We start from the raw sequence: 512,200 nt of genomic DNA, 5'->3' as shown, positions 1-512,200 counted from the left end.
TAAACAATATGTTACTGAGTACCAATGGGTCAATGAGAAAAAGGAAAAAAGATGAATGACAGTGAAACCACGACAATCCAAATCTTAAGGGACACACAAAAGCAGGTCTAAGAGCGAAGTTTGCAGCAACATGATCTTAACTCAGGAAAGAAGAAAAATCTACAATAAACAACTTGATCTGACACCTAAAGCAACAAGGGACAGAAAAACAAAACCCAAAGTTAGTAGAAGAAAAGAAATCATAAAGATCAGAACAGAAATAAGTGAAACAGAGCAACGAAAACAATAGAAAAGATCAGTGAAACTAAAAACTGGTTCTTTGAAAAGAAAGAAAATAAATCTTTAATGCAGAGTCATCAAGAAGAAAAAGGAAAAGGCTCAACTGATAAAATTAGAAATGAAAGAAGTTAAAGCTGACATCACAGAAATATAAACAATCATAAGGGCCTACTACAAGCAACTATATATCAATTAAATGGGCAACCTAAAAGAAATGGACAAATTATTAGAAAGGCACAACTTACAAGACTGATTAGGAAAAACAGAAAATATGAACACACCAATCACAAGCACTGAAAAAGTGATTTAAAAAATCCCAACAAACCAAAGTCCAGCAGTAGATGCCTTCAGACGTGAATCCAGACATTTAGAAAAGAATTAACACCCATATTTCTGAAAATCTTCCAAAAATTTCACAGGAAGAAACACTTCTGAACTCATTCTATAAGGCTACCATCACTGATACCAAAATCAGACAAAGATACCACACACACAAAAAGATAATGACAAGCTGATATCATGATAAACATAAGTGCAAAAATCCTCAACAAAATGTTAGCAAATCTAACCCCCCCAAAACATTAAAGCAACCATACCCTGTGATCAAGTCTACAAATCAATCTATGTGGTACACAACATTAACGAATTGAAGAATTAAAACATATGATCATCTCAATAGAAGCAGAAAAAGCTTTCGACAAAATTCAACACTCATTTATTATAAAAACTCTCCAGAAAGTGGGTATAGACGGAGCCTACCTAAACATAATAAAGGCTATATATGACAACCCACAGCTAAATTGAACAGTGAAAAGCTAAAAACATTTTCTTTAAGATCAGCAACCAGACAAAAACATCCATTCTCACCACTTATTCAAAATAGTTTTGGAAGTCCTAGCCACAGAAGTCAGAGAAGAAAAAGAAATAAAGGTAATCCAAATTTGAAAAGAAGAATTAAACTGTCACTGTTTGAAGATGACATTATACCATACAGAGAATATCTTAACAATGCTATCAGAAAACTCCTAGATGTTATCAATGAATTGGGTAATGTTTCAGGATACAAAATTAGTACACAGAAATTTCTTGCATTTTTATACACTAACAAATGGTCAAAAAGAGCAATTAATGAAACAATTCCATTTACCATCACATCAGAAAGAACAAGATATCTAGGAATGAACCTGCTTAAGGAGACAAAAACTTGTACTCTGAAAACTGTAAGATGCTGATGAAAGAAACTGAAGATGACACAGACAGATGGAAAGGTACCTATTCTTGGAGTGGAAGAATCAATATCATCAAAATGACTGTACTTCCAAAAGTAAGTTACAGATTCAATGCAATCTCTATCAAATTACCAACAGCATTTTTCAGAGAACTAGAACAAAATTTGCTTAAATTTATGGAAACACAAAGTACATGAATAGCCAAAGCAATCCTGAGAGAGAAAATCAGCTGGAGGAATCAGGTTCCCTGACTTTGGACTATACTGCAAAGCTACAGTCATCAAAACAGAATGTTCCTGGCACAAAAATAAAAATACAGGCCAATGGAATGGAATAGGAAGCCCAGAAATAAACCCACATACTTATGGCCAATTAATCTTTGATGAAAGAAGCAAGAATACGCAATGGAGCAAAGACAGTATCCTCAATAAAAGGAGCTGGGAAAACTGGACAGCTACATATGAAAGAATGAAATTATTACAGTCTCTAAAGTCATATACAAAAAAATAAACTAAATGGATTAACCACTTAAGTATAAGGCTCGATACTATAAAACTCTTAGAGGTAGAATACTCTTTGACATAAATTGCAATAGTATCTTTTTGGATCCACATCTTAGACAAAAATAAAACAAAAAATAAACAAATGGGAACTAATTAAACCTAAAAGCTTTTCCACGCAAAGGAAACCATAAGCAAAGTGAAAAGAAAATCTACACAATGGGAGAAAATATTTTCCAATGAAGGGACTGATGAAAGATTAATGTCCAAAACCTACAAACAACTCATGGAACTCAATATTAAAAAAATAAAAAAATATGCAGAATATCTAAACAGGCATTTCTCTAAAGAAGACATGTGGATAGTCAAAAATCATGTGAAAAGATGTTGAACATCTCTAATGATCAGAGACATGCAAATCAAACCTACAATGATGTATTATCTGACACCAGTCAGAATGGCCACCATCAGAGGCTACAAATACTAGATGTTGGAGAGGATTTGGAGAAAAAAAGAACACCCCTTCACTGTTTGTGGGGATATAAATTGGGACAAACTATGGATTACAATATGGGGGTTCCTGAAAAACTACAAGGAGAGCTACCACATGATCCAGCAGTCCAACACGTGGGCATATATCCAGAGAAAAAGAATTCAACACTATACATGTTAGTATTCACAGCAGCAGGATTTACAAAAGCCAAGACACGGAAGCAATAAGTGTCAAATAGGTGAAAAAATAGAGAGGATATATATAGCTATATATATATGTATACACACACACATATAAAAACACACACAATGGAATATGACAGCCATATAAAGAATGGAATAATGCCATCTGCAACAACATGGATGGACCTGGAGATTACCAACTAAGTGAAGGCAGACAGACAAAGACAAATATATATTATTAATATTGAAACCTAAAAAGTGATACAAATGAACTGATTTACAAAACAGAAATAGACTTACAGACTTGGAAAACAAACTTATGGTTGCCAAAGGGGAAAAATGGGCAGGGGAGGGATAAATTAGTAGTTTGAGATGAAAATAAACACGACCATATATAAAATAATCAACAATGATCAACTATATAGCACATGAAACTCTACTCAATATTCTGTAATAACCTATTTGGGAAAATAGGGAAAAGGAAGGGACATGTGTATACACATAACTGAATCACTTTGCTGTATGCCTAAAATTAACACAACATTGTTAATTGACCATCAGTTCAATTCAGTCACTCAGGCATGTCCGACTCTTTGTAACCCCATGGACTGCAGAATATCAGGCCTCCCTGTCCATCACCAACTCATGGAGTTTACTCAAACTCACGTCCACCGAGTCAGTGATGCCATCCAACCATCTCATCCTCTGTCATCCCCTTCTCCTACCTTCAATCTTTCCCAGCATCAGGGTCTTTTCCAATGAGTCAGTTCTTCCCATCAGGAAGCCAAAGTATTGGAGTTTCAGCTTCAGCATCAGTCCTTCCAATGAATATTCAGGACTGATTTCCTTTAGAATGGACTGGTTGGATCTCCTTGCAGTCCAAGGGACTTTCAAGAGTCTTCCCCAACACCTCAGTTCAAAAGTATCAATTCTTTGGCACTCAGCTTTCTTTATAGTCCAACTCTCACATCCATACATGATTATTGGAAAAACCATAGCCTTGACGTAACAGACCTTTGTTGGCAAAGTAATGTCTCTGCTTTTTAATACGCTATCTAGGTTGGTCATAACTTTCCTTCTAAGAAGCAAGTGTCTTTTAATTTCATGGTTGCAGTCAGCATCTACACTGATTTTGGAGCCCAAAAAGATAGTCTGACACTGTTTCCACTGCTTCCCCATCTATTTGCCATGAAGTGATGGGACCAGATGCCATGATCTTCGTTTTCTGAATGTTGAGCTTTAAGCCAACTTTTTCACTCTCCTCTTTCACCTTCATCAAGAGGCTTTTTAGTTCCTCTTCACTTTCTGCCATAAGGGTGGTGTCATCTGCATATCTGAGGTTATTGATATTTCTCCCAGCAATCTTGATTCCAGCTTGTGCTTCCTCCAGCCCAGCATTTCTCATGATGTACTCTGCATATAAGTTAAATAAACAGGGTGACAATATACAGCCTTAATGTACTCCTTTCCCTATTTGGAACCAGTCTATTGATCCATGTCCAGTTCTAAATGTTACTTCCTGACCTGCATACAGCTTTTTCAAAAGGCAGGTCAGGTGGTCTGGTATTCTCATCTCTTTAAGAATTTTCCACAGTTTGTTATGATACTACCTTCTTCTAGGTCCTATATTTAAGTCCAGCCATTTTGGGTGTTAGGGCTTCAGAAGATGAATTCAGGTGGGAAACATTATTTAGCATATAAGTCAAAGGAGATAGAAGTCCTAGTTAAAAACAAACACACACTTCTGCTGGCAAACAGTTTGGCTCGCCTGTGTTGTGAACAGACCTGATTTGACCAATCATGCTCTGCTGTAATTTGGCTCAGAGAGCAGGTCTAGAAACATCACTCTGACTGCACTGCATCTGCCAATCTGAAGAGGTGGCTTCATATAAAACCTTCTTGCTACTGTACTACATTTCAAAAAGCAGCAGCCATGACTCTGAATGTTTGCAGAGATAGTGGACAGGAGACAAGATGGCAGAGAAGGATGTGAGCACCCCTCCTCACATGAATACACCAAAATCACAACAAACTGCTTGACAACCCTTGACAAAAAAAGACTGGAACCTACTAAAAAAGATACTTTATATCCAAAGATAAAAAAAGAAGCCACAACAACAAGGTAGGATAGACACCTTCACGATACAATTACATCCAATAACCGCTGTGGTGACTCACAAACTGGAAAATAACTGTATCGCAGAGGCTCTCACACCGGAGTGAGAGTTCCATGTCTCCTGTCAGGCTCCCCAGCTGGGGGTTCTGGCAACAGGACAAGGAGCCCTCAGAGCGTTTGGCTTTAAAGGCCAGTGGGGCCTGACTGCAGAAGAAAACAATAGGAAAGATCAATGAAACCAAAAGCCGGCTCTTTGAAATGGAAAACAAAATTGACAAACCTTTAGCCAGCCACATCACATAAAAAAAGGAAAGGGCTGAAATCAATAAAATCATAAATGAAAAAGGAGAACAAAGAAAAAAAGGATCATAAGAGACTACTGCACACAATTATATGCCAACAAAATGAACAACCTAGAAAAAATGGACAAGTTCTCAGAAAGGTGCAATCGTCCGCGTCTCAACCAGGAAGAAATACAAACTATGAACAGACCAATCACAAGGACTGGAATTGAAAGTGTGATGTAAAACGTCCCAACAAACAGAAGTCCAGGACAAGTCGTCTTCACAGTGGAATTCTAACAAACATTTAGAGAGGAGTAAATACCTAGCCTTCTGAAACTATTCAAAAAAATTGAAGAAAAAGTAATTCTCCCAAACTCGTTCTAAGAGGTTATTACACTGATACCAAAACCAGGTAAAGACACCATGGAAAAAGGTAAAGTTCACTGATGAACACAGATGCAAAAATTCTCAACTAAACAGTAGCAAATTAATCCAACAACACATTAAAAGGATCATACTCCATGACCAGCTGGGATTTATTCCAGGGATATAATGATTTCTCAGTATCTGCAAATAAATCAGTGTGACATATCACATTAACGAACTGAAGAATAAAAACCACATGATCATCTCAATACACAAAAAGGTTTTGACAAAATTCAATACCCATTTATGATAACTCTCCATAAAGTGAGCACAGTGGTAACCTGCTTCAATATAATAAACCTTATGTATGACAAAACCCAAAGCTAACATCCTACTCAATGTGAAAAGCTGAAAGCATTTCCTCTAGATCAGGAACAAGATAAGGGTATCCACTCTCATTTAAACATCTCTGAATATTAGAGAAATGCAAATCAAAACTACAATGCCATATCTCCTCACACTGCTCAAAATGACCACTCTCAAAAAGCCTACAAATAATAAATGCATGAGACGATGTGGGGAAAAGGAACCCTCCTACACTGTTGGAATGTAGATTGATAAAACTTCAGTGGAGATTCTTTAAAAAATTATTATATGATCAAGCTGGAATCAAGACTGCCAGGAGAAATAACAACCTCAGATATGCATATGACACCACTCTAATGGCACAAAAAAGAACTAAGGAGCCTCTTGGTGAAGGTGAAAGAGGAGAGTGAAAAAGGTGGCTTGAAACTCAACTGTTAAAAACCTAAGATCATGGCGTCCAGTCCCATCGCTTCATGACAAATGGAAGCGGAAAAAGTGGAAGCAGTGACAGATTTTATTTTCTTGGGTTCCAAAATCACTGCAGATGGTGACTGCAGCCATGAAACAAAAGACACTTGTTCCTTGGAAGGAAAGCTATGACAAATCTAGACAGTGTCTTAAAAAGCAGAGATACCACTTTGCTGACAAAAGTTCATACAGCCAAAGCTGTGGTTTTTCCAGTAGTCATGCATGGATATGAGAGTTGGATCATAAAGAAGGCTGAGCCCTGAAGAATTGATGCTTCTGAACTGTGGTGTTGGAGAAGACTCTTGAGAGTCCCTTGGACAGCAAGTTGATCCAACCAGTCCATCCTAAAGGAAGTTAGTCCTGAATATTCATTGGAAGGACTGATGCTGAAGCTGAAACGCCAATACTTTGGCCACCTGATGTGAAGAGCCAACTTATTGGAAAAGACCCTAATACTGGAAAAGATTGAAGGCAAAAGGAAAGGGGATGGCAGAGGATAAGATGGTTAGATAGTATCACTGATGAATTTGAGCAAACTCCAGGAGATAACGGACAGGGGAGCCTGGCAAGCTGCAGTCCATGGAGTAGCAAAGAGTTGGCCACAACTTAGCAACAGAATGACAACAACAAATGATCCAGCAATCCCACTCCTGGGCACGGTCTGGGGAAAACCAAAATTCAAAATGACATGAAACGACCTAAGTGTCCATAGACAGAGGAATAAAGATGTGGTGTATATATACACACATGATTTCTAGCAACATGGATGGACCCAGAGATGATCATACTATGAAGTAAATCAGATAAAGACAAATACTTATGATATTGCTTATATGTGGAAGCTAAAAATGATACAAACCAATTTATTTACAAAACAGAAACAGAATGACAGACTTTGAAAACAAACTTATGATTCCCAAAGGGGAAAGTGATGGGAAGGGATAAATCAGGAATTGGGGATTAACATAAGCACAGTACTATATATATAATAATAATCAACAAGGACTTACTGTATAGCACAGATGATTCTACTCAATATGCTGTATGATCTATATGGAAGAACATCTTTAAAAGAATGCGTGTGTGTGTGTGTGTGTGAGAATACACACACACACACACACATATAAATAGGTGAGTATGTACATATCTCAAGGCAAGAATGCTGAAGTGGTTTGCCATTCCCTTCTCCAGTGGACCATGTTTTGTCAGAACTCTCCACCATGACCTGTCCATCTTGGGTGGCCCTACACGGCCTGGCTTACAGTTTCATTGAGTTAGACAAAGCTGTGGTCCATGTGGTCAGTTTGGTTAGTTTCCTGTGATCGTGGTTTTCATTCTGTCTGCCCTCTGATGGATAAGGATAAAGACGCTTGTGGAAACTTCCTGATGGGAGGGACTAGCTAGTGTATAAGATGGCAGAGTAGAAGGACGTGCGTTCATTTCCTGTGAGTCTCTGGTGAAGGATGGGTCAACAGTGGCCTGCTGCAGGGTCTGGGGCACTGACTACAGCAGTCCTGAGAGCCACCGCGTGCTGGCATAAGCCCTTTTTTTTTGGATGCTGTTGACGTGCTGCACTCAATATGCCAGCAAATCTGGAAAATTCAGCAGTGGTCACAGGACTGGAAAAGGTCAGTTTTCATTCTAATCCCAAGGAAGGTAATGCCAAAGAATGTTCAAACTACTGCACAATTGCACTCATTTCACATGCTAGCAAAGTAATACTCAAAATTCTCCAAGCTGGGCTTCAACAGTACATGAACTGAGACTTTCCACATGTTCAAGCTGGATTTAGAAAAGGCAGAGGAACCAGAGATCAAATTGCCAACATCCGCTGGATCATAGAAGAAGCAAGAGAGTTCCAGAAGAACACTTCTGTTTTATTGGCTACGCTAAAACCTTTGAGTGTGTGGATCACAACAAATGGGAAAATCCTGCAAGAGATGGGACTACCAGACCATCTGACCTGCCTCCTGAGAAATCTGTATGCAGGTCAAGAGGCAACAGTTAGAGCCAGACAGAACAACAGACTGGTTCCAAGTTGAGAAAGGAGTATGTCAAGACTGTATATTGTCACCCTGATTATTTAACTTATATACAGAGTACGTCATGCGAAATGCTGGGCTGGATGAAGCACAAGTTGGAATCAAGACTGCCAGAAAAAATATCAATAACCTCAGATATCAGATGACACCACCATTATGGCAGAAAGCAAAAAGGAACTAAAGAGCACCTTGATGAAGGTGAAAGAGGAGAGTGAAAGTTGGCTGAAAACTCAACATTCAAAAAACTAAGGTCATGGCAACTGGTCCCATCACCTCATGGCAAATACATGGGGAAACAATGGAAACCATGACAAACTTTATTTTCTTGGGCTCCAAAATCACTAAAGACAGTGACTACAGCCATGAAATTAAAAGACACTTGCTTGGTCCTTGGAAGAAAAGCTATCACAAACCTAGATGACATATTAAAAAGCAGAGACATTACATTGCCAACAAAGGTCCATAGAATCAAAGCTATGGTTTTTCCAGTAGTCATGTATGGATGTGAGAGTTGATAACCGTTAAGAAGGTTGAACACCGAAGAATGGATACTTTCGAACTGTGGTGTTGGAGAAGACTCTCAAGAATTCCTCATACTGCAAGGAGATCAAACCAGTCCATCCTAAAGGAAATCAGTCCTGAATATTCATTGGAAAGACTGATGCTGAAGCTCCAATACTTTGGCCACTTGAAGGGAAGAGCAGACTCCTTAGAAAAGATCCTGATGCTGGGAAAGATTGAGGCAAAAGGAGAAGGGGATGACAGAGATGGTCATTCATTTGTCTGATATGAAGTTTAACAGTTCATGAAAACAATGGAACATAGAAGTTTAGTGTAATAAAGTCAGAATAGCTATCCTTACCTGTTCTGTTTCTTAAAAGTTTAGAAAGCAAGAATCGGTTCAGTTCAGTTGCTCAGTCGTGTCCGACTCTTTGAGACCTCATGAATCGCAGCACACCAGGCCTCCCTGTCCATCACCAACTCCCGGAGTTCACTCAGACTCACGTCCATCGAGTCAGTGATGCCATCCAGCCATCTCATCCTCTGTCGTCCCCTTCTCCTCCTGCCCCCAATCCCTCCCAGCATCAGAGTCTTTTCCAATGAGTCAACTCTTCGCATGAGGTGGCCAAAGGACTGGAGTTTCAGCTTTAGCATCATTCCTTCCAAAGAAATCTGAGGGCTGATCTCCTTCAGAATGGACTGGTTGGATCTCCTTGCAGTCCAAGGGACTCTCAAGAGTCTTCTCCAACACCACAGTTCAAAAGCATCAATTCTTTGGCGCTCAGCTTTCTTCACAGTCCAACTCTCACATCCATACATGACCACAGGAAAAACCATAGCCTTGACTAGATGGACCTTTGTTGGCAAAATAATGTGTCTGCTTTTCATTATGCTATCTAGGTTGGTCATAACTTTTCTTCCAAAGAGTAAGTGTCTTTTAATTTCATGGCTGCAGTCACCATCTGCAGTGATTTTGCAGCCCCCAAAAATAAAGTCTGACACTGTTTCCACTGTTTCTACATCGATTTCCCATGAAGTGATGGCCCCAGAAAGCAAGAATAAACAAAAACAAATAATCATGGTTGAATCCTAAGTAGTTTCACTATATGCAAAAGAAAAGGTGGCTCAGATGGTCAAGAATCTGCCTGCAATGCAGGGGACCTGTCTTTGATTCCCAGGTTGGGACGATCCCCTGGGGAAAGGAATGGTTACCCACTCCAGTATTCTTGCCTGGAGAATCCCATAGACAGAAGAGCCTGGCAGGCTATAGCCCACAGAGTCGCAAAGGGTTGGACATGACTGAGCAATTAACACTTTCAAGAGAACAATAAGAAATAAAATAATACCCTTAATAAGAAGGAAAAAATGCCAGAAAGGCATGCTTACAAAATAATGTGAAAACTGTAACCTCATATTTCAAAATCAGTTAAAGGAAATTAAAATAGTATAGGAGATATGAAAATAAAAACATAAATCAGAATTAAATATAAATAAGGGGAGGCTTTATTTTAGCTCCAACACAGAAAGACCTTAGAAGCCATCACTCCCACACAAAAACAAAATTGCTGAACAAACAGAAAATCAGCGATTACTGTTTAGATTCAGAGAACTCAGATCACAGGGCTGCCGATACAGAGTGTGAAGACACAGGAACACAGAGAAGCAAGTGGATGGATAAAGAATCACCTTTTTAAGAAGTGATGTTAAAACAATTGGACATCCATATATGAAAAAAAACAATTAAATCTAGATACAGAACTTATAGTTTTCACAAAGAGTAACTAAAAATATATCATAGACCTAAATGTAAAGCAGAATTGTATAAAACTTCTATAAAATAACACAGGAGAAAATCTTTATGACTTTGGATTTGGCCATAAGTTTTTACATATAACATCAACATCAAAAGCACTTTCCTTAAAAAATTAGTAATTTATACTTTGTTAAAACTGAAAAACTTCTGCTCTACTTCAAGACAGTCTTAAGAGAATAAAAACACAAACCATATAAAGGATGAAACTATTTGCAAAATATCCATATGATAAAGGTCTTGCATTCAAAATATACAAATTCTTAAAATTCAATAGTAACATACAAACAAAAAAATCCAATTGAAAAATGGGAATAAGAATTGAACAGACATTTCAACAAAGTTGATGGATGGCAAACATGCATAAAAAAGATGTTTGACAGCATTTACTAGTTTCAAATTAAAATAACAATGAAATACTACTATGCCTTCCCAGGTGACTCAATGGTAAAGAATCTACCTGCCAAGCAGGAGATGTGGGTTTGATCCCTAGGTTGGGAAGATCCCCCGGAGAATGAAATGGCAACCCACTTCAGTATTCTTGTCTGGAGAATCCCTTGGACAGAGGAGCCTGGCAGGCTACCATCCAGAGGGTTGCAGAGAGTTGGACACAACTGGGCAACTAACATACACCAAGGAGGCGGAAGCTCTGCATTCTGAAAATGCTGGTGAAAGAAATCACACAGGACACAAACAGATGGACGATGAACCATTTTCTTGGCCTGAAGAATCAATAGTGTCAAAATGACTATACTGACCAAGGCAATCTATAGAGTCAATGCAGTACTTATCAAATTACCAGTGGCATTTTTCACAGGATCAGAACAAGTAATTTCTTAGTTTGTATGGAAAAACAAAAGAACCCAAATAGCCAAAGCAATTCTGAGAAAGAAAAAACAGGACTGGGGGAATAGACTCCATGAGTTCAGGCTATACTACAAAGCCACAGTCATCAGAACTGTAACACCATCAAAAGTAAACTCAGAAGGGATTAAATTCCTAAAAATAAGGCCAGATATTATAAAAGTCTTATAGGAAAACACAGAACACTTTTTGACATAAATGCTGCAGTGTATTTTTGGATCCTCCTCCTAGAGTAAAGAAAATAAAAATAAACAAATGGGACCTAATTAAACTTAAAAGCTTTTCCACAGCAAAGGAAACCATAAACAAAATGAAAAGACAATCCACAGAATGGGAGAAAATATTTGGAACAAAGCCACTGAGAAGGGATTTATCTCCACAATATACGAACAGCTCATACAACTCAACAAAGACACAAAACATTGCACTTGAAAAATGAGCAGGAGACCTAAATAGACATTTCTCCAAAGAAGACACAGATGGCCAAAAAGCACATGAAAACGCTCAACACTACTAATTATTAGAGAAATGCAAATCAAAACTACTGTGAGGTATACCTCACACTAATCAGAATGGCCATTGTCCAAAAAAAAAAAAAATCTACAAATAATAAGTTCTGGAGAGAGTGTGGAGAAAAGGAAACCCTCCGACACTGTGGGTGGGAGTATAAATTGCTATAACCATCATGGAGAACAGTATGGGGGGTCCTTAAAGCCTAGTATTAGAACTACCATTCGATCCTGAAATCCCACTTATAAACGCATCTGTAGAACTGGACATGGAACAACAGACTGGTTCCAAATAGGAAAAGGAGTACATCAAGGCTGTATATTGTCACCCTGTTTATTTAACTTATATTCAGACTACATCATGAGAAACGCTGGGCTGGAAGAAGCACACGCTGGAATCAAGATTGCCGGGAGAAATATCAATAACCTCAGATATGCAGATGACACCACCCTTATGGCAGAAAGTGAAGAGGAACTAAAAAGCCTCTTGATGAAAGTGAAAGCGGAGAATGAAAAAGTTGGCTTAAAACTCAACATTCAGAAAACGAAGATCATGGCACCTGGTCCCATCACTTCATGGGAAATAGATGGGGAAACAGTGTCAGACTTTATTTTTGGGGGCTCAGAAATCACTGGAGATGGTGACTGCAGCCATGAAATTAAAAGATGCTTACTCCTTGGAAGGAAAGTTATGACCAACCTAGATAGCATATTCAAAAGCAGAGACATTACTTTCCCAACAAAGGTCCATCTAGTCAAGGCTATGGTTTTTCCTGTGGTCATGTATGGATGTGAGAGTTGGACTGTGAAGAAGGCTGAGCGCCAAAGAATTGATGCTTTTGAACTGTGGTGTTGGAGAAGACTCTTGAGAGTTCCTTGGACTGCAAGGAGATCCAACCAGTCTATTCTGAAGGAGATCAGCCCTGGGATTTCTTTGGAAGAAATAATGCTAAAGCTGAAACTCCAGTACTTTGGCCACCTCATGCGAAGAGTTGACTCACTGGAAAAGACTCTGATGCTAGGAGGGATTGGGGGCAGGAGGAGAAGGGGACGACAGAGGATGAGATGGCTGGATGGCATCACTGACTCGATGGATGTGAGTCTGAGTGAACTCCGGGAGGTGGTGATGGACAGGGAAGCCTGGCGTGCTGCGATTCATGGGGTTGCAAAGAGTTGGACACAACGTCAACAAGAGAGTCCGAAATGCAGTACTTGGATGCAATCTCAAAAATGACAGAATGATCTCTGTTCGTTTCCAAGGCAAACCATTCAATATCACAGTAATCCAAGTCTATGCCCCAACCAGTAACGCTCAAGAAGCTGAAGTTGAATGGTTCTATAAAGACCTACAAGACCTTGTAGAACTAACACCCAAAAAAGATGTCCTTTACGTTATAGAGGACTGGGATGCAAAAGTAGGAAGTCAGGAAACACCTGGAGTAACAGGCAAATTTGGCCTTGGAATACAGAATGAAGCAGGGCAAAGACTAATAGAGTTTTGCCAAGAAAATGCACTGGTCATAACAAACACCCTCTTCCAACAACACAAGAGAAGACTCTATACATGGACATCACCAGATGGTCAACACCGAAATCAGATCAATAATATTCTTTGCAGCCAAAGATGGAGAAGCTCTATACAGTCAGCAAAAACAAGACCAGGAGCTGACTGTGGCTCAGACCATGAACTCCTTATTGCCAAATTCAGACTTAAATTGAAGAAAGTAAGGAAAACCACTAGACCATTCAGGTTATGACCTAAATCAAATCCCTTATGATTATACAGTGGAAGTGAGAAATAGATTTAAGGGCCTAGATTTGATAGATAGAGTGCATGATGAACTACGGAATGAGGTTCATGACATTGTACAGGAGACAGGGATCAAGACCATCCCCATGGAAAAGAAATGCAAAAAAGCAAAATGGCTGTCTGGGGAGGCCTTACAAATAGCTGTGAAAAGAAGAGAAGCGAAAAGCAAAGGAGAAAAGGAAAGATATAAACATCTGAATGCAGAGTTCCAAAGAATAGCAAGAAGAGATAAGAAAGCCTTCTTCAGCGATCAATGCAAAGAAATAGAAGAAAACAACAGAATGGGAAAGACCAGGGATCTCTTCAAGAAAATCAGAGATACCAAAGGAACATTTCATGCAAAGATGAGCTGGATAAAGGACAGAAATGGTATGGACCCAAGAGAAGCAGAAAATATTAAGAAGAGATGGCAAGAATACACAGAAGAACTGTACAAAAAAGATTTTCACGATCCAGATAATCACAATGGTGTGATCACTGACCTAGAGCCAGACATCCTGGAATGTGAAGTCAAGTGGGCCTTAGAAAGTATCACTATGAACAAAGCTAGTGGAGGTGATGGAATTCCAGTTGAGCTATTCCAAATCCTGAAAGATGATGCTGTGAATGTGCTGCACTCAATATGCCAGCAAATCTGGAAAACTCAGCAGTGGCCACAGGACTGGAAAAGGTCAGTTTTCATTCCAATCCCAAAGAAAGGCAATGCCAAGGACTGCTCAAACTACCGCACAATTGCACTCATCTCACATGCTAGTAAAGTAATGCTCAAAATTCTCCAAGCCAGGCTTCAGCAATATGTGAACCGTGAACTTCCTGATGTTCAAGCTGGTTTTAGAAAAGGCAGAGGAACCAGAGATCAAATTGCCAACATCCGCTGGATCATGGAAAAAGCAAGAGAGTTCCAGAAAAACATCTATTTCTGCTTTATTGACTATGCCAAAGCCTTTGCCTGTGTGGATCACAATAAACTGTGGAAAATTCTGAAAGAGATGGGAATACCAGACCACCTGATCTGCCTCTTGAGAAATTTGTATGCAGGTCAGGAAGCAACAGTTAGAACTGGACATGGAACAACAGACTGGTTCCAAATAGGAAAAGGAGGACGTCAAGGCTGTATATTGTCACCCTGCTTATTTAACTTATATACAGAGTACATCATGGGAAACGCTGGACTGGAAGAAACACAAGCTGGAATCAAGATTGCCGGGAGAAATATCAATAACCTCAGATATGCAGATGACACCACCCTTATGGCAGAAAGTGAAGAGCAATTCAAAAGCCTCTTGATGAAAGTGAAAGTGGATAGTGAAAAAGTTGGCTTAAAGCTCAACATTCAGAAAACGAAGATCATGGCATCCGGTCCCACCACTTCATGGGAAATAGATGGGGAAACAGTGGAAACAGTGTCAGACTTTGTTTTTCTGGGCTCAAAAATCACTGGAGATGGTGACTGCAGCCATGAAATTAAAAGACGCTTACTCCTTGGAAAGAAAGTTATGACCAACCTAGATAGCATATTCAAAAGCAGAGACATTACTCTGCCAACAAAGGTTCATCTAGTCAAGGCTATGGTTTTTCCTGTGGTCATGTATGGATGTGAGAGTTGGACTGTGAAGAAGGCTGAGTGCTGAAGAATTGATGCTTTTGAACTGTGGTGTTGGAGAAGACTCTTGAGAGTCCCTTGGACTGCAAGGAGATCCAACCAGTCCATTCTGAAGGAGATAAACCCTGGGATTTCTTTGGAAGGAATGATGCTGAAGCTGAAACTCCAGTACTTTGGCCACCTCATGAGAAGAGTTGACTCATTGGAAAAGACCCTGATGCTGGGAGGGATTGGGGGCAGGAGGAGAAGGGGACAACAGAGGATGAGATGGCTGGATGGCATCACTGACTCGATGGATGTGAGTCTGAGTGAACTCCGGGAGTTGGTGATGGACAGGGAGGCCTGGCGTGCTGCGATTCATGGGGTCACAAAGAGTTGGACATGACTGAGCAACTGATCTGATCTGAGCAACTGAACTGAACTGAACATTGTTCAGAACAGAGAGCACCTCTCAAGGGCCACTATCAAGTCTCTTTCAGACACCCAAGAATTGGGAAATCACTGAAGATGGCAAGTCTATTCTCCAAAAAACCATATCCTGTAGAGACACAGCCAGCCCGGATACTGCCATGGACCAAAGAGACGTGAACCCACCCCTTTTCCTGCACCTTGCCCTTTGAAACTCAATAAAAGACTCAAACTCTCACCCTGCTGTGCCAATGCCACACTTTGTGTCTATCCCGTCTGCTCCTGCAAACTGAATAAAACTTCTCTTTCTCCTCTTGCTAATATTTCTATGAAATCTTTCACAACCCATGCCAGCTCACCTAACATTTCAGTGGCCCACAGTGGGAATCTTCACTAACTAATTTCTTTCACCTCAACCTCCAGCTCAGTCCTCCTAGTCGTCGCTCACCAGGACATCTATCAAACTCGAAGTATTATCTTGGGCGGGTCTTTCTTGGGAGAACAGTGCCCGCATGTGGGTAGCAGCAAACCCCACTATCCGGGTCAGAATCTGGCCTTGGGGGACGCCCCCTGTCCATCTCCCTCTTGTCACTGCTTCATCTCTGAGATCTGGGGATGCCTAACTCCGGATTGAATCCTTCTAAATCCCACCATGCTCCTTCTGACCGCCAGGATTCCCAGAAAGGCCCCATCCTCAAAATTGGCTCTTTACTCTTCTTCATAATAAAAGTCCCAATCTGGGATTCGACTGGGGCTGAGTCCTGGCTCAGGGATTCAAGTCCCAATCTGAGTTACACAGTTTTCATTATGGACCACTATCTACCCATCCTCTTGGGATGCCACCTCAAACACTGGAAAGATCTCAGATTAGAGGACCTCAAACCCAAACAAATGGCCTTTTTCTGCCACATGGCTTGGCCTCAGCTTAAGATGGGTGACCAGGAAGCCTAGCCCCAGGTTGGCTCTCTCAACTGTAATACTGTTCTCCAACTCAATCTTGACTGTTGCTGCCTTGGTAAATCACCTAAAATTCTTTATGCCCAGGCCTTCTTTCAACTCACGCAACACCCCGAGCGGTGGTCCTCTCGCCACACGTTGCTCCTTCCCAGCAAGCTGTCCTCCACCGGCCCCTAGTTCCCCTCCTTCCCCCGTCACACCCGGAGGATGTCCCCTTCGGCCTCCTCTTGAGTCAGCCACCCAGTTTCCTGTCTGTGAAGTGGCTGACTGCAAGGGGATCATTTGTGTCCATGTTCCTTTTTCTATGTCTGATCTTTCCCAAGCTGAACTCAAGGAAGGACAATTTCTCAGAAGAACCTACTCTTTTCCTGTCTCACCTTCCAGAGACTCCACATCTTTTCACCAATTTAGATTCAACCTCTGAGGAAAGTAAAACAATCGTGGTCATGAATTTCATTTCCCAGTCAGCCCATCATATCCATTACAAACTCCAAAAGTTCCAGAAGGGCCCTCAGATTCCCCGCTGCAGTCCATGGGGTTGCAAAGAGTCAGACATGACTGAGCGACTGAACTGAACTGAACCTGACCCTGAAGGTCTTTAATAAACTAGATGAACACAGACGAGAGGAAAAGAGACTAACAACAGTCTCAAGAGCAGAAACAGTCTTTCCAAATGATTGCCTCTACAATCAGAGATACCCTTCAGAATAAAACTTAGCTGAGGACTTCCCTGGTGGTCCAGTGGTCAAAAAAAAAAATCTGCCCGCCAATGCAGGGGACATGGGTTCGATCCCTGGTCTGGGAAGATCCCACATGCCTTGGAGTAACTAAGTCCGTGCAACACAGCTATTGAGCCTGTGCTCTACAGCCTGCAAGCTGCAAAGCTGCAACTCCTGAAGCCCCAGGGCCCTAGAGACCACGCTGCACACAGGAAGCCACCGCAATAAGAAGCCTGCACACCACAGCTAGAGAGTGCACCCCGCTCTCCACAGCTAGAGAAAAGCCCTCACAGCAGTGCAGAGCCAGCACAGCCAAAAACAAATCAGTAAAAAGACTCAGCCAAGGTCCCCCAACCCGTAAAAAGGGAGACAGCCATGGGGGCCCAGCACTGGCTGCTCCTGCAGCTGCAAACAAGGAGGGCGCTGGAGTCAAGAATGCCATAGGAAAAGGCTGCAGCTGCAAACAAGGAAGGCGCCGGAGTCAAGAATGCCATAGGAAAAGGCTGCAGCTGCAAACAAGGAAGGCGCCGGAGTCAAGAATGCCATAGGAAAAGGCTGCAGCTGCAAACAAGGAAGGCGCTGGAGTCAAGAATGCCATAGGAAAAGGCACCCCCTGGGCAGTGCCCACTTTGTGAAACAGGGCAGTGGAAGTGGGACTACCCTCTCTTTGATTAAAGGGGACAAAGCCCCCTTCTGGAACCAGGGAACGCTCCTGCAAAGACCTCCTCCACCCCAAGGGCTCCTACAGTCTTCAGATTGACAGGTCCCAACGCTGGACCTGGCTCTACGACATAAGACTGACATGGCCAAGCCACGCATAACTCTATCCATAGCAGATAAGAAAATCAGTCTCACTGATGTTGGAGTCACTCACTATGCTCTTCCTGAATTTTCAGGTCCCTTGATTCCCTCACCATCATCAGAGGAGAAGGCAAACCTCAACGTGCTCTCCAAACCTCTGCCTCACCATGCTCACTGGGAGACCACGTCCTCTCACATTCCTTGCTCACCCTTCTAACTGCCCCACCGCCTCCAAGGCAGGGACCTTATGACCCGACTAGGGACTCCAGTAACTCTCCAGTCAGAGCCTCCTTCCCTGGAATCTGAGAAGACTCTCTCCCTCTGATGCTCGGCCCTTCCCTCTCCCACCAGAAATACTTACACAGTTTCTCTTAATTGCGTGGGACATTAACACCCCCGGAGGACCTCTCCCTGACTCCTGTCACTATCCCCAGGAGGGACCCCTCTCACTTTCCCCACCGCTCTCAACGCCCTATAAAATGGGAAGATCTTAGAAGACGCAAACCCCTCACTAAAAAATGTCTAAACGCTGGACTCCTTGGATCCACCAGCTCCCCTCACATCACCTATTTCTACCCATTACGAAGGCAGGTGGCACCGACTGTCGAGCACAGGCCCTGTGCATAGTTAACGAGGCAGTGGTCCCTCTCCCCTTGCAGCTGCAAATCCCTATACCACCCTCAGCTCTCCTCCTAATACTCAGCTCTTTACTGTTCTAGATCTAAAAGATACTTTCTCCATTATCCCTCTCTCATGAGATTCCCAAGACACACTTGACTTTTACATGGATGGACCCTGATGCTCACTGCTCCCAGCAACTCACCTGGACCTCCCTCCCCCAGTGATTTAGAGATGGCCCCTGCCTCTGTGGTCAAGCCCTACCTCTGATCTAGTCACTCCTTATTCAATATGCTGATGACTTCCTCTGCAGCCAGGACCACAACACCTCCCTTACCAACACCATTGCCCCTCCTCATTTACTTTGCTTCATCAGGATACACAGTTTCTCCTTCCAAAACACAAATTAGTCAGATCATAGTTAAATAACTAGGATTTCTCTTGTCCCCAGTACAAGGATCAATTGCTACTCAACATACCTTGCATGTGTGCCTGCTAAGGCACTTCAGTCATGTCTGATTCTTTGTGACCCATGGACTATATCCCGCCAGACTCTGCTGTCCGTGGGATTCTCCAGGCAAGAATACTGGAGTGGGTTGCCATGTCCTCTTCCAGTGGATCTTATACCTTGAGAAAAACATGATTCAAAAAGACACCTGCACCCCAATGTTCACTGCAGCACTATTTACAACACCAGGACATGGAAGCAACCTAGATGTCCACTGATGAATGGATAAAGAAGTTGTGGTACATACATACAGTGGAATACTACTCAGCCATAAAGATGAACTAATGTGTCAGTTGAACTGAGCTTGGAGTAACCTACAGCCTGTTACACAGAGTGAAGCAAGTCAGAAAGAGAAAAATAAATATATATTAATGCATATGTATGGAATCCAAAAAAATGGTACAGGTGAATGTATGTGCAGGGCAGGAATGGAGATACACATGTACAGAACGGATACACAGAAATCAACACAGAACAGCAGAAATCAACACAACATTATGAAGCAACTATCCTCCAATTAAAAAACAAACCAAAAAACCCAGACAAATAGAAGGAACTTTGGTCTCTCTCCTTCTACCTCATAGAAAAAAGGAATTTAGGATATTTCTGGGCCTCACTGGTTATTTTCACATCTGGATCCCCCACTGTGGGCTTACAACAAACCTCTTCATGAGGTCCTCCAGGGACCCAAAAATGAACCCCTGGAATGGAACTCCTCTCTGCAGTCGGCCTTCACCGTGCTCCAGACAGCCCTCACCTCCACTCCGGCCCAGCCCTCCCAAATGTAGATAAGCCCTATGTATTATATTATACTCTCATGAATGACAAGGGATGGCTCTGGGGCCCTTAGGACAAAAATATGACCCAGATTTCACCTCTCAAATTACCCAACGGGTGTCTCAAGCTTTAGACATTAAATACAGACTACATGCAGCTTGGTACATAGTAGAAAACCTCAAGAGATGATTGATATTTGGTCTCTGTTGCAAAGTGCTCATTTAAAATGCTGAATTATGTGCAAACTACATTTTGCATGGAAATGTATCTCAAATAGTTCCCATTTGTGTTCTCTTCCATTAGAGGTCATTTCTATGTAAAGCCATCAAAATTGCCTTTATAGGTCATGTCCATTTGACGGCCTCTAAACCCTTCAGTTCAGACGGTAAAGCATCTGCCTGAAATGTGGGAGACCTGGGTTCGATCCCTGGGTCAGGAAGATCCCCTGAAGAAGGAGATGGCAACCCACTCCAGTATTCTTGCCTGGAGAATCCCATGGATGGAGGAACCTGGGGGGCTACAGTCCATGGGGTTGCAAAGAGTTGGACACGACTGAGCAACTTCACTCACTCACTCACTCATATGCAGCTTGGCATCCCCAGTCTTCAAGAAAAATAAAAAGGCTCATTTGTCCCTTAAAACAGAGGTCCCCGACCTCCAGGGCACGGACCAGTACCTCCTGTCAGATCAGCAGTAGCTTCAAAGTGCACAATAAAAGCAACGTGCTTGAATCATCCTGAAACCTCCAACACCCCACCCCCAATCCGTGGAAAAACGGTCTTCCGAGAAATCAGCCCCTGGTGCCAAGAAGGTTGGGTCCCACTGCCTTAAGAGACACCGAGAGCAGGCTAGAACTCCTCTGTCTCTCTTCTGACTCAGAGCTGCCTGCAGATTCCTCAGAAGGTCCCTTACACCTCAGTCCCTTTGAACTCATGTAGGACATCTAGCAATTCTTACTCCCTTTCTACCAGGAAACCTCCCCCTCTAGGACCATACGATCTCAGTCTCAGAACTAATGCCCAGCCTTTTATGGTCCCACGTTAACAGGTACCCACCCCAAACTCAGGACTTGCTCCTATCTACAATCCTACAGGGAGCAGGTTCTACTAAGGGACCTGCCTGGACATACCAAACCCCTCCCAGCCCTTGGAAGGGTCCATTACAACTCCGACAGCAATCAAGCTCTCAGCACATCACCCTGGATCCACCTGTCATGATGCTCATCTACTGATCCCTTGCTGTGTCCTCAACACAGTCCTCTCCCTACACCTGTCAACTGTCATCCGACACCAGCCTACGGATCTACTGGAACCCAGAGATCACCAGAGCCGTGAGCACAACTCAAGATGAATATGCCCTGGTAGACTTACATGCATCTTGCTCTCTTATTCCCCCTTCTGTTCTTTATAACTACAAACATAACCCTTCTTTCATCCCTGGAATGAAGTTCCTAGACCCTTGCTGGACCAGCCCCAAAGACAGCTAACACAGAACGCTTGGTTTCTTTCTCACCTTGTACTTAACCACGTTCTTTCATACCAGCCACCCCTCCTTTAGTGCCACCCGTCAACCCCATTTCCACACAATAAAACGAACTACAGCCCTCCTTCAAAAGGCTAGCAGCTCACAATATCACAGTCATTGGCTATGTGCTAATGTTGCCAGGACAGGCCTCTCAGGTTCCTACAACCGCCTCTGGCACACACAACCTTGTCCCTCCTCACGGCCACCTGGTTCGGGCCCCAAACCCCAGGTATTTCTGGCCTCAGGCTGTTTCATGGGTCCTAAAGAACCTCTCTGACCCACTTCTACAAATACCCTTCCCCATCCATGGACCCATCTTCCAGGAGGTTTCCTTAGCCTCCCATCTGTGTTATGGCCAACATTAATTCCTGCTCGGTCCCCTGGCCTCACCACATTTCAGTTCAGTCGCTCAGTCATGTCCGACTCTTTGCAACCCCATGGACTGCAGCATGCCAGGCTTCCCTGCCCATCACCAACTCCTGGAGCTTACTCATACTCATGTCCATTGAGTCAGTGATGCCATCCAACCATTTCATCCTCTGTGGTCCCCTTCTCCTCCCACCTTCAATCTTTCCCAGCATCAGGGTGTTTTCCAATGAGTCAGATCTTTGCATCAGGTGGCCAATGGATTGGAGCTTCAGCTTCAGCATCAGTCCTTCCAATGAATAGTCAGGACTGATTTCCTTTAGGATGGACTGGTTGGATCACCTTGCAGTCCAAGGGACTCTCAAGAATCTTCTCCAATAACACAGTTCAAAAGCATCAATTCTTTGGTGCTAAGCTTTCTTTATAGTCCAACTCTCACATACATACATGACTACTGGGAAAACCATAGCTTTGACTAGATAGACCTTTGTTGACAAAGTAATGTCTCTGCTTTTTAATAAGCTGTCTAGCTTGGTCATAGCTTTACTTCCAAGGAACAAACGTCTTTTAATTTCATGGCTGCAGTCACCATCTGCAGTGATTTTGGAGCCCAAGAAATTAGTCTTTCACTGTTTCCATTGTTTCCCCATATATTTGCTATGAAGTGATTGAGACCAGATGCCATGATCTTCGTTTTCTGAATGTTGAGTTTTAAGCCAACTTTTTCACTCTCCTCTTTCACTTTCATCAAGAGGCTCTTTAATTCTTCGCTTTCTACCATAAGGGTGATGTCATCTGCATATCTGAGGTTATTGATATTTCTCCTAGCAATCTTGATTCCAGCTTGTGCTTCATCTAGCCCAGTGTTTCTCATGATGTACTCTGCATATAAGTTAAATACGCAGGATGACAATACACAGCCTTGACATGCTCTTTTCCCAATTTGGAGCCAGTCTGCTGTTCCGTATTCAGTTCTAACTGTTGCTATTTGACCTGCATGCAAATTTCTCAGGAGGCAGGTCAGGTGGTCTGGTATTCCCATCTCTTTCAGAATTTTCCACAGTTTATTGTGATCCACAGAGTCAAAGGCTTTGGCATAGTCAATAAAGCAGAAGTTGATGTTTTTCTGGAACTCACTTGCTTTTTCAATGATCCAGCGGATGTTGGCGATTTGATCTCTGGTTTCTCTGCCTTTTCTAAAACCAGCTTGAACATCTGGAAGTTCATGGTTCATGTACTGTTGAGGCCTGACTTGAAGAATTTTGAGCATTACTTTGTTAGCATGTGAGATGAGTGCAATTGTGCGGTAGTTTGAGCATTCCTTGGCATTGCCTTTCTTTGGGATTGGAATGAAAACTGACTTTTTCCAGTCCTGTGGCCACTGCCTAGTTTTCCAAATTTGCTGGCATATTGAGTGAAGCACTTTCACAGCATCATTTATGATTTTAAATAGCTCAACTGGAAGTCTATCCCAACTTATGATGACCTCTATCAGCTGGAAGTGTAGCTCCTTCCAACTGCAAGCAAATCTATACTTAAACCCCTTCCGACAGTGGGATAGACCAAGAAATGAACTATTATTCAAATAAATAATTTCCCCAACAACCAAATTTACCTTCCCAAATCAGGCAATCACTCCCGTCCTCTCTCAGCACGCGGTCCTTTCATGGGGCCATCTGTCCTCTTGTCAGCTCCACTGACTGCCGCCCGGCCTCATAGATAGGAAACGCCTGGCACCCATCCTACACAGGTAAAGCCAGGACCTGTCACAGACACCGCTCTTTCTTTCCACAAAATGCGCGAGGGTTTGACATTCAACAACAGCTTCTCACCTGGAAAACGACACCTCCAGCTTCCCAAAAGCTTCTGCCTGCTTAAACCCATTGGTGGAACTTGCTCCAGCTGCTACATATGCCTTTACTAGGAGGGTCCAGATACAAACTTCCTCTTTCATTTTTTAAAGTTTTTAACTGGAAGATAATTGCTTTATAGTATTGTGTTGGTTTCTGCCATATGTCAACATGAATCACCCACAAGTATACATATGTCCCCTCTTTCTTGAACCTTCTGCCCACCTCATCCTACCCCTGTAGGTTGTCACAGAGCACCAGGTTTGAGCTCCCTACATCATACAGCAAATTCCCACTGGCTATCTGTTTCACAGATGGTAATGCATATGTTTCCATGTGACTCTCTCAATTTGTCCTGCCCTCTCCTATCCCCACTGTTCACAACTCTTTCCTCTCTGTCTGCATTTCCACTGCTACCCTGCAAACAGGCTCATCAGCACCATCTTTCTAGATTCCATATGTATGTGTTAATATATGATATTTGCTTTCTGTTTCTGACTTACTTCACTCTGTATTACAGGCTCTAGGTTCATTCACCTCATTAGAACTGTCTCAAATGCATTCCTTTTTAGGGATGAGTAATATTCCATTGTATATACATACCACAACTTCTTTATCCATTCAGCTGCTGATGGACATCTAGGTTGCTTCCATGTCCTAGCTATTGTAAACACTGCTGCAGTGAACATTGGGGTACATGTGCGTTTTTCAATTATGGTTTCCTCTGGATATATGCCCAGTAGTGGGATTGCTGGGTCACAGGTAAACCCGCCTCTTTAACACGACTCTTATGGCCTGCATTCTCCCTACAGCTGGACTACACTTTCTCTGTGGGACCTCAGCGTTATCTCTGTATGCCTCCTAACCAGACTGGAACCTGCACTGTGGTACTCCCTTTACTCCAGATGAACATCTGCACTGGGCCTGTGCTTCTCCCCCATCTTTTCAGATACTGGACTAAACAAGAGCCTCTGTCAGTCCTAGTAACTATGGCCACAGCTCTGGCTTCAGGCACCAGGACTGTGTTTATCATAGATTCTTCCACAACCGCCATGCTCTGCTTCCTCCTTTTTGGCCCCTGTCTTATCTGGTTTCTCCCCTTCTTTCTCAAACGTCTACTGCCCTTAGCAAATCTTGCTCCTCTATCATGGGTCTTACCTTTCAGACCATTCAATTCCAAGACAGCCCACATGCCCCTCCGCCTCCACCAGGTAGGGACAGCCCTGTGCAGCTCAGCAAGAAGAAGTTATGAAAGAAGAGACTTCCACCCCAGTTTTTAAAAATGGGCCAACTGGGCTCCATGTAACACTCAAGAAGTTATATTCAGAGGGAGGAAATGTAAACCCACTGAACATTGTTCACAACAGAGTAGCACCTGTCAAGGACCACTATCAAGTCTCTTTCTGACACCTAAGAACTGAGAAATTACTGACGACTGCAAGTCTATTCTCCAAAAACTCCATCCTGTAGAGACACAGCCAGCCCAGATACCACCATGGACCAAAGAGACGTGAACCCACCCCTTTTCCTGCACCTTGCCCTTTGAAACTCAATAAAAGACTCAAACCCTCACCCTTTGGTGCCAACACCATTCTACATGCCTGCCCCCTTTCCTCCTTTAGAAAGTGAATGAAAACTCTCTTCTCCTCTTCCTAATCTCTCTGAATTCTTTCATAACCTGTGTCGGCTAACCAACCACCATGACTGGGCATGTATCTGGAGAGAACAAATTTGAAAAGATACATGCCATCCAATGCTCACTGCAGCAGTAAACACAACAGCCAAGAAGGGAAAGCAATCTAAGTGCCCATCGACTGAGGAGGGATACAGAAGATGTGGTATGTATGGGAAATGGAATGTTACTCAGCCATGAAGAGAGGGGAAGAATGCCATTTACAACAATATGGATGGACCCAGTGATCGTCATACTAAGTCAGTCAAACAAATCTAAGATATATGAAATCTAAAAAGATGATGCAAATGAATTTATTTATAAAACAGAAACAGACTCACAGACTTTGAAAACAAACTTACAGTTCCAAAAGGAAATGTAGGGAAGGGAGTGATAAGTTAGGAGCTTGGGACTAAAATTTAGCCACTACTATATATAAAATAGATAAACAACAAGGACCTACTGTGGAGCAGGAAGACCTCTACTCCATACTCTGTAACAACCTGTGTGGAAAGAGAGTCTAAAAGAGAGTGGTCATACGTGTATGTATAATTGAATCACTTTGCTATATACCTGAAGCTAATGCAACACTGTACCTAAACTATATTCCAATATAAAATCAAAACTAAACTAAAAAAAAGGAAAAAAATAGTTAAGGACCTTGAGATGAGACTATCCTGTGTTACCTGAGAAACCCTAATCTAACCACACGAATCCTTAATGGAGGAGAACTTTTCCTGGCTGTTGTGGGAGAGTGATGTGATTATTGAAGATGGTGCTGGCTTTGAAGAGGAAGGACAGTATCCTTGACCCAAAGCACTGGGGGGCCTCTAGAAGTTGGAAGGTCAAGGAAATACATTGTTCCTTAGAGCCTTCAGAAAAGAAGGCATTTTTGCTGATACCTTGATTTCAGCCCAGGGAGACCCATGTTGGACATCTGACCTAGAGAATACTAAGATGATAAATTTGTGTTGCTTTATGTTATGTTTGTGGTATTTTATTAAAGCAGTAATAAAAAATACAATGAAAACACTTAATAAAATCACCAGACCTTAAAAATCGTAAGCAAGAAATAAATTCAGATTGCAATTAGACTTTCCAATGGCAATGCCCCCGAGAGCAGAAATGACAGAAGACAATGGGGTAACTTTTAAAGACGCTCTAAGGAACAAAGTGTGAGACAGGATTTTATATCCAGTTACCAACACATTGTTAACAGCATACAGGTTCATGGTGAACACCCTTAAACCTTTCCTGAGGAGCTCTCCAGACAATGAGCTTCAAAGAACAAAAATGACTAGAGACACTGGCATGAAAACCGCTATGTCCTTAAAATTGAGATTGATAGCATAGGAGAAAGACAATGCAAACGTAAAATCTGAATATTAAAAGAGAGCTTGAGATAAGGCATGAAATATTTTCTCTTTAAAAAAAAAAAAAAAAAAAAACAACAAGGAGTGTTACCTACTTCTGTCTACTGAAAGGGAACAATGACCAACCCAGGTGTGACATATGCAAGTAGGACTTACAATCCCAGCTGTGTTCTCAACCATTTCCTATGGAGAAGAACCCTAGCATCTTTAGCAAAAAGGTTGTCCAGGTCCAGGCAAGAAATCTACAAGATGCCCGAAACTTGCTGTGATACAAAACAGCCATGAATCTATCGAGACGATCCAAGTAGTTTCAAAAGATCTCAAGAGCCACATTGAAGAGCTTCCCAGAGGCTAAAAAGATTTAATTTGAACACTAATGAAAATAACAGATGCATTGTACTGACAGACATTTATTTCCATGAATTTATTATAATACTCAAAAAAGAGTTAATTGATCATCATTAGAATATACTAGGAACTAAAATAGCTGTGAAATGAAGAGAAGCGAAAAGCAAAGGAGAAAAGGAAAGATTTAAGCATCTGAATGCAGAGTTCCAAAGAATGGCATGAAGAGATAAGAAAGCCTTCCTCAGCGGTCAATGCAAAGAAATAGAAGAAAACAACAGAATGGGAAAGACTAGAGATCTCTTCAAGAAAATTAGAGATACTAAGGGAACATTTCATGCAAAGATGGGCTTGATAAAGGACAGATGGTATGGACAGAAGCAGAGGATATTAAGAAGAGATGGCAAGAATACACAGAAGAACTGTACAGAAAAGATCTTCACGACCAAGATAATGACGATGGTGTGATCACTCACCTAGAGCCAGACATCCTGGAATATGAAGTCAAGTGGGCCTTAGAAAGCATCACTACGAACAAAGCTAGTGGAGGTGATGGAATTCCAGTTGAGGTATTTCAAATCCTGAAAGATGATGCTGTGAAAGTGCTGCCCTCAATATGCCAGCAAATTTGGAAAACTCAGCAGTGGCCACAGGACTGGAAAAGGTCAGTTTTCATTCCAATCCCAAAGAAAGGCAATGCCAAAGAATGCTCAAACTACTGCACAATTGCACTCATCTCACATGCTAGTAAAATAATGCTCAAAATTCTCCAAGCCAGGCTTCAGCAATACGTGAACCTTGAACTTCCAGATGTTCAAGCTGGTTTTAGAAAAGGCAGAGGAACCAGAGATCAAATTACCAACATCTGCTGGATCATAGAAAAAGCAAGAGAGTTCCAGAAAAACATCTATTTCTGCTTTATTGACTATGCCAAAGCCTTTGCCTGTGTGGATCACAATAAACTGTGGAAAATTCTGAAAGAGATGGGAATACCAGACCACCTGACCTGCATCTTGAGAAACCTATATGCACGTCAGGAAGCAAAAGTTAGAACTGGACATGGAACAACAGACTGGTTCCAAATAAGAAAAGGAGTACGTCAAGGCTGTATATTGTCACCCTGCTTATTTAACTTACATGTAGAGTACATCATGAGAAACACTGGGCTGGAAGAAGCACAAGCTGGAATCAAGATTGCCGGGAGAAATATCAATAACCTCAGATATGCAGATGACACCACCCTTATGGCAGAAAGTGAAGAGGAACTCAAAAGCCTCTTGATGAAAGTGAAGGAGGAGAGTGAAAAAGTTGGCTTAAAGCTCAACATTCAGAAAACTAAGATCATAGCATCCAGTCCCATCACTTCATGGGAAATAGATAGGGAAACAGTGGAAACAGTGTCAGACTTTATTTTTGGGGGCTCCAAAATCACTGCAGATGGTGACTGCAGCCACGAAATTAAAAGACACTTACTCCTTGGAAGGAAAGTTATGACCAACCTAGATAGCATATTCAAAAGCAGAGACATTACTTTGTCAACAAAGGTCTCTCTAGTCAAGGCTATGGTTTTTCCTGTGGTCATGTATGGATGTGAGAGTTGGACTGTGAAGAAAGCTGAGTGCAGAAGAATTGATGCTTTTGAACTGTGGTGTTGGAGAAGACTCTTGAGAGTCCCTTGGACTGCAAGGATATCCAACCAGTCCATTCTGAAGGAGATCAGCCCTGGGATTTCTTTGGAAGAAATGATGCTAAAGCTGAAACTCCAGTACTTTGGCCACCTCATGTGAAGAGTTGACTCACTGGAAAAGACTCTGATGCTGGGAGGGATTGGGGGCAGGAGGAGAAGGGGACGACAGAGGATGAGATGGCTGGATGGCATCACTGACTCGATGGACGTGAGTCTGAGTGAACTCCGGGAGTTGGTGATGGACAGGGAGGCCTGGCGTGCTGCGATTCATGGGGTCGCAAAGAGTTGGACATGACTGAGCGACTGAACTGAACTGAACTGATACAATGGAATACTACTATTCCATTGGAATAGAATACTACTCAGGATGGAATGGAATACTATTCAGGCATAAAAAAGGAGGAAATAATGGTGTTTGTAGTAATGTGGATGGATTTAGAGATTATCATACTTAGTAAAGTAATCCATACAGAGAAAGGTAAATATCATGATATTGCTTATATGTGGAATCTTAAAAAAGATACAAATGAGCTTATTTACATAACAAATATATCCACAGACACAGAAAAAAACCTATAATTACCAAAGGGTAAAGCAGGAGGAGGGGAGTGGGATAAATCAGGGTTTTGGATTAGCTTAGACACACAACTATATACAAAATAGATAACCAACAAGGACCTACTGGACAGCACAGGAACTACACTGAATATTTTTTAATAACCTTTAAAGGAAAAGAATCTGAAAAAAGTATGTAAAAGGAAAAGGAAATTAAGAAATCTTTGTCACATACAGATTTATTTGCATTCTAATTCTTATAATCTATAAAATCAATCCATTTATAGCATTTATGGGATAATGGGAAATTTGCATGCTTACTGGATATTGATAGTATTTTTAAATTGTTCAACTTTTTAGCTAGAATATTGACATTTTCATTACATTATTAACTTCTTTCAGAGACATATACTGAAATGGAGAGATGAAAATCATGTTTGGGATTCACTTCAAAAGCTCACAAGATGGAAAAAGTAGATACATTGTAGGCAATAGAGGATAGTGGTGGGTTGGCCAAAAAGTTTATTCGGGTTTTTACCATAACCTGTTAGGAAAAACCCAAACAGAGTTTTTGGCCAAACCAATAGCTGCATTACAGGCAGTGGGTCCAGTACAGGAGTGGGCAATTGCTGATGCTGTGTAACACGTTTAAGGGATTTTGTTATATTATTCTATCTTCAAATATGTTTGAAATTTTCAACAATAAAAAGGTTTAAAAAAATTCAAATAGTGATTGCATTGCTCCAGCTTTCTGATGACCGTCTCATTCTTCGAGATTATTCTAAGTGCTACTGAAATAGCATCATGAAGCATTTTAAGATCTTTAAGTGGTTTGGAATGTAATGTATATGAAACTGGAGATCTGCATACATGTAAAGTTCACTCTTATCCGTGTTTCCTTCACCCTTCCAGACTGAAGATTAGTCTATGGATGAAGAAGACAGAAACACAGGTTACACAGGACTAGCTTAGCCTTGAGCGCTTAGTCACTCAGTCATGTCCAGCTGTTTGTGACCCCATCAGCTGTAGCCTGCCAGGCTCTTCTGACCATGGGATTTTCCAGGCAAGAATACTGGAGTGGGTTGCCATTTCCTCCTCCAGCTTAGCCTTGGCCAAGGGTCAAAGGGAAGAGTTGTCATAACCCACCAGTCCTCCAGGAATTTCACTTTTATGACAGGATACCCTTGAACCTAAATCTGAAATAGACATGGCTGATTTTCTTTCTACTTTAAGTAAACACAACTTTCATTTGGGAAGCTACATATAGATGCTGCAAATATTATAGGTTTAGAGTTCTTTAGCTGAGTCTGTTGCTTTGTTAGGATTGTGAAAGTGAAAGGGAAGTAGTGTTGGGCTCTTTGAAACACCATAGTACGTAGCCTGCCAGGCTCCTCCATCCATGGGAATTTCTAGGCAAGAATCCTGGAGTGGGTTGCCATTTCCTTCCTCAGGGGATCTTCCTGACCCAGGAATCAAACCCGGGTCTCCCGCATTGCAAGCAGACTCTTTACTGTCTGAGCTACCAGGGGACATGTTAGGATTAGGGATCCTTTATCTTGAATTTTAAAACCTACAATGCTAGCTTTTCCCATTTTCATTAATATTATCTAAGTTTAAAGACATTTGACGGTTTTCTATACTCTCAAGTTCTGTGAATAATATTCCTTGCATGATTTTTGTGAAGAGAGAAAATGCCAGAAGGTAGGTTCTGTTATCCCCCAGCTTGAATTGAAGAGTCTACCATGAATATGAACTGTCTGAACCCCCAGTTCCTCCCCTCCTGGTACAGGAGGAGCATACACCCAGCTGCACAGCGATGGTTTTCACTGAGAACCCCAAACACTGAACGCCTTGTTTTTCTTTTTCAAGAAATCCCCTATCCTAGGAGATATGTGATGCCATTTGTGCCAGATGCTTACAGAAGAATCGCTCAGGAAACTAGCAGTAACAGCAACAAAAAAGAAAACTGCCCATTTGTCACTGAAAGTGCTCTGATTTTGCTAGTTTTTAAAATCAGTTTTATTTTTTTAATGTCAATTTTTGTAAGAATTCAGAAAAAGATATGCAATTATTAACATTTCAGGTAAAATTATTCCTCTTCACAATCTCTACCTTTTCCATGGAGCAGTTTTCTTTAAAAGAAGTGTTATTACCTCCCTACTCACGCGGGCCCTCAGTTCAGTTCAGTTATTCACGACTCTTTGCGACCCCAAGAACCGCGCATGCCAGGCTTCCCTGGCCATCACCAACTCCCGGAGCTTACTCAAACTCATGTTCATTGAGTTGGTGATGCCATCCAATCATCTTCAAATAAATGTCTGTAGGTGGGACTCTGATTATAAAGGCAGAATGAAATTAATGTACCAAGGTGTGAAGTATGAACTTCAGCTGGGTTTCCATAAAGAACTCTGTTGATTACATGTTTGAAGCTACAGAGATCTGTCTCAAATGTCACTATTGAAACCTTTTACAAGCTCTCATGCTAATCAGCAAGGACAGCCTGCAGCTCTTCCATGTACCGTGAAGTCCGTGCTGACAAGCAGCTTATCAGCGCTGTTTTAGCAGTGGCACCAGAAGATGCTCTCCACGTTTGCCTTCTTCAGAACTGAGTACTTAAGAAATTACCAGAATGTTGCCAGGAGCCTTGCCTACAAGCTGCTGCCTTTGAGAATTTTTTTTTTTAAGGATTATAAAAGTTATATTTACTCACGATGCTACATTTATTGCATTCCCTTAGAAAAATGGAGAACTATTTATGTACCCAATTTGCACATATAAAACTTTATACAAATTATGTGTAGCATATAAAGGCCTCCAGTACAGCTAAAATCCTGACACTACAATTTGGGTAATCCTGCTTCGGGGTCTCCAGTTTATCAAGTCTGTCCATAGAAAATAAAACTGGAATAGAATTGAGTACTTAAGAAATTACCAGAATGTTGCCAGGAGCCTTGCCTACAAGCTGCTGCCTTTGAGAATTTTTGCAACCATTTACAAGAGTAATCAGAATGCATTCCATCCCTTATGAATTTCTTGGTTTATGAGAAGGACAGAATTGTTAGGTATCCTCCTAGGGACTGTTAGACATGTCTAATAGTCTAATAATTTTCTGCATATTTCTTAAGATTGTTACTCAGACTCTGAAGCATTACAAAAGATGCAGCTTTCAGGGTGCTGATGTCAAGCTACACTTGATCTTGACAAGAGGGGTTCTCAGTTAAAACTTTATAGCCCTCCTAATCCTCCAGTTCCTTAATCCTTGCTAAATTTAGAAATCCTGACTTGGTGAGACATCACCAACCCACAGATGTGGTCCCACTTATGAATCATCTATCAATTCACATACTCATTTAAGTCATGGGTCAGTATTATTTACTGAAATCCACTTTGTGCTATAAGCACTGGGTTGCCTTCTACTCACGTACAAGAGGATAAAAGAATTCTGAAAGAGCTCATAGTCTATGGAGGAGACAAACACAGAAGCTTCGATCAAGCACCTCCGGCAGCAGGGAGGAGGAGTAGCGTTAGTTGCTCAGTCGTGTCCAACTTGTTGTGACCCCAGGATTGTAGCCTGTCAGGGTCCTCTGCCCGGGGCATTCTCCAGGCAACAAAACTGGAGTGGGTTGCCATTTCCTTCTCCAGAGGATCTTCCCCACCTAGGGATTGAACCCGGGTCTCCTGTGTTGCAGGCAGATTCTTTACCATCTGAGTTACAGGAAAGTCCAAGAACAAAGAAAGCTCCTTGGGCAGTGAGGCAGGCTTCCCAGAGAAGGTAATAGCTACTCTAGGCCTTAAACAATGAGGAGTCTATGAAAAGGAATACTGATACCTTTTACTCTGTGTTCTTTAACCTGCCAACCAGGCGTCTCCCTTGTCCTCAGGAAAAAAGTTAATTAAAATCATGATTTGTAACAATGCTTTGATCTTGGGTGTCAAGAAATTCCATCCCCAAAACACGTACCCCAATGTTCACTGCAGCGCTGTTTACAATAGCCAATACACGGAAGCAACCTAAAGAATAAAGATGTGGCAAGGTGAAAAGGCAGCCTTCAGAATGGGAGAAAATAATAGCAAATGAAGCAACGGACAAACAACTAATCTCAAAAATATACAAGCAACTCCTACAGCTCAACTCCAGAAAAATAAATGACCCAATCAAAAAATGGGCCAAAGAACTAAATAGACATTTCTCCAAAGAAGACATACAGATGGCTAACAAACACATGAAAAGATGCTCAACATCACTCATTATCAGAGAAATGCAAATCAAAACCACTATGAGGTACCATTTCACGCCAGTCAGAATGGCTGCAATCCTAAGTCTACAAGCAATAAATGCTGGAGAGGGTGTGGAGAAAAGGGAACCCTCTTACACTGTTGGTGGGAATGCAAACTAGTCCAGCCACTATGGAGAACAGTGTGGAGATTCCTTAAAAAACTGGAAATAGAACTGCCTTATGATCCAGCAATCCCACTGCTGGGCATACACACTGAGGAAACCAGAAGGGAAAGAGACACGTGTACCCCAATGTTCATCGCAGCACTGTTTATAATAGCCAGAACATGGAAGCAACCTAGATGCCCATCAGCAGATGAATGGATAAGAAAGCCGTGGTACATATACACAATAGAGTATTACTCAGCCATTAAAAAGAAGACATTTGAATCAGTTCTAATGAGATGGATGAAACTGGAACCTATTATACAGAGTGAAGTAAGCCAGAAAGAAAAACACCAATACAGTATACTAACGCATATATATGGAATTTAGAAAGATGGTAACAATAACCATGTGTATGAGACAGCAAAAGAGACACCAATGTATAGATCAGTCTTATGGACTCTGTGGGAGAGGGAGAGGGTGGGGAGATTTGGGAGAATAGCATTGAAACATGTATAATACCATGTATGAAACGAGTCGCCAGTCCAGGTTCGATGCTTGGGGCTGGTGCACTGAGATGACCCAGAGGGAGGGTAGGGGAGGGAGGAGGGAGGAGGGTTCAGGATGGGGAACGCGGGTATACCTGTGGTGGATTCATTTCGATATTTGGCAAAACTAATACAATATTGTAAAGTTTAAAAATAAAATAAACTTAAAAAAAAAAAAGAATAAAGATGTGGCATATATACACAATGGAATATTACTCAGTCGTCAAAAAGCATGAAACAATGCCATGTGCAGCAACATGGATGGACCTGGAAATTGTCACAGTGAGTGAAGTAAGTCAGAGAAGCAGAAACATACGATCTCTCTTATTTGTGGAATCAGAAAAGACATACAAATGAACTTATTTACAAAACAGAAGGGGACTCACAGATAATGAATGCATGGTAGACAGGAGGGAAGGATGGAGGAAGAGATAGTGAGGGAGTTTGGGGTGTTCAGGTACACAATGCTATATTTAAAGTGGATAACCTAAAATGACCTACTGTATAGCACAGGGAACTCTGCTCCATGTTATGTGGCAGCCTGGATGGGAGGGGAGTCTGGGAGAGAATGGGTACATGCGTATGTATGACTGATTCCTCTTGCTGTCCACCTGAGACTATCACAGCATTGTTCACTGGCTGTCCTCCAATACAAAATAAAAAAAAAATTAATCACAAACAATAAAAATAAAGAAATTCCATCTCTAGAAAGTCCCTGTTAAAATGTGAAGGAGGCTGGCTCATTAACTCATTTGCCAGACTTGTAGTAACTCTGTTATATCACACAATTGATACAAGGTTCAGTTGAGAAGATATGTGGGAAATCCCATTCTTTGTCAGTTGTAAAATACAGATCCCAGCAGTCATGTATGGATGTGAGAGTTGGACTATAAAGAAAGCTGAGTGCTGAAGAACTGATGCTTTTGAACTGTGGTGTTGAAGAAGACTCTGAGAGTCCCTTGGACTGCAAGGAGATACAGCCAGTCCATCCTAAAGGACATCAGTCCTGAATAGTCATTGGAAGGACTGATGCTGAAGCTGAAGCTCCAATATTTTGGCCACCTGATGCAAAGAACTGATTGATTGGAAAAGACCCCAATGCTGGGAAAGACTGAAGGCAGGAGAGAAGGGGATGAAAGAGGATGAGATGGTTGTATGGCATCACTGACTCGATGGACATGAATGTGAGTAAACTCCAGGAGTTGGTGGACAGGGAAGCCTGGAGTGCTGCAGTCCAGGGGTGGTAAAAAGTTGGACAGGACTGAGAGGCTGAGCTGAAAGTACACGGCAGTGTTAGATGTCTGTGACACACCACTGTTGTTCTGGTAAAACCCTTCTTACTGTAATAAGGATTATTTTATCAGTTCTCTGGACTTTGGAAATACAACCTGGAATAAGTTGAGAAATACAAATAGATTTGAAATATTTTAATGTTCTGTCATAGTGGATACTTCCAAGAAGACTTATCAGGGAAAACTTTGTCTTAAGTTTTGTGCTTATGACAAGCTTGTGTCTCTCTTTTGTGCTACCAGAGAGAAAATAACAAATAGGCTAGAAATTAGATCTAGTTTAGAAATTACAACCACCTCCACCTGGGTTGGCCCGGGCTGGCTCAGCCATACTCCCGTGTTTCCGCACTGAGGCTTTACCCTTTGTATGTCTCCACCCACATGGCACCTGCCACTCAAAAACTTTACCCCACAGCTGAGTGTAGACCCAGACCTAGGGTGCTGACAAATTGGGGGTTCCCAGACTATTTTTGAAGGATGACGTTTGATATTTCAATTAGAATCAAAATTAAATATAAAGACAAAAACTCCATTGCATTATCTTAGTCTTCATTTAGGAACTAAGAATTGTTTTATTGTTCCCATGTTTAAGGCTCCCGAATGGTCTTCGATGCCCCACCTGGGAGTTTCAAAGCGCCTTCAGTTTCCCGCGATCCTAAACGCCCGGAGTGGCGGGGGACGTAGACCGAGGGCAGGGTGGGCGGCGTGTTCTCTGAGCGTCTCCTGTGCCCTGAGGGCGACACGTGGGGCTGGACCGACAGGAAACGATATTTGCAAACCCGAGGCCGCTCCTGGGCCTGGGCGCCGCATCCAGGAGCTTCCTGCCCTTTAGGCCTCTCCCGTCCTCAAATAAACGTCCCGCATTTAAAACGGGCCCAGCCTTCAGCCCTCCCGTCTTCCCCACACCAGGCGCAGGACCTACCCAGGGGTACCCAGAGTGTTTAAAGACCCCCTTTCCTACCTTTCTCCTGGTCCAAAGTCACTCCTGCCGAGTTTCGGGGAGACGGCGCATCAGCCGAGCCTCGTATCGCCTAAATAAAGGGCCCACGCGCAGGTGAGCGAGCTCCGGCCCTCAGACGCACCTGCGCAGAGCGGGCAGGGGGCGGGGTTTGATGCTGGGATGGAGACGTCCTGAAAAGCACACACTGGCCCATAGTTCAAAGTAGGGGTTCCCCCTTTACGTTTCTAAACTCATTGCAACGTTTCTTAAAACCCCCACTTTCCTCAGGAGTTTCCCCCTGCCCCCTGCTTTTTTGCACCCACAACTGCTCCTCACCTTCTCTGGCACAATTCTCCCAATTCCGGCCGTAACTCATGCCTCTCTACTTGCGTGTGTGCTCAGTCGTGTCTCACATTTTGCAACCCCATGGACTGTAGCCCATCAGGCTCCTCTGTCCTTAGGAGTCTCCAGGCAAGAATACTGAAGTGGGTTGCCATTTCCTCCTTCAGGGGGGCTTCCTAACCTAGGCATTGAACCTATATCTCATATATCCTGCGTTGGCTGGCGGGTTCTTTACCACTAGGGTCACTTCCATTTGGTCTGTTATTTAAGTACAATGTATCTTTATTAATGGGGCTTCCGTTGTGGCTCCTGCAGATAAAGAGTCTGCCTGCAGTGCGGGAGACCTGGGTTCGATCCCTGGGTCAGGAAAATCCCCTGGAGAAGGAAATGGTAACCCATTCCAGTATTCTTGCCTGGAAAATCCCATGGATGGAGGAGCCTAGTGGGCTACAGACCATGGGGTTGCAAAGAGTTGGACTCGACTGAGCATCTTCACTTTCACATCTTTATTATCTATCTGGATGATCTGTCCACGGATGTTAGTGGGAGGTTAAAGTCTGCACTATTACTGTGTTACTGTCAGCTTCTCCTTTTATGTCTCTTCATATCTGCGGATAAGCTGAGGTGCTCCTGTGCTGGGTGCATGTATACTTGCAATTGTTGTATCTTCTTCTTGGATTGACCCCTGGATCATTATGCAGTGTCCACAGCTCTCCAGCTCTCCTGAATGCAAGCCCGCTTGCCTTCAAAGCCAGACATTCTGCAGGCTCATTTCTTGGTGTAGGATTCCCAGCCAATGTGGGACTCAGACCCCTCGCCCCTTTGGAGGAAGCTCTGCAATTCTGATTGTCACCGAGTTTGTGGGAAGCCTACCTGAATATGTGGGTTTTGACTACTCAGCATCTCTGCCCCCTCCTACTTGTCTTGTGGTTCCCTCTTTATATCTTCAGTTGTACGAGATCTCTTCTGCTAGTCTTTAGGTCATGCTCATCAACAGCTGTTGTGTAAATAGCTATAATTTTGGTGCACCCATGGAAGAAGGTGAGCTCAGGGTCTTCCTACTCTATCATGGCTACCTCCTGCTTTGTTCATCTTTGAATCTCCACTTCTTAGCATGACATCTGTCTCACTGTCAGTGCTTAATAGCTTTGTGTTGAATGAAACTGAAAAGAATTTCACTAATTAAGATGGCAGAATTTGAAAAAGACCTGATACCTCTCTGTTAACTCTCAAATGAGTCTGATAAATTAACTATCTCTTTCTTTGGAGATGGGCTATCCACTACATATTCGTACCAGGCATGCGAAACTAAAAATAGAAGGAATTGGTGTTGAGTTTAGTAATGATAAAACCAAAAGTCTCTAATTCTGAAGTTATGATGGAAGTGGGATGGAATGAAGCATGTAGTCAGGAACATTTTTCTAAAACTCAAAGCCCAGGAGGAAGTTAATCCTGTAGTCATTTCTGCATGAATTTTGGGTAAAGGTTCTCAAATTACAGTAACAATAACAGGTCAATTCAGTCAATCAGTAGTGTCCGACTCTGTGACCCCATGGATTGCAGCACGCCAGGCCTCCCTGTCTATCACCAACCCCCTGAGTTTACTCAAGCTCATGTCCATTGAGTCGGTGATGCCATCCAACCATCTCATCCTCTGTCATCCCCTTCTCCTCCCGCCTTCAATCTTTCCCAGCATCAGGGTCTTTTCAAATGAGTCAGCTCTTTACATCAGGTGGCCAAAGTATTGCAGTTTTGGCTTCAACATGAGTCTTTCCAATGAATATTCAGGACTGGTTTCCTATAGGATGGACTGGTTGGATTTCCTTGCAGTCCAAGGGGCTCTCAAGAGTTTTTTCCAAAACCACAGTTCAAAAGCATCAATTCTTCAGTGCTCAGCTTTCTTTATATTCCAACTCTCAAATTACAGTATCAGTTCAGTTCAGTTCAGTCACTCAGTCGTGTCCGACTCTTCGCGACCCCATGAATCTCAGCACACCAGGCCTCCCTGTCCATCACCAGCTCCTGGAGTTCACTCAGACTCACATCCATCGAGTCAGTGATGCCATCCAGCCATCTCATCCTCTGTTGTCCCCTTCTCCTCCTGCCCCCAATTCCTCCCAGCATCAGAGTCTTTTCTAATGAGTCAACTCTTCGCATGAGGTGGCCAAAGTACTGGAGTTTCAGCTTCAGCATCATTCCCTCCAAAGAAATCCCAGGGCTGATCTCCTTCAGAATGGACTGGTTGGATCTCCTTGCAGTCCAAGGGACTCTCAAGAGTCTTCTCAACACCACAGTTCAAAAGCATCAATTCTTTGGCGCTCAGCCTTCTTCACAGTCCAACTCTCACATCCACACATGATCGCAGGAAAAACCATAGCCTTGACTAGACAGACCTTTGTTGGCAAAGTAATGTCTCTGCTTTTGAATATGCTATCTAGGTTGGTCATAACTTTCCTTCCAAGGAGTAAGTGCCTTTTAATTTCATGGCTGCAGTCACCATCTCCAGTGATTTTGGAGCCCAAAAACATAAAGTCTGACACTGTTTCCACTGTTTCCCCATCTATTTCCCATGAAGTGATGGGACCAGATGCCATGATCTTCGTTTTCTGAATGTTGAGCTTTAAGCCAACTTTTTCACTCTCCACTTTCACTTTCATCAAGAGGCTTTTGAGTTCCTCTTCACTTTCTGCCATAAGGGTGGTGTCATCTGCATATCTGGGATTATTGATATTTCTCCTGGCAATCTTAATTCCAGCTTGTGTTTCTTCCAGTCCAGCATTTCTCATGATGTACTCTGCATATAAGTTAAATAAGCAGGGTGACAATATACAGCCTTGACATACTCCTTTTCCCATTTGGAACCAGTCTGTTGTTCCATGTCCAGTTCTAACTGTTTCTTCCTGACCTGCATACAGATTTCTCAAGAGGCGGGTCAGGTGGTCTGGTATTCCCATCTCTTTCAGAATTTCCCACAGTTTATTGTGATCCACACAGTATAGAAGGGTATTATTATATGTTCTTCGGAAAGATACACAAGCTAAAGGCTATTTTAACTATTTAGGTAGCCTCTCTTGCTTCAGTGGATGGGTAAATGTGACATTTTTATTAAGCATATTTTCTTTCTTTACATATTTTTTGTCCACTAATGAAGTGTTAACAGTAAAGATTATAGTGCATTTTCAGATTTGTACTGAATAATATACAAAGCAACTGACATTTGGTTTATTCTAACAATTGTTCCACACATTTCTTTAATGACTTTGAAAGTGTTGGCATAATAGAAAAGAATTTAGAAGTCATCTAAAGCTTAAAGCTTATTTGTGCTTAATTATTTAATAGAATCCTGGCCATAGTTGATCCTTGGCACATTGTAAAGTAGGTTATGTTCTCAGTTTTGGATATCATTAATACTTTAAATGATGTGGTCAGCAACGTCAGAATTTCATCCTACTTAGTTGCATCTTTGTGATTTGTCTTGGGTGCTCTTGACTGCAGGATGAACATTTTTTTGCTAACCTTTCCCCTCCTGCCACATTTTAAATGTCACCAAGCCAATATTTATATAATTGGCTTCTCCCCTTCCACCCTTTTCTGTCCATTATACCTCGCCCCTCCCCACATATGAGCACATTTCCTTTGGAGCTCTGAGGCTCTTCTGTCCTGGACAGCAAAACAGTCTCCTTTCAGAAATCTCTGTTATGTTCTCTGCAATCTTCTCTTCCACCACCATGTCTTCTCCCAGCTAAGATTTCAGATGCTTTGTCTGATGTCAGTTAATTATGTTGTACATGGCACCAAGTGCAAGATATTTGGTGGTTTTTTTTTTTTTTTTCCATTAAATGAGCAAAGTGAATAATTCTGTTTATTTTATTTTATTTTTTTTTTAATTCTGTTTAGAATGAATGTGAGGAAGTGTTATTACATGTACTGGATTTAAAGTCATATTCATATGTTCCAGATACATTTGAATGATTCAGAAAACATGCACCGTGAGCAGCCTCACTGTGGCCTGGGAGGGTGCCAACAGCCTTGGCCTCGTGTGCTGCAGTCCACGAGGTCACCAAGAGTCGGACGCAACTCAGCGACAACAACAACCAAAACCTTGGAGGTCTTGACATCCATGAAACTGTCAGTGAAAGAATGGCGTGGGTTATGGGGAGAGGAGGAAGACACCCTCCAGGGAACATCACATTTACATATTTAACTTCACTGAATGAATACTTAGAAGGTGAGGGTTGTGGAATTTACTGGCGATCCAGGAATCACCAGCTAATCCAGTTTGCCTCCTTATTTTCAGTGGAAGAAGAAACAAGAAAATAAAGAAATCAAGGAATGGATTTTAAGCTCAGAACAGAGGAATTCATTTGAAAAGTCCTTTGTACTTTTCAAAGCAAGAAAAAAGTCAGATGACATGTCCTCTCACAGGTTACAAAAGGCGATTCTGCTGACATAGGAGAAAGTTAACTGGGACCCAGCAGTCTGGGGTAGAAATAGCCACCTCTTCCAAGGATGCTTACGCTGCCACAGCAGCTTCTTGCTAGACGGTTTCACCAGCCACACGACTATACAGGCCGTCAGAGGCAAGTGTGCGAGTCTGTCTCTGAGCATCCCAGGCAGCCAGGCTCTCGCCCCTGTATCCTGAGGCTGGGCCTTTGGGGCACGTGGAGCATGATGCTAGAGCTCTTGGATGGAGCTGCGACGTGTGCTTGGGAAGGGGGTTCTGGCACAGAGCAGAGGACCGTGAAGACAGCAGAAGGTGGCAGCAGGGGGGTCTCACCCCCCAGTGAACCGAACAAGGTGGGACTTGCTGAGCACGGCGGCAGCTGAGTCACTCTGTCCTTGCTGCGGAGGACATGGGGTGGCAGGGTCCCCTGTGAGCTCCAGGTCAGGCTGAGGGGACAGTGCTGCTGCCCAGGGACATCGAGGGGCCACCATGCACGTCCCGTCACCTCCTCCAGCAGCGGCCTCTGGGGGTCGGGGCTGCCCTGCAGGAGGGGCTGCAGCCCCTACACCACTCCTGACCAAGAGGAGACGCCTGGGAGGGCGGCACAGCCTGGGCAACCACGAGGACCCCAGCCCCCTCTACCCTCCAATGCGACATCCTCCAGGGAGACGGGGGTGCTGCCGTTTATCTTGGCCTAAGAGGGGAGAGTCCAGATGACTGATCGGTGTTTCTCCTTAAGATGGGAAAAAGCAGCTTTGCACCAAGAACAAGGTAGGGATTTGGAGTTGCAGAGGTTCTCCACAGGGCTTGGAGTTGAATCTTTTCCTAATAAACACCAGGAGAATATGGCCCAGAAAAGTAAAATACCCTCCAACTGTGAAGGTAATCCTCAGAAATCTAGTGAGAAACAGAAGTTACAACACACAGTTGGTCGGAAAGTTCATACTTATATCCAGGGCTGCACTTCTTCAGTTATCACTTTAAATAGTTAATGATCACAAATATTCTTTTTTTTTTTTTAATAAGAATAGCTGTTTCCAGAGAGAAATGACTGGCTGGCTGATGTCTTATCGACACTTGGCCATCTTCCCACACCTCCTGACTGGTGTCTGACAGCAGAAAAGAGAAATTATTATGGTCTTAGGGAGCAAATAAACTGACTTTAGAAGAATTTTGTATATCTAACTTGTAACAGTGATAGAAAATCCCACAGCATCCCAATAATCTGTTTTTACTTTTCTATGTAATTGATTCAATAATGTAAAGTCCGTTCAGTCTCTTGTCTGCAATAGTTTTCATGCAAGGTGACTGTTTTTGATCAGATTTATTCCTAAACACAGATTTATTCCTATCGGGATCTAGCTTGAATTTTGACCTAAGGATTGATCTACCATCTTGAAACATTTTCCACCTAGTTTTAGCATCTCCAATTTTAATTTCTGGGTCAAAGGACACACAAAAAAATATCCTCTGAGAATAATCCTCTTTAAAACAATAGCTCTCATTAAAACAAACTGAGAATATTTATTATATAGGTTTTAAGATGAATTGGAGAAGGCAATGGCACCCCACTCCAGTACTCTTGCCTGGAAAATCCCATGGACGGAGGAGCCTGATAGGCTGCAGTCCATGGGGTCGCTAAGAGTCGGACACGACTGAGTGACTTCACTTTCACTTTTCACTTTCATGCATTGGAGAGGGAAGTGGCAACCCACTCCAGTGTTCTTGCCTGGAGAATCCCAGGGATGGGGGAGCCTGGTGGGCTGCCGTCTCCGGGGTTGCACAGAGTCGGACACGACTGAAGCGACAGCAGCAGCAGTAGCGGCAGCAAGACGAGCTACGCATGGCAACAGTGTGTTCATTTTTATAGCCCTTCTGGGTCTTCATCTGAGACCCAGATAACCTGAGATGAGACAGTTGTCTCATTGCTGGACTGGGCTTCCCAGGTGGCGCTAGTGGTAAAGAACCTGCCTGCCAATGCAGGACACATACGCGGCGTGGATTCCATCCCTGTGTCGGGAAGACCCCCCCAGAGGAGGGCATGGCAACCCACTCCAGTATTCTTGCCTGGAGAATCCCACAGACAGACAGTCCATGGGGCTGCAAAGAGCTGGACTCAACTGAAGCAACCAAGCACACATACTCGCATCTCTGAAGTAGTAACCCTTGAGGGCAGGTGTGAGATCTACTGAAATGCATTCGGTAGGCCAACACACTGTTCATGTAAGTTATGAAACTCCATTTAATCCATATAAATGTAATTTTATCACATGGATGTGTTTGGCTAGTTTCTTCAAGAGAGAGGGACTGGAATTAATTTGTGTTTCATTTCAAATGATTTAAAGTGGCTTTCACCAATTCAGATGACAATATCATATTTTACTTTCTAATTGAAAACAATATTGTCTTTATTCCTTTTTTTTCCCCCCATGACAAGGCCTCCCATTCTACCAAATGCTAAATAAGTTGACATAATTGGAATCTCCTCTAATCAGTGATTCTGGTCATTAATTGCTTCAGATACTTAATTATTAAATTGATCATCCTTATCCCTCTTCAATTCAGAACATTTAAGTCCTATTACTGCAGATTCAGTAATTGAACCGAATGAGCCCTCAGCAGTGAAGGGGTATCGAACTGAAATCCATGTTCGGTTCAGATCTCCAGGCAAGAGGACTTCTTGACTTCTGTCAGTCAGAGAATTAAATAACAACGCATTCGAAAGTAGCAAAGACCTTTAGAAAAACCTGAGTTTGAGTTCACATGGAGACATCTATATCCTGGATCTCAGAGACTTAAGCATTTTGGGAACCTTATGAAAGAATCCTTAAGAGTTAGATGTAGTCAAACTTTTTCATGTGACGAAGTATTTTCAAATTAAACCTCCTCTTGGTGGTTAGTATTTAGTTATTTACCTTTGTGCAAAATTAAGCACCCCCAAATTATACAAATGAAGAGTAATTTTTTGGTTTTGCTTTTTTGGAAATAGGACTGGCAAAATAAACTTTCCGAATGACCTCTGGGAAGCTCACCTGGCAGGCACCTGTGGATACCTGGCCTGATGGTGAGAGGCTTTCACTATTGATTGGGTCCCTGGATGAGCTGACCTATGACACCTCCAAACCCATGACTCGAGGGGCTGAGTCACAACAGGCTTTGGGAGCACCTATGCTTTCGGGACTTTCACCAACACGTATACCTGTTTCCATTTGGTGTTTGCTTTATTTCAGCCTGAATAAACTTCCATTTTGGGGCCTGGAGCTCCAAACCACGAACCTCTCTGAGAGGTGCCTCTTAGAACTGGAAGAGGTGGATTTGAGAGCAGTTTTCAAGAAGTTGTCACCCAGGACGTCAGGAGCCCCTGTGGTTGGTTCCTGAGGTGGCTGTCCCCAGGCAGGACTACCAGAGAGATTTGATGGATGTTCCTGGGTTCCTGGAACCACGTAAAGCAAAGCCTGGGCACCGTATCACGGAAGCATGGGCTTAAATTGAAAACATGCGTTTTTGTCATCGCTTTTCAATGTGGTGCACGGCAATAAAAGCTGCACTTTTGCTGGGAGTGAGTTGAAATGTGAAAGGTCATATTCACTCCAGAATTAAGGAAAGTTTCATGCTTTGAATCATACCCCTGTCGAGCATAAAACCAGGTAAAACTGGCTAGCTAATTATCTTCAAAAGGATGATTTAAACCAAGACATGAGGGTCAGTCTTTCTGGATGGTGATGATCATGGGTGATTGTGATTCCTTAAGAAAAGAGGTTTAGGGATAATCCTAAAAGACTGGGTTAAAAAAAGTCATCACTGCAAAGCAACCTTTTTTTTTTTTTTTTTTTTCCATTCTTATCATCAGTTGTTTGGGGGACCGAGGCTTTTGATTTATTTTCTGACAATTTTATTGAGAACATACAGGTCGTCTGTCTAGTTCTTGTCAGTCTTACAGACGAAGTGATTTCTCCAGCTGGATGGGGCTGACATCTCAGGGGCGATTCAGAGACATGACAACATGAAAAGGTAATCTTTCTTTGCACAAAATCTGCTTATTTTAGAAATACCTCATGAGATGGGTAGGAAGGGGATTGGGGGACAGTTATCCCTGGGGTTGTTTTGGCAGATAGAGTAGGAGATGGGAGAAAACGGCACCTGTGCTCATCGCCTTGACACTCTGCCTTATCTGAATGATTGTGGGAGATCCCACACCTGCTGTGCTCACTTGAAGCTAGTATTTTCATGAGTACTTATTACAGTACACCTGTGAGTCAGAGGGACGAGAACTGTTTTTCAGGCTAAATTCATGTCACCTGGATGGGGCAGACTAGAAACTTAAAACCTATCAATATGTTTTTGGGTCTCCAAAGGCTCTTAAGGTAAGGATAAAAGTTCCTCTTTCAAAGAGCTGTCTCAAGGTTTCAATGAGCCATGATGCACAGAATGTAGCTTACTGGAGTCCTGGTCCTTACCAAGAGCCCCCTCCCTCGCCAAAGGATCCCTCGTTATCACTGTAATAATGGAAATGTTCATTACCATAACGCCTTTCAGTTCTACCTCTAGGTATTGGGACAATTACTCTTCCATGACTGCAGCTGATACTGGTCGGTAATGATAATTATGGTACCCAGGGCTAGACTCTAGGACCACACCGTCCTCTCTCAGATGCCGGCCTGTTAAGCAGTGGTCACTTAGGAAGTGAACCAGGGCAGGCGCCACGGCCGGTTTAAGTTATGGTTGCTTGTCATTTCCTGCTTCCCTTTGCACTGCGCCTCCGGGAGCAGCGTGAGAGGCCCGTTGCAGGAGCCTTCCTGTCCCTCCTCATAAACACGCCCCAGATGTGGCCCTGGCTACCCGGTCAGGGTTCACCCGGGGCAGGAAGTGGGAGGGCTGTGTCCACTCTGCACCCAGGCCCCCAGGGCTGCTGATGGCTGTGCTGGGGGGACAGGCACCCTCAGCCAGTTCCGGGGCTTGGATCCAGTGCAGCCTCATCGCATCTCCCACTCTGAGGGGACTCAGCATCCGTGTGTCATCCTTTGCTAATATTGGACTAATGACTGTTGCTCTGCAGATGAATACTAAATAGCTCACCTGTTCCCTGGGCAGTAGTTTCAGAAGCAGATGAGTCCTGCCTCCTGCCATGTTCCTTGGTTTGTCTTGTTGGTGTGGACAGGTGTGTCTCAGTCATCGACCACTGTGTAGCAAATCAACCTGAAACTTAATGACTTTAAACAATGACTTATGATTTCTCTTTGATTCTGTGGCTTGTTGGGGTGGTTGCTCTGCTGGTCTCACAGGGTCACCATGTGGCTGCATCCAGCAGCAGGGTGGCTGGGAGCCTGGCAGAACTGAGCCTCTGTTTCCAGGTGGCACGTTCACTCCAGATTTCACAGCATGGAAGTCTCAGTACCACCATCTAAGAGAAGGGAAAAAAAAAAAAAACCCTTGCAAGCCTCTTGAACCTAGAATCATTTCCACGAGACCTCAGATGCTGTTGGTCAAAGAAAACCAAAAGGCCAGCCCTGACCCAAGGGATGGCAAGCAGACCCATCTCTTGAGGGGAGCAGTGGCAATGTTATAATGCAAACAAGCTGGAGAGGAATTGTCTCCACCATCACTGAAATGAAACAAACACAAATTGCAAAAGTACACGTGATGTGAAAGTTGCATCTTTTGCAAATACTTTCTCTCATTCCGTGTTTCTTTTTTGTTTATGGTTTGCTTTGCTGTGCAAAAGCTTTTAGGTTTAATTATGTCCCATTTGCTTATTTTTGTTTTTATTTTGATTAAGCTAGGACATGGATCCCCAAAAATATTGCTATGATTTATGTCAAAGAGAGTTTTCTGTATGTTTTCCTCTAAGAGTTTATAGTGTGCAGCCTTACATTAGGTCTTTAATCCATTTTGAGCTTATCTTTCAGTATAGTGTTACAGGATGTTCTAATTTTATTCTTTTACACGTAGCTGTCCAGTTTTCCCAGCACCACTATGGACTGTCTTTTCTCCACTGTATATCCTCACCTTCTTTGTTGTAGATTAATTGACCATAGCTGCGTGGGTTTATTTCTGGGCTTTCTAGTCTGTTGCATTGATCTGTGGTTCTGTTTTTGTGGCAGCACCATACTGTTTTGATGCCTGTAGCTTTGTAGTATAGTCTGAAGTCAGGGAGTGTGATTGCTCCAGCTGTTCTTCTTTCTCAAGATTGTTTTGACTATTCAGGGGTTTTTCTGTTTCCATAAAAATTTTTAAATTATTTGTTCTAGTTCTGGGATTAATTTACAAAAGAAAAAATTGCTCATATAACTTAATAAAAAAAAAAAAAAAACAAGCAACTCAATTAAAAAAGTGGACAGAAGATCTAAACAGACATTCCTCCAAAGAAGACACACAGATGGTCCACAGGCACATGAAAAGATGCTCCATGCTGCTAATAATTAGAGAGATGCAAACTAAAATGACAATGAAGTATCACTTCACATCAGTCAGAATGACCATCATTACAAAGTTTACAGATAGCAAATCCCGGATAGGGTGTGGAACAAAGGGAGCCCTCATACACTGTTGGTAGGACTGTAAATTCGTGCAGTTGCTGTGGAGAACAGTATAGAGGTTAATTCAAAAGCTAAAAATAGAGTTGCCATATGATCCAGAAATCCCACTCCTGGGCATATATCTGGAGAAAACTCTAATTCAAAAAGATACATGCACACCAATGTTCATTACAGCACTATTTACAATAACCAAGACATGGAAGCAACCTAAATGTCCATTGACAGATGAATGGATAAAGAAAATATGCTGCATATATATAATGAAATACTACTCAGCTATAAAAACAAGGAAACAATACCATTTGCAGCAACATGGATGGACCCAGAAACTATCACAGCAAGTGAGGTCAGGCAGAGGAGGAGCAACATCATATGACATCGACATGGATGGACCTAGGAATTATCACACCAAGTGAGGTCAGGCAGAGGGAGAGCAACATCATATGACGTCAACATGGATGGACCCAGAAATTATCACAGCAAGTGAGGTCAGGCAGAGGAGGAGCAACATCATATGACGTCGCTTATGTGAGGAATCGTAAAAACAATCATACAAATTAACTTATTTACAAAGCAGAAATAGGCCCACCTACATAGAAACCAAATCTGTGGTTACCAAAGGAGATAGACCTGGGGGAAAGATAAACTAGGAGACTGGGATTAACATATACACACTATTATATATAGAATAAACAATAGGACGTATTGTATAGCACTGGGAACTATATTTAATCTTATAATAACCCAAGTGGATAAGAATCTGAAAACTATATATATATATATATATATATATATATATATATATATATAGTGGCTCAGCAGTTAAGAAATCTTCCTGCTAATGCAGGAGATGTGGGTTTGATCCCTGGGTCTTGGAGAAGGAAATGGCAACCCACTCCAGTATTCTTGTCTGGAGAACCCCATGGACAGAAGAGCCTGGTGGGCTATAGTCCATGGGGTCACAAAAGAGTCAGACATGACTTAGTGACTAAACAACAGCAATATATATATGCACACACATGCATATATATATACATATTATGTATGTATGTATACATAATATCTGAATCACTTTGCTGTATACCTGAAACAACACTGTAAATTAACTATACTTCTATTAAAAAAGGTTAATTAAAAAGTTGCATCAACATTGGTGATGCAAATGCTAGACTTTTCTACTTAAGATGGGGTTTTGCTGAGGTATGACAGAAATCAAACCAATATTATACAGCAATTATCCTTCAATTAAAAATAAACAAATTTTTTAAAAACATAAAAAGGCAAAAAAAATGATGGGATATATCTTGTTAAAGAGAGTTCAGTACAGATACTCCACAGGGCTAACATGGCGGCATTCTCACATAAGACCCTGCATGTGCAGCTTGTTCAAAGATGCAGATCTGACCTGCTGGGCTGGTCAGTAAGTGACTTCCTGTGTGTTTGGTGCATCCACATGGAATTCTTTATTCATTCCTGCCTGCATGCCTGCATTCACATATATGTATATATATGAGAGCATATTCCAATGGAAAGCCCTGAGCTAGGCTCTGGAAGAGAGTGAACAGCCAGATTACTTAGACGTCTTTTCCAAACTTGAACTATTACCATCAATGGTCACCATTTTCTTCTTACCTGTCCAACTTCTCCTCTGTGATTTTTTTCAGTTTGTAGTTTTTTAAAGTGAAAGTTGCTCTGTCGCGTCTGACTCCTTGTGATGCTATGGACTGTAGCCCGCCAGCCTCCTCTGTCCATGGGATTCTCCAGGCAGGAATACTAGAGTGAGCAGTCATCCCGTTTTCCAGGGGATCTTCCCTACCCAGGGATTAAACCTAAGTGTCCTGCCTTGTAGGTGGATTCTTTACCATTTGAGCCACCAGGGAAGCCTGTAGCACTTTAAAGTCAGCTACACTTTTTCCTTTAAGCAAGAGCTCTTTCTGTCCTTCCCACATAAGCCTCTGTTGAGAAGTTGTAACTCTGATGGCATGTAAATATAAAGAGAATATCTTCTGGAAAACTCCAAACGCAGATACCCAGAGACACCATCTTCTTGGACAAACACTTAAAACAATATTAAAAACAGAGGGAAAGCCAAAGATTAAGACATTAATAGCTACAGAGCTATGACAGTTTAGTAGCTGGGATGTCCAATGACAACTCACATAAATCTTGGGCACTTTGGGATTTTGCTGGTGGCAGGTACAGACAATACTCATTCATTATTTGTTCACTTATGCAGAAAATATTGTGATTTTATTGTACGCCAGGCCTGTTCTAGGTGAGAGATTTTTCAGTGAAATAAAAAAGAGAGCAAAGTTCTTGTCCCACGTCTTCAGAGACCATGTGACTTGTCCAGGAAGGATAAATGGTACGGAAAAAACAAAGCGGAAGCCAGGAAGATGAGGGGAAGATGGCAAAGAGACGGCGATGGGCTGAAACGGCAGGATGAGAGGGAAGTCAAGACGGGAAGCTGTGCCGCTGGGTCGCGAGGGTTTCGAGAAAGGAGTGACAGTCATTTCAGAGGCAGTGAAGTCTGAGGATGGGCTGTTGTATTTGGCAGTGTGGTCACTGGTGGCCCTGATATGAGCTCATCCGTGGGGTGGGGCAGGGAAAAGCCAGATCAGTTTGATTTCAAAGGAATGGGAAGAGAGGAATGAGAGGAAGAGAATATTAAACCCTTTATGGGTGTGTTGCTGAAAGGTGTACTAAGGAATGGGATGGTAATTAGAGGGAGATGGGGCCACAGCGGGTAATTCTATATGATAGAAATATGGCAACACGTTTGGTGCTGTCGGAGAAGATCTGGCACAGGGGGAAAGTTGATGGAGCTCAAGCGGGAGGGAAGTGATGGCCTTGAACCTCTGGGGAGCATGGCTTGCTACCAAACATATATAAGAAGTCATGTTATCAATTTTTGAGCATATATCCAAATATATAAGCATATATTTAAAATTTGTATTTATATGCTATTTTTTTTTACATTATACAAAAGATTTTATTTATTTATTTAATTGGAGGATAATCGCTTTACAATGTTGCATTGGTTTCTGCCATACATCAACATGAATCGATTATAGGTATGTCTCCTCCCTCTTGAACCTCCCTCCTCCCCCCGCAACCCCGTTCCACCCCTCTAGGTTGAGCTCCTTGCATCATACAGGAAGTTCCTGCTGGCTGTCTGTTTTGCATATGGTAACATATGTGTTTTAATGCTACTCTCTCAATTTGTCCCACCCTCTCCTTCCCCTGTTGTGTCCGTCAGTCTGTTCTCTATGTCTGAGCCTCTATTCCTGCCCTGTAGATAGGTTCTTCAGTACCATGTTTCTAGATTCCGTGTATGTGCATTAATATATACTTGTCTCTTTTTGACTTACTTCAATCTGTAAGGCTTTAGGTCCATCCACCTCACTAGAACTGACTCAAATTCATTCCTTTTTATGGCTGAGTAATAGTCCACTGTGTATATGTATCACAGCTTCTTTATCCCTTCATCTGTCAGTGGGCATCTAGGTTGCTTCCATGTCCTGGCTATCATAGCTAGTGCTGCAATGAACATTGGGGTACATGTGTCTTTTTCAATTATGGTTTCCTCAGGGTATGTGCCCAGTAGTGGGATTATGGTAGTTTTATTCCTAGTTTTTAAAGAAATCTCCATACTGTTCTCCATAGTGTCTGTATCAATTTACATTTCCACCAACAGGGCAAGAGAGTTCCCTTTTCTCCACATCCTCTCTAGCATATTTACATTTCACAACATGTAAAATTCTAATTAAATCTTCAGAGGAAAAAAATACATAAATATAAGGCTATTTTCTCTCCATACCCCACAGACAGTCTTACACGCATGCTCCTTTTTAAAATGTTCTTAAATTCTTTTATTTCATGTATTTATATACCTTACTTGTGGATTTATATTCCATTTTGTTCCACATAGCCATTTTAAAACTACTTAACCTAATTTCATTCTCACTGCCATTTCCCCCATCCATTCTCAAGTTTATTTAAAATGTATCTTTCTATACTATGCACACAAACTTACCACCTACGCTCCTTGAAGTGTGTGTACTGTACTTGAAGGTTCTCACCTTCAGACAAGGTCACGTCTGACAGTGATTTATCAAAAAGCAGTTGAAAGGAAAGAGCTTGGTCTTTTAGGTCAGAGAATCCCAGTGTTCCTTTTATCTTGCTTTTCTGTCTCAGGAAGTGTTTTGACCTTAAGCAGCACCTTATAAAGAGCAAGGACTTTAAATGTAATGCTAGAGGTAAGTTAGTTCAAAGGTTCTTCAAATGCTCCTGGAGGTTACCTTTGTTACATGTAATGTCACATAAGCAAAAAATACTCAGAAAGAGGAACAGCCACATTTCAATTTTTATTTGTGGACGTTGGGTTGCTTTTTAACCACAGGTTATTCCCATGACTTTCTCAAATCCATTGCTGAAGGACAAACCATGGGCATCTTTGCATTGGTACAAACTAAAACCTTTCACCACCTGATAGGAAGAGGAATGTAACTACTTTTTCTGCAGTTTCTGTGTGAAATGATGCAGTTTCCAGTGAACGGGCAAACTAAAAACACGTCCCCAGGTTGCAAAGAGTAAAGATTGTAGACATCAGGCACTGGAGCTTTTCCCAGAAGACACGTCCTTTGGCAGGCATTTTTGCTAAATTATGAGGCTGAAACTATTGGCACAAGAAACATCATTCTGTGATTGGCTAATATAATACAACAAAACAATGATTTCAACTTGAACCACTATGAACATCTGTACAGTGGTCAAGGGAGTTCTTCCTTCAGTTTCAACGTGGTCCTGGTCATGAACTGATGTTTCCAGGTACGTCAGGGGCACTCAGGGCAAGCATCTCGTTCACAGTGCACGGGTCTCCTCCTCCAGAGGCAGGGTGGTCCTAGATCAGCCTCTCTGCTGCAGGGGCGTCCATCACGCTCCACATCTCCACACGAGAGCCGTCCTTTTCCTGACGGCTTGGGCTGTAGGAGCCCTGGGTTGCCCTTTTGTTGGAGGCGAGAACAGAAGCCACCACTGCCAGAAAGAGGATCAGCAACAAGGCTAATGTCACTGAACCGATGGCGGTGAAGACGTCCGACAGCAAGTCATCTGCCAACTGTGAGGATGGAGATAATTGTGACGTGAGTTACAGAGCAAAGGAGAATGGCCAGGACAAGCAACTATTCTGGAATGAAAGTCAAGCAGAGCACAGGTACCACCTTGTGCCCAAGAAAGACTAGATACGGAGGGACATTCAGGGCTTCTTATTCCCAGAGCATGAGAATGGGACCATGTCTCTAGTGGTTAAGGTCTGGAGTCAGGAAGTGAGGCACAACATCTACTGAGTTTACCGTGTGTCTTAGTCTCAGTGACTGAGATCATTCATCTGACATCAAGGCCAAAGGATGAACCCACACATAGCCATGCACGCATGCTCAGTCACTCAGTCTTGTCCGACTCTTTGCTACGTCATGGACGGTAGCCCTCCAGGCTCCTCTGTCCATGGGATTTCCCAGGCAAGGAGACTGGAGTGCGTTGCCATTTCCTCCTCCAGGAGATCTTCCCGACTCAGGGATCAAAGCTGTGTCTGCTGGGTCTCCTGCGTTGCAGGCAGATTCTTTACCCCTGCAGCACCTGGGAAGCCCAACCCACAGTGTGATTGTAAAATCGTTTCCAACCATAGGATCCGGCTGCTCACAGTCTTTTGACTCCCGTGCAAGAAGTTCTGATTCTGCACTGAAAGAATGGTTGTTTTACAGCCTTTCTCAGGAAATGAAGCAAATTAAATCAGTTGGGCCTCATGGGAAAGATCCAAGACAAAGGATGGGCTGCAAGGCTCTGGTTTGCACACTCACCACTTTGATTTGGATTTGATGTGACAACTGAACGGTTGTGAACACACTCGTGCTCCGTGTGGAGCCAGACCTCACGAAACAGGAAACTGGAGGAAGAGCCCCTCTTGGAGGAGCTGGGTCTGGGACTCTCGAGGGCGGGCCTTGGACAGAGGGGTGTCTCTGATGCTGACCGCAACGTGTTTGCCAAGCACTTTTTGTCGTTGGGTAAAAGACACTGATCGGGTTGCACAGAAATATTAAAGACAAGACACAGTTGCTATTTGAATTTTTAACGGGCTTGCAAAGAAATATTTCTGTCAGGGTCAACAAAGCAGAAGTAGACCACCTTCTCGTTTAGCTTTCCCTAGGACCCATCCCCTGTTCCCTAACCGAGTTACTATTATAAACGTAATCTCTGTTACTCTAATATCCTAGGGAATCTGTAACACTTTGGCTTCCCTTTGTGCGTGCGTGTGTGCGTGTGTGTGTGTGTTGTTGTTCTTCACTGTGCTTTGGTTTAAATCATTATACGGTCAATATATTCCTATGATACTGTATCTCTTCATAACACTGTCTTGTATTCACTATGTCTTGTATTCACTTGTTCAAATGTGGTTCATTAGTTTCTTTAATCAACAATATTTATTGACTGTCTGCTATAAACATTGAACTGAGCTAGGAAATACAAATCAAAGGTAAGCCAAAATTTGATATCTGGAGCTGAGATTGTGGACATGGGCAAATGGAGGACACACACACGCACACACACACAGATAATCATATCTTAAACACGTGTTACGGTAACGTCATACATGATCTACACGGGGTGTAGGTAGAGTAACAGTGGAGGGATGCCTGTGATGACCTTTTGAAGGATAAATGAGCATTCAAATATTTCCCTGAGGAGGTGCTCAGCACATGAGGACGTGAACCGCAGTGAAGGCGTGGTGTGCCCCCTCCCTGACTTTACTTCACTGTGAAAGATGAAGGGGAACTCCCTCGATGCCTCGGGGTGCGACCCGGGAGCCGACCTACATACCTAAGATTGCAATTCCGAGCTCCAGATAAAGCGGGGGCTGAAACAGCTGGCCTAACCAAATCAGATAAGATTCTCACTAAACTCTGGAGGGGAGCTGAGGGCGTCGGGGTTTGAAACCACCTCTGGGAGGCCCTTTGCTTTTGAATTCCCATGGTGGAAAGGCCTTATTAGCTCTGCTATTCTTCAGCTGGGCTTAAAATACACAGCCCCGGCATGGATCCTTTGATAATGGAAACTGCTGGGATACAGGAACCGACAAGGCCGCCAAGTGCGGACTGTCCTGGAAAGCAGCGGGAGTGCCAGGCCAGGCCTGTTTCGGTGGGTTGTGCTTCTAACGCTGCGCTTTTGAATAACCTTTCTCAGAAAAGACAGATTCCAAGCTAGCTAAGACTTTCATGTAAAATTACTTTTTACACGGCTTATGCCGCAACCTGTACTGTTATGCTAACGTCCTGTTTATGAAATGTACACCCTCTTTATGAAATGTATGAAATGTACATCTTTATATGAAATGTACATTTTATATGTGATCAAATTAAACGGTGACGAGCTGAACTTCCTATCTGCAGAATAAAATAAATCAGTGTTTCATTTTTTTCCCCTGTAGAAGATTCGTTCTGAATCCCTGACTGGTTGTGGCTGAATGAGACCCAAGGAAGGGTGCACGCTGGCGTTCTGCGAGAAACGGCCAAAACTTCCTTTGAACCGTCTCGCCTGGGGCTAGGCTGAAACACACTGGAAACATCAGAAGCTTTTTCCCTGCAATTCCCAAAGAGGAATTCTAACTGTGATTCTTCTGAGGGGAGGCTGCAAACAGAATGTGCTCGCTAAACAAGCAGAAGTGGGTTTGAATCCAGTTTTGCCACTGTATCCTCCGCGCGTCTCTGCTGTCTGCCCGCCTGTGAAGCAGGGGCGACAGCTGTGTGCCTGAGACTCGCTCCGTGGCATAGAAAACATCCAGGTGTGCAGAGCTTCTCCGAGGGCAGGCCCAGAAGGGAGCTCAGTCCCGTGGTCACCCGTTTCTCACTCCCCAGACTGAACCTTCCCGGCTGATCACCCAGGTCCTGCCTGGGTGCCGGATCACCCATCAGATGCCTCCCACTCTGGTGCCGTGTCAGGACGCAGTGCCCAGCCTAGGAGCCGGGGTGGTGGGGGGCGGGCACTGCCCTGGAGCTGGCCAGGGCCCGAGCCGTCTGGCCAGTGGGGCCCACCGCCCCCTGGCTAGCTGAGTGCTGGACAGTTCATCTGACTCTGGAAACACAGGATGAACTGGCTTGTCTGGAAAGGAAGAGCAACAAGACCCCTTGTGTCCTCAGCCCCAGAATCCGCCTGGCACAGTATTTAGGGCCAACACAGAAAACTGTGAAAACTACAAACACAGCGGGCGGAGCTGGAAAAACGGGACATTTTTAGAGACTTGACCTCCTATTTCCAGGAAAGGTGGTGAGGATGTAGAGCTCTGACCTGAAGCGAGGAAATTCTAGGACCAAGGTTGGGGTTACCCACCTAGGTGCAAGTTCTTCTCAAGTACGTCTGTGGTTGTAAAAAGTAGAAATGATGGGACTTAGAAATTGGCTCCTGAGAAACACTAGGGGAGAGTGAACTCCCCAAATCCTTCTTAGAATTCAGTCTATATGTCAGTTGTGTGGAAATATGTGGAAACAGTTGAAAATGAAGAGTAAAAATATTCAGATGTGCAGTTGCTTATGGGTCATATTCCAGCTTCCTTGTCTGAGTTTCTGAAATGTGTGTGTGTGTGTGTGTGTAGTGTTACACAAGTATATAATGATACATCAGGTGCTATTATGACTGTTATTAATTAATGGGAAAAACACTTTAAGGATGTTATGTTTTTTACAAAGCCAGTTATAATATTTACCTTCCATCTATGTATCTAAAGTGAAACAACGAAATCTAATTCTCACAGTTCAAATTTTTTAAAAAAATGAAGAGAGAGTGCAGTCCTTGTAAATTACTGTTGTAACAAGTAGGTCTTCTATTTGGTGGATTGTAAAACCCTCCCACACAGACCTGGGTCCTTGAACTATCTCTTATCAGTGAATTGCTAGAAACAGCCGTTTCCATAGTAATATTGAATATGTGCCAGAACTCTGTTTTTAAAATGAATATTGCTGCAGTGGCCAATTTTCAACCACAAATACACTGTCCACTTTACAGTTATAAGGGCAGGGGGAACAGGGGACCAAGGGGCCGAAAGAGGGGCCTGGGCAGTGTCCAGCCCCAGGGAGTGGACCACCCAGCAGGGCTCCAGTCACCTCGTAGAAGGCTCAGGACTGGGGAGGGTGGCGGCCACGCGGTGGGGGGACCCCCTCCAGGCAGCCCCCGGCCACTGGCTCCAGGGGACTCTCGGAGGCACCTGAGCTGAAGCCCAAGGGCATCTTCTCCTTGGCACCCCCATCTTCATCCACTGCTTCTCCCAGAAAACACACAGGCTGTCTGAGGAATCAATAGTCTTTCAAACCAATTCTCACCAAGTAATTACAGTCCCTCACACCTCCATGGGGTGGGGTGGGGCGGCCTCTTGACAGCCTGGGACAGACACACAGAGCTACATGAGGGGGTTCAGGGCACCACTGCCCTGGGGGAGCTGCCCTGGGGAACTTCAGACGTGACTTCCACATCAGGCCCTGTTGAAGATGCTGGGATAGCTCCTGTGGAAGTTTGGTGTGGGTTCACGGCTGACAGGGGGCTTCCTGTCAGCGTTGGTGGTAAAGAACATGCCTGCCGAGGCAGGAGACAGAAGAGACGCAAAGTTCAGTCCCTGGGTGGGGAAGATCCCCTTGGAGGAGGGCACGGCAACCCACTCCAGTATCCTTGTCTGGAGAATCCCAGGGACAGAGAAGTCTGGCTGGCTACAGTCCACAGGGTCACAAAGAGTCGGACACGACTGAGCGTCTAAGCACAGCACAGCACATCCTTATGCTGAGCTGAGGGGTGCTACAGTGGGCCTAAAGGGACACGGTAATTCCTGCCTTCAGCAAACGGTCCTTGCACACATCCTCTGAGTGAGCCCAGCGGCACCTAGAGTTTGGTGGGGAGCCGGCAGGCCCCGCCCCGTCCATCCAGGACTGGGTCTGGAATCCTCCTGATGTCCCACAGGCTCATTCCGGTGAGGACGCCAGGTTTTCTGCAGAAGGACTGACGCAGCTAGGAGTCTGGAGACCTTTGCTTTCACATTTCTCTCTCCTTGAGCAGGTGGTCTCAGTGATATAATTGTTTTCCTTGGAACGCAAGGCCTAGTGAATAAAACTTCTCTCTCTCTTCGACTCATACAAGAACCAAATCCCAGTGGCCCCAACTCGGGTTTCATGATGTTGCTGCAAACTTGCTGTGTGCAGATAATCGCAGCCCTTTCTTGGGTCGGGGAAAGGGGTCACCAGATGCTGTAGGCAAGGAAACGTCTAGCTGGTAGGTGGGGATCGTCGCTTCCTGTCGCCTCCGCTGGTCGCCCTCGTTGACTGCTGCCAGCCTCATCTCTCCCTGGCACATCGTGCCCCGTGACACCTACACAGGTCAGGAGTGTCTGTCCTCCAAGTGTGGAAGCTCCATCAAGGGGCAGCCCCACCCTTCTGCCTCCCAGCACCTGGACTGGCCTGGGTGCCCCCAGGGACCCCATGGCGAGTACCACTGGGCATAAGGGTTTGCCCAGCACACAGAGCTCCCCTCCCAGGATTCCTGCAGGGGGACACCCTCAGCCTGCGTCCGGCGGAGGATGAGGCGGCCACTCTCTGACTCTGCTGAAGGGCAGGCGCACCTCGGAGGGGCTGCGGGCAGACCCGAGGGGGCAGATCGGGAACCACGTGGTCAAGGGGCGAAGGGGCCATGAAGACGCTTGCTGACTCTTCCTTTCTGCAGAATCAACCACAAACAACTCATCTGCTTCCAGCTTCTCCTGTCCCTGGAGCCCATCAGGCGGAGCTACTAAGCCCAGGCACCACAACTACTGAGCTGTGCTCTGGAGTCCGTGTTCCATGACGAGAGTGGCCACCGCAATGAGACACCCTCACACCACGAGGAAGAGGAGCCTCTGCTCCTTGCAACTGGAGGAAGCCCACGTGCAACAGCAAAGACCCAGCCCAGCCAAAAATAAATAAATAAATGTTTTTTATAAACCTCATTTTTTTTTTTATTTGCTTCCATTTCCTGGTCAAGGTCATCATCAGCTGCAGCCTCACTAGCACCTTGCTCTCCAGCAAAGTGACCTTCTTGACCAGCCCTTTTGTGAATAGGAACCTCCTCCCCGACCCCTTCTGCAGACCCCTCCTCTATTCAGAGCACGCTTGGGCTTGGCTGCCCTCTGCATTGCCCCTGAGGACCCTTCGTGATCCCCCTCCTGGGGTCTGTGTCTCTGTCAGCAGAGCCCGGGGCTTCAGCAGCGATGAGAAGACCTGTGACCCCACCTGCCCGGCATGACCTGCCCCGGGCACTTGAACGTGCTGCCCTGATCACAAAGGATTAGGCCCCTTCCACCCCCCACCCCCACCCCCGCCCCTCAGAACTGCAAGGATAGGAATCCGTTTCCTCTGGAACTTTCCAACAGGCAAAGTGCAGGCTTTGCACAGACTGGCCGATCAATCGTTCCCGACTCACCCACTTGAAGTGTTCATGGCTCTATTTCACGCATCGATTCCATCCTTTCCAGTGGTGGGAAGACTTCTTTACAGCCAGGAGCTCTGCTGGTGGGGACCTGCGTGCACGCAGCTGTTCATGCACTCACCCAAGCACTCCTGTGTGGTTACTGAACGCTTTCCCCGTCTCAGGCAGTTCACTGGGTCCTGGATCCTGTGTGGTTACTGAACGCTTTCCCCGTCTCAGGCAGTTCACTGGGTCCTGGATCCTGTGTGGTTACTGAACGCTTTCCCCGTCTCAGGTGGTTCACTGGGTCCTGGACACACAGAACCCAAAGGTGCGGGTGCCGTCTTGCTAGAGCTGACTGTGGAGTGACGGTACTGGGCGGGGGCGGCTACACAGACCACCGCAGTTCACGTGAGGGGGGCTCTGGTGGAGGCCAGCACCAAGGAAAGGGAAAAGGGGTAGAAAGGGGACTTCCTGACATCTCCCAGTTTTCTTAAGGGGGGCTGCGAGGAGAGCAAGGTAAGGAAAGGCGCTGAAAGCAGAAGGAAAGAGAGATCCTTCGAGAGAGGGGGAGCAGGTGGCAGCCTCTCCAGCTTGCCTGGGAGGCTGCTGGGGAGCGTGCTTCTTGCTTCTGTAGAGCCCCGCGTGAGAGAAGCAGCAGTCACGTGGCAGGAAGATGTCACCCAGCCTGGGCGTGGAACCCAACCCGAGTCTGCTCCAGGAAGCTTCTCTCCCCTCCCTCAGCGAAGCGGAAGCCAGAATCTCAAGAGCAATTTCTATATATTCTCTGTGGGTTTTTTCCCAGCACGTCTGACCTACACCTCTTATCAGAATGGCATCAGCCTCGCATGCCAGGAGTCCTCTACTGACCAGGGTTTTGCAGGACCCAGAAGGACTTAAATTTCTTTCTACCCTTTCTTTTTTGCTATGGTGTATAGATTTTTAGAAGGTGACTGATAAGTATGCCAGTTGATTTTACACAGCATTTCAAAAGCAAGAGAATATCCAGCAAACAAGTTAAAAGGGCCTGGGGACTTTTGAGATTAATTGATACTAAAATGACAACTAACATCTAAATGCAATGGACTGTATCCTGAATCAAAGTAAATAAATAAATCTAAAGGACAACTGGGGCCAATTAGAGAAATCTGAACATGGGTAGTATATGAGATGGTCAATTTCATGAACGCTTACTAGTATATGGGCTTCTCAGATGGCACAGTGGTAAAGAATCCACCTGCCAATGCAGGAGACTCAAGAGATTCGGGTTCAACCCCTGTGTCAGGAAGATACGCTGGAGGAAGAAATGGCAACCCACTCCAGTGTTTTTGCCTAAAAAGTTCCATGGACTGAGGAGCCTGGCGGGCTACAGCCCATGGGGTCGCAAAGAGTCAGACACGACTGAGCGACAGAGCACTCACATTAGCATGCAGTTCCAGCTGTTGCTGCTGCTGCTAAGTCGCTTCCGTCGTGTCCGACTCTGTGCGACCCCATAGACGGCAGCCCACCAGGCTCCCCTGTCCCTGGGATTCTCCAGGCAAGAACACTGGAGTGGGTTGTCATTTCCTTCTCCAATGCAGTAAAGTGAAAAGTGAAAGTGAAGTCGCTCAGTCGTGTCCGACTCTTAGAGACCCCGTGGATTGCAGCAGAAGGAAGTCGTATTTCTTTGGAGACATTTGCTGAAATATTTAGTGGCAAACATAGGGTCACAAAGAGTTGGACATGACTGAAATGACTTAGCATGCAAGCAAAATGTTATAACTTCTGCACCCTACATTCTAAAGAAGGGGCAAAAACATACGTATCCAGAGGTAAGAAAGGGAACAAAATACTAAAAAAGTTGCTGTAACTGGGTGAAGGGCATGCATGTGTTCACTGCATTATTATTTTTTTTTTCTGATTTTCTTTAACTTTCATTTCCCACCCCCCCAAATCATGGAAAAGTAATGTTTTAAAAAATGATGGTTCAGATCAGATCAGATAAGTCGCTCAGTTGTGTCTGACTCTTTGTGACCCCATGAATCGCAGCACGCCAGGCCTCCCTGTCCATTACCAACTCCCAGAGTTCACTCAAACTCACATCCATCGAGTCAGTGATGCCATCCAGCCTTCTCATCCTCTGTCGTCCCCTTCTCCTCCTGCCCCCAATCCCTCCCAGCATCAGAGTCTTTTCCAATGAGTCAACTCTTCGCATGAGGTGGCCAAAGTTTCAGCTTTAGCATCATTCCTTCCAAAGAAATCCCAGGGCTGATCTCCTTCAGAATGGACTGGTTGGATCTCCTTGCAGTCCAAGGGACTCTCAAGAGTCTTCTCCAACACCACAGTTCAAAAGCATCAATTCTTCGGCGCTCAGCCTTCTTCACAGTCCAACTCTCACATCCATACATAACCACAGGAAAAACCATAGCCTTGACTAGACGAACCTTTGTTGGCAAAGTAATGTCTCTGCTTTTGAATATGCTATCTAGGTTGGTCATAACTTTCCTTCCAAGGAGTAAGCGTCTTTTAATTTCATGGCTGCAGTCACCATCTCCAGTGATTTTTGAGCCCAGAAAAATAAAGTCTGACACTGTTTCCACTGTTTCCCCATCTATTTCCCATGAAGTGATGGGACCGGATGCCATGATCTTTGTTTTCTGAATGTTGAGCTTTAAGCCAACTTATTCACTCTCCACTTTTGCCTTCGTCAAGAGGCTTTTTAGTTCCTCTTCACTTTCTGCCATAAGGGTGGTGTCATCTGCATATCTGAGGTTATTGATATTTCTCCCAGCAATCTTGATTCCAGCTTGTATTTCTTCCAGTCCAGCATTTCTCATAATGTACTCTGCATATAAGTTAAATAAACAGGGTGACAATATACAGCCTTGACGTCCTCCTTTTCCTATTTGGAACCAGTCTGTTGTTCCATGTCCAGTTCTAACTGTTGCTTCCTGACCTGCATACAAATTTCTCAAGAGGCAGGTCAGGTGGTCTGGTATTCCCATCTCTTTCAGAATTTTCCACAGTTTATTGTGATCCACACAAAGGCTTTGGCATAGTCAATAAAGCAGAAATAGATGTTTTTCTGGAATTCTCTTGCTTTTTCCATGATCCAGCGGATGTTGGCAATTTGATCTCTGGTTCCTCTGCCTTTTCTAAAACCAGTTAGAACATCAGGAAGTTCACGGTTCACATATTGCTGAAGCCTGGCTTGGAGAATTTTGAGCATTACTTTACTAGCGTGTGAGATGAGTGCAATTGTGCGGTAGTTTGAGCAGTCCTTGGCATTGCCTTTCTTTGGGATTAGAATGAAAACTGACCTTTTCCAGTCCTGTGGCCATTGCTGAGTTTTCCAAACTTGCTGGCATATTGAGGGCAGCACTTTCACAGCATCATCTTTCAGGATTTGGAATAGCTCAACTGGAATTCCATCACCTCCACTAGCTTTGTTCATAGTGATGCTTTCTAAGGCCCACTTGACTTCACATTCCAGGATGTCTGGCTCTAGGTTAGTGATCACACCAGCGTGATTATCTGGGTTGTGAAGATCTTTTTTGTACAGTTCTTCTGTGTATTCTTGCCATCTCTTCTTAATATCTTCTGCTTCTGTTAGGTCCATACCATTTCTGTCCTTTATAGAGCTCATCTTTGCATGAAATGTTCCTTTGGTATCTCTGATTTTCTTGAAGAGATCTGTAGTTCTTCCCATTCTGTTGTTTTCCTCTATTTCTTTGCATTGATCGCTGAAGAAGGCTTTCTTATCTCTTCTTGCTATTCTTTGGAACTCTGCATTCAGATGTTTATATCGTTCCTTTTCTCCTTTGCTTTTTGCTTCTCTTCTTTTCACAGCTATTTGTAAGGCCTCCCCAGACAGCCATTTTGCTTTTTTGCATTTCTTTTCCATGGGGATGGTCTTGATCCCTGTCTCCTGTACAATGTCATGAACCTCATTCCATAGTTCATCAGGCACTCTATCTATCTGATCTAGGCCCTTAAATCTATTTCTCACTTCCACTGTATAATCATAAGGGATTTGATTTAGGTCATACCTGAATGGTCTATTGGTTTTGCCTACTTTCTTCAATTTAAGTCTGAATTTGGCAATAAGGAGTTCATGGTCTGAGCCACAGTCAGCTCCTGGTTATGGTGAAAGTAATTCCCCTAAACCCCCAGTTTCCAGATCTTGCTTCTTTCACTGTTTGTTCCTCTGCTACTTCAGGTCTTGTGATTTCTCTCTCTGCTATAATTTTACTGCCCAGTAAATCTTGTTCCCGTCAATGGTTTTATCTCCCCTGCCAGACACTGAGACATTCATGGATCACATCACACACCCAGTTTCATCACGGAATTGGCCTTAACCACCCCCTGCCGGAACCTAACACGGTGCCAGGCACATGGTAGGCGTTCATGGTCTTTCTCACCATCTCCTGGCACCATCCTTCTTGACCTGAAAGCTGTTGTTGTTGTTTTAAGTCATGTTTGACTCTTTACGACCCCATGGACCACAGCATACCAGGCTTCCCTGTCCTCCACTATCTTGCAGAGTTTGCTCAGGTACATGTCCATGGAGTTGGTGATGCTATCTAAAAGCTATACCTTGGCCCTTTCCTCACTCAGATTATGTCCTTCTTACCAACTTTCCTCAGTTGGTGAAAAGCTGCTATTGATTCATTCTCACATTAGGCAGGAAAAGAGAGTGCTGAATCCCCTACATGCTTATGGCTTATCACATGTCCTTTCTTTTTCGCCAGAGGTAATCTAGTCTATGTCACCATATTTATTGCCCGAAAATCAAAACCAGTTGCTAGAGTAATGAAGGTCTATTGGTTTGTGTCGGCTTAATCCATGTCAGGGGGGCTTTAGGGGCGTATAAGGATAATTTGACCAGCAAAAGGAAAGCCATAAAAATGATCAAAAAGCTAACAGATATGCTGAGAACACCAAGCTTATTTTGCTGAGGATTTATGGCCAACTTATCAGAAAACTATTTGGTCCAAGTCGACATTCAAATCGCTCCCTCTGTAATTCAGCAAAGATTCCAGCCTCTGGAAAAAAAAAAAAAGAAAAGCAGCCTCTATAATGAGATACCCTGGAAACCCCTAACTTGCAGCACATGGAGTTTAATTTTCAACAGTTGTGAGATGGCAGTAAACCCAGCTTTGGAATAACCGGCTCCACTGATGCCTCAGACCTGCAATAAATTAATGGAGTGCGGAGACGGACTGCCACGCCTCCTCTGACATACCCACATCCGCGTTTATTCATCAAATGGAGCTTAAATGTCCGACCTCCCTCAGATGGCACTGGAGCCAGGGCCTGCGGGGTCCCGGCAGAAGTGGGTGCCAAGTCACTGGGCTCTGCCACACGAGGTCAGCTGTGCCCCGGGCCCAGCCCTGGAGGCTGTATTTTATTGACCAGACTCTAGTTGGCTTCCCCTTGTGTAGGTGATAAAGAGTGGCATCAAGTCACCCGTGTGAAACACATCACTTTAACTCTGACAGCTTGTCATTGAAGGCCTTGTTTATATAATCTATTGTGCCATTTACTCTATTCTTATTTTAAAAAGCAAACATAGAAATAAAAACCCTACCTTCCAGTGTTTCGTGGATGGATGTCCTGTACCTTCTCTTAAATAATCTCAGAAGTAGCTATTTCTATTGTCACTGTCAGTTTACATCAACTGATCAGACTTTCAGTTTCAGAGTTGGCCTCGCAGAAGATGAAAGCTGGATTGTGCGCTTTAATGAGAAGTCTTTCAGGGCATAGCTTCTCCCTTCGAAATCGTTTGAGAATTGCTATGTCTAAACAGGTAAGAAGCCTGCCATGCTGAGGTTGGCCAGATCTGAAGCAAGCATTCTTAAATCTGTGAGCTTGTTGCCACTTAAAACACCAGGGTGTCTTACCACTAACCTCAAGAAACAAGAAAAAAGTCAAATAAATAACCTAACTCTACACCTAAAGCAACTAGAAAAGGAAGAAAGGAAGAACCCCAGGGTTAGTAGAAGGAAAGAAATCTTAAAAATTAGAGCAGAAATAAATGCAAAAGAAACAAAGGAGACCATAGCAAAAATCAACAAAACCAAAAGCTGGTTCTTTGAAAGGATAAATAAAATTGACAAACCATTAGCCAGACTCATCAAGAAACAAAGGGAGAAAAATCAAATCAATAAAATTAGAAATGAAAATGGAGAGATCACAACAGACAACACAGAAATACAAAGGATCATAAGAGACTACTATCAACAATTATATGCCAATAAAATGGACAACGTGAAAGAAATGGACAAATTCTTAGAAAAGTACAACTTTCCAAAACTCGACCAGGAAGAAATAGAAAATTTTAACAGACCCATCACAAGCACGGAAATTGAAACTGTAATCAAAAATCTTCCAGCAAACAAAAGCCCAGATCCAGATGGCTTCACAGCTGAATTCTACCAAAAATTTAGAGAAGAGCTAACACCTATCCTGCTCAAACTCTTCCAGAAAATTGCAGAGGAAGGTAAACTTCCAAACTCATTCTATGAGGCCACCATCACCCTAATACCAAAACCTGACAAAGATCCCACAAAAAAAGAAAACTACAGGCCAATATCACTGATGAACATAGATGCAAAAATCCTTAACAAAATTCTAGCAACCAGAATCCAGCAACACATTAAAAAGATCATACACCACGATCAAGTGGGCTTTATCCCAGGGATGCAAGGATTCTTCAATATCTGCAAATCAATCAATGTAATATACCACATTAACAAATTGAAAAATAAAAACCATATGATTATCTCAATAGATGCAGAGAAAGCCTTTGACAAAATTCAACACCCATTTATGATAAAAACTCTCCAGAAAGCAGGAATAGAAGGAACATACCTCAACATAATAAAAGCTATATATGACAAACCCACAGCAAACATTATCCTCAATGGTGAAAAATTGAAAGCATTTCCTCTAAAGTCAGGAACAAGACAAGGGTGCCCACTTTCACCATTACTATTCAACATAGTTTTGGAAGTCTTGGCCACAGCAATCAGAGCAGAAAAAGAAATAAAAGGAATCCAAATTGGAAAAGAAGAAGTAAAACTCTCACTATTTGCAGATGACATGATCCTCTACACAGAAAACCCTAAAGACTCCACCAGAAAATTACTAGAACTAATCAATGACTATAGTAAAGTTGCAGGATATAAAACCAACACACAGAAATCCCTTGCATTCCTATACATTAATAATGAGAAAACAGAAAGAGAAATTAAGGAAACAATTCCATTCACCATTGCAACAAAAAGAATAAAATACTTAGGAATATATCTACCTAAAGAAACTAAAGACCTATATATAGAAAACTATAAAACACTGGTGAAAGAAATCAAAGAGGACACTAATAGATGGAGAAACATACCATGTTCATGGATTGGAAGAATCAATATAGTGAAAATGAGTATACTACCCAAAGCAATCTATAGATTCAATGCAATCCCTATCAAGCTACCAACAGTATTCTTCACAGAGCTAGAACAAATAATTTCACAATTTGTATGGAAATACAAAAAACCTCAAATAGCCAAAGCGATCTTGAGAAAGAAGAATGGAACTGGAGGAATCAACCTACCTGACTTCAGGCTCTACTACAAAGCCACAGTTATCAAGACAGTATGGTACTGGCACAAAGACAGAAATATAGATCAATGGAACAAAATAGAAAGCCCAGAGATAAATCCACGCACATATGGACACCTTATCTTTGACAAAGGAGGCAAGAATATACAATGGATTAAAGACAATCTCTTTGACAAGTGGTGCTGGGAAAACTGGTCAACCACTTGTAAAAGAATGAAACTAGAACACTTTCTAACACCATACACAAAAATAAACTCAAAATGGATTAAAGATCTAAACATAAGACCAGAAACTATAAAATTCCTAGAGGAGAACATAGGCAAAACACTCTCTGACATACATCACAGCAGGATCCTCTATGACCCACCTCCCAGAATATCAGAAATAAAAGCAAAAATAAACAAATGGGACCTAATTAACATTAAAAGCTTCTGCACATCAAAGGAAACTATCAGCAAGGTGAAAAGACAGCCTTCAGAATGGGAGAAAATAATAGCAAATGAAGCAACTGACAAACAACTAATCTCCAAAATATACAAGCAACTCCTACAGCTCAACTCCAGAAAAATAAATGACCCAATCAAAAAATGGGCCAAAGAACTAAATAGACATTTCTCCAAAGAAGACATACAGATGGCTAACAAACACATGAAAAGATGCTCGACATCACTCATTATCAGAGAAATGCAAATCAAGACCACTATGAGGTACCATTTCACACCAGTCAGAATGGCTGCGATCCAAAAGTCTACAAATAATAAATGTTGGAGAGGGTGTGGAGGAAAGGGAACCCTCTTACACTGTTGGTGGGAATGCAAACTAGTCCAGCCACTATGGAGAACAGTGTGGAGATTCCTTAAAAAACTGGAAATAGAACTGCCTTATGATCCAGCAATCCCACTGCTGGGCATACACACTGAGGAAACCAGAAGGGAAAGAGACACGTGTACCCCAATGTTCATCGCAGCACTGTTTATAATAGCCAGGACATGGAAGCAACCTAGATGTCCATCGGCAGATGAATGGATAAGAAAGCCGTGGTACATATACACAATGGAGTATTACTCAGCCATTAAAAAGAATACATTTGAATCAGTTCTAATGAGGTGGATGAAACTGGAGCCTATTATACAGAGTGAAGTAAGCCAGAAGGAAAAACACCAATACAGTATACTAACGCATATATATGGAATTTAGAAAGATGATAACAATAACCCTGTGTACGAGACAGCAAAAGTGATGCTGATGTATGGAACAGTCTTATGGACTCTGTGGGAGAGGGAGAGGGTGGGAAGATTTGGGAGAATGGCATTGAAACATGTAAAATATCATGTATGAAACGAGATGCCAGTCCAGGTTCAATGCACGATACTGGATGCTTGGGGCTAGTGCACTGGGACGACCCAGAGGGAGAGTATGGGGAGGGAGGAGGGAGGAGGGTTCAGGATGGGGAGCACATGTATACCTGTGATGGATTCATTTTGATATTTGGCAAAACTAATACAATTATGTAAAGGTTAAAAATAAAATTAAATTGAAAAAAAACAACAACAACAAAAAAATAAAATAAATTCGATTATATAAAAAAAAAAAAAAAACACCAGGGTGTCTTACCACCAGCAAAGTTAGAAATCTTCATATTGGGAAGGCTGGTTCAAGTAGTATTTCGTTTCAGAACACAGAGTTCTTTCAGAAGTCAAGCATTCAAATTCCAAATAAGCCTTTTGGTAAAGTTCTATAGGTTTTACTGCTGGCACAATTAAAACACAAACATGAACACAAGAATCTTATGTCTGATGTTGCTAATAGTCTGCCTGCTGCTGCTGCTAAGTTGCTTCAGTCGTGTCCAACTCTGTGCAACCCCATAGACGGCAGCCCATCAGGCTCCCCCGTCCCTGGGATTCTCCAGGCAAGAACACTGGAGTGGGTTGCCATTTCCTTCTCCAATGCATGAAAGTGAAAAGTGAAAGTGAAGTTGCTCAGTCATGTCTGACTCTTAGCAACCCCATGGACTGTAGCCCACCAGGCTCCTCAGTCCATCAGATTCTCCTATCTGGGGATAATGATCTGTTTACATTAGTATTGAGGCATGGACAGTTTTCCTTCTTTGAGAGACAAAAATAAAGTCTAACAGCATTTAACTCTTAGTCTAAAAACCCTGGCTTCCTCGGTGGCTCAGTGGTAAAGAATCGACCTGTCAATGCAAGAGACCCAAGTTTGATCCCTGAGTTGGGAAGATCCCCTGGAGTAGGGCATGGCAACCCACTCTAGTATCATTGCCTAGGGAATACCATGGACAGAGGAATCTGGTGGGCTATAGTCCGTGAGGTCACAGTCAGACATGAGTGAGCAACTAAACAATAACTAAAGCCGTGCTGAACTACAGCACCCTATCTCTACGTACTAATATAGTATAGAATTTAAGAGCCCAGTATAAAATGAGATCAGACTCTAGCTGTGATGGTTACTTTACATTTTTGAAGCTCTAAGTGTCTGGACACCTGATGCAAAGAGCCAACTCATTGGAAATGACCCTGATGCTGGGAAAGATCGAAAGCAGGAGGAAAAGGGGGTGGCAGAGGACAAGGTGGTTAGATAGCATCACCGACTCAATGGACATGAGTTTGAGCAAACTTCAGGAGATGGTGAAGGACAGGGAAGCCTGGCGTGCTGTAGTCCATGGGGTCACAAAGGGGTGGACACGACTGAGCAACTGAACAACAGCAGCAAAGTGTCTGGACACAGTAATTATGGTGTTCAACCAGCCTGCGCCACCTTTTGAAAGAACGATCGAGGAGACCCTTGCCTGAGAAGCTCTCTGCCTTCCCTACAGAGGGCTCAAAGGACAGGTCACACCCTCCCCTCCTGTGGCCACTAATTTCTAGTGATGTTTTAATAAAATGGAGATCAGGTTCTCTGCTGCCTACCCAGTTCAGAGACCTTTTAAAGAAGAAATAAGATAACCCAGCTAATTTATTTAATTCCATTCTGGTTTAATAATTTGCTGTTAATATTCTAAGAGTGTAAAGCTTTTCTCTGTATTGTCTTTGCTGATCACTGTACTGTCTCATATTCTATGTCATATTGAAATTTTAATTATTTACATTCATTTCCACCCGCCCCCACCCGCCCTGAAGTTTAGAGTAATTGCCCAAAGAATATCCCCCTTACTAACTTGAATAATCTGAAACATACGGAAATCTTGTTTGCTAAACCCCCAAAGAGACTGAGAACTGAGAATTCGGACTGTAAACTAAGCCTCTTCAGTCTCCTTGCTTCTTTTTCCCAGACCCTAGACTAACACTCCTCTCCCTTCCTGTAAAGACTATTTCCCTTGAGTCTATAACTTTTCTGTTCCACCACCATTTAGATGACTTGTCCTCAGGGACGTGGCTCTGTTAAGAGCCCCAGGAAGCAAGCCGTGATTAGTCGCCAGGCTTGCGAAATCCTCCCCCGTTCTGTTTACGAGGACGGCTGCCAACCCTCCAAAGGCTGGCTCCGCACCCGTGTTCTTTTCAGGGTCACTGTGCTTGCAGAGCGCAGATTAAACACGCAGCCTCGGGACTCTCGTTGCTGTGAGGAGAAACATTTACATTCCACTGACAGCACAGGGTGTAAAAGGAAGCCATCTGCTCTGATTTAATGACTTCAGGAGTAACTACGACTCCGAGATGAGAAAAAGTCACAGCACGGCTCACCTCAGCCCAGGGCTCTTCTGTGAGGCAGACCTGGGGAGGAATTGCCTCCCTGTTAGGAGGCATTTTCATCCTGAGAGGTTCTCAGAGGTTGGCCCTCTACCCAATGGTTTCATTGTTCTCTTTTATTAATGGTTCTTTGCTACAGTTTTGTAGGGCTCTTTCCCTGGTCTTAGGAACCTGGAATAAATCTATTTCTAACATAAAGGTGACAAGCAGGTTGTTGATTATTTGTGCATTCCACCCAGGCAATTCATCTGTTCGATATCCAGCCCATTTTCTACAATGAGATCAGCTGTAAAATATTGATACTTCAGAACGAAAAGGTGGGGTGTGTGTGCTCAGTCGCTCAGTCACATCTGACTCTTTGCGACCCTATGGACTGTAGCGGGCCAGGCTCCTCTGTCCATGGGATTCTCCAGCAAGAATACTGGAGTGGGTTGCCATTTCCTTCTCCAGCTAAAAGGTGGTGAACAGGGGAAAAAAGGAAAAGTAATTAAAACCTGAGGATTTAATATGTCCCTGGCCTCTGCCATGCCATCTCAGTTTAATCTTCATGATTGTCTAAGGATACAGAGATTGTTGCCCTTAATTAAAAGATCTTTTAAGCAATTTGTCCCAAGTAATGAATTGCTTAAGCAGCAGATCTGGTATCCAAATCATCCGGGTTTGTTCACTTATACACAGATGCATCCTGGGTAGAGCACTAGGTAGATATAACCCTAAGTTTACCCTGAATTTCAACCAAGTTCCCCTTATTTGACATATTTACCCACTGAGAGATGAGTAATAATAGTTATTTTATATTCAGATCTCTTGCTATGGACAGTGTTTACATAATCAGCAGTGCTTCTGTTTACCGGTGTTGCTCTAATTTTTTAGGACTTTGCACAACAAAATGCTGCTGCTTTGCACAACAAAATGCTGCTGCTGCTGCTGCTAAGTTTCTTCAGTCGTGTCTGACTCTGCGCAACCCCAGAGACGGCAGCCCACCAGGCTCCCCAGTCCCTGGGATTCTCCAGGCAAGAACACTGGAGTGGGTTGCCATTTCCTTCTCCAATGCATGAAAGTGAAAAGTGAAAGTGAAGACACTCAGTCGTGTCTGACTCTTAGTGACCCCATGGACTGCAGACTACCAGGCTCCTCCGTCCATGGGATTTTCCAGGCAAGAGTACTGGAGTGGGATACCATTGCCTTCTCCAGCACGACAGAATAAGCTCCGACAAAAGTAGGCTGATGGGTGGAAGCGTTTTTTCTGTGAGTTCTAGGCAGGTGCCTGGCACACAGCAGCTATCTGGGAGCAAAGCTGTCTCTCTAAACAGTGCCTGCATAGATGCTGAAAAATTCAGCAGAACAAAGAAAGGGACCCCTAATTCACAACTTTCAGTCCTATGCTTTTAACAGCCCAGCATGTCTACCAAGAAACAAAGCAACACAGGAAAATCTCCCAGGGTTGTTGCTTGTATGAAACAGCCCTTGTGCTACCCTCTGGTTTTAACACAATGTTATCAGGCGATGATTAAGAAGGTAGCTGTTTCCTCGCTTTGCAGTGTCAGAAAACAAGGTATCAAGCCAACAACTGCCTTTGGAGGTGCAGCACTCAGATTGCAGCCAGGTATCGCTTCCAAGTGTAAATATTAACAGCGAAGGAGAGGAGGCGATCTCCTCTGGCTCTGGGCTGCCTGAGCTCAGCAGATTAACGTGACACTCCGGCCTGATTTGCTGAGATGCAGATAATTGAGCTTCTTGTTAACGAGTTTCCATGTATTTTTTTTTTTAACTCCATCAGCAGGTTCTTGAATCAATGCCTGGATTAGGTTTGACTAACATCAGCACAATTGACTCTGATGGAAAGTTTAAAATTTGTAATTAAAAATTGCACGTCCATTTACTAGTTTCCAAGTAAAAGGAGTTAAGCCTTCTGGAAGCATTTATACCTAGTTTGCCAGAACATATTATTTCTTCTGCCTCTGCTTGAATGAAGGAGTCCGTGATGTTTTTAGGATGCTTGACTGAAAGAGTCTGTGATGTTTTAAGACACTGGGTAATGCTTAGGGGCAAGTGGAAGGAGGCCTCTCACGTTTCACCCACTGCCAAAGGATTTAAGGTCTTCATAGTTTGGGTGAATGACAGAGTGGTTTTCATACTCCTTTTGAGATGCTGGTAAAGAATCTGCCTGCAATGCAGGAGACGTGGGTTCAACCCCTGGGTTGGGAAGATCCCCTGGAGAAGGGCATGGTGACCCACTCCAGTATTCTTGCCTGGAGAATCCTATGGGCAGAGGAGCCTGGAGGGCTACAGTCCACAGTGCCGCAAAGAGTCGGACACGACTGAGTGACTAACATTTTTGAGACACTAAGTTTCAAAACTATTATATAGGAGCTCTTATTTTCTTGTAGATTTTTTAAAAATGGCCTCAGCATTGTTTACATGAAAACATGCTTGCATCCTTTTCTCTATATAAAGTATATAAGCATGATTTACAGTTCCTGCATTCAATAAATGCCAGCTGATGAGGATGGTGATCCCAGAGTCCCTCAAATGCACTTAAGCTGTCTCACTGCAATGGCATGTTACTACCCATAAAAATCTGACACAAAATGTGTCCAGATATGTCTCTTTGCAGTTCCATGGACTGTAGCCCTCCAGGCTCCTCTGTCCATGGGATTCTCCAGGCAAGAATACTGGAGTGGGTTCCCATTTCCTCCTCCAGGGGATCTTCCCAATTCACGGATGGAACCAGAGTCTCCTACATCCCCTGTGCTGGCAGGCAGATTCTACAGCACTGAGCCACCTGGGAAGCTTGTCCTACAGCGCCATGAACAAAATCAAGGATGGCAGCACTGCCCATCCTTGCCCAACATTGCCCAAATGTTATAAAGTCTACCTGCTTTTGTTTGTAAGAACATACTCTGAATTTGTGTGGCAAAAATTCTAATCAGCATATTCTTGGCTATGGAATCCTATGGTTCATCACACTAATGTCTTAATGTGTGGTTTCAAGATCTATACTCTTCTATATTTAGAAAGCTGTATTCAAACAGAATATAGCATCTTCTTCTTTTCTGTCAACTTCAAAGTTCATAACACATCGTATTTGCTCAAATTCTTTCTGGCTGAGTCGACAAATTAGATAGCACTGTAAAACAAATGCAGAAGCGAACTCGACAGATGACGGGTAGTGCCTGCTCTATCCAGGTGACACTCGGCTTACTTCTCAGGAAGAGAGCATGGCCTGGTTGGTCTGTGCATCAAGACTGACCTGGACCTCACTTTGAACTCGGAGAACTCAGCAGGAGCTGGTCATTGTGACTGCAATCCAGGACCACTGGGATGTGGACAGTTCAGTTCAGTCGCTCAGTCACGTCCAACTCTTTGCCACCCATGGACTGCAGCACGCCAGGCTTCCCTGTCCATCACCAACTCCCGGAGCTTGCTCAAAGTTACGTCCATGGAGTTGGTGATGCCATCCAACCATCTCATCCTCTGTCGCTCCCTTCTCCTCCCGCCTTCAATCTCTGCCAGCATCTGGGTCTTTTCCAATGAGTCGGCTCTTTACATCAGGTGGCTAAAGTATTGGAGCTTCAGCTTCAGCATCAGTCCTTCCAACGAAGAGTCAGGGTTGATTTCCTTCAGGGTGGGCTGGTTTGATGAGGACATCAGTGAGCAAATCCTGAAAACGGAACTGGACCAAGGATGGTGCTCTTATCAAATCCGCTTCAGCCCACAGGGCTGTGTGAGTCAACACACAGGACCCAGCCAGCTCTTCCTCCCCCAATATTTTACTTGAACAGGGAGCCACTCAAATGCTTTGCCCTCTGTAAAGGCACATGCCTGTGTGATGCTCACAAAGGGCCTCCCAGGCTCCTTGCATCCAGGAACGCCTTTGTACAAAGGCGCTCATGGCAGGAGCCCGCCCCCTGCCGGCCAAGCACTCACCGTTACTGTCCCAAGGCAGAAGATAAATGGCACACGAGGACACAGAGCCTGGACCTCCTGAGCTCAGCCCGCGAGGTGACGGGGAAGCTGAAAGTCATCACTTAGGGCTCCGCAAATACAGTGTTAAATGGGAGGCTTACATTGGTCACTACGATTCAAGAGCATCTATTTTGGTAATTTAAGTGGTGATTTAATGTGCATCCGTGTGTGCTAAGTTTCTTTAGTCATGTCTCACTCTTTGCAACCCATAGGCTATAGCCCGCCAGGCTCCTCTCTCCATGGGATTCTCCAGGCAAGATGCTTATATTGGTTACTATAATTCAAGGACATTTATTTTGGTAATTTAAGTAGCGATGGAATTATCTCAATTCAAACATATAGGACCATTACCCTCAGGGAGCTGCAAATTAGAATAATTTACATACTGCCCGCTGTGAATATCTTTAGCATTCACATGACCTAATGGTAAAAACAAATAGGTTATTCTGGATTCTATGGGGGCCCCAGAGCAGATACTACAATCTTTGTTTACAAGATTTACATTTTTCATATTCTCTCTGGAAATGTTCAAAAAATTCCAGAGTTACCTGGATATCGTCTGTCTCGTGAAAAACTTGTATTTCTGTAAGTTATATATGTCCATGTGCGTGTGCTAAGTCGATCAGTCGTGTCCGACTCTTTGTGACCCCATGGACTGTAGCCCTCCAGGCTCCTCTGTCCATGGGATTCTCCAGGCAAGAATACTGGAGAGGGTCTATATATAATGATGTCTGTTTCAAACCCCTATTTTATAATTAAGAAATGCTAATATCTCTAAACTGTTCAGGTAGCGTAGTCTGAAAAACAATCTCCAGGTGTTGTGTGTATAAATTAGGACACTGAAACCCAAGACAGTGTTTTGAAGGAAAACCAGTGATGAGTCTGAGTAAATCATTTAACCGTTTGGGCCTTAGTTTTTGCATTTGTCAAGTGTCAGTAACCTTCCTACTGATGTTAGGATTAAATGAGGTACTCCTCATGGCACACCTGTGGTCATCAAGATAGCTCAACATCAGAGAAGGCCCAGATCTTGATGAAAGAGATACGAGAGGGCTCTGGTCAGCAGGCGCCTGAGCCAGTGGGCTGCCCATGTCCCGAACTGGTAACTCTCCTTGGGCAGTTAATGGTCCTCTTTCAGAAACTCCAGGCTTCCCTAGCTCTGAAAACAAATTACACTAACCAAAGAAATGCTCGAACCACCTCTATCTTGGGGCTTCCCTGGTGGCTTACATGGTAAAGAGTCCATCTGCAACACACAAGACCTGGGTTTGATCCCTGGGTCAGGAAGATCCCCTGGAGAAGGGAAAGGCAAACCACTCCAGTATTCTTGCCTGGAGAATCCCATGGACAGAGAAGCCTGGCGGGCCATAGCCCATGGGCTCACAAAGAGTCGGGCATGACGGAGAGATGGGAATACCAGACCACCTTACCTGCCTCTTGAGAAACCTGTATGCAGGTCAGGAAGCAACAGTTAGAACTGGACATGGAACAACAGACTGATTCCAAATAGGAAAAGGAGTACGTCAAGGCTGTATATTGTCATCCTGCTTATTTAACTTATTATGCAGAGTACATCATGAGAAATGCTGGGCTGGAGGAAGCACAAGCTGGAATCAAGATTGCTGGGAGAAATATCAATAACCTCAGATATGCAGATGACACCACCCTTATGGCAGAAAGTGAAGAATAACTAACGAGCCTCTTGATGAAAGTGAAAGAGGAGAGTGAAAACGTTGGCTTAAAGCTCAACATTCAGAAAACAAATATCATGGCATCCAGTCCCATCACTTCATGGCAAATAGATGGGGAAATAGTGGAAACAGTAGCTGACTTTATTTTTCTGGGCTCCAAAATCACTGCAGATGGTGACTGCAGCCATGAAATTAAAAGACGCTTACTCCTTGGAAGGAAAGTTATGACCAACCTAGACAGCATATTAAAAAGCAGAGACATTACTTTGTCAACAAAGGTCCATCTAGTCAAGGCTATGGTTCTTCCAGTAGTCATGTATGGATATGAGAGTTGGACTATAAAGCAAGCTGAGCGCCGAAGAACTGATGCTTTTGAACTGTGATGTTGGAGAAGACTCTTGAAAGTCCCTTGGATGGCAAGGAGATCCAACCAGTCCATCCTAAAGGAGATCAGTCCTGGGTGTTCATTGGTAGGACTGATGTTGAAGCCAAAACTGCAATACTTTGGCCACCTGATGCGAAGAGCTGACTCATTTGAAAAGACCCTGATGCTGGGAAAGATTGAGGCAGGAGGAGAAGGGGACGACAGAGGATGAGATGGTTGGATGGCATCACCGACTCAACAGACATGGGTTTGGGTGGACTGCAGGAGTTGGTGATGGACAGGGAGGCCTGGTGTGCTGTGGTTCTTGGGGTCTCGAAGAGTCGGACACGACTGAGCGACTGAACTGAACTGAAACTGAGCAACTAACACTTTTCATCTTCATCTTGGTCTATTTTATAATGATTTGCATAACTGGGACATTTTAAAAAGTGAGCAAATGCCTTTCTAATTTTACATACTTCAAGATGATGAATGATAGCTTTATTAGTCTATTGCCTCAAAGAATCTTTTTCGTGGTGCTGATCCAGGGAATTTGCTCAGTTTTTAGAGAAGGGAGACTTAATCTGATTAAACTTGAACCTCCTCAGACCAAAACATGCCTTCGGTCCTTTGAGAAAAAAGGGGGAGAGCATCACAGGCCTGAAAAATCCTCAATTAATGAAAAAGAACTTTAGAAAGATTCAAATGAAGCGTGTTTTTTTTTTTTTTGGGGGGGGGGAAGATGCTTAAAGCAAAACTTAGTAACCCAGAACTATGCCTAGAGACATCTTTAATTAGCAGAAATCAGAAATCAGGTTAAAGAATATGTGCCTTTAATAAGTTAGAGAAAAACCAACTCCCAAACCAGGCCTATTCAACAAAATTTCCTGTCCAAACAGCATAATTTAAAGAAAAAAAAAAAGAATATCTAGAACAAGAAGCAAATTGTATTAGTTTGAGTTCCAATAGGAAAGAATAAGTCTGAGAATATCACTAAGGTGTTTCCATCAGTCAAATACAACCATCATTAAAGAAAGGTGCTACTGGTTTTGGTGGGAGGGAACCCCTTTAATCAGAGTGAGGGGCAGCCCGTGGGAAATCACAACCTATTGAAAATAATTTAGAGGACGGCGTGGTGCCGGCCCAAATTGGGTTATTATGAAATGACTCTTTCCTGCTCCGGCTGGGTTTCAGACAGAAGCTGGACGATCTAATCTGTAATCTAGCCCTCGCTTGAATTTATCCAATTTTATACCCCACCACTTCCAGCATCCTTCGGCATCCCGGCCAGGGCTGGTCCCTCTTTGTACCTCACATTGTCCAAATTCGGTTCCCACCATCACATCTTTACTCCTGACCGTTTTTCTCTCTTGAACGCTCTCCCGTTTTCTGTTCTGCAAATAATCTTCCTCGTGTTTTATGGCCTAGTCGAATTCCCATAACCTCCTTGAAAACTCCCCCTCTTGGAATAACTCGCTGTGACCAAACTTCTGTAATTCATCCTGTGCTTTCACTCAGCCCCATAAATCAGGGGCTGTTTTCCATATGTCTTGTGGCTTCTCTTTCTCTTCCAGAACCAGATTGCTGTTTTATTGACATTCTCGGAGTAGGGATTATGCATCTCCCTGATTCCCTGTCCCCCTCCCTCCCTCCCTGTGTCCTGTCCACTCTCAGACACGGGGCAGAAACGCCTGTTTGATGCTGTGGTCACCTCCTTGACTCTCAGCGGGCAGGGACAGCAGCCACTCAGCCGTTTTCGGCCTCAAGGTGGGACTTGTGAAAGGACAGGACTCTGGGCTTCCTGCTGGGAGGCCCAGCCGGTCAGCTCAGCCCACGGGAGCAGTCTTGGAAGACAGAGGTGGCTCAGAGGCAGGGTGACCTAGCGGGGAGGAGAAGCTGGTGGACGGCTTAGCCCCTCAGGCTCAGCTGAACTCGGAAAGCGGGGAACAAGTGGAAATCTCTTCGAGAGGCTTTTCTTACAACCAGTGCTGTGAAAAAATGAGAAGCGTTGGTCGTGCTAATGGTGTTCTTGGGGTAAATACAGGCCATTTCATCCATGTCCGTGGTCTCCTGGGGCAGCCGTCAGGCACCCTTCCCCTTGGGAACAGCTCTAACTTTGCTGGGTCCTCCTGGTCTCCTGGAACCGCCTGAATTTCATCAGCACCTTTTCCTCTTTCACTGCTTGGGGCTCCTCAACAATCTGTCCACTGTTTATCATCTTGTAGGGTCAGTGCCATAAATCTCCTTGTCTCTCTCAGACCTCTAACCCTCCTCCCATGACCCCGAAGGAACTCGATGCTCTTACACTTGGTCTTCAGGGTTCCTTTCTCAGACTCTTGCAAATATCAAGACGCCGTTACACAAACGCCTTACCATCGAGGCCACGTGTAATTATGAACGCATTGCAGCACATCTCACTGAAGAACTCAGTGAAAACCTGGGATTCTGAGCTCTCTGCTAACAGCACACAACTTTACTTGTGACAATTTCTTCTATGAGAACCAATTTATTCAGCCCTTTGGCAATAAACAATCAAACAAAACAAAAAAGACGTCTGGGGAAAATGTGCTTTTTGTGTTGTTAAGAAAATTCCTGCTCATTCTGTAAGACCTGGGTCAATGATCTTCTGAGAGAAACTTTCCCTGCCCTCCCCTCCTCTGTGCAAACCACGTGCCACCCACCATTCCTTTGTCCATCCATTCATCCCTTCAGTAAGGACTGAAGCACCAGCTCTGACAGGCAGGGCAGCCAGGCCCAGACCTTACAGAGTTAAACAGCCTTCCAGGAGCTCACGGGCCGGAGGACTCTGCGGACACATCAAGCTGTCTGCACTGCTGCTCCCACATACGTGGGGCACAAGCCCCAGAGCCTGAACATGGGTCCTGCACCTTCCGAACTGGATCTGCTTGAGAAAGGCACTTAACCTCGGACTTTGTGTTCTCATCAGTAACATGGGAAAATTAATATCATCTAAGTCTTGGGACATCTGTGACAAATAATAAAGATAATGTGTGAGAGGACCTTAGGCATAGTGGCTGGCTCCCAGGAAGGACTCTATAATTAATAACCTTCATCAGTGTTATCATTATATGTTACAACGGAGGTGTATTTGGGAAGATGTGGGAGCTTGAAGGCCCCCTAGTGTTGATGGGGAAGGCAGAAAAGAAAGGAAGGCTTCAGTGGCAACTTTGAGAATATTCATACTGGACCTGGCAAAGAAGGATAAAATGAGAATTCAAAGAGCAAAGAATTACATTTTCTTTAAAATGTTTTTTTTCAAAGTTGCAACTGTGGTCAGCTTGTTCTGGGTTTAGAAGAGGTGAAGGCATGGATTTTAATGATTCAACACACTCATATTTGAAGAGAAGAGAACTTAAACTCCTCTCCAGAATCATTGGTTTTGAGGGGCCCTGTCCATCCTGCTGTAAATGGAATGCTTTCCTAAAAGCAAGTGAGTGAGTGAAGTTGCTCAGTCGTGTTCAACTCTTTGCAACTCCATGGACTGTAGCCTACCAGGCTCCTCAGTCCATGGAATTTTCCAGGCAAGAGTACTGGAGTGGGTTGCCATTGCCTTCTCCAGGTGATCTTCCTGACCCAGGGATCGTACCTAGGTCTCCTGAATTGCAGGCAGACACTTTACCATCTGAGCCACCAGGGAAGCCTCCTAAAAGCAAAGAGGAAGTCAAATTAGATACATCCTGGAGGGCTGCCCTGAGGCTGTCCCCGGGGTCCACGTGACTATGTTACAGGTGAGCGCCCATGTCTCTGTGAAGCTAAGCTTCCTCTGGGAAAATGGTTCAGGAAAGAGCCAATTTATATCAAATTTCACTTCAACATGAATAATAGGGTTTCTGTGCATTTGGTTCTTGGATGGAAATAATGTTCCTCTGTGGGAGAATGTGGGCTTCCCCAGTGGCTCAATGGTAAATAATCTGCTGGCAATTCAGGAGATGTGGGAGACTCAGGTTTGATCCCTGGCTCAGGAACACCCCCTGGAGGAGACCACGGCACACACTCCAGCAATCTTGTCTGGGAAATCCCATGGACAGAGGAGCCTGGACAGACACCAGGCTACAGTCCATGGGGTCACAAAGAGTCAGATTCAACTGAAGTGACTGAGCACAGTGGAAAGCGTGGATCATTGATCCTCAAGATCCTACCATCACCAAAGAGGTTACTAACGACCAAGACTAGACTTTTTCATTCTGTGAATTTGGTAGGAAAACTGGACAGATTTTCAGTACATAATATGTGCCATCATTTATATCTTAATAACTGTGGGACAGGCTTAACACACACACACACACACACACACACACACACACGGTGCTCAAAGTTAGAAAATGCCACTCTGAACTCATCTTAAAAACACTTCATTCGTTATATCAGTAGGTTCTTTAATATTCATTACCTACTATACATGATATATATAATGCTGCCTATTGAAAACCTCAAAGGAATATATGAGCTTTAAAAAAAATGTTTTCTTGAGGTTTTTTTTCAGCTTCCTAGGTGGCACAGTTGGTAAAGAACTTGCCTGTCAATGCAGGAGACTCAAGAGATGGGGTTCAATCCCCGGGTTGGGAAGGTCCCCTGGAGGAGGAAATGGCAACCCACTCCAATATTCTTGCCTGGAGAATCCCATGGAAAGAGGAGCCTGGCGGGCTACAGTCCATGGGGTTGCACAGAGTCGTACATGACTGAGCATGCATGGAACTAGAGTTATTTCACTCATTCATCAAAAATTAATACGTAATTTACCACTTCGAATAACAAGTATATGGATATCTCAAATCTCCTTCATAACACAGTCTTGCTATTCATAGGATTATCAAAAAACATTAGGGGAATTGAGTGAAAATAACATTATTCAGAGTTTTATGTGCAACTAAAGTCAGGCAGACAATAAAATGATCATATTCCAAATGATTAAATATGTTTCATTGCAAATAGCCTATTTGTTTTCAGAGGAGCTATATTTAGTATGTTACTTCTTTCCTCTATACAATTAGTTTCCAACAGATTTCCATACTACACGAAACAATCTGTGACTCAGTGATTACAATGTGAGAAGAAGATAAGACCCATGATATCTTTTGTCCTTTTAGAAGGAAAGAATTCTTTCTATTTCTATCAAGCTTCAGTCAGTCAGTCAGTTCAGTCGCTCAGTCGTGTCTGACTCCTTGGGACCCCATGAACCACAGCATGCCAGGCCCCCCTGTCCATCACCATCTCCTGGAGTTCACTCAAACTCACGTCCATCAAGTCGGTGATGCCATCCAGCCATCTCATCCTCTGTCGTCCCCTTCTCCTCCTGTCCCCGATCCCTCCCAGCATCAGAGTCTTTGCCAATGAGTCAACTCTTCGCATGAGGTGGCCAAAGTACTGGAGTTTCAGCTTCAGCATCATTCCTTCCAAAGAAATCCCAGGGCTGATCTCATTTAGAATGAACTGGTTGGATCTCCTTGCAGTCCAAGGGACTCTCAAGAGTCTTCTCCAACACCACAGTTCAAAAGCATCAATTCTTCGGCGCTCAGCCTTCTTCACAGTCCAACTCTCCCATCCATACATGACCACTGGAAAAACCATAGCCTTGACTAAACAGACCTTTGTTGGTAAAGTAATATCTCTGCTTTTCATTATGCTATCTAGGTTGGTCATAACTTTTCTTCCAAGGAGTAGGCGTCTTTTAATTTCATGGCTGCAGTCACCATCTGCAGTGATTCTGGAGCCCCAAAAGATAAAGTCTGATACTGTTTACACTGTTTCCCCATCTATTTCCCATGAAGTGATGGGACCAGATGCCATGATCTTCGTTTTCTGAATGTTGAGCTTTAAGCCAACTTTTTCACTCTCCATTTTCACTTTCATCAAGAGGCTTTTGAGTTCCTCTTCACTTTCTGCCATAAGGATGGTGTCATCTGCATATCTGAGGTTATTGATATTTCTCCCGGCAATCTTGATTCCAGCTTGTGCTTCTTCCAGTCCAGTGTTTCTCATGATGTACTCTGCATATAAGTTAAATAAGCAGGGTGACAATATACAGCCTTGACGTACTCCTTTTCCTATTTGGAACCAGTCTGTTGCTTAGGAAAATAATATTCATGTAATACATATATGAATCAGGAAAGTTTCAAGTAGAAAAATGTTAAAAACCAGTACCAATTTCAAGTCAGTTTTCTTGATATTTAAATTTGTTCAAATATAAAATCCCCAAAGTGTGCCCAGTTTTCTACATTTACTTTCACAAAAAAGATCAGCAATGGATTCAATGAGCTGCACACTCTTCCCAAACCCAGTGTAAGTCAGTCAAGAATAAGGTCCATATAAGAATCTATACATTCAATTCTTGAAAAAAATTGGGAGAAACTAAATTCATGTTATGTTCAACTAGACAACATCATGATATTCACTTGCATACTAACTCTTTTGTTTCATTAATCACGACTCTATTTTTAATAGATGAACCAATGTTAAAAGTTCTTCTTGAGTAAAAACCAACAGGAATAACAAGAAAATAATCGTTAACATGGTGTGATCAGCTTCATTATTCATCTTGAGTCTTTTGTTAAGTTAACTGGATTGTAACACAGAGACTTGCTTTCTAAAATGATCTGTGAGGACTTTCCAGTGGTTGAAAATCGCCTGGTGATGCAGGGAGTGCAGGTTCAATTCCTGCTCAGGGAACTAAGATCCCACATGCCGAGCAGCTACTAAGCCTGTGCCCCACAACTAGAGTCCATGCACCTCAGCAAGAGATCTCACGCAAAGCCAAGAAGATCCCATGTGCAATAACAACAACTTAGTCCAGAGAATGAAGGCAATCCTGCTATTTGCAACAGTGTGGATGGACTTTGAGGGCGTTGTTGCTGTTGTTGTTGTTCAGTCGCTCAGTCGTGTCCTACTCTCTGAGACCCCATGGACTACAGCACACCAGGCTCCCTTTCCTTCACTGTCTCCCAGAGTTGCTCAAATTCACGTCCATTGAGTCAGTGACGCCATCCAACCATCTCATCCTCTGTCATCCCCTTCTCCTCCCACCTTCAATCTTTCCCAGCATCAGGGTCTTTTCCAGTGAGTCAGTTCTTCGCATCAGGTGGCCAAAGTATTGAAACTTCAGCTTCAGCACCAGTCCTTCCAATGAATATTCAGGACTGATTTCCTTTAGGATGGACTGGTTGGATCTCCTTGCAGTCCAAGGGACTCTCAAGAGTCTTCTCTAATGCCACAGTTCAAAAGGATCGATTCTTCATCATTTAACCTTCTTTATGGTCCAACTCTCATATACATACATAACTACTGGAAAAACAAAAGCTTTGACTATGCAGATCTTTGTCAGTAAAGTGATGTCTCTCCTTTTAAAAATGCTATCTAGGTTTGTCACAGCTTTTCCTTCCAAGGAGCAAGCATAGTGTGTGGCTGCAGTCACCGTCTGCAGTGATTTTGGAGCCCAAGAAAATAAAATCTGTCACTGCTTCTGCTTCTGCCTTAAAGATCAGGTGAAAACGCCCCTCTTCTGTCCTTATGTAGAGCTGGCAGTGAGTTCCATCCTAACACTGACCCAGGAATTCTTCTCCCCTGCCAATCTGCATCTTCAATGAGACCCTCAGCTTGTGGGCATGTGCTTCATCTAATCTACAGTTGAATTCGCTAGTCCAGGGCACAGTACATAGAAAGTCTTTTTCAGCATTTGTTGAATAAATCAAAAAATAAAGTTGAGAAATGAAATAGTCCATATTACTAATGATTTTGGTAGTTGAGAATATTTTTCATAGTTTCTTCACTGATATTCTTCCTAAATCACTAAACTCAAAATTTTATGTATCACCATTCCCAGAAAAGACTCCATTTAAATTTTGTAAAATTAAAGCTGAACAACTTCTGCTGTAATACTCAGATATGGCAAAGGGATCTTTAAACATAATTCAGTGAAGAATTAGGAAGGTGAGAGATATTGGTTGCCCTTACAGTGAAAAATATGTATTTATGAAAGGCTTATCACAATCCCTGGTACTGAGAAGTTTCTCTGAAGTGTTAAATTCGTCTTTCTGTGCTGTCAAAACACTGATTTCTCCAAACCTCCCTATTTTCTCAATTTTCCCTGTTCTCCAAAAAGAAGGGTGATAAAAACCACATCCACACACAGGAGGAAATGGCATGGCCAAAAATAGACACATAGCCTTGTTTAGTTCAAATGCTGAACCTTAAAAATGAGCAAAATGAAACATTTCTAACTCAACCACTAAGGTTATGTTTCAGAGGCAGGGTCTAGAGGAGCCTGTATAGATTTCTGTCACTCAGGTGAGATGACCCCTTCTCAAGAGCCAGGTTAACTGGGGACACTGCACGTCCCCAGTAAGAACAATTAAGGATGTCATCAACTTGAGAATCCCAACTAGAGGAATATCTGGACATAGGGGGAATGTACATGGAACTCTGACCTAGACGGGCACAGGTGTCTACCTGCAGGAACATGTCTGGGGGAAGAGACCACATTCACGGAGATCAGCACAGGTTCTTCTGTGTTTGCCGTGTGTGTGTGTGTGTGTGTGTGTGTGTGTGTGTGTACCTGTGCATGCACCAGACTTGTGACCATCTTAGCGTGCAAGACACAGTCAAGGCAAATGAAGACAGATATCACAAGATGAGGAGTAGAGACACAGAAACAATGGTTTTATTTTTCCGTGCAAATGTGCAAAAGCTGTAGTCACACACAATGCAACTGAAAACACAGAAGAAGACAGAGAAGAGGACAGGGTTTTAGGTCAGATATGACAAGACGTGGGGAAATGGAAAAGCAGCTGACAATTACAGCGACGACAGAGGCACTAGAATTGTATGGAGAAAGAAATGGTGAGTGACTCAGAAATATATCTGGAAGGAAACGTGTTATATTTGGAATGACCTGTAAGTACATAATTACAGATACGCCCAGGAGGGAGCAGATGTGAAAACTGTATGTGTGGTCTTCGGCTATAATCAATTTTATGGTTACTTCAGATAATTTGGGAAAGCAAATATTGATAGGAAGGGTTTCTCCAGGTCTCTTGTCAGGAAATCTAACTTTGCAGCAGATCAGCTGAGATGGTGGGTTAGCACATGCTGTCTGGGGGTGAGGGGGTGGGGAGTACAAAGGAAAGAAAACTTCAACCTGAGTTTCTCCAGTTTAGTGCCTGCCAGCACTCCACAGCACAGAAATTTGCTGCATAAAATCCTCTATAACTATTGAAAAATGAGACTGAGTTTACTTCCTTTGCTTTTATAGTATACTAATTGTAGTTTTGATGTCATGCTATATTTAAATTTAGCTTGTAATTTCCACAGGAAAACAATTTTCTTAACAAAAAAAAAAAAGAAGGAACTAAATGAGTATTGGATACCACCCAATGGATAAAACACCCTCACATTTTCCAACCAGGGCAACTCTTAAAGACACAAATGCATTTACAAAATGATATTTGGTGGACCTTTGTTATTATAGTTGCTTTCCGAATTAATTCATAAGATCAACCTATTTTCCCTTTAAATGAACACTAATCATGGCTCCTTGGGAAGGTATGTCCACACTCATACACTTAGCATAAATGACGGCAAGTCAGCGGAAGCAATAAAAATACTAGTAAATAAAGTTACTTTCTAATTAATATATTATATACGGTACAAAAGCTAAGCAAGAATATATATTAATCTTTGCATACCTTATTAATTTACTTGGTAAATACATCACTTCATGTACTTATTTATTAAAAAATCATAGTGCCAAATATATTTTGATTATAATATAGGTCTATGGGATCGCACAGAGTTGGACACAACTGACGTGACTTAGCAGCAGCAGTATGTTTTCTCTTCAGAAATATAGTGAGAGGATAAATTTACTTGCAAATTTTAGAAAAATAGGCCTCCAGGAAATCAAGTTTTATAAATTCTATTTTTAGTATATACCTATAGAATAGCATTTCTCTTTTTAAAATATGTATTGAAAAGCAATTGTGATTAGTTCATTTGATAGGAAAGTCAATAAGCTCATAAATTTATAAGCAATTAACAAAAAGTTATTTGTATAGAAAGTATTGCAGGAAAAAAAGAAACGGAAAAAAGTTTTATCTGTCATTTTTTCTGAGGAAGAAAGGTTTTATGGAATTATAAATTACACTGGTAAGGAGTAACTTGAGAACTGATACCAATTATAACAGAAAAGTTTCCTTCTACATTTGGAGGGACTTCATGGGATTCTCCACTTTATACATATTTTTAACTTACCGGAGAACTGGCAACACAGCATAGATGGATAAAAATTTTTTTTAAAATCTAATTTTCAAACTGTTGTGTCCTGAATAATATATGGGAATGAAAGGACAAGACTGACTGAGGATGAGGGTGAGGGAGGCTGACTTACTCCGTAAAGGTGCCCATGAGAGCGGGTGTGGGCGAAAGCACTCTCTCACCACAAGGGTCCTTCAGATACAGATGCGCTTAGAATGATGGCATATTTGTACTCAATATTCTCGACAAGGAGACGTTTCTGCTTGTATTGAGAACAATATTGCTTTGCATTTGGAGCCAAAATAAGTAAATATTTGCTACACTTGTAAAGTGCTTTGCAATATGCTTAAAATAGGCCTTGAATTTAGTTTTCAAGATGATTAAATTTCAAGGCATATCCTCAAAGTCGTGGTTTCAGGTTTGGGAGCGCTCAGACGCAGTCAGTAATCGTCCTGGTCTCCCCACTCGACCACGGGCTCATCATTCAGGCGCAGGATGAGGTAGGACAGGAGCTGGAAGAGGTTCTGCCAGAGCAGCAGCGAGACGTAGAAGGAGAGGCCGCTTACGTCCAGCTCGCAGCGCGGCCCGGCAAAGGCCAGCGCGCACACGCACCGGAACCCGTTCAGCAGGTCGTGACACCGGCCGCCGTGCAGGCAGGGGTCGGACGCGCACTCGTCGATGTCCTTGTCACACCTTCAAGACAGAAACAGCAGAGACCGGGCCCCGGCTCAGTACACCGGCCGTGACACGAACAGGGAGGGAGAGCTTCGGTCTCACCCACCCAGACCAGCGCAGTGGGACCGGCCAATCCCCACGCCCTTCCTGCGAGCCCGACAGCTGGGAGGCAGCCCTCCAAATGCCTTTCACGGATTTTGGTTTTAATGAAAATAATGTGCACACACACACACACACACACACACACACTGTTAATTAGAATGAGAAAACTGGTGCAGATCTTTAGAAACTAAAGCAAAACGGAGCCATGCATGAGTCAATTTCAGTTTCCCTCTCAGGAGTTCGTGTGGCTGCCACCTTGTAAAAAGTTCGGTTTATTGGGCTACATGGGAACCAAGAGAGGGAGCTGTGTTTTTTCAACTCAGCGTCTACAGAGCAGACCTCCCTGGGGCTGTGAGGGTTCTAAGGCGTCAGTGTGCCAGGCGCGGGGGAAGCCGGTGAGAAGCAGAAGAAGGTATTCGGTGTATTCTGGGGGCTTTGGGATTATTTTCCTTGGGAATTCCATTTTACACACACAATGTATATATATATATACACACACACACACACACACTATATATATATATATATATATATATATATATATATATATATATATATAAAATGCATGAGTGCTAAACAGTCATGTCCAACTTTTTGCGACCCTGTGGACCATAGCCCACCAGGCTCCTCTCTCCATGGGACTCTCCAGGCAAGAATACTGGAGTAGGTTGCCATGCCCTCCTCCTCCAAGGGACCTTTCCCACCCAGGGATCGAACCTGCGTCTCTTGCATCTCCTGCATTGCAGGCAGGCTCTTTACCACTCATTCATTTGGCTGCACCAGATCCCAGCTGCGGCACGTGGCTTCTTTGCTGTGGCTAGCGGGATCCTTAGTTGCAGCTGTGGGATCTTCAGTTGCCGCCGGTGAACTCCTAGCTGCAGCACATGGGATCTAGTTCCCTGACCAGGGATCCAACCCCAGGCGCCCTGCATTGGGAGTACGGAGTCCTAGTGACTGGACCACCAGGGAAGTCCTGGAGATTCCATTTTTAACAAAAAGCCAAAGTAGATAATCAGAAGATTGCACTTGCTAATAAATTGGTTTCATAGCTAGGTTGTAATCTTTCCAAGTCCAGGTAGAACGATTTTCAAAAGCCAAAATTTTCCAAAAACAAGTGATGCCAATTCTAAGGTAACCGAAACTTTCCTCTTCCCTGGAGCACTGTCACTTTTCACCTGATTTCCATCCACCGAAATTGCTTTTCTGTGCATTCACTGATTAACTCCCCAGTCCCTTACTGAGTAGATATTGAGCACATGCCACATGCTAAAACCTCTACTGGGCCTGGGGATAGAGCGGTAACTGAGGCACCTCTCTGACTTTGGGAAATTCATACAAAATCATAGCTTCAAGAGTCTCTGCAGAGCAGCTCATAGAGGTGAAGTTCACGCCAAGCAGTTTTTCATTCCCCACCTCTGAAGAGGTAAGCATGTGCGCCTGGGTCATCCACCAATCCCCAGGCTCAAGAAATGAAGAGAGGAGGCGGTGGGTGGGGCAGGGCCTCCCCAAGGCATACAGGAAAAAAGATTTCGTCCCAGAAAAACAGCTCCTTATCCCGCTGGATACCAAGCATAGCTGGGACATTCTGTTTCCTTGCTTTGGCTCAGGCTCCCGGGCTCGAGGAGGCCTCTCTGGTTGGAGCAGAGCAGAGCTCGACGGCCGGAGGGAGGCTGCCAAGTCCTCCCTGCCCTGGGTGGGCCGGAGCATTCAGAGCATCCACCACGCACAGCCTGCTGGGGTGACGGCACAGAGCTGGAGGTCAAACCCCACGGCAGAGGAGGCGGTCTGTTAGGTGACAGCTTTCCAACATCTCTGGGCTTCGTGGGAGCCTCACCTCCTGGTCCTTGGGAGGCTGCCCAGTGCTTTCCGCTTTTCCCCTAGTTATTCTTTCTCCGTTGCTTATCTACTTCTCTTTCGAACTGAACAGCACACAGTATACACACAATGATCATTATAAACATTATTGGAGCTTTCGTTAGAAGTGATTAATGGGCAGGGAATTAAAAAAAATAAATCCATTGCCATCTAGTGAAATAACTAAAGACAGAGAAGGACTTTGAAAGCATGGAATCCATGGAACACCTGGGGACTATTTTAGAAATTCATTTTCAGTGGAGAAGTTTATCTCGGTGAAATGATTCCTGGGAGAAGAAGGAGAACGTTGAGCTTGCTTTTCTTACCATATTTGAAATCAACAATTTGGAGGTTAAATGTCAGATACTCTTTTTTAAAAAAAAAACAATGTTGGAGGAAAGGGAGACATTTACTATCAACAGGCACAATGTGCAGGCAGCAGAGAAAAATAATCCAAGGCTTTGGATGAGGTCTGTGCTGTCGTCATTAAACATCAGTTAATCAACAGAATAATAACAGTGAGCACTAAACTGTGCCATCGAGGCAGAAAGGAACCAGCACTTAAATACACAGTTAAAGCATTGTTCAAAGTTCTGGACAAGAAAATCTTTGCAGTATTTTGGAGATGGAATCGGAGGCCAACCGAATGGTCTCTGGGTTCATAATATTATTATGGTGCATGAGTGGAAAAAACCGGTGCCATGAAAAGCAGAATGTGGCTTGAGGTCACACCCCTCCATATACACAGATTCTCTGACTGCCCATGCCGCTTAGAGCCAGCCACTGAGAGCAGACCAAGAAAGCAAGGACCAGCCTTGTCACTGAACGCTGGAGGGAGAAATGCAGGTGTGGCCACCCTGCCTGCTGTTTGCCAACATGGCCAAAGAGCTGTGTCTGTGTGGTGCCCGAAGCACTAGCTGAAAAAGAGAAATTCCAGTTAATCCAAACTGCAGTTGTCACGGGGCAAAAACACACCCATTATTTCACTAACTGCTCTTCTGGGGAAAGTTAATTCGGTCAAAATCGTTTTGTCCAAGGTGTTGGATTGATCTACTTTGTTCAACAGAGGAAGCCTGATCCGAGAACAGTTTATCTAGCCCTGGACGGTGTAAGAGATGGAGGAGGACTCTTTCCCTTTTATTTTAGTTGTTGCAAGTAAAGATTTGGTCATATGTTTATGCCAGAAACACCCTGGAGATGGGCAGAGGCTCTGAAGGTGGCCTGACCTGGCTGCAGGACAATCTGAATCAACAGCTGACCTCTCCCTTAACCTCTCAGCTTCAGTTTACACAAATGCAGAAGGGATATAAAGACAATTAGAGACAGTATTTGTAGGGTGCCTGGCAGAGCGCTAGACAAATGGCCAAGTGTTTGCTCTCTGCTGTTACAGTGCATCTTGTAGAGTCTCGGTTTAGCACCATTCTGAGGACACTGACCCCTCAGGAATCTGACGAAAGCTACCGGGTGTGCACTTTTCAGGGGGCACTAGTGGGTAAAGATCCCGCCCGCCAAGGCAGGAGACGTAAGAAACGCAGGTTGGATCCCCGTGTCAGGGACATATCCTTGAGTAGGAAATCGCTGTCCACTCCAGTATTCTTGCCTGGAGAATCCCATGGACAGGAGGAGCCTGGCAGGCTACAGTCTGTGGGGTTGCACAGAGTCAGACGTGACTGAAGTGGCTTAGCACACACACCTGCACATCTTTGCCCTTGAACTCACCTCAGCAAGTCACATGCATATACAAACATGCCTGCATTTTCAGCAAGTCGTAGATTGAAAGCAGTAATCAATTCCACGTCAACAATCCCAGCATTAGGTGCAGAGGAGACAGAGGGTTTCTCTGGGAACAGTGGAGTCATCTGGATAAGGTATGTATACTTTTTGTGTTCTAGGTAAGTCCACGGGGCAGTCTTTAAGGTATATTTTTTTTGACCTCAACAACACCCACATTTGCATCATGTGTTAGAGTTAGTGGGAGAGAAACATGAATCCAGAAGTATTTCTAAGAAAGAAAAATATCACATTTCCCATTTTTCAGAGACATATTTCCCTAGTTAAAGTCTTGGCTCATAAAGTGTCCTTGACTTTGACCTCAAGGGTAATTTTTCTTTTTTATTTTGACTCTGGCCAGACCTATACTAAAGCACAGATTTTCCTCTGGGAACTGAGACGAGAAAGCGGACAAGAAACACACTTCGCATCGTCTCACTGTTGTCCGGCCCGGAAGGGCCTCCCGTAAAGCTCTGCTGCGACTCACCGTTCCCCCGTAAAACCTGGCCCGCAGGCACATTTCATTTCTCCCTGGAACGCCGTGCAGTTGGCCCCGTTGTAGCAAGTGAGGTTGGCCTTCTCATTCCCACAGACGGTGGAGGGTAATCGGAGGTATCTAGGGAGAAAAAAGCAACAGTCACTGCGGTTCATCTTGTTCATTCCGTTCAAGAACACTTTTTTAGAAAAGTCCGCGTATCTTGTCCTTGCCAAACTAATGAGGTGCTCAGGCGGACTGAGCTACAGATGCTTAACTGTGCTGTTTTGTACACCGATCACTCTTCGGTCCACAGGTCCTGCTGGAGGGCGCTGTAAGGAGCGTGGCTATCCATCTTCCATTTCTACCCAGTGCTCATTCATGAGATAAGATCTGTGCCGGGGGGTTGGCAATAAATTTAGTGTAGAAACTCGCTATGGCTAGATTAGCTGCTGCTTGGCTAATAAATCACATCAGGCCATAGGAAAATTGCATCTCTATAATCGTCAGGAAAGAAAGGCCAGGACTGTAGTACCCAAGCATTCGTGTGATTTCTCCGCTGCCTCTCACAGCCGAACTCCGGTTGCCCCGCCAACACTTGCTGCCGTCATCCAATAATTCATGACTTAGCAGAAGGCAAGCCAAATGCTGTCCAGGAGGTTTGTATACAGCGCTCAGTGGAAAGTACATGTGAATTCAGAGTGTGGCTCTTTTGTTTAATAACACAACTTTATATATTAAGGAATGCCTATAAAAGCCAGTACAAAATTGTTAGATGCTAAGCAGAACTTTACTACCAGATAAAATCCAGGGCTGTGACGGGGCTGGTTAAAAAGACTTTAAAGTGCCTAGGTCCTTAACTACACTGTGCGTGTTGTGCATTCAATCAGATAAATAGTTAATATTCAATAAAGATACAATGAGTTTTATTTTGTTCTGCTCAGCAGACTGCAGCTAATATGGAGAAAGCAGTGTATGTGCTAAGTGTGTCTCTTCCCACAAGAGCTAATCAATTTGACTTTAAAAAGAAAATACCATAAGGATTTTTCAAAAGAGCCAAAAATGTCAACCAGCTTTGGAAGACGTCAATTAGCAATGCAAATAGGAAGCTTTGTATACATCTTAATGTTTAATAAACAATTTTTGAATCTCATTAAAAAGTACTTTTGAATCAAAACTTTACTCTTTGAAAACTTGGCTTTGATGAATTAGGCAGAAAAAAACACTGGAGCACTGGTTCCTAGGCATATATGTGTCTTTTACTTTTCCAAAGTCACCACAGCAGTACTATTAATTTTGATCCTGAATGTCTCTTGCTGTTAAGCATTCAGTTTACCTGTTGACAAATGACTAGGTTAACTTATGAAAAGTCATGTTTTATTGGAATGTCAGTACTCAGCAGTCAACCTTGTGTCTTGCCTTCATAGGCTCTGAACAACAATATTATGGAGACAAAAATACATCTCCTTGTAGCTGTGACTACGTGTGTGTCTACCAGGAGATTTATCCAGTGAAGGCACCACCTCTGAACTACTGTAATGTCTCCAGGCTGCCAGCCCACTCCGGGCATTCTTGTCAACATCCTGGAAACTATTACTTGCTGGAAATAATAGTCTCATGTTCCTACGTGCATGCTTAGTCACTTCAGTTGTGTCTGACTCTTCATGACCCCGTGGACTGTAGCCCTCCAGGCTCCTCTGTCTATGGGATTCTCCAGGCAAGAATACTGGAGTGGGTTGCCATGCCCTTCTCCAGGGGGTCTTCCCAACCCAGGGATCAAACCCACATCTTTCATGTCTCCTGCATTGGCAGGCGAATTCTTTACCACTGAGCCAAAGCCTATATACATATATATTACATGTACATATTTATGTATATAATTGTATTGTCCTTTGACATTTTGATTTTTATCTTACTGGTTCCCTCATTAATTCATGACAAAGTCATCAAAACATGCTCATTCTGAGAGTCATGAATTCCCATTTTGAAAACTAAACTTTAACATAGCCTTTTCAGAATTTTGTAAAGTTGACCTGCCTGAAGTGACCCAGGGCATTCTTTCAGGGGTAGGAGTCATGCTTCCTCCTGCAAAACCAGAATTCAGCTCTTGTATTGGTTGTCACTGTATTTATTTCCTGCGGCCTTAAGGCTCCGACTCCGGGGCCTATAGTTCCCGAGACATACTCTGACTGAGGTGACTGAGAAGACATTTTGTTTGAAGTATGTGGTCCAAATCCTGTAGAAAGTGCTGGCAGATGCGATCTTGTCTGCACAGGACTGAACTGTCATGGCCGTGACCATGAGCCCCTGCTCAGCACAGCGTACTGAGTGTACCTGTGCACGTGAGCACACCTCCAGACACGCTTTATGTGGATGTAATGCTCACCTGGCCGCTCAGAAGATAAAGAATCTGCCTGCAACGAGGAGACGCGGGTTCGATCTCTGGGTCGGGAAGACCCCCTGGAGAAGGGAATGACTAACCCGCTCCAGTATTCTTGCGCGGGAAATCCCATGGACGGAGGAGCCCAGCGGGCGACAGTTCACGGGGTCGCAGAGTTGGACGCGATTAACGCTTAATGCTCACCTGCAGAACCTTCCCGTGAAATTTCCGGGACAGCGGCAAGAGTAGCCGTTGGCGTCACTCACGCAGGTGGCCCCGTTTGCACACTGGTGATGCTGGCAGTGGTCCACCTCCGACTCGCAGTTCACACCGGTGAAGCCAGGCTCACACCTGCAGTGATAGGCTGTCCCGCCGGGGGTGGAGCAGTTGCCGTGGATACAGGGGCTTGAAAGGCATTCATCCACGTGGAGCTCGCAGTGCGGCCCCGACCGCCCCGCGGGACAGGTGCAGCGGTGGGAGCTGTAGGTGTCCTCACAGCGTCCTCCGTGCAGGCAGGGCCCGGAGCGGCAGGCGTCGAGCTGCAGGCAGCCCGTCTCCACCGGAGGCCCAGAGACTTTGAGAAACCGCTCCTCCTGAGGTCTGTTCATCAAGCCACGGACGTTTTCAAAGTAAGAGAGATAGAGGCCGCTGATTGCTATCGTGCTTAGACACCCTCGCAGGGCCCGCGTGCTGTCGCTAGCTCGGTCACCCACATAGACGTCTGTGTCATCCTTCAGGAAGCTGAGGCTCCCAGCAGCGACTGCGCTGGTCACAGGAGGCGTTTGTCCGTCCACCTCCATCTGCCACCTGGAGGCCTGGGCCCCCGGGTCTGTCATGGAGATGGTCACCTGGTACCACACGCCGTCGCTCACGGGCTGCAGACTCGTCAGACTCAGCGTGTAAAAGCTGTTGCCGCTTCGCAGTTGAAATAACAATCGGGAATCCTGAATGTGAATACGAAGGAATTCAGGCTCCTTCTCTGCGTGCAGTATGATCGCGTGGGCATCCCTCGTTCTGAAACCGAAGGTGACGTTGGTGAGCTCTCTGGTGATGTTCCCGTTGCTCCTGAATATTATCTCACGGCTTTGTCCATTAAAAACAGCATTTGCGATACCTAAAGAGAGAAGGCAGTGTCAGTCAGCAACTTGACTAAACCTGTGACATTTGCTTCAGTTCAGTTGCTCAGCTGTGTCCGACTCTTTGTGACCCCATGGACTGCAGCATGCCAGGCTTCCCTGTCTATCACCAATTCCTGAAGCTTGCTCAAACTCTTTTGCTTAATTACCTTTATTAACATGAATGATCAAGACATTATTACCATCATGTATTGATTGATATGGGATAGGCACTCTGTTAGTTGTCTTTATATTAGTTTTAATACAAAGTTCTTAAATACAGGTTTATTATTAATATCATTTCTATTTTATAGAATAAGAAATTGAGATTCATAGAAGTTAAGTAATTTTTTAGTGGTCAAATGGCTAACAGTTAATGAAGACAGTGTCAAACCTGGATGGTCTGACACCAAAACCCGAATCATATATTTCTTTTCCACTGAAAGGGACTTCCCTTGTGGCTCAGATGGTAAAGCATCTGCCTCCAATGCAGGAGACATAAGTAGACACGAATTTGATCCCTGGGTCGGGAAGTTCCCCTGGAGAAGGAAATGACAACCCACTCCAGTATTCTTGCCTGGAAAATCCCATGGACAGAGGAGCCCAGTAGGCTATAGTCCATAGGGTCACAAAGAGTTGGACACACTGAGCGACTTCAGTCGAATATCATTTCTATTTTATAGAATAAGAAATTGAGATTCATAGAAGTTAAGTAATTTTTTTGTGGTCAAATGGCTAATAGTTAATGAAGACAGTGTCAAACCTGGATGGTCTAACACCAAAACCCAAATCATATATTTCTTTTCCATTGAAACGCTAATACATTCCAATATTATTTTACTTTGGTTCCCACCAATAAAGCATTGATTACCCATTTTATACATCAAGAAACTAAGCACAAAGCAGTCTCAAGTCTAGCTACGGTTACACAGTAAATTAACAGTGAAGACTGGCTTCTGAGTTAGCCGACTGTGTGCTCAGTCATGTCCGACTCTTTGCAACCTTATGGGCTGTAGCCCCCTGGGCTCCTCTGTCCCTTGAATTTTCCAGGCAAGGATACTGGAGGGGCTGCCCTTTACTTCTCCAGGGGATCTTCCTGACCCAGAGATCTCACCCACATCTCTTGTGTCTCCTGTACTGGCAGGCAGATTCTTTACCACTAGTACCACCTGGGAAGCTGACCATGAGACACTTAAAAGTAGCAGTCTAAATGACTAATTTACTATCTGCAAACTCCAATTAAGTGTCCAGTTACCAATCTGTGCCTAACTAAGAGTAGTATTCTGTGAAACGGGCAAAATCATACAACCATACCATCTGCCCCACTGCATGGCATGTATACACGATCACATATGACCATAGCACTTTGGAGCAATCTTATTGGGTTTTTCTATTGAAGTGTTTTATCTCTTAAGTCAGTTTATGATCTCCTTTAATACATTCTTGAGAAAACAAAAGAAAGAAGAACTGCTTCAGCTTTCCACCTAACCTATAAACCTGGCAAATTTGGATCCACTCTGCTTTCTATTCTGTTATAATAGACTGTTGTTGAGTTGCTCAGTTAAGTCCAACTCTTTGTGACCCCATGAACTGCAGCACACCAGGCTTCCCTGTCCTTCACCATCTCCCAGAGCTTGCTCAAACTCATGTCCATTGAGTCAGTGATGCCATCCAACCATCTCGTCCTCTGTCATCCCGTTCTCCTCCTGCCCTCAATCTTTCCCAGCATCAGGGGCTTTTCCTAGGAGTCAGCTCTTCCTATCAGGTGGCCCAAGTACTGGAGCTTGTATGGATGCATTGGATGTATATGGATGTTATAATGGATGCATCGCCCTTCTTCTCATCTGCATAATAACAGAAAATACATCTACTGTTCTCTGCCCCTGGCTCCTGACCCGAGGCTCCAAAAATCCTGGTGAATTCCTAAATGATGAGAGCATGGCACTGGGAGCATGTGTGTTGTAATGAGACAACTCTGCCTGGGTTCCTGAATGGAGCCTGGCTGCAGGCTGGTCATCAGGAAGACTGAGCCATGACTAGAAGCTTGAAACTCTCAGCCCCAGCCCATCCTCTAGAGAAGGACGAGGTTGGAAAATGGGGTTAATAATTAGTCATGCCTACATAAAGAAGCCTCCACAAAACCCCGAAAGTATGGCATTCAGAGAGGTTCCAAGCTGTTCAACACAGGTACACTGGGACGGCCACGCACCCCATCTCCTCGGGACAGAAGCTCCTACACCGGGGACCCTCCCAGGCCTCGCCCTGTGTATCTCCTCATCCAGATGTCCATCTGGGGCCTTTGCAGATCTTTCAATAAGCTGGTAAGCCAGTAAGTGTTTCCCCAAGTTCTGTGAGCTGCTCTCGCAAATTAACTGAACCGAGGTGGGGATAGCAGGAATCTCAGATTTACAGCTGATTGCTCAGAAGCACGAGTGACAACCTGGACTTGCGGTTGGCATCGGAAATGGGGTGGGGGTCTTCTAGCAGGACCAAGCCCTCGGCCTTTGAGACCTCACACTATGTCCGGATGGCATCGGAAACGGGGTGGGGGTCTTCTAGCAGGACCAAGCCCTCGGCCCGTGAGACCTCACACTATGTCCGGATGGCATCGGAAACGGGGTGGGGGTCTTCTAGCAGGACCAAGCCCTCGGCCTGTGAGACCTCACACTATGTCCGGATAGACAGAGTCAGAGTTGCACTGAACTGTGATAACTTGAGGACACCCAGCTGGTGCTGCAGAATTGCCTGGTCAGGGGGAACCTGCACACATCAGGCGTCAGAAATGTTGTCAGTGGGGTCCTAGTGTCAAAGTCAAGGGGAATCACACAGGAGGGGGACCGCTGGGCTTTCCCTAGTCGGGTGGGAAGCTGTAGGTTTTCCTGCACACACCCAAGTTCAGCTCTCACAGCCATGCCTCGGGTCCCCTTCATCTCCACCTTCTTCATGGAACCTCCCCCTGTACTGCATCATCATTTTCCCTCCCCTTCCTTCATTTCCCAGCAGTGCACAAATAGGCCGCAATTGCACATGAAAACCTGAGTCCTACCCTGACTTCCACCTACCCTCTTGCATTTTTATTTCTCTAGTTCCTTCTCTGGCAAAGCTTTTTCCGAATAGTTTTATATTCACCTTGTCTCCACTTTCTCATCTCCCATTTTGCTTTTTAACATCTTCCACTGAGACTTTGGTTCCCGTCACGTCACTGAAACCACTCTTGTCAAGGTCACGGAAGCATCAGTGTGACCCGATCCAACAGGCAACTCTCTATGCTCATTGTCTTCCAGCTTTCAGTAGAAATGAACCTCACAGCACTGTCTTTTGCTCACATGTGCAGCACCACACCCAACCTCGAACACTTCATATACAGACTCTTCCAGCTATTCCTCAGTGTTCTGGTTTCTACTGCTCTGCAGAGCAACGTACCAACCATTCCTGAGCCTGAGACCCCACTGCTTACCATCACGTCTAGAAAGATGCCCCAAGTCCCACACACGGCGGACAGAATTTTCTGTGGCCCAGCCCCTGACCGACTCTCCAGTGCCATTTCCGGCCATTCTTCCTCGTTCACGTGCTACAGCCACAAAAGCTTCCTGCTGTTTCTTGAAGACAACGCGCTTGTTCACAAAGCGTGTCTTTTACCCTTGCTGTTACTTAGACAGGATATTGGCCCCTGCTGGTCCCACATCCACCTCTTTCTCAACATAATGTGTGCTCAAATGTCACCTCCTCTAAGAGGGTTTCCCAGCCTATCCAAGTGTTTCCGTCCCAAATCCACTCTCCTTTCAATTATTCTGCTTGATTTTCTCCATAGCATCTTCTAACTATTTGAAACTGTTAAATTTTCTTTAACAATCCAATTAAAAATAAACAAAATAAAAAATATAATAATGTAATAGTAGTGAAAGTGTTAGTTGCTCAGTCACGTCTGATTCTGTGCGACCCTCTGGACTGTAGCCCACCAGGCTCCTCTGTCCATGGAATTCTCCAGGCCAGAATACTGGAGTGGGTTGCCATGCCCTACTCCAGGGGGTCTTCCCAACCCAGGGATCAAACTTGGGTCTCCTGCATTATGGGCAGATTTTTTATATAATATATAAAATATACATTTTATATAATAATATATAAAATATTCATATTTTATATATAATATAATAATAATAATAAAATAAGTAAAAAGTTTCCTACTTGTTCCTGGTCTTTCCTCACTAGAACGTGAACTTTTACGAGATCTTGGACATTCTCTGTCTAGGTTCTCACTAAGCCTTGTGCCTGGAACACTGCCTGGTATACAGTAGGTGCTCAGTAAATTCAAGTGGATTATTTGACGGGATTAACATTGCTCTTGATTTTATTGCTTTTGACTGTGGTGGATCTTTTTTTTTTTTTTTTTTTCCCAGCCAGGTTGCGATTAGGGAGGAAAAGAGCAAGAAGTGTCTCATTACATGCTTTAACATGTAACATGCTAACATACAGGTTAACATGACAAACCTCATTATTCCTCCAGCTCCTGAAGGAAGGGTGGCGTGTCATGCTGCGTAACTCGTCTCACGGACATGCTGACCGTGCAGAAGTCACTCCTTGTTGTCTGAGTTAGAACCGCCGTGCAGGTACTATTTATACTCTGCCCTTCCTTCAGGGAACTTTATCATAATAAACACGTCTCTATCTAAGGTGGGTTGTAATTTTTAAGTCTCTCTTTTTTGATAGGACACACAGATAGAAACAATTAGGTACTAAAGGCAAATTTGGGTAGTTACTCTAGCAGCACTATCTTCTCAGCACATCTCACTCAAAAAACATACCATACAGTCACGAGATCACATACAACAGAGAGAAAGTGATCTAGGGGTAATATCTATTGGATAGGAAAAGTTCACCCCTTCTACTGATTTCCCTCCCCCCCCTCCTTTATTAAGATAGATCATATGTCAAAAATGTTTATGAGACTCTGTGAAAGGTCAGAGGCAAACTTTCTCCTCTCTCCGCAGAGGCAACACCTAGCAATGAAGAGCCCTCCATGCCTTTCCGAGGCGTCCAAATCCTTCACGTGAAGACAGAGGCAACAACACTCACCCGGGGTGTGGTTCTCACACCGCTACTGTTTTTAGAAACCTTTTCTTGTTTCCCTATGAAGGCATTCAGAATGATTTAAACCCTTTTGTAGAACATAACTGGGACAAACAACTTTAGTACTTCCATCAAAAGACTAATAATGAAATGAATAAGTAGTAAACTATTTTAAGCAAGCAATTCAGAGGGTTGAGCAAGGCAAAAGGTGGCATTAAAATTCTGCGTCATATCTGAGGCCTGACCTCATTCTTTATGCAAATTCATCATGCTTTATTCATGTGTGTAGCATGCGTTCATGTGCGTGTGTGCTAAGTCGCTTCAGTCGTGTCCCACTCTGTGCAACCCCATGGACTGTAGCCCACCAGGCTCCTCTGTCTATGGGGTTCTCGAGGCAAGAATATTGGCGTGGGTTGCCATGCCCTCCTCCGGGGATCTTTCCACCCCAGGGACTGAACCTGGGCCTCTTATGTCTCATTGGCACATGGGTTCTTTCCCACTAGCGCCCCCTGGAAAGCCCCACATGTAGCACATTATTTCTTAAATCTGAAACATGAGGGTATGTGTATTCTCCAAGAAAAGCTCCCCAAGTATATACACAATGCAATACATTTCACACGTCACCTGAGAAGTTGATATATCATCTCAAAGTACATAAACATCAAAAGTAAATATATACTTGTCCTCAGTCACTTCGAGGCTCAGTTTTTGTTAACAGGCCTGAGGGCCATCTACCCTCTAGCTCCAGACTATTATTTTAGTTCATTGTTTTACAAGGTATTTTATATATTTTTAAACTTGTATGCAGGCAATGTGCTTTAAGTCTAGACCAGTTAAGTGAAACTATTGAGTTAAATGGAAGAAAACAGACATTCATTAAACAAGTATTTGCTGACAGCCTCCCGTGTGTTTGGCACTGTTCTAGATGCTAGGAGTAAAGTAGGAACCAGAGGGAATGCCTCCTTCTCTTTTGAAGCGTATATTCCACTGAGGAAAAGATGACGAGCAAGTGAACAAATACCTATAAAACAAGACACCCAAGGATGATAAGAGCCACGAAGAAAAATGAAGCCGCAGAAGGGGGCGTTTGGGTAGGAAAGGGGATGAAGAGAAGAGGCAGCCTGTGGAGCTGTGGGCTGGGAGGGTTCAGGGTAGAGGTGGTGGTGGGGGGAGCCTGACTGATGGGGTGAAGGCAAGAACACTGGACAGTAAGACGTGAGGAGCATGTGGAGGCCAGCTCCCAGAGGGGTTCTCCCACCAGGAAAGAGGGGAACATGGGAGGCAGCTGGCAGGGATGGGGAGGCAGGGATCATCCCCCAAGGGAATCAGGGGAAGTAGTTTGTGACGAGGATTTGACAGTATGTTTATATGCTGGTGGGAGAACCGATGATGCTGCTGGCGGGCGAGAGAAAAATTTCAGAAGCAAAATCATTGAACGAGGCAAAGAGACGAGAGTTGAGTCCAAACGTGAAGGGTGGCTACAGACTGAACTGCGCGTTGTCTCAAGTAGAAGAAAAGGCAGACCGTGATCACTGTGTCGCCAGCACGTAGACATGTCAGAATTGTGAGGAGAGCGTTCAGCTTGCTGACACTTGGGAAACTGCTGAGTGGTGCTGCATTTGGGCAGGAGAACTGTTCCGACTGAGGGAAATACTCACTGCAAACAGGAACTGAGTGCTTAACGCATTCGGCTGTCTACACACAAGGTCATACAATGATCACACACACACACACACACACACACACACACACACACACAGATTTATCTGCTCTTCCAGCAGACGTTTTATCCTTGTTTTACAGAGGAAGCCTTAGATTATGGAGGCAGGTGAGCCACTGGAGGCCTCATAGCTAACCGATGGCAACAGGCTCACTCTGGTGCTTTTGCTCTGCATAATCAGCAAGGAGGAAAGAAAAGCCAAATATCAGCCTTATCTTTCTCTAGAAATCAGCCTTACACGATCCAGGATGTAGGTCTGGAGTTGCTATGGCCACCATCTCCCCACCCCCCCGAAACCCAGGGGCGGGATATGTCATGAGGTTACCCTGGTTGACTACACTCGTGTTAGGCTGGTTACACCACCCCTCATGCTGGGGGAAGCAACCACAAGCTTCTCTGCTGAGCTGGGTGTATCTGTGCTCTTCTTCTGGGCCGACTCATCGACCAACTGAAACGCCCAACTGCACTGGATGGTGAGAAGTTAAACTGCACCTACATTCGAAGCCTCGAGGCAGCCGCAGGCACTGGGCGCCGGGAGGACACGGGCCGAGTTCACACCAGCGCAGCTCCTGGCAGGCCTTCCCGGCTGTGTTCACAGGGCAGGAGCAGGAGAAGTCGTCCCACAGCGGGTAGCAGATGCCTCCGTGGTGACAGGGGTTGGGCTGAGTAGACAGTAAATCACAGGCGTAAGGAGCTCTGGCAGCTAAATGCGGAAAGGAGCCAAGCGAGACCCCGAATCTGTTCATGTTAACTTCCTACTTATTTACGTATCGAACATTTTTATATCTGTTGGCTGGTAAGTAGAATAAAACTTACTGCTACCATCAAAAGGAAAAGGGAAATAAATAAAAATATATAATATTGATCTCCTGTAGCACAAGGGAGATTTTCAAAGGTGTAATAATAGTCTCTATAATTTACAAATTACCAAACACTTTCAATGACACTAATGATCTTTTGAGTTAGAGACTTTACCTCTCGTTTCTCCTGGTGAGGAAACTGAGGTCCCGTTCATTGTCCAAGATCCTGTGTGTGCTTTTGTGCCTGCTTCAGTTGTGTCTGACGCTTTGCCACCCCATGAACTGGAGCCCACCATGCTCCTCTGTCTATGGGGTTCTCCAGGCAAGAATGCTGGAGTGGGTTGCCATGCCCTCCTCCAGGGTATCTTCCCATCCCAGGGATTGAACCTGGGTCTCTTATGTCTCCTGCATTGGCAGGTGGGTTCTTTACCAGGGAGCCACCTGGGAAGCCCTTCCAAGATCCTATCAAAAGCCAAACGGTGAAGCTGGTACTTAGATCCTCTGGGTCCCCATAGAGCGACACCTCTGCCCTCCAGGAGCCCCACCTCTGAATCAGAAACATACTGTTATCATCTGAGTCCTCACAAGGTTGCTCACAAAGTAATCAAAACAGAAGCACTGACAAAGGAATCTCTGAGAGCTCCATCTGCACTTATGTCCATCACTCTATTAACATGTCATCTGGGGACTTCCCTGGTCCGTGGTGGTCCAGTGGTCAAGACTTCACCTTCTAAAACATGTGGTGTGGGTTCAATCCCTGGTCAGGGGATCAAGATTCCACATGCCTTGAGGCCAAGAAACCAGAGTATAAAACAGAAGCAATATTGTAACAAATTCAATAAAGACTTTAAAAATGGCTCACGTCAAAAACAATCTTAAGAGACATTAAGGAGAGGGTGGGATGATTTGAGAGAATAGTACTGAAGCATACATATCACCACATGTAAAACAGTGACAGCTGGATGCATGACGCAGGGAACCCAAAGCTGGTGCTCTGGGACAGCCTGGAGGGGCGGGCAGGGTGGGGTGGGAGGGGGTTCAGGAGGGAGGGGACACAGTGAGGACAGGGTCCGTGTGAGTAATCCTACCTCACACAGGTTGTCTCCGGGGCAGCCTTCGGTCACATTGACAAGAACGGCATTGTGGGCTGCGCTGCTCGTTGGATTTGGGAAGAATTCCAGGTTCTCGTTGTTTAGCCTCATATCTTGGATACAGCCTTTGAAGAATCCACCACTAACCTCAGTCTCTCGCCTGTCAGGCAGCCCACCAACGTAGAGGACATCTCCTCTTTGGAGTTTCCACGTAGGAGCAGAAAGAAATCCTAGATTTCGTGACGACTCATACAGTTCAATTTTATTTGGCTTGATTTTCAAAGATACCAAGCGGACATTTCCGTCACTGAGAACAAATGTTACTAGTAATTTGGGAGAACCTGGAGTCAGCATCGCTAGCCTGCCATGCTCTAGCCAGACACGGAGGTACTGGTAAGTGCCGTTTCCTAGAGTTAGGAGCAGGCCGGTCGGACGGCGTGTTCGAACAAACATGGAGAGTGTGAGGTCCTCTTCGTAATCCTTGTTGAGATGAAAAACAGCATATCCAGGAGAGTCATCTTGGCCAAATCTGCCTGCCACATACTCTTTAATATCAAGACAGAGGAGGAAAAACCAAGAAGAAACATCTTAAGATTCACAAGTAAAAAAGCAGCAAAAGATTATACACACACACACACACACACACACACACACACACACACATATATGTTGCAATGCATATATGTTGTTGTTTCTTCACTCAGTCGTGTTCAACTCCTTTGCAACACCATGGACTGTAGCCCGCCAGGTTCCTCTGTCCATGGGATTTCTCAGGCAGGCAAGAATACTGGAGTGGGTTATCTTTTCTTTCTCCAGGGGATCTTCATGACACAGGGATGGAACCCATATTTCCTGCATTGTCTGGTGGATTCTTTGCCACTGAGCCACCAGGGACACCCATAATGAATATACACACACACACACACACACACACACACAAATACAGCCATATTTTTTAAAGTTCATGACAGATTTATTCAATAGAATGACAATTTAACCTGACTTTCTGAACTTGTGGGTTTACTTTATTCTGAAAATTAGATTTCAGTGTATAGTTTATAGTTGAGGTCCACTGATCACAAGGAGGAAGAGAAGATTTCTGCACTGATGAATCTCCACGCCTCCTCCTCACTGCCCTGAAGAGGTGGGACTAAAAGAAGGGAGACCAGACAGTACCCTGCTCCAGCTTGGCTCTGAGAAGTCTGGGGGGAAAGAGCTCTTCCTCCAGGACATGGAAGCAGGCTATCTGAGCAATCATTGTCTTTGCTATATGGGGAGCATCCTCAAGCAAGTGGCATTAAACCTAATTATTCCTTGCAAAGGACGGAAATCAAGAATTAGATTGGCAAATCCTCGCTTGGGAAGATAGCCCTGACAATAATAGGAGATGAGGCAGTTGAACAAAGGAAGAGGAGGACTCTTCCTCCTGTCGTCCTTGGTGGGTAAAGAAAGGTGTGGAGCTCACAGAAGTTGGACTCAATCCAAAAGCTGAGTTTTGAACTCACCCAACATTTCCTGTGGACAGAGAGGTTTCTAATGCACGGACGTGGCGACACTACGGATGTGCCTCACCACAAGAAAACCCTTGAGGAGCATGAAAATGAATGGACGCAGGCCTTCAGAAGCATCGATGATACAGTAGAAACAAAAGCTTTCGTACTCCTAAAGCTTATGTTCCAGCTGGGTAGAGGTGATGCGGTATGTCAGGTGGTGACAGGTTCTTCGGTATAAAATAAGTCAAGCAGACAACGGGATTACAGAGAGCTGGGGGTGAGAGTGGAGCCGGCATTTTAAATGGAGTCATCAGGGAAGAGCTCTGAGAAGGTACTATTTGAGCAAAACCCCAAAGAAAGGAGAGAGATTATTGCAGAAATACAGGAAAGAAATGACACTGGCTTGGATCAGTGGTCATGGTGGAGATGGGGAGAAGTGATCAGTTTCTGGAAATGTTTTGGTAGGACCAACAGGATCTTCTGGGGCAAGTTCGTCTCCAAGGTGTTTGGTCTAAGTAACTAGAAGCATTGAATCTCCATTTGCAGAGATGGGGGAGAAAACAGGAGGAATGGATTTGGGTTGAGCGGGGGAATGGGATTCCATATTAAATTTAAGATGTCCTATTAGATATCCAGGTGGAAGTGTCTAGTCAGCAGTTAGATACAGAGGTTCAGGGAAGACATTTGGTGCGAGCCATAGTAATTTTGGATTTTCCAGTGTACACATGGCTTTTAAAGCCATGAGACTAGATGTGATCACCAAGAACATGAATCTAGAGAGAGAAGAGGTCCAAGAACTGAGCCCTTAAGCATCAGACATGTGGACGTAAAGGAGACGATAAATGAATACTGCTGCTACTGCTGCTAAGTCACTTCAGTCGTGTCCAACTCCGTGCGACCCCATAGACGGCAGCCCACCAGGCTCCCCCGTCCCTGGGATTCTCCAGGCAAGAACACTGGAGTGGGTTGCCATTTCCTTCTCCAATGCATGAAAGTGAAAAGTTAAAGTGAAATCGCTCAGTCATGTCCGACTCTTAGTGACCCCATGGACTGCAGCCTCCCAGGGTCCTCCATCCATGGGATTTTCCAGGCAAGAGTACTGGAGTGGGGTGCCATTGCCTTCTCTGGATAAATTAATAAGATAGAAAGAAAACCCAGAGAGTGATACCCCCAAGCCTAGGGAAGGAAGGGTTTTTAGGAGGAAAGTAAAAGAAAAGTAAAGTGAAAGTGAAAGCCACTCAGTCATGTCTGACTCTTTGCAACCCCATGGACTATACAGTCCAGGAATTCTCCAGGCCAGAATACTAGAGTGGGTAGCCTTTCCAATCTCCAGGGGATCTTTCTAACCCAGGGATTGAACCCAGGTCTCCCACATTGCAGGTGGATTCTTTCTCAGCTGAGCCACCAGGGAAGCCCAAGAATACTGGAGTGGGTAGCCTATCCCTTCTCCAGCCAATCTCCCTATAACAGGAGTTGAACTGGGGGTCTCCTGCATTGCAGGTGGATTCTTTACTAGCTGAGCCACCAGGGAAGCCTTTCAGGAAGAGGGGGTATTCAACTGTGGTAATGGTTGCTGAGCAGTCAAGGCAGGTGAGGACTGAAAATTGACTGCTGAATTTGGCAACCTGGAAATCACTGATGTACTAGACAAGGGCATCACCTTAAAGATATTGCCATCTTCAAGTCTTCACATCCCCATCCTACCAGAAAAATGGCATATTCTACCACATTTAAATGATGTCATATGGTTCCATTAAAGCTTGAACAAAGGTGAGACATATTTTAGTTTAGCTGAACTACAGTGAAACTTGCTCCGGCAACCACTGTGTTTGAAGACCTCCTGCATAAAAGGCTTCATTTTCAAAATTTCATCTCGATTTCTTACAGGATCATTACAGCTGGAATCTGCATTTGGAGACCACCCGCTCCAGCGAGCTACAGGTGGCTTTCAAAGCGCGCCGTTAGATGTAACAGTCCGTTTGAAGAGGCTAACATCTCTGAACACACAGCAGCGCTTTCATGTGAGATAAAATGTTTAATAAGGAAAGCTGGCTCTTGAAGTTCCCGAGGTTTGGGAAAATGCACAGAATCGCTCAGCTCAGGGGTGGTCCCCGCTGGTCATCCTGGGACGCCTACGGCATCACTTTGTGGATCCAGATTAAAAGCACAGAACACAGAGCGGTTGCTTTCTCTCAGAAGCTTGACTCTTCAGCAGTCCTGTTCTCTTCAGAAGTCACAAGCACATAGTCAGAGCACGTGATTCAGTACATGATTTTAGAAGCACCTGACGCCACACGTGACTCGTCTGGGGACACGGGAAGAATGATTCTCGTATGTGTTGTTGACGTGTCCTGGAGAGGGGTGACAAATACGGCTGAAAAGTAACTTCAAGTCTTAATGATTGATGGACTGCAACAAGGAGAAATGTATTGAGAATAAATAAAAGCCACTTGGGTCTAAACGCCCTTCACTGGTTTAGGGTGGAAGAAGCAGAACTCTGCAACACCATCGGTGAGAACAGCTCAAAGTGAGCCTATCACAGAATGCGGCTGCCCAAAGGTCAATGTGGTCTTAGGCTGCAGAATAGAAGAACGTTCTCCAGAATGAGAAGGTCACAGTCCCATGGCACTCTGCATTCTCCGACTCATCTAGGAGCCAGATAAGCACATTTATTCCCAAGCAAGCAAGCAGCCGACGGAGGGGCTGAAAACGAGCCCCTGAGGAAAGCATTGGAAGAACCTGGGTGTGTTCAGCATGATAGGCATGATGGCCTCGACAGTACAAGACTTGTCTCCAAATATTTGAGTTCTCATGGAGAACACATGTAAGCAAGATTGTCATTGGCTTCAAGAGTTACAGTGCAGCCAATGAATGGAAGGGGAGGTCATCCTACATTATTTCAGGACCAAGAAACAACTTTTAGGAGATTTCTGGGAAGATGGAGGATGAAAGGGTTCTCACACCTGGCGGTGTATAAGCAGAATTCTGGGCCACTACACTTGGCACGCACAGCTGTAAGAAATTCAGTCATGGAATGAAGGACATCCTATGCCTAAGAAGCTCTAATTCCAAGAGGGTAAGAGTCTCAAAGTTTAGGTGTATAACTGAAGATAAAACATATGTCAATTGCCTCTGTTAATGAAACATCCTCTAGAAGGAATGAGATCAGTGACACGTTATACTGAACAGTATCTTGGAAGCTCCCCGTTCCTGGACACAGCCAGGATGACAAGATAACACTGATAAGGAGCATTAAAAAATGATGCCAAAGGAATCATGTCTATGCTTCTAAGTGTCTAAGCGTAGACACTTGCAGACAAGTTTTGAGAAAATTTTCTCTGAACTCTTCTTATTGTGAGACACTTGATTATTTTTAAATGATCAGCTTTACAATACAGGAAGCCCCTCTGTCTTCCCTGTGTATTCAGCCAGCTAAATTCTCCCTCCAGTCTGTCTGTTCCTTGCAATGGGTACCATGTTTGGGAAACACTGAGCTGGGATCAAGACCTGGGTGAAGTTCCCCTTGTACTTTTTAGCACATCTCCCCGCTCCTGAACGTCTGTGCACAATGACAGAAAGGTTCCAGGTTGCCCCATATAGCTTGCAAGCATCTTCTGTGATGGGATAAACTCCCCAGCAGACATTCCTCAAAGATGACAGCAAATACAGGGCATTTTGGGGCTTCCCAGGTTGCACTAGTAGTGAAGAATCTGCCTTCCAATGTAGGAGACTTAAGAGATTCGGGTTTGATCCCTGGGTCGGGAAGATCCCCTAGAGGAGGGCATGGCAACCCACTCTGGTGTTCTTGCCTGGAGAATCCCATGGACAGAAGAGCCTTGCGGGCTACAGTCCATGGGGTCACAAAGAGTGAGACACGACTGAGCGGCAGAAAGCACACAAGGATGCTTTGGATTTATGACTAAGAGGTGATATCCGAAATATAACTTTTCTTAAACTTATACCAAGAATTTCAGAAAGAGAAGACTTTACAGAATTTACTCCCTAAGGAGACATCTTCTGAAGCTTTTTCATGAGGATTAACCAGTTTCAAATAGTGAAGGGGTGGGGGCAGCAGGGTAGGGGAGAAGGAACTTGGAGGAAGACAGGGGACAGGTACCCAACTCAGGAACTGGGTTTCAAGACTGTGAGTTTTCCAAGTTGGAAAAAAATAAAGCAAACCAGAACCCACGAGACTGGCATCTCTTGAATCTATTTACCAGGACAGTTAGCATCACTGCAGTCAGTAGTAACCTCGTGGGTCACTGCACTTGGAAGCTGGTCAAAATGACTCAGCATCTGTTTGTTATTTTGTATATGTAGGAAAAATATTGCCTTGGGTCAATTAGATTTTTCTTCAAAAACTGAACATTGCTGCAGTATAATTTCTCCCTTTCTCCTTTAAAAAAAATCTCAAAACAACTTGCCATTCCATTTAAAATATTACTTAGAGCTAGTAGATGCCAGACCTCATTGTCAAGCAGGTCCGTGATTTGTAATGAATATTGTGGTCAGGGGGAGACCCATGAATAGTGTCTAATAATTCTCAGCCCTTCATACATGGAGTAGGGTATAGACCAAGGCTGGTTTCAATTTCACTTCATATAAAGCACAGAAGACTATTTACCAGATGTCGTCCCTTTTCAAATAACTCTCAAATCTTGGGGTGAATTACAGCTCACTTCAAAGCAGTCTGTTGCAATTACCTTTCCGACATTTTCAGTGCAAAAGAATCATAATAAAAAGAAACAGGTATATATTGATCACTATCAACAGCGATCTTTGGAACGATGTCGGAAGTAAGGCCTTTGAAGTGCATTTCAAACTCATCTGCTGGAGAAATTACATCAATTAGTTTATGGCATCTACCCAGTTTCCATGTTGTTACTTTTTAAAAATATTTTCTTTCTTGGACACGTAAGTAGAATACCTGTTTTCTCCAATGCAACTCTTAAAAATACACCTTTGAATAAAATTGGTGGTTTATAAAAGTGCTAAACTGAGGCACGATTTTGGAGCAAGTGTGAACGGCATAGAAAGGGGGGCAAGAAAGTAACTGTTTCTTAGGAAAGAAACTCCTACTACGCACGAGCCACTGAGCTATACGCACGAGCCATTGAGCTAGGACTTGGTATTGACTAGTTTCATGGCCTATTCTTCAAAAAGACTGCTTCCCTTTCAAGTAAAATATACAATAAATTTCTGATACACCACAAATGGTAAGATTGTAGCAGCATTTTGTAAACACCAAGAAGGAAACCCGCTTGGATGGGAGCTGTGGGCTTAGTTTTCGCTTCTCTGCGTGGCTGAAACCCTGGCGTGGGACGCATTCACTGAGACGGAACTAGTGCACACCCCCAGCCTCTTCTGTTTCCCGTCGGCGGGCAGCCAGCAACAGCGTCCTTTGGGGTCATCACCGCCAGCAGCAGCCTGGCCATTAAGCCCCCGGCCCACCCAGCCCCCAGCCCCCTCACCTCCATGACAGCTGTGGCCGCGGTAGGGCCTGTAGCACTCACACCGGTGACCGAGCCACAGGTTGAGGCAGCGTCCTCTGTTGCGACAAGGCTGGCTCTCACACCAGTCCTTTCGGGCGCAGCCTGCCTTGACGTTCAGAGACTGGTCAGATAAGACGTTCTCTGCGGTGATGGCATTCGAGTCCAAGTGCACGTCTTGGAGGCAGCCTACGAGCGAAGGTGCGGATGGTATCCTATAGACGTTAAGCAGAGCATCACCACTGTGGGCTCTTCCTTCTGGCAAACCCCCCAAAAAGGAGTTCTGGAGAGCACACGCTGATGACCCATCACTTTCAAATGGAGAAGGAGCCCTAGCAACGCATGTCCCCATGCAAGAGTCGTCGCGCAGGGCCAGGGTCACAGCCTCTGCAAACGTCGCCTCCACCGCATGCCACCCTCCATCGCTGGTGTCGTGGGGGATGAGCAGGACCACCTTCGGCCGATCGCTGACTTGAACGGTCAAGTGGACAAAGCCAGCCAGCACCTCCAGCATCACAAACGCGTCCCGGTCACCCCGGAAGAGCAGCAGAGCCGCCGGCTGGACGGTCTGGAACCTGAGGGCTATGGTACAGCCTGAGTCCTGGGCCAGAGCTGAGCCACTTGAGACCCACAGGAAGCCACTGCCCAAAAAGGACAGCGTGGTGACGGTTCCACACCGTGACCCGGTGTAGCCAGGGGGGCACAGGCAGTCGAATCCGTGCTGGCCGTCGTGGACGTGGGGGACGCACGTCCCGTTGTTTAGACACGGATGATCAGCACAGCCCAGGAGAATATCAGAGCAGTCCCTGCCTCCAAAGAAGACTCCAGAATGGGGATCAAATGGGCAGTGGCAAGTGTAACCCTCAGGCGAGTTCTCACAAGTGCCCCCATTGCGGCAAGGGCTGGACGAGCACTCATCCACGTCCTCTTCACAGTGGACTCCTGTTCAAGGACAGAGAACAGACCTGAGTTACATACAGTCAGATCGAACACAGACACCTCACATCATCCTCATGTGGAATCTTGCGGAGGGGCAGACGGGCTCACTTTTAGGGCTGTAACAGAGAGAAGTGTGAATCATGATCGAGGGTATGATCATTCTGCCTGTGAGTTGCGTGGAAGTGCCGTCACAGCAAGCCTGGAATTCTTCCTCTAGAAATCGGCTCCTTGCCATGTAGAGTGGCTGACTCAAATTATCACCGACAGACACATATGTGACACTGAATTTTTTTTAGAGAGAGAGACTGCTATTGGGATCAAATCTAGACACAAACTATTTGTTTGGGGACTTAATTCCCAGATATGGTTTATGCCACCATGGGCTGCTAATTTCACTCTGTTCTACTTGGGAACAGCAATCTGCCTTCTCCATTTTTGGCAACTCCCCATAATCCCTAGCAGCTTCCCCGGTGGCTCAGATGGTAAAGAATCTGCCTGCCAATGCAGGAGATGCGAGTTTGATCCCTGGGTCAGGAAGGTGCCCTGGAGGAGTGCATGGCAACCCACTCCAGTATTGTTGCCTGGGAAATCCCATGGACAGAGGAGCCTAGCCAGCTACAATCCACAGGCTCGCAAAGAGCTGGACACGACTCAGCAACTAAAGAACAAGAACATAATCCCTAGACCAACAGACAGTGCAGACGCCTCTCTCTGCAGAGGCTTCTGAGGAGAATAGAGGATCCCTTCTCCTGTTCACCAGGATTCTAACATAAACTGTGAAAACTATCCAACAACAAGCCCTGGCTTCTAGCTTCTTCACTTTCTTTTACTCTTCTTCCTGACTCTCAAGTCAAAAAAAATTTTGATACCTAATTAGAGAACTCATTAAATGAATTCTATTAGAATTCATTTAATCCAAGTAACAAAAAGAAACATAACACTTGGTGAGAGTGATGGTTGCAGCTTTTTACAGAAGTTCAAATGCACAAATGCTGCTAACAGAAACCGACATGTGTGTAGCACTTACACAGTTTTGCCAACACCGTGACCCACATTGTGCGTCTGTACTTACTGAAAGGTCCAGCTAAGGGAGTGAGCAGGTTACATTTACTTTTTGTGTCTAGGTCTTCTGACCTACAAAACAGGGTTAATAATAGTACCTGCAGCATAGTTCAGTTCAGTTCAGTTGCTCAGTCGTGTCCGACTCTTTGCAACCCCATGAATCGCAGCACGCCAGGCCTCCCTGTCCATCACCAACTCCCGGAGTTCGCTCAGACTCACGTCCATCAAGTCAGTGATGCCATCCAGCCATCTTATCCTCTGTCGTCCCCTTCTCCTCCTGCCCCCAATCCCTCCCAGCATCAGAGTCTTTTCCAATGAGTCAACTCTTCGCATGAGGTGGCCAAAGTACTGGAGTTTCAGCTTCAGCATCATTCCTTCCAAAGAAATCCCAGGGCTGATCTCCTTCAGAATAGACTGGTTGGATCTCCCTGCAGGCAAGGGACTCTCAAGAGTCTTCTCCAACACCACAGTTCAAAAGCATCAATTCTTCGGCGCTCAGCTTTCTTCACAGTCCAACTCTCACATCCATACATGACCCCTGGAAAAACCATAGCCTTGACTAGAAGGACCTTTGTTGGCAAAGTAATGTCTCTGCTTTTGAATATGCTATCTAGGTTGGTCATAACTTTCCTTCCAAGGAGTAAGTGTCTTTTAATTTCAGGGCTGCAGTCACCATCTGCAGTGATTTTGGAGCCCAGAAAAATAAAGTCAGCCACTGTTTCCACTGTTTCCCCATCTATTTGCCATGAAGTGATGGAACCAGATGCCATGATCTTCGTTTTCTGAATGTTGAGCTTTAAGCCAACTTTTTCACTCTCCACTTTCACTTTCATCAAGAGGCTTTTGAGTTCCTCTTCACTTTCTGCCATGAGGGTGGTGTCATCTGCATATCTGAGGTTATTGATATTTCTTCCGGCAATCTTGATTCCAGCTTGTGTTTCTTCCAGTCCAGTGTTTCTCATGATGTACTCTGCATATAAGTTAAATAAGCAGGGTGACAATATACAGCCTTGACGTCCTCCTTTTCCTATTTGGAACCAGTCTGTTGTTCCATGTCCAGTTCTAACTGTTGCTTCCTAACCTGCATACAAATTTCATGAACAGTACGAAAAGGCAAAATGATAGAATACTGAAAGAGGAACTCCCCAGGTCAGTAGGTGCCCAATATGCTACTGGAGATCAGTGGAGAAATAACTCCAGAAAGAATGAAGGGATGGAGCCAAAGCAAAAACAATACCCAGCTGTGGATGTGACTGGTGATAGAAGCAAGGTCCGATGCTGTAAAGAGCAATATTGCATAGGAACCTGGAATGTCAGGTCCATGAATCAAGGCAAATTGGAAGCGGTCAAACAAGAGATGGCAAGAGTGAATGTCGACATTCTAGGAATCAGTGAACTGAAATGGACTGGAATGGGTGAATTTAACTCAGATGACCATTATATCTACTACTGTGGGCAGGAATCCCTCAGAAGAAATGGAGTGGCCATCATGGTCAACAAAAGAGTCTGAAATGCAGTACTTGGATGCAATCTCAAAAATGACAGAATGATCTCTGTTCGTTTCCAAGGCAAACCATTCAACATCACGGTAATCCAAGTCTATGCCCCAACCAATAACGCTGAAGAAGCTGAAGTTGAACGGTTCTATGAAGACCTACAAGACCTTTTAGAACTAACACCCAAAAAAGATGTCCTTTTCATTATAGGGGACTGGAATGCAAAAGTAGGAAGTCAAGAAACACCTGGAGTAACAGGCAAATTTGGCCTTGGAATACAGAATGAAGCAGGGCAAAGACTAATAGAGTTTTGCCAAGAAAATGCACTGGTCATAACAAACACCCACTTCCAACAACACAAGAGAAGACTCTATACATGGACATCATCAGATGGTCAACACCGAAATCAGATTGATTATATTCTTTGCAGCCAAAGATGGAGAAGCTCTATACAGTCAGCAGAAGACCAGGAGCTGACTGTGGCTCAGATCATGAACTCCTTATTGTCAAATTCAGACTTAAATTGAAGAAAGTAGGGAAAACCAATAGACCATACAGGTATGACCTAAATCAAATCGCTTATGATTATACAGTGGAAGTGAGAAATAGATTTAAGGGACTAGATCTGATAGATAGAGTGCCTGATGAACTATGGAATGAGGTTCGTGACATTGTACAGGAGAGAGGGATCAAGACCATCCCCATGGAAAAGAAATGCAGAAAAGCAAAATGGCTGTCTGGGGAGGCCTTACAAATAGCTGTGAAAAGAAGAGAAGTGAAAAGCAAAGGAGCAAAGGAAAGATATAAGCATCTGAATGCAGAGTTCCAAAGAACAGCAAGAAGAGATAAGAAAGCCTTCTTCAGTGATCAATGCAAAGAAATAGAGGAAAACAACAGAATGGGAAAGACTAGAGATCTCTTCAAGAAAATTAGAGATACCAAGGGAACATTTCATGCAAAGATGGGCTCAATAAAGGACAGAAATGGTATGGACCTAACAGAAGGAGAAGATATTAAGAGATGGCAAGAATATACAGAAGAAGTATACAAAGAAGATCTTCACGCCCCAGATAATCACAATGGTGTGATCACTGACCTAGAGCCAGACATCCTGGAATGTGAAGTCAAGTGGGCCTTAGAAAGCATCACTACGAACAAAGCTAGTGGAGGTGATGGAATTCCAGTTGAGCTATTCCAAATCCTGAAAGATGATGCTGTGAAAGTGCTGCACTCAATATGCCAGCAAATTTGGAAAACTCAGCAGTGGCCACAGGACTGGAAAAGGTCAGTTTTCATTCCAATCCCAAAGAAAGGCAATGCCAAAGAATGCTCAAACTACTGCACAATTGCACTCATCTCACAAGCTAGTAAAATAAAGCTCAAAATTCTCCAAGCCAGGCTTCAGCAATATGTGAACCGTGAGCTGGTTTTAGAAAAGGCAGAAGAACCAGAGATCAAATTGCCAACATCCACTGGATCATCGAAAAAGCAAGAGAGTTCCAGAAAAACATGTATTTCTGCTTTATTGACTATGCCAAAGCCTTTGACTGTGTGGATCACAATAAACTGTGGAAAATTCTGAAAGAGATGGGAATACCAGACCTGCAGCACAGGGCTTTTTAAAGATTGAGTTAAGACACATCGGATGCTCATAACATTGCTTGATATATAAATAACTACTCCATAAGTGTTGGCTGTAATTAAAACATAGTAACAAAAGGAATTATTCTCTCATGCCAAAATCGAGTAGCACTATCATCATTGAGAGAAATTACTTAGAAAGTGTAGGCATATGGAGTGACTGACAAATTGTACAACTCTCCGTAATGAGAGATTTACTGGGACAGCATGTTAGGCTGGAGTCTCACTCCTCATGAGAGAAGGGAAACTGTTTTATTCGACAGTGCGTGTCTAAACCACAGCACGATGCCTGCCTGGCGCTTAGAAATTAATTTTTTAATGAATTGATTAATGATGACCATTGTAAGCTGACTAAAATGTTCATACTGAACTTATACTGATCTAATCCAAAGCCCAAAGTGCTCTTTTTGTGTCTATTTTCAGGTAAATTTACCCAAAGCACCATATGTTTAGACTCTCGACTGAACCCTACTGTACTTACATCTCACTCTACTTGGATCGCTTTCATACAAGTTTGTTAATCCAAAAATACTTCAAGCTCCATGAAAAGAGGGAGCATAGCACAATCTTAGAGTCTCCAACAGTCCCTGCACAGGGCTGAGCAGGTATGTGTTATAAAAGAAACTGGATGAGTAGACAAAGTAAAATGAAATCAAATGGATTTGTTCTTTATAATAATGAATCATCCTAGATTTCCTCTTCTTGGGCTCTAAAATCCCTGCAGATGGTGACTGCAGCCATGAAATCAAGGCGATTGCTTCTTGGCAGGAAAACTATGACAAGCCTAGACAGCATATTAAAATACAAAGACATCACTTTGCCAACAAAGGTCCATGATAGTCAAGGCCATGGTCTTTCCAGTAGTCATGTATGGATGTCAGAGCTGGACCAGAAAGAAAGCAGAACACTGAAGAACTGATGCTTTTGCATTGCGATGCTGGAGAAGACTCGAGAGTCTTTCAATAGCAAGGAGATCAAAGAGGCCAACCCTAAAGGAAATTAACCCTGAATATTCATTGGAAGGACTGATGCTGAAGCTGAAGCTCTAATACTTTGGCCACCTGATGCAAAGAGCTGGCTCACTGGAAAGGACCCTGATGCGGGGAAAGATTGAGGGCAGGAGAAGGGGGTGGCAGAGGATGAGATGGTTGGATGGCATCATCGATTTGATGGACAAAATCTTGGACAAACTCTTGGAGATAGTGAAGGACAAGGAATCCTGGCATGCTGCAGTCCATGGGGTCACAAAGAGTCAATCATAACTTGGTGACTGAACAATCAAAAAATAATCATCCTTATAGGTAATAGAGAGCTGACATAGGAATTACAGGCTATATTCTAAAGGAGAGTTCTAATGCAAGTTTCATCTAATTGAACTTACAACAAGTTCTTCTAAAACTTTGTTAGAAGATATTTTACTTAGATTTGATTTTCATAGGATTTTAAGCACAGAAAAAATTAATCTGCAAGCATTTAATTAAGAGGAATACTGAACAACTCATGAGTTATAATCAAAGTGAAACACCTTGTCCCCACCCATTGTGCTTTTCAACATGCTTAATGGAGTAGGGGGTAAAAGCTTGGATGAAATCTCCAGCAGACTTCAAGTCTTTTCTGCAGAGCCTTGAGTAATAATAGTCTTAAGGGCATATTTTAAACACCGATGCTAAATAGTCATAAGAACCATCAAGTTTTAGTACATTTCAGGATTGAATCTTCTTTCTCTGCCAGGTGGACTTCAGGCTGCCTTGGAAATGACTTAAGGAGCTCCCCCTTCTTTTTCCCTCCACTCTGCCCCCCTACCCTTCTAGACTTCTGCCTTGAGTGTCAGAAGGGTTCAGAAGGTATTCCCTGCGGGTGCTGGTGGTGGATGCTCCACGCTCCCTGAGACTGGCGGGTGCTTCAGGGGGACTTATTCTGGGGGCTCTTTCCTGGGTCCTTGGTCTCCGTTGCTCCAGTGAAGACCCCAGAGAGCTGCCAGCAGGCCTTGCTCTCAAGTTGCCCCTCCACCAGCCCCTTCCCCATGGATTTCCTGAGGTTTGCTCCACTTCACCAACTCGGTCTGTCCGTTGTCATTCCTGAAACTTCTAAGAGGGACCAGGACCCGTTTCACACTGGCCACTGGCTGCCAGCCCTCCCGTGATTCCCCAAGAACCCCAGGTCCATGGGCTCTGCTTCACAAGTGGAGGGGAAGCAGGTCGCTGCCCAGCCCAGCCCAGCAGCATCCCCCTCGGCCTCCTCTCCTTCTCCTGCGGCCCCAGGCATGCCCTTTCGCCTCTAGGTTCCTCAGGTAGGTGGAGAATCTAGGCTAAGTTGCCGCTCCTGCTCTTCCCACAAATTATGTGAGACTGCAGTCTCCTTGGAGCCACTCTGGCGGGTTGTAGTGAGAATGTAACCCTCAGCCTGGCATGTGAGGGCTGGGCTCCAGCTTGGCATAGCAGCCAGTTTCTCCAGAGAAATCTCTGCACAAACTCGCTCCTTCAGGCTGCCTCCTGGGAGCTTTCATAGAACTTTGAAATGAGCCTAAGTCTGTCATCTGTCTTGATTTTGACATTCTGTACTATAGTCTCTCAAAACTCATGCTGGTTCCTGAAGCAACCGTATTTTGACCCATTGTGATGTGCTGGGCTAAGTCACTCCTACTCTGAGGAGCGACAGGCTGCTAAGTTGTGTCCTGCTCTTTGCAAGGCTATAGACTGTAGCCCAGCAGGCTCCTCCATCCATGGGATTCTTCAGACAAGAACACTGGAGTGGGCTTCCATGCCCTCCTCCAGGGGATCTTCCCAACCCAGGGATCAAACCCAAGTCTCTTATGTCTCCTGCATTGGCAGATGGGTGCTTTACCACTAGTGACACCTGGGAAGTCTTTTTTGACCCCTTAGTTGAAGTTTTAATTTACCATTTTCTTAAATGTATAAGATACCTATTCTGAGCCTCGCAGAGGATTGTGAGAGACACAGAGGACACAGGCCAGGCCTCAATATGCTTAGGGCATGACAGAATAAGAAAACTCGTATTTATGCAAGTACAGAAAATGCATTGCGTATAGCAGGTTCTCAAAGAATGTATGGATAATAAGTGAGGATCAAACTAGGGGGACACTTGAGAAGATTTAGCTACCGCACAATTGCACTCATCTCACATGCTACTAAAGTAATGCTCAAAATTCTCCAAGCCAGGCTTCAGCAATATGTGAACTGTGAACTTCCAGATGTTCAAGCTGATTTTAGAAAAGGCAGAGGAACCAGAGATCAAATTGCCAACATCCGCTGGATCATGGAAAAAGCAAGAGAGTTACAGAAAAACATCTATTTCCGCTGTATTGACTATGCCAAAGCCTTTGACTGTGTGGATCACAATAAACTGTGGAAAATTCTGAAAGAGATGGGAATACCAGACCACCTGAATTGCCTCTTAAGAAATCTATATACAGGTCAGGAAGCAACAGTTAGAACTGGACATGCAACAACAGAGTGGTTCCAAATAGGAAAAGGAGTTCATCAAGGCTGTATATTGTCACCCTGCTTATTTAACTTATATGCAGAGTACATCACGAGAAACGCTGGGCTGGAAGAAGCACAAGCTGGAATCAAGTTTGCTGGAAGAAATACCAATAACCTCAGATATGCAGATGACACCACCCTTATGGCAGACAGTGAAGAGGAACTCAAAAGCCTCTTGATGAAAGTGAAAGGGGAGAGTGAAAAAGTTGGCTTAAAGCTCAACATTCAGAAAATGAAGATCATGGCATCTGGTTCCATCACTTCATGGCAAATAGATGGGGAAACAGTGGAAACAGTGTCAGACTTTATTTTGGGGGGGCTCCAAAATCACTGCAGATGGTGACTGCAGCCCTGAAATTAAAAGACACTTACTCCTTGGAAGGAAAGTTATGACCAACCTAGACAGCATAATGAAAAGCAGAGACATTACTTTACCAACAAAGGTCCGTCTAGTCAAGGCTATGGTTTTTCCAGGGGTCATGTATGGATGTGAGAGTTGGACTGTGAAGAAAGCTGAGCGCCGAAGAATTGATGCTTTTGAACTGTGGTGTTGGAGAAGACTCTCAAGAGTCCCTTGGACTGCAAGGAGATCCAACCAGTCCATTCTGAAGGAGATCAGCCCTGGGATTTCTTTGGAAGGAATGATGCTGAAGCTGAAACTCCAGTACTTTGGCCACCTCATGCAAAGAGTTGACTCATTGGCAAAGACTCTGATGCTGGGAGGGATTGGGGGCAGGAGGAGAAGGGGATGACAGAGGATAAGATGGCTGGATGGCATCACTGACTTGATGGACGTGAGTCTGAGTGAACTCCGGGAGTTGGTGATGGACAGGGAGGCCTGGTGTGCTGCGATTCATGGGGTCACAAAGAGTTGGACACGACTGAGCGACTGAACTGAACTGAGCCAAGACAGACTTTATTTTCTTGGGTTCCAAAGTCACTGTAGATGGTGACTGCAGCCATAAAATTAAAAGATACTTCCTCCTTGGGAAAAAAGCTATGACAAACCTAGACAGGGTATTAAAAAGCAGAGACATCACTTTACTAACAAAGGTCCATATAGTCAAAGCTATGGTTTTCCCAGGAGTCATGTGCAGATGTGAGAGTTGGACCATAAAGAAGACTGAACACCAAAGAATTGATGCTTTTGAATTGTGGTGTTGGAAAAGATTCTTGAGAGTCCCTTGGACTGCAAGGAGATCAAACCTGTCAGTCCTAAAGGAAATCAACCCTGAATATTCATTGGAAGGACTGATGCTGAAATTGAAGCTCCAATACTTTGGCCACCTGATGCAAAGAGCCAACTCATTGGAAAAGACCCAGATGCTGAGGAAGCTTGAGGGCAGGAGGAGAAGGGGGGACGACAGAGGATGAGAAGGTTGGATGGCATCATCGACTCAATGAACATAAATTTAAGCAAACTCCAGGAGACAGTGAAGGTCAGGGAAGCCTGGGGTGCTGTAGTCCACAGGGTTGGAAAGAGTTGAACACTACTGAGTGACTGACCAACAAGCCAGGTTTTAAGGAAAAAGCATTGAATGAGAGATTGTTGTAAATCTTTAGTTGTGTAAACTAAAAATTTTAAATCAAATAAATCAATAAATATTGATTACATATCTTCTGCATACAAAAAACACTGTGGATAACATGGAATAAAAACTGACCCCCATCCTCACTAGTTTAATGGAAAAATAAGACAAATGTGTGAAAAATTAAATGAAAGTATATATTAAGACAACATTAGAGAGAACACTAAACAGGGTATAATGGGTTCTAAGTGAATCGTATGAACAATGGCTGCTCTGGAGAGACAGCGATCTTCAGGATGGGCTGGGTTGGGAAGATTTTGTAGGTAGAATTTAAGACAGGTTTTCAAGTATGGATCAGATTGGCAAAGACACATGCACACTTAGCCAAATCAACAAAAACTGTTCCCTGGAAAACCATTAGACATTTAGAGGTGACAGTGCGCTTGGCAATCTAGTTGGCATGGAGGATTTATGCAGGAAAAGCAAGTTAGAAAGATTAAATGTAGCCAGATTGGAGAAGGTCTGGCATTGAGGGCGTTTTGTTTCAATTAATTAATTAATTTTTGGAAGGCAATGGGGATTAAGCTGGTAGTTGTTGAATGGAAGGCAGAGCTGCTTTCGCCTAAGGACCCATCCCACGGGATCTGTACCAGATGAAATGGGAAGAAACCAGAGACAGGAAGATGCGAGGCAGCTGTGAGGGTCATCCACACCTAAGGTTAGGAGGGCCTGGAATCAGACACTTACTTCTTCATCATTACGGTCTCCTTTCATTTATCTTTGGTCAGCAAATAAGTACAGAGAGTGATATTTCTTTATGGTTGCTTACTGCATTTTATCTTGCAACTCCTAAAATTTATAGATTTAATCTTTCACAAAATAACTACCAATCACTTGATTATTAGTATGTGTTTCCTTTAAATATAAACAAGAAAAACTAGTTTTAGATTTTACTACCATCATGGGGAAAAAAGAGAGTCTAGTCTAGGTCAATAGGTCTGAAGAAAGGTCAATATTTAGGTCAATAGTCTGAAGAAAGTAAGAAGAATTAGATATTAAAAGTAGAAAGGTAATTTATGCTTTCACTTTGCTTAAAATCTATTCTATTGACATCTCCAACATAAAATAAGGTTAGATATATTTATTTCACGAACTTAGAAAATTAAAATGGGAAGAGAGACTGAAGCTTCTTTTCTTGGCTATTTGACTAGCTTGGCAAAGAATGTCTGCTGTCAATCAAGATAAAAGGATTAAGGAATATTTGTGGGATTATCTGTGTCATTCAGTCTTCTTAATGGGTATTTTAGTTGACAATGAGTTGGTTATTTAGGTCCTTCTATTTATAGAACGAGGTGGATTGCTTAAAGCTGTTATGTTGTTTATATGAAGTCTATTCATTTAATTCAAAAAGGTCACTTCCTTTTATTTTTCTAAAATTCTTTTATTTGAAGATCTGATTCTATGATAAGATTGTATTTAAAAAATAATCAAGATAGGGAAAATTCATATTATCTGGAAAACCCCATATTTCCTGCTGCTGCTGCTGCTAAGTCGCCTCAGTCGTATCCGACTCTGTGCGACCCCATAGAGGGCAGCCAACTAGGCTCCCCCATCCCTGGGATTCTCCAGGCAAGAACACTGGAGTGGGTTGCCATTTCCTTCTCCAATGCATGAAAGTGAAAAGTGAAAGTGAAGTCGCTCAGTCGTGCTGGACTCTTAGCGACCCCATGGACTGCAGCCCACCAGGCTCCTCCATCCATGGGATTTTCCAGGCAAGAGTACTGGAGTGGGGTGCCATTGCCTTCTCCATCCCATATTTACATAAGAATAAATTATATTCATGGATAAAAAGGACATAGACTTTATGTTTAATATAAATATCATGAACTGTTAAATGACCCTTTGCTATATTCCCACTTAGAAAATCATAGCTAATGAAATATCTAATAGAAAATTATTTCTACAAAAACTTATATACAAGTAAGTTTCATCTTTCTTTATTTTAAATGACTCAGGTGTTTTCTTTATTTTAATAAATAGAAATCAAGAAAAAATTAAAGTCCAAGGACTCGTTGCCTAAACATTGCCTGTACTCATGACTTTCTGTTACTCAAAACTCATCATTTTCAGTTGATAGTCATCTCTAATATAGCATCAACACCAGTTGCTAAATAACCATCTTGAACACTGTAACAATGGTACCAATCACCTATACAAGTATTAAGAAAAGCATGAGTTACCTATGAGCATTGCCATTAAAATGTGAAAACCTTGGGTCCTGGCTCCAAACATTTTCCTGTAGAAAAGGGGATATCCATCCAAACACCTACTAGGTTGACAGGACCAGTTTCTGATGCTTTTCTACCATTTTCCAAAAGTGTGTCACCTTCTTCCTTCAGGCAGAGGCTTGGGACTTGGTCTGGGTGCCGGATCAGTGGGGCTTAGTGTAAGACCCATTTGCGCTGCTTACCAAGCAGACTTGTTACAGCCTTAGTCTCTCCTTAGTCCTGACGCCTCCCCCTTCTAAGTCCCAAGAGCAAATGTTAACAGGAACACGGCCACCTCTATCCCAGAAGGAGGCGTTTGCGGGGCTTGACAGACAGACTGGAATTTTTGGTAACTTCTATCATGGACCATTAGAGATCGATTTTATTTTTTCTTCACAACAATGAAAATGGTTTCTGTTTTCATTTTTCCCCTATTTTGCTTTCGAACAGCAGTTAGGAAATTTATGGCAGCTTTGAATCTATTGAATGTCCATGTAGGGCAGTGGCAAAGAGAAACTAAGGAGACAGCGGGGGTTTTCATCCACAGATTGTGGCCAGTTATTTGTGTGATGCTCCCAGGCTTCAATTCCACTTCTCTGGGAAAAAAAAAAAAATGACTATGCTCTGTTCGTCTTAAATATAATGGCATTTGATGCTGTGCAATAGGACAATTTGAATAGGTGAGGTGTTTGGGACATACTTGAGGAGCTGGTGCTTGACGGTTTTGTTTTGCTCTTTTTTTAACAGACCTGAGGATCTGCAGAGGTTTCACTCGGGCAAAACAGGCAGAGACCTCACCAAGCGGCACCGAACTGCCTCGAGGCCTGAAATCCTTACCACTGGAGCAATTTCTGTAGGCTGAGGTCTGGTCTCTTAGAAGGCTTGAAAAGATGAAAATATTACCTGAGAAGGGTGGTAGCTGTGTCATGAGGCAGGATCAGTGCCTTCTCATGGGTCAGTATATAAGCCTCAACATCTGCCAGGGGGCTTCTCCGGTGACTCGTCAGTGCAGGAGACAGGGCTTCAATGCCTGCTCTGGGAGGTTCCCACGTGCCACGGAGCGACAAAGTCCGCGTGCCACAACTACTGAGCCTGTGCTCCAGAGCCCGGGAGCCGCCACCCCCGAGGCCTCGCGCCTGGAGTCTGCTCTCCGCAACAGAGAAGCCGCTGCGATGAAAAGCCCACACGCCACTAGAGGGTAGCCCCACCCCTTGCCACAGCCAGAGAAAAGCCTGCAGAGCTGCGAAGACCCGGCAAAGCCAAAAACAAATTTAAAAAGTTATTTTTTAAAAGTCTGCCGTGGATCTGAGTCAGAGAGGCTGTGATGGAAACCAGGTGATAAGGAAAAAGTCATTGCAATAGTATGTTCCTCCACTCACTGATTATTTCTTCACCCTTTTAACTGTGCTGGATGAATGAACATCACTCATTATTCACTCATCCTTTTAACAGGTGCTGGAAATAGGATGTGAGCAAAAGGAGCCTTGGCTCTGCTTCACGGGAGGGAACATGGGTTACCCAGGTTTACAGCCCTGGGGAAGGCTGGGCAGATGGGGGTCTCGGGGACCATAGGACCAAGTCAGCCCGTGGGGGCTAGAGGAGAGGGTGCGGTGCAGGGGAGAAGCAACATGTTCAGAGTTCTGACCAATGGATCAGCTCAGAGAGAAGTTTCTAGCGACCATCAGGGAGCCAGAATAATGAAATAGAATAAACAAAGAGTAGGAGCCTTGAAAACTGATTTTCAAAAGCCAACTTTGATATTTTCTAGGCTATGAGAACTCGGCAGGCTTCCCAGGTGGCGCCGTGGTAAAGACTCACCTGCCAATGCAGGAGACACAGTGATGGGTCTGATCTGTGACTCAGGAAGATCCCCTGGAGAAGAAATAGCAACCTGCTCCAGCATTGTTGCCTGGAGAATCCCGTGGACAGAGGAGCCTGGTGGGCTGCAGGCCACGGGGTCGCAAAAGAGTTGAACTCGACTGAGCATGCACATGCATGCACGCAGGGGAGCTCAGGGGAACTCAGGAAGCAGGGAGCTCAGGGGAACTCAGGCGAGTAGCTATTTTTTAAGCTAACACTAATGTATGAAGTGGACATAATAAAGCCTATTAAGCAGTTATTTCTGTGTGAGCAAAATGAGAACTATAAATGCTTGGGGCATAGTAATATTTCAAAAGAACTTCAATAATTTGTGTGTGTGTGTAATGGATAAGTAAACTTGAATATAAATGACTAGAACTAAAATGTAGAAGGCACGCTGACCAAATCTGCAGGCAACGTGAACTTGTTCAGGATAAGGACTCCTCTGAACCAGAAATGACGGGCCAACCCAACAGTTGTTTCCCCTGCACGTCTCTCCCCCTTCCTTACGGCCAGAGCACACCTCCACCATAATGGATGCCGATGACAGACTCTCACATCCTCCTTGATAGCTGGGCCATGGGCACGTGACCTAGTCCCAGGCAACGGAACCTGAGGAGGCTCTGCTAGGGGGCCTCTGCAAAGGGCTTTCCTTCCTAACATGAAAAGATACGCGGCCGTCCTCTGATATTGTCTTGTAGATATGTCCTGCGGCTGTCACAGTGGAAGATGCTATCTAGGGCAACGGAAATGATAATCCTTCTGAAACTCCAGATTTCTAATGCTTTTAATCCTTTCAGTTCAGTTCAGCCGCTCAGTCATGTCCAACTCTTTGCAGTCCCGTGGACGGCAGCACACCAGGCTTCCCTGTCCATCACCAACTCCTGGAGCTTGCTCAAACTCATGTCCATCGAGTCAGGGATGCCATCCCCGACCATCTTATCCTCTGTGGTCCCTTTCTCTTCCCACCTTCAATCTTTCCCAGCATCAGGGTTTTTTCCAACGAGTCACTTCTTTGCATCAGTGGGCCAAAGTATTGGAGCTTGAGCTTCAACATCAGTCCTTCCAATGAATATTCAAGACTGATTTCCTTTAGAATGGACTGGTTGGATCTCCTTGCAGTCCAAGGGACTCTCAAGAGTCTTCTCCAACACCACAGTTCAAAAGCATCAATTCTTCAGCCCTTAGCTTTCTTCACAGTCCAACTCTCACATCCATACATGACTACTGGAAAAACCATAGACGGACCTTTGTTGACAAAGTAATGTCTCTGCTTTTTAATATGCTGTCTAGGTTGGTCATAGCTGTTCTTCCAAGGAGCAAGTGTCTTTTAATTTCATGGCTGCAGTCACCATCTGCAGTGATTTTGGAGCCCAAGAATATAAAGTCTGTCCCTGTTTCCATTGTCTCCCCATCTATTTGCATGAAGTGATGGGAACAGATGCCATGATCTTAGTTTTCTGAATGTTGAGCTTTAAGCCAACTTTTTCACTCTCCTCTTTCACTTTCATCAAGAGGCTCTTTAGTTCTTCACTTTCTGCCATAAGGGTGGTGTCATCTGTATATCTGAGGTGATTGATATTTCTCCCGGCAAACTTGATTCCAGCTTGTGCTTCATCCAGCCCAGCATTTCAGCTGATGTACTCTGCATGTAAGTTAAATAAGCATGGTGACAATATACAGCCTTGATGAACTCCCTTCCTCATTTGGAACCAGTCTGTTGTTCCATGTCAGTTCTAACTGTTGCTTCTTAACTGGCATACAGATTTCTCAGGAGGCAGGTCAGGTGGTCTGGTATTTCCAACTCTTTCAGAATTTTCCACAGTTTGTTGTGATCCACACAGTCAAAGGTTTTGGCATAGTCAATAAAGCAGAAGTAGATGTTTTTCTGAAACTCTCTTGCTTTTTCGATGATCCAGTGAATGTTGGCAATTTGATCTCTGGTTCCTCTGTCTTTTCTAAATCCAGCTTGAACATCTGGAAGTTCATGGTTCATGTACTGTTGAAGCCTTGAAGAATTTTGAGCGTTACTTTACTAGCATGTGAGATGAGTGTAAGTGTGCAGTAGTTTGAACATTCTTCGGCATTGCCTTTCTTTGGGATTGGAAAGAAAACTGACCTTTTCCAGTCCTGTGGCCATGGCTGAGTTTTCCAAATTTGCTGGCATGTTAAGTGCAGCACTTTCAAAGCATTATCTTTTAGGATATGAAATAGCTCAACTGGAATTCCATCACCTCCACTAGCTTTGTTTGTAGTGATGCTTCCTAAGGCCCACTTGACTTTGCATTCCAGGATGTCTGGCTCTAGGTGAGTGGGTAGCCTTTCCCTTCTCCAGGGAATCTTCCCAACTCAGGGATCAAACCCAGGTCTCCCACATTGCAGATGTGTTCTTTACCAGCTGAGCCACTAGGGAAGCCCTTGAATCCTTTAATAGGAATTGCTATAAGAAGTACACTTCATAAGGAAATCTATAAATCAATTCTTTGAAACCATGTTGTTAGAGAAATTCTTGAAAAAAATAGGGACGTTTAACCCAGAGAAAAGCAGGTACTAGGGAACATCAGAAGGTCTGCAAGGAGCTGGAAGTCCAGCCTGTAAAACTGTCTTTTTTGTTTGGTGCTACCACGGAAAAGTGGCACCAACAGTAAGGTGCCCTAGGATGCTGTATTTATGCTCACTATGCAGAATCTCATGGACATCGATGCTGAGGTTCATAGAATCAGTTGTCTTGAAATACAGGAAGTTTCCTGACCTTGAAGATGTGCACATTTAGAAAGGATCACCATGCAGGGTGAATGCTACACAGAAAATTAAAGAAAAGATGGGTTACAGAGTCCAGTGACCCTATAATCTTCCAGCCCCGAGATTCTATCATCATTTAGAAGTAAAAGATGTGTTGTATGCATCACTGGTAAGTAAATAATATAAGAAGAGATTTCATCAGCAGAGCATGCTGAATACAATAAACTTAACATCTTCATAACCTTGTCACGGTTTTTAGAATATGTTTAAAAGGAAAGAGTAGTAGGTTCCTTAGAAGGTTTCTACCAGAATCAGTGAGATAGTTATTCTGAGTCTATAGGTCCAGCTTCTACTGGGGGCTTATCCAACACTGTTTATCTTGCCAAAACCTCCTACCTCCATTTTTACTTGCTTAAGAGAACAATTAAGATTTTAAAAATATATATCCATAATTTATTCTATGTTGATTATAGTTAAATTACAGTTTTCCAGAGGTCACCAGAAGCAATCTCAACCAGCCAGAACATAATCATGAAGATATATTCTAAAAGTGTCTATGTTTAAAAAACAGAGATTGCAAAGTTAACTATATCCTCAGACCCTTGTTCACCAGTTATTATTATTTTGTGTTAGTTGCTCAGTCATGTCTGACTCTTTGCGGCCACATGAACTATAGCCGACCAGGCTCCTCTGTCTGTGGGATTCTCCAGGCAAGAATACTGGAGTAGATTGCCAAGCCCTTCTCCAGGGGGTCTACCCGACCCAGGGATCAAACCCGTGTCTCTTACGTCTCCTGCATTGGCAGGTGGGTTCTTTACCACTAGCGCCATTATTTTAGACACAATTATTATTTTATACACACACCTTCTGATGTGCCCAGTACCTGCTTTTCTCTGGGTTAAACTTCTTTACTTTTTTCAATACCTGGATTACCTGGTATCCAGAAAGAGAAAAGAGGACTGTACCATATATATTTTCAGCATCAAGAAATAATATTTGAGAGCTGGACAGTGAGCTTGAGTAGATGGATTCTAAGAACTGTGAAGGGTCCCAGCTATGTGGATAGTTTACAATTCCCACAATGACAGAGTGTGCTGCTGCTGTCATTTCAGAAATGATGGAAGTGACTCCTGGCGGGTGCGACCGGGGCCCCCGTCTGCATGACTCCTGAGATGAGCCTATTCCTTCTCTTCTAAATCAACTTGCTTCCAAGGACAATACTGCAATGATATGGCATAAAATAATATGTGAAAGTAAACCAGTCAGGGAATATTAAAAATAGGAGCAAAATCAATATCTATTTTAAGGCTGCACTCCATAGGACAATGGCATTCAATAAACCAATAACATAAGTCATCAATAGAATGCATAAGTGCATGCAACCTTTTCCACCCAGAAATGCAAAAGAGTGTAGTATATTTCTGAAATATTTTAACACAAAATGGTGAAAAGAAAACATATTTTCCCACAAGAATCATACAAATGTTTTACCCCCAACCTTAGTGACATCAAAAAAGCTGGATGTTATCACTGGTGATTATCTTTTTTATTAAGATGTGTATGTGTACAGCATTGAGCACGGGGCTGTTTCTTCACCATCCATTTTCCTTTGATCTATTTCATTATTGCACTAAAGTTTGATTCAAGAGATACATACACACACTCTCTAGACGTGACATTTGTTCAGAACCGTACAGCCACTCAGATAAAAATACTGAGCCCAGAGGAAGATTCGATTCAGTCCATGTGTGAAGAGTATGGGGAGATCTTCAAATGGAAGACGAAATAGCTGCACAAAAGCTTTGCATTTCAGGCCTATGATGCACTTGATTTTTGCACTTCAAAAGTCCCACTTTGAAGCCCGGTGGGATGGGGGGAGTGATTTTTAGTTATTTTATGGATTACCAAGTAGAAAATGGAGCATTGCACATGTTCACTCCTGTTGTCTTTACTTTGAAAAGTAATTTCAGAGAAACTCAATCCAGTTCGACCGGAGCTCTCCTAATTGGCTCCGATCAGTAAATCATCAGAGACGACGCTGCCCTTGCTGAGTCCCTCTCCCCGCTTCTTGTCAAAAGCGCGTGATCAAACACCCGGTTATGGGGAATTACAGAAACCTGACCTGTGCTGGGCTCTACACGCTGCTCTTCCAGTGATGTTTGCCTTCTGTCTGCCATGGCGGGAAGTGCCTTTCCTTTCGCTGGGAGTGACAATCGTCCTCTCACAGGTTCATTAATATTTGGTTCTGCAGGGCCACCAAGTAATGTCCGAGGCTGAGGAAATGACTGAGCTGACGTTCAGGGCCCTCGACAATCTGGCTTCTATTTACCATCCCCTCCACCCCACCCCCAAGCCCAGCATTCCTTTCCACTGCCCACTACAGAAAGGGTCTGTACATGTGACACGGAGAAGGCAATGGCACCCCCTCCAGTACTCTTGCCTGGAAAATCCCATGGACGGAGGAGCCTGGTAGGCTGCAGTCCATGGGGTCACTAAGGGTCGGACATGCCTGAGTGACTTAGCACACACAGAAAGACAAATGCGGCAAATCTCACTTACATGTGGAACCTAGAATAATCAAATTCACGGAAGCAAAGAGCAGAGAGCGGGGGCTGGCAGGGACAGGAGTGAGGCAGAAATTGAAGGTTATCAGGACAGAGCTTCAATTATGCAAAGGGAACAAGTTCTAGAAACCTACTGTGCAGCAGAGTGTCAATAGTCACACTGTATTTTGTATGTAAAATCTGCTAATAGCAGATCTTATGTTCAATGCTTTAACAAAATTTTTAAAAATTTTAAGAGGTTAGATCTCATGTTAAATGTTCTTACTACAATAAAAAACGTAAATAGTAAATACATGAAGACATCTAAAATGGCTAAAGCTGTGTTCAAAAGCAAGTCATTGAGCATAATGATTTATTCCTGATTTAATTTATAACTAAAAGATAAAAATATAATCTTATAAAACAAAAAGCGAGTCATAAAAATAGAGGAAAAATAACTGCTGTTCAAATTTTAAGTTTTGGAAGTAGGAAATAATAGAGGAACAGAAGTGGTGAATACGGGAGGAAAAAGCATAATACACAGCAGAAGTGAAAGATTTAAGACCATTTAAGACCCATAGGTGTTTATCTCCACAGAGGGAAAAAGATAAATGACATACTAGATTTACTCAAGAAAAAAAGTTTAAATTAACAGCAAATACAAATATATTGTAAAACAAATAGAAAAGATGTACAAAAGAATACCATTTATAATACACAGTAATACATTTGAAAACAAGCGGGCATAATTTTCTGGGAAGTAAAAATGATCAAACAACTAAAGGAAGAATAGAAGGAGATAACAGCTAGGAGAAATAGTTCAAGAGCTTTTTACCACAAAAGGCTTAGGCGCTAAACAGTTTTTATAAAGTAATAATAACCCTGATGCTAGACAATATCCTACAAAAAGATGGAAAGGTGTTCAAAGCACGATATTTTCCTATCATAAAATCAACATCTAACTGTTAGATTATCCCCCCCAAAAAAAGCATGCAAACCAACCTTATTCATGCATATTGATACAATAGTACTATTGTGAATAAGATAACCCCCAATTTTTTTTTAATTAAAAAGAATTTTTTTTCAAACACTACTTTTAAGATATGATAAAAGCTAACATCATTATAATTAGCCATATTGATGGACTGCAAGGAGACCGAACCAATCAATCCTAAAGGAAATCATTGGAAGGACTGAATGTTCATTGGAAGGACTGATGCTGAAACTGAAGCTCCAAAACTTTGGCCACCTGATGTGAAGAGCTGACTCATTGTAAAAGACCCTGGTGCTGGGAGGGATTGAAGGCAGGAGAGAAGGGGACGACAGAGGATGAGATGGTTAGATGGAATCACCGACTCAATGGACATGAGTTTGAGCAAGATTGGGGAGTTGGTGATGGACAGGGAGGCCTGGCTTGCTACCGTCCATGGGGTCACAAAGAGTCAGACACGACTGAGCCACTGAACTGAATGCAAGTGTCTGTCCGTGGATAACTGGACAGACACATGTACTAATATATAACACAACAGAATACTATTTAACCTTTAAATGGGAAAGAACTCTGACAGCCTGCTGATGTTTGAACCTTGTCTGAATTATGCTAAGTGAATCAAGCCAGTCACAAGAGAAATACTGAATAATTTGAATTGTGTGAGCTTTCTAAATTAGTCAAATGCATAAAGACAGAAAGTAGAATGCTGGTTTCCAGGACTTGGGGACGGGGGCCCTAGGGGAGTTGCTTAATGGGTGTATAATTTTAATTTTGCAAGATGAAAAGCGTTCCAAAGATTGGGTATACAATAATGTGAATGTACTTAATATTACTGAACTGTACACTTAAAAATGGCTAAGAAGATACGTTTTGTTATGTGTATCTTATCACAATTAAAAACAAAAGTAATAAAAGATAAGAATGAGGGAAACTTTTAAAAAAGTTTACTGAAGGATGCAACTCAAACTTCTGTTCACTCCTGAAATACAGATACAATTCAATACTAGAAAATCTGCCAATAGTTTACATTAATAGGTATAATAACAAAAACCATGATTCTTTTAACAGGTGATAAACATCAGTTCAATAAAATCCAACGCCATTTCTACAAAATAAGATGCTCTCAGAATAGTGAGATGGAGGCATCCAAGATCAACATGGTAAGCATCTCTCTCTTTCACCAGATACGCGTGGAATGGTAAGACTAAGGTAAAATCAGGAGCCCAACGTGAGTTAGCACTCAGTTGTAATTAATTACACATCGAGTACTTGCAAGCTAAGTGAGTTCAGTCATGTCTGACTCTTTGCGATTCCATGGGCTGTAGCCCCCCAGACTCCTCTGTCCGTGGACAAGAGTTCTGCCGTGGGTTGCTGTGCCCTCCTCCAGGGAATCTTCCTGACCCGGGGATCTACCTGTGCCTCTTGTGTCTCCTGCATTGGCAGGCGTGTTCTTCATCACTAGAGCCACCTGGGAAGCCCAACCACACACTCTTCAGTTCAGTCGCTCAGTCGTGTACAGCTCTTTGCGACCCATGGATTGCAGCGCTCCAGGCTTCCCTGTCCACCATCAGCTCCCAGAGGCTGCTCAAACTCACGTCCATCAGGTTAGTTCATGTAAACCCATAATTACATTTAAAATATACCTTTTGAGATTTGTCATCGATTTGGTCATTTTAATAAGAGACGAGAAAAACTGTAGGTATTGAAAAGAAGAGTTATTTGCAAACAAAATAAAACTGCGTCACTCTACTGGGCCCTGAGCATTAGCTCGGTTCATCCTTTTGGGAAAAAAAAGCGAAAGTGTTAGTCATTCAGTCGTGTCCGATTCTTTGTGACTCCATGAAGTACCGGAAATGTTTACGTATGGGAAACTGAGCCTCAGAAAGGTTAAGTTCACACAGTTCTCACTGGAATCTCTGCCCGTAGAAACCTCAGAGTTACTTTGCTTCTTTCATTCCCCTGTTTGACGTGAACTGCAGCATCTCTGATTTACCAGAGCAGAGATTCAGTCTACCTGAATTATGTTTTGAGGAAATACTTGTGAGGAGAGAGAAAGACGAGGGAAAAGTAGAAGAAATGTACCAAACATTTCTGAAAGAGGGGTTAGGATTGTTTTCAGGTTTCCTCATTCTTTTCGGTATTTTCCAAAATTTTCTACAATGATCATATTCTACTTTGCTTTGATTTAGAAAATATAACAGACATATTTCAGAAAGCAAATACGTCTTCGCTAAAGCATCCAAGTCTCTGGGAGCCAAAATTTTTTTAAAATAACTTAAATCAGGGCTGAGTGAATATTTGAGTGAGAAACTGCGTACATCAAGGTGAGGCTAAAAGGTGCTCTTATGTGTTTGCATGGTTTACGGTTTATTCTGGAAGAAAAAAGCAAGACAGGGTTTGTAAGGCCACTAGAGATGCAGGAGTCCCGTAAGGTGCTTAATGTTTCTGTTTTTAAGATGTACCCTAGTTTATTTTATCACTGTTAAATGCTCTTTCATAATACTTCCGGTTTCTCTTGGCGGCTCCTGTGTTCAAAATCTCTGACCCGCTTTGACGACACCAGCTACGAAGGGTGCAGCGCCATCTAGTGGTACCTCCCGCTAACTGCAGAACCACTGATTTCCTTCATTAGTTCACTGACTCACAGGATACAAATGGTGGCTTGAGTGTAAGATACTTTGCTAAACCTTTTGTTTTCATTGATTTGATTCTCACACATGGTAGACTTCTAACGTGCCTCTAAGATCCCCATTCCTGGTATCTATACTCTCATGTAATCTCTTTCCCTTGAGTCTGAGTTGGAACCGGTGACTTGCTTCTAAATACTAGAATATGGCAGAGGTGATGGGATTCACTTCCATGATTATGTTGAAAACACTGTGACTTCCAAGATGACTTGCTCTGTTGATGACTTTGATCAAATTGCCATTGTTAGAAAGCTGACCATCAGTGAGAACTGAGACCATCAGTGAGAACTGAGACCCTCGGTCCAACCTCCCTCAAGGAATGGACTCCAGCTGACAACTCCATGAGTGGGTTGGAAGTAGATTATATCCCAGTTGATTTCTGCTGGATTCTATGTTATCTATTTTATGTCCTTTCTTTTTGCTTTGGGTTTAATTAGCTTCTTTTTCCGGTGTCTTAGAAGCTTAGATTATTATTTGAGATTTTTCAAACTTCCTACTGTAAGCAAGTAATGAGATAAATTAGGAATGGGCAAACTTTTTCTTTGTGATCCATATGCCCTCTTGTGCGTGCATGCTGAGTCGCTTCAGTTGTGGCCTACTCTTTGCGACCCCCTGGACTATAGCCTGCCAGGCTCCTCTGTCCATGGGATTCTCCAGGCAAGAATACCAGAGTGGGTTGCCATCTTCTCCTCCAGGAGCTCTTCCAGACCCGTGTTTCTCATGTCTCCTGCATTGGCAGGCAGATTCCTTACCATTTGCGCCACTTGGGAGGCCCTTCTTACAACCACTCAACTCCGCAGTGGAAGACGATAAATTTACAGAAGATTTCCAAGAAAACTTCATTTATAAAAACAGGCAGTGGTATGAATTTCATTGCTACAGTTTTCTAACTTTGCTATCAATTTCTGAGATTAAGTTTTAATATTATAAAGATGTCACAGAAAGGCTGAAAGTCCACTAAAATTCCTCTCTTTTCTCCTTTGTAGGTAACATCTCTTTTCTTTGCCTGACCACAAGATTTTCTCTTTCTGTTTAGTTTTCAGCAGTTTGAAAATGATGTATCTAGGAGTCTGTGTGTGTGTGTGTGTGTGTGTGTGTGTGTGTGTGTGTGTGATTTCTTCCTAGGTTTCCCTGAGATTCTTTAATTCTTTAATCTTGGGATTTAGTATCTTTATTATTATTTTTAGAGAATTTTTAGCCACTTTCTTTTAAAATATTTTGTTTGTTCCATCTCCTTTCTTGCTTTTGCATCAATCATAGGAATGTTAAACTGATATTGCCCCAAAGCTCCCATATGTACTGTCTTTTTTTTCCTTCAATTTTCACTCTTATTTTCTGTTTATGTTATTTTGAATAATTTCTCTTTACTTACCTTCAAGTTCACTGACTCTTTCCTCAATAGTGTTGAGTTTACTGAGGAGGTTGTAGGCAAAACTCTTCCTTTCTGATGTCGTATTTTTTAAAAAATGCATTCCAGTTATATGCGATGCTTATTGGAATTTCCACCTCATGGCTGAAATTAGCAATCTGTGTATTATCCCTATTTTCCATTAGGCCTTTCAACACGCTGACCAAAGTCATCCGAAAGCCCTGCCTGCTGCTCCCAGCGTCTGTGTCACCCTCAGGTCTTTTGCTCTTCCAGTACGGAAGTCATCTCTCTGTGCTCCTGCCTTCCTGGTGATGAGCTGTTGCTTGTCAGGCGCTGGCTAGACTGGTACTGGGGGCAGGAGCCTTCTCTGTTGTCCTGGGGGAGCCTCAGTCTTGGGTAGAGTCTGAGTCTTAGATCTTGGGATTGGGGCTTTTTAGGGCTCCTGTCCCTCCTTCCCCCGGCAGCTGAATCCCGCCTCGTGTCCGCCGCTGATCCTGTGCAGGACAGTTTCAGTCTCTTCCTGTGGTGGGAGGTCTCCCACGGTGTTGGTATTTGGTACTGGCCACAGGATTCTCTCCTTCCTCTCCTATAAGATAAGAAGGTTTACTTCTGCTCTTTGCTGTGCCCTGGAAGGACCAGATTTGCTGTCTCTTCCCCTGTGGCTCAGGAATTCACTCCCTAAGAGAGAGGCTGAGGGTAGAGCTTTGCTCCTTTTCCTGCAGTGGAGACTGACCTCTTCCTGCAGCCTGAACCCAGAAAGAAGGCAGCTCTCTGGTCTGTGGCCCTGCTTCCAGTGGGGCTTTATTTCAAGATAATCTCTTCTGTTAATTTTTATATTCCTTTGGTGAATAATATGGGTTTCTCTGGTGGCTCAGAGGTAAGGAATCTGCCTGCAATTCAGGAGATGTGGGTTCAATCTCTGGGTCAGGAAGATCCCCTGGAGGAGGGCATGGCAACCTACTCCAGTATTCTTGCTTGGAAAAATCCCATAGATGGCGGAACCTAGTGGGCTACAGTCCACGGGGTCACAAGGGAATCCAACATAATTTAGCAACTAAACAACAACAAGTAATAATATGCAATCTCCCAAACAACTCAAAGTACGCACATGAGGTGGGAAAATATTTCTGGCTTATGAAACATTTGTTTCCTGCCTCCATTTACAGAAATTTTCAGAGTTTCAACTAGTTTCAGATATAACATACATTACTTGGGGTCAGAAGAAACACTTCTAGAAAGTTATTTCACTTCATTATCACTTGGAACAACGTTGAAGCATATCAAGTTTATGAGATGATTTTCATTGCTGGAGTTGGGAGAGTAATTTGTTTTTCAGTCATGTCTCTGCTGCATTTGCTCTGTAGACAACCTCTGGTGGTTCTGTTCAGATTCAACCTTCATGTGGAAACTGTAACTTCAGGCAAGTTACTTACGGTCTGAGGCCCAACCCTCCTTCTCTCGACAAGGCTGATAATAATAACTGCACCCCAGGGTTAGGATGAAAACTGAATGGTGTAAACAATACTCCTCGGCCGCCTCGTGAGTCAGCTGTTTATTTCTCTGGTTGCCTTAGGAACTAACTAAGGCATGAAACAGAGATACGACTTGGAGAAATCCCATCTCACTGGAGCACAGCCTATGCTCTTGTGATGGAAAATGGGATTTCTGTGCATGGTTTAGACAACATACTGAATTAAAATGTTATCACCACTTTTGGAGAAATAGAGATGGACAGCTAATCCTGTCACTGACCAGAAATGGTGCCTTGAAACTGACTTCAATAAAAACTGAATCAACAGGATTCCTTGACACAAGAAGTAAATTGAAGGTTAAAGTCATTAGGATTTTTTAAATAAACTAAGTTATAATTAATAATTATAGAAATTCATGTATAATTCTTTTTATTAATTGGTACAAAATAAGTAATTTCATAATATCTATACATATAAATGCAGTTATATATATAAATTCTAGTATGTATACCTAAAACTTCCTAAATTTTATGGGAATTTTTTAAAAGGCTGACTATATACTATTTATATACATAGTAAGATTTAAAAATTGGTCTTGAGACTATTGTAGTTTTAAATGAAGAAAGAAAAACTATTTCAAAAGCACCTTTTCTTACTATATATTCACTTCACTTTATTCTGTTTTCCTAATGCTTATTTAAATGCATTTTGTAGAGGTAAGCATTTTGGAAAAAATAAAGTAAAAGAACAGACCAAAGTGACTTAATATTCATAAAAATTCCATTCTTACTAATGGAAACAGAGTTTGTAAAGGGCCAGGGTTGTAATAATATGTCATAACGCAAACATCTGAGATTTCATTGGCTGAAACATGATCTGGAGTAAAAGTTTGAACCATTTGGGTAATATTTTTTTGTAAAAGTTTGATTACTTAAATCCTTTAAAGCCTAAGACCTTTTCAGTAAAATAATAGTTTTTTCCACGCCCCCCCCCCCCCGCCCCCTCCACAATGGTTTTACCTCTTAAGTAATGAATTTTTCTCCTTTGAAAAAATGACCACTTTCTAAGCGATCAGGAGTGCTGACAGTACCTGGTGTATTCATCTAGATCTGCCAGGGGAAATCGAAACCAGCTCAGCTATTTAACTGCACGTGTTAGCTCCTGAGTCACCGCGGCCCCCCTCCGCCTGCTCTGCTACTGCTGGATCTTCACCTTCGGGCCTCTCCCCAGCACTTCGTGAGGGCTGGGCTCCTGAAGCTAGTCGTTCAGCAGCAGCAAACCCAGCTCTAAGAAACGGTAGTTTGTATTAGTTCCCACGACTGCATCTAGAAAGGCAGATGAAACATGGAGCAAACAATTCTACTTTTCGCTGTGTGTTCACTCCTGTGTCTCTTTTGCGTGTGCTTTTTAATTTCAATCTACTTTTAAACCTGTGTTGTTAACACCATGGGGAAAAGTTGATCTAGAGTCTTAATTATATTTATGTTGTGAGAGACACACTCAGCGTACTCAGCCAGTATGTGTTTGGAAGCAACTACAGAGTATATAAATTTATGCTCAGTTGGTAAAGAATCCACCTGCAATGCAGGAGACCCCGGTTCGATTCCTGGGTTGGGAAGATCCCCTGGAGAAGGGACCGGCTACCTACTCCAGCATTCTGGCCTGGAGAATTCCACGGACTGTATAGTCCATGGGGTAACAAAGAGTCAGACATGACTGAGCAACTTTCACTTTTCACTTTCAGGGCAGCAGGCAACGCCACCCCCTTTCCCCCCATTATTTCACCAGGCTCCAAGTTTAAAGACAACCTGCATTTGTAACCTGATTCCCTACTTGGTTACGGGGGTGGCAGCTCAGAAAATGAAATTCCCAGCTCTTCAGCTCCACTTGCTCGTTTCCACAGGACTTAATTTCCTCACGAGGGCAGCCTTGCTGGTCCACTGCAGATCTGTCGAAATTTTATCCAGTTGCACATCTTATATTTGATCCGTGGTATTTTTTAAAGTTATATTTTATTACAGTTTCTCTGTAGTCATATTGCTTCATTTAAGCAAGGCTTTAGAGCTCTGTTGTTCTACGTTCCATGTTTTATGAAACAGTAGTTTCACAAAAACAATCCATCCCCTTCTCCTTTTCAGTCTTTGGGTTCTTTCTTGGCATTCCACAGTATGGCTGCAGAGACTGGAAAACGGGCATCCAGTAATAGCACCAGGAGAAATAATTATTATACCTGACTAAGAGGAGCTAACATTCCAAGAGTCACTAGGAAATGTATTTATTTCCATTTGGACTATTTTCCCCCAAAATTTAATATATGCCTTTTCCAATCTAGCCAACTCCCAAGTTGGTCTGATTTTCACATTGTGCTTAAGCAATGATTCTGTTATTTTTAATGCACCCTCTTTATTTTCTGGTAGAAAGGGTGGCAATAAGGAAATTATGGAAGTAAATTATTTGTGTTTCATCATAGCTCCAGTCCCTCTAGTGTAGCGTTAGTCACTCAGTCGTGTCCAACTCTTTGTGACGCCATGGACTGTAGCCTGCCAAGCTCCTCTGTCCATGGAATTCTCCAGGCAAGAAGACTGGAGTGCGTAGCCATTCCTTTCTCCAGGGGATCTTCCCAACCCAGTGATCCCAGGTCTCCTGCATTGAAGGCAGGTTCTTTACCATCTGAGGCACTAGGGAAGCTCAGCACCAGTTCCGAACCATCTGCAATTATGATCCAGTTATCCTGCTGGTTTTCTCGTCCTGTGATGCAGTCTCTGTGGTCTTAGCTAGAATAAAGTAAGAGGAGCTAGTTTTCTCACTTGCAAGTGGGAAAATGATATACATATATATTTTTTTAATATAAAAACCAAAATATATTTTATATTCAAATTATATATATATACACATATATACATACATATATATAATATATAATTGTACATAAGTGATTTTGGTTGTTTTGCCTTGTCATTAGAGAGAAAAATTGGAACTTCAGGTGTGGAACAAGAGTAGAAGGTGGCCTCAGGTGTTGGCCACACCATCCTAGCCCCTTCCAAAGCTGCTCGGATATCTGAGCTCCCTTCTCCCTGGGATGTGGGCCCCACAGAATGCTGATCCTATTGTTGTTCAGGTACTCAGTCGTGTCTGACTCTTTGTGACCCCGTGGACTGTGGCACACCAGGCTTCCCTGACCGTCACTATCTCCCAGAGTTTGCTCAAATTCATGTCCATTGATTTGATGATGCCATCTAACCATCTCATCCTCTGTCACCCCCTTCTTCTCCTGCCCTCAATCTTTCCTGGCATCAGGGCCTTTTCCAATGAGTCGGCTCTTCACATCAGGTGGCCAAAGGATTGGAGCTTCAGCTTCAGCATCAGTCCTTCCAATGAATATTCAGGACTGATTTCCTTTAGGATTGACTGGTTTGATCTCCTTGCAGTTTAAAGGACTCTCAAGAGTCTTCTCTAGCACCACAATTTGAAAGCATCAGTTCTTCAGTGTTCAGCCTTCTTTATGGTCCATCTCTCACATCCGTCTGTACAGGACTACTAGAAAAATCATAGCTTTGACTAGACAGATCTTTGTCAGCAAAGTGATGTCTCTGGTTTTTAACATGCTGTCTAAGTTTGTCATAGCTTTCCCTCCAAGAAGCAAGCATCTTTTAATTGTGTGGCTGAAGTTACCATCTGCAGTGATTTTGAAGCCCAAGAAAATAAAATCTGTCACTGCGTCCACTTTTCCCCCTGCTACTTGCCATAAAGTGATGGGCCCAGAAGTAAGGATCTTAGTTTTTTGAATATGAGTTTTCAGCCAGCTTTTTCACTCTACTCTTTCACCTGTATCAGCCTTCAAAGCCCTCCCTGGCCTCACCCCTAGTTTCTTATAGCTTCTTGAATACATCCCTGGGAATAAAAGGTGCCTTTAGGTGTCTTTGCAGGGAGACCCCCAAGTTTCAGCTGCAAATTCTATAAGCAGACAGATGCCCCATCACACTCAGCCCTGGACCCTCTCAGATACTGACTTTATCCAAGATTGAATGTGACTTGTCCTCCTGGTGTTTATTACTGTGGGAAGGTCTTTCCCTTCCTTCTTGACATTTTTCTTAATTCTTGCTTGTTGCACCCACAATCTGACCCATTAGCAACTCTTAGGAAGCCTGTACATCCTGGCAGTACACTTCTGGGAACTGGTTACATTCAACAGCCATGAATAAGAACGTCAGCAGCTTGGTTGTGCAAAACCCAAGAGTGCAATTAATTATAAAGTTTTGGGACGCAACTATCAGAAGCAAAGATGCCTGCTGGTCTGTGGAGTTATATATGGAGCTCACTTTGCTTGTTAACAGAAAACAATGAGCAACTTCAAGCATCCTTTTCCATTTGAACTCTTTCCAATGCAATCATCTTCCATTACAGTGACAACTTCACAGCAGAAACTTGGTTTGCTTTTCTGTACTCTTCGAAATGATACCATTAAACAACTCTTCTGAAGGGATCAGAAGAAATCACGAGAAATTTATGAGACTCTGTGCGACTGTAGACCCTCTGCCCCTCCATCAGAGTTGGGTGAACCTGGCCTGCAGGATCAATAGTTATCATAGCAGGTGGACAGGCCAACAAGGCAAATGATTTCATAAGGTTTCTTTCCTGAGGAGACCACACTAAAAACAAATCTGTTTTCACTCCAACAACCTCTAAGGGAGTTTCAGAATGTTAGCTGTTTGATGAATACCACTATCGAGAGAGACTGGGAGGCTTCTAATAAGCCATAAAAGGAATTGTGTTTCTGGTCTCTAGGTGAATTCTCTTGCTTGTTCTAATTGCAATTGGCATGTAATCGCTCCTGCTGTCTGCTCAGAAACCAGTCCGGCCTTCAACTCTTGCCTGGGGAAATAGTTTCTTGGGAAAGTACTTTGACAATTCCTAGGAATTAAAAAGATTTTTTTTTGCTCCAGTATATATGAATCTGCAAAGGATAAGAAACTATGCCTGCATAAGCGTATTGTTGAGTCCTGTCAGCATATTCTTAAAGGCCTTGGGCTAGAAAATACTTTTAATAGGAAGTGTCTTTATCTGAAAAGACACCAAAAATCAAGAAGAGACTCTTCAGTTGTTATTTTTGTGAGAAAGGAATGGAATTTAAATATTTTAATTAAGCTGTTTTTTTTTTTCCCCCCAGCTTTATTGAGATTTAAACGATATCTCCTCTCTACCACTCAGTGCTCCTGGGAGCTGACTGTGGCTCAAATCATGAACTCCTTATTGCCAAATTCAGACTTAAATTGAAGAAAGTAGGGAAAACCACTAGACCATTCAGGTATGACCTAAATCAAATCCCTAATGATTATACAGTAGAAGTGAGAAATAGATTTAAGGGACTAGATCTGATAGGCACAGTGCCTGAAGAACTATGGACAGAGGGAGATTCAAGACATTGTACAGGAGACAGGGAGCAAGACCATCCCCAAGAAAAGGAAATGCAAAAAAGCAAAATGGCTGTCTGAGGAGGCCTTACAAATAGCTGTGAAAAGAAGAGAAGTGAAAAGCAAAGGAGAAAAGGACAGATATACCCATTTGAATGCAGAGTTCCAAAGAATAACAAGGAGAAATAAGAAAGCTTTCCTCAGTGATCAGTACAAATAGAGGAAAACAACAGAATGGGAAAAACTAGAGATCTCTTCAAGAAAATTAGAGATACCAAGGGAACATTTCATGCAAAGATGGGCTCGATAAAGGACAGAAATGGTATGGACCTAACAGAAGGAGAAGATTATTCAGAAGAGGTGGCAAGAATACACTGAAGAACTGTACAAAAAAGATCTTCACAACCCAGATAATCACAATGGTGTGATCACTCACCTAGAACCAGACATCCTTAAATGTGAAGTCAAGTGGGCCTTAGGGAGCATCACTACGAACAAAGCTAGTGGAGGTGATGGAATTCCAGTTGAGCTATTCCAAATCCTGAAAGATGATGCTGTGAAAGTGCTGCACTCAATATGCCAGCAAATTTGGAAAACTCAGCAGTGGCCACAGGACTGGAAAAGGTCAGTTTTCATTCCAGTCCCAAAGAAAGGCAATGCCAAAGAATGCTCAAACTACCACACAATTGCACTCATCTCACACGCTAGTAAAGTAATGTCCAAAATTCTCCAAGCCAGGCTTCAGCAATACGTGAACCGTGAACTTCCAGATGTTCAAGCTGGTTTTAGAAAAGGCAGAGGAACCAGAGATCAAATTGCCAACATCCATTGGATCATCGAAAAAGCAAGAGAGTTCCAGAAAAACACCTATTTCTGCTTTATTGACTATGCCAAAGCCTTTGACTGTGTGGATCACAATAAACTGTGGAAAATTCTGAAAGAGATGGAAATACCAGACCACCTGACCTGCCTCTTGAGAAATTTGTATGCAGATCAGGAAGCAACAGTTAGAACTGGACATGGAACAACAGACTGGCTCCAAATAGGAAAAGGAGTATGTCAAGGCTTCATATTGTCACCCTGCTTATTTAACTTCTATGTGGAGTACATCATGAGAAATGCTGGGCTGGGAGAAGCACAAGCTGGAATCAAGATTGCCAGGAGAAATATCAATAACCTCAGATATGCAGATGACACCACCCTTATGGCAGAAAGTGAAGAAGAACTAAAGAGCCTCTTGATGAAAGTGAAAGGCAAGAGTGAAAAAGTTGGCTTAAAGCTCAACATTCAGAAAACAAATATCATGGCATCCAACCCCATCACTTCATGGCAAATAGATGGAGAAACGGTGGAAACAGTGGCAGACTTTATTTTGGGGGGCTCCAAAACCACTGCAGATGGTGACTGCAGCCATGAAATTAAAAGACACTTACTCCTTAGAAGAAAAGTTATGACCAACCTAGACAGCATATTAAAAAGCAATTACTTTGCCAACAAAGATCTGTCTAGTCAAGGCTATGGTTTTTCTAGTAGTCATGTATGGATGTGAGAGTTGGACTATAAAGAAAGCTGAGAGCGGAAGAATTGGTGCTTTTGAACTGTGGTGTTGGAGAAGACTCTTTAGAATCCCTTGGAGTGCAAGGAGATCCAATCAGTCCATCCTTAAGGAAATCAGTCCTGAATATTCATTGGAAGGACTGATGTTGAAGCTGAAACTCCAAGACTTGGGCCACCTGATGCGAAGAGCTGACTCATTAGAAAAGACCCTGAAGCTGGAAAAGGTTGAGGGTAGGAGAGAAGGGGATGACAGAGAATGAGATGGTTGGATGGCATCACTGACTCAGTGGACATGAGTTTGAGCAAGGTCGGGGAGTTGGTGATGGACAGGGAGGCTGGCGTGCTGCAGTCCATGGGGTGGCAAAGAGTCAGACATGACTGAGCAGCTGAACTGAACTGAAATGATATACAAGGTTGTGTAGGTCTAAGGTGTACAGAGTGATGACCTGATTTTTGTATATACTGGGGAATGGTCACCACAAGAAGGTTAGTTAACACTTCTAACACCTCTCATACTCGTGTGTGTGTTTGGGTATGGTGAGAACTTTTAAGATTGACCCTTCCAAAAACTTTAGTCTTTCCTGGTGGCTCAGTGGTAAAAAAAAATCTGCCTGCTGATGCAGGGAACGTGGGTTTGATACCTGTAGAAGGAAATAACAGTAACCACTCCAGGATTCTTGCCTGAGAAATCCCAGGGACAGAGGAGCCTGGTGCACTCCAGACCATCGGGGTCACAGAGCCGGATGTGATTTTCACTTTCATTTTCTTTCATTTCATAACATCATGGTTAATATTAATGAATACATATATATTGCTGTCAACATATTAATACATTCTATTAACACTAATATTATATATATATATTGCTGTCAACATATTAATACATTCTATTAACATTAATATTATATATAGAGTATGCATTATTATAGCATAATGTATTCTAATATACTTTTATTATTACTATTAAAAATAACCTGTTGAAACTGGCACCCTGAAGAGTTGGAGTGATATGAGAAAAAAGACTCAAGAAAGAAGAGAAACCTGAAAACTTATTTCCTATTTCATAATTTTATGTCTCACATTATATACATATACTTTTCTGATAGAATATCAAAGAGAATTACAGAGCGCAGTTTCCAAAAAACCCTCATTTATCTATTTACATTTTTAAAAAGACATTTTTTTGGAAAAAGCAATCCTCCACTGCTTGTTTATTTAAATTACAATTTGGGAATCATTAACACAACTTTAATAATGATAACGCATAACTGATAATGTACAACCTGTACATCTAATTCTACAAATTCACAACAGCAGTTCATCGCAGAGGGTAGAATTTGTGATACGGGGGGTGGGGGAAGAAAAAGGTCTGCAATAGCAACATTTCAGAGGAAAATTCCCATTTTAGAAACCTGAATTAATGAGCTTAGCTGACTAAATCACAGCCCTCCCTCCCTGCAAACTCCTCAGACAGAAAATCCTTCAAAGGTTTCTGCTGATCCTCTGAAGTGCAGACCAAGTCCCGTTTTATTACAAGTCTCTCCTCCTTTGATGAAGGAGATTAGCTTTCCTTTTACTTTTTTCTATCCAAGAATCTTTACCAGAGAGAAAAGACAACTGACTGAGACAGGTGGTGCCCACACCTCTCCAAGGCAGAGACTGCTGCACACGGCAGAGGAGCAATATCAATATGCAAATGAGGCCATTCACATCCCCATTACCTGTAAATGCTAAACAATTAAGCGTGAAATGCTTTGGGGGGATAATTTAGGTAAAACTGCATTTATGCGCTGCAAGTACCACAGCGTAGTCTGTGCTCATTTGACCATTTTATTGTTCCCTTTTGAGGACTTCAAGGAAGCTCCGGAGGCCTGGGGGACTCATGAATGTTAACTGACTTCACGAAAAGGCTACACTTACAGAATGTGGAAAATACATTTAAGATGCAACTCCCCTCTCAAGACAATATGCTCTGAACTTGGAATCAAGGCAAGGGTCCTAAACTGAGATGCCCACTCACACCAGGTGGCCATCTGCAGTGGCAGGGCTGTTTCCAGGGCCAGCTCCTGATGCCAGGACTTTGCATTTCCCCTTGCAGGGCAGAGCACGGCCCACCTGGGAGTGCTTGGCGCCTGCCGGTCTGGGCCCGGGTCCTCTGTGCCCTGTGCCTTCTGTGTGACCCTGGAAGATGAGTTACTGAACCTCTCTAGGCCTTAATTTCCTAATTTGTGAAATTTGAATGATGACAAAGATAGGAGTTTTGAGAAGAGAAAAAAAATGAACTCGAGCTTTGTAGCAGCTGAGATAAAAGAGAAATCACGACATCTGAAGTCCCTTTCTGAAGTCACGATGTCCCACAGAAGGTTCAACTTCGAAATCTAAAATTTCTTAGAAGTGTCTTTGTATAAGGGACAATTTGACAAAGACATGCAACCATTTAGCAAGGAGTAACTTAACTAGCAGTTCTGTTGAAAAAGTAGAATTTCTACGTGCCTGCGATCATTACTTGGTCCTCAGGGCCAACCCTAGGCACCTGGTCCTGGAATGGTATTTGCAAGAAGCAGAAAAGGAAGCGGGTAGCTGATTCAGATGCATCTGTCAGTGGTTATCTGACAATTCAGAGACAAGGCTTAGAAAAGCTCAAGGAAAGAACCATCACTATGATCTCTATTTTACCTTTCCCAAATGTCAGCAATTTTAGTTGCGGTTCATATGGATACTCATGGTGAGATAGGTATCTTATGTGTTGACTGAAAGCAGGTCCACTCTGCACAAACCAAGGAGGTGTGAGGCTGGGGGAGGGGTAAGCAGTGAGAGGGAGAAGAACACAGGGGTGGGGGCCGAGAATTCTCAGAAGGTAACTTGGGGCCCATTCAAGTCCTTGAACGACTCTGAAACAGCTCCAGAATTCTGCACCAAAAAGAGTGGACAAATAACTTTAGCCTGAGAGATTTTTCAGGGAGGTCATCGATTTTCTACTCCAGCTATGAAAGAACGTAAATCTGACTCCTGCAGGACTGCAGCCTGGGAGGTCAAGGAAGCTTAAAAAGCACAAAAGTTTCCTGAAATAAGTTCTGTGTGCACCTTTATTTCCTTCTTCCCTCCCTAGAAGGTAATTTGCACAAAGGCAGAGATTATAGTCGGTTTCGTGTTTCCAGGACGTGCAACAGTAGCTGGCACAGAGTCTGCTCTTAATAACTATTTGTCAAGTGCAGGATCATAACTGTTGTTGTACATCCAGATACATACATGTGTGATAGTTTATTCAGTGACAGTTCTGGCTTGGGCCTAGTTTTTGTTTTGCAGCTTCTGCTGGATATAACTGATAAACAGGTTCCTTTGACACTTAAAGCAGGCTGCTTTATAACACAGATGGTCCTCTGGAAAATGCCTTTCCATCTTAGAATGATTATTGTAGCATCTTCTCTGAGATTTGCTTTCTTATGCCAATGAATAAGTAAATTATTAAATGAATTAATTAATTTGCAATGTCTTTCATGCAAGCTAAGTCACTTCAGTCATGTCTGACTCTTTGCCACCCCATGGACTGTAGCCCACCAGGCTCCTCTGTCCAAGGGATTCTCCAGGCAAGAATACTGGAGTGGGTTGCCATGCCCTCCTCCAGGGGATTTTCCTGACCCAGGGATCAAATTTGTGTCTACTTATGTCTCCTGCATTGGAGGCAGATTTTTTACCACTGACGCTGCCTGGGAAGCCCTTGCGATGTCTATGTATCACTAAAAGCAGTGTGACGCTGTCAGTGATTTCATTCACTTGTCAACCAGAGTCTATCACATGCTTCACCAGTCATCAAGTCTGCATCAGGCGCAGTGCTGGGCATTTGAAAGGAAATAGGGGGTCTCACTGTCACTGTCCTCAAGGGAGACACATGATGATAGAAACTAGGTACACTGGGCTTTCTCTGCACCAGGAAGTGTTCTAGGCCTTCTGCACATATTAACTCATAAGTGAGCAACTAGACAGACACGTAGACTGATTTGTCTTCACGCTGAGGAAGTCTGGCCCCATGGTCCACGCTTCTGATCACCATCACAGTTTCGTTTCACTCGGCTTGGTAAAGAAATGCCTAGCGCAGGGCCAGGCATGTCATATGTATTTGAAAATTACACACTGAGCCAAACTTCTTACAGCCCAAAGGAGGACAGGCCATTTGGAAAGCCTCAAACCCATCCATGGTGAAGAGTTTACTCCCTGAAGCCCATAAATTATTCAGCTGCCTCACATTAAAGAGTACAGAACACTTTTAAGGAGTTCAAGCATCTCACTGCTTGGTATGCACTTGATTTTGCCAATCAGTGTGTAAATTTCCAAAATTTTTCACGAGAGTAAAGAGGTTGTGGACAGTTCTTACGTTAATTTAAGGCAGGAATGATGCTCATTATTGCTACTGTAATGAGTTATGCTGTCATCTGACAAATTGAAGGTTATATGCATCACATCTTGTGTCTTTAATGATTTTCTATAGATCTGTGGTTTGACCAAATCAATTATACACATTATAGCCAGAGAATTCATTACAAAGGACAAAATTAATTATGTTTATTGAGGGAGCCCTTTTAGTCACACATACACAAATGAAATTGATGTCCTAACTCTCCACGGAGAAAACTTTCGTAAGATATCACTGCAAGGCCCCAGAGAAATAATTATTTTGTGCATCTGAAAGAATATATTTATTTTCTTAGCATGCTTGCTATGATCTAAATTTGCTTGTGAAATATGTAGTACACGGGGATTCAGCAGACAGTCTGAGTGAGCCAAGGAGAGTCATAACCTAGTCTCCTGTCAGGGCTTCCCTGGGGGCTCAGTGGTAAAGAATCCACCCGCCAATGCAAGAGATGCAAGTCTGACCCCTGGTTGGGAAGATCCGCTGGAGTAGGAAATAGCAACCCACTCCAGTACTCTTGCCTGGGAAATCCCATGGACAGAGGAGCCTGACAGACTACAGTCCATGGGGTTGCAAAGAGTTGGACCCAGCTCAGTGACTCAACAACAACAACATTTTCCTCTCATGTCTCTATTATAAAATATTCCTTAAAGTCACTGAAAAATTCTCTTATGACACAATGACCACTGCCTGAACAGGCTATGGGGAGAGGAAACTCAGAATGGGGGACCCGAGTAACAGAAGTGGCTGAAGGTGCTGGTGAGGTACTGCTTAAAGGAAGAGTCTTGAAGCTGATAGTAATTAACCATCTGTCGGGATCTAAGAGGAGGAATTTGAACGGGAAAGGCTGTCAGATGAGATAATGGGGTTGAGAAGAGACATATATCCTCTGTGGAAACAGGGAGGCACGGAGGAATCTCTGCTTTTTTCTGCTGCTGTGGGAGGCATGATTGGATGCTGAAATCTCTCACCCACAAGGACAGTTCAGCAAGACGAGATGTGCCAGGCACACAGCGTGCTGCCTCCTGGACCCCTCCATCCCGCTGGGCTGCTTTGCACAGCCTGCTGTGGTGGTGACGTGTTCAGCCGGCATAGATCAAAGTGCCCAAGCGCCAACTGCGAGAATTCAAAGGCAAAGACGGCCTCAGATGATCTGGAAGGTGTCTTGGTGCAAAGCTTCCCAGTGTTTTAATTTCTCGTAGCGTTTTGCCTTTGGGGCTTTGCAGAATTTAACTGTGGTTGAAGTTAAGTGCGCAGCTGGGTGCTTGCTTCTATCATTTTTCCTAATGAATGCACTACGAGAAATTGGATTATCTTACTTGGATTCTCTCACCGATTTGTCTAAGCTGTTTAAATCTTTTCACTGGAACAAATTCTCTGAGCTTCCTCCTGCTTCTGTGGGGGAATAAGAGATACAAGGATGCCCTTTTCTGCCAGATAAATCTAGCTACTTAAGTGAAAGACCACAGCTGGATGGCTGCCCCAAGAAATAGTAGGAAAGTGGGTTAAGAGAAGAAATATAGGGTCTTATTAACATTTCAAGGGCGATTGAGACAGGCAAGAGATAATGAATGGTACTGGAGTTTGGCCAGGTCAATGGTGTTAAAACTCATTCAAAGAAATAGATAAATTTGAGGCCCTGGCCTTTGTTTAACCTCCCATCCAAAAAATGATTCTCCTTTGCCAAAACTTTTGATGATATTCCAGAATATTTGTTTAATAGGTAACTCAAAAGGAATGCTGCCTTCAGTTTAATCACCTTAGGCTCTGCAGAACCCAGGTGTGAAGTAGAAAATTAGACAGCTTCTATCTTTATTTGTCTTTTTCTTCCTACTTACTAAATAACTAACGAAGTAACATGCTAAAACATTTAAATCACAAAATGAAGTAGCCACATATGGAAGAATGTTAAAGAAACAAAGTTCTACATCATGAAAAGATGCAGAAAAATGAAATCTTAATTCTACTGCTGACCACTGGGCATGGAGTTATAGAAAGAAAAAGTTTTACAGTCATCATCTAGGCAGCGTCTTTGTGTTAAAATAAAATTATGTTCAGTTCAGTTCAGTCGCTCAGTCAGATCCGACTCTTTGCGACCCCTTGAATCACAGCACGCCAGGCCTCCCTGTCCATCACCAACTCCCGGAGTTCACTCAAACTCACGTCTATCAAGTCGGTGATGCCATCCAACCATCCCATCCTCTGTCGTCCCCTTCTCCTCCTGCCCCCAATCCCTCCCAGCATCAGAGTCTTTGCCAATGAGTCAGCTCTTCACATGAGGTGGCCAAAGTACTGGAGTTTCAGCCTCAGTATCAGTCCTTCCAATGAACATCCAGGACTTATCTCCTTCAGAATGGACTGGTTGGATCTCCTTGCAGTCCAAGGGACTCTCAAGAGTCTTCTCCAACACCACAGTTCAAAAGCATCAGTTCTTCGGTGCTCAGCTTTCTTCACATAGTTTCAATAAAAATGGACATAAAAATTTCACTATGCAGCAGAACTGGGGCAAAAATGGGATTAGATATAAACTATCAAATGAAACTTATTCTTTTGAAACTTATTCTAACCTCTAGCAAGATGTCAGTGGATAGAATTCTTAATGTAGAATAAAATATTTTATAAATATGGGAAACAAAAATCTCATCCTACTATTCTATGAAATTGAAAAGTCATTTTAAAGGGTATTCGAAATATCATCTTTATTATTAGAAAATGGAATGCCATTGTGCACATTTATAATTGCCTTGTGCTACTGCTATGATGCTGATCATTAGTTCATTTTTACATACATTTTTAGAGTTGGAAAGAATCAAAGAAGTCATCCAGTTCAACCAACCACTCAGTGAAGGACGTCATCCTTCCCACCCAGGAGAGACTCCAATGCCGTGGACCCTTTCTTCTTCCTGAGATGCTTGTGCCATTTGTAAGAGGGTTTTAATTGCTTGAAAGTCATTCCTTTGATTGAACTGAATTTTGCCTTTGTTGCTACCTATGCTGATTCTAGCTGCCTCCTTCAAAAGAAAGTAGCATATATTTAATCATTATCTTGACCTGGATTCTGGATACATGAGTATGCTCCCTGTACAACAAACTTATGAAGCTATAAATGTGTGACATGTGCACTTTTCTGCATGTATGTTATACTTTGATAAAATGTTTACAAGATGCAAAAACAAAAAAAGGAAGAGGAATAATGGTATCTGGATTAGTGTGGTTCTTTAGGATAAGGTAAACTATAATTTTGGGAGGGAGGCTTCTAAAGAAAACCCATGAAGAAGAGAATTTATATATGTGTGTGTGTGTGTGTGTGTGTGTGTGTGTGTGTGTACAGCTATAGCAGCAGAGTATCTGTGACATCTATGAAATGTTTCATTCAGACTTTCCTTGTCAGGGTCAGACCACCACGAGAGGAAGTGAAAATTAGCCTGAAATAACTTCCTTACACAACTTCATCTCAGAGCCATTAAAAATGAGTCTAGTTCCTCTTCTGTCAAGAAAGGTTGACAGAGTTTTGGATTAGGGAATCCAAAATTTTAATGAATTTATTAAGAACTATTAAAATAAGAGAGAAAAAGAGAGAGATGAGCAAAAGCAAGACAGAGAGAGAGAGAGAGATTAAGAATGAAGAAAGATGGCAGTAAACCAGGCTACCCTACACAGTAAAACAGCTGTGAATGCTCTTGAGACAGAAGAACAGAACTGGAGGCATCAGGCTCCCTGATTTCAAACCATCCGACAAAGCTACAGGCATCAAAACGAGTGGTTCTGGCACAGAAACAGACACAGCCATCAGTGGAACAGAATAGAGAGCCTAGAAATAAATGCGCACATTTATGGTAAATTGATCTAAGGAGGCAAGAATGTACCATGAGAAAAGACAACCTCTTCCGTAAATTGTGTTGGGAAAACTGAACAGTTAATGAAACTGCACCACTTTCTCATACCATACACAAGAGTAAAATGGATTAAAAATGTAAACGTAAGACCTGGAACCATAAAACTAGAAGAAAACACTGGGAGTAAATTCCTTGACATCAGCCTTATCAACCTTAAAAAATATTTTTGGCACTATGTCTCCTCAAGCAAAGGTCACAAACGCAAAAATAAACAAATGGAACTACATCTAAATAAAAAACTTTTCACGCAAAGAAACCATCAACTAAATGCAGAGGCTACTACTGATAGGGAAAAGGTATTTACAAATAATATGTGACGAGGCATTGATACCCAAAATGTACAAAGAACTCACACCACTGAACACCAAAATATAAGTAAATAAAAATGGGAAGAAGATCTGAACAGACATTTTTCTAAAGAGATACAGATGGCCTAAAGGCACAAGAAAAGACGCTCAACATCACTAATCGTCAAGGAAATGCAAATCAAACCCAAACTGAGCTATCACCCAAACCTGTCAGAGTGGCTGTCATCAGAAAGACAGCAAGTACCAGTGTTGGTGAGGGCGGAGAAAAGGGGATTCTCCCGAGATGCTGCTGCAACCACCGCGGTGTGGAGGCTGCTCTAAAAATCTATCCAGCAAAACTTTCCCAAAAAGTCCCTCAGAACGCAACTTCAAAAAGATATATGCACCCCTATGTTCATAGCAGCACTATTTATAATAGCCAAGAAATGGAAGCAACCTCAGTATCCATCGACTGACAAATAGATAAAGAAGATTTGTAATATACAAAGAACTATTATTCAGCCACAAAAAATGACATTTTTAGTGGCATTTTAAGACATTTGTGGCAATATGGATAAATCTAAAAGGTATTATGCTAAGTAGAATAAGTTAGAGAAGACAAATACTGCATGATCTCATTTATTAGTGGAATCTAAAAAAACAAAACAAAATGAAAACAGATGTATAGACACAGAGAACAAATGGATAACTGCCAAAATCAAAAGGCAAGGTGTGGGGGTGGCTCAGGGCTGGGCAAAACATGTGAAGGGGATTAAGAGGTGCATATCTCCAGTTATATAATAAATAAGTCACAGGGATATAGACACAGCGTAAAAAAATATGGTCAATAACTACTTTGAGGGGGGACAGATGGTTACCAGAGTTATTGTGGTGGTCATTTCATAATGTATGCAAAAGTCAAATCATTAAGCAGTACGTCTGAAATCAACATAATATTGTACATAAACTATATTTCAAGAAAAAGATGGTATGATTTTTTTTAAAAAGCTATTGTAACTACCTGGAGAAATTCAATTAATAAGTTGATCTTGATCTAAAGTTTGAATCCAATTTAAATAAAAAGTTGACTTTGTGGAGAGCTAGCAATTTTGCTTGGATAGGTTTAAGAAATTTTAAACAATGGCTATCATCTGCATGATTGTATGATACTTGGAAAGGATTGAAGACTTCATGTGTCAGAAAGGGCCTACCCATACACAGCTTTACCCTATCCCCTTCCCCTTCCCCTACAGTTAGGAAGATAAATCAGGAAACTCAAATTGGAAAAAGCAACTGCAATACTGCTTTAGTTCAGGTGTGGAGCAAAGTGATCCAGTTATACCTGTACATGTATCTATTACCTGTAAATCTTTAAATTATTGATAAGAAGTTGGAACTGAGGAACTTAAAGATAGGATGTTAAGATATTCGAGTCTCCTGAAAAGTAAAGATCAATTAAAAATAAAGAGAACACATTTTTCAGATTATGAAATGTCAACTGACCTGGGACATTTAATTTATCAAAATTGGGCTAGACCGACCGTATTTGGGACAATTGTGGGTTTCAGTTAATTATATTTAACTTAGAAGAATGAAACACTCTTCCTAAGATTCACTAATGCTTCTAGCTGCCAAGGGCAAAACTTCCCCTGACGTGGGGTTGATAAACTATACATGCCCCCGAGTCCTGAGATTTGGCTGAAGCCTCAGTCGAGGGATTTCAGCATTTTTATTTTCAGCAAGGGGATAGGCCCTGTACTAGGTGGGCTTCCCAGGTGGCGCTAGCGGCAGAGAACCTGGCTGCCAATGCAGGAGGCACGAGAGGTGCAAGTTCCATCCCTGGGTTGGGAAGAGCCCCTGGAGGAGGAAATGGCAACCTACGCCAGGATTCTTGCCTGGAGAAGCCCATGTGCCGGGGACCAGCCCCAGCTGATCCAGGGTATTCGAAGGAGAGACGGCATAGGCGAGGATCAGGAAACAATTGCTTAATTAAATGTTAATTAAGGATATAAAGAGTAATAGAATGAGGATAGCTCAGTGAGGAAATGCAGTGGAGAAAAGAGGCTGAATAATTCAGCCAGAAGGTAAGAGAAAGAACGACATGGTGAGACCAAGTTTCGGTGAACAAGGCCCACACTTTATTTTCCAAAGTAGTTTTTATACCTTAAGTTATGCATAGAGGATAATGGGGGAAGGGGTAGAGTCATGCAGCAAGCCAGGCTTTCTTCCTGCAAACTTATCATATGCAAAAGCTTAGGTGATTTGCATCATCTTCTGGCCCGGAGGCCTGTTAACATTTTAAGACCTTTTCTTCAGAAAACTTATTTTTCTCTAAAGGTGATTGGTCAGGAGCCACCCTCCAAAAGCATTAGATAAAGTTGCATTCCTACAGAGCAAAGGTGTGGTGGGCTATAACAAGAAAAAGAATTAACTCAAGGGTCCCAGGTTACAAACATTAAAGCTACTACTTACACCAATTATATTAATCAATACACTGCCAGGGACACAGCAGGTAAGGGATATGGAAACTTAGCAGCAAACATTGGCCCAAGAACCCATGGACAGAGAAGCCTGGTGTGCTTCGGTCCGTAGGGTCACAAAGAGCTGGACACAACGGAAGTGGCTGAGCACACGCGCACTCACTGCACCAGGTCCCAGCCCTAGTAACCAACAACATGTTCAGTGTCTTTCACGGTGGACGATTCTAGTTGGGGCTGGGAGTGGAAAAGGGAAAAATAAACAGAAGAGGGTGTGCACACATGCTTACAATCAGATAGCAATAAACAAGATGAAGAAATTAAGGTAAGGAAATAGAGTATGTATACGTATGTGAAGATCCCCTGGAGAAACGAAAGGCTACCCACTCCGGTATTCTGGCCTAGAGAATTCCATGGACTGTATAGTCCACGGAGTCGCAGAGTCGGACACACCTGAGTGACTTTCACTTTTCACTTTCATATGTATGTGTTGGGACAGAGAGAGAGGAGCATCTTATTTAGAGAGGTCCATAAATCTCTCTCTGGGGAAGTGACATTTGAACAAAGACCTAAAAGAGGTAAATGGGGAGCTGTGCAAAGACTTGGAATCTTTCAGGGAAAGGTAAAGGAAATGCAGAGCCTTCAAGGCAGCAATAAGTTTGGCCTAATCAATATCAAGAATCCAGTGTAGCTAAATAAAGAGTGAGAAGTCTACAGAGCAAGTCCAAGGCCAGGTCATGTAAGGGGTTGTAAAAAGTGTCAAGGAGCCATTAAAATGTGTGAGTGGATGATTTTTATGATCAGGTGGACATTAAAAGTTTCAGGGGGATCTGATTTAGGGATTCAAGGAAGAAGCACCCAAAAAAGCTAGAAGACTGTCACAGTGGTCAAAGTGAGACACGTTAAGTGTCTTGGAGAAGCATAGGAACAGTAGAGATGATAAGACTTGGTCATGCTTGGGATATATTTTGAAAGAGAAACCTATGAAACTTGTAGATGAACTGAATGTGAGATTAAAGAAAGAGAAAAATCAAATATGACTTTTCACCTTTTGGCCAAACTAGGTGAATATGTTATTAACATCACTGAGATGGAGAAGGAAGAATATCTTTGTTATTATCATTCTGGTGGCTGCTCATTGCTTGTTGGGTTTGCTTTAGTTAGTTTTTTTTTTTTTTAAATTTTGGAATTCATGAAGAGGGGAAAATAACAGGTTTAATTTGGTATATACTATCTTTAAAAATCATTTTAGTTATCTAAGTGTAAAAGTTAAAGGAAGATTATGAGTCTGGGCAAGAGATAAAATTTTGACAACATATACATCTATATAACATTTAAAGTCAAGAAAGTATGTGAAATTTCCTAGACAGTGAGTGTGAATGGAAAAAAGATATCTAAGGACAGCCTTAGAGATTAGAAAATAGAGGACACACTAGCAATAGAAGGACAGCGAGCAGGAAGAACAGGCGGCAGACGTCAAGAAAAGAAATTGTATCCAGAAGATGAAAGAGAGCAGCTATAAAATGGCACCGAGAAGTCAAGCAAGATGAGGACAAAAAACTAAGCTTTGACTTAGTGAAATGGTTGATTTGGCAAAACTGTTGATGAGGAAGTTTCCTCTGAAGCAGTAGGAACAGTCTGATCGGACAGAGTTAACAGCTAGTGAGAGAGTAGGTTAAGAGTAGACATCTCTTTGGAGAAGGCTGATATAGAGAAGTGGGGTGATACCTGGAGGGTGTCAGGCATTCTGGAGACCATGTCTTTCCCAGATGGAGGATAGTCAAGTTGATGATGACTTAGAATAGAAGGGACATCAATGTGGAGAAGGAAATGGCAACCCACTCCAGTGTTCTTGCCCGGAGAATCCCAGGGACGGGGGAGCCGGTGGGCTGCCATCTATGGGGTTGCACAGAGTTGGACACGACTGAAATGACTTGCAGCAGCAGCAGCAGCAACAGCAGCAGGACATCAGTGATGTAAGATTTGGAAGAAATAATTCCTAAAGGCAAGTCCCTGAGTCATTGAGAAGGAACATACAGGAACACCAATAATTGCTAAAGGCAAGTCCCTGAGTCATTGAGAAGGAACATACAGGAACACCTGTATGGAACATACAGGTAGAGAGCCTTGAGTGGGAGCACTGTAATGGGGGCGGGGGGCGGAATGCCAAACATGGGCAGATGTTGGGAAGTGGTGAGTTGCGAGTAACAGGCAAACAGGTCGGCGGCAGAGATTCAGTCTGCCCTGGGGACTGAGCACCTCTGCACGTTCTTGATGTGTAAACCAAGAATGCAGGACCCAAGCATTCTTCTTCTGGGTCAATACTTAGGGTTGGGTGTTGCAGCAAGCAGCTTTGAAGAATGAGATGACATCTCCCTTTAGGACAAAAATCAGCCTGGCTTACTGCCGATGGTGTGGGTCTCCTGCTTCCCTGTCTCACTCACTGCCCCACACCATCCTTCCTAAAGTTGAGCAGCAGGGGTAGCATTGAAATAAACAGCCCTGCTGGGTGCCAGCTCTCTCTCAGGCGGGAGGAGGAAGGGGTGTCGTCCTGGCAACAGAGCAACAAGCAGCACAGCTCCAGCCAAGGGGCAACGTGTCTGTGCTGCTGAGTCAAGAAGAACTGGAAGCTGACATAGATTCTGTCAACAGAGAGGACCTGGCTATTCGTCACAGGGTTTCAGATAGATCAAATGTTATAGGTTGGTTCGGGTGAGTCACAAACCGTCACGTGAAACTGAAATCGAATGATGCGAAACCACACTGGCTGGTGAGGACCTGCTGTCTCCCTCCACGGCCCTGGGTGCCTCCCTCCCTCTGCCCCATGACCTCAGCGCCTTGAAGGACAAACACCCCCACCCACACAGGACCTCGAGTCACCACCTCACCCAGAGGCGGAGCTGCTCTTGCCTGGTGAGACCCCTTTGACAGGGCAGAGCGCAGAGGGTAGAAACGGAGGGGCCTCCTGGTCCAGGGGCTCAGCAGCCATCAGGAGATCCAGGGGAGGAAGGAACTCTGACACTTGGGCTGCATCTCTGGGGTGAGGACCCAGTGGGGTGAACAGGTTTCAGGCAACCCTCCCCGCTCTGCCTCAAGAGCAAACCTGCCCCTGCCCAGCCCGCCTGCCCTCCAGTTGGGACCTGTGTGGTTTTTTGGTGGCTGTTGGCTTTATTCCTAACTCACCACGGCTTCCCTGATAGCTCAGCTGGTAAAGAATCTGCCTGCAATGCAGGAGATCCTGGTTCAATTCCTGGGTCGGGAAGATCCGCTGGAGAAGGGATAGGCTACCCAGGCCAGTGTTGTTGGGCTTCGCTGGTGGCTCAGCTGGTAAAGAATCCACCTGCAGTGCAGACCTGGGTTCGATCCCTGAGTTGGGAATATCCCCTGGAGAAGGGAAAGGCCTTCTTGCCTGGAGAATCCCATGGACAGAGGAGCCTGGCGGGTTACAGTCCATGGGGTTGCAGAGTCGGACACGACTGAAGTGACTTAGCACACATGAATGCACATGGCAGGTATCCCTTTAGGGGCGAAAAACACTTTATTTCCCATTCAATTACCTTGACTATACTGCTTACTCAGTGGGGCCCTCTGCCCACAGACACCAGGATCCTCTGATGCTTGGGGCTGATGGTGTTTCTGGGAAAGCATCGGTCATCCAGTCCCAGCAACTACAGAAGGCTGACTGAGGTACGGACTGGTCAGCACAGTGACCTCATGGGAGCTGGTCCTCCTTGCCTTGGACAATCAATATCCTAAGGACCAGGCATTTTGTTTTCATTACTACCTCTTGGGCTACACTTAATGATCTGCTACTTGGAAGACCACAGGCTGGCCAGTTATAGATGCTCCTATTTAGGGCCTTGAATCATGGAGAGAAATTTCAACCACCAATGAGACAGCTTGGTCCAATCACATGGATCACCAAGGGAAGGGCCCACGATGTCTAATGAGACTGAATCAAAATGCTCATCAAGCCTGAACCACTCAGGTCACTGTTACCACTGTCTGGATCCATTCTCACACCAGACGAAAGAATAGGTTCAACCCCCGTGGAAGACACGATTGTGAGCTGGAAGGACCACTGCATGGCAGAGTCTGACTCCTGCCAAAATAGGTCCAGTGGTTCTGCAGTGAAGGAGACCACATTTCACAGAGGAGCATCTTCCCTGTCTCCTCCTACAAAACTGACCACTGGCTCTCTGACCCTCCTTGGGGACTGATGTTGGCACCTTGTCACTTAGACATTTTCAGGTTACGCTGTGGCTGTTCCAGTCTGGTCAGCTGACTCTTATTTTCAGCTTTCCAGAACATCTGCAATCTTACAGAAGCTTTTTTTTTTTTTTTTTTTTTGTAGAGGCACCCAACAAGGGACAGCTAGTCAACATCAACAATGGACATTCCACACTTCTTCATTCTCTGATAAGGCTGCTTACACCACTGAGAAGTGGTATAGACTTTTTAAAAGTTTCATCGACATTATTTAAGTTACAGGTATAGAGCATAGCGATTCACAATATTTAAGGGTTATACTCCCTTTTTAGTTGTTATAAAACATTGGCTTCATTCCCTGTGTTGTAAATATATCCTTGTACTTTATTTTATACCTAATCGTTTGACCTATTTATCCCCTATCCCTGTATTTCCCCTCCTGTCTCCCCACTGGTAACCACTCCTTTGTTCTCTGTATCTGTGGGTATGTTTCTTTTTTGTTATATTCATTAGTTTGCTGTATTGTATGGATCCCACGTATAAGTGAATCCATACAGTGTTTGCCTTTCTCTGACTTATTTCACTTAGCATCACACCCTCTAAGGCCATCCATGTTGCTACAAATAGCAAAATTTCCTTCTTCTGTTATAGCTGAGCAGTAGTCCACCGAGTGTGTGTGTGTATGTGTGTGTAGCCATTCGTCTGTGTTGATGGACACTTAGGTTGCTTCCATATCTTGGAAATTGTGAACAATCCTGCTATAAGCATCGGGGTGCACATACCTTTTCAAACTAGACCTTTTGTCTTTTTTTCAGATACATGCCCAGGAGTGTAACTGCAAACCAACCCCAAATGATTTCTGACTTTATCTCCGTCACCTCTTCCTGGTCCACACACCTTATTAAGGCAGTTTGGGCATGAAAATATTAATCCCTTGTAGGCTACCTCTTGGGTAATGATCAAGATCAAAGAGGTGAGGGGTTATATAAACCTAGTTTGAAAATTCATGATTCTGCCTTTACCATTAATGCACCTGAAGCGTCTTTCTTTCCCCTAATGACCAGCTTGTTTTGTACCCACTCTGAGTGGAGCTCCCCCACCCCAAAGGAGATGCTAAGGGACTCAAACTGAATTCTGATTCTTTTCCTGAAATAACATTGTCCTAGATCATAATGACAATGATGCTGGTTGAAAATACTGCCCACAGATTCCTCCTGTAGTAGTAGCCTGCTTGGACCATATTGGAAAGTATAATGGGCCTCTGCAGGTTTTTTTAATGACCTTTTCCTATTTACGTCCAACCCCATTCCCTGCAAGGAAATCAAGCCAGCTAATTCTCAAGGAAGTCAGCCCTAAATATTCTTTGGAAGGACTGGTGCTGATACTTTCACTACCTGATGTGAAGAGCTGACTCACCGGAAAAGACTTTGATGCTGGGAAAGATTGAAGACAGAAGGAGAAGGGGACGGCAGAGGATGAGATGGTTGGATGGCATCCCTGACTTGATGGACAGGAGTTTGAGGAAGCTCAGAGAATTATCCTGTCCATCACCAATTCTGGTGTGCTGCAGTCTATGGGGTCACAAAGAGTTGGACACGACTGAGTGACTGAACCTGACTGAACTGAACTGAACCACTCCCCGAAAGATGTTGTATGTAGATGGTTGGAGACAAGGTAGAGTTACAGCTCCTGGGGATACACTCCAGTCTTGGGGCCATGGAGGGAGAACCACCACCCCAGCATCTGAGGACCAAACACTTCAGACCCCAGGAGGTTCAGGGATGGGCACTTTGAGCTCACTATGCTTGTCCCTTGGACTCAGTACCACTAGCTGGCCAAACAATCAAGGTGTTTGATTGGTTGTTGAGTCTAGCAGGTCAAGGTGAATCTAGCAGCAGATGCAGCTGACCATTTAACTTGCTACTGGGTTCGTCATCCCTGTCTACATGCTGTAAAAACAGAAAAGCTCCTTGGACACAGCCAGCTGGTCCTAAACTATTCTGCATGCCTGACACCACCAAAGGCAGGTCCTGAACCCACCCCCCCTCAACCTTGTATCTGTATAGACAAAGGAATGCATGCATAGGTGCTTGGTCATGGCCGACTCTTCGAAGCCTTGCGGACTGTAGCCCACCAGGCTCCTCTGTCCATGGAATTCTCCAGGCAGGAATACTGGAGTGGGTTGCCACTTCCTCCTCCAGGGAATCTTCTTGACTCAAGGATCGAATCTGCATCTCCTATGTCTCCTGCATTGGTGGGTAAGGTCTTTACCACTGAGTCACCAGGGAAGGACCCCTACAATCTTGTTTTGATCTTAATGGCAAAAATTCACATGCCTCTCCTGATGCCCAAGAAGCTCTGGACTGTCCTATACAGTAGTCGAGGCTGAAACTATTCAGTGATGCTCTCCAATGTACCAGTTAGCTAAACCAGTGTAGCAATGATCTAAAACAAGTTTAACAACAAATTCCAAACCAGAGAAAACTGTGGTCCTTAATATTATGGATTTGTATGTGGGAGAATGTCTGTCCTTTGGGGGCAAGTGTTACTCATCTACTGCCCCTGTAAAAACATCAAAGATCTGCAGGTCAGTCTAAATTCTTTGTGTGGGTCACTGACTGGCTTTGGACTACATCTTGACTGAAATAAGGCCCATTGATGACCTTAGGATTTATTCCCAGTTTGCTGAGTCCTGGACCTTGAGGAGTGGAATTGAAGTCAATACTGCAAATTGACCTCATCCTGTTTCCCAGAGTCCTGATGATAATATCCTTAACCAAATGCTAAATGAGGGAACTAGATCAGATTTGACCCCAGTCAGATCAATCAAGTTGGCTAGTGGAGTGGCATATTCAGCCAAAAGTTTGCACTCACCCTTGAAAGTATCAGACCATGGGATGGATTCCTGGACCTTGTGCATCCTTGCAGGCCCTGGCTGGGAAAGCCAAGAATGAAAGGCTCTGACTTCCCTTCACCCAGGCCATTTCTCAGGATTTGATGGCAGGAAGAAACTCTGAGGATAAAGTCATGGAAAATCTCCCTGTAGGACAAAGAGCAGGCTTCACACTGCTTGCTATAGAAACAGTGAATTGTCAACTCCGTGTTCCTGATTTGCACCTGTGTAATTCTCAGCTGGGCCCACAGTGTGTCAACCCTGCAAGGACTGAGTGCAAGAGAAAACAGTGTGAACACTGTCCATGCCGACTGCTGTGTGTGCCTTTCTCCCCCTTACTCAAAACTCTTATATCTTCTGCCAGCATCCACGAAGCAGTAACATGCTAAATTATGAGCTACCTTACAAGTAGGATAAAATCAAATCTCAGATCCAACAATAGATTTAGTTGAGGGAAGATGAGGTGGTTCTTCTCTGAATGAAATTAGACACCTGATAATCAATGGAGGGTAACAACGAGGGAGGAGTTAATCGAAGTTTGGAGAAAGAGAAAGTATAAAAAGGTCATCTTGGGAAGTAGAACTCTGAAAGGAGTATTGTCTAAGGGCTAGGAGTCTCCTCAAAATTTTTGGTCATAGATTTAAAGCAATATTCGTGAGTTAAGTGTTTGAGTTGTGAGTTTTTCTCCAACCACGCTCAAATTGCTTGTAGGAGTGGAGAAGATGAAGTGTGAAGTTTAATCACCAGTGTACTTTTGCCAGGTAAGTACAATGGAGAGAGACAGGATCAGGGGAGCTGAGGTTACCCGCAAGGAAATAGTTGTAGGGTTAGACCATGAAGTCTTAGCTGAGACAGAAGGTGAGGCAATGAGTAGAAAATTGGCTGGAACAATTGACGAGGTGCGGTGAAAAAGTGTTGGCATGTAAATGAACTGGAAGAGTGGAGGCTGTAGTCAGAAAGCAGAAGAATGGAAAGTGAGGTTTTCCATGAGTTACTGGTGACAACAAGGTCTTGATCATGACCACGGAAGTGGATGGAAGTAGCCAGGCAGCAGTCAGAGTCATTTGGAAATAAGGAGGTCGAACAACTGGGAAATGATGCTTGCAGGGGTATTCTATATGGGTGTCTCCAAGAATGAGGAGAGGAGTGAGTAGTAAACTTTTCAATGGCTGATGGAAAGGTACAGGGGATGAGAGGAAAACCACGATAAGAAGAGGCCGCATGTAGGTGGCATCATCCTGCACTGCAGGCAGATTCCTCACCATCTGAGACATCGGACACCAGCCCGTATATGAAGACACATTCTTTCAAATGAGTGGGGTTTTGAATGAAAAGGAAGGAACAATTGCCTAGAGGTAGAAATAAAGTGGAAAGGATGTTGAGTTGACTTTGGGAACCAGTCAAAGATGGGATTTTGGAGAAGAATAAAAAACCACCACCATTTTCAAGGATTGCAGAAAAATAGCATTCTGAGAATATAGCTAGATTGTAGCTAAAGCATGTAGGTGAAAGAAATGTTTGAAAAGGAGATTATGGCGGGAGGTTGCTGGGTCATAGAGTAGCTCTATTTCAAGTTTTTTAAGGAACGTCTATACTGTTGTCCACAGTGGCAGTACCAGCTTATATCCCCACCAATAGTGTAGAAGGGTCCTCTCCTCTCCACACCCTCTCCAGCATTTACTGGTTGTAGACTTTTGATAATGGCCATTCTGACCATGTGAGGTGATACCTCACTGTAGTTTGGATCTGCATTTCTCTAATAATTGACTCATTGGAAAAGACTCTGATGCTGGGAGGGATTGGGGGCAGGAGTAGAAGGGGACGACAGAGGATGAGATGGCTGGATGGCATCACTGACTCGATGGACGTGAGTCTGATTGAACTCCGGGAGTTGGTGATGGACAGGGAGGCCTGGCGTGCTGCGATTCATGGGGTCGCAAAGAGTAGGACACAACTGAGCAACTGAACTGAACTGAACTGAACTGAATAATGCTGAAGCTGAAACTCCAGTACTTTGGCCACCTCATGTGAAGAGCTGACTCATTGGAAAAGACTCTGATGCTGGGAGGGATTGGAGGCAGGAGGAAAAGGGGACGACAGAGGATGAGACAGCTGGATGGCATCACCAACTCGATAGATATGGGTTTGGGTAGACTCCAGGAGTTGGTGATGGACAGGGAGGCCTGGCATGCTGCGATTCATGGGGTCACAAAGAATCAGACATGACTGAGCGACTGAACTGAACTCAACTGAACTGAATAATTAGTGAAGCTGTGCATCTTCTCATGTGCTTTTTAGCCTTTTAGCATGTGCTTTACTTTTTCAGTATGACTTTTCTGGAAAAAATCTCTATTTAGATCTTCAGCTCATTTTTTTAATCGTTTGTTTGTTTTAATATTGAGCTTTAAGAACTCAATATTATATATACAACATGAGTTTGTGTATTTTGGAGATTAATCCCTTATCTGTTACTTTATTTGCAAATATTTTCTTCCATTCTGAGAGTGTCTTTTGTTTTGTTTATTGTTTCCTTTGTTGTGTAAAATCTTTTAAGTTTAGTTAGGTGCCTTTTGCTTGTTTTTATTTTCATTACTCTAAGAGACAGCTCAAAATTATGTCAAAGAGTGTTCTGCCTATATTTTCCTCTAAAAGTTTCATAGTATCTGGCCTTACATTTAGGTCTTTAGTCCATTTTTAATTTATCTTTGTGTATGGTATTAGGGAGTGTTCTAATTTCACTCTTTTCCACGTAGCTGTCCAGTTCCCAATACCACTTATTGAAGAGATTGTCTTCTCTCCATTGTATACTCCCGCCTCCTTCGTAGTAGATTAGGTGACCATAGTTGCATGGGTTTATCTCTGGACTTTAATCCTGCTCCATCAATCTAAATTTCCGTTTTTGTGCCATTATCATACTGTTTTTATTACTGTCGCTCCGTAGTATAGTCTGAAATCAGAGCCTGATTCCTCCAACTCCATTTTTCTTTCTCAATATCTCTTTGTCTATGTATGGCCTTCTGTGTTTCCATACAAACTGTAAAATTTTTTGTTCTCATTCTGTGAAAAATGCCATTGGCAATTTGATAGGGATTGCACTGAATCTATAGATTGCTTTGGGTAGTAGAGTCATTTTCACAGTATTGGTTCTTCCAGTCCAAGAACATGGTATGTCTTTCCATATGTTTATGTCATCTTTTATTTCTTTCATAAGTACCTTACAATTTTCTGAGTATAGGTCTTTTGCCTCCTTGGACAGGTTTATTCCTAAGCATTTTATTCTTTTTGATGTATACCTGAAACTAATTCAACCTTGTAAATCAACTATATTCTAAAAAAAAAAATTTTTTTTTAATGAACAACAAAAAAGAAGAAACAGATTCATAGACATAGAAATCGGAGAAGGCAATGGCACCCCACTCCAGTACTCTTGCCTGGAAAATCCCATGGACAGAGGAGCCTGGTAGGCTGAAGTCCATGGGGTCTCGAAGAGTTGGACACGACTGAGCGACTTCCCTTTCACTTTCCACTTTCCATTTTCATGCATTGGAGAAGGAAATGGCAACCCACTCCAGTGTTCTTGCCTGGAGAATCCCAGGGACGGGGGAGCCTGGTGGGCTGCCGTCTATGGGGTCACACAGGGTCAGACACAACTGAAGTGACTTAGCAGCAGCAGCAGCAGACATAGAAATCAAGCTTATGATTACCAAAGGGATAGATTTGGTAATCTATCCAAAAAGAGATAAATTAGAAATTTGGGATTATCAGATACAAATCTGCTATCCATAAAATAAATAAGCAGCAAATTTACTATAAAGCACAGGGAACTGTATTCAATGTCTTATAATAACCTGTAATGGAAAATAATCTGAAATACACGTGTGTATATAGGTATATACACACACACACACATGTATATACACATCCCAGAATCACTTCACTGTACACCTGAAACTAGCATGACACTGTAAGTCAATTACACTACAAAAGAAAAATAAAAAGGAGGTAAGGAGAGCGATAGTGGAGTTTATAATAAATGTTGAGACCTTTAGCATATAGAAGGCAGGTCAGAAGAGGGTGGGAAATCAGGTGAAACTAGGCAAAGTACAGAGCGTTTTGGCTTCAGAGACCAGGGCTCGCCTGGCCTGGGTGAAAGCACCCGGGGTGCTGGATGCCTGTGAGCGCCGAGGTAAGCGGACTTGCAAGTCATGGTGCAGAGCTTTAAACAGACTTAGAGCCAACGCTGACTCCAGCCTTTCCAGGAGTATTTGCTCAGTGACTGAGGAGGGAGAGGCAGAAGAGGGCTACTGCGGAAGGAGGGCTGGTTTTCACCAAGAGCAGGTATCATAGAACCTTTTACTGTAAAAACAGACCTAACTCCTTAGTAAATTTGGTTGATCTAAGGTTCTAATGCTGTCCTGAGGCCTGGGACCTGAGCTGCTCAGGGCTGGAGTAAAGCTCCAGACAAACGTGTGTGTGTGTACGTGGTTAGGGAGGGGTGCGTGACGGAGGAAAAGGTGCTTCTGAAGTATCTTCCACGTGCCTGTCGAGAGACAGCCTCTCAATACAGAATGCAGCAGTGGCCTTTGGTGAAAGAGCTGTAGTCTTTGATGAGGTCGGGGGAGGTCACTAATACTGTTCTTTCTTAACACTGTTGTTGTTGCTGTTCAGTTGCTAAGTTACGTCTGACTCTTTGAGACCCCATGGAAGGCAGCACGCCAGGCTTCCCTGCCCTTCACCATCTCCTGGAGTTTGTTCAAACTCATGTCCATTGAGTCGATGATGCCAGCCACCCATGTCATCCTCTGTCACCCCCTTCTCCTCTTAAGATTAGCGTGCTTAAAGAAACGCTGGGGGAACCTGAGCAGCAGGGAATGAATGAATAGCTGTCCTCACCAGCAGCAAACCAACTGCTGCCAGGCCGTGTGCAGGCGTGCAGTGCGGACTCCCATAAGCCCAGCTCCTAGTATCTTCGACCTCGTCTCTGAACATCCACTTCTAGTTCTTGCTCTAACAACACCTGGCTATTATTGGGGAGTGTTACTTCCCTTACAGGTCTTATGGCCCACATCTCTCACACAAAAATAGAATCCAAGTTGCACCAGTGGCATGACAATGTGGATTATGGAGAATTTAATTATGAACTTCAAGGTGAAGGATTTGCCATGGTTTTATTCTTCTGTTTTAGAAAGCTTTCTTTTCCTAATACATGTTGGCCAGAATACTTGGAGAAGTGACATCTATCTGCTGATTATCCATTTGAGAGCTTTCCTTAGCTTGTTTCACGTTATGTCAACAAAATAATGCTAACCTAATAAAGCAGCCATGGGCTTCCCAGGTGGTAAAGAATCCACCGACAAATGCAGGAGGCGCAGGTTCGATCCCTGGGTGGTGAAGGTCATCTGAAGAATAAAATGGCAATCTACTCCAGTATTCTCGCCATGGAAATCCCATGGACAAGGAGCCTGGTGGGCTACAAAGTCCATGGAGTCACAAAAGAATTGGACACAACTGAACGACTAAACAATGATGACAGTAAAGCAATAAAGCCACAGCCCGAGAAGCTGTTATTATCTCTCTCTGTCCTCAGGGTCTCACAGATGCGGCCATCTCTGTATCTGGCCTGAATTCGACCGTCTAAATCATGACCGTTAATTTTCCCTACAAGATACCTTCGTAGAGAGTAGGTAGTAAGCATAATGAAGATGATTTTAAAATCAATGGATATATAAGTGGTGACACAGCTTTCCTAACTGTTAGAGCTGAGACAGCTAAATCAAGAGCAGTACATGCAGAACTGTGCTCATACCTGTACTAAGGAGGGCTTTGTTTATAGATGTTAAAATTCATAGTAAAAGTAAAGGTAAGTGAACTGGATGAATCTATTGAAAATATTAATAAACACTTCATTAAGTAAATAAGGATAAAAGCAAGCTTTTCTCTTCTAGGGTTACAGCTTTACATGTGCATCCAATAGCTGTTCAAGTTATTTAGGACTTACAGTCTCAAACTTGAAATTATTAAGGGGGGAAGTGCACCTCTAAGAACAGCGAGCCTGAAACAACAAAGGAACGAACTCTGGGCGATTTCTCAGTGGGCAGGAGCTGCTGATGGCCCCATATGCTTGCTTCATCGCTTCACGAATATAGGAAGCTTTCCGTGTTACATGTTCAGCCCTACGTGTCTATTTTAGTTGGATTTGGGTAGGATGACAGGATTTAACTTTTAAGGAGAAGTGAACACTGCATTTTTAGCAACACTGTGTTAGAGGCGGATGAACCTGATCACGAGGGGCCCCATGTGCAGCCACTCTGCCAGGTGGCTCTCATCGGGGTGTTCATTGTTGAGAACCCCACTATTTTTGCCTGAGGTTTGAAGCCAGGACTTTGCAGGATTCCCTGCTGCACGGCTCAGTTCTTCCCATGCACAGAGCAGATGGGTGAGGCAGAAGAAGAGCCCCACCTCGGAGGCACCAAGGAAGCATTCCAGAGACCAGCGACGGAGGAAACGCTAATTGGAGGTGGCGAGTGAAAGTTAGAGCTGAAAATTGGACTTGGCTTATGAGCAGTTGGGAAACTTGTTAGAGGTTTTATCACCACGTTTTGATAAACAGAAACAAAATGTTCACATTAAAAACATGAGTCAATTGTTTCCAATTTAGCTTAGAACACGGTGCTTCAAGGGTAAGCACGGGGTCACAACATCCTTTCTTAATGTTTAGAAGTAACGCGATCATTTGTATTAAAATACTACCAAGTCATCTGCATTCTTGGAATTTCCACTAACTTCTATCTGACATAAATAGCAGACATAGGTCTTCTTCCCTGATTTCTCTGGCTGCACCTTTTTATGGCTTCATTGTGGCAATTACTGTATTGTCTTATATTCTTGTGCCTCTTTTTCCTCCTGCTCTTTCACTTTCTTTTGGGAGGAGACCACGTATTTTCATCATTATATCCCTAGAACTGAGTCTAGTGCCCCAAAGTCAAAAGTTAAAACATGACAGAAAGAAGCAGCCAACATTCCTTCTAGCAGCGGTCAAGGATGGTCATACAAAATAAAGATAATTTATAGTTTTGGACTAAACTGAACAGTGTTTTCAACAACAGGCCTGCCCCAATTATAGATTGATTTAGTTTACCATTAAAATTATCTATGTGGGTTTAAGTAAACAGACTTTATATCAAGTCTTTATCCACCATTCTCATTACAAGTTGAGCACTGCCACTAGAGGCACTAAATGGCTATGGTGGTATGTGAGGAAATTTTGCCAAAGAATATGATTAATGGTTTTGAGATAATTAGGGAAGAGGAAAGACTCTGCCTGCAATGCAGGAGATCCAGGTTCAATCCCTGGGTTGGGAAGATTCCCTGGAGAAGGGGATAGCTACCTACTCCAGTATGCTTGCCTGGAGAATCCCAGGGACAGAGGCGCCATTGGGTCGCACAGAGTCAGACACGACTGATGACTAAGCGCCAAGCACGCCCCTTTTGCCTGTGCCTTCTCTATTTCCCATTCCCATGGCTTGGAGCTCTCTTTATTTCTCTCTCTCTGGGAATCTCAGTTAATTTCTACTCTGATATATTTCACTTTTTTCATTATAGAAAGTTAGAAATTGCATTAAATATGCAACCACAACTATTTTCAACGTGGGACGTAACTGTACATGGAGTAAACAGCAAGAGATACATCCTTAATTATAATTGTAAAACCGGAAAAACTTGTAGCTATATTTAACAACTCTGATGGTTTCTTTGAATGGAGGTCTGTCATTAAACGTATTATTCACAATTACACTTTTCATCATGATGGAAATTTATTTTAATCTAACAAGTGATAGAACTGCAAACGTGTATAGCTTGCAAAAAGTAAACTGTGTCATTTATATCATCAGTTCAGTTCAGTTCAGTTCAGTCGCTCAGTCGTGTCCGACTCTTTGCGACCCCATGAATCGCAGCACGCCAGGCCTCCCTGTCCATCACCAACTCCTGGAGTTCACTCAGACTCACGCCCATTGAGTCGGTGATGCCATCCAGCCATCTCATCCTCTGTCGTCCCCTTCTCCTCCTGCCCCCAATCCCTCCCAGCATCAGAGTCTTTTCCAGTGAGTCAACTCTTCACATGTGGTGGCCAAAGTACTGGAGTTTCAGCTTCAGCATCATTCCCTCCAAAGAAATCCCAGGGCTGATCTCTTTCAGAATGGACTGGTTGGATCTCCTTGCAGTCCAAGGGACTCTCAAGAGTCTTCTCCAACACCACAGTTAAAAAGCATCAATTCTTCAGCACTCAGCCTTCTTCACAGTCCAACTCTCACATCCATACATGACCACTGGAAAAACCATAGCCTTGACTAGCCTTTGTTGGCAAAGTAATGTCTCTGCTTTTGAATATGCTATCTAGGTTGGTCATAACTTTCCTTCCAAGGAGTAAGCGTCTTTTAATTTCATGGCTGCAGTCACCATCTGTAGTGATTTTGGAGCCCAGAAAAATAAAGTCTGACACTGTTTCCACTGTTTCCCCATCTATTTCCCATGAAGTGATGGGACCAGATGCCATGATCTTCATTTTCTGAGTGTTGAGCTTTAAGCCAACTTTTTCACTCTCCACTTTCACTTTCATCAAGAGGCTTTTGAGTTCCTCTTCACTTTGTGCCATGAGGGTGGTGTCATCTGCATATCTGAGGTTATTGATATTTCTCCCGGCAATCTTGATTTCAGCTTGTGTTTCTTCCAGTCCAGCGTTTCTCATGATGTATTCTGCATATAAGTTAAATAGGCAGGGTGATACATATACAGCCTTGACGTACTCCTTTTCCTATTTGGAACCAGTCTGTTGTTCCATGTCCAGTTCTAACTGTTGATTCCTGACCTGCATACAGATATATCATCAGCAGAGATCAATGGGAGCCCCAATGGCACCGGATGTACCAAGCAGACCAAAATAACACTGCCATGACTCTGAAATTTAACTGGGCATTGGGCTTGCAGAGCCCACCGAAGTAGACTATGACCTGTTTGTCAAAACGAAAAAGCTGACTGCCTGATAAAGTTTTAAAAATTCAAATAAAACTAATAGTTTCCTAACATAATGTCCAAAATGTCCTAGATACAATTGAGAAATCACCCATCATACCAAGAATCAGGAAAACCACAACTTGAGTGAGAAAAGAAAGTGAACTGATGTCATCAACTCAATCTGAGCTGAATCATATTTTTAAGCTATCTGACAAAGATTTAAAGTACCATCATAAAATGATTTAATAAGCAATTACAAATTCTCTTGAGTAAAAGGAAAAACAGACTATATCAGCAAAGAATTAGATGATAAAATATGGAAATTATAAAACTGGAAAATAAAATAGGAGAAACAATCAGTTCTCTGGATGGGCACAATAGTGGAGAGGAGATGAAAGGGAATAAAATCTGTGAATTTTAAGGACAGATCAATACAATTTACCCATTCTAAACAAAAAAGAGGGAAAAATTAACAGAACTCAGGAATCTGTGGAAAAATAGGAGAAGACACAAAGTTTACATTATCAGAGTTGCAGGAGAAGAAAAAGAGACTAGGGCTGAAAGAGCAATAAAAGAAAAACTTGGCTAAAGACATCCTAAATTTGGCAAAAGACATAAATCCACACATTTGAAAAGTTGAGTGAATTTCAAATTGGAAAAAAAAATAGATGCAGAGATACATTCATAAATAAAATTCTGAAAATGAAAGACAGAGTTGAAGGTGTTATCACTCCATACTTTTTCTCTGCAAGGAGTCAGAGAAAAGATGCGCTACCTACAGGGGACCATGAATTTCAATGAGAGTGGATTTCTTACTTGAAAAATAGAGTGCAGAAGGAAGAGATGTATATTTTTTCAAATGCTTAAAGAAAAGAATTGTCAACCATGACTTCTATATTCAACAAACTGTCTTTCAGGAATAAATGGGCAATAAAGACTTTCTCAAATAAAAACTAAAAGAATTGTCACTAACACACCAACTCTTAAAGAAAAGCTAAAGTTCTTTCAACAGGAAGGAACCAGTAGCATAAGAATCTTGAGGCAAAAGGCAGAAAGAAAGAACAATGGAGAGGGCAGGTAAACAGAACAGAACACCCTCATTTTCATAAACTTTCTAAATTATATGTAATGACTAAAATAAGATTTAGGATACCATCTTATCCTCAAGACAATGATACTTTAAAGCGGGGAAGATAAAGAGACCTAAATGGAAAAAGAGCTTTACTCTGCTTCACCCAAAATTGTAAAATGTTAATACCAATAGGCTACGAATTACATGTGTACATTGTAATAGGCAGAAGAACCATATTGTGCATATGAAAAAATACACAATACATCCAAAATACTAGAACTAAATCAAGATGAAAACCTTAAAAAATGGTCAAGTATCCCATAGAAAGGTAAGAAAAGAGAAACAAAGAAATCAAAGAGAAAAATAATAAAATGGCAGAGCTTACCCCAACCACATCAATAATTACGTACAGATAGTCTAAATATATCAACTATAAAGCAGAGATTGACAAACAGTTTTTAAAAAGCATTATGCAATAATATGCTTTTTTATTATGACATTTAAAAGAAACTCACTTCAAATTAAACAACGAAGAGTTGAAAGTATAAGGATGGAAAAAGGCATATTGTATAAACATTAATATTTTTAAAAGACAGGAGCATGATTGTTCATGTATAAAATATGAAAGAACTGGAAAAAAAATCCTAGAACTAATAAATGATTATAGCACAGTATCTGAGCACAAGGTTAATATATAAAAGTCAAAAGTCAATTGCTTTCCTACATAACAGCAGTGAACACATGGAACTTGAAATTAACAACACAGTACCATTTATAGGGGCACTCCAAAAATGAAATACTTAGGTATATATCTAAAAAAAAATATGTATAATATACATTTAACAAATTATGTATAAGACTGATAAAAGTCAGCCTACAAAGGGGCTTCCCAGATGGCTCAGTGGTAAGGAATCTGCCTGCTAATGCAGGCGAGGAGAGCTTGATCCCTGGGTTGGGAAGATCCCCTGGAGAAGGGAAATGGCAACCCACTCCAGTGTCCTTGCCTGGGAAATGTCATGGACAGGGAAGCCTGGCAGGCTATAGTCTGTGGGGTCGCAAAGAATCAGATAGGACTGAGTGACTAAACACGCATGTGACCCTGAATCACCATCTGAAGGACAACTGATTCTGAGAACCCTCTTTGGAAGTCACATGAGTGGAAAATGAGCAATTTCATGAAGCCATACTTGGGGCAGCCCAGGACTTCTTAACTCATGAATTCATTCTCAGCTGCTCCTCAAAAATCAAGGCCAACACACTTTCCCGAGGCATTTTATTGCCTCTCTTGTTCGGATCTGCAAATACATTGGTCAGCCATGTTCTTTCATCTGATGAGGCAACATTAGCAGAGACCTCTGACTTTGATAGATCTCCTTATAACCTTACACCCAAGAAAAAACATTTATAACTCCCTTACCTTGTTTCAAGAGGAACTTACAGTGGTTAACAAAATCACTTACACTACACCAAGATCATACAATTCAGAAAATACAAGAAAATAAGGTAACTAAGAAAAGAAACAGAACAAGAAGTTGTTCGGTAAGAAACAGAACAGGAAATTTAAATAATCCCAGGGGTGGGGTAAATACAGAAATGTATTATAGAAAAACCTATATGCTTGTAGAACCCACTTTTACCTATAAGATTTCCAGCATCTTATATTGTTGGGAAATGTGATGTATTGCAAGATTTAGTTCATGCTTTTTTTCATTTATCAAGATTTATTTGCATACCTTTTACTAAGAGGAAAAGCATGCAAGCTAGAAGCTGTTCAGGAAGAACTATCCTGCTCCTGACATTGACACTGGCGAGACTTTTATCCTACACATTTTCACAGAAGGGACAGTGAATCGGGACATTCTCTACAGCAACTTTATAGCAAACACTGCCAAGAATCAAAGGTCATTGCACATAGAAACCGAGACATTAAAAGGGAATACTAAGTGTAAATAGACCCATCCCCTTATTTTTCTTATTCCTTATTTACTTTTCTCAGAAACCCCCAACAGCAGCTGAAATATTGCCCTCAGATGTCACTGGATCTATTGAGAGAGAAATAAGGTAGAAATCTAGGTTGCAATTAGTTTTCTCAGTGGTATCTATGCAACTGTAGGTAATTGCTGCTGCTGCTGCTAAGTCGCTTCAGTCGTGTCCGACTCTGTGCAACCCCATAGATGGCAGCCCACCAGGCTCCCCCGTTCCTGGGATTCTCAAGGCAAGAACACTGGAGTGGGTTCCCATGGCCTTCTCCAGGTAATTGCTACTCATCATCAAACATAGGACTGTTTCCAAACTTCTGAAAAGTTTCAGAAACAGGAACAGACAAAAACACAACTGTTCATGCAAATCTCCACTGGGTTTAGAGTAAGGATATTATAGAATAAGACAGAGTCCTTTAAATTTGATAACGGGGAACAACTTTCGCTATAGAATAGTTGATTACTTGAGACTAGATCATTGTTCTCAGTGTAAACATAAATACGCTAACTTCTTAAGCAAACTTGAATAACATAAAATGTAACATCATTATAAAATTTAATGACACAAAAATTCTAAAATTTTCTGTCTCTAAGGTGAAGAACTTGAGTTGGCTTCTAATTCCCCAGGATAAAGTATACAAGCATTTCCCCTTTCGTACGCCTCTTCCACCCGTTTTTAACATTTTCCCCATGATTTGAGGAATTACCATAGGTGAAATGAGGTATTTTCCAGGCCCACAAGGGGGACCCTTTGCACCAGGGCACAGAGGTTACACAGCACCGCTCTCTGGGTGAATGCATGACCTGCTGGCAAACGCTAGAAAGGCGAAGTGTCTCTCCGGCGCCGGGCCTTACCTGTGAGTCCGGGTGGACAGATGCAGACATAACGGGAGGCTTCGGGGCGGCGGGATGCAGACAGCAGCCGGGCCAGGCGCTCACGCCCCGTCTCCGAGGACAGCTCCACGCACCGCCCGCCGGCCTGGCAGGGGCCGCTCCCGCATCCGTCGAGGTCGGTCTCACACTGCGTGCCCGTGTATCCTGCAGGATAAACGGCCAGAGAGGCTGCGGGCTCAGAGCTCCTCAGCCACGGAGCACGCGCCTGACTGGGGGCTGCCCACCGCGTGGCGCCAGGTAACAGGCGCTGGGCCCCGCTTGAGGAGCCGGCAAGGGGATCTGATAAAGGGGGCTTCCGCGAACGTTAAGAGCAACAGTGGAGTCACTTCCATAGTACCACCAGATTCTTAGCAAAGACGGATGAAGAAGGGGCTTCAGTATCATCTTGACTTAACCTGGAAGTTTTAACTAAACTCCAATTCTTCAAACATTCCAACTGTTTGAATGCTAAGCAAGAAAAAAATAGATATATTTTTCCAGAGTATAGATGTAAAGTCAGCAGACTGCAGGTGGGTGCTTGTGATAAAGAACTTGCCTGCCAAAACAGGAGATGTAAAAGAAGTGGGTTCAATCCCTGGGTTGGGAAGATCCCCTGGAGGAGGAGATGGCAACCCACTCCAGGATCCTTGCCTGGAGAATCCCACGGGCAGAGGAGCCTGGCAGGCTCAGCACTTCAGAGTCAGACAGGACTGAAGCAACTTAGCACATACCACACACTCAGCAGAGAGCATGTAGCCAAGCCTAAATTCTTCTCTTAAACCTTGAAGCAGAGGTAAATGATTTCCTTACACACCGTGAGACAGAAGAAAAAACTATTTTGTACTTGAATGGATTTAGCTGGGTCATTTTACTAGGGACAAGAATAAAAACAATAAAACATGAAGTATTTAGTATTTAATAAAATATTTGGATATTAAATATAAAAGAAAGTCCCTGCCAGAACTATTTTCTGTGGTTTTACTGACATATGCACCTGTTAAAACCACATGTGTGTCTATTTATTGTGTGTGTTAACGTAACCGGCACTGTACTGACCGCGCGCATCCTTCAGTATGGCCTGGCGTCTTTACTCCCGTGCACAGCCTATCCATGTTAGAAATATAGAGCTAACTCATCATTTTCAACTATTGCCAAGTAGTCCATAACACAGATGTGTATAATTTGACCATTCCATTCCCTTAGCGGGTTTATATACATTTTTGCTATTACAATATTGCATTGAATAACATCATATATGCGGCTTGTGCAAATGTCTGAGGGCAACACTGAGGTCTATGCTAGGACTGGGATTTCTGGGTTATAGGTTACGGGCATTTCAAATTTTAATAGATCCTGGTAACGACCTCTAGAGAAACTGTAGAGGTTGTTACGTGTCTACTGGCACAGGATAAGAGTGTGTGTGGTCCAGACCCTTGTCAACACTTGCCACACCAAGCAAAAATTTTTACCAGTTGGCTAGATAAAAAATCATACCTTATCATTGTTTGCTTTACATTTTCCCCAGATATTATTGAATTTAATATTTTTGAATTTTTTAATCATTTCATATCTTTTTCTATTAGGTTGTTCTTCTTACCGATTTCGATTATTTACATACTGTGTGTAGTGCTAGCCCAAAAATGTAAAGCTAGTTAAGTGCTAACATAATGCTGAGGAGTGTGTCCAGGATCACACCAGCTGTTTTGTGAGATGATGAAAGAGATGTTCGAAGTTCCTATAGGAACACAACCTGACTTATAATACAAATGACTTCACCTACGGATCTTTGCAATGTCACTTAACTGCTGAGAAATATGTTCTTAAAGTAAAATTGCAATCCAAAGTGGTAAAGGTTATAAATCCAATCATGGTCTTTCTTTACTTTGAAACCATTCAAAGGCTTCACTTTTCACACATAATAAAGTTCAAAATCCTTAACCTGGCCAGCCCTTTATTATCTGGCCCCATTCCCAAACCTGTTCCTGTCCCTAGAATGCTTGCTGTCCCAGGGCCTTTAGAATACCGTTCCCTCCCCTAGAAAACCCTCCTCCACGACTGTGCTTGCATAACTCTTACGTATTCAGACTCGATCTTTTATTACTTTCTCAGAATGTCATTTCCTCATGGACAGATCTAAATAAGAACCTTTTTCTCTCACATACCCAATTCTTTCCTTTCATTGTCTTACAAAGATTGGTCTTATGTGCTTATTTTTAGAGGTATCTTTTAAAATTCATTTATGCATATAGTTTTTACTTGATTGCTCAGACAGTAAAGAATCTACCTGCAATGCAGGAGGCTCGGGTTCCAGCCCTGGGTCAGGAAGATCCCCTGAAGAAGGGAATGACAACCCACTCTGGTATTCTTGCCTGGAAATCCCACGGACAAAGGAGCCTGGTGGGCTGCAGTCCACGGGGTCGCAGAAGGGCTGGACATGACTGAGCGACTGAACAGATGACATAGCTTATTCACTTATTTATGTAGCTGTCTCCCTCAACAGACTGTGAGCTCCATAAAAGCAGAGACTGTGTTTTTTAATTCACATGCTAGGACTGAGCAACACCTGAGTACTAGGCCTTCAGTCAACTCCTGGATGAGATTCAAACAGAACTAATCAACAATTTAGATGATAATCCTCGCTTAGCAAATAAACTAGAAAGTTGATGAACTCTTAATGAGCAAATAATGAGAACATGATATGAATGCTCATTTTGTAATTTTAATAAAAACCTATATGGGGTCCCATGTCAAGTCATAACCGCAACACAAACTCTGCTGCTTGTTCGTATAATACTTTTGTCATGTTTGACTCCTGGGGTCTTCATCAACCTTCTCAAGAAGAAACTGAGAGTTGAAAAGGAAACTGGAAGCTCATGTCAGATGAGGGTCCCACAGTGCTTTGTTATGACCCTCCCCACCCCTAGAACCCTTAATCTCTTAAGCCTGAATGTTTACTTTTTAAGCGTTTTTATTTCATACTTAAGGATCTACACATATTCACTAAATAATGGTTTTTATAAACATCTTGTGCTACAGTTGACTTACTGAAGTTCTATTTTCAATTTTCTTTTCATTCTAAGTTTGAAGACTTATGCACAGCCCAGGTTAGGAAGTAATTTAGTACTTTCATAAATCCTTTTTTGCTTTCTGGCTCATGCATTGTCTTTATTTTTATCCTGAACATTAGGAAGGTTCTGATTTATGGTATTACGGGTCCCGTCCCTACCACTGGGCCCTGTGGGGATTCTGTTTGGTGTTCCTTTTAACCAGATGTATAAATAGATTCTTTCAGTCAAGGCTACATTCAATAGTTCTAACAAGTTTTCCTATAAAACTCTGTACAAAGAAACAATATGATGCTGAGTCAAGGCCCCAGGGTTCTTAAATTACATGTTTTAAGAAAAAAAAAAAAAAAAAGAATCTTCTCTGGGTAATAGGAAAACTTTTAAGATGAGCATTTAAGGTAACTGACACTTGTGATTAATTACCCCTGAAACGAGGACCCTGGGCAATTACAGCGCTGTATTCTTGTCATCGCGCTCAGTGGCAGGCATCTCATGATCCAAAGGAATGGTCTACGATTCTTAGATATAGAGTAGCTTGTGGCGTTAAACCTTCTCTTTACACATAACTGTGAGAACTGGGTACAAAGACATTGTGAGTTTTCTCTCTAGGCAAAATCGACATCCATCCAGTGACCCAAGAGAGAAACTCGGAAGCAGAACTGTCCTAAACTGGCGCTCCCTTCCCAATCCCCACGTCCTTTCCACCTCCTAAAGGGCTCCCGTGGCCGTCCATACGCTCACATCCACCCTCGCCACTGGCATCTTTGTTCCGGTCCGTGACTTAGCTCTTATTTAAATCACTGCAGAAGTGTCACGGGATTCCCTGCGATTAGCCTTATTTCTCTCCATCATTCTTCCCCTGAAGTGCCAGGGAGCTCTTCGTAAATTAACAGGTCAGACTGCCCCACGGTTTGCAGGGTGGACATCATGATTTGGCTTCAGCCTCATCTTGCTCCTCAGCCCACCCCTCTAACCCCAGCCCTGCATAGCCCAGCATTTTCCCTCCAGGCTCCACAGTTGGACGGGCTCTTTTCTCTGTGCTCCTGCTGCCCTTTCGTCTTTCCCTTTTCTTTTTTCCTCTCTTCTATCTTTAAACAAGCAACGAGCTACCACCTGCCGGCCTTAGGGTCTAGAATGGCCCATCTCCTAATTCCAGGGTGTTGGGTTGACATTTATTGACTTGCTGTGGTCTAGGCTGAGCTGGGAGCTCCTTCACTCCACAATGACACTATGTGGAGTACAATGACACAAAGTCCACTCAATGAGCTGGACTTCACTCCACAATGACACCATGAGGCGGATATTATTATCATCTCTGCTTTATCTGTCAATGAGGAAACCGAGGCTCAGAGCAGAGACGTGGCCAGAGTCACACAGCTCGTGGGTACATTTCTGGGATGTGCTTAGTGGTCTTTCAAGTTTTCTAAAATGCTGCCTCCTCAGGCCGTTGCTAAACATTTTCTCCCCTTCTTCCCTTTTATGGAATTTATTAGAGAATCTTGTGAAAGTGTTAGTTGCTCAGTCATGTCTAACTCTTTGCAACCCCATGGACTGTAGCCTGCTAGGCTCCTCTGTCCATGGAATTGTCCAGGCAAGAATCCTGGAGTGAGTTGTCATTCCCTTCTCCAGGGGATCTTCTCGACCCAGGGATCGAACCCGGGTCTCATGCATTGTAGGCAAATTCTTTACTGTCTGAGCCACCCAAAATTGTACTGTACACAGTTTTTTCACACTGTATTCCTGCTAGAATTTAAGCTCCTTGGAAGGAGGTACTGTGTCTTTGTGATCCCCTAATCCTTCATATTGGAGAAGGAAATGGCAACCCACTCCACTGTTCTTGCCTGGAGAATCCCAGGGATGTGGGAGCCTGGTGGGCTGCCGTCTGTGGGGTCACACAGAGTCGGACACGACTGAAGCAACTTAGCAGCAGCAGCGGCAATCCTTCACATATATAGTTGGCAGTGAAATCTTTGGGGCTCATACTGGTCCTTTTTAGGCAGTTCTCCTTTGCTGCCTGACTCCATTACAAACCCTTCAGAACAGCAGGACCCAACTTTTTTGGAACCAGAGACTGCTTTCATGGAAGACAATTTTTCCGTGAACTGGACAGGGGTGAGGAGGTGGTTTCGGGATGATTCGAGCACATTACATTTAGTGTACACTTTATTTCTATTATTATTACATCAGCTCACCTCAAATCATCAGGCATTAGATCCCAGAGGTTGGGGGCCCCTATTTTAGAGCACAGAAACCATCTGTCATATACAATTTTCACCTCCTGGTGTAGAACCTGGAATGTAGTAATAATTGTTGCCTTTTTTTTTTTTTTGAGTACTTAATACATGCCAGGTTCCATTTTCATAATTTTACCCCTCACAACAATACTATAAATAGCTTTTGTATCCTTTATTTGTGGATGAGAAATGTAAGAATTAAGGGGTAATTCGCCCTAGTTTACTCAGTTAACAAATGGTGGACTCGTCCTGCTCCCAAGCTGTCCACTCTACCCCCTGCTTCTGGACTGAGGTCCTGTTCAGACTGTTGACTGAGTGTTGAGGGTTGGCTGATGACAAGAACGTGGAATAACACGTTTTGGAAAAAAATTCAGTGTTGGAGGTGACTTGTTGATTCAAGTGTTACAAATCGTTTCCTAGTGACAAGGACCAATGGCCAAAGGAAAACAAATACGTCCTCTTCATTATCTGGAAGTGGGGAGACACATGAGGTACACAGAGCTCTGAGCCACAGGCGAATCCCCAACTTCCTTTTATACTTTTAAGTTTATCTGGTTTTTACCAAAGCATGTAAAATGTTCCTCAGGCAATGAGATGCTTTTTGATCAGAAGCTGCTATTGACTGGACTGACCCCAGTCTTCATGCCTCCCCCCAACTTACAGGGCCTCCCTTTCCTTAGATAATGACATGAGTGGGGAGGTGGGGTACGTGGTCAGTAAGCTTAGATTTTAAATAATCGCAAGCTTATCGGTTGTTTTCCAATGGCTCAAGAAAGAAGAGAGGAGAAATGCACTTTCATTTCTAGCAATAAAGTCCTAGTAAGAGGTTGAAGTATGTCAAGCAGGTTATTTTTTGCCAAAATTAACATCAATATTTACGAGTGGCTTGTTGATTCAAGTGTCACATACTCTTTCCCATCACCTCTACGCTCAAGTCCAATTATCTTTTAAAGTGCTATTTTAAATTAGGGTTTATGTATGTGTAACTTATATTGTCTTTTACATTATAAAAGGTGAGCAGAATACTTACATTTCTGAAAAATCATTCTGTACTCTCTGTGGGGACAATCAGCCATCACACTGACTGACTCCATGAATTACAACACAAGCACTTAGGATTTTAACGGAGTTTCATGGGTTTTAATATGTTCTAGGTGCCAAAGAAAACATCCTGGAGGACAAGGAAGCATCTTCCAGTGAATTTTACTCCACGAAAACCATGCTGAAATCAACCCTTCCATTGATTATTTTTTTCCTCTGCATTTCTTCTAGAAGATTCTGATGATTGGACACTTTGGTAATCTAGTTCAGATAATGTGTAGTGTAGCAATAGATATGTTTGAGCACTGAAGAACAAGATTAAATCAAACAATGATAACTAGAAGAAAGAGTTGGTTTTAAACCTCCGGCAACAATTTCCTTTTGCCATAAGCTATTTGTTTCTATTCTATGCAAAAGAAAAAAAAAACAAAAAGCCAGTGGAAGGAGTCCTGTCACTCACCGGGCCGGCAGCGGCAGGTGTAGCGGTCAGCACTGTCCTCGCAGATGGCGTTGTTGTGACAGGGCTCTGACCAACACGGGGGCAGCAGGGTCTCACAGCGTGTCCCCGTGAACCCACTACCTGCGCAGGTACAGCTGTACCTGGGGAGCAAAATGAAGTCGGGACATCAGCCCTTGCTCATGGGGGATGACGTATCCTTGTCCTGTCTCTCCACCTGTCCATCAGCGTGGGCTTAATACCTACCAGAAGCATATGCTTGCAGGCTTCGAGAGATGATCCCTCAAGGTTTTTAGTGAAAGCAAGTCTGTTAAGAACAGCTAAGGAGACTTGCTTATCCCACGCAAATGTTTTAAGGAGAGCCAAGGAGCCCCTGGAGAGCTAAGGAGACTTACCCCAAGCAAGTGTTCAGTCAAAATTACTTGGAAACCATGATTGTTTATACTTTTGTTTCCTCGCCCATAAATTGAAGGTAATAGTACCTTTGTCACAGAGTCGTTGGGATAATTAAATGTGTATATGAAGAATGAGCATAGCATGCCAAAGGGCAGAAAATACTGAATAAAATTACTGAATTGTATGAAATAGAGTAGTTAATATTTGTGAGGCGGCAGAGAATGATTTATACCATCAAGGCACTTTTTTATATAAAGAATCCAGTAATAAGGTCCCTAGTGAAATAATAAATTATGGAAAAAAGGAAAGCTTCTCATTATATAAATTGTGACTTATGTTTCCTTATTTCTAGATTACAAGAATATTTTGGTCGTGTTATTTATAATGATTCGTCGATTGAATGGGATTATCTGACAGACCTAAAATACGAATCTGACCGGGAGAGTTGTTCACTCTATGTCACTTTATATGGCCTCTCCTTGAGGATCCAGTATTGAAAAATCATGGGCTTACACACCCAGCTTAGATAAAATAAGTGTCTAGGGGGAGGACACCTATGATTTAATAAAGAGTAACAGTCCTGTTCACCCTGGCTATATGTCTGTTTACCACCAATGCAGACATTAAGATTTCACTAAGGAAAATGAAATACTAGCAAATATAAGTGACTATAATTTTTATACATAATTTTCCTAGCTAGAAATCCTCTATTCACTATTTCATTTCTTTGATTAAAAAAATGCCTACTGCAAATCTCAATATCATGTGTGAGACCTTGAAGACCAGAGCCCTGAGGTCAAGCCTGGCTAGCGCACCTCAGTTCATTTACATCACTCAGTCTCATTTACATCTTCCTTTGTCTGCAGGAACCTTCCAGGGGGCATAGTTTTTGCCTTTCCCACAAATCTCATAGCAAATGCGTTAATTATTTTGGTGGGAAAACAAAGTCAGGTCATATTTGCTGAACTTGAGATGATCTCAAAATTTAGGTATTTTGAGAGAGCTCTGGATACAGTAGAAGAAGTATTCACAGCACGTACTCTGGTGAAAGAGGAAAGCTAGCAGGAAGCAGGTTTAGCCTTGTTCTGTTTGTTTCCAAAGGCATCAAAGGGCTTCCCAGGTGGCACTAGTGGGAAAGAACCCTCCTGCCAACGCAACAGACAAAAGAGACATGGGTTCGGTCCCTGGGTCAGGAAGATCCCCTGGAGGAGGGCACGGCAACTCGCTCCAGTATTCTTGCCTGGAGAATCCCATGGACAGAGAAACCTGACAGGCTATACAGTCCACAGTTTCACAGAGTTGGACATGACTGAAGCTACTTAGCACGCACACAGGCAGGTATCAAAAGCATTGTGTGACTTCTGTCCTGACGCCTCCTGGAAACAGTGAGGCCTGGCTGGAAGAGCCTCCTCTTTCCCGGAGCACTTGTGTGGGAACTGCTGCTCTGTCTGATCTGTCTGCCCATGTGTTTCCCAGTTACCAGTCTCCAGGTGTGAAGATTCTCACCACTGGAGAACGAAGTGGGTGTAACTGAAAATCACAGGCAAAGCCTGGATCACGCTCAGAGTTTACCAAAGAGGTGTTCCACCACCTTGTTCTGCTTAAAATCTGTTGTTTTCCTGGATATATTTGAAGCACATAAGACTTTTATTGCTCCCCCTTTTGAGTCTGACTCATTTTGAAATTCAGATGTGGGATAAATTATATCTTATTATTAAATAAAATTGGATTCTAATCCTCCTTTGCAAAGAATTAACTGTATGAACCTGTGGGGGTCCCCTGACTTCTCCAAACTTTAGACTCCTTGTTGTCGAGGGGGAGTTTTAAGGCCCACCTTGCCTTCCACTGAGCTGCCGGAGGATCTGTGAACACACCACCAAGTGCTAAGCAGTTAAAACTCAAGTGTTTGATAACTCAATGCCTGTGCTTTAACTGCTAGAAAGTTCTTCCAAAAAATATTTTATATGAATTCAACTACTGTCATCCAAATTTATTATATGCCTTATATTAAGGTGCGATTTATTGTTTGGTTTTGTTTTTGCTGAGAAGTCAGTGTTAGACTCTAATTTGGAACATCACTCTGCTGGCTCAAAAGTACTCACCTAATTCCCTAAACAACTAGAAATTCAAGACATAATTAATTTAATATCACTGCCCTTGCCAACACTGTTTAGATAAAATTCCTAAAGGATTTCTTTTTCACCACTTGATTTATATGCTTGTCATTTCATAAGTACAATCTTACATTCACATACAGAATAACTCCAGCTTTGTTTTCGCATCTACCATGGATAGGGAAGGTAGATTCCCCTTTGTTTCTTCGATGTGGAAGACTGGCACTTTTCTATAACAGAAGAAATTCTAAACTGTTACAAGAATGACTTGGAAAATGCTCTCTCTTGAGACAGAGGCCCTCCAAAGGATGCATTTTTTAATAAAGCGTGACTGCTACAACCTTGAATCACTTGAAGCATAAAAAGCACTCTGAAAACGTTAAGCTGGGGTTGTGAGATCTCCAGATTCGCCAGAGGTGGTGCAGTAGCTCCTGGCCAGTGAGTACTTTCTTGGGAGAAAGCGTACCTGTTGGCTCCGTCCATGCACAGCCCGCCATGGAGACACGGCGCACTGGCACACTCGTCCGTGTTGAGCTCACAGTGGTCGCCCAGGAATCCCGGGGCACAGTCACAGAAGTAGGCCCCCGCAGCGTCCCGGCAAGTGGCACCATTGAGGCAGGGCTGGGACCAACACTCATCAACTTCCAGTTCACAGTTTACACCTTTATGCAAAAGTCGGCACGGGAAGAAAAAAAAAGGAAAAGTTTTAGCGAAGTGTTAATATTTTCGCTCTTTGGCAACGCTTTGTTTGCCAAAGCTCTTGTCAAATGTGATGTTGCCCAAAATAATTTTCCTCCTTAATTGTAATTGATATTAACTTTCTGGCAGGCTTGCGGGAAGTTCACAAAGCAGAGCAGCTGTCACTTACAAAAAACCATCGCCTGCAACAGCTTGTGGCTTTTTAGTCCGTGGAAACAAATCATTTTTAGAACAAAGTAATTGTTTACTGTACTTTTGTTGGAAGCCTGAAAGGGACTGGCCAATGTCTTTAAATTATTTTTAAACACTTAGTTTAATTAGGCATCACATTGTTCAGTGGATAAAAGCTCAGACTCCAAAGCCAAATGGCCTGGATTGGAATCTTGTCACAGCCTCTTTTAGTTGTATGACCTTGGGAAAGTTGCTTGACCTTTCCTAATCTCAGTTTCTTAACCTGAAAAATGGGACCAACAGTTGTAATACCCCACAGGATACTTATTACAATTCCAATGCGTTCTAAAGTGCCTAACGTAATACCTAGAGTATACTACACATTTGCTAGAGAAAAAGTACTTTCTCTTTCCACAAATATTTATTTATTGTACAATGTGCAATTATTTCCCTAGTATCCTTTTTGCATAGAAATATTTACATTTTCTATACCACTGTAAAATGTTGCTTTTAAATAGAAAATCCATTTGTGACTTAAACTCAACGTATTTAGTGCTATTATTAAAAGCTACTTCATTTTAAGGTAAAATTACATTTTAAAAAATCTGTATTTTCCCCCTCCCCAAATAGTAGGTGAAGATTATTTTCTAAGCAAGCTAAGTTTAAGATTTACAAAAGTAGTCACACTGAGATTACAAAGTATTCTACTGAATCTGTCTAAATAATATTTGATGGTGCATTCATGGTTAGTCATGTCCAACTCTTTGTGACCCCATAGACTGTAGCTTGCCAGGCTCCTCTGTCCATGAAATTCTCCAGGCAAGAATATTGAAGTGGGTTGCCATTTCCTACCCTGGAGGATCTTCCTGACCCAGGGATTCAACCTGTGTCTCTTACATCTCGGCATTAGCAGGCAGGTTCTTACCGTTAGTGCCACCTGGGAAGCTGAAATAGTATTTGATACACAATAATCAAATGTGCATATAGGTTTTAAAAGATACAGAAGGGAGCTATCTATATTTGCTCATCTTTATTCCTGGGCCTATTCCCTAGGATAACAAATTGTGAATTAAAATTATAGAGGAATTTCTCAAGAACTCAGAGGTTTTTAGTAGTTATTCAATTGTCTGTCCTCTTTTCTGACAGAAAATGAAATAGGCTATTCCAGCACCACCTGCCATTTACAGCTGTGACTAGACTCTACAAATGCCGACCCAAAAAGAGACGCCAGCATGTTAACTTTGAATGGTTTTTGAGAAGAAAAAGAATTTAAATTTTACATCAGTAAAAATGGAAAGTTGCGGAATAGTATCTGTTGTAGGTAAGTGGCTTGCCATTTTTTTCACACTTTAAACTTTTTATTTTATATCAGAATATAGCCAATTAACACTGTTGTGAAAGTTTCAGGTGGACGGAAAAGGGATTCAGCCATACATATACACATATCCATTCTCCCCCAAAGCCCCCTCCCATGCAGGCTACCACATGACATTGAGCGGAGTTCCCTGTGCTACACAGGAGGTCCCTGTTGGCTATCCATTTTAAATATAGCAGTGTGGACATGACCTTCCCAAAGTCCCTGCTGCTGCCGCTGCTGCTAAGTCGCTTCAGTCGTGTCCGACTCTGTGCGACCCCACAGACGGCAGCCAACCAGGCTCCGCCGTCCCTGGGATTCTCCAGGCAAGAACACTGGAGTGGGTTGCCATTTCCTTCTCCATGCGTGAAAGTGAAAAGTGAAAGTGAAGTCGCTCAGTCGTGTCCGACTCTTAGCGACCCCATGGACTGCAGCCTACCAGGCTCCTCCATCCATGGGATTTTCCAGGCGAAAGTACTGGAGTGGGGTGCCATTGCCTTCTCCCCTAAAGTCCCTAAGTATCTCTATTTGAGGCCTGGCTATTTCTCACCCGGCCTGCAAATAGGAATTTCTCTGTCAGTTTTATTTGGCATTAGTAAGGTCGGTGGCTCAGTGGTAAAGAACTCGAGTGCCAATGCAGGAGATGCAGGTTCAACTCCTGGGTGGGGAGATCCCCCAGAGGGGGAAATGACAACCCACTCAATTATTCTTACCTGGAGAATCCAATGCACAGAGAAGCCTGATGGGTTACAGTCCAAGAGCTCGCAAAGAGTTGAACAGGACTGAGCAACTGAACTCAAGGTGAAGGGAAAGACCCCTGAACTGACCAGTAGACACCGGTGTTCTCGTTCTATCTCTGAAGCAGTTTTTCAGCAATGCTTTGGTATCTTTATTTCTGCCATGTAAAATAATACAATAACAGATACATTTTTTATTTTTTAAGAATATATGAGGTGGATGAAACTGGAGCCTATTATACAGAGTGAAGTAAGCCAGAAGGAAAAACACCAATACAGTATACTAACGCATATATATGGAATTTAGAAAGATGGTAACGATAACCCGGTGTGCAGCAAAGGCAACAGCAAAAGAGACACTGATGTGTAGAACAGTCTTTTGGACTCTGTGGGAGAGGGTGAGGGTCGGATGATTTGGGGGAATGGCATTGAAACATGCATAATATCATATAAGAAATGAATCGCCAGTCCAGGTTCAATACAGGATACAGGATGCTTGGGGCTGGTGCACTGGGATGACCCAGAGGGATGGTATGGGGAGGGAGGTGGGAGGGAGGGTTCATGATGGGGAACACGTGTACACCCGTGGCAGATGCATGTTGATGTGTGGCAGAACCAATACAATATTGTAAAGTAACTAGCCTCCAATTAAAATAAATTTAAATTTAAAAAAATCTAAGCTAAAGTAAAAAAAAAAAAAGAATATATGAAAGATATAAATGATCAATTCTTTTAGAAATGTTTCATATAATTATTTTTTAAATATTTGTTATTCAGTTGCTAAGTCATGTCTGACTGTTTGTGACCCCACGGACTGCAGCATGCTGGCTTCCCTGTCCTTCACCATCTCCCAGAGTTCACTCAAACTCATGTCCACCTAGTTAGTGATGCCATCTGACCATCTCATCCTCTGTCGTCCCCTTCTCCTCCTGCCCTCCATTCTTCCCAGCATCAGGGTCTTTTCCAGTAAGTCAGCTTTTCTGAAATCAGGTAGCCAAAGTATTGGAGCTTCAGCTTCAGCATCAGTCCTTCCAATGAATATTCAGTGTTGATGTCTTTTAGGATTGATTGATGTCCTTTAGAAGGCAATGGCACCCCACTCCAGTACTCTCACCTGGAAAATCCCATGGATGGAGGAGCCTGGTAGGCTGCAGTCCACGGGGTCCCTAAGAGTTGGAAACGACTGAGCGACTTCACTTTCACTTTTCACTTTCATGCATTGGAGAAGGAAATGGCAACCCACTCCAGTGTTCTTGCCTGGAGAATCCCAGGGACGGCAGAGCCTGGTGGGCGGCTGTCTATGGGGTCGCACAGAGTCGGACATGACTGAAGTGACTTAGCAGCAGCAGCAGCAGCAGGATTTGATTTCCTTGTTGTTAAAGGGCTCTCAAGAGTCTTCTCCAGCACAATTCAAAAGCATCAATTCTTCAGCACTCAACCTTCTTTATGGTTCGACTCTCACATCCTAATAGCTTTGGATTACATCTTTTGGTATTTTAGTCATCTATATTTACTAAACACCATTAACATATAAAGCCAAATAAGTGATTTAAAACTTGTTAACACTTTCCTAAACTTTATTTCATAATGTGAATAAAATTCATATACCTATCTGTTATACACTCAGGTTACTTCCTATTGCTTAAGAAATAAGATAAATAAATTAGAAACCATTATTGTAGACACTGCAGCTCCATTTATAACAATGTCATTCAAATACTTTAGCTCTCAAGTGATCCTGATGCATGCGTAAGAACGTGTTTCAAAAGCTTAAATTCAATTTCAGTACAAACAACTATTTGCTTTGGATTTATTTGATATGTCTTATCACTGTTAATATTACTTAACAATGTGATTCTTATCACAGCTTTTCAGAGGTACTGTTATGGGGAAAAAAGGAAAAAGTGATTTGGTCTACATCTGAGTGATACCAAAACAGCTGGATGAAAAGTGATGAGCGCAGTCAGTCATCCAGATGTTTTTGTATTTCCAGATGCTTGGCTCCATAGATGAGACATCTGGAAAACTATGATCTTCAGTTTTCATTTGGATGTTTACTGTTCTCACGCATACAGCCATCAAGTATAGATAGCGAATTGACCTTCAAAAACACACCCGAACAGTGTGGTCCAGTCTGCCTGGAGGCATTCACTTCGTAAACAGCGTCACTGAGTATGGGGCCCTGTCATTGTAACCCTATGTAGCGACAGAAACTGATTGCAGCTACTGAGTAGCCCTTCTATGGCTAATTGTCTAAGAAAAGGAAAATTCGTAACGTTAAATTCTTTCACAAAAACACCTCCAGGAGCTGAACCGATCTGTTGGAATTGGTTTATAGTTCTGTGAATTCCATGGACGGGTATAGTCCATGGGGTCACAAAGAGTCAGACACGACTGAGTGCCTTTCACTTTCACTTTTTTTTTTCTGTATGAAAGAAAAGTAGAAAGGTTGGGATAAAAACACAAATAAAAGGAACTCTGCGTCAACAGAAAAATGTACAGGACAGGAAAAAACCCTCTGACTTTATTAGGTTCGGGGACGCACTGTAACTTACACAGCGACATCGCTACGTGTACGCGGACGACTAAGGTGACGTCACGGATTCCTGACAGTCACGGGTAGTTCCGCTCTGAACTGCGTGACTTCCATTAGCTGTCAAAGACAGTTCAGACATTCTCTCACAACCAGATATTTTTAAAGACATAAATTCAAAGAAGGACTGAAATCACATGCATTTAGGGGAGGACAGGGAGACCTGGCGTGCTGCAGCCCATGGGGTCGCAGAGCCGGCCGTGACTGAGCGGCTGCGCCGCGGTAACAGAAAAGGAAAAGGATGAGAGATTTCCATGCTGACGCACTGGCTTTGGTGGAGAAGCAGCGTTCCTGGCAAATAGTCTAAAGATGCTCCCTTCCTCCTTCTGTAATTAATTTAAAGCAAAAAAGCCCTCCATCTCCTCCTGGTTCTGGCGATGCTTTCGGTGGGTTCTCCTTTAGTCTCTTCAAAGGCTTCTGGACTTGATTGTCTCTTTCCTTCTCAAGTCCTCCTCCACCCTCTTCTTGCTTACTTGCTACATCAATTTCCCCGCCCTTTTCCTTATATGGAAAGGTCATATTCCCTGGACGGAGGAGAGTCCACTTCAGAGAGATCTCACTTCATAGCCCTGAGGCCAACAGGAGGGCCAGCGCTGCTCCTGCCTCTGCCCGACCTCGTCGATACCTTGTGAAAAGACGTCCTTGCCTGGTGGGGGGTGGGGGGTGGGGAGGCGGTCTTGTTAGAACCCAAGGAAAGTGACGTCCAAACTTCAAGTGCAGAGAGTGTCAGTCCAAGGGCACTGGGAAGTCTGCTGTCTGCGCAGCGCTGTGGTCACCCCTTCCCAAGACCACCTGCCCTGCAACAGAGAGACATTGGGACACACGTGCCCTCAGATTCCCTTCTCCATGCAGTTCCCGGTTTGAGTTTGCTGACGAGAGGCACTTAGGGATTCGGGAGGTGGGAGAGAAGCCAGGACTCACGGGGGCAGGTGGGCTTCCCAGCAGCTCCCCGGAGAGCCTGGAGACCACTCGTTCCTACGGCTGCAGGATGGAGTGTCTGGGAACTTCCCAGAGATCCTTCAGAGCTGCAGCACCTTCTGGGGAGCTTTCAAGAACCCCCACTTCAGTGCTTTGGTGAAGATCTTTCCCAGGAATTTCTGTGACTCCCCCTGCCCCAGCCATCTGACAAGCAGGGCCAGTCTCCTGGAATTCATGGCATGTGACCTTTGCTGTCACTCAGGGCCTTGCGCCTAGAAGGGCCCTGTATGAGTTTGCCAGGGCTTCCTGGGAGGCTCAGATGGTAAAGAATCTGCCTGCAGTGCAGGAGACCTGGGTTCCACCTCTGGGTTGGGAAGATCCCCTGGAGAAGGGAATAGCAACCCACTCCAATATTCTGGCCTGGTTCGGACGGCATCACCCACTCTAAGGACAGGAGCTTGAGCAAACTCTGGGAGATGGTGAAGGACGGGGAAGCCCGATGTGCTGCAGTCTATGGACTTGCAGAGTCGGAGACGACTGAGCGGCTGAACAACAACAAACTACTGGAAATCAAGTGGCTTAAAAAGCAGGAATCTGTTGTCTCATAGTTTCCAAATCTGAGATGGAGATGTGGTCGGGACTGGCTGGCTCTTTGCAGGGGTGTGAGGAAGACTCTACTCCAGGCCTCCATCCTGTTTCTGGGGCTTGGCTGCCAGTCTCTGACATCCTTTGGTTTATGGAACCATCACCACAATCCCTGTCCTCATCTAGGAATTAAGGGCTTACAAACTGCATTGCCTGTTCTGCATACAAGCCTTTAATTCCTGTATGAAACTCCTCATATCTGAAATACATCAAATGAATTTTTTTCCTAACCAAATCCCTATTGATATGCAGACCTAGGACAGAAAATATTGGAGGAGCACATTCAAACAAGCAGAAGTCTTCAGGGTTTGGTCCAACCTTCAGATTAAAGGAAAGAAACTGAGGGTCAAAGATACAGCAGAAATGCAGGTTGAGGAGAACCCCAGACTTCTCACCCTCATCCTCGGTGACCTGGGGATTGGATGGGACCCCAGACACATGCTGGGACCCAGGAAAGAGGTTATGAGTGTCCTGTTTTTCCTTTTAGAACTCTGAAGACATATGAGGCCACCGTAATTCCCAGGCTGCCACACCACAGAATGCGCAAACAGAGAAAACTACACGAAACCTGAATATATGGAGGTGAATGATTTTATGGAGAATGCTTGTGCAAGCCTGAAAAACTGCCAATGCTTTTTCTGGTAAGCGAAATAATCACTGCTTTCTAACACTGGGTGAGAGAATTATACAAATGTCCCTGTGGCTCTCTCTTTCCTTCTCTCCCCCTTTCCTCTGCCGCTCATCTCAGGCGAGTAGAGGAACGTGGGTTTGCAGGCAGACGGCCCAGGACTGCACGCGCTCTCCACCTCCGAGTGAGGCTGCACACAGCTAACGCTCAGGGTAGGGCAGGGACGATCCAGTCATTTGTTCTTTCCAGTGTTCCTGCCTTGATTTCTCCAAGTAGGTAGAATTTTTAAAGATTTTGAAAAGTAATTGGAAGCAAAGATAAATTTGCCAGGGAATCTGGGATAGCTTCCAACTCAGTTAAATACAGATGTGATGCTGAGAGAACAGGAGCTAGAAACTGGAAAAGCATGAAGTAGCCACTGTATTAAATATGATTTTAAAAATCTACAAGTGACATGTAAATACCTGCTGAACAATACTAGGGGCTTCCCAGGTGGCACCGCCTGCCAATGGAGGAGACATGGGTTTGATCCCTGAGTTGGGAAGATCCCCTGGAGTAGGAAATGGCAACCTACTTCAGTATTCTTGCCTGGAAAAATCCCATGGACAGAAAAGCCTGGTGGGCTGCCGTCCATGGGGTTATAGAGAGTCAGACACACCTGAGCACACGTGCGTGTACCAAGAACAATACTAAATGCATAACTACAGTCAGCTAATATCAGAGGTGGCACAACAGCCCTTAAGTCAGGATAAAAGAAAGCAGGCAATGGGGATTCCCAGGTCTGGAAAGTTGCAAAATACTAATTGCAGGTCAAGGGCAAGAAAGTTAAGGAAAGAGGCTCATCATTAAAACAGCTCCCCGGGAAGCCCAGTCTTCCCCAGTGGCCCTAGAGGTGAGGAACCCACCTGCCAATGCCCACCTGCCAATGCCCACTTGCCAATGCCCACCTGCCAATGCCCACCTGCCAATGCAGGAGATGTAAGAGACACAGATTCGATCTCTGGGTCAGGTAGATCCCCTGGAGGAGGGCATGGAAGCCCACTCCGGTATTCTTGCCTGGAGAATCCCATGGACAGAGGGGCCTGGTGGGCTACAGTCCATGGGGGTCACAAAGAGTCAGACACGACTGAGCGACTGAGCACCGCACAGCACAGCTTGGCATAAATCCCAGGCTGGTTGGGGAGACATCAAGACAAAGAAAGAGTGACGGATGGCACAAATGCAGAGAGGCCTGGAGACGGAGATTCTGCTAGAGCTGAAGTAAGATTTCAATAGAAGCAAGGAAACAGAAGTTTCAGTTCAGTTCAATTCAATCACTCAGTCATGTCCGACTCTTTGAGACCCCATGAACTGCAGCACGCCAGGCCTCCCTGTCCATCACCAACTCCCAGAGTTCACTCAAACTCACGTCCATCAAGTCGGTGATGCCATCCAGCCATCTCATCCTCTGTCATCCCCTTCTCCTCCTGCCCCAATCCCTCCCAGCATCAGGGTCTTTTCCAGTGTGTCAACTCTTCGCATAAGGTGGCCAAAGTACTGGAGTTTCAGCTTTAGCATCATTCCCTCCAAAGAACACCCAGGACTGATCTCCTTCAGAATGGACCGGTTGGATCTCCTTGCAGTCCAAGGGACTCCCAAGAGTCTTCACCAACACCACAGTTCAAAACCATCAATTCTTTGGCGCTCAGCTTTCTTCACAGTCCAACTCTCACATCCATACATGACCACAGGAAAAACCATAGCCTTGACTAGATGGACCTTTGTTGGCAAAGTAATGTCTCTGCTTTTGAATATGCTATCTAAGTTGGTCATAACTTTCCTTCCAAGGAGTAAGCGTTTTTTAATTTCATGGCTGCAGTCACCATCTGCAGTGATTTTGGAGCCATTTCGTTGTGAGAATTTGGGTGGTAAAACCTTTTGAACAAGGGCAGGCTCTGACCTGAAGTTGTGTTGTTGTATGGTTATAGTGGAATAGAGATAGGGGTCACCGAAAAGAAGAAGCTCAAGAAATTCTAAAAGCCTGGTCCATAAAATTCTGCAATAGCTGCTAATTGGATTTAGATAAACCAAAAACTTACTCTGGTACCAAAACATCTTCGTAATATTTCCAAGTTCTTTTCCCATGACAATTATATCACCCCTCTACGTTCTAGTCCTATGAAACCATTTGCTTTTTCTCAAACCCACTAGGTCCCTCTACCCTCACTCAAGTTTAGACACACTGCTCTGTCTCCCTCTTCTGGAAAATTCTTTCCCGCCTATCTACCTGATGAAGTTATCCTTTAAGGCTTCTGTTAAATGTCCCATCCTTAGTGAAGTCTTGCTCATTTTCCTTACTCTTTCCAGCCTCCTGGTTTCCACAGACCGTCCACTGTTATATTTTACTTGTTACTTGCTTATATCCCATAACTGCTTTGAAGACAAAGATCCTTGCCTGTTATTAATGGTAACAGCTGGCATTCACTGAGTTTATTTCACACCAGATACTGTGCTAAGCTTTTCATGCGCATGATCTGATTTTGTTTGTCAAAAAATTATCCGTGAGGTACTACTATGATGCCCATTTTATTAAGGATGAAACTGCAGCCCAGAGAAGTTAAGAATTTAAACAAGATCAAAAAGCTACAAAGTGGCAGAGTCAGGATTAGGAAAGGAACAGCTTACGAGGAAGACAATAGAGTCATGAACTAAATGATGGTCTTCCAGGAGCAGTGGGCTGAGAAAGTCAACTTCCCTCTTGGCCCCAGACTCAAGGAGAGAGGAAGGAACCCTTTAATAAGGGCTGTGTGGAAAGTGCTTCCACCCAAAAAATGCCAAGTTCTAGCAAAGGCCAACAAATTAAAGGTGCATTGGAAAAAAATAAAAAATGTTTTACTTATTTGCATTTGAGAAAAGACTATGGGGGCACGTGACCATTCTCAGGGAAACCAGGAAGCAGTTTTTCCCTTTAACATTTTCTCAGAAACTCTTCGATTTTGATCTGTAACTTGAGCCAGATTGCCCTTCTGAATCCAACCATCTCCAGGATGTCTCACCAACTATCTCACAGGCATCATTTAGCAATTCCAAATATCAACTCTCTCTCCTCCGTCCACCCTCTCTTCCACCCCTGCCGGAGAATAGGGTTATCATCCAGGTCACTCAAGCCAGTTTTCCAGGAATTACCACGATCTTCCTCGCTATTTCCCATGCCCTAATTAGCCGTCAAATCCCGTCATTCCTCCCCTAGAAATGGTGCCATCCGCATCGCTGTAAACTTGCCCAGACCCTGTTCACCATCTCTCATCCTGTCTGACTGCTGGCTTCTCTCTTCCAAATCTCTCTCTACATTTCTTTTCTAGGAGTGATCTTTATAAAAGACAGATATGCTTTTACCATTGTCCATGTTAATTTTTAAAAATAGTTTCTTCCTTGTTTCCAGGAAAAAGCATGTTGTCTTGGAATGCTACAGAAGCTTCTAAAAGATATGGATATCTAAAAGATAAAAGATATGGACACTGTTGGAGCCACCTGCAAGGATGGTCTCGCAGCCCACCATCTCTCACACCTCTCGACTGCACACAGCTGTTCTCCTTCCTTGTAAAACCCGCTGCTCACCCAATATACTCAATAACTAACAGGGCTCTGTGCACAATTTGCTCTTGAGTAAGAATCATGTATGCCATTCCTGGCATACACTCCTGAAGGAGTGATGTACAGTACATCAGTTACAACAGCCATCAGAGCGTATCTGCAGCCAGTATCGGCGCAGAGGCACAGAGCACACGTTTCCATTACAACAACGGGTTTACGATAGAGGCCTGGGTTTCTATGTGTCACTTATAATCTTTTAACCTCCTGAAGCAATGAAAAGTCTGTGTGACTTCCTGCTCTGATTCAAAGTGTCAAGCTACCATAATAACAGTTAACAAGATATTATGAGAGATTAAGGGCTTCCCAGGTGGCGCTAGTGGTAAAGAGCCCACCTGCCAATGCAGGAGACATAAAGAGATACACGTTCAATCCTTGGGTCAGGAAGATCCCCCGGAGGAGGGCATGGTAACCCACTCCAGTATTATTGCCTGGAGAATCCCTTGGACAGAGGAGCCTGGTGGGCTACAGTGCATAGGATGGCAAAGAGTCAGACACAACTGAAGCAACTTAACACACACAAACGTGAGAAATTAGAATTGGGACTTTTATTTTCAATGGGAGCATTTTGAATTTTTATCCAATAAGATTTCTGGCTTGTGCATTTAGACACACCTTTTCTAAGGATACCAAAATGTATTAACACACTTTCTAAAAAAGCATTTGCTTAATGTAGACTTTACAAGCTTAAGACTCGTCTCTGAAAGACAATTGAGTTTCATCAGTTTGGAGACTGCTCTGTGCCACCTCACATTTTTAACTTCTAGAAGCCACCACGGACAATAAGCAGTGCCTTGGTGTTGTGTATTATTTTAGTTGCAGAGGTTTTCATTCTTATCTTATATGAAACCAAAGTCATTATCAGTAATGAATTTAACCCTGATAAAACATGAAAATAGATGTATTATTTTATTATTTTAATCATATTTACTTATTACATATTATTATTATGTATTATTATCTGTTGCTGTTGTCAGTTGTTAAGTCATGTCCGACTCTTTGTGACCCCATGGACTGCAGCATGCCAGGTTCCCTGTCCTTCCGTATCTCCTGGAGTTTGTCTATTGAGTCCATGACACCATCCAACCATCTCATCCAGTCACCCCCTTCTCCTCCTGCCCTCAATCTTTCCTGGCATCAGAGTCTTTTCCACTGAGTTGGCTCTTTGCATCAGGTGGCCAAAGTATTGGAGCTTCAGCTTTAGCATCAGTCCTTCTAATGAATATTCAGGGCTGATTTCCTTTAGGATTGACTGGTTGGATCTCCTTGCAGTCCAAGGGACTCTCAAGAGTCTTCTCCAGCACCACAGTTCAAAAGCATCAATTCTTTGGCACTCAGCTTTCTTAATGATCCAACTTTCACATCCATACAAATAACTACCAGAAAAACAATAAAGTGGTGTCTCTGCTTTTTAATATGCTGCCTAGGCTTGTCACAGCTTTTCTTCCAAGGAGCAAGCATCTTTTAATTTCATGGCTGCAGTTACTGTCCACAGTGGTTTTGGAGTCCAAGAAAATAAAGTCTACCACTGTTTCCACTGTTTCCCCATCTATTTGCCATGAAGTAATGGGACCAGATGCCATGATCTGCCATGATCTTAGCTTTTTGAATGTTGTGTTTCAAGCCAGCTTTTTCACTCTTTCATTTTCATCAAGAGACTCTTTAGTTCCTCACTTTCCACCGTTAGGGTGGTGTCATCTGCATATCTGAGGTTACTGATATTTCTCCTGGCAATCTTGATTCCAGCTTGTGCTTCATCCAGCCCAGCATTTTGCATGATGTACTCTGCATAGAAGTTAAATAAGCAGGTGAGAATATACAAACTTGACGTACTCCTTTCCCAATTTTGAACCAGTCCATTGTTCCATGTTCGGTTCTAACTGTTGCTTCTTGACCTGCATACAGGTTTCTCAGGAGACAGGTAAGCTGGTCTGGTATTCCCACCTCTTCAAGAATTTTCCAGAATTTTTTGTGACCCACACAGTCAAAGGCTTTATGGGTAATCAGTGATGCCAACATTATACATTTCAGCCTTCTGTAATGATAATCTTGTAATTGTAACAATTATCTTTCTTGATAATTGTTATTCCTGAGTATTGAAATAATATTAACAAATCCTTAATTCCTTCATTTTATGATATAGCAGTTTCAGAAATTAAATTCTTGCCTAGACACATCATAGTATTCCAGTTTAAACTCATAGAGTCTTGGGCCTACCGCCTCAGTTAACCAATTCCTGAGTAGGATTCTAATCTATTCAAAATGAAAGCAGTTCAAATATAATGCAAAAGGCATTGGTCAGGGTTGTGTAAACAGCTTTGGTAGCAGCAGCAATACTGAAGATGTTAAAATAGTGAAGCCAGCACACACACAGCCTTAAATATTTTATGGAAATACTGTCCCTAAATCATTTCATTCTCACCAAGACCCTGACATTAGGTGTTAACATGATGCTTATTTGTTAAAGTGAGGAAATGGAAACTCAGGACTCTCATTGTTTACCGTCATCACGCTGCTGGAGAAGGTCCAAGCCCGGCCTGGAATCCTGTGTCCCGTTCCCCACGTTGCACACTGGCACCCGTATGGCCGCACCCTCCTCTCTCAGACCCGTGCACCTGTGCACAGCTGCAAGGCACTGAGAGGAGAGCCAGAGAGGGCAGGCGTTCAGGACGGAGCACGCCGTCCACACTGCCAGCTGGACCACAGGCCAACCAGCAGCAAACAGGATGGGAGAGACACCACCTCTTTCCAAAACGCCGACGCAGCCCTCCCCCTTGTTCTCAGCTCGCTGTGACTCACACAAAAACAATAATAAATGCAGCCAGAGTACAAGAGTCTCAGCTCCACATCCTGGAGCTGGTGCACCCTGCTCTGCTCACGGACCACTTCTTCTCCAGAGTGTTCCCTGACTCTGAGTGGCATCTTTCTTCCTGCTTCCCCAGCACTCTGTTCAGAGAGAGACTGTAATTTTTGTTCACACGCTTTCTCCCTGAATAGGCTGTGAGCATTTTGTCAGGGATAAATTCTGTCTTAGCCATCTTTAGGTCTCCATGGTCTGGCACAGTGTCCAGTGCTTGCAAAACTGTGATGAATATTTTCTGAGCAAATAGCATTTGTTACTCTGTGCTCTCATTCAACAAACATTTGTCAACAGCAAGAAACTGCATTTCTCATGAAAACTATTTCAAATGGTTCTGTTCCTGAGCAAAGCCCTGAGCAGTATTTAACTGCCTTTGCATGACCCCACCAAAAATTCGTCAATTTCACAATTAAGAGCGTATAGGAAAACTACCATTTTCCTTTGATAAAATAAAGATATAGGCTGTGAAATTCAGAATTTCTCTTTAGGCTGTTACACATTATTTGCCTTTGGAATTTGAAAGATAATTCTTATGGGTGTATTATATGGTGAGTAAAATTTGAGGTATCTAGGTAGGTACTCCAGAATCAATACTTAAGTGTTCTTTAAACTGGTGCCTCATATATTTATATAAATATGGACTATCTATGAAAATTATTCCTGGTAATGGATATAAGTTCATTAAGTTTCATGTCTTAATTTTGCAAATAGGATTACACTTTCAACAAAAAACTTTCAATAGTAATGGTAATAAAAATATTTTCCATGAAATAAGATCATATTTTACATAATACTTTTATGTTCCCCAAATTATTTTCATGACCATTCAATCACACATTTGATTCACCATAGCTTCAAAGTGATTTACCTGAACAAAAATACATTAAGAACAGATGGAACATCAAGCCTAGGTGAGAATCTCCACATTGACTGAAATTCAAATTATGCCTTTGATAAATGCCACTGTAATGGCAGTGTCAGAGCTGGCTACCTTTTGAGGACTATTGGAAAAAGCTTAGAGAAGAACATGAAGAATTATCAAAAAAAAAAAGAGAGAGAGAGAAGGTCTTATAGTCTTATAGATTTTAAGTAAGTAGCATCTATATCATGTGATGTGGAGAAGTAGAGTAAGTTTCAGGTGTGCAGAAAGAAGCTGCATGATAACATGGTTTATCCGCCAGCCTCTAAGGGGGCCTTCCCTGTGGCTACAACTATTGTGAAGGGCAGACCCGTGCCGAATAATCTGGATTTCCCACCAGAGGGCAGAAGAGAGCAGGCCAGGGAACGCGTGCTCTCTCTTGTTTGCATCATTCATGACCCTTCAGTGTTCATTTCTGTCCTAAAATTTAAAGGAAACAAGGTGGTGGTGTTAAAATGTGATACTTCTCTTTCACTCTTTCCTCTTAAATAATAGTCCACTTGCTTGGATTATTATATCACCCTTCATTGGCACTCTAATCCTACCCTAACCTCTCCCTTCAGTGTATCCTCAGCACAAGGAGCAGAGTGATTTTGTTAAAATGCAAGTCGAACATTTTCAGTCCTCTGCTCAAAACTCTGCAACAAGTTTGGGATTAACAGATGCTCAAAACTACATATAAAAGAGAAAAACAACCGAGACCTACTATATACAACAGGGAACTATATTCACTATCTTCTAATCACCTATAATAATGGAAAAGAATCTGAAAATGATCATCCAAAAGACGGGTCACTTTGCTATACACCTGAAACTAACATAATAGTGTAAATTATACTTGGACACAAATTAAAAAAAACTCCAAAGTCACTCACTAATGATTGAATGAACTCAAATTTTTATTTTTACCCATATCATTTATCTGGAACTTTTTCTAGTAAAAAAAAATTACTATATACATGCATATACATATGCAGTACATATAAAAATAAATATATAAGTGTGTGTGTGGTAGCTGTGTCCAACTCTTTGCAACCTCATGGACTATAGCCCGCCAGGCTCCTCAGTCCATGGGATTCTGCAGGCAAGAATACTGGAGTGGGTAGCCATTTCCTTCTCCAGGGGATCTCCCCAACTCAGGGATCAAACCTGGGTTTCCCACATTGCAGGCCAATTCTTTACTGTCTGAGTCACTAGGGAAGCCCTATATAAAAAATAAAATATAAATATATACAAATGCATGTATAACTACTTTGGGTTGATCCTTGTCTTACAGGCTTTGCAAAATAAGAATCAAAGATGTCATGTGACAACCCATTTAACTGTTTACATCAGTGTTCTCTCAAAGTGTGGTCCCTAAACCAGCAGCAGCAGCACCACGTAGGGGCTTGTTATAAATGCATGCTCTTAGACCTCACCTCGGATCTATTGAGCTGGAAGCTGTATTTTATTAAACTCTCCAGGTGAGTCTGTTACATGCTAAGATTTGAGAACCACTGAAACAGATTACAAATTCATTAAGCTGGAAATGGCAATTGAATATTTAATGCATTCTCATTTTCATATTAGAGATTTCAAGTTTTTTGTGGGTAAAATAAGTTTGAAAATATTCTGGCTGTGATAATATCAGCAAGTCTTCTTCCTAATGATGTGAACACCTGTTCTTCCCTTACCTGCCTTTAGTCCCTCATCCAGACTGGTCCTAATGTCTTACACCTGGTATTGCAATGCTTTCTAACTAGTCTCCATGTACTAACTAGTCTCCATGTATTAACTAATCTCCACATACTAAGACATTTTCTTGAATAAAAAAAATAAATTTTCATACATTTTTGTTTGTGAAATGAGATGCATCTTACAATCAATAAATACATTTATTACAGTGCTTTTTCTTATTTCCCCAAAGATTATTTTTATATCAAAGATCTATTTCACTTGAGGAACCAAGGTATTTTCCTATACTGCTTCGCTTCATCATGCATCCAACTGGCATTCCCCCTGCCCTCTCATCGCTCTATTTATCTCATACTGTAGGCATTTTTAACATGAAAAAAGTTTATTAGTCAACCGGGCTAATTCTAAGGAAGATGTCAATTTCAGAATGATCCACTGCAAACACTTGAACTAAGAGCATGTCACTAAGGTGAGGCTGTTAAGGTGGCCCCTACTCCAGTCAGACTGGTGTCCCCGTAAGAAGAGGAGACGAGGACACAGAGGTGCACAGAGGAAAGACCACAAGAGGCATTTCACATTTGGGATACATCCTTGACATCTTTTATGCCAAATTTAGACCACTTAAAGGAAACCTTACAATTCAATTAAAATGTAAAAGTAAAAAAAAACAAAAACACATACACTGTAAAACATAATTTTTCAAGCTATGTTTTTGCAATTATAAGGCTGTTGTAGAAAACTAATTTATATGGCTGAAACATTTGCCTTTATGTCTGTTCTTTTCAGTCACCATTCATGATATTGTACTAGGAGCAGGAAACAGGTGGTTTTCCAATGCGACTTTATAAACGGATGCAATCCCAAAAGCAGTCCTATAAAAATTTATTTCTCATTTTTATTCAAACACTAATAGAATTGATTTTGATGGTGAGCACACTGTAGTGTATACAAAAGTGGAAATATAATGCTGTGTGCCTGAAACATGTAGTGTTATAAGTCAGTTACCTCAATAAAAAATTAAAAATTTTAATAATTGAAATTCAATTGCTGTAACTCAAAAGAATGGACATGATAATATGGAATATGAACAAAGGGTTTTTCATGAGGTAGTACTGTTTTATGAGCTACTTTAGTATGCCTGTAATTTTTAGCATATTAGATAATTTAAAGATACTGAACAAAATAATTTTCCATGGGACACGTGTTCTACCATCGTAAAGTATGCATAAAGTAATAGAGAAAGTAAAATCTAGTTTAATATCTATTTACACCAGTTTTGTTACTAGGAAGAGTACCCAGAAACAAGGAAGAATTAATTAGAACAATTCACTAACAGTTTATTATTTCACCATGATTCACTGTGCTGAGTACTCCTCTTTTTAATTCACTAACTTAGTATAATAAATACTCCCAAAGTATTGATGAATTGAAGAATAAACAGAAAACATGACTTCTGTTCTTTCAGAACTAACACTTGAGTGGGAGGAGACAAAAACACAGATAATCTGAAGAAGAGGACAGAATACAGGGAGTTCTTTAATAGAGACGCAAACTACTATGGAAGTAATAAGTAATCATAGTTACTTGGTGGTTCCGATGGTGAAGAATTCACCTGCAGTGTGGAGACCCGGGTGCATCCCCGGGTGGGGAAGACCCCCTGCAGAAGGGCACTGCAGTATTCCTGTGTTTCCCTGGTGGCTCAGATGAAAAAGAATCAGCCTGCAATGCAGGAGACCTGGGTTCAATCCCTGGGTGGGGAAGATCTCCTGGAGAAGGAAATGGCAACCCACTCCAGTATTCTTGCCTGGAGAATCCCACGGACAGAGGAACCTGGTGGGCTACAGTCCACGGGGTCACAAAGAGTTGGACAGGATTGAGTGACTGAGCAGGCAGGAGCCTTATAATGAATGAGCTACTTGTTACTGTTACTAAATCAACATCAGCAGAAACTTTGTGAATAGATATATGGGTTTATTATTTGCTGTTTCCATGAGATTCAGCAAGAAGTGGCTTTTTAAAATAATAAAATCATGACTTATCTCAAAGGCCATTCTCCGTCAGCCTTGCTGTCCTTGGTGTGTTTATCACACTCCGACATCCTGTGTCCATCCGTGGCCAGCCCCCACCAGGCCGCCCCACGGCCCTGGGAGGAAGGGCGTCTGCTCTGATGGGGAGACTGGACTGCCTTGACCCCGAAGCCCAGGTCCCAGACGCCCTTTAAGTCTAGACTGCATCTACAATAACAACAGCGACAAACGCTCAAGCTGGGTGGATTTTGAGTAGTTTAGGAGGCCCCCTATCTGCTGATGAGCTCCTGTCAAGGCCATGTTCAGAAGCAGTTGGATGGGCCATTCAAGGTCTCTTCTGCTTCCATCACATTAAGCAGAGGGCTAGGTTCCCCGCCCCGGACTGGACCCCCACTTACCAGAGAACCCGCGCGGGCAGAGGCAGGTGTACCGTCCGATTTCATTGAGGCACGTGGCCGCGTTCCGGCAGGGCTCCGACACACACTCGTCCACTTCCACGTCGCAGTGCCGGCCTTGATAGCCCGGGACACAGAAGCAGGAGTAGCCGTCGCCTCTGTCCTGGCACACGGCGCCGTGCAGGCAGGGGCTGGACGCGCACTCGTCGAGGTCCAGCTCGCAGAACCTTCCCGCGTAGCCAGCGGGGCAGACGCACACAGGGGGCCCGGGGTCCTGGTGGCAGACGCCCCCGTGCAGGCAGGAGCGGGGCCCGCAGGGGCCAGCGGCGGTGTCGCAGCCAGCCCCGCTGTGCCCGGGAGGACATCTGCACCGAGAGCGCCTCTCCCCCGGGACGCGGGCGCACGTGGCGTGTCCAGGACAGGGGCTGGAGAGGCAGGGGTCCTCCTCCTCCCCACAGTCTTTGTCCCCGTGAACGGCTGTGTCTGAACAACGGCAACTCTTGTCTTTTGAGAAATCCTTGCACGTAGAATTCTTTTGGCAAGAATCGGAGAGGCACTTGGTGTCATTTTTATTGCAAAAGGAACCTACAAGGAAAAACATCAGATGAAGCATGCAAACAAATGGTGGATGATAAAATTAAAGAACATCCTTACTTCCACTCTTCATGCACCTCAAATGAACTCATTAAGAGAATGCAAACTTGACTGCATTCTAGCGATGAATTTGTCAAATAATGTCTAATAACGAGCTCTGTCATAATGATGATTTGTCATTTTTTTTCATATAGCTGCTAGTAAGAAACAAAAATGACTGGCTTCAGATTCTTTGCTTCTCTTGCATTTTCCTTTTCTCAGGTAGAAGTGCTGTTGAGGGATGGGGTGGATTGTTAAATTGCCCCATAATCCCTAAATTTTGAAATTCACATTCTCTCATGGAGGAATTTGGGTGTATCCTGGGAGATGAGATACAAAATTGTCTCTGAATATACTGTCTAACTGAAACTAATATTTGAATGAACACAATACTTTGGCTTATGACTGCTTTATTACAATCATCATGTGCGGTCTAAAAAGAAAAGCATAGAAGAATGAAAATATAAAATTAAACACCAACTATTTGCTGAAGGTTTACTCTGTGTACCAAGCACGTCAGGTGTTTCCATATATTATTCATAATCGTCCCAGCAACAAATATTATGTGCATCATACAGATGACAGGCTAAGTCCCACCGAAAGGAAGCAGATGTAAAGTGTATGGACTTCCAAATTTCTGCAAGCTTCTCTGTTCTAGGGAAACATTTTTGAAATTCTCATTGGAATGATGACCAGCAAGAAAGCAATACTTCTGTGATTTTTTCCCCAAATTCACTGGATATCTACATGTGTATAATTTTCCCCTGAATCTACACATATTATGATCACAGCACTGTTATCTTCTTAATTATGTATATTGAGAAGCTGTTTGATTTGGCAACTCAACCACATCAGATCCAAAACACTACCCTTTGTGTATGGATTTATCTAGTACACCATTCTCTTATTTTTACTTCCAGTCTCACAATATCCCTAATATAACAGTGGGTAATGGTCTAGGCTTATAATTTTAAAAATTATGAAATGAATAGTCTGCTCTTAGGAGACATAAATCAACTACTGTCAGAAGAAAGTAGCATGAAAACTTTGAGAAATATGTAAGAGTGGTAAATCTCTTCCTGCAAAAGGAGAATTGGTTCTCTTTAATGTGGTCTGGTCACCGAGAGTGTGATGGGAAGATGGAAAGCTAGCGATTGACTGGTTCATCACACAAGAGTGAGGGTTTTCACAGTTCTCTTGCTTGGAGCCTTTCTGGCAGCTGAAAGTTCCCCTCCAGTGCCTGTGCACAGAAGGTTAACATATGCTTATGTGTTATCAGGAGGGTTGATCTGAGAGCAGACCTTTTCTAGTCCCTGTGGAAAAACTCAACCAATCATCCTTTTCCCATAGTTGTTTTTTTTCAAGCACTGGCTTTCCAATCACATCGTCAAATGTATGACTGGCTTCTAGCTGTTCATGTCTTAGCCACAATGTCACTTTCTGAGAAAAGCTTTCTCTGAACCCCTTTTGTAAACCTTTATCATGTTTTACTTTCTCATATATATGTGAAGTGTGCTTATTTCTCTGTGCACATGTTTGTTTTCTGTTTTCCTCACTGCAGTTCTAGCTCCACTAAGGAAAGGGGAAGACCTTGTCTCTGGTGTTTTCTGGGTTTGTAACATCACCTGTCATACAGTATCTGCTCAGTGCATACCTACTGGAATAGAGCGGAGAGATGTCACAACAGAACATGGGAGGAAGGGTGCTGTGTGATCACAGGGTCCAGGGCAAGCCTGCCAGGAAAGCCTCACTGGAGAAAAGGTACTGGAGATGTCTTTTAATTTATTAATAATTGGATGACAATTGGTTTGCAATGCTGTGTTGGCTTTTGCTGTACAATAATGTGAATCAACCATGGTGGTGGTGGTGGTTTAGTCACTAAGTCGTGTCCGACTCTTGAGACCCCATGGACTATAGCCTGCCAGATTCCTCTGTCCGTGGGATTCTCCAGGCAAGAATACTGGAGTGGGTTGCCATAAGTATACATATATCTGAGATGTCTTTTTAAATGAATGCAAGTGAAGGAATGGCATTATTTTCAGAAGAAAAAAAGAAAAAGCATGAGAGATATGGGCATTGCTCTGCCAATCGTATGAAAAGCATGAAAGTATGGGAAGGCAGAGGTCTGAAAAGGGGGCAGAGGGCAGAGGATAGGGAGGAAAATGAAGAGATATTCAAAAGTTCTAACATGTATAGTACTTAGAGTTCCTGTGTCCAAACTAAAAAAAAAGGAGAAATAAATATTGCAACTCTGCTCTCTGAACTCACACCGTCCTAGGCATATGATGAAATTACATTTTCAATCTTGCTTTGTTTTGTTGCATTTTGTTAGTGGTAATAATGATGGTTTTCCCCTTCCTTCAGAAATCAAGTATCTTGGAAAAACAGTGGAAAGTAAGAGAGGAAAAAAGTGAAAGTGAACTGTAGCATAGTTCCTAAGAGATACTTTGAAGAGGTACAGTATTATTTACAGGCATACTGTGATAAGTCAAAATGTATATTGTAAACTCTAGGGCAAGCATTAGCAAATTGTAGCCTGTGAGTCAAATCTGACCTGCCATCTGTCTTATAAATAAAGTTTAATTGGAGCACAAAAAAATCAAGTATCTTGGAACTTCCCTGGTAGTCCAGCGGTTAAAACAGCCTTCTAATGCAGAGGGTGTGGGTTCAATCCCTGCTCAGGGAGCTGAGATCCCACATGCTTCACAACCAAAAAACATTAAAAAAAAAAAAAAAGAAAAACAGAAGCAATATTGTAACAAATTCAATAAAGACTTTAAAAATGGTCCACATCAAAAAAAAAGTTTAAAAATGAAGTATTTTCATTTAAGCCATTAATTGAAGCATCTGTATAGAAAAACACATAGCAAAAGGAAATTAGCATTTATATCTTAGGCCCTTACGGTGCAATTTTAAAAGTAAACTTCTAACAGCATTTGTGCAAAGCATTTTACAGATGGAAAACTGAGTTTTATAGGGAATGAGCTATTTTTACAGGGTCATAGAGAAGGGGGATTTGAACCTCTGATTTGTCTGATTCCAAAGTTCATTTCTTTTTCCTGCATTATTTTAGAAGTTAGGATCCTTCTGGGTGGAGTTTCCTGCTTAACCATGGTGATATCCACCTAAGTGTTTACTTCTGCTGCTTCTAAACCCCATGAAAAGCCTAGTGAAAGTGTTAGTTGCTCAGCTGTGTCTGATTCTTCGCAGCCCCGTGGACCCTGCCAGGCTCCTCTGTCCGTGGCAACTTCCAGGCAAGAATACTGGAGTGGGTTGTCATTCCCTTCTCCAGGGGATCTTCTCGACCCAGGGACTGAACCCAGGTTTCCTGCCCTGCGTGCAGATTCTTTACCATCTGGGCCATCAGGAAAGCCTGTATGGCTTAAAACAGTATGGCGACTCAATGGAGAAGGAAATAGCAACCCACTCCAGTGTTCTTGCCTGGAAGTTTCCCTGGACAGAGGAGCATGGCGGGCTACAGTCCATGGGGTCTCAAAGAGGTGGACAGGACTGAGCACATGCATAGCTGCTCGCCCACTCAAATGACTAAATGACAAAGATTGACAATACCAAGTGCTAATGGGCACCTGGAGAAAACAAAACTCTCCTTCACGCCCCCTTTATTATAACTGATCTTTCTTGTCTGTGTATTAATAATTGTATTCATCTTTCAAATAATGAACTTTGATTTCGTAGAGTTTGTCTATACTTTCTTGGTTTCTTGGTTTTCTGTCCTACAGATTTCTACTTTTACCTTTTTTTTTCCCCCCTTAATTTTACTTTCTTTTTAACTTGCTATTTACTTTTTTGGATTTCTTCTAATTTATTAATAAGATAATTTTTTTCTTTAAAAGTACAGCTTTGCTGTGTTTCCCACAATTGCTTTTTATTATATTAAAATGTTTTCTAATTTCCATTGTGAGTTATTCTTTGCCATATTAAAAATCTGAAAGAATTAATTAGACCAAGTTTGTTAACTGTTATTTAGATCTTCTATAGCATTATTCACTGTTTTCTACTTTTTCTCTCTGCTGAGGTTGATGCATTAAAACCTCCCATAGTGATTAGATATTGGGCTTCCCTGGTGCCTCAGCTGGTAAACAATCCGCCTGCAACACAGGAGACCTGAGTTCAATGTCTAGGTTGGGAAGATCCCTTGGAGAAGGGAAAGGCTACCCACTCCAGTATTCTGGCCTGGAGAATTCCATGGACTGTATAGGCCATGGGGTTGCGAAGAGTCGGATACGACTGAGTGACTTTCACTTTCTTTCCATTTTCATAGTGATTATAAATTTTCTCTATTTCTCCTTTTCGTTCTGACAATTTTCACTTTTATATTCTGAAGCAATGTTCTTATGTTCATAGAAATTCAGAATAGCTACATCGTGCTGTTGGTTTGATCCCAATATATTTTCAAAAAATCCTCTTTTGTCTTCAGAAAGGCACCGTAACTTAAAAGACTACTTTGCTATATCAGTTACTTATCACATACATTGCCAGTGGAAATTCAAAATAGTGTAGGAATTTTGAAAAACATTTTTGAAGTGTGTTATAAATTTAAACATACATTTACTGAATGACCCAGCAATCCCACACCTAGGCATTTCCCCCAAGAGAAATGAAATTATAACGCCCATACAAAAAATTGCTTGAAAAAGAAAACAATTTTATTCATAATGACCAACACCAGAAAGAGCTAAATGTTCATCAACTGGTAAATAAATTTTAATATATCATATATTGGACCACTACTCAGCGAATTACTGATCCACAGAACAACATGAAGGAATCTCCAGAGTATTATGCTAAGTGAAAGAAGCCAGACCAAAGACAGCATGCTGCATGATTCCACTTTCATGATGTTCTAGAGAAGAAGTAATCATATCATTGGACACAGTTCAGTGGTCACTGGGGAACGGAACTGGTGAAGGGCCTTAATGCAGAGGATCATAAAGAAATATTCATGGACATATTCTATATCATGAGTGTGCTTCTAGTTACTAATTGTATGCATTTGCCACTTAAAAGTGGTGAGTTTTCTCATACTGTATGTAAATTATACCTCAATAAATCAGACCCACCCCAAATCCTAAAATAATACAGAAAGGAATAAATCACCATAAACTTTCAAGAGCCAGGACAGAGGTTGAGGGAGTAGACAGCCATAAACACACACACACACTGGAAGCTGGACTGCAGGGGGTGAGAAGTACCAGACTTAGGAAGCCAAAGAAAGCTGACACCAAGCCAGAAGTGGGAGAGCCCGGAACCAGCTGATGCCACAGAATTCCCGACAGGTTCAGGAATTACATGTGTCATGCACTTCTGAAATGATCATGCAAGTGGAGCTGAGAAAAGGAAGGTTGTTTGGGAAACTGGTTGAGAGCAGTTAGATGCTCTTGTTCTCTCTCTCACCCTAGGAAACTGCATGTGTTTCCCCCACGAAGGCAGATTCAGACGCACGGGTGATGTGGGTGGGGCTGAATCTGGTTTGTGGAAGAATTAAGTGGGTGTCTATGCAGAATTCTGAGACACCCCCCAGCCTCATTTTCAATTCATTTCTAACAATGCCAGGAGCCAGATGTATACTCCAAGCAGGAAAGGGAATTATTTCTCTTGACAAGCCTGAGTGAAAATACTTTCAGATACTGATGCAGAATGTTACTTATTGAAATGACCCAGTTGGACCACTCTAGAATAAATCCTAATAAGCTGTAAAGCCTAGCACATAAAGAAAGATCTTTCAAACAGCTTTAATAAGAACTACTATATGGAATGTACGTAAGCATATAGGGCATGCATACGTGCTCAGTAGAGAGTTATTTTTTAATTATGCTTTAAATTATACTTCAATTATACTCTAAAAAACAATGATAAATGAGTGTTTTTGAATCTATTAATCAGCTTAAGAAACAATAGTACTTCCTTCTAATGTATGAACAGATTGCATGAGATTTTCAGACATTTGAGGAAAATCTCCAACTAAGATCAAACACAAAGACAAAAACACACATTGTTTTAAAGAAATGTAACTTGGAAGAGGCAGAGACAGTGTAGGCAGATAAGCAAAATTTATGTAAACTTGAGAATTACTATTTTCAAAGAGTCGGAAAGGATATAGCTGCAGTGAAATGAGTAGAAGGGTTATAAAAATAAACTTCCAGAAAACAAGAAATTAAAAATGTGAGTCTCAGACATTTAAAAATTCAGCTGAGTGATTGAAAGTTGGGAAGAATCTCCCCCACCTCACCCCCACAAAAGAGTTTTACCAAGAGACTGGAAACAGGAGGTAGAAGAAAAAGGGACCTAGAGGAACAGTCAAGGAGGAATTTCAAAATGAGACACCAGAGAAAACGGGGAGGACATGAGGGGTCAAGGAGAAGAGGAGGACGGAGCTTAAAGTTATGTCAGGATATGCAGAATTCCAAGCGATCGTGCGAGCAGCTAAAACCGAAGAATAAGGCCTAGCCTATTATTTTAAAACATACAAATGAAAACCACAAGAAATATCTAGAAGAGTTTCAAGTGGTTGCTTCCAGTTGCACGCTGAGAGTGAGAAGCTGGAATTGAAGGGGAGGTGGTAAGAAGTGTATTGTTATCCCCTTATAACCCTTAGTGATTTTTAAAGTGTGGCTGAATAAATGTAATAAAAATATTTTTCAAAGCCAAACAGGAACAGTTATAACACAGACACACACACACTCATTGGCCTGCTTACCTGAGCACTCTAGGTTCTGTTTTCCGTGCTGCTGCAGGACCAGATGGTCCATCAAGCACATCCCTTTACTGGGTCTTCTCTGGGGGTCACGTTGTCATTGGCACCATTTGCTGCCTGGGTGTATGGGTTGCCCTAGGTGAGATGCAAATAGGCCCTCTTAGAAATGCAGCCTGTGTGTGAGTGTGTGTGTGTGTGTGTGTGTGTGCGCGTGCGAGTGTGTGTGCTCAGTCTCTCAGTCATATCTGACTCTCCGCGACCCCATGGACTGTAGCTCACCAGGCTCCTTGGTCCATGGGATTCTCTAGGCAAGAATACTGGAGTGGGTTGCCACTTCCTCCTCCACAGGATCTTCCCGACCCAGGGATCGAACCCAAATCTCCTGCATTGGCAGCTGGGTTCTTTACCAATGAGCTACCTGGGAAGCCCACAGACTGTGACCTAAGCATTGTTTTTTTTTTTTTAAGATTTTTTAATGTGGACCATTTTTAAAGTCTTTATTGAACTTGTTACAATATTGCTTCTGTTTTACAGTTTTTGTTTTTTTGACCACAAGGCATGTGGGATCTTGGCTCCCCGGCCAGTGGTTGAACCCGTACCTCCTGTATTGGAAGGCAAAATTTTAACCACTGGACCTCTTAATACGAAAGGCAAAGTCTTAACCACTAGCCTAGGCGTTATTAATTGACTGTACTAAACTGACTGTACTGACTGTACTAAACAAGCAAAGAGCATAGCCTGTCAAAAAGAAAATAAGTTTTTTCAAATATAGAAAGGAACTGCAATTTACTGCCTTAGTAAAAACAACAAATTAAATAGCCAACTAAGAAAATGAAAGCGGAATATGCAGAGACAAATGATGGGAGTGTCACGATGTAAGGGTTATGATTGTTCTACTTTTGTACACCTGAATTGGAAAAGAATCCATCGTGTATACATTACTCCAGTGTACCACGTACACTGTGTGTACACTCAGTGAACAATGAAATAATTCTCATAATGATAATACCTTTAGAACAAGAGTGAAATGGACACACACAGGAAAACTTTGCAGGAGGAGGATGCTGTTCCCAACCTTCATGTGAGCCTTGGTCACCGTGTGAAAACCTTACTGCACGTGAAGTGTCACGGCTATCCTCAGACCACTTTAGAGGCTGCCCAGCTGTTTTCTTGCAGTAAAGTTTGCCATCTACTGGATATTGTAAGAAGTTCCAGAATAACGGAGTTCGGACTTTTCCTTTTTTCTTAAGTGCGGCTGAACTCCTCCAAGGAAGATGCCGTGAGCAATCCCAACACACAGAACTGCAGCGAGGAGCAGCTCAGTGTGAGGAAGGGAGGAGACCTCAAGCCCAGCCACTCAGCCCCCAGACTTTCTGGGGACACCTGCGGGGAGCCCAAGGGGCTGAAGAGCAATCTGAAATCGCTGTTCAGGGGAAAAGGAACTGTTTCGGAGAGTTTCTGTAATTCTTTTGTATTTGCTATTTTGGTATTGCTAGGGCTAAAATAAATGCATATATTTTAATACAAATATACATTTATATAAGTATATATGCAAACATATGTATATTTGCTAAGAAATAAAAAGTAACTTGACCAGTTTTAAAGACTATAAGCACACAAACATTAGTATTTACTTATGTGTGGGTGTTTTTATTTTCTAATAATTTGATTTATTTGGAAAACAGCCATATGGGTAATTTAGCTTAGTTATAAGAATATATTTATTTGGGTACCACAAGGTGATTTCAGGGAAAAGCATTTTAACATCTCTAAGATTACTCAGCATGTGTGCATGCTAAGTCGCTTTAGTTGTGTCCGACTCGGTGACCCTAGACTGTAGCCCGCCAGGCTCCTCTATCCATGGGATTCTCCAGGCAAGAATACTGAAGTGGGTTGCCATGTCCTCCTCCATGGGATCTTCCCAATTTATTCCTTTGTCCTTGATGGCTTTAATACACCTATCTCTGAAACAGAAATGTAATTCTCAGATTTAAAAATCATCAGTCAAGAATCTAAAAATTTTATCAACTTTTTATTAGCAATGGTTTTGGCAGTATTTAGACCGGCTGACCATAGTAGATGAGCCAGTGTGTGTGTGTGTGTGTGTGTTGGATGACAAGCAAAGCCTGTGAAGTGAGACACGCTCTGTCGGGCCTGGCTCTGGCATGCACAGCCTCTGTTTCCTCAGCTACAGAGAAGGAGAAACAGTAGAATCCACTTCTTAGGGTTTTTGTGATAACTAAAGTCACTAGATTTAATGCTTGGCAGACACACAGTAAATGGTCAGTAAATGTTAGCTCTTATTGTTATATACGATGCTTAGAGATTGTTTGGGAAAAAGTTACTGGATTAATAGAAAATGGAGCAGTAACAATAATAACCAAAAAAGTGTCATTTACTAACACAGTGTCACTGCAGGAGTTTTATTTGAGGAAACTTAACAGAGACCCGGAGAAAACAATGGCAACCCACTCCAGTACTCTTGCCTGGAGAATCCCAGGGACAGCGGAGCCTGGTAGGCTGCCGTCTATGGGGTCGCACAGAGTCGGACACGACAGCAGCAGCAGCAGCAGCATCAACAGAGACCGGAGAAGGAAATGGCAACCCACTCCAATACTCTTGCCTGGAAAGTCCCAGGGACGGAAGAGCCTAGCGGGCTGCAGTCCATGGGGTCGTGAAGAGTCGGATATGACTGAGTGACTTCACTTTCTTTCTTTCTATAGTTCCTTTTGGAGAAGGAAATGGCAACCCACTCCAGTGTTCTTGCCTGGACAATCCCATGCACGGAGGGGCCTGGTGGGCTACAGTCTATGGGGTTGCACAGAGTCGGACACAATTAAGCAACTAACATACACACACAACAGAGACCCAAGTGCACACGTACACAGCGAGACTACCAATGGGCTGATCCAACACGCAAAGACACCTTTCCCATCAAGTACATGCCATACATGCAACACTACGTATAAAGGAGGTAACCAATGAGGCCAAACACTCAGTGCTCTGTGGGGGCCTAAATGGGAAGGAAATCCAAACAAGAGAATATATATATATATAGATATATAGAGAGAGAGAGAGAGAGAGAGATGATTTACCTCACTATACAGCAGAAAATAACACACGTTGTGAAAAACTACACTCCAATAAAAATTAAATAAAGCACCTGGACTCGGTCAGGATCAAACCAAGATAAATGAGGTTTAGACTGAGAGAATAACCTGCTCTCACACAAGAACATCTTCACTATCTCACTGTATATTTCGAGTGCCGTTTAAATTCGGGGCTCAGAGAAAGGCTCGCGAATTGAGAGCTGTGATGAGGGTTTTCTGTTCAGAGGATCTGCTGTGTGTTCCCAGTGCCTATTCTGTGAGTTTTCATAGTCAAAGCCAAGATCGTACCTTAAAGATGTCCCTTCTTGTATAAACTCGGCATGTGTACAAGTCCACCTGCATTTATTTGTAGGGGTAACAACTGACCCTTGTTTCTGTTTTTTATTTAAAGGCTCTCTTATTACAGCTCTTCTTGGTCTTTTCCTAGGATTTCCTAACTGAACTCCCCCCATTAGCACTCTCATTTTTGAGGTGAGTCCTCATTTTCATTTACTCTAAGAATCGAGTCTGTTAGCAGAAGTGAAGGAAGGAAGGTAGGAGGGACTAGTGTTATTACTCATATCTGGGTTAAATTAGCAGTCCAAAATAGGCCTCACCTTTAAGGAGGGCACTCACGTGCACTCCCACAATTACACACCAAGTGTCCTCTGCTCACTGCCCTGCGGCAGGTACTTCACTGCGTTTTCTCCTCAAGCCACTGAGACCTGGCCGGGGCCCGGGGAAAGTGCTGCCTGGGATGGGAGTAAGGGCGTGCCGGCTGCGGACAGGCGCTTCTTTAACACGCTAAGGGACAGGCTTTGCCGCCGCTGCTGCTGTTCAGTCCCCAAGTCATGTCCGACCCTTTGCAACTCCATGGATGGCAGCACGCCAGGCCTCCCTTTAAAGATACAGGCACAGGCTTTAAAGATATATTATTTCTACTTTTAATGTACATTTAACCTAATTTCACCTAAATAAAAATGAAAGATGAATTGAGGAATTGTGAACATAAGTTCAATTTTCCCAGCAACATCTACTGAATAGTTTCTGATACCCTGTCATGTCAAAGATCTTTTCTTAAGAAGAATAAGTAAACATTTGTTAGTGAATTGCTTTCATTTGTACTTTTGTTTTTATTAAAATAACAACAAAGTCTACTGTCTTTATAGAGACATTTTGCTTATATCCTTGGTATTTTTAGAAGTTAATATAGATTTCTATATTAAACCAGATCTCAAAAGCCACTGTTGATTTCTATAATTGGAACAACCATTGACTTGATAAAGAGGACTTAATTCAGCTGATGCTGGGAAAGACTGAAGGCAAGAAGAGAAGGGTATGACAGAGGATGAGATGGTTGGATGGGATGAGTTTGAGCAAGCTCCAGGAGTTGGTGATGGACAGGGAAGCCTGGCGTGCTGCAGTCCATGGGGTGGCAAAGAGTCAGATATGACTGAGCAACTGAACTGAACTCAGCTGTCAAAAGAAAACATTTTTATTCAGATTTTATTGTCTCTTCCTTATTCAGAAATATGGTAAATTGGATGGACCCTGTCATTTTGGTGAACCATCTAACAATTTCAGTCATGTTGCTGTGGTTTAGCTGCTCAGTCCTATCTGACTCTTGCAACCCCATGGACTGTAGCCCACCAGGTTCCTCTGTCCATAGGATTCTCCAGGCAAGAATACTGGAGTGGGTTGCCATTTCCTTCCCCAGGGGATCTTCCCCACCCAGGGATCGAACCCCTGTCTCCTGCATTGTAGGCAGGTTCTCTACTGCTGAGCCACCAGGAGAGCTCATTTTAATAACAGTTTGTATTTCAAATAGCAAATATTTGGGATTTGGGGGTTTCAAATTATCCACAATAACTTGCCTTTAGAATGAAATAGGTTATAAACAATGCTAGAGACAGAGGAGAAATTTCCAGATCAAAGAATTCCACATCAGGGAAGGGGCTGGTTGAATTTTCTTGAGCCTGGCTTTCTGCAGAGACTGAACTTTAATTCCAGGATTGGGACTACGGTGGGGGGTGGGGAAGGGACGTGGCAGGAGATGCATCTTTATTCGGGAAGTAGCCAAAATGGCCCACACGTGGTGGGTAATCAATAGGAATCTTGAATAATGGATGAATGAGCAAGAAAACCTGGATTCCCGTTTAAGCCTGGCTGTGAAGCTCTCACTCTCACCTCTTTCGATAAAATCAAGTGGAGCAAATCATAGGGTAAATTGCTCACTTTGATATACATGATGAGAGGATCACATGGGACAGTTCAAGAAGTAGATGCGCCCTTTAAGACGTTTCTTTTCTCTGCATTCCTGTAGCCTCTAAAAAACTAGGCATTCTCTCTCTCCTACCTAGCTATCTCTATAGACAGGTTTTAAATTCTAAATTGAGGCAAATTGACTGTAATGGCAAAAGCACAATTGTGTGGTAAGACAGACAGAGGTTTAAATTTTGGTTCTGCTGTTTCCCATACCTGTGGTCTTAGGATGCGTGTCATTAGCCTGCCTCCTCATTTCTGAGGGAGACACAGACCCGCAGAGCAAGGGCTTTGGAACCTGGGTGTAAACCCTGACGCTGCCACTTACAGACAGTATGAGTTGTATTAAGACACTTAACACCTCTGTGCCTTAGCTCTCATTTTTATAAAAGTGATGCCCACCCCACAGTTTTATTGGTGATATTTAGTTAATACACATAAAATGCCCAGCAGTACTTGTAAGAGCGAGAGTGTTGTCAGCCCATTCATATTGTTGTTATTATCATGAGAGGTAAAAAGGATAACATACATAAAGTTCTTTATAAAAATTATAATAAAGTAATTATCTACTCAGTATTATTTGTTTTTCCTTTCAGTGCAGAGTTCAAAGCATAGATGCCTTGGTCCCCTTCTACTGACAAGCACAATGCCACCACATGGCGAGTGCCTGGTAAGTGCTTGCATGCTTAATAAATGAGTCAGTGCAAGGAAAATGAGAGTGTATGTCTATCCTGGAAAGAGTTGTTAGTTTCTGAGTTCTGGGAAGTACAAGTGTACTGTCATCACACATCCCTGAGGACCTTTCCTTGCGATCAGGAGGGAGCTAACCCAACTGCAAATTTAGCGCCCTTAGCTCACAGGCAAACTCTGCAGCACGACTCCCTGCTGAGCAGACTGCACTAGAGCTCGCTGGCGTCACCTGCATCTCACCTGCTCTAGAGTGTCCGTGGACTCACCAAGGACTTTTCCCACAAAGATATTTTAAATCCCCTGGGTATGGGTGCCATCTTGCTAGGTGCCTTTTACGTACAATTTCCGATCGTTAACATTGGCACACGTGAGATCGGGGCCTGCTTCTCCAAAGCTTCCTTTTGCTCTCAAAGCTTCCCCGTGAGAACAGAAGCCTCTGGGTCCTCATCTACACAGCCTACACACCTGAGCACAGGTCTGGATGGGGTCAGCGTGAGGGACCAATGGATCACACACGCGAACCCCAGAGGAGGGGCCCTGCCCTTTGTCATCCTTAAACATAACTAAAGAATGAAACTGTGAAGGTCATTTTTACTAAGTGTCAATCACTGACGATTGCAATGAGAATCTAATTATGTCCCTTTGACATTAAAATCATCTAAAGCTAATCAGGCCTGGGCACTCTGACCTTATTATAATCCATGTACACTTTAATAAGGATAGGCTTGTAAATGACCCCTTTTATTTAAAGGGATACTTACATTTTACTAGGTCCTTGCCTCTAGCGAATTGAAATTCCACAGTAAAGCTAAAAATGTTCTAACTGAAGAGAAAAATAAAAGTTATTTTTTCCCCACTCCTTCAGTTCAGTTCAGTAGCTCAGTTGTGTCCGGCTCTTGGTGACCCCATGAACCACAGCACGCCAGGCTTCTCTGTCCATCACCAACTCCCGGAGTTTACCCAAACCCATGTCCATCGAGTTGGTGATGCCATCCAGCCATCTCATCCTCTGTTGTCCCCTTCTCTTCCTGCCCTCAATCTTTCCCAGCATCAGGGTCTTTTCAAATGAGTTAGCTCTTCGCATCAGGTGGCTAAAGTATTGGAGTTCCAGCTTACCACTATTTTCTGTTATTTTCTGTTACCACTATTGTGTCTGTTGATCAACAGACATCAGATCAGATCAGATCAGATCAGTCGCTCAGTTGTGTCAGACTCTTTGCGACCCCATGAATCGCAGCACACCAGGCCTCCCTGTCCATCACCAACTCCTGGAGTTCACTCAGACTCATGTCCATTGAGTCAGTGATACCATCCAGCCATCTCATCCTCTGTCGTCCCCTTCTCCTCTTGCCCCCAATCCCTCCCAGCATCAGAGTCTTTTCCAATGAGTCAACTCTTCGCATGAGGTGGCCAAAGTACTGGAGTTTCAGCTTTAGCATCATTCCTTCCAAAGAAATCCCAGGGCTGATCTCCTTCAGAATGGACTGGTTGGATCTCCTTGCAGTCCAAGGGACTCTCAAGAGTCTTCTCCAACACCACAGTTCAAAAGCATCAATTCTTCGGCACTCAGCCTTCTTCACAGTCCAACTCTCACATCCATACATGACCACAGGAAAAACCATAGCCTTGTTGGCAAAGTAGTATCTCTGCTTTTGAATATGCTATCTAGGTTGGTCATAACTTTCCTTCCAAGGAGTAAGCGTCTCTTAATTTCATGGCTACAGTCACCATCTGTAGTGATTTTGGAGCCCAGAAAAATAAAGTCTGACACTGTTTCCACTGTTTCCCCATCTATTTCCCATGAAGTGATGGGACTGGATGCCATGATCTTTGTTTTCTGAATGTTGAGCTTTTAGCCAACTTTTTCACTCTCCACTTTCACTTTCATCATGAGGCTTTTTAGTTCCTCTTCACTTTCTGCCATAAGGGTGGTGTCAACAGACATAATCTCAATATTAATTATAAAACCATCCTGCAGAATCATTTAGCTACATGGCTACTCTTGTTCTAAAATGATACCTGAAAGTTTTATTATTTTCCACTAGATTTTTATCAGATTTTAAAGTAATTATGTTATACAGAAGTAAGGTTAAAGAAAACTGGTAAAATAAGTGAAAGCAGACTTTCAAATTTTAGCTCATTCTGCTGTACCCAAAATAGTATGGACAATATAAGAATGAAAAAAATTAGGATAAACTAGTGTTTCAGTTTTACTATTGATATTACCAAAATGCCTCCAATACCTGGGTTCCTAGGGATAAATATCTCATTAATTCCTACACAAAAAATATGGGGTTGGAGGTATTATAGCTATTTTATAAGGAGGGAATTGAGATTCAAGGATGTTCAATAAATTCTCCAAAGTTATGTAGCTAATATGTGTTCGATTACGATGCCAAAAAGACTTTAAACATTTATTTGAAAAAATTCAAATAAAAAGTGAATCATAAAAAAAAAGTACCGAAGTAGTGTCGAGACCAGCATTCCCACACTTCGTCACTCATCTAAACCACAGGATCTCATGAACTTGTGGACTTTCTGAGTCAGCATTTCTAGTGAGCTCCCAGGGGTGCCAATGCTGAGGGTCCAGACCACACTTTAAATACCAGGCCTCTCTCCCTGCCTTGTCTAACAGAGGTATGAAGTGGGTGGGCCACATATGTAACGTTAAGTCTTCTAGTGAAAAATATAATTTAAATTATAACTAAGAGGTAAAAATAAGCAGGCACAATTAACTTTAATAATATATTATGCTTAACCACATATAACTAAAACTATCATTCCAATATGTAATTAGGGTTAAAAATTAACGAGATATTTACATCTCTTTTCATCCTAAGTTGTTGAAATCCTACATGCACTCTACACTGAGTGCATCACAGCCCTAGCTAGCAACAGTTTAAGTGCTCAGAGCCACATGTGACTCGGGCTACTATGTTGAATAGTGGAGATCTCAATGGTTTTCCCATGCTGCTGCTGCTGCTGCTAAGTCGCTTCAGTCGTGTCCGACTCTGTGCGACCCCATAGACAGCAGCCCACCAGGCCCCACCATCCCTGGGATTCTCCAGGCAAGAACACTGGAGTGGGTTGCCATTTCCTCCTCCAATGCATGAAAGTGAAAAGTGAAAGTGAAGTTGCCCAGTCGTGCCCGACTCTTAGCGACCCCATAGACTGCAGTCTACCAGGCTCCTCCATCCATGGGATTTTCCAAGCAAGAGTACTGGAGTGGGGTGCCATTGCCTTCTCCGGGTTTTGTCATAATTTTGCACAAAGAACTAATGTCTAGAAAAATTACATTTGGTTATGAGTAAGACATTCATCTTCTAGTATTTAAATTGTCTTCTTTTATGGCATGATTATAGTACTAGGCATCATATAGTACTGTGTGTGTGCTCGGTCATGTTGATTCTTTGCAACCCCATGGACTATATATAGCCCACCAGGCTCCTCTGTCCACAGAATTTTCCAGGCTAGAACACTGGAGTGGGTTGCCTTTTCCTCCTCGAGATATAGTACTAGGCATGAATAAAGATGCTTCAAGGTACTTTCTTAGAGCTTATTTATTACAATGTATATTCAAATTGTGTACATCCTTAGAAACCTATGTTCCCATGAATCATTCCCAGATCTTTGCATCCTTGTTGATCTCCTGGCCTGAGCCGGCACAGAACTGATCACTGTTAAGACATCACACTTATTTATGTTGTTCCTGAATTGTTCTGTTTCACAAATGGTGACCTGTCTCCCCAGTTAGCAAAGGAACTCTTTAAGTTCAGGAAACAACATTCCCCACCTCAGTCTGTCTGTACACAGGCTCTGTGTATTCAGCAGTGACCCCACTTGGAACCCTAGCTCCTGCATGGTGCAGTAAGTACATGCTGCTGGCTTTGCTGATTGATAGGTTTTCCCCAGGGGAAATCTGTCCTGCTCACTTTAAGGCTCACCGCACTTGGACAGAGAGAATGGTTTTCTAGTCTGGTCACTGCAGGTCGTTAGCCAGATTTGGGGAAAACCCAGGTTACTGTGGTTACTTGATAACTTGGAAACAATGGTGAATACATTTCCTTTTCTTTTTATCCAGCTGAAAGCTGTGTGACACCGAGTGCAGCGAGTACAATGCCCTTGTGCCTTTGCTGTGGGCAAGATTCTGGTGGCCTGCTGCCCAGGGCGCCCTGGCACCCACTGTTCTAGCAGGCCCCAGTGCACTCAGACCCGCCCCAGCTCCCCGGCACACCCTGTAACACACATGGACCATGGGTCTCCATCTCCCAGGACCCATCTGGCAAACTCTACCCCCGAAGGCTGTGGCGAGTGTGCACGGGATGAAGGCTGAGCCTTCCTTGCTGAGTACAGAACATCGGGAAAACTAGAGAAAACTAGAGGGAGACGCGTGGTTGCTGACGTTCTTCTGCAAGTTGAAAGAGAATGTCTCGTATTTGAATTGGCAGCGTAACTGAATAGAAAATAATGAAAGTCTAAGGCTAGCTCTACTGTGGAAATGACACAGAAGGGAGCTTCATGAGCAGACACAAGACGCCATACTGTAGGAAGGCATGGCTGTACCTTTGCACTTAAAGTGTTGTGGAGGTGGGTGGGTGGATAGGAAAAGAAGGATGAACTCAAGCAAATAATTAATTCCTAATAAATTAAGTAAATTAATATTTTGCATAGTAATAGAAAACATTTTACTTGATATAAATTAGGTTTTTAAGTAAATCCCATGTATTATTCATCATTGCATATACCACCCATTTCCAACATAGACTCAATAATCGGTAATTCATAACTGAACTGAAACAAGCAAGCTTAATCCCTATGTCCTGAAATGTAACTAATTGTTTTTTCTAAGCCTGGTAGGCTACGGTCCCTGGGGTCACAAAGAGTCAGACGTGACTTAGCAACTAAAACACCACTACCAGGATTACTGTATTTTTTTTTCTCTTGAAAAGTTGTCTGCAGCCCACCACAATCTATTACTATCCCTGCATCATATACCTGGTTATACTCCCACTGATCTTTCACTTAGGAGCTCTTGAATGACACACGTGTATGAAATGGGAGCCTTCGTCGTGTTAGTTGCTCAGCCGTGTCCCAACTCTTGCGACCTCATGGACTGTAGGCCACCAGGCTCCTCTGTCCATGGGATTCTCCAGGCAAGAATACTGGAGTGCGCTGCCATTCCCTTCTCCAGGGGATATTTTCCTGACCCAGGGATCAAACCCAGGTCTCCCACATTGCAGGCAGTTTCTTTACCATCTGAGCCACCAGGGAAGCCCAAATGGGTGCCTTCATTCTTTTCTACATCATTTTTTTTAACTGTGCTAAAACAATAAATTCAGAACAAATCCAGTAAACTTACCTAGTATAACACGCAGTAAACTGTAAGTCAAATGGAAACAATGCCTAATTTGAAGCACACTGAAGGGCATAGCAAAGGATGAGAACTCAGCTTCATCAGTTGGAGCAGAAAGATGACCTCCTGTCAGTGAGCCTGGCAGGTATCATCACGCTGTGCCCCAGGCTTCCCCAAAGCACAGCCTTTTAGTGACCTGTGAGAGAGCGGACAGATGCTACCGCAATACAATGAAAGAAGCCACTTTACAGACTATTCCAATTTCATGATGGAGAGATAGAATAAGGATACAATCAATAATTTTCTGAAATGAAGGAGGCTAAGATCCTATCAGCTAAAGCCAGGTCTCTAGAGAACAATAAAATGCTTAAGCTTTACAAAATAAAAGCAATTTTAGTTTATTTACAAATTAAAAGGCTTCCGTCAAATAAGCCAATTAATATTTATCTTCCAAGGGGATGCTAATCCTATGGTATAAAAGGGTTAAGAGACCCTGAAAGAATCTGTTTACCTCGGGTCTATTTCTAAAGCACCCTATCATGTTGTTATAGAAACTACTCCGGGCTGAAAATCTCCCTCTATGATTATTGCTATAGAAACCACCAGACGGCCAGAAGCCAGTTTTTCACCCATTAGCCATCACTCCCCTACCCTCCTCCAAGACGGTTTTGCTTCTAAATGCTTCTGAGCTGCTAGAAACAGAGGGAAAAAAAGGGTAAACAAGTTTGGTGGGAAAGAAAAGACACAGAGAGAGAAAGGAGGGCACGTTACAAGCACTGAAGAGACCCGGGGTATTTCAGTTTTCCTTTACAGAGAAAAGAAGGATAATTAGACAAGCAAACAAGCCTTTAAACTGGTGACTGAATCGCCTCATGACCATCTGTTCAGATTAAAAGTGAGCAATAAAGAAAGTGCTATTCTCATATTTTTAAAGCCATCGTTGGGCATTTTCAAGAATTTCCCAGTAGAATGTGTGTCTATGTCTGACGTTTTTTCCTATTTAACTCAGATTAACACTAGAATGTGTGTCTATGTCTGATGTTTTCCTATCTAACTCAGATTAAATATAAAAAGCAATTTTCCAGGCCTTCCCTGGCAGCCCAGTGGTTAGGACCTGGGTGCTCCACCGCCATGGCCCAGACCCAGACCCTGGCTGGGGAACGAGATTGTGCCAGCTGCAGAGCACGGCCAGGGGTATAAACATACTTAAAACTTAAACAGATATGTAAATAAACAGGTAAAACAAATAAAGAAAAGGCAATTTTCTTATGATAGTTTCATATAAGATATTGTTAAGTTCTAGTATGGTGTCATAGTGAAAAACTCATGCTTTGATAACCATAATCTAATTCATTTCCTTCTTCCCAAGGTTGTAATCAGTTTTTAAGTTCTCATATGATTTTAAAGTTTTGGCACTGTTTTGTGTAAAAATGGCCTACATAAATTAAACCAGACAACAGAATTTTTTTTTTTACTTCCTTTATCATACCTCAGACTTTATCTTTTCATACTGAATTGCCTTGTCTGTTAATAAATAACAAATTTGCTTGGACTTTATGGCTTTTAGTTTTAAAATTTCAGCAGACACATACATAAACCTGACACGGAAATAACTCAGAATCAGATTTTTTGACACAAGGATGATGGTTTAAATGTTTAAAAACTGTCACCCCCATGAAGAGCTTAGAGATATCAAGGGTTGGAGGAGTTTGCTGGCAAGACAGCAGAGCAGGACATGAGCTCACATCTTCTTACAAAAACATCTAGGTCAAAACTAACTGCTGAACAATCATTGACCAAAAAAATGCTGGACCCTACCAAAAAAGATACCCCACATCCAAAGACAAAGAGGAAGCCATGGGACGGTAGGAGGGGTGCAATCACAACAAAATCAAATCCCACACCTGCCAGGTGCGTGACCCACAGAAAGGAATATCATTGTACCACAGATTCTCCCACAGAAGTGGAAGTCCTGAGCCCTGTGTCAGGTTTCCCAGACTGGGAGTCAGACAATGGGAGGTGTCCCCAGAGAATCCGGCTCTGAAGGCAAGAGAGGTTTGAGTACACGTATGCCACACGACTGGAGGAAACAGACCTTGTGTGTACCAGGGCCCAGAGAAAAGATCAGCAACCTCATAAGAGACTGGCCCAGACCTGCTTGCTAGTCCTGAGGGTCTCCTGTAGAGCTGGAGGCGGCTGAGGCTCACTGTGGGAACAAAGACACTGGCAGCAGCAGTTCTGGCAAGTACTCACTGGTGTGAGCCTTCCTGGAGGCCTCCTACTAGCCCAACCCAGGGGCCTGCAGGCTCCACAGCTGGGCTCCCTAAAGCCAAAGCACCAACAGGATAGGAGAGCTGGACCATAAAGAAAGTTGAGGACCAAAGAATTGATGCTTCCAAAATGTGGCGCTGGAGAAGACTCTTGAGAGTCCCTTGGACTGCAAGGAGATCAAATCAGTCAATTCTAAAGGAAATCAACCCTGAATATTCATTGTAAACACTGATGCCCAGATATGCAGATGACACCACCTTTATGATATAAAGTGAAGAGGAACTAAAGAGCCTCTTGATGAAAGTGAAAGAGGAGAGTGAACAAGTTGGCTTAAAACTCAACATTCAAAAACTGAAGATCAAGGTGTCCGGTCCCATTGCTTCAGGGCAAATAGATGGAGAAACAATGGAAACAGTGACAGACTTTATTTCCTTGGGCTCCAAAATCACTGCAGATGGTGACTGCAGCTAGGAAATTAAAAGATGCTTGCTCCTTGGAAGAAAAGCTATGAGCAAACCTAGAAAGCATATTAAAAAGCAGAGACATTACTTTGCCAACAAAGGTCTATATAATCAAAGCTATGGTTTTTCCTGCAGTCATGTATGGATGTGAGAATTGGACCATGAAGAATGCTGATTACCAAAGAACTGATGCTTTTGAACTGTGGTATTGGAGAAGACTCTTGAGAGTCGCTTGGACTGCAAGCAGATCCCACCAGTCAATCCTAAAGGAAATCAGTCCCGAATATTCATTGTAAGGTCTGACGCTGAAGCTGAAGCTCCAGTACTTTGGCTCTCTGATATGAAGAGCCAACTCACTGGAAATGACCATGATGCTGGGAAAGATTGAGGGCAAAAGGAGAAGGGGGCAACAGAGAATGCAATGGCTAGATAGCATCACCCACTCAACGGATGTGAATTTGCGCAAACTCCAGGAAACGGTGTAGGACAGGGAAGACGGCATGCTGCAGTCCACGGGGATGCAGACATTCAGACATGACTTAGCGGCTGGACAACACCAACAACCTCAGAGCTGCTTCTGCTCCAACCCCGGAACATTTACATCTTTCTTATTCTGGAATTATGATTATTTAGAGGACTACTGTTGCTGCTGTTGTTGACATGATAACATATCATTCCTTCAGAAGAAACCTCCCAGAATTTGTGTCAGTTTATATCAATATTTTGTCAGTAAAGAATGTATTTGGCTTCATTCTATAAAAGCACAAAAGTTGTTCTTATAGACATAATTCGTCTGTTTTACAAGATCTCTTTTCTGAGATTTTTAATAGTTTTGAAATTTGATCTGAATTTATAGATATATTGGATCCTAACTTTTCATTGATGTATATATACACACACACAATATTTCTTATAATTGCATTTTCTTTTCTTTCACTAATTTTAGCTGTGTTATTTTATGAATCTATCACCTTCTTGAAATTGGACCAGACAAAATATTGTGGAAAAGGGTTCATGTACTGGATATATTAGAGACAGTGAAAAATACATGAATAATATTAAATGTTGCCATGTGTAATTTTTGGAGAAACAGTATAAAAGTACTTTCTTTTCTTTTATTTGAATGGATAATGGCCTCTGTTCTGTAGCCATGGTCTGTTTTTCCTGCCCTAATGGTGTTTTATGAGTGAAATAGTATGCTTATTTGGTTTCAATGGTGGTTTTTTGTGTGTCTTACTGAATAACAGGGAGAAGGCAATGGCACCCCACTCCAGTACTCTTGCCTGGAAAATCCCATGGATAGAGGAGCCTGGTAGGCTGCAGTCCATGGGGTCGCTAAGTTGGACTTAACTGAGCGACTTCACTTTCACTTTTCGCTTTCATGCATTGGAGAAGGAAATGACAACCCACTCCAGTGTTCTTGCCTGGGGAATCCCAGGGACGGGGGAGCCTGGTGGGCTGCCGTCTATGGGGTTGCAGAGTCGAACACAACTAAATCGACTTAGCAATTGAATAACAACTAATAGCAATTGTTAGTATGTATTGATAGTTATCCTTCCATTCTAAGGTTTATTTTCATATTTTTAAATATTTCCTATTTTCAGGAATGTTCAATTTTTTTCCATTTTATTTAGTGTGGAGCAGTTTGCCTAAGTTATATTATTTATGAGAAATCTAGGGCATGATAATTTAGCATCATTTACAGAAAAGAAAGAAGAATATTTGAGAAAACCCTTATCTTTTACTCAGACTTGATGACTTTTAATTTAAGAGAATTTCAGTGGTCCAGTGCCTGACTCTGCTCCCTAAACAGGGACCTAGCTTCGCTCCCTGGTCAGGGAACTAGATCCCACAAGCCACAACTAAGGATTCACATGTTGCAAATAAAGATCCCGCATGTCACAATAAGACCCAGCACAGCCAAATAAGTGAAGATTAAAACAAAAAGAAAGACAGAAAGAAAATATCATTGGGAAAGAAGCTCCATTATGGCAGAATTGACAACAAAATCTCTAAGTTTTCCAATCATAACAGCAACTTTATCTAAAATAACACCAAGTGTTTAAAGATTTGGGATTGCCTGGTGGCTCAGATGGGAAAGAGTCTGCCTGCAATGCAGGACACCCAAGTTCAATCCCTGGGTTGGGAAAATCCCCTGGAGAAGGGAATGGCCACCCACTCCAGTATTCTTGCCTGGAGAATCCCACGGATGAAGGAGCCTCATGGGCTACAGTCCATGTGTTCACAAAGAGTCAGACATGACTGACTGAGTGACTTCACCTTTTTTTTTTTCTAAACAACTATTTGTACTTATTTTTATATGATGTCATAATCTGTCACTGAAACTGATGTAAGAGATTAAGATACTTTGGTAATCCAGTTACTGTGTTCAGACACAATGCTGACCTCTTACAACTAACTATATATCCTAAACATACAAAGAACCAAAAAACCACCTCAAGAATGTTTGTTTCATAACCGTTTGAGAAGAAAGAAAGGCACATTTGTTCCTTGTCAGAAATCAGCCAAGGCACTCCACTGGGTATCATGTGATTCTATCATTTTGTAGATATTTACCAAGTTAAACAACTAATAATCAAAGGTTGGATAGTACACAGTGTTAAATCCTTAACTCTGCATTTGAACTCCTGCCTCAGCACAGGGTCCTGGGTGTGATCCCTGAGCCTTCTGCTCGTTTGCAGATGAAAAAATGGAAAGTGTACATTCCTTAATGAAATAACAAGTGAGCAGGCAGAGTGTTCCTCCAATTCATGATTTCCCTGCTAGAAAGACTCAGTATTTAATACCTAAAACTAATAGAATGTGTGTATCTTTCATTAGAGACTGTGATACTTATTTTAAACAATATTTTTAATCCAACAATGTACAGAAACAGCCTCAAATGAAGTGCCGATTGTAACTGGTGGAGAGTCATACATCGATACTTGAAAGCACATGGTGTGTCCGCAAGGAGGCTGTGCCTCTGAGATGCTGTCGGCTGTAACAGGGAACTCTTGGTTAAGAGCCACAGTAATTGTGATGGTTTAAGCATTTTACATTCTAGGAATGAAGTTTAACTTGGATTCTAGAAAACTGGCTGGGACGTTTGGGTTGATGTGAAATGCAACTTTTTCCATTTAAAATATTACATAGTAAACATTTTCACTCTCAATGTTTGATTCTCAGGAATGAATTACTGGTATTAAGCAGGCAACGTTTCTCCCCCACCTTTTTTCTTTGCTAAAGCACATTTGAGTTGCATTTTAGTAACTTATAAGCAAAAGAATCCTAACTACTATTTCATTAGTGTCTTATTTTTGTGGACTCAGACATTTTTGCCTTGCTTAAGAAAACCTTTTTCTTTCCAAGATTATTAAAAAAAAATTGTCTCTTATATGTCATTCAAATCTTTTACAGCTTTCAATATTCTTGGTAATAGAAATCTGAAATTATGTCAAAATAAAAATATTAAAGTGAAGAAACTATTTTTAGCTTAGCTCTTCAGGTTTAGAGTTTTAATTTTCGGAAATTTATTTCTAGGCACGGTGGAAGAAGGCCAGTGCTCTGGATGAGATTGCTGTCCCGCAAGTATTCATTCCTCTCCTCACCTCGAGGAACATATACTGCCCCACTCCCCGGATGTCGGGTTTGGTGGTATGACTTGCTTTGACCAAAGGGGCATCAACAGATATTAATATATTGCAGAAGCACATTATACTTCCTACCACCCCACGTGGCCTTATACATTTGCACTGAGTTTTTGTTAAAACAAGAGTCATTATATAATTAGTGTACTTATGCAAACACGGTTCTCAGGTGAACGCTCTAGTGATTCTAAGGTTCACATAGAGCACTCTAACTATGTATCCATTAGTATATATTTTCCACTTTATTCACTGAGTTTTCTGTATATCTAACTCTAACTGATCTAGGAGCTTTGTGGCAGAACTCTAAAGTTCCTCTCAATATGGTAAAAAACACATTTTAAAAAATTTATAAATCCATTAGATGAGCTGCTCAACAGGCTAATTATATGGCTGGTAGGCTGAGATTTCCCTTCGAGTTATCTTGGGAATTCCTTTTCCCTGGGGCCTGTGGTCTGGCACCAAAGCGGCAGTCCAGGGTCCAACAGCTTCCAGGAGGAGACACCCCCAGCCTCCAACTTAGTAAAGGATAGAGGATTTAGGTACCACCACCTCCTACTAAGGTCTGGTGATGGGGAAGGAAACGGGAAGAGAATATTTTCTCTTTAACTCCCAAATGCTCAGATTTTCTTTTATGTTTTCTATTCTGAAAATTGCCAAACCAGCAGGGCTTTGGTCATTCCTTGAGGCAACAAGGAGAGTCACCAGAGAGGTTCTTTCCTTGAAAAAATTTTAATTTTTTTTTCAGTTTAATTTTTTTTTTTACTTTACAATATTGTATTGGTTTTGCCATACATTGACATGAATCTACCATGGGTGTGCATGTGTTCCCCATCCTGAACCCCCCTCCCACCTCCCTCCCCATCCTCTCCCTCTGAGTCATCCCAGTGCTATACGACCCAGCAATCCCACTGCTGGGCATACACACCGAGGAAACCAGAACTGAAAGAGACACATGTACCCCAATGTTCATCGCAGCACTGCTTACAATCACCAGGACATGGAAGCAACCTAGATGTCCATCAGCAGACAAATGGATAAGAAAGCTGTGGTACATATACACAATGGAATATTACTCAGCCATTAAAAAGAATACATCTGAATCAGTTCTAGTGAGGTGGATGAAACTGGAGCCTATTATAGAGTGAAGTAAGCCAGAAAGAAAAACACCAATACAGTATACTAATGCATATGTATGGAATTTAGAAAGATGGTAACGATAACCCTGTATGCGAGACAGCAAAAGAGACACAGATGTATAGAACAGTCTTTTGGACTCTGTGGGACAGGGTGAGGGTGGGATGATATGGGAGAATGGCATTGAAACATGTAAATTATCATATGTGAAACGAATCACCAGTCCAGGTTCGATGCATGATACAGGGTACTTGGGGCTGGTGCACTGGGATGACTCATTAAAAGAAATTTCAATTATTTTGTTTTCAACTGTGAGATGACTTATTATAATCCCATACTGCGGGGCAAACTCTGTGAGCAGGGAAATGTACCAATCAAATACATATAAACACCATACCATGGGACAGACGCTGCCTGCCCCAAATGAAAAAATTAAAAGATGAAAGCTGTGTACAAAAAACCACTCATTGAACCTACTCTCATTTTATCACCCAGTGAGCAAGTGTGGATTGTTTTCAGTTTCCCTTTTTTAAATACGTTGTTAGACCAGCAGACGTCCAGTTGCTAGAAGTGCTGTATACTATATTCAAGAATCTACAGTAAAGCAAGTGTGCTTGTATTACATTAATTCTATCATGCTCTGTGTTCTAAACTTCCTGAATCCTTACAGTGAAGAAATAAATTTCTCTAAATACTTGGATTCCAGCGCTATTCTTTTGGAGGTAGAAAAGCAAATGGCAGAAGCAGAGGAGAAAATATTGCAAAATCCATTAAACAGAAGACCTTATGCCAGCCTAGACACCAACTAGGAAATTTCGTGTGTGTGTCAGGAAGACACAACAGGATGTTCAAAGATCTTCATGGAAGTCCAAACTACTCTAAGAATGAACTCTGAAGTGTGAGTGACACTGGAACAGAACTATCTGTCCTATTGCTCTTTGTTCATCAGTGAATATACATTTGCACACTGCACACACATATACACACACATATATTTTTACACATTTACATATTCAGACATTTTTGGATTTTTAGGTTTATATTTTTTCCATCTTTATAAAAGCACTTGGTATATTGTGAAATGCAAAACATACACGAGGAATTCTTTTTCTTAATCACTATCATCACAATAGTTAACATGTATTGAGAATTTGATATATCAGGAATTTTTAAATTTAGACCCCATAACACAGTTAAGAGGTAAACCTCATTCTTCTCCCTATTGTACAAAGAAACACATCAAGCGTTATTGCTAGCATAGTAAAAACAACATGAGCAACAATAGATAACTTTGGTTGAGTCTGAATTGTTTGCCAAGTTTTCCAAGCACCTTATATAAATCAGCTCATTAGCTAATTGGATTAGCTTCACAGTAATTTTATGATTTAGAACTGATTATTATTGCCATAATAAAACAGCCTTTAAGTAACTTGCAAAAGCTTATGTAGCTAGTAAGTAGAAAGGCCAGGTAGAGAGAGGGTCAGGAGTGCTCCCCAGGTGATTGGGCTAAGTTGGGATGAGACAGAGCCTGAGGAGGCCATGGGACTCCAGCAAACTGCACCTTAGAGCTCTAGTCGTTGTTGGTATTGCTTATTCAGAAAGTCGTGTCCTCCTCATTTTGCAACCCCATGGACTGTAGCCTGCCAGGCTCCTCTGTCCATGGGATTTTCAGGCAAGAACACTGGAGTGGGTTGTCGTTTCCTTCTCCGGGGGATCTTCCCAACCCAGGGATTGAACCTGCGCCTCTCGCCACATCTCCTGCATTGGCAGGCAGGTTCTTTACCACCAAGCCACACAACCAAAGCTCTGTCACCATGAAATTAACGAGTCACCCACTCCTCCACTAGTGTAAGTTGTCTAGCCATCAACGACAGTTTATGGATATTTCTGTTCACTTTCAAATTTTAAAATAATTAAACAAAAAAAAAAATCAGCATTTATAGAGTACCAGCTGTGGTCTGGGCTTCTCTCTGCTATTTTAGTTCCTGCCGTTAATGTTATTTGTGTGCATTTTCTCTCATCTTTTAGACTCAGGGCGGCAGTGGTAGGAACCATGGCATCTTTTCCTTTGCATCCCCAGGGCCTTGCGTGCTGTTTGGCACACGTTATTTTGTTAACAAATATCCATTAAACTAACTGAGTTGCCCATGTAAAGCCCCTTAATCCTGTCCATCTTGTAAAGCAGCTTTTATTATCCTCATTCACACTTGTGAAAACTGGTGACTGGGGAAGTCATCTGCTGAAGGTTTCTGCCGCTTTAGAAAAAGGTCTGAAACTTGACCCTGGCAATCCTGATGGTGGCTCTAAAGCTCTCACTGCCTCCCAGCTCTACAGGCACTTACTAAGTCCTCTGAATGCTTGTGTAAAATACTGTAGGTAAAGTGCAAGGCAAACAAAACACGCTTAATAAATGTTGTACCGGCCTCTAGGTAGCACATGCATTCAAAAGAAATTATAATGGAAGAAATAAAAGTGAATGGACTTTCATTTTATACCTAAGAGTTATTTTCACAGTTACAACTGGGGGACCTGTCTGGCTACACAGATCAAGCTTCTTCTCCAGCATCCTGCTAAGGGCACGACTGACGGCGTGAAATGAGTGGAACACAGAACGTTCTGCCTGGTTGCGGTGGCTGTTTCTGTCTGCCCTGCTTTAGAAAAAGGCCCTGTGAGCTTTCATTAGGAGTGAAAATGACTGGATGCCAAGGAAGCCCAGAGGGAGCCCGCCCTGTGCTTGACTTTGGATGTTCACGTCGTTACTTTCTGTGCCATTTTCTTTCTGCTACAAATGCATTTTCAGCAATGAAGTGATTTCTCTTTCATCTTTGATCCTCAGCCCCGGAGTCTTCTGTGCCCAAATCCTGCCCCTGGCAGAGTCTCTTCCCACTGTCTCACTGTTCCACACAGCACCCACCCAAACCTAACCCACCACCCACCACCTGTGCCAGGCTCTTCGCCTCCAACCCTCAGGACAGTACTTTCAATTTCTTGGCCAGGCTGGACCATCCACTGTGGGATAAGCTCTCCTCTGCTGCTGCTGCTGCTGCTAAGTCGCTTCAGTCATGTCCGACTCTGTGCAACCCCATGAATGGCAGCCCACCAGGCTCCCCCATCCCTGGGATTCTCAAGGCAAGAACACTGGAGTGGGTTGCCATTTCCTTCTCCAGAAGCTCTCCTCTAGGGTTTAGAAAAACCCAAAATCTCAGATGGGGAATCTCTGCCCAGTCGCCATTCTTGATAGTTCATAACGTGTTCCTTTGTTTTCTCCTAGTTCCTCCTGATTGTTGGTTGGAATATTTTCACAACTTCCGTCCTTTGACCATTTAACTTCCTTCAGCCCCCTGGGAGTTCTGCATCCTGGACTTCACACCAGCATGCATCTCCTTGTTTAGCGCTGTCCAGAGACTCAGGGCAGGAGGCCTCCTCTGAACCTTGACCTTCTGGGTGCCCATCTTGGTTGCTTCCTGAGTCAGCAAAGCTTCTCTACTCATGTTCCCCAAGGCTGCTCATTATCAGACACTCTTCACAGCTATTGAGGTTGACTCCTGGACTCCTTTTTTTGCCTCTAATCCTCTTTGGTTTCACTCCCTAAAATTCAGTAACAAAGATATTCCTAGAATTGAGTCTGAAAATGCTGGAGGATCACTCCGTTGATTAGTTTGGTTTTTTAATTAGATTCCCAAAATCAGTTTCCAAAATGAACAGTTCATCACCTGCATTAGAAAGATTTTTCTTTAAAATACAAACATTGCAATTTGGGTGGGGAGGAACATTCACAAGGATTGCAGGTGTTTGAATGTCCAGTTCAAGAAAGCTGTGAAGTATTCAGGTGCAGTTAAGACTGATAATCAAAGACACTAAGGAGCTGACTGTAAAAGTCAGATAATTCTTCAGGTGCTATAATAGTTTATCCAAGGTAAAAATTATAAAAGGACTCTAGTGAAAACTTGTAGATTATAAAGATCATTCATGTAACTATTATTCCTATCACATTATAATATTTATATACCCATACCTATATAAAATACCTTGTCAACATCCTAACCTCCAAAAATCCTTTTAGAAAACACACTTAGTCACATATTTTTAAATCTACTTCAGATGTTTTAATCCACTGTATTTGTTACACAAAGCTTTTAAACACATATATCCACTCTTCATTTTTAATAGCAACCCCACAGTTATCCTCTGACTTACTGATTCATTAACAAACATGTTTACACACTTGACTCTCGTACTCAAAACCAGTGAGTAGATAATGATTGGGTGGTATTTAAATTACACCACATATAGACGCCACAGAGAGAAGCTGAAATGATTTAAGAAAATAACCATAAAAATTAGAGACTGTGCAGCAGAAACCACACGAGGAAAGTACCCCTGTGAAGACAGTAGACTCAAAGAACATCAGAGCAGAAAGCAAGGAATCTGGTGGGCTGCCGTCTATGGGGTCGCACAGAGTCGGACACGACTGAAGTGACTTAGCATGGCATTGCATAGAGCATATGAGGCTTCCCTGGTGGACCCCTGTGAAGACAGTAGACTCAAAGAACATCAGAGCAGAAAGCAAGTACGGGCACTGTATTAGGGCTCATGACACGACTGAGCAACTTCACTTTCACTTTTCCCTTTCATGCACTGGAGGAGGAAATGGCAACCCACTCCAGTGTTTTTGCCTGGAGAATCCCAGGGACGGAGGAGCCTGGTGGGCTGCCGTCTATGGGGTCGCACAGAGTCGGACACGACTGAAGTGACTTAGCATAGCATTGCATAGAGCATATGAGGCTTCCCTGGTGGACCCCTGTGAAGACAGTAGACTCAAAGAACATCAGAGCAGAAAGCAAGTACGGGCACTGTATTAGGGTTCAGTATAGAGCATATGAGGCTTCCCTGGTGGCTCAGAATGTAAAAGCATCTGCCTACAGTGCAGAAGACCTGGGTTTGATCACTGGGTTGGGATATATAGAACATATAAAGCAAAATATTTTAAGTATAAACAGACTTAATATATGCAATTAGATGCAAACACCACCATTGGAAAGGCTCAAGAGTGGGCTCCAGGTGGGCTTAAAACGACTTCCAGAACACTACAGAACTACCCTGAGACGGCCACTGGCACTGCCGAGTGCAGAACACAGGGCCATAACTCTGAGCCGGGGGTCAGGGCTTCCTGCTGTCACCGCCACCATCGCCACAGGCTTTGCCACAACTGCCCCTTGACAACCAGGTGGTGGGTGATGGAATGCTGCCCTGGCCTCATGGATGGGCAAGCCTGTACACACAGCCCCAAAGAGGAAGAGGGCTCACTTCTGCTTTCCAAGTGCTTTTAATTGGTGGAAGCTAATTCATGCATAGAAATTCCTTCCCCACCTGCAAGGAAACTGAGAAAATGTAGATTTCAGCTTTCCAGCACCCACAAAGCAGAAAGGACAGAGAAGGACAGTGGGGTGAAGGACGAGTGAGTCAGGCCACAGTATCTACACAGAGGTCACCTGTGTGCATTCCTCCAAATTACAGACGATAAATATGAGGATCGTAGAGGTTAAGCCTGAACATGGTGTGGCCAATCACACAATTTCTTTTATTGACTAAATCCAGTGTTCTTTTTTAACTATACCCCACTGCCATTCACAAATCAATGTCTCCCATGTGGTTAAATGTTTAATGTCACTTAAAATTAGCATTGATATATAATTTTTAATTGTGGTCAATTAAAAGAGCAGGCATCAAATTGAATTTGAATTATTTTAAAGTAATTATTAAAGAATTATTAAATTATTAAGAATTATTAAATGATATATTATATTCAATATAATTCAAAAGGGTATATGAAATTCCACTTTCAAGATCTGTACTGAAAAGATTTTGGGACTCTTTTTTTCTGTTAGGAGTAATAACTCTTTTGCCTCAGAGTAAAAATAAACAGAAAAATAAATTGACCAAAAATAAATGACCTAATCATTTGGATTTGGGCTTCGTTTTAACAACAACAAACAAATGATAATGAGAAAATTGGATGCTGGAGACCAAGACACACAAAATGCTTGTATTCAGCGAAACTTTATGGGAAGTGGGACATTTGCAAGTGTGTATGATTTAAGTAAGCCTTGAGAATGGATCTTTAACCATCAGGAAGAACTTGACACCCCTTCCCACTTGACTCCTAGAGCCCAAAGGAGTTGTTTAATTTCACAAGTGTTTGGTTCTTCTAATTTTAATTTGCTGTTGCTTCTAACCCTAACAGATTATAGTTCAGGATGAACTAAAGAGGCTCTTGTGTGCGGTGTTGATATTCCCCTACACCTGTCCCGAGATGTCTTGCATTCTTTCCGCCTGGCCTCCAATCTCACCCTGGATTTCCTATTCTTCCTTCCATCCTTAATCAGTCGGGACCAGCAGATTCGCCTTCACTCTTGCCACACTTGGTCACTTTTTTACCCTCCTTTTGTGTGTTTTAGACCCTTTTTAGGCCTTTATATTGGTTACTTTTGGGTTAATTATGAGCTTTATAACTATAACCTAGACAGCATATTAAAAAGCAGAGAAATTACTTTGTCAACAAAGGTCCATATAGTTAAAGCTATGGTTTTTTCCAATAGCATGTATGGATGTGAGAGTTGGACCATAAAGAAAGCTGAGCACCAAAGAATTGATGCTTTTGAACTGTGGTGTTGAAGACTCCTGAGAGCCCCTTGGACAGCTCTCAAACCAGTCAATCCTAAAGGAAATCAACCATGAATACTCATTGGAAGGACTGATTCTGAAGCTGAAGCTCCAATTCTTTGCCAACCTGATGTGAAGAGCTGACTCATTGGAAAAGACCCTGATGCTGGTAAAGATTGAAGGCAGGAGGAGAAGGGGACAACAGAGGATGAGATGGTTGGATGGCATCACCGACTCAATGGGCATGAGTTTGAGTAAGCTCCGGGAGATGGCAAAGGACAGGGAGGCCTGGTGTGCTGCAGTCCATGGGGTCTCAAAGAGTTGGGCGTGACTGAGTGACCGAACAACAACTAGATCATGGTTTAGTCTATGGAGTTTGGCTCTTTTCATTCAATATTAGATTTTTAAGATTCATGCATGTAGTTTCATTAGCAGTTGCTCATTCATTTTCAATATTCTCTAATCTGTTGCATAAACATATCATAGTTTATTTATTCACTATCTTGTCAAGACAGATTCCCCCCCCCCACCCCGCCAGGTTTTTACCATGAGGAACAACACTGTATGAACGTTTTTGTACAGATTTCCTATCACATATATGCATTGAATATTTTTCCTCCAGCTTGCAGGAGTGGAATTACTAGGACTTAGAGAATATTTGTGGTTAAATTTGTAAAATAATGTCACACTGCTTTCTAGGGTTTCTGTGCAAACTTACACTTCTCTTCATAACATGTAAGGGTTGTCCTTGTGTCATCCCACAGTCCCACCTAGATGTCTTTGTAAAATTTACTAATTCTTACCCATCTAGAAGCAAAATGGTAATTTTTGTGAACTTAACTTGCACTTCCCTGAGTATTAGCGAGATCGACTGTATTTTCTTCTGTTTTTAGCCATCCACGGTACCTCTTCTGTCAAACAACTCTTCACATCTTTTACCCATTTTATTATTGGGTTGACTATCATTTTCTTATTGATTTATAGAAGTGCTTTACATAATAATTTTTGGTTGACTACATAACCTGCAAGTTTCTTCTAGTTTGCTGATTGCTTTTCACATTCTTTGTTGTATTTTTGATAATTATAGTTTTTAATTTAATGTAGTTGAATTTAATCCTTAATTTACTTTACAATTATAGCTTTTAGTCTTTAAAAATTTATTCCTACACTGAGGTAAGAAAATATTCTTTCGCTTTTTTTAGAGCTAAAAATATTGGTTTTCAAATTTAATTATGTATCTGGAGCTGCTTTTTGTGTATGAATGAGACACAAATCAAATCCAAGCCTTCCATGTGAATAAATAATCAGGCAATTCCATTTAAACACAGTTTATTCTATTCCCAGTGCTGGCAAGACTGCTTCTGTCATGTACTGCTTTTCGTCTCCATATGGATCTTTCTGAGCCTCTGCTCTATTTATTCACACCCTGAGCCGATTTTACACTTTCTCAGTTGTAGTATAATAATAAGTTTTGCTGTATTATCTGCTATATTATCTGGCAGCTCTCTTTCCTCAGCTTGAGGATTATAAGTCTTATTTTCCATTCAACTGCTCCATTCTAACTCAACTTCACAAACACGAGACTCCCCTTGTCATTACTCACCCCTGCAGTCCCCATCCAACACTTCTCCTCCCGCCATATCTGCAGCTTGGCCAGAAAGTTGGTGGAAGAACTGGGCACACAATTGACCAAACCAGAATCCTGGTCATCACTGACTCCTCTCTGTTACTCAGCCCACTCGATGATTCATCAGATCTTGTAGACCCGCACTCATATCACACCTGGTATTCTCTTAGTCTGGAAAGGGACAGTTAGGACCTTATGAGCAACATTAAAGAAATTGTTTGAAGGGAGATAAGTACAGTTTGAATATTAAGACTGTTGGACAAGGTCCAAAGAGAGGACAGAACTGAGACCGTGGAAAGTAATCAGTGAGGTTTTAGGTGCCCCAGTGTTCAGAGTAGAGAATCAAACCACAGGATTCAGTGACCCAATCATAGAGAAAATCGATGTAACAAGATTGGAAAATCCAAATACTGAGGATACCAGCTCAGACAGAACCAAATTCTGCTGTTAGGAATGGAGAGGAAAGAAGGAAAGTCAGTCAAGGGGGAGACTTGGTTATTGGGAGAAATTGGTCCGGAAATCCAGTGCTTAAAGGTCAGATAAGTGGGGCCTCAAAATTAAACCACTTTGCTTAGTCCCTGAGGTCTATCTTTTCCTCTTATCTGGAGACTTCAGAATCTGTGGCAAGACAGCTTTGACAGAATAAAATATAAAAGAAATTCAGCGATCTCATTGGATAACAAAAGCATAAATTAAAATTTACTGATGGCTATGTGCCAAGCATTTTTTGGCACCATTCTAAATCATTTCCTCTTATGATGCCATTAAACTTCATAAACATAGTAAACAACTTAATATAAGTATCATTGTTATTCTCAGATGAAGAAACTGAGGCTTAGGAAAGTAATTTTCTCAAACTAAACACCTGGAAAGGGATGGAGACAAGGATTAGCCCCAGCATTCTGGCTCAAAACCTGCTGCAATTACCTTCTATGAAAAGTGCGCCTTGTCATAGACAACAGACTTGCGGACACAGCAGGGGAAGGAGAGGGGTAAGACAAACTGAGAGAGTAGCGCTGACATATGTACACTCTCATGTTTCAAATAGACGGCTGGTGGGAAGCTGCTGTATAACACAGGGAGCTCAAACCGGTACTCTTCGATGACCTAAGGGAAGGCTGGGGCAGTGGGAGGAAGGTTCTAGAGGGAAGGGATATACATATACTTCTGGCTGATTCCTGTTATTGTACAGCAGAAACCAACACAACACTGTAAAGCAATTATCCTCCAAATTAAACATAATTTTTTTTTAAAAAGTGTGTCTTTTTACTCTAGCTATGGATGTTATTCATGCTGCCAGTTAGCATGTGGAGAAACAATCCAAGAAGATTAAGAAATTTGTATGTTATAGTTGACTCATTGGAAAAGACCCTGATGCTGGGAGGGATTGGGGGCAGGAGGAGAAGGGGATGACAGAGGATGAGATGGCTGGATGGCATCACCAACTCTATGGACACGAGTTTGAATGAACTCTGGGAGTTGGTGATGGACAGGGAGGCCTGGCGTGCTGTGATTCATGGGGTTGCAAAGAGTCGGACATGACTGAGCGACAGAACTGAACTGAACTGAACTGAACTGATGTTGTAGTTTAAGCATTTCTAGAACTCAGATTCCCCAGTCAGGTGTTCATACTCTTAAAACCTCATTCTCCCACATATGTATGGAGGACTATATCTTATCTGAGAGAAAATAAAAAATCTCAAGAGTTTAAGTGCCATCTTTCTTAGAGCCAGCAGAAACAAAAGGAAACTCCCGTCCAGCTGTGCGATGCCACACTTCACAGTAAGGCTGGCTTTGTCTTTATGAAACACAGTATTTATTAGCATCATCCTAGGTACATCCAGACTCAAGCAGAAATAAGATTAGACCTCAGACGTATGTTCCACTTAACAGAAAATCTAATTCACAATTTTGATCTACCCAACAGATATTCCCATTAACAAATCTTAATGCTGGGGATGGAAGAAGGGAGGGTGACTAAAACAAAGCTGCTGAAATACAGAGCAGCTATTCCATGTTTTCAGGGCCAAGATATGGGGGCTTGGAACTGAGCCATTGTAAAGAATGATGGACCGCAGGCGTCCTGGGTGGTTCAGACAGTATAGCGTCCACCTGCAATGTTGGAGACCTAGGTTTGAGCTCTGGGTCGGGAAGATCCCCTGGAGAAGGGAATGGCTGGATAATTCCACGTACAGTCCCTGGGGTCACAAAGAGTTAGACACGACTGAGTGACTAATACTTCCACTTTTCACACAATGGACAGCAGTTAACATGATGAAGCACAAACTCAGCGAGACTGCAAAGTCCTGGAGCACCTGGTCTCATGATTTAGCTCAAAAATTCCGTGTCCTCTGACATTTCTGTCCTATAACAAGATACTCCCCTGTGCTCCCTTGACCCCAGCTTCAGTTACTCTTGCCTCTGGCTTTCCCAAGCTGCTCTCAGTCTTCCCTGCTTTGTGTCTGATCCTTGCTCTTGCCTTCCTCATGGGACTTAACACATTTCCTTGGCCTCCTGCTTCAGTCCTGTGGGAGTCAGACGTTCAGAACCCAAGTGACACCATCCAGGGCCACCTTCACTCAAGTCTTGGGCTCACTGGAGGCCAAAACAGTATCCACAGACACTGAGAAAAGGACTGAAATCAACACTCTTACACCCCACCAGTAGGTTAAAAGAGGTTTGTGGTTTTGCAAGAATTCAGAGTATATCACTCATGCCATTTTGGAAAAAATTACTCCTTTGGCTCAGACGGTAAAGAGTCTGCCTGCAATGCAAGAAACCTGGGTTTGATCCCTGGGTTGAGAGGACCCCTAGAGGGGAAATGGCAACCCACTCCAGTACTCTTGCCTGGAAAATCCCACAGATGGAGGAGTCTGGTAAGCTACAGTCCATGGGGTCACAAAGAGTTGGACACGACTTCACTTTCACTTTCTGCCCAAATATTCCAGTAAAACAATCTTAGTACTCACAAATAAGAGAACTTACACACAAATGTCCCAGAAGAAGACAGATAGGAAAGACTGGTATGTAATAAAACATGTGTATAGATACAATATTGTGCATTATATATACATTTATGTAATGTAAAAGTTAATGAATAAAGCAAGTTGTCTGGAAATGTCCTCTTGTTAGCACTACTACTACTACTGAGTCGCTTCAGTCGTGTCCGACTCTGTGCGACCCCATAGACAGCAGCCCACCAGGCTCCCGTCCCTGGGATCCTCCAGGCAAGAACACTGGAGTGGGTTGCCATTTCCTTCTCCAATGCATGAAAGTGAAAAGTGAAAGGGAAGTTGCTCAATCGTATCCGACTCTTAGCGACCCCATGGACTGCAGCCTACCAGGCTCCTCCATCCATGGGATTTTCCAGGCAAAAGTACTGGAGTTGGGGTGCCATTGGCATGCTAACCAAAAACTCTGGGAACAGAAAAGACCAATACAGATATTAAATCTCTAATTCTGCTCTTACTATAGAAAGACTATAGCATGAATATCCAATAATGTCATAAATTTTTGATGACTGAATTGATATAAAAGCCAATTGAATGAAATTTTATCATGCAATTTGAGGCTATTTTGAACGTGAGATATTTATAATAATCAAGTACATTAATTTGAAAAGATATACAGCCAAATAATATTGGAAAGTTAAGGAAATATCAAGATATTAAATCCCCTAATGTAATTACAAGTCTTCCCAGGTGGTGCTGCTGGTAAAGAACCCACCTGCCAATGCAGATGTAAGAGACGCCGGTTTGAACTCCTGGAGAAGGGAATGTCGACCCACTCCAGTATTCCTGCCTGGAGAATCCCATGGACAGAGGAGCCTGGCAGGCTACAGTCCATAGGGTTGCAAAGAGTAAGACATGACTGAAGTAACTTCGTACACACACTCAATGTAATTACAAGTTAGACTAAACTGCTTAGAAAATGTCTTGTAGCCCACAGTGATAAGGAAAGTAAAATTCAATCATTATAATGGAAAGAAAAGACATATATGTCTACCATCTTACATATTTCAATTTTTCCATTACGAATATCCCTTTCAAATGTTTTTAAAGAGTATATTGTTCAAGAAATTATTTTGCATGGATATTTAAATATTACTGATTAAGGTTTATGATAGTGAGTCATTCTGGTTCCTGAATTTATTGCTTTTATTTAGGTCCTACTAAATGCAAACTTACAGAAGTTCCCAGTTTTGAATATCCTGTGAGAATGCCATATATATATATATATAAATAAAGAGATGATTAATGTTCACTTCAGACTTTTAAAAAAAATCAGATAGTGCTTTTTAAATTGTGAGGACAACACTAAAAGAATAGAAACAAAATAATATTTTCAAATCAGAAGGTGGGGATGAGGGAGGAATAAATAAAACTGCATCAACCCAAAATAGTGCACAAATGGAAGGGGATAAAAATGAGACTGAGAAAACATGGTAAACAGAAAGCACAAAATAAGATGACATAAACAAGCCCAAATATAATAATAATTACAGTACATATAAATGAAACCAAATCATCACTTGGATGATAGAAAGTTTCAAATTAAAATGAACACAAAATTTAACTATAGTTTGTGTGCAAGAAATTAATCTAAAGCATGGTGGAGCAGAGTGAAGCAGAAGAAAGAGCCTTCAGCTAAACTCATGTAATACTATGCATGCCTACTGGTCATCATCATGTATCACTGTTTCATGTCTACACTTCAAAAAACAAAGAAACATATACTCTCACCTTAAAGAAAGAAATTGTTCCTCCTATAAAAGCTAAGCTTGTCTAGATTCCTGACACAAAGAAAGTATAAATGAATAGATGTTTGTTGTCATGGCGTTGATTTGTTATGCAACAACAGGGAACCACCTCATTCAAAGATCCTGGAATTGGAAATGCTATGAATGATGAGAATATGAATGAAGAGTGTTCTGGAGGAATAATTTCATTCTATTAGCCTGTTGGCTAAGATCAAGTGTAGTATGTAGTATAAGGAAATGACGATCTACTCCAGTATTCTTGCCTGAAAAATTTCATGGACAGAGGATTCTATCTACAGTCTACTCTGGCTACAGTCCATGGAGTCACAAAGAGTCAGACACGACTGAATGGCTGAGCACAGAGCACACATGTGGTTTTTATTTTTTTGGTGTTTAGACAAGGAACAGTGAGTCATGTTGATGGCCAGTAGACATGCACATTATTACATAAGTTTTGCTGAACAACAATATTTGAAAACCTTTTCAATATTTAGTCAAATTCTCCCTTTTTAAGCACTCAAGGGAGAAGTCACAGTTCTTTGTAATCTAATCTCAAAGTGACATCTCATTGCTTTTGTGTTCTTTTATTCCTTAGGAAATAGGTTCAGTCCACGCTCAAGAAGAAGGGATTTCACAAGAATGAGTACTGTTGGGGGGATCGCTGTGGGCCATCTTAAGGATGCCTACCAGCCAGTTGATGGTCGTTTCTCTCTCATCTAGATCCCTTGATGTTGTAGCACAGGTCACTGATGCTCTGTTTTGGTGTGGTTTTGCTTGTTTTGCTTTGTTTTCTTTTTAAATCCTCTTTCTCTGTGTTTAATTTTGGATAGCTTCTGTGGCCTCATCACTAATTTTTCCTTCAATGTCTAATTTGCCACTAATCCCACCTGTTAGGTAGTTAGAATAGGAAACAGGAGTCCAGAATGGCAGTGGCTAAAAGACAAGGAAGGGAAAAGCCCACAAAAATAGAACAAAGGAAGGTCTGAGGACCTGAAAGAGGACCTCAAATAGAACAAACAGCACTCCTGGCTAGCCCAATTTACATAGGGCAGGCTCAGGGAGAGGAAATATATTAAAAGAGGAGCCAAAGGGCCAGAGGTCTCTCTCTCTCCCCTGTGTGCTGGAGTGCTCTTCTCTTTGCGTCTTTGGGTCAACATGCCCTCATGCCTCGAGGATGGATTTTCTTGCTATTTTCTAAATAAAATAGAGCTGTAACACAGAGCTGTAACACTGATTTGTCTAAGAGCTATAACACAGTCTGTTTGTGACCTGAGAGCTATAACACAGTCTGTCCAAGACCCGAGAGCTGTGACGCGTTGAGGGCTTTAATGTCCATCACTCCAAATCTTTGTTGTGATGAGACAGAACCGAGGAGCATACACTCGCCTGACATATCCATGGTATCTCATATGTTCTTGTTTTAATCTAAGTTTGACTTAAATCTTTTCTTATATTGCCCATATTTCTACTTAACTTCTTGAACATCTGAAATACACTAGTAATAACCATTTTAATGTTCTTATCTGCTAAGATCTGTGTCATCTGTGTCAGTTTATGATCATTTTTGATTGACTGGGATCTTACTTTCCTGTTTCTTTGCATGCCTCTTTTATTTGTCAACTTTACCCTGATAGGTGCTGATTATTTTTGTCGTCTTATAAATATTTTTGGACTTTGTCCTGGGATGCAGTTATCTGGAAATAGTTTAATCCTTTCCGGTTTGCATTTAAGATTTGTTGTGCAGAACAAGAGTAGGCTGAATCCAGAGTTAATTATTTACCACTGCAAGATCCTTCTGTTTACTCCATGCCCCATCAATCATGAGGTTATCTAGTCTGGCAGGTCATAGTAGTCCTTTGCTGAGTGCTGGGTGCTATTATCTTCCATCATTTCAGGTCATATTCTTTCCTGGGTCTTAAGTAGTTTCCTCGCATGCACAAGTGGATTAGAACTCACCTGAATATGCAAGAGGAAGCCTCTCCAGGTCTCTGGTCCTCTGTCTCTGGGCAGCAATCTCTTCTCAGGAACTTTGTACTGAGAATTCTTTCTAGCAGAGTCTCCTCAAACATTCAGCTTTGCCCCTCAGTTCAGTGATTCACTGGGCTCAGCTTGGGTCTCCCCACCCAATGCTGTTTCCTGGAAATTCTCTCAAGGTCATAAGCTCAATAAATCATAGGGCTCATCTTGCTTGTTTCTCACTGCTTAGGGATTACTGTCCTTTGTTACCTGATGGTCCATGTCTTAAAAACCTTTGTTTCATACATTTGGTCAAGTTTTTAATTGCTTCAGACAAAAGGGTAATTCTGTCCTTGTTATTCCATCTTGCACAGAAGTGGGAGTGCCCTTCAGAATATAACTTTTATTTATTTTTAAATTAAAATATGTATTTATTTATATTGATGTAATTTTGGTTTATAACACTATATAAGTTTCATGTGAACATTATATTTTTGGCTTCTATATACACCACAGTATGCATGCACATGTACTAAGTCGCTCCAGTCGTGTTTGACTTTTAGCAACACCATGGACTGTAGTTCGCCAGGCTCCTCTGACCATGGGATTCTCCAGGCAAGAATACTGGAGTGGGTTGTCATGCCTTCCTCTAATTGATCTTCCCAACCCAGGGATCAAACCCGCATCTCGTGTTTCCTGCATTGGCAGGTGAGTTCTTTACCACTAGTGCCACCAGAGTATACTTATCAAGAAAAACTGTTTCCATCCATCACTGCACAGTTGACCTCCTTCAACCATTTTGCCCTCCCTCCATCCCTCTTCCTCTCTGGTAACTACTGCTTTTTTATCTATGTGATTTGTTAACTTATTTATTCCTCATATGTGGGAAATCATATGGTACTTGACTTTCTCTGTAGGACTTATTTCACTTAGAATAATACTGTTGGGGGTCCATCCACGTTGTCACAAGATTGCATATCTTTTTGTGGATTATACAGTGGAAGTGAGAAATATATTTAAGGGACTAGATCTGATAGACAGAGTGCCTGATGAACTATGGACAGAGGTTCGTGACATTGTACAGGAGACAGGGATCAAGACCACCCCCAAGAAAAAGAAATGCAAAAAAGCAAAATGGCTGTCTGAGGAGGCCTTACAAATAGCTGTGAAAAGAAGATAAGCAAAAAACAAAGGAGAAAAGGAAAGATACAAGCATCTGAATGCAGAGTTCCAAAGAACAGCAAGGAGAGATAAGAAAGCCTTCCTCAGTGAGCAATGCAAAGAAATAGAGGAAAACACAACAGAAAGGGAAACATTAGATATCTCTTCAAGAAAATCAGAGATACCAAGGAAACATTTCATGCAAAGATGGGCACTATAAAGGACAGAAATGGTATGGGCCTAACAGAAGCAGAAGATATTAAGAGGTGGCAAGAATACATAGAAGAACTATACATAAAAGATCTTCATGACCCAGATAATCACAATGATGTGATCACTCACCTAAAGCCAGACATCCTGGAATGTGAAGTCAAGTGGGTCTTAAGAAGCATCACTATGAACAAAGCTAGTGGAGGTGACAGAATTCCAGTTGAGCTATTCCAAATCCTAAAATATGATGCTGTGAAAGTGCTGCACTCAATATGCCAGCAAATTTGGAAAACTCAGCAGTGGACACAGGACTGGAAAAGGTCAGTTTTCATTCCAATCCCAAAGAAATGCAATGCCAAAGAATGCTCAAACTACCACACAATTGCACTCATTTCACACGCTAGCAAAGTAATGCTCAAAATTCTCCAAGTCAGGCTTCAGCAATACATGAAACATGAATTTTCAGATGTTGAAGCTAGATTTAGAAAAGGCAGAGGAACCAGAGATCAAATTTCCAACATCTGCTGGATCACTGAAAAAACAAGAGAGTTTCAGAAAACCATTTATTTCTGCTTTATTGACTATGCTAAAGCCTTTGACTGTGTGGATCACAATAAACTGTGGAAAATTCTGAAAGAGGTGGGAATACCAGACCACCTGACCTGCCTCTTGAGAAATCTGTATGCAGGTCAGGAAGCAACAGTTAGAACTGGACATGGAACAACAGACTGGTTCCAAATAGGAAAAGGAGTACATCAAGGCTGTATATTGTCACCCTGCTTATTTAACTTATATGCAGAGTACATCATGAGAAATGCTGGGCTGGATGTAGCATGAGCTGGAATCAAGATTGCAGAGAGAAATATCAATAACGTCAGATATGCAGATGACACCACCCTTATGGCAGAAAGTGAAGAAGAACTAAAAAGCCTCTTGGTGAAAGTGAAAGAGGAGAGTGAAGAAGTTGGCTTAAAGCTCAACATTCAGAAAACTAAAATCATAGCATCTGGTCCCATCACTGCATGGCAAATAGATGGGGAAACAGTGGCAGACTTTGTTTTTTGGGGCTCCAAAATCACTGAAGATGGTAACTCCAGCCATGAAATTAAAAGACGCTTACTCCTTGGAAGGGAAGTTATGACCAACCTAGACAGCATATTAAAAAGCAGAGACAATACTTTGTCAATAAAGGTCCGTCTAGTCAAGGCTATGGTTTTTCCTGTGGTCATGTATGGATGTGAGAGTTGGACTATAAAGAAAGCTGAGTGTGGAAGAATTGATGCTTTTGAACTGTGGTGTTGGAGAAGACTCTTGAGAGTCCCTTGGACTGTAAGGAGATCCAACCAGTCCATCCTAAAGGAGATCAGTCCTGGGTGTTCATTGGAAGGACTGATGTTGAAGCTGAAACTCCTGATGTGAAGAGCTGACTCATTTGAAAAGACCCTGATGCTGGGAAAGATTGAGGGCAGGAGGAGAAGGGGACAACAAAGATGAGATGGTTGGATGGCTTCACCAACTCAATGGACATGAGTTTGGGTAAACTCCAGGAGTTGGTGATGGACAGGGATGCCTGGCATGCTGTGGTTCGCATGGGGTCGCAAAGAGTTGGACACGACTGAGCAACTGAACTGAACTGAATACTCCATTGTGAATATGTATGTGTGTGTATTGTATATCTCACATCTTCTTTATCCATTCATCCATTCATCATTAGGCACTTGGGTTGTCTCCATATCTTGGCTATTGTAAATAAGGCTGTGGTTAACACAGTGGTGTACATACCTTTTTGAATCCATGTTTTATTAGTCTTCAAATAAATACCCCGAACTAGAATAGCTGGCTCATATGGTCATATATCTGAAAAGGGGTTAATATGCAAAATATACAAAGAACTCACCCAAGTCAACATCAGAAAAACCAACCACCCAATTTAAAAATGAGCAGAGGACCTAAGAGACACTTTACCAAAGAAGACATACAGTGGCCAGCAGGCACGGGAAAAGATGCTCATCATCACTAATCGTCAGGGAAATGCAAGTCAAAACCACAATGAAATACCACCTCACACCCATCACAATGGCTGTATCAAAAGGGTAAGAAATAACAAGTACTATGAGCATGTGGAGAAAAGGAAACCCTCCTACACTGTTGGTGAGACTGTAAGTTGGTACAACCACTATGGGAAACAGTATGGAGATTCCTCGAAAAGTTAAGAATATAACCTTTAAATGCAATGTAATCTTTAAATGTAATAAATTTCTGAACTTTGCACTTTACTGAAGTTTAACTGACTTACAATTTTATATTAGTTGTACAACATCATGATTCAACAGTTTCATACATTATGAAATGATCACCATAATAAATCTAGTTACCATCTGTCTCCATACAAAGTTATTACAATGTTATTGACTATATTCTCCTGTTGTATATTATATCCGCATGGCTATATTCTCCTGTTGTATATTACATCCCCATGGCGTATTTATAGCTGGAAGTTTGTATCTCTTAATCTGCCCCTCTTATTTGTTTTTATCCAAGTTTGCATAACTGAAAAGGAAGGCAATTCCTGGTGGATCATTTGTATTTCTTTCTCCTTCATGAGTAGAGTAAAAACAGAATTTCCAGACAAGACAGATAAATTGAGTATAAGTGAACTTTGCCTTGTTACTGCCTCCAGCATCTTTCTTTAGCATCTCTCTTCCTCACAGTGGAAAGTCAGTAACCTCATGCTGCACTGGGGTCATTCAGGGTCCCCACTATAGATGTCACGATAGTTCAAATCTTTCCCAAGCTCTCCACAGGTGATCTGCTTTAGGTCTTGCTGCTTCAAGTCTCTCAGAGAAGACAATGGCAACCCACTCCAGTACTCTTGCCTGGAAAATCCCATGGATGGAGGAGCCTGGTGGGCTACAGTCCATGGGGTCGCTAAGAGTCAGACACGACTGAGTGACTTCACTTTCATGCATTGGAGAAGGAAATGGCAACCCACTCCAGTGTTCTTGCCTGGAGAATCCCAGGGACGGGCGAGCCTGGTTGGGCTGCTGTCTATGGCGTTGCACAGAATCGGACACAACTGAAGCGACTTAGCAGCAGCAGCAGCAGCTTCAAGTCTCTAAGAAACAAAGTAAATATATGTTGATTTTTTCATTATCTTTTCACAAATTAACCTTCTGGAGAGTCTAAATTAACAAAAGCAACAAACAATGAGGAGGAATGTCAGATACCACAGCAAGCTATTTGGAGAAGATATTGGTTTGGTTGCGTGCATGCTAAGTCACTTCAGTCGTGTCCGACTCTTTGTGACCCTATAAACTGTAGCCCAGCAGGCTCCTCTGTCCATGGGGTTCTCCAGGCAAGAATACGGGACAGTAGGTCAAAGTCACTCTATATGTCAAAGGACTGGGACGACCTTTGTTAAATTTTCCCAACTTAGGGTTTACCAAATTCAGCCTCTTTGTTGTCAAGTTCTGCCTTTCTTTCTTAACTCCTATATATTCTTTGATCTAGAAATCTATTTGACCTGTCAAATATCACATATTCAGTGACCTCTGAATATGTGATACAATGTGAATTCTTAGAATTACAAAAGCATATAAATATTATACAATAAGTGAATCTATCAACTCAAGTTTAATTTGAGAATTCTGATATTTATGAACTTTAATTTGTGAACGTCCATTACTCGATAAAGTAGAAAATTAACAGAATTCCAGTTTTTTTTTTACCCATGAACCAGAGACAAAATGAGCCTGTGAAATAGTTAAATATTCATTTTTTCTGATGACCATATGGTTTTGGTTTTAATTACAGACATAAGCAAAAATTTTATAAAATGCAAAAAAAAATGAGAACTGTGTGAGTGACTTATAAAATCACGGGGTTGGGTGATGCATTAGGAAGGCATTCGCAGCACCCAGGGGTCCTCAGGTACCAAGAACCTGTGATCACACTGAAGACTAATTCTAGCAAAACACTGTGACTTTATCGTGCTGGCTAAGACGTCCAGGGGAATCACACAGGCCCAGGGAAACTTGTCAAAAAGAGATTCTTTCCTAATTCACTGAAAGTGAAAGTGCTGGTCGCTTAGTCTCATGTCTGACTCTTTGTGATCCCATGGACTGTAGCCTGACAGGCTCCTCTCTTCTTGGGATTTCCCAGGCAAGAATAGTTGGCTAGGTTGCCATTCCATTCTCCAGGAGAAGATCCAAACCCAGGGATTGAACCTGGATTTGTTGCACTGCAGACAGATTCTTTACTTTCTGAGCTGCCAGGGAAGCCCCAATTCAGAGACTAAACAAAATTAAATTAGTAATTCCTGAAAGTTAAGATTTATTGAGACAGTTTTAATTTTATGTAGATGATTCTTTTCATTATTTAATTAGCAGGTGTATTTCCCGGGCATGTTCATCTGGTGAAAATGGGAGGAGCTTTGTCTCCTGTCTCATGCACTGCTTCTCAAAACTTCTGGCTTGTGATCATCAATCCTTATTTCCACCACTTTGGCCTCAGCAAAGAAGAAAATATAAGTCACAATATACTGTTAATAGCTCAATTCCACTATTATCACCATTATTCACCATTCTACTCCTCGAGCTTAGAAAGTTTGGAGAGACAGAGGCTTTGAAATGCAGTAACACAGATGAGCTCAACTTGAGACTGACATTCTTATTCCTAGTCCTTTGCACATCCCACAGAGAGGAACGTTTCACTGGCTATTTTTTCTCTGGAGGTCGTGGCCTCTGTCAAGTTGACCGATCTCTCTCCCCATCCTCCATTTCTTTCTGAATTCTACCTTGTTTATTCTCTGACTCCCAAACTCATGGTCATTTATCATTAAAAGCAGTTTAGCTGTCATTTCCTTGCACAATCTTCAAAGAAGCCATGCCCTTGGAGGAGGTGGAGCCTCACCTTTCTACCCCCGCCAAGCAGTTATCCCAACTACCTTCCAGGTCACTTCCCAACCAGAGGGACTGCCGTGCTGATCAGAATTGTCCTTCTCAGGTTAACAACCATCTCACACTTCAGAAGCCTGCACCCCTGACCTATTTCAGCAACCAACTCTCAAGACCACAACTTGTCGCCATCCCTCACTCCCACTACATGGAATTGTTCAGTGACATGGTAATCATTGACCTGCAGCACAACATGTTTTCAAAGACAGACTAGGTTTAAATTTTAACTAGAAGTGAAAGGATTGTGACAGAGCATAGTGTGAACCTCTAAGTTCAGCAATGATCATTTCAAAAATCCATCAAGGAAGAAAAGATATTCCAACCGAGCAGTGGGTTTCCTTGTTCTCTTTTAAAAACAACTAGAGTATTATAATGAACACTTGATTCATCCACTTTTGAAAGACATATCCAATGATTCTAAGATTTTTCCATGCTTACTATGAGTCTGTGTAAGACAGGCCTGAAGATCCGACCTTTAGTCTTGCAAAGCAGCAAATGATGAATAGTTAGAAATTTACCTAACTCAGAGGCAAGATAACTGAGAATTCTGTGTACCAGAGTGAGCACTTACACTCATCATGAAGGCTGCTTAATGAGTAACTTGGAGCTAATGGAACAGAGCTGTCCTGGAGAATGGGGGCAGTTTATGTCAACGAGGGGAGATGTGACCAGCCAAGTACATGCATCAGTTCAGTCCAGTTCAGTTCAGTCGCTCAGTCATGATCAACTCTTTGAAACCCCATGAACTGCAGCATGTCAGGCCTCCCTGTCCATCACCAACTCCCGGAGTTTACTCAAACTCATGTCCATTTAGTCAGTGATGCCATCCAACCATCTTATCCTCTGCCATCCCCTTATCCTCCCACCTTCAATCTTTCCCAGCATCAGGGTCTTTTCAAATGAGTCAGTTCTTCGAGTCAGGGGGCCAAAGTATTGGAGCTTCAGCTTCAGCATCTGTCCTTCCAATGAATAATTAGAACTGATCTCTTTTAGGATGGACTGTTTGGATCTCCTTGCTGTCCAAGGGACTCTCAAGAGTCTTCTCCAACACCACAGTTCAAAAGCATCAATTCTTCTGCACTCAGCTTTCTTTATAGTCCAACTCTCACGTCCATACATGACTACTGGAAAAACCATAGTCTTGACTAGATGGACCTGTGTTGGCAAAGTAATGTCTCTGCTTTTTATTATGGTGTGCTGTCTAGGTTGGTCATAGCTTTTCTTCCAAGGAGTAGTAAAGTTAAGTCGCTCAGTCGTGTTCGACCCCATGGACTGTAGCCCATTAGGCTCCTCCATCCATGGAATTTTCCAGGCAAGAGTACTGGAGTGGGTTGCCATTTCCTTCTCCAGGGATCTTCCCGACCCAGGGATGGGACCTAGGTCTCCCACATTGCAGGCAGACACTTTACCATCTGAGCCACCAGGGAAGCCCCAAGGAGTAAGCATCTTTTAATTTCATGGCTGCAGTCAACATCTGCAGTGATTGTGGACCCCCCAAAAATAAAGTCTCTCACTGTTTCCATTGTTTCCCCATCTCTTTGTCATGAAGTGATGGGGCCAGATGCCATGATCTTAGTCTTCTGAATGTTGACTTTTAACCCAACATTTTCACTCTCCTCTTTCACTTTCATCAAAAGGCTTTTTAGTTCTTTTTCACTTTCTGCCATAAGGGTGGTGTCATCTGCATATCTGAGGTTATTGGTATTTCTCTTGGCAATCTTGTTTTCAGCTTATGCTTCATCGAGCCCAGCATTTCTCAAGATGTACTCCGCATATAGGTTAAATAAGCAGGGTGACAACACACAGCTTTGACATACTCCTTTCCTGATTTGGAACCAGTCTGTTGTTCCACACGCAGTTCTAACTATTGCTTCCTGATCTGAATACAGATTTCTCAGGAGGCAGGTCAGGTGGTCTGGTATTCCCATCTCTTGAAGAATTTTTCACAGTTTATTGTAACCCACACAATCAAAGGCTTTGGCCTAGTTAATAAAGCAGAAGTAGATATTTTTCTGGAATGCTCTTGTTTTCTTGATGATCCAGCTGATGTTGACAATTTGATCTCTGGTTCTCTGCCTTTTCTAAATCCAGCTTGAACATCTGGAAGTTCATGGTTCACATACTGTTGAAGCCTGGCTTGCAGAATTTTGAGCATTACTTTGCTAGCATCTGAGATAAGTGCAACTGTGCAGTAGTTTGAGCATTCTTTGGCATTGCCTTTCTTTGGGATTAGAATGAAAACTGTCCTTTTCCAGTTCTGTGTCCACTGCTGAGTTTTCCAAATTTGCTGGCATATTGAGTGCAGCACTTTCATAGCATCATCTTTTAGGATTTGAAATAGCTCAACTGGAATTCCATCACCTCCACTAACTTTGCTTGTAGTGATGCTTCCTAAGGCCTACCTGACTTCACACTCCAGGATGTCTGGCTCTAGTTGAATGATCACACCATCATGGTTATCTGGGTCATGAAGATCTTTTTTATATAGTTCTGTGTATTCTTGCCACCTCTTAATATCTTCTGCTTCTGTGAGGCCCATACCATTTCTGTCTTTTATAGTGCCCATCTTTGCATGACATATTCCCTTAGTAATTCTAACTTTCTTGAAGAGATCTCTAGTCTTTCCCATTCTATTATTTTCCTCTATTTCTTTGCATTTATTACTGAGGAATGCTTTCTTATCTCTCCTTCCTATTCTTTGGAACTTTGCATTTATATGGGTATATCTTTCCTTTTCTCCTTTGCCTTTAGCATCTCTTCTTTTCTCAGCTATTTGTAAGGCCTCCTCAGACAACCTTTTTGTCTTTTTGCATTTCTTTTTCTTGGGGATGGTCTTGATCCCTGCCTCCTGTACGATATCACGAACCTCCGTAGTTCTTCAGGCACTCTGTCTATCAGATCTAATCCCTTGAATTTATTTCTCACTTCCACTGTATAATTGTAAGGGATTTGATTTAGGTCATACCTGAAAGGTCCAGGGGTTTCCCCTACTTTCTTCAATTTACGTCTGAATTTGGCAATAAGGAGTTCATGATCTGAGCCACAGTCAGCTTCCAGTCTTGTTTTTTCTGACTGTATAGACCTTCTCCATTTTTGGCTGCAAAGAATAAATCAACTTGATTTCGATATTGACCATCTGGTGATGTCCACTTGTAGAGTCTTCTCTTATGTTGTTGGAAGACGGTGTTTGTTATGACCAGTGCATTCGCTTGGCAAAACTCTGTTAGCCTTTGCCCTGCTTCATTCTGTACTCCAAGGCCAAATTTGCCTGTTACTCCAGGTATCTCTTGACTTCCTACTTTTGCATTACAGTCCCCTATGATGAAAAGGACATCTTTTTTTGGTGTTTGTTCTAGAAGTTCTTGTAGGTCTTCATAGAATGGTTCAACTTCAGCTTCTCTGGCATTAGTGATTGGGGCATAAACTTGGATTACTGTGATATGAATGGCTTGTCTTGGAAACCAACAGAGATCATTCTGTCATTTTTGAGATTGCACCCAAGCACTGCATTTTAGACTCTTTTGTTGACTATGAGGGCTACTCCATTTCTTCTAAAGGATTCTTAGAACAATGTGTAAACAGTCTATATATATATATCTACACCACTAATGTAGATTTGTCTAGAGAACAATGATCTTTTCCATGGTCAATATCTTGCTCATATTAACTACTTAATAAATATTTGTTGAAATGTTTGTCAATGTCAGCAAATTTTTAATATTCATCCTTAATGGTGGCTCGGTGATAAAGAATCTGCCTGCAATGCAGGAGACATGGGTTCAATCCCTGGGTCAGGAAGATCCCCCAGGGAAGGAAATGGTCATCTATTCCAGTATTCTTGGTTGGAAAATCCCAAGAACAGAAAAGCCTGGTGGGCTACAGTCATGGGGTTGCAAAAGAGTCAGACATGATTTAGCGGCTAAACAACTATAGTTAATAAAATAAATTTGTTTAGAGATTGCCCTCTGGAAGTTGGAAACAAAGGAAAAGTGAAACAAACCACACTATTTGTTTTAAATATTCTCTGCTTTAATATATCCTGAGTCCAATAACATCAGGCTTAGTCATATGACCTGCCTTGATGAATTAAATATGACCCAGAGTGACAGGTCATGTATGTGCTGAAGCTGTGACGTGGTTCTAGCCCCACTCTTTCCCTCTGCTGTAAAAACACCAGTTCTAAAAAGGGACTCCCTTTCTGGCCTGTGCCCAGATGAGGACACATGAAGCAGAGCTTCAGTGAGCCTGCCCCAAGACATGATGAGGAACAAAATAGAAACTTTTGTGGTTGTAAACTGATGTTGAGTTTGACCGTTACAATATAATCTAACGAAAGCTGCCTCATATAGGGTGAGGCTACTAAAAACACTTGGTATATATTTCTGTATTTGGCCAGTATCATACTGTTTTGATTATCGTCTGAAGTCAGGGAATCTGATTCCTCCAGCTCTTTTCCAAAGACCCCAGTTTGTGTTTCTGTACAAATTGTAAAATTTTTTGTTCAAATTCTGTGGAAAATGCTACAAAACAGGATAGAAAGTTCAGGGAGAAACCCACACACCTATGGTCGCCTAACCGACGACAAAGCAAAGACAGTCTCTTCAATAAGTGGTGCTGGGACAACTGGACAGCTGCATGAAAAGAGGGAAATCACTACATTCTCTAACACCAAACACAAAAACAAACTCAAAATGGATTAAAGGCCTAAACATACGACTGGATACTAAAAAATTCTCAGAGGAAAACATAGGCAGAATACTGACAAATCACAAGATCTTTTTTGATCTATCTCCAAGAGCGATTAAAATAAAAACAAAAATAAACAAACGGGACCTAATGAAACTTAAAAGCTTTCCCACAGCAAAGGAAATCATTAACAAAAGGAACAACTCATAGAATGGGAGAAAATATTTGCAAATGAGGTGACTGACATAGCATTAATCCCCCAAATACAGAAACAATTTATGCAGCCCCATATTAAAAAAAAAACAAACCTCCAAACAGCCCAATCAATCAATTGCCAGAATATCTAAACAGACATTTCTGTGAAGAAGACATATAGTTGGCCAAGAAGCACATTAAAAGATGCTCAAAATCACTAATTATTAGAGAAATGTAAATCAAAACTTCACTGGTATAAACGTAAGTTAAAACTTCCGAATTGCAGGCAGATTCTTTACTGACTCCATGAGAGACCTGGGTTTGATCCCCAGTTTGGGAAGATTACCTGGAGGAGGACAAGGCGATCACTCCAGGATTCTTGCCTGGAGAATCCCATGGACAGACAAGCCTGGTGGGCTGCAGTCCATGGGGTCACAAAGAGTGGGGCACGACTGAGTGACTAAAAACAAAACTCAAAAAAAAAACAAAAAAAACAAATCAAAACTACAATGAGGTGTCACTTCACATCAAATGGCCATCATCAAACAAATTTATAAACAATAAATGCTGGAGAGGGTGTGGAGAGAAGAGAACCCTCCTACACTGTAAGTGGGAATGTTAATTGACACAGCCATGATGGAGGACAGTATGGACATTCCTTTAAAAACTAAAAACAGAGCTACCGTATGATACAGGAATCCCATTCCTGGGCATGTCCAGAGAAAACCATGATTCAAAAGGACACATGGACCCCGGTGTTCATTTTAGAACCATTTACAATAGCCAAGACATGGAAGCAACCTAAATATCCATTGACAGATGAATGGATAAAGAAGATGTGGTACATATATACAGTGGAATATTACTCAGCCACAACAAAAAGTGTAATAATGCCATTTATAGCAACATGAATAGACCTAGAGATTGTCATACTGAGTGAAGTAAGTCTGACAGAGAAAGACACATATCAATGATCTTGCTTATAGGTGGAATATTTAAAGAATGCTACAAATGAACCTATTTACATAAAATAGAAATTGAGTCACAAATGTAGAAAAAAAAATCTTATGGATGCCAAGGGGAGAAAGATGGGGAGAGATAAATTTGGGGTTGGGGTTGACATATACATACTACTATATATGAAAGATAACTAATAAGAACATACTACATAGCACAGGGAATTTTATTCAATACTCTGTAATTACCTATGTGGGAACAGAATCTAAAAAAGAGTGGATAATGTATAGGTATAACTGATTCCCATTGCTGTACAGCAGAAACTAACAACATTGTAAATCATCTGTACTCCAATAACAAATAATAATAAAAAAAATAAAAACACTATTGATCCAAGCCTATGATTCCATTACTTAGAATAATCATGGAATCAAAAAATGTAGATCTCACAGGAATCTGGTAATTATATAATCAGCCCCCTCATTCTACAAATGAGAAATCAGAGAGTGTAAATGGTGCATTTACGGATGTACAATTAACCAACGTTGGCCAGGGCCCAAATTTGAACATCCTGACTCTACTTATTTAAAAATTGATGCTGAATATATAAATATTTGTTCTTCAACTACATTAAAAGAAAGGATCACTAAAACTATAGACAGGTAGACATCAGAATAATGAATTCCTTGTATAAAAAAGTTATTGCTGCTAACTCACAACTGGTTTTCCAATAGCGCTGCTTTATCTGCTAAGTGCTATTTCCGTTTTCTCTCTTTGTGTTCAAAGCAACAAATTTGAGGCCAGCTGATTAGACTGACCAGTACTTGTATCCACTTGGTCTCCGTGGGAAGCAGACAGAATCATACAGATCGGACCACAAACCCATCCTCATTAGCACTCTGCTCTCACCAAGTTGCCTAATTTTAAGAATCAAAGAATTTTGGATTCAGAGAAAAGAATCATTCATTTGGCAATTATCAGGATAATTACGTGAAGAACCAAAAAGACCACAGGAAGGTTAATCTAGGTTACATATGAGTGAGTCTCATTTCTGCAGATATTAGTCATGGGGGTGGATAGCAGTTGAAACTATAAACAATTTTAATTTGGAAAACTTTTAAAGGCGAAATGGATACTCACTTATCTAGCACTCATTAAAAAATAACACAACCCTGATTTGTAGTGTTTGCCAATTTCTCTGATGCCAGTTACTGCCACCATTGCTCATTGGAGCCAACAGTTTAATAACTCTCTTGCAAAATCCCTGAGTGTTTGCCTCTTGGCTTTCGTGAGTTGGTAGGAGGTTTGGAATCTGACAGACCTGGGATTAAATCTCAGTTGTCACTTTGTAGTTGCCTTTTAAGTATATCACATAAGCTATCATGATCTCAGGTGTCTTAACGATAGCTACTTTTTAGGACTTGAGGTATGGATAACAAACCCATGATACTTCTTCTACTTGGCTCTCGTCTTGCTTAATCTGCTCCAGCAACACCGCTCGCCTCATGATGCCTCAAAAACTCTGGGCACGCCCCTCCCGTGGGACTAAGAGCTGCTGTTTTATTTGCCAAAATGGTTTCCACCCACATAGCTTCATGGCTCACTTGCTCTGTTGCTTTTCTCCAAAGCACTATTGCCAGCTTAAAGTTACATACTGTACTTGTGTTTTTTCTGTCTCAACCCATTTAAATATAAACACATTAGCAAGGATTGTGGTCTTCTTGCTCACAACTATAAAATGAGCAGTAGCAAACATATAGACATTAAATACCTGTTGAATAAAGGAGTCAATGAAGAAATGATTGAATAGTGAACATTTAAATATTTATCATCCTAACCAACCACGGTCTGGCTAGACAAAACTATGGTTTTTCCAGTATGGATGTGAGAGTTGGAACATAAAGAAAGAGAGAGTTGGAACATAAAGAAAGCTGAGCACCAAAGAACTGATCCAACCAGTCCATCCTAAAGGAAATCAGTCCTGAATATTCATTAGAAGGACTGATGCTGAAGCTGAAACTTCAATACTTTGGCCACCTAAGGGGAAGAACTGACTCATTGGAAAAGACCCTGATGCTGGGAGGGATTGGGGGCAGGAGGATAAGGGGGTGACAGAGGATGAGATGGTTGGATGGCATCACCAACTCAATGGACATGAGTTTGAGCAAGCTCTGGGAGTTGGTGATGGACAGGGAAGCCTGGCATGCTGCAGTCCATGGGGTCGCAAGGAGTGGGACACGACTGAGCAACTGAACTGAACTCAACTCAACTGAATCATCCTGTTCTCTGGTGTCCCAGACGGTAAAGAATCCGCCTGCAATGCAGCAGACCTAGGTTCAATTTCTGGATTGGAAAGATCCCCTGGAGAAGGGAATGGTTACCAACTCCAGTATTCTTGCCTGGAGAATTCCATGGACTGAGGAGCCCAGTGGGGTCACAAAGAGTCAGACACGACTGAATGACTAACACACACCTCTCCAGGCTAGGGATAACTAGTCTTACCTTCATTTCCCTATAGAGCTAATACGCTTTTTGCTTCAGCTAAAACATTTCAGCTCTGGGTAGGCAAGCTCATTTCTACCGCTATGTCTTTTCTTATTTTTGGTCCCATCCTGTTATTATTCTAAGTACACTGGTTTGCGTTCTCCGTGCAGTAGAACTTTTCTGAGAACAAAGAGAAGGCTAGGGAATATATGACAACACGCCTAACACACTGCTGGAAAACTCTGGAGGAATCACTGCTTTTTATTAAATTGGGAAGGAAACTCTACAAGACTCATAAAGGGTGTTAACAGTATCACCAAATAGGACCTGGTTCTAGATGACTGAGTCCATTCCTTCCTCAGATTTCACTGTTACGGCAAAATCATGAAGTCCTAACCCCTGGTGCTTGTGCCCTGTGCACTTTACAAGGTCTTTGGGAATGCACACGTGTTAAGATGTGGTCATTAGGATGGGCCCGAACCCAATGTGCCTGATGTTCTTGTAAGAGGGACAGAAGAGACACAGACAGACACAGGGCGCACACCGTGTAATCACACAGGCAGAGCGTGGAGTGATGCAGCTGCGGAACAAGGAACGCCAGGGCTTGAAGATCACCACCACCAGACGCTGGGAAGAGGCACGGAAGGATTTGACCCAGAGTCTCGGAGGGAGCAGAGGCCCTGCTGACGCCCTGACTTGAGACTTTCAGCCTCTAGAATCAGGAGAGAATGGATTTCTGGTGACCCGCGCCGTTTCTGGCACTTGGCTACAGCTTACGTAGGAAACTAAGACCATAGCCCAAGATTGGAAGCAGCCAAGATGACCTCTAATAGGTGAATAAACAAAATGTGGTACATCAACATAATGGGATATTATCCAGGGATAAAAAGAAATGAGGTATTCAAGTCACAGAACATCATGGAGAAGCCTTCAATGAATACAGCTACTTGAAAGAAACTAGTCTGAAAAGGTTACACATTTTATGCTTCCAATTATATACCATCCTGTAAAAGACAAAACTATAGAGACAGTAAGATCCCCTGGAGAAGGGAATGGCAACCCACTCCTGTATTCTTGCCTAGAGAATCCCATGGACAGAGGAGCCTGGCGGGCTACAGTCCACGGGGTCACAAAGAATAGGACATGACTGAAGCAACTTAGCAGCCACGCACACAGGAACAATGAAATGATCAGAGACTGTCTAGAGGGCGAGAGCAGAAAGGGAGGGTGAGAAAGGGGACTTACAGAGTAGGGAAACTGTTCTGTATTTTGTTGTAATAGAGCATTTTAAAAACCTAGAGAACTGTAGAGAAAGAAGAGTGAACTCTATTGTATACAAAGATCCCAGGAAGGAAAGTTGATCAGGACAGCAAAGAAATGCAGAAAACAATCACACAGAAGGTGCTGGGGGAAAAGGTGCTATCCAAAGGAAACACGCAGGGCTTCCCTGATGGCTCCATTAGAAAGAATTCGCCTCTCAATGCAGGGGCCGAATGTGACTGCAGGTTCGATCCCCGGGTTGGGAAGAGCTCCTGGAGTAGGAAATGCCAACTCACTCCAGTATTCTTTCCTGGAAAATCCGATGGACAGAGGAGCCTGGTGGGCTATAGTCTATGATTACAAAGAGTTGGACACTACTGAGCACGCACACAGGGAAACAAGCGTCAAAATACAAACAGAAACCAACTCATTTTAAAGCAATTATCCTCCAATTAACATGTTTTTTAAAAAAGAATAAAAACAAAAGGAAAGTCACATAAATAGTACATGCAAATTGATAAAGATATTTCAACAGGATTGTGGGTTGAAACTTTGACATTGGTAGTGTGTCCCTCAGTCGTGTCCAACTCTTTGTGACCCCATGGACTATTAACCCAGCAGGCTATTCTGTGCATGGGATTCTCCAGGCAAGAATACTGGAGTGGGTTGCCGTTTCCTTCTCCAGGGGATCTTCCTGACCCAGGGATCAAACCTAGGTCTCCCACATTGGGAGGCAATTGAGCAAACTCAATTATTTCTTGATAACAGCCACCAGGGTTATTACGATTGAATACATCTGATCATATTTTATCTTTATAGATTCTATTTGCTCTGTATACTTCAGGTAGATTGAAAAGAAAGCATTCTTTAAAATGCTTTTTCCTTTCTCTAGGGGATCTTCCCCACCCAGGGATCAAACCCAGGTCTCCAACATTGCAGGCAGATTCTTTACCAACTGAGCTACTTCTTTAAAATAACAATTCAAATTCATCTACTTAATCATTGCTGATGGGTTCTAGAAGATAGGATGGCATCCCAAAGTCTTCGAAGTTATTCAAATAAATTTAATAATAGTTTCGTCAAAGCACATTTCTCTTATACACTGTTAAATATGACCACACTTTGAATACTGGTTAAAACAATTTTAAATTAAACTAGATGTTGAATCTACATTGACAATATTCAATTTAGATCCAAATGCATGAAAGACTCAAGAAAGATAGCTATAAATTACTTTCCTAAAGCACAGTAGCTCTAATATGGTAGTTTCCTTTCATGTGTCAAGGTCACAAAGAGAGTCATTTATAAGGTGCTTTCATTATTTAAAAGAGCCCCATGGACACTGTGAACCATACGAAAATCTCATGCCAATAAAGTTCTCCCTTGGGTTTCCCTAGTGGCTCAGTGGAAAACCATCTGCCTACCAATGATAGAGACACGGATTCGATCCCCAGTCCAGGGACGTCCCACACGCCACAGGGCAACTAAGCCCTTGTGCCACGACTACTGAGCTTGCACTCTAGAGCCCCCGAGTTGCAACTACTGGTCCCAGGAGCACCCGAAAGCCTGTGCTCCACAACAAAAGAAGCCACCGCAATGAGAAATCTTCACACCGCAACTGGGCTTCCCTTGTGGCTCAGCTGGTAAAGAACCCGCCTGCCATGCGGGAGACCTAGGTTCAATCCTTGGGTAGGAAGATGCCCTGGAGAAGGGAAAGGCTATCCACTCCAGTATTCTGGTCTGCAGAATTTCATGGACTGTACCCAAGGGGTAACACACAAAGAGTTGGACACTACTGAGGGACTTTCACATCACTCAACTTCCCACTCACCACAACCAGAGAAAAAGCCTGCACAGCAACCGAGACCAGCGCAGCCAACAAGTAAATAAATAAAACTCTTAAAATTCTCTCTTAATACATCACAAGCAGAAAACTTCCTGATGGCTCACTGTGGGTTGCGGAATACCTGGGTTCGATCCCTGGGTTGGGAAGATCCCCTGGAGAAGGCAAAGGCTGCCTGCTCCAGTATTCTGGCCTGGTCACAAACAGTCAGACACGACTGAGCGACTTTCACTTTCACATTAAAATTCTCTCTTAACACATCAAAGCAGAAAACAATAGTTCTTCTTGAATTATTAAAATTCAATGTAGGTTACGCACAATAACCAGTTTTGTAAAACTACGGAACAGATAGGAAAACAATTGGCAGCGTGTAACCGCAAATTCATCACAGCTCTGAGTAAAGGGGAGTGTCTCTCTGCACAGAAGAGGAAGGGAATGTCCCTTCCTGAACTCCGCTCTGAGACTCCGCATGTCCATGTCCTCACCCAGAAGGAAATGGAATTGTAGGACAGTGCACGGTCAACAGAAACAGCACACCCTGGAAGGAGAGGGAGGCACCACTTTCATGAAAAAATTACAGTATGGAACCAAGGGTGACTCTTCCCTCTTCATTTAAAAGAATGTACTTCATTTTTCATTTCAAAAACTTTTTGTTAAAGTTCAAGAGGAAAAAAATATTGATTCAATAAATTCATATGATCCAAATAACCACAATTTTCTCTATGTTTTTATGATGTTCTGAGCAGTGTGCTAACCTACCTTCCCCCAGCACTGCCCCCAGCTCCCCACACTGCTGCTGCATTATCCTTCAAGAGAGTCAGTACACAAGCTAGGAGCACAGCAGCCAGAGTCAGACCTCTCGGCCCTAGTCCCAGGCCCGGCATTCCCGGCAGTGTGGCCTCAGAAAAGCAAATAACCTCTGTGTGTGCCACGGTTGCTTCAGCTGTAAGACAATTAATAAAAGGTTCTACTTGATAATGTGGTCATGTGTGTCATAAGGAAAAAACGCTCGTAAAGCTCATTGTACTTATATGTTTTCTCCTAAACAATCTCTTCGAGGAGAGAGAGACACTTATGTCTTACAACTCTGATTAAAGTTCTCAGGAAGATGTATTGCATACTGCAGAACTTGTGATCGCCTGTGTTTGAAACAGAGAGCTTGCTGACAATACATTCATGGGGACCCACCCAGACATATGAATTATCAGGGGCTGCACTTGAGAGGTGGCATCTTAAACATTCCAGCTCTCTGTTGTCTACCAAAGGCTGAGACACCTGGTGTAGCCTTCTGACTCTATACAATAGGGATGGTTATAATCATAGCTATCTTATGGGGGAGCTGGGAAGAATTAAATGAAGTATAGCACATATAAAATATTTAGCAAGGTCAGCAAACGTACTATTATTTTATTAATATGGATGGAATATAGGATTTGTCACATAAGCAGTCAGAGTGGAAAAGAAGGCTGAGGTTGTGAAAGTTTTCAAGTCGGGGGAAGAAAATGCCTAAACTAGGTATTAGGAACAAGAAGGCAGTGTCATCTCCTCTTGAAAGCAAATATATTAACACAGAGTTTGAGAGTTTGCCTGCTTAAAAATTAAAGTGAGACTTCAAGTTTTTTTAACTAATAAAAGATGTTGTTTTAGAGAATGTATCAAGTAATTCCAAAGTATTTATTTAGAGTCTATCAATAAAATCACCAATTCAAAGAGACAGAAAACACAGCTACACAGCTGTGACACCCCTGAAAACAGAGATGGCACAATAAAAGGTCTACACTCATCTCCTTAAAAGCTACGTGCAGCAAACACTAGGAACTATACCTAACTGGAATTAAAAGGTCTTTGCCATAAAAGGTACTATAAGGTCACCTCATTTTACGTTTTACCTGTCTTCCCATTTCTTTTGCTCCTTTTCTCCCCCCGTCCCCCACTTCTCAACATAAAGCTTCTGTGTCTCGTTTCCCAGTGCATGGGCCCCACTCGAAGTTTCAAGGAGGATGAATAACTAAACAACTCTTTTCAATAAGCACTGCTGCTGCTGCTGCTGAGTCGCTTCAGTCGTGTCCGACTCTTTTCGACCCCATAGACGGCAGGCCGCCAGGCTCCGCCATCCCTGGGATTCTCCAGGCAAGGACACTGGAGTGGGTTGCCATTTCCTTCTCCAATGCATGAAAGTACACCTCTGGGCAAAAAACAACCCTGAGTGTGTGTGTATGTGTTGCAACTTTCCCGTTCATTTGGTTTTTCTCCACTCCCTTTGGCTGCCTCAGCTATAGCATAGTGGGCTGCCGTCTATGGGGTCGCACAGAGTCGGACACGACTGAAGAGATGCAGCAGCAGCAGCAGCACTTATTGAAAAGAGTTGTTTTTCCACCCAGCCTTTGCTACACACTCAGCTGTAAGGCATATAAGTAACAATCTCACTGTAAACCATACCAGTAACAATCTCAGCTGTAAACCATACAAGTAAAATTCTCAACTGTAAGCCATACAAGTAACAATCTCACTGTAAGCCATACAAGTAACAATCTCACTGCAAGCCATACAAGTAAAATTCTCAACTGTAAGCCAAACAAGTAACAATCTCACTGTAAGCCATACCAGTAATAATCTCAGATGTAAACCATACAGGTAACAATCTTGCTATAAGCCATACAAGTAACAATCTCTCTGTAAGCCATACAAGTAACAATCTCAGCTGTAAAACCAAAGTAACAACCTTGCTGTAAGCCACACCAGTAACAATCTCAGATGTAAACCATACAGGTAACAATCTCGCTATAAGCCATACAAGTAACAATCTCAGCTGTAAGCCATATAAGTAACAATCTCGCTGGTACAGCCACAGCAGGTGACCCAGATTACAGAACACTGTGCTAATGCCAAGCTGTCTTGTTTAACAGCAGCTGCTCTATGCTTTCCCTTATTGATATTCAGATTCAGCAGACACAAATCACACGGCCCCTTTGAGGAGCATGCACTCTGCTTGCTTCCTTTTGAATGTTCAATAGCTACCGTCCTGCATAAACACACAGCTGAGGCTGTTGGTCTCCTCTGATTTTCCAGACTGCCATATATCTGACAAGACTATCCCAGAAAACATTACTCTTATTTTCATTTGGGGAAGTTGGTGGACTATGATAGATAAAACAGAAGCACATACGATAGAAAGGAAACCCATTCCTCTCTGGTAAAATAGATGCTTTGAACCATTATCCTTTGGGGAAAATTGAGGTTCTATCCCCTTCATCATAAGAGAAACTGTTGGAACACAAAGTTCTTTAAAAGTGGAGCTACACAGCATTGGGGATAAAATGCTGTATAGCTTAAGTTCCTTTTAGACTATATCAAAGTGCCAAATTTATTCTATAAAAGTATAAACACAACAAAATAACCTCTCTATGTGCCCATTTCAATCTCGTGCTCACCATTCGAAGGGGTGAAAAAGAACATTATCTATATCTAAATACTTATTGGAAATCATAGAATCTGAAAACTGTTCACACTGGCTGGTCCCACTGATTCAACACAAGATGCTTGCTAACACCAAATCCTTTTTACTTTTTAAAAAAGCCTTGTATTTTGCAGAACGTGCAACACTACACACTATTCCCATGAAACATTTGTAAGTCAGGAAAAGTGCCAAAAGTTCAATAAATGGAAAAGACTTACTTTTTATGGAGATGAGCAGTGAGAGACTGAGGCAGAGGAGGAGACGGTGGTTAACTGTCCGTAGCGCCATGGTGTCCTGGAGGACATGCCCCGACCTGCTACTGGTGGTCTGGTCCCTGTCCAGCTCCAGCTCCCAGCCCTGCCTGACTCAGGGGGTAGCCAGCGTCTCAGAGTCTCACCTGAATGTTATCTCTGCCCCTTCCCCTCCAACAGCTCCCTCACCACAAGGACTCAGATTCCAAGAGCAGTTGTACTTCTTAGCATCTTACTTGCACAGGGGGATGGGGTGATTTTTCAAACCTGGTGCAGATTTTTTTCATGCTGGACTGGAGTCATCCCCCTCAAACCGTGTGTGCTAGTTTCCTTCCATGAACAACTCTGCCTCCCAAGGGCCTGTTGAATGGTGTCCTAAACCATTCTTAGCAGAGGGTTTAGTTTCTGATGACTGTCTTGGCACACAGTCGTTATGATCTGGCAACTGTTAAAGGATCACCTTATATTGCTGTATATTTACCTTCATCTTTAGAACACAATTCACAGACACATCAGCTTTTCATAAACATACTCTCACAACTCAGATTATTATCACTGATAAAATGGGCAGAGTCCTAGAGATTATTTAGGAGCAGTTTTATCTCAGTTAGTAAAGAATCTGCCTGCAATGCAGGAGACCCCGATTCCTGGGTCGGGAAGATCCACTAGAGAAGGGATAGGCTATCCACTCCACTATTCTTGGGCTTCTCTTGTGGCTCAGCTGGTAAAGAATCTGCCTGCAATGCAGGAGACCTGGGTTCGATCCTGGGTTAGGAAGATCCCCTGGAGAAGGGAAGATTACCCACTCCAGTATTCTGACCTGGAGAATTCCATGGGCTGTATAGTCCATGGGGTCACAAACAGTTGGACATGACTGAGCAACTTTCACTCAATCACTTTCTACAATAAACTTAGGGCCCACTTCTAATCCTGTTCATGCTATTTATATCTGCTGGGATTTCTTGAACTTTTGCTTTATCATAATGGTTAAATGCAAATATGTTTACTTACTTTTTATATACACTTATGCTATTTGGACTGCAAGGAGATCCAACCAGTCCATTCTAAAGAAGATCAGCCCTGGGTGTTCTTTGGAAGGAATGATGCTAAAGCTGAAACTCCAGTACTTTGGCCACCTCATGCGAAGAGTTGACTCATTGGAAAAGACTCTGATGCTGGGAGGGATTGGGGGACAGGAGGAGAAGGGGATGACAGAGGATGAGATGGCTGGATGGCATCACCGACTCGATGGACATGAGTTTGAGTGAATTCTGGGAGTTGGTGATGGACAGGGAGGCCTGGCGTGCTGCAATTCATAGGGTCGAAAAGAGTCGGACACGACTGAGCAACTGAACTGAACTGATGCTATTTCTTGTGACTCGTGTCCAGTCACATGCAACTCTGTGGACTGTAGCCCACCAGGCTCCTCTGTCCATGGGATTCTCCAAGCAAGAATACCAGAGTGGGTTGCCATTTCCTTCTCCAGGGAATCGTCCTGACCCAGGACGGAATGTGCCTCTCCTGCATTGGCAGGCGGATTCTCTACCATCGAGACATCTGGGAAGCCCATATACTTACGCTAAATATTGCAATATTTTCCTTTAGGTTAAATCGTTCAAGTTCTTAAGACTGCGTTATCCTTGGACACTTGATGGAGACGTCTGCTAGTTTAAGTCAGATTCCTTACTCTCTAAGGTTAGTACTAGTACATGGTCAGATTCCCTACCCTCTACGGTCAGTACTAGTACATGGTCAGATTCCTTCCTCTCTAAGGTCAGTACTAGTACATGGTCAGATTCCTTCCTCTCTAAGGTCAGTACTAGTACATGGTCAGAGTCCTTCCTCTCTAAGGTCAGTACTAGTACATGGTCAGAGTCCTTCCTCTCTAAGGTCAGTACTAGTACTTGGTCAGAGTCCTTCCTCTCTAAGGTCAGTACTAGTACATGGTCAGAGTCCTTCCTCTCTAAGGTCAGTACTAGTACATGGTCAGAGTCCTTCCTCTCTAAGGTCAGTACTAGTACATGGTCAGATTCCTTCCTCTCTAAGGTCAGTACTAGTACATGGTCAGAGTCCTTCCTCTCTAAGGTCAGTACTAGTACATGGTCAGATTCCTTCCTCTCTAAGGTCAGTACTAGTACATGGTCAGATTCCTTCCTCTCTAAGGTCAGTACTAGTACATGGTCAGATTCCTTCCTCTCTAAGGTCAGTACTAGTACATGGTTTCAGTCCATTGTTAAAACTGTCTACTTGTTACACTTAAAATGCAAGTTACATTAGAAAAATTTTGTGTAAAACTTGAGGGCTCTGTCAAAAGCTTACATATTTGGAAGCCTCTATATTTCCTGCTTGTGTATCTAAACAGGGAATAGTATCTTGATAGCTTAATGGTTTCTACTAATATTATACGTTGACCCACTCCCAGTGGATTTTACTTTTTCTAGTGGGGCTTATCCATTTTAGCTATTTCTTTCTTACAGAGCTCATGATAGTTATTATTTTTTTAAAAATTTCCCCTATAATGCAAATAATTTAGTTTAGGCAATTTAACAAAGTAATTACAGATTAAAGAGGCAATATTAATCCTCTGTTCTAATCCCTGTATTTTATTAGGTAGAGAACAAAAATGCAGAGCAATTATACTGTCTGCCCAGAGTCATCTAGTGAGATATGGCAGTTAGGACTACAGTCTCCCCACTGATTTCTAGAACATTATTCCTTCAATAAGCCCTGTGGGTTCCATTTCCATCTTTATTCTTATGTACTCCTTTATGCTTTTTGCAATGTGGACTCTGGGAAATCTTCCATCTGTCCTCAAATGGCCTCCAGGGAGAGGTGAACAGGCTGAGCACAGAGCATCTGGGGGCAGTAAAGATGCTCTGTGTGATAGTACAGTGATGGATACATGCCATTATACTCCTGTCCAAACCCATAGCCTGTACCTATAGCCTGTACAATACCAGGAGTGAGCGCTAAGCTAATAGACTGTGGGTGATTCTGATTTGTTGATACAGGTTTATTTTGGTAAAAAATGTACCATCTAGTGAGTTATGCTGAAATGGGGAGACTGTATGTGGGGACGCAGGGTATATACAGGAAGTCCCTGTGCCTTGCTCTCCATTCTACGGTAAGCCTAAAACTGTTCTAACAAATACAATCATTTGTAAAAAGGGCTCCACCATGGATATCACGGACCTCAAGGCTAAGTGAGTGACAATGTATAAGACCACCTGATAGACTGGAGAGGGAGTGAAGGGCTCCAGGCATAGAAGCTGACAGTACTAGAAAATATTCCATAAAGTTGTGTTATGAGTGTTACAACTAAAGAGAAAATTAGGGTTTTTCAAAAGACAAAACTATTAAAGATAACTACAGATGGTGACTGCAGCCATGAAATTAAAAGACGCTTACTCCTTGGAAGGAAAGTTATGACCAACCTAGATAGCATATTCAAAAGCAGAGACATTACTTTGCCAACAAAGGTCCGTCTAGTCAAGGCTATGGTTTTTCCTGTGGTCATGTATGGATGTGAGAGTTGGACTGTGAAGAAGGCTGAGTGCCGAAGAATTGATGCTTTTGAACTGTGGTGTTGGAGAAGACTCTTGAGAGTCCCTTGGACTGCAGGGAGATCAAACCAGTCCATTCTGAAGGAGATCAGCCCTGGGATTTCTTTGGAAGGAATGATGCTGAAGCTGAAACTCCAGTACTTTGGCCACCTCATGCGAAGAGTTGACTCATTGGAAAAGACTCTGATGCTGGGAGGGATTGGGGGCAGGAGGAGAAGGGGACAACAGAGGATGAGATGGCTGGATGGCATCACTGACTCGATGGACGTGAGTCTGAGTGAACTCTGGGAGTTGGTGATGGACAGGGAGGCCTGGCATGCTGCAATTTATGGGGTTGCAAAGAGTGGGACATGACTGAGCAACTGATCTGATCTGAAACAATTACATAAAAGATGTCTGACTATGCATCAGATTTGGGGCTAGTTAGGAAATCTTCACAAAATAAGTAATATTTAAGCTGAATTTTCAAGTATGATTACAACAAATAAACAGAGGGAAAGTAGTATTTTAAGGGCATTTCAGGGAAAGGGCATACGTATGGGAATAGAGGGAGAAGGCAATGGCACCCCACTCCAGTACTCTTGCCTGGAAAATCCCATGGATAGAGGAGCCTGGTAGACTGCAGTCCATGGGGTCTCGAAGAGTCAGACGCGACTGAGCGACTTCCCTTTCACTTTTCACTTTCATGCGTTGGAGAAGGAAATGGCAACCCACTCCAGTGTTCTTGCCTGGAGAATCCCAGGGATGGGGGAGCCTGTTGGGCTGCCGTCTATGGAGTCGCACAGAGTCAGACACAACTGAAGTGACTTAGCAGCAGCAGCAGCGTGGGAATAGGGGCATATAGTGTATGGGAAGATCTAGAAACTGAATATATTCTGACTTTACAGAAATATGAGTGTGAACATGGCAACGTCAGTGCATAAAACTCAGTAAAATCAAGGTAGTTTAACTTCTAATATGAAGAAAAGAAACAATAGGTTTAAACATAGAATCAGCATAATGAGATTTGCATTTGGAAAGATAACTCCAGTGGTCATGTAGCAATGACTGGAAGAGGGCAGGTGAGAAGCATGGAAACCAGTGAAAAGGACATTGTCATAGCACACAAGAGAGCTGAGGGGGCCCAAACTGCATCAGACAGTGGAGATAGCAAATAAAAGAAAAAGAATAAAATCAGACGGATAACCAGACAAATCTAAAGAGCCAGTCTAGAGACTATGGCTACAGAAAAGCTATAAATTTTCCAGGTAAAACAGACAGATCTAAAGTGCCAGTGTTAGAGACTATGGCCCCAGAAAAGCTATAAATTTCCCAGCTTGGGCATTGGGATAATAGTAATGCACCCATAGAAATGAAGAATATAAACAAGGCTTCCAAACAAGCAGCAAACACTCTCTTCCAAGTCAAACACACTGAAATATATGCATTTGGACAAACAGTAGCTTTTGTAAAAATATACAGGTGAGCTCTAAAAAGGAAGGGGAATGTCCATTTGGGACAGAAATCTCTTGGCTTCATGTGGGGGCCTGATTCCACCCCCGCCCCCCACCATTGGCTATGGGATGCAAACTGGCAGCAGGACTCCTGCTCTTGAATGTGGATAGAGAGCTCCTGGTGAGAGACAGAACCCAGGCCTGCCCCAGGGGTGAACCTATACCAGGGGGAGGTCTCAGCTGAAACTGAACATGTGGTGCAACGTTTTAAGCCAAAAATCTTATTAAAAATAAAAGGGAAAGAGAGAAGTACTGGTTTGTAAATAGGAAAATGGCACCGTGAGCAGAGCCGAATAGGAATCATTATGTGGGAAAGCTGAAACTCACAGTTCACACTGAGCCATGGAAGGCAGCCTCTACTGAAGATGACCTCACAGTCTGAAACCACAGATCAAACTAGAAGCCTGCTGCCATGAGAGACAGCAGACAAGACAAATGGGAACATTCACACTCAGAAGACTCAAAGAAAAGGGAAGCGAGCTATCAGAAGAGACTTTAAAATAACACTGTAAAATGTCTATTTAAAAGTTTTTAGAGAAAAAGAATGTGTGAGTTTCAAAAAACAAGACATCATAAAAAAATAATTAGACATATTAGAAAGTGAGCCAAATATAAATTCTAAAACTGAAAAATAGTCTTTGAAATAAAAAATTCAACTCACAGCTTAAATGGTAGAATGACACTATGCTCAGCTAAATAGATGGTCCTGAAGAACTCAGCCGTAATAGAGCAGTGTGAGATAAAGAGATGGTCCCAAGGAGTGAACACTGAAGAAATGTGGAAAGTTCTATTCCAGGAGAAAGAAGGAAGAAAATGAAATGGAGAGGATATAATTTCTGAGAACTCATGGTATATATTTTTCAAATATGAGAAAAAAATATGGCTCCTTGAATTTAGAAAAGCCCACTGATTCCCTACAAGATACTGTATTTAAAGTGTATAAAAAATGAGCAAAATGAAACAAAGTGAAGAAAATAAAATCTTAAAGGTCAATATTTGTCTTCAAAGTTAAAAAGTCTACAGTGGAATGACAGTAAGAAGTACTGAAGACTTTTCATCAATAAACTAGATGTCATAATCAAAGGAATATAAGAGAAGATGAAGGTGCGTAGATAGACATAATAAGTATGGTTTTAAAATATGTTCAGTTTGAGGTGCCTATTCAGAACCAAGAAGAGGATATGTGCTAGGATCTGGAAATACAACTCTGGAACTCAGGACAGCGGTTCTTTTTGGTGGAAAGGACAGGTACCATATTAACGTACAAACATCACTGAGTGCCTATTGTACACCAAACACCAGAATCAACATCAGGGTCACTGCCCTTATGAATCTAGGGAACAGATGCAATCTAGTGAGAAAAAATACTTCATCACTCAGTTACTTGAGGTTTAAAGTTGAGTTAATAGCGTGCAAACAGCGCTGGTTATCTTCAGCTGATTGCCTGCTCCGGATTGCAGATTCTTTCCTGGACACTGTGTGCTTGTGTGCTCGGTCGCTCAGTTGTGCCCGACTCTTTGCAACCCCGTGGACTGTAGCTGCCAAGCTCCTCGTCCGTGGGATTCTCCAGGCAAGAATACTGGAGTGAGTTGCCATTTCCTTCCCCAGGGGATCTTCCCCACCCAGGGATCAAACCTGCATCTCCTACATTGACTGGTGGATTCTTTACTTCTGATCTACCTGAGAAGCCCTCCTGGACACTAGCTTGTTTAAAACTCACAGAATCTCCACAAAGTATATGAAGTTATACCAATTTGACAAGTGAGTGATCCAGGTCAAACATGTAATAAGTGATTAAGCTCAGATCCAAACCTAGTTCTATTAACCTACTGTTCTTAATTCTTGTTATAACAGTATGTAATTATGTAAGTAAATTATAAATGTACTTACAAAAACACTCTAAAGAATCTTTCATGAGTACCCATCTCACACTCTTCTCCAGAAATAACCATTGTTATTGTTTGTGAAGATTGTTTTATACCATTCTAAGCCACAGGTTGACAGATTATTGATTGATTGATAGAAAAGTTATTTGGCTTCTTTTCATTTATTTTTTGTTTAAATAATGATATTATAGCATGTATATTATTATGCAACTTCCTCCTCTCATTCAACAATATGTCCTGGATATTTTTGCACATTATTAAATCTGTCTCATTCATACTTTTTTTTTTTTTTTTGGTCTGCAGAGGGTCTCAGTCTTGGGTGCCTGTGCTGACCACACACTCAATCCCACCCCAGGCTCTCCTCTCTGGACACCCCCAGAGCCCTCAGCCTTATCACCAGGAACCACAGGGCTTACAGGATCCAGCTGGTGCCTAGATACAAGGGACTTCTCCAGCATCTGTGTGCACAGATCCACGCAGACCTGGAATCTCCTGCATCTCAACTAGCTCAAGACCAGGAGCAGCGGCTCCACCACCAGCCTAAGGCAGCCAGGGTCCACAAAGGACCAGGACCCGGCCAGGGAGGGGGCGGCAAGGAGAAGGCGGCATTCAGCTCTCTGACTCACACTTTTTAATGCCATAAGGCAGTCCACAGGATAGATGTACCATAGTTTAATTTTTTCATTTTCCAGGCATCAATGTTGTTCCCAATTTTCTCTATGCAAACAATAATTTAATAATAATCATTTTACACACTTTTTGTGCAAATGCACAAGAGTTTCTCTAGGGCAAAGGCTTAAAAGCAGTGATTTTAGATTTCAGAGTATCTTCATTTTTAAATTCAATAGATGCTTCACAAAATGAGGTGACCAACTTCAACTTTTCTCAGCTGTATGTGAAGAAACTTATTTCTTTATATTTCCCCAACACTGACAACATCAAATGATAAAACATATATCTAAATCTCAGTGGGGAGGGGAGTGGCTATATGAAATAAGATTGGATATTTTTTGATAAATTTTGAAAGTGGTTATTAAGTATATGGAGTTTCATCATATCATGTATTCTAATTTTGTATAGATTTTTAAAATTCATAATCAAAACTTGAAATTTTAATTTTCATATCCTTCGTACTTAAAAAAACTGAGCATCTTTTGAACATTTGTGTTTTCTCTTCAGTGATTTGCCAACCCACATCTTGCTTGTTTTCTATTAACTTTCTTAAATTTTTATATATTTTGTTGATTTCTTTATAAAGTTGAATGTTAATTCTTAGTCTGCTGTATATTGAAAGTATTTCCTCTTTTTAGGTTTGTTTATAGTTTTTTCTTTATGAACTTTTACATTTTTATTTAAAAGTTTATCTGCCTTACATACATTTATTAATCTTATTTTTATGTCCTTTTGTTTTTATCTTATAGAAGAAAAGGCTACAAGATTACTGACATAGGATGTTACTGGTATCTTATTCCAATATTTATTTTAAATTTTAAAAATATTTATTAAATGCTTTTTTTATGTATTTATATAAAATCCAATTTTATGAATGTGGAACTTGTAAATCTAACTTTATTTCTAAATGGATCGCCAATAGTCAAAATAATTTCCTTTGTATTTCAAATTTGAAATCATGTATAAAATTCCCATCTGCACATGAACTTGTTTTGTTTCACTATCCTTATGTATATTTCTTTGCCAATGAACTGAGTTCAAGTAAGTTTGGAATCTGGTACTGTAAGCATGCTGCAGTCCACGGTGTCACAAACAGCGGGACACGACCGGGCGACTGAACAACAACACGCACCTTTACAGTGTAGAGAACCTGCCTGCTGACGCAGGAGACACACGTGACTCCGGTTCAGTCCCTGGGTCGGGGAGATCACCTGGAGTAGGGCATGGCAACTCACTCCAGTATTTTTGCCTGGAGAATCCCAGGGACAGAGGAGCCTAGTGGGCTACAGTTCATAGGGTTGCAAAGAGTCGGACACAATTAAAACCACTTAGCACTCACACATGCGTGAACTTGGTAACAAACAAGTGAATCCTAATGAAAAACCTGCTGGCTTCACAAACTGTTAACAAAAGATCAAGATCAACAAGGATTAGTCACATGGCTGGATAAAAATGTTTATGACTTTGTGTCTGAAATATTATTGACTTTAATCGTTGTTTCATTTAAGCTAATTCTGACTTAACAGAAATTTGATAAATTACACCTTTGTAAGCAAACTGAATAACTGATCTTTTCTTTCTACCTGATCCTCCCAGAATTTGGAAACTCTTAATGAGTACTCTTATTTTTATAGCAATCAAACTATTTGCATAAGTTTGCATAAGAATCTGTTCTTCTTGTAACAGGACACACCTGGAAACACTGACTTTGACTGGAATGTCACGTTTGAGACTATGCATAGAATCATATATGACCAGACAGTTTCAAAGAACTAGAGTGGACTTTATGGAGCCATAAATTTCCCTGGAAAAACACCCTGCTACCTTGCCTACAAGGTTCCCAGCAGCCTTACCAGGTAAATAAGGAAGGCCACTCCTGGTAGGTACAGGAATGTCAAAATACTTTGGGGACATTGAGAAGAGAGGAATTCACCCAAATCTATAGGTACTACAGGTGAATTTGATGGCAAGTCCTTGGCATTGCTTTCCTGGCCTTTACAGGCCTCTCAAAGTTTAATCTCAGGTTCCTGATGAGAAGTTCAGGGCATTCAATTTAAAAGAATCTATATGATTATATCATATAGATATATGTATAGATATATACAGGTCAGAGCCTGTCCAGAACTCGCACATGTTTCAGGGTGTTTATGGCCTCACTCTTTTGCTACTTACTGTTGCTGTCTGTTTGTACCGAATAAAAACACCTTCATGTAGGCTGTTGTATGAATTGGGGTCTGCTCTGAGCAGGCCTCAACTCTGGTTTGTCTCACAATGCATGCTTGTGTACCCTGGGTTTTTTATCTTTTCATAAAGAAGTGCCTCCTTTGAATTTAATAAAACTCACTGCAGAATAAAAAAAAAGAATCTATATGATTAATTATACTTATCTAAATAATCAGACCAAGTTTATTGAAACTGGACTTATTTTGCAAACAAATTAACCTTAATTTAGCTATAGTGGGTAGAAATGAGGGTAATTTTAGAGAGAAAAAAATCTCAGTGGATATTAAGTTCTGGTGTTGGTATTTTTCTTTGAGGTAATAAATATGTAGTAATACATTTCAGGTGGTATATAAACATGACACACAAAATGAGAACAACTCTGGGAGGAGGAAGGCTTTGCAAGGGGACAGTTCAAAGTTGGAGGTGAGCAGAAGCTTCCCATAAGGGATACAGGGTCCAAACCAGGGGGCTGAAGACTTTTAAGTATATCCACGTAATTTCCAGGTAACAATTATATTTTATAAGCTATTTTCCAATATATGAAGCATTTTATACTCTCAACTTCATAACAACTCAGATTAGAAAATATTATTGCACCATTTTATGGTTGAGAAAAGAGAGATTAAACAATACAAAGTAAAAAATCCCTGTCACTTATTTTCAAATCTTAAGAAGTCTGTACATCTACAATGAGTATTAATCTTTCTCTCACTATGCAGGAGTGTTGTAGTTTAAAGTGTTGGAATACATTTCAAAGAATAAGTGGGAGAAAAGAAACACTAGCAGGACTTAGTGACTGACTGAGAGTGAAGATTGTGGGAGAGGGAGGCATGAAGAATGATTCAGGTTTCTGGCCTTGCAAACTTGGATGTTTAATGAAGACGGTGGAGTCAAAGAAACGTAAAATTATTTTTTAGTTTAAAGGGCAGGCAATGTTGAAATTTAAAAGAATACCAAAAAATTTTTTAAATTTACATATAAAACTCTTGCTAGGAAAAGCACACAAGGGCACACATATATGTGCGCACACACACATACACACAGTAGGAAACAGATAGGATATAAATAAAGCACACAGCAGAACCTATGCTTTCACAAGCTTACATGGCAGATTGTCTGGTGCAACAGAGGAGCTAAGTAAGGGCTCATGCCCAGAGTTAGGATGTTCCAAGTCGCTCTGTTCGGGACAGAAATTCAGCCAGCAGCCATGAGGCACTGGACTAGACCACAATGGGGAGAATTCTGACATGATCTACTTAGGTAAAAAGCAGAGACATTACATTGCCAACAAAGATCCATCTTGTCAAAGCTATGGTCTTTCCAGTAGTCATGTATGGATGTGAGAGTTGGGCTATAAAGAAAGCTGAACACCAAAGAATTGATGCTTTTGGACTGTGGTGTTGGAGAAGACTCTTGAAAGTCCCATGGACTGCAGGGAGATCCAACCAGTCCATCCTAAAAGAAATCAGTCCAGAATATTCATTGGAAGGACTGATACTGAAGCTGAAACTCCAATACTTTGGCCACCTGATGCAAAGAACTAATTAGAAAAGACCCTGATGCTAGGAAAGATTGAAGGCAGGAGGAGAAGGGGATGACAGAGGATGAGATGGTTGGATGGCATTACCGACTCAATGGACATGAGTTTGAGCAAGCTCTGGGAGCTGGTGATGGACAGGGAAGCCTGGCATGCTGCAGTCCATGGGGTCACAAAGAGTCGGACACAATTGAGTAATTGTACTGAACTACTTAGGGTATTCAGGGCCCCAAACCCATGGACTCTGTTCAAAACAGGGACTCAGGCACAAAGTGGAAAAGGGAGACAAATCAGCAAGACCAGGCAGAAGCTCAAATGTGCTAAAAAGAGAGGAATTAAGCTGAAAGAATAAGCTTCACAGTCATATGAGAAAACGCTCTAAGGCAACAAGACTAACTCTAGTTCCCAACTTGTAATGCTTTGGCAGAAATGTCTGCAGCTCCTTGGGCCTGAGTCTGTACTTTCAAGTTCCCCAGTGAATAGCTGAGATGGCCAGAGCAAAGCAACTGACTGACAGGTGAAAGGATCCTTCAGTTCAGTTCAGTTCAGTTGCTCAGTCGTGTCCAATTCTTTGCGAATCCAGGCCCATTTGACGTGGGCACTTCCTTACAATTACATTGCTCATTTACAACCAGGCTCTGAACCGTGATGGGTAATGAGTCGGTAAATATTTTCCTTGGCTAGATCCTCATCTAAGAGCTTAGAATACATATGTTATAAGTAACAGGTAACCTAGAGGAAATTATTGGCAGAATACTTAATCCCTCAAAGGACAGATGAAAATTTAGGAGAACAGGTTGGAATAACCTGAGTAAAACCATGGTGATGCCTTGTCATGACAATAAGAACAGCTTAAGTTCATCAGGATAATACCTCTCACACAAATGAATTCTAATAATTTCCCCATTCTGTCAAAGTCAAGGAAGACAGAACCAGGTGCTCTACCAAACTGAAGCTGGGCAGTGCACCTGGATTTGCCATGTGGCACTACCAAGCTACCCCAAATGGAAAATTGACAACTTCTCCAGAGGAATTCAGGATGAGGATGCTGCTGTCAAATGAAGGGGAAATGGATGCAGGCCACCAAAAGAAGCAGATGCCCATTATAAACCTAAAGAGAAATAGTAATCAAGAAGCCAGGACAAGGCTGAGTATCCTTCAGTTCATTTCAGTTGCTCAGTCGTGTCCGACTCTTTGCGATCCCATGAATCGCAGCACACCAGGCCTCCCTGTCCATCACCAACTCCTGGAGTTCACTCAGACTCATGTCCATCGAGTCAGTGATGCCATCCGGCCATCTCATGAGTATCCTCAAGAGCTTTTAAATTTAAACTACCACAAAATCCAACGAATAAATCCAGTACCTAGTCACACATGAAAAAAAATTACTCCCCATTGAAGAGAAGGCCCATCACGAAATTGCTGGATATATTAAAATTTGTGTTACTGAGTTCTGCAAAGCTTAATTGAGAGATATTTTCTAGAACTGTGGAGAAAACACAAACATAAACTTGTGAAGTCACACAATAAGATAAGGGCAATTATTTAATTTATTGGCATATATGAACTTACTTTATTAAAATTCTATAATTGCCTTTAGAAATTATTTTATAATGATATATAAAGACATCTTTTTATTGTAATTGATTTATAATATTATTAGTTTCTGGTGTGCAGCCAAGTGATTCAGTGTATTTTGATTATACTGGAATATATGATTCAATATATATTTTTTAAATGATTTCCTGAGTTCAGGTTGCAGTCCTGATTCTAGTTAATCCAAGTTCCTACTCAGAAATTAAAACAGATGAGGCCCTTTTGCTCCCTGTCTTCATTCAATTATCACCACCATAGAAAAGCAGAAATAGCAACAGAGCCTGGGAATTGAGTAGAAGAGACAGTATGAAAAAAAAAAAATTCTATTCACATCATGAATCATTGTGACACTACTAAGAAAAGAACATGAGCGATTCTGACACGCTCACCACTGACATCAATATTAATTTCCAAAATCCTTAGTGGACTAAACCTTTCAGCACCCTACAGCATTTCTTTCTTCTATCCTGCTATAAATAGTGATTCCACAGACTTTTGTGTGCATTGCTCAGAAGAGAGGGAAAAGTCGTACAGAGGGAGTCACTCACTAAGCCTGGTCTTCAAGGGGCCTGGGTACCATCCCAGGTGAATAACTGTAAGGTTCCTGAGCCTGCAGAGTCTCCAGGAAGCTTTTTTTTTTTAAATCAAATATATGTGCTGCAGCTTTCTTCCCAATAATTATTTTTATATCTATAAATACATGTATTTATTGGGTTGGCCAAAAAGTTCATTCAGGTTTTTCTGTAACATCTCATGGAAAAACCCAAATGAACTTTTTGGCCAATCCAATGCTTCTCTGTGGAGAAGAGAAGGGATATGTGAATGGGGAGGCGGAAGAGAACAGACTGGAAGTTCAGATCCAGAACTGGCCCATAGTTTGGATCCATAGCTGCCCAAACCTTTTTCACCGTTTGCATCCCTAGGACATTTGGAATGAGCTCTAAGATTATTTCTGCACCCAAGTGCTTAGGACTGAAAAAAATTCCCCAAATCTCAGATTTATAGTTGCAACCTCACTGGGCTTATCTACAAGTGGTAATAGAAGCTCTCAACACAAAGAGTTGTTAATTCTCTTAAAACTTGATAGTTTTAGAAAATGTAGTTATAGCCTTTAAAATTCAAATCCACTAAGAAAAAATCCAAAACAAATTAAGTTAAAGTTTTACTTTACCAAGTGGTTTTACTTTACCAAGTGAATCTCTGCTTTGCAAAAAGATACACCCCATATACTATTTTCCTTCCAAAACTGTTAGGTTTTTTCCCTTCCTTATAAAACACATTTCATGTGATATATGGCAGATGTGAGCACTCAAATCTAAATTCTTTTGTTGTATCATTCAAAATCATTTGTCAGTCCCAAGCATAAACCAGGTTTTGGAAAAACAAAGAAATTCATCCAGTTACTTACGTTAAGACCCTGTATTAAGACGAGTGTATACAACCACGAATACAATGAATTATAACATAATGAGATAAATATTTTAAAACATATCCAAAGAACTGTGAAAGTAGGAATGCAAAAGTGATTAATTCAGCCTGAAAATTCAGAGACAACTTCCTAGAAAGAGGTGCCATTTTAAGCTCAGAAGGGGTATTGAAAGGTATGTCTGGAAGAGAAGATGCTGCAGATTTTGTGACCTGGAATACGGTGCCAAGGAGTCTGGAGGGCCAATGAAGGATCATAAATAAGGGAGTAATATAATCAGATGAGCAGTTTAAATTTAAGAATGATAATTCCAGCTGTGGCATGATGAATAAAGTGGAATCATCTGGATAAAAGGGACTGTGGGAATTTGAAGCAGGAAAAGGGGCAAGGGGACAAATTATGGTCTGTAGAGCAATTCTCAACAGCTGCCTATGTTTATGTCACCTACAAGCTAAGATGGGATTTTTACATTTTCAAATAGTTGAACATTTTTAACAGAATAATATCTAACATATAAAATGTAAAAAGTATATAAACTTCAAATTTCTGTGTCCATAAATAAAAGTTTTATTGGGGCACATACATGCTGTCTATGGCTGATTGCATTCACAGCACCATGCAGAACTGAGCATTTACAACACAGACTGTATGGTCCACAAAACCGAAACTATTTATGACCTAGCTTTTTACCGAAAAAAGTTTGCTAATGTCTGAACTCAGGTATGAACAAACTGGATGGCTAGGTCCAGTATGAGTTATATTCAGAAAGATTCTTCAACCAGCAGTAAATCATCATCACTGAAAAATATTTCTGTTTCTAGATATTAACCTAGCTCAAGTTCTGGGGACTGATAATAATCCAGAATAGAGAAAAAGATCACCATGAGAGAAAACCAGGTAAACTGGCAATAAGCAGATAATCTAAAACCCTCCTTTTTCCTAACACCACAATACCAATTGAAAAAAAAAAAAACCGTTAAAATACTGGAAACCTCCATATTACACTGAAGACTTAGGAAGGAAGCTAGGTCTAAGAGAAAAATTACAAGGAATTTTTAACAGAATGTTTTTAAGAAAATGTTAAAAGAAGCCAGGGAGACTCGAACACACAACTTCCATTCCGGAGAAAGTAATCTTAATTGGCAGGAAATAATTAAAAGAGATATTTTGAGGAACAGAGATTAAAAGCACAGCCAGTCCTGTCTCTAACTCCGTTCTCTATAACTTCATTTACTAAATGTGTATTTAATGAGTACTGTGTTCCAGGCAATTACGTGACATTGTGCAAGCTTAACATCTCTGAACCTGTTTCTTTTTAAACAGATACTTACAGATCTGCTGTGAAAATCAAATAACAGCCAGTCCCAGCCCTCTGCAACAAGGATGACAACAAACACGTCTGTAGTGTTTCCTATGTGCTCAGCATTGTTCTAAGCACCTGATATATTCATGTATTTAAGTCCTCACAACAGCATTTTGCAGATAAGGAAACCACAGGGAGCGAAGTTAAATAAATTATATGAGGTTCCACAGCTGTGAGTGCAGAGCTGTGACTGGAAACCAGATAGTCTGTACACAAGGTCTGTGTTCTCAACACTGGACTGTTTCTTCAGAGCTCAAATAAAGTATGAAGAGTAGCACAATGTCTGTTTCGATTGTTCAGTAAATGTGGTTATTTACATATTTTATGAATTTCTTTAATCACTGGTGCAGAGGTGAGGGCTACCAAGTGGACAGATTGGAGGATAGATGGAAATCACTCTGCTTGAAGACCTTTCTATCAGGGGCACTTAGAGAAGCTAATCAGGAGAATCAAGGGAAAGAAAAACCTGATCACACAGAAAATAACATGGCAGGAAGCACTTCTTACTAAGTGGGGGCTCTTTCCTGATGCGAAAAGCTGCCCTCACACAAAGGAGGTGCCCCTAACAGAGGTTGGTACAAAAGTCAGTTTGGGGCTTTCCCTAGTGGCTTGGTGGTAAAGAATCCACCTGCAATTCAGGAGACACGGGTTCGATCCCCGGTCCTGGAACATTCCACATGCCATGGAATAACTAAGCCCATGAGTCACAACCATCAGGCCTCTGCTCTAGAGCCCAGGAACCACAACCACTGAGCCCACACGCCTCAACTGCTGAAGCCCGCACACCTAGAGTCTGTGCTGGGCAGCAAGAGAAGCCACCGCGAGAAGCCTGAGAAGCACAACCAATGAAGACCCAGCACAGCCAAAAACACATAACTAACTTAAAAAGTCCGTTCAACTAAGGAAAGCTAGTGTCCAGTAATGGAACATCACCAAACACAGGAATGAACAGAGAAAATCTTTCTCTGCCAGAACCACACAGCCCTGTCTCTATGCCCCTAATATTGCTGAACTGGTATAACTTACATTGACCAACCCTCCAAAATAAGATCTGAAAGGGGACAGTAACGGAATGTTCACAAAGCATCAAGTCAGGGAGTTTTATGGAAAATACTAGTTTCTCTTCTCATATTAAAAGATTAATAAAGAAAAAAGGAAGGAGTTTTGCCCTATCAGAAAGTGGGGGAAAGACCTAAACAGACATTTCTTCAAAGAAGACATACAGATGGCTAACAAACACATGAAAAGATGCTGAACATCGCTTATTATTAGAGAAATGCAAATCAAAACTATGATGATTTTTTTTCTCACACTGGTCAGAATGGCCATCATCAAAAAGTCTACAAACAATAAATGCTGGAGAGGGTGTGGAGAAAAGGGAATGCTCTTGCACTGTTGGTGGGAATGTAAATTGATACAGCCACTATGGAAGGTGGTTTGGAGATTCCTTAAAAACTTGGAATAAAAACACCATACGACCCAGCAATCCCACTCCTAGGCAAACACTCTCAGGAAACCAAAATTGAAAAAGACACATGTATCCCCTTGTGCACTGCAGCACTATTTACAATAGCTAGCACATGGAAGCAACCTAGATGTCCACAGACAGATGAATGGATAAAGAAGTTGTAGTACAAATACACAATAGAATATTACTCAGCCATAAAAAGGAATGCATTTGAGTCAGTTCTAATGAGGTGGATGAACGTAGAACCTATTATACAGAGTGAAGTAAGTCAGAAGAAAAAGATAAATATAGTATTCTAATACATATATATAGAATCTAAAAAAATGGTACTAAAGAATTTATTTACAGGGCAGCAATGGAAAATATGCAGAGTACATCATGAGAAACGCTGGGCTGGATGAAGCACAAGCTAGAATCAAGATTGCCAGGAGAAATATCAATAACCTCAGATATGCAGATGACACAGCCCTCATGGCAAAAAGTGAAGAGGAACTAAAAAGCCTTTTGATGAAAGTGAAAGAGGAGAGTGAAAAAGTTGGCTTAAAGCTCAACATTTGGAAAATGAAGATCATGGCATCTGGTCCCATCACTTCATGGGAAATAGATGGGGAAACAGTGGAAACAGTGTCAGACTTTATTTTGGGGGGCTCCAAAATCACTGCAGATGGTGACTGCAGCCATGAAATTAAAAGACGCTTACTCCTTGGAAGGAAAGTTATGACCAACCTAGATAGCATATTGAAAAGCAGAGACATTACTTTGCCAACAAAGGTTTGTCTAGTCAAGGCTATGGTTTTTCCTGTGGTCATGTATGGATGTGACAGTTGGACTGTGAAGAAAGCTGAGTGCCAAAGAATAGATGCTTTTGAACTGTGGTGTTGGAGAACACTCTTGAGAGTCCCTTGGACTGCAAGGAGATCCAACCAGTCCATTCTAAAGGAGATCAGCCCTGGTGTTCTTTGGAAGGAATGATGCTAAAGCTGAAACTCCAGTACTTTGGCCACCTCATGCGAAGAGTTGACTCATTGGAAAAGACCCTGATGCTGGGAGGGATTGGGGGCAGGAGGAGAAGGGCATGACAGAGGATGAGATGGCTGGATGGCGTCACCGATTTGACGGATGTGAGTTTGAGTGAATTCCGGGAGTTGGTGATGGACAGGGAGGCCTGGTGTGATGTGATTCATGGGGTCACAAGGAGTTGGACACGACTGAGCAACTGAACTGAACTGAACTAATGGAGAAACAGACATAAGGAATAGACATATGGACATGGGGAGAGGGGAAGAGAAGGGGAGATGCATGGAGAGAGTAACGTGGAAACTTACATTACCATATGCAAAATAGACAGCCAATGGGAATTTGCTGTATGGCTCAGGAAACTCAAACAGGGGCTCTGTATCAACTTAGAGAGGTGGTATGGGGAGGGAGGTGGGAGGGAGGTTCAAAAGGGAGGGGATATATGTATACCTATGGCTGATTCATGTTGAGGTTTGACAGAAAACAACAAAAATCTGTAAAGCAATTATCCTTCAATAAAAAATAAATTAAAAAGAAATGAGCTATCAAGTCATGAAAAAACAGAGGAACCTTAAATGCATATTAGTGAACAAACATTTAGTGAACATAGGCAGTCTGAAAAGGCATAGCTGAAAAGGCTATGGTTGGCGTTTCCAACCATATGACATTCTAGAAGGGGCAAAAACTATAAAGATATTAAAAGCATCAGTAGTTTCCAGAGAAGAGGGATGAATAGGGTGCAGTAAAGGATTTTCAAGTCAGTGAAATTTTCTGTGTGATACTGTAACACTCTGGGGCTTCCCCAGAGCGTCAGTGGTAAAGAATCTGCCGACAATGCAAGAGTTCGATCTTCAGGCTGGGAAGATCCCCTGGAGGAAGGCCCAGCAACCCACTCCTACTGAAGTGGGAGTCCATACTCCCATGGACTGAGGAGGCTGGTGGGCTACAGTTTATAGACAGCAAAGAGTTGGACACGGCTGAAGCGACTGAACACACACACACAGGCACTATAATGCTACATGATATGCATTTCTCAAAACTGCAACACAAAGAGTGAACTCTGGTGCAAACTATTGACTTTAGTCATTAATACAGCAATACTGGCTCAACAACTGTAACAAACACCTAATACGGGAGAAACTGTGTTGGTGTGTATATAAGTGGGAGGGCTGGGATATACCTGTATTATCTGCTCAACTTTTCTGTAAACCGAAAATTGCCCTAAAGATAAAATCTATTTTTTTAAACCTGGAAAATAAAAAAGGATGAATAAAGAAAGAAAAAAGGAAGGAGTTTTGCACTACCTTTAAATAGTGAACACACATTTATGATTACTATAATTAGTAAATATTAATTATGTAAAAGTATTCATTGTATTTATATGATCTCTAATAAGGAATCATGAAACATTAACTAATATTAGAGCCAATTCTCTGGGCTGCTTTTCCACCAGATTCCTAATTTTCTTTTATTTTCTGCTTGAGATTTCCTATTCACTGTGGTTAAGAGCACAGAAACCTCTATCTAAAAATCTTTGCTCCAAGGACTATGAAAACCAGCATGCTAGAAATGTACCAAGCTGAGAAGAAACCCAGAAGTGGGTATTTGTTTGTCTCCAGAGATGGAAGTACAAAGTATTATACTTGTAGATACTGATCACAGCTTGACATCTTAGCCATAAATATTTCCAGTGCCTCCAAAAACTCAGTACAGGGTACACACAGATAAGCTCATAGCTCATAGCTCATTCGCTGGGATTAACATTCACCAGCTACTTTTACCAGCTCCACCCTTGATGGGCTCTTCCAGTCTGGACTTTGCTGTTTAGAATGCCAGAGCATTGAGTCTGCTTTTCTCACCTTGATTGATCTCCCTGAATTTAGATCCTGGCTTTCTACCTGTTCCCCAAAATACCGGTCTTCTCTGACCTCACCGTTTCGACTGCCTACATCTATCACATCACTAGCTTTATTCTATCTGAAAAATCTTGTGATGCCCTTTCTGAAAGCTCCCAACACTCCAGAGTGCAGGAAATAAGACCTCGTACTCAGAACGTTGACCTTCATAAATACTACTCATTACTTTTAACAGTTTTTTTAACAGCACTATTTTCTACCACATTGTTAATTATCAGTCCATGTAAACTGGTAGTTTACATCGCTCTGATATCTGACCATATTTCTTGCTCTCCTTCACTCTGGAATGTTCAAAACTCTGTACAGGCACCATTCACAAAATAAATAACTCAGCCATGCATATACATGTATCCATTCTCTCCCAAATTCTCCTCCCATCTAGGCATGACATTGAGCAGAGTTCCATGTGCTGTACAGGAGGTCCTTGTTGGTTATCCATTTTAAATACAGCAGGGTATATCTTATCTTTCTTAATTCTGAAATTTGTAATTATAGTACCTATTTAAAAATTAGGTTAACGAAAAATTTCATGATCTATTCTGAGAAACCAGCTTTATCTGTGGCCTTTAATCACATTTTGCTTCAAAAAAAATAACATTTTGTTTTAATCCTGTGTTTGTTGTTTAATTAATAATTGTCTTTAATGAAGGCATTTCAATCAATAATAAAGATACAAATTAACATTAAAATGTACCTAGCTGTGGGATCTCATGACTTGGCAAAGACATAGCCAATGCTAACTATACCATAATTTAATCCTTTACCTGCTGTTTTTCACCATTTACTTTAACATCAACTTCAGAAACATTAAAATGTAATGTAATAAAAATGTTACTATTATGAGAGAGAATTTTTAAGGCTTAGCCCAAGTTTCACCTCCAGGAGGCTCTCACCTGTTTCATTCAGCTCTTTTCTTTTGGTAGGCTTTTTTTTTTTTTTTACTTAAAATATTTACTACACAATTTAGAGTTGGTTACAATAAGCACCAATTATCTAACACTTATCCTGACCATGTATGTTAAGTAGTATTGCCCTACTTTATAGATAAGGAAACTAAGGCCCAGAGTCATTAATTTACGAAATTCAAAATCAGGTTTGTCTGACTCCAGAGCCTGGATGCTTTCCACTCAGGTATATTTTGTCTAGTTTCTAATTATTTCATTTGCTCATTTTGTAACAAATTAGCAGTAAGCTTTCTGCAGATGGGAAAATTGGTGGTACTTGGTTTTATACTTCACAGACCAAACCTGGGAACTTAATTATTCTTCATAAAATGCTTTTACATGATGAGGGCATATTTTATTGAAAATTGTGATGTTTGGAAAAAGAGCATTTTAATATAAATTTATAATTAAAATGTGCAAATATCTTTCCAGGCTTAAAACATGCAATTTTTTATTTCTACTAAGATGGTAACCTTTTGGTGTCATGTCACAAGATTTAAAAATGGCAACACTCACAAGAACGTATAACGTTTACAACTACCACGGAGTTAGCAGCAGCATATTCTCCTGGGCTTATAGGCTTAGCATTGACCAAAGCACCTATCGTGGTCAACTAGATTATTAGTATTTAAGGTGCAGATTTGTGTGATGATTGTTGTTCTCAGGTTCCAAAGTTTAAGCTGTTTTTCTTTAACACGCACACTTCCCCTGAGCATTCTGCATTTTACAGACCAAGCAAACTGATTCAGAGAAGATGCTGGCTACCCTCTGGGGAGCCCCTGAAAGCAATGGTGTGTGGCACAGCTCTGCTTACTTTTGATGAATTCCTCCATGAAGAACATGTTTTCTCTGCTTTGCCTGGGGTTGATACCACCAGGGAGCAATTCCACTGTCGCTGATGAATGCTAGCTAGGTCAGACCTTGTCAGTGCAAATGAAAGTCTCGTGATTAGTATTCTGTTCCTTCTTACTAATGAACCTTCTAATCAGGAAATCTGTCTGTACTTATCATCATCTTCTAACCGCTAAGTGCCCTTGAAAGGTTAGATAAGTGGGAAATAGTAACATTGGTTTGGGGTTTGGTTTTTTTTTTTTTTCCTTCTTGCAATATGCCTTTCAAAATTAATTTGGTGCTCGCTGTTTAGGACTCTCAGGATTAGAATGGATCAATCAACATTTCAACAGTGTCAACCTTGGTTATACAATTCCAATATGCAAATGGAAGTTACCAATACACAACAGTTGTCTATAAGCATAACTAGAAAATATTTTGGAAACATTCAAGTTTTGAGGGGACTATTCTGACAGTAGAAGAAGTATTTAAGACTATTTGTACCAGACTTTGCTAGAAAAACATTTAGTTGGAAACATTATGAGTGAAAAAGGTTTGGCACTAAAAAGATCAGATCAGATCAGATCAGATCAGTCGCTCAGTCATGTCCGACTCTTTGAGACCCCATGAATCGCAGCACACCAGGCCTCCCTGGCCATGACCAACTCCTGGAGTTCACTCAGACTCACGTCCATCGAGTCAGTGATGCCATCCAGCCATCTCATCCTCTGTCGTCCCCTTCTCCTCCTGCCCCCAATCCCTCCCAGCATCAGGGTCTTTTCCAATGAGTCAACTCTTCGCATGAGGTGGCCAAAGTACTGGAGTTTCAGCTTTAGCATCATTCCTTCCAAAGAAATCCCAGGGCTGATCTCCTTCAGAATGGACTGGTTGGATCTCCTTGCAGTCCAAGGGACTCTCAAGAGTCTTCTCCAACATCACAGTTCGAAAGCATCAATTCTTCGGTGCTCAGCCTTCTTCACAGTCCAACTCTCACATCCATACATGACCACAGGAAAAACCATAGCCTTGACTAGACGAACCTTTGTTGGCAAAGTAATGTCTCTGCTTTTCATTATGCTGTCTAGGTTGGTCATAACTTTCCTTCCAAGGAGTAAGCGTCTTTTAATTTCATGGCTGCAGTCACCATCTGTAGTGATTTTGGAGCCCAGAAAAATAAAGTCTGACACTGTTTCCACTGTTTCCCCATCTATTTCCCATGAAGTGGTGGGACCAGATGCCATGATCTTCGTTTTCTGAATATTGAGCTTTAAGCCAACTTTTTCACTCTCCACTTTCACTTTCATCATGAGGCTTTTTAGTTCCTCTTCACTTTCTGCCATAAGGGTGGTGTCATCTGCATATCTGAGGTTATTGATATTTCTCCCGGCAATCTTGATTCCAGCTTGTGTTTCTTCCAGCCCAGCATTTCTCATGATGTACTCTGCATATAAGTTAAATAAACAAGGTGACAATATACAGCCTTGACGAACTCCTTTTCCTATTTGGAACCAGTCTGTTGTTCCATGTCCAGTTCTAACTGTTGCTTCCTGACCTGCATACAAATTTCTCAAGAGGCAGATCAGATGGTCTGGTATTCCCATCTCTTGAAGAATTTTCCACAGTTTATTGTGATCCACATAGTCAAAGGCTTTGGCATAGTCAATAAAGCAGAAATAGATGTTTTTCTGGAACTCTCTTGCTTTTTCCATGATCCAGTGGATGTTGGCAATTTGATCTCTGGTTCCTCTGCCTTTTCTAAAACCAGCTTGAACATCAGGAAGTTCATGGTTCACATATTGCTGAAGCCTGGCTTGGAGAATTTTGAGCATTACTTTACTAGCGTGTGAGATGAGTGCAATTGTGCGGTAGTTTGAGCATTCTTTGGCATTGCCTTTCTTTGGGATTGGAATGAAAACTGCCCTTTTCCAGTCCTGTGGCCACTGCTGAGTTTTCCAAATTTGCTGGCATATTGAGTGCAGCACTTTCACAGCATCATCTTTCAGGATTTGGAATAGCTCAACTGAATTCCATCACCTCCACTAGCTTTGTTCGTAGTGATGCTTTCTAAGGCCCACTTGACTTAACTAAAAAGAAACTTTTTTTAAAAAAGGGGGTGACCCTGAGGTCAATCTTTAAGGAAAAGTTAATATAACCTGGGTGGCTTTTGACTTAACCTCAAAAATGTATACATTCTTAACTGCACAAAGTTGTATTTATGATTGCTCCTGATTAGTTATGTATCTCATTAAAACCAAGACATCATCATTTGTAAGGTGCATCCTTCTTTTGGTGGCTCAGTGGTTAAAGAATCCACGTGCTGATGCAGAGGACATGGGTGGGTTTGATCCCTGGATCAGAAAGACACTCTGGAGAAGGGAATGGCTACCCACTCTGGTATTCTTGCCTGGAGAATTCCATGGACAGAGGAGCCTGGCAGGCTACAGTCCATAGAGTCCCAAGTGTCAGACACGACTTAGCGAGTAAACAATCATTCTTTCAAATATCACTAAGAAGGAAAAATGCTGCCAATTAAACTACGACAAGGTATTGATTGCAAGTCACATCGGAGATGTTAAAATATAGAGGAAAATACTTCTTAGAACTGTTGAAATAAATATCATACAATGATAAGTATATGAAAGATACGGATACTAAGAGCAGGAGTGCAGATAGCCTTCTGTCAAAGTATCTTCTTTCCTAACCAACATTTCGACCAAAGCTGCATTCACCAGGGCCTAAACCTGAAGAAGCCTACCTGAATTTACACAGCCTTAATTATTTTCATGTTGATTGAGCAGGTGTTCTACTCAGCTCTGTTGCTAAAGTTCTAATAACTCATTCTGTTATGTGATCCGGGGGTCAGCAAGCTTTTATAAAGGATGGGATAATAAATATTTTAGGGTTTTGAACTGTAACAGTCTCTGATGTAACTACTAAGCCCCAGTCACTGTAGCACAAAAGCAGCTGTGTAGAATTAAAACTTTATTTACAGACACTGAAAGTTGGACTTTCATATGGTTCTCATCTGTCATTAAATTTTATTCTTCTTTTGCTCTTTTTTCAATCACTTAACAATGTAAAAATGTTCTTGGGACCTCTTTCAGGAAAATGGAGTAGACATTTTTTCCTATTCCTTCTGCTAATTACAACTAAGAAACGTGTACATTATACATACAAAGCAAACATAAGGAGACTCTGGAAGACAGAAGAAACCAGCCTGGCTACTGGACTTCAGGCTCTACAAATGGGACTATGATAAGCTCTTTAGGTTTTGCAGGGGGGCTGGGGGATTTGGCCCTGTATATCCCAGACTTGAATCTGAAGAAGTTACAAACTCAAAAATGCTGATGGATGTAGACAAATAAAAGTTGAGCAAAAGCCTGCTCTCTTTAACCAAAGATTAGAAAAGAGGCAACATAGTAAGACAGACAAGTCACTACTAACCAGATGAACAATTAAAGTACTATGAACAACTCTGTGCCCACCCATTTGGTAACTTAGATAAAATGGAATATTTCCTTTAGAGACAGAATATACAAAATCTACACAGGAAATAGTAAATTATCTGAATAGGCCTATATCTATTAAAGAAATTAAATTAATAATCTTCACACAATAATCTTCAAAATATAAAAGTGCTACGCCCAGGCTGTTTTACTGGTAAATTCTACCAAACATTCAAGGAAAAAATGATACCAACTCCCCACAGCCTCTACTAGAAAACAGAGACTACTTCCTAATTCATTCTATGAGGCCAACATTAAACTAATGCCTAAAACAGGTAATGGTATTAGAAGAAAGGAAAACTATAGATCAATATATCCCATGAACATAGATGCAAAAAATCCTCAGTAAAATACTCACAAATTGAATCAAAAAAATATGTAAAAAGAATTATATACCATAACCAAATGGGATTGATTCCACATATGCAAGACTGGTTCAACATTTGAAAATCAATGTAATCTGCCACATTAAAAGGCTTAAAGAAAAAATCATATAGCATATCATTAGATGCAGAAAAGGCTATTGACAAAATTTAACTCCCACGCATGATATAAACACTTAGAAAAACAGAGATTGAGGGAAACATCTTTAACTTGATAGAGTACATCTACCCAAAACCCCACAGCTAACCCCTAATAATGGAACATGGAATGCTTTCACCAGAAGCTCAGGAACAAATCAAGGATGTCCACCCTTACTTTTCTTTTCAACATAGTGCTGAAAGTGCTAGTCAGTGCAATAAAGCAATAAAAGAAAATAAAAGCCATACAGATCATACTTACACAATGGGTACAGAGCTACTTCTCAAGTAAATACCATAAAACATAAGGCTATAATCACACCACCTTACTTCTGTCTGTAACACGTTTGCACTAGAGCTCATAGGAGCAGAACTATGTGATAAGGTCAAGAATTCCAACCTGAACCAAAACTAGAACCGGAGGATAAGCCACAAGGGCATGGCTTCAGGATAAGCCTAACACAAAATAGAAAGAACATCCCCAAGTTTCACTCATGGCCCCCAGTCAAGTCACCAGAAAATGATTTAATTCAGGAAGTCTAGTCATTGATAAATGTTCATTTTTCTCTTTGGACTGTGCAGTGTTTGAGAAGAATAAATGATCCAGTATCCTGGTTCCTAAAATCCTTCTCCTTGCAAGATATTTCTTGTTTCTACCCTCTGGCTCTGTAACAAACTACTCTAGAACTTAGGTACTTAGAAAGCCGACCACTTATCTAGTTGTGAGTCTGAGGTCTGAACCACTCAGCTGTCTCTTCTGGCTTGCTCATGCCCCCATGCACTCGGCTGGTGGTTTGGCTGGTGGGTAGGTGATTAAGAGAGCCTTAGTCATATGACCAGTATTTGGCATATTACCCATGGGAGCAGCGCAGGTCCCGGGCCGGCCTAGTATCTGTCATCACAGCAGGTTAGCACAGGCTACACCACAGGGTGCTCACAGGATTCCAGGAGCAGCGGGAGAGCCGGCCACAGAGCGCTCCATACTTCAAGCCTCTGAAGAGCTGCCTTTGCTGGGTGATCAGCTCTTATTACCTCCACCAGATGCTGATGCCTCTCCCGCCTGCTTGCCCCTCAGCATGAGGAACCCAACGTGCCTGGGTAGCAACTGTATTGGAGAGTTGCATGAGTGCTCAGTCATGTCCACCTCTTTGTGACTTCACAGACTGTAGCCCACCAGGCTCCTGTATTCATGGAAAATTTTAAGTCAGTAATACCAGGGTGGGTTGCCACTCCGTTCTCCAGGGGAACTTCCGAACCAAGGAAATCAAACCCACGTTTCTTACATCTCCTGCATTGGCTGGTGGATTCTTTATCACTGAGCCACTTCGCAAGCCCATAGTGGGACCCAAATGCAATTATTTCCCCTTTGAAATGAGGTCCTATAACATGTTTCAGTGTCTCAAAGTTACAGGGACAGAAGGTACAAGTCCACCAACTGGGCCCCCATAAGGTGGGCAGGCTGGGTCACTCCTGCTTCCACTCTCGGTTCCCACATACTTGCCAATGGGGACACAGAGCCACATGTGCTCACTGATTTGCAACAAGCGCTACTTCCTGGAGGATGACGTTTGAATTGTTTATGAGCTGACTTCTTCAGTCCAGTTCAATCGCTTAGTCGTGTCCGACTGTTTGCTCCATGGACTGTAGCACGCCAGGCTTCCCTGTCCATCACCAACTCCCGGAGCTTGCTCAAGCTCATGTCCATCGAGTCAGTGATGCCATCCAGCCATCTCACCCTCTGTCGTCCCCTTCCCCTCCCGCCTTCAATCTTTCCCAGCATCAGGGTCTTTTCCAATGAGTCAGTTCCTCGTATCAGGTGGTCAAAGTATTGGAACTTCAGCTTTAGCATCAGTCCTTCCAATGAGTATTCATGACTGATTTCCTTTAGGATGGACTGGTTGGATCTCCTTGCAGTCCAAGGGACTCTCAAGAGTCTTCTCCCAATACCATAGTTCAAAAGCATCAATTCTTTGGTGCTCAGCTTTCTTTATGGTCCCTCTCACATCCAAACATGACTACTGGAAAAACCACAGCTTTGAGTAGACGGACCTTTGTTGGCAAAGTAAAGTCTCTGCTTTTTAATATGCTGTCTAGGTTGGTCATAGCTTTTCTTCCAAGGAGCAAGTGTCTAGCTTCATGACTGCAGTCACCATCTGCAGTGATTTTGGAGCTTTTGACAGACGTTCCCATCTTTCTGTCCGGCCAGCAGCTGCTCAGTGAGATTATAACTAATATGACCTGTGGGTTCCAAGGGCACATGCCCTCCCCTGCCCCACAGAAAGAAGCTATGTGGACAACACTGGGCAAGTGAATGTCCTCACAGGTGTTTCAGTGCTATCCACCACTGCCATCAGTTCAGGCTTCCAGGAGCCACTTAAGTAGTTAAATAGGCCTTGATGAATGTGAGCCCAAGTTGTTAGGATCACAAATAGCTTTCATCCTTGTCCCCATGGTTTCTCCACCTTTGAAACCATTTTGCTAATGTAACAGGCTGACTGATGACAGCTGGGTGAGGCATTCTATCTATTTAGTGTTTCTGCAATAGTGGATACTTTCAGACAGTCTTTTACATATATGTGGTTCTTTATTGTTGCATAACAAAGTCCTCCAACACTGGCAGCTTGAAACAACACACATTTGTCTGCATTAGCTCACACACAGGAGTCCAGAAACAGCTGCTTCTGGTTCTGGTCCTGAAGAGGCTGCAGTCAATTTGCTGTCCAGGGTTGCAGTCTGGGGACTAACAGAACCACTTCCAGGCTTGCTCACCTCTGTTGGTGGGAGGCCTCTGCTCTCCGTCTCAGGGGGCTCTCCGGTCCCCTGTTCCTCATGATGTGGCGCCTGGCTTCCTTCAGAAGAAGGGATACAAGGGAGGAGCAGGAAGCTATGGTGCCTTCTGCCAACTAGTCTCCAAAGCTGCTCATCATTACTTTCCCTTTATTCTATTCATTAGAAAGAAGCCTATCCCAAAGTCAAAAAGAGGAAAACTAGAATCTAACTCTTGAAGAAGAGTATCAGAGAATTTGGGGACACTTAAAACCATTACCACAAGTGGTACAAAGATCTTTAGACAGTGTGTCCACTCCCATAGGCCATCCACATGTCTATACCCCATCCCACTTCTTTGTGAAAGTCATTCAGGTTCTCTAAGAAGCAGACACAGAGATGGAGTTAGGAGAAATACTTATTTGTTGGAGGAGGCAGGTAACACAAGGTAAAGACAAATGGAGGAACAGACTTTGGCAGGGGATTGATCAAATCATGATGCAGGATGGATAAGTTGTCTGTGAGCTCAAGGGGAGTTCTGCAACAAAGAGATCATTAGAAGAGTCCATAAGAGAGATCTCACACTGGGCAGAAATGGCTAGGCCCATGTATCCCCATCTTACTCACTGGCTTCCTTGAGAGGACCATGAACTTGGCGCAAGAGTTAGGCGGGTATTGAATAAGAAAACAGGTTGTCAGCCAACCATATGGTACTAACATCAGGAGAAATTTGGCTCCCAGCTTCATGCATTCTTGACCAATGTTGATGACAAATAGTCAAGTATAATGGCTATCCCCCAAGAAAGGCCTGGTGAGCTAAGGGCTCAGACTTCTCACAGACTAGGATTTAGGTCGTATCACTAATGAGTTGTATCACCTCTTTACATCAGGTGGCCAAAGTATTGGAGCTTCAGCGTCACCATCAGTCTTTACAATGAATATTTAGGATTGCTTTCCTTTATGATTGACTGATTTGATATCCTTGCTGTCCAAGGGACTCTCAAGAGTTTCCACAGTTCAAAAGCATCAATTTTTCAGCTCTCAGCCTTCTTTATGGTCCACTCTTAAATAGATACATGACTACTGGAAAAACCATAGCTTTGACTATACAGACCTTTGTCAGAAAAGTTAGTGTGTCTCTGCTTTTTAATAAGTTGTCTAGGTTTGTCATAGCTTTTCTTCCAAGGAGCTGTCTTTTAACTTCATGGCTGAGCACTGAAGAACTGATGCTTTTGAACCGTGGTGCTGAAGAACACTCTCGAGAGTCTCTTGGACTCTTAAGAGATCAAATTAGTCAATCCTAAAGGAAATCAATCCTGAATATTCATTGGAAGGACTGATGCTGAAGCTGAAGTTCTAATACTTTGGCCACCTGATGCGAAGAACTGACTCACTGGAAAAGACCCTGATGCTCGGAAAGATTGAAGGCAAGAGAAAAAGGGGATGACAGAGGATTAGATGGTTGGATAACATCACTGACTCAACAGACATGAGTGAGCAAACTCTGGGAGATAGTAAATGATAGGGAAGCCTGGTGTGCTGCAGGGCATGGGGTCACAAAGAGTCACATACAACTTAGTGACTAACCCTTAGCAACAACAGGGTCTATTGCGGTAGCATTAGATAAATCATTACCATATATACATTTTGAGAATCCTTCCCATTGGAAACCTGACCTCTTCTTGGCTCAATGGGTTTGAAAAGTGGTTCAAATACAAAAACTGGAAAAGGAATCATGAGTATTTTTTGAAGTATCTGGCTTCAGCCTCCTGGTCATCCATTCTTGATTTCTCCTCATTATGTAGACTTAGTGGTGTCCATGTGGGCTGTCCATTTCTCTTGCTTCTTTGGGGCCCCACATATCGGGAGCCACAGCCTCTCGTGGGTCAGTTCTGACTGCCACTCAAACCTTGCTCCTCTTTACCATAACTTCACCCACCTGATTCCTAACTGCTAAGCATGGCCATTTGGTCTCCACTGTTTTAGGGGGTTATATCCATTAGTCCAGTTCTTTAAAAGTGAAGTCTTTTCCTATTGCTATTGTAACAGTACCAAAAACAGTGGCTAAAAGCTACACAAAGTTATTCTCTTGCAGATCTGGAGGTCAAAATCCGAAACGAGTCTCACTGGGCTAAAATCAGGGTTCGCTTAGCTACATTCCTTCAGAAGGCTCTAGGGCACAATCACTTGCCTTCTCCAGCTGCCACAGGCTACCTGCATCCTTGGCTCATGACCACTTCATTCCAACCTCTGATCCCAAGTCATACCTCATTCCCCGACCCTCTCTCTCACATAAAGACCCCTGTGACTAGAGTAGGCCCACCCGATTAATACAGGATCAGCTCCTCATATCAAAATCCTTAATCAAATCTACAAGGTCCATTTTTCCATGAAGGTCACATCTTCACAGGTTCTGGGAACTAGGTGCTGAACATCTCTGGGAGGCCATTATCATGCTTACCTGGGTTTCCCAGGTGGAGATGTGGTAAAGAATCTGCCTCACAATGCAGGAGACACAGGAGCTGCAGGTTTGATCCTTGGGTTGGGAAGATGCCCTGGAGAAGGGAATGGCAATGCACCCCCATATTCTTGCCTGGAGAATCCCATGGACAGAGGAGCCTGGCGGGCTGCAGTCCATGGGTTCGCAAAGGGGTCGGACACGACTGAGCGTGCACACATGCATGCTATCCTGCATACCACAAACAGCCTCTTACTCTGGCCTGTGGAGGAGAACTACTCCTGAGATTCTTTCCACGGTTGGTGCCCCTCTCACCAACTCATTCCCCACTGTGGACCAAGAATCTTTCAGGCCCCCATGGAGCCAGCCCCTAGTGGGCTTCCCTAGCGGTGTGTCCAGTCTAGCAGGCCCACTTTGCCTAGCCGTTTGCCATCCGCCATGTCAGTTCTGGCATTTCCACCTTGCTTGTCATGGCTGCATGGCTGCTTGCCTTCTCCCTGGTACTAATGCCGACCTTTCGGTATGGACGCACTGTTTCCCAGGGTCCTTGCTCAGCTGTGATACCCTGTATCCTCAGAGTGTTTCCGTATTGTACTTGATCCACTTTACGATACACCTCTCTTCGGTTCCACCACCCTCAGAATCCGGTTCCAGGCTTATTCTCCTGAATAGGCAGGTAAAAACCGTATGAGACAAGTCCGGCAGCAGACAAGGTGGAGGACACTCTTCAAATTTTAAATGCAAATTGTGAAAGCATTGGTAATTAGATGGGGAGGAGACAGTCCTGTCCTACTTGCATTGGGCAAAGGCGTTTTTTCCTTCACATAAAGCCCTCAAGGGCATTCCGCCCTGTCTCATGAGTACAGATTTAGAGGTAACACAGACAACTCAGTGAATCTGCTCTCAGCCTTAGGATCCTGTCACTACAGGACTGTGTGTCTTAAATTTTACTCTAATTATTGAGGGTTTGTTAAATCCTACCCACCTGTGCTATCATTCAGGTAAGACTGCAGATGGAGTACATGAAGCAAACGTTGTGTCTTATGTAATACTTTATGTTTGTATGTGTAAACTTTATTAAATGCTCTAAAGAAACCTAACCGACAGTTCTCCTGAATCCGAGGTGTCTTTAATCATCATACAATGTTCTACTTTCCATATGAAACGCTCCATCCATTCCCCTCCTCACCTTTAGTCTTAGCTCTTCTCTGAAAATTATCTTATCAAATTCATCTCATTTTAGATATTGATATACTGAAACCTAGTGTCTTGTTGCTCTAATTTATTTAAGTCCTGGATTTTAGGTGACATGGACTCACCATCAGATAGAAGTTGCTGAGGAACAAGAAGGAAAGGGCAAACGCTGAGGAGGATACAAGTCATCCTTCCTACCTTTATTTCACTCAAACATTTTTTCACTCCCAGTATGCCTTTACTTAAGTCTTTTCAATACTTCTGTGCTCTCCCAGAACATAGTTTTAAGCCATTCTGAAAGGAGTTAATCTGAGAAGGTGGGAGAGAAAGCAGAAGAGCCGACTGGAGGGTTTTCCTTTTGTTCTTCCCTCGTAGAAGCAAGACTGCGAATGAGCTGGACTCTGACTGTAAGAGGTGAAGTGAGGGAGGGCATTAGAAACAGAAACCCAGGCTCTGAGCTCACCTTCCCTTTGACGTGAGGCTGGCTGCCCTGGCCCGGAAGAACTGGAAATCAGTCCTTAATATTCACTAGAAGGATTGACGCTGAATCTGAAACTCCAATACTTTGGCCACCTGATGTAAAGAGCTGACTCATTGGAAAAGACCCTGATGCTGGGAAAGATTGAGGGCAGGGGGAGAAGGGGACAACAGAGGATGGGATGGTTGGATGGCATCACCGACACAATGGACATAAGTTTGAGCAAGCTCCAGGAGTTGGTGGTAGACAGGGAAGCCTAGCATCGCTCAACCTCAGTCAGGGATGCCATCCAACCATCTTATCCTCTGTCATCCCCTTCTCCTGCTGCCTTCAATCTTTCCCAGCATCAGGATCTTTTCCAATGAGTCAGTTCTTTGCATCAGGTGGTCCAAGTATTGGAGCTTCAGCTTCAGCATCAGTCCTTCCAATGAATATTCAGGACTGATTTCCTTTAGGATTGACTGGTTTGATCTCCTTGCAGTCCAAGGGACTCTCAAGAGTCTTCTCCAACACCACAGTTCAAAAGCATCAATTCTTCGGCACTCAGCTTTCTTTAGAGTCCAGCTCTCACATCCATACATGACTACTGGAAAAACTATAGCCTTGACTAGACAGACCTTTGTTGGCAGAATCTTAAAACCTTATGATATTCTACAGTCTATTCCCACAGACCTTTGGTCATCTTCTCACCTAGGAAGTTTCATGTAATTTTTCCCAAACATTGATTAAACCTGAAGGAAAGGGCCTTAAAGCAAACTTCATTTATTCTTTTCCTTAAAATAAGAGGCTGGTGGCAAGTTTAAAGAGAAGTTGGCAAAATCAAGGCTTGTGTCTGAGCAAAGAGGAAATGCTGGGAATCCAGGAAGTTAGTGAATTTCTTTATACAAAATGACTGTGTCATATTATTCTTTACTGACAAATCATGTCGCTAATCTTATAAAAATACTTTTAACTTCTTTGATCTCAAGAAGAGTACACCATAGTACTCTTCCTGGCTACAGAAAGAGAAGTAACACTTGGCATGAATTAAAATATTTTAAATTGACAATGGTAAAAAGCAAGTTGCAAATTATTACCCTGAGTGGAACAAGCTTTGCAATTAATTTAAACTATGGGAAGAAGCAATCTTTAAAGAAATGATGGTGTAGAATTAAGCAAATGTGTATCACTAGCCCAATAACATATTCAAAATCAATATAATAGTCTGAAAGGAAGTTTGATGGCCTCATGGCAGGGTCACACATACTGAGAAAGGCTGTGGTTGGGTATTGACTGAGGATTGACAACATGGGTTTTTAAACCTTGCAAAAATCCATAATTGTTAATATGATCAAAGATAGCGGCCTATAGCAGAAAACCTCAAAATAGAGGCTTACAGGAGCTAGAAGCCTCTCTTGCTAGAGCCTCTCTTGCTCTTCATCCCAGCATCTTGCCTGAAGGTCTACAATGGCTGCTTAATCTCTTGCTGCTCTTCATGCAGGCACTGGAGGCAGTAGGAGAGAGTAAGCAGGAGTAAGTGTCGCAGACCACAGATCTTATATCTTAAGAAGTCCCCCTGGAAGTCCTACCCAACAGTTACACTTAACATTTCCTTGCCCACCTGTTGACAAGTCATGCATCTCTGAGGCCACATGAGCTGAGACGATGTGGTCTTTTCCTCTGAGTGGCAATCTTGGTGTTCTGCTACGGGCAGGGGAGGAGAGAAGAGCTGCTGGGATAGGCAATTAAGAGTCTGAGTCACCATTTCTCTAAGTCACGATTAAGGGAGTTCTATCAGTTTTGGCCAAGGAAAAACCATAATAGTTGATGGACATATTTGAGACATTAGCTGCAATGCAACTTGCCTGCCTTCAAGTGTCTAAAATAAAAATCAAGACATTGCTATTTGGGTAACAGGAGTTGACAAAGATAAGTCTAACATAGCTATTAAACAATGATCATGTCTGGGCCATGCAGTCAGGCCACCCAGCCTGAATGGTGGTAAGTATAAACTTGGGTAAGTCACAAGACAATTCAGATTCCTCTTCTCTGAAGTGAGGAAAAATGGTACCTATTTATTGAGGTTGCTGTGAGAACTAAATAACTTTCTGTTTTTTCTGTTAAAAACAGAAAGTTAATCAGTAAAAAATTCTGCTGAGACACAACTGATTGGTAATCAATAAATATGGCTGTTATTAAAAATCTATATTAATGTTATATCTAAAGTGAAGTGAAGTAGCTCAGTTGTGTCCAACTCTGTGACCCCGTGGACTGTAGCCCACCAAGCTCCTCCATCCATGGGATTCTCCAGGCAAGAATACTGGAGTGGGTTTCCATTTTCTTCTCCAGGGGATCTTCCTGACCCAGGGATTGAACCCAGGTCTCCCACATTGCAGGCAGATGCTTTAACCTCTGACCCACCAGGGAAGCCCAATGTTATATCTAAGACACACATTAAAAGCCTTCATACTACATGAAGGCATATAATGAAAACAAAAAATTCAACTAAATGAACATATTAGTTTTATGCTTATTAAATAAACATTTAATTTTAGAGCACACATTATTATTACTGCTGCTGCTGCTGCTGCTAAGTCGCTTCAGTCAGGTCCGACTCTGTGCGACCTCATAGACAGCAGCCCACCAGGCTTCCCTGTCCCTGGGATTCTCCAGGCAAGAACACTGGAGTTCGTTGCCATTTCCTTTTCCAATGCATGAAAGTGAAAAGTGAAAGTGAAGTCGTTCAGTCGTGTCCGACTCTTAGCGACCCCATGGACTGCAGCCTACCAGGCTCCTCTGTCCATAGGATTTTCTAGCAAAAGTACTGGAGTGGGGTGCCATTGCCTTCTCCACATTATTACTGCACATAGTCTAATAATCTGTATTTCATAGAGAATTTTAAATGAATACAGACTGCTAAAGAAAACCACTGCAAAAACTTCACAATAAGTAGGGCTGTATTTCTCTTTATTATGAATTGTTAGCATACATTTTTGCAGTATTAAAAACCAAGAAAGTCATAGGCAGTATCCAAAAAAGAGAATAAAAAAATACACTTAGCTTAAAAATCACTTGATCCTAATTAAATCAAAAGTATACTATAGAATAAAGCCCAGATTCCTATTAGTGAAATTTCATTTATTTAAAGTTTCATAAAATCTAATCTGCATTCCACATGGAAATAATCATTTCTCTAATATTTTTTATAAAGTATACTCATTAAAGGAACTGTGGAAATATTGATACACTGATGAATTGCACCCTCCAGTGGGAAAAAAAATGTTTATCCATAAAAATTTAGTGTGCTTCTGCAGTGCAGGTTTAATACATTCAAAAGAATTTTCACCTAAAAAATTTAATGTAACTGTGTTTTATGACCTTCACTAATGTATATCAGCATCTATTCATTTCCTCTGGGTTCCAAGGAAGTTGCTCTGAGTTTCAGAATCTATTACATAAATAGGCCATTAAATTCTGGGAAAGTAAAACACTTTCAAAGCAAAAATACAATTATGTAAAGTTTAAAAATAAAATTAAATTAAAAAAATAAAAAAAAAAAAAGAAAAGTAAAAGATAAAATTGGACACACACACTCATATATTGGTTGTTTTCTAGAAGAATATCCTTTACTCTGTGGTTGCTGCTCTGCGACCCTTCAGTCGTGTCTGACTCTGTGCGACCCCATAGACGGCAGCCCACCAGGCTCCCCAGTCCCTGGGATTCTCCAGGCAAGAACTTACTCCGTATTTAATGTAGAAATAATTTAAATATACTATACCACATCACCAGACAAATGTTTCATTCTTATTCAAAACATGTATGATTTTTTCAATGGGAAAAAATGTGAATCACTGATTGTAAAATTATTATTTTTCAGAAAGAACTGAAAGGCTGAGCACTCTCTATGATTTTCACTATAGTCTGAAAAGCATACAAGCTGACACCAACAGGATGTAAGAGGTATGCTTTGACTCCAAAACTGAACTCATCCCACGATATTCTATGCCACTCCCACGGTTACCGACCCCTTGCTTCTCATGAATCAACAGCACACTATCAAAACCAGGAGCAGGGATCACCTAAAACTGAGGTCTTTTTCTTAACCGTCATCTCTCCTTGAAATGCCTCCCTCCTTTGCTTTCTTCTCTCTGCTGCAATGTGACCTCTAAAAATCTCCTTTATTTTCCCGATCCTTCTCTAGCCTTGCCTTACACACCGTACACAGTAGGCAAAATGAAAGCCTGATAACCCAACTTGACCACCTTCCATCCCAGCACACTCTAGAGGATTTACAAGTCTCTTCCTTGCAGATGGCCATGCTAAGCAATAAAATTTTCACTCCACGTTACTACTTTGCCAAACAAACATCTGATGTCCTTGACAAATCAACTTAAAGCTTTCTGGCAGAAGAAAGCAAACCCGATCTCTGTTACCTGAGGCTCTTACAGCACAGGGCCTAATTCTGACACCCTCCATCTCCTCCCTGCTTCTTTCATCTTGTCTCATATCAGAAACCCTTCTAGAACCAGCGTAGGCACTGAGCTGTCAAGTATGCTTTGTTCTCACCCCTCTTGAATACCTTCCTCAACCTAATTCAGTGTGTTGCAGGTTCCAGGTTTAATTTCTACTTCTTCAAAGTGTTTTGTTTAATCCACTTGTTTTACTTATTACAAATATTTCTCCTTTATTTTACTCAGTTCTTACTTTTTTTCATCCTTTAAAAACGTAACCCCCATTCCCTCAACTTTTTTTTCACTTAAAGGTGGTTGATTTACAATACTGTGCTAGTTTCAGGTGTAAAGAATAGTGATTCAGTGTTTTTACATATTATATTCCTTTATAGGTCACTAGAAGATAATGAGTAGAATTCTCTGCGCTATACAGTGTATCCTTGTTGCTTACCTACTTTATATAGAGTATCTTGTATCTGTTAATTCCATACCACTAATTTGTCCCTTCAGGGGTGAAGAATCTGCCGTCCTGTGTAGGAAATGTAGGTTGGATCCCTGGCTGGTAAGCTAAGATCTCATATGCCTCAGGGCAACTAGAGAAGCTCTCACACCACAGCGAAGATCCCTCTGTTCCAACTAAGACCCCATTCAGCCAAATAAATAAACTTTTAGGGAAAAACGGGATGCTTTCCTGGTGGCTCAGACTGTAAGAATCTTCCTGCAATGCAAAAGACCCTGGTTCATCCCTGCATTGGGGAGATCCCCTGGAGAAGGGTATTGTGACCCACTCCAGTACTCTCGCCTGGAAAATCCCATGGACGGAGGAGCCTGGTAGGCTGCAGTCCATGGGGTCGATAAAAGTCGGACATGACTGAGCGACTTCACTTTCACTCTTCACTTTCATGCATTGGAGAAGGAAATGGCAACCCACTCCAGTGTTCTTGCCTGGACAATCCCAAGGACGGGGGAGCCTGATGGGCTGCCGTCTATGGGGTTGCACAGAGTCGGACACGACTGAAGCAACTTAGCAGCAGCAGCAGCAGCAGCAGAGCCATTAACACTCTTCTCCTTCCTTTCACCCTTTACCCTTTAGTAAGCACAGATTTGTTTTCTATATCTGTGAGGATGCTTCTGTTTTGTATGAGTTTTCAGATTCCATATATAACTGGTATCATACAATAGTTGTTTTTTTCTGACATTTTACCAAGTATAATATTCTCCAGGTCCATTCACGTTGCTGCAAATGGCCGTATTTCATCCTTTTACGGCTGAATAATATTCCATTCTGTATGTGTACTTCCTCTCCTGAATCCAGTCATCTGTTGATGAGCATTTGGGTTGCTTCCGTGTTTTGGCTATTATAAACAGTGCTGCTGTGAACATTGGGGTTCATGAATCTTATCCAATTATTGTTTTCATTTTTTTCTGGATATATATATATATATATATCCATCACTGGATAATACAGTAGTTCTATTTTTAGTTTATTAGGGTACCTCCATACTATTTCACATAGTAGCTGTACCATTTCCATAACCACTCCAGTATTCTTGCCTAGAAAATTCCATGGACAGAGGAGCCTGGTGGGCTACAGTCCATGGGGTCGCAAAGAATTGGATACAACTGAGCAACTGTCACACAACAATTTACAAACATTTCATTTCCTCCGTATCCTATCCAACATTTATTATTTGCAGACTTTTTGATGACAGCCATCTGATAGGTGTGAGATGATACCTCATTATGGTTTTGATTTTCATTTCTCTAATAATTAGTGAAGCTGAGCATTTTACATGTGCCTGTGAACCACCTGTATGTCTTCTGTGGAAAAATGTCTATTCAAGTCTTCTGTCCATTTCTCAATTGGATCATTTGTTTTTTGATTCTGAATTGTATGAGTTGTTTGTATATGTGGAAATTAACCCCAGTGAGTTGAATCATTTGCAAATATTTTTTCCTGTTCCTCGTTGATGGTTTTCTTTCTTTGCTGTGCAAAAGCTGTGAAGTCGATCATTATAGGTCCCACTTGTTTATTTTTTATTTCTTTTGCCTTAGGAGACTGATGAAGAGGAAAATATTGCCGTGATTTATGTCAGAGTGTTTCCCCTATGTTTTCTTCTAAGAGTTTCATGGCTTCATGTTTTACATTTAGGTCTTTAAACTATTTTGAGTTTATGTTTGTATATTATGTGAGAGAATGTGCAAAGAGATTCTTATTTTTTACTTCCCTCTCCCACATTTTGTGTTTTTGATGTCATTTTGCATCTTCAAGCTTATCACTTTACTGTTCATTGTAGTTATAGTTGCTTTCACAACTTTGTTTTCTTTTTTTAAATCTACATACTGGATTATTTAAATGATCTTCAATCCTTCTATGTATTTGCCTTTCTGTTGGGATTTTCCTTTTCCTATAGATTTTTGCTTCTTTTCCATTTAAAGGAAACCAAAAGCAATCTTGAAAAAGAACAAAGCTGGAGGCATCATACTTCCTGATTTCAAAGCAACATAGTATTGGCATGACACTGATCAATGGAATAGAATCAAGTGCCCAAAGTAATCCTGTGCATATATAGTCAATTAACTGACAAATGAGCAAGATATACAATGGGGGAAAGACATCTTTTCAGTAAACCTGTTGGGAAAGCTGGACAGCGCCATGCCAAAGAATGAGACTGGACCCCTTTTCTTACACCATGCACAAAAATCAACTCAAAAATAGATTAAAAACTTAAATGTAAGACCTGAGACCATAAAACATTTAGAAGAAAACAGCTGGCAAACTCCTTGGCATTGCTATCAGCAATGATTTTTTGGATTTAATAAAAGCAAAAATTAACATGTGGAACTATATCAAATTAAAAGCTTCTACATAGCAAAAGAAACCATCAGGAAACTGAATAGTCAACCTTCAGGATTGGAGAAAATATTTGCAAACCACTTACCTAATAAGGGGTTAATATCCAAAATATACAAGTAACTCATACGATTCAACAACAAATAACCCAATGGAAAAAACAGGCAAAGGACCTATACAGACAGTTTTTCAAAGACATACAAATGGCCAACAAGTACATGGAAGGTTGCTCAACATCACTAATCCTCAGGGAAATGCAAATCAAAACCACAAGGAGATGTCACTTCTCATCCACTAGGACGCTCATCATCAAAAAGACAAAAGATAACAATGTTGGTGAGGATGTGGAGGAAAGGAAATCTTTGTACACTGTTAGCGGAAATATAAACTGATACAACCACTGTCAAAAACAGCTTGGAGGTCCCTCGAGAAATTAAAAACAGAAGTGCCATATGATATAACAACCCCACTTTTGAGAATATATCCATAGAAAGTGAAACCATTATCTCAAAGTGATATATGCACTCCTGTGTTCACTGCAATATTCAAAATAGCCAAATTATGGAAACAATCTCAGTATCTGTAAACAGATGAATGCGTAAAGAAAATTTTATATTTCTTTATATATACTATTCAGCCTTAAGTAAAAGAAGGAAATTCTGCCTTTTGCAACCTAAAGGCATCATGCTAAGTGAAATAAGCCAGACACATATACAAAGACAAATATGAATACTATCAATATATATTACCATTTACGTGTGGAATCAAAAAAAAAAAAAAAAAAGGTCAAACTCATAGAAATGGAGAGTACAAAAGCAGTTGCCAGGGCCTGGGAGGTAGGGGAAGTAGGGAGAGACTGACAAAGGGCACAGACTTTCAGTTATCAGGTTAATAAGGTCTGACGCTCGAATACACAGCATGGTGATGATAACAACATAGATGACTGAAATTTGCTCAAAGAGTAGAACTTAAATGTTTTCACTAAAAAATGTAATGTGAGGTGATGGATGTGTTAAAAATATGTGACATGATGGATGTGTTATTTAACTTGATGGTGTATTAACTTATAATGTGTATGTATGTCAAGTCATCACATTGTACACTTTAAATATATTACAATATTATTGTCAATTATACCTTAATAAAGTTGAAAAAAAATTTTTCTAGGTAGCAGAGAAGTCCCCAAGACTATGTTAAGTTTTTATAGTCCTGTGTTTTCATAAGGTGACAATGACAAAGCTTTCTTATTCCTTGCTCAGCATATGTGACACTCTTCAACTTTGGAGTCTGAAGTCTAAGAGCCTGTAAGCACTATGACATTATCTGACACATTTTATTTATGGTACTTTTTTAAAAACTTATTTTCCTTATTAAAAAGTGTTGTTGTTGTTCAGTTGCTCAGTCATGTCCAACTCTTTGTGACCCCATGGATGGCAGCACACCAGGCTTCCCTGTCTCCCAGAGTTTGCTCCAACTCATGTCCATTGAGTCAATGATGCCAAAAATACATGTTTATAATAGAAGAATTGAAATTTTTGTTTTAATTGAAGAAAAAAAAATCTTATATCACCCCACAACCTGGAGAAAATTTCTATTAATGTTTTGATGCAATGCTTTCCAAACTTCACTCAGTATAACTTTTTTACACATGACCATACCAAGTGAACAAAAAGCACTCTTTTACACATAAAAATTATGTAAGCATTTTCTATGCTGTTACAATTACAAAATGAATATACGATTTTTATTGAATGTAATTCATATAAAATAAAATTTAACCTTTTAAACCATACAATTCAGTGGTTTTTCAATTCCTGGGTTGGAAAGATCCACTGGAGAAGGAATAGGTTACCCACTCCAGTATTCTTGGGCTTCCCTTGTGGCTCAGCTGGTAAAGAATCTGCCTGCAATGTGGGAGACCTGGGTTTGATCCCTGGGTTGGGAAGATCCCCCGGAGAAGGGAAAGGCTGCTGCTGCTGCTGCTAAGTCGCTTCAGTCGTGTCCGACTCTGTGCGACCCCAGAGACGGCAGCCCACCAGGCTCCCCTGTCCCTGGGATTCTCAAGGCAAGAACACTGGAGTGGGTTGCCATTTTCTTCTCCAATGCATAAGAGTGAAAAGTGAAAGTGAAGTCCCTCTGTCGTCTCTGACTCTCAGCGACCCAAGGCTACCCACTCAGTATTCTGGCCTGGAGAATTCCAAGCGGTTGCAAAGAGTCGGACACAACTGAGCGACTTTCACTTTCACTTAGCGTATTCACAAAGTTGCACAAGTAAAATTACAATCTAATATTAGAACAATTTCATTACCCCAAAGAAAATCTGTACCCATCAGCAGTCATTCCTCCACTCCCCTTTTCCCTAGACCCTTACAACTACTAATCTACTTTGTTTTTGTGAGTTTCACTATTAATTTTATATAAACGGAATCATACACTACGTGGTCATTTACATTTCACATTTTTTCACTTAGAAATTTTTCAAGACTCATCTATGTTGTAGCATGTATCAGTACTTTAATACCTTTCCTGATAGAACATTAAATTCTATCAATAAGCCAAATTTTAATATCTATCAGCATGGACATCTGGGTTGCTTCCACCTTTTGGCGATTATGAATAATACTGCCATAAACATTTGTGTACAAGTTTTTGCGTGAAAATGGGTTTTTAGTTTTCTTAAGTATGGTTAGATAGCATCACCAACTCAATGGACATGAATTTGAGCACACTCCAGGAGACAGTGAAGGAAGGACAGGGAAGCCTGGCATGTTGCTGTCCAAGGGGTTGCAAAGAGTCAGACACAACGTTGAGAATGAACAGGAATAAACCTAGGAGTGGAATTGCTAGGTCACATGGTAACTCTCGGAGAAGGCGATGGTACCCCACTCCAGTACTCATGCGTGGAAAATCCCATGGATGGAAGAGCCTGGTAGGCTGCAGTCCATAGGGTCACTAGGAGTCGGACACGACTGAGAGGCTTCACTTTCACTTTTCACTTTCATGCATTGGAGAAGAAAATGGCAACCCACTCCAGTGTTCTTGCCTGGAGAATCCCAGGGACAGGGGAGCCTGGTGGGCTGCCGTCTCTGGGGTCACACAGAGTCGGACACGACTGAAGCGACTTAGCAGCAGCAGCAGCAGCATGGTAACTCTTGTATTGTAACTCTTGTTTCTCTTTTTGAGAAACTGACAAAACATTTTCCAAAGCAGGTGCATTTCATGTTCCCACCAGCAGTGTATGAGGGTCTCAACTTCTGCACAGCCTTGCCAGTGTTCGTTATCTATCTTTTTAATAATGACCATCCTAGTTGGTGTGAATGTGGTAGGTATGTAACTGTGGTTTCAATTCACATTTCTATACAGACTGTGACATTTAACAACTTTTCATGTGTTTATTGGCCTTTATATATCTTCTTTGGAAAAATGTCTATTCAAATCCAATGTCCATTTTAAAAACTGGATTATTTTTTGATTCATAAAATTTTTAAATAGAATCTAGATACTAGATCGCCAGATTTATCATGTGCAAGTATTTTCTCCCATCCTTAGGTTGTCTTTTCACTTTCCTGATAGTGTCCTTTCTTTCTAGTACTTTCTTTCTGGTACTTTTACAAGACAGAGAGCTTGTCACTTTCCAACCATGGTTTTCTTACTTTTTAAAAATCTCTATTTTTCCCTTCAGAAACTAACAGGGAGCCAGCCTGCAAATCTGAGTGCCAGCCCAGCATCACATGCAGAATTTTGAAGGGGAGACTTGAAGTTAATACACAATAACTTAACAAATGGCACACAGGAAGGTAAGAGTTCCTTATCAACTGTATACTGCTTTTTTTTTTTTTAAACAACAACAAAAATAACTTTAGGGTTTAAAAAAAAAATAAGTGGTATGGTCCAGGGGTTAAGAATCCATCTTCCAATGCAAGGGACATGGGTTCAATCCCTGGTTGGGAAACTAAGATCCCACATGCCACCAGGCAACTAGGCCCCAACTACTGAGCCTAGGCGCTCTAAAGCCTGTGTGCCCCAACTAGAGGGAAGGCTCTGTGCCATGATGATGAGCCCACGTGCCATGAGGAAAGCTCCCACACACCACAACTAAGACCCAATGCAGTCAACTACTAAATAAGTAAATATAAAAAAATAACTTTCCATTTTACTGATATCTGGTTTTGGTTGTTTCCAATCTTATAATCTCTGGAAATTTTTTTGAGGTGGGGGGCAGGTGCTAATACTTGGAATTAATGCGTAGATCAAGAATTTTCAGTTTTTCTTCTAGTGTGAGCATTTAAAGTTGCCTTCTAAATATGATTTTAGCTATATCACATTTGTTTTGATATATTTTTATTATTATCCAGTTCGAAATAAGTTGTAAATTATATTGTGATTATTTTCTTTAGGCTCTTTCAGTTCAGTTCAGTCGCTCAGTCATGTCTGATTCTTTGCAAGCCCATGGACTGCAGTACGCCAGGCCTCCCTGTCCATCACCAACTCCCAGAACTTGCTCAAACTCATGTCCATACAGTTGGTGATGTTATCCAACCATCTCATCCTCTGTCATTCCCTTCTCCTGCCTTCAGTCTTTCCCAGCATCACGGTCTTTTCCAATGAGCTGGCTCTTCACATCAGGTGGCCAAAGTAATGGAGCTTCAGCTTCAGCATCAGTCCTTCCAATGAATATTCAGGACTCATTTCCTTTAGGATTACCTGGTTTGATCTCCTGGCAGTCCAAGAGACTCTCAGGAGTCTTCTCCAACACCACAGCTCAAAAGCATCAATTCTTGGGCGCTCAGCTTTCTTTAGGCTATTGACTCTATGCTTGTTGTTGTTGCTGTGTAGGCGCTAAGTTGTGTCCGATTCTTTTGTGACCCCATGGACTGCAGCCAGTCACAGTCTTCTGTCCATGGCATTTCCCAGGCAAGAACACTGGAGTGGGTTGCCATTTCCTTCTCCAGGGGGATCTTCCCAACCCAGGGGTGGAACCCGCATCTCCAGCATTGGCAGGTGGATTCTTTACCACTGAGCCATCCATGTATTAATGAATTTCCAAACATTTTGGGTTTTCAAGTTATCTTTTTTGTACTAATATGATAATGTTATATATATAATTAGTATATAAAATATTATATACTAGTTACTATATACTTGTATATAAAATATTATATAATAGTACATACTTTTCTTATATATGTAAATAAAATAGTACATATGTATATACATATGGATAGGTAGAAATTTATCAGTATATAAAATATATACATAATTGAATACAGGCATACATATTTGAAATTGCTATATCTTCTTCATGGATTGAAGACTGTATTATTATTACATGGCCTTCTATCTCAAATGAATAATTTATGTCTAAGTCTACTTTGCCTGATATTAATATAGGTACAGTAATCTATCTTTGGTTAGCATTTGCATAGTGTATAATTTTCCAACTATGTATTTTTAACTTTTCTTTAAATTTAAGCCTTGTCTACAGTAATCAAGTTTTTGTAGTAATGAAGTCTGTAATAGCAAGTTTTTATCTTTTTTCATTCAGTCTGTTAATCAGTGTCTTTTTAATTGAATAATTTGGTCAATTTCCAGTTAAGTCATTAACTGGAAATTATTACATTTGACTTTAGATCTTCCATCTTACTACATTTTTCTATTTGTTTCAAATGCTGTTGCTCTTTCTTTCCCTTTCTTCTTCTTGATTTTTCTTTCAGTGTTCAAATTCCTTACCTCTATTAGCCTACTTATTAAACATTTATTTAATTTTGATTTTAGTAGTTACCCCAGAGGCTAAACACCCTTGAGTTATTATATATAAATTAGAACTTTTAACACATGCTGAGTCTGGAGCTAGTGAATCCTCTCAAGATTGGCTTATTTCAACTAGTTTTTATCTTGCTTCTCATTTGAAGGATTTTTTCTAGCTTAGCAGTTGTCTTCTATGAGCATCATGAAGGTGTCTTTGGGCTTCAAAAACTTACACTGGGAAGTCAGCTCTTTGTCTAATTTTGCTCCTCTCATGCCAATACTCTTTTTTCTCCTGCATGCATGCCTGCTAAGTCGATTCAGTCATGTCTGACTCTGTACACCCTTATGTACTGTAGCCTGCCAGGCTTCTCTGTCCATGTGATTGTCCAGGCAAGAATACTGGAGTGGGTTGCCATGCCCTTGGCCAGGGGATCTTCCCAACCCAGGGATCGAACCTGCATCTCTTTTGTCTCCTGCACTGGCAGGGGGTTATTTACCACTAGTGCCACCTGTGAAGTCCCTTTTTTCTCCTATGGATGCTTTAAAATTTTTTTCCTTACTTCCAATTTTCAGCAGATTTATATGCCTAATTTTACTTTTCTATGAACTTATCTTGCTTGGAATTCCTACTTTTTCTTGAATCTCTGGCTTGATGTTTTTCATCAATGGGAAATTCTCAGCTGTTCTTTTTAAAATGCTACATCTTCCTCATTCTCATTTTCCTCTTCTGCTGCTGTGGTTCTATTAAGATTTATGTTTGGTGTTTTATGTGTTCTAAATATTTCTTTTCCTCTTTCCTGTATTACCTATTCTTGGTTTGTGTTTTATTCTGGATATTTCTTCTGATTTATCTTTTACTTCAACAGTTTCTCTTCAGTTCTTTCTAATCGTAGGTTAAACATACCCACTCTTCTTAGATTTACCTATTATGTTTTCCTGTCCTAGAATTTGTATTTTATTTCCATTTTTTTGTTTAAAATTTCAATATTCTCTGTCAATTCCTTGAACATATCACTCATAGTTTATATGCTGTTGCTGTATTGGTCTAATAACTTCATTTTCTTCATCTTCTGTGGATCTGTTTCATGTTTTGTGTCTTACATTTTTGGAAACAGCCTTTGTGTGTATAGGTGTGTGTTTGATACTGGATATTATATATTAAAACTTAACAAGTTAGGAATTCCTTGGTGGTATACGTTATGATACCACACTTTCACTGCTGAGGGCCAGGATCGATCCCAGTCAGGGAACCAAGATCCCACAAGTCATGTTGAATGACCAAGTTAAAAAAATAATGAGCCTGGATGATGTCATCATAATCAAGACAGGATGGGTTTTGCCTCTGGCAGGCAGGTAGGCTAAAAGAAGGAGAAATTCTTCATTGTCTTTCTCAAATAAGGAATAAAAATGTTAAGAACTTTAGTGTATGAAGACTGGTCTATTTCTGGTACATTCTTACTCACAGAGTTCCAGCTGGAAACATGGGGTGTTTATTAGGGTCCTTTTTTGTGGAAGGGGTCCTTTAATTTCAACGTTTATCTCCCTGTCTCACGGCTCTGTCAAGGATCTGCTCATGTTATCAGCCTCTCAGTTGTTTTTTTCCAGTCAGTAACTGCTTTTAGGGAGAAGCTCCCCCACCAAGGCCAGATCACTTCTTTGAGCCTCTTTTTCTTGCAGTCCAGGCCCTCACAATTCCTCATATACAACCTTGTTAGCTATGCCATGCATTCAAAACAGTAGCTTTTGTCTTAAAAAAAAAAAAATTGAACTAGCTGTTTACAGCAAGACAATTGGTTCCAGCTACTTAATACACCATTGCTGATACTGGAATTCCTCCATGTAAAATATTTTTAAGTTTATATAGTTGATTTAACAATTTTCTTCCCTTGAAGTGAACTGAAGTCGCTCAGTCATGTCCGACTCTTTGCAACCCCATGGACTATAGCCTATCAGGCTCCTCCATCCATGGGATTTTCCAGGCAAGAGTACTGGAGAGGGTTGCCATTTCCTTCTCCAGGGGATCTTCCCTACCCAGGGATTGAACCTGGGTCTCCCGCATTGTGGGCAGATGCTTTATCCTCTAAGCCACCAGGGAAGTTTTCTTCCCTTAATTGCTTCTAAATTCTGACTCATGCTGAGAGAGACCTTCACATTTTACTGTTATTTTGTTATACTCCTCTTATGGTTTCAATTTTTAAATTTATATTTTTTTATTCATCTGGAATTTATCTTAATTAGCTGAGGTTATATACAACTTACTTTTATTTCTGATGCCCACCTATTTTATCTATTTTCATTTATTGGACAGTCTTATATTTTTGTCACAGACTTGAAACTTTACCTTTTTAAATAGTAAATTGACCTGTGAATTTTGATCTGTGGACTTTCAACTTTTCCATTGTTTCATTGCATGTCTGTCTGTGACATGTTTTAATGACTTTAAGATTATCATGCAATACTCTGTATATATTTAAGGTATATAATTTGATCAGGTATATATTTGATCAGCTATATATATATATGTATACTAGTGTATACATATATGTATGTATACACTAGTGAAATTATCGCTACAATCAAAATTTTGTGTGTTTTTAATCTATACAAATTCTGATGCCACCTGCTGTGACTAAGCAACAAACTGTCATTTTAATCTGTGGTTTGTAGTTTTTTGATAAATCGAATCACATAGAATATACTCATTTTGTCTTTTATTCACAGTTATTTTGAGATATCTATTTTGTTGCCTTTGGCATTAGTTTGTTCCTTCTTACTGCTAAGTAGTGAAAGCGTTAGTCACTTAGTCATGTCTCCTCTTTGCAACCCCATGGACTATAGCCTGCCAGGATCCTCTGCCCATGGAGTTTTCCCAGGCAATGAACCTAGTCTCCTGCATTGCAGGTGAATTCTTTACCATTTGAGTAGTTTGAGACTCATCTAGGTTGTTGCCTTTGGCATTACTTTGTTCCTTATTGTAGATAGTAATGGTATTCTACATATTTATCCACTTTCCTCTTATTGGACATTCAGGTTGATCCTAATTTGGGGCTATCATAAGTAAAGCTGCTATAAAATTTTGTAAGACTCTGTGTGGATATAATGCTTTGATTTCTCTTGAATAAAGACGGACTGCCTAGCCTATATGATGTGTGATTTTCCAAAATTGTTCAACTGTTTTCTAAACTGCTTATACCATTTTACATTTCAGGAAGAAGTGAATGAAGGACTTCCCTCGTGGTTCAGTGGTTATGAATCCACCTTGCAACCCAGGGGATGTGGGTTCAATCCCTGATCTGGGAACTACGATCCCACATGCTGCAGAGCAACTAAGCTTGCATGCCTCAATTACTGAGCCCTCCCACAACTAGGGAGTCCACGCACCGAAAATGAGAAAATCTTGCCTGACAAAGCAAAAATCCCAAGAGCTGCAACTAAGACCGGATGCAGCCAAATAAATACATGTATTTTTAAATTAATGAGATTTCCAGTTGATCTATCTTCATCAGTTGATACATCTATCTTCCAGCTGAAACATCTTTTTCAACACTTGATATTATCAGTCAAATGTAGTTATTGTTATGGATGCACCTGTGGTTTTAATTAGAATCTCCTTTAAGATGCAATTTAAAGATAATACCTTTCACATATTTATCTCTTTTCAAGCAATGTCTGATCAAGTATTTTACTCATTTTAAATATTTTTTTTTTCCTTCTCATTAGCTGTAATAGTTCTTTTTACTTGGGGGACATTGTGTTTTTCAAATATATTCTCATCTGCCTTTTGATTTTCTTAAACATGTGTTTAGCTATGCTGGGTCTCAGTTGCAACATGTGGGATCCAGTTCCCTGACCAGAGTTCAAACTCCAGCCCCCTAGTTGGGGGCAGAGAGTCTTAGCCAATGGACCAACAGAGAAGTCCCTTGATTGACACCTTTACAATACGCACTCTTCTAGTCTATGAATATGACATGTTTCAATCATTTAGGTCTTCTTTAATGTCTCTGAACTGTGTTTTAGGGGGAGTGCTCAGGTATTTCATATTCCCAGGTATTTTATATTTCTGATGCTGTCAAATAACACCTTTTAAGTTTATTTAAAATGTTACATGCAGGGTACAGAATAGTTGTTCAATGGATATTCAATGAGTAAATGAAGAAACACATTTTCATTTTCAGAAATAAATTTGTGAAACAGCCTTTTAAAGAATGTTGAATTAAGACCATGACAGATCAGCAAAAGGAAGCTATAGGGAAGAGGTTCTAAAGAGTGTAGATTTCCTTTCTGTCTTGACTTTCTGGCTCCGCGCTTTCCTTCGCGGCACCCACCCCACTGTTACTTCCTTTGACAAAGACTTCTGACACCTTAGGGACGCGGATGTTGGTGCCACATGATTGAGGAAAATACAAAGGCATTATTTTTCATTTTCCTATTGTTCATTGCCAGTGTACTAGTTCATTCCCAGTGTACTAGTGACGGTTCTCCAGAAAAACAGAACTGACAGGATAGATAGAGGATACACTGATATTCTAAGGAATTGACTTGCATGGTTGATTCTGGGGGCTAGTAAGTCTGAAATCCATAGGACAGGCCTATGAATAGACATTTCCATAGGAAACTCAGGTAAGAGTTGATGTTCCAATCTTCAGTCCAGACACTTAACAGCATCAGGCTGAAAACCCAGGCAGAGTTTTCAGGTTGAAGTCCTGAGGAGAACAGCTTCTGCTGGAAAGCTCAGTCTTTGCTCTAAGACGTTCCACTGACTGGATAAGGTCTAACAAAGATTCTCCTTGACCAAATTTTAACCAGGCTCCTCTAAACTCCCTTCTCAGTTAGGTTCTGACTTTCGAGCTTCTGTATTTGTCTCTGCATTCCTCAGTTTAGCCGGAATACCCCACCCTCTGTATCTGATACCTGGTTCCTTAACCTCTTCCCCAACCCCATCCCACCAGGTGATGTCTGACCAATCCCACCTGCCTCCAACCAGAATCCTGTTGGGTCAGTTTAGCCAAAATCCCCCGACACCCCGCGTTATCTCTTGGCAGTTCTCCATCCACTGACATGCCCGCCACCCCCAGGCAGCTCCTGGGCTGCAAATTCCCACTATTCCTTGTCTGGAATTGAGTCCATTCTCTCCCCCACAGGACAGAACCCTACTGAACGAAGTTTGCCTTACCGTTAACAAGTGTCAGGAATAACTTTTCTGTACCAGGTCCATCCACAGGGGAACAGGGAATGGGTTCCCCGAGCTGCTCGGCGTCAGCCTCTGCCTCATTTCCCCGGTGTCTGGAAAACCACACGACTAGGACCGCCTAGTAAACGTGTAGTCTTCGGGGAAGCAATCCCGGCACCACCCGGGACTGCGCTACAAACGCACAATCCTGGGCACTGGCCCCAAAAGTTAGCCTGTGGACCTTTTCTCCTTGGTTCAGCTTTCTTTCCTGTCCTACCAGCTGTATGCTTATGTGTACAATGTTCAGTGTTTCTGTGGACGGTAAGAAGTCAAACACTAATTTTAGGAGCAACTGCGTTAGCTGCATCCGGCTGGGTTCTTCCGATGCGGGGCGGCGTAGGCGGACACGCTGTCGCCTGCCGCTGAGGGGCCGCTGCGAACCGCCCCAGGCCGGGAGAACGCTGTCCTTTCGCGCCGCGGTGCCCCCGCCCAGGCCTCCGCAACTTCGCCTCTTCTTCTCCTCCGCCGGTCCCCGCAAGGCTGTCCCCCAGGGCCAGACTGGCTCGGGCACAGCGGCCCCTGAACCGCCGCGAAAACCCGGACTAACGGACTCGGAGTGTAGTCGCTGGGGTCGCCCGGGAGCGGGGGCATCACGGAGCATGCGCGGGGAGGGTGAGCGCGCGCACATGCGCAGGGCCGCGCGCTGTGGGGGTGGAGGGGTGTCGGGCGGCAGCGAGGCTGCGCGCCGCTGACGTGTTCGGTGGCCGCGGCGGCGGCTGCGGCGGCGGGGCGACGGCAGGGGAAAGGCGGGCGGGGCCGGGGGCTGAACCCGGAAGTGTCTCGGCGCCGGAGCGAGCGCGCCCGGAGTGGAGCTTGGCGGCCGGGAGCCAGCGGGGAGCCCTGCGTTCCCGGGTAAATGGACGCGCGGGGCGTCCGCGCGGGGAGCGGGTGGGCGGGCGGCGAGGGGTCGCCGTCGGTGGTGCGGTCTCGGCGCGGCAGCGGCCCGGGGAGGCTCTGCTCTGGCGGTCGTCCCCCGGGTGACCCCGACCTCCTCTCCGCGCCGCTCCCAGGGCAGTCCCGCCGGGCGCCTCCGGCCTTTGGACGCTCGCCGGCCGGGATGAGGTGCGCCTCACCGCCCCGGGGAAGCGTGTTAATGGGGGAGGGGGAGGGAACGTGGGTTCCGTGGCCGCGACGGCCTGAGTGTCAGCGCCCCGGCGCCCTTGCATCGCGAAGGTGGGCGCCTCGACCTGGCCCGCGGCGGGCTCGGGGGAGCCTCCCCTTCTGCCCGCTTTCCCGCTAGTCCGTTCGGGAATAGGGCCTGCAAGGTGTGCCCTGCCTCCTTCAAAATTATTCTTTTGTTGGCTGTCTTTTTCTAACCCTGCCCTCCTCGTTCTCCGCCCTAAAATCTCAGCCACGAATGCGTGGAAGCGGTGACTTTGTCATAATTTACTTCTCATTTAGGAAGGTTTTGTTGACAGTACCGCGAGTGACTTAGGATGGCTGGGCCGTGGAGTTGTTTTACATGCTTCTACTCTCTTCTTCACAGACCATGCAACCCTCGGGCACGCCCCTCCAGAAGCTGTGATCCCAGACAATCCTGTTTTCCTTCATAAATCCCTCAAGACACTTATGAAGTTTCTTGTTCTGAAACCGTTGTACTGCAATGAAGAAGAGGAGAAAGGTTACTTCACATCTTGACGAGAAGATCCATCTAGGCTACCATAAAGATTCCCCGGAAGGAAATGTTGTAGAGGAGTGTGACCAAGTAACCTACGCTCATTCCACAGAAAGACCAGCTCCTGAAGCCCTACGCTGTTATCAGGAACTTCCTCCCTCCCCGGATCAGAGGAAACTTCTGAGTTCTTTGCAGTACAATAAGAACTTGCTGAAGTATTTGAATGATGACAGGCAGAAGCAACCGTCTTTCTGTGACTTACTTATCATAGTAGAAGGAAAAGAATTTAGCGCCCATAAAGTTGTCGTTGCTGTTGGCAGTAGTTATTTCCATGCATGTTTGAGCAAAAATCCGAGCACGGATGTTGTCACCCTGGATCACGTAACGCACTCCGTTTTTCAGCATTTGCTTGAATTTCTTTACACATCAGAATTTTTTGTGTACAAATATGAAATCCCTCTTGTTTTAGAGGCTGCAAAGTTTCTGGATATTATAGATGCAGTTAAGCTGCTAAATAACGAAAATGTTGCCACTTTTCAGTCTGAGCTAACTGAAAAGTCATCACCAGAAGAAACACTAAGTGAATTAACTGGAAGACTATCAAGTAATCATCAGTGTAAATTCTGTAGTAGACATTTTTGTTATAAGAAGTCTTTAGAGAATCATTTGTCGAAAACCCATAGGTCCCTTTTATTAGGGAAAAAACATGGGTTAAAAATGCTGGAGAGAAGTTTTTCCACAAGAAGATCAAAACGGAATCGAAAGTGCCCTGTTAAGTTTGAGGACACCAGTGATGATGAGCAGGAAAGTGGTGATGGGTCAGACAATTTGAATCAAGACAGTTTTGATAAGGAAAAGTCAGATAGAAATGATTCTGAGGATCCCGGAAGTGAATATAATGCTGAAGAAGATGAGCTAGAGGAGGAAATGTCAGATGAATATTCTGACACTGAAGAACAGAGTGAAAAAGATCAGAATGATGCAGAAGAGGAGCCAGAGGCCGGTGATTCTGTTGGAAGCATTCATGAGGGGTTAACCCCTGTAATCATTCAGAACAGTAACAAAAAAATATTGCAGTGTCCCAAATGCGATAAGACATTTGACCGCATAGGTAAGAAAGAAAAGCATGTTTCTTGTCTCTAATAGTTTACTTTTCATGGGTACTTTAAAGGTGATTATTAAAAACTAAACTTTGAAAATAACTTTTGAAAAGTATGGAGGGTATTTGATTTTTCATCTGTATTTTATCTTGTTATAAATTTGTTGTGATTCAGGAATTAAGTATTTATATTACCTTTTATTTTCTTTTCCTCATGTCCTGGCAGTAGGTGACAGATCATTAGTTCCTGTGTTTAGTATGAAAAATTCCAGAGTGTCAATAATTACGAATATAGCATTTTGATTTATATGCTAATTTAATTTAAGCGCTATTTTTGAGTCATCATAGAAAATTGAAATAGGCCATATTGTATGTAATTTAATAATTCCTGTACTGTTTCCCCTTGAGCGTGGTAATATGTGAGTCATAAATATAGTCACTTTTCCAGTATCCAGTACTGTTTAGAACTGGGATGTTTCAGATTAAGAATAGTTACAGATAAAACTAAATTACTAAATGTAATAAATGCCTTCATTCTGTAGGCAGAGACTTTAGGAAGTGTCCTAGTAGTATTCTTGGGTTATTATAATAATGAAGAAATCAATTTTTTCTTTATTAGAAAAGCATATATATGAAAAGCATATGAAAAGTGATATGAAAGTGAAAAGCATATAAAAGTGAAAGTATTAGTTGCTCATTTGTGTCTGACTCTGCAACCGCATGGACTGTAGTCCACCAGGCTCCTCTGTCCATGGAATTCTCCAGGGAGGAATACCTGGAGTGGGTTGCCATTCCAGTCTCTGGGGATCTTCCCAGCCCAGGGATCGAACCTGGGTCTCCTGCATTGCAGGCAGTCAGTGAATATTTAATTTCAGGAGAGCTTACTTGCTAGTAAAATAATTTTTGGAGGTGTCTTATATGGACTTTATAACGTGAACTTTAAAATTGCAGCAGTTCACCTATTTACATATAAATGAGAGTTATGAAATTGGGGACTGTATTTTACCACATAGAATGATAAAAGAAGCTGCTGCTGCTGCGTTGCTTTAATCGTGTCCGACTCTGTGCAACCCCATAGACGGCAGCCCACCAGGCTTCCCGTCCCTGGGATTCTCCTGGCAAGAACACTGGAGTGGGTTGCCATTTCCTTCTCCAATGCAGGAGAGTGAAAAGTGAAAGTGAAGTGGCTCAGTCGTGTCCGACTCTATCGACCCCATGGACTGCAGCCAGATTTTCCAGGCAAAAGTACTGGAGTGGGGTACCATTGCCTTCTCCATAAAAGAAGCAGATAAGTATTATTTGACCTTGTAAAATTACTTACATACATTTAATATATCCCCATGTGTCCGATGGTAGAGTCTGCCTGCAGTGCTGGAGACCCAGGTTTGATAACCTGGTCAGGAAGATCCCCTGGAGAAGGAAAGGCAACCCCCTCCAGTATTCTCGCCTGGAAAATCCCATGGACAGAGGAGCCTGGCAGGCTTCAGTCCATGGGGTGGCAAAGAGTCAGACATGACTGAGCAACTTCCCTTCAGTCACTGATGTTATTGAGTTAGGAGGAAATTGGTTAAATAAGGTATTGATAATCATTTGCTCTCAAAATACTCAACAGTGTAAACTATGACACAGCAGTAGGTGCCTTTTTTTTTGCTTTTTTATGCCTTTGAATATTTTTTTCTAAATTAGAATGCTTTTGACAATCCAACTTAATAATTGTTCATGGCTATTTTTACTGTGTTTAAAGTTCTGTGCAAATGAATAGAGTAACTTTTTTTGAGCAACTAGTCAGTTGGAAGAGTGTGTGGATACAAGTAGCTTGTTAAACTAAGTCTGGTAAATATTCTTGTGGAGCTGTGAACACATACTGTGAGCATTACAGGGAACAGAAGAACATTCTTGAATTGAGATACCTGACAACATTTCATCTTTCTAGTTGATTCTGCCTTTTTAAACTTTGTATTCTTAGCACACGCTTCCTGTGTCATGCCTTGTTCTCAGTCGGGCTCAGTTGCTCAGTCGTGTCCGGCTCCTTGCCACCCCATGAACTATAGCCCACCAGGCTCCTCTGGTCATGGGATTTTTCCCGGCAAGGATACTGGAATGGGTTGCCATTTCCTTAATTTGGCCTAATTTGATTTGAGATGTGTGAGAGCAGGGTCAGTCTGCCAGTGGCATTGTGGCCCAACAGATAGATATCAGGCTCTTGTATCTAACACTGGGCCTGTGGGATGCATTGTGAGCCAGGGATTCTGTGTTCAGGTAAGACAAGGAAGACGATACTCAATTTCTGTTAACACTCTCAAATTCTCTAGCAAACAGACCTGTTAATTTTACTTAACCTGGCATTTTCTCAGATAACTTTATCACGGGACATTTGGAAACTCCCGGGAAACTAGAGTTCTGTGCACACTATTTGGGGAAATACTGCATAAGTTAAGTTCTTGATGTACTAAGAAGAAGGCATTTTGCAGCTTTTTGAACTAAGGTTAGTTCAGATAATCAGATAAATGTAGGTATCAATAGATCACATTGTCAGCTTATTTCCAGCCTCCTTTCTGAATGTGTTTTATATTATCCCCCTCTTATTGAACCCCTCTTTTGCTTAGCCTCAATGGGGCTGCTGACTTCTCCCCTGTGCAGAGAAAGAGAAGAGATTGAGATTATGATTTTATCATACTGGTTACGAAGCATTGATATGAGCTGTGGTGATGTCAGACTGCCTGCATTTTTGAATCCAGGTCTTATGTGAGTTACTTCACCTGTGTGTACTTTTGTCTTCTCACAGATAGAATGGATGATGCTAATAGTACCTTCTCATGGGGGTTACTATGAGGATTAAATAGCATAGTCTTTGTGAAATTTGTGTGAATATAGTATGAAATTACAATACTGTGAAATTTAGGTGTGCAGTGAATGCAAGCTGCTTATTCATCATTAATATAGTTTCTAAGTGTCTGTACTATGCCAGACACTAAACAAATATGAAGGGATATGTCCTTTGTCATCAAGAATCTTAGAGATTAATGAGTACAGGCAAAAACAAAATTATAATAAAGATAATCTTATCAGGACAGGGACAGAGGCTTAGGGGAATCTGGAAAGATTTCATGGAGCAGGTAGCATTTGAGCTGAGAACCTAAGAAAGGGAGGAGCTTGCACGGCAGAAGGACCAACAAGCACAAAGGCTCTCAGGTCGTCAGGTTCTAGAAACTGCTAAAACTAGGCTGATTTCAGGGTGGGCTGCTGCTGCTAACTCGCCTCAGTCGTGTCCAACTCTGTGCGACCCCATAGACGGCAGCTCACCAGGCTCCCCGTCTCTGGGATTCTCCAGGTAAGAACACTGGAGTGGGTTGCCATTTCCTTCTCCAGTGCATGAAAGTGAAAAGCGAAAGTGAAGTCGCTTAGTCGTGTCTTGACTCTTTGCGACCCAGTGGACTGCAGCCTACCAGGCTCCTCCGTCCATGGGATTTTCCAGGCAAGAACACTGGACTGGGTTGCCATCTCCTTCTCCAGTGCATGAAAGTGAAAAGTGAAAGTGAAGTCGCTCAGTTGTGTCCGACTCTTAGCGGCCCCATGGACTGCAGCCTACCAGGCTCCTCCGTCCATGGGATTTTCCAGGCAGGAGTGCTGGAGTGGGGTGCCATTGCCTTCCTCGTCAGGGTGGGCAAGTAATGGGCGTAATGAAAACGATGATAGATGAGGATTGGGAAGTGAGCAGAGGTCACATTTTGAATGGTTTATATGCAGTGCAGAGGAGTTTTTAATCCAGTAAGTGATAAAAAGTTGAGAAAACAGAGGAAATGACCGCCATAGGAGTTTTAGAAAGGTAAGCTGGCTTCAGGGAAGAGAAGGAAGTTGGAAAGAGCAGAGGGTTATTCAGGCTTGGGCTAGGAGGATGAGCAGCATTGGGAATGGGACGCGGGACAGGGTGGATCAGAGCTGCAGGTTTCAGTGGACCAGTGACCGGTAGAATGAAAAGAACAGGCAGATGGAGAAGACCTGTGATTCTTCAGTGTCCTCCTGTATCATCTCTATCAGAAGTCCTCTTTATTCTTGAAACATTTCCAGGGCTACTTTCCAATAACTCTTGTATCACCCACATTTCTTTAGGAGGTTTTTAAAATGTCCACCTAGGATTTTGGTTGTTATTTCCCTGCCTCATCAGATTGTGAGCTGGAAAGTGTTGTCTGTTACTTTTGGTTAGTATCCTTCATGATCCTCCAGGTCATTTCAAATGGAATAGTAAGTTTTCAGTAAGCTCCTCTTTAGTTGAACTAAGGTGAAAGATTGACCTCTGACTTGTAAGAAGCCTTTAACTTGCTGTTTCAGAGGGGTTTATGAGAGGCAGCTAATGAGCTCTGGAACCATATGTAGTTTACTAATTTGATTCTCTCACTTTGGATCTTTTACCTTTTTTGGTGTGTTTCATAGATGCTCGGAGTCAGACTCCTGATGCAGTTGTGTTATTCCTGAGGCTCCAGCTGTCCTCCTCTCTGCCCATTCTCATGCAGATAAGAGTCCTTTGACCTTTCCCCCTTAAACTGAAAACCTCGGGTTAAAAGGCAAAGATCAAATTGGGAAAAGATGACAGATGGGGGTGAGAGAAAAAAATTTTGGATGATTTGTCTTTTCTGTCCTTTCCTTAGATTAAATTTGATCTCTTCTAGAAGCAAAAAATATTTTGTAGCTTTAAAAAAAATGTGACTTGTTTAAGACTATCCTGACAGATTCCAGTTGGTTCTGAATAGGGAAGAGTTTTGACTTACGGCATACTTCTCTACTTTAAAGTTAAATATTTTAGTGAAGTGTTCTTCACGCCATGCCAAATGATTTGAGGTATAATTTAAGATTTGGCATATGAGATATATAATGAGCTAATTTGGTGATGTTTCTCTTTGAAAAATCTCCACATGAAATCTGATAATAATTTAGCATGACCCCCCCCCCCAAAAAAAAATAATAATTTAGCATAACCCATTTGGAATGAAACCCAAGGTCAAGTTTTGGTATGTATAAATATGTGTTTTCTATATCTCCTAATTTGGGACATAATTCATATTGGGATTCAGTCAGAAAAATGCTGTGGATGAAATTTCTTAATATTATGTATTTTCTATTGGTGATCAAGAATGGTTGGGCATAACTTAGTATTCTGTGAAAGGACATTTTTTTGATGGAAACTTTATTTGATAACCTTGAAGTAAACACTTGATTTATACATTATTATTGAATTCCCCCCACCTGATAAGAAAGAGAGATTTGTTGTCTGTGTTCATGCGAGGAGAACCCCACCCTCAACAGCCTTACCAGTTGATTTAAACCTGGGATTTCATTGTACATTTACCTGACTTTGTGGTTCAGCGTTCCCTCAGAAGCTATGTCTCTTGTTGTTCAGAAATTCAAAGCCATGCAGATAACATATCCTGCAGTGCCTCTGTGCATAAATTTGAGTTGACATAATAGAAATGTGTTTTTTATTTTAGAGATTCTGATTGTTAAAGTGAATTATTCAAATTTATCTATTTTCATAGGTGTCTTTGGATTTTACTGAATTTATTTTAAAACAATTTTCTTTTTGGGGGGTTAAATCCTGTTAAGTCTTCTGGTCTGTAGGCAAATGGAAGTTTAACAATCAGAAGTAGTTTTGATCTTTAACTGCCACTCAAGACTTTCTTGACTCTAAATAAAGGGAAATTCTACTAATTGTTAATTTAACATCTTCCCAACAGAGGTATTTTCATAGAAAATAAAAGGTTTGGGGAAGATGTTTCTTATAATTTAAGATTTTCATTAAGTTGCTCTTCCTATTCACTTGGGTAAAAATCAGGAGACTTGAGTAGTAGGAGGTTAAGTTAGCTTTCAGTTCTGAGACTCTGTGCGAGGTATGCAGTCAATCCCCTGGTAAGAATAGTCCCATTCCAAAAATCACTTGTAATTTAGTCATTTAAAAATTATACTGTATACTCTTGATTCATTATTTACATAATTTAAAAAGCAAGCTTATGAAAAATGTGAAAAGTAAAAACTTTTATAATCACGGAAAACTTTTTTGCTTTAATTTCATAAAATGACCCCTATCTTTGCCAAATTAAAATTATGGGTTATTAGTACATATTAATAATGTTTGGATTCTGTACCTGTTCTGGTAACTGATAAATGCGTAAAAAGTATTTTGGAATCCAGTACAAGCATGCTATATTTTTTTAATTCATTAATTTAATTGGAGGATAATTCAAGCATGCTGTATTATCATAGAGAAATATTAAAATCAACTCAGAAAACACTTCCCCTAAGAAATTTTTATAGCAGTATTATTCTGGTTATATCCTGCAAAAAATAATAAAAATACATGCTTTTCCAACTTTTTTTGGATAGTTCAAGGTTAGAAACATGGAACATGGAACAGACTGGTTCCAAATAGGAAAAGGAGTACATCAAGGCTGTATATGCAGAGTACATCATGAGAAACGCTGGGCTGAAAGAAGCACAAGCTGGAATCAAGATTGCTAGGAGAAATATCAATAACCTCAGGTATGCAGATGACACCACCCTTATGGCAGAAAGTGAAGAGGAACTAAAAAGCCTCTTGATGAAGGTGAAAGTGGAGAGTGAAAGAGTTGGCTTAAAGCTCAACATTCAGAAAACGAAGATCATGGCATCTGGTCCCATCAGTTCATGGGAAATAGATGGGGAAACAGTGTCAGACTTTATTTTTTTGGGCTCCAAAATCACTGCAGATGGTGACTGCAGCCATGAAATTAAAAGACGCTTACTCCTTGGAAGGAAAGTTATGACCAACCTAGATAGCATGTTGAAGAGCAGAGACATTACTTTGCCAACAAAGGTCTGTCTAGTCAAGGCTATGGTTTTTCCTGTGGTCATGTATGGATGTGAGAGTTGGACTGTGAAGAAGGCTGAGCGCCGAAGAATTGATGCTTTTGAACTGTGGTGTTGGAGAAGACTCTTGAGAGTCCCTTGGACTGCAAGGAGATCCAACCAGTCCATTCTGAAGGAGATCAGCCCTGGGATTTCTTTGGAAGAAATGATACTAAAGCTGAAACTCCAGTACTTTGGCCGCCTCATGCGAAGAGTTGACTCATTGGAAAAGACTGATGCTGGGAGGGATTGAGGGCAGGAGGAGAAGGGGACAACAGAGGATGAGATGGCTGGATGGCATCACTGACTCGATGGACGTGAGTCTGAGTGAACTCCGGAAGATGGTGGTGGACAGGGAGGCCTGGCGTGCTACGAATCATGGGGTCGCAAAGAGTCGGACACCACTGAGCGACTGAACTGAACTGAACTGAAGGTTATGCTAAGTCGCTTCAGTCGTGTCTGATTCTGTGCGACCCCATAGAGGGCAGCCCACCAGGCTCCCCCATCCTGGGATTCTCTAGGCAAGAATACTGGAGTGGGTGGCCATTTCCTTCTCCAATGCATGAAAGTGAAAAGTGAAAGGGAAGTCGCTCAGTTGTGCCCAACTCTTAGTGACCCCATGGACTGCAGCCTACCAGGCTCCTCCATCCATGGGATTTTCCAGGCAAGAATACTGGAGTGGGGTGCCATTGTCTTCTCCGGAACTGAAGGTTAGAAATACATAATTATGTTATATGCATATTAATATGTATGTGTATGTTCAGTTGCTCAGTTGGGTCCAACTCTTTGTGACCCCATGGTCACAAAGGCTCCTCTCTTCGTGGAATTCTCCAGATAAGAATACTGGAATGGGTAGCCATTCTCTTCTCCAGGACATCTTCCTGACCCAGGGATGGAAGCACAGTTTCCTGTTTTGTAAGCAGATTCTTTACTGTCACAGCCACCAGACAAGCAAAATATGCATAGATCATCATATGGTCTGTGCTTAAATACCTTGTGGATTTTTATCATATTTTGGTTTTTCTTTGCTTATAATGTTATCCTTCCCCCCTACATTAAGGGAAATACCTTGGTTCCCTTTCTTCAGTATTCTTATGTAAGTGCAGTGCAATTAATTTTTAGATAATACTCTGTTTATTAAATTTAATCATATTTGTTTAATTAAGGAACTAAAAAGCCTCTTGATGAAAGTGAAAGAGGAGAGTAAAAAAGTTGGTTTAAGGCTCAACATTCAGAAAACAAAGATCATGGCATCTGGTCCCATCACTTCATGGGAAATAGATGGAGAAACAGTGGAAACAGTGTCAGACTTTATTTTTGTGGGCTCCAAAATCACTGCAGATGGTGACTGCAGCCATGAAATTAAAAGACACTTAATCCTTGGAAGGAAAGTTATGACCAACCTAGATAGCATATTGAAAAGCAGAGACATTACTTTGCCAACAAAGGTCCGTCTAGTCAAGGCTGTGGTTTTTCCTGTGGTCAAGTATGAATGTGAGAGTTGGACTGTGAAGAAAGCTGAGCGCCGAAGAATTGATGCTTTTAAACTGTGGTGTTGGAGAAGACTCTTGAGAGTCCCTTGGACTGCAAGGAGATCCAACCAGTCCTTTCTGAAGGAGATCAGCCCTGGGTTTTCTTTGGAAGGACTGATGCTGAAGCTGAAACTCCAGTACTTTGGCCACCTCACGTGAAGAGCTGACTCATTGGAAAAGACTCTGATGCTGGGAGGGATTGGGGGCAGGAGGAAAAGGAGACGACAGAGGATGAGATGGCTGGATGGCATCACTGACTCGATGGACGTGAGTCTGAGTGAACTCCAGGAGTTGGTGATGGACAGGGAGGCCTGGCTTGCTGCAGTTCATGGGGTCACAAAGAGTCGGATACTTAGCAACTGAACTGAAGTCCCATTTGTTTATTTTTGTCTTTATTCTCATTACTCTAGGAGATGGGTCAAAAAGGTCTTGCTGCGATTTATGTCAAAGAGTGTTGTTCTGCCTGTGTTTTCCTCAAAGAGTTCTGCAGTGTCTGGCCTTGCATTAGGTCTCTAATCCATGTTGAGTTTATTTTTGTGTATGGTGTTAGGAAGTGTTCTAATTTCTCTCTGTTACATGTCCAGGTTTCCCAGCACCACTTATTGAAGAGGCTGCCTTTTCTACATTGTATATTCTTGCCACCTTTGTCAAAAATTAGGGGACCATAGGCACTTGGCTTTGTTGCTGGACTTCTATCATGTCCCACTCATCTGTATTTCTGTTTTTGTGCCAGTACGATACTGCTTTGGTTACATAGCTTTGTAATGTAGTCTGAAGTCAGGGAGCCTGATTGCTCCAGCTCTGGTTTTCTTTCTCAAGATTGCTTTGGCTATTTGGGGTCTTTTGTGTTTCTATACTAAGTAAAATTTTTTGGTCTAGTTCTGTGAAAAATGCCATTGATAGTTTGATAGGGATTGTGTTGAATCTGTAGATTGCTTTGGGTAGTATGGTCATTTTTACAATATTGATTCTTCTAATCCAAGAACATGGTGTGTCTAAATGTCCATCAACAGATGAATAGATAAAGAAGATGTGGTATATATGTACAGTGGAATGTTACTCAGCCATAAACAGGAGCGAAATTAGGTCATTTGGAGTGATGTGGATGGACCTAGAGTCTGTCATACAGAGTGAAGTAAGTCAGAGAAAAATAACATATATTAAGGCATGTGTGTGGGATCTAGAAAAATGGTACAGATGAACCTATTTGCAGGGCAGGAATAGAGACAGACATAGAGAAAAGACTTGTGGACCCTGGGGTGGCTGGGAAGGGGAGGGTGGATCTGGAAAGTAAGATTGACATATATACACTACCATGTGTAAAATAGATAGCCAGTGGAGACCTGCGGTGTAGCACAGGGAGTTCAGCGTGGTGCTCGTTGATGACCTAGAGGGATGGGATGGTGGGAGAGAGGTCCAAGAGCGGGGGGACAGGTGTCTACATACAGCTGATTCACGCTGCTGTACAGCAGAAACTGACACAACCTTGTAAGCAATTGTTCTCCAAAAATCGTATTAGATGCATGTAATAAATTGGTGAATGTAGACAAATAATTATGATTATCTTTTTTCCTCCTGGCCTTAGAATATTTTGTTTTTTATCTAATCTCCATGATACATATAAGACTTACATATTTTTAAAAAGTGTGTGGGTGAAATGTTATACTTGCCTATTAGCTTTCGCCTGAAGAAAAATTTATGTATATATTTTTTTCAGGACAAGGCAAAGCTAAGCTTATCATAGAAAATTACTCTTCATATTGATAGTGCTTTTTCTTATTTCTATTGCCTTTCACTCAAAAGTATCCTTAATTAAAATTTCTATTTTATGCTACTAGATGTGCATATTCACAGCTTTGATTACAGAATAATAATAACAGCCAGCATTAACTGATAGGTTATAATGGGTTAGAAAACAGTAGTGTCTTATGTGTATGAATTGATTTATTATTACGCTAATCCTCTGAAGTAAATACTATTATTCCATTTTTATTTTTGCATATTTTCATTATGCCACTATTATTTTTTCAAATAAGAAAGATTTGAGAAAGGTTACTTGTCCAAGGTCACATAGCCTGCAAATTAAAGTGTTGTGATTCATGTCCAGGTGCCTGGATCCAGAGTCTCTGCCCCTACCATTAATACTGGTGTGCCTCTATAATGTGAAATTGTATATTCTGAATAATAATGTAAAAGGCTTTTAGTATAAGGTGGCTCAGTGGTAAAGAATCTGCCTGCTAGTGCACGAGACATAGGAGATGCGGATTCCATCCCTGGATCCGGAAGATCCCCTGGAGAAGAAAATGGCCACCCACTCCAGTATTCTCACCTGGAGAATGCCATGGACAGAGGAGCCTGGAGGGCTACAGTCCAGGGGGTTGCAAAGAGTCAAACGTAACTTAGCAACTAAACACACCACCACCACCATAAGTAGGAATATAAATAAAAATTAAGCCAAAATGTATCCTTTTATTTCATTTTTTAGTTGTCATTTTTCTTTTTGGACAAGCTGTGTTAAAATTTCTTTTTTTCAATTTTTTTTATTGAACTATATTTGATTTACAATATTGTGTTAGTTTCAGGTGTACAACAAAGTTACTCAGTTTTATATATATATAAATTCTTTCCCATGATAGGTTGTTATGTGTGTGAGTCTGTTTCTGTTTCTAAATAACTTTATTTGTATTATTTTTTATATTCACCTGTTGTATGATAGGTGATTTTGTCATATTTGACTTACTTTGACTTAGTATGATAATCTCAGGGTCCATCCTTGTTTCTGCAAATGGCAGTATTTCACCATTTTTTATGAGTGGGCAGTATTCCATTATATATATATATATACACATATGTGTGTGTGTGTGTGTATATACACGTATATATACATACAACATCTTTTTTATCCATTCATCTGTTAATGGACATTTAGGTTGTTAGGGCCTATAATTTAGGACATTATACTCAGAATATAATACAGATCTCACATTAATATGCCTCCACATGTCTGCATTATACCCGTTCATTTTGTCATTTTCTTACTTTTCTTTGTTACCTAAGTATGTGGGCTTTAGTAACTTCATGTTAAGCATGCAGTCAAGCCCAGGTGGTGTACTTGTGTCCTAACGTCTTAATAAGTTGGAGAAGTCTTGTATGAATGGGCTGTAGTATAAATTTTGTTGAGTAATGCTAGATTTGTAGTACCCTTTCCAGATTTCCTTCTGTGGGAAGAGAGATGAAAATATATGAGCTATATAATATATTATGCTGCCTTTTGTGATATTTTTAAAAAGTCTGCTAATCTGTAAGTTTCTTTCAACGTGTGTCTATTAAGTATACTGTTTATCATGAGATTTTATTCCACCATCTAATTTCAGTCACTGTGTAGTAAATGTACTGAATTTAATTTTAGTTTCTGTCTCTTCATAGGGAAGTATGAGAGCCACACACGTGTTCACACAGGTGAGAAGCCCTTTGAGTGTGATATTTGTCACCAGCGCTATTCGACAAAGTCTAACCTAACTGTTCACAGAAAGAAGCACAGTAATGAAACAGAATTTCATAAGAAGGAGCACAAGTGCCCTTACTGTAATAAACTTCATGCAAGCAAGAAGACTTTAGCCAAGCATGTTAAGAGGCAAGTATGATCTTGCTTCCATAGTAGACTTTAATATGCCTTCTCATTTAAATATGTAGTGAGCCAAACGCATCTATGGAGTGCTTGTCTCCAGTCCTTTGATTGCTTAAAATTTTCTAGATGACAAATTTTTTAAGAAAGGAACAGCAAATATTAGTTCATACTTGTGAGATTAAGTTTTTTGAGATTGCAACAAAAACAATCTATACTCTAGAAATTTAAGAAACAGCATTTTTATTATCCTTGGTTTTGTGTCTTGGGTTTTGACAAGTATATTTTCAACGTATATGATTATACAACTCCAGAAAACTTATTCCTCATACTCAGCTTTGTCTTTAGTATATAAAAATTTATGAGAGAATATTTATATTTAACTGAGAAATTAAATTTACTGAACTGTGGACTAAAGTCAAGTGAGTTGCCTTGAAGATTCTCTGTGAATAGATAGGTTCCTGAATATATTTAAAATGATTATGTTTTAGTTTGACTATTTCTGCATAAATTCAGGCACACATTCATATATTAAAATGATAGCAATTCTTTAAATACTCAGATGTGCCTGTCTCTAATAAAGGAATCACTGCTTGATTCTTATAATTACTGTTAACATGTCAAATGGAGTACTGACTTAACTAATATCATCTCTTCCTAACAGTATTTTAATTTTTTTTCTGGTAGATTTCATCCTGAAAATGCACAGGAATTTATATCCATTAAGAAGACTAAGAGTGAAAGTTGGAAATGTGATGTAAGAGATTTTAATTTGTAGTAGAAAAACCCCAAATTAAATGTAGTGTGAACTTTTGTGAAAGTAATTAAATTTTAAAGTAATATAAACTTAGCTTATATCACTTTTAGAATCTTTTATACAGTGTTATTCTAATATTTTTACAAATTAAGCCTGGTATGAGTTACTTTTTGGATGATGGACCTGAAAAATAGTCATCCTAGATTTTATTTTTATTGTAACCACTATAACATGTTTCTTTAGCTGTCTGTATAAACGGTGACATTAGTGTTGCATATAATATAAAATGTTAGAATTTTCCCTCCACTTCTGATTATCAGTTGCTATATGTCAAACCACCTGAAAACTTGAAAGTGAAAGTGAAGTTGCTCAGTCATGTCTGACTCTTTGCAACCCCATGGACTGTAGCCTATCGGGCTCCTCCGTCCATGGGATTTTCCAGGCAAGAGTGCTGGAGTGGATTGCCATTTCCTTCTCCAGGGGATCTTCCCGACCCAAGACTCGAACCCGGGTCTCCTGCATTGCAGGCAGATGCCTTACCATCTGAGCCACCAGGGAAGCCCATGAAAACTTAGTGGCCTTAAATTACTGTTTCACTTTCATTTTATCATTTTGGGGGTCAGTAATAGCAATGGGGCAGGAGTTCGCTAGGTAATTCTTCTGTCCCACGTGGCGCCAGCTGAAGTCACTCAGTTGTTTTCAGCTGGTGGGTGGTCTGTCTGGTCTGATCCGGTCTGGTCTGGTTTGGAGCTGCTCCCAAAGTGCCTCACTCACCTGGCTGGAAGCTGGTGTTGGTCTGCAGCTGGGAGCTCTGCCAGGCCGTTGGCCAGGGTTGCTTCCTGGAGCTGCTTGAGCTTCCTTCCAGCATGGCACCTGGGCCCCAGGAGGGAACGAGTGTTCCAGGAAGCCAAGGTGAGCAGTATCAGGCTTTTTACAGCCTCACCTTGGAAGTCTCACAGCACCACTTCTAGCATGTTCTGTTGGTCACACAAGCCACTCCAGCCAGGGAAGATTTAAGGGGAGTGGAATCAGTCTCTATTTTACAATGATAGGAGAAGCAATGAATTTTTAGGTATTTTTTATTCTTCTATACCCTCTAAAGTCAGTCAGTTTAGTTCAGTTGCTCAGTCGTGTCCGACTCTTTGCGACCCCATGAACCGCAGCACGCCAGGCCTCCCTGTCCATCACCAACTCCCGGAATTCACTCAGACTCATGTCCATCAATTCAGTGATGCCATCCAGCCATCTCATCCTCTGTCATCCCCTTCTCCTGCCCCCAATCCCTCCCAGCATCAGAGTCTTTTCCAATGAGTCAGCTCTTCACATGAGGTGGCCAAAGTACTGGAGTTTCAGCTTCAGCATCAGTCCTTCCAATGAACACCCAGGGCTTATCTCCTTCAGAATGGACTGGTTGGATCTCCTTGCAGTCCAAGGGACTCTCAAGAGTCTTCTCCAACACCACAGTTCAAAAGCGTCAATTCTTCTGCACTCAGCTTTCTTCACAGTCCAACTCTCACATCCATACATGACCACAGGAAAAACCATAGCCTCGACTAGACGGACCTTTGTTGGCAAAGTAATGTCTCTGCTTTTTAATATGCTATCTAGGTTGGTCATAACTTTCCTTCCAAGGAGTAAGCGTCTTTTAATTTCATGGCTGCAGTCACCATCTGCAGTGATTTTGGAGCCCAGAAAAATAAAGTCTGACACTGTTTCCACTGTTTCCCCATCTATTTGCCATGAAGTGATGGGACCAGATGCCATGGTCTTCATTTTCTGAATGTTGAGCTTTAAGCCAACTTTTTCACTCTCCTCTTTGACTTTCACTTTTCACCCCCTAACATAGTTTTTCATTATTTAGGTAAATACTGTTTAAATGAGTCACCAGCTGTCATTTTGTCCTTTACTCCAAAGCCTCAGTTTATGACCGCATTCTCACCATTTCTCTGATCTCAGCTTCTAGGAATTGAAGTGAATTATTTGGATCTTATTATAAGATGGTTTCCTTACCTTACTAAGTTTTATCATCCTCACGTGTAAAATGATAATAATTGTATCTACCTCCTAGGTTTGTTGTGAGAATTAAGTAAAGTAATCCATGAATCACTTAGCTTTGTGCCTGGTATATAGTACATGCCATGTTGTTACACCTGGTGGATAGTACATTGTTATTACAGCAGCCTGTCCCCCCGCCCCCCCACCCCGCTTTCTAAATTTGATGTCTACTGGATTTTTTTTTTTTTAAGTTTTATTTTATTTTTATTTTTTTTAATTTAATTTAATTTTATTTTTAAACTTTACATAATTGTATTAGTTTCGCCAAATATCAAAATGAATCTGCCACAGGTATACATGTGTTCCCCATCCTGAACCCTCCTCCCTCCTCCCTCCCCATACCATCCCTCTGGGTCGTCCCAGTGCACTAGCCCCAAGCATCCAGTATCGTGCATCGAACCTGGACTGGCATCTCGTTTCTTACATGATATTTTACATGTTTCAGTGTCATTCTCCCAAATCTTCCCACCCTCTCCCTCTCCCACAGAGTCCATAAGACTGTTCTATACATCAGTGTCTCTTTTGCTGTCTCTTACACCGGATTATTGTTACCATCTTTCTAAATTCCATATATATGCGTTAGTATACTGTATTTATGTTTTTCCTTCTGGCTTACTTCACTCTGTATAATAGGCTCCAGTTTCATCCACCTCATTAGAACTGATTCAAATGTATTCTTTTTAATGGCTGAGTAATACTCCATTGTGTATATGTACCACAGCTTTCTTATCCATTCATCTGCTGATGGACATCTAGGTTGCTTCCATGTCCTGGTCTACTGGATTTTTTTAAAAGTTGTGTCTATTCTTCTTTCTGACCACTTTTAAGAGATAAACTTTGAAGTAATTTTTCTGAGGTTTTTTTATTCCAATTCCTAATCAAATATATGGCTGGTATGACATATAATTAATTTTCAAATATACATTTAATGGATTTAGAAATGTTGACCAGGATTAAGATTACTGTATAATCTGAGGAATTAGCCTATTAGAAATGTAAGATGTTGAAGTAATTTCTTACTATAATTCCTCCGGGGCTTCCCTGGTGGCTCAGTCGGTAAGTGATTTGCCTGCAATGTGGAGACCTGGGTTCATTCAAACCCTGGATTGGGAAGATCCCCTGGAGAAGGGCACGGCAACCCACTCCAGTAGTCTTGCCTGGAGAACCCCATGGCCAGAGGAGCCTGGCAGGCTGCAGTCCATGGGGCTGCAGAGTCGTGACAGGACTGAGTGACTGAGCACAGTGCACATAATTTCTCAAGGCGTTCTTTTTTTTTTTTCTGTACAATCAGTTGATTATACTTTTGGTAAGTTTTTTCTTTTGGGAGAAATTCCTGACTGCTTGAATTTATATGTTTATTTCTCATCAAAGCTTTATATTTTTATTTTAGATTCATGTTCCCTCACATTGTATGTGCGTTTTCCTTTAGATTTGTAAGAAATCTTTTACTCGAAGACCACACTTGGAGGAACATATGATTCTCCATTCTCAAGACAAACCTTTTAAGTGCACCTATTGTGAAGAACATTTCAAATCACGATTTGCACGGTTGAAACATCAAGAAAAGTTCCATCTGGGTAAGCAGATTACTTTTCTAGGAGCATCACAGCCAGTGTTGGTGAGCACGTCATGCTGGGGAGACTGCTGCTGCGGGACCGCTTAGGAGAGGAGCTCATGTGAGGGGGCCGGGCTCTGGGAGACGAGTAAACGCTGGGTGTGTTTTGTTTTTGGTGGCGCTTGTGGTCGTGGTCAGAACTGCATTATTTACAGTTGATTGTCGGATAGGTTTGTGAGTGCCTGGGCTAGGCATTTTTGTTTGTTTGTTTTAGAAAAACCTCATTTTTCAGAAAGTGCAGTAAACTTGGTACACTTGGAACGCAGGGCTGTATTTGCTGAGTTTTCTGCCTCCTGCTAGTGGGCACAGTGGAGACTTGTGTTCCAGATAGGTGCATTTATGACAGCTTAATCCCAGTAATGAATTATCATCATCCAAGTAGCCTTTTCCCTGTCCTATTCACTGTTTTTATTGACAACTTGGATAAAAGATAATATACTTCATGTTTTATCAATATGCAGCATGACATAAAGCTCGCAGCGGGAGTGGTAGCAGAAAATAAAAATGTAAAAAAAAAAGTCTGTCAAAAAAGTTAAAACAAATTAACTTAAAATTAATTATGAATAAATACAAAGTTGTACATATGGGAACAATCTGACTTCCAGTCATTAGGAGTTGCAGAGCTGTAAAATGGTACAGAATCCAAAGGCCTCAGTTTTCAGATGGGCTTATTAACAGCAGAGGCCTTTTAGATACTGTCTGAATCAGTAATGTCATATGACTGACAAAAGCAATGGTAGTTTTAAACGACATTAATGAAAACGTATTGTTCAGAATTAGGAAGGTCGTCATCTCACTGATTTTAAATTGATCTGGAACATTGCATTCATTTATGGATACCACATTCAGGATGCATATTGACATATATTCCAGAGGTGGGTAATTATGGCAACATAGGGCCTTAAGATCATGTCATCTGAAAAACTTTTGAAGGACCTTGAAATATTCTGTTTAGGAAAGGGAGACAGAACAGCTGTCTTCGGATATTCTCAAGGCTCTGTGTACACAGTGAGGAATACAGTTGCCCCTCAGTATCCGTGGGGGTTGGTTCCAAGACTTCCCCAGACACCCAAATCTGAGGATGCCCAAGTCTCTCCTATAAAATGGGGTAATGTTTGCATATAATGTGCAAATCCTCCTGCATACTTTAAATCATCTTTTGATTAGTTAAATAATACCTAGTACAATGTAAATGCTATTCAAATAGTTGTAAATACAATGTGGGTTTCCCTGGTAGCTCAGTGGTAAAGAATCTGCCTGCCAAGCAGGATACCCAGGTTCGATCCCTGGATCAGGAATATACCTTGGAGAAGGAAATGGCAACCCACGCTGGTATTCTTGCCTGGGGAAATCCCATGGTTAGAGGAGCCTGGCAGGCTACAGTTCTTGGGGTCATGAAAGAGTCAGACATGACTTAGCATGTAAACAACAACAAAATACAACATAGATGCTATGTAAATGGTTGCCAGGGCCTGGCAAACTCAAGTTTTGCTCTTTGGAACTTTATGGAATTGTCTTCAAATATTTTCTATCACTTCATGGGAAATAGATGGGGAAACAGTGGAAACAGTGTCAGACTTTATTTTTCTGGGCTCCAAAATCACTGCAGATGGTGACTGCAGCCATGAAATTAAAAGACGCTTACTCCTTGGAAGGAAAGTTATGACCAACCTAGACAACATATTCAAAAGCAGAGACATTACTTTGCCAACAAAGGTCCGTCTAGTCAAGGCTATGGTTTTTCCTGTGGTCATGTATGGATGTGAGAGTTGGACTGTGAAGAAGGCTGAGCGCCGAAGAATTGATGCTTTTGAACTGTGGTGTTGGAGAAGACTCTTGAGAGTCCCTTGGACTGCAAGGAGATCCAACCAGTCCATCCTAAAGGAGATCAGTCCTGGGTGTTCATTGGAAGGGCTGATATTGAAGCTGAAACTCCAGTACTTTGGCCACCTCATGTGAAGAGTTGACTCATTGGAAAAGACTCTGATGCTGGGAGGGATTGGGGGCAGGAGGAGAAGGGGACAACAGAGGATGAGATGGCTGGATGGCATCACTGACTTGATGGATGTGAGTCTCAGTGAACTCTGGGAGTTGGTGATGGACAGGGAGGCCTGGCGTGCTGTGATTCATGGGATCGCAAAGAGTTGGACCCGACTGAGCGACTAATCTGATCTGATCTGATTTTCTATCTGGAGTTGGTTGGAACTGCAGATTCTTCAGGGTGGTGTTCATTGGGCAGGGCATAGCAAGTACACCATACTTCTTTTTCGCACATCCTTGGTCTACCTTTTGGTTTGCCCTTCAGTAGAATTCTGTCTTCTCTCCAGTCATTTGGTAAAACCATGGTGACATTTTGATTGCAGTTAAAGGTCAATATTACTGTAAGAAATTTGTGTTTAGTTTTTGTAAAACTAAACAGAAATGTGCCACAGTATTTTCAGTCTAGACAATATCATTACATTTTTTTGGTTATAAGGAGCAACAGTATATTTCCAAACCATGAGCTCTCTTAAGTCCTCTGTTTATCCTTTGAAAGTTTCTTATTACCTCTTTTCCCCCCGAACTTTGGTAGGTAGCATTTTTTACTTTGATCCAGTCTGATTTCAAGCTAGGAGTTGGCCATTTCAGTTTGTAAACCCATTGGTTTATTCAGCATTTATTATACCAGATGCCTGGTGCCATGCTCAGCTCTGGAGATCTAGAGGTGTACCCTGTCTTCTGGGACTAAACGGTCCCAGAAGGAAGGAGATAACTATAAATAGATAATTGGTTGTGTTACGAGATATGCACTAGTAGTGGGAGGTATGAATTTATAACATGTATTAAATTTAACCTAGTATCTGTTCATAAACTTTACATGCACACTAATTCTTCCTTTGTAGGTCCTTTCCCATGTGATATATGTGGTCGCCAGTTTAATGACACTGGAAATTTGAAACGCCATATAGAGTGTACTCATGGTGGAAAGAGAAAATGGACTTGCTTTATCTGTGGAAAATCAGTACGAGAAAGGTGAGGAATTATCTAAATACCCAGAAAAATCCTGATACTGTTATGTAGAAATAATCAATGAATATATTTTATAAGATTTAAGGTAAAATAAGATACTTGAATCATGCTTTAATTTGAAACTTAAGTATAAAAGAAATTACATAAATGTTATAGAAGGTGATACGAAGTCAGGATTTTCAAATTTAGATGGTGAACTTAACAGAGACATCATTTTGTCTCTTTCTGAAACCCCACTAAATATTCATTAAAGGTTGTTTGTTCATTCATTCATTTTGAAAACATAAGCTGCAAAGACAGCAAGACAGGAAAGCCACAAGAGCAGCCCAGGTTTGGAAGCTCAAAAGCATTATCGGTGGGAACTGACCTAGCAGGTCTGAGGAGGACAGATCCCAGAGCGGTAATGGAGAAATAGAGAGCCTTGTCTCCTTGCAGAGTCCACAGAAGGTGCGGGAACTGGCGGGCCCAGATGCCTCTGGAACCAGAGTGAAGGGCAGGGGGAGTAAGGACTGCTCTGCAAGTGAAGTTAGAGCGTTGGGTTCTCTGTCGCCTGCCAGGCCTGCTGCTGGACAGCCCCCCCCGCAGTGGCAGATAGCTGCGTGGAGTCATACAGTCGGACACACAGCAGTGAGCCCCAGTTACGGTACAATGCAGTGCACTGCCTACGATGTGTGCTACACGGCAGTAAGACAAAGAAAGGGAGCACTTACCTGAATGGGTGTTTCTGAGAGAGGGACGAGCGGAGGGGACCCAGGATACCACGGGAAAGTGTTGTCAGTGACGGGAGCGTTCTCCGTCTCATCCCGCACATAGCACTCTTCTTTAAACAGTATGTGCATACTAGTACACATACTAATCATACACATATACTCTTATATGTAGAAGTATGTAGTTCTGCGCTTAGTATGTGGAAGTTCATTATTTTAAAACAATTGAAGTGACACTTTCCTAAAAGAACAAATGGGTACAGCGGCAGAAAAACCAGTATGCTACATTTATATGAAACTTGTATTTACCCGATTAGCAAAATATAAATGATATCTTATACATTATAAATTATTGTTTCCCTTAAAGGTCTTTCTGTAAAAGTAAAAATCAAACAGACTGAAAAGGAAAACAACCTTTCCATCTTTTCACTTGTTAGGGTCTGGGAATAGTTTTCCTGGTGGTGTGGGCCTGGAAGAGGAGACCCCCTACTGGTGGAGATCTGCCTTTAGTTCACATTCACCTTCATGCCCACTGGATGTGGGGCCGAAATAAAACCAGGTGGTGGTGACAGTCAGAAGCCCGCATGGTCAGATATACTGTGCTTTCCTTTCTTTCCCCTCAAAATAACGTTGTCTGCCCTTCCTCAGCCTTTATTTTATGTATGTGGGAAATCTCCGAATATTAGAACTGTAGGAGATGCCACAGTGGTTAGTGATCCATCCACGGTCGGTAGGGCTGGAGGATTTAGGACTAGCAACAATTAATATCCTTTACATGGTTTCCCTGTTTACCATTGCCATCTGGAAATTGCAAGTATCTGTGAAGTTTTCTTTGGCTTAAAACATTACTTTAATAAGTTGTGAGCACATATTGGAAAGGAATAGTACTGATAAACTGGATTTCTTATATATTATTAAACTCTATCCACTAAAATTTACATCAGTTTTACTGATTTGTCACTAAAATTCAGTACTGACAATTGAGTATTTTTCATTTGTATGTCTTGGAAGTTTCAGTTCAGTTCAGTCGCTCAGTTGTGTCCAACTCTTTGTGACCCCATGAACTGCAGCACGCCAGGCCTCTCTGTCCATCACCAACTCCCAGAGTCCACCCATATCGAGTCGGTGATGCCATCCAACCATCTCATGCTCTGTCATCCCTTTCTCCTCCTGCCCTCAATCTTTGCCAGCATCAGGGTCTTTTCAAATGAGTCAGCTCTTCGCATCAGGTGGCCAAAGTATTGGAGTTTCAGCTTCAACATCAGTCCTTCCAAAGAACACCCAGGACTGATTTCCTTTAGAATGGACTGGTTGGATCTCCTTGCAGTCCAAGGGACTCTCAAGAGTCTTCTCCAACACCACAGTTCAAAAGCATCAATTCTTTGTTCAGCGCTCAGCTTTCTTTATAGTCCAGCTCTCCATCCATACATGACCACTGGAAAAACCATAGCTTTGACTAGACGGACCTTTGTTATTAAAGTAATGTCTCTGCTTTTTAATATGCTATCTAGGTTGGTCATAACTTTCCTTCCAAGGAGTAAGCGTCTTTTAATTTCATGGCTGCAATCACCATTACAGTGATTTTGGAGCCCAGAAAAATAAAGTCAGCCACTGTTTCCACTGTTTCCCCATTTGCCATGAAGTGATGGGACCAGATGCCTTGATCTTAGTTTTCTGAATATTGAGCTTTAAGCCAGCTTTTTCACTCTCCTCTTTTACTTTCATCAAGAGGCTCTTTAGTTCTTCTTCACTTTCTGCCATAAGGGTGGTGTCATCTGCATATCTGAGGTTACTGACATTTCTCCCGGCAATCTTGATTCCAGTTTGTGCTTCCTCCAGCCCAGCGTTTCTCATGATGTACTCTGCATATAAGTTAAATAAGCAGGGTGACAATATACAGCCTTGACGTACTCCTTTTCCTATTTGGAACCAGTCTGTTGTTCCATGTCCAGTTCTAACTGTTGCTTCCTGACCTGCATATAGGTTTCTCAAGAGGCAGATCAAGTGGTCTGGTATTCCCATCTCTTGAAGAATTTTCCACAGTTTATTGTGATCCACACAGTCAAAGACTTTGGCATAGTCAATAAAACAGAAATAGATGTTTTCTGGAACTCTGTTGCTTTTTCCATGATCCAGCAGATGTTGGCAATTTGATCTCTGGTTCCTCTGCCTTTTCTAAAACCAGCTTGAACATCAGGAAGTTCATGGTTCACATATTGCTGAAGCCTGGCTTGGAGAATGTTGAGCGTTACTTTACTAGCGTGTGAGATGAGTGCAATTGTGCGGTAGTATGAGCATTCTTTGGCATTGCCTTTCTTTGGGATTGGAATGAAAACTGACCTTTTCCAGTCCTAGCAAACCACTAGCAAAGGAGGCCAGAGCTAAATTATTTGCTTTTTTAAAGAAAAGAGACATAATAAACATACTGGTACAACTAATCCAATAGGAAGCAGAAATGTTGTAGGAGAAGGGGAACAGTTGACATTATGTTAGCTTGAACAACTTTCTAGTAAGCTTTCTAGAAATCTGTGTTTATGTATTAAATTTGTGTTTCTGTATTAGGTTGGCATTAAAAAATCTGTAGCTATATATATATGTGTGTATACTTTTTTTTTTTTTTAATACAGAACTACTTTGAAAGAACATTTGAGAATCCATAGTGGAGAAAAGCCTCATCTCTGTAGTATCTGTGGACAAAGTTTTCGTCATGGAAGCTCATACAGGTAGGTCAGGCCATTTTCCCCTATAGTAAGAAAGATAAAATTCTACCTCCATTTTATACTCTCTTTTCTTAACATTGTGTTAGTTGTTTGATGAATTAAAACATGTCTTAACATTTGTGATCAAGCAAAGCTGTGCAGAAAAGTTTATAGACTTTTGCCTCTTCTTTATGCCTTTTAATATTTTCTTCATTCTGTAGTATAAAATATGTTAATATCACTAAGAGTAATGCTTTACCAAGTCGTTTTTATTTAAATATTTCATTACTTTTCTTTGAATCAAAATTCATGAAAACTCTGGTGTTCTAAAGTTGGTGTATTTTTTCAGTCCTAATTGTCAAAGAATGTTTTTGTTACAAAAATATGACAAAATTGAAAACTCGAGGATTGTCAATTTTAGAAAGTTTTCTGAAAATAAGTTGTAACTTAAGTGATTATTTTTACAGCTGAATGCTGACCACCATTGCAATTTATGAAAAGTTGTTTTTAAATGAATAAATAATAGATGACTACTTATTGTGAAATATGTATACAATTTTAAATCTTATCAGTGTTCTCAGGATTTTAGTTTCTACACTGTTATTTCCTGTTTTTAAGTTTAAACAGAATGCTGATTTTACTGATTTTAGTCATAGCAGAATCAACACCTGTTTTGACAACTTGAATGGAAAGGCTGTTTATTTCACTAGGATGTATACAGATGGAATATTGTGGGGATAAAAATAACTCAAGTTAAATGAATTCTCATAATCTGTTATTTATGATAGCCTTTTATAATCTGTTTCTAGGTGATTGTAAAATGAGCCACACTTTATTTGGTTGGTGTGAAGGAAAGGAGTGAAGTGTGACTGTCAGAAAGCTGATTCCTTATCGGCTTTGCTAAGTTCTCAGTTGCCAGTGTGTAAGCGGTGTCAGTTGTCCAGAACAGGACTGATTCTCAGTGATTTGCTCTCATCACACATCTGTCGCTTGTGCACTTACCTCGTTTGTCGATTCTGATTCTGTCCCATTCAGTCCTGCAACACCGGCTGACACCCCTAGACGTCCGGTAGGTTCCCAGAAGCAGGTTAGGAGCCTCATGTCAGGAAGGAATGTCATCCAGAGGTAGTGGAGTCTGTGCAGATGTCGAAGTGCTGCCCAAAAACAGCTGAGTGGGACCCTGGAGTCAGGTGTGAAGCGGGAAGGCCCCTAGAAGTCAGAAATGGAGCAAATAATGATGGGTGAGCGTGGTTGAGTAGCAGCCCAGTTCGCATTATTGAAAGTTTAATCGAGTTTTTCTCTTTCCTTGTCACCGGTGTCAGTGGGCTTCATTTATTTTTTTTTTCTTTGTAGACTTCACTTACGAGTACATCATGATGATAAAAGATATGAGTGTGATGAATGTGGGAAAACGTTCATTCGTCATGATCACCTTACGAAGCACAAGAAGATACATTCAGGTGAGGCGCACTTTGTAACGATTTTCCAGAGCACCTGAAAAACCACACCATGGCTGTGCTGGCTGTAATTTAAATAGCTTGGTATATTTGGTCACCTCTTTGTAAACAATGCTGATTATAAAAGCTTTTTTAAAAAGCATCTTTTTAAGCTTTTTTAAGCATTTCTTTTAAAAAGAGACATAATTTTGTGACATGTTTTTTTGGTCTCTGTAATTTTAATCATTTGGTTACCCTTTATGATCACAAACTGACTTTTAAAATTTGTTTCAATCAGATTCTCAAAATTTGCATTTTGTATATAATGTGGATATGTGAAGTTATTACCATTGGCACTTTTTTGAATCAAGAAGTCAAGATTATATTTCTCATTTTAATTGGATTTGAAAGAAGCTAGCAAAACTTAGATCCCTCAAGAGGATCATTGTAATTGGGGTGTTAAAGTTTATGTACCAGTGAATTTTTGAAACCGTATCTTTGGAAGAGCACCTTAATAATCCTGATCAATTTCAGATCTTTATTCTGTATTTATAATTTTTATACTCTGGGGATTTCTTTCATATTTTCCTCTCAGATTGATGTTCAGGAAGTGCTAAGAGAGCCACCTTTATGAGCACAATGATGGGAAAGAGCCATCTCTCTCTGAGCCCAGTAGAACAGGTGATTATTATTATTATTTTAACCATAATTTAAATGGACAGTGTGCAGCAGATGTAACAATTTCTTTAATGATCCCCGTGAGGCAGGCTGCAGTTGTTATCACCACTGTTAATAGTGCTAAAGTTCTGATGACTTTGGCATTGTGCATTTCCATTTTCAGGAGGAGAATTGTAAATTTCTGATTCTAGAAGTCACATGGTTTAATTGCACACGGGTAATGAGACTGATTTTTAAAGAGCAAGCCTTTGTAACTGAATATGAGAATAGAGGTGACAAATTGAACTCTTCTAGAACTTTCCTTTATATTTGTATTTTGGCTCATTGCAAATGTAAGAAATCCCCACAGATGAAAAATCTTTAAAAGTAAAGTGTAAAGATCTGAAAATGTTCAGGTCCTTTTTTATAAACAATAAGACAGCCTCATCTTGATTCATTGTATATTCATTTGAGGTGTTTGATATCCAGACTTATATATTCCTTTAAAAAAAAAAAAAAATCCTGAGTTGTGAAGTCCTTTCATTATCTCACCCTGTTACACTGAAAGTCAAGATTTGAAGTCTGCAGCAAAAGGCTACCGATTCCTTCTCCAACTGGGGAGGAGGATTCACATTCCTAAAAATAAGTACAGAGTCCCTGAAGAAACATAAATTTGAGTATTAATATAAGGCAAAGAGCCCGGATAAAGGGTGGCTTTACTTTTCTGGTATCTGTTTTCTACCATGGTGTGTTAACTGCTGGATAATTTGTTTCTGGGGATAAAAAAGATTGACATGCATATTATAACAAAAATATTTGGATCTTTAAGGTGAGAAGGCTCATCAGTGTGAAGAATGTGGAAAATGCTTTGGCCGTAGGGATCATCTCACTGTTCATTATAAAAGTGTACACCTTGGAGAGAAGGTGTGGCAAAAGTAAGTTTCAGGCAAAGTTTCTCATCATCATCACCTTGGATAAAGCTAGGTTGGAGAAAAGTTGTCTCATAGTTTATTTTATTTAATTGAGGATGGGTTAATCAGTGACCTTTTCTCCAGCTTATCTAGCTTCTCTGCAGATGTAAAGGAATTGAATGTAGCATAATTTTTCATACTTGTTTTCAGTTGATTCAAACACTGGGAGATGGTAGACATTGAAGTGAGTGACTAATATAAAATTGTGGCCTTCTTTGGGGATTTCATTTATATTTGGTTGCGGTAGCTCTTGGAGAGCTAAATATAAATGAACATACTGCCTACATTTTGTACTTAATGTGACAACAATTATTGGAAAATGTTGTCAGAATTTAGATCCCTTTAATGACACTGATAAATGGTACTTTAATGGAAGGAGGTATGTACTGTCTTTGAATATCAACTTTTTAATACAATTTAGATATCCAGGCTTAATAACTTGGATTGTGTGAGTATGAGATGTTCTAAGAATTCATGTTCTTGGAGTAGGTATTTGGATCAAATGGTCTAAGATATCGGGAAACTTAGTGTAATGCTGACCTAGATAATCATGGAACCAGAATTGGTCCCTTACACGTTCTGCAAGGGCTGCTAGGAGTGGGTCTAGAGTGGAGCCTTGTGATCATTCCACGGTGCGCTTTTGTGGTCAGCCCCCACTTACCCATCTCATTGATTTTTTTTTTGGTCCCTATAATTTTTCCTTCTCATTTTTAAGTAGAAAATAATATATAAAATTCTGATGATTTAAAGCTTAAAATAAAGTAGTTTAAAGTTGAAAATCTAAAGATATCTTTTTATAGATTTATTTGTTGAGTATAAATGGAGGAGGAAAAACCAGGGTTAAGGCTGATGTTTAAAAAGTATCTCCATGTTCATTTTATTCTCTGCTTTAATAATGAGACAGTTATGTATGAAGTTATAACTTATTTTCACTATTAAAACACTCAAATATTTTTATTTTCTTAGATATAAAGCAACCTTTCATCAATGTGATGTTTGTAAGAAAATTTTTAAAGGCAAATCAAGTCTGGAAATGCATTTTCGGACACATTCAGGTAAAACCTGATGGGTATTTTATATATATATATTTATATATTTGTTTATATATTATATATATATGTATATAGTCTAATTATTCAGAAGTGATAAATGGATGTTTATACTTTGTTGTTCTTGGTGAAATTGGTTTTTTTCCTGCCAGTAAAATTTTTACTTATTAAAATTGGTGTCATGAATGGACATTAGTCTGATCATTCTGTTCCATATTATGTAAGCTTTAATACTTTTGAATATCATTTTGTAGAATTTGGGGAAATTTTTTTCCATAGAGAATTTATTTAACTTTCAGTTCTCATTTTCTCCTTTCCTGGTTGTTTATGGTTCCTCTATATCTATATCATATATATCATAGAGCATGGCTCTATGAAGACATTTTATTTCCTTATCTTTTAAAAGAGTAATTCAGATACGACCTTGCTGTTGCTTATCAAGTCAACCATTGTATGGTTTTCCTTTTTACATATTCAGTTGTGATGTATAGGTAGTTATAGTAGAATGATTCACTTCAGCTGCTTTCTAGGACTTGAAAGTGAAAGTCATTCAGTCGTGTCCAACTCTTTGCAGCCCCATGAACTATACAGTCCATGGAATTCTCCAGGCCAGAATACTGGAGTGGGTAGCCTTTCCCTTCTCCAGGAGATCTTCCTGACCCAGAAATCGAACTGGGGTCTCTTGCAATGCAGGCGGATTCTGTACCAACTGAGCTATCAGGGAAGCCCTTTCTAGGACTTATCATTTTCTAAATCTTTCCTTTTTTTCCTTTGGCAATTCTACCATATTTTGAAACATAGATTGTTGGATTTTTTTCCTATATGTTGTCATAGTTCTTGTTTTACTTCTCATGTAAATTAATAATTTTTAAAGCTTTCTTTCCTTCTTTTTGGGCTTCCCAAGTAGTCTGTACAGCATCTGCCTGCAATATGGGAGACCTGGGTTCTATTCCTGGGTCGGGAAGATTCCCTGGAGAAGGAAATGGCAACCCACTCTAGTATTCTTGCCTGGAGAATCCCATGGACAGAGGAGCCTAGTGGGCTACAGTTCATGGGATCGGAAGAGTTGGACACGACATAGTGCTATCTTTCTTTTCCTTCTTTTTAAGAAAGAAAGCTATTAATACATTTATGGCTGTTTGCTTTATATTTAGTTTGGAATTTGTCAAGCTGCCGTTCTGGAAGGGAAATTAATTTATTTTATATTTCTCATATTTAATGAGAATTGGAAATAACTGAATTTGGGCAATTTCAATAGCATAAAATTACAGTAAAAAATCTATTACTGGGACTTCTCTGGTGGTCTGGTGGTTAAGTGGTCCCAGTGCAGGGGGCCTGGGTTCAATCCCTGGTCAGCAAACTGGGTCCTGCATGCCACAACTAGGAGCCCCCATGCTGCAGCTAAGACTTGGCACTGCCAAATATTTTTTAAAAATTAAAATAGAAAAAGGAATTTGTTACTGGTACAGTAACTGTGTTAAACATAAAAACGCATCTCCCTGAAAATGAAAAAGTCCTAATTTGGGAGTTACATAAATAGGAGTAAGAAATGAGGAAACTGTATTAATACTATTCTCAATGCTAGTTAAGAATAAACTCATGATTTGAAGGAGATAGTTAAAAGTTAATTTGAAACCATTGATGATTTCAGAACTGTAAAACTATAGGAATTACCTAGAGGAGAAAGTTATTAAGGGCTGTCTTTATAACTGCATTAAGTTTTTTTTAAACATTGATTTGTAGTAATTAATTGATAACCAGTGATTTTGGAATTCTCATCTCTGGATATGTCACAGTTAGTTAGAATTAGGGACAAGTCCCTCTGTCCATGGAAAACTGGGGAAATGAGCTCTCTTACAGATTAAGACAACACTTAATGGCAGTTACAAAATGAGATAGAGGGATCATTTGAAGCAGAGGTCAACTACTTTTTTGGTAGAGGACTGCAGAGTAAACATTGGAGAAGGCAATGGCAAGCCACTCCAGTACTCTTGCCTGGAAAATCCCATGGATGGAGGAGCTTGGTAGGCTGCAGTCCATGGGGTCGCCAAGAGTCGGACACGACTGAGCGACTTCACTTTGACTTTTCACTTTCATGCATTGAAGAAGGAAACGGCAACCCACTCCAGTGTTCTTGCCTGGAGAATCCCAGGGACGGGGGAGCCTGGTGGGCTGCCGTCTATGGGGTCGCACAGAGTCGGACACGACTGAAGCGACCTAGCAGCAGCCTAGCAGATAGTAAACATTAAAGGTTTTGTGGCCCCAGCAGTCCAGACCACAAGCACTCAACTCTCTGTGGTAACATGAAAGCAGCCATAGACAAGGTATAAATAAAAAGAACGTGACCACATTCCAAGAAAATATTATTTACCAAAACTGTCATTGTGCTGTTTGTCCCATCTGTTACTTAATGCTTTTTTCCCTTGTCTTCACTTCCTTGTAATTGTGAAGTCTTTTTATTACCCATTTTCCCCTTGGTTTACTTGTTAATTGCATATTCTTTCAGTTTTCTTTTAGCAGTCACCCTGTAGATCACAATGAGTTTTCTTAAATGATTAGACTCTATCTCACGTTAGCTCATCATCCCTTTTCAGACAATTCAGAGACCTTACGACACCTCGTCTGTCACCCTTTATGCATTGTGTGTGTTTTAATTTTACATATACTTTAAGTGACATAAGACCTTATTATTTTGTTATTTTGCTTTAAATAACTTGTATTATTCATTTTTACTCTTCACTCCTTCCTGCATTACCATTCTTTGACCTGGAATCATATTCTTTCTGCATGAAGAATTCCCTTTTGTGCATATCTGCTGGCACCAAATTCTCTTAGGTTTTGATTGTCTGAAAATGTTTTTATTTTACTTTATAGAGGACATTTGGCTGACTATAGAATTTATGTTAGTGGTTATTTTTCTTTCAGTATTTTAGATGTCATTTTTTCCTCTTTGACCTTCTTCAGTTTTTGGTGAAAAATATACTGTCAGTCTTATTGTTGGTCATTTAAAAGGTATTTCTTTTTAATTGCCTGCTAAGATTTTTCTTTTATTTTTGATAGTTTTTTATAGTGTGCCCAGATATGCTTTTTTTTTTCCTCTTTTGTATTAATATTTTTTTAGATATATAGAACTTATTGCATCTATGACTTGATGCCTTTCATTTAGTAAGATTGTCAGCCATTTTTTCTTTCCAGTTCTGCTTCTGACCTATACTCTGTTTTCTTTCTGGGACTCCGGTTATATGTATATTAGACTGTCCACTTTGTCTTATGTATCTCTCTCATGTAAGTGGCTTCCAGTACAAGCTTATGATGTGACAGCTTTATAAGGTGAGAAGAATGGCCCAAGCTAAAAATGTCAATGTTAGTAGGGCTCCATTTCTTTCTGGAGTTGCTAGGGAAGAGTCTGTTCCCACTCGGTTGGATTATTTATTGACTTTCAGGAGTAGGACTGAGGTTCTAGTTTTGTAGCTAGTCGTAAGCTGAGATCTTCTCGGGTTCCAGAGGCTGCCGCATTTCTTGAGTCCTAGCCTCCTCCTTCCGTTTTCAGAACCAACAGTGTGGGTTTGAGTCCTCTTGTCACAGCTGTCCTACCCCTTCATCTTCAGTTATCACTGCTTTTAAAAATCTTTGTGATTTTGGGTCTACCTGGTTAATCTCCCCACTTCAGGGTCTTTAAGCTTAATCATATCTTCAAAGTCCCTCTCTCCATGTAAGGTAACAAAATCAGTCCTTTCGGGGATTAACCAACCACCCTGGCTACTTTAAGAATTTATACCATTAATAGGAAGAAACAAAAACTACAGTGTGAGAACCTGACTCAGGCACAGCCAAAAACTGGCTTCCTTATTCTTGATCCTGATCAACTCTCCTTATTTTAATCTCAGGCTATAGACACCAGTATTACTACTTCTTATTCCAGTCCAAAGCCCCAGGTTAGTCAGAGTTGCTGTTTTAGTTTTTAATCCTTCTTGATAGGAAGAAATCAAATGTTCTAGTTTTACAGCTTCTTTAGGGGCTATAGTGAGAGCAAGCCGTAGTAACAATAGCGTGAGTTTATAAGGTACTCACCATGTGCCAGGATAATGCTGAGCACTACTATTTACTTTTCTCATTCAGTCCTTTCACCAGTCTGTGAGGCAGGTACTATTAACAGGTGAGGAAATTGTGCTTAGAAGTTGGGGGGTTTGCTCCAGGTTTGCCTGGTAAGTGGTACAGCTAGAATTCAAACCCAGATCTTTCTGATGTTTGAGTTCATTCTCTTTTTTTCTTTACCAGTTACTATACTGCCTCCACTTTATGATAGCATATATTAATTGCTTTTATTAAGTTCTTGTAAGTATTCACATGGAAAATTTACTGCTTAATTAATATTATTGTCTTAACTGAATGTATTTTACGGTTAATTTCATTTATGTTCAAACAGGTGAAAAACCATACAAGTGTCAAATTTGCAATCAATCTTTTAGAATTAAGAAAACTTTAACAAAACACCTGGTCATTCATTCTGATGCCCGGCCTTTCAACTGTCAGCACTGTAATGCGACATTTAAACGGAAGGACAAGCTGAAATACCACATTGACCACGTTCACGGCATAAAGTCTCCCGATGACCCTCTCAGTGCTTCTGAGGAAAAACTCGTGTCCTTGCCGGTAGAGTACTCATCTGACGATAAAATCTTTCAAACAGAAACAAAACAATACATGGAGCAGCCCAAAGTCTACCAGTCGGAAGCCAAGACCATGCTACAGAACGTGTCTGCCGAAGTGTGTGTCCCCGTGACGCTGGTCCCGGTGCAGATGCCTGACACGCAGGGTGACCTGGTGCGCCACACCACCACCCTCCCGCCCCCCGCTCACGAGATCTTGTCGCCACAGCCGCCGGCCACGGATTACCCTCGAGCCGCTGACCTAGCTTTTCTGGAGAAATACACACTTACTCCTCAGCCTGCAAATATAGTTCACCCAGTCCGACCCGAACAGATGCTCGATCCTAGAGAACAGTCTTACCTTGGAACGTTATTGGGCCTTGATAACTCCACTGCTGTACAAAACATATCTAATAGTGAGCATCATTCATGAGCAAATCTAAACATTCCACAGACTTCTTCAGTGGCTATGCACAATGGTAGCCTAGCGCTGACGGCTTTTAAATTAGTGGGGCTGCTATTTTTTCATTTTCTGTATAGTTTCTCAAGTCCTCAGATGCTTTTCCAATCAAAAAAATATGTATCTCTGTTTACTGAACATATTTGAATATTTGGACCCATTTTGAGGTATATAATATTTGAAATAGACATTTTGTGATTTTTTTTTTAAAAGATTATTTAGTGCTAATTTTTAACTCTCTTAACTTTTCAAAACTATCAGCTGTTGACATTATGGGGGTATTTGTTTTTAAACATCGGTGGAAGTTTTTATTCTCCTTTAGTCTCATTCCTCTTTTCTCCTTTCCCCATCTTCCAAACAAGTGTTAAGGAACATGTACCCTTTAAGAAAGAATGTCAGAGTGTACTGATAATTGCAACTGTTCCTTATCCTGACTTAAGTTTCATGATTATTTCTTCCAGATTTAAAAAAAAATGAAATTAGGAATTTGAATTTATAAGAAAGTCTTGGGATCGATCTGTGTTGTTTTTCCATCTGGCCGTAATTTCAGTGTATCACTCTTCTTTGGTCTTTTGACAGACTCAAGACCAGAAAGCTGACTAATGTAGGATTAGCTTGTTAAATGAAATGTAGAACTGAAATAATTATCCAAATGATTGGTTTTTGCCTGTGCTTCAATTATTATGAATAAGAAATGGAAATACAGATGTAGGCATTAAATTATACAAGTTGAAAATGTGTTAAAAGCAAAATATGGCAGTTTTAACTAGATATTTTTTAAGGTAAATTAACTGTTTGTATTTTGTCATTTATTTCAGAAACATTAACAGTATATCAGCATATATCATCATCTAACTAATTAAAATTCAGTTAACAAGCCACTTTTGGTCTCATTTACCTTGGCCAGCTGTAACTCTGGGAAATAGAACCTAGAGATTTGTGTTTAATTATTAGAACAGGGGCCAACAAATTATAAAATTCATGTCTAACTGAACTAAATGTTCATTTACTTTAATTAGAGCAAACCATTCCTTGTATACAGATACACATGTAACCTAGATCTTTATTTTTACTTTACACATAACCCTAATGTCTGTGATTATCCTTAATTTTTATGTTTGTATGATACAAAAGTTGAGGACTTGGTAAAAGGAAATAGCAGTTGGAGCAAAACCTCACTGATTAAAATTAAATGAGGAAAACAAAAAGTCAGCCAAAATTGTGAAATACCTTAAAGATGTGCACTTTCCATACTCTGAAGTCAATTTAAACTTAAACTAGGATGTTTCCTAGTGGAGCTGCTCGAAGGATTAGAGACTAGGCAGGGTTGATTTATTATTAGCATGTCCTTATGTAAACTACTGGAAAATAGCAATTTTAAGAGTTTTCTATTTCAGTTTTGTTTACACTCCTAATTGCTTTAAGCACTTTTTTTGTGTAAACTGTAAAGTCTGGCCCAGCCCTTGTGAAAAAGAAAAATCACAAATAAAATAATGAAGTTTAGCAAAAAATTTTAACCACTTAATAATGTGGAAACATGTTTGCTGAAGCACTTAAGAAATGAAGGTACTTTGCAGGAATATTTACCACACTAGTGGGGAAAAAAAAAAACAGTTGAGAATTGGGGCAGTTAACCAAAGTAGCTCATATAACTAGTAAAGCCAACCTGAGTTTTGCCTCATTTGTTGAAGTTTGGTTATAATTCTCCTATAACTGATAGATACAAGCAATGTATCAATATTCTTTTTAAAGCATTCTTACTTTTGTGTGGAAATGTTGTGTCTGGGGTACTTAACATGATAGAACTTGACTATATAAGGTACTATTTGTCTTTCAAACTGACTTTTAAAAACATCTCTTTATGATTTTTATCATAAAGACTTTTAACTAAAAGACTTACTATGATGAAAAGAAATCACTTTTAAAAATGTACCCTGCCTTGAATATAAAACAATGTAGAAAAGTCTGGACTTAGACAAAGGCAAATAGTATATATGTATATGTGTGTGGTATATTATATGTTTGGTAGCAGAAAAAGAGGGTGTTGCATTTTCACATTCAAAAGAATACTTTGCTTTTTGAAGGTATTGACTTTAGGGTTCTTTTAATAATAATCTCCTAATGCTTTAAATATATAATTTGATTGTAGGAATTGGTTTACAGTATAGAACTTTTCTTGAATACATCTCTTATATAAAGTGAAACATAATTATATTTACTTATTATTGTAGATAACTTAAACTTGAAAAGTAGTTTACTGTTTTATAAAATGCTTTGACGGTTAACTCATTTAAACCTCATAGCCAGCTCTGAAGTAGAAATGGCATGCTGTATTCCCATGTTAGAGATGAAGAGTCTGAGGTTAAGCCTACATCGTTAGTAAGTGGCAGAGCTACTAATAGGGGAAGAAATAGAGCATTAATGAATGCTTTCCAGGTGCCAGGCACTGCATTTTCTCATGTAATCTTAAAAATAGTATGGGAGGTAGGTAGTATAATTCTTATGAAGAAATAGTCTCAGCGGGCAAACAAATCTTCTGCCTCTAATCTCCAAATTAGAATATAAGAAGTCTTAAAATTGTGAAAACCTCATGGATTTGGGCAAACTGAATGTATATATAAGTTTTTGAAGTTGGCACAAAAAATATGAAATGAGGCCTGCTCTTTTCAGTTAAGTGTTTGTCACATTTGATTTCGAGTATTTGGGGCAAATGCTCCATTAACTCTAAAATCCATGAATTCTGTAACTATAGTTAAAATTTTGAATCTTGCAACTAAGGTCAGCCTCATTCAGAATTTTTTATTTTATGAGCATAATTTATTGTTTTAAATTAATTTTGTAGCTGATAGCTGTTAGCACTTATTATGTAAATTGAATAATTTATCAAATGTAGAAATTTGTTAACCTAATCCATTTTTACGTAAATACGCCAAAGATTTTTAGTAGGTTTTAAAATAGTTTAAAAGAATTTAAATTCTTTGTTGTTTGAATAAATATTTGTCCAAAGAAGCACAGTTGAAGTCCTAGGATTATGGATTTTCTAAAAAAAAATCATTAGTTTGAATACTAAGAATAAGTGTTTGTGTTTATATGTATTAGAAATAAGAACAGAAGAAAATACTCCGGGAGTAGTCATACTGACAAGCCAATTACAAGTAAGAATACTCTGTTTTCCTCAGTTTAATTAATTGAATGTTATCTTTTAAGTGGACACTATTAATTGCTAAATAATAATAAGCTGATTTTTTACACTACACTATTAAAATAATTTTGCCTTAGAATTTTTTTAGGACAAACTGAAGATTTTTTTGTAACAAACCCCACCTATTTTTTTGCAGCCTAAAATACCATTTAAGATTAGGGTTTGTTCTTCATGCCAGCAAGATTTCACTAGCTATGAAGGTGGTGATCTTTGCATACTTTTAAGTAACTTAGTCATTTATTGAAGAAGAGTAGCAAAAATAGGGTTTTAAACTGGTGCTTTATTAAGTGACTTCCTTTAAAGTGATGGTACATCATGAAGTAGGTACACTAATACTTTTCTGTCAACCTTAAAATTGTCAAAACATCTTGGCAGAGTGAGTGACTATAAGCTATTAGTTAAGGGCTAGTAGGTATTCAAAAATCATTCATTGCTTTCACTCTGTCATTAACAAATGAATTAAAAACACCGTTAACTGGTGTGTGTGCATGTAAGTTTGCGTTCTCTTCTCACAGGTCATTCTGCTGTATCATGGGTGGGAAGTCAGATGTGGAGCATCAGCTCTGCGACAGTGTGCTTTTGACCATGCCCAGTCATCTCTGGATTGAATGCTTTGTGCCTTTTCAGATTGAGGCAGCAGTTTGTAGTAGCTTAGAGTTGACTCTGCTGGCTAGGTTGTGCTGGTTAATAAATGATTGTGGTTGTTTTGTTATTGTTATGGGTCTTATGTTTGTGTTGCCTGCTGGTCAGGCAACAGTCTTTTTTTTTTTTTTAGGTTGCTTTATATTTTTGTAGGGAAACTGGCATCAAGTACTAGTATGAATTTTTTTTTTAATCTTTACTATTGTGGCCTTTCTAGTTACTGCAAAGCCACTCCTGGGCCTGTCTCTAGATACTCACTAGAGGAATCTGACAAATAAAATGAGCAGTGTGTCTGCCTCTCCATCTCCTCCCATCTCCCACCTTTTCTTCTGAATAATCCGTTACCAAACCACCCTGCTCTAAAAAGCAGCTTCTTCGCTCAGTTTGCCTAAAACTGAGCCAAAGGTGATGGTTTGAGATGAGTCTCTAAAAAGCAACATCCCAACCAACTGACAACTTGAGTTGATGAACTCAGGAAAAATTAGGACTTTTGAAGTCGTATTTGGATCATTCTAAGATTCAGTGCCAAATTTTAAATGACTCAAAATGTATTTTTTAATAAGAGTCAAGTCACATTTCTAAAACCTGTAATAGTGTTATGGTAAATGTCACTTACTATTAGGCTGAATAATGGATAATGTGACAATAATTTTGTAGTAATTTCTAGGAACCACAGACAGTTCTTTTTAGGTCCTCCCCTTTTGCACATTCCTCTCTAAAGTCTGTAGTGGTTTTTGGGGAGGGGGGACTATTCCCTGTTTCTTCAAAAATTGTTTCTACTTCAAGGTACTTTTATTCTGGACTAGTGGCATACTTTCTGCGCTTCCTCTTTGGCAGTGGCCTTAAGAAGGCAGAAGTAGCAGCAGTAGGTCATGTGAAGAATGAGGGGAAGGGCTGGTGGAGAGAGTATCTTTCCTGTATTTACTCTTCATCTTTCAATTTGCTGTGCACTCATCTTGAGTCTGTGACTGTTGAAAAATCCCTAAATAGTTTAAATTGAGCCTCTATAGCTATTCGTATAAAGAGAAAATAAGAATTATATTCAGAGAATAGAGGTTATACAAAATGGATATGTCTTTTTATTCTGCTTTCCCCCCCTAACTTCTTAGATAAAGAAGTAATTTTGGTGCTCATATTACTGCTAGAGATTCTAAAACATTTCTTGAATGAAGAGTGTGCACACTTATTGTTATTTCACCCTGTTGCTTGGTATTCCTGCTTTATGATTACACAATTTTTATTCCTTGTAACAGTCGGACTTTTCTTATCCCTGTGGATAAAACTGTATTACAGCTGATGACTGAGGCTGCCAAAAATGAGCACAGAGGTGGGCACTTGGATTATGAGATTTATGATGTACATTAAAGTGGAAATGCCTTTGAACCTGTTTTCAGACTCCAATCTTAAATTTTGTTTTTAATCATTAGAACTTTTAAAAGCAACTACAAAGAAAAATCTAAAATACCAAGATTTATAATTTTGTCAACTGTGTGTAAAGTATCTTGTGAGTTTTCTAGATATTTTGACTGTCTTGTGTTTCCTGAATATCAATGTCTTTATAGAAAAATTCAGTTCTCTGTGAAGACTAGGAAGTGTGTTGTATGCTGAACTAGTTCTTTGTCTTGTTTTGATATTTAAATAAAGTTCTTTGGTCCTAATAAAGCATTCTAGGTTTTATTGAACACATTTTCACAGCATGACAATGCACAGTGCTCTGCCTGCCTCCTGAAAAATTGAATGAAAAGACAGTGAACACATAGAAAACCAAACTCTTGGAGCACAGGTATTAAAATATTACTCACTTTTCATAAGCTAGATATAATTTCAAATATTTTATGTTAAATGTATAAATCATTAATATTTAATGGTTTTTAATCCAACCAGTCCATCCTAAAGGAAATCAGTCCTGAATATTCATTGGAAGGACTGATGCTGAAGCTGAAACTCCCAATACTTTGGCCACCTGATGCGAAGAACTGACTCATTGGAAAAGACCCTGATGCTGGGAAAGATTGAAGGCAAGAGGAGAAGGGGACGACAGAGGATGAGATGTTTGGATGGCATCACTGACTCAATGGACGTGAGTTTGTAAACTCTGGGAGTTGGTGATAGACAGGGACGCCTGGTGTGCTGCAGTCCAGGGGGTCACAAAGAGTCGGGCATGACTGAGCAACTGAACTAAATTGAAGTGGCTAAAGAGGAGAGTGAAAAAGTTGGCTTAAAGCTCAACATTCAGAAAACTAAGATCATGGCATCTGGTCCCATCACTTCATGGCAAGATGGGAAAACAGTGGAAACAGTGTCAGACTTTTTTGGGGCTCCAAAATCACTGCAGATGGTGACTGCAGCCATGAAATTAAAAGACGCTTACTCCTTGGAAGAAAAGTTATGACCAACCTAGATAGCATATTCAAAAGCAGAGACATTACTTTGCCAACAAAGGTCCGTCTAGTCAAGGCTATGGTTTTTCCAGTGGTCATGTATGGATAGGAGAGTTGGACTGTGAAGAAAGCTGAGCACCGAAAAATTGATGGTTTTGAACTGTGGTGTTGGAGAAGACTCTTGAGAGTCCCTTGGACTGCAAGGAGATCCAACCAGTCCATTCTAAAGGAGATCAGCCCTGGGTGTTCTTTGGAAGGAATGATGCTAAAGCTGAAACTCCAGTACTTTGGCCACCTCATGCGAAGAGTTGACTCATTGGAAAAGACTCTGATGCTGGGAGAATTGGGGGCAGGAGGAGAAGGGGACGACAGAGGATGAGATGGCTGGATGGCATCATGGACTTGATGGACGTGAGTTTGAGTGAACTCTGGGAGATGGTGATGAACAGGGAGGCCTGGCATGCTGCGATTCATGGGGTCGCAGAATTGGACACGACTGAGCAACTTAACTGAATTAATATATTTTCAATCATTAATGACAGTTATTATGCTTGAAGCAGCCACCTGCTGTTTTTCCCCAAGAAGTCTAAAGTGCAGAAAACCTCATGGATGGGCTGTCCCCTGTGACAGTGAGGGCCATTCTCACCGGTGCCCCTCACTCCCAGAACTGTACACTCTGGCCACAGGAGAGGCCACTGCAGGTTTATAAAAGGAACAAGCTGTGTCACAGGACACGCCTGGCCTTGCCAGCTGCTGTCTGCATCTGGCACCATAATTCAGCCTCTGTGGGCAGATGGTAGCTCAGTCAACTCCATGGACAGGAGTTCATTTCTTTGAAGCATGTCTTCCCACTGGAGTCAGTGTTGTATGAAAAACCTAATTCTCTACTGCTGTGTAACATATTAGACCAATTATAGCAGACAGTGTCTTAAAACAGCAGGCATTTATTGCCTGCTGGGTCCGGTGGGTCAGGAGTCTAGTGGCTGAGCTGGTGGCTCTGGCTCAAGATCTCCCCTGCAGCTGAGGTCAAAGCTCATGGCAGTGCAGTGGCAAGAAGGGGCAGAGGAGCTATCCCTCGCCCAAGGTCAGGAGCAGCGGCCGAGAAGAGCTACCCGATGCCTGAGGTCAGGGGCGGCAGCTGAGAGGATGAACCCCACGTCCAAGGAGCAGTGGCTGCACGGGTGGAGGACGGCTGAAGGAGCTACTCCACGTTCAAGGTCAGGAGGGGCAGCCGTGAAGAGATACCCCTCGTCCAAGGTAAGAGAAACCCAAGTAAGACAATAGGTATTGTAAGAGGGCAGACACACTGAAACCATAATCATAGAAAACTAGCCAATCTGATCACACGGACCACAGCCTTGTCTAACTCAATGAAACTAAGCCATGTCCTGTGGGGCCACCGTCAGGACTGCTGACCCCACGTGACTTTTGCATAACATCTCAGTGTATAAAAGTAGACCATGGAAAATAAAGAATTGGGATCAGTTTCTCGAAAGACTGGTCTCCCCATGTCGCTCTCTCTCCCACTCTGGCTGAGTCTCCATCTGGAGTGCGGAACCCCCCATGCTTACTAATTATGCCTGGGCTTCTAAGATCCGACCGGGGAGGCCTCAGTGTCTCCTCTCCTTCGGGAGAACGGAAGGACGCCTGTGGCCTACGTAAGTGGTGCAAGCTTCTTGTCTTGAAGTTTTATTGGTCTCCCGCGTAAACCAAACCACTCAGCCTCTTTTCTCCACTGAATTTTCCTACTGAGCTATCCTCATTCTATTACTCCTTACATCTCTAATTAATATCTAATTGAAGCTATCGTATCCTGATCTTCGCCTACGCCGTCTCTCCTTCGAATACCCTGGATCAGCCGGGGCTGGTCCCCGGCAGCCACCCAAGAAGGGCAGGTCATGGTGGAGAGGTCTGACAGAATGTGGTTCACTGGAGAAGGGAATGGCAAACCACTTAAATATTCTTGCCTTGAGAACCTCATGAACAGTATGAAAAGGCAAAATGATAGGATACTGAAAGCAGAACTCCCTAGGTCGATGGGTGCCCAATATGCTACTGGAGATCAGTGGAGAAGTAACTCCAGAAAGAATGAAGGAATGGAGCCAAAGCAAAACAATACCCAGCTGTGGATGTGACTGGTGATAGAAGCAAGGTCTGATGCTGTTAAGAACAATATTGCATAGGAACCTGGAATGTTAGGTCCATGAATCAAGGCAAATTGGAAGTGGTCAAACGAGATGGCAAGAGTGAATGTCAACATTCTAGGAATCAGAAACTAAAATGGACTGGAATGGGTGAATTTAACTCAGATGACCATTATATCTACTACTGCGGGCAGGAATCCCTTAGAAGAAATGGAGTAACCATCATGGTCAACAAAAGAGTCCAAAATGCAGTACTTGGATGCAATCTCAAAAATGACAGAATGATCTCTGTTCGTTTCCAAGGCAAACCATTCAGTATCACAGTAATCCAAGCCTATGCCCCAACCAGTAATGCTGAAGAAGCTGAAGTTGAATGGTTCCATGAAGAACTACAAGACCTTTTAGAACTAACACCCAAAAAAGATGTCCTTTTAATTATAGGGGACTGGAATGCAAAAGGAGGAAGTCAAGAAACACCTGGGGTAACAGGCAAATTTGGCCTTGGAATACGGAATGAGCAGGGCAAAGGCTAATAGAGTTTTGCCAAGAAAATGCACTGGTCATACCAAACACCCTCTTCCAACAACACCAGAGAAGAGCCTACACATAGACATCACCAGATGGTCAACACCAAAATGAGATTGATTATATTCTTTGCAGCCAAAGATGGAGAAACTCTATACCGTCAACAAAAACAAGACCAGAAGCTGACTGTGGCTCAGATCATGAACTCCTTATTGCCAAAGTCAGACTTAAATTGAAGAAAGTAGGGAAAACCACTAGACCATTCAGGTATGACCTAAATCAAATCCCTTATGATTATACAGTGGAAGTGAGAAATAGATTTAAGGGACTAGATCTGATAGAGTGCCTGATGAACCATGGATGGAGGTTCGTGACATTGTACAGGAGACAGGGATCAAGACCATACCCATGGAAAAGAAATGCACAAAAGCAAAATGGCTGGCTGGGGAAGCCTTACAAATAGCTGTGAAAAGAGAAGTGAAAAGCAAAGGAGAAAAGGAAAGATATAAACATCTGAATGCAGAGTTCCAAAGACTAGCAAGAAGAGATAAGAAAGCCTTCCTCAGCGATCAATGCAAAGAAATAGAGGAAAACAATGGAATGGGAAAGACTAGAGATCTCTTCAAGAAAATTAGAGATAACAAGGGAACATTTCATGCAAAGATGGGCTTGAAAAAGGACAGAAATGGTATGGACCTAACAGAAGCAGAAGATATTAAGAAGAGGTGGCAAGAATACACAGAAGAACTGTACAAAAAATATCTTCACGACCAAGATAATCACGATGGCGTGATCACTCACCTAGAGCCAGACATCTTGGAATGTGAAGTCAAGTGGGCCTTAGGAAGCATCACTACAAACAAAGCTAGTGGAGGTGATGGAATTCCAGTTGAGCTATTTCAAATCCTGAAAGATGATGCTGTGAAAGTGCTGCACTCAATATGCCAGCAAATTTGGAAAACTCAGCAGTGGCCACAGGACTGGAAAAGGGCAGTTTTCATTCCAATCCCAAAGAAAGGCAATGCCAAAGAATGCTCAAACTACTGCACAATTGCACTCATCTCACACACTAGTAATGCTCAAAATTCTCCAAGCCAGGCTTCAGCAATACGTAAACCATGAACTTCGAGATGTTCAAGCTGGTTTTAGAAAAGGCAGAGGAACCAGAGATCAAATGCCAACATCTGCTGGATCATTGAAAAATCAAGAAAGTTCCAGAAAAACATCTATTTCTGCTTTATTGACTATGCCAAAGCCTTTGACTGTGTGGATCACAATAAACTGTAGAAAATTCTGGAGGAGATGGGAATACCAGACCACCTGACCTGCCTCTTGAGAAACTTATATGCAGGTCAGGAAGCAACAGTTAGAACTGGACATGGAACAACAGACTGGTTCCAAATCGGAAAAGGAGTACGTCAAGGCTGCATATTGTCACCCTGCTTATTTAACTTATATGCAGAGTACATCACGAGAAACGCTGGGCTGGAAGAAGCACAAGCTGGAATCAAGATTGCTGGGAGAAATATCAATAACCTCAGATATGCAGATGACACCATCCTTATGGCAGAAAGTGAAGAGGAACTGAAAAGCCTCTTGATGAAAGTGAAAGAGGAGAGTGAAAAAGTTGGCTTAAAGCTCAACATTCAGAAAATGAAGATCATGGCATCTGGTCTCATCACTTCATGGCAAATAGATGGGGAAACAGTGTCAGACTTTATTTTTGGGGGGCTCCAAAATCACTGCAGATGATGATTGCAGCCCTGAAATTAAAAGACACTCCTTGGAAAGAAAGTTATGACCAACCTAGATAGCATATAAAAATGCAGAGACATTACTTTGCCAACAAAGGTCCATCTAGTCAAGGCTATGGTTTTCCCAGTGGTCATTTATGGATGTGAGAGTTGGACTGTGAAGAAAGCTGAGTGCAGAAGAATTGATGCTTTTGAACTGTGGTGTTGGTGAAGACTCTTGAGAGTCCCTTGGACTGCAAGGAGATCCAACCAGTCCATTCTAAAGGAAATTAGTCCTGGGTGTTCATTGGAAGGTTGATGCTGAAGCTGAAACTCCAGTACTTTGGCCACTTCATGCAAAGGGTTGACTCACTGGAAAAGACTCTGATGCTGGGAGGGATTGGGGGCAGGAGGAAAAGGGGACGACAGAGGATGAGATGGCTGGATGGCATCACTGACTCGATGGACATGAGTTTGCGTGACCTCTGGGAACTGGTGACGGACAGGGAGGCCTGGCGTGCTGCAATTCATGGGGTTGCAAAGAGTCGGACACGACTGAGTGACTGAACTCAATTGAAGAAGTGGCTGAGAATTTAGACACTATTTGAAAACCACCACAGATTCTTTGGTTCCAGAAGAAGCATTCTCCGGGTCCATGGGGAGGTACAGTCTCCAGACTCAGCAAATGCATCCACTCCAGAGAGGACAATACCACCTCATCCATGACAGAAGGGGTTTAATGTAACCCACACACCACAGGCAGCTGGCTGATCCTGGGTAGGGGTGTTACATTGGGGGTTCTGCTTGGCCTTTGTTAGTCAGAAAGAGGTCCTGACACCTGAGCATGACAGGTTATCTTGTTTGCTTGAGTTGTGAACTCCTTCTTGGCCATGGATGCTCTCTGATGGGCATTTACTTGGGACACAAATTTCTTAACTTCCTGTCCCTATATTGGGAGGTCCTTTAACATACCTCTCCTTCCCAAATCTACTTGTCACCAACTTTTCATTTTTCTTTTTCCAAACCTTTGACCAGCTGCCCAACCTGTTGGCTGCTGTCTTTGAGTCAGCAGAGAACCGACTCACATCTCCCCTTTGAAGAGGACCAGATGGACCTATGCAAATACTGCTCTTGAGAGTGTTGTCATCTACTCCTGAGAGGAAGATGAAATGTAGCTCTACTCACATCTGGCCTACCACCCACATCCATACATCAGTTCAGCTGACTTCAGTCACTCAGTTCTGTCCAACTCTTTGGAAACCCATGGACTGCAGCATGCCAGGCCTCCCTGTCCATCGCCAACTCCCAGAGCTTGCTCAAACTCATGTCCATCCAGTCAGTGATGCCATCCAACCATCTCTGTGGTCCCTTTCTCCTCTGCCTTCAATCTTTCCCAGCATCAAGGTCTTTTCAAATGAGTCAGCTCTTCACATCAGGTGGCCAAACTATTGGAGTTTCAGCTTCAACATCAGTCCTTCCAATGAACACCCAGGACTGATCTCCTCTAGGATGGACTGGTTGGATCTCCTTGCAGTCCAAGGGACTCTCAAGAGTCTTCTCCAACACCACAGTTCAAAAGCATCAATTCTTCGGTGCTCAGCTTTCTTTATGGTCCAACAATCACATCCATACATGACCACTGGAAAAATCATAGCCTTGACTAGATGGACCTTTGCAGACAAAGTAATGCCTCTGCTTTTTAATATGCTGTCTAGATTGGTCATAACTTTTCTTCCAAGGAGTAAGTGTCTTTTAATTTCACGGCTGAAGTCACCATCTGCATTCATTTTGGGGCCCCCCAAAATAAAGTCTCTCACTGTTTCCATTGTTTCCCTATCGATTTGCCATGACGTGACAGGACCATGCCATGATCTTAGTTTTCTGAATGTTGAGCTTTAAGCCAAATTTTTACTCTCCTTTTTCACTTTCATCAAGAAGCTCTTTAGTTCTTCTCTGCTTTCTGCCCTAAGGGTGGTGTCATCTGCGTATCTGAAGTTACTGATATTTGTCCTAGCAATCTTGATTACAGTTTGTGCTTCATCCAGTCTGGCATTTTGCATGATATATTATGCATATAAGTTAAATAAGAAGGGTGACAATATACAGCCTTGACGTACTCCTTTCCTGATTTGGAACCAGTATGTTGTTCCATGTATAGTTCTAACTGTTGCTTCTTGACCTGCATACAGGTTTCTCAAGAGGCAGGTAAGGTGGTCTGATATTGCCATCTCTTGAAGGATTTTCCACAGATTGTTGTGATTGTTGACACAGTCAAAGGCTTTGGCATAATTAATAAAGCAGAAATAGATATTTTTCTGAAACTCTCTTGCTTTTTTGATGATCCAGTGAATGTTGGACATTTGATCTCTAGTTCCTCTGCCTTTTCTAAATCCAGCTTGAACATCTGGAATTTCTCAGTTCACGTACTGTGGAAGCCTAGCTTGGGGAACTTTGAGCATTACTTTGCCAGCATGTGAGATGAGTGCAATTATGCAGTAGTGTGAACATTCTTTGGCATTGCCTTTCCTAGAGACTTGATTGAAAACTGACCTTTTCCAGTCCTGTGGCCACTGCTGAGTTTTCCAAATTTGCTGGCATATTGAGTACAGAACTTTCAGAGGATCACCTTTTAAGATTTGAAATAGATCAACTGGAATTCCATCACTTCCACTAGTTTGCTCGTAGTGATGCTTCTGAAGGCCTGCTTGACTTTGCACTCCAAGATGTCTGGCTTTAAGTGAGTGATCACATTATCGTGGTTAAGTGGGTCATTAAGATCTTTTTTGTGCGTAGTTCTGTGTATTCTTGCCACCTCTTCTTAATATCATCTGCTTCTGTTATGTCTATACTGTTTCTGTCTTTTATTGTGCCCATCTTTGCATGAAATATTTCCCTGGTATCTCTAATTTTCTTGAAGAGATCTCTAGTCTTTCCCATTCTATTGTTTTCCTCTATTTCTTTGCACTGATTACTGAGCAAGACTTTTTTATCTCTCCTTGCTAGTCTTTGGAACTCCACATTCAGATGCGTATAACTTTCCTTTTCTCTTTTGTCTTTAGCTTCTCTTCTTTTCTCAGCTTTTGAACTGTGGTGTTGGAGAAGACTCTTGAGAGTCCCTTGGACTGCAAGGAGATCCAACCAGTCTATTCTAAAGGAGATCAGTCCTTGGTGATCTTTGGAAGGAATCATGCTAAAGCTGAAACTCCAGTACTTTGGCCACCTCATGCGAAGAGTTGACTCATTGGAAAAGACTCTGATGCTGGGAGGGATTGGGGGCAGGAGGAGAAGGGGACGACAGAGGATGAGATGGCTGGATGGCATCACCGACTCGAGGGACGTGAGTTTGAGTGAACTCCGGGAGTAGGTGATGGACAGGGAGGCCTGGCATGCTGCAATTCATTTGATTTAGGTTGTTTATTGACTATGAGGGTTTCATTCTCCTTGGATGGCAAGCATTCTTCCATGAACCCCACAATTCATGGGGTTGTAAAGAGTCAGACACGACTGAGTGACTGAACTGAACTGTGAGGGTCTGAGATTTTATACAACTAAAGTTTTATTGGAACACATTAAATGAGCCCATTAATTTACACATTTTCTATGATTGCTTTTACACTACAGTTCCAGGAGAAATTGTGTGGCCTCCAAAGTCTAAACTATATGGTGTCTGGTCCTTTACAAAGAGGTCTACCATCGGGGATCTAATCCAAAGAACCAAACAACTCATTGTGACAAGCAAACTTCTGTTATCAAATCAGTGGTGTCCAACAGCTTGGGGCTGAGTGGGTCCAGAGTTCACAACCTGCAAAGATGACTTGGGTCCTGTAATATCTCCTCCTCCCATGCTGCCTCAGTCTGTACCTTGGGATGGTGGGGGTGTTCCTTGAGCATTTCATAAAGGAATAAAAAGCCTGGTTAATGGAAGAATGTTTGCCATCCAAGGAGAATGAAACCCTCATAGTCAACAAGAGTCTGAATTGCAGTACTTCGGTGCAATCTCAAGAATGACAGAATGATTTCTGTTCGTTACCAAGGCAAACCATTCAATATCACAGTAATCCAAATCTATGCCCCAACCACTAATGCCAAAGAAGCTGAAGTTGAACCCTTCTATGAAGACCTACAAGACCTTCTAGAACTAACACCAAAAAAGATGTCCTTTTCATCACAGGAGACTAGAATGCAAAAGTAGGAAGTCAAGAGATACCTGGAGTAACAGGCAAGTTTGGCCTTGGAGTACAAAATGAAAGCAGGGCAAAGGCTAATAGAGTTTTGCCAAGAGAACGCACTGGTCTTAGCAAACACTGTCTTCCAGTAACACAAGAGAAGACTCTACACATGAACAGCACCAGACGGTTAACATCAAAATCAGATTGATTATATTCTTTGCTGCCAAAGTTGGAGCAGCTCTATACACTCAGCAAAAACAAGACTGTGAGCTAACTGTAGCTCAGATTATGAACTCCTTATTGTAAAATTCAGATTTAAATTGAAGAAAGTAGGGAAAACCACTAGACCATTCAGGTATAACCTAAATCAAATCCCTTACAATCATACATGGAAGTGAGAAATAGATTGAAGGGATTAGATCTGATAGAGTGCCTGAAGAACGATGGATGGAGGTTTGTGACATTGTACAGGAGGCGGTGATCAAGGCCATCCCCAAGAAAAAGAAATACAAATAGGCAAAATGGTTGTCTGAGGAGGCCTTACAAATTTGCCATGAAGTGATGGGACCAGATGCCATGATCTTAGTTTTCTCAATGTTGAGCTTTAAGCCAACTTTTTCACTCTTCTCTTTCACTTTCATCAAGAAGCTTTTCAGTTCCTCTTCACTTTCTGCCATAAGGGTGGTGTCATCTGCATATCTGAGGTCATTGATATTTCTCCTGGCAATCTTGATTCCAGCTTGTGCTTCTTCCAGCCCAGCGTTTCTCATGATGTGCTCTGCTGCTGCAGCTAAGTCGTTTCAGTTGTGTCCGACTCTGTGCGACCCCATAGACGGCAGTCCACCAGGCCCCGCCATCCCTGGGATTCTCCAGGCAAGAACACTGGAGTGGGTTGCCATTTCCTCCTCCAATGCATGAAAGTGAAAAATGAAAGTGAAGTCGCTCAGTCATGTCTGACTCTTAGCGACCCCATGGACTGCAACCTACCAGGCTCCTCTGTCCATGGGATTTTCCAGGCAAGAGTACTGGAGTGGGGTGCCATTGCCTTCTCCCGATGTGCTCTGCATATAAATTAAATAAGCAGGGTGACAATATACAGACTTGATGTACTCTTTTTCTGATTTGGAACCAGTCTGTTGTTCCATGTCCAGTTCTAACTGTTGCTTCCTGACTTGCATATAGGTTTCTCAAGAGGCATGTCAGGTGGTCTGGTATTCCCATCTCTTTCAGAATTTTCCACAGTTTATTGTGATCCACACAGTCAAAGGCTTTGGCATAGTCAATAAAGCAGAAATAGATGTTTTTCTGGAACTCTCTTGCTTTTTTGATGACCCAGCAGATGTTGGCAATTTGATCTCTGGTTCCTCTGCCTTTTCTAAAACCAGCTTGAACATCTGGAAGTTCACGGTTCACGTATTGCTGAAGCCTGGCTTGGAGAATTTTGAGCTTTACTTTACTAACATGTGAGATGAGTGCAATTGTGTGGTAGTTTGAGCTTTCTTTGGCATTGCCTTTCTTTGGGATTGGAATGAAAACTGCCCTTTTCCAGTCCTGTGGCCACTGCTGAGTTTTCCAAATTTGCTGGCATATTGAGTGCAGCACTTTCACAGCATCATCTTTCAGGATTTGAAATAGCTCAACTGGAATTCCATTACCTCCACTAGCTTTGTTTGTAGTGATGCTTTCTAAGGCCCATTTGACTTCACATTCCAGATGTTTGGCTCTAGGTGAGTGATCACACCATCGTGATTATCTTGGTCATGAAGATCTTTTTTGTACAGTTCTTCTGTGTATTCTTGCCACCTCTTCTTAATATCTTCTGCTTCTGTTAGACCCATACCATTTCTGTCCTTTTTTGAGCCTATCTTTGCATGAAATATTCCCTTGGTATCTCTAATTTTCTTGAAGAGATCTTTAGTCTTTCCCATTCTGTTGTTTTCCTCTATTTCTTTGCATTGATTGCTGAGGAAGGCTTTCTTATCTCTCCTTGTTATCCTTTGGAACTCTGCATTCAGATGTTTATATCTTTCCTTTTCTCCTTTGCTTTTCGCTTCTCTTCTTTTCACAGCTATTTGTAAGGCCTCCCTAGACAGCCATTTTGCTTTTTTACATTATCTTCCCTGGGTATGGTCTTGATCCCTGTCTCCTGTACAATGTCACGAACCTCTATTCATAGTTCATCAGGCACTCTATCTATCACAGTACCTGACAGCTATTTCTTGCTCATTAGATTTAATCAGCAAACATCATCAATATAATGGACTGGCAGACGGGGCTGACTCTGCTGGAAAGTGAGGTTTGTAGGAAGAATTACAAGTTCTCAGCCTTTAAAATTTTACCGAAATTACTTTGCCAACAAAGGTCCATCTAGTCAAAGCTATGGTTTTTCCAGTGGTCATGTATGCTTGTGAGAGTTGGACTATAAAGAAAGCTGAGCACTGAAGAATTGATGCTTTTGAACTGTGGTGTTGGAGAAGATTCTTGAGAGTCCCTTGGATTGCAAGGAGATCCAACCACTCCATCCTAAGGGAGATCAGTCCTGGGTGTTCACTGAAAGGACTGATGTTGGAGCTGAAACTCCAATAGTTTGGCCACCTGATGTGAAGAGCTGACTCATTGGAAAAGAACCTGATGCTGGGAAAGATTGAGGGCAGGAGGAGAAGGGGACGACAGAGGATGAGATGGTTGGATGGTGTCACCGACTTGATGAACATGGGTTTGGGTGGACTCAGGGAATTGGTGATGCACAGGGAGGCCTGGCGTGCTGCGGTCACAAAGAGTCGGACATGACTGAGCAACTGAACTGAACTGAACTGAAGATACATTTTCACAGGGTTCCACTTTCTCCCCTTAGGTAAGAGGCTGGCAGGGTTGGGTGTTTAATTAGTGCTGCCACATTTACCAGAAGACGTGGGCTTGGTCCTTGGCCATATGTTCCAGGAGACCACAGGGAGTGAGGGGCTTCTTCAGAGCTCCTATCCACACATTCTTATTCTCAATATATATTCTTAGTGGTACCTTCATTTTCTTTTTCTCTATGTATTCTCTCTAGGGTGTCAGGTAAAACCAGATGACACTAAGCTTGGACAGTGTCCAGTGGATAATTTGAGGACTCAGGATGCTACCCCACCCTTTGGATTGTCATGGTGTGTTTCTTGCTAGTAAGAGTTTATCCCTGTGCTTCTCAAATATGAGCAACTCAATTCAGAATTCTACCTGAAGAGGCTATTTCCCAAGGCCAGTGTTGTAACAGCCAAGGTCACTAAGGAAATAGTTGGCCCTCTCCAATTTACTGTAATTCAAGGAAGCTTAATAAAGGGACTATTCACAAAGATAGGTCTGGGTTGCAGGGAAACAAGCAATAGGGTCTTATCCTGGGCCTAGTGATACTGTGGTATCCCCACATCCAGATCTCCAATAGGAGAGGGCACCTCTCCAGCTACATATGACTTTAATGTGGAGATGGAGCCAGCCCCTGGTGGGTAGGGTTGGGGGGCATACCCTGGCTTACCTCTTTGACTAAAACAGATGTCACAGAGTAAGAAACCTATGGATGTAGCAAATACAGAACACAGCCAGCGTCTCACAGCCAAGAGCAGGCTGGAAAAAGGTGAAGGGTGGGAGTGGAGGGCAAGCAAAAAATATCCAGTATAGTTCATTTTGGGTTTTTAAAAACTATGCATCAACAGCATTGCTTTATGAAGAGAAACCTGTAAGGGGAGAACATATAGAAACAAAATGTGTTCCTATCATGTTAAAAAGGATTGAGACAAACATTTCAGTGACTTAAGCTTGCTGCTGCTGCTAAGTCGCTTCAGTCGTGTCTGACTCTGTGCGACCCCATAGATGGCAGCCCACCAGGCTCCCCCTTCCCTGGGATTCTCCAGGCTTAAGAGAGCCTATATTTGCAATGTTAATTTGATGAATAACATTCACTGTACAAAATATAATAAATATAAATTAAGTGTATTTAAAAGTTACTGTCATTCATTCAAACATTTTGGTAAAAATGTATGTAGTAGCATTCTCCTTGTGCATCAGTCTTGAAGGATTTTTTAAGAAACCTCCATAAACACGTTTGATTAAATATCATTGAGGTAACAGGGTTCAACATCAGGTCAAATTGGGTGTCAGTGAATACAGTTTCCTATCTCACTTTCCTCATTTTGGTTTTCCTTTCAGGGAGTTTTCTTTTCATGTATTCTGTGTGGCTGTATGCACATCCACAGGCTATTTTTTAAAGTCTCCTCCTGTCTTTAGCCGAGAAGGCGATGGCACCCCACTCCAGTACTCTTGCCTGGAAAATCCCATGGACGGAGGAACCCGGTAGGCTGCAGTCCATGGGGTCGCTCAGAGTCGGACAGGACTGAGCGACTTCACTTTCACTTTTCACCTTCATGCATCGGAGAAGGAAATGGCAACTGTTCTTGCCTGGAGAATCCCAGGGACGGGAGCCTGATGGGCTGCCGTCTATGGGGTCGCAAAGAGTCGGACACGACTGAAGCGACTTGGCAGCAGCACCTGTCTTTAGAGGCAGCGCGGGCAGCGGGGACAGCAAGAGGAGCCTAGCCTCCGGTGCCCCTCCTGGCCTCGCCACTCCCAGCTGGCTGAACGCCGGCCTCGCTCTTCTGTGAATCGCGAATAACGGTCCCTTCCCCCAGGGTAGAAGGGAAGGTGGAGATAAATACGTGCAGGGCTTAACACAACCCCTGGCAGAGAGTAACATGTAGGCTACAATCATTACTATCAGATATATACAATTTAAATGAAAACCGAGAAGTTATCTGTCGAGGGCCATGCCCGTAAAGACCACCGCTTATGAATTACTGGGAATTTCGGGTTTTGTTTGTTTACCTGGTTTAGCTCCCAGAATCCCGAGGTAAGAACCAGCAGGTAAATTACTGAGCCACTGCAGCGACACCACGCACTGACGTCAGCACGTTCGCACTAACTGTACATTTAATTTTCATTTTCCTCATTTTCTCCCTTTTGGGCCCAGGAAGTGGCAGAGGGATCCCGGGCGAGTACATTGATCTCCCTCAAAGTACTGTGAGGGAATGACTTTGCCGGCAACCGCCAAGACAGCTGCATTTCCGGAGGAAGTGCTGTGACTCTCTTCGCTTCCACCAACCTGTTCACAAAACCGATAGGCGAATTCCGAACCTGAGCCCCAGCCCTCAGAGGGAGCCCAGACCCAGCTGCCATAGCCCTCTCCTCTGCGAGAGCTACCCGTCACCGTCGCCGCCACATTTAAATAAGGCGCCGTCTTCTCATTGGCTGGCAGTGCTGCTCACCGATTGGGCCCGCTCGGAGGTGGGCGGAACCAGGGCAGCCCATTGGTGGAGGCGGGAATTTTAAACGGGGCAAAATCCCTTCTCAGTTCGCGTCTCTCTCCAGTTTGAGTTTGTGCGTCCGGACGCCTTCTTGTGTCCTGGCAACTGGACGAGAAAGGGGGCGAGTTGTTTCTCGATCCCCGCAGCTCCTCGAGGGGAGGCTGTGGGCGTTCTTGCGGAGGCCGCTCGGAGCAGCCGGGCGTACCCAGAGGCCTCGATGGCGACCTGGCAGCGGGGTAGCGGCTGCTGGGAGCGGAGCCCGCCGGAGCCGAGGCCGCGGGCGGGGCCGAGGGGTCCCCGCGCCGAGGAGGAGGCGGCGTCCCCGGCCGTCCTGTCCCTCAGCCACTTCTGCAGGTCGCCCTTCCTCTGCTTCGGGGACGTGCGCCTGGGAGCCTCGCGGACGCTGCCCCTGATCCTGGACAACCCCAACGAGGAGGCGGCCGCCGTGTGGCTGTCCCGCGGCCCCGCCGCCGAACGCGGCTTCACGATCTGGCCGAGCGCCTTCGTGCTGCAGGTAGGAGCGGGATGCGGCCTCCCCGCCGCGCTCCGGGACCCGGGCTCGGAAGGGGCAGGAGCGGACCTGAGTAAAAGCCGAGTGATTCCCTCAGACTCTGGTGAGCCCCTGTCCCCGGGGCAGGAGGAGCCCGGTGGGCGGGGACCTGGCAGTGACAGCGCCCGCGCCCGCGCCGGGCATCCTTCGGAGCACATTCCTGCCTTCTGTGATAGAGAAGAGTTTCTCATTGACTTAGGGCCTCGAGAAGATTGGCAGTTCTAGAGGAGTGGATGGCACGCTTACAATTAATATTCTTATCTTTCATCTACTCATCCATCTATCCATCTTCCTGTTTGCATATAAGATTGCCAGGAGTACTCTGATTAGAGCAGGGTTTTTAAATTGCTTTCTATCAGTCATCTTAATATGCGCTTTAGTTTCTAAAGGGAAACTGAGTCCATGGAGTGTCAGAGTAACTACTCTTCTGGTGAGCTTCGTTTTGGCCAAATAGCGACAAAATAAAAAACACTTCTCAGGGTCGTTTTCAATAAGTATGCACACTTTATTATTTAATCTTTTTTTTTTTCCTTTGCTGTAGTGTAGTTTTAATGGTGATTCAAATTTAAATTTGTAACTGCTGTTTCAAGGATTTCCAGGGTAGCTTTTCTGCATTACATTCGCCACAGTAAAGCTCCCATTCCTGTCATCAAAATCCAGAATATTTACATCCTTATTTGGACTGCAGTGGTCTTTCCATTGGTTAGAACCTCTGAAAGTGTGAGAAGAAGAAAAAAAAAAATTAGCTGAGGGAGTCCCACTCCTTGTCTAAAAAACCACTTCCTAAAGCAGTGATACAAGGCTCTAAGCTGAGGTCCATTGACTTAAGCACTTGTTCAGCTACAGTTAAGAACCTGCCCTTCCTCTCTAGTTTATAAACTCCTTGCAGTTTATAAACTGCTTGCTTTTCTTTTTGTGGGAAAACAAATACTTGCTTTTTCTATCTACACTATACTTCTGCTTGTTCTTTTTTGTTTTGTGGGACTAAAGTTTTTGAATTTTTTTTTAGAGTTATACTTTTATATTATGAAAGTTAACTGTTCTTTTAAACCATATGTTTGTGATGTTTTATGGTTTCTGCTTTAAAACAAAGCTTGTCTTTTATTAGCTGTTGATTTCCTTCAGCTTCAGGTTTGGGTGTGTTGATTCCACTCAACCACTAAGATAATACATACAAACATAATGTTTACCTTTTACAAATTGTTCTCAAGTCTGTTGCCTTATTTAATCCTTACAACAAACTCATGGAGTCATTATTTACATTAGAGGATAAGGCACTACTGTCAAAGGGTTTGTGTGCAGTGCATCAGAGTTAGGCAGCTCGGTTCAGTATTCTGAGTCTCTCTTTTCTCGTCTATTAGTTGGAAGCAATGCCAGCTAAAGCTGTGCATGGTGCTCAAATGAGAGAAAGCTTCAAGCAGAGATCTTGACTGTGTCCTGAATAAATGTTCCAGTCTTAATTTTTAATGAGGAAGTATGCTCAGAGGGTGGAAAACATTTACACATGGTTTTATTCTTGGCGATTGACACAGTTAGGATTCTCATCCAGGTCTTTAAATCCCGTGCACTTTCATTTGTATTGATTCAAAGACAGGAGGCATGGTTCCTTCCTAAAGACATATGTTAGGAGGATGAGGGGAAATTCTAAGAACAAGGAGAAGCTGCATCAGATAGGCACCAAGAAGGATGGGATGTTTTGAGGAGACTGGTGGTTCTAAATTTGAGGGCATCAGAATCAGCTAAGGGTAAAATACTTGGGGCCCCTCAGAGTCTGATTCCATATGTGCAGAGGACAACTAGAATTTGCTTTTCTCAGAAGTTCCCAGGTGATGCCTCTGCTACTGGTCCAAGGACAGCATTTTGAAAAGCACAATAGTAGAAAATACCTATGTGAACATCCCTTATCTAAAACACACCCTTGGTGAATTAGCATGTCACCATACACCTAAGCAGCATTTCTCCGAGATGCCTCAACCACTCACATCAGATTTGTCTGGATTGCTTGTAATATGGGAGATTTCTGCTCATCACTCCACACTTGCTAATGTGAATCTCTGGGGGTAAATACAGAAAACTGCATTTTAAACAAGATCTTTTGTATGCAGATGGCATCTCAAGAATCACTAGGTATTATACCTGCCAGAGAGTGACTTCACAGTTACTGTAAAAATATGTCTACAACACAATGTATCTAGGCCTGAAAAGGAATGAAGGACCAGAGACTCATTCAGGATATTTTTTGCAGAGCAGATTTATGGGCAGCCCTTTTCAAGGAAAAAACATTTTTTTGGGGGGGGGGTATACTTATCTATTTTTTTCCCATGATACATTAAAAACTGTATTTTTCATGCATCTGCTTTTTGCCAGGTACTGTATGAGACACTCAGCTTATAAAATTGAGGACAAAGGGAAAAAAACTTTAAATGGTTGTTCTCTTACTCTCCTAATCATGCTTTTTAAAACTTTGATAATACTGGTGTGCTAGAATCTGCCTGTGACGGCTGTCCTGTAGGGGGTGTGTCATTTGGGCCTGAGTCTTCATAATGACAGTCAGTTAAAATCACCACCCGCCACAGTAAACACCTCCCTTGTAGCTCAGTTGGTGAAGAATCTGGCTGCATTGCAGGAGATCTGGGTTCGATTCCTGGGTCGGGAAGATCCCCTGGAGAAGGAAATGGCAACCCACTCTAGTATTCTTGCCTGGAGAATCCCATGGACAGAGGAGCCTAGCAGGCTACAGTCCACAGGGTCTCAAGTGTCTGGACATGACTTAGTGACTAAACCACAACCACACTGAATGGAGTTCAGCTCTGTGTCCATCCTGGCTGCATGTTACCTCCTGGTGAGCTTTGAACAACCGCAGGTACCAGGACCCCGCTTCAGCATCACTCCTGGGAGGACATGGGGAGGGCCAGGGCATCTTTACCTTCCACAAACCCCTCAAAGTGATTCCTGTAGCCAGGTGTGCAAATAATTTAACTGGACGGTTTAACAGACTCATTGGTGCCAGTTATGGGAATATGAGCTTCTGCTACAGATGAGTAGAAACTAACATGAGGCCACTTGCGCTTCTTTAATAAAACAAGCTATCCTTCTTCTATCTGCAGTGAGTGTGATGCTATTTTGATCTGACTGGAAGACTTGGATGAACTGGCTTAATAGCAGCCCCAAACCTGCCTCTCCTCCCTCTTCACCTCTAGGCTTGAGACTGTTCTGTTCATTGCACTTAGGGCCACCAGGGGGCGAGCCAGATCCAGTTAATAACCACGCACCTTCCGTTGTCACTGGCTACAACTATCATTTTCTGATTTGTCACTAATAAGGGAGTGTGTAAACAAAGACTGCAGAATCTTAGGACTTGAGGGAAATGACAAATGATTCTGTTCACTGATTCTCGGCTTTTAAAAATTTCCTCCCCAAGGAGAGATGCAGTACACATTTTAAATTGCTATCCTGACTTTCTAATGTCTCTCTTAGAATCCAGATAAAATAGTATCACTCTTGTCTCAGACACTCGGCAATGCTTCTGTTCAAAAAAATAAACAGTGACGCATAGACTGCCGTTACTGAAGGTATTTAAAAGAAAATATATAACAGATCGGTTCCCTCATTTGTTTTGTTTGAGTTACTAAGAGGTTGAAAGCAAGGGGGAAATCCAAATGAAGACTTACCAAGGGGAAAAAGCAAAGTGCTTCATGTTTTATCTCAGTTTTTATACCTCTGAGAGTATTTGTCTCCATAGAAAGTCAAGTTTTGTAGATAGACTATCATCATCACAGTCCAAAAGCAGGTATCAGTTTTAAATCCCTTTTAAGTGTCTCTCAGAACTGACTTGCTGTCAGTGTCTCAATCTATGGACTGTTACAGATTAAAGGAGGACTTCCTCATGGGAGAGTGGATGGAGGAGGAGGAGGCAGGAAAGAGGAAAGGGGAGGAACATTTTGAGCATTTGTTTTCCCAATGTACTCTCCTAGGTTACAGGATTAAGCCTTCAGTTAAGGATAAAAAGACTTGAACTTCATTTTGGTATGCCTTAAAGAAAATAGGCACACAAGCAAAACAAAACCTCTGAAGCCAAATGTACACCTAAGTAATGTTTGCAATGTTTCGATCTGCTAGAGAGTGTTCTAATATGCAGCAGTCCTCTGCTGCTCTCTCCAGCCTCACATGTCGCAGGTCATCTGCCTTCTCACTACTCTTAAGCCACACTGGTCCTCTTGTCTGTTTCTGGGGTTGTCCTACGAGGCAACCCTAACTGTAACCCTAACCCTCTGGTTCCCAGGCTATGCATGTGTTGGTACCTTCTGAACTGCTTCTCCCTGACAGCTCAGTTGGCAAAGAATCCACCTGCAATATGGGAGACCCCGGTTCAATTCCTGGGTTGGGAAGATACCCTGAAGAAGGGACAGGCAACCCACTCCAGTGTTCTTGGGCTTCCCTTGTGGCTCAGCTGGTAAAGAATCCACCTGCAATGTGGGAGACCTGGGTTCAATACCTGGGTTGGAAAGATCCCCTGGAGAAGGGAAAGGCTACCCACTCCAGTATTCTGGCCTGGAAAATACCATGGACAGTCCATGGGGTCTCAAAGAGTCGGACACAACTGAGCTACTTTCACTTAGCTCTATGTGTCCAGCTCATTCTTATACTTTGTTTTAGCTTAAATATTATAATTATTATAATCTCTGATCAGCCCGTTAGCGATTATAGTTCCCTACACTGTTGCTGTGCCTCTCAACCTTTGTTTCATTGATGACAGTACTGGGGACTTGTATTTTTGTACTTATCTTTTTATTTAGATTTTGTCATTTCTTTTATTGAGCAGAATATAGTGTCCATGAGACCAGAGGCCAAGTGTGTTTTTCATTCACTCAATAATTTTGTCACTTAAATATGTAACATATGCCCCCTCTGTGTCAGGCACTATGTATGCCATTAGGCAGTCAATAACCATTTGTTCAATAGTTCCTTCTTTAGAAGGAACTTCCCCTTTTAAATTAAAAAAAATTTTTTATGTATAAATTGAGAAGCAAGTAGTAAGAATTCACACTCTTGAATTTATCCTAAACAGACAATTTCATCTGAATCTCAGTGACAATGAAATTTGTAAGATAAGCCCATTAAGTATAAGCAGATCTCAGATATTGTGGGTTCTCATCCAGACCACTGCAACAGAGTGAAAATCATAGAAAAATGAGTTACATGAATTTTTTGGTTTCCCAGTGCATATAAAATTTATATATACACTATTCTGTAATGTTTTAAGTGTACTATAGCCTCATGTTGAAGAAGACAGTATATGTATCTCAACTAAAAAGACTGCTACTAAGAGATACTAACAATCAATTGAGCCTTCTGCAAACTATACCTGTTTTGTGGTTGTTAAGTTCTGACCTTGATGTTGGTGGCTGCTGACTGGTCAGGGTGGTGGTTGCCGAAGGCTGGGGTGACTGTGCCAATTTCTTAATGTAAGACAGCAGTGAAGTGTGCTGCATTGATTGGCTCTTCCTTTCACGAATAATTTCTCTGTAGCCTGCAGTACTGTTTCATAGCATTTTCACCATAGCAGAACTTCTCTCAAAATTAAAAGTCTCTCCTCGTCAGCCTTGCTCTGCTTTCCCAACTAAGTTTGTGTAATATTCTAAATCCTTTGTCATCATTCCAATAATCTCCATAGCCTCTTCACCAGGAGTAGATTCCATCTCAAGAAACCAGTCTCTTGGCTCATCTGTACGAAACAACTTCCCATCCATTCAAGTTTTATCATAAATTGCAGCATTTCAGTCACGTCCTCAGATACTTCTAAATCTGTTACTGAGTCCACACTTGTACTGCTCACCATGCAACAGGCTAATAATCCTAGAGACGAGCTGCTGGGGCAAGGAGTAGTGACTTTATACGGAAATTCAGCTGACCAAAAAGACAGTGGACTAGTGTCCCAAAGAACCATCTTACCCTAGTTAGAATTCTGGCTGCTGCTGCTGCTTTTTTTTTTTTTCAAGAGGAGGGTACATGATTGGTTGGTAGAAACTTCTTGGTGTCAGAATCCTTTGTTCTTGCAGCTGTCCCTATAGGTCGGGTCATGATGTTCCCATAAACCCCTAACAGGGCAAATGCTACAACTGTCTTGTTCTTCAACTTTTTAATCTCTATCTTAATGGGAAAGTGCAACACGTAAAGGTCAGAGCCTTGAGAATGGGCTCTCCTGTATGTTTCAAGTTACCTCCAACATTCTTAACTTGTAGGAAAGCAACGGAATACAAAGTTTAAAGTAAAAGAAACAGATCTGCTGCGGAGTGGGATTTATTCTTCCCTCTTAAAATTCAAGTTCTCTTGCTATTTCTAACACATCTGCACCTTTGCTGAAGTCTTGAACCCCTCAAAGTCATTCTGGAAGACTGAAATCAACTTCTCCCAGATCCCTGTTGATGCTGACATTTTGATCTTTTCTCATGAATCATGAATGTTCTTAATGGCATCCAAAATGGTGGATCACTTTCAGAAGGTTTTCAATTTACCTTTGCCAGATCCATCAGAAGAAGCACTCTTCATGGTGGCTATAGCCTCATGAAATGTATTTCTTAAGATTTGAAAATTGAAATTACTCCTTGTTTCTCTGGGCTGCAGAATTTGTAAAGCTTCCTGAACCTTGATTACTTCATCTGTAAAACATGTATCATGACAGTGTCTGCTTCCTAGGGATGTGAGATTCAGACTAGTTATGTTAGATAACCTGAAACTAGGCCTAGAGTATCAATAATGATGCTATGGACTTTAGAGAAGCTCGTGGAGAGCAAGGAATTTAGCTGATCATCTTTACATTTCTTTCTGAAAATGTCTTTCTCATATAAGGTATTTATATTTGAAATGGAAGTTCTGTACATAGTCTAAAGAAGTGGAAATAATGTGATTAAATTTTTAAAAACCACTGAACTAAAATAAAGTGATTCGTAGACTCTCTGTTCCACTGCTTTCATATACAATTAAGAGTTTATTATAATTTTATCTTGTTGTGAACTTTGTTATTACGGTAGCCTTTTTCCTTAGAATGAAATGAGATAGGATAGGAAGATACATTTGACTTGTTAAATGTTGGTGAGTAACAATTATTAATCCTCTACTGTATTCTCTCTATTGATGGGGGTGTTAGTTGCTCAGTTGTGTCCAACTCTGCAACCCCATGGACTATAGACCACCAGTTTCCTGTGTTCATGGGATTCTGCAGGCAAGAATACTGGAGTGTGTTGCCATGTCCTTCTCCAGGGGATCCTCCTTACCCAGGGATCGAACCTGGGTCTCCTGCATTTCAGGCAGGTTCTTTACTGTTTGAGCCACCAGGGAAGACCCATTTGTATATAATATAGAATATGTTTGTGTTGTTATACATCACTACTGTTATAGTAATTTAAAATGTGTTCTTTTGGTTATAGCCTAAAGAAAAAATTGTTGTTTCTATTACCTGGACACCGTTAAAAGGAGGCCGAATAAGAGAGACCATAACATTTCTTGTAAATGATATTCTGAAACACCAAGCTATATTACTAGGAAATGCAGAAGAGCCGAAAAAGAAAAAGGTAATAAGTTTTCATCATTCTGTATTTACTCTAGGAAATAATATGTAAAATCATTTTGTTCACAGGTCTCTTGAAGTAACATTCATAATATTGCTTATAAGTAGTATTCAATAGTTATCAACTTAATCTGTATGTTTTGCTTATTTTTGCAGAGGACTCTTTGGGATACTATTAATAAGAAGAAAGCATCAGCCTCTTCAAGACATAACAAGAAGGCTTCAAATATTCAAAATGTGAATAAAACATTTAATGTTTCCCCCAAAGCTGACAGAGTTAGGAGCCCACTACAAGCCTGTGAGAATCTGGCTACAAATGGAAACTGTTCCCCACCAGAAAGCAATCCTTTAATCCTTGAAGAAAATAAACTCCCCATATCACCTATCAGCCCCGCTTCCCAAGAGTGCCACAGGGGGACCTGCTTGCCACTTCCTGTTCGTCGATCTACAACCTACACATCCCTCCCTGCTTCTGAAAATGGGGGACTGGTGAAAGCAGACGGTGCCAACACTGCAGAAGATTTTCATTTTAATGAGAAAGGCATAACTGAAACCTCCTTTGACTCCATAGACAACGTTAATAGTCAAATTGAAGAGAATGGTAAACTTACTCTTACCCCAAATTATTCTTCAAGTTTGAACATCACACAAAGCCAAGGACATTTTCTAAGTCCGGATTCTTTTGTGAATAATAGCCATGCATCTAATAATGAACCAGAATTCGTGAAGTGCCTCTCACCAGATATATTTGTGAAAGGTAATACAAGGCCTGTGATTTTGGAATCAAAAAGGGTACATGAAATCTGTCGGAAAATTCTAAGTCCAGATTCTTTCATAAATGATAATTATGGACTAAATGAGGATCTAGAAACAGAGTCCATCAACCCAATTCTCTCCCCAAATCAATTTTTAAAAGATAATATGGCATATATATGTGTATCTCAGCAAACATGTCAATTGCCATTATCAACTGGACATTTTCAGGACTCACAGCCTCCTCAAGATGAGAGAAAAAATGCAGCTGTACCTTGTATTTCTGAATGTCAGCAGTTAGAATCTCCAAAAGCTACTTTTGAAGCATCCAAAGCTTTAGAAGTGATGTCAAACTCTTACACTTTTAAAAAACAGAACCAGCCTAAATTTTCGGCAGTTCAGGATATTTCTAGTCACAGCCGCAAAAAACCTATTAAGAGACGCCCAATACTTTCTGCCACTGTGACTAAAAGAAAGCCCACTTGCGCTGTAGAAAACCAAATGGAGACTGTTAAACCAAAGGCAAAAAGATGTCTCAATGTCGTAGTGGGTGACTGCAAAAAGGAAACAGATGATCAAAAAGAGAAAGATGATTTTCATCCTTTTCTTCCAATTAGAGATTTAATACAGAGTAGACCTAAGAGCTCTAAAAACATAGTAACTCCTCCCTGCAAGGTAGCTTCAGTTGCTCGTAAAAGAAAGAGTGAGGGACACACAGGAGATGAAAATGTGAGGATAACAGTTACAGAATGCATGGAAGCACAAGAGGTCAAAAGGCCCCATTTTTCTCCTGTGGAGTCTAAAACATCAACTGTTAAACACACAAAAAAAGTGGTAACCTCCTCCTTGAAACGTGTTAGCCACAGAGAGAAATTAAACCTGAAGAAGAAAACAGGTGAGTCTCATTCATAAAATCTTTCATGAAAGTATACCTATATGGGGGATAGTTTCTATTTCTTTTGGTTTAGTAAATTGCTATTGAGAAGCTTGAATCAACTTGTACTTTTCATTCACCGGTTGGCTTTAGTGGAAGATGAGTCAGACATAGAGTAGGGCCGAATTCTGAAATCACTGTGATCTCATTCTTATTTACATTTTTGATGTTTCATTCATCATGGTTTTTCTGCAGTAATTTTTAAAAACTATTGTGTTAAAATGCTTTCTTTATATATATATATTTTTTTTTGTCTTTATATTAAAAAAATTTTTTTAACATATTTGTTTATTTGGTTGTATCTTAGTTGCAGCATGCGAACTCTTTTTTTCCCCGAAACTTTAAGTTTTGTTTTGTATTGGGGTATAGCCGATTAATAATGTGGTGATAGTTTCAGATGAACAGCTGAAGGGACTTAGCCGTACGTTTACATGTATCCATTCTCCCGCAAACTCCCCTCCCATCCAGGCTGCCACATAACCTGCAGAGTTCCATGTGCTATACAATAGGTCCTTGTTGGTCATCCATTTTAAATAGAGCAGTGTGTACTTAAGTTTTCCAAGGTCCCTAACTATGCCTTCCCTTCCAGCAGCCGTGGTTCATTTTCTGTGAGTCTGTCTCTCTGTTTTGTAAGTGCATTGATATGATTTCTTTTTAGATTCCACATATAAGGCATGTCATAAGATATTTCTCCCTCTCTGTCTGACTTACTTCACTCAGTATGACACTCTCTAGGCCCACCCATATTACTGCAAATGACATTGCTTCATTCTTTTTAATGGTTGAGTAATATTCCATTGTTTGTGCCACATCTTCTTTATCCATTCCTCTGTTGATTTAGACTGTGTTTCCATGTCCTGGCCACTGTAAACAGTGCTTCAGTGAACACTGGGGTGCATGTATCCTTTTGGATCATGTTTTTCTCTGGATATGTGGCACACAAACTCTTAGTTGTGGGAAGTGGGATCTAGTTCCCCAACCAGAGATCGAACCTGGGCCCCCTGCCCTGAGAACATGGAGTCTCAGTCACTGGACCATCAGGGAAGTCCCTATGTGCTTGTCTTGCTGACAGAGTTTTTTGCTCCCCCTGCAAGTGTTGCACCCGGGGAAGTACTGAGCGTGCCTCACCTTAGTCCAGGCCCCAGAGTGAGGGCCCAGTGCACACCTGGCCCCCATCACACTGTCTGAGGGGGCGCAGAGGGGGCCTTCCTCCAGGGACATCGTTCTCCTTAGCCTCTACTTGGCCCTTATTTGGGGATGAAGACAAGGCCCCCGAACTCCTCTTTCCTTTAGGAGGAACCTCACCGTTCCATCCCCAGCCCTCACCCATCCCACCCCTGTCTGCTTCAAAAACTGTCAGGACTAATCCCAGACGCCTCAGATGCCAGTCAGGGTCCAGGCAGGAAAACAAACCACACAGGCTACGAAACAGATAATGTAAAGGGATCCCAGGACTCACAGGAAGTGTCACACCCACTCGGGTACTTGAGCTCATTTCTCTTTGTACACTCCCCAGTTGGAATCACCTTCTGCATCTCCCCAGCTCTCTGCGTGCCTGTGTGCCCTGGACTCACTGCCTTCCTTCACATCCAGCTTTGCTGAATGCCCCCTCCTCCTGTTCCCGCCCTGACCTGGCCCTCTCCCGAGAACATGCCTTCTCTCCTGCTCCTCTGACCGGGAACCTCCTGGGACCGTGGACCACCCACCGTCTCATACCTGCTTCCAGACTGTTGCTTCTCCTTTCTTCCCGGAAACAGATGACAAGAAAGCAAAGGGCACAGATAGCTGGAAGCTCAGTTTCCATACCACCTCACCTTGAGTTCTCCTTGTTACAGGGAGAGATGACTGAGAATTTTTATATTTGGCTCATAAGACCTTCTCTAAAACTTCTACTTTATGATGCGTCTTTATGATTTCAAGATCCTTGAAGGAGATCCTTCCAGTACCCTGGCCTGTGAATTGCAGCCTCCTTAGGCCACACTCTTAGAGCATCTCCCTCGCTGGGATTTCAGCGTTTTCTCTAAAAGCCAATGAATCCACCTCCATTTCCCCAGTCCTCACCCCTGACCTGTCATCATTTTCTCACTTGGCTTGGCCTCCATGGCTCATCGTAACCCCTTGTTCCGTCTTCGTGCTTGTCTGGCACATTCCAGTTCCCAGGCCAGCTCTGTGCCTGAACCTTGCTGGACCGTGACCGCTCATCTCCCGGAAGCCCGCAGCTCTCCTCAGCTCTGTCGTCCTGCTTTGTTGACTTTCTCTCTCTCTGCTGCAGACTACTGCCCCCCTCCCTTTTTGTCCTGAAACCTCGAGCACCTCCTTCCTCCTCTGAGGACAAGGCAACAGCAGCCAGTGTTTACTGCCTGCGTTCCCCGCAGCCCCCGCTGTGAGTGCCTTGCTGATAGCGCCTCTCATAGCTACAGCAGTCAGACTGAGTAGACGTCATAAGCACACGTTCAAGTCAGAAAACCTCCGCATCCAGAAGCTGAGTCTTTGCCTGAGGTCACGGGGAGTAAGTGGTCAGGCTGGGGTTCCCCCATGCAGGGGGCTCAGGAGCTGGTGCTCTGATCCTCACCTACACAGACAGCATACTTGCTGCCTCACTGAGGATGCAGAGGTGCCGTGGAAAGTTCCACAGCATCCATCACCCGCTGCGTTCCCATCCCCTGCTGCCTCTCTCCCGTGACAGCCTGAGAGGTCTGTGCACCGGTCAGGCGGCTCTTTCCTAGTAACAGTAAAGACCCCAGCCGTCTACACAGTCGTTGTTTTAGCAGCTGCCTTTGCCCACGTCTCCAGGGTTTGACTCCCTATCAGGTCATTTCTGATTCATGCAACAGAGTGCTGTTCTTACCTCCATCTCCCAAAAAAACAAAGACTTCTCATTGATACCACATATCCATTCACACCCGGCATCTTTCTGCTTTCTTGTAAGCAACACTCCTTGAAAGAACCTACATGTTCATTTTGTGATAGTTCACTGATTCCGTATACTTTTCCATGTAAACATTATGCTTGAATTAAAAGGTGCTTTTTAATGTAAAAGAAAATAATCACTTTGAAAGATGCTTTTATTAGCTGTTTCTAGATCTCCTCTTTGTTGAAGTCACTTCAACCAGATTTTGATGACTCTAGTAAAACCTTGTTTTGTCAAGGTCATCAGCACCTCCACACTGAATCCAGAGGTTATTTCTCAGTCTTCATCTTGAACTATTAGGCAACCTCTCTCTTCTGGGACCGCTTTACCCTGCCACTCCCACTTCCTCCTGGTTCTTTTCCCGCCTCCCTGGGGGCTCCTCTGTGTCTGTCGCTCCAGCCTCTAAACTTTGAGGTACACAAAGACTCAACCACTGAAACTTTTTCACACTTTTGCTCATTCCCTTAATGCTTTCAGGCCGTCTCACAGCTTTCAGTACTGCCTCTACATGGAGGCCTTCCAGCTTTACATCTTTAGGATGGACCTTTCATCTGTAGACTCGTTTATCCAGCGTCTTTTATTTCCACTTGACTGCCTAGTGAGTGCCTTTAATTTGTCCAAAAGCACCCCTTGCATCCCCAGTCCCGTGACATCTTCCCTGGTGTGTCGGTCCGACACACTTCTGTTATGATCTCCTCTCAGCTCAGGCCCCACACCTTGGGGTGTCCCTAAGTGTGCTTCTCTCCTACCCTTTCTCTATAAATTCAGACAGTCTGCCTGATTCTAAACTCAGTCCCTCAACAAATCCTGTCTTCTTTCCAAGTACATTCAGGACTGGGTCACTTCTCACTATCACTGACGGCCCCATCCGAGCCTATGTCTCTGCAGGTCCCTGTCAGATCTTGCCTTCACCCTTGCCTTCTCTGGAGCCCATTTTCCACTTAGCTGCCAAGGCAATGCTTTTAAAATAGTCATCAGTTGGATTCTAACATGCTCCACTTCTATACCCCCGCTGGCCTTTCATCTCACTGGAAGCCAGGTTCTTACAGTGACGAGCAAGACCCTGCAGTGTCTACAGAGAAAGAAGTCAGTTTTTCCAGGTACGTTTATTCAGCTCTGATAGGTCCCTGCCACGCGCTATGCATTGTTCTAGGCTCTGTGGATACTGGGAGAAAAGACCTCATTCCTGTCCTCAGCCGCTCCCGGTCCTTGGAGCTGTGCCCAGGGAATCATGAAAGCACAGAAGGGGAGGCACTTTACTTGGCTTTCTGGGAAAGACCAGAAGCTGTGAGACGTTTCCAAGGAAGTCTCCCACAGAACAAAATGGTTGTAGGCAGAGGGACTAGCCTGTGCAAGCCTTCAGAACGAGGAACTCACATTTTTAATTTTAGGTACGTTAAGACGGAAAGAAACTTATAACCGAATAGATATTATGTAGCAATGTGGTCATATTCCTTATTTTGACAATTGGCATGGATTTGCAATTCTTCTAAGTCAAAGCTGGGCAATTTTTCTCTGAAGGTCTAGATAGTAAATATCCAGTTTTTGCAGCTCATGTGACCTCTGTCACAACCAGTGGGCCCTGTCATTGCCGACGGGGAAACAGGCACAGACAGTGTGGACATGAGCGTCTGTGACTCTGTGCCAAGAAGACTTTATTTATGGACACCAAGATCTGAATTTCATATTGTCTTCATGTGTCATGAAATCAAACTGTTTGGAGGTCTATTTTGTTTTTAACTAGTGTTCATAAACATGAGAACTTCTTAGCTTGCAGACTGTACCCAAACAGCTGTGGGCTGGATTCTGCTCTGGGCCTTAGCTTTCCCCCCTCTGGCTTTATTATTAATATTAGCTCCTGGTTTGTATGGAACAGCAGCACAAGCTGGTATGAAACCCACCTTTGAGGGAGTGAACTGCGTTAGGACGGGCTGTTTTCCTCTGTGACTTTCCCTGTAGGTACCCCCAGCCCCATCATCTACCTCCTGTAGGTACCACTTACCATCTACCTCCTGTAGGTACCCCCCACCGTCTACCTCCTGTAGGTACCCCCCACCGTCTACCTCCTGTAGGCACCCCCACCATCTACCTCCTGTAGGTACCCCCCACCATCTATGTCATCACCTGGGTGAGGTCTGGGAACCTGTCAGGGTTCTCATTCTCCATCACTTGCCCAGTCAGTTGACATTAAGCCCTGTTGCAAATTCTGCTATGAAAACAGCTCTTCTCTGGTTTTGTCTCCACTGCTTCTGTGTTCCTTTAAATTCTCATCATAACTGACTTAGGCCCCTGGGATTGCTTCCTTTTCGCTTCCATCTCTAGTCTTGACTCCAGTCCACTGTCCATTCCATCTTCTGAAATACATGTGACAGTGTGACTGCCTGGACCTTAATCCTTCACTGGCCCATAGGGTACTTGGAACTGAATTACAGTGCAAGCTCTGAAGCCATACTGTCTAGCTCAGCTACCTACTAGCATGTATGACCTTGACCAAGTAGCATAGTTGCTCTAAGCTCCATAAAACATGGAAAATGATGGTGCACTTCTGATAGACTTCTGGTGCTGACTACATCAGTAACCTAAATTACAAGACTCTGGGAGTGCCTGGCGCAAGTATTCAACTACTGGCCATCGCTGTTATTTTTCATATTTTTTAATTCCTTTCTTCCTCTTCCAACCCCTTTTTTGTCTTGCTTTTCTTGTCTGTGTTCTTGGCTCCGGGCACCACCTTGCAGTTCAGTCAGAGGCCCAGTTCCTGGTGTGTCACGTTCATTGCAGGGTCAGCCCAGGGGCGCTCCCACCAGGAGGCTGTCTGCCTTCCAGGTGACTCAGCTTTCCCTCCCCTTGTCCCGGGCTCCTCCTATACTTCTGATGTAATGTACTGTGATTCTTTCTACTCCTCTGTTCTGGACCCAGAACATCCTGAGGGCGGGAACCACATCTTTCCATTCTGCATTCTCAGCACCTAGTTGTATATGTACATACACACACACACGCACACACACACAGTGAGCTGGTTCAATCTCAATCGTAGCTTCTGTCAACACAAAATACGTTGTAGTTTCTGGTCTGTAACTTCCAGACATAGGTTTTATTTACCCAAGTTCATACCCTGGCACATAGTGGTTACTCAGCATCTGCTAAATGGATATGATTTTGGAGAGTGCAAATTTTAAGTTGATAGCAGTTCACTTGCAGAATTTATTTTACTTTTAAAATGCTATTCTTTTTTGCATGATTGTAGATTCATTAGGATACAGAACTCCTAAAACAAACAGAAGGACAAGACCCTTTGTTCCTGTGGCTCAGTCTAACTTGACCTTCATAAAACCACTAAAAGGCAAGTGTTTAATATCTTTAAAGTCTATGAAAAACTGACACTGAATGAAACATTAATCGCATTTCAAATGGAAATGAATTGATTTTTTTTAATGGAATAAAAGCCTTGAAGAATTGTTAAAGTATGTGTCCCAATAACAATTAGGATATTTTCTCAGAGTTCAATGAAGTTGACTCACTTTTCTTGGGATTTTTAAATAACCAGGAGGTACTGCCTTACTTTTTCTCTCTTACTTTTACTATATTTTATAGCCCAAAATGGGCTTCCCTAGTAGCTCAGCTGGTAGTGAATCTGCCTACAATGCAGGAGACCCCAGTTTGATTCCTGGGTCAGGAAGATTCCCTGGAGAAGGGATAGGTTAACCATCCGGTATTGGGCTTCCCTGGTGACCCAAATGGTAAAGAATCCACCTGCAATGCAGGAGACCTGGGTTTGATCTCTGGGTTGGGAAGATCTCCTGGAGGAGGGCAACCCACTCCAGTATTCTCGCCTGGAGAATTCTGTGGACAGAGGAGCCTGGCGGGCTACAGTACACGGGGTCACAAAGAGTCGGACATGACTGAGTGACTGAGCACAGTGCAGCACACCCCAAATGTTTTCAACTACTTCCAGCAGGAAGTAGAAAAGCAAACGTCGTTCAGTGTCTCAAAGGTGTTCTTGCTGACGATAGTCTATTGCTATAGATTGTATAATAATTTAAAGGAAAAGTTTTTATGCTTTAACCTAACTGTATTCCTAGGTATACCTAGACATCCAATGCCGTTTGCTGCAAAAAACATGTTTTATGATGAACGCTGGAAGGAAAAGCAGGAACAGGGCTTCACTTGGTGGCTAAATTTTATATTAACTCCTGACGACTTCACTGTAAAAACAAATATTTCTGAAGGTAAACATGAAGTTAATGTTTAAATTGGGTAATACTTTCTTTGTTTTAATGGGTCATTTTTAACATGATTTTTCCATTCTTTAGTTGTACAGATTTATTGGGCTTCCCTGGTCGCCCAGATGGTAAAGAGTCTGCCCATAATGTGGGAGACCTAGGTTCAATCCCTGGGTCAGAAAGGTCCCCTGGAGAAGGAAATGGCAGCCCACTCCAGTATTCTTGCTTGGAAAATCCCATGGACAGAGGAGCCTCGCAGGCTATGTAGGGTCGCAAAGAGTTGAACACTACTGAAGTGACTTCACTTTCACTTTCACAAGTGTATCATAGTGTAGTACTTTGGCCACCTCATGCAAAGAGTTGACTCATTGGAAAAGACTCTGATGCTGGGAGGGATTGGGGGCAGGAGGAGAAGGGGACGACAGAGGATGAGACGGCTGGATGGCATCACTGACTCGATGGACGTGAGTCTGAGTGAACTCCGGGAGTTGGTGATGGCCAGGGAGGCCTGGCGTGCTGCGATTCATGGGGTCGCAAAGAGTCGGACATGACTGAGCGACTGATCTGATCTGATCATAGTGTAGTTCGTGGCACAGCACACTAGGTCTTTAACACGAATGCTCATTATTGTGCAGGTGAGAGAATTTTGTGCTGTAAGCACTGAACTTCTTTTTTTGCTCATCAGCCAGTGTGATTTCCAGCCTTGCCAGTGAATGGGTTTTATTGTAAGACAGATTCAGTCTGCATTAACAGAGACATGGCTGCCTAGAAACCCAGTCCAGTCTTAGCTGCATCAATAAAGCGGAATGTCCGGCGGATCGTTTTGTCTTGTATGGCCTGTTAGGGGTATTGTCTCTGTTGGACCCTGTTTAAGATGTTTGTGGCCAAGTATGTAATGATGAGAGGTCTAAAAACCAGTGGGTGTGAGGAATTTTTAAAATATTTCACTGTAGTTCTGGAAAACAGAAAAACTCAAAGTATGGAATGTGATGGAAACATGGTGTTCTTCAAATATTTAAAGGGTTTTCTCCTGAGACAAGGAAGATTCACTTGTGGTACTCTCTCATAGAAGTTACAGAGATCAGTTCAACTCCAGATAAGGAAAACCCCTTTAAAATACTTAACTTGCCCAGGCATCACACAGGCTGACTTTAAGGGGGACGATTTCCCTCTTGCTGTAGTGTTCCAGCAGACACTCGTCTGCATTTGTTAGAGAAGTGTGTATAGGAATTCTACCTTTGATTAGGTACTTTTCTTTTTCTCCAAAAGTAAACAAAACATGATTTTTAGTTCTTTCCTTGAGAGAAGATGTGCTCTATGAAAATTCAAATTGCATTTCAAAATTTGACTTTAACAAATCACATTCTTTTTTTTAACCTTTATTAATTTATTTTTAAATATTATTTCTATTTCTCTTTGGAATAGAGAAATATAACTTTTTTTCATGTATTCAAGCATATTGACTTTTTACCTTTTGGATATTTTCCATTACTTTTTTATTATTATTCTTTTTAAATTTATTTTTAAAATTGAAAGATAATTGCTTTTAGTATTGTGTTGGTTTCTGTCGTACACCAGCATGAATCAGCCATGGATATATGTATGTCCCCTCCCTCTTATACTCCCTCCCAACAAATCCCATCCTTTAGGAGTTTATCTTTTGATAAAGCGTATGGAAGCAGAGAAGCCAGCTAGGAGGCTCTCTCATGAGTCTGGGTTAGAGGAGATCGTGTTGGAACCTGGACGACAGTGGTTATAAGAAATGGTTAGATTTGGGATACAGTTTGCAGGTACAGTCAACTGGTTGTGACCATAGGACAGCCGAAGCTTCTGAGTGAAGGATGCCACCTTCACTTTGAGGTGGGAAGGAGAGGAGCAGGCTGGAAGGCACAGGGACTAGATCCTGTCTTCAGCTGCACTTATTGCTAGATTTTAAAGTGTATGCACGTATTGGTTAACCAGAACTGTCCTTTCTTTCATTTTGACCCAGTAAATGCTTCCACTCTTCTTCTGGGAGTAGAGAGTCAACATAAAGTAAGTGTCCCGAAAGCTCCTACCAAGGACGAGGTGTCTCTCAGAGCTTACACCGCCCGGTGCAGGCTGAACAGGTTGCGCCGTGCCGCGTGCCGCTTATTTACTTCTGAAAAAATGGTTAAGGCTATGAAAAAGCTTGAAATTGAAATCGAAGCTCGGCGGCTAATTGTTCGGAAAGACAGGCACCTCTGGAAAGATGTGGGTAAGAAGATTATAGAAATCTTGAGATTAATTCTTTAAAAACACTCTAGAAATTTTTTTTTCAGAGTCAAATATATACATGGTTTCACTTTGCTACCTAAAATTTCACAAACTTAAACGAGATCATGTACATATATAAAAGAGTGGAAGTATACTTTAACATATTTCATATATGTGATGTTCCTTTTTGGTCTCTGATTTCTGTCCATGAAATTGTATTCACTGTCTCATATTTGATTAGTGGTCTGAGCTTACTTGCATTTCATATGCGTTTCAGGAGAACGCCAGAAAGTCCTGAATTGGCTGTTGTCATATAATCCTTTGTGGCTACGAATCGGCCTAGAGGTAAGTACACCATTCAGTTTTTGAAAAAAGATACTTTGAGATATATATATATATATATATACACTTCTAGAAGATTCTTTAATAAAATGATGGTTTCAATTATCAAATTATTTGGTTGCTTAATCTCTCAGTATGAAATTTAAGGTCCCTTCATAAATGCTCATTAGGTTAACAGACTCTGTCATTCTGTATTACTGCCATCTTGTTACATAGCAGTTTTCCCGTTAGTTTCTTACATATATAAAATTTGGTACCAGATGTAATAACAAGCATAGTTAACTCCTTTCTCAGCATTTACCAATGACAATACTGTTGCTGCTGCTGCTGCTAAGTCGCTTCAGTCGTGGCCGACTCTGTGACCCCATAGACGGCAGCCCACCAGGCTCCCCCGTCCCTGGGATTCTCCAGGCAAGAACAGTGGAGTGGGTTGCCATTTCCTTCTCCAATGCATGAAAGTGAAAAGTGAAAGTGAAGTCGCTCAGTCGTGTCCAACTCTTAGCGACCCCATGGATTGCAGCCTACCAGGGTCCTCCATCCATGGGATTTTCCAGGCAAGAGTACTGGAGTGGGTTGCCATTGCCTTCTCCGAATGACAATACTAGGCTGTTTAAAACACATTAAATACATTTTCTAATTTAGATCTCCATAAAATCCAGTGAGGTATTTATTGTTATTCCAACTTCACTGACAGAACAGAAGCTGAAATGGTAAGTGACCTGCCGAATGCCAGTGAAGGGCCAGGACTGGAATCCACACCAGTCTGAAGTCATCAGAAACATTTAGATGGAACACTACTCATGAAAACATCAGAATTTGAGTTTTTCACATGTTGTATGGTTCAATAATATTTAGAATGATAAAACTAACTGAATTAGAAAGCCACTAGGAGTTGAGTGTTAAAAATATTCTTTTATTCCAGCCCTCAGTGTTTCCATTTCCTTTAGTCTTTTACTGGTGAACTCTTATATCTTGTTTAGGCTTTTTACCTTTGTCATGTGGGATATCCCATTCTTCAATTTTTTCTAAGTTTTTGAATAGAAAAATCTTTTGTACTAAAGAACAATCTTTACAATAATCTGTCTGTTTATCAGAAAATTGAGCTGTTGAGAGAATGAATGATAATCCCACTATGGTCACCCAACTAGACAGTGAACTTGTTAAGATTTCCTACTTTAATTCTTATTTCAACTGATTTGAAATTCAACTTTTCATTTCTTTCAATGAAAAGTTAATCAGAAAATTATATATCAACTGGCTATGGTTCAGATATCAAAGAGTTCCAGAACCTCAGCTAAAGTAGAACCTGTCTAGGGCTTCCCTGGTGGCACAGATGGTAAAGTAGGACCTGTCTATTTGGGGCATAGCTCTTTTGTGGCAGAGGTAACATGTAGGAGAGTTAGAAACATGCAATGCCCTTTGAAACTTCCTCCTAGATGTAGTGTGCATCACCTCATCCATAGTTCTGCCCACAGTGCACTATCTGTCCAGACACAGATGAGGCAGAAATATTTATTCTTTCACAATACATACAGCAAATCTATGCCATTTGGTGGGAAAGGGGACTTCTAAAGGGAAGGGAGGAATGAATAATTATAAACAAAACATTGTACCATCACACCTTAGAATTCTGTTAGGCATGACCTTTGAGGATCTTAAGAAGGCATCACATGCCAAAAAAATAAAGTAAAGACAAAATGTCTCTGTTTTGGCAGATATTAGTATTTTTTATGCTTTTCTCTAGTTTTATTGATGTAAAGTTATAAAATACAATTTGATGTTTGTAGTTTTTTCTAATTCTTTAAAAATCATTAACAATCACATTGATGTTAAATTAATAACATTTTAATCCTTGATTATATACAGATCTGAACATCTCAAGTTATTGTCTTAGATGATTTACAGATGGTTTTCCATTTGTTAACTACTCAAGCATTTAGAATTACTTAGGTGTCTGTTGTACCTTCATGATACACTTGCAGGACGAGCGTGCATGTGTGCTAAGTTGCTTCAGTCGTGTCTGACTCTTTGCGACCCTATGGACTGTAGCCCGCCAGGCTCCTCTGTCCATGGGATTCTCCAGGCAAGAATATTGGAGTGGGTTGCCGTGCCCTCCTCCAGGGGGTCTTCCCGACTGAGGGATCGAACCTAAGTCTCCCATGTCTCCTTCACTGGCAGGTGGGTTCTTTACCACTAGTGCCACCTAGGAAGCCCACTAGCAGGACAGTTGTCATTAAATTTGAACAAGAGGCCTACATTTGGTAGTTCTTAAAAGAAAAAATTGCAATATAAATATCACTTGTCATATAATTTTTAAGAACTGATCTTAGTCCTGAACTTATCTTAGTCCTGAACTTTCTTCTCTTCTTCACTGTGAAGAAGGGTGCACTAAAAATTGCACAAAACATTACATGTTCAGCCCATCCTCATCCTCATCTCTCCCAAAGGAATCAGAACCTCGCCAGTTCCTAGACCATCGTCATCTGTCCCTCCCCTCTGCTTCCCTGTGCCCCGAAGAGAGAGCACAGCCCTGACTTGGGCTTGGATTTCTTTTCAGACGATATACGGAGAACTGGTGCCTCTGGAAGACAACAGTGACGTCACGGGGCTGGCGATGTTCATTCTGAACCGCCTGCTTTGGAATCCTGACATCGCAGCCGAGTACAGGCACCCAAGTGTCCCTCACCTGTACAGAGATGGTGGGTGGCTCTGCCTCCGTCGTGTGCTCCCCACGCTGTGTGCAGAGGGCATCCTGTCCTCATTCCTGTCTCTGTTCCGACTTCACCTTCCAGAGAAACTGGTGTAAAAGGCCTTTCTCTCCACTGCCGTCTCTTTCTACGACCTGCGCCATTCCCCATCTGTCCCCCACCGCTATAGCCCTATCGCTATTTGTGCCTGCTGTCTCTCCTCGCCACCTCACAAGCAGGCCTCACGCCCTGTGGAGGTCACGTCTGTCTTAGGCTGCCACTTGCTGTTTTAGTATTCTTAGCCCCTGGGTCGGTGCCTGCGGTGCTCATGACGTAGTTGTCGTGTGAAGCTAACCCAGTGTCTTGCTGTGTCTGTGCCCCAGTTTCTTCCATGAACTGGAAACGTTAAATAGTACCTGCCCCATAGAGGCGTCGTGAGCCTTAAATGAGCCTGTACATGGAAAGCCTAAGACAGGCAGTGTGCTCCTGTGCTTATTGCTGCTGGTTTGTTCTAGCAGATTGTAACTCTCCTACTTTTACATATAACTTGTTTTTTGTTTAATTGAGGTATAGTTGATTTACAGTGTTATGTAAGGTTCAGCTGTTCAGCATAATGATTCATAATTTTGAAAGGCTATCCTCCGTTTACAGCTTTTATAAAATATTGGCTATATTCCCTGTGTTGTACAATATGTCCTTGTAGCTAATTTATTTGATAAGCTATTATCAAATAAGCTATTATTTATTTTATCGTGATTTGTACTTCTTAATCTCCTCCTCTGTCTTGCCCCCACCGCTCCTCTCCTCGCTGGTAACCGCTGGTTTGTTTTCTGTATCTGCAGGTCTGTTTCTTTTTTGTCATATTCACTAGTTTGCTTTATTTTTTACATTCCACATTAAGTGATACCATGCAGTATTTGTCTTTCTCTCTCTGACTTATTTCTCTAGCATAATGCCCTTCAGGTCCATTCATGTTGCTGCAAATGGCAAAATTTCATTCTTTCTTATGGCCGAGTAGTATTCTATTCCACACATGTACATACATGCACATATACATATGTATACACCACATCTTCTTTATCCGTTCTTCTGTCGATGGACACTTAGGTTGCTTCCACATCTTGGGTATTGTAAATAATGCTGCTATGAACATTGCGGTATATGTATCTTTTTGACTTAGCGTTTTCATTTTCTCTGAATATATACTCAGCAGTGTAATTGCTGGATTACTTGGTAGTTCTCTTTTTAGTTTTTTGAGTCATCTCCATACTGTTTTCCATAGTTGATGCACCAATTTACGTTCCCCCTGCCAAAAAAAAAAAAAGGTAAAATAAGGAATTTTATAGACTTACAAAGAATTCCAAGATAATTTGACTTTAAAGTATAGGACACATCTCAGGAATCCTTAGCAGGAATATATAGACCAAAAGCATAGCAGAATAACTAAATATAGAAAAATATTTCATCAACCCCCCACCAAGAAAAGAAAACCAAACTTGTCTTACATAGATGAATGTGCTATGCCTTTTTGTACTTTATTTCAGGTCATGAAGAAGCTCTGTCTAAGTTTACATTGAAAAAGCTATTATTGTTGATTTGTTTCCTTGATTATGCTAAAATCTCTAGACTTATTGATCATGATCCTTGTCTCTTCTGTAAAGATGCAGAGTTCAAGGTATGGTTTTCATCTTATATATTTTATTTCACATATAAGACTTTTGTCTGTTTTTATTGTGTATTTTCTCCTCAGAAAAAGTGATTTTCCCAAAGAACACTAGTCTGACTCTTTGCAACCCCATAGACTATGTATATACAGTCCATGGAATTCTCCAGGCTAGAATACTGGAGTGGGTAGCTTTTCCCTTCTCCAGAGGACCTTCCCAACCCAGGGATCTAACGCAGGTCTCCTGCATTGCAGGCGGATTCTTTACCAGCTGAGCCACAAGGGAGCCCAATAGTTTTTATCTTATATTTTATATTTCACATATAAAATTTTGTCTGTTTTTATTGTATATTTTCTCCTCAGAAAAAGTGATTTTCCCAAAGAACAGTACTCTGAAGTAGAACAGAAATGCCTGCCCAGTAGTTCGAACCCTGCCTAGCTTGTTGGTTGACATTTCACCAGTGCGTCATCCTAGCTTTGCTTTGAGAATGAATGTAACTGTGCTTCTGAGGAATTAATTTGGGAGAAAATTTCTTTCCTAATTTAGTATGCTATCAAATCCTAATTTTTAGAGTTACTATTATTTATGAGCCCTTTCTTAAAAAGTCTTAAATTGGAAATATTGTGGAAATATATGAGGTTTCCATTGTTACCATATGAAACTGTCTTTTTATACTACTGTTAATTTTACTTTATTTCTATATGCGCAGAATGATTTGAAGAATTTGTTTTTATTATAAACAGAATGATGATACTGGATTATAATACCTTCTGTTTGTTTCTCCATAGGCCAGTAAAGAAATTCTTCTGGCTTTTTCACGAGATTTCCTAGGTGGTGAAGGTGACCTTTCCCGTCACCTGAGCTTACTGGGATTTCCTGTGACCCACGTCCAGATGCCTTTTGATGAATTTGATTTTGCTGTTAAGAATCTTGCTGTAGACTTGCAGTGTGGGGTGCGTCTCGTGTGAGTATAAGAAATGAAATTATGTCTCTCCCTAGAATAGACGAAAATTTTCTGGAAGACACTTTTTTCTAACATACACAATCCCTCTTGGTCTTTTATGTAATGGGATAAATCTAGGGTTTAAAAAGTTGGGGTAAGTTCAGGAAAATAGTGTAAATTTTAGGCCAAGAAACCTTGTCCCCTATCCACATTTTTCCCTGCTGGCAGGTGATGAGGTCTGAGTAGGAACCACTGATGCCCCAGAATAGGAGTTGGGGAAAGCATGGGGCTAATTAAACTATAAGACTTAGCACTTTATCTGCAGTGATTTCATGACTTCTACATCATTTGAGACCAGTTTTATTTGTGTTAACCATGTTGCACATGTAAGGATGAAGATCTGAAATTAAAAGACACTTGCTCCTTGGAAGGAGAGCTGTGACAAACTTAGTGTATTAAAAAGCAGAAACATCACTTTGCCAGCAAAGGTCCATATAGTCAAAGCTATGGATTTTCCAATAGTCATGTATGGATGTGAGGTTTGGACTATAAAGAAGGCTGAGCACTGAAGAACTGGTGCTTTCAGATTTTGGTGCTGGAGAAGACTCTTGAGAGTCCCTTGGACAGCAAGCAGATCAAAGCAGTCCATCCTAAAGGAAATCAACCCTGAATACTCATTGGAAGGACTGATGCTAAAGCCGAAGTTCCAATACTTTGGCCACCTGATGCGAAGAGCTGACTCACTGCAAAAGACGCTGATGCTGGGAAAGATTGAGAGCACAGAGAATGAGATGGTTGGATGGCATCACCAACTAAATGGACTTGAGTTTGAGCAAACTCCAGGAGATGGTGAAGGACAGGGAATCCTGGTGTGCTGCAGTCCATGAGGTCACAAAGAGTCGGACACGACAACAACAACACGTGAGAAGTGAGATGAAGATACGGCGTGTTTTGCCCAGGTTTTACCCCGCAGTGGCAGTGGGCATCAGCTCCCGACATCCAGCTTCGTGTCGCACGCGTTTCCTCACTAACACACTAGAGTCCTAGGCACTGGCTTTGATGTGACAGCAGTGAGTCACCACTGCCTGCTTTGGAAGGAGCGGCCTTTACACTGTATGTCGGGTGGCTTCTTTACAATATGTGACTTGAAGGCATCCATCTTGTTTCTAAGAAACTCTCTAATTTATATTATGTCTGACATTTGTGAGGAAGTTATCATTATATCTTTGTGAATCCCCAGTTCTTCACAAATAGGATACATGGGACTTCCTTTGGTAGTTTAGTGGTTAAGAATTTGCCTTGCAGTGCAAAGGATGCAGGTCTGCCAAATTTTAACCAGATACAGTCATTAGTTGGGCTCGATCTTTCTGTGGAAACAGTGATTTTTGTCTAGTGTAAAACACTAAATGATATTAGGAGTTTGAATTTAAACTGTGGTATAAATGATTCTTTAAGGTAGGCACTCAAACATTTTTGCTTTACCTGGTATAAATATAAGACAATGGCTTCGTCGGAAACTGTAACAGTGGGGTTTAGTTCTGATCTTAGTCTTGTCATTACTAGTTGTAAGATCACGGGAAATTTATTTTACTTTTCTGGGCTTTGGTTTCTTCATATGCCAAATATGGGATAATAATTGCCCGACTGTGGGATTTGCCATGGACAAAATAAGAAAAGGACTAAAATAAGAAAAGAAAGCGCTTACCTGATGTGTAGAACACTGGAGTCCCTCAGTCAGTGTCCGTTTTCCTTTCTTTTCCCTAAAGAGCCTTGTTCTTCTGTTTCTGTGTGCATTTGTGTGTGTGCATCTTATTTCCCATTCTTACATTCTGTTCATAGACCTTAACCCCCAGGCTTAAATGAGAAATAACTCTATTTACTTAACTATGGAGTAACAGTTTTGAGATCTTTCTAACCTAAAAACCCTTTAACTCTGGAAGATTGATATGGGTGATTATTTAAATGAAGTTAGTTTTTCCTGCATGTTTTTATCTTAACAATTTCATGTGGCAATCCCTTCACTGTTAGGCGAACTATGGAACTTCTCACGCAAAACTGGAATCTCTCAAAGAAACTCAGAATTCCTGCAATAAGTCGTCTTCAAAAGATGCACAATGTTGACATCGTTCTTGAAATTCTTAAATCACGAGGAATTCAGCTGAATGATGAGCATGGTAAAAACCAAGTAACGATAAAAGTTTTCTTCTCACTGAAAATCAAGTTGTACGTACTTTGTGCTAACGGACTCTTTTCCGTTTGCAGGAAATGCAATCCTGTCTAAGGATATTGTGGACAGACACAGAGAGAAAACCCTGGCGTTGCTCTGGAAGATCGCATTGGCTTTTCAGGTATTGTACATTTGGTGCATTTTGTATTTTTTGTCAGTTTTCAGTATTGACTTATAAAAGTCTTTTGTGTCAAGTAAAGACTAGCAGTAGTAGCTGTTACTTGCGAGACTTATTCTGTCCCAGGAACTGTGCTAATGGCTTTATGTACACTCCAGTCTAATCCTCACAAGGTCCCCAGTAGGTCGCTATTGTCATTTCTTTATAGGGGAGGAGACTAGAGCTAAGGGTTCCTCGCTGATGGGACACAGACAAGATCAGATCCCTGACTTAGGTGAACACAGATCCCGTGCACTCAAGCACTTAAACGTTCCATGACTTCCTTGTAGACTGTGTTTGTCTTAAAAAAATATTGATAGTAGCAGACTTGAACTTTTGTGGGCCAAAAATAATGTATGAAAAATATGGTATTTATCCTCTTTTTGTATTCCAGGTGGATATTTCCCTTAATTTGGATCAGTTAAAGGAAGAAATTGACTTTTTAAAGAACACACAGAGTACAAAGAAAACGATGTCTGCACTGTCATGCCGTCCTGATGCTGTTATCAGTAAAAAAAGAGATGAAAGGCATAGCGGCCCCTTTGAACAGTGCAGTGAAAGCGTAAAGCTGCTGATGGACTGGGTAAATGCGGTCTGTGGCTTCTATAATAAAAAAGTAAGTTCTGTGTTTTTGTTTTAGCCTAATTTCTTTAAGCAAATTTTGGTTAAAATCAAATAAACAGTGCATGAAATATTTTCTTTAATTTCTTTTCTTTAATGTCATATAAGGTAGTAGAATTTTATTACTATATAGATCATTTATACAGATATTTTTATATGATGTATTTTATATATGTATATATTAATATATAATAAGTAACATATAAACATGTAACAATTACATAACTATAATGATACATCTTATACAGATTTATTATGATAATACAGATGCTAATATAATTTATATTATAAACAATACAGTGTGTTAATACCAATTAAAAATTATAATAATAATGATAATGCATTTCTTTTTTTCTTTTTTTTTCTTATTGGAGTATAATGGCTTTAGAGTGTGTTCATTTCTGCCATACAGCAAAGCGAGTCAGTTACATGTATACCTGTATCCCCTCTTAGTTAATATGTACAAGCAAACTTTTCCTCTAATAAGTAAGGGTGCCGTCACATATCTAGTTTCATCAAATCTGTCACCAATTGTGTAATGAACGATTATATTTTATGTCTTACTAGGGGAAAAAATGCCCTAGTTGGTAGTCTTAAAAGGAGATGCTTGTATAGAACTGGGGCACCAAAGGATCATATCCTTATTACAAAGTGAAGTCACTCAGTTGAGTCTTTGCAACCCCATGGACTGTAGCCCGCCAGGCTCTTCTGTCCATGGGATTTTCCGGGAAAGAACACTGGAGTGGGTTGCCATTTCCTTCTCCAGGGGATCTTCCTGACCCAGGGATCAAACCTGGGTCTCCCACACTGTAGACAGACTCTTTACTGTCTGAGCTACCAAGGAAACTCTTATTACAAAGGTGAATGCAAACAAACCCACCATCCACAAAGGGACATTAGAGGACTTTGCCCCACTCGGTAGAGAGGGAGGAAATAGTCTGAGTTGTGTCTTTTATAATCATTTGTTAGATTGATCCTCCATTGCTATATGAAATGGAGGATATGTATGTATGTTTAAGTATAAATACATATATTTATATGTCTTTAATACACAACCATATATGTATGTTTAAGTATAAATACATGAAAATAAATGGTCCTGATGCATATGAATAACATATCCCATAAGGAATGTAAAACAGAAAAACTGTCAGATATATGATCGTCTGTGTCTTAGTAAGTACTAGAGAGCCCCAAAGACCCTGGTGCTGCAGTCCTGCGTCCCATGCCTTTCTCTTGACTCCAGTCCCTTGGCTTTCCTAGGTCCGTAGACACAGTGCTCCAGTCACTGCCTGTCTTCACATGGCATTCTCCCTATGCGTCTTGTCTCTGTGTCTCTCTCTCTTTCTCATAAGGGCACCAGTCACATCAGATTAAAACCTCATCTTACTCCAGTGTGGTCCCATCTTAACTGGTTAAATCTGCAATGACCCTATGTCCAAACAAGATCACATCCTGAGAGTCTGGGAAGGACATGAATTTTTTGATGAACACTCTCCACCCAGCACAATAATATAATATTTTAGAGGTGAGAATTTGGCCATGAATGTGGTAGTCTACAGTATAACTTCCCAGGTGGCTCAGTGGTAAAGAATCTGCCTGCCAATGCAGGAGACGCAGATTTGATCCCTGAGTCGAGAAGATCCCCAGGAGAAGGTGATGGCAAACCCACTCCAGTATTCTTGCCTGGGAAATTCCATGGACGTAGGAACCTGACAGGCTACAGTCCCTGTGTTCACAAAGAATCAGATACGCCGGAGCATACACATGGTATTACAGTAGGTGCTGCTATAAATTAGCACGCCGTCCTAGCTATTAAAAGGAAATACGGACTGTAAAGCCACCAGTACCTGTGTTCTTACCTAGATACCGTCCATTCTTTTCCCGACGTTTCTCACCAGGTGGAGAACTTCACGGTGTCCTTCTCGGACGGCCGGGTGCTGTGTTACCTGATCCACCACTACCACCCTTGCTACGTTCCTTTTGACGCCATATGTCAGCGAACCACCCAGACCGTGGAGTGCACGCACACTGGTTCCGTGGTGCTGAATTCATCATCCGAATCTGACGGGAGTTTTCTGGATTTCTCTCTTAAACCACCTGATCAGGGTTAGTCCCTTTCAGTTAATTTACTCCTCCAGTGTTCTCACTGGCCTGTCTGATTTCTGGCCCTCGCAGTATCATCTGATCTCTGTTTTTCTTGCATTGCAGAAAATACTTCAGAACTATACAAAGAACTCCTAGAAAATGAAAAGAAAAATTTTCAGTTGGTTAGGTCTGCAGCTAGAGACCTTGGTGGAATACCTGCCATGATCCATCACTCAGATATGTCAAACACAATCCCTGATGAGAAGGTAAAGTAAAAGTTCCTTAACAGTAATAACTCTTAGTAATCAGAGTCTCAGATGATAGGAAGTCTCATGCTCTCTGTCTCATAGAAACTTCTCTCTTCATCGTTTATGTTCTCTCTTAGGTGGTGATTACCTATTTGTCATTTCTTTGTGCGAGGCTTTTGGATCTTCGTAAAGAAACGAGAGCCGCTCGACTCATACAAACAACTTGGAGACAATATAAGCTAAAAAAAGATCTAAAACACCATCAGGTACTCCTCAAAAATGAAGTGTGTGTGTGCCCAGCCACCCAGTCATGTCCAGCTCTTTGAGACCCCAGTGGACTATAGCCCACCAGGCTCCTTTGTCCGTGGGATTTCCCAGGCAGGAATACTGGAGTGGGTTGCTATTCCCTTCTCCATGGGAGCTTCCCCACCCAGGTTCCAACCCACATCTCTCATATCTCCTGCATTGGCAGGTGGCTTCTTTACCACTGAGCCACCTGGGAAGCCCAGTCAGTAATGAAATACTGTAATGTAAATTGTTCATAAAATGTCAGCTGAATGATTCTTGATATCCTTTTTACATTTTACTGACGTAAGAAATTAGTGAGGTAATTTTCATGATTGTGTATGTTTCGAGTAGGGGATGCATATTTCTCCCTAATGTCCAATGTTTCCTTCACTGGGTATTTTTTCCAGGCTTTGTCCTCCCTTTCACTCTGCTCCAGGGGACATGGAATAACTTACGCACGTTGTGAATTTGTGAAAAGTAAACTGGGGTTGTCTGACTCATCTCTTCCCTCCCTCCTCTTGAACTCTGACATGCCTCTGGGAAATAGGAGCTTTCCTTTCCTTTTTCGCCCTATGCTCTGGGACGCTTGCCCCCAACCAGTGCCTCTCTGGCCTGGGTGTCCCCTGCCAGACTCTGCAGTTTGATTAGCCAAGCTCATTCTGTCTGCCATGAAACTGTCTTCCAGGCTATCGTTTGTTAGTTTAAAAGTGGCATTTTGGTTTCCATCGCTTAACTTCTCAGAACATTTAGGACCCAAGCTCAGGGAGAAGGGTTGTCCCTCTGTGTCCCTGATAACACGAATTTTGCATTAACATAAAATAAGTGTTTTCTTGAGTTCGGAAAAAATGTCATTTTTCACAATGTTAGAAATGGTCTCCTTGGTCAAACTGAATGAACTATTTTAATCCTCTACTCTTTTCACTAATAATGCTGTATTTATTTGGAGAAAGTAAAAGAAGCATTCATGTTTAATAAATCTTAGCAGGTATTTCAGAATATATTTCACCCAAGATTGCTCCTTAGTTCTGAATTACCATGTATTTATGATAAAGTTCTTAGTACCTGTAAAGTAGCTGAATTTTGGTGATTCATACCATTTATTCTCTTGCACCATTTCAGACCTGGGTTATTGTCATTGTTCAGTCACTTAGTCCTGTCCAACTCTTTGCGACCCCGTGAACTGCAGCATGCCAGGCCTCCCTGTCCGTCAGTATCTCCCAGAGCTTGCTCAAACTCATGTCCATTGAGTCGGTGATGCCATCCAACCCTCTCATCCTCTGTCATTCCCTTCTCCTTCTGCCCTCAATCTTTCCCAGCATCAGGGTCTTTTCAAATGAGTGGGCTCTTTGCATATGGTGGCCAGGTTTAGAATAGCAATTTGATCCCTTCCCTAGCTGTGTTCCAGAGAAGGCAATGGCAACTCACTCCAGTACTGTTGCCTGGAAAATCCTATGGATGGAGAAGCCTGGTAGGCTGCAGTCCATAGGGTCGCTAAGAGTCGGGCACGACTGAGTGACTTCACTTTCACTTTTCACTTTGATGCATTGGAGAAGGAAATGGCAACCCACTCCAGTGTTCTTGCCTGGAGAATCCCAGGGACAGAGGAGCCTGGTGGGCTGCCGTCTATGGGGTCGAACAGAGTCGGACACGACTGAAGCGACTTAACAGCAGCAGGTAGCTGTGTTCTCATGCTGCATGGTTTCCAGTTGTAGTTAAATACCAGTCAGCACCTACAGCTGATCTCTGTGCCGAGCCCGCCCTCGCATTGCTCACTGTCCCACGCAGCAACACAAAGGGCTGTCAGACAGCCTGTACGTTGTTCCTTTCCACCAGAGGAATAATTTATATTCCTGTGTCTAATTCAAGTGAAGTGAAGTAATAAGTCTAGCCTTAAAGAGCAGCGAAGTGATTAGGAGCACGAACTCTGAAGCCAGACTGTCTACGTCAAATCCTGGCGGGCTGACCCCTGGGGGACCAGCTGTCTACTTGACCTACCTGCCTGGGTTTCCTCACGGCCATGGGGGTAGAAGGCAATGGCACCCTACTCCAGTACTCTTGCCTGGAAAATCCCATGGACGGAGGAGCCTGGTGGGCTGCAGTCCATGGGGTCACTAAGAGTCAGACACGACTGAGCGACTTCACTTTCCTGCATTGGAGAAGGAAATACAACCCACTCCAGTATTCTTGCCTGGAGAATCCCAGGGACAGGGGAGCCTGGTGGGCTGCCGTCTATGGGGTCGTACAGAGTTGGACATGACTGAAGCGACTTAGCAGCAGCAGCATGGGGGTAGGGCCGGTTCATCTGTTCTCATGGTTGTTGTGAGGTTGGATGGCTCATTCTCGCAGTGTTTAGAATGGTGCTTGATACCTGGCATTTAACCTGTTACTATTCACTGAAATTCATTGTTAGAAGTAGAGATGTTCAGGGCGCTGGCCTCTGGAACTCCCGAGGCAGCCAGCTCCTCTTTGGACACTGACACCTCAGGCAGTCCTGACACCACTTGTCATAGCCCTGAGCTCTGTCCTCTTGAGCCTCTATACTTAAAACCACAGTGTATTCTAGTGGTAAAAGAGGGTGTTTTGCCTCTTTTTTTCTTTTTTGTGAATTCCTTTCTTCAAATTGCAGCAAAGCAATACTTCCAGGACTTCCCTGGTGGTCCAGCAGTTAAAACTCCTAGCTTCCAATACAGGAGGTGTGGGTTCAATCCCTGGTCGGGGAACTAAGATCCCACATGCTGTGAGGTACGGCCAAATAAGTAAATACACATTAATAATAAATAAACACAGTACATCCAATTAAAATCATAAAATAATACTTCCTTATACTGTAAAGCATTTTGTTTATTTGAGTCTCTTTTTCCTTTTTTTTTTTCTCCTACTTTGTTATTCAGTTGCTCAGTCATGTCTGACTCTTTGCAACCCCATGGACTGCAGCATGTTAGACTTCCTTGTCCTTCAGCTATGTCCCAGAATTTGCTCAGACTCATGTCTACTGAGTTGATGATGCCATCCACCCGTCTCATCTTCTGTTTCTGTTGTCCCCTTCTCTTCCTGCCCTCCATCTTTCCCAGTATCAGGGTCTTTTCCAATGAGTCAGCTCTTTGCATCAGGTAGCCAAAGTATTGGATCTTTGGCTCAGCATCAGCCCTTCCAATGAATATTCAGGATTGATTTCCTTTAGGATTGACTGGTTTGATCTCCTTGCTGACCAAGAAACTGTCAAGAGTCTTCTTCAGCACCACAATTTGAAAGCATCAATTGTTTGGTGCTCAGCCTTCTTTATAGTCCAACTCTCATATGTGAACATGACTATAGCTTTGACTATATAGCCCTTTGTTGGCACACCCTTTCCCAAAAATCAAGCATGAATTCATTCCACCATAATCTGAGAAACTGTTGTTGTTGCTTAGTTACTCAGTAGTCTCTGACTCTTGTGACCCATTGACTGTAGCCCACCAGGCTCCTCTGCCCATGGGATTTCCCAGGCTAGAATACTGGAGTGGGTTGCCATTTCCTCCTCTAGGGGATCTTCTCAACCCGGGGATCAACCCGCATCTCCTGTGTCTCCTGCATTGGCAGGCAGATTCTTTACCACTGAGCCACCTGGGAAGCCCAATCTGACTTCTTACAAATAATGGCTTAGGGTCTCAAGTGATTGTTTAATTCATATTTGCATTTTTTTTTTTTTTTTTTAGAAGAGAGACAAAGCTGCAAGAATTATTCAATCAGCTATAATCAATTTCCTCACTAAACAACGATTTAAAAAGAAGGTCAGCGCAGCATTGGTCATTCAGAAATACTGGCGAAGAGCCTTAGCAAAGAGAAAACTATTAATGTTGAAAAAGGAAAAACTAGAAAGAGTTCACAGTAAATCAGCATCTATTATTCAGGTATGGTATTCTCAATTTTTAGATTTAAAAAGGTTTAATGATATTTTTAAGAGAATAAAATATGGTAAAGTTTTAAATTAAATTTTAGGCTTTATATTTTATCTAGCACTTTAACAAATATTTGGTATCTCCCCACTACATGTAAAACTCTTGGCTATGTTGAACATGAAGATCAAACAAATCGAAGCACCTACTTTGCTCTGACAGGGGGAGCAGTTTAATTCTGCACCCCGTTTTGCTGTTGCTCAGTTGCTCAGTCCTGTCCAACTCTTTGAGACCCTGTGGACTGCAGCACACGAGGCTTCCCTGTCCTCCACTCTTGCCTGAAGTTAGCTCAAATTCATGTCCAGTGAGTTGGAGATCCAGCAATCTCATCCTTTGTCGCCCCCTTTTTCTCTTGTCATCAGTCTTTCCCAGCATATGATATCCTACAATTTATTCATCTCTTCTACTGTCGATGGATATCTGGGTTTCTGGTTTTGAGCTGTATGACTAAAGGTTTTATGAACGTGCCTTTTGGGGTGAGATACAGACACTCTGTTTGGCGCATACCTACGAGTACAGTCGTTTGCCTGAAGGCGTATGTGTTTCAGTTTTAGTAGATACTGACGAGGCGTTTTCTAAGCTGGTTATAGGACCACCGGCTGTTTAAAATACCTGGAGGTTATCTCTTTAATTTCAGTGATTCTAGCAGTGGTACCTTAGAATACTTTTAGTTTGCATTTTGTTGAGAATGAATGACACTGAACAACTCTTCGTATTGAAAATCTTTTGTGAAGTGTTTTTTCAAGGATCTTTTTTTTTCATTTTGTATTTTGATTGCCTTCTTGTGGATTTGTGTGAGATCTTTATATATTCTGGTTATTGGTCCTTGTTGGATATGTATGTTGCAAATATCTTCTCCCAGACCATTATTTATAGTTTATATGTTTCCAGTGAGAATTCTTAATTTTCTTCTGTGGTTAGGGGGTTGTGTGGGGTGTGTTTTTTTTTAACCATTTGAGGAGCACTTGTTTAACTGCTAAGACTTTGAAGATATTCTCCTACACTATATTCTATTCTGAAAGCATTAATGTGTGGTCTTTCACATTTAGATCTCTCTTGAAATTAATTCCTGCATATGATTTTTGCCAGGGACCATATTTCGTTTTGTATATGTGGATAGCCGCTGTTTCAGTTACAGGTCACTGAAGTGACCACCCTTGCCTCGCTGTGCTACCTGTAGTGCACATCAAGTCTTCTTTTCGCTGCGCAGTACAGCATGCGGGGTCTTAACTCCCAAAAAACTGAACCCCCTTCCCCTGCAGTGGAAGCCAGCGCCCTGACGGCTGCACTGCCAGGGGATTCCCCTAGCATGGATTCATGCGGGGTCTTAGCTCCCAACAAACTGAACCCCTGTCCCCTGCAGTGGAAGCCAGCGTCCTCACGGCTGCACTGCCAGGGAATTCCCCTAGCACGGATTCTTACGCATGTGGTTCTGTTTCTAGAATTTTTTTTACTATTTCATTGTTCTTTTTGTCTCCCATCAAACCATATACTCTGGCTTTACAAGAAATCTGAACGTCTGGTAGACAAAGACTTCTTTTGTTTTCTTTAAGAAGTTTTTAGCTATCCTAAGTCCTCTGCATTTTCTTACAGATTTTGAATCTGAAGTTTAAAAAATGTCAGAATTTGAGATTTAACTGAATATGTCAGTTTAGTTAGAATTGATACCTTTAGCTACTGAACATGGTATTAATAAATACCTATTTATTCAGGCCTTCTTTAAAAGCCTCCTAAAATGATTTTTTTATCTGATGCAAGAAGTCTTAAATACCTTTACTTAGATATAGTATCTACTTTTAAAATTTAAATTTAATAAAATTTTAACTTTATGCAGATTAAAATTAAAATTTTAATTTTCAAATTATTAATAACACTCAGTAAAATGTGCATGTCTTTTTTTGGTGTGCACTTACACAAATTTAAACACACACTCAGGTTGTGAACAGTCCATCTCCCAGAAGAACTTTTGCATTCCATTTCTCTGTGGTCCGTTCTTCCTCCACACCCATGCACCAAGCTCTGTTCTCTTTTACTATGGTTTTGCCTTTTTAAAAATATCACATAAGGGAGCCTTACACTAGGTCAGCCTTGAGACTGGCTTTTTCCTCTGCGGGAGGCCTTGGAGCCTCATCCTGGTGTTGCATGTATCAGGTGTGGCATGGATCAGTGCATGCATTCTCCTTCGTTGCTGCGTAGTGTTCCCTGGTGTGGATGTGCCACAGTTGGATTAAATGTTAATCTGTTGAAGGATATTTGCATTGTTTCCAGTTTTAGGTGATTTCATTCTGTTAGGGTAAATATCTAGGAATGGGATTGCTGGGTCATTTGTTAAGTATATATTTAGCTTTATAGATGAGTTCAGTCACTCAGTCGTGTCCAACTCTTTACAACCCCATGGACTGCAGCACGTCAGGCCTCCCTGTCCATCACCAATTCCCAGCGTTTACTCAGACTCATGTCCATTGAGTCAGTGATGCCATCCAACCATCTCATCCTCTGTCATCCCCTTCTCCTCCCACCTTCAATCTTTCCCAGCATCGGGGTCTTTTCAAATGAGTCAGTTCTTCGCATCAGGTGGCTAAAGTATTGGAGTTTGAGCTTCAGCATCAGTCCTTCCAATGAATATTCAGGACTGATTTCCTTTAGATTGACTGGTTGGATCTCCTTGCAGTTAAGGGATTCTCAAGAGTCTTCTCCGACACCACAGTTCAAAAGTATCAGTTCTTTGGTGCTCATCTTTCTTTATAGTCCAACTGTCGCATCCATACATGACTACTGGAAAAACCATAGCTTAGACATCACCAAACCGTCTAGACTGGCTTATTCCATTTTGCATGCCCACCCCCAGTGTGTAAGGGTTCTAATTGCTGCATATCCTCAGCAACGCTGATCGCTTGTGTTTCACCCGTTCTGATAAGTGTGTAGTGGTCTCTTGGTTTTAATTTGCATTTTCTCAAAGGCTATGTATATGTTTTCAAATGCTTAATTGCCTTTTAGTCATCTTCTTTATAAAGTGTGTTGAAGTCTTTTGACCATTTTTATAACTGAGTGCTAATCTTATTGAGTTTTGAGATTTCTTTCTATATACTGGAGACAAGTTCTTTATCAGTGATTTGTCTGTAAATGTTTTACAGAAAAAGTTGGTCCTAGTCTTGGTGAATGTTCTGTGTCCTGGAAAAGAACGTGTGTTCTGTTGTTGGATGCAGTGTTCTATAAATGTCAGGTCGATAGTTCTTTTATGTCCTTACTGATGTTCTGTTTACTTATTCTTGTGCCAAGAAAGCGGTGGTTAAGTCTCCAAAATAATTGTGGATATTGTCTTTCCCTCTTTGGTTTTATCTACATGTATTTGAAGATGTTTTGTTAGGTGTGTACACATTTGGAATTGTTCTGTCCTCTAGGTGAGTTGAGTTTTTTTATCATTGTTTATTGTTCCTTTTTATCCCTCATAATTTTCTTTGTTCTAAAGTCTACTTTGCATGTTCTTACTATAACCCCAAACTAGCTTTCACTTGATTATCATTTGCAGGGTATATTTTTTCCCTTTATTTTACTTATTAGTTACTTAAATCGTTATATACGGCTTGAAGTCTTGACAGCATTTAGTTTTTATGTCTTGAAAATCTCTGTCTTTTAATTGGTGATTTAGGCCATTTATATTTAAGATATTTATCAATATGTTTGAGCTTTGGTCTGTCATTTTATCATTTATTTTCTGAATGTTAGCTTTCTTCCCTTTTTCTCTTCCCCCTTTCCTGTCTCTTCAATTATTTGAATACTTTTTAGTGTTTCATTTTGGTTTATCTTTTTTTGTTTTAATTATTATTTTATTCCTCTGTACAGGGATTTATTTGGGAGATTTTTTGTGTTTTTTGTGTTTTTTTTGGGGGGGGGGTGTCTTTTTTGTGTGTGTTGTTTTTTGGTCGATATAGGCATTTCAGTATACAAAACTTTTACTTAGAATCAATACTTTATCACTTTAAATGGAATGTAGAAAACTTACCACTATCTAGATCCCTTTGCTCCCCTCCCTCACTTTTATGTTTTAGCAGTGACTTAGCAGCAGCAGCAGCAGTCTTATTTATTAAACTTACATACAACTGAAACCACATCAGGCAATATTATAATTTTTGCTTTTGATCATAATAAAATTTTAAGGAGTACATGAGAATCATATTCTATTAGTGCAGATTTTATAATTTCTGTTGCTTTGCTTTCTTTTTTTATGGTATCGTGTTTGCAATTTATGAACCAACAATGATGCATTATAATTAACTGAAGTCCTTAGTTTCCAAGGGTTTCACTATTTATCTGGTATAGTTATGTGTTTGACAAAAATCCTGCCCTAAAAATCCTTTCTGCTCTACATATTCATCTCTTACCCTTCTTCAAAATCCTGGGCAACCACTGTTGTTTTTACTGTCTATTTTTGCTTTTCCAGGATGTCCTACAGTTTGAATTCAGAGATATATAGCCTTTTCAGATAGATTCTCTCACTTCACAAATACACATATAAGTTTAAATAGTCTTTTCCTGCCTCAGTAGCTTACACTGAATGACATTCCATTTTATAGATATACTACAGTTGTTTATCCATTTGCCTATTGAACAATATATTGGTTGAGACAATTTTTTCCCCAATCATTTTTTTTCTTCCTTTCTCATTCTGCATTGATACTTTGCATTGATCTTCAAGTTCATTGACTCTTCCATCATGTACATTCCACTACTGAGCCATCCCAGTGAGGTTTTGTTGTTGTTTTGGTTACTGTGTTTTTTAGTTCTGATATTCCCATTTGGTTCTTAGTTGTATCTTTGATTTTTTTATCTGAGACTTTTAATCTTTCCATTACTTCCCACCCCACCTTACCAATATTTGGAGTGTTTTGGACAGAAGAATCGTCTGACAGCTAGAGCAGACTGTTCAGAGCTTGATGACCAGCAGCCAGGATCTGCTTAAGATTTCACAGCTTGCACACTGCTGGGATAATGACAGGGTTAGGGAACAGGGGGTGCTGGGAAGGAAGCAGATGGCAAACAGCTTCTTACTCCTCAAGTCTTTCCAGAATTACATTTTTTAACCAAGTAACTATAATTCCTGAATTTTATTCTTAATGAAAATACTGACTCAGAAAGTGATCTGCCTCACTTATTTCTCAAAACTCTTTGTTGACATCTGTTGTTGTTCAGTTGCAAAGTCATGCCTGATTCTTTGTGATCCCAGGGACTGCAGCATGCTAAGCTTCCCTATCCTTCACTATCTCCCAGAGTTTGCTCAATGTCCATTGAGTCAGTGATGCTATCTCACCATCTCATCCTCTGCTGCCCCCTTCTTTTGACTTCAGTTCTTCCCAGCATCAGTCTTTTCCAGTGAGTCAGCTCTTTGCATCAGTTGGCCAAAGTATTGGAGCTTCAGCTTTGCATCAGTCCTTCCAATGAATATTCAAGGTTGATTTTGAGAATTAACTGATTTGATCTCCTTGCTGTCCCAGAGACTCTTAAGTTTTCTCCAGCCCCATAATTTGAAAGCATCAATTCTTTGGCTCTTAGCCTTCTTTATGGTCCAGCTCTTACATCCGTACATGACTCTGGAAACACAACAGCTTTGACTGTATGGACCTTTGTCAGCATTACCAGGCCTATGAACGGTTTCCAGTCATTTTATCTTATCAACCTTGATAGAAGGTGGAATATACGAACCAGAGATATATTCACAGGAACTTACTTAGAATCAATAGCAGAATATTACTATCGTTTTGTTTTTTTTTTAATTTTTCTAGTATGTTATTCTAATATAACAAAAACTTATTTATATTTCTTATGTCTCCTGAGTACAAATGCTATGTAAATATCATTAGTATTTCGAGAAAGATTTTTGTATTGGCTACAGTTGTATCAACATAGAAACAAACTATAAACAAAAGAGACAAGTATCTCCTTTAGAAATATATTGCTTTTAAGTTTAATATGTTTGTTTTTAAGCAAAATATTAGGAAAAGTGAGTTTCAAAGGTCTTAAGCATAGAAAGTTGTGTCTATTTTATTTTCTGTCCTTTCTTTTTTCAGAGACACTGGAGAAGATATTCCACTAGAAAGCGGTTTCTGAAATTGAAATATTATTCAATTTTCCTGCAATCTAAAATAAGAATGATCATTGCTGTTGCTTCTTACAAACGATACCATTGGGCTACTGTGACAATTCAGAGGCGCTGGCGTGCTCATGTGAGAAGCAAGCAGGATCGACAGAGATATGAACTGCTAAGATCATCCACCCTTGTAATCCAGTTTGCCTTCAGGAGATGGAGGCGACGTAAGAGGCAATCACAAATAAATGCTGCCATAACATTGCAAAGAGCTTTCAGACAATGGCATGTCCGGAAATGTGCTCAAGAAGAAAGAGCTGCCGTGGTCATACAATCCTGGTATAGGATGCACAGAGAATTACGGAAGTACATTCACCTTAGATCTTGTGTTATCATCATTCAGGCAAGATTTCGGTGCTTTCAAGCCCAAAAGTTATATACAAGGACCAGAGAGTCTATCCTGACTCTGCAGAAGCACTACAGAGCGTACGTGAAAGGAAAGGTTGAGCGCACAGGCTATTTGCACAAACGCGCTGCAGCCATCCGCCTGCAGGCTGCTTTCAGGGGAAGGAGAGCACGTAACTTATGCAGGCAGATCAAGGCCGCTTGTGTCTTACAGTCATACTGGAGAATGAGGCAGGACAGACTCCGATTTCTAAACCTTAAGAAAAACATCATCAGGCTGCAGGCACACATAAGGAGACGTCAACAATTACACACATACCAGAAGATGAAGAAAGCCGCCCTCATAATTCAGATTCACTTCCGAGCTTACATGTCAGCCAAGGAAGTTCTGGCCTCTTACCAGAAGACACGTTCTGCTGTCATCGTCCTGCAGTCTGCGTGCAGGAGAATGCAGGCCAGGAAAAAGTTTCTTCACATCCTCACATCCATTGTAAAGATTCAATCATATTACAGGGCTTATGCTTCCAGAAGAAAGTTTCTGAGGCTCAAAAAGGCTACAGTAAAGTTACAATCCATTGTCAGGATGAAGCTAGCCCGCAAACAATATTTACATTTAAGAGCAATTGCACAACAGAGAGAAGAACATCGGCGGGCCTCTTGCATCAAACTGCAAGCTTTCCTCAGAGGGTACCTGGTTCGGAAGCAGGTGAGGCTGCAGAGAAAAGCTGCTGTTTCGCTGCAGTCTTACTTTAGGATGAGAAAGATGCGGCTGGACTACCTGAAAGTCTGTCACGCATCTGTTGTCATTCAGCGTTACTATCGTGCGCACAGAGCAGGGGCCCAGCAGAGGAAGCACTTCCTGCAAGTCAGAAGAGCCGTGACCTGCTTGCAGGCCACTTACAGAGGGTATAAGGTCCGCCGGCAGCTGCAACAGCAATCTTCAGCTGCTCTGAAAATTCAAGCTGCTTTTAGAGGCTATCGTCAGAGGACAAAGTATCAATCCGTGCTTCAGTCTGCATTCAAGATTCAGAGATGGTACAGGACACACAAGACTGTTTCTGCCATAAGAAGCCATTTCTTCAAAACAAGGACAGCTGCGATTTCTCTCCAGTCTGCTTACCGTGGCTGGAAAGTTCGGAAGCAGATGAGAAAGGAACATGAAGCTGCAGTGAAGATTCAGTCTGCTTTCAGAACAGCCAGGGCCCAGAAGGAGTTCAGGATGTTAAAAACGGCAGCATCCGTGATCCAGCAGCATCTGAGAGCGCGTGCCGCAGGGCGGAGGCAGCGGACAGAGTACATGGCACTGCGCCGTGCGGCAGTGATGCTCCAGTCCGCCTGGAGGGGCCGAGCAGCCAGGAGGCGGATTCAGAAGCAACAGAGATGTGCCATCATCATACAGGCCTACTACCGAAGGCACGTGCAGCGGAAGAGATGGGAAATCATGAAAAAAGCGGCTCATCTAATTCAAATGCATTATCGGGCCTATCGTACAGGAAGAAAACAGCATCATTTGTTTCTGAAAACCAAAGCAGCTGCAATAATCCTACAGTCAGCTTTTCGAGGGGTGAGAGTGAGGAAGAAAGTGAAGGAGATGCACCAGGCAGCCGCCACCATACAGTCTAGATACCGAGCGTACCAAGCCAGAAAGAAGTACGCCACCTACAGAGCAGCGGCCGTCATCATTCAGAGGTGGTATCGCGCGGCTAAGCTCGCAGGCCGTCAGCGTGAGGAATATCTTGCTGTAAAGAAGGCAGCACTGAAAATCCAGGCCGTCTATAGAGGAGTCAGAGCAAGAAGACAGATCCGGCGCATGCACACGGCAGCCACTCTCATCAAAGCCACCTTCAAAATGCAGCAGTCACGGAGGAGGTATCAGCAAATGAGAACAGCAGCCATCATAATTCAGGTAAGGTACAGAGCGTACCGCCAAGGTAGAGCTCAGCGTGCAAAGTACTTGACGATTCTGAAAGCCGTTGCCCTCCTCCAGGCAGCTCTCAGAGGGGCAAGAGTTAGACAGAGCCTGAGAAGGATGCGGATGGCGGCCACGCTCATCCAGGCCCACTACAGGGGACGCCGGCAGCAAGCCTATTTTAATAAGTTAAAGAAGGTGACGAAAACGGTGCAGCAGAAGTACCGGGCAGCGAGGGAAAGGCACGCACAACTGCGAAGGTACAACCAGCTGAGACGCTCCGCGATCTGCATTCAGGCTGCTTTCAGGGGCATGAGAGCACGAAGACGCTTAAAAGCCATGCACTCCGCCGCAGCCGTAATCCAGCGGAGGTTTAGGACTCTGGGGATGAGAAGAAGATTCCTGTCTCTCAGGAAGACTGCCGTGTGGGTTCAAAGAAAATACCGTGCAAAGGTTTGCACAAGGCATCACGTACAACAGCTCCGGTTGCAGAAGGCAGCTATCAAAATCCAGTCCTGGTACAGGGGGTGGATGGTAAGGAAGAAGATACAGGAGACGCGCAGGGCGGCCACGGTCCTCCAGGCCGCGTTCAGGAGGCACCGCACTCGGGCGAGGTACCAGGCCTGGAGGTGCGCCTCGCAGGTCATCCAGCAGCGGTTCCGGGCAGGCCGGGCTGCGCGCCTGCAGAGGAGAGAGTACCTTCAGCAACGACACTCTGCGCTGGTCCTCCAGGCTGCGTTCAGGGGTATGAGAGTCAGAAGACGTCTAAAAAGGATGCATGTCTCCGCGACCCTGATTCAGAGCAGGTTTAGGTCTATAATGAGGAGGAAAAGATTCCTTTCCCTCAAGAAAGCTGCTGTTTTTGTTCAGAGGAAGTACCGAGCCACCATCTGTGCCAAACACCACTTGCACCGATTCCTGGAGTTACAGAAGGCAATCATTATAATCCAGGCGTCTTACCGAAGACGGATGGTAAAGAAGCAGTTACAGGAGATGCACAGGGCTGCAGCCCTCATCCAGGCAAGCTTCAGAATGCACAGAGCACGCCTGGCCTTTCAGACCTGGAAACACGCCGCGGTCCTCATTCAGCAGCGTTACCGGGCATGCAGAGCTGCAAAACTGCAAAGAGCACTTTACATCAGATGGAGGCATTCTGCAGTGGTCATTCAGGCTGCATATAAAGGGCTGAAAGCAAGACAGCTTTTAAGGGAAAAGCACAGAGCCGCTGTCATAATACAAAGCACATACAGAATGTACAGGCAACATTTTTTCTACCAAAAGCTTCAGTGGGCTACAAAAGTAATACAAGAAAGATATAGAGCGAGTAAAAGGAAAGCTCTTCAACACGATGCACTCAAAGCAGCAACCTGTGCCCGAGCTGGCTTTCAGGATATGGTCGTAAGGAGACTGATTGAGGAAAGGCGGCATCAAGCTGCCATTACTATTCAGGAGCATTTTAGAGCCTTTAAAACACGGAAGCACTATCTCCACTTTAGGGCAAAGGTAGTTTTTGTTCAAAGAAGATACAGAGAGCTAATGGCAGTGAGAACCCAGGCAGTCATCTGTATCCAGTCCTGTTTCAGAGGCTTTAAGGCACGAAGGGGCATCCAACGCATGCACCTGGCTGCCACACGAATTCAGTCATGCTACCGAAGGCACCGGGCCAGAGCTGATTATCAGGCCAAGAAAAGAGCAGTTGTTGTCATACAGAATCACTACAGGTCGTATATCAGAGTGAAAATGGAGAGGAAGGAATTTTTAGCCATTCAGAAATCTGCACCAACTATTCAGGCTGCTTTCAGAGGCATGAAAGTTAGACAGAAATTAAAAACCATGCCCGACAAAAAGATGGCAGCCCCTGCTACCCAGCCTGCATTCTACTGTCACAGGACTGAGAGCCAGCATGAAGCTGGCCACAGTCCAGCACTTGTGGCTCAAGGGCTGTATAAAACTTCTCTGGTTGGCCCTTCACAGGAAACAGAGCAGCATTCTCAAAGAAAGGCTGCAGTCACAATTCAAAAAGCTTTCCGTAAAATGGTTACAAGAAGATTGGAAAAACAGAGGCGTGCTGCCGTGCGAATTCAGTCCTTCCTTCAGATGGCCGTATATCGCAGAAGATTCCTTCAGCAGAAAAGGGCGGCCCTCACGTTACAGCGGTGCTTCAGGATACAGCAAAGCAGAAAACAGTTCTTACTGTACAGAGAAGCAGCAGTGGGTTTGCAGAATCCCCACAGAGCCTCTCTGCCTGCAAAACATCAAAGAGAACTGTACTTACAAATAAGGAGCAGTGTAATCATTATTCAAGCTAGAGTGAAAGGATTTATACAGAAACGGAAGTTTCGGGAACTTAAAGATAGCACCATAAAAATCCAGGTATTTATGTATTTAAGTATAAAGCTTTCATTCATCCTTTGACCAATATTTCATAGAATTTTCAATTTGAGCTGTAGCAGGTTATAAAGAATAAGAGTTAGTTTATGTAACCATTTCATTTACCTTCCAAAATGGAAGATTTTTGAAGTTGGGTAAAAGGTGCCGATAATTGTCTACCCAAGACAGCACAGAACAAGATTGTTCTGGACATGATCACCCTAAAGTTAAGTTATGACTGCATAGTTAAAAGTGAAGACTTTGAGACCATATGGTTGCAGCTGGCAACCTTACATGTTTTGAGAACAGCTAGTGGTATCCTTCGGAGAAGGCAGTGGCACCCAACTCCATTACCCTTTCCTAGAAAATCCCATGGACGGAGGAGCCTGGTGGGCTGCAGTCCATGGGGTCGCTAAGAGTCGGACACAACTGAGCGACTCCACTTTCACTTTTCACTTTCATGCATTGGAGAAGGAAATGACAACCCACTCCACTGTTCTTGCCTGGAGAATCCCAGGGACGGGGGAGCCTGGTGGGCTTCTGTCTATGGGGTCGCACAGAGTCAGACACGACTGAAGCAACTTAGCAGCAGCAGCAAGATAAGAGTTAAGCTTAAGCTGAAGGAAATAGCCTAGTAAACTGTATTGAAGGAGTATTCCAGCTCTAGGGGGTAACATGGAGCTCTAAGCTGAGAGTGAGCACAGGTGTGCAATAAAGGTGATCTGAGACCAGGATGGCGGTCCATGGAGTGAGAGGTGGGCAGCTCTGTAAGACGGAAAAAGGGTAGCCTTCATCCTCTGGACTAAAAGAAGTTCTAGATGAGTTTAAGGGGAGGACCAGAATCCTAGTTTATCTTTTTAAAATTACTCAGGCAGGGTCTTGCCTGGCAGCCCAGTGGTTAAGACTCTGCACTCCCAATTCAGGGAGCACAGGTTCAATCCCTGGTCAGGAAAGTGCGTTCCCACATGCCCCGCGGGAATGTGGGAGATGGACTAGGCTGCGGGTGGCCAGTCAGGAAGCTGTAGGCAGTGGGGTGGGGAAAGTGAATCACACTGAACAGAGGGCAGTGACGGTAGGGTCTTCAGGGTCCACCTGAGCGGAGGGTGGGATTGGCCTCACATGGAACCTAAACAGAGCCGCGGAGACAAAAAGACTGACACCTGGCTCCCACGAGGGGGTGCTTGTCTACATAAAACCATATAGAGATACTCCGAGTCAAGGACACCACAAGAGTCAGTTTGACCTACATATCACTCTCGCCTGTCAACTGAATTTAGAAACCGACCCCCACGAAGGAGGTAGTTATCATATTTGTTGTAGGTATTTTGAAATCAAATAGACTCAGGTTCAGATTTTGACCCTATTCACTTACTATGAGGTAACAAGTCTCAGCGTTAATTTCTGTTTTGTGAAAGAGCTTAATTATCATCTCACAAGATATTTGTCAAGATTAAATAAGACAGGTCTGCTGCTTATTACCTGTGACATCAGCACGTTCTTTTACTGGTGTCAGTTCCTCTGGGCCTTCATTTCCTCATCTCTAAATTAGAGGTAATAGTACCTACCTGTGTTACCATAAGGACTCGTAGCGCTGAGTGTAGCGCTAAGCACTTAAGAAGTTGTAACTGTCACTTAAGCTTTTAGTCAGCTGCCGGGTTGCCAGAATCAGAAAGTCTGAAGGTCGCGGGTGGATGGGCGCTGGGACTCCGCAGCCAGCTGGCCTGAACCCAGGTGCACCTGAGGTGGGGTGGGAGGGCCATGGGCGTCCCCGTCCTCTCCCCGGAGGCGGAGTCGGTGCATGTGTGTCCTTTGTGTTCCTCACAGGGTTGAGAAGGTGAGGGCAGCGCACACACCTGGCTTCCCAGGCTTTGTGCAGATCTTACAGCTCAAATACTTGCTAGGGTTGGGTGAGGCCTAGCCGGCAGCCAGCCACAGGGTGAAAGCACAGATCAGCCCGCTGTTCTCAGGGCTCACGTGTCAGGAGCGAGCGAGCCTCACAGACGAGTTGGGATGTGACGGCGTTTCTGCAGTTGATCTTGTCTGCCTGAACTTATATTAGTTGTTTTCCAATACTGACTAAAAAAACTATTAGACATCTCATTGCATATTTGTTATGTTTATTTGTTTAATAGGCTGTGTGGAGGAGACACAAAGCCAGGAAATATTTGCGAGAAGTGAAAGCTGCCTGCAGGATTCAAGCCTGGTACAGGTGCTGGAAAGCACGTAGGGAGTATCTGGCTGTGTTAAGAGCTGTTAGAATCATTCAGCGTTGCTTCTGCACCCAACAGCAGCGAAGACGGTACTGTGTCAGCTGTAGAGGACAGTGTGGTGTGTGTGTGTGTGTGTGTGTGTGTGTGTGTCAAATAATACCACTTGTTGGTTTTTCTTTTAAATAGTTGCTATGCTTAATTTATATGGTTTGTTGATGTTTTCTCCATTACTGTAACAAAATTATCTCTGAGATTGCCTTATTTTTTTGAGATAGAGCCTTGATGGTATAATCCAGTTGTTGTTGTCCAGTTGCTCAGTCATGTCTGATTCTTTGAAACCCCATGGACTGTAGCACGCCAGCCTTCCCTGTCCTTCACTCTCTCTCAGAGTTTGCTCAAACTCATGTCCATTGAGTGAGTGATGCCATCCAACCGTCTCATCCTCTGTCATCCCCTTCTCCTCCTGCCCTCAATCTTTCCCAGCATCAGGGTCTTTTCTAATGAGTCAGCTCTTCGCATCAGGTGGCCCAAGTATTGGAGTTTCAGCTTCAGCATCAGTCCTTCCAATGAATATTCAGGACTGATCTCCTTTAGGATGGACTGGTTGGATCTCCTTGCAGTCCAAGGGACTCTCGAGAGTCTTCTCTTAGCATCACAATTCGAAAGCATCAATTCTTTGGTGCTCAGCCTTCTTTCTGGTCCAACTCTCAGATCTATACGTGACTACTGGAAAAACAGCTTTGACTATATGGACCTTTGTTGGTAAAGTGATGTCTCTGCTTTTTAATATGCTGTTTAGGTTTGTTATAGCTTTTCTTCCAAGGAGCAAGCATCTTTTCATTTCATGGCTGCAGTCACCATCCACAGCGATTTTGGAGCCCAAGAAAATAAAATCTGTCACTGTTTCCACTTTTCCCCCATCTACTTGCCATGAAGTGATGTGAAAGTATTTACTTAAATTTGATTAACTCAGGTTCTTAAGGATAAGGGTACAGATGGAGGAATGGGAAGTAGGTAAAATGATATAGTACTGTGGCTTTGCTTGTTAGTGCACTGGTCCATTTTGTTTGTTGATTTAGTTATTGGCAACATTTCTTTTTTTTTTTTTAAGCTTGTATTATCACCTGTTCTCTATCCTTAATGATGACATAATTACCAACTTGTCTGTGTTAATTCTATTTCCCTCTTCCTGCTTCATTTCTTTGAAACACGTTTTCAGAAGCTCTTACCAGATCGTTCATGCTATTGTTTATTCCACAGTGTAAGAATTTTTTCTTCTGTTCCCAGAATTGATGAATTATTGTATCGTGGTTTAAAGATTGTTTTAGGAGAGCACACTCGTGTTAGAAGTGTCTCTTGATTAATTCCATGGGTAGAGTCAGGCTTAACAAATAAACATAGTTGCTGCTCTCAGCTATTAAGGACCAGTATTTAGTTTTCCTGTTGACATTCAGCCTTATTTTCTAGGAAGAGTGGTGACATGACTTAGTTGATCTCTCTGTCTTTTCCACACAGTTGTGAACAGATAAAGACCTGCCCATTCTATGTTGTTGCCTATTACTACTATATTGACGCTAAAGTTTAATCGCGGTCCCTCGCATTTTAAGTTTTTCTCCGGTTCTGTCTTTTGAGATCTTTTGATAGCACTCATCTTTTTCAGTTGAGTGTCCACTTCTCACTTGCTGATGCTGTTCCACCGTCCCACGCTCTCTTCTTGGCCACCTCTGTCTGCTTAAAGACTTTATTACAATGTGGACTCAGATTTTATTCTCTGCCATTCATTCTACCACCACCCCTTTATTGAGGCTTTTCTCTAGATCTAGCTAATCCTACTTTCTCCTGATCAGTTCAGAATCTTTTGTCATTCTAGAACTTACTATTTCCTGACCACTGAAACACTGCCAGTTGTAGAATTTCTTTTGCATTGTGTTGTCCTGTTGTGTCTCTGTGTGTGTGTTTGCACCATCCTGATTGCTAGACCCTGATATAAATTACTCGTTTCCAGTTTTTATTTATTCTCTTCTTGCCTTTCGTATACCTTCTTTCTCCTTTAGTATTTATAGGGGCGGGCAATAAATACTTACTGAATAAATTAATTTGAAATCGCTTTCCAATAATTGCTTTGTAGGTTTTTGAATGTGAGAGCATCAGCAGTCATCATTCAGAGAAGATGGAGAACTGTACTCTCTGGAAGAACAACTCATGAACAATCCTTAATGACTAAAGTAGGTGTTAAAAAAAGCAGTTCATGTGTAAAGAACTACTTTAGAAAATAGAAAACAAAGAGTCAAGACCTAACTATACATTTATTTTAATTACATCATTGCAGTCAATTAAAAATTATATTCACTCATAAAAATACTATTTGTAAATATTTTTGTGTGTGTGTACCTATATTTATAAAGTATTCTCAAAGTTTGAAGTGATTTATTTGGAAAAAAGTCATAATAGATGTAGCATATCTTATCTGTATGAGTCAAACACATACTCTTTCAGCCACAATTGGTGATCTGTTTAAAATATTTAGCATCAGGTTTAGAATAGTACTGATACCTATGATCTTTTAATAAATTAAAAGTTTACTTGTAAATGTTTACATTCATGTAGTATTCACTATGTATGATTATATACCCACTATTATTATTACACCTTCTATTATATATTTACTAAGGGGATTCTCATGAGGTAGTTATTGTCAGCATTCCCGTTTTATAGATGAGTAAAGCAAGGTCTGGAGACGAAAAGGGATTTGCTCAAGGTCACTCAACTAATACGTGGGGGTCTGTGTCATAAAACAAATCTAGTTCCTGTTTCAATCCAGAGATTTACATGGCTTGGAATTTGATTGTAAGGATGTTCTGGAACCAAGGAGCCTACGATGGGCTGGGCCTGCACTGCGGTTCTTGAAGCTGCTGACAGCTTCCCTCACAGCTGCTTATGACGTCCATTCTCCTCTCTAGAGTGTAACTAGTTGTTTTATTAGGTGTGTCTGTCCTGTAGTAATATTAGTCCTTTGCTCATTCACAGTGAAAAGTATTAAGAGAAAGAGAGGGGAAGAGTACCTGGTATCTATAGCTCCTGGTTTACATCCCCATGAAACTTCACTTTCAGCTATAGACCTCTATGGGTTTTGAAATCTATGACATATGACATCTTAAACTAAAAAATATGCATTTTATTTTACATTGAGAAATTCCAGAACCTCCAGTGAGTTGAAATATTATATCTATATGTTAACATCACTTGCAAATTTTTCCTTATAGAGACATCAAGCTGCTTGTTTGATCCAAGCAAATTTCAGAGGATATAAAGCAAGGCAGGCATTTCTCCAGCAGAAATCAGCTGCTTTGACCATACAGAGATACATACGAGCCAGGAAGGCTGGGAAGCATCAGAGGATGAAATATGTTGAATTAAAAAAATCTACAGTTGTCCTACAAGCACTGGTGCGTGGTTGGCTCGTAAGAAAAAGGGTGAGTATTTTTAAGTAGGATATCTGTTTCCTGGATGCTCCCCAGAAATACAACATAGATTCTCTCGTGTAATAAATCTTAACAAAGGAGCTGAAGTCTGAGTGAGGGCTCCACCTGTGCAGCAGGTTGATATCCACGTCGTCCTGTGCTACCACAGGCAACTCTGTCAGGGCGTTGTAAGACCATCCTGCAATGATTTCCACACCTTCAGCAGGGAAGAATCCTCCTTAGGGAATTCGTAACGTCCTGGGCATCCTATATATGCAGCACTGGCAAACAAGAAAAAAAAACTTAAAGGAGAAATCTGTGTTTTGTTCTTTGAGTATAAGCTGGAACTCTGAAGGCCGAAGGCCCCTGTCAGGAGCTTCTGCTACAGGAGTCCGCTACATAGCGACACTGCCTGACACTAGAGAGATCTGATCAGATGTTTGTCCCACTTGATATCACCGTCTCCAGCCAGTCTGCTTGGAACACGCCAGCCCTTCCTGATTTTAGTATTCCTAGACCTCTCCTGTCGCAGAAGGCAATGGCACCCCAGCCCAGTACTCTTGCCTGGAAAATCCCATGGATGGAGGAGCCTGGTAGGCTGCAGTCCATGGGGTCGCTAAGAGTCAGACACGACTGAGCGACTTCACTTTCCCTTTTCACTTTCATGCATTGGAGAAGGAAATGGCAACCCACTCCAGTGTTCTTGCCTGGAGAATCCCAGGGACGATGGAGCCTGATGGGCTGCCATCTATGAGGTCGCACAGAGTCGGACACGACTGAAGCGACTTAGCAGCAGCAGCAGACCTCTCCTGTTACAATTAGTACATTTTAAGCCTTAACTAGCTGGTATTGGGTAGCCTAATTAAATTCTTGAGTGAAGTGCCCAAATATAGTTTTGCTTTCTATACCCTCAGTTAGGGGTTTCACCACTGAAAATATTGTAAGGAATATAATTGGGGGCTTCCCAGGTGGCTCAGTGGTAAAGAATTTGCCTACCAATGCAGGAGACATGAGTTCAGTCTCTGGGTCGGGAAGATCCCCTGAGGGTGGAAATGGCTCCCCACTCCAGTATTCTTGTCTGGGAAATCCCATGGACAGAGGAGTCTGGTGTGCTACAGTCCATGGGGTCGCAGAGTCAGACACAACTTAGTGACTGAACAACAACAGCAAAGGAATATAATTACTTCAAGTTACAATGTAGATAATTTTAATAGTTAAAAGTTAACTTACTATTGCTAATTTATATAACTTGATATTGAAGATATACAGAAATAAGCATTGGTTGATCGTCTCAAGAGTTAACTATTTGATTGTTAATCTTTTTTTCTCCTTCAGATCTCAGAGCAGAGAGCCAAAATTCGGCTTCTTCACTTTGCAGCAGCTGCCTTTTATCACCTGTCTGCTCTTAGAATTCAAAGAGCCTATAGACGTCATGTGGCTCTGAAGCACGCTAACAATAAACAGCTTAACTCAGCCATCTGTATTCAGGTTAGCTTTCCTTTGCATTAAGACTATGATCTAATTTTTGTTTATAAAGTTTTTTGATATTTCATAAGCAATTTCCAAATACCTCTAGTAAGGTTATGTAACATTTAGCTTTGGCCACACAGCTGTTAGGATGTCTTGATGGTTTAGAGATAAGTTGATGTTTTATGGCACGGTACTGAAGCTATGACTTATTCTCTGGTGCTTTGGACTCATTTACTCTTCTGCTAGCAACATCTGAGGGTACCTGTTTCTTTCTCGACACTCTTGCCAACTTGTGGCATTGGAAGACTTTGTGATTTCTGTCATTTTGATGAATGGCAAATTATATCATTTTTGTTTTGGATTTCCTTTGACTGCTAACAATTCTGAAAAAAAAATGTCACCTGTGTTGATTATTCAAATTCTTATCTGTGTATAATGTGCTTTAAAAAGATTTTTTTCCATATACCTTGCTTGTTTTTCTGTTGAGTGTTTTTTTTTTAATAAATTATAGGAGTTCTTTATGTATTCTGAATAAGAATCCCATTTGTGTATGTTAAGTAAAAAAAGTAATTGAAGAATAATACACAGCTTAATAAGATTTATATAAATTATGAAATGAGGAATATGTTGTACAGGGTTGAATTCACATGCACACACTTACACACGCACACATTCACACTCACATACTATGGCCTGGAAGGATCTGCACCAACTTGGGTGGGAAAGTCATGCCACTGGGGAGGGTTGAAAGAAATCCAATATAATGTTCTATTTATTTCATTTGTGTATATATGTATACATTTATTTAAAAAACCTGAAATAATAAAGATCTTCATCCATCTGAAACAGAGATGGTTTCGAGCAAGATCACAGCGTAAGAGGTTTCTTCAGAAATACAGCATCATAAACATTCAGCGTGAAGCTCGAGAACAAGCGAGGCAGCGCAGCAGGGCTGCCTCCGTAATACAGAGAGCTGTCCGCCGTTTCCTCCTCCGTAAAAAGCAGGAAAACTTTAACAAAAGAATTGCTAAAATTCAGGTAACCGAAAATATTATGATTTTGCAATTCATCTACATGATATCTAACATTTTATTTTATTTTATTTTTTGGCCATACCTCAAGGCTTGCAGGATCTTCGTTCCCCAACCAGGGATTGAACTCAGGCCACAGCATGGAAAGTGCTGAGTCCTAACCACTGGACCGCCCGGGAATTCTACATCTAACATTTTAAAAAGCACAATCTCACTCATTCTAGAAAACTAAGGCTGGCCAAAAGAATCATTCATAAGCACTATGCTACCATAATTTCATTGTTAAGCACTTTATTTTCAAATTCCCTTTAGGAAGTTGATGACTGAGAGCTGCAAAAGTATTTTTGCATTTTGAATACAGTTAGCCACCTTTGACCAATGAATGCTACTTTAGCTCATATACAGGAATATTATACATATTTCTTCTTAGAAAAATTTATTTTGCTCTTTATTAGATCCTGAATTGAAGTTCTACTTGTAAACTGTCTGACTGCATCATATAATTTTACTGAAAATATTTACTTTGTTTGGAAGTAGATATAGATATAAATTCACAACACCAGGGGTTGCAATCTTCACGTTACTGGTTTGTCTCTTTAAGGCACTATGGAGAGGATATTCTTGGAGGAAGAAAAATGATAGTACAAAAACTAAAGCCATTCGACAGAGACTTCAGTGTGTTAACAGGGAGATTCGAGAAGAAAGCAAGCTCTACCACAGAACAGCAGTCGCCCTGCACCATCTCCTGACGTACAAGTACCTTTCCACCGTGCTTGAGGCCCTGAAGCACCTGGGTTAGTTTGTTTCAACAGTCTCTTGTAGAAGGCTAGAAATGCATTTTTACCTTAGAGTAGACAAAGAAGGGGCTTCCCAGGTGGCGCTAGTGGTAAAGAGCCTGCCTGCCAGTGCAGGAGATGTAAGAGACGTGGGTTTGATCCCTGGGTTGGGAAGAGCCCCTGGAGGAGGGCATGGCAACCCACTCCAGTATTCTTGCCTGGAGAATCCCCATGGACAGAGGAGCCTGGCGGGCTACAGTCCATGGGGTCACAGAGTCAGACAGGACTGAAGCAACTTAGCACACACGAGTAGTTAAGATGCTGATTTTTGTTGTTGTGACTTTATCTTTTTTTTTCCTTCCTCTTTCAGAGGCAGTTACTAGACTGTCTTCAATTTGCTGCGAGAAGATGGCCCAGAGCGGAGCAATCTCTAAAATATTTGTCTTGATCCGAAGCTGTAATCGGAGCGTCCCGTGTATGGAGGTCATCAGATACGCCATGCAGGTCTTGCTTAATGTCGCCAAGGTACTTTCCAGCTCGATTGTGAAGCGTCCCGTGGTCCAGAGCTGTCCTCCAGCAAGTTAGGTCTATGCTTGCTCATCACTAGAGCTGAGATCCCCAAGTTACAGTGCATTTACTGCATGCCAGGGTTTTAGGGGGATATGTTGACTCGTTTAACATGGCTGTACATAGAGACACTGAATATGTTATGATTTTATTTCTTCTGTTGTTGTAGTATTCATAACGGTGATGGCAAGCATTTATCAAGGACTTGCTAACTACGTGCTAATGCTTCTCATGCAGCATTTAATTAAGTCTTCATGTTAATCCTCTAAGGTGGTTTGTATCATCCTTCCCATTGGTTGTTGTTATTTTTTGTTCAGTCGTGTCCTACTTTGTGACCCCATGGACTGCTGCCTGCCAGGTTCCCCTGTCCTTCACTATCTCCCACAGTTTGCTCAAATTCACGTCCCTTGAATTGGTAATGCTGTCTAACCATCTCATCCTCCGTCATCCCCTTCTCCTCCTGCCTTCAGTCTTTCCCAGCATCAGGGTCTTTTCCAATGAGTTGGCTCATCAAAAATTAGGTGGCCAAAGTATTGGAGCTTCAGCATCAATTCTTCCAATGAATTTTCAGGGTTGATTTCCTTTTGGATTGACTGGTTTGATCTCCTTGCTGACCAAGGAACTCTCAAGAGTCTTCTCCAACACCACAATTTGAAAGCATCAATTCTTCAGCGCTCAGCCTTCTTTATGGTCCAACTCTCAGATCTGTACATGACTACTGGAAAAACCATAGCGTTGACTATATGGACCTTTGTTGGCAAAGTGATGTCTCTGCTTTTTAATATGCTGTCTAGGTTTGTCATAGCTTTCCTTCCAAGGAGCAAGCATCTTTTAATTTCATGGCTGAAGTCACTGTCCCCAATGATTTTGGAGCCCAAGAAAAGAAAATTTATCACTGCTTCCACTTCTTCCCTATTTGTCATGAAGTGATAGGATCAGATGCCACGATCTTCATGTTTTTAATGTTGAGTTTCAAGCCAGCTTTTTCACTCCCTTCTTGTAGTGAAGGAATAATCATTCTTACGGGAGGGAGGGTCCCAGCCTGAGGACCAGCGTGTGGTCAGTGGTGGGGCCAGACGTGGGCTTACGCCCCCCCCCCCCCCCCCGCTGGAGCTGACCCTCTACACGCTGTGCTGTGCCAGAGCAGCAGCACCTCTTCTCATCACAGCCAGCAGAGCAGGATGATCCACCACTGTACTCGGGGCTCCCTGGGACCTCTCGGTACGAATGTCAGCCTTTTGGCCTTGGACTGCTCAAGGTAGTCTCCACCAAACTGACACATGCAGAGATGTCGACATGGCAGGTTTATCCTCCTCGCCCTATCCATCAGCTGTAACTTCGAGACTTCCCCTGGGCTTTTTCTCTTTGAGGAGTAGTGGTTGAGACAAGAGACTCTGATGCCAGACTGCCTGGGCTTGCATCCCAGCTCTGCCGCTCACTCTGGGTTACTCAGCCTCTCTGTGCTTCCCTTTTTTTAATGTAAACTGAGGGTAGTCATCGTACCTTTCTCATAATGTTATTGTGAGAATTAAATGAATCCGTGCACATAATGTGCTTGATCCACAGATGTGCCAAACAAGTGCTAAGTGTTCATATTGCTTAGTACCAGTAGCATTATCTGTTACCATGCAGATGTCAACATGAATCTAATGATGCGATTCACAATTAAAGCATGAAAGATATATTCTTGGCTAGTGATCGTCACATTTATTTATTTTAAAGCAAGCTCACCTTCTTCTCAGGAAGCATGAGTAGGGTAACAAGCAGTAAATCTTATCTTTATGGTTATCTTAACCTAGGATTACCTATCACAGATATGTTATCTTTTTTCTGAGAGGGTCTCACTAAAACGTCCCTGGTTTTTACCTTGTTTTCATTTACATCAAGGTGTGCACTTTCAGAGATTTCAGATTTGATTCATTTTTTGTGGAACTTTAAAGTAGGTTGGGAAGAAAAACATTAAAAGGCGCATGTGCATATAAGATGGATCCAGAAATGACCTCGGAAAGTCATCTCATAAAGTCCTCGCTCTTGATGCACATGGTCCAAAATATGGCTCTCAGCCTCCTTCTCAGTTGGTGTTTCTAAGAGAATCTGCCCTCATTGTAACTCGTAACCTGGTTCTGTTCTCCTCCAGTATGAGAAGACAACTTCAGCGATTTATGATGTCGAAAACTGTGTAGATACACTGCTGGAGCTTATGCAGATGTACCAGGAAAAGTCTGGTGATAAAGTCGCCGACAAGAGCAGAAGCATTTTCACAAAAACCTGTTGTTTGTTGGCTGTTTTATTAAAGACGACAACTCGAGCTTTGGTGAGTATTCATTAGCTTTTTTTCCTTTGCGGTTATTTTTGCATGTTCTTAAGCCCAAGACTTTTATGCAGAAATTATCATAACTTAAATAGGGTTTTGTGTGTGTTCACACCTGCTTTTGGGGCTGATCTGATTGTTCCTCACGTGTCAGAGGAGCTGAATTCTAGAAGTAGAATTTATTACAGCCCTTGAAGTAGGAAAATGGAACCCACTCCAGCATTCTTGCCTGGAAACTTCCATGGACAGAGGAGCCTGGCGGGCTGCAGTCCGTCAGGCCACAAAGAGTCAGACATGACTGGGCACACACAGGAGCAGCCAGCTTCCATGCACTTGAGGGAAGTAAGAACCGTGCCAACCAGGAAGCAACATCCTCTCGCTGTGATGTAAAGACATGTCAGACGTTCCCTGGTGAGGTCTCTGCGTTACCCTCTCCAGGTGTGCAGGCAGCAGGGCTCACCATGGGCCGGGATAGGATTGTGACCTTTATCCTGAGAACTATGGGAAACCACCGAAGGTTTTTTAAGCAAAGGAATATGTTCAGTTTAAGTTTTAACATCACCTTGGCTGCTGATTGAAGAATGGATTTGGAAGAGCATGTGAGATGTAGGGAGACCATCAAGGAAGGAGGCAAGTGTAGGCACTCAGTGGTCTGGGCCAGAGACTGTGCTTGACCTGGGGCTGCTTCTGTGAGAGGTAGGTGGGTAACGCTGTAATCTTTGATAAGGTAAAATTCATGAGACTTGGTAACTATAAATAATAGGTATATTGACTCTAATGTTTGCTTTTTTTATTCAGTATGGAATTAAGTGTATAATTTTTGAATATTTGCCCTCTTTGTGATTCTTTTAAATTAGTTTATAGTTTGAACCAGTCTAACTGCTGCACTTGGAGAGCATGGCTTTTTATTGTTAAAAACTTGTCATTTACTGCACAGTGTTTGTTAACTGTGATTGATTTTTCTGGCAAAGAAAGGATATGAAGTTTAATCCTTGTTACTGTTTTAAGAAACATACATTTTCTTTTTCAGGATGTTCAAAGTAGGTCCAAAGTTGTCGACCGTATTTATAGTCTCTACAAACTTACAGCTCATAAGCATAAAGTGAATACTGAAAGAATCCTTTGTAAACAAAAGAAGAATTCTTCTGTGAGCCTTTCCTTTTTTCCAGAAACACCTGTAAGAACCACAATGGTTTCAAGGTGAGCAGTACATGTACCCTGCAGTTCCGTGTCACCAAACATTCATTTGTTCATTAAGGCAGGGCTTCCCGGGTCGCTCAGTGTTAAAGGATCCTCCTGCCAAGCAGGAGATGCAAGAGATGTGGGTTCAGTCCCTGGGTGGGGAAGATCCCTTGGAGGAGGAAATGGCAACCCCCTCCAGTATCCTTGCCTGGGAATCCCGTGGACAGAGGAGCCTGGCGGGCTGCAGTGCACAGGGCTGCCGAGAGCCGGACGCTACTGAGCACTACCACCACCTTTTCTACGTATGATGTTTATTTAATAACTTGGTATATTTTAATATGAATTATATTGTAGAACTATTCATATATTAATGAATAGATTCTTCCCCCCACCCCCACCCCCCCTTTTGAGATTTGTTGTTCAGTTGCTCAGTCATGTCCAACTCTTTGCAACCCCAAGGACTGCAGCACACCAGACTCCCCTGTCCTTCACTGTCTCCTGGAGTTTGCTCAAACTCATGTCCATTGAGTTGGTGATGCCATCCAACCATCTCATCCTGTCATCCCCTTCTCCAGCCCTCAATCTTTCCCAGCATCAGGACACAGTCAGGGGTTTGTTTTTGGGGGGGCGTTGTTGGGGGGAGTGGGCAGGTAAAACTCCAAACAGTCTACATGCACCTTTTCTGAGATAAAATATTTCAGTCACAACAAGGTTCCCTTGTGCCCCTTTCAGTCAGTTCTCTCACGTTGACCCCCGATTCTGGAAACTGCTGACATGATTTCAGAATCTTTAGTTTTGCCTTTTCTGGTTTGTCCCGTACATGGGATCAAACACAGGCAGCTTCCTGTGATGAACTTTTCTATTTAGCTTAATAAATCCACCTTCATGAGGTTCATCCACATCTTACCTGGCCTAGATTTCAGCTCTCTCTTCACACAGTGCTCGTCCATGACAGGGAAACACCCACTCTGTGTGACCACTCTCCACCCCCCACCCCCCACCAATTAATTGATACTTGGAATTTGAACTGAAAAGAGTAAGAAAATGGAATTGTGTATAGTGGTAGGGATTCATGTGAGGAAGATGGATATGATGCTGTTTTCTCAGTGAAGGAGATTATAAACATTAACTCAGCAGCAGATGGGGGAGGGTGTGGAGGGGACATTTGAAAAATAAAATAGTCATCTTGGGGAAAGAGAAAGGAAGCAATCTCTAGGTGGTTTCAATCGCTGGCGTACAGTCAGCCAGCCTGGTTGTGCAGTTTCTCTTTAGCACTGTTCAGCTTGCAGGAATGGAAAAGGCAGATACCTGGATTCAACTGGGAATCCGACTAGAACTTTCCAGCTGAATTCAGTAGGAAAGAGCAACAATAGCGTTAACAGCATTTTCAAAGGAGATTATACTGGGGTACCCAAGGCAGCCGGGAGGGAAAGGTGTGCAGCGCTGTGCTGGGGGCGGGCCTGCACTGAGGTCCCGGAAGTGGGCCCCCAGCGGGCGGAGCGTGCGAGCATGGACATGTTAAGTTGAAGGATGCTGATGAATCCCAAGTGGTGGTTGGGGATGGAAGGCCGGGCACCTTCTGAGGGTGGTGCCAGTTTATCGTGTGGTCACATGACAAGGGGTGGCGCTGCAGGAAGGGGGCAGAAACGGACAGAAGAGGGGTTATCTCTTTGGCTGCAAGGATTTGGAGTTCTGAGATGGGACAGGAGTCCAGTGGAGACCAGGAACCAGGTTTACAGACAAAACCCTGGGGTTTCATGGCTGAATAGCCTGAGCTTCAAAGGAGCCACCATCATCCTTCGGGGAAGATAGGTAGAAACGATCTGAAGTTATGAAAGACAATAACAGGAAGCCTTCCACCTGCGTGAGGGGCCTGGAGGGGGTGATGTGTCCACGAGGGGCTACCTTTCAGTTAAGACAAAGCGGTAGACATGACTCTTTTTTAAGAGAAGAACTCGGTTAATGAAAGGTTTTTGTTCTTCTCACAGACTCAAACCAGACTGGGTTTTGAGAAGAGATAATGTGGAAGAAGTCATGACTCCTCTGCAAGCTATTCAGATGGTGCTGGACACGCTCAGCCTTCCTTATTAGCAGAGGCAAGCGTCTCGGCCTGTACAGGAAAAGACAGGAAAGCTCATCACGCAGATGGAAAGCGTTTTTAGGTTTCTTTGTACAACTTTTAAAAATCTGACTTTGTATTAAAATTAAAAAGATATATGTAATAAATAAACTTTATATCATTTCTTTCTCATTTAATAGCTTTATTCAGGTAACAAACTAATGTCACAACATGATTCCAACACTGTTGTCCACGGCTGTCATCTTAAAATAGTGCATTAGTTTGAATATAATCATATTCCTAAAGGGAAAGGAGTAGCTTAGTGTGCCTGTTTTATAGGTAAATTGAGGCATTTGTCCAAAATAAATGTTGAAAAGTTAAGAGTCTGCCAACTCACGTAGAAGTGAGAAGAGGATAAAATAACCCCACAAATGCCATCTACCCCTGCTTCCTGACTGACAACCATCCAGATGGGCAGCTGAGCCCCTCCGGGCACATTGGGCAAATTCAGCCCACCTCATCACATGCTAAAAACCCTACACTCGGAACTGAGTGGGGCTATAATTTGACCTGGGGAGAGCAAGGTTGTAATAGAAACTCTAGTCCCTGAGCACAGACCTGAAGAAGGTTCATTTACGAAACACAACCTGTTTTTCATAGCTTTGGGTCACTGCTGCCAACCCTGCACCCGTGGTTCCTGGGCCGCAGACACCTACCTCCAGTGGCTGTTTGCAGTCTGATCGGGTCCCAAAGTCTGTCTAGAAATGGGGGCCAGGACAGTTCTTAACTGTTAGAAATAAATCAGTAGTAGCCAGAAATGGAAAGACCATTTAACTACTTGTTGGAATAAGGATTAAACTTAGTCAGAAATTGTCTGAGACCTGGTTAGAATAGCTCTAAAGACCATACTGATGTATTGTAGAATATATTGAAAGTAACTGGAGAGGTTTTTTTTTTTGTCTTCCAATAAAGTGTTTTGGGCACTCTTGGTACTGAGAATTTTCCAAATGGTGTGGTTTTTGTTGACTCTTCCAAATGCTTCATTTTTCATGTCACAGAATTTTAGTATAAACAGTTTATTTACTTGGTAAATTATACTGCTAGGATATAGTCAAGCAGCATAAAATGTTATTAGTAATTGGAATACCAATTACTATTTGCACAAGAACTATTTTTATTAAGTTATACATGAAAGGTGATTTCCAGATAGTACATTTAAAACCTTTTACTGATTAAGAAAATGCTGTCTTTTTGATTACTTTTTAAATTTTTATATTGTCCACCTGTCACTGATTCTCTGTATAAAGAAAGCATTATAAGCTACTATAGTTCTACTTTTAACAAAGGAAGAATTTCAGTGAAAACACTTTACTTATAACTTCTTCACAGGAGGTAAAATCAATATAGATAAACATTAATTTATAATCTATATTTGAGGGCATGTGTATTTGTGGGTGTGTCTAAAAATTTCCAACCTATGTAAAGAAAGAAGGATATGGTCTAAAAACCTGCTTATTTCAAGAAATGCTTATGGAGGCTACATAAAGTAGTGTTTCTAAAGCTTGCGTAGATTATGGACCATTTTTTTTTCCTCCGATTTTACAGAAGCCTATTTCAGAAACATCTTAAAAGAACAGAGGTTTTTTTTTTTTTTAATAATCTAATTTTATTTTGATTTTTTTTTGTTTTTTCACCTTTTGGCCTCACCATGCAGCAGGTGGAAACTTAGTTTCTCTACTAGGGATCAAACCCACACACCGCGCTTCAGAAGCACAGAGTCTTAACCCCTGGAATGCCAAGGAAGTCTCTAGTTTTATTCTATGAATAATACTCCATCATTAATGCAGATAACTTGTATTTGGAATAATGGTTTATTTTGGATTATCTAAAAAAACGAAATTTGTTCTAAACTTTGCCCTTGCTTTGCCAAGGCATCATTAGTTTCATACCTGCTGAACATTATTTGAAACAGATTCTTCCTTCTATCAATAATTGTGATTGATCTTTATTGTGGTATGTTGGTACATTCAGATCAGATCAGCCACTCAGTCGTGTCTGACTCTTTGCGACCCCATGAATCGCAGCACGCCAGGCCTCCCTGTCCATCACCAACTCCTGGAGTTCACTCAGACTCATGTCCATCGAGTCAGTGATGCCATCCAGCCATTTCATCTTCTGTTGTCCCCTTCTCCTCCTGCCCCAAATCCCTCCCAGCATCAGAGTCTTTTCCAGTGAGTCAACTCTTCGCATGAGGTGGCCAAAGTACTGGAGTTTCAGCTTTAGCATCATTCCTTCCAAAGAAATCCCAGGGCTGATCTCCTTCAGAATGGACTGGTTGGATCTCCTTGCAGTCCAAGGGACTCTCAAGAGTCTTCTCCAACACCACAGTTCAAAAGCATCAATTCTTTGGCGCTCAGCCTTCTTCACAATCTAACTCTCACATCCATACATGACCATAGGAAAAACCATAGCCTTGACTAGATGAACATTTGTTGGCAAAGTAATGTCTCTGCTTTTGAATATGCTATAATTTTGAGCATTACTTTGCTAGCATGTGAGATGAGTGCAATTGTGTGGTAGTTTGAGCATTCCTTGGCATTGCCTTTCTTTGGGATTGGAATGAAAACTGACCTTTGCCAGTCCTGTGGCCACTGCTGAGCAAATCTGGAAAACTGGTGGGTTGCCATTTCCTTCTCCACAGGATCTTCCTGGCCCAGGAACCAAAGCCAGGTCTCCTGCATTGCAGGCAGACTCTACCATCTGAGCCACCAGGGAAGCCCTATGAGAAGTGCCTCCTACATGCTGGGATGAAATCTCTGTGCTTCCCTTCCCTTAAATCTTGGCCCCGAAATTCTTCAATGTCTTAGTAGTGCACTACTGCCTTCCAACAGCTTGACAAATGTTTTATTAAATATTTATAGTTGCTATCAATGTCCAGCGCTTTGGTTCAGATAGTAAAGAATCCACCTGCCAATGTAGGAGACCTGGGTCTGATCCCTAGGTTGGGAAGATCCCCTGGAGGAGGGAATGGCCACCCATTCCAGTATTCTTGCCTGGAGAATCCCATGGACAGAGGACCCTTGTGGGCTACAGTCCATGGGGTCACAAAGAGTCAGACATGACTTAGTGACTGACACACACGTGGTGGCTATCAGTAAGAGGATTGAGCTAAAACAACCCAATCCACCTGTGATGGAGGAATTCCCATTCTTCTGACTTTCAAATATGTTCAAAATGTTGAATATGATGTGGCTTGTCATGATGTCAGCAACTTTGTCTGATTTGGTTCAGCTAAAGTATAAAAAGGTAAACTCATACATGAATTTTTATAGCTGGATAACCTGATAGAGCAGATACAGTAAAATGTTAAAAACTGCTGAATTTTGACATTTCAACAGTGGTTGAATCAAAGAGTTTGATCGACTAGTCTGTGTGCATACTTGTCTTGAAATAAAAGCTGGTGAGAAAGCGTGTGAGGAGCATTTTGAATAGGCTTTCCCATCCTCCTGTCCTTTAGAACTTAGCGTGGATAAATGCATGAATGGAAACTGATTGTCCCATTCAAATGCTAATACTCACAGTGTATTTTCTTAATAGAAGGGGGAAAGCATGACTGCACACCATCCGAATTCAAGCTCAATGCTAGCATCTTGTCAGCAATTCTGTCTTTTGTGGTGATACAATACAAAATCCACGACATCATATATTAGACCTTCTGGTCAAAACATTTGCCATCAATTCAACACAGTAATGAAAACTCTGAGCTTGGGCCAAAGTGAGGTTGGCCTTTCCTCCCCCAGGTCCTTGGGAGCTGAGCGTATGGAGGTGAAGGGCCCAGCCAGCCTTCCCTCTGTCACCCCAAGCTCTTGCCACACTCAGCTCCATCCAAGTCAACAACCGGGACTTGGGCCCCTCTGGGAAACACAAAGAAGAAAAGGAGAGGCGATACTCTTGTGGATAATTACTTCAACAGCACTGTGGGACCTGTTTTGTTTTGCATTTCAAAACCTTGCTGGCTCTCTTTTTTGGGGGCTGCGTAATATTCCATTGCCTCTTGATGAAAGTGAAAGTGGAGAGTGAAAAAGTTGGCTTAAAGCTCAGCATTCAGAAAATGAAGATCATGGCATCTGGTCCCATCATTTCATGGGAAATAGATGGGGAAACAGTGGAAACAGTGTCAGACTTAATTTTTGGGGGCTCCAAAATCACTGCAGATGGTGACTGCAGCCATGAAATTAAAAGACGCTTACTCCTTGGAAGAAAAGTTATGACCAACCTAGATAGCATATTCAAAAGCAGAGACATTACTTTGCCAACAAATGTTTGTCTAGTCAAGGCTATGGTTTTTCCTGTGGTCATGTATGGATGTGAGAGTTGGACTGTGAAGAAAGCTGAGCGCCGAAGAATTGATGGTTTTGAACTGTGGTGTTGGAGAAGACTCTTGAGACTCTCTTGGACTGCAAGGAGATCCAACCAGTCCATTCTGAAGGAGATCAGCCCTGGGATTTCTTTGGAAGGAATGATGCTAAAGCTGAAACTCCAGTACTTTGGCCACCTCATAAGAAGAGTTGACTCACTAGAAAAGACTCTGATGCTGGGAGGGATTGGGGTCAGGAGGAGAAGGGGACGACAGAGGATGAGATGGCTGGATGGTATCACTGACTCGATGGACGTGAGTTTGAGTGAACTCCGGGAGTTGGTGATGGACAGGGAGGCCTGGCGTGCTGCGATTCATGGGGTCGCAAAGTCGGACACGACTGAGCGACTGAACTGAACTGAACTGAGTATTCCATTGTGTACACATATATGTACCACACTTTTATCCACCCTTCTGTTGGTGGACTTTTAGGTTGCATCCATGTCTTGGCCATTGTAAATAGCGCTGCAATGGACATTAGGGTGCATGTCCTTTTAGATGGTGTTCTTCTCTGGATATATGCCCAGGAGTGGAATTGCTGAATCATGTGGTAGTTCTACTTTTCCTTTTTTAAGGAACCTCCGTACTGTTTTCCATAATGGCTGCACAGATGTACATTCCCACTAACAGTGTAGGAAGGTTCCCTTCTCTCCACACCATCTCCAGCATTTATTATTGGAAGATTTTTTGATGATGGCCATTCTGACCACTGTGAGGTGAGACCTCATTGTAGTTTTGATTTGTGTATCTCTATTAATTAGTGATGTTGAGCATCTTTTCATGTGCTTTTTGGCCATCTGTATGTCTTCTTTGGGAGAAGGCAATGGCACCCCACTCCAGTACTCTTGCCTGGAAAATCCCATGGACAGAGGAGCCTGGTAGGCTGCAGTCCATGGGGTCGCTAAGAGTCAGAGAGGACTGAGAGATTTCACTTTAACTTTCCACTTTCATGAATTGGAGAAGGAAATGGCAACCCACTCCAGTGTTCTTGCCTGGAGAATCCCAGGGACGGGGGAGCCTGGTGGGCTGCCATCCATGGGGTCACACAGAGTCAGACATGACTGAAGCTACTTAGCAGCAGCAGCAGCATGTCTTCTTTGGAGAAAGGTCTATTTAGATCTTCCACCGTTTATTTTTTTTTTTTTTTGATTGGGTTGTTTTGTTTTTTATATTGAGCTTGCAGCAACATGGGTGGAGCCAGGCATTGTTGAAGTGAGTGAAGTCAGAGGAAGACAAATATTATATGATGTTGCTTATGGATGGAATCTAAAAAGAAAATGGTACAAATGAACTTATTTTCAAAACAAATGGCGTCACAGATGTAGAAAGCAAACTTATGGTTACCAGGGAGAAGGGAGAAATTGGGAGACTGGGATTAACATACACACACTGTGGAAGTGTATTAGTTGCTCAGTCATGTCCGACTCTTTGTGACCCCATGGACTACAGCCCACCAGGCTCCTCTGTCCATGGGATTCTCCAGGCATCCCTGGAGTGGATTGCCTGGAGAATACTGGAGTGGGTTGCCATGCCCTCCTCCAGGGCGTCTTCCTAACCCAGGGATAGAATCTGGGTCTCCTTCATTGCAGGCAGATTCTTTACCATCTGAGTCACCAGGGAACATATACACACTACTGTATATAAAATAGAGAACTAATAAGGACCGACTATGCAGCACAGGGAGCTCCACTCAATCCTCCAGTGACCTACATGAGACAAGAATCTGAAGGAGAGTGGGTGTATGTGCATGTATAACCGAGTCACTTACTGCACACCTGAAACTAACTCAACATTGTAAATCGGTGATACTCCAATAAAAATCAAGAAAAAACACACGTCTTGCTGGCTCTCCTTTTCTTAACTAGAGTGGCTACAGGTGGACCTTTCGGGTGAGTACTATAAAAATCTGGCTTCAAGCCAGTTTCTCTCTCCTTCATGGCCTCTGACTTTTCCTCTGCCAGTTTCTCTTTACCTCCTAAACTTCTCTCAGTCGTGAATCAGACATAGTGTGTAAAAAATAAATATCATGGCCTCCAAATAGTCTCTCTGAAGCCCTTATGACTAGATTGGAAGGAATTGGGAATGAAATTCTACTCACCTCCCCAAGAAAGGTGGCTGTGACTCCCAGCACCTGACGATTACCTGTAAAGGGCTTTCTCCTATTTCCAGTCTTACTCCTGTTATGTTTTGATTTTGGCTCCTTTGCCTCGTGTAAGAGAATAGTGAGCTACGCACAGCAAACCTTACCAGCAAGCACTGCATCGCTGCTGACCAAGCACCTTGCTTTGGAATATGCACCACCAAAGAGTTTAAGAAAGAAAGAAATTCTGAGAAACTGAGAGAGAACATCCAAGTTTAAAATCCTGTTCCCTATGCTCTGAATAAAACATTTTCATATGTATTTTGTTATTCTCAAAATTCTAAATAATAGTCCCAGTTCAAGATTTCCCCCTCAATACTGAGGAGGAGAAATAAAACTTCTATTAATACGTACTTCCTCCTAACCTAGAGGTCAGCTCTTTTAACAGCAAGAGTGATTTATAAGTTCTTATTTTTTTTTATTCAACACCACCAATCTTCGAGTTAGTATAAATTCCTCATAGATTTTGATACTGTCTTAGTTTTTTGTTTTTTACATTCCCTGTGTTTCTCATTGATTTAAAATTGTTGACCACTATTTTTGAAAATACCTTTATTGAGGTATAGTTCACATACCATACAATTAGCCCATTTAAAATGTACAATTCAGTGTTTCCTGGCATAATCACAGAGCCATGCAATCATCACCATAATCAATTTTAGAACATTCATTACCCTCAACTTTCAGTCATCAGCTCCTCCCCAGTTGTAAGCCTGGGCGACCACTAGTCTCCCTCGTGTCTCTCTACACTTGTCTACTCTGGACATGCCATATAGACGAAGCCATAGAATATGTAGTCTTCTGTGACTGGCATTTGACACTTAGCATGTTTCTGAGGTTCATTCATGTTATGACATGTAATAATACTTCATAATATTCCATTGTTTCATTGTAAATTTTGTTTAGCTCTTGTGTGTATTAATGAACACCTGGGTTGTTTTTCAGTTCAGTTCAGTCACTTAGTCATGTCCAACTCTTTGCAACCCCATGGACTGCAGCGTGCCAGGCTTCCCTGTCCATCACTAACTCCCAGAGCTTTCTCAAGCTCATGTCCATTGAGTCGGTGATACCATCCAGCCATCTCATCCTGTCACTCGCTTCTCCTCCCGCCTTCAATCTTTCCCAGCATCAGGGTCTTTTCCAATGAGTCAGTTCTTCGTATCAGGTGGCCAAAGTATTGGGAGTTTCCGCTTCAGCATCAGTTCTTCCAATGAGTATTCAGGACTGATTTCCTTTAGGATGGACTGGTTGGATCTCCTTGCAGTCCAAGGGACTCTCAAGAGTCTCCTTCAACACCACAGTTCAAAAGCATCAATTCTTCAGCGCACAGCTTTCTTTATGGTCCAACTCTCACATCCATACATGGCTACTGGGAAAACCATAGCTTTGACTAGATGGAACTTTGTTGTCAAAGTGATGTCTCTGCTTTTTAATATGCTGTCTAGGTTGGTCATAGCTTTTCTTCCAAGTAGTAAGTGTCTTTTATTTATTTTTTTTATTTTATTTAAATTTATTTATTTTAATTGGAGGTTAATTACTTTACAGTATTGTATTGGTTTTGCCATACATCAACATGAGTCTGCCACAGGTGTACATGTGTTCCCAATCCTGAACACCCCTCCCACCTCCCTCCCCATCCCATCTCTCTGGGTCATCCCAGTGCACCAGCCCCGAGCATCCTGTATCCTGCATCGAACCTGGAGTGGCGATTTGTTTCTTATATGATATTATACATGTTTCAATGCTGTTCTCCCAAATCATCCCACCCTCTCCCTCTCCCACAGAGTCCAAAAGACTGTTCTATACATCTGTGTCTCTTTTGCTGTCTAGCATACGGGTTATCGTTACCATCTTTCTAAATTCCATATATATGCGTTAATATACTGTATTGGTGTTTTTCTTTCTGCCTTACTTCACTCTGTATGCTGCTACTGCTGCTGCTAAGTCACTTCAGTCATGTCCGACTCTGTGCGACCCCATAGATGGCAGCCCACCAGGCTCCCCGGTCCCTGGGATTCTCCAGGCAAGAATACTGGAATGGGTTGCCATTTCCTTCTCCAATGCATTGAAAGTGAAAAGTGAAAGTGAAGTCGCTCAGTTGTGTCCGACTCTTAGCAAGCGACCCCATGGACTGCAGCCTATCAGGCTCCTCCATCCATGGGATTTTCCAGGCAAGAGTACTGGAGTGGGGTGCCATTGCCTTCTCTGTGTAATTGGCTCCAATTTCATCCACCTCATTAGAACTGATTCAAATGTATTCTTTTTAATTTCAAGGCTGCAGTCACCACCTGCAGTGATTTTGGAGCCCCCAAAATAAAGTATGTCACTGTTTCCCCTGATTCCCTATCTATTTGCCATGAAGTGATGGGACCAGATGCCCTGATCTTAGTTTTCTGAATGTTGAGTTTTATGCCAGCTTTTTCACTCTCCTCTTTCACTTAAGAGGGTCTTTAGTTCCTTTTCACTTTCTGCCATAAGGGTGGTATCATCTGCATATCTGAGGTTATTGATATTTCTCCCAGCAATCTTGATTCCAGCTCATGCTTCATCCAGCCTGGCATTTCACATGATGTACTCTGCATATAAACCGGGGTGACAATATACAGCCTTGATATACTCCTTTCCCAATTTTGAAACAGTTGTTTTTACCTTTGGGTTATTATGAATAACTCTGCTAGGAACATTCACATGTAAGTTTGTGTTGAGACATGTTTTCATTTCTCCTAGGTATTTATCAATATCTAGGAGGATTGCTGAATCAATGGCAATTCTATGTTTAACCTTCAGAGAAACTTCCAGGTTGTCTTCCAAAGTGAGTGCACCGCTTTACATTCCCTTTGGCAGTGTTTGTGGGTCTCCATTTTCCACATCCTTAAGAACTCCTATTATTATCCGACTTTATCACCATCCCAGCTTGTGTGAAGTAGTATATCATGATGATTTTTATTTCAATTTACTTAATACTTTAGTCAGCTGATGCAAAGAGCCAACTCATTAGAAAAGACCCTGATGCTGGGAAAGATTGAGGGCAGGAGGAGAATGGGGCAATAGAGGATGAGATGGTTGGATGACATCGCTGACTCAACGGACATGAGTTTGAGCAAACTCCAAGAATTACTGAAGGACAGGGAAGCCTGGAGTGCTACAGTCCATGGGGTCACAGAGTCAGACGTGACTGAGCGGCTAAACAACAACAAAATGATTAACGGTGTTCAGCATCTCTCGGTGTGATTATTGGCCGTTCATACATCTTCTTCAGACAAATATCTATTTAGATCCTGTTTATTTATGGTGTTCAGCATCTCTCGGTGTGCTTATTGGCCGTTCATACATCTTCTTCAGACAAATGTCTGTTTAGATCCTGTTTTCATTTTTAAATTGGATTATTTGACTTGTTCTTTTGAGTTGTAAGAGTTATTTATATATTCTAAATATAAGCCTGTTATCAGATATATGATTTGTAACTATTTTCTCCCATTTTTGTCTACTATGCTTTCATATTTTTCCCTTTTCTCTGAAGCATGAATGTTTGTAATTTCGACTAAGTCTAGTTTATCTATTTTTTTCTTTTCTTTCTTGTGTTTTTGATGTCATATCTAAGAACCCATTGTCAAATCCATGGTCATGAGGATTTTAAGCCACATTTTCACCTGTATTAGTAAGTCATCTTTTGTACAGATATTTAAAAGAAAGAAAAAAATGCTGTCTACAATAGAAAGAACACCCAGAGTATATTTCTAAAACTTTTTGTTCAGTGTTTCCCAAACTATGGTACATCAAAAAATAGAGGAGTTGTTGCATGAAATCAGCATCATGACCCAAAGGGTCTTTATATTCTCATTTTCTATTTTCTTGGTCTGATAACTCTTTTTGACTATAAAAGCAGTCTATAATGTTAAAATATAGGAAATACAAATAATTTCAAAGTATTCTAATTTCTTAAACCTATTCATCTCAAACCACATAGACTGATTATAGCCAGCATTTTTATTTCTTCTCATTTTTTCTTCTTTATCCATTTATGCCCGCCCAGACAATTCAATACACATAATATTGTAACCTAATAATTCTCACTTAAAATTACAGTTTCCTTTTTGTATGTGTATATTGTCTCTTGACTGTATTAGAAGTACCACATTAAGATTTGTGTAAGTTTCAGAGTCTTCCACTTATTTGGAGAAGTGGTGTATTCAGTCCTTTAAGGCGTATGTATGGTTTAATGGATGGTTAGAGTCACCCTAGAGGTTTATAAATACTTACTAATGCTTGCTACAAACATAAGGGGTGACAGTGTTTGTGTTTTTATGAAATTATAATAATGTAAGGAAAGAGATTATCCTAACGACACCACTTCCTCTGAAATAAAGTTGACTCAGAAAGCCTTGAAGCTGTAAATTTCAATGAGAAGAGGGTGTGTGGAACTAAGCGCTGAAGGCGGGCATGTTTCTGCGTGTGTTACAGGAGAGGGGGACTCAGGACTCGGATACGCGTGGTCCTGCTATGAAAGAAGCCTTGGCTACTCAGCTTACAAATTTAAGAACCTCTGAAAATCCAGAGTTCTAATTAAAACTGTGATAAACCATCCCTGAAAGTATAAAGAAAATAACTGTAGCAGTGACTACATAACAAATACTAAGAGCCCACCTCTAAGATTACTTTTAAGCGTACATCCAGGGACGTTGTGCTTGTTTCATTCACATGCGGGATATTCAAATTTCCCTTCCTGACAGAGGACTCGAAATGATTGTATGGGTGTTCTCTCTTTATGTGAATGTTTACACTCAAATTCAATAAAATCCCCTGTTTTAGCATATCTTTTTGGGGGGTTTCTCCATTTTAACTGTATGTTTTTTTTGTTCATTCTATCTTCAGATATGATACATGCATCTGAAAGAAAAAATAATAAAGTATTAATAATATATCTTTCCTTATCCAAGAACAGTGAAATTGCATTTAAGAAAATCTGGAACTAAATAAAATTAAAAAAGAATATTAAAAGTTAATATTCAGTTATACTAGACATAGTTCTTAGCATTTTGTATGTATCATTTATAAATGCTGGGCGTTATCTCTCCAGGTTACCCATGAGGAGATGGAGGCTCAGAGAAGCAGAATAAATTTTCCAAATTCATGTAATTTGGTGTTTTGAGCCAGAATATGGAAGCCAGGCTTCCCTGTCCCTCACTGTCTCCCGTAATTTGCTCAACCTCATGTCCATTGAGTCAGTGATGTCATCCAACCATCTCAACCTCTGTCGCCCCCTTCTCCTCTTGCCCTCAATCTGTTCCAGCATTGGGATCTTTTCCAGTGAGTCAACTCTTCGCATCAGGTGGCCAAAGTATTGGAGCTTCAACTTCAACATCAGTCCTTCCAATGAATATTCAGGACTGATTTCCTTTAGGATTGACTGGTTTGATCTCCTTGCAGTCCAGGGACTCTCAAGAGTCTTCTCCATCACCACGTTTCAAGAGCATCAATTCTTTGGCTCTCAGCCTTCTTTATAATCCAACTCTCACATCCGTATATAACTATGGAAAAACCATAGCTTTGACTAGATGGACCTATGTTGACAAAGTGATATATGAATCCTACCACCACCAGATCCTCACCAAGTGGCTTAGATCAAATACTAAGGTGTTCTGTGCCTCGTTTCTTCATTCATTGGCACAGGTTGTTAATAAAACAAATCTCATGAGACTACTGATAGGAAATTATGTAGATTCCATTTCTTATTGTGCTAGACAATGTGCCTGTGAATATCCTTGTACAGATTCTTTTACACTTGCAAGAGTGTGTATATAGATTACTCTCCCAGAAATAAAGTAATGAGGTCAAAGGATGCGTGTTTTTAAAATCTGAAGTTTATTCCCAAACTGCCCTTCAAAGAGTTTGCCCCACTTTATAATTTCATTAAGAGAGTCAGAGAGACTTCCCTGATGGTTGAATGGTTGACTACACATTTTCACTGCAGGGGCACAGGTTTGATCCCTGGTCGGGGGACTAAGATCCCACATGCCCCAGAGCAAATAATCTGGCATACCACAACTACTGAGCCAGAGTACCACAACTAGAGAACTCGTGCCAACTGAGACCTGATGCAGCCAAATAAACATTTAAAAAAGAAGAAGAAGAAGATACAGTGCAGATTTGGGACGCGACTTGCTAACCTTGCCAGTTTTTCTACTTTCCTTGCTAAACTCCCAGCCACGTGGGAGTAAAAAGCCACATTAGCAGTGGTCTGCAAAGAGTTCTTCCAGGAAAAACCATCAGGTTTACAAGTAGAATTTTGCATACTGATAAAGAACAACTCCCAGACCATCATTTCACAAATGGTCTCCTGATTTGTTGGTAACATGACAATATTTTGTGGTGTAAGAATATGTCCGGTGGTTAAATGACTTGGGATATTCATGGAGTTTTGTAATGCACTGTGTATTTTGGGTCTCTTTAAAGTGCATTTATATTATTGTTTTTTTCAAAAATGTATTTATTTTTGGCTGTGCTGGGTCTTGTTGCTGCATAGGCTAGTCTCTAGTTGCAGAGAGTAGCGGGGGCTGCTCTCCCATTGCATTGCACGGGCTTCTCATCACAGTGACTTCTCTTGCTGAAGAGCAGGGGCTCTAGGTGCACAGGCTCAGAAGTTGCAGCCTAGGGGCTTTAGTTGTTCCTCAGCATGTGGAATCTCCCCAGATCAGGGATCAAACTCATGTCCCCTGCATCAGCAGGCAGATTCTTATCCACTGTACCACCAGGGAAGTCCTGATTTATCATTTTTAAAGACACTTTTTTTTCCACTCTGCTTTAAAGAAGATTTTTTAAAAAAATGTTCAGTTATATACCTACACTTGTTAACAAGTTTTTGGCTGAATGAAATGTAAGTAAAAATTATCCTACAAAATTAGTCCATGAAAAGTCTATAAACATCAAGTTTCGGACTCCAGGAAAATACAAAGAACTCACCGATGCATGCGGGTGGTTCTGACCAGCGTCCATTTCTGCACGTCACAGTCAGGTTTCCCCGGAGTTCATAGAAAGACTGGCAGCGGTACTGGACATTCGACCCTGGAGGGTACGCTGACAGGGGGAAGGAGGTGATGTCTCCATTGCCAATAGGCGGAGGGGGCCCACAATATTGTCCAGACTCTGGAAGATGACATGCAAGTGTTAAAAAAAGAGTCAGTATTGCAATATAAATGGAATAATGCGAAGTTCCATATTTCATATCTTCAATATCTTATTTACATGATGTCCAAGAGTCCAAATAGCTCATTATAAAATTTCTATCATGCAACCTGATAACTAGAATAGAACTATAATGCTTTCTTTCACCCTAAAATAAGACACACACAAAATAAGTATTAAGCATATATCAGGGCATGCTTGTGTGGTCAGTCTCCACAGTCGTGTCCAACAGTTTGCAACCCAATGGACCATAGCCCGCCAGGCTCTGTCCATGGGATTCTCCAGGCAAGAATACTGGAGTGGGTTGCCATGCCCTCCTCCAGGGGATCTTCCCGACCCAGGGACCGAGCCCATATCTCCTGCATCGCAGGCAGATTCTTTACTGCTGAGCCACCGGGAAGCCCATATATAAGGTTATATAAGTATTAAAAACTGTTTTTATTTAAAGCCTGATGGACTGGTGAGTAAACCTCTGGTCTATTTCACCTTTCCCCATAAAAACGTTTAATTACAGAGGAAAGGTGAAAATAAGAAACTCCCTTCCCATTTTTATTCTCTGGGGCAACTGTTACTGTTATGCAAACATCATGTAGCTATCAGTTATGGTCATGAACTTTTAATTTTACTGAAATGACTTGTAGACACACTCTTCTGCATTTACTTTTTAACTCCAAATAATAGCGTGAGCCTCTTTCTCTGTCCATCATGTTTCAACTTTATGTTAAGATCAGCTGGAATAAGTTCCGTGGTACTGACTGATCTCCCTACACAGTCACAAAAGCTACAGATACAGAGTGACCAAATCAGACATCTGATCGCAAATAATTTGTTCTCTCTCCTGTTTCACTTGTTGTCCCTGCTCTTTTCTCAAACCCACTCCTTCATGTGGACTTTGGATTCCATACCCTCTACACCAGCAAAGGCCCTGCCCATGAATTGTCCCCTTTCTGCTGTGTCACCAATGTCTCCTCTGCTGAATCTGTAACCAGCATAGAAATGCGCTGAAAAAGTCACAGCTTCATCAGGTAAAAGCAAAGTTACCAATGAATTTCAGGTAGCTAAATCCACTGCTTTTTTTTTTTTTTTTTTTCACCTCTATCTCCATTTACTTCCCTTCCTCCTATGTTATTATTATTTTAACTTTTTTTATTTGGAAGAAAATTGCTTTACAATGCTGCGTTGGTTTCTGCCAGACAACACAAATCAGCCATGATGATACGTATATCCCCTCCTTCGTGAACCCCCCTCCCCTCCCCTCAACCCACCGCTCTAGGTCATCACAGAGCACCAGGATGAGCTCCTTGTTAAATCCACTGTTCAATTCTCAGGCATCTTGCCCAGTCCTAAGCAGTCTTTGAAATGTTTGTCATCCTGTCAAATAACATTTTAAAATAAGGTGTGTGTTGTTTTTTTTTTTTTAACTTATACCATTGGCATTGCTTTGGGACACCAGTTGTGGTGTTGTGATTTTTAAAAAGAAGCAAACATTTGGTCTGACTCCTGCTTCTTGCACAGAGCTCTGGAAACCCTTGGAATCTCCTGAAGATGGAAAGCAATCAAGGTGCCTTTTGTTCCATCAATGAGGTGATTTTTGGGAAGCCCTTCAATAACACAAGGATGCGCTGGTTGCCAGGAGAACCATCACGTGACTAGAAGGCTGAAACTTTCAGTCCCACCCTGACCTGCAGGGAGGGCAGAGGGCCTGAAGGTCAAATCCATCACCCATGGCCATGGATTTGATCAATGGTGCCAACGTACTGAAGCTTCCATAACCCCACAAAAGACAGGGTCCACAGGGCTTCCTGTGGGAAGACTGTGGGAAGAGCCACGCCTGGAGGGGGCATGGCAGCTCTGCGCCCTCCCCCACACTTTGTCCTGAGCGTAGCTTTCATCTGGCTGTTCCCGAGGTGTCCCCTTTTGTAATACAATGGTGATCTAGTGAGTAGACTGCTTCTGAGTGTGGTGAGCTGCTCCAGCAAAGTAGGGCACCCAAGGAGAGGGTCATGGAAAACTTCGTCTATACCTGGTCGGTCAGAAGCACAGGTCACAACCTGGACGTGCAACTGGCATCTGAACTGGGGCCGCAGGGAGCAGTCTTGTAAGACTGGGCCCTTAGCCTGTGAGATCTGAGGCTGTCTCTGGGTAGACAGTGTCAGAACTGAGTCAAATTGTAGGACACTTGCTTGTAGAATGAGGGGCAGCACCCCCACATTGCAATTGGGTCCTGGAATTATTTTAGCAACCTTCCCTAGTTTATCTCCTGCAACCTTGTTTGGCTGCTTCTCTTTGCCCACCTCTTTCTCTCTTGTTTAGACATGTAAACTCTTCATGTGTTCCCAGCCCGTCCCAAAACTTTCATATCATCTCTCCGGCAGCAATTACCAAATTCAAACCCTAGCCTTGACCACTCTCAGATTGCCCGCTCTACATCTTAATGCTGGATATTGAGTAATTCTAATGAATAGAATCAAGTTTCCAGTGAAGGTCTCAAACCTGTTTCTTCTCTGGTCACTGTTGGAGATACATCTTAGAGAAACAGTTTAAAACATGGACAGAATTGGGTAACTAGATGACAGTTTAATGCTTCAGAATATTGTGTAATAAATAGGTCATGAGTTTTTTTCCTGTTCTTTAGATAAAGCGAAGGTCAGAATCCTCTTTTTAAACGTTATTTAGAAACAATACTGACCTACGCAGTGTGGTAAGGACTGCCATCGTCCACTTCTGCACACAAGTTCTTTTGCTTCCAGAAATGCATGGTTTTCTTTACAGAGGACAGCGACCTTCTCTCCTTCCTGGTAATTCACTGTGGTTAGCATGTTCTGAGCGTTAGGAATCTGAGGAGGAGGCGGGCACAGTGGCTTCTTTTTTCCTACCAAAAGATTGCATTATTTGATTAATAAAAGCTAAGGAAAAACAGCTCAACAAGATGACATTTCAGTATAATGGGACATCCAATAACTAACTCTCTCCCTCTTTCTCTGCATACATACATATACACATACATATGTGTATACATATAGTGTATACAATGCTGGGCTTCCCTGGTGGCTCAGTGGTTTAAGAATCCGCCTGCCAATGAAAGAGATTTGGGTTCGATCCCTGGGTCAGGAAGATCCCCTGGGAGGGTATGGCAACCCACTCCAGTATTCTTGCCTGGAGAATCCCATGGACAGAAGAGGCCGGTGGGCTACAGTCCATGGGGTCGCAAAGAGTCAAACACGACTTAGTGCCTAAACTACAACAACATATACTGTGCTATAGTAATACCTGTATTTTATTGTAACATAGTTTTTGGTTTAAAAAGTATGTCTGTGTTGTAATAATTGATTTAAAATTTCTCAGGTCCCCCTTTCTATCTCCTAATCACTACGCTGTCAGTACTCTTGTATAATTTTTCAAATTAGCCTTTTTAATTTTTCCTAGCTAACCCACATGATTCAAAAAAGTTATGTGCATGTGGTTCAAACATGTTAGAACAAAAAAATATTTAAATAGCAACAGTAATGACAGAACCAGCCAAGGCTTCCCTTGAACACCTATTCTCTTATTTTTATTTTACATTTATTTTTTAATTGAAGGATAATTTTAAAGAATTCTGTTGGTTTCTGCCAACATCAATATGAATCAGCCATAGGTATACATATGTCCCCTATCTCTTGAACCTCCCTCTAGAGATGCATGGAGTTAGTAACACGGAGATTTACAATACCATATATAAAATAGATAGCCAGTGGGAATTTGCTGTCTGACTCAGGGAACTCAAACAGGGGCTCTGTAACAACCTAGAGGGGTGGGGTGGGGAGGGAGATGGGAGGGAGGGTCAACAGCCTAAACTTTGATGGCAATAAAGGATTTCCATAATCTGCATTTTCTTCTAAACAGAACAGTGCCTGCTGGTGGATGTGGTTAGAATGCCTCTGTCTGACTAGGAACTAACTCTTTTTTGATCAGTGGACTTGTTCTTAGGGAAGTACTTTAAATGGTCACTTTAGCGCCGAAGCACTGCGGTCAGAGCCGCAGGCCCACCTCCTGACCAAGACTAGCGGGGGTGCTCTGCTTCAGCGCACCCCACCCCCAGGGCACAGGTCAGAGCTGCAGACCCACTTCCTGACCAAGATTCGCGGGGGTGCTCTGCTTCAGCGAATCCCACCCCAGGGCACAGGTCAGAGCTGCAGACCCACTTCCTGACCAAGACTCGCGCGGTGCCCTGCTTCAGCGCACCCCACCCCTAGGGCACAGGTCAGAGCTGCAAGCCCACCTCCTGACCAAGACTCGCTCGGTGCCCTGCTTCAGCGCATCCCGCCCCAGGGCTCAGGTCAGAGCCTCAGGCCCACCTCCTGACCAAGACTCGCGGGGGTGGCTGCTTCACCATACCCCACCCCAGGGCACAGGTCAGAGCCACAGGGCCACCTCCTGACCAAGACTCACAGGATGCCCTGCTTCAGCGCATCCCACCCCAGGGTACAGGTCAGAGCCGCAGGCCCACCTCCTGACCAAGACTGGCGGCGGTGCTCTGCTTCGGCACATCCCACGCCCAGGGCACAGGTCTGAGTCGCAGGCCCACCTCCTGACCAAGACTCTCGGGGGTGCCTTGCTTCAGCACACACCATACCAGGGCACAGGTCAGAGCCACAGGCCCACCTCCTGACCAAGACTCTCGGGGGTGCTCTACTCCTGCGCATCCCACCCCAGGGTACAGGAGAGAGCCGCAGGCCCACCTCCTGACTAAGACTCTCGGGGGTGCTCTGCTTCAGCGCATCCCACCCAAGGGCATAGGTCAGAGCCACAATCCCACCTCTGAACAAGACTCGCAGGGTGCTCTGCTTCAGCATACCCCGCCCCAGGGCACAGGTCCGAGCCGCAGGCCCACCTCCTGACCAAGACTGGCGGGGGTGCCCTGCTCCAGCTCATCCCGCCCCAGGGCACAGGTCCGAGCCGCAGGCCCACCTCCTGACCAAGACTGGCGGGGGTGCTCTGCTCCAGCGCATCCCGCCCCAGGGCACAGGCTGCTGTCTGGTGGTGCTTCTCTGCAAAAAATTTTTTTTTTTTTTTTACTGCACCATGTAGCTTACAGGATCTTAGTTCCCCAGCCAGGGATTTGAACCTTTGCCCTCAGCAGTGAAAGTGCAGAGTCCTACCCACTTGATCACCAGGGAAGTCCCTAAATTTCTTTACTTTAAAATATGGTATTCTCATCCATTCATCTGCTGATGGGCATCTAGGTTGCTTCCACGTCCTGGCTATTATAAACAGTGCTGCGATAAACACTGGGGTACACGTGTCTCTTTCCCTTCTGGTTTCCTCAGTATGTATGCCCAGCAGTGGGATTGCTGGATCATAAGGCAGTTCTATTTCCAGTTTTTTAAGGAATCTCCACACTGTTCTTCATAGTGGCTGTACTAGTTTGCATTCCCACCAACAGTGTAAGAGGGTTCCCTTTTCTCCACACCCTCTCCAGCATTTATTGCTTGTAGACTTTTGGATCGCAGCCATTCTGACTGGTGTGAAATGGTACCTCATAGTGGTTTTGATTTGCATTTCTCTGATAATGAGTGATGTTGAGCATCTTTTCATGTGTTTGTTAGCTATCTGTATGTCTTCTTTGGAGAAATGTCTAGTTATTTGGCCCATTTTTTGATTGGGTCATTTATTTTTCTGGAGTTGAGCTGTAGGAGTTGCTTGTATATTTTTGAGATTAGTTGTTTCTCAGTTGCTTCATTTGCTATTATTTTCTCCCATTCTGAAGGCTGTCTTTTCACCTTGCTAATAGTTTCCTTTGTTGTGCAGAAGCTTTTAAATTTAATTAGGTCCCATTTGTTTACTTTTGCTTTTATTTCCAATATTCTGGGAGGTGGGTCATAGAGGATCCTGCTGTGATGTATGTCGGAGAGTGTTTTGCCTATGTTCTCCTCTAGGAGTTTTATAGTTCATATACACAATGGAGTATTACTTAGCCATTAAAAAGAATACATTTGAATCAGTTCTAATGAGGTGGATGAAACTGGAGCCTATTATACAGAGTGAAGTAAGCCAGAAAGAAAAACACCAATACAGTATACTAACGCATATATATGGAATTTAGAAAGATGGTAACAATAACCCTGTGTATGAGACAGCAAAAGAGACACTGATGTATAGAACAGTCTTATGGACTCTGTGGGAGAGGGAGAGGGTGGGAAGATTTGGGAGAATGGCATTGAAACATGTATAATATCATGTATGAAACACGTCACCAGTCCAGGTTCGATGCACGATACTGGATGCTTGGGGCTGGTGCACTGGGACGACCCAGAGGGAGGGTATGGGGAGGGAGGAGGGTTCAGGATGGGGAACACATGTATACCTGCGGTGGATTCATTTCGATATTTGGCAAAACTAATACAATCTTGTAAAGTTTAAAAATAAAATAAAATTTTAAAAAAAAAGAAGAAAAAAATGGTATTCTCCTATTTCCCTAAATTTGTATTTTCATCTACTTATTGGTTGCAGGATACTTTTTTCAGACTTCCCACCATTCTTCTTAATTAGAGTAAAATTGGTTAGACAGGTCTGCTTAATCTTTTTAAGAATTAGTTTTACTTAAGGAATCAAGTCTAAGTAAAATATTCTATTTCATTCACTTCCTTCTGCCTTTACTTTTATTATTTCTTTCTCTTCTTAACATCTGGAATGTATGTTTTCCCCTAGCGATATATTTATTTAATGTGTGTGTATATATATATATATATATATATATATATATACACACACAAATTTATTTTTTCCTAAAAAATATGCATTTAAGGCTCTGAATGTCACTATAAATTTTGGTTATTGTGCATCTCATAGGTTTTACAGTATGTTTTATAATTATAATATACTTCTTAGTATTTTAAATACTATTCCATTAGGTTATTTGGAAGTGAATTATTTCACAAAATGAAAGATAGAAGAGGAGGTCAATTTCATTATTAGTTTTAAATATTACTTCTTTGTGGTTATGAAAGTGATCTATACAGTTTTAATACTGGGAATGTAACAGTGAACTATAGCTGGTTAATTTAAGTAAACATTCCACAGGCATATAACAAGTTCCTGAAACTCTCACAACAATATTCACTTCCTAATATAAAAAAAATAAAAATAGGTTGAAAAATAAAATATTTAATAAAAATGATAATTTTTAGTTGTTTTAGACAAATTATAGTTAACTTATCTTCTTTAAATCATTATTTAAATTTAATTATATATTCAAATATTTTTCTCTTTCCCAATTTCTAATGCCATCATACCCAGAAAGTTTTTAAGGTTTTTATTGAATTTGTTACAATATTGCTTCTGTTTTATGTTTTGGTTTCTTGGCCCTGAGACATGTGGGGTCTTAGATCCTGGACCGGGTTAGGAACCCATATTCCCAGCATTGGAAAGCAAAGTCTCAACCACTGCACCACTAGCTAAGTCCCAGCCATTATACTCTTTCGTTAGGAGTTGGTATTCCATCATGTATATTTGATATGATCTCTTTCAAAATGAGTCTTTAAGTGGTAAATTCTCCTGGTTTGTCCTATGTTTCAAATTTTCTTTATTCCATAATCATTAACGAGTATAATATCGGTATATAGAAAAACTGGCCACCAGTTATCTTTTCTAAGCACCTGCCAGGCTCCTCTGTCCATGGTTATGAGCAGTTTCTAACTTTACCTTCCAATTTTATGATTATATATCACAGTGAATAATTTAATTTAAAAGCATGTTAATTTCAAGAGCACTTTTCTGGTGAAGAAGCAAACGATCTACAAAATCTTTCAAACAAATCTTACCTAGGCAGTCTGGTTCAGGGTCCCACTTCCCGTCGATGCAGACTGTCTGTATGTATGTACTCTTCCCAGCACACTTGTAACTTACTCTGGCATTGTGATTAAATTCATACATATGTGAACTTAACTGGCTTCTTGTATAAAACCGTGGTTTTTCACACCTCTTAAGTTGGTTTGTTGCTATTAAAAAAGGAAGATATCCATACACAATAAGACTATTAAACAGAAACTAAGCAATGTTTCAATAAAATATCTGAAATATTTATGATATCATTAAATTATGCTTGATGCATTTAAGTATCATCCTATGAAATTATTCTTCATTTCATTGCATGAGGTAGGCTGTGCTGTCAAAAAAAGTAAAAGAAAGCAAAAAACTATAGCCTGTGTTTGAACGACAAAAGAATGGATCAGAAAGTCTTGGGAAATGAGAGTGCAAGATGGGTTGCTTAGGTCCAGGGGTTTGACTGAAGGTCAGTCCTCATATAGCTACATTCAGCCTAATGCTTTAAGGCAAGAAAAGGTACCCACTAAATCATGCTGAAGAAATATTTTCAAAGCATTCAAGTAATAAAAAGAGGTGATGCACGAATAAGTCTGTAGCAATATCATATTAATAAAGAGAGATAAATCTGGATGTTCCTTGAGGTTCAATTATTCCCACATTTCAGAGGCTTAGCAAAGACCCAGAGTCAGTAAGTCAGAGCATGTGCCGGGGAGAACCTCTCTGATATAACACTTTGTTGTTCAGTCACCAAGTCTTGTCTGACTCTTTTCAACCCCATGGACTGCAGCACGCCAGCCCTCCCCTATGGACCCTCAAAACATGCACTTCCAAAAGGTCTCTTGCTTGTGAGGTGGTTTATAGTATTACACTTCCCCTGCTTTTGTCCACAAATACATAGATTGCTCTGGGACCCTCCTCTTCGTGTGTCAAAGGATGGAATAATGAGACATGGAGAGTTCTGTTTCTTCTCTGCTGATAAGTCCTTTTTCTCCATTAATTCCTACTTCAAATGTACCCCAAGTGATGCTGCTGATTGGAGGTCTGTGTCCCACTTCTACATGATTGGAGACCATAAGCGCATACAGTTTACACCTTCCTGGGGATGGGAGAGAGTTCCTCTCAGTGGGTCATCACGGAGGGCCAGTGACCAGGGGTCTGCCAGACTCAAAGGGGTTTAGCAGCTAACCCTGGGAGTTTTCATCCCCAGGAGTAAGGGGGCCAGTTGATGATCCAAAAGCCAAGGAGATGGGGAAGGAGTGGCCTGGGTGATCTACTTTAGAATCTGAAAGCAGCAACAGAGAATCTGCTAGTCTTTAAAGTTTAAAAGTAAAGACTTTACTATACTGAGATTGCTGGAAATGGAACGAAGGAGGCCAGGATCTGACTCTGTTGGGCTTCCCTAGTGGGTCAGCAGTAAAAAGTCCATCTGCAATGCAGGAGACTTGGGTTCGATCCCTGGGTTGGGAAGATCCCCTGGAGGAGGAAATAGCAACCCACTCTGGTATTCTTGTCTGGGAAATCCCATGGACAGAGGAGACTGGCAGGCTACAGTTCATGGGGTCACAAAAAGTCAGACACTACTGAGCAACTGACTTTGTCAGGAAAAAACTGGCAAATACTTAGGCATTGTAGCTGAAAGTCCAGAGACTGCTGGGATGCAAGGGCATAGAGCAGACAGACCAAAAGGAAGACTTGGAATAAAGCTTATGGCTTCTGTGGAGGAAACATGGAAGCAAGCTAATCTGAAAATCTGGGATAGAGTTAAGGGAATTCGGAAAACAGGAAGAGCAGAGATGAGGCCTGGTCCTGGTCTCTCTTTCTCTAAGAGGAGACTCCAAACACCCCAGAATGTACTATAACTCGGCTGCTGCTGCTGCTGCTAAGCTGCTTCAGTCGTGTCTGACTCTGTGCGACCACACAGATGGCAGCCCACCAGGCTCCCCCATCCCTGGGATTCTCCAGGCAAGAACACTGGAGTGGGTATAACTCAGGCTACATATTTTGGTTCTTATTTTGGGTCCACACAGAGGTATTTTCCAGGCTGATGCAATGAAATAAAAAAAGATCAGATAGTAATTATTTATAGAAATGTTCAGATGCTCAGCTGCGTCCAACCCTTTGCAACCCTAACCCTATGGACTGTAGCCCTCCAGGCTCCTCTGTCCATGGGATTTCCCAGGAAGAATACTGGAGTGGGTTGCCATTTCCTTCTCCAAGGGATCATCCTAACCAAGGGATTGAATTAGCATCTCTTAAGTGATTGGCATGTGAATTCTTTACCACTAGCACCACCTTGGAAGCCTATTTATAGAAATAAAAAAATCCAAATTTATTCTGAGAAATAATATGGGAATTCAGCAAAGTTGCTAAAAATAAAATTGACATAAAAAATTCTGTTATTATCTTGCATATAAAAGTATAATGCTTCAAATATATAAGGTAATAAAAGGTCCTATTTATCAATAAAACCTCAAATAGACTGGTGAAGAAACTTATGCAGAAAATGGTATTAATGAGAAATCTATAAAACATATGTAGAAGCTTAACATAAGATCTGAATGCACAGGTTGATGTATTCAGCTAAAAGGTCAAGTAAAGCTTTACAGACTCCCTATGTCTCTGAGAAATCCTAGACTAACAGCAAGGAGGGTGCAGGGGTGTGATATAAGAAAGAAGGCTAGCACCACACGGACCACACCCTAGAGGAGGAGCCTTTGCAATGCCAACCAAAAGCTATTGCGAACGAGTTACTGACACATAATCTTAAAAAGCTTTAAATCTACGCAAACTGAAGTGGTTACCAAGGCTCTGAATTAGGCACTGGGTCCATGCACATGGGCTCTGCCTTTCTGGTACTTTACAATCTAAACAGGAAGACAGGTGTCTTAGGTACAGGACATGGAATAAACGTTATACAATAAATGTACAGGCAGAGAGCACAGTGGAGAAGCTCTATCATTCTACTGGAGTTTCAGGATGAGACTGTGGGTGGATGAAAATGAACCAGGAAAGGTTTCACAGGGGAGTGAATTTTGAGTTGAGTCTTGAAGATGAATAGTTTCACATGTGATTAAAATGGAGAAAAACATCTCAGGAAAAGAGTAAAGAGGGAGGAGAGGCACCAAGTTTTCAGAAAACGTGGCTTTGAAAGTTTGCAACTGGAAGGTTCGTATGTAGGGACTTATGTACCCTTATATCTATTGGTATATTGCATTGCAGAGTTGCACTTTAAAGTTCTGCCCTAGTTTATGTAAGACAGACAGAAGTGTCCCACTGTACAGATGCGCTGTCCTTTATTCAGCCAATCCTCTTTGCCTCTACCATCTCCCAAGTCCTTGCCTTCCTCCACTCAGTAACTGTTCTTACCTGTCCACACAATGCCAACCCCTGCATGCCAGCTGCACTACTTTTCAAGGTACTCTGTTGTTTTCTTTAAAAAAAGAAAGAAAGCATGGCTTTCCAGAAGCTTAAAAAAGCAATCCGTTTGCATAGCTTCGTTATGTGGTGAAGATGGGATGGAGCAGAAGATAGCTGGAAAAAGAAGTCTGGGATTCATCTAAAGCAGAGGTTGCAAATGTTCTTGATACACAGATACTAAGTGTCTCAGTAACTTTGCACAATATTCGTAGATCAAAGGAAATCCTTAACCATTCAGTTTATTGAGTAATTAAGAGCAAGCAATAAGTGTCTTACATCCTAATAATTTAATATCTGGTGGGCACCAGCATGTGCTGGTATAAATATATTTACTGATTTTAAAAAGTTATAAACAATCAAACATAAAGTGGAGAAACATATACTCACCAACACACTTAGGAAGCTCGGTCCATATTCCATCAATACATGTAATTGTAGTATTTCCAATCATTGTATATGCATTTCTGCAACTTAACACCACTGAAACTCCATGTCGATAGGGAGGGACAGAGGGCTGGCTATAGCCATTCTCAAGCTGAGGCATAAATCCACATGCTTTCCCTGGTTCTAAGAAAATGTCATGAAAAATATGCTTTACCTTTAAAATATTTTATCCTTTTACATATGTATTTATACATACAGACAAAGTAGAAGTACTGTCCTGTTTAAGCATGAATATTATTTACCAACACACGTGGGCAGAGCTGTCCATTCTCCATCCATACACTGTATTTTCTTAGGCCCCTTCATTACAAAATTAGGGTTGCAATCACATTCCACCATTTCACTGTGTTCGTATTTTTCTTGTTTTCTGTGTTTCGTTTTTCCATTGGGCAGTTGAGGAGGCTGACCACAGGATCGCACTTGCCCTAACACAAAATAAACTGTCTAAATGATGCTTAAATAGTCTTAAATACTGCAAATCACGGAGTTCCGATTTTGTTTGATCTAGAACTAAGTTACATTTATACTATGTTCTTATTTTTTTCAGGTTTGTTTTAAGTGTTTGTGCTGCTGTTTAGTTGCTAAGTCATGTCTGACTCTTTGCAACCCCGTGACTGTAGCTCGCCAGGCTCCTATGTCCATCAGATTCCCCAGGCAGGAATACTGGAGTGGGTTGTCATTTCCGTCTCCAGGGGAATCCTCCTGACCCAGAGACCAACCCCACGTCTCCTGCTTGGCAGGAGGATTCTTTACCACTGAGCCACCTGGAAGCCCAGGTGTTTATAAATATTATGTCATAAAGTGTATGTGTGTATCATACCACATACTTGATATTTATTTGTGTAACAGCCTGGTTCTATAATAAATAACTTGCAATATATTGGTATTTGAGGACAACCAGGATATTTGGATATAGAAAGAATATAAGATTATAGTAAAAACTATTGCTAGTTTGAAGAAATGTAATTAGATATTTTATAAATGTAAGTAAATGTCCTTATTTATTATATAGGGATTCTGAAGAATTTAGAAGTAAAATCTCACTGTTTATCATTTATTTTAAATTACGTCACAAAAATTTAGCACAGCACACTGTGCAAAATGTAACATTTATATATCTAGATGATCAGTATATGTGTTCATTATGCATCTTTCTTCTTTAATTTATTCAGAATTATTCTTACTAAAAACTCAAAATTTGAGAAAGAGAATAGCCAATACCCTATACTAAGGAGAAAAAACACTAGCACTTCTTAATCTCAGCTACAATATTTTGATCTTTAAAATCCCTTTATATATTTCAAAACACGAGGTAGAATTACCCCTTGACAAAAATAATTTAAACAAGCTATGAGCTCAGTTACTGGTCTATCGCCCCTCCTCCTTCTGCATTTTTTGTAGTTTGTCAGATTATAAATACAAGAGCCAATAAAATGCATAGATTTAATATAAAAATCTAATTCCTATTTCATCAATCCTAAAATAAACATTGACCTTTGCATGTTGGAAAATTAGGTGACCATCCGAATTGGTAGCATTGAACTGAATCCGGCCCAACTCTTTTAAGTCTTTGTCTGCAGGAAAATTTCAGCACATCTCCAACTTTGTATTTTTCTTGCTTTGGATAAGCATCTACGTTTGCTTCTAAAAACGGAAGCTGACATTCTGTTTCTAAAAGTAGAATTAGAGTAAATGAATACATGTGAAATAATCATTGCAAAAATGAAGTTAACATTTTCTATGTAAAAATAAGATTTAGAGAGCTTCACATACAGAGCAGCATATATTCTTGCCTTTTAAATATGTGTTGGAAAAACTAGTCAGTTGAGCATCCAGGTAAAATTTTGTAGAAGAGTCTATGCCAAAGCCTTTGACTGTGTGAATCACAATAAACTGTGGAAAATTCTGAAAGAGATGGGAATACCAGACCACCTGATCTGCCTCTTGAGAAATCTGTATGCAGGTCAGGAAGCAACAGTTAGAACTGGACATGGAACAACAGACTGGTTCCAAAGAGGAAAAGGAGTACATCAAGTCTATATACTGTCACCCTGCTTATTTAACTTATATGCAGAGTACATCATGAGAAACACTGGACTGGAAGAAACACAAGCTGGAATCAATATTGCCGGGAGAAATACCAATAACCTCAGATATGCAGATGACACCACCCTTATGGCAGAAAGTGAAGAGGAACTCAAAAGCCTCTTGATGAAGGTGAAAGTGGAAAGTGAAAAAGTTGGCTTAAACCTCAACATTCAGAAAATGAAGATCATGGCATCTGGTCCCATCACTTCATGGCAAATAGATGGGGAAACAGTGGAAACAGTATCAGACATTATTTTTCTGGGCTCCAAAATCACTGCAGATGGTGACTGCAGCCATGAAATTAAAAGATGCTTACTCCTTGGAAGGAAAGTTATGACCAACCTAGACAGCATATTCAAAAGCAGAGACATTACTTTGCCAACAAAGGTTCGTCTAGTCAAGGCTATGGTTTTTCCTGTGGTCATGTATGGATGTGAGAGTTGGACTGTGAAGAAGGCTGAGCGCCGAAGAATTGATGCTTTTGAACTGTGGTGTTGGAGAAGACTCTTGAGAGTCCCTTGGAGTGCAAGGAGATCCAACCAGTCTATTCTAAAGGAGATCAGCCCTGGGATTTCTTTGGAAGGAATGATGCTAAAGCTGAAACTCCAGTACTTTGGCCACCTCAGCCAAAGAGTTGACTCGTTGGAAAAGACTCTGATGCTGGGAGGGATTGGGGGCAGAAGGAGAAGGGGACGACAGAGGATGAGATGGCTGGATGGCATCACTGACTCAATGGACGTGAGTCTGAGTGAACTCCGGGAGTTGGTGATGGACAGGGAGGCCTGGCGTGCTGCGATTCATGGGGTCGCAAAGAGTCGGACCCGACTGAGCGACTGATCTGATCTGATATTGAAATTCATATGTGAAAATATAAACAACAATCAAGTCAAAATAAGCACTCTCAATAAATCAGGCACACATCAAAAAAGTACAGTGGAATATCTTCTAATTAAATAATCTCAGAAATATTATCTAATCTACCCAGTTTCGTGTTTTGTTATTGGCAGTTTAATGGAATTCTCCATTACATTCCAGTCCATGGAATTCTCCAGGCCAGAATACTGTAGTGGGTAGCCTTCCCTTTTAGATCTTCCCAACCCAGGGATCAAACCCAGGTCTCCCACATTGTGGGCAGATTCTTTACCAGCTGAGCTATCAGGGAAACTCTTTCTAGAAAGCCTATTGAAAAGAAACCTATCCATCATTGTTTTTATTTTCCAGATAAGCAAGTACTTACCACGGCATATGGGCAAATGGGACCAGCCGTCTTCACCACACACTATGGAGCCTGTGGTGTGTCCATCTTGGTTTTTATACCCGGGGTCGCATTCGTAGTTCAGCATGTCATTGAGCTGAAACCACGTGAAATCCATCTTGACTCTGGCATTCACTAATACTGGCCTCTCACAGGACTCTGGGGCAAATTAAAAATCAAAATTTTATTTCTACTTCCAAGCACACAACAAGCCAACACTGACCTTTAATGATCATTGCTGCTGCTACTGCTGCTGAGTCACTTCAGTCGTGTCCGACTCTGTGCGACCCCATAGACGGTAGCCCACTAGGCTCCTCCGTGCCTGGGATTCTCCAGGCAAGAACACTGGAGTGGGTTGCCATTTCCTTCTCCAATGCATGAAAGTGAAAAGTGAAAGTGAAGTCGCTCAGTCGTGCCCAACTCTTAGCGACCCCAGGGACTGCAGCCTACCAGGCTTCTCCGTCCATGGGATTTTCCAGGCAAGAGTACTGGAGTGGATTCTGATAAATAAATGACCTTATAGAAAACATCAGTAATAATAATTTAATAAAAATTGGTTTTAGTTACATTTTCCTTATATATTTCTGGGTAAGTTTTTGTTTAAAATATATATTATATATTTTATATTATATTATGTATTATATAATATATTATATATAAATAATATATAGTGATTATAATATATTACACATTATTATATATTATAATAAATTCTATTATATAATATTATATATTATATAGTAAATATATATATATATATATATATATATATATATATATATAGGCTTCCCTGGTGGTGCTAGTGGTAAAGAACCTGCCTGCTGATATTGGTGGAGAAGGCAATGGCACCCCACTCCAGTACTCTTGCCTGGAAAATCCCATGGACAGAGGAGCCTGGAAGGCTGCAGTCCATGGGGTGGCTGAGGGTCGACACAACTGGGCGACTTCACTTTCACTTTTCACTTTCACGCATTGGAGAAGGAGATGGCAACCCACTCCAATGTTCTTGCCTGGAGAATCCCAGGGACGGGGTAGCCTGGTGGGCTGCCGTCTATGGGATCACACAGAGTCGGACATGACTGAAGCGACTTAGCAGCAGCAGCAGCAGCTGATATTGGAGACTGAGACGTGGGTTTGACTCCTGGGGCAGGAAGATCCCCTGGAAGAGGGCATAGCAACCCACTCCAGTATTCTTGCCTGGAGAATCCCATAGACAAAGGTACCTTGTAGGCTACATTCCCTAGGGTCCCAAAGAGTTGGATATAACTGAAACGACTTAGCACATACATATCTAGTTCTATCAGCCTTAGAAAGCATCACTACAAACAAAACTAGTGGAGGTGATAGAATTCCAGTTGAGCTATTTCAAATCCTGAAAGATGATGCTGTGAAAGTGCTGCACTCAGTATGCCAGCAAATTTGGAAAACTCAGCAGTGGCCACAGGACTGGAAAAGGGCAGTTTTCATTCCAATCCCAAAGAAAGGCAATGCCAAAGAATGCTCAAACTACCGCACAATTGCACTCATCTCACACGCTAGGAAAGTAATGCTCAAAATTCTCCAAGCCAGGCTTCAGCAATATGTGAACTGTGAACTTCCTGAGGTTCAAGCTGGTTTTTGTTTTTTTTTTTTAATTTTATTTTATTTTTAAACTTTACAATATTGTATTAGTTTTGCCAAATATCGAAATGAATCTGCCACAGGTATACATGTGCTCCCCATCCTGAACCCTCCTCTCTCCTCCCTCCCCATACCATCCCCCTGGGTCGTCCCAGTGCACTAGCCCCAAGCATCCAGTATCGTGCATCGAACCTGGACTGGCATCTCGTTTCATACATGATATTTTACATGTTTCAATGCCATTCTCCCAAATCTTCCCACCCTCTCCCTCTCCCACAGAGTCCATAGACTGTTCTATACATCAGTGTCTCTTTTGCTGTCTCGTACACAGGGTTATTGTTACCATCTTTCTAAATTCCATATATATGCGTTAGTATACTGTATTGGTGTTTTTCCTTCTGGCTTACTTCACTCTGTATAATAGGCTCCAGTTTCATCCACCTCATTAGAACTGATTCAAATGTATTCTTTTTAATGGCTGAGTAATACTCCATTGTGTATATGTACCATGGCTTTCTTATCCATTCATCTGCTGATGGACATCTAGGTTGCTTCCATGTCCTGGCTATTATAAACATTGCTGTGATGAACATTGGGGTACACGTGTCTCTTTCCCTTCTGGTTTCCTCAGTGTGTATGCCCAGCAGTGGGATTGCTGGATCATAAGGCAGTTCTATTTCCAGTTTTTTAGGGAATCTCCACACTGTTCTCCATAGTGGCTGTACTAGTTTGCATTCCCACCAACAGTGTAAGAGGGTTCCCTTTTCTCCACACCCTCTCCAGCATTTATTATTTGTAGACTTTTGGATCGCAGCCATTCTGACTGGTGTGAAATGGTACCTCATAGTGGTTTTGATTTGCATTTCTCTGATAATGAGTGATGTTGAGCATCTTTTCATGTGTTTGTTAGCCATCTGTATGTCTTCTTTGGAGAAATGTCTATTTAGTTCTTTGGCCCATTTTTTGATTGGGTCATTTATTTTTCTGGAGTTGAGCTGTATCTCAATAGATGCAGAGAAAGCCTTTGACAAAATTCAACATCCATTTATGATAAAAACTCTCCAGAAAGCAGGAATAGAAGGAACATACCTCAACATAATAAAAGCTATATATGACAAACCCACAGCAAACATTATCCTCAATGGTGAAAAATTGAAAGCATTTCCTCTAAAGTCAGGAACAGGACAAGGGTGCCCACTTTCACCATTACTATTCAACATAGTTTTGGAAGTTTTGGCCACAGCAATCTGAGCAGAAAAAGAAATAAAAGGAATCCAAAATGGAAAAGAAGAAGTAAAACTCTCACTATTTGCAGATGACATGATCCTCTACATAGAAAACCCTAAAGACTCCACCAGAAAATTACTAAAACTAATCAATGAATATAGTAAAGTTGCAGGATATAAAATCAACACACAGAAATCCCTTGCATTCCTATACACTAATAATGAGAAAACAGAGAAATTAAGGAAACAATTCCATTCACCATTGCAACGGAAAGAATAAAATACTTAGGAATATATCTACCTAGAGAAACTAAAGACCTATATATAAAAAACTATAAAACACTGGTGAAAGAAATCAAAGAGGACACTGATAGATGGAGAAATATACCATGTTCATGGATTGGAAGAATCAATATAGTGAAAATGAGTATACTACCCAAAGCAATTTATAGATTCAATGCAATCCCTATCAAGCTACCAACAGTATTCTTCACAGAGCTAGAACAAATAATTTCACAATTTGTATGGAAGTACAAAAAACCTCGAATAGCCAAAGCAATCTTGAGAAAGAAGAATGGAACTGGAGGAATCAACCTACCTGACTTCAGGCTCTACTACAAAGCCACAGTTATCAAGACAGTATGGTACTGGCACAAAGACAGAAATATAGATCAATGGAACAAAATAGAAAGCCCAGAGATAAATCCACGCACATATGGACACCTTATCTTTGACAAAGGAGGCAAGAAGATACAATGGATTAAAGACAATCTCTTTAACAAGTGGTGCTGGGAAATCTGGTCAACCACTTGTAAAAGAATGAAACTAGAACACTTTCTAACACCATACACAAAAATAAACTCAAAATGGATTAAAGATCTCAACGTAAGACCAGAAACTATAAAACTCCTAGAGGAGAACATAGGCAAAACACTCTCTGACATACATCACAGCAGGATCCTCTATGACCCACCTCCCAGAATATTGGAAATAAAAGCAAAAATAAACAAATGGGACCTAATTAACCTTAAAACCTTCTGCACATCAAAGGAAACTATTAGCAAGGTGAAAAGACAGCCTTCAGAATGGGAGAAAATAATAGCAAATGAAGCAACTGACAAACAACTAATCTCAAAAATATTCAAGCTGTTTTTAGAAAAGGCAGAGGAACCAGAGATCAAATTGCCAACATCCGCTGGATCATGGAAAAAGCAAGAGAGTTCCAGAAAAACATCTACTTCTGCTTTATTGACTATGCCAAAGCCTTTGACTGTGTGGATCACAATAAACTGTGGAAAATTCTGAAAGAGATGGGAACACCAGACCACCTGATCTGCCTCTTGAGAAATCTGTATGCAGGTCAGGAAGCAACAGTTAGAACTGGACATGGAACAACAGACTGGTTCCAAATAGGAAAAGGAGTTTGTCAAGGCTGTATATCGTCACCCTGTTTTTTTAACTTATATGCAGAGTACATCATGAGAAACGCTGGACTGGAAGAAACACAAGCTGGAATCAAGATTGCTGGGGGAAATATCAATAACCTCAGATATGCAGATGAAACCACCCTTATGGCAGAAAGTGAAGAGGAACTAAAAAGCCTCTTGATGAAATGAAGGTGGGGAGTGAAAAAGTTGGCTTAAAGCTCAACATTCAGAAAACAAAGATCATGGCATCCTGTCCCATCACTTCATGGCAAATAGATGGGGAAACAGTGGAAACAGTGTCATTTTTCTGGGCTCCAAAATCACTGCAGATGTTGACTGCAGCCATGAAATTAAAAGATGCTTACTCCTTGGAAGGAAAGTTATGACCAACCTAGATAGCATATTCAAAAGCAGAGACATTAATTTGCCAACAAAGGTTCATCTAGTCAAGGCTATGGTTTTTCCAGTGGTCATGTATGGATGTGAGAGTTGGACTGTGAAGAAAGCTGAGCGCCGAAGAATTGATGCTTTTGAACTGTGGTGTTGAGAAGACTCTTGAGAGTCCCTTGGACTGCAAGGAGATCCAACCAGTCCATTCTGAAGGAGATCAGCCCTGGGATTTCTTTTGAAGGAATGATGCTGAAGCTGAAACTCCAGTACTTTGGCCACCTCATGCGAAGAGTTGACTCATTGGAAAAGACTCTGATGCTGGGAGGGATTGAGGACCGGAGGAGAAGGGGATGACAGAGGATGAGATGGCTGGATGGCATTACTGATTCAATAGATGTGAGTCTGAGTGAACTCCAGGAGTTGGTGATGGACAGGGAGGCCTGGCGTGCTGCGATTCATGGGGTCACAAAGAGTCAGACATGACTGAGCTGAACTGAATGGATCAGGTATAGTATATATTCTAATGAAAGTGTAAGTGAAGTCTCTCAGTCTTGTCTGGCTCTTTGCGGCCCCATGGACTGTAGCCCACCAGGCTCCTCTGTCCATGGGATTTTTCAGGCAAGTGTACTGGAGTGGGTTTCTCTTTCCTTCTCCAGAGAATCTTCCCAACCCAGGGATCGAACCAGGGTCTCCCACATTGTCGGCAGATGCTTTACCGTTTGAGCTACCACGGAAGTCCATAGGAAAGGAACCTCAAAATTATTAGACCAGTTCTTATATGGTAATTGGCATACTGATCTCTTCTGCCTCAGGAGAGAGAGGAAGGTCCCTAGGTTTTTACTACTCTGGAATGTTAGCAAATAACCCTAGAGAGAAGTCCCTAAATCTTGCTGGAGGTACACATTGCTTCTAACTTCCAAGGTGTCTTTGCTGTTTAATCATCCTTTACCCAAGTCTGCCAGTGGTCTTTGTTCAGAAAGCCTGGACCACCCGAGATGTGCAAGTGTTCCTGGGAAACTGTCTTCTAATGCCACATTCTAATGAACTTACTGAAGTAGAAAAAGCTTGTAGAGGAATGTAAGCAGTGTAAATTCAGAAAATTATTACAAAAGCAACACACCTCTATAATTACCCTCCAGGTGAAGAATTATTAGTCACATTTACAAAGTCTTCTATGACCCCTTCCAATCACTAGCCCACTTTCCTGACTTCAAACACCTTGAAATAATTTCACCTAATAAATTTGAAACTTCATGTAATTTTTTTTAACTTCATTTTTTACATTTACTAGCATCAGTGTCGTTTTTGTGATTAGCTCGTTTATTCCATTATTTTATTGCTTTAATGTATTCAATTTTGAAAAGTTAAGTATGCATTTAAAGAAGAGGAGCAGCTAGTGGTAACTTGTTCTTCTGATATAATTACTAAAAAGTAAAAACTGTATTTACGTACACATTCCTTTCTTAATTATCAAATTATCTAAAAATCACTTACATAAATAAGTAAAAAATGGTCCCTGTGTTGTCTGCTTCTTTATCCCTGGCTGATTACTCACAAAGACAGCTGGCACCAAATGCAAATTTTTACGCATCCAGTTGCTTAAAATAAATTTCATATTTATTTTATAAAAATATAAGAATAATATAAGCATATTTTCATCATTTGGAGAGCTCCTCTGCCTAAGAGAAGTTAAAGTTTTAGTCACTCAGTCTTGTCTGACTCTTTGCAAATCCATGGACTGTAGCCCATCAGGCTCCTCTGTCCATGAGACTTCCCAGGCAAGAATTCTGGAGTGGGTTGCTATTTCCTTCTCCAGGAGTTCTTCCTGACCCAGGGATTAAACTCAGGTCTCCTGCACTGCAGGCAGATTCTTTACCATGTAAGCCACCAAGGAAGTCCTATGTAATTTCAAATTCTACCAAATTTAAGGTTTTTTCCTATGCCTGTTAACTTGATTATAGAGTACTGATGTTTCATTTTTTATCCCTAAGAGAAACTGTAAAAATCCGAAATCCATTGTTAGTGTAAGTTTCCTAGAAACCAGAACCTGAAACCTATCCATACCTCTCAAATATTCACAAATTACAAATATTTCTAGACCTGTTCCTTCTCTGAGCATCAGATCATGGACTGAAAAGAGCTGAGTATTAGTGTCCTTGGATCACTACACCATGGATGAAGCTTATTCCTCGGACTCACGACTTGTATTACAAGGAATAAGAAATCAACTACAGGAGACTGAGAATTTGAAGATGGCGAAGGATAAATGTACAAAGATCTCAGTCTCAAATAAATTCAGCTTTGCCTGAAGCTCTGTAATGGCGTAGAACATGGCAACCCACTCCAGTAGTTTTGCCTGGATAATCCCGGGGACAGAGGAGCCTGATGGGCTATAGCACATAGGGTTGCAAAGAGTTGGAGATGACTGAGGATGCAGGCACAAAGCTTTGTAAATCTAATTAGATTTTTTTTTCCATTTTCAAAATAATGGCATTTATTCTAGGGGAAAAAAAATAGACTTAAGAGAAGGATTATCTCCTTTGGAGACATGGAAAAACATAACCAAAGAAGTTAAATCAATGTGGTATAGAAGTATTCCTGTATTTTATCAATATATTTTTAAAAAATGAGTTTGACATCATTTTACATGGTGCCATCTAATCTCTGAAGAAGCAAAAAAAAAAAGGTTGAAGTAAACTTCCATGTTGTGGGTTCAGAAAGATGCATAGTAAAGTATAAAATTACTTACTAATACAAGTGGGTTGACTTGACCATCCACCTTGCAAACACTGAACTGTCCCTGACGTTTTTCCATCTGCTGTTGTATATCCTGGTTTACACTTATATTGTGTTTCTTTATTCACAGAATAAGCATATTCTGACTCAGACAAAAACCCATTGGCAACTACAATATCTGTTTTTAAACATTTTTCTGAAAAAAAAGGAAAATATAAAAAATTTATTAAAATTTTTCATAATAAATCAATGAAAGAAAAAGAAAAACATAAGCCTCCTTTCAGGAAAACCACAGCCTAGAATTATTCTTGCAATCCACATTGTTAGTTTATTAAATCCTCAAAGAAAATATTTTAGGAAACTATATAAAATATTTTACATAGAATAAGGCACATTAAAAATAAGTGTGTTGCTCTAGAAAAAGTGAGGAAAGAACTCTGGCTGGAGAGTTTTGTTATGCCCAAGAGAAATCCAATTCAGTTATTTAATAATTTCCTATAAAGAATTATGAATGATTTGCAACAAATTGAGCCCTTTGCTTAAGTTTCTACACTGGTTTGGATTTCCTGAGAGTTTGCTGTACTCAAACGGAGTTGTCAGGTTTTGAAATTCAATTCTTGGACTTTGGTTGCCATCACCCCATCAAATGGGTTGCAAAAACATTTGTACCATAAGTGAACGTTTGGAACATACGAACATTTGTACATATGGGACATTTGTACCATAAGCTTATACAATGTGAGCCCTGTTCGGTCACTGGACATTTCAGATATGATGTCAATAGATTTGTTCTTTTATTTTATGTTTTTGGCAAATATTGGTCATGTTTAAGCCCTCTGTAATTGTAAGAAACCATGGCCTCACTGTTTACGGAAACACTGTTGTCATTCAAGCTGTTTTAGAGTCTGTTTCCTAAAAGATTAAATATTGAAGATGTGGAATGATTTTGATAGCATAATTGCTTCTTTTAAAAGCATACCAGAAGACTCCACTTCCTGTAAGATGAAGTAGCTGATGTCAGCATTTCTTCCCACTGGTTAAAAAGCTAGAAAACTGGACAAAACGCATTTCCAGGAAACTGGAAACGACAGTGCAGGTCCGTGATGATCAAGAGAAGGGAGATAAACAAAGCCCAAACCCCAAAGCACATCACTGTGAGCGTCCCAGCTCCCAGGGAGGAGAAGCCAGGCAGAGTCCTGCGGTTTCTCTGAGATGAGAAGAGGGCGATGAGGGTTTTGGAGGCCTTGGCAGCTAGAATTTATAGGGCTGACAAAGAATTGGCGCTATGATGAGAAAGAGCTAGAGAAGTTTTTATGCCTCCTTGAATACACCGTGCAGGCATAGAGTTACGATAGGAAACTGGAAAGAAAATTATTATAGATTTCATATAATAGAAAGATGATTATAAATTATTATTATGATTCCAGAGGTCTGGAAGATGCTGCCATGTTATAGAGTTTCCAAATGAATTGTTTTCCAGATTTTAAATCAGTGACAGACATAACTCTCACAAGTACAAAATTTTTAAAACCTAGAAATTGTTTATTGAATCAAGCATGTGAATTTAATACGAACACAAAAGGTTAATTATTAACAATTGTCTTAGTTATAAGACATTTTAACTGGTACTGGACTTTTTTCTTTTTAATATTTTAGTTTTCTAGATATTTATTCTCAGCTAACATGATAATTTTAATGCACCGAACACAGAAAGTGGGTGTTACTTTAACATAAAGGTACTGTCCTCAAGTGTTTGTACTCTTGTTCAATGCTTGTTTTTATTAAATACATTTGATTCGTGTAGGCAGGCAGACTATGCCACTTGTACATCCCTTCAGAGACAGCTGTAACTGAAAAACAAATGTGTAAAATAAAAGCAAGTGGTGAAATCTCAACTTAAGATGTGACAATAGATTTATTTCTTTTTTTAAAAAATCACAACATATTCCAGGATTAGAGAAGATGGCATTTCACTTACTGGTGGAGATGCATTCCGGAGGGGAGGACCAGCCCCCTTCAGCACAGGTAATGCTGCCCTGGTTATCCGGGAGACTGTAGCCCTTATTGCAGGTAATTTGCACAGTGGCGCCTTCCAGGTATATTTGTCCCGAAGATGCAGATTGACCGTTTTCCACAAAAGGAAAGAAACACACTCCTAAGGACCAAAAGTTGTTTAATGTACCAGATGGAAGTGGTAAAACAATAGTAAAATACATTTGCACTTTACAATATTTTTTAATGGAAAACTTTCAAAGCTAAAATTAGGTATGAAAATAAAATTTTAAAAGAATTTAGGTTTTGCTGCTGTATTGATGAAATATATACTTTTCATATATGTTTCATACACAAAAGGAAATTAACATTTCACTCCATTGTTCTATGATTTTTATAATAAAATATTTTATTTTTATATGCTTTTCTAGGTATAAATAGTGTTTTAATATGTTTCTCTCTTAATTTTCATAAAGATTTTTTTGTAGAAAGACCATTATTATTACCTTTGTCCGCTCATTTATTCTGCCCCCCCATTGTTTTTGTTTTAGTACACTTGTTACCTCCTGAGTACGCTCTTCACATTTATTGAAGGATTAATATAGACATAACTTTAGGCACAAAAAAAGTGATCTATGGAAAATGTAAAAGTGGAGATGTGATCCTCTCAATATTCAAGAGAATGTACATTTCAAAAGAGAATGGATATGTACAAAGACTTTTTTTAAAGAAAAAATTATGACCAGGCTGATAACAAATGAATATTAGGACATAAATATTAGGAGTGAAATATATTAATGATCAGTTTTAAAACTTACAACATGAAAGAAAGTTCATATATTCATTCTTCCTTTGGTTTTCAAAAAAGGCTTCTCAAAACATGAAGGACTGCATCTCTCATCTTTGCTGGCTCCTCTAGTCCTCGTCCCTGGGACTGTCTATCAAGACCTTGTGAATCCCGCTGCCGCATCCTTCTCCACTCCCCGAACGCGTCACCCCCATCAGGCCTTTACTCACTGAGACACTTTGGAGTCGGTGACCATCCGCCCTCTGTGCATGTTATGGGAGTCCAAAAGTGTTTTGAAGGAGGCATATAATTATATTCACAGGAATAATAGAAAATTTTCCCAAGAGAAACTGGGAAAGATGCCTTGTATTTCTTTTCATTGTACAGAATTCCATGGTTTATTTTTGGAAAATCACAATGTCTCCCTGGGAAAAATAAAACAAACTGAAGAATTAAATATGAATCTACATTTATGAATCATTAAATCATATTTTAATCATCTTATCAATATTTTTTTCTTTCAGCTAGCTTAAATTCCTTTAGCTTATTGCCCTCCGGTGTCCTAATTAGTTAAGAACAAAGAAAGATCTGTAATGGTGAGTACCGGCGCTAGTGGTAAAGAACCCGTCCACCAGTGGAGGAAACATCAAAGACTCAGGCTCGATCCCTGGGTCAGGAAGATCCCCTGGAGGAAGGAATGGCAGCCCACTCCAGTATTCTTGCCTGGAGAATCCCATGGACTGAGGAGCCTGGCGGGCTACAGTCCATAGGGTTGCAAAAAGTGACACGATTGAGCGATTTAGCACACAGCACATTGTCAGTGAAGGTGCAATGTAGATGTTGGAGTCATGTGAAATATAACGTCCTTTGCAGTATCTTCAAGAAGAAAATCTCCCACAGGTTGAGAGCCAGCAGAGTGGGACAGCAGTAAGACCTCGCTGGTGTACAGGACGTGCTGGCATCTCCACTCACCTCCTTTCTCTACTCTGCATCCTAGTCCTAGGTAACTCCACCTGAAGTCTCTGTCTTGTCTGTATTTTCCTGGTACATTGAAGATGAAGTGTTTTGTTTGTTTGTTTTCTCTTTATTTGGAAAAAGAAAAAAGCAACTTCCAGAAACTCAGCTCACAAATTAACCAGGGAAATTTCCCCTTTCCGCTTATCTAGAGGTGATTTTCAACGTTGCACAATATTTGAAGCTAGTAATTCCCATAGTATTTCACTTGTGAAACCTGAAGTTGCTTATCTAAGGGTCTAAAATTTTACATTAGATGGTTTTGGAGGGGGTAAAAAACAAAACCCTCACACACTGACAGTGAAAGTCGAAGTGTTAGTCGCTCAGTGTTAGTCGCTCTTTGGGACCCCATAGACTGTAGCCCACTAGGCTCCTCTGTCCATTGGAATCTCCAGGCAAGAATCTGTAGTGAGCTGCCATTTCCTTCTCCAGGGGATTTTCCCAACCCAGGGATGGAATCTGGATCTCCTGCGTTACAGCCAGATTCTTTACCATCTGAGCCAGCAGGGAAGCTTTCACTGATGTAGTACCTCCCATAATTCTTTTACAGATATTTCTTGTCTGCCTGTCAAACTATAGTAGTCGATTTCCATAGATTTTAACCTACGTATTCTTTGCTATGTAGAATAACCTTGCTTCCATCCTCCAAATGTCCCTATTTTACCGCCCTTCAAAGTTCATTCTTCAACGTTTAGCAAATACTCTGGTACCTCAGCATTGGCACTCACTCAATAACTGCTTTTCGTAGATCTCCTTTATCCAGTCACCCACTGCAAAAGGAGAAAGTGATTTCTCAAGCCTCGACATTCTGATAAAACCTTGTGAGCACATTTCCTACAGGATACACACACACACACACACAATCTTGCAATCTACTTATTTGCATGGTTTGCTTTCCTCACAGGACCCTGTGCATTGTAATGAGACACGGAGTTTTCGTTTTCTTTTGAACTTGTTGCTGCACAGTATAGGGTTTGATAAATATTTTACTACTGAAAGCATGAAGAATGTTGAATTATGCAAGTGTTAGAGTGCTTCTTTCACACTCTGGCCAGTTTCTCAATAGGCAAATAAACAGCTGTTGTTGCTGTTCAGTTGCTAAGTTATGTCTGACTCTGCAACCCCATGGATTCCCAGTCTTTCACTCTCTCCCAGAGCTTGCTCAAGTTCACCTCCATTGAGTTGGTGATGCTACCTAACCATCTCATCCTCTGTCACCCTCTTCTCCCCCTGCCTTCAATCTTTCCCTGCCTTAGGGTCTTTTCCAAGGAATGGGCTCTTCTCATCAGGTGACCAACGTTTTGGAGTTTCAGCTTCAGCATCAGTCCTTCCAAAGAATAGTCAGGGTTGATTTCCTTTAGGATTGACTGATTTTATCTCTTTAGAATCCAAGAGACTCTCAAGAGTCTTCTCCAGCACCAACACAAACTCACGAATCACTTAACTGTACAGCAGTCCCCAGCCTTTTTGGCACAAGGAACTGCTTTTGTGGAAGACAGTTTTTCCATGGCTGGGGGTGAGGGGTGATGATTTGGGAATGATTCAAGTGCATTACACTTATTATGCACTTTATTTTTGTTATTATTGCATCAGCTCCACCAGAGATCATCAGGCATTAGATCCCGGACACTGGGGACTCCTGACTTAATATCTATACAACTTTTGATAGAGTTTCTCTAAAAGTTCTAGGAGAGTAGATTGAAGCTCGAACATCTTTTTACACTTTTTATACAATGCTGTCATTGTGCAGCCACTAAGTCATGTCCAACTCTTTGCAACCCCATGAACTATAGCCTGCCAGGCTCCTCTGGCCATGGGATTTCCCAGGCAGGAATACTGGAGCGGGTTGCCATTTCCTTCTCCAGGAGATCTTCTCAACCCAGGGACGGAACCTGCATCTCTTGCTTGGCAGGCGGGCTCTTTACAACTGAACCACCTGGGAAGCCCCTTAGATTTCAGGTTGTCAAAATTCTACACATGACTACATTTTATATTCATCTTCTTCTGCTTCTCCTCCCTCAATTTAGAAATCCTCTCTTAATGTCCATTCTCCATGGTGTTCAAAACAATATTTAACAGACACATAGGTTAAAAAGAATCAAATACACCCATACATACAGTTTTTCAGGATGTTGTAAAGGTCTAATCCTTACTTCAGGCTAACCAGAGAAGTTGGTATTTTTAATCGACTAAGCAATATCTGTTATTGGAGAAAAATACTTTTTTCCCATTAGCTAACTATAGTCCTCTGATTATATTCTATGAAAAATATATAAAGAAACTAGAGTAACTTTCAAGTCTGTAGAAATAATGTTTTGCAACTTTTATAATGGTGGATCATAAAAGGAAGGAATTTTATAGTTCTTATTTTTTCTTATGTTAGGACTGAAGAGATTTTCCCAAAGAGAACAACTATGTGCAAAAATTAGCATCAAAAGAGCAAAATAAATACTTTGTGAAAATCAAACGGTAAAGCACATGACTAAAATCCCATTTCCACATACAGTTTAATCAGTTACCCTAGATCTTACCCGGTATTTCATTTGCAATTACTCAGATGTGATAGATTTTATTTCAACACAAAACAAGATGTGACATTTTTTGAAATACTGTGAGACATAGTATTTTTTATTAAAGGAGAAGTGGTGTACAATTTTTTTTCATATTAAACCTTGCTGAAAAGCTCAGAAGAAGCAAATAATTTATTGGTATCTCACTAGTTTTATTACATATGAAAATAAGGATATGCTCTATAGTTTCATTAAAAGAGATGACACTAATTCAGAAAGATAAATGTACCTCAAACTTCATAGCAGTACTATTTATAATAGCCAAGAGTTGAAAGCAACCTAAGTGTCCACAGAGAAATGAATGGGTAAAGAAGATGTGGTATTTGTGTATACCATGGGATATTACTCAACCATAAAAAAGGAAATCTTGCCATTTGTGACAACATGGATGGACGTGGAGAGCATTCTACTAACTGAAATAAGTCAGACAGAGAAAAAACTGTATGACCCCACTTACATGTGAAGATTTCAAAATCTAGAAAGCAAAACAAAAAGAAACAAGACAGAAGAAAAGCAGGCTCGTCATAAAACAAACGTGTGGTTGCCAGAGATGAGGAAGGCGGAGGGTGGGCAGGTGAAACAGGTGAAGAACATTAAGAGGAACAAACTTCCCGTTAGAAAATAAATAAGCCACAGGGATGTAATATACAGCATAAAGGATAGAATCGATACTATTGTAATACCTTTGTATGGGGACAGATTGTTATGAGAATTATCATGATGACCACTTCATAATGTATGTATGCAAACGTCAAATTACTCTGTAGTACACCTGAAACTGTTTTATGTCAAATTATATTTTAGTAAAAAAAAAAAAGATTTTTCTTTGTCAAGTGATGATTAGATTGAAATAGGAAATCCCTGAATTTAATAATATTCAAATCTTAAATTTAAAAAATCTATGAAAATTCAAACATATCGCAGGTGTCCAGGTTTTCTTGGTGTACTTTTCCTGGTCCATGGCATTGGCATCGCAGCCTTCAGGCAGAATGACATTGGCACTTTACCTTTTTACCTTTATCATAAGCAGATTTTTCAACATTCAGTTTCTCTCCAGGTTTTGTATTTGGTGGCTACTTATATATCATAACTTAAAGAACATAGAAAAATTGTTTCATTCTATTTTCCCTTAATTGCATATTAGAAAATATTTTCATTAAAAACAAAAATGATGATCCCTTATTCCCAATATTTTCACCCCTGTATTCATTTATAAACATACGTACACACAACACACACATTTGAGAGAGGAACTCAATATTCAGAGCTGTATTCAGGCTTTCAACTTACCTTGTCCCCCCACAGAAGAAATCCATAAGATTAGAAGGACATGAGTTAAAAGCAACATGCCAGTTACGCCAGCAGCGTGTAACTGAAACTGGCCCTGCAGTGAAGCTGCTCCTCCTGGTGCTGCTTCATTTACAGTTATGAGCATGACTGTGAATTCCGTGCATTGCCAGGAAGCCAGTGCAGTGAAACCCTTTTGGTAAATATCAAAGTTCACACAGGGGAATGTGAAATCTCTAAATAATATCTGATCGGTGTTTTCACGTTAATACTCTGAATCCATCATTTGATATTTGAGCACAATGCTATTAATAGCTGTGCAAATTCTTTGTGGTCACACTAAGTTTCCCAGTTTGAACGGTTCAGAAATGGACCCCTGAGGAGGAGAGATGAAGCCCCTTCTTTCTTCTTGCTGGCCAGGAAGTGAGCTGTTTCAGGGCCAGCCAGGTGAAGGCCATCAGTCTTCATTTTAACACAGCATCAATCTGACAGTTATATGTTCCCCTTAAAGAGACGCAAAGAATTAAGTTCCTTCTTGATAGTTTTCATATTTGTAGACATTTTGAAAATCTAGTCAAGAATAAGTTTTTCAGATAAAGCTTCCTGAAAATCTTGAGAAGGTTATATTTCAAAGTCATTTTGTTTAGGAAGGACTTTAAGAATGGCTATGAGAAAACCTGAACATAATCTTTCCCCAAAGATAGAAGTAAATGGGGGGAAAAAAACAAACCCGCAAAACTACAAAAGCATTTATAGTTTCTGGAAATGGGTCAAAGAGTATACTCTTGAGAAATGTTTATTCAGTAAAAAGAGTGACTGCCCCCTGGCTCCTCTCTCTCGCCCTGGCTCAGAAGTTGCAGGCTGGGCGGCCAACCAAAACCCCCCTGGACTGGAGGTTTTGCTGCCTGGAGGGAACTCAGAGCTTGGAAAAATCTGGCCCCAGTGACATCATAGACTGCAACAGAGAGTATATGTTTATTATATACGCCATCCCGGAAGACCTGCATCTCTAGCTGGTACTATTTGGGGCAAGTAAGAAAATGGCAGCTCAGTCAGCCATGTAACAGGGCGATTTGGAGACAGGGGCAGGCAGCCCAAAGGTGCCCACTAGGATGCCCCTTGTTGCTAGTGGTCAGAAGTCAATGGATATGCACACAACTGCTCCATCAGAGAAAGCAGAGAGAGACACCAGTCCTTGGCTAAATGTGGAGCAGACTTGTAAATTTCCTGAATTTTGTAAGCATTTCCCCAGGCCACACACTGTTCTGGAGATAAAGGTGAAATCCTTACTTAGTCAATATGTTTAAGCTAAACATCTGATCAGTTATTGTCTGACTACTAAGCTATGCTTACTCAAGGATGACCCCTAGGAAGTCAGATTAAAAAATAAAAAATTAAGCAATATCATCAAAATCTGCATACTGTGGGAAAATCAGACTCCACAGAATTAGTCCACACTGGTCACTAAACAAATAAACAGTAGCAATTGCAGCAAGCCCTTGATTGGAGAGGATTCGTATGTATTACCGTATGTTATCTAAAATATCTAGTTTTCAACAACCAAAAAAATGATGAATTTTCAAAGAATTTGAAAAGGAATAGGTACATTTATATGTATACCTGAATCACTTTGCTGTACATCTGAAACTAATACGGCATTGTTAATCAACTATGCTCCAATATAAAATAAAAAGTTAAAAAATATGAGACATGGAAAGAAATAGGGAACTGTATGCCATACACAGGGGTAAAAGTTTATTTTATTCACATCCAAGTTATTCTAGTTTTACTTCCCAATATGTTGAGAGAAAAGATTGTCTTTCTCTCTTTGTGTTAGTTAGTTAGTTCAGTCGCTCAGTCGTGTCTGACTCTTTGCGACCCCATGAATCGCAGCACACCAGGCCTCCCTGTCCATCACCAACTCCCGGAGTTCACTCAGACTCACATCCATTGAGTCCGTGATGCCATCCAGCCATCTCATTCTCTGTCGTCCCCTCCTCCTCCTGCCTCCAATCCCTCCCAGCATCAGAGTCTTTTCCAATGAGGCAACTCTTCACATGAGGTGGCCAAAGTACTGGAGTTTCAGCTTTAGCATCATTCCTTCCAAAGAAATCCCAGGGCTGATCTCCTTCAGAATGGACTGGTTGGATCTCCTTGCAGTCCAAGGGACTCTCAAGAGTCCAGCCATCTTATCCTCTGACACCCTCTTCTCTTTTTGCCCAGTGAGTCATCTGTTCGCATAAAATGACCAAAATACTGGAGCTTCAGCAGCAATATAAACATTTAAAGTTTGTTTATATCTTATTATAGCTGAAATATTTATGAATATCCTGCTCTTAGATACGTACAGCTGTCTTTTGGGAAGGGGGAGGGAAAGTGAAAGTTTGTTCAGTCTTGTCCAACTCTTTGTGATCCCATGGACTGGAAAGCTCGCCAGGCTCCTCTGTCTATGGGATTCCCAGGCGAAAATACTGGGGTGGGTAGCCACTCCCTTCTCCAGGGGATCTTCCCAACACAGAGATTGAACTTGCGCCTCCAGCAGCTCCTATGTTGCAGGCAGATTCTTTACCATCTGAGCCACCAGGGAAGCCCACTCTGAACTTAAATTTCCAGGGATGGGAGAGGAGCTGGAGGTTAAATCAGTTGCCAGACATCAATCGGCTAGTTAGCCATGCCTATGCAATGAAGCCTCCATAAAACCTAGAGACCAGGTTCTAGAGCTTCCAGGCTGGTGAGAATTTGGAGGTGCCAGGAGATTGGCCCCAGGAAGAGTCTGGAAAATCTGCGCCCCACCCCTACACCTTGCCCTGAGCGTCTCCTCCATCTGACTGTTCCTGGATTCGATTCTTTTGTAAGAAACTGGGACTCTAATAGCTCAAATGCTTTCTGCTTTTTGTGATCCACTTTAGCAAAGTAATCGAACTTGAGGAGAGGTCATGGCAACCTCCAATCTACAGCCAGTTAGTCAGAAGGACAGGTAACAACTTCAACCCTCACTGGCTTTCTGAAGTGGGGGGAGCAGTCCTGTGGGACTGTGCCCTTAACCCGTGGCATCTGGTACTGCCTCCAAGTAGACGGTGTCAGAACTGAGTTGAACTGGTATTGAAGAGTCATTTGGCTGTGTGGAAGACACACACATCTTAACAAGAAAGTTGATTGAGCTACTCAAGCAGCATATTTCAGTCAGGATTGCAAACAGACTTACCCTCAGTAGGAGTAAACTGACAGTCATATGTGGTAATAGAAACTCTTCAGTTTTACAGACTTGGTTTTGCACAAATGAACCAAAGCTAGATTTTCCCCCCTGACTTTTGTTTCCCTTTTTTATACCATCCACACACCTGAAAACTGACCTTGTCAGGGTAACCAAACTGTGCCACCTTTTAAAGTATTACGGGAGAACCATGTGTTGACTTGCTTCTCTTGATGTATAACTATATTGTGTTAAGTTACATGGAATTCTGTATAAACTATCCTGCAACTTTGAGACACACGATAGCATTGTTGTTAATGGCACAGTCTTTAGAGACAAACTAACATGAATTTAAGCCCTGGCATAAGAATGGATAGATGTGAGGTCTTCAGTGGTATATCATGAATGGTGTGGCTTCCATCTCCTCGCCTGTGAAATATTTACAGTCACATACTTGGTATTAATGACTTTGTGAAGATCACACATATTAATTATACCACATTTTGAAGCATAGTATATAAGTATCCAGGCATTATTAAAATTTAGTTTTTCTTAATTTGACATCTTCTTAGGCAATAAACTTACGCTCGGTGTTCCTGGGGCTACAGGCTTCAAGGGAAACTAGAAACAATCTCTTACTAGGAAGTCCTATCTCCAGAGACATATTGTGATCTTCTAATACTAAAATGAAGAAGAATATGGTGGAGAATGCATGATAATGCTAATGCTAACTCGCTTCAGTCGTGTCCGACTCTGTGCGACCCCATAGATGGCAGCCCACCAGGCTCCGCTGTCCCTGGGATTCTCCAGGCAAGAACACTGGAGTGGGTTGCCATTTCCTTCTCCAATGCATGAAAGAAAAAAGTGAAAGTGAAGTCGCTCAGTCGTGTCCGACTCTTAGCGTCCCCATGGACTGCAGCCTACCAGGCTCCTCTGTCCATGGATTTTCCAGGCAAGAGTACTGGAGTGGGGTGCCATTGCCTTCATAAGGTGATCATACAATTTATTGCACAAATTACCTCGTTTTTAAAAGTAAACTTTATGTTTGGGGCCTACAGCAAAACTCAGCAGAAAGTACAGAATCCCCAAATATCCCTTGCCCTCCCAAACACCCTATCGCCCCCATCAACACCGTCCAGCAGAGAGGTGCATTTGTTATAATCAGTGAACCTAGAGTAAAACATCAATATCACCCGAAGTCCACAGTTTACACTACGGCTCACTCTTGGTCTATATATTCTACAGTGTAATAGTGTAATTTATAGGAAAAACGTATATTTGGTCATTCAGATGACCAAATATATGAGAAGTATATATTTGGTCTTTATTCTGGCTCATAGCTCCCCAAATCCCTGAGAAGAAAGAGCAACAGAATATATCATCATTATGCTAACATTTTTTTTTAATAACACCATACTCCCTCACCAGTGGGGCAATATGTAACTGCTCCTCTCACAGAAAACAAAATCAGCTTGCAACTTCTTCTTTCTCCTTCCTTCTCTCACCTCCATCAAGCAAGTCTATTGAATGTTAAAATCTTTTCTATTTGTTCTTTTAAATATATTTAGAATTCTTCAATTTCACTTCAGCTTTACATTATTTGATTTCCACTTATAACCTAGGAAAGAAGGATGGAAGGACAGAAGGAAGGAAGAAAGGAAAGAAGTGAGGAAAATTATTAAAAGTCCACCAGTTGGAGAATAATTAAAGTATGTTACCTCCAGCTAATGAAATACTATTCAGATATTAGGAAGAGTGAGATCAATTTAGGTATACTGATATGGTGATAGGTCTATCCTATATCAACCACAACAAAAAAACCCCGAAGGCTGAGGACAATAAATATTGGGTGATATGTAATATACACCTCAATAAATTCATATATATATATATATATATAAATTAAAATACGCATGTGTGTATGGAAACACACACTTGCGTGCCTAGTTGCAGCTGATGTGTGCATGCCTGCTCAGTGTTGTCCTGCATCTGGAAGACAGAGCAAATGCTTTTCAGAGATGTGCAGACTGAAGAAGTTTATCTGGGGTTTTCAGAACAATAAAGGAGCCTGTTTATTTAACTTATATGCAGAGTACATCATGAGAAACGCTGGACTGGAAGAAACACAAGCTGGAATCAAGATTGCTGGGAGAAATATCAATCACCTCAGATATGCAGATGACACCACCCTTATGGCAGAAAGTGAAGAGGAACTAAAAGGCCTCTTGATGAAAGTCAAAGTGGAGAGTGAAAAAGTTGGCTTAAAGCTCAACATTCAGAAAACGAAGATCATGGCATCCTGTCCCATCACTTCATGGGAAATAGATGGGGAAACAGTGGAAACAGTGTCAGACTTTATCTTTTGGGGCTCCAGAATCACTGCAGATGGTGACTGCAGCCATGAAATTAAAAGATGCCTACTCCTTAGAAGAAAAGTTATGACCAACCTAGATAGCATATTAAAAAGCAGAGATATTACTTTGCCAACAAAGGTCTGTTTAGTCAAGGCTATGGTTTTTCCTGTGGTCATGTATGGATGTGACAGTTGGACTGTGAGGAAGGCTGAGCACCAAAGAATTGATGCTTTTGAACTGTGGTGTTGGAGAAGACTCTTGAGAGTCCCTTGGACTGCAAGGAGATCCAACCAGTCCATTCTGAAGGAGATCAGCCCTGGGATTTCTTTGGAAGGAATGATGCTAAAGCTGAAACTCCAGTACTTTGGCCACCTCATGCGAAGAGTTGACTCATTGGAAAAGACTCTGATGCTGGGAAGGATTGTGGGCAGGAGGAGAAGGGGACGACAGAGGATGAGATGGCTGGATGGCATCACTGACTCGATGGACGTGAGTCTGAGTGAACTCCGGGAGGTGGTGATGGACAGGGAGGCCTGGCGTGCTGCGATTCATGGGGTCGCAAAGAGTCAGACACGACTGAGCGACTGATCTGATCTGATCTGATCTGATCTCTGGTGGCTCAGTGGTAAAGAATCAGCCTGCCAATGCGGGAGACATGAGTTTGATCCTTGATCCAGGAAGATCCCACGTGCCGCAGAGCAACTAAATCCATGTGTCACAACTGTTGAGCCCACACACACCTTAGAGCCCAAAGCCACTGCAGTGAGAAGCCCCGGCACCACGACTAGAGAAAAGCCATGCAGGAACGAAGACCCAGAAGAGCCAAAAAACAAACAAAGAGTAAAAGCAAAAGAACAAAGGGAATTTTCATTCTTTATTCCATTACATTTGTATCATTTGAGCTGTTTACAATGTTAAAGTGTTGCTCTCATGTTTGAAAACATAATGAATTATTTAAAATTATAATTCTTAATATATCTGGTTGCAGGAAAAATGAATGCTAATACAAAACTAAATTTTTATTTTCTCACAAAGCTATGTTGAAAATGTATAAAAACAGATTACAACCCCTGTCCAACTGAACCCTTGTATTTTGTCAAACATACAAAATGCTGGTCTTCAATGTGTATCTGAGAAGAAGTGTTCAGGCAAACTCCTTCTCAGCTTGTGTCTGACTGTATACTCTTCCATTTGCTCCTTTTTTCCTCCAAAGGAATCATGCTGTGTCTCCCTGAATTCAGTTTGAATGTGTGATGTTCTCCAGTGTTTTGATCTTTCTTTTTTATGAAGAAATAGATATCAATGAATTCTTCATTTCCCTACGAAACATGAAAGCTCCTCTGTATAGCACTGGGCAGCCCCGCTCTGAGCCTTGGGAAGGCCTAGGGCAGTCACCAAGTCAGTAATGCTTTGGCTTTTGACTTTGCCACCTTGCCCCACAGGAGGCAAAACCCCTATGCAAAGCTTCCTTTCAATATGTGCCATGATAAACAATGATCACACAACACAACTTTCGCTCAAAAGCAAAGTGGCGGTCATTGGGATTAATGGTGATCATTGTATTAATGACATGATCCCCCACATCCCGCACACCTAACTGAAGTGGTAACTGAGTGAAATGGTTAGTTAGCCAGGTCACTTTGTGGGCTGGCCTTCTTTATCTTTTCTTTCTGCTACCGTCTCCCTCTCCAGCCTCTACAGGACTTTTCCAAACGCTCTCTAGTCTCTTCGGCCCTTCAGCTTCTCTCTCCACGTATTCTGACACATTCTCAGCAGGTGTCTCCCTCCTTCATGGAGGAAACAGAAACAAGGGGACCAGAAGCACCTCTTTCCAGCACAAACCCAGTTCCCCCCGCCCAGCTAAGGGCTGTCTTTTACTTCTGCCCGGGGTCTCGTCTCTTTTCTCTGCATCCTTATGCCATTTTGTCCCCATTATCTCCCATCTGTTCTTCTTCTTTTTTTCACTATCAGTTACTGTAGAGGATAGAAACCCAAGTGTTTATAGGTTGGAAGCAAAAAGTACACCCTTCCGTACAATATACCCAGATGTTAACCCAAACAGGTATACAGGTGCAATACAACACAGAGCCAAGGAAGGAAATCTAACTGCTCATGCATTACAGCACTGAGAGATCCAAGGAGAATGTCACCACCCATGTTAACAAAACTCACCACTCGTCCTTCTTTATCCACCCATCCGCATTCGTTTGAACAGGTTCAGATTTCTCCCATTTTGTTCAAAATTCCTCCTTACCCTCACCTCCCAGTCCACACCTCTCCCTTTGACTGTGACACTTACTGCCATGCCCGCCACCCTCATCTTTCTGGACCCTCCGTTTCTTCCTCAACGTGCTCTTGTCTCAGTCTCACATGGAATAATGCTGCTCCTCTCCAGGTGACCAGTAACACCCAAGAAGCATCTCCAGTCCTCAGCGTCCCTGGTTTTCATTCCACCAGTCCAGCCCTTCCTCGTCACTTTCCTTTGTTAGACCTTTTCCTATAGCCAATCACCAAACTCTGAATACCCTCAAAGTCCTGAACTAAGCACACTTCTAACCTTACCCTGAAACACACACCCATTTCATTAGTTTTAATAGACTTCTACTAACTGATGACTCCAATTCAGGCCCAAGGCTCTGCTCTGATATGTAGCCTTGTAAGTCCCTTGGACTGCAAAGATATCAGGCTGGTCAATCCTAAAGGAAATCAACCCTGACTATTCACTGGAGACCACTTGACCTGCCTCCTGAGAAATGTGTACGTGGGTCAAGAAACAATAGTTAGAACTGGACATGGAACAACAGACTGGTTCCAAATTGGGAAAAGAGTACATCAAGGCTGTATATTGTCACCCTGCTTATTTAACTTATATGCAGAGTACATCATGCAAAATGCTGGGCTGGATGAAGCACAAGCTGGAATCAACATTGCTGGGAGAAATATCAATAACCTCAGATATGCAGATGACACCACACTTATGACACAAAGTGAAGAGGAACTAAAGAGCCTCTTGATGAGAGTGAAAGAAGAGAGTGAAAATGTTGGCTTGAAACTCAACATTCAGAAAACGAAGATCATGGCATCTGGTCCCATCACTTCATGGCAAATAGATGGGGAAACAGTGGAAAGAGTGACAGACTTGATTTTGAGGGGGGGGGGTCCACAATCACTGCAGATGGTGACTGCAGCCATGAAATTAAAAGATGCTTGCTCTTTGGAGAAAAAGCTATGAGCAACCTAGACAGCATATTATAAAGCAGAGACTTACTTTGCCAACAAGGGTCCATCTAGTCAAGGCTATGGTTTTTCCAGTGGTCATGTATGGATGTGAGAGTTGGACAATAAAGAAACCTGAGCACCAAAGAACTGATGCTTTTGAACTGTGGTGTTGGAGAAGACTCCTGAGAGTCCCTTGGACTGCAAGGGGATCCAACCAGTCCATCCTAAAGGAAATCAGTCCTGAATATTCATTGGAAGGACTGATGCTGAAGCTGAAACTCCAATCCTTTGGCCATCTGATGGGAAGAACTGACTCATTGGAAAAGACCCTGATGCTGGGAAAGATTGAAGGCAGGAGGAGAAGAGGATGACAGAGGATGAGATGGTTGGATGGCATCACGGACTCAATGGCCATGAGTTTGAGTAAATTCTGGGTGATGCACAGGGAGGCCTGGCGTGCTGCAGTCCATGGGGTGGCAAAGAATCGGACCTGACTTAGTGACTGAACAGCAACAATCACTCTCAGACTGGGTTCCTGGGGAAGCAGGCTATGAGGTGGAAATCAGGAGCAAGAGGATTTCGGGGAGGACTCTTAGAATCCATACCTGTGGCAGGGAAAAGGGGGAAGCAGACACGGGAAGCTGAGCTGTGCTGAAGTCACCAGTGGCATCACCTAGCTCCTCGGGGAGCTGTGCAAACGAGGGACTCTTTAGATTTGTCCTGCGCTGGAGTGAGGGGGACTTTAGAGCTCCCGCTGACTGGTCATTGGTGCAGGCACCCTGAGGAGAAGCTGTGACTTTGGGAGGGAAGGCACTTCAGCTGAGACAACCCCCTTGGGGAGCTGACAACTGAGAGTTCTCAGCGGCTGAGAGGTCCATCTTGTTTCTGAAAGCAATCTGGGTGGTTCGTCACAGCACTGACTGTAAGAATCAACTGCTTACGTAATATTTCTACCTGACTGCTCCACAAACACCTTAGAGGCAACATTTCTGAGACCCACATCTTCATGCTAACCCCTCACATAGCTTCTCCTGCCATCTTCACGTCACACTTAGATGGTTTGCTTGGTCCAGACAGGCCCACAGAGCCCTGCTTCAGCGCTTTCTGTCCAGCACACAGCATCACGGTGTGTGCCCAGTGCTTGGCTCTGTGCGTGCCATTCCTGCTACTTGGAATATCTTCCTAGTTTTGTAAGCCTCAGACTTAACTTTTTCCAGGAAGTATCCCACAGCTCAGCTATACCAAAAAAGTTAATTACTCCTCCCTCAACGCTACTCCTTTAAATGCTTCATTGCTCTCCTGTTCACACTTTTGTTTCTTTAGCATTAGAAGTTTACAAAATGGCAGCTGATAAGCCACACTGCTCACAAAATTTTTGGCGCCCCACCCCCACGCCCCGGGGGGACAGGGAAGCCTGGTACGCTGCAGTCCATAGGGTCACAAAGGTTTGGACACGACTTAGCAACTAATCAACAACAAATATAAAGATCAATAGATTTCCCAATTATCAAATCAGAGGACATAGCAATACTGGATACAATATCCCCACATGACTATTATCCACCTTGACTGAACCTTCTGTTTCCTGGGATAAAGCAAGGTCAATATTGTTCATAAATAGAACAATTGCTGAATTAATTGGAAAAGGTTAATACCTTTTTTAACTTATGAAACTTTATGTACTATTGCTAAATTACTTTTTAAATGCAGAAACCCGCATTTAAAAATAAACTGCTAGGAAGTAAATCAGGGAGATAGGAAGCTACCCAGGTTGAACAAAGTTTACCCTGAGCAGTTCCCCTCAAATACCCCTGGAACTCTGCCATCCATTCACTTGTTATGTCTGAATTAATGACAAATAATACAAGTTTAACTCTTGTACTAAATTAAGTATTTCTTCTTTTGTGAGTTCCTTGAAATAATGAGCTAAATTTTATTCATCTCTGAATCCTGCATTAGCTGTGACACAGCCCGTGATATCAATATCATTCTTAATGGATTAATTGATGAATTAATTGGAAAGGATTAATACTTTCCTATTGATATTGTTGAGAAGGTCCCCTGGAGAAGGAAATAATAACCCACTCCAGTATTCTTGCCTGGAAAATCCCATGGACAGAGGAGCCTGGCAGCCAACAGTCCACGGGGTCACAAAAGAGTCGGACACAACTTAGTGACTTAACAACCACAACAACAAACCAGGTGTGTTTTAGAACTATCCTTCCTCGAGGCCATATTCATTATTTCCATTCATCTCCAAGAGTAGTTTTTCAGAGTGGATCTTATAAAATTGAAATTTGACTGAAATATATATGGTTCAACATCAAATGAATCTGTGTTTAGTCCACAAAGTTAAGTCCAACCACAGCTTCATTCCTTCATACTGAAAAGTGACCATGTGGTGTTTCAGGACTCCAATAGATCCTAGTGTTACTGACACAGTGTCTTTTGGTGTGTGACCTGCCTATCTTGTAGGTCTCATTGACCTCAGGTTTTCTAATCTGCAAGATTCCAATAATGACCTGATCTAGAAAATAACTAAAAGTGTGTAATATAAAAATAGCAAGTGTTCTTTTCGTAACTGTGTTCTGTGGGCAACATCTGAACAGGTGGATGGTTCACTAACTCACAATTTGATTACTAACCTTGTTGTTAATAATACAGTTAATTTTAAAAGTTCTTTATCCTTCAAAAGTCTGAAGGGTAGTCTCATCTGCATTTGATAACGTAAATCCTCTAACATAATGTATAGTTTCTCAGCTCTAGTGAGGTTGGTTCTTTTGTATTGACATAAATATTGAACTAAAAGTTACAGAAAACACTAATATTAACAAAGATTACAAAGACAAATGTGAATTCCTGAACATATATTGAGGACAGTATAGCCCAGTGAATGGGCTTTAGGAACCAGAAATATTTTGATGTGTAGATCGATTTTTTAACAGATGGAAGACATTCAGCAAAGATGAAGTCACACGGCAAGTCAACCAAACTAGAAATAAAACAATATATCTGGCTTTTATTTATAGAAAATATCCTGGGTAAACAGTTTAGAGTCAAATCTTCATGCAAGTAAAAACTTAGAGGTTTTTATCCAACAGTTTTCTTCTAACAATTATGCTTTATAGAACACTTTATAGTGTGTCAAATGCTGTTCATCTTATGCCATTCATTTTTATGTCCTTAAGGGTTCTTGATAAGACAACATCCTTGATAAGAATGAAAAAAGAGAAAAAGGGGAAGGAGTTGAAATAAGCATCATTTCTGGTCAAGTATTTATTACAATCTTAACCATTCACTATTTCATACAATTGGTCCTTGTTTTAATGAGATACTGATAAAAGCAAGTAACCATCCTTGATAAATTATACCACCAATTTCTTTTTAAATACTCAATGTCATTAACTACACTAACACCATTTTCTGCAATTTTTCCAAGTTGCATATTCTTTTTTGTCTTAGAAATGGGAAATGCAAGATGTAATGAAATATTTAACTAGCACATAAATTTTTCAACTCTGATTTTCACTGCAATAAAAAATAAAAAAAAGTTTTACACCTATGTGTCTTGTGAATGCTTCTTATGTAGTTCATATAGTTCATTATAATCACTAGAAGAGTACCACATGTACTTGGCCATTAAGTAATTTTAAAATATTCTTAGTTATAGAGTATAATTCCCATTTTACAATGTATCTTCAAAGGGGGCAATATTTTGACCTGATAAAATTAATTCTATTATTTTATTGCATTATTTTAACATTTTTTTCTGAAAAAAAAAAAAAGAATGGGATTGTTTTCCATTGATCAAGTAGTAGAAAATATATTTTTAAATCGCTATGTAACAGCACTTCAGAAAAAACTTCCAAATTCTTATATAGAAATGTATTCCTGAAAATAAATGCCACAGACTCATCATTGTTATTAACATGCTTTCCCTCAGGAGAAAGTTCATCCGGCTGTGCTTCCCATCACTGTTGCTTATACATGCACTTCTATGGAAAATGGTAGAAAATGTGATTTCTCTTATTTCAGAACATATAGGTTAATTTTTCCACATTTAGATGTGACTCATATAAATTGATATATTTATCCAATTGCCAAAGAGTCACAAGTACCAAATTGCAAATGGGACTTTGATCTTAGACCACCCAGAAAGCTTGTTGAATTAGTTAATGCTTCTTGAAGTTTGCTTGCTTTAAAAAAATATAAACATTTTCCCCCTCTAAATGACCATAAAGTAGGAGTGTTGCAGAACCTAATATGTCTGAAATTTATAGCATAATGAATCTCATGAATAACAATCTGAATAGAAAAAAAAAATAGTTGGAAGCACAAACTCCTTCTTACCTTTCTCTTTGAACACATCTTGGGTAATTTAATTGTCCTCTGTCACACTGCACTCGGGATTCAGATACAGGATCCGGAAACCCAGCTATATAAGTATCTCCCTTACAAAGAAATTCAACATACTCGCCATGGAAAATATATGGTCTATTGTCAAAATTCCATTTCAGAAGTAAATTATTATTTTCCATTGTATCAAAAGATAATGTGCAAGGCTCTGAAAAAAAAAAACCAAAAACTATCTTGATGCCTTTCAGTATTAGCCATTGTATTGTTTTCTCATAATGAGCTTAGAATCCCAGGCATTAGAGCAGTAAGTAAGTTAGTTGGAACTAATACTCAAGTTAGAAAATATGTTTAAAGCTCACAGAAAGCCGTCTGTTATTTATCTCTGTTGCCTTGAATTTGGAAAAAGGCTACATCCTACCAGTTACTGAGTTTTATGCCATTAAGGTTTTCAAAGACAGTAAAAAAAAGATGTTTTTAGAAAATATTGATCAGTAGTAATAGTCATTGAAATAGTTTTTTTTCCTTTTTCTTCTTCAGAAAATGCAAATAAAACATCCATGGGACAAACCAGTGATTGCTGGACAGATAGTATTTTATGGAAAGGTAGAAACAAGCTGGACTCCTGACACTGACTCAATCCAAGAAAGTGGAAGAGAGGAAATAATAAAGACAAAAATACAAATTAATTAAACAGCAACATATGAAGAAAGTATCAAAAAAATGAAGATATTGGCTCTTGAAAGGACTAATAAAATTTATAGAGCTATAGCAAGATATGACAAGAAAGAGATACATCTTCATAGCAGTAATAACAGAAGACACATCACTAAAGCACTAAAAAGAGGGTAAAAGGATGTTATGAACATTATGTCAACACATTTGATAATTTAGGTATAGTGGACAAATACAAACCACTTCCTACTGAAACTGAGAGAAGAGATAATAACCTGGTATTTATTAAATAAACTGAAGTTGTCATTGAAATCTTTCCTCAAAAAAATCCTCAAGGCTCAGGTGATATCTCTGATAAATTCTTAAAATTATTAGGAAAGAAACAGTATCACTCAGACAAAATCCAGAGAATTGATGAGGGAATACTTTTCAGCTTGCATGAGGTTAGCAGAAACTAACCCAAAACAAAAATAACAAACATAATCTCTCACATGACAAAGATACATTAATCATAAGTAGAATATTAGCAAATAAAATTCAGCAGTATATAAAAAGCATAATTCATCACAGTCATGTCAGATTTGTTACAGAAATGCAAACATGCTTTAACCTTCAAAAAGAAGCAATGTAATTCCAGGGGAAAAGAGCAAAGATAATAACCATATGATTATTTCTACAGATACACTAAAATTAAACACACAGGTTTTTCTAAACTCTTAACAAAATAGAAATAGGTGGTTTCTGTATCTTTGATTTTTATAAGTATTTGTAATGCTGTAGTTAAAGAAGAATACTGGAAGATTTACTTATAAGATTGGAATACAAGGATACACACCACTTCTTCTATTCAGCCTTGTACAAAAGTCCAAGACAGTGAAATAATAAGAGAATAAATAAAAGTCAGAAATAAACACAAAGAAATTTTTCTTTTTATTTAAAAATATGTTATTTTACACCTCCTGAGAATCTTGGGAAATACTGTCGCTTCCATAGGATGCCTTGCCAACGAGGCATGACCGTGTTTCACCTTTTAGATCGAGGAGGCCATTCCTATATTTGTTCCTGCTGTCCGCATTTCCCTAGGAGCACCAATAACATGATGCCCGCCGTTAGCCTGGTCACACATACCGCATGGCTTATACACCCTGTAGGTCCTACTAACCCCGTACCTGATGCATGGTTTGTACTTAAAGAGTCCGTGTTAGGAGGGCTGGACTCCCGTTATTGATGATCTAGAGGATCACCTGGGCTTCTCAGGCGGCACCAGTGGTAGAGAATCTGCCTGCCAACGCAAGAGACGCAAGAGACGCAAGAGACACAGGTTCGATTCCTGGGTCGGGAAGATCCCCTGGAGTAGAAAATGGCAACCCATTCTGGTTTTCTTGCCTGGACAATCTCATGGACAGGGGGGCCTGCAGGGCTACAGTCCATGGGCTGCAGAGAGTTGGACACAACTGAGCAAATAAGCACACACAATAACCAGATCTAGAGCAAAGAGTAGAAACCAGTAAATAAACAGGCACACTAATAAAATAAAACAAATGCAAACTTAAGTGTTATATTAGTGTTCAGTTCAGTCGCTCAGCTGTGTCCGACTCTTTGTGACCCCATGAACCACAGCACGCCAGGCCTCCCTGTCCATCACCAATTGCTAAAGTCTACCCAAACCCATATCCATTGAGTTGGTGATGCCATCCAACCATCTCATCCTATATTGGTGTTATATCAACTCAAAGAGAAGAGAATGTGGAAAGTCTGGCTCAATTTGAACAAATAGAGACACATGTAGCACTACATACCCAAACATGAAGGTGGTGTAGTCCACACCCCCTCCAAGCAATAGGACTCCCTAGCCCCTTGGAGGAAATGGTGCTTGAAACATATGTATTCCACCGAAGAACCGTTTTCATAGGTGTTGAGTGTTGAACTCTTAATAACTCCGTTTTTAATAGCTGGGGGAGATGCACACATTCTTTTAGATTCTGCAAAAATAATTATTAAAGTCCACAATGAATTGCTATAGTAGGTGGCCAGTGCTTTCATAACTGCTACAGAAATAAAACAAGATATTTCATGTTAAAACATTTTTAAGACAACTCTCAAGTAATTTTTAAATATCAAAAGCATTTTCTGCCGTCACGTCATACATAAAATTTATGATTGCAATTAGAATCTCATAGCATTAAATACGCATTTAAAACTAGCCAAGTATAACAATCATGATTTTACTTTTCCCCTTTCTGTCTTCCAAAAGTGAAACCGTGTAAGATCTGTCTTGAAGCCATGTTTCTGAATGCATTCTCTTCCTTTTTTCCTTATTAAAAGTGACAGTCCCCTGTCTAAGGAGTCCACAAATTCTCTCCCTCTACTTCAAGTTCTCTTCTGAGACAATGCTCTCTGGCTCACCCTGAGGTGAACTTTACAAGCTTACTGGTTGCCCACAAGAAAGTGATCCATCCTCTGAAAGTCTGGTGACATTTTCAACATCTCATGATTTCTCCTTTTATAAAATTGACTTATGAAGTTAAAAGATGTCCTCCCGTCATCCTATTTAAGGGTATGTGCTGACTGGTAACTGATCAGCTCATTCCCAGTTTTACAGATTGGATGATGAGGGTGGTAGGTGTTATCCTCTGAACCATATTGATCACCTGTGATATTGGTCACCTAGGAAAATGTCAGGAAGCACTGTTTGTTTGCTTTCTTGGCTGCAGCATGCAGAACTTTCCTGGTCCAGGGATCGGAAACTGAGGCCCCTGCAGTGAAATGAACGGAGCCTTCACCTCTGGACCATCAGGGAAGTCAGGAAGCACTGTTGTTTACCTTTTCTAACACACGAAGGATATTTCACTTCTCCTCTATCACACTGCACAGATAATTCAGAGGGTGGGGTTGATGGAGACAACTCATATCCCTGCTTACATACAAAATCAATTAAATCTCCATGTAAGATCTTTCCCTCATAATTCCACTTCATCTCCACGTTACTTCTGCGCATGTCACCCACGTTAACAGTACACGGCTCTGTAAAACAAAGACTGTTTTAAATTCTTTTCTCATCTTACAAGTATGAGAATGATACATTTTTACAATAAAATTACGATAGGCATCAAAAGCAGTATTTTATATTTACCACTTTGTATTATTAAAGCTCTTCACATAGACAATAAAATATATATTACATTACTATCAAGTGAATTTATATATTTCATATAACCTCTGACATTCTAGGAATCAGCAAACTAAAATGGACTGGAATGGGTGAATTTAACTCAGATGACCATTATATCTACTACTGTGGGCAGGAATCCCTTAGAAGAAATGGAGTGGCCATCATGGTCAACAAAAGAGTCCGAAATGCAATACTTGGATGCAATCTCAAAAACGACAGAATGATCTCTGCTCATTTCCAAGGCAAACCATTCAATATCACGGTAATCCAAGCCTATGCCCCAACCAGTAACGCTGAAGAAGCTGAGGTTGAATGGTTCGCTGAAGATCTACAAGACCTTGTAGAACTAACACCCAAAAAAGTTGTCCATTTCATTATAGGGGACTGGAATGCAAAAGGAGGAAGTCAAGAAACACTTGGGGTAACAGGCAAATTTGGCCTTGGAGTACAGAATGAAGCAGGGCAAAGGCTAATAGAGTTTTGCCAAGAGAACGCACTGGTCATAACAAACACTCTCTTCCAACAACACAAGAGAAGACTCTACACATGGACATCACCAGATGGTCAACAGCAAAATCAGATTGATTATATTCTTTGCAGCCAAAGATGGAGAAGCTCTATACAGTCAGCAAAAACAAGACCAGGAGCTGACTGTGGCTCAGATCATGAACTCCTTATTACCTAAATTGAAGAAAGTGGGGAAAACCACTAGATTATTTAGGTATGACCTAAATCAAATCCCTTATGATTATACAGTGGAAGTGAGGAATAGATTTAAGGGACTAGATCTGATAGACAGAGTGCCTGATGAACTATAGACAGAGCTTCGTGACATTGTACGGGAGACAGGAATCAAGACCATCCCCATGGAAAAAAAATGCGAAAAAGCAAAATGTCTGTCTGAGGAGGCCTTACAAATAACTGTGAAAAAAAGATAAGTGAAAAGCAAAGGAGAAATGGAAAGATATAAGCATCTGAATGCAGAGTTCCAAAGAATAGCAAGGAGAGATAAGAAAGCCTTCCTCAGCAATCAATGCAAAGAAATAGAGGAAAACAACAGAATGGGGAGGACTAGAGATCTCGTCAAGAAAATTAGAGATACCAAGGGAACATTTCATGCAAAGATGGGCTCGATAAAGGACAGAAATGGTAGAGAATCAAGCAGAAGATATTAAGAAGAAGTGGCAAGAATACACAGAAGAACTGTACAAATAAGATATTCATGATCCAGATAATCACGATGGTGTGATCACTGACCTAGAGCCAGACATCCTGGAATGTGAAGTCAAGTGGGCCTTAGGAAGCATCACTACAAATAAAGCTAGTGGAGGTGATGGAATTCCAGTTGAGCTATTTCAAGTACTGGAAGATGATGCTGTGAAAGTGCTGTACTCAATATGCCAGCAAATTTGGAAAACTCAGCAGTGGCCACAGGACTGGAAAAGGGCAGTTTTCATTCCAATCCCAAAGAAAGGCAATGCCAAAGAATGCTCAAACTACTGCACAATTGCACTCATCTCACACACTAGTAAAGTAATGCCCAAAATTCTCCAAGCCAGGCTTCAGCAATACGTGAACCGTGAACTTCCTGATGTTCAAGCTGGTTTTAGAAAAGGCAGAGGAACCAGAGATCAAATTGCCAACATCTGCTGGATCATGGAAAAAGCAAGAGAGTTCCAGAAAAACATCTATTTCTGCTTTATTGACTATGCCAAAGCCTTTGACTGTGTGGATCACAATAAACTGTGGAAAATTCTGAAAGAGATCGGAATACCAGACCACCTGACCTGCCTCTTGAGAAACCTGTATGCAGGTTAGGAAGCAACAGTTAGAACTGGACATGGAACAACAGACTGGTTCCAAATTGGGAAAGGAGTACGTCAAGGCTGTATATTGTCACCCTGCTTATTTAACTTCTATGCAGAGTACATCATGAGAAACGCTGGGCTAGAAGAAGCACAAGCTGGAATCAAGATTGCTGAGAGAAATATCAATAACCTCAGATATGCAGATGACACCACTCTTATGGCAGAAAGTGAAGAGGAACTAAAAAGCCTCTTGATGAAAGTGAAAGTGGAGAGTGAAAAAGTTGGCTTAAAGCTCAACATTCAGAAAACGAAGATCATGGCATCTGGTCTCATCACTTCATGGCAAATAGATGGGGAAACAGTGTCAGACTTTATTTTTTTGGGCTCCAAAATCACTGCAGATGGTGATTGCAGCCATGAAATTAAAAGACACTTACTCCTTAGAAGAAAAGTTATGACCAACCTAGGTAGCATATTCAAAAGCAGAGATATTACTTTGCCAACAAAGGTCCATCTAATCAAGGCTATGGTTTTTCCAATGGTCATGTATGGATGTGAGAGTTGGACTATAAAGAAAGTTGAGTGCCGAAGAATTGATGCTTTTGAACTGTGGTGTTGGAGAAGACTCTTGAGAGTCCCTTAGACTGCAAGGAGATCCAACCAGTCCATCCTAAAGGAGATCAGTCCTGGGTGTTCATTGGAAGGAATGATGCTAAAGCTGAAACTCCAGTACTTTGGTCATGCGAAGAATTGACTCATTGGAAAAGACCCTGATGCTGGGACGGATTGGGGGCAGGAGGAGAAGGGGACGACAGAGGATGAGATGGCTGGATGGCATCACTGACTCGATGGACATGAGTTTGAGTGAACTCCGGGAGTTGGTGATTGACCGGGAGGCCTGGCATGCTGTGATTCATGGGGTCACAAAGAGTCGGACATGACTGAGCGACTAAACTGAACTGAACTGATACCATAAATTAAAACCACTTAATTCGAAACATTAAAAATATTGTTTAGGACCAGCAACCCTTAGATTCGTCATGATTTCCTTTCTATAAAATAAAAACCTTCAAACAGAAAATGTACTTATTGTGTTATATTTATGGGACACCTGTCACTTGATATTCATCAGCAAATAAAACAAAGCTCCTTGACTTCATGGAGATTGCCTTCCAACTGGGAGAAATGCAATACGGTAAACAATAAATATACTAAATATATGGATCTTGTTTGTCCATCTTTAAACGACGTATATAAGTGAAGTAGAAGAATGAAGAGTGGAGGGGAGGGGCTGTCACAGAGCTGGAGGAAGGGAGGTTACGCTTCTAGATAAGGTGGTTGGGACAGGCTTGTGTGTGCATGTGCGCTAAGTCGCTTTAGTCGTGTCTGACTCTTCGCGATTCCATGGACTGTAGCCTGCCGAGCTCCTCTGTCCATGGGATTCTCCAGACAAGGATACTGGAGTGGGCTGCCATCTCCTCCTCCAGGGGATCTTCTCAATCCAGGGATTGAACCCACATCTCTTATGTCTCCTACACTGGTAGGGGGGTTCTTTACCTCTAGTGCCACCTGGGAAGCCCTGTGGCGACTATAGCTAACAATATTATTTGGTACACTTAAAAGATGCCAAGAGACAATCTTAAATGTTCTCATCATGACAACAGCCCCCTAAATTACTCGAGGTGAAGGATATGTAAGCCAGCTTTGTCATGGTAATAATTTCATGGTGTGTTTGTGTATAGAATCATCACACTGTGCACCTTAAATCTATACTATATGTCAATTGCATCTCAATAAAGCAGGGGAAAAATCTGTTTTAATTCAACGTATTCTCTATCTTACCTAAGCAAACAGGTGGTGATGACCATCTTCCTTGCTCACAATGAGATATTTTTGCTCCTCTCAATAAGTAATATTCATTGCATCTATATTCCACAGAGGATCCTGTTGGGTAGCTTGCCAATAATTCACCAATAATAGCCCCGTTTATTACATCAGGTGGAGGATTACAATTCTCAGTATTTTCTAAGAAAAGAGGTTACTTTTAGATTAACATGAACTTATAATAACATAATGGCATAATACAGTTGCCCAGACAATAGTCCTTCAATATTTGTACTATGTAATTTAGGACAATTGATTCCTGAATTCATCAGAAATTAGAGAAATATCATTCAGCTACATATTATTAAAATTTACTAAGCAAGACAATACAGCAAATGTTTTGCTGAAGAGCAAGTATGGGTCTTTTTTACTTTTCTGGCTTACAAAGGAATCATGCTATAGATATTCTTAAGAAGTGTGGAAAGGTAAAGACTGTTCTTTAACCTAAAGATTATGGTCGGTTCTAAAACTGTTGTTTGTCATTATCCTGCTTTATTTTTCCCTTCTCCTCCCTCTTCATCTCAGGTCTCAGTCAACCCATGGATGAAAAGTTCCATTTTTCTATTAGTAAGAGTCTTGCTCTTACTCTTCTAATTTCTCTAGCATCTTTAGCAGCTTTTTTCTGATGCAATAGTTATCCTTGGTAAATATGTGGAGGTCTCTCCAGGACCTGGCCAAGAAATAAGGATGACGGGAAGGGTGGCCTCCCGGAGTTGTAACCTGGTCATGTCCTTGAGTTAAATGAAAGGCCAGGTTTATGGCTCAGAGGGTGGGGGAGTCAGAATGGCCAGATGCAAAAATATTAGAATCAGGACATTCAAAAATTGTTTGCTTTCCTATTCTTTATATTGGATTAAAAATATGAATCTACAGACAGCTTCATATGCTTCAGAAAAATGGCAGAGTAGGTGCTGTATCTGTGCGTTTCAAACTCTTCTAAGCAACGGACTATTGCTATAAGCGTGTGGATTAAACAAAGAGAATGAAAAATTCTACATGCTAGGCTTAGCTCTGGATATGACACGCAGCACACACACCGACACACTCGGGGGGAAGGGTCCATCTCCCACGGTTGCACGTTATTTCTCCTGGCCCACGGAGGTGATAGCCCCTCTCACACACGTAGGCCACCTTATCCCCGCTGTGATAAACCTCAGAGGACGGGGTTGCTGTGCCATGCTCCACCGACGGCGGGGCCTCACATGTCATCCTTTGCTTGTCCTCTGAAAGGAGACAATTGAGAGAGAAGAGACCATTCAGCTCTACACGCAGGTTTCTCGTCAGGGAAAGCTTAGTCGAGGTGCTGCTAACCAACGCATCTGGGAGGCTCCGTCCATTTCCCATTTTCACAGCGTATCTCTTCTGCTCCCTGCATGGCGAAGTTAAGTGCACACTCTATACGAACTGTTTCTCCGTGCCGGTAGGTGGTTGAGTATGTTTGAAGGTTGGAGTTCAGAGGCAGAGGGAGAGGAGGACACCGATTTCTTCTTCCTTACGGAAAAACATCAGGATGTTTAGTCGTATAGCCACCAGAAATAATAGTCAAGATCTCACAAGCACATTGGCTGTGCCAAGGACCCTAAGAAGTCTGGCAGGCAGACTGGGGTCACCCCCTGGGTTCCCACATCCTGACAGTCACTTTCTCCAGTCATGCTCTCCCCAGGAGCAGGAACTGGGTCTTGCTTCTAAGCGATGAACACAACGAAGATGATGTGATGATGTGACTGTGTTTAACACAGCCACAAGGATGGAGGTGTGATCACGCACACACGCTCATGCAACACAGTGTGGGAGGCCTTTTGTCCCGAGAGACTGTGTGCCCTACTGATCTGGAGGAGAAGCTGGCCTATCTGTGAGCTTCCAAAGAGGGAGGAGGACCACAGGGCAGGGGGGCACAGGGCTGCCTTCAGGGGGCAGCCAGCAGGCACTAAGACCCTCGGCTCAGTAGCCGCCAAGCTCCGAAACCTGCCGCAAATCACAGAAAGCTTGAGTGCAAGGTTCTTCCCCTGTCCAGCCTCAGATGACACTGCGGCTTGCCTATTGCTTCATCAGACGTGGACACACAGCTATAGCTGACCCACACTTGTATGTGGTCTTAAGCTGTTACTCAGTCACTTAATCATGTCTGACTCTTTGGGACTCCATGGACTGTAGCCCACCAGGCTCCTCTGTCCTTGGGAATTCCCAGGCAAGAATACTGGAGTGGGTTGCCATTTACATCTCCAGGGTTTAAGCTGTTAAGTTCATGCAATAGAACACAAAAAAAGAGCCAGAATTTTACGTTCATCATCTCCTTTAATCTTAAAATAATTTTGTTAAGTAGGGACTATTTCATCTCCCATATTATAGACAGAGGAACTTAAACTTAAGAAGTAAGTAAATTATTAATAAGTGGTGGATCTTGGCATTCCTGAACCTGTGTCTATATGAATTAAAATCTCCTCCTCTTAACTGTTCTAAAATACTGACTATTTTCATTTTCCACGACTGCTGGGACAAATTACCACAATGGAGTGGCTTGACATACTACATGTGTAGTCTCTTACGGTTCTGGAAACCCAAGCCCAGAATCGGCTTTCCTGGGCTGGGATCTGGGTGTCGGGAGAGCGGCATTCTTCCAGAGGCTTTAGGGAAGAAGTGGCTTGTCTGCCTCTGCAGCGCCTGGGGGCTGCCAGCTAGCCTTGGCTCCTGACTCCTTCCTTTTCCACTCCAACCTTTGCTTCCACTGTCACGTCTCCTACTTGATCCTCTGTAGTCAAATCCCGCTCTTCCTCTTATAGCGGTTGCAATTACATAAGCCCAGATATTATCCCCATCTCAAGATCCCTAACTCCATGACATCTGCAAATTCCCCATTGTTCCATAAGGGGACATTCACAGGTTCCAGGGAATAGGATATGAGTATCTTTGGGGGATGGGAGGGGCAGGGAGGCGTTACTCAGATTACGACACTGCCCATCTTACATCTAAGACTATTTACTAGAAAAAAGTAACATGGACGTTGGCATCTGACCAGTTTTTGGTGCGGGTAGAGGAGTGTGGAATAAGTAATAAGTAGGTAGGCTTGCCATTTATTTTTTTTAATGTTATTTATTTCGGCTGCACTGGGTCTTGGCTGCAGCGGGCAGGATCTTTTCATTGCTGCGGCTCTCAGGCTCGTCCTTGGGGCACCTGAGCGTCTCTCTAACTGTGCTGTGTGGGCTTAGTTGCCTGAGAGCATGTGGGATCTTAGTACTGAGATCAGGGGTTGAACCCACATCCCCTGTATTGGAAGGCAGATTCTTAACCACTGGATCACCAGGGAAGACCCTGCCATTAAGTTCAGAAATAATATGCTATAGGAAATGTGCCAACAATCTTTCTCTCTACTGTTAGACCAGGGCTGTTAGGCACCACTGCAAAATTTTAGAAAGAATGTTTTTAATAAAAGAAATTAAAATCATTGTTCAGTGCAACTAGAGAACACTGGCCGTTTGGAGCAATCCCACTACACAACCCCTGGTCACTCAGCTTTCATTCTTCCCAGCAACTGTTTCAAAGAGTCACTACTCTCTTCCAAGCTTTCCTTTCCTGCCTTTCTCCTGCCTGTTAGTAATGGCTGTATTTTCTACACTACAGAGAAAACAGAGACTATCAAGCCCTTTATATGTCCCCACCCCTCCCAATCCTCCAACCCCTACCTATCTTTTAAGGCCCAGATCAGACATTATCCACCACCTCTGCACATGTGGTCCCACACCATCAGTCAGAACCTTCAGTGTTTGTTCGAACACCTTATACCTGACTTTATGACACCACTTTTCACACTGTATCAATTACTCTCTGTATCTCTTTCTTCTGCTAGACCAGAACTTTCTTCATGGAACACTGCAGTGTGATTACATGACTATTGAATTGCTGTCTCCTAACAATGGCACCCCACTCCAGTACTCTTGCCTGGAAAATCCCATGGACAGAGGAGCCTGGTAGGCTGCAGTCCATGGGGTCGCTAGGAGTTGGACACGACTGAGCGACTTCACTTTCACTTTTCACTTTCATGCATTGGAGAAGGAAATGGCAACCCATTCCATCCCAGGAATGGGGGAGCCTGGTGGGCTGCCGTCTATGGGGTCGCACAGAGTCGGATACAACTGAAGCAACTTAGCAGCAGCAACAGGTAATCATCCCACCTGCCAGAACATAGCCAGTGATACAAATGAAACCATAGATGACCCATGTGAGGGCAGCTCTTACAGCATGACTTCAGTTTTTCTTTTTCACTCTTGGTAACTTTGTGCTGCTTTTTCTGCACTTTGTCCCACTATTTTGAAGTCTGTGTTTTCACATCAGGGAATATATGGCCCAGTAATAAGAAAGTACCTTTACAAGGCTGCCACCTGGCACAATGGATCTAGTTAATTCCCAATAAGAAAAAGGATTCATTACAATAAAAGATTTACAATTTATTACAGATTTTTAACAATATATTTAAAAGCTATATCCACTCTACAGACTAACATAAAAATTAAGCATATTAATTATATACTCAGATTAAATGTATTAAAGATTGCTGAAAATAGCAGTAATTTAAAAGACAATATTTATTTTAAAAAATAGAAATTAGAAGAGTTCTTACATATCATTAGAGACATTTTTATAGAAATTAAAGCTGATTCAGATATAATATTTTATTTGTGAATGAAATTTTAAAAGTTACCTTCACAGACAGGAGATTCTGGGTACCAACCAAAGTTATAGCACTGAATTAAGTCAGAGCCACTTAGATAATAATTTTTATGACAGAAAAACTGAACTACATCGCCTTCTTCATAGGTTTGCTTTACAGGATGAAAATAACCATTTTCAATTACTCTTAAAGAAGAGCATTTTAATTCTAAAAATGAAAGAACAAATAAAAAACAAAGACGTGTTATTTTTCCTGCTAGAACAAAATCCACTTACTACTTACATGCCACATCTGAATTCGAATTCAGCAACTTTGCTATTATCCACAGCAAAGCTGGTCAATTTATACATTTATTAAATATCAATAAACTCATTTCAAGTATGTGAGCTAAAAGGATTCTTTCTTCTTTGAGAGCTTGAAATGAGGAAAGCCTACTGTCAACATCATTAAAATCAGAAGCAAAAAAAGCAAAATTATGGAAAAAGGAACATAATTAGCCTAACAACTTGCACCCATCTCTGGGAGGGACTTTTTCAGAGTGAAAGCAGCTGTCTTCAAAGGGAGAACATACTGGTACATTGTGGGGTGAGGGCCCATCCGTACGGGTGGCACTCCGCCTCCTCTGTGCTCTTCCCAGAAGCTGTGTGGTACCCAGAGGCACACTCGTATCGTACTCTCTCCTTCACTTTGAATGTTTTCTGTGTTGTGAAATAATTTCCATGATGCAATTCAGGGGCCAAACATGTTTCTAAAAAAAAAATTAAAGTCATTTGTTTTATGGACTTCATCCCTGAATATAGAATATTAAAAGGAAATCTCAAAAATTTTTCAACTTTTATTTACTTTGAATCTTAACAAACATATGACAGAATCAACTCTCAGCAAAACTGAAAAATAATCAAAGTTTGTCTTTGTCTCTTCAGTCCCTTTTTTCATGCACTCTGTGTCCTAACCCTACTGGTCTTCCATCCTTCAAATTCTACTCTGGAGTATTTGGCCAAAGGCCACAATTCAACAGAAGGCTTGTGCATTAACAAGTTTTTGATGATGTCCCATCTGCAAGTTTGTATAATTTAAATAGCTAACACCACACTAACTACATGTATATATATATATAGATAGATAGATACATCAGTTCAGTTCAGTTCAGTTCAGTCGTTCAATTGTGCCCGACTCTTTGTGACCCCATGGACTGCAGCATCCCAGGCATCCCTGTCCATTACCAACTCCCAGAGGTTACTCAAAGTCATGTTCATTGAGTTGGTGATGCCATCCAACCATCTCATCCTCTGTCGTCCCCTTCTCCTCCTGCCTTCAATCTTTCCCAGCATCAGTATCATTTCAAAGGAGTCAGTTCTTTGCATTAGGTGGCCAAAGGATTGGAGTTTCAGCTTCAGCATCAGTCCTTCCAATGAATATTCAGGACTGATTTCCTTTAGAATGTACTGGTTGGATCTTCTTTCAGTCCAAGGGACTCTCAAGGGTCTTCTCCAACACCACAGTTCAAAAGCATCTATTCTTTGGCGCTCAGGTTTCTTATGGTCCAACTCTCACATCCATACATGACTACTGGAAAAACCGTAGTTTTGACTAGGTGGACCTTTGTTGGCAAAGTGACGTCTCTGCTTTTTAATATGCTGTCTAGGTTGGTCATAGCTTTTCTTCCAAGGAACAAGCGTCTTTTAATTTCATGACTTGCAGTCACCATCTGCAGTGATTTTCGAGCCCAAAAAATAAAGTCAGCCACTGTTTCCACTGTTTCCCCACCTATTTGCCATGACGTGATGGGACCAGATGCCATGATCTTAGTTTTCTGAATGTTGAGCTTTAAGCCAACTTTTTCACTCTCCTCTTTCACTTTCATCAAGAGGCTTTTTAGTTCCTCTTCACTTTCTGCCATAAGGGTGGTGTCATCTGCATATCTGAGGTGATTGATACTTCTCCTGGCAATCTTGATTCCAGCTTATGCTTCATCCAGTCCAGCATTTCTCTCTTTATATATATATATATATATATATACATATACACACATATATATATACACACACATGTATTCAAATGATTGCTTTCAGTTTATCTGATATTGGCTTTCAGAATAAAGTAATGTGCATTATTTCAAATTCTTGTCTAATGAAGGAAATCATTTATATATGTTTCAAAAAGCAGGTTCATTAAGGTTCTTTCCTTTTATCTTACATAAATTCTTTTTTTTTTTACTAGCAGAAAGTAGGAATTCCTGGAGTCAGTGTGCTGTGGAAGATGGGGTCCCTTGGATGAAGGAAACACCCAACATTTGAAGGAAACAACATAATAACTTCCCGCATTGGCAGATATACTGGAAAATAAACTGTATTTCAATAAAAATACTTGTCACTATAAGAAAGCACTAAACTGACTAAATTCCCAAGCTCTTGTCTTCAGGTTTTAGGAGATGATTCTTAAACACGTACCATGTTCTTTGCTACAGGTTGGCTGGGGAGACCACCCATCAGCAAGGCATTGAACCACTTCTTCATCCTGCCCTGCCATGGTTTTGTATCCTGATGTGCAACGATAGCGCATGTTCTCTTGTATTTTGTAAGATAATTTTGAATCAAAGATGTAACCATTCTTCAAGTCAGGCTTAGGGCACTTTTCTGTGGGGAGAAAAATATTTCTTTTCTAAATTGATGAAATTAAGCTTTATTTTTCAAAAAGTTGTAAAACTAACAAAGCAAAAGTTTAATGTTATTCTTGGAGTTTTAAGGAGAAAAAAAATTCACCTTTTTTGTGAATGTTAAGGAATTCACAATTCCTTGATTTAATTTAATTTTGGAAGTATCTCTTTAAAACCTGATTCAGTTTGATACTGAAATTCTTGGTATGCACTGACTTTGATTTTCACAGTCATCCCCACCCCTACCTCATCTACTTTAGAAAATATATCCAGAGATCTGCTTTTAATTATCATTAATGGGAAATAGAAGGATTTTCTTTTAGGTTTACTTCCTAATACTTTTGAGTCCACTGCATTTGATAATTTTTAACATCATGTAGCTAAAGCACATGTACCTACTCTATGAATCCTTATATAATCCTGCAGACAATTTATTGTGAAAATTGTGTTCATCTATTTTTTCAGCCTCTGATTGCCTACGAGCACAGTAAGACTCCTTAGTCAGTCTATGTAGACTGTGACTGAGTCTCGAAGTATCGAGTTCACAGAGCTAATTTTTAGTAAATACTTGGGACAGTGATATGTTGAATAGGACATTTATCTTAGCATTGAATGCAGTTCAATCAGTTTTTGAGCATGATTAATGAACCCTTATAATAAACCAATTCAGAAAGGTGAAAGAGATTTGTCCAAGGTTAGTATTGTTTAGGTATGTCATACTTTCTGTGTGGAAGCACTCTATACAGATTATCTCGCTGAAGTTGCGTGATTTCCATTTTATAGATGAGAAAGTCCGGCCCAGAATGTTTAAGCCACTTCCCAGTGGTAGAGCCGGATCCACCAGAGCAGTCTGGCCGCAGAGGGTGTGTCTCAACCCTGACCCTGCAGTACTGACCCTCTTCATCCTCTTCCAGCTCCTACTTCACTGCTCTCACAACATCTCATCTCAGATGTTTAATTTACTTGTATCCTCTAGTTATGAATGAGGTTCATTTATTGCAGTTAATCTATGGTCTGTGTTAACACTAAAAAGTGTAACACTTAAATTGGTGGTCTGTCCACAAGTCATGGAACGGATAATTATCCCACATGGGTATGTTTACTGGACATATCAACCACTGTAAATAAACATCTAAGTGAAACTGACTCAACCAAAGCCCCTTACTCTGCAAAACAGAGCTTGGGAACTGTGTCAACAGAGAGAGGTCACCTGACCCCCTGGAAACCAGCTGATAATCTCTGGTGTTTCTAGTGTAGCCTGACATGAAATATTGGGTTCTGCCAATCAGATTTCCTTTCCACGAATGTGAACTCAAAAATTCAGAAAAACAGATTGTTCAACGGATATTATGCAAGGAGAAGTCACACAAAGGAGAGGGGAGTCTTGCAAATGATAAAATACTAGAGTAACAACCTTATACTTCCTAAGGCCAGCATCAGATATTTTTCTGGCTCCCGCAAAATTCTCTGTATAAGTCCCTCATTCCCCAAAGTAACTAGATGGTGTGTCTGTTCCTTGCCATGTGATGATAACAATTTAAATAATTGCCCTTATTCTCTTCCTAGAGTATTATTAAGAACAGATAAGGGGGCTTCCCTGGTGGCCTAGCTGTAAAGAATTCAGCTGCCAGTGCAAGAGACATGGGTTTGATCCCTGATCTGGGAAGATCCCACACGCCGAGGAGCAACTAAGCCCATGAGCCACCACTTGAGCCTGTGGTCTAGAGCCCAGGAGCCTCAACAGCTGAGCCCACGTGCCACGACTACGGATGCCTGTGTGCCTAGAGCTCACGCTCTGAAACAAGGGAGGCCCCCTCGATAAGAATGCCACGCACCACAGCTAGAGAGTAGCTCCTACTCACGGCAGCTAGAGAAAGCCCAGGCAGCAACGAAGACCCCGCACTGCCAAAAATAACACTGCTTTTAGAAAGATAAGGAAGACAACATGTTAATGAAAAACATGATTTATAGAATTTCAGAATATGCTTTCATTTTGTAAAAAAGACCGAGGGCCGATAATTTTGTCCTTACCTACCGAAAGGTTCAGACACCTGCCCTCTGGGGCCCCTAGTTTTACCAGCTAAGCTGTTTGTGAGTTATCACGTGAGAGCGGCCCCACCACTGACTTACTGAAGCACCGTGGTTCTGGAGACCAGCCTGCCGCCGTACACGTGGTCCGCGCCTCGCGTTTTCCAGTTGCAGTCGTATAACCAACCAAGCAGGAAAATGCCAGATTTTGGTTTATGCTCATTGGAAAGTAATAGCTTTCAAAAATATAGTAATATTGGGCAATCCTCCCATTCTCCACACTAGGAAAACCACAGGGCTTCTCTGAAATGAGTAAAGAATAAGCTGCACACTGAAAAATGCATTTAAAACCATACAATGTGTGACCAAGTGACAATACATTTTAAAATTCAGTGTTTGCAGACACTTTAGCCAGTACTTACTTTCTATTACTTAACGTTTTAAGGTACTTTTGTGACAATACTTTTCAATCAGAATTAATCTGCTAGCAACCCCAACTCTCAATCATCAGAATTAGTCTGAGTAGGCCACTTCCTCAGAGAAGCTCCCCCTAACTCTGTCAAGCAGCATGTTCTAAGAGAAACAGAACACAGCTGACATTTCTTTGTGTGAAAGAAGATTATAACCACACAGTAATTACATAATTAGCTAGAATATTGCAATGTCTCACGGTACTGCTAATAGACAATTATATCAGCTGTTTTTTCCCTAATGAGACAGAAAAATAAAAGGAAACTATTCATATAAATTATCTTATTGTAGAATTAAATGCATCAAATCAGATGAATTCTATTTCATACTTTTAATTGCAAAACCTCTTTTGGCAGAAAATTTGTAGTAAGCTATTCAATGGCACCCCACTCCAGTACTCTTGCCTGGAAAATCCCATGGACGGAGGAGCCTGGTAGGCTGCAGTCCATGGGGTCGCTAAGAGTCAGACACGACTGAGCAACTTCACTTTCCCTTTTCACTTTCATGCATTGGAGAAGGAAATGGCAACCCACTCCAGTGTTCTTGCCTGGAGAATCCCAGGGACGGGGGAGCCTGGTGGGCTGCCGTCTATGGGGTCGCACAGAGTCGGACATGACTGAAGCGACTTAGCAGCAGTAGCAGCATTCAACTAAAAGTGGTTATAGATAATCTGTAGGCTATTTTAGTCAACAAATTCCCTCTGGTGTTTTAAAAGAGCATTATGGCCGTGGTTTCCTACTCTGTTTATTCCTCTTGCTGGTACTCAGTGACCTGCCTGGTCTCTCATCCCTGCAGCCCGAGAACACCGTGAACCCCTCCTAAAGGGCCCACACTTGTGCACTGCCCGCCTCACTCACACTCACCTCACCACATGAGGCAGTGTGGGCAGGAAGATTTCTAACAGGGAGTCCACAGGTACCGTTTTCTGGACAGTCTCGATTAAGCCCTGCTGTCCTCCATGAGTATTCCTAAACGACACTTTCATTCTCAGAAGTGTCCTGTTTATTCAATCGTATGGTCCTACTAATTATTTATACTACCTAATATATTCAATCAAGGGCTTCCCAGGTGATGCAGTGATTAAAAAAAAAAAAATCCACTTGCCAATGCAGCAGATGCAAGAGATGTGGGTTCAATCCCTGGGTCGGGAAGATCCCCTGAAGGAGGAAATGGCAACCCCCTCCAGTATCTTTCAACCAAAGAATAAATTAGGATAAAAATCAAGGCATCAAGAATCAAAAATCTTGCTGATGATTTGTGGTTTGTTCTTTTTCAAATTTCCCACATTAAGCTCTCACTGTAAGGATAGAGAATTAAAATTATACAAGCTTAGCAGTGTTAGGAATGGATTCTAGTCTAAAACTAGAATTAAGGTTAACTTAATTTCAAATGGGGAGAAGGCAATGGCACTCCACTCCAGTACTCTTGCCTGGAAAATCCCATGGATGGAGGAGCCTGGTAGGCTGCAGTCCATGAGATCGCTGAGAGTTGTACACGACTTAGCGACTTACTTTCACTTTTCTCTCCATGCATTGGAGAAGGAAATGGCAACCCACTCCAGAATTCTTGTCTGGAGAATCCCAGGGACGGGGGAGCCTGGTGGACTGCCATCTGTGGGGTCGCACAGAGTCGGACATGACTGAAGCGACTTAGCAGCAGCAGCAGCAACTTCAAATGGTGATACTTTTAGCCTAAAATATCCTTTAAGGTATTTATAGCCTGGTCTCTTATGCCCTCAAAACTAGAGATGCTAAAGGTTTTCTTTTTTTTTTTTGTCTTGTTTTGGATTTCTAAGTTATGTTAGTTTAGGAATAGTTTAGTAGTTTTTCCCAAAGCAAAAAGTTTGTCTAAATATTTTACAACTTATAAGAATCTTTTTTATAATATTGATACATAAAAATGAAAGACTATATTCAAATTTCAAGAGAAGTAATCTTAGAATTTCCATTTATAATTTTGAGAGAATAAAGAATGTTAAAAATTAGTTTTACCTTCTGCATGGAGTTCTCCTGAGATGATTAATATGATAATCAAAGCCAAGCTTTTTGACCTCATCTTCTATGGTGTGTTTTATAGAGGTTTTCACCATTCAAAAGTACTTAAGGACTCCTCATTAAGTACACAATACTTCTCATGGGAAAAAAGTTAATTATTTACAACATCTAAGTCCCTTTGTAACAACCTTTATAATTGATTTAAAATAGCTTAGGATAATACTAAAAATACCCAACCATGTTAATGGACAGTAGTTTTCATGCCACAGATCAATTAGAACATGATCACCAATAAGGGCAACAGTAAGAAAAGCAAAATAATTAACCCAGGCTGCTTAAAATGCAGGCTAAGTTTTCAACTTTAACTTCCCGTTGTAAGTCCATGGAGTAAAGTTCACCGGTCGCCATTGATTTCTTCACCACCATTGATCAATTGATGGGTTGAACTTAGGTCTGTGAGTTAATGAATCCTTGATATGAAAATAGTGTGGACACGACTGAAGCGACTTAGCAGCAGCAGCAGAGCTGCTAAAGCGAAAAGTGGCCTTGTTTTGAGTGGTGATAGACTATTATTATTGCCTGCAAAGTCTCATGTTGAGAGAGTTTGTATCCTGTGGCAGGTGATGAGACAAGCAGTGTGCTGAATTTTGAGAAGTGCTTTGAGAGTGCGGTGTATGCCAGGACTTCTTTAGTCTTGCGTTTGTAGTGTCAGCTCCAAATTGGCACTTGCCATTTGGCCCTTGGCATTTGCCCTCTACCTCCACGAGGATTAAATCCTGTGCTGCTGCAGGGGCTGACTTGCAACACCCCTGGGAGGGAGCTCAGGGTGGAGAGCAGACATGAGGCACTCTGTGCTCTGGAAAACTGGCAGAACATGTCGTCAGATAGATATTTTCAGGAGCTGATTTTATGAGCCCAAATAGTATAGCTCCTCATATCCAGGAGTACACTGAGATCCTGCATGATGACATCTACTCTTCGTGACTAGCAGAAACCTTCTGCAAAAAATACAGGCTTGATTGCATGTACTCTCCCTTCACCAAAAGTCACATATATACTCACCTTCCTTGCTACCTGCTCGAAGCAGCTTCTTGGAACTGTCTGAGATGCTGTCTCCTGGGCTCTAGTCCTCATTTTGCCCCAATAAAACTGAACTCACAACCCCCACATCGTGCGTTTTTTAAAGTCAGCAATAACAGTAAAAAAAAAAAAAAAAAAAAAAAAAACAGATTCTCATGACTGCCCTCATGGAGTTTACATTCTAAAGGGCTTTAGTTTAAACTACAAAATAATACTGTGAGGTGGGAAGTCCTATTATTTCAATTTTGGAAATTTATTTAAAATACAATAGGAAAGTGCATGAACCATTTCTACACAGATCAACAGAGTCTCACTAGCTGAACATACCTGTGAACCTGCACCCAGAACAAGAGACGGGATGCACCACCTCTCTGATTCCCTCCCACCCCAGGTCACTGCCAAGGTCCACTCCCAGGATAAGCGAAATTTTGACTTCTAACAGCATAGGTCAGTTTGCCTGGTTTTATTTTGTGATGGATGTAGTGCATACGTGCTCAGTCATGTCTGACTCTTTGCAACTCCATGGACTGTAGCCTGCCAGGCCCATCTGTCCAGGGGATTTTCCAGGCAAGAATATTGGAAACGGGTTGCCATTTCCTGCTCCAGGGAATCTTCCCAACCCAAGGATTGCACCCTCAACTCTTGTGTCTCCTGTGTTGAGCAGGCAGATTCTTAATCAATTGCACCACCTGAGAAGCCCGGTTTTATCCTACATTTTGAAATCCCAGAGTATTTTTTTTTAATATCTGGCTTCTTTCATTTAACACTGTGCTTGTGAGATTCACCCTGGTCTGGGGCTATAGTGAATAACTCCTTCCCTGAGTAGTTTTCCACTTTGCTAATGTGACACGGATTACCTACCCATTCTACTCTTCCTGTACATCTAAGTGACTTCCAATTAAGGTATAAAGATGGCCTCTGCTTATTTTGATTATTTTTTAATTTGAACAGTTTCAAACATAACATTCCCCACTAGATTCTACCATCAACATTTTATTATACTTATAAAATCATGTCTTTATTCATCTATCCGCCTGTCCTTTTTTGACACATTGAAAAGTAAATGGTATTTGTGTGTGCTCCTCTAAAAAATAAAGCAAATATATCCTTAATTCTACTCAGCAGTTTTGCAGATTATTTTTTGACTTGAAATTTACAAAGAAATGTAGAAATTTTAGGTGTACATTCTGAGTCTTGGGCAAGGCAAATATTGTGTACCTCAAACCCTGAAAGAAAGAGCATCTCGAAATGTGGAGGATGGAGGTTGTTGAAGAGCGAACATCTGCATGCTGACAGCAAGGCTACGAATCACGGTGGGTTTTCACTCAAAAGCCGCCTGCATGTGAGGGAAGCAGAGGGCTGCTGCCTGTCCAGGAGGTCATCACCTACTTTAGAGCAGAGAGGACACACGTGGCATTGAGAGGGCTTGTAGGAAAGTGGCCATGGAGCAGAGAGAGTCTCAGAGAAAGTAACAGTAGGGGGAGACACTGAGTAACCTATGTCTTTAATAACATTGCTAACTTTGGCCACCTCATAAGAAGAGTTGACTCATTGGAAAAGACCCTGATGCTGGGGGGAATTGGGGGCAGGAGGAGAAGGGGACGGGAGAAGGGGACGACAGAGGATGAGATGGCTGGATGGCATCACCGACTCGATGGACATGAGTTTGGGTGAACTCCAGGAGTTGGTGATGGACAGGGAGGCCTGGCGTGCTGCAGTCCATAGGGTCGCAAAGAGTCGGACATGACTGGGTGCCTGAACTTGAACTGACTGAACTGAACATAAACATAAAAGTCACTGGACTATTCTTTGAACGTACCTCAATAAGGATCAGTCACGACTACTGACAACAGGAAGAGCCTGTTTCTAATACGCCTACGATGCTCGGCAGGTTGAAGCTTAATGATGCTTTGGCAAAGGAAAGGCAAATGTTAGATCAAATTCTGTTTTGTTCTCATTTAGGTGCGTGTGTGTGGG

The 512,200-nt window shown here is 41.9% G+C and overlaps 5 protein-coding genes and 2 long non-coding RNA genes across 18 annotated transcripts; 2 read left to right on the top strand and 5 right to left on the bottom strand.

The window, feature by feature from the left end:
- Positions 1-52,416: 52,416 nt before the first annotated feature.
- Positions 52,417-318,311, bottom strand: CRB1 (crumbs cell polarity complex component 1). Of its 5 annotated transcripts, none has more exons than XM_070768705.1 (13): positions 317,673-318,311; positions 211,242-211,373; positions 203,894-204,475; positions 185,107-185,302; positions 182,134-182,273; positions 175,316-175,498; positions 111,141-112,100; positions 104,174-104,721; positions 102,782-102,947; positions 94,588-95,497; positions 92,016-92,144; positions 87,694-87,820; positions 52,417-53,181 (listed from the first exon to the last, which is right to left on the bottom strand). In XM_070768705.1, the coding sequence occupies exons 2-13, from the start codon at positions 211,300-211,302 to the stop codon at positions 52,966-52,968; spliced, it is 4,218 nt and encodes a 1,405-aa protein (XP_070624806.1). In that variant the 5' UTR covers positions 211,303-211,373; positions 317,673-318,311; the 3' UTR covers positions 52,417-52,965. The 5 variants fall into 5 exon arrangements, with proteins under 5 accessions (XP_070624806.1, XP_019832410.2, XP_070624809.1 ...); XM_070768706.1 differs by lacking the exons at positions 211,242-211,373; positions 317,673-318,311 and adding exons at positions 59,677-59,844; positions 266,577-267,635 and having other exon boundaries at positions 53,058-53,181; XM_019976851.2 differs by lacking the exons at positions 211,242-211,373; positions 317,673-318,311 and adding an exon at positions 266,577-267,630.
- Positions 196,542-201,125, bottom strand: LOC139176454 (uncharacterized). Its single transcript, XR_011560962.1, has 2 exons — positions 198,518-201,125; positions 196,542-197,800 (listed from the first exon to the last, which is right to left on the bottom strand). It is a non-coding gene; the product is annotated as an uncharacterized lncRNA (long non-coding RNA).
- LOC139176453 (uncharacterized) lies at positions 300,205-304,881 on the bottom strand. The gene is made up of 2 exons (XR_011560961.1): positions 301,068-304,881; positions 300,205-300,950 (listed from the first exon to the last, which is right to left on the bottom strand). It is a non-coding gene; the product is annotated as an uncharacterized lncRNA (long non-coding RNA).
- A 165-nt stretch (positions 318,312-318,476) lies between the features above and the next one.
- ZBTB41 (zinc finger and BTB domain containing 41) lies at positions 318,477-358,046 on the top strand. Of its 2 annotated transcripts, none has more exons than XM_019976538.2 (11): positions 318,477-318,581; positions 319,216-320,455; positions 332,278-332,485; positions 333,164-333,233; positions 336,718-336,865; positions 339,786-339,915; positions 343,247-343,342; positions 344,672-344,778; positions 346,241-346,346; positions 347,349-347,437; positions 351,858-358,046. In XM_019976538.2, exons 2-11 carry the CDS (start codon positions 319,333-319,335, stop codon positions 352,511-352,513), a joined length of 2,733 nt encoding a protein of 910 aa, XP_019832097.2. In that variant the 5' UTR covers positions 318,477-318,581; positions 319,216-319,332; the 3' UTR covers positions 352,514-358,046. The 2 variants fall into 2 exon arrangements, with proteins under 2 accessions (XP_019832097.2, XP_070624805.1); XM_070768704.1 differs by lacking the exon at positions 318,477-318,581 and adding an exon at positions 318,660-318,791.
- Positions 358,047-372,692: 14,646 nt separating this feature from the next.
- ASPM (assembly factor for spindle microtubules) lies at positions 372,693-433,053 on the top strand. Of its 2 annotated transcripts, none has more exons than XM_070768702.1 (28): positions 372,693-373,183; positions 380,647-380,790; positions 380,943-382,434; positions 388,629-388,724; positions 389,464-389,610; positions 391,595-391,840; positions 392,117-392,184; positions 394,739-394,880; positions 396,413-396,543; positions 397,321-397,496; positions 399,504-399,649; positions 399,738-399,823; positions 400,254-400,475; positions 402,382-402,589; positions 402,692-402,834; positions 402,954-403,082; positions 406,800-406,994; positions 413,105-417,808; positions 419,938-420,104; positions 422,144-422,240; positions 423,279-423,488; positions 424,812-424,964; positions 425,796-425,984; positions 426,579-426,771; positions 427,124-427,278; positions 429,458-429,634; positions 430,662-430,831; positions 432,802-433,053. In XM_070768702.1, the coding sequence occupies exons 1-28, from the start codon at positions 372,887-372,889 to the stop codon at positions 432,902-432,904; spliced, it is 10,386 nt and encodes a 3,461-aa protein (XP_070624803.1). In that variant the 5' UTR covers positions 372,693-372,886; the 3' UTR covers positions 432,905-433,053. The 2 variants fall into 2 exon arrangements, with proteins under 2 accessions (XP_070624803.1, XP_070624804.1); XM_070768703.1 differs by having other exon boundaries at positions 372,695-373,183; positions 413,105-415,432.
- A 10,348-nt stretch (positions 433,054-443,401) lies between these two features.
- On the bottom strand, positions 443,402-476,831 carry CFHR5 (complement factor H related 5). 6 transcript variants are annotated; one of them, XM_019976570.2, is made up of 12 exons: positions 476,674-476,831; positions 472,030-472,224; positions 470,999-471,175; positions 469,034-469,216; positions 461,604-461,780; positions 459,773-459,949; positions 458,521-458,703; positions 458,222-458,401; positions 454,414-454,590; positions 449,301-449,483; positions 446,390-446,572; positions 443,402-444,316 (listed from the first exon to the last, which is right to left on the bottom strand). In XM_019976570.2, the coding sequence occupies exons 1-12, from the start codon at positions 476,816-476,818 to the stop codon at positions 444,120-444,122; spliced, it is 2,157 nt and encodes a 718-aa protein (XP_019832129.2). In that variant the 5' UTR covers positions 476,819-476,831; the 3' UTR covers positions 443,402-444,119. The 6 variants fall into 6 exon arrangements, with proteins under 6 accessions (XP_019832129.2, XP_070624800.1, XP_019832130.2 ...); XM_070768699.1 differs by lacking the exon at positions 458,222-458,401; XM_019976571.2 differs by lacking the exon at positions 458,521-458,703.
- Positions 476,832-488,435: 11,604 nt separating this feature from the next.
- On the bottom strand, positions 488,436-509,292 carry F13B (coagulation factor XIII B chain). Its single transcript, XM_019976572.2, has 12 exons — positions 509,141-509,292; positions 506,781-506,981; positions 504,445-504,630; positions 502,566-502,742; positions 502,025-502,201; positions 498,640-498,819; positions 498,366-498,551; positions 497,287-497,469; positions 493,288-493,488; positions 492,264-492,446; positions 489,787-490,000; positions 488,436-488,645 (listed from the first exon to the last, which is right to left on the bottom strand). Exons 1-12 carry the CDS (start codon positions 509,202-509,204, stop codon positions 488,612-488,614), a joined length of 1,986 nt encoding a protein of 661 aa, XP_019832131.2. The 5' UTR covers positions 509,205-509,292; the 3' UTR covers positions 488,436-488,611.
- Positions 509,293-512,200: the final 2,908 nt, after the last annotated feature.

This window comes from Bos indicus, chromosome 16 (assembly GCF_029378745.1).
Source record: "Bos indicus isolate NIAB-ARS_2022 breed Sahiwal x Tharparkar chromosome 16, NIAB-ARS_B.indTharparkar_mat_pri_1.0, whole genome shotgun sequence".
In the NCBI taxonomy this organism is placed as follows: domain Eukaryota; kingdom Metazoa; phylum Chordata; class Mammalia; order Artiodactyla; family Bovidae; genus Bos; species Bos indicus.
The sequence above is the reverse complement of the archived record's forward strand: the minus strand, read 5'-3'. Positions and strand labels throughout refer to the sequence as shown.

Coding starts and splice junctions, on each gene's coding strand:
- CRB1 (XM_019976851.2), bottom strand. CDS start 266,646: ATGGCGCTACGGACAGTTAACCACCGTCTCCTCCTCTGCCTCAGTCTC. Junction 182,274..185,106: donor TGCATGGACGGAGCCAACAG/GTACGCTTTCTC, acceptor TTTGCTCCCCAG/GTACAGCTGTACCTGCGCAG. Junction 53,182..87,693: donor GGCCGCGCTGCGAGCTGGAC/GTAAGCGGCCTC, acceptor CCATCCTCACAG/TTGGCAGATGACTTGCTGTC.
- CFHR5 (XM_019976570.2), bottom strand. CDS start 476,818: ATGCTCATAACTGTAAATGAAGCAGCACCAGGAGGAGCAGCTTCACTG. Junction 471,176..472,029: donor ACCGACTCCAAAGTGTCTCA/GTGAGTAAAGGC, acceptor TTTGGTCCTTAG/GAGTGTGTTTCTTTCCTTTT. Junction 458,704..459,772: donor TAATTTTCCAACATGCAAAG/GTCAATGTTTAT, acceptor ATTTTGTGTTAG/GGCAAGTGCGATCCTGTGGT.
- F13B (XM_019976572.2), bottom strand. CDS start 509,204: ATGAGGTCAAAAAGCTTGGCTTTGATTATCATATTAATCATCTCAGGA. Junction 502,743..504,444: donor AACCTGTAGCAAAGAACATG/GTACGTGTTTAA, acceptor TTTTTTTTTTAG/AAACATGTTTGGCCCCTGAA. Junction 488,646..489,786: donor AGATGTGTTCAAAGAGAAAG/GTAAGAAGGAGT, acceptor ATTCTTATCAAG/GATGTTGTCTTATCAAGAAC.
- ASPM (XM_070768702.1), top strand. CDS start 372,887: ATGGCGACCTGGCAGCGGGGTAGCGGCTGCTGGGAGCGGAGCCCGCCG. Junction 380,791..380,942: donor AAGAGCCGAAAAAGAAAAAG/GTAATAAGTTTT, acceptor TTATTTTTGCAG/AGGACTCTTTGGGATACTAT. Junction 426,772..427,123: donor TGAGGCCCTGAAGCACCTGG/GTTAGTTTGTTT, acceptor TTCCTCTTTCAG/AGGCAGTTACTAGACTGTCT.
- ZBTB41 (XM_019976538.2), top strand. CDS start 319,333: ATGAAGAAGAGGAGAAAGGTTACTTCACATCTTGACGAGAAGATCCAT. Junction 339,916..343,246: donor GGAAAATCAGTACGAGAAAG/GTGAGGAATTAT, acceptor TTTTTAATACAG/AACTACTTTGAAAGAACATT. Junction 344,779..346,240: donor GCACAAGAAGATACATTCAG/GTGAGGCGCACT, acceptor TGGATCTTTAAG/GTGAGAAGGCTCATCAGTGT.